This window comes from Somniosus microcephalus, chromosome 1, assembly GCF_052327205.1.
Source record: "Somniosus microcephalus isolate GS21.2 chromosome 1, FLI_Smic_1.0, whole genome shotgun sequence".
Classification (NCBI taxonomy): domain Eukaryota; kingdom Metazoa; phylum Chordata; class Chondrichthyes; order Squaliformes; family Somniosidae; genus Somniosus; species Somniosus microcephalus.
This window is the reverse complement of record NC_140987.1, coordinates 184,209,250-184,785,965: the sequence shown is the minus strand read 5'-3', so window position 1 is coordinate 184,785,965 and position 576,716 is coordinate 184,209,250. Positions and strand designations below refer to the sequence as shown.

The 576,716-nt window shown below is 46.2% G+C and overlaps 1 protein-coding gene and 2 long non-coding RNA genes across 15 annotated transcripts; 1 reads left to right on the top strand and 2 right to left on the bottom strand.

The window, feature by feature from the left end:
* Positions 1-224,308: 224,308 nt before the first annotated feature.
* LOC147124501 (uncharacterized) lies at positions 224,309-236,305 on the bottom strand. Its single transcript, XR_015078402.1, has 3 exons — positions 235,426-236,305; positions 229,240-229,369; positions 224,309-224,504 (listed from the first exon to the last, which is right to left on the bottom strand). It is a non-coding gene; the product is annotated as an uncharacterized LOC147124501 (long non-coding RNA).
* Positions 235,227-497,440, top strand: rgmb (repulsive guidance molecule BMP co-receptor b). 13 transcript variants are annotated; one of them, XM_085988021.1, is made up of 10 exons: positions 235,227-235,479; positions 279,757-279,924; positions 338,398-338,450; positions 427,166-427,232; positions 479,119-479,156; positions 479,384-479,453; positions 484,308-484,390; positions 490,654-490,826; positions 491,917-492,455; positions 494,740-497,440. In XM_085988021.1, the coding sequence occupies exons 8-10, from the start codon at positions 490,727-490,729 to the stop codon at positions 495,403-495,405; spliced, it is 1,305 nt and encodes a 434-aa protein (XP_085844147.1). In that variant the 5' UTR covers positions 235,227-235,479; positions 279,757-279,924; positions 338,398-338,450; positions 427,166-427,232; positions 479,119-479,156; positions 479,384-479,453; positions 484,308-484,390; positions 490,654-490,726; the 3' UTR covers positions 495,406-497,440. The 13 variants fall into 13 exon arrangements, with proteins under 13 accessions (XP_085844147.1, XP_085844140.1, XP_085844131.1 ...); XM_085988014.1 differs by having other exon boundaries at positions 484,241-484,390; XM_085988005.1 differs by lacking the exon at positions 484,308-484,390.
* LOC147124500 (uncharacterized) lies at positions 424,460-462,605 on the bottom strand. The gene is made up of 4 exons (XR_015078398.1): positions 462,475-462,605; positions 461,793-461,938; positions 430,089-430,156; positions 424,460-425,003 (listed from the first exon to the last, which is right to left on the bottom strand). It is a non-coding gene; the product is annotated as an uncharacterized LOC147124500 (long non-coding RNA).
* Positions 497,441-576,716: the final 79,276 nt, after the last annotated feature.

Sequence of the window (576,716 nt, the reverse complement as noted above, 5' to 3'; positions counted from 1 at the left end):
AACTAAAACAGATTTGCAGACTGATACTGTTGAAGAAGACTGTCCTGTGGTTATGAAATATTCAGACATTAAGGTACCCTCAAATATATTATAGTGTGCATTTATAGCTTGTTGATATTGAAAAACAGTGCCTTAATCAGGCTTAACTAATTCCAATTCCTGGTCAATTTGTTATTGTAGTTTATCCTTTTGTTATTATAATATGTCCTTTTATCCTAATAACTAATAAGGGATATCTTGAGCATGGAATGCTAATGTAGATTCTAATATTTAGGCTGGAACTATGCCAGGCTGGCAAGCTGTTAAAGGCTACTATCACAGTAATTCTGAGTGATAATTGGCTTTTAATTGTTTCTTTACAAGCAATTTAACTTTCACAGTCACCAAGTACTAGTTAATGGCTTGCTGAAGCAGCCTGTGGAGGAGTCATTTTAAGACATCCCAGTGACCTCAGAAATAAAATTAAATGATCTGCTCTCCACAGGTGGCTAATCTTTCAATGTGCCTGACTCCCACTATGAGGTCGTTCAGAGGTTGTAAAGACCGCTTTCTGTAAGCCATATGGTTTTGACAATAAATAGGAAGGATTTTCTTCACCACAGAGCTCAGATGGCGGCTAATTTGGAAGCAGCATACTGCCTAATTGGCACCTGTCGAGAGCCCAACACTTCTAGCAGGCATTCATTACTTGCCTGTAATTGGGGGAATTTTGTGCAGCATTTGTGTTATTGTTGTAAGGTGCAGTGTCACTTTCCTAATGATCTACTTGTCAATTTTATAAATTCAAAATCAGCCAACCAGTGCACATAGTGCTGATTAGGAGCTGGGGCATCGCTGAATAGATTACTAAAAAAAAATTTTAATGCCCTTTTGAATGACAATGAATCCAAATGAATAAACTATAATTACAGAATTTTAAAAAATATATGATTATGCTGTTACAATTTTCTGTATCAAATATTCAGAAAGGGAATAATAACAGTAACCTTTGTGTGAATTGTTGAAAACATTTTTGTGTTCATTATCTGGAAAATATGAGTATTCTTATAGGAGACAGATTCATGCTCATATGGATCTAATGATTAAAATGAACAAATACTCTATGGAACACAATGGTACACTGGTTCCTGTGCTGTTGGGGGGGGGGGGGATACTGTTGTCTGTGGAGGACAAGAGGCCAAGGTTTAATAGAGAAATGTACAGAGGCATGAATATCCTGGAGTTTGGCTTGATTACATTTAGAGATCAGGGAGTATTTATGCAGAACTTTATTTCAGGAGATTAAATAGAATTACATAGAAATTACAATATGGAAACAGGTTGCTTGGAAGGTGTTTAATCCTTCATATGAGCAGTAGGCCGAATCCCATGCACCTGTCATATTCTCATATCCCTTTATTCCCCTTTCCTTCAACCACTTATCTAATCTATTCTTAAATGTTGAGATTGTCTCTCCTTCAATCACTAACTCCAGTAGTATATTCCACAGCCTTACAACGCTGCGTACAAATGGTTCTCCTGCTTTTTGTCTTAAATCTTACATTTAATCTTATATCTATGTCCCTTTGTTCTAGACCCATCAATCACTGCAAACTGCCTGTCTCTATCTACCCTGTTCCATTCGTCATAATTTGAAACATCTCTAGAAAATGACCCTATAATCTCCACTGTTCTAAAAAAACAGCTCTAGCCATTTTCCTGTTGGCGAGTCTACAATAGGATAGCTTGTCCATGGTTTGCGAAAGGAGTGATCTTGATGAGCTGAATGGCCTTCATGCCATTCTAGTTCCATGCTTTCTTATGTTCTTAGTGCTTCTCATTTGTATGGAAAAACATTTTCAAGCAAACTAATTATTTCTCCATATTTATAGTTCTTGCACAATTTTTGCCCACAGACCATAAACCTTCTGTGATCGAGACACAACATTGCCTTTTAGTGTTTATTTGGGGGGTGGGGCGGGGAGGGGGTTGTATTTTAGTCATTTTTTTGGTTACTTAAACTATCTAGATTTTATTGGTCGAGTTTATTTTTTTATTTTGTTAAAAGGTGCAGAATTGGAGCAAAATTGCATAACATATTGCATCTATCATAGATAAATCAGAAAGAAAGAACATTCAATGCCTTAAATATACTGTTCACAACATTTTCATCAAATAGGAAAATATAGGCCTCACAAGTAACACTCGCTGTTTGAAAATTAGAAATGTTTAAGTAGTGTTTTTCTTGGTAGAGTGTCTGGTTTCTGGATATCCTTGACAGGAGGAGTACTGCCAAGAAATACTCCAGTGGGCTTGAGGAACATTTGCTTTCCATCATCCCACGATCTTGTATCTCAATATATTCTGTTCCAGGAAGATGATACCAGTGACTTGCTGTAAAAAGGATAATAATGTTTCTTCTGTACTGTGTGGGTCTTAGTCCAGTTTACAACCCTAGTGAATATTCAGTGAGATAAACTGCAGAGGTACACAGATTCCAGACGGCCCTCATCTAATGCAGGAGAAATTGTTTAATATGTATAAAATGAATGTTGGCTTCGCATCAGAGTTAAACTGGTGGTAAAAGCATAAGGCTGAAGTTCTTTGACTATACAAGGGAAAAAATGTAATACATAGAGGTATGGTAGTTCAGTCCTTGATCGAAAGCACTGCATATGTAAATAAACTTTTGAAACTGAGCACTGAGCACAAACTGTTAAACCATAAGTGCATCAAACATTAAGGTGACATTTTAAGGCTGGTAAAACTGTCACAATAAGATTCATTACATTAGATATAGACTTACCAGATGTCATTGCTTATTTGCTGATTGATCCATTACCTTTACTTAATAGCATCACAACAGTAAGTTTTTGCATTTTTTAATATTGAAATTTTTTCATAGGTTTGTCATTTTTTTGAGAGCATGCAAGGCAAAGCATACAATCAAAGGCATTACAGTTAAACACTGAAACAAGTGCAGCTAATTTTCTATGCTGTAGGGAAGGGGGCTCCTCACCTAGTGAGTTCCATACCTCAACTGAGCTATCTGAGGAAGGTGCCATGTGATGATGAGACACTTCGCACAGAAGGGAAGGAAATCTGGGGGAAAGTCCACTATGTCACACCTCCTAGTGGCTGGTTAAAGAACAGCATTGTACATTCTTGCACGCAGAAAAATAACCAAATAACAACTGGAAGGGGTCAAAAGAAAAGAAAGTCACTGTATTCCAGTCAAAGTTTAAACTTGAACAAGACATATTCTTTGATATCATGTAGGGCATACCTATTTCCAATGTGACCACATATGTTACAGATGTTACAATCATTCAAAACATTGGGCAGCAGTTGTCAGATAGAGAAGTATTGGCCATTTCTCCTCTTAATTAATTACCTTAATTATTCTAACAATGTAACCTTTATATAGAGGGCCTCCTTTTTAGATGTTAACTATCTGATCATGAATTTTTCATGGTGCCTGTTTCTTTGCATAGCTTAGATTTTAATAAGAACATAAGAAATAGGAGCAGGAGTACGCCAATCGGCCCCTCGAGTCTGCTCCACCATTCAATAAGATCATGGCTGATCTGATCCTAACCTCAAATCTACTATCACTCTACATCCCTCCCGAACCCATGTGATCTCCTGGGAGAGGCGAAAAACCAGATAAAAAACCCAATGGCCAATTTGGGAGAAAAAATCTGGGAAATTCCTCTCCGACCCATCTAGGCGATCGAAACTCGTCCAGGAGATCACTGTCCCTATATTTTCTACAGTACTTACCTTCTGTAAAAGGTGACCTCCACCCCAGCCAGGAACAGGAATAAAACCATCTCCTGAAATCTAACAGAATTAGAACACAGTAGGAGCAGAACAAGGCTACACGGCCCCTGGGCCCGCTCCACTACCCACAGGGCCATGACCATTCCGAACCCAGACTCATGTCCAATTTCCTGCCCGCTCCCCGTAACCCCTAATTCCTTTTACTTCTAAGAAACTGTCTATTTCTGTTTTAAATGTATTTAATGATGTAGCTTCCACAGCTTTCTGGGGCAGCAAATTCCACAGACCTACTACCCTATGAGTGAAGAAGTTTCTCCTCATCTCAGTTTTGAAAGAGCAGCCCCTTATTCTAAGATTATGCCCCCTAGTTCTAGTTTCACCCATCATTGGGAACATCCTCACCACATCCACCCGATCAAGCCCCTTCACAATCTTATATGTTTCAATAAGATCGCCTCTCATTCTTCTGAACTCCAATGAGTAGAGTCCCAATCTACTCAACCTCTCCTCATATGTCATAAGAACATAAGAACATAAGAAATAAGAGCAGGAGTAGGCCAATCGGCCCCTCGAGCCAGCTCCGCCATTCAATAAGATCATAGCTGATCTGATCCTAACCGCCAATCCACTATCACAGAAACCATCTCCTGAATCTAACAGAATTAGACACACGAAATAGGAGCAGGATCAGGCTACATGGCCCCTGGGCCCGCTCCGCTACCCACAGGGCCATGTCCGATCCGAACCTAGACTCATGTCCAAATTCCTGCCCCCTCCCCGTAACCCTTAATTCCCTTTACTTCTAGGAAACTGTCTATTTCTGTTTTAAATTTATGTAATGATGTAGCTTCTACAGCTTTTTGGGGCAGCATATTCCATGGACCTACCACCCTCTGAGTGAAGTAGTTCTTCCTCATCTCAGTTTTGAAAGAGCAGCCCCTTATTCTAAGACTATGCCCCCTAGTTCTAGTTTTGCCCATCATCGGGAACATCCTCCCTGCATCCACCCGATCCAACCCCTTCACAATCTTATATGTTTCAATAAGATCGCCTCTCATTCTTCTGAACTCCAATGAGTAGAGTCCCAATCTACTCAACCTCTCCTCATATGTCCATCCCCTCATCCCCGGGATTAACCGAGTGAACCTTCTTTGTACTGACTCGAGAGCAAGTATGTCTTTTCTTAAGTATGGACACCAAAACTGTATGCAGTATTCCAGGTGCGGTCTCACCAATACCTTGTACAACTGAAGCAATACCTCCCTGTTTTTATATTCTATCCCCCTAGCAATGAAAGCCAACATTCCATTGGCCTTCTTAATCACTTGCTGCACCTGCATACTAACCTTTTGAGTTTCGTGCACCAGCACCCCCAGATCCCTTTGTACTTCAGTACTTTCCAGTTTCTTGCCATTAAGATAATAACTTGCTCTACGATTTTTCCTGCCAAAGTGCATAACCTCATACTTTCCAGTATTGTATTCCATCTGCCAAATCTCTGCCCACTTACTTAGCCTGTCTATATCCCCTTGCAGGTTTTTTACGTCCTCCTCACTCACTACTTTCCCTCCCATCTTAGTATCATCTGCAAACTTTGATATGTTACACTCGGTCCCCTCCTCCAAATCGTTAATATAGATTGTAAAGAGTTGGGGACCCAGCACTGACCCCTGCAGGAAACCACTAGTTACTGATTGCCAGTCTGAGAATGAACCATTTATCCCAACTCTCTGCCTTCTGTTAGATAGCCAATCCTCTATCCATGCCAGAATATTACCCCCAATCCCATGATATTTTATCTTAAGCAATAATCTTTTGTGTGGCACCTTGTCAAATGCCTTTTGGAAGTCTAAATACACTACGTCCACTGGTTCCCCTTTATCCACCCTGTATGTTACTTCCTCAAAGAACTCAAGCAAATTTGTCAAACATGACTTCCCCTTCATAAACCCATGCTGACTTTGTCCTATTAAATTATGATTATCCAAATGTCCTGTTACTGTCTCCTTAATAATGGACTCCAAAATTTTACCTACCACAGATGTTAAGCTAACATCTTATAGTTTCCAGCCTTCTGTCTACTGCCCTTTTTAAATAAGGGTGTTACATTAGCAGTTTTCCAGTCTGCCGGGACCTTTGCTGAGTCCAGGGAGTTTTGGAAAATTATTACCAATGCATCCACAATCCCTACTGCCACTTCCCTCAAGACCCTAGGATGTAAGCCATCAGGTCCAGGTGATTTATCCGCCTTGAGTCCCATTATTTTACCGAGTACCACTTCCTTAGTGATTTTGATCGTGTTTAGCTCCTCCCCCGCTATAGCCCCCTGTTTGTCCAGTGTTGGGATATTCTTAGTGTCCTCTACTGTAAAGACTGATACAAAATATTCATTCAGTGTTTTTGCCATCTCCATATTTCCCACCATTAATTTCCCGGTCTCATCCTCTAAGGGACCAACATTTACTTTAGCCACCCTTTTTCTTTTTATATAACTATAAAAACTCTTACTATCTGTTTTTTTGCTAATTGACTTTCATAATCTATTTTCCCTTTCTTAATCAATCTTTTTATTTTTTGCTGTCTTTTAAAGTTTTCCCAATCCTCTATCCTCCCATTAGATTTGGCTACCTTATATGCCCTTGTTTTTAGTCGAATACTATCCTTAATTTCTTTACTTAGCCACGGATGGCTGTCTTTTCTTTTACACCCTTTTCTTCTCAGTGGAATATATTTTTTTTGGAAGTTGTAAATTAACACCTTAAATGTACACCACTGATCATGTATCGTCTTACCCTTTAATCTATTTTCCCAATCCACTCTACTCAATTCCGCTCCCATCCCTTCATAGTCTCCTTTATTCAAGCTTAGCACGCTTGTTTGAGATCCAACCTTCTCACCCTCTAATTGAATATGGAATTCAACCATGTTATGGTCACTCATTCCAAGGGGATCCTTTACTAGGACATTTTTAATTAATCTTGTCTCGTTACACAGGACCAGATTTAAGGTTGCTTGCCCCCTGGTCGGTTCAGTTACATACTGCTCAAGAAACCCATCCCTAATACACTCAATGAACTCATCCTCAAGGCAGCCCTGCCGAATTTGATTTGTCCAATTAATATGATAGTTAAAATCCCCCATAATTATAGATGTTCCCTTATTACAAGCCTCAACTATTTCTTGATTGATACTCCGTCCAACAGAGCTGCAACTGTTTGGAGGCCTATAGACTACGCCCACTAGTGTTTTTTTCCCCTTATTATTCCTTACCTCCACCCAAACTGTTTCATTATCCTGATCTTTTGACCCAATATCATTTCTCTGTATTACAGTGATTTCTTCCTTTATTAACATAGCCACCCCACCTCCTCTTCCTTCCTGCCTGTCCTTCCTGATCGTTAAATAACCTGGTATGTTTAATTCCCAGGCATTGTCACCCTGCAGCCATGTTTCTGTAATGGCCACAAGATCATACCCATATGTAGTTATTTGTGCCATTAACTCGTCTATTTTGTTACGAATGCTACATGCATTCAGATAGAGAACTTTCAAAGATGTTTTGTGACACTTAGTTCCTGCTTTTGCCCTTTTTATTACTTTACCTTTTACTCCATACCTTCTGCCCCTTCCTGACACACTCTGATTTTTAATTTCCCCACTGCTACCTAAGTCTATGACCTTCTCTGTTGTCATTTTTATTATTTGCTCTCTAGGAACCTCCCCCCGACTAGTTACTTTAAAGCCCTCTCTACAGCCCTAGTTATATGATCCGCCAGGACTCTAGTCCCAGCACTGGCCAAGTGAAGCCCATCCCAATGGAACAGCTCCCTCCTGCCCCAGTACTGGTGCCAGTGTCCCAGGAAGCAAACCCCATTTCTCCCACACCAGTCTTTGAGCCATGCATTTAACTCTCTAATTTTATTTGTCCTAGCCAAATTCGCTCATGGCTCAGGTGATAATCCAGAGATTATTACCCTTGAGGTTCTGTTTTTTAATTTGACCCCTGGCTGCTCATACTCCTTTAACAGAACCAGCTTCCTAGTCCTCTCTACATCGTTTGTACCAACATGGACCATGACAACTGGATCCACACCCTCCCACTGCAAGTTTCTTTCCAGCCCAGAGGAGATGTCCTTAACCCTGGCACCGGGTAGGCAACACAGCCTTCGGGACTCTCACTCTCGGCTGCAGAGAACTCTATCTATCCCCCTAATAATACAATCCCCTACCACTACAACATTTCTATTTACTCCCCCCTCTTGAATGGCCCCCCGTTCCACGGTGCTGTGGCCAGGTTGCTCATCCTCCCTGCAGTCCCTGCTCCCGTCCCCACAGGGAGTAAGAACCTCGAACCTGTTGGACAAGAGCAAGGGCTGCGGCTCCTCCAGCTCTACCTCCTGGATCCCCGTACCTGCCTCACTCGTAGTCACACCGTCCTGTCCCTGACCATGGGCTACATCTGAATTAATTAACTTCATAGTTGTGACCACCTCCTGATACACAGAGTCCAGGTACTTCACCCCCTCCCTGATGTGCCGCAGTGTCTGAAGCTCAGACTCCAGCTCATCAACACGGAGCTGGAGTTCCTGTAGCAGCAGACACTTGTCACAGGCGTAATCACCGTGAGCCTCAATGGGGTTCACCGGCTCCCACATCTCGCAACAGTAACACATCACCTGCTCCATTCTATGTAATTAATTTAAAAAATGTATTGTTAGTTATGGACACCCTCTGCCCGATTTTAGATGCTAGTATCCCCTTTAATAATTGGATTTAAATTAAATCAATCCCTCTAGTTACACCAGTTAAATGGTTTACCAACAGTCACTCTACACCAGAAAGGCCTTATTAACTACAATCCACAGAGTTAAAGTTTGAAAAGAGCACCTAACACCCCACTTACCCTAACTTACACTTACCCAAACTCACAGCATTCTTTGATGACTCACGCTCAGTGCTTGCTCGCACTAGGACTGGTCTTTTTATACAGTTTGTTTGTTTACAGCCAAATGAGTCACCCCTGCTGATTGGTTAGAAAATTGGTTTCCACTGCCTGCTGTGCCAATTTACTCCTACTGCAGTGTAACCTTGTTTTACTCTTCTTAAACCAACAGAATCCCAAATATTTAACTTTTCCCCTTTACTTAAACTGCTTAAGTAATCTTATCAAGAATGATTTAAAGAGAAATAACAATTAAAGAACTCTCACACTTACCCAAACTCACAGCACTCTTTGATGACTCGCACCCCCTGATCCCCGGGATTAACCGAGTGAACCTTCTTTGTACTGACTCGAGAGCAAGTATGTCTTTTCTTAAGTATGGACACCAAAACTGTATGCAGTATTCCAGGTACGGTCTCACCAATACCTTGTACAACTGCAACAATACCTCCCTGTTTTTATATTCTATCCCCCTAGCAATAAAAGCCAACATTCCATTGGCCTTCTTGATCACTTGCTGCACCTGCATACTAAATTTTTGAGTTTCGTGCACCAGGACCCCCAGATCCCTTTGTACTACAGTACTTTCCAGTTTCTTGCCATTAAGATAATAACTTGCTCTATGATTTTTCCTGCCAAAGTGCATAACCTCACACTTTCCAGTATTGTATTCCATCTGCCAAATCTCTGCCCACTTACTTAGCCTGTCTATGTCCCTTTGCAGGTTTTTTATGTCCTCCTCACTCACTACTTTCCTTCCCATCTTTGTATCATCTGCAAACTTTGATATGTTACACTCGGTCCCCTCCTCCAAGTCATTAATATAGATTGTAAAGAGTTGGGGACCCAGCACTGACCCCTGCGGAACACCACTAGTTACTGATTGCCAGTCTGAGAACGAACCATTTATCCCAAATCTCTGCTTTCTGTTAGATAGCCAATCCTCCACCCATGCCAGAATATTACCCCCATCCCATGATTTTTTATCTTGAGCAATAATCTTTTGTGTGGCACCTTGTCAAATGCCTTTTGGAAGTCTAAATACACTACGTCCACTTGTTCCCCTTTATCCACCCTGTATGTTACTTCCTCAAAGAACTCAAGCAAATTTGTCAAACATGACTTCCCTTTCATAAAACCATGCTGACTTTGTCCTATTAAATTATGTTTATCCAAATGTCCCGTTACTGTCGCCTTAATAATAGACTCTAAAATTTTACCAACCACAGATGTTAGGCTAACAGGTCTATAGTTTCCAGCCTTCTGCCTACTACCCTTTTTAAATAAGGGTGTTACATTAGCAGTTTTCCAATCTGCCGGGCCCTTTGCTGAGTCCAGGGGGTTTTGGAAAATTATTACCAATGCATCCACAATCCCTACCGCCACTTCCCTCAAGACCCTAGGATGTAAGCCATCAGGTCCAGGGGATTTATCTGCCTTGAGTCCCATTATTTTACCAAGTACCACTGCCAGCATTTATTGCCCATTCCTAATTGCCCTTGAGAAGGTGGTGGTGAGCCGCCTTCTTGAACTGCTGCAGTCCGTGTGGTGAAGGTACTCCCACGATGCTGTTAGGGAGCGAGTTCCAGGCTTTTGACCCAGTGACGATGAAGGAATGGCGATATACTTCCAAGTCAGAATGGTGTGTGACTTGGAGGGGAACCTGGAAGCGGTGGTGTTCCCATGTGCCTGCTGCCTTTGTTCTTCTAGGTGATAGAGGTCACAGGTTTGGGAGGTGCTGCCGAAGAAGTCTTGGCGAGTTGCTGCAGTGCATCATGTAGATGGTACACACTGCAGCCACGGTACGCCGGTGGTGGAGGGAGTGAATGTTTAAGGTGGTGGATGGGGTGCCAATCAAGTGGGCTGCTTTGTCTTGGATGGTGTCAAGCTTCTTGAGTGTTGTTGCAGCTGCACTCATCCAGCAAGTGGAGAGTATTCCATCACACTCCTTACTTGTGCCTTGTAGATGGTGGAAAGGCTTTGGGGAGTCAGGAGGTGAGACACTCACTGCAGAATACCCAGCCTCTGACCTGCTCTTGTTGCCAGAGTATTTATGTGGCTGGTCCAGTTAAGTTTCTGGTCAATGGTGGCCCCCAGGATATTGATGGTGGGGGATTCAGCAGTGGTAATGCCGTTGAATGCCAAGGGCCGGTGGTTAATGTTCAATTAGATTACCTTATTTTCATACATTTATTGCCAGTTTAAGTTGTTATAATACATACTTATCATTAATATCAATTTACCATAATTTCCAGCTTTTTTAGCAGATAAAATACCATTTAACTTTGCACAGTAAGCCGATCAGAAATGCTTGTTAATGTGATATGAATACTCCAAGACTAATTTGGAAATAAAAAGCAAACAGGATAATACAATATTGATTTGTAATCTAAGAAGATTTTTGTTGTCATAATGAGGGCCTTATTGCAGAATAACACCCTTTTACATAAACAAAGATAATGAGCAAGGATGTTATTTTTATTGGGTTTCACCTTAACAATTTGTCACTCGAAACCATTCTGGATATTGGAGTGGTTAATGTCTTCAAATAGCAACATTTCGCAAAACTCTTAAAACAGTTAAAATATTAAGTGAAATTACAACTCTCTCTTTTGCCTTGAGATCCATGTTAATTCATTCCCGACTCATGCAGTGATGGTGTCCTTTCTTTAATTTGTCTGGGCAATCTCAATTTTGGTTTCTCGTAAGTTTGTTTGCTTATATGTATTTCAATAGTTATTATATGCACTACAGTGCTGGCAACAATTGGTAGGAAGAAATAGGCCTAGATATTCGGCCGCTAATATGGTGGGCAGGAAGCGCACACTCATTATGAGCCAGAAGTGCGCTGTCCACAATATTGGTAAAGGCCAAAAAATCGGCATGCAGTGCACAATAACAAACTTAATGCTTGTTTGAGGTCCCCACTGTAAGATGGGTTTGCCCTGAGCATCCAGTGCCAGCAACCTACAAGATACATTTTTGAAATGTACTTGCCTGAATATGGAGCCAGGAGGAGCTCTCTCCCACCCAGCCACCGCTACCACCGCCTGATCACCCACCCTTCCAGGCCCGGTTACCACCCTTCCTGGTTTGCCCCCTTTCCTCTCTTAGCAGAGGGCCACTGCTAGCATTACAGCCCAATCTTCAAACACTCCGCTGGTGAGCTCCTTGTTACTGTCCGCAGCTCGCTAGCCCGATGTTTTTTTTTATTTGTTTATGGGATGTGGGCATCACTGGCAAGGCCAGCATTTATTGCCCATCCCTAATTGCCCTTGAGAATGTGGTGGTGAGCTGCCTTCTTGAACCGCTGCAGTCCGTGTGGTGAAGGTACTCCCACAGTGCTGTTAGGGAGGGAGTTCCAGGACTTTGACCCAGCGACAATGAAGGATCGGCAATATAGTTCTAAGTCAGGATGGTGTGTGACTTGGAGGTGGTGGTGTTCCCATGTACCTGCTGCCCTTGTCCTTCTAGGTGGAAGAGGTTGCGGGTTTGGGAGGTGCTGCCAAAGAAGCCTTGGCAAGTTGCTGCAGTGCATCTTGTAGATGGTACATACTGCAGCCACGGTACGCCGGTGGTGGAGGGAATGAATGTTTGAGGTGGAGGATGGGGTGCCAATCAAGCGGGCTGCTTTGTCCTGGATGGTGTCGAGCTTCTTGAATGTTGCGCTCATCCAGGCAAGTGAAGAGTATTCCATCACACTCCTTACTTGTGCCTTGTAGATGGTGGAAAGGCTTTGGGGAGTCAGGAGGCAAAACACTCGCTGCAGAATACCTAGCCTCTGACCTGCTCTTGTTGTCACAGTATTTATGTGGTTGGTCCAGTTAAGTTTCTGGTCAATGCTGACCCGTAGGATGTTGATGGTGGGGGAGTCAGTGATGGTAATGCCATTGAATGTCAAGGGGCGGTGGTTAGACTCTTGCTTGTTGGAGATAGTCATCGCCTGGCACTTCTGTGGCGTGAATGTTAGCTGCCACTTATCAGCCCAAGCCTGAATGTCGTCTAGGTCTTGCTGCATGCGGGCATAGACTGCTTCATTATCTGAGGAGTTGTGAATGGCACTGAACACTGTGCAGTCATCAGCGAACATCCCCACTTCTGACCTTATGATGGAGGGAAGGTCATTGATGAAGCAGCTGAAGATGGTTGGGCCTAGGACGCTGCCGTGAGAAAGCCCTGCAGCAATGTCCTGGGGCTGTGATGATTGACCACCAACCACCACAACCATCCTCCTTTGTGTTAGGTATGACTCCAGCGAGTGGAGAGTTTTCCCCCCTGATTCCCATTGATTTCAGTTTTACTAGGGCTCCTTGATGCCACACTCGGTCAAAAGCTGCCTTGATGTCAAGGGCTGTCACTCTCACCTCACCTCTAGAATTCAGCTCCTTTGTCCATGTTTGGACCAAGGCTATAATGAGGTCTGGAGCTGAGTTGTCCTGGAGGAACCCAAACTGGGCATCAGTGAGCAGGTTATTAGTGAGTAAGTGCCGCTTGATAGCACTGTCAATGACACCTTCCATCACTTTGCTGATGATTGAGAGTAGACTGATGGGACAGTAATTGGCCAGATTGGATTTGTCCAGCTTTTTGTGGACAGGACATACCTGGGCAGTTTTCCACATTGTCGGATAGATGCCAGTGTTACAGCTGTACTGGAACAGCTGGGCTAGAGGCACAGCTAATTCTGGTGCACAAGTCTTCAGCATGACAGCCGGGATGTTGTCGGGGCTCATAGTCTTTGCTGTATCCAGTGCGCTCAGCTGTTTCTTGATATCACGTGGAGTGAATCGAATTGGCTGAAGACTGGCTTCTGTGATGAGGCCCTCGTCCCAATAACGGGCGTCTCAGGCCTCACCATTCAGCCGTAAGGATTGTACCAAAAATGGGTGCACCTGAATTTCTAGGCCATTATTTCTTTCATTATCCACTTATATCCTCAGTGAGAGAGTATGGTGCAGGAAAGAGAATAAGATGGCTTTTCATGGGTTGGTAGAGGCTCGTGCAAACAGAAGAATTAATTTGGCAATTCTCATTTCCATACTTTTCTATCTTGGTCTTTTTGTTTGTCTCTGTATTTTTTGTATCAGCATATAGAGTACTACAATAAAGACAGACACAAAGCTTTGGTTTGAGGTTTGTCTTATGATTGTGTATCAATATCATGTTAAGCCATGTGTAGCACTATAATGAGTACATCGCCTCCAGATTAGCATGTCATGTATTCTGAAAGAAAACTACACTGCCTGCTAGACCGTGTGCTTGTGTTAATAGCCAGCCTTTGGCCCCTGCAACATGCAACTTACCTGAGGATTGGGAAATACCTTGGATATAAAAGCTCAACTGCTAAATGATATTGAACATCTAGTTACCATTTTACAGCTTTGAGTCCCAGAGCTCCTTGTAACTCAGATTTGCTGGCCTTAGAGAATGTAATTCATTAGCTCTTTGCCTCAGTGCTGGAGTACTTTAAAGAAACAAGGTACTCCAAATTGGGAAAACAAAAGTTGTCACGATTGATCTGCTCCACTTAAATTTCATTTCCTGTGCATTGATCGTTTTGATATTGTTGATAACCGTAGAGAAGTTCCGAAAATGATGCCCTACTGACTGCTGAATAATATGTTGTAGTACATATTTAGCAAGATATTGGTCATAGTTAAGCCAGACCTCCTCATTTATGGTAGGAACGCAAGAGTTGGTGCAGTCACACCTTAACATTCTGAAACAATTCAAATAATCATAGCAATGAAATCTCAAGACACCACTTCTCCTGTTTGTAGTACTCTCTCTCAGACAGGGTCATCACCTGGAATTGTGTCACTTATATACAGATGTTTAAACACAGAGCTAACCATTACTCACTGAGCCAGGTTTGCTGGAACATGCAGTAGGCTGTGGGAAATCTATTATTTGTTCACATTCTAGTCTTTCTGTGCTCCAGCAATCATCCGGTAAAATTTTATGTTTCCTTGTTACAATTTCTCCAGCTCAGCGCTGTTTTTATCACAGCATTCACTGATATTTTGCACAAACGGGAGACGAACATTTGGAATTTGACTTTGCTGAAGTTTGGATGGCGTTTCCCAATCAGACACCTCTCCAAATTCTGGTTAGCAGGAATTCCCAAAATTTGTCAGTGTTCACATTCAGTTAAACGAGTGAACGCTTGTGTGGTAAACCACTGTTAACCTGTACATGCCTGTGTGGTAAACCACTGTTAACCCTGTACAAGTCCAGGCATGTCTCAGCCCCTGGCTCCACCCCTAAGCCCAGGTATAAAGGTGACTCACCACCCTTCCCCCGGGAGCTCTTAGGATGGATTCACTAGCAGAGGCATGCTCTAGTTCTTAGTCAATAAAAGCCTACTTCATATAAGTCCATTTCGTAGTCTTTGGTATTGTTGATAGCGCATCAATTTTATTGACTAATTTTCAACATGGAGCTAATCTTGAAGCCGGAACGTTTAGACCTGGATCCTCAAGCAGCAGATGCAGCCAACAACTTTGAACACTGGCTGAGCTGTTTCGAAGCCTTCCTGGAGGCCTCCAGCACTACTGTCACTACAGATGACGCGAAACGGCTTGTCTTGAACTCACGGGTGAGCCACCGAGTCTACTCGATCATCCGAGACGCCACTACTTACGCAGCCGCTATCGCGACGCTAAAGGAACAATACGTGAGGCCTGTTAACGAGGTCTACGCCAGACACCTCCTGGCTACCCGAAAACAGCGCCCCGGGGAATCGGGCGCTGAATATTTACTGGCACTGAGAGTCCTCGGCCGGGACTGTAATTGCAAAGCGGTGACGGCCAAGGAATGCACGGAAGACCTGATCCGAGATGCCTACGTAGCCGGCATCAGGTCCAACTATACTCGGCAGAGGCTGCTGGAACAGAGGGGGCTCGACCTGCAGAAGACGGTGGCCCTCGCTAACTCGTTAGACGTGGCCCTCCAGAACATGGACGCCTACCCCCCTGACCGGATGGCCACGTGGATGCCACGGGAGCAGCCATCTTGGGACCCGGTAAGGCCACAAGCCGCCAGCAGCCCAACTACAGCTGCAATGACCAGAGGCCAGAAATGCTACTTCTGCGGCCAGGCCAAGCACCCCAGACAGCAATGCCCAGCAAAGGACGCGACCTGCTCCAAATGCGGCAAGAAAGGCCACTACGCGAGAGTGTGCAAGGCGAAACCGACCCCCAATTCCAGCAGCGCCACGTGTGAACCGTAAGGCTGCCATTTTGGACCCCACCAACCACGTGTGAGCCGTGCGGGCCGCCATTTTGGACACCACCAGCCGAGGGGGAGCCGCCATCTTGGACACCATCTCGGGACCAGGCCCTCGGCGCGGGCAAATATTACAGCGACCCACCGACCTCGACGATGGCCTCCATCACCCTGGACCAATCTAGGCCCCATCAACTAGCCAGGTCCATGATGAACGTAAAGGTAAATGGCCATGCCACAAATTGCCTTTTCGACTGCGGAAGCACGGAGAGCTTCATCCACCCCGACACGGTGCGACGCTACTCCCTATCGGTTATGCGCACACGCCACCAGGTCTTTATGGCCTCAAAGTCCCATACGGCGGACGTCGGTGGCTACTGTGTAGCGACTCTGACAGTGAACGGCGTGGAGTACAGAGAGTTTAAATTCCTCGTCCTGCCACAGCTCTGCGCTCCCGTACTGCTAGGATTAGACTTCCAGTGCCATCTGGAGAGCGTCACGATGGCATATGGCGGGCCCCTGCCCCCACTTACAGTCTGCAGCCAGCAGAATTTAAACACGGCGCCGCGCAAAGTGTGCAGCCTGTCCACCCTGAAGGTCAAACCCCCCCCCGTTGTTCGCTAACCTCGCCAAAGACTGCAAGCCAATTGCTACTAAAAGCAGGTGGTACAGTGCCGGGGATAGGAGCTTTATTAAATCAGAAGTACAAAGACTCCTGAGGGAAGGGATTATCGAGGGCAGCACCAGCCCATGGCGAGCCCAAGTGGTGGTAGTAAAGACCGGCGAAAAACAGCGCCTGGTTATTGATTACAGCCAGACGATCAATCGATACACGCAATTAGACGCATACCCACTTCCCCGCATATCTGATATGGTCAACCAGATAGCACAATACCGGGTATTCTCGACGATTGATCTGAAGTCGGCATACCACCAGCTCCCCATCAGGCCTGAGGACCGCCAGTACACGGCCTTCGAGGCTGACGGTCGCCTCTACCACTTCCTCCGAGTCCCCTTCGGCATCACCAACGGGGTCTCGGTCTTCCAAAGGGAGATGGACCGGATGCTTGACCAGAACGCGCTGCAGGCCACCTTCCCCTATCTAGACAACGTCACCATCTGCGGCCATGACCGGCAGGACCACGACGCCAACCTAGAAAAATTCCTCCGTACGGCCCAACGGCTGAATCTGACATACAACAGAGAAAAATGTATGTTCCGCACCGCGCGCCTCGCTATTCTTGGCTGCGTGGTGGAAAACGGAGTCATCGGCCCCGACCCCGACCGAATGCGCCCCCTCCTGGAACTACCCCCCCCCCACTGCCTAAAAGCCCTGAAGAGATGCCTAGGGTTCTTCTCTTACTACGCCCAGTGGGTGCCCAACTATGCGGACAAAGCCCGGCCCCTCATCAAGTCAACCTCCTTGCCCCTGACGGCAGAGGCCCGTGCGGCCTTCACCCTCATAAAAGAGGACATTGCGAAGGCCACAATGCACGCAGTGGATGAGTCCATCCCTTTCCAAGTGGAGAGCGATGCATCCGACTTCGCCCTAGCCGCGACCCTTAACCAGGCGGGGAGACCCGTGGCCTTCTTTTCACGGACCCTCCAGGGCCCCGAAATTCAACACTCCTCAGTCGAGAAGGAGGCCCAGGCGATAGTGGAGGCTGTACGGCACTGGAGGCATTACCTGGCCGGTAAACGTTTCACCCTGCTCACTGACCAACGGTCAGTAGCATTTATGTTTAACAACAGACAAAGGGGGAAAATCAAAAATGATAAGATATTGCGGTGGAGGATCGAGTTATCCACCTACAACTACTATATCTTATACCGGCCCGGGAAACTTAATGAGCCCCCAGACGCCCTATCCCGTGGGACATGTGCCAACGCACAAGTCGATAGGCTACGGACCCTCCACAATGATCTCTGCCACCCGGGGGTCACCAGGTTCTTCCACTTTATTAAAGCTCGCAACCTGCCTTACTCCATCGAGAAGGTCAGGACCATGACCAGGAACTGCCAGGTCTGCGCCGAATGCAAACCGCATTTTTATAGGCCAGACAGGGCACACCTGATTAAAGCCACCCGCCCCTTCGAACGTCTCAGCGTCGATTTCAAGGGGCCCCTTCCCTCCTCTGACCGCAACACGTACTTCCTCAATATTATTGACGAGTACTCCCGTTTCCCCTTCGCCATCCCCTGCCCGGACATGACCAGCGCCACAGTCATCAGGTGCCTCCACGACCTGTTCGCCATATTTGGCTTCCCCAATTACATCCACAGCGACAGGGGCTCGTCGTTCATGAGCGACGAGCTGCGCCAGTACCTGCTCGAGAAGGGCATAGCCACGAGCAGGACTACCAGCTACAACCCCCGGGATAACGGACAGGTAGAGAGGGAGAACGCAACGGTGTGGAAGACCGCCATGCTCGCCCTAAAATCCAAGGGCCTCCCAATCTCCTGCTGGCAAGATGTCCTCCCCGATGCACTCCACTCCATACGATCACTGCTCTGTACTGCCACAAACGCCACCCCTCACGAGAAGATGTTCGTCTTCCCCAGGAAATCCACCTCGGGGACATCACTACCGTCTCCGGGACCCGTCCTGCTCAGGAAACAGGTGAGGAGCCATAAGACGGACCCCCTGGTCGAAAAGGTTCACCTCCTCCACGCCAACCCACAGTACGCCTACGTGGCGTATCCTGACGGGCGGGAGGACACAGTCTCAATTCGAGACCTCGCACCCTCAGGTACCACCCGAAACACCATCGATCACCATCCACTACCTCCACCCACCACCACTACCCACGACGCGCCACCGAGGTGTCTACCACGAACTGATGACATGCCAGTGCCATCCCTACCCCGAGAGGACGACACGCCAGTGCTCCGTCCCACGCGAGAAGCGGCCGCGGGCAAAGAACCGCCGCAACCGGCACCACGAAGATCATTACGGCAGACAAGACCCCCGGAGAGACTTTCGTATACGAACTTTTGAAACACTTCACCCCGCCGGACTCTTTTTTAAACGAGGGGTGAATGTGGTAAACCACTGTTAACCTGTACATGCCTGTGTGGTAAACCACTGTTAACCCTGTACAAGGCCAGGCATGTCTCAGCCCCTGGCTCCACCCCTAAGCCCAGGTATAAAGGTGACTCACCACCCTTCCCCCGGGAGCTCTTAGGATGGATTCACTAGCAGAGGCATGCTCTAGTTCTTAGTCAATAAAAGCCTACTTCATATAAGTCCATTTCGTAGTCTTTGGTATTGTTGATAGCGCATCAGCTTGCATAGCATACTAGCAAAATTAATTTTAGATAATTAGTTCAGTGTATCGAAACCACAATAATATAAATATATATATTTTTTAATTATTACATTTCATAGACAAAAGAGCAAATGTCATTAGAAAGTTGATTTGGATAAATTGTTCACTTTAACAAAGGGCTTAAATACCAAAGGAACATAATTTCCAAATTATGATGGTAAGAGTAAAAAGAGAAATCAGGTGGAGCTTTTCCATCCAAAGATTAATAGGCCTGAGTAAGTTAAAGGGAAGGCAATTGATGTGGACAATATAAATGAGTTCATAAGGCAATAGATATATTTCTGGAAAAACAAGGGATTGTAGCATGTGTTGAGAAGGTGGATAAATAGGGATGAGAGTGATCAAAAAGTAATGGGTTTGTTGAGACTAATGCGTTTTTCTTCTTTCTAAAAATTCTCATGTTCTTCTGCCATAGTTGTTACTCATCAAGAACCTGGAGGTGTAAAGCAGATGTCATTGATGGAGTCCTGTGGTGATTTTCTTCAAAGCCTAGCAACCTCCATTTTATAACGCAGAGTATCTCACAGCAGTATGCAGGAATCTTTTTATTCGTTTTTATGGGATGTGGGCATCGCTGGCAAGGCCAGCATTTATTACCCATCCCTAATTGCCCTTCAGAAGATGGTGGTGAGCCGCCTTCTTGAACCGCTGCAGTCCGTGTGGTGAAGGTACTCCCACAGTGCTGTTAGGGAGGGAGTTCCAGGATTTTGACCCAGCAACGATGAAGGAACGGCGATATACTTCTAAGTCAGGATGATGTGTGACTTGGAGGGAAACTTGGAGGTGGTGGTGTTCCCATGCGCCTGCTGCCCTTGTCCTTCTAGGTGGCAGAGTTCGCAGGTTTGGGAGGTGCTGCCGAAGAAGCCTTGGCGAGTTGCTGCAGTGCATCTTGTAGATAGTACACACTGCAGCCACGGTACGCTGGTGGCAGAGGGAGTGGATGTTTAAGGTGGTAGAGGGGGTGCCAATCAAGTGGGCTGCTTTGTCCTGGATGGTGTCGAGCTTCTTGAGTGTTGTTGGAGCTGCACTCATCCAGGCAAGTGGAGAGTATTCCATCACACTCCTTACTTGTGCATTGTAGATGGTAGAAAGGCTTTGGGGAGTCAGGAGGTGAGACACTCGCTGCAGAATACCTAGCCTCTGACCTGCTCTTGTTGCCACAGTATTTATGTGGCTGGTCCAGTTAAGTTTCTGGTCAATGGTGACCCCCGGGATGTTGATGGTGGGGGATTCGGTGATAATAATACCATTGAATGTCAAGGGGTGGTGTTTGTTGGAGATAGTCATTGCCTGGCACTTCTGTGGTGCAAATATTACCTGCCACTTATCAGCCCAAGCCTGAATGTCGTCCAGGTCTTGTTGCATGCGTGCATAGACTGCTTCATTATCTGAGGAATTGTGAATGGCACTGAACACTGTGCAGTCATCAGCGAACATCCCCATTTCTGGACTTATGTTGGAGGGAAGGTCATTGATGAAGCAGCTGAAGATGGTTGGGCCTAGGACACTGACCTGAGGAACTCCTGCAGCGATGTCCTGGGGCTGTGATGATTGACCTTCAATCACCACAAACATCTTCCTTTATGCTAGGTATGACTCCAACCAGCGGAGAGTTTTCCCCGATTCCCATTGACTTCAGTTTTACTAGGGCTCCTTGATGCCATACTCGGTCAAATGCTGCCTTGATGCCAAGGGCAGTCACTCTCACCTCACCTCTGGAATTCAGCTCCTTTGTCCATGTTTGGACCAAGACAGTAATGAGGTCGGCAGCTGAGTGGTCTTGGCGGAACCCAAACTGGGCATCAGTGAGCAGGTTATTGGTGAGTAAGTGCCACTTGATAGCACTGTCGACGACACCTTCCATCACTTTGCTGATGATTGAGAGTAGACTGATGGGGTGGTAATTGGCCGAATTGGATTTTTCCTGCTTTTTGTGGACAGGACATGCGTGGGCAGTTTTCCACATTGTCGGATAGATGCCAGTGTTGTAGCTGTACTAGAACTGCTTGGCTAGAGGTGCGGCTAGTTCTGGAACACAAGTCTTCAGCACGATAGCCGGGATGTTGTCAGGGCCCATTGCTATTGCTGTATCCAGTGCGCTAAGCCATTTCTTGATATCATGGGGAGTGAATCGAATTGGCTGAAGACTGGCTTCTCTGATAGTGGGGACCGCAGGAGGAGGCCGATATGAATCATCCGCTCAGCACTTCTGGCTGAAGATGGTTGCAAATGCTTCAGCCTTGTCTTTTGCTCTCATGTGCTGGGCTCCACCATCATTGAGGATGGGAATATTCATGGAGCCTCCTCTTCCCGTTAGTTGTTTAATGGTCCACCACCATTCACGACTGGATGTGGCAGGACTGCAGAGATTTGATCTGATCCGTTCAGTGTGGGATCACTTAGTCCTGTCTATAGCATGCTGCTTCTGCTTTTTAGCATGCATGTAGTCCTGTGTTGCAGCTTCCCCAGGTTGGCGCCTCATTTTTAGGTACACCTGGTGCTGCTCCTGGCATGCCAACTACACTCCTTATTGAACCAGGGTTGGTCCCCTAGCTTGATGGCAACAGTAGAGTGAGGGATATGCAGGGCCATGAGGTTACAGATTGTGGTGGAATACAATTCTGCTGTTGCTGATGGCAAACAGCGCCTCATGGAGGCCCAGTTTGGAGCCGCTAGATCTGTTCCGAATCTATCCCATTTAGCACAATGGTAGTGCCACACAACACGATGGAGGGTGTCCTCAGTGTGAAAACAGGTCTTCATCTCCACAATGACTGTGCGGTGGCCACTGCTACCAATACTGTCATGGACAGATGCATCTGCGACAGGTAGATTGGTGAGGACGAGGTCAAGTAGGTTTTTCCCTCATGTTGGTTCTTTCACCACCTGTCGCAGGCCCAGACTGGCAGTTATATCCTTCAGGACTCAGCCAGCTCGGCCAGTAGTGGTGCTACCGAACCACTCTTGGTGATGGACATTCAAATCCCCCACCCAGAGTACATTCTGTGCCTTTGCTTCTCTCAGTGCTTCTTCCAAGTGGTTTCCAACATGGAGGAGTACTGATTCATCAGCTGAGGGAGGGTGGTAGGTGGTAACCAGCAGGAGGTTTCCTTGCCCATGTTTGACCTGAAGCCATGAGACTTGAGGACTCCCAGGGCCACTCCTTCCCGACTGTGTACCACTGTGCCGCCACCCTTGGTGGGTCTGTCCTTCTGGTGGGACAGGACATACCCAGGGATAGTGATGGAGGAGTTCGGGACATTGGCTGAAAGGTATGATTCTGTGAGTATGACTATGTCAGGCTGTTGCTTGACTAGTCTGTGGGACAGCTCTCCCAATTTTGGCACAAGTCCCCAGATGTTGGTGAGGAGGGCTTTGCAGGGTTGACTGGGCTGGGTGTGCCATTGCCGTGTCCATAGCTGGTGCCGATGTCAATGCTGGGTGGTCCGTCTGGTTTCATTTTCATTATTTTGTTTTGTAGCGGTTTGTTACAACTGAGTGACTTGCTAGGCCATTTCAGAGGGCAATTAAGAGTCAACTACATTGCTGTGGGTCTGGAGTCACATACAGGCCAGACCAGGTAAGGACGGCAGATTTCCTTCCCTAAAGGACATTAGTGAACCAGATGGGTTTTTACGACAATCCGATAGTTTTATGGTTACCATTACTGATACTAGCTTTTTATTCCAGATTTATTTAATCAACTGAATTTAAATTTCCTAGCTGCCGTGGTGGGATTTGAACTCACGTCTCTGGATCATTAGTCCAAGCCTCTGGATTACTAGCCCAGTGACATTACAACTATGCTACCATTCCCATAATTAGCTCTTCTTTTCCTGTACCATTTTCTTTTTGAGAGTCAATCCCCAGACAATCTTCTCCCTGGCACTTAGAAAGGTATTAAAAGTGAAAGGCTGTGTGCAGCAGGTGACACTTTTACAGCTCTGTAATTTGTGGCTTTGTCTGGATGCCCTTTTTTTACATCACAAAGCCTAGATGTGTTTGCTTCCATTATCGACAGAGCAATTTACTTGGCATCCTGTGGAAAGCCACATCAAGAGAATTGTTGCCTTCATCAAACTAATGCATCCTTTAAAGTAGAGGAAGCAGTTTCAGGAAGCTCTTTATCAGACACGTTGGTCCAAACAAGTGAAATAAACCTGTCAGGGTTTCCCCATCATGAATGCCCTCAGCAAGGTGAGCTGGTGTCAATATATAGTTTGAAACACTCATTGACAAAATGGTTAGAATGTTGTCTCAATAGTATTCAGAATGCTGTTTCTCATGTTTTGTAAAATAATGATCATTTGTTTGAGTTACTTAAAATTTTCACATACACATTACATTGAAACCAAATGTTACTTCGGCATCTTTGTTTAAGGTTGTCACGACCTTCTCCATTTGGATTTTCTGTGAACTTGGGATGATTTAGAATCTGGATGTCCACAAAGGATTTAGTGCAATAAAACATTGAATTAATCAACTATAAATCAAAGAGTGATATAAAACAATTAAATTACCTATATAATGCCTATAATAAAGTCTTAAAGGGTTAACTTAATCCAGCCTAAACATATTTTACTACTCTCAATATTCTCATGGACTTATAAGACTTTTACATGTAGATTAGTTATGAGAGATTACACTTCTCCTTTTGTTATAATTTTTATTAAATTGACCAAATTATCAATAATTTTGTCATATTTAATTTTCTTAGAAAATGCATATTCTGACAATATGGGAGTTGATATTGGTCATTACAATATAATGTGATCACGCTGACTGGCACTTGTATTTTTCTGTGGTGTGTCGAAACTCACAGAGTATTGACCTTTGCTTCACATGTCTTTTCAATGTCATTGAAAAGTGGACAGCAGGATTCTTTGAGGAGGATGTTATTTTCATTAAGTGCAGCTTTGCAAATGTCAACACTACAATAGTTCTAAAATTGTACTCTTTTTGGTCGTATAATGTGGAATTATGATTTTGCACCAGGAAATAAAAAATAGAAAGAGAAAATTCACCCGATTATACAATCCTATGAAAAAATACTAGGAATTGGAAACTGGGACCTCTGTACAGTTGGGGGTACAAGAGGCTTAAGGCTATGTTTTAAATGTTTGGCTGTCTGAACATGGAAATAGTGGCACAGCACCACTGCCCCCAAAGTTATCTTATGTGTGACAGAATAACACTTATGTAGCTTGCCATATTGCAATCAAGGGGATTAGCCTGTTCTCACTTCCTTCATAAAACAAACAAACATTCTGCAATACCAGCAACAGAAAAATGTAACATCAATGCCCCACTTGTCATAGTGCTCACTATTTAGCGTACTGCAACAGAAATAAAAATAAACCCTTTGGTGCGGTAATTCAGCTGTTATCAATGTATCTACATTCAGATAAATGACAGAAACATGGAAAATTAAGAACAGTGATGAATGAAGTTGTCATGATGTGTCATATCTGATCATTTTTATAGAAGTTTAATTACTGAACCAAATTGTTGAATATTCTATATCAATGATTTGGATGAGGGGACTAAATGTAACATTTCCAAATTTGCTGATGATACAAAGCTAGGTGGCAGTGTTAGTTGTGAAAAGGATGTGAAGAGGCTTCAAGGGGATCTCGACAGGCTCAGTGAGTGGGCGAGAACATGGCAGATGGAATATAATGTAGATAAATGTGATGTTATCCACTTTGCTAGAAAAAACAGAAAGGCAGTGTATTTCCTAAATGGTGAAAGATTGGGGAATGCAGAAGCTCAAAGGGACCTGGGTGTCCTTGTACATGAATCACTGAAAGTGAATGTGCAGGCGCAGCAAGCCATTAGGAAGGCAAATGGTATGCTGGCCTTCATTACAAGAGGATTTGAGTACAGGAGTAAAGAAGTCTTACTCCAATTATATAGGGCCTTGGTGAGACCCCACCTGGAGTACTGTGTACAATTTTGGTCTCCTTGCCTAAGGAAGGATATACTTGCCATAGAGGGAGTGCAACAAAGGTTCACGAGATTGATTCCTGGGATGGCGGGACTGTCATATGAGAAGAGATTGAGTAAACTAGGCCTGTATTCTCTTGAATTCAGAAGAATGAGGGGATCTCATTGAAGCATACAAAATTATTACAGGGCTTGATAGGGTGGATGCTGGGAGAATGCTTCCCTTGGCTGGGGAGTCTAGAACCAGGGGCCACAGCCTCAGGATAAAGGGTAAGCCATTCAGGACTGAGATGAGAAGAAATTTCTTCACACAGAAGGTGGTGAATCTTTGGAATTCTCTACTCCAGAGGGCTGTGGAGGCTGAGTCATTGGGTATATTCAAAACAGAAGTCGACAGATTTCTGACTAGTAAAGGCATCAAGGGATATGGTGATAGGGCCGGTGAATGGAGTTGAGGCAGAAGATCAGCCATGATCTCATTGAATGGCGGAGCAGGCTCGTAGGGCCGAATGGCCTACTCCTGCTCCTATTTCTTATGTTCTTATGTTCTTATTTTATATTTTTTCCCCTTGCCTATTTTCTTTCTTCCACGTCCTTCCCTTTTCTTCCTCTCCAGAAGGCCCCGAGTTAGGTATCAGTAACTTCCAGAAATAGTTATTATTCATGTGTGAACCTTGACAGAGTTTATTGGTAGGGTATTTGACTGTGAGGGACATCAGAGCGAAGGCAAGTCCTGTCCTTAGCCATTGGTCACACAATCGCATTTCCAGTAAATCTTTATTTTACCTTTTACCTAAAAGGCCATCTGGTACCATCCAGTTAGGTTACGTAATGGATCACAGGCTGCCTCGTATAGCTTACCAGTAATACCGATCCATTCTTTTCAGGAGACTTTACATTTAGTGGATTAACTTATAACTGAGGGAATTGCTATGCTATTGAGCTTAAGGGGAAGACAATATGGGGACCTGAACTTGTAACACCTTAGTGAGTAAAGGACCATTATCTTCTTCCTGGAGGTGGGGGGTTCTCAGGTAGCTTCAGTTCATAGTACAGCTAGGAACAGCCTACTCTGGAATCTCAACTTAGAGTCCCCACGTTGACAGTTGCAGCAAATTAACACTGATCATTTTCTTCATTTTGATTTAAGGAAGAACGGCCAAGGGATTTACTTTGCACTGAAAGCCCTTTTCCATGCATATTATTTAAAAAGAAAAGTTGAAAAGGGCATCTAATACCTGGTATCAGGCATCTTTATTTTAGTTTAGCGTCTTGGGATGTTTTACTATGTTAAAGGCGCTATATAAATGCAAGTTGTTGTTTTATTCCCATTGCGACCCAACATTTCAGTTCTCTGTTCACACCTGCAACCACTCTGATGACATGATCAATGGAAATGGGGCAAATACATCCCAAAGGATCTCCAATGAGTCATAGAGTCATAGAGTCATAGAGTTTTACAGCACAGAAAGAGGCCCTTCGGCCCATCGTGTCCGCGCCGCCCATCCACCCCTGTCCTGTCTAATCCCATTTTCCAGCATTTGGTCCATAGCCTTGTATGCAATGGCATTTCAAGTGCTCATCCAAATGCTTCTTGAATGTTGTGAGGGTTCCTGCCTCTACCGCCCTTTCAGGCAGTGAGTTCCAGATTCCAACCACCCTCTGGGTGAAAAAGTTCCTCCTCAAATCCCCTCTAAATCTCCTGCCCCTTACCCTGAATCTATGCCCCCTTGTTATTGACCCCCCTACTAAGGGGAAAAGTTCCTCTTTATCTACCCTATCTATGCCCCTCATCATTTTGTACACCTCAATCAGGTCCCCCCTCAGCCTTCTTTGCTCCAAGGAAAACAACCCCAGCCTGTTTAGTCTTTCTTCATAGCTGAGGCGCTCCATCCCAGGTAACATCCTGGTGAATCTTCTCTGCACCCTCTCCAAAGCAATCACATCCTTCCTATAGTGAGGCGACCAGAACTGCACACAGTACTCCAGCTGTGGCCTCACCAGCGTTTTGTACAGCTCCATCATAACCTCCCTGCTCTTATATTCTATGCCTCGGCTAATGAAGGCAAGTATCCCATATGCCTTTTTAACCACCTTACCTACCTGTTCCGCTGCCTTCAGAGATCTATGTACATGTACACCAAGGTCCCTCTGACCCTCTGTACTTCCTAGGGTCCTACCACTCATTGTGTATTCCCTTGCCTTATTTGTCCGTCCAAAATGCATCACCTCACACTTTTCAGGGTTAAATTCCATTTGCCACTTTTCCGCCCATCTGACCAACCCGTTTATATCGTCCTGTAGCCTGAGGCTTTCCCCCTCACAATTTACCACCCCACCAATTTTCGTGTCATCTGCGAACTTACTGATCATACCTTTTACATTCTCATCCAAATCATTTATGTAGATCACAAACAGCAAGGGACCCAGCACCGATCCCTGAGGTACCCCACTGGACACAGGCTTCCAGTCACAAAAGCATCCTTCGACCATCACCCTCTGCCTCCTGCCACTCAGCCAGTTTAGGATCCAACGCGCCAAGGCACCCTGGATCCCATGGGCTCTTACCTTCTTGACCAGTCTCCTATGCGGGACTTTGTCAAAAGCTTTACTGAAGTCCATGTAAACCACATCCACAGCATTTCCCTCATCCACCCCCCTAGTCACCCCCTCGAAAAATTCAATCAGATTTGTCAGACATGATTTACCCTTGACAAAGCCATGCTGACTATCCCCGATTAATCCTTGCCTCTCCAAGTGGAGACTAATTTTGTCCCTCAGAATTTTTTCCAATAATTTCCCTACCACAGATGTTAGGCTCACTGGCCTGTAATTCCCTGGTTTATCCCTGCTACCCTTCTTGTATAATGGTACTACATTAGCTGTTCTCCAGTCCTCTGGTACATCCCCTGTGGCCAGAGAGGTTCTGAAAATTTGTGTCAGAGCCCCTGCAATCTCCTCCTTTGCCTCCCACAGCAGCCTGGGATACATCTCGTCCAGGCCTGGGGATTTATCCACTTTTTGGCCTGCTAAAACCGCTAGCACCTCCTCCCTCTCGATGCTAATATGTTCAAGTATGTCACAGTCCCCTTGCCCGATTTCTATGTCTACATCGTCTTTCTCCATAGTGAACACAGATGCAAAAAATTCATTTAAAACCCCGCCTACATCATCTGGCTCTACACACAGATTGCCACTTTGGTCCCTAATGGGCCCTACCCTTTCCCTGGTTATCCTCTTGCCCTTAATATACTTATAAAACATCTTAGGATTTTCCTTTATTTTGCTCGCCAGTGTTATTTCATGGCCCCTCCTCGCCCTCCTAATTTCTTTTTTAAGTATGCCCCTGCACTTTTTATACTCCTCTAGGGCTTCTTCCGTCTTTAGTCTTTTGTAACTGCCAAAAGCCCCCCTTTTATTTCTAATGCATTTTTGTATATCCCTTGTCATCCAAGGTTCCCTTTGCTTGTTGGTCCCACCCTTGACCTTTACAGGAACATGTTGGCGTTGTACTCTCTCTATTTCCCTTCTGAAAGTCTCCCACTGTCTTGATGTGGATTTTCCTATAAGTAGCTGCTCCCAGTCCACTTTGGCCAGATCCTGCCTTATCATATTAAAATCGGCCTTCCCCCAATTTAGAACCCTTATTTCCGGGCCGTCTTTGTCTTTTTCCATGACCACCTTAAATCTCACCGAATTATGGTCACTATCGCCAAAATGCTCTCCTACTGACACTTCCACCACTTGCCCGGCTACATTCCCCAGAATTAGGTCCAGTATCGCCCCCTCTCTTGTAGGACTTTCTACATGTTGGCTCAAAAAGCTCTCCTGGATGCACTTTAAGAATTCTGCACCCTCTAAGCTTTTCACACTCTGACTATCCCAATTTATATTGGGGAAGTTGAAATCCCCCACTATTATTACCCTATTATTTTTGCACTTTTCTGAGATTTGCCTACATATCTGTTCCTCTATCTCCCCCTGACTGTTTGGGGGCCTATAGTACACTCCCAGCAAAGTGCTTGCCCCCTTTTTGTTTTTAAGTTCTACCCATATGGCCTCATTAGAGGAACCCGCTAATATATCATCCCTCCTTACAGCAGTAATTGACTCCTTAATTAATATTGCAACACCCCCTCCCCTTTTACACCCCCTCTGTCTCGCCTGAAGATTCTATACCCCGGAATATTGAGCTGCCAGTCCTGACCCTCCCTCAACCATGTCTCCGTGATAGCAACAATATCGTACTCCCATGTGTTCAACAACAACTTCAGTTCGTCCACCTTATTTGCAAGACTCCTTGCATTAAAATAAATGCCTTCCAGCCCTGCCATATTCCCTTTTGCCTTCGCATATTTGCTCTGCCTTGTTTTTTTCTCTGTATTTGGCTGTAAATCACCCCCTGCTATAGCTCCACTCTGTACCCCATCCCCCTGCCAAGTTAGTTTAAACCCCCCCCCCCAGCAGTGCTAGCAAACCTCCCCGCAAGGATATTGGTTCCCCTCTGGTTCAGGTGTAAACCGTCCGACTTGTACAAGTCCCACCTTTCCCAGAAGCAGACCCAGTGATCCAGGAAACTAAAGCCCTCCCTCCTGCACCATCCCTTTAGCCACGTATTCATCTGTTCTATCTTCCCATTCCTATACTCACTAGCACGTGGCACCGGGAGTAATCCAGAGATTACAACCTTTGAGGTCCTGCTCTTTAATCCTTCACCTAGCTCCCTAAATTCTTGCTGCAGGACCTCATCCCTCTTTTTACCTATGTCGTTGGTACCAATGTTGATTTATAAGTTAGGTGGCAATTTGACACATAATGACTGAGATGGAGATACTGGAGTTGCAGCAGTGTTAATATTGGCTGGATACACAGCTTATCCTTTTATCTTCCTTAATATGCCTCCAATTGCTCTTTCAGCTAGATCAAAGCACTGACTCAGTGTGCCGGCTTGGTTCAGTTTGTAGCACTCTCATCTTTGGATCAAGCTTGTGGATTGAGGCTCAAACCCACAATTATCAAAGTCAGAGATGCTACTAAATGAGCCAAGCTGGCACACAATTTTGCAGTGTAGCTAAAATGAAAATATCTCAGACCATGGGGACGGTACCTTCTTGAATTAAAAAAAAAAAAATACTACATACAGGGTTATGATAACAACGATTTGCATTTATATAGAGCCTTTAACATAGAAAAATGTCCTAAAGCACTTCGCAGTGGTGTAATCAGATTAAAATGAATGTCGAGACAAAGTAAGAGATATTAGAAGGTGTGACCAAAAGCTTGGTCAAAAAGATGGGTTTTAAGGAGGACGTTTAAAGGAGGAGAGTGAGGTTGAGAAGAGAAGAGGTTCAGGAAGGGAATTCCAGAGGATGGAGTCTAGACAGCTGAAGGCACAGCTGCCAGGGTGGGGGAAGAGAGGAGGGGATGCACAAAAGCCAGAGTCAGAGGAATGGTGAGTTCTGGCAAGGGGGTTGTAGGGCTGAAGGAATAGTGAGCCATATATCCATGTTTGCTGAGAACTCTAAGTTGGGTGGCACAGTAGGTAATGTAGGTGGGAGCAGAAAGTTGCAAAGGGACATTGATAGATTGTGAGTGAGTAAAACTGTGGCAGATGGAGTTCAATGTGGGAAAGTGTGAAGTCATCTAATTTGGACCTAAGAAAGACAGATCAGAGTATTCTCAATTGTGAGAAGGTAGGAACTGTGTAGGAGCAGAGAGATTTACAGAAATCACTAACAGCTAGTGGACAGGTACAAAAAATAATTTAAAAGGCTAATGGAATGTTGGCCTTTATCTCAAGAGAGTTGGAATAGAAAGGGGTGGAAGTTATGCTACAGTTGTATGAAGCTCTGCTTAGACCGCATCTGGAGCACTGCATTCCATTCTGGGCACCGCTCCTCAGGAAGGATATACTGGCCTTGGAGGGTGTGCCATGCAGATTCACCAAAATGACACCGGGGCTAAAAGGGTTAAATTAAGAGGACAGATTACACAGACTAGGCTTGTATTCCCTTGAGTATCGAAGACTAAGGAGTGTGTGAATTGAGCTGGTTAAGCTGAGCGGCGGACCTGCGAGAGGCACAGAGGCATCGAGAGGAGGATAAAAATAGCGCGGAGAGGAGGCCTGGGACCGGAGCTGAGCGGCAGACCTGCGAGAGGCACAGAGCCAGCGAGAGGAGAGAGAGAAGTAAAAAGTAATCGAAGTGTGACGTCACCAGAAAGCAGGTAATTGATTGATAGGTGAGTATTTCTCTCTTGCTTTTTTCCAAACTTAATTTTTGTGATTTATAGTTTCTAGGGTCTCTGTTGTGTAGCGGGGAGTGCTGGTAAACAAGGGCCCTTGAGTTTATCATTTAATTGTAGTGTAATTAGTGGTATTGATTTGATTTAATTTAATTTGAATTAATTAAAGGGTAAGTCATGGCAGCACAGCTCGGCCCCATGGCATGCTCCTCCTGCACTATGTGGGAAATCAGGGACACTTCCTGTGTCCCTGACGACCATGTGTGCGGGAAGTGTATCCAGCTGCAGCTACTGAAAGACCGCATTGCAGCACTGGAGCTGCGAATGGATACATACTGGAGCATTCGCAATGCTGAGCACATCGTGGATAACACGTTTACGGAGTTGGTCACACCGCAGGTAAAGGCTGCACAGGCAGGAAGGGAATGGGTGACGACCAGGCAGAGTAGTAGGTGCAGGCAGGTATTGCAGGGGTCCCCTGTGGCCATTCCCCTTTCAAACAGATACAGGAAACTTTGTGATATCCAGCACCGACAGGACCGACGTGTTGCTGATCTATCAAAACTGCCGGACATACAAAGTTAATGTTGAAGCATACGGAGGTTTTCATCTCTGTATCTGACAACAAACACTGTTGCTTAGCAACAGCTTCTAAAGAGTCGGCTGCAGCTGCAAGCGTCTCTAGCTGAAGCTGTTGCTATAGCTACAGACCTTGCAGTGGCTGACTGGGGAAAAAAAAGAACGAGATCTAAAAAAACTTACAGAAAACGGCTCCTGATTTTTGCCGTTAGATCGAGTATTCCGGACATACAACCTCCGGATAAACCAAAGTTTCCTGTATACCACTTTCGATATTGTCGAGGGGGATGGCTTATCAGGGGAAGGCAGCAGCAGCCAACTTCTTGGCACCATGGGTGGTCCTGCTTCACAGGATGGGAGGAAAAAGAGCAGGAGAGCTATGGTAATAGGGGATTCTATTGTAAGGGGAATGGATAGGCGTTTCTGAGGCAACAAACGAGACCCCAGGATGGTATGTTGCCTCCCTGGTGCAAGGCTGAAGGATGTCTCGGAGTGGCTGCAGGGCATTCTGGAGGGGGAGGGTGAACAGCCAGTTGTCGTGGTGCATATAGGTACCAATGATATCGGTAAAAAATGGGATGAGGTCCTAAAAGCTGAATATAGGGAGTTAGGAGGTAAATTAAAAAATAGGACCTCAAAGGTAGTAATCTCAGGATTGTTACCAGTGCCACATGGTAGTCAGAGTAGAAATAGAAGGATATTTCAGATCAATACGTGGCTAGAGGAATGGTGCAAGGGGGCAGGATTCAAATTCCTGGGACATTGGAACCGGTTCAGGGGGAGGTGGGACCAGTACAAACTGGACGTTTGCACCTGGGCGGGACCGGAACTGATGTCCTTGGGGGAGTGTTTGCTAGTGCTGTTGGGGAGGGTTTAAACTAAATTGGCAGGGGTTTGGGAACCTGTGCAAGGAGACAGAGGAAAGGGAAGCAAGGATAGAAACAAAAGACAGGAAGGAGAAAAGCAAAAGTGGAAAGCAGAGAAATCAAGGGTGTAAATCAAACAGGGCCACAGTAACTAATAATTCTAAAAGAACTACAAGTGTTAAAAAAATCAAGCCTGAAGGCTTTGGGGGAGAAATTCGGTATCGCCCCGTTTGGGGCGCAATTATCGGCCGGGCGCAAAGTTTAGCGCCTGGTGCTAATTATCGTCTCCGACTGCAAACTTGGCTTTTATCACCCCTGGAGGTGATTGGAGCGCTAAATCAGGCGCTACACACCTCTCTTAAGGCGCTAAGGCTGAGGAGCGAGGTGCTACCTCACAGTGCTGGCGAAGCTCATGTGACTTCAGTCAGCAATGGAACACAGACACACTGGCACCATCCAATTCTTAAAGGGAAGTTCTGATGAATGGTCATCGACCTGAAACGTTAAATCTGTTTCTCTCGTCACAGATGCTGCTTGACCTGCTGAGTTTCTCCTGCATTTTCTGTTTTTATCTTAAAGGGGAGGGTTGCTCTTGCTCTCCATCCACATCCTGCTCATTGCAGCCTTGAATCTCAGCCTGAATCTCAGCCTGGAGAGACCTGTACATCAAATCTGCTGGAAAGAACAATGGAGAGAACCAGGGGAAGAGCTCAGAGTGCAGACTCCATAGTCTCTTCTAAATCGATAGAAGGAAGGGCAAATCAAAACCAACCTGCAAAGTGCTGCTCAGTACCCACAACTCCTTCACACAGCATTGAATCTCTCCAGAAGTCTCTCTCTCTCTCTCAGAATGCATGGGGCAAAAATGTCACCGACAAAAAAAGGCAGGAAGTGGTCACCTTTAAATAGCGCTCCCCTAGTCCCTTTCTGACAGCAAAACGCTCCCCTCAACCTGTCGTTGCTAGCGGCAGGCGGTAAGGCAGGGGGCGCCACTCAATTTCCGGTCCGGGGCGCGAACGGGGCGTTACGCACTCGACTGATGTCACGATCTGCCGGCGCAGGAGATCGTGGTGGTATTGTTTAGCGCCGGTGCAAAATGTCTGGTTAATTTCGTGAGAGGCGCAGATATCGCCGCGCCCGGGCGCTAGTTGTTTTGCGCCCCGCTTAGCACCCTCTTAAGGCACTAACGGGTGGCGCCATGATCTCCTGCACCGGCAGATCGTGACATCAGTCGAGTGCGCAATGCCCCATTAGTGCCCCGGACCAGAAATTGAGTGGCGCCCCCTGCCTTACCAACTGCCGCTAGCAACGACAGGTTGAGGGGAGCATTATGCTGTCAGAAAGGGGCTAGGGTGGCGCTACCAACTGAATTTTTCCCCCTTTGTGTCTTAATGCGAGGAGTATTCATAATAAGGTGGATGAATTAGCTGCGCAAATAGATGTAAACGGATATGATATAATTGGAATTACGGAGACATGGCTCCAGGATGACCAAGTCTGGGAATTCAACATCCAGGGGTATAAAATATTCAGGAAGGACAGGGAAAAAGGAAAAGGAGCTGGGGTAGCATTGCTGGTTAAAGAGGAGATTAACACAATAGTAATGAAGGATATTAGCTCTGATGATGTGGAATCTGTATGGGCAGAGCTGAGAAATACCATGGGGCAGAAAACATTAGTGGGAGTTGTATACAGACCTCCAAACAGTAATGCTGAGGTTGGGGATAGCATTAAACGAGAAATGAGAGATGCGTGCAATAAGGGCACAGCAGTTATCATGGGTGACTTTAATCTACATATAGATTGGGCTAACCAAATTAGTAACAATACTGTGGAGGAGGAATTCCTAGAGTATATACGGGATGGTTTTCTGGACCAATATGTCTTGGAACCAACTTGAGATCAGGCCATCTTAGACTGGGTATTATGTAATAAGAAAGGATTAATTAGCAATCTTGTTCTGCGAGGCCCCTTGGGGAAGAGCGATCATAATATGATAGAATTCTTCATTAAAATGGAGAGTGAAGTAGTTGACTCAGAGACTAGGGTCCTGAATTTAAATAAAGGAAACTACGATGGTATGAGGTGTGAGTTGGCAAGGATGGATTGGGGAATGTTACTTAAAGGGATGACGGTGGATAGGCAATGGCAAACATTTAAAGATTGCATGGATGAACTACAGAATTTGTTCATCCCTATTTGGCATAAAACTAAAACAAAAAAGGTGACTCAACTGTGGCTAACAAGGGGAATTAGGGATAGCATAAGATCCAAGGAGAGGACATATAATTTGGCCAGAAAAAGCAGCAAACCTGAGGATTGGGAGCAGTTTAGGATTCAGCAAAGGAGGACAAAGGGATTACTTAAGAGGGGGAAAATAAATTATGAGAGTAAGCTTGCAGGGAACATAAAAACTGACTGTAAAAGCTTCTATAGATATGTGAAGAGAAAAAGATTGGTGAAGTCAAGCGTAGGTCCCTTGCAATCAGAATCAGGGGAATTTATAATGGGGAACAAAGAAATGGCAGACCAATTAAATACATACTTTGGTTCTGTCTTCACAAAGGACGACACAAATAACGTCCCAGAGATGTTGGGGAACATAGGGTCTAATGAGAGGGAGGAATTGAATGAAATCAGTATTTGTAGGGAAATGGCATAAGGGACATTGATGGGATTGAAGGCCGATAAATCCCCAGGGCCTGATTAATCTACATCCTAGGGTACTTAAGGAAGTGGCCCTAGAAATAGTCGATGCATTGCTGGTCATCTTCTGAAATTCTATAGATTCTGGAACAGTTCCCATGGATTGGAGGATAGCTAATGTAACCCCACTATTTTAAAAAGGTGGTAGAGAGAAAATGGGGAATTATAGACTTGTAAGTCTGACATCGGTAGTGGGGAAAATGCTAGAGTCTATTATAAAAGATGTAATAGCAGAGCACTTGGAAAACAGTGACAGGATCGGACAAAGTCAACATGGATTTACAAAAGGAAAATCATGCTTGACTAATCTACTGGAATTTTTTGAAGATGTAACCGGTAGAATAGATAAGGGAGAACCAGTGGATGTGGTGTATTTGGACTTTCAGAAGGCTTTCAATAAGGTCCCGCATAAGAGATTAGCGTGCAAAGTTAAAGCACACGGGATTGGGGGTAAGGTACTGTCTTGGATAGAGAACTGGTTGGCAAACAGGAAGCAAAGAGTTGGAATAAACGGGTCTTTTTCTGAGTGGCAGGCAGTGACTAGTGGGGTACCGCAAGGATTGGTACTAGGACCCCAGCTATTCACAATAAACTAGCTGAAGTGCCCGGCGGTGCCGAGGCTTTTACGAGGGCATGTTGTTGTTGGAAGAGAGACAGAGAGAGCGACTGGGGGGCGTGGGGGGGGGAGAGAGAGAGAGAGAGAGCGCGACTGGGGGGGGAGAGAGAGAGCGACTGGGGGGTAGAGAGAGAGCGACGGGGGGAAGAGAGAGAGAGACTGGGGGGAAGGGAGGGCGGGGGGAGGGGAAGGGAGGGCGGGGGGGGAAGGCGGGGGGGAGGGGAAGGGAGGGCGGGGGGGAGGGGAAGGGAGGGCGGGGGGGAGAGGAAGGGAGGGCGGGGGGGAGGGGAAGGGAGGGCGGGGGGAGGGGAAGGGAGGGCGGGGAGGGGAAGGGAGGGCGGGGAAGGGAGGGCGGGGGGGAAGGGGAAGGGGGGAAGGGAGGGCGGGGGGAGGGGGGGCGGGGCGGTGAAGGGGAGGAAGGGGGGGAGGAGGGGGGAGGGGGAAGGGGCGGGGGGAGGGGGGCGGGGTGGGGGGAGGGAGGGCGGGGGGGAAGGGGAGGAAGGGGGGAGGAGGGGGGGTGGAAGGGGGTGTGGGAGGAGGGTGGGGGCTGGGGGGGAAGTGGGTGTGGGGGGGAGGGGGCTGGGGGGTGGGGGGGTGGGGGGGGAGTGGGGTAGGGGGTTGGGGGCTGGGGGGAAGTGGGTGTGGGAAGGGGGTGTGGGGGGAGGGGGGAAAGGGGGTGTGGGGGGGAAGGGGGTTGGGGGGGAAGGGGGTGTGAGGGGGGGTGGGGGTGGAAATGGAGGGGGGAAATAAACTTAAAGTACAGGAAACTTTGTGCTATCCGGCACCCACTCTTCAGAGTTAATGTTGAGAGATACGGAGATTCTTATCTCTATATTTAACAACAAACACTGTTGCTTAGCAACAGCTTCTAAACACTCATGGGTGGCCCTGCAGCTCTGTAGCTAAAGCTGCTGCTATAGCTACAGACCTTGCACAGCTACACAGTCGATTGTCTGTCACAGACACAGATTTGGAGCACAGAAGCCCCACCCACTCTATGTTCCTGTACTAAGATGGCCGCGCATGCACTCTGTTACACACTGAATCAAAATGGTGTCGCACTGAAACTTTTTGCCCTCCTTGACAAACATGGCTGCCGTTAACCGGGGGCTGTCTGCAGAAGAAATTTCCTCAGCTGCAAACACAGGATCTTCAGATTATTATTTGGGGCTTGCACCCTTACCCCAGTTGCTTATGAAGCCTCCCCACCTACTGACCCCGGGAATGGAGCTGAGGCAGCACACCCTCTGCCAGTGTTTGTCTCTGTCTAGGCCGGGAGCCTGGGTCTAGAGTTGCACTGCTGGCAGTTGGAGAAACCTAGGCCCCGGGCCTGGAAAAACGGTGAAAGGTAGGAGAATTATAGAGGTTAGACAAAAGATTTACAAATTAATTAACTTTTTAAAAAAACAATTTGTGTTTTAAAAGCAACTTTTTTTTTGCTGGAAATGTATATTTGAAAAGAAAGACGCAGAAAGCAGGAAAAAGAATGGAAGCAAGATGGCGGCTACTCACCTCGGTTCAGAACGATAAGGCCCGCCCACACACGCACCGATTGGCCCGGCGGCACACGCCAGCAACCCGGCGTACGATTGGTCGAGCTCGAGGTCACTCTGTCGCTAATGAGCGGATAATGAGATGCTAATGAGCGGAATGTTGAAGGTTTTTGGATACCGCGGGCGCGATTTTAGCCCGGCCGAAACGTAAATACGCTTAAAACCGTCACAGAAGCGTAAGCTTTCTTTGGAGGTAACGCGCGCGTAGGTACGCCCTGTAACTTTCGAGCACATAGCCCGCCAGACGCACACGCGATGACAGACAGACAGACAGAAGGACAGAAGGACAGATGTACCGATTTATATATATACTAGCTGAAGTGCCGGGCGGTGCCGAGGCTTTTTCGAGGGCATGTTGTTGTTGGAAGAGAGAGAGAGAGAGCGACGGGGGCGGGGGGGAGAAGAGAGAGAGAGAGCGCGACTGGGGGGGAAGAGAGAGAGCGACTGGGGGGTAGAGAGAGAGCGACTGGGGGGAAGAGAGAGAGCGACTGGGGGGAAGAGAGAGAGCGGGTGGGGGGAAGGGAGGGGGGAAGGGGGCGGCAGGGGGGGAAGGGGCGGGGGGAGAAGGGGGGGCGGGAAGGGGAAGGGGGGGCGGGGGCGGAAGGGGGGGCGGGGGGCCCAGGCCGAGAGCCCCGCTCTCCGAGCCCAGCCCCCCCCCGGCCGAGAGCCCCGCTCTCCGAGCCCCGCCCCCCCCCCCGGCCGAGCCCGATTGCGGCTCTGAGAGACGGCTGGCGGCTGAGCCCCGCCCGCCTTGGCCGAGCCCGATTGTGGCTCTGAGAGATGGCCGGCGGCCTAGCCACGCCCCCCCCCCCCCGGGCCGAGGCCGATTGCGGCTCTGAGAGACGGCCGGCGGCCGAGCCCCACACCCCCCCCCCGCCGAGCCCGATTGCGGCTCTGAGAGACGGCCAGCGGCCGAGCCCCGCCCCCCCCTGCCGAGCGCGGAACAGAGACGCCGCGTCTCACCTGCTCCTGCTGCGCGCGCCCCCTGACCCTCGTGGCTGACGCCGTTGCCCTGGGTAACGTGACACGGCGGGGGGTGAGGAGCTTAGCAGAAGCGCAATCACCTAGCTCGGGCCTGGCTGGGCAAGAAAGGCGCAGACTTTGAGGCCTAAGAAAAAGACGGGGAAAGGTAGGAAAAAGAATGTTCAGGTTAGGTTTACAAATGAGTGATTTTTTTAAAAACAATTTAATAAATTCAATTTTATTTTGGTGGAAATGTATATTTGAAAAGAAAGATGCAGAAAGCAGGAAAAAGATTGGAAGCAAGATGGCAGCGACTCATCTCGGTTCAGAACGATAAGGCCCGCCCACACACGCACCGATTGGTCGACCGTCAGGTCACCAAAGCGTAGGATTGGTCAATCGTCCCGTCACTCGACCATAGGAGGGCCCGGCCGCACGCGGCAGCAAGCCGCCGTACGATTGGTCGACTTCGAGGTCACTCTGTCGCTAATGAGCGGATAATGAGATGCTAATGAGCGGAATGTTGAAGGTTTTTGGGATACCGCGGGCGCGATTTTAGCCCGGCCGAAACGTAAATACGCTTAAAACCGTCTCGGAAGCGTAAGCTTTCTTTGGAGGTAACGCGCGCATAGGTACGCCCTGTAACTTTCGAGCGCATAGCCCGCCAGACGCACACGCGATGACAGACAGAATGACAGAATGACAGACAGACAGAATGACAGACAGAATGACAGACAGAAGGATCGACCGATTTATATATATAGATGATCTAGACGAGGGAACTAGATGTAATATCTCCAAGTTTGCAGACGACACAAAGCTGGGTGGGCATGTGTGCTGTGAGGAGGATGCAGAGAAACTCCAGTATGATTTGGACAGGTTGGGTGATTGGGCAGATGCATGGCAAATGCAGTATAATGTGGATAAATGCAAGGTTATCCACTTCGGTGGCAAAAACAGGAAGACAGATTATTATCTGAACAGCAATAGATTGGGAAAAGGGGAAGTGCAACGAGACTGGGTGTCCTTGTGCACCAGTCGCTGAAGGTAAGCATGCAGGTGCAGTAGGCAGTTAAGAAGGCAAATGGTATGTTGGCCTTCATAGCGAGAGGATTCGAGTACAGGAGCAAGGATGTCTTGCTGCAGTTGTACAGGGCCTGTGAGACCACACCTTGAGTATTGTGTCTAGTTTTGGTCACCTTATCTGAGGAAGGATGTTCTTGCCATGGAGAGAGTGCAGCGAAGATTCACCAGACTGATACCTGGGATGGCAGGAATGACGTACGAGGAGAGATTGGGTCGATTAGGCTTATATTCGCTAGAGTTTAGAAGAATGAGAGGGGATCTCATTGAAACTTATAAAATTCTAACAGGACTAGACAGACTAGATGCAGGAAGGATGTTCCCGATGGCGGGGGAGTCCAGAACGAGGGGTCACAGTCTAAGGATAAAGGGTAAGCCATTTAGGACTGAGATGAGGAGGAATTTCTTCACCCAGAGAGTGGTGAACCTGTGGAATTCTCTATCACACAAGGCAGCTGAGGCCAATTCATTAAATATATTCAAGAAGGAGTTAGATATATTTCTTAAGGCTAAAGGGATCAAGGGATATGGGGAGAAAGCAGGGACAGGTTACTGAATTTGGATGATCAGCCATGATCTCATTAAATGGCGGAACAGGCTCGAGGGGCCGAATGGCCTACTCCTGCTCCTATCTTCTATGTTTGTGTATGTTAAAGGCTTTGACAGCGTAGATAGAGAGAAACTATTTCCTCTGGTGGGGACGTCCATAAGAACTAAATCTAAACAGAGCTAATGAGTCGAAAAAGGGTGGTAAGTGCAGTCCCACAATTTTTGTTACACAACTGCCTTGTGCCTGCCCAGTGGATACAATTAAAATCAGCCGTATTTCGCCTTTAAGTTCTTTTCTATATATATTGACTGCCAGTGTCAGAGTTTACACGTGGAGGCATGGTGCAGTCCTACAGAAAACACAGGAATATAGTTTCTATAAAAGAGGATTTGATAGCTAAAGCTATTTATTATGGCGTTTTGGAAGAGCTGCATTTTCATGTTAATCAGCACAAATTTGAGAATTCAATGCCACATCATCAATGAATTACATTGATGAAATAATTAGAACAGCCAATGAATGCTCACATCTAAAATAGTGCACAAATAAGAATGGGGATCGCTCATTCTGGTTTTGTACATTTTGTATGTCGGGGCTGATCTATTCTGCCAATTAAATGTGCTTAACAAAAAGAGCTTGTGGTCAATAGCTGATCTGACTGTGTGGAGCTAAAAACCAAGAACCACCAACTTTCAGAGGAACAATAATTAAAATGAAAACACCCTGGAAAGCTTGTAATGATCTATCGACCTTCTGTGAGGCTAATGATCAACAAAGATGATTTACAGTTTAAAATGAAGCAAGCTGCACCTGTGAGTTGATACTTAATATAGAAATGTTTGGAAATGTGAAGCTATTGGACACCTGCCAAACATATAAGAAACAGGCAGTGGATTTTCACACTGTTCTCCAGCTTGTGATTCTGTCAGGATTTGCTAGTTGTTTGTGTGTGAACATTGTGGAAAAAAGGTTTAGTCTCAGACCTGAAAGCAACAGAGACTACTCTGCAATTGCTTAGTATTATTTTTGTTCTAGTTTGTTCTCAAATTTTGTTAACATATTTGATGGAAACTGCTTTCCTAGATAATAATCCAAAACTCAGGCAACATGCAGCATTGTTTGGCTTCTTACCAAATTATGAAAAACAGATGATCGCATAGGCCGAACTTAGAATGCCTAGGGCATAAGCCCTGTTTTTTACCCTGTCCTGTACTACAAAACACAAACCTTTGTATTGCACAAGTTGATTGATGTAGTAATAAAGCTTTCATCAGACACCTCCGCAATTACAGATTGGCTATAATCAGACAGGATGATGTGTTTGTCAGAAGATCTTATCCAGCTGCTTTGGCAGAGTGGTTGATTAGAGTTAAATTGGCAATCCTAGCCTGGAGTCCTTTGGCAATTTTGAACAAGAATTTTTTAGAATTTTAAGTGTGAGAACTTTGCAACCCATCAAAGACGTGTGAAACACAGACAATATTCTAAGACATCCAGCAGATGTTGGTAAAACAAGACTTTGTGACGGTGCCAATGGCCCTGATTTTAACTGCCCCCACCTGGGGGAAATCGGGCTGGGGGGCAGTTAAAATAACGGGTGTCAATTACCCCCCACTGATCCCGTCACCTTCCCACAGTGTTCCCATCTTAACCTGCTCTTTTGAGCAGGACACCCGCAGCAAGGAAACGGGGTCCTGTTTTAAATTTGCAGATCAGGTCTGGTGATGTCATCACGACACAATCTGCAATATCAACCAGAGGCCTGAGCAGGGGGGCAGTGTCGGTGAACATAGCTGTGGAACAGAGGCAGGCAGTCGGGCCAAATGACCCCCTCGACCGCCCGCTGCCTGAACCTGTTAATGGCCACCTTAGCCAGGCCCAGGAGAATCCCACAAGGAGGTCCTCCGATCTGCCCATTCCCCTCTGCACCGGGTGCCCAAGGATCAGGAGTGTGGGACTGAAGTGCAACCAAAAATTGAGTAGCAGCCCCTTCAAAAATTGGAAGAGGGGCTGCAATCTCACACACTCTGTATATACGTGGAACATGGACTCCTTCAGGCCGCAGAAATTGCAGGCAGCCTGGGAGTCTGTGAACCTACTTTAAAAATTTGTTGCACGGGACTGCTCCATGCAACATCCCCCATGCCAAACCCACAATAGAAAAGTGGAGGGCCCCACATAGAGAGCATTCCACTGGGGACCCTCGCGTCCCGAGGGAGGTTTTGGGTTCTGGCGCCGGTGAGAAATTCCGTCCGAACAGGTGTCAGTTCAGACGCGACCACGCCACATGCTTGAGCCTCCTCGACACACCTAGTGGAGTCAGGGCCGAGTGACTCTTTTAATGTTTCAATGGTTTTGGCCGTGAACCGGATGCTGTGCCAGGACAAGCGCTGTGCCAACTCCTCTGGTGACATACTGCCATCTAGTATGTCCCTGACTCTGGTCATCTTGCCAGCCAGGGCCTTCCCTTTCATCAGCCACCTGAAACCACGGTCGTGGATGTGGTGTATGTAACCTGTTCCACCTTAAGAGAACTTAAGCCTATTCCACCTTAAGAGATGAACTACTTTCTCTGGCTGCTGTATACGTAATACCGGTGGTGACCTGTTGAATTTGCTCTCTTAGTCTGTGTAGTAATTATCACTATAACACACAGACTTAACAGTGGCGACGAGTCCGATTCTTACCCTGCGGCAGTTATTTCCACGGCGGCTTCGTCCACAGACAGGACGTCGAAGAGAGGTTTCCACCCTCATCACCCTACTGGAAGACACGTCGAGCGGCAGGCATCGAGAAACCGGAGTGCAGAAGACATCCTGACCTCGAAGCCTCCATCAGCGACTGTCAGCTTTCTTCTTCTACCTCGGTGGTGGGTAAGCCGGGCAGCGACGCGACAGAAAGTCAACCGCGTTGGCTGTACAGACGGGGCTGGGAAGACGGAGGAATAAGGGCGGTGAGAGCGATCGCGACCGGAGATAAGGGCCGGGCCGCTTTCGAGCGAGAGGCGCAGTGCGGGGACATCGATCGCGACCGGAGATAAGGGCCGCATTCGGGCTAAAAGGCGCAGCGTCTGGGGAAACTGAAGGCGCGAGAGCCGCGGTGAAGCGGAGACAGCGTCGGGGGACAGTTGAAGACCGCCAAGCGCGGGAAAACCGCCATTTTGTGGGCGGAGGACGACGACAAAGAGTGGGAAGCCGCCATCTTGGATAACATAAAAATACAATAAATTGCAACGATGCCTAAACATGGGAACATTAATACCTTTGATAGTGACATCGAAGATTGGGCCATGTATGTAGAACGCATACAAAATTATTGTAAGGCAAATAAAATTCCTGATGCAGATAAAGCACTAACATTATTAAATTTAATGGGTGCGAAGACATATGGGCAATTGAAACACCTGTTATCACCAGATGAACCGGCGGATAAGACGTTCGATGAGATTGTTACTGTCCTGAAAAATCATCTAAACCCCACGCCGCTGATGCTAGCGGAACGATTTAAATTTTACGACAGAAGGCAGCTGCAGAATGAAAGCAATGCTGAATATTTGATGGAATTACGTAAGCTAGCAAAATATTGTCAGTTTGGAACGGGACTGACAGAGGCACTACGAGATAAATTTGTGTGTGGTTTATTTAAACAGGATAGACAAAAGCGACTGCTCGAGGAGAATGAGCTGACGCTTGAGAAGGCGGTCACTATGGCAGCAGCACACGAAGCCGCAGCGAGAGGCACGGCAGTAAAGCAGCTACGGTCACCGGAACTCAGTACAAACAAATTGGGTTTGAGTTCTGTCAAATGTTATCGTTGTGGAAAGACAACGCACGATCAGAACCAGTGTTGGTTTAAAAACCAAGAATGCAGAACGTGTGGCAGGCTTGGCCACATAGCTAAAGTATGCCGGTCAGGAAAGAAGACCAGCAACAAAAAGTCACCGCAAGGAAAATACGCAAAAGTACACAAGGTGACAAAGAACAGTTTGACCGAACAGAAGTCAGATTCAGACGCTAGCAGTAATGAACTGGATAGCTTAAGAGTACACAACGTTGGTAAGGATGCAGATCTCCAGACAATTTGGGTCACTCTTCAGATAGCAGGAGTCCAAGTAAAAATGGAATTGGACACTGGATCGGCATTGACGGTCATGAATAAGAAAGATTACAGAAGGTTATTCCAACATATTCCCCTACAGGATACGGAGATTATATTGAAAATATACACGGGGCAAAGAGTGTACCCCATCGGAAAAATAGAGGTAGAAGTGGTCCACAAGGGCGAAGAAAGCCAAGTAATGGACTTATATGTGCTACCTGAAGGAGGTCCACCAACACTAGGACGGGAGTGGATTAGGAAAATGAATATGGACTGGCACTCCTTGAAGGCACTAACGGTAGATTCCGGGGAAACAGATGTCAAACCTAAACGATTGTCCAGAATATTGGATGATGCTAAAGAGGTGTTCCAGCAGGGACTGGGAACACTGAGTGGAATTACGGCAAACATCAAGATTGATGAACATGCACAACCAAAATTTTTTAAAGCCAGACCGGTACCCTATGCAATACGACCTACTGTTGAAGCGGAACTGGAAGCACTAGAACGTTCAGGTGTACTGTCTAAGGTAGATTGGAGTGAGTGGGCTACGCCCATTGTTCCCGTTATGAAACATCCTGCGAGCAACAAGCCAGGAGATCCAGGGAAGGTTCGCATCTGTGGAGATTTCAAAATCACCGTTAATCCGGTGCTTCACACGGCGCAGTATCCGCTTCCACGGATTGAGGATATTTTCGCTTCATTGTCTGGCGGGAAACACTTCACCAAGATAGACCTGGCGCAAGCGTACTTGCAGATGGAGGTTGAGGAAGAGTCACGCCAATACCTCACGATCAACACGCATCGAGGGTTGTACCAGTACAATAGGCTGGTTTTTGGAGTGGCATCGGCTCCAGCAATTTGGCAGAGGGCCATGGAGCAGGTATTACAGGGAATTCCAGGCACACAATGTTACCTGGACGATATTCTGATCACAGGTGATGGCGATGAACAACATCTCGCAAACTTGGAACTGGTGCTCAACAGACTGAAAGAGTATGGACTTAGAGTAAATCGGCAGAAATGTGAGTTCTTCCAGAAGCGGATCTCATACTGTGGCCATGTCATTGACCAGGAGGGGCTTCATAAGTCTCCTGACAAGATTGAGGCAGTTGTGAAGGCTCCCGCTCCGGAGAATGTCTCTCAGTTGAGGTCGTTTCTAGGATTAATTAACTATTACCATAAATTTCTGCCAAATCTATCCACGGTACTGCACCCATTAAACGCTCTTTTACAGAAGGGGGTACCATGGGAATGGGGCGAAAACTGTAAGAAGGCATTTCGCAAAAGCAAAGAATTGATCACCTCAGAGGAAGCGTTGGCTCACTTCAACCCGACACTGCCTATTCGGTTGGCTTGTGATGCTTCTCCATATGGTATTGGGGCAGTACTCTCACACAAGTTGCCAAATGGCACGGAAAGGCCAGTCGCGTTTGCATCCAGATCATTGACCTCCGCTGAGCGCAACTATGCGCAGATCGATAGGGAGGCTCTTAGCCTTGTATGGGGAGTGAAGAAGTTTAATCATTACCTGCAGGGCCAAAAATTCACACTTCTGACAGACCATCAACCGTTGGTATCCATTTTTAACCCTAAGAAGGGTGTTTCGGTGATGACAGCACAGCGTCTCCAGAGATGGTCTCTTTTCCTAGGGGCACATCAATATCAAATAGAATTCAAAGGTACGAAACAGCATGGCAATGCTGATGGGCTGTCGCGCCTGCCACTACCTGAAGAAGAAGACACGACGAAAGTTGACCCTGTTGAGTTATTTCATTCGACCATCATCGAGTGTTTACCAGTCACCAATGCAAGCATTGAAAGAGAAACCAGGAACGACCCGACACTGTCCAGAGTCTACGAGGTGACAGTGAAAGGATGGCCAACACGGGGTGATCCTCTGTTACCGGCATTTTTGGCAAGGCGAGACCAGCTGTCCGTCTGCCATGGTACCTTGATGTACGGGACAAGAGTGATTATTCCTCCCAAATTAAGGGAAAGAGTTTTAAACGAACTGCATGAAGGTCATCTGGGGGGAGTTAAAATGAAAAGTCTTGCTAGGGCTTATGTATGGTGGCCGGGTATTGACCAACAGATTGAGGAGTTAACGAAAAGCTGCACTGGGTGCCAAAAAGTGCAAAATGCACCTCCGATAGCACCGCTACACCCATGGGAATGGCCTTCAGCCCCATGGCAACGCGTACACATTGACTTTGCTGGTCCATTCATGGACTCCATGTTCCTAATCGCGGTGGACGCACATTCCAAATGGCCAGAAGTCATCAAGATGAATACCACTACTTCAGAAAAGACAATTGCGGTGTTAAGAACAATATTCGCAAGGAACGGATTGCCAGAACAGATCTGTTCGGACAACGGACCACAGTTTGTATCGGAAGAATTCCGACAATTCTTAAAGAAGAATGGAGTAAAACATTATACCTCTGCCCCATATCATCCGGCGACAAACGGGTTGGCTGAAAGATTTGTCCAGACATTCAAAAAGGCAATTAAGGCCATGAACGATGATCAGATTCCGCTGCAACACAAGGTCGACAAGTTCCTGATGTCATATCGAAACGCCGATCATGCACTGACTAACCAAAGTCCTGCCATGATGTTTTATAACAGGAGGTTGCGGTCCAAGTTGGACTTGTTAAAACCAAATGTGCGGAGGGAGGTGGAAAAAACAACAGTTTCGGCATATTAACAACAAGACCACTCGAACTTTCGACGTAGGACAACCAGTGTTGGCAAGGGGCTATAGAAACGAAAAATGGCAGTCCGGAACAATTCAGGCCAGACAAGGACCTCTGATGTACACAGTAGATATTGGTCATAATGTGATAAGGCGTCATGCGGATCAACTGGTAGAGTCGAGAGCAAGGGTCGAACCCATGGTTGTGACAGAGACAACTGTGGAAGACGTTAATGAACCTGAAGCATCTACCTCGGCAGGGAATGTACTTGATGATGATGACACCCAATACATTGGAAACCAAATAGAGGAGGCACCTCAACAACAAGAATCAGAGACTACTGAGAGGCGTTATCCAAGCCGCATCAGAAAGCCTCCTGAGAGACTGAACCTTTGAACTGTTATACCTGAAGTTATATATGTATATATGTTATGATGTTATGTTAAATGGGGATATGACTGTTAAGCTAAAAAGGGAGGATTGTGGTGTATGTAACCTGTTCCACCTTAAGAGAACTTAAGCTTGTTCCACCTTAAGAGATGTACTACTTTCTCTGGCTGCTGTATACGTAATACCGGTGGTGACCACACCGGTATATAAGCACTGTGTAGTAATATTGTATTCAGTATAGTCCCTACCTCCAACCAGTAAAGACCTGTTGAATTTACTCTCTTAGTCTGTGTAGTAATTATCACTATAACACACAGACTTAACAGTGGAGGTGCGTATTCCTGAGCAGCGACTCCTGGAGCATAGCCGCCACTCCTGATGGGGGAGAACTCTGGCTGGAGGCGACAGTGTTCCAGATCCTGATCAGTTCCTGGTAAAAGACAGGCAGCTCCTGCAAGGAGGCACGGCTGCACCCCAGTTTTATAAACAGGAGCTGTGTGTTGTAATTGAGGCCGTGCAGCTGGCGGAAAAAGTACATTGCCAGCGCCCACCATCTGGGAGGATCCTCAATGTACAGCTATCTCTGCAGGGCCTGAAGAAGGAAAGTCACAGCCTGGGTACGAAGGCACACCAGTGCCTGACCGCCCCCCTCCTAAGTGGGAGACTGAGAACCGCGGCAGAGACCCAATGCTTCCTTTTGTCCTAGAATAAGTCAACAAGCTTCTTCTGTATCTTGGCAACAAACTAGAGGGAGGGAGTCACCAGTCCAAAACATTTCTCCCAGTTGATCCTTGCAGAAGTCGCGGCAGCATATCCTGCTTGCACTTGTGCATCCTCCGCAAGGATTCGTGACCATGAGAAGCACATCTTCGGCGTAAGCCGAGAGGACAACCTCCATGCCTGGCCCTTGCAAAGCCAGTCCCATCAACCTCTTCCGCAAGAGGCACAGGAAAGGCTCCAAGCCGATAGTATATAACTGGCTAGATATGGTGCATCCCTGACGCATCCCTCTCCTGAAGCAAAGGGGCGCTGTCAAAGACCCATTAATCTTAATCACTCTGTGGCTGCGTACAGAAGTCAGATCTGGGTGACAAAATGCTTCCCGAACCCGAATGCGCACAGAGTCCCAAAGAGGTACTCATGATCCACCCTGTCGAATGCCTTCTCCTGATCCAGGGAAAGGAAGGCAACTGACAGGCCAGACCTCTGGGAATGGTGGACCAGGTCCCAGACCAGGTGAATGTTGTTGTGGATGGTCCGGCCCGGGACCATGTAGGACTGGTTGGGGTGGATCATGTGGGCCAGCATGGTGCCAAGGCGAGCAGACATCGTCCTGGCAAAGATCTTGTAGTCCATGACAAAGAGGGAGACTGGGCGCCAGTTCTTAAGTAGGCGGAGATCATTCCTCTTGGGCAGCAGGACGACAACTGCCCTGCACCAAGAGAGGGGCATCTCCCTGGTCACCAGATTTTCCCCCAGGACCTGCACAGTCGCACCCCCCTATCACCAGGAGGTCCCAGAACACCCTATGGAACTCCACGGTCAGTCCATCCAGCCCCGGGGACTTGCCCCTCGAGAGCTGGCTGAGGGCACCGGTCAGCTCCGCCAGGATTATTGGAGTATCAAGCTGTTCGGCGCCATCCGGGCTGACCGTCGGCAAGTCCTCCCACAAAAATCAGAGCATCCTCGCTGGACAGAACCGGAGAGAACAGAGCCCTGTAATAGGCACGGGCCTCAGCACTGATGCCCTCCAGATCTGAGACCCGGGATCCGTCGTCAGCCAGCTGCCCCAAGGGCTGCTTACGGACCCCCTGCTTTTTTTCCAGCGAGTAGAAGAAGGGGAAGCCGCGGTCCAGGTCCTGGAGGAACTGGATCAGCGACCTCATGTACGTGTCTCGGGACCCGACGAGCTGCAGCTCCTTCAGCGCGCCCTTCTTCGTTTCGTACACCTTCCGCAGATCCGGGTCTTCAACAACTTGACCAAGGCAGGACTCCAGGTCGAGCACCTCCTTCTCCAACCACCCGACCCAGGCCTTCCGTCTCTAAGTCGACCCCCGACAGAAAAGAGACGGAAGTGAACCTTGCCCACATTCCACCATAGCCGCTGATGTGCCATCAATAACTCAAAGACAAGGAGTTTAAAGGATTCAACTGAAGGCTTTTAATCACTAAGAACATTGCAGGTCTTTCCACATCGGGTTCGTCTGATAGAATGACTCATACAGCTCTTGAGACCTTTATATGACAAAAGACAGGGGCGTAGCCAATACACACAATAGGAAAAAGGGGGCGGTACACACAATACAAAGCAGGTAAAACACAGGGGCTGATGAAGGCATATATTTCATCACATTCACCCCTTCTACAGATTTAGTCTCTCCGGGGGTGTGATAGTCCTTCCTGAATGTCGCAACAGTACCTCGGGTTCCGACCGGGAGTCCGTGGTGCCCTCTTGGGCATACCCATGTGTTGGGGGTGTTGCAGGTACTTCTGGGGGTGGTGAGCCTGGGGATGGTGGAGGTTCTTCTGGGGATGGTGGTGATGGGTCATCGTCGCTTCCTGCCGAGGCGAGGTCCTTTATGGACACGGTGTCCTCACGCCCGTCGGCGTGCTTGACGTACGCGTATTGTGGGTTTGCGTGGAGTAGGTGTACTGCCTCCACGAGGGGATCCATTTTGTGGCCCCTCACATGTTTCCATAATAGGACTGTCCCTGGGGTGGAGAGCCACGAGGGTAGGGACACTCCTGAGGTTGATTTGCGGGGAAAAACAAACATCTTCTCGTGAGGAGTGGCGTTAGTAGCAGTACACAGTAGCGACCTTATCGAGTGGAGTACGTCTGAGAGGACCTCTTGCCAGCGGGAGGCGGGGAGGCCTTTAGACCTTAGTACTAAGGTGACCGCCTTCCACACTGTCACGTTCTCCCTCTCCACTTGCCCGTTACCCCGGGGGTTATAACTAGTGGTCCGACTCGTGGCTATCCCCTTCGACAGCAGGTATTGGCGCAGTTCGTCGCTCATGAACGACGCCCCCCTGTCAGTGTGGATGTAGTTCGGCATGCCGAACGTGCAAAACAGGTTGCCGAGGCACTTGATGACTGTGGCACTGGTCATGTCTGGGCAGGGGTAGGTGAATGGGAAGCGGGAGTACTCATCCACAATGTTGAGAAAGTACACATTGCGGTCGGTGGAGGGGAGTGGTCCCTTGAGATCTAAGCTCAGGCGCTCGAGTGGCCGTATAGCTTTGATCAGGTGGGCTCGGTCGGGCCTGAAAAAACGGGGCTTGCATTCCGCACAGGTGCGGCAGTCCCTGGTCATCGACCGGACCTCCTTGATGGAAGAGGGGAGATTACGGGATTTTATAAAGTGAAATAGCCGGGTGACCCCCGGGTGGCAGAGGCCATTGTGGAGGCCCTGTAGCCTGTCCCCCTGGATGCTGGCACACATCCCTTGTGATAGGGCGTCGGGGGATTCGTTGAGGGCCCCTGGCCTATATATTATGTCGTACTCAAACGTGGAGAGTTCGATCCGCCACCTGAGAATTTGTCGTTCTTGATCTTCCCCCTCTGTTTGTTGTTAAACATGAAGGCTACCGACCACTGGTCGGTAAGTAGGGTGAAGCGATTGCCGGCTAGGTAGTGCCTCCAGTGCCGCACTGCCTCCACTATGGCCTGGGCCTCCTTCTCTACCGAGGAGTGCCTGATCTCGGGCCCTTGGAGGGTTCCTGAGAAAAAGGCTACGGGCCGCCCATCCTGGTTGAGGGTGGCTGCTAAAGCGAAGTCGGACGCATCGCTTTCGACCTGGAAAGGGATGTTTTCATCCACTGCCTGCAGCGCGGCCTTCTCAATGTCGTGTTTAATGCTGTTGAAGGCGGCGTGGGCCTCGGCCGTGAGCGGGAAGGACGTTGATTTCAGGAGGGGACGGGCCTTGTCGGAATAATTGGGGACCCATTGGGCGTAATAGGAGAAGAACCCCAGGCACCTTTTCAGGGCCTTGGGAGTGTTCGGTAGGGGTAGCTCCCGTAGGGGGCGCAATCGGTCGGGGTCCGGACCGATTTCCCCGTTTTCCACCACGCAGCCCAGGATACAGAGGCGCGTGGTGCTAAAGACACACTTATCTTCGTTGTAGGTGAGATTGAGTCTGAGGGCAGTTTTCAGAAATCTCGCGAGGTTCGAGTCGTTGTCTTGCTGGTCGTGGCCGCAGATGGTGACGTTGTCTAGGTATGGGTAGGTGGCTGTTAACTGGTTCTCATCGACCATGCGGTCCATCTCCCGCTGGAAGACCGAGACCCCATTCGTTACCCCAAAGGGGACTCTGAGGAAGTGGTAGAGGCGTCCGTTCGCCTCAAAGGCGGTGTATGGACGGTCCTCCAGCCTAATGGGGAGCTGGTGGTATGCCGATTTTAGGTCGATGGTGGAAAACACCCGGTATTGCGCAATTTGGTTAACCATATCCGCTGTGCGGGGCAGAGGGTAGGCGTCTAGCTGGGTGTATAGATTAACCGTCTGGCTATAATCTATCACCATCCGCTTCTTTTCGCTACCCTTAACTACTACTCCCTGGGCGCGCCACGGGCTGGTACTGCATTCGATGATACCCTCCCGCTTGAGTCTTTCTACTTCCGACGCAATGAACCGTCTGTCCTCCCAGCTGTACCGCCTGCTCTTGGTCGCTATGGGTCGACAGTTGGGTGCGAGGTTGGCGAACAGAGAGGGCGGCTTGACCTTCAGGGTAGCCAGACCGCACACTGTGAGGGGCAGCTGGGACCCACCGTAGGTAAGCGTGATACTTTGGTGGTGGCACTGGAAGTCCAGACCCAAGATCACGCTCACACAGAGATCTGGCATTATCAATAGTTTAAAATCTCTGTAATCAGTGCCTTTTACCGACAACATAACCGCACAGAAACCTGTAATTTTTGAGGTATGAGTCTTATCTGCCATGGCGATTTTGCCCTGTGTGGGGACTATCGTTAGTGAAAGTCGTTTTACCAGGCTAGGATGAATAAAGCTTTCGGTGCTCCCGCAGTCAATCAAGCATTTAACCTTGTTCCCGTTTACCTCTATGTCCATCATCGATCTAGACAACGGATGCGGCCTGGATTGATCCACTGTGATCGAGGCCACCAGTGGGTCCTGGAGGTCCATGTAGTTGGGGCAAGATGGTGGACTCCATGAGGGTGGACAAGATGGCATCCAAGATGGCCGCCCCCACGGCGCGCACGCGGCGGTGGCGGAGCTGGAGGCGGGGTTCCCTCTGCAGACTTTGCTGAAATGTCCTTTCTTCCTGCATTTAAAACAGGTGGTGCCCTTCGCTGGGCACAGATGCCTGGAGTGTTTGTCCTGGCCGCAGAAGTAGCATTTTGGGCCCCGATGCATCGCGGCAGTAGTGGGGCTCCTGGGTGGGGGCTAGGGCTCCAATGGTGCTGGGCTGGCCTGAGACCTGGGAGGTGAAGATGGCTTCCAAGATGGCGGCCCCCACGGCGCGCACGAGGTGGAGTGGGCCGCGTGGCCTGAGGAACAGGATTCAGAGTTCCTCTGGGCCATATCCAGCGATCGCGCTATGCCCATAGCTTGTTTTAAGTCCAGTCCCTCCTTTTCAAACAGTTTCTGCCGAATGTAATTTGAACTGAGGCCCGCAATAAAGGAGTCTCGGATCAGCTCCTCCGTGTACACGATGGCAGACACGGCCTTACAGTTACAGTCTCTGCCCAGTACTTTTAGGCTTAGCATGAAGTCCTCTAGTGACTCACCATGCCGCTGCGTGCGAGTAGTCAGAAGATGCCTGGCGTACACCTCGTTTATTGGCCGCACATAGTGGGCCTTCAGAATGGTGCAGGCATCCCCGTAGCTGGTGGCATCTTGGATGAGAGGGGAGACCCGATGGCTCACCCAGTTTCGCAGGATTCCCAGTTTCACGTCTCCGGTGGCGGTTGCGGCTGCTATGGCGGTGGATGAGTTTGCGATGAAAAATTCGAAGCATTGGAACCAGTGTCCGAACTGTGTGGCTGCGTCTGTGGCATGGGGGTCCAGATCCAAGCGCTCTGGTTTCAGGAGTCGACCCATCTTGGTGTTTTAGTGATTAAAATTGATGTGCCATCAATAACTCAAAGACAAGGGCCTAGAAATTGAGTTTTGGCGCAGCCAGGGCTTTAGCGCCGGAAGTTAGTGCCGGAGCTAAGTCGCGCTGGTCGGGCCCAAAATTCACCAATTCTGCGCCCAAACGGCTGCCGGCGCTGCTGAGAGCTGTTTGCGCCTGAAAACTGGCGCTACGCGCTGAATATCGGCGCTATTCCGGCGCTGCGGCGCCCGCTGCGGTGCGGCAGGTTCGGGAAGTGCAGGCCTCCTCCTTCCCTTAAGGAGGAGCTGCCTGCACCCGGCCGCGGCCCGCGAAAATCTTTTTAAAAATGAGCCCGGCACCTCGGACAAGTGCCGGGCTTGCTTCTGCTCCGGGGGGGGGGGGGAAGTCCGGGGAGGGAGCTGCGGCCAGGCGGCCGGTGGGAAAGCGGCCGGCCGCCGCGGTGCCTTTAATGCGCCGGCGCAAAGTGATGTAAGACTCTGTTGCCAGAGTCTTAGTTGCGGCTGCCACGGGCGAGGCGGCCGCAACTGAATTTCGGCGCTGGGGCCCGTCGGCATGGCAACCGGGACGCTGCGCACACCGATGACGTCATCGGTGCCGGCGCAGCGCTACCGGTCTACCGCGGTGGAAGGGCCCCAGGCAATTTCGGCGCCGGCGCCAATTGCAGCGCTAGGCCCTCTAGCGCCGCAAAATCGGCGCTAAGGGCACTGAATTTCTAGCCCAAGGAGTTTAAAGGATTCAACTGAAGGCTTTTAATCACTAAGAACATTGCAGGTCTTTCCACATCAGGTTCGTCTGAGAGAATGACTCATACAGCTCTTGAGACCTTTATATGACAAAAGACAGGGGCGTAGCCAATACACACAATAGGAAAAAGGGGGCGGTACACACAATACAAAGCAGGTAAAACACAGGGGCTGATGAAGGCATATATTTCATCACAGCCGCAAGGAGGGGAAGCCCCCCCGCTTCCTTCTCTAGTCGGCCCAGAATCGACAGAACAGATCCCGGAACTGCTCATCCTTTAGCAGCAGCTTGTTAAAATGCCAGTAGCCAGAAGCCGCCAGAGCGTGGGAGACGTGCGCCCGGGAAAAGTAAAGGCAGTCATTTCTGGACTTTCCTCCTCCGGACCTCACGTGAGTGAAGGCGTTGGAGTTGGGAGGTAGATTTTGCCGGATGTCCACCAAGTCAAAGAACCCGACCAGATCGCTCAACTACCCCATCGCCACCATGCTACGTGGGGCACCAGATCGTCCCTCGCCTTGAGGATGCAGTTAAAATCCCCCCCAAGGATAATGCATTTGCTGGCGTCAATGGAGCCTAAAAGATCAGACACTTCTTCAAAGCAGTGCACTTGCTGCGCACCAGTCTGGGGAGCGTAAACATTCACTAGGTGGAGCAGCACTTCCTCCAGGTGAACAGTGAGATGGAGCAAGTGGCCTGGTACTGCCTAAAAATGTGGGGCCAGCAAACATAAGAACATAAGACGTAGGAGCAGGAGTAGGCCATTTGGCCCCTCGAGCTTGCTCCACCATTCAATAAGATCATGGCTGATCTGATCTTGGCCTCAACTCCACTTCTCTGCCCATTCCCAATAACCCTTGACTCCCTTATCGTTCAAAAATCTGTCTATCTCCACCTTAATTATATTCAATGACCCAGCCTCCACAGCTCTCTGGGGTAGAGAATTCCAAAGATTCACGACCTTCTGAGAGAAGAAATTCCTCCTCATCTGCGTTTTAAATGGACGACCCCTTATTCTGAAACTATGCCCCCAGTTCTAGATACCCCCACGAGGGGAAACATCCTCTCTGCATCCACCTTGTAGAGCCCCCTCAGCATCTTATAAGTTTCAATAAGATTGTGGTGTATGTAACCTGTTCCACCTTAAGAGAACTTAAGCCTGTTCCACCTTAAGAGATGTACTACTTTCTCTGGCTGCTGTATACGTAATACCGGTGGTGACCACCGGTATATAAGTACTGTGTAGTGATATTGCTGTTAGTATAGCCCTGACCTCCAACTAGTAAAGACCTGTTGAAACGTTATTCTTGTAGTCTGTGTCAGTAATTAATCTTAAATACAACTAGAACACACAGACTTAACAGTGGCGACGAGTCCGATTCTTACCCTGCGGCAGTTTATACCCACGGCGGCTTCGTCCACAGAACGGGCGTCAAAGAGAGGCATCCACCCTCATCACCCTGCTGGAAGACACGTCGCGCGGCAGGCATCGAGAACCCGGAGTGCAGAAGATATCCTGAACTCGAAGCCTCCATCAGCGGCAGTCAGCTATCTTCCTTCTACCTCGGTGGTGGGTAAGCCGGTCAGCGACGCGAGCAGAAAGTCGGCCGCGTTGGCTGTACAGACGGGGAGGGAAGACGGAGGAATAAGGGCGGTGAGATCGATCGCGACCGGAGATAAGGGCCGGGCCGCATTCGGGCCAAAAGGCGCAGCGCGGGGACATCGATCGCGGCTGGTGATAAGGGCCGGGCCGCATTCGGGCCAAAAAGGCGCAGCGTCTGGGGCGACTGAAGGCGCGAGAGCCGCGGTGAAGGCGAACGCAGCCGGTGCTAATAACCGGGCTGCAAGAAGGGCTGCGAGGCGCGACATCGGGGAAGCGCGAATGCCCGAGGGAGCCGCGGTGAAGCGAAGACAGCGTCAGGGGAGTTACTAACCGCTGGGAAAGGGGAGCAGCAGCAGCACGCCAAACGCCATTGCAGCCAGCGGGTGAAGAAGGCGAGCGCGGGAAAGACCGTCAAGCGCGGGAAACCGCCATTTTGTAGGTGGGGGACGAAGACAAGAGCGGGAAGCCGCCATCTTGGAAAAAGGGAAATCACTAAAAAAAATTGCAACGATGCCTAAACATGGGAACATTAATACCTTTGATAGCGACATCGAAGATTGGGCCACGTATGTAGAACGCATACAAAATGATTGTAAAGCAAATAAAATCCCAGATGATGAGAAAGCACTAACTTTATTAAACTTAATGGGTGCGAAGACATACGGGCAATTGAAACACCTTTTATCACCAGATGAACCGGCGGAGAAGACGTTCGAGGAGATTGTTACTGTCCTGAGAAATCATCGAAAACCCATGCCGCTGATGCTAGCAGAACAATTTAAATTTTACAGCAGAAAGCAGCTGAAAGATGAAAGCAATGCTGAATATTTATGGGATTGCGTAAGCTAGCAAAGTACTGTCAGTTTGGAACGGGACTAACAGATGCGCTAAGAGATAAATTTGTGTGTGGATTATTAAAGGAAGATACACAAAAGCGACTGCTCGAGGAGAATGAGCTGACGCTTGAGAAAGCGGTCACTATGGCAGCATCACACGAAGCTGCAGCGAGAGGCACGGCAGTAATGCAGCTACGGTCACCGGAACTCAGTACAAATCAATTGGTTTTGAGTACTGTAAAATGTTATCGTTGTGGAAAGACAACGCACGATCAGAACCAGTGTTGGTTTAAAAACCAAGAATGCAGAACGTGTGGCAGGATTGGCCACATAGCTAAAGTATGCCGGTCAGGAAAGAAGACCAGCAACAAAAAGTCACCGCAAGGAAAATACATAAAGGTACACAAGGTGACAAAGAACAGTTCGAACGAACAGAAGTCAGATTCAGACGCCAGCAGTAATGAACTGGGTAGCTTAAGAGTACACAACGTTGGTAAGGATGCAGATCTCCAGACAATTTGGGTCACTCTTCGGATAGCAGGAGTCCAAGTAAAGATGGAATTGGACACTGGATCGGCATTGACGGTCATGAATAAGAAAGATTACAAAAGGTTATTCCAACATATTCCCCTACGGGATACGGAGATTATATTGAAAACATACACGGGGCAAAGAGTGTACCCCATCGGAAAGATAGAGGTAAAAGTGGTCCACAAGGGCAAAGAAAGCCAAGTAATGGACTTATATGTGCTACCTAAAGGAGGTCCACCACTACTGGGACGGGAGTGGATTAGGAAAATGAATATGGACTGGCACTCCTTGAAGGCACTAACGGTAGATTCCGGGGAAACAGATGTCAAACCTAAACGATTGTCCAGAATATTGGATGATGCTAAAGAGGTGTTCCAGCAGGGACTGGGAACACTGAGAGGAATTACAGCAAACATCAAGATTGATGAACATGCACACCCAAAATTTTTCAAAGCCAGACCGGTACCCTATGCAATACGACCTGCTGTAGAAGCGGAACTGGAAGCGCTAGAACGTTCAGGTGTACTGTCTAAGGTAGATTGGAGTGAGTGGGCTACGCCCATTGTTCCCGTTATGAAACGTCCTTCGAGCAACAAGCCAGGAGAACCAGGGAAGGTTAGCATCTGTGGAGACTTCAAGATCACCGTTAATCCGGTGCTTCACACGGTGCAGTATCCGCTTCCGCGGATTGAGGATATTTTTGCTTCGTTGTCTGGCGGGAAACACTTCACCAAGATAGACCTGGCGCAGGCGTACTTGCAGATGGAGTTTGAAGAAGAGTCACGCCAGTACCTCACGATCAACACGCATAGAGGTTTGTACCGGTATAATAGGCTGGTTTTTGGAGTGGCATCGGCTCCAGCAATTTGGCAGAGGGCCATGGAGCAGGTATTACAGGGAATTCCAGGCACACAATGTTACCTGGACGATATTCTGATTACAGGAGATGGTGATGAAGAACACCTCGCAAACTTGGAACAGGTGCTCAACAGACTGAAAGAGTATGGACTTCGAGTTAATCGGCAGAAATGTGAGTTCTTTCAGAAGCGGATCTCGTACTGTGGTCATGTCATTGACCGGGAGGGGCTTCATAAGTCTCCTGACAAGATAGAGGCAGTTGTAAAGGCTCCCGCTCCGGATAATATCTCTCAGTTGAGTTCGTTTCTAGGATTGATTAACTATTACCATAAGTTTCTACCGAATCTATCCACGGTACTGCACCCGCTGAACGCTCTTTTACAGAAGGGGGTACCATGGGAATGGAGCGAAAACTGTAAGAAGGCATTTCGCAAAAGTAAAAAATTGATCACCTCAGAGGAAGTGTTGGCTCACTTCAACCCGACACTGCCTATTCGGTTGGCTTGTGATGCTTCTCCATATGGTATTGGGGCAGTACTCTCACACAAGTTGCCAAATGGCACGGAAAGGCCAGTCACGTTTGCATCCAGATCATTGACCTCCGCTGAGCGCAACTATGCGCAGATCGATAGGGAGGCTCTCAGCCTTGTATGGGGAGTGAAGAAGTTTAATCATTACCTGCAGGGCCAAAAATTCACACTTCTGACAGACCATCAGCCGTTGGTATCCATTTTTAACCCTAAGAAGGGTGTTTCGGTGATGACAGCACAGAGACTCCAGAGATGGTCCCTTTTCCTAGGGGCACATCAATATCAAATAGAATTCAAAGGTACAAAGCAGCATGGCAATGCTGATGGGCTGTCGCGCCTGCCACTACCTGAAGAAGAAGAGACGACGAAAGTTGACCCTGTTGAGTTATTTCATTCGACCATCATCGAGTGTTTACCAGTCACCAATGCAAGTATTGAAAGAGAAACCAGGAACGACCCGACACTGTCCCGAGTCTACGAGGTGACAGTGAAGGGATGGCCAACACATGGTGATCCTCTGTTACCGGCATTCTCGGCAAGGCGAGACCAGCTGTCCGTCTGCCATGGTACTTTGATGTACGGGACAAGAGTGATTATTCCTCCCAAGTCAAGGGAAAGAGTTCTAAAGGAACTGCATGAAGGTCATCTGGGGGGAGTTAAGATGAAAAGTCTTGCTAGGGCTTATGTATGGTGGCCGGGTATTGACCAACAGATAGAGGAGTTGACGAAAAGCTGCGCTGGGTGCCAAAAAGTGCAAAATGCACCTCCGATCGCACCGCTACACCCATGGGAATGGCCTTCAGCCCCATGGCAACGCGTACATATTGACTTTGCTGGTCCATTCATGGACTCCATGTTCCTAATTGCGGTGGACGCACATTCCAAATGGCCAGAAGTGATCAAGATGAATACTACTACTTCAGAAAAGACAATTGCGGTGTTAAGAACAATATTCGCAAGGAACGGATTGCCAGAACAGATCTGTTCGGACAACGGACCACAGTTCGTGTCGGAAGAATTCCAAAAATTCTTAAAGAAGAATGGGGTGAAACATTATACCTCTGCCCCATATCATCCGGCGACAAACGGGTTGGCCGAGAGATTTGTCCAAACATTCAAAAAGGCAATAAAGGCCATGAACGATAATCAGATTCCGCTACAACACAAGGTGGACAATTTCCTCATGGCATATCGAAACGCCGCTCATGCAGTAACTAACCAAAGTCCTGCCATGAAGTTTTATAACAGGAGGTTGCGGTCCAGGTTGGACTTGTTAAAACCAAATGTGCGGAGGGAAGTGGAAAACAAACAGTTCCGGCATATTAATAACAAGACCACTCGAAATTTTGACGTAGGACAACCAGTGTTGGCAAGGGACTATGGAAACGAAAAATGGCAGTCCGGAACAATTCGGGCCAGACAAGGACCTCTGATGTACACAGTAGATATTGGTAACAATGTGATAAGGCGTCATGCGGATCAACTGGTAGAATCGAGAGCAAGGGTCGAACTCATGGTTGCGACAGAGACAACTGTGGAAGACGTTAATGAACCTGAAACATCTACCTCGGCAGGGAATGTACCTGATGATGACGTCCAATACATAGGAAACCAACTAGAGGAGTCACCTCAGCAACAAGAATCAGAGACCACTGAAAGGCGTTATCCAACCCGAATCAGAAGGCCTCCTGAGAGACTGAACCTTTGAACTGTTTATACCTGAAGTTATATATGTATATATGTTATTATGTTATGTTAAATGGGGATATGACTGTTAAGCTAAAAAGGGAGGATTGTGGTGTATGTAACCTGTTCCACCTTAAGAGAACTTAAGCCTGTTCCACCTTAAGAGATGTACTACTTTCTCTGGCTGCTGTATACGTAATACCGGTGGTGACCACCAGTATATAAGTACTGTGTAGTGATATTGCTGTTAGTATAGCCCTGACCTCCAACTAGTAAAGACCTGTTGAAACGTTATTCTTGTAGTCTGTGTCAGTAATTAATCTTAAATACAACTAGAACACACAGACTTAACAAAGATCACATCTCATTCTTCTAAACTTCAATGAGTATAGGCCCGACCTGCTCAACCTTTCTTCATAAGACAACCCCTTCATCTCAGGAATCAACCTAGTGAACCTTTTCTGAACTGCCTCCAATGCAAATATATCATTCCTTAAATAAGGAGGCCAAAACTATATGTAGTACTCCAGGTGTGGTCTCACCAATACCCTGTACAGTTGTAGCAGGACTTCCCTGCTTTTATATTCCATCCCCTTTGCAATAAAGGCCAACATTCCATTTGCATTCCTAATTACGTGCTCTACCTGCATGCTAACTTTTTGTGTTTCATGTACAATGACCACCAGATCCCTCTGTACTGCAGCATTTTGTAATCTCTCTCCATTTAAATAATAATTTCCTTTTTTATTTTTCCTGCCAAAGTGGGTAGCCTCACATTTTCCCACATTATACTTCATCTGCCAAATTTTTGCCTATTCACTTAACCTATCTATATCCCTTTGCAAATTCTTTGTGTTGGATTTTGTCAATGGGGAGCTTTTGGAGGTGGGACCCCCACTTGTCGGGTTTTAGTCCCAACCTCCATCGACTTGTGGCCAACCCACACTATTTTACCTTGATTGACCTTGTTAAGCCCACCCAGCAGGCTTAGCAGGCCAATTAAGGGAAAGCAGGTTGCAGAGAACGTCAACATATGATGTTTCATCTGTCAAAAATTTTTGACAGAGGAATTGTCATCGTTTGACAGCTCTGTGAAGCTGTCAAACACTGACAATCTGTCTTCTAAGTTGTGTCTTTACTCAAGACTCAATTAGAAAGCCTTCCTGAGCAGAAAGCAAAAGACTGCAGCTTTTGACAGTTCAGCGGCCATTCTGCTTTCTGTGCCGGTGAGTGAGGGTCTCCTGAGACCTGAAGGGAGGAAGCCAGCAGGAAGAAGTAAAGGTAAGTAAAACTTATTAAAACACTTTACACACACCTCACACACTTACCTCTGCACACATGCACCTATCACTCACCTGCACACCGGACATCTCGGCCCCTCCGACCCCCGCAGACTGACGGCTCGTCTCGCTGACCCTGGCGAGATTCGGAGCCATCGGGAAGCCCGCACTTCAGGGCTCAAAATGGGGATTAACCAAAAAACTGCCTGTTAAGCACTAATCCCCTTCTTGCCTCGAGGAGATGGGACCTGACGCCGGTCGGGTACCCGCCTCCTGGGAAGATGGCATGGAGGTGGGTTGAGGGCGGGATGGGTACCTGCCCCTAGATTCTGCCATTTTCCCAGCAGTCCCGCCTCCAAACCCACTTCCCCAGGGCTGGCAAAATCGCCCCTACAGTATCCTCTTCACAACTTGCTTTCCCATCTATTTTTGTATCATCAGCAAATTTGGCTACATTACACTTGGTCCCGTCATCCAAGTCATCAATATAAATTGTAAATAGTTGAGGCCCCAGCACTGATCCTGTGGCACCCCACTAGTTACAGTTTGCCAACTGGAAAATGACCCATTTATCCTGACTCTCTGTTTTCTGTGAGTTAGCCAATTATCTATCCATGCTAATATATTACCCCCAACCCCGTGAGCTCTTACCTTGTGCTGTATCCTTTCATGTGGCACCTTATCGAATGCCTTCTGGAAATCCAAATACACTACATCTACTGGTTCCCCTTTATCCACCCTACTCGTTACATCCTCGAAGAACTCCAGCAAATTTGTCTAACATCATTTCCCTTTCATAAAACCATGCTGACTCTGTTTGTATTATGATTTTCTAAATGTCCTGCTACTGCTTCCTTAATAATAGACTCCAGCATTTTCCCAATGACAGATGTTAGGCTAACTGGTCTATAGTTTCCTGCTTTCTGTCTCCCTCCTTTCTTAAATAGGGGCGTTACATTTGCGGTTTTCCAATCTGCTGGGACCTCTTCAGAATCCAAAGGAATTTTGGTAGATTACAACCAATGCATCCACTATCTCTGCAGCCATTTCTTTTAAGACCCTAGAATGCAAGCTATCAGGTCCAGGTGACTTGTCCACATTTAGTCCCATTATTTTACTGAGTACTTTTTCTCTAATTGTTGTATCCGTGTGTTAATGGAGACACGGAATGCAGGAGTTGGTTTAACAGATGTTTACTGAACAAAGTCTGGAGGTGAACTAAAAGATACAAGACACTATACAGGCTTATATAGCCCGAGTGGCCACTACCGGCATTACAGTACACAGGGGCTCTTAAAGGCACATACACCACAATTCCTCCCCTTTTAGACAACCAGTACATAACATTTTAAGTAATCATTAATTAACATGTTTACAAGAACAATAATCTACACATTTGCTGCAGTTAATCAATTATAAGTCAGTCTCTCTGGAGGCTTCCTGACTCGGTCCGGATAACGCCTCGGTGGTGTAGTAGTTTTCGGTGGTGTAGTAGGTTCTTTTGGCAAGGTCGATTTGGCTTGAATGCCAGTGTCGGGTTCATCTGGTTCCAGTATCACCGGATCGGAGGTGGATACTATGGGTATCTCTGCTTCATCATTAGGCGTATAGAGTTGTGGTGTAGGTTGTCCCTTTTCGGATGACTCTATGATCTGGTCAGCATGGCGCCTTATTATGCTTTCTCCAATGTCCACGGTATACATCAGCGGTCATAGTCGTGTGCAAATAGTTCCAGGCTGCCATTTCTCGGTACGGCAGTCCCGGGCCAAAACTTGTTGACCTATCTGGAAGGTTCTAGTTGGCCTTTCATTCATGCCTTGAAATTGCCGGTTCTCTACGTCCCTTCTGATGTTTGGCTTGATCAAATCCAGCCGGCATCTTAGTCTTCTATTGAAAAACATCATGGCGGGAGTTTGGTTTGTAACCACATGTGTTGCATTCCTGTATGCAAACAAGAAGTTATCTACCTTATACTGTAGATTTATGTCTTCATTACCCATGGCTTTTATGGCCTTCTTGAAGGTCTGGACAAACCTTTCAGCGAATCCATTGGTGACGGGATGGTATGGGGCGGACGTGTAGTGCTTAACCCCATTGTTTTGTAAGAACTTCCTTCTTCGGACACAAATTGCGGTCCATTATCAGAACAGATCTGTTCAGGCAGCCCATTCCTGGCAAATATGGTCCTTAATACTGTGATGGTTTTTTCTGTGGCGGTGGAGGACATCTTTATTACCTCCGGCCACTTAGAGTGTGCATCAACCGCGATTAAGAACATTGAGTCCATAAATGGACCAGCAAAGTCGATGTGTACCCTTTGCCATGGAGATGAGGGCCACTCCCATGGATGTAGAGGGGCTTGTGGTGGGGCGTTTTGGACCTTCTGGCATCCTAGACAGCCCTTGGTCATTTCTTCGATGTCTCCATCGATACCTGGCCACCACACAAATGCTCTGGCTAGATTCTTCATTTTCACTCCACCCAGATGCCCCTCATGAAGCTCCTTTAGCACTTTATCCTGGAGTTTGGGTGGAATCACCACTCTGGATCCACACATCAAGGTTCCTCGGCACACTGACAGCTGTTCTCTTCTTTGCGAGAATGCTGGCAACAGTGGTTCGCCATGTGCTGGCCATCCCTTCACCGTTAAATCGTAGGCTCATGAGAGAGTCGGGTCATTTCTCGTTTCCTTTTCAATGGTAGAATTTGTTACTGGTAGACATTCCACTATGGTTGAGTGGAACATCTCCACTGGGTCAACTGTAGGTGCCTCTTCTACCGTTGGCAACGGTAGACGCGATAAACTGTCAGCATTTCCATGCTGTTTTGATCCTTTGTATTCTATGTCATATTGGTGTGCCCCTAGGAAAAGGGACCACCTCTGTAGCCTTTGCGCTGTCATAATGGGAACGCCATTTTTAGGGTTGAATATGGAGACGAGGGGTTGATGGTCAGTCAACAAGGTAAATTTTTGTCCGTGTAGGTAATGGTTGAATTTCTTCACTCCCCATACCAGGCTGAGTGCTTCCCTGTCGATCTGGGCATAGTTACGCTCAGCTGAGTTCAATGAGCGTGACGCAAAAGCTATCGGCCGCTCCGAGCCATCAGGGAATCTATGCAATAATACCGCTCCCACGCCGTAAGGGGATGCATCGCACACCAGTCTGATTGGCAGTGATGGGTTGTAATGAGCCAAAACTTCCTTGGACGTGATCAAGCCTTTGCATTTATGGAAGGTACATTTACAGTCTTCACTCCATTTCCAATTTACTCCCGTTTGTAGCAGTTCGTTAAGAGGGTGCAGAAGAGTTGACAAGTTCGGTAAAAATTTATGATAGTAATTTATCAATCCCAGGAACGACCTTAATTGTGAGACATTTTCAGGTGCAGGGGCTTTTATGACCGCTTCAATTTTTTCAGGTGACTTATGCAACCCTTCTTCGTTAATTATGTGGCCACAATATGATATTTGTTTCTGGAAACATTCGCACTTGGGGCGATTTGCTCGTAGGCCCCGTTCTCTCAGCCTAGTGAGCACCTGCTCCAAATTGGCAAGGTGCTCATTGTCGTTTTCTCCTGTTACAAGGATATCGTCTAGGTAGCATTGAGTCCTCGGAATCCCTTGCAGGACTTGCTCCATAGCTCTTTGCCAGATAGCTGGAGCTGATGCTACTCTGAAAACCAGTCGATTGTACTGGTACAGGCTTTTGTGTGTGTTTATCGTGAGATACTTTTTAGAGGCCTCCTCAACCTCCATCTGTAGATATGCCTGTGCCAAGTCAATTTTGGTGAAACGTTTCCCTCCTGATAGTGAGGCGAAAATATCTTCTATCCTCGGAAGAGGATACTGTACCATGTGAAGGACCGGGTTTACAGTCACCTTGAAGTCCCCACAGATGCGAATTTTTCTCTGTTCTTCAGATTTATCATTATTCAACGTTTTCTTCATGACCGGGACGATGGGTGTTGCCCACTCGCTCCAATCTATCTTGGATAATACGCCTGCCTTTTCCAAATTCTCCAGCTCTGCCTCGACTGCTGGACGAATTGCGTATGGCACTGGCCTTGCCTTAAAAAACTTGGGAATTGCCGCATCTTCCACTTTTACTGAGGCGGTGACGCCTTTCAAGGTTCCTAGTTCCTGTTGAAACACTTCTTTGGCATTGGCCAAGATGTCTTTTAATCGTTCAGGTATGACATCATCATCATTTTTTTTCTTACTGGTCACCGTCAGTGCCTGAATGGAGTGCCAGTCTAAACGTATCTTCCTGATCCATTCACGTCCCAACAGCGGTGGACCACCATCTTGCAGAACGTATAAATACAACTTCTGTATTTCCTTGCCGTTGTATACAACAGGCACCCTTATTTTCCCTCTGGGGTATACTTTCTGCCCCGTATATGTTTTCAAGATAATGGATGTGTCTTTCAAAGGTATATGCGGAAATAGCCGCTCGTAATCCCGTCGACTTATGACGGTCAGAGCTGATCCTGTATCTAGCTCCATTTTAACTGGGGACCCCGCTATCGTGAGGGTAACCCAAATGGTCTGGTAATCTTCTTTGGCAATTACATTATGTAATTTGAGACAGCTTAGTCTCTTGTTTCCGGAGTCGCTATCACTCTTCTGGTCTTCGGAGCTACTGTCCGTCATCATTTGTACCTTTCTGTACTTTTCCTTATTGATTTTTTTTCTGTCAGTGGATTTTTGTTTCCAGATCGGCATACACGTGCAATGTGTCCCATCTTTCCGCATTGCCTGCATGCTTTGTCCTTGAACCAGCAGTCCCTCTGGTCCTGGGTGGATCTGCCGCAGCGATAACATCTCTCGAAACCCTGTGTCATTTCATGGGTGCCGAAGTCCTGTGGCTTTTGCTGTATCTCTGCAGCTCCTCTTGCTGCTGCTTCATATGCTACAGCCACACTGAAAGCCTTGTCCAGTGTTAAATCTTTCTCAGAAAGTAGCCTTTTCTGTGTTCCTTCACTTAGGAGACCGCAGACAAATTTGTCTCGCAGACAATCTGCCAGTCCTGCCCCGAATTGGCAGTGCTTTGACAGCTTTCTTAATTCGGTGAGGTAATCAGCGTTACTTTCATTCTTGTGCTGATTCCTCCTGAAGAATTTGGAATCGTTCCGCTATCAGCAGTGGTGTTGGGTTTAAGTGCTCCTGTAGGGTATCAACAATCTCTTTAAAATTCTTGTCCATCGGTTTGGCTGGAGTGATTAAGTTTTGTAACAGCCCGTATGTCCTTGCGCCCATTAGATTTAGAAGCACCGATGCCTTTTTATCATCCTTTATTTCATTCGCTGTGCAATATACCTCCACTCTTTCCACATATGTGGTCCGATCCTCTACATCACTATCGAAAGCAGTAATATTGCCAGTCTTAGGCATCCTGAAAAAAAAATGGCACGTCCCGCGCTTTCCTTTCTTCCCTGCCGAGAAAAAATGGCGCCTCCCGCGCTTTCCCGCCGCTGCCGCTGCTGACAACGCTGTTCTCCGCGGTTTTTATTTCTACAGATATTTTTAATAGTTGGAGACTTGTTCCCGCCGGACTCTCTGGGACTTTTCCCTCCCTCTGCTTGGTCTGAATGCCGACCTGCTTTGCAGCGCTGGCCGTCTCCCGAGTGCTCCACCCTCCGTCTCTGTTTGCCTCCGCCTTCGCTGCTCGGCCCCGCTGCAGAGCCAGCCGATCGAGCCCCAGCCCGCTGCCCAGGAAGGATTATTGCAGTACCTGCCACCAGCCCGGCTAGCTGGTGAAACCAGAGTTTTTTCTTTTTTTTTCTTCGACCTTCGTCTGAGGAATCAATCTCCTTGAGGTGCTGCCGAATTGCAGGTAAGTCCGTTTCCAATTCGTCGCCACTGTTGTATCCGTGTGTTAATGGAGACACGGAATGCAGGAGTTGGTTTAACAGGTGTTTACTGAACAAAGTCTGGAGGTGAACTAAAAGATACAAGACACTATACAGGCTTATATAGCCCGAGTGGCCACTACCGGCATTACAGTACACAGGGGCTCTTAAAGGCACATACACCACACTAATGATAGTGATTGTTTTAAGTTCCCCTCTCCCTTGATTATCTATTATTGGATGCTTTTAGTGTCCTCTACCATGAAGACCAATACAAAATATTTGTTCAAAGTCTCTGCCATTTCCCTGTTTCCCATTATTAATTCCCCAGTCTCATCCTCTTAGGGACCAATGTTTACTTTAGCTACTCTCTTCCTTTTTATATACCTGTAGAAGCTCTTACTGTCTGTTTTTATATCTCTTGCTATTTTACTCTCATAATCTATCTTCTCTCTATTATTTTTTTAGTCATCCTTTGCTGGTTTCTAAAAATTTCCCAATCGTCTAGCCTACCATTAATCTTTGCAACATTGTATGCCTTTGTTTTCAATTTGATACTATCCTTTACTTCCTTAGCCACGGATGGTTCATCCTTCTCTTAGAGTCTTTCCTTCTCACTGGAATATATCTTTGCTGAGAGTTATGAAATATCTCCTTAAATGCCTGCCACTGCTTATCTACTGTCTTACCCTTTAATCTATTTTCCCAGTCAACTTTAGCCAACTCTGCCTTCATACTTTTGTAATTGTCTTTATTTAAGTTCAGGACACTGGATTGAGACCCAACTTTCTCACCTGCAAACTGAATTTGAAATTCTATCATGCTATGATCACTCTTTCCTAGAGGATCCTTTACTGTGAGATCATTAATTAATCCTGTCTCATTACACAGTACCAGATCTAAGGTAGCCTGCTTCCTGGCTGGTTCCATAATGTATTGTTCTAAGAAACCATCTGAAATACACTGTATGAACTCTTCCTCAAGGCTACCTTGGCCAATTTGATTTGTCCAATCAATATGAAGATAAAAATCGCCAATGATTTTTGCAGTACCTTTCTTACAAGCCTCCATTATTTCTTGATTTATACTCTGTCCTACAGTGTAGCTACTGTTAGGGGGCCTATAGAGTACTCCCACCACTGGCTTCTTTCCCTTATTATTTCTTATCTCCACCCAAACTGATTCTACATCTTGATCTTCTGAGCCAATATCATTTCTCACTACTGCACTGATCTCATCCTTTATTAACAGAGCTACACCACCTCCTTTTCCTTTCTGCCTATCCTTCCAAAATGTCAAATACCCCTGAATATTCAGTTCCCAGCCTTGGTCACCTTGCAACCACGTCTTTGTAATGGCTGTCAGATTATACCCATTTACTTCTATTTGCGCCGACAACTCATCTATCTTGTTATGAATGCTGCATGCATTCAGATAAGGAGCTTTTAATTTTGTCTTTTTACCATTTTTCCCTACTCTGACCCCACTTTCTGATGCACTCTTATGTTTATATGCTCTGTCCCTTCCTGTCACACTCTGGTTATCATTACCCCCATCGCTAACCTTCTCCTTTCTCTTTGACTTTTTTAATTTCCGCTCACCTGAACCACCCCCCCCACCCCCACTATTTTGTTTAAAGCCCTCTCTACAGCCCTAGTTATTCGATTCACCAGGACACTAGACCCAGCAGGGTTCAAGTGAAGCCTGTCCCAACGGAACAGCTCCCTCTTACCCCAGTACTGGTACCAGTGTCCCGTGAATCAAAACCCATTTCTCCCACGCCAATCTTTGAGCCACGCGTTCATCTCTCTGATCTAATTTACCCTATGCAAATTTGCTCCTGGCTCAGGTAGTAATCTAGAGATTATTACCTTTGTGGTTCTGCTTTTAATTTAGCCCCTAGCTGCTCATACTCCCTCAGCAGAACCTATTTCTTTGTCCTACCTATGTCATTGGTACCTACGTGGACCACTACAACTGGATCATTCCCCTCCCAATCCAAGTTCCTCTCCAGCCCAGAGGAGATGTCCTTAACCCTGGCACCGAGCAGGCAACACAGCCTTCGGGACTCATACTCTCGGCTGCAGAGAACAGTATCTATCCCCCTAACTACACTGTCCCCTACCACTACTACATTTCTTTTTACTCCCCCCACTTAAATGGCCCCCTGTACCACGGTGCTGTGGTCAGTTCACTCATCCTCCCTGCAGTCCCTGCTCTTGTCCACACAGGGAGTAAGAACCTCGTACCTATTGGACAATTGCTAGGACTGAGGTTCCTCCAATGCTACCTTCTGGATCCCCATACCTGTCGCACTCATTGTTACACCCTCCTGTCCCTGGCAATGGACCAAATTTTAGGTATTTAACCTAAGTGGTGTGACTGCCTCCTGGAACAGTGTCCAGGTAACTCTCCCCCTCCCTGATATATCGCAGTGTCCGAAGCTCGGACTCTAGCTCATCAACTCTGAGCTGAAGTTCCTCGAACAGCCAACACTTACTGCAGATGTGGTCGCCGTGGATCACACTGGTGTCCACCAGTTCCCACATGCAACAGCTGCAACACATCGCCTGTCCTGCCATCTAATGTATTTTATTTAATTTGGTTTACAAGTTTTGAAATTTCAATTATCTATGTATAACTTTTAATCTGTAATCATGGCTCCTGCTTTAAACCACTGCCCAAGTTTAGAAAAAAAAGTGAAATAGAGGAATACTTACCAGCCAATCACTTGCGCTGTTTTGAACTACAGCCTTCTCCCTCTCTTGCGCTGTTTTGAGCAAGATAGCCACCCCACAAGAAATGGTAGCGAGATGGCTCATGCAGACCCCTCCTTGCCATTCCGGGAGTCATGTAGTTTCGTCTCACAGAACGGTGTAGGTTTCCTCCAGGAAGCACACTGCATATTTCCCTTCCTTAAGGAGCGAAAAGTTAATAAATCTGCTGCCGTTGATGTTGAGGCTAGCTATGGTTATCTTCATGACAAGAGCATAGTGCAATCTCTACTTAACCCACGATGACACTGGCCTCTGACGTCGACCGTGCATTTGGTGTTGCTGGCGCGGGGAGAGGGGGGGGTGGGGGGAGGGGTAGCAGTGGCGGTGCCAGCCATGGCCACCTTAGCTGTTTTAGAAACATAGAAACATAGAAGATAGGAGCAGGAGTAGGCCATTCGGCCCCTCGAGCCTGCTCTGCCATTCAATGCGATCATGGCTGATCATCCAAATTCAGTACCCTGTCCCTGCTTTCTCCCCATATCCCTTGATCTCTTTAGCCTTAAGAAATATATCCAACTCCTTCTTGAATATATTTAATGAATTGGCCTCTACTGCCTTCTGTGGTAGAGAATTCCACAGGTTCACCACTCTCTGGGTGAAGAAATTCCTCCTCATCTCTGTCCTAAATGGCTTACCCCTTATCCTTAGACCGTGACCCAATCTCTCCTCATACATCATTCATGCCATCCCAGGTATAAGCCTGGTGAATCTTCGCTGCACTCCTTCCATGGCAAGAATATCCTTCCTCAGATAAGGTGACCAAAACTGCACACAATACTCAAGATGTGGTCTTACCAAGGCCCTGTACAACTGCAGCAAGATGTCCTTGTTCCTGTACTCAAACCCTCTCGCTACGAAGGCCAACATACCATTTGCCTTCTTAACCGCCTGCTGCACCTGCATGCTTACCTTCAGCGACTGGTGCACAAGGACGCCCAGGTCTCATTGCACTTCCCCTTCTCCCAAACTATTGCCATTCAGATAATAATCTGCCTTCTTGTTTTTGACACCAAAGTGGATAACCTCGCATTTATCCACGTTATATTGCATCTGCCATGCTTCTGCCCAATCACCCAACCTGTCCAAATCATACTGGAGTTTCTTGGCATCCTCCTGACAGCACACACGCCCACCCAGCTTTGTGTCATCTGCAAACTTGGAGATATTACATCTAGTTCCCTTGTCTAGATCATTAATATATATTGTGAATAGCTGGGGTCCAAGGACCGATCCCTGCGGTACCCCACTAGTCACTGCCTGCCACTCGGAAAAAGACACGTTTATTCCAACTCTTTGCTTTCTGTCTGCCAACCAGTTCTCTATCCAAGTCAATACCTTGCCCTCAATCCCATGTGCCTTAACTTTACACACTAATCCCTTATGCGGGACTTTATCGAAAGCCTTTTGAAAGTCCAAGTACACCACATCCACTGGTTCTCCCTTAACTATTTTACCAGTTACATCCTCAAAAAATTCTAGTAGATTAGTCAAGCACGATTTACCTTTTGTAAATCCACGTTGACTTTGTCCGATCCAGTCACTGTTTTCCAAGTGCTCTGCTATTATATCTTTTATAATGGACTCTAGCATTTTCTCCACTACCGATGTCAGGCTTACCGGTGTGTAATTCCCCGTTTTCTCTCTACCACCTTTTTTGAATAGTGGGGTAACATTAGCTACTCGCCAATCCATGGGAACTGTTCCAGAGTCTATCGAATTTTGGGAGATGACCAGCAATGCATCTACTATTTCTAGGGCCACTTCCTTAAGTACCCTAGGATAAGATTATCAGGCCCTGGGGATTTATCGGCCTTCAATTCCATCAATTTCCCTAACACCATTTCTCTACAAATACTGATTTCTTCAATTCCTCCCTCTCATTAGACCCTATGTTCCCCGACATCTCTGGGAGGTTATTTGTGTCCTCCTTTGTGAAGGCAGAACCAAAGTATGTATTTAATTGGTCAGCCATTTCTTTGCTCCCCATTATACATTCCCCTGATTCTGACTGCAAGGGATCTACGCTTGACTTTACCAATCTTTTTCTCTTCACATGCCTATAAAAGCTTTTACAGTCAATTTTTATGTTCCCTGTAAGCTTACTCTCATACTCTATTTTCCCCCTCTTAATTAATCCCTTTGTCCTCCTTTGTTGAATCCTAAACTGCTCCCAATCCTCAGGTTTACTGCTTTTTCTGGCCAATTTATATGTACTCTCCTTGGATCTTATGCTATCTCTAATTTCCCTTATTAGCCACAGTTGAGTCACCTTTTTTGTTTTATTTTTATGCCAAACTGGGATGAACAAATTCTGTAGTTCATCCATGTGATCTTTGAATGTTTGCCATTGCCTATCCACCGTCAACCCTTTGAGTGACATTTCCCAATCAATCCTACCCAACTCGCGCCTCATACCATCGTAGTTTCCTTTATTTAAATTCAGGACCCTAGTCTCTGAGTCAACTACTTCACTCTCCATCTTAATGAAGAATTCTCTCATATTATGATCGCTCCAATTCAAGGGGCCTCGCAAAACAAGATTGCTAATTAATCCTTTCTCATTTTATAATACCCAGTCTAAGAGGGCCTGATCTCCAGTTGGTTCCTCGACATATTGGTCCAGGAAACCATCTCGTATACACTCCAGGAATTCCTCCTCCACAGTATTGTTACTAATTTGGTTAGCCCAATCTATATGTAGATTAAAGTCACCCATGATAACTGCTACACCCTTATTGCACGCTTCTCTAATTTCCCTTTTAATGCCATCCCCGACATTCGCATTACTGTTTGGAGGTCTATATACCACTCCCACTAACGTTTTCTACCCCTTGGTATTTCTCAGTTCAATCCATACAGATTCCACATCATCAGAGCTAATATCCTTCCTTACAATTGTGTTAATCCCCTCTTTAACCAGCAATGCTACCCCACCTCCTTTTCCTTTTTGCCTATCTTTCCTGAATATTGAATACCCCTGGATGTTGAGTTCCCAGCCTTGGCCAACCTGGAGCCATGTTTCCGTAATCCCAATCATATCATATTCGTTTACCTCTATTTGCGCAGCTAATTCATCGACCTTATTACGAATGATCCTCGCAGTAAGACACAAAGCATTCAGGCTTGTTTTTTTAACGCTCTTAGATCTTTTAGAATTATTATTTACTGTGGCCATGTTTGATTAAACCCTTGATTTCTCTGTCTGCTACTTTTGTTTTTCTCCTTCCTGTCTTTTGCTTTTATCCTTGCTTCCCTTTCCTCTGTCTCCCAGCTGAGGTTCCCAACCCCCTGCCATTTTAGTTTAAACCCTCCCCCAGAGCACTAGCAAACACTCCCCCTAGGACATCGGTCCCAGCCCTGCCCAGCTGCAAACCGCCCGTTTTGTACTGGTCTCACCTCCCCCAGAACTGGTTCCAATGTCCCAGGAATTTGAATCCCTCCCCCTTTCTGCCTGTGCAACCTTTGCCTGTGGTGTGACCAACTGCTTAAACATGATATCCACAACGTCCTCAGCATCGCGAATGGTCCAGTATGTATCCAATCACAGCTCCAGCACATTGCGGCGCCTTTGCAGTTTTGGCGGCCTTGGAGGCAGGGCAGATTTTACTTGCATGCTCCAGCTCCTTGCAGGTGTGGCACCGCACATCGTCCAATGTCCAGAAGAGCAGTAGGGAGTCCCCTGATGGATAACTATGAATCCACCCTTTGTGTCCTCCTCCCTCACCAGCTGAATGTACAGCTGGCACCAAAAGAAGACTATACAGAAGCTGGATTCCCTGAAGCTGAGCGGGATTGGCGCTATCCCCGACCTCACCTCCCCCAGTTGATGTAGGTTGGGCAGGAGGAGCTCACTAGGGATAAAGGGTGGGACATTTGATAAAATAATTCGCTGTGCAGTGGCCTCAAGAGGAAGGTCCTGCCCACCGTGAGCCCCTTATTATGGGCCAGAAACACCGCCTGCTCAGACCTCAGGAAGAACACAGCCATCCCGTACATTTTCAAGGCGAAAACGATGGCTGAAGGGCCAACAACCCAGCCATGGCTTTGATGCACGCCTCAATAGTCATGTTGGGGTGAGTGTAGCTCTTTACCCCATTTTTTTGGTGATAAGGGTGAAAGGCAGCAGGAGTGGCTGTAGTTGCCATGCTCGCGTATATCCTTGCTTACCCCATCACTTGCGAAGATGAAGTTGCCATTGCTGTTAATTAAGGGCTACACTCAACCCAAGTTGTAGGCCTGAGATTAATATGGCCTTTCTTTCAACCAGAGGGGTTTTAGAAAAAAGGAAAAACCCACCTCCCCCTGTGATGTCAGGATGGGAGAGGCACCTTCTCCCCTCTGCTCAAAAAAGGTAAAGTAAACAATAATAACAAAGGGAGAGGCTGCCTCTCAAGAATGAGAGAGGGAGAGAGAGGGAAGGAAGGAGGTAGGCTGCAGAGGTGGGGTCACCACTCAAAATGAGCCTTGATGGGTGGGTGGGTGTGTTGCAAGGGTGCACTTTCTAGCTGTTGACTACCAGTCTTTAGGATCTTCCTGGTCGGGGGAGGAGATGCCTTCACCCAGGTCAGCTTGGAACTGCCCAGGCACAGTCCTTCACTAAGTCTTATTAATGGGATAAAAAGAAAAAACGTCATCCGGCAGCTCCAGCTGTCCCAGGCCAGGCAATGGAGTGGGGTGGGGGGTGTTTATAAGTGTGTGTAGCCTAGTTGATTTTGAAAGAGCACACAAACACACCCCTCACAATCTTTCAGCCTTTAGCTTCTTTCCACCCCCCACCTACCAGTAATAGTCTTGAAGAGAAAGTGCACCAACACCCATCTTATGTTGATCTTTAGTTGGTAGTAGTCTCTCTCCTTCCAAGTAGATGTTATTTTCTTCCAGTTGTTTGTCGAAGTTGTAGTTGTGGTTCTCCCTCACTCTCTCTCTCCCAATACGGAGAGCCGGCAAGCAAGCAAATTGCTCCTCGTCTCCCTAGTTTCCAGTAGAGCCAGTAGGAATACTAAAGCCTAGTCTTTAGAAGCCGTTATTCACAGAGACACACCGTACATACTGTGCACCCACCACCCCCCCCTTTAGATCCTAAAGTTCCCCCACTGTAGCATCCAAGTGTTTATTAAATTATTCCAGCTTTTTTCCTCCAGTACTCTACCCAAAGTCTATTCCATATGTCAATTACTCTTTATATGAAGAAACATTTCCTGATATCAGTCTCAAAATTACCGTTTACTAGTTTGAGCCTGCACCTCCATGTCCTACTCTAAAGTAATATACTAGATTTACTTTTTTCATTCCTTTAACAATCTACTATGCCTCAATCAGGTATAAGGCATTCGATAAGATTCCACATAAGAGACTGTTAGCTAAAATTAAAGCTCATGGAATTGAAGGAAAATTATTGACCAGGTTACGTGATTGGTTAGGCAGCAGAAGACAGGTTAGGTGATTGGTTAGATGGTAGAAGACAGAGAGTAAGGATAATGGGTATTTACTCGAATTGGAAGGTAGGAACCAGTGGTGTCGCACAAGAATCTGTGCTGGGGCCACAACTACTCACTGTATTTATTAATGACTTAGATAGCACAATAGAGCGCCATATATCCAAGTTTGCCGACGTCACAAAGATTGGTGGCATAGTAAGTAGTGTAGACGGGAGATGGGATTGAAGGGTAGCTAATGTTACCCCACTATTCAAAAAAGGTGGTAGAGAGAAAAAGGGGAATTACAGCCTGACATCGGTACTGGGGAAAATGCTAGAGTCCATTATAAAAGATGTAATAGCAGAGCACTTGGAAAACAGTGACAGGATCGGACAAAGTCAATATGGATTTACAAAAGGTAAATCGTGCTTGACTAATCTACTGGAATTTTTTGAGGATGTAACTAGTAAAATAGATAAGGGAGAACCAGTGGATGTGGTGTATTTGGACTTTCAGAAGGCTTTCGATAAGGTCCCACATAAGAGATTAGCATGTAAAGTTAAGGCACATGGGATTGGGGGCAAGGTATTGACTTGGATAGAGAACTGGTTGTCAGATAGAAAGCAAAGAGTTGGAATAAACGTGTCTTTTTCGGAGTGGCAGGCAGTGACTAGTGGGGTACCGCAGGGACCGGTCCTTGGAACCCAGCTATTCACAATATATATTAATGATCTAGACAAGGGAACTAGATGTAATATCTCCAAATTTGCAGACGACACAAAGCTGGGTGGGCGTGTGTGCTGGTAGGAGGATGCCGAGAAACTACAGGATGATTTGGACAGGTTAGGTGATTGGGCAGAAGCATGGCAGATGCAATATAACGTGGATAAATGTGAGGTTATCCACTTTGGTGGCAAAAACAGGAAGGCAGATTATTATCTGAATGGCAATAGTTTGGGAGAAGGGGAAGTGCAACAAGACCTGGGTGTCCTTGTGCACCAGTCAGTGAAGGTAAGCATGCAGGTGCAGCAGACGGTTAAGAAGGCAAATGGTATGTTGGCCTTCATAGCGAGAGGGTTTGAGTACAAGAATAAGGATGACTTGCTGCAGTTGTACAGGGCCTTGGTGAGACCACATCTTGAGTATTGTGTGCAGTTTTGGTCACCTTATCTGAGGAAGGATATTCTTGCCATGGAAGGAGTTCAGCGAAGATTCACCAGGCTGATACCTGGGATGGCAGGAATGATGTATGAGGAGAGATTGGGTCGATTGGGCTTGTACTCGCTGGAGTTTAGAAGAATGAGAGGGGATCTCATTGAAACTTATAAAATTCTGGCAGGACTGGACAGACTAGATGCAGGGAGGATGTTCCCGATGGTCGGGGAATCCAGAACCAGGGGTCACAGTCTAATGATAAGGGGTAAGCCATTTAGGACTGAGATGAGGAGGAATTTCTTCACCCAGAGAGTGGTGAACCTATGGAATTCTCTACCATAGAAGGCAGTAGAGGCCAATTCATTAAATATATTCAAGAAGGAGTTGGATATATTTCTTAAGGCTAAAGGGATCAAGGGGTATGGGGAGAAAGCAGGGACCGGGTACTGAACTTGGATGATCAGCCATGATCTCATTGAATGGCGGAGCAGGCTCGAGGGGCCGAATGGCCTACTCCTGCTCCTATCTTCTATGTTTCTATGTAATAAAATTACAAAGAGACATTGATAGATTAAGTGAGTGGGCAAAACTGTGGCAGATGGATTTCAACGCAGGGAAAAAAAGAAGAAAGATGCATTTATATAGCACCTTTCATGACCACCGGACACCTCAAAGCGCTTATAGCCAATGAAGTACTTTTCAATTGGAGTCACTCTTGTAATGTGGGAAGTATGAGGTCATCCATTTTTGACCAAAAAAGTTTAGATCCGAATATTATTTAAATGGTGAAAAGCTAGGAACAGTGGAGGTCTAAAGAGATTTAGGGGTCCATGTACACAGATCACTAAAATGTAGTAGGTATAAAAAATAATCAAAAAGGCTAATGGAATGTTAGCCTTTATAACTAGAGGGCTAAAATATAAAGGGGAGGATGTTTTGCTACAGCTATACAAAGCCCTGGTTAGACCACATCTGGAGTACTGTGTACAGTTCAGGGCACCACACCTTAGAGAGGATATATTGGCCTTGGAAGAAGTGCAGCGCTGATTCACCAGAATGTTACCAGGGCTCCAAGGGTTAGATTATGAGGAAAGATTACATAAACTGGGCTTGTATTCCTTGGAATATAGAAAGTTAAGGGGTAATTTGATTGAAGTTTTTAGGATTTTGAAAGGAATTGATAGATTAGATAGAGAGAAATAGTTTCTGCTGGAGGGGGAGTTCAGAATAAGGGGACATAACCTTAAAATCAGAGCCAGACCATTCAGGAGAGAAGGTGGAAACATTTGTTCACACAAAGGGTGGTGGAAGTGTGAAACTCTCCCACAAAAAGCAGTAGATGCTAGCTCAATTAATAATTTTAAATCTGAGATTGATAGATTTTTGCTAGACAAGGGTATAAAAGCGTATGGAGCCAAGGCGAGTGGATGGAGTTAGGGTACAGATTAGCCATGCTCTCATTGACTGGCGAAACAGGCTCGAGGGGTTGAATGGCCTACTCCTGTTCCTATGTTCCTAAGATCGCCTTTCTGATGCCTTATTTCCAGACTAAAAAAGAGGTTTCTGCATTCTTTCCTCATAACTCAGACTCCCAATACTAGGAATCAGCCTTCTGGCTATTCTCTGCAATGTCTCCCTTGTTTCTTAGTGACCAGAACCGACGCAATCTTCACGGTGCAGTCTCACTAAAGTACTATACGTATTTGCCCAACTTATTCTGTAACTTCTGAGCTGCTCCTTCTGATTCCACTGCCCCTTCTAGTTTGGTATCATCTGCAAGTTTGACCACTTTGCATTGAGCTTCTGAATCCAGGTCATTAATGTGAAGTGGAAACAGTAGTGATCCCAGCACCAAGTCCTCAGACACCCTAATTGGTACATCACCTCACTTATCTCTTTTTTATCAAGTACTCATTGGCCCAGATTTTGTGGTGGGTATGACGGCGTAATCTCAAAAGCTGTAGAGATTCAGTGAAAGCCTTTGAAATGGATAGGAAACTGGTTGAAGGGTAAAAAACAATGGCCCAAAAATTGCGGTCGGCGGCGTAGCTCCGGAGTACGCCACGGACCTGCGAAAAGAGTACAAATCTACCTGATGGGGGCCCTCCTTCATCAACTTGCTGTCTGACACTGCGTAATGGAAGCAGCATAATGGTCCACGGATCCCGGGGTGCAGCCTGTGGGGAAGCGTACCTGGGATCATCAGGCACAGGACCTGTTTCCACAGCGTAAGGGGATACCCGAAATTAAATAAATGCTTTTTTTTAATTAAATGACATCCAGGAATAATAAAGGCTTTAATGAGAAGCAATCCTAGTGTATGTTAACGTTGCAGGTTTTTAAAAAAATAAGGTTTACATTTCATAACTTTCTGCACAGTGCATAGTATATGTTTAGAAGTGGGAATTATGAGTAATGAATTGGATTCCCACGATAAAAGCTAAATCTGTATGTATTTTAAAGGCTGTAGTAATGAAGAAATGTAGTAATTTAAATGAATGCAAGACAATCTGTTTCCTGATTGGAGGACCAGACCCACATGATCCTAGGTACGCTTCCGCACAGGCTGCACCCCGGGATCCGTGGGCCATTATGCTGCCTCCATTACGCAGTGTCAGACAGCAAGTTGATGAAGGAGGGTCCCTATCAGGTAGGTTCATACTCTTCTCGCAGGTCCGTGATGTACTCCGGAGCTATGCCGCTGACCACAATTTTTGGGCCATTGTTTTCTACCCTTCAACCAGTTTCCTATCCATTTCAAAGGCTTGCACTGAATCTCTACAGCTTTTGAGATTAATGCCTTTCATATGGAACTTTGTCAAATGCCTTTTGGAAGTCATGGTACCCTATGTGATTGAGATTTCTACAGTAAAATTGGGTTGTTACATTCTCATACAAGTCAATGAGGATGTTCAGAGAGGATCCTCCCCTTCTGAATCCATGTTGATTGCCGTTTAATAGTTTATTATACAAATACTCCTAAAATTTACTGCTGATAACAGATTACATTATTTTACATGGAACAGAAATAAAATCAATAGGTCTATGGTTTGTTTGTGTTTGATTTGTCACCCTCTTTGAGTATATACACTACTTAGTCTGTTTTCAATAAACTGATAGTTCTCCCGTGTCCAGTGACTCCTCCATAATGATTGTCAGTGCCTCACAAATATCTTCCCTTGTCTCTCTCAACACTCTGGGATAATTACTATCTATCGCTGGTGATTTATTTGTTTTGAAACTTTTGGCCCTTAATTTCTATCTAAGTCATTGGTGCTATTTGGGTTATCTTTGTTTGGGGGAGGACATGTTGCTTACATCTTTCCTTGTGAATATTTGGAAGAAGTAATCATTCTGTGCTCATCCTCAGTTTTGAGCCGGTTTGCGTCTTTTATAGTTTTCATCTCTTTCCTGACTGTGCTCTTAATGTCCTGGTACTAAAGATTTTTTTTAACTGTTGCCTCAGCTGCTATTTTCTAGGCTTCTCTTTGACCCTCTGAGCATCCTTTTAATATGTTTCTGCACTATATAAAAAATGCAAGTCTAAAAAATGCAAGTCTCTTTCCCATATTCATCCCAGTGAACCCCTTCTACTTTATCCCTACAGAATTTGTAAAGGTAATGGGCAGGATTTTCATTGTGCCGTGGAGTCGGGATTGGAGGTGCGGGGGGGGGGTTAAAATCCCGAAATCAGGGGTCCCGAACCCTTTCCGCACCCAAACCCGCCTCCATGCCAGTTTCAAAGGAGGCTGGTACCCGCCCCGCACTGGGACCCGCCTACCCGAGGCGGGAAGGGATTAGTGCCAATTAACTGCCTGTTAACAGGTAGTTAACAGGCAGTTTTTAGCCTAATCCCTATTTTTGATGTTGAAGTGTGGGATTCCCGACGGCGCCAAACCACGCCAAGTTAGAGGAGGCGGGCCGACGGGTTGAAGGACTTGGAGGAGTCGAGATGTCAGTGTTCAGGTGAGTGATGTGTGCATGAATGCAAAGGTAAGTGTGTTTGGTGTGTCTAACATAGAAACATAGAAGATAGGAGCAGGAGTAGGCCATTCGGCCCCTCGAGCATGCTGTTCCTGCTTTCTCCCCATACCACTTGATCCCTTTAGCCTTAAGAAATATATCCAACTCCTTCTTGAATATATTTAATGAATTGGCCTCTACTGCCTTCTTGTGGTAGATAATTCCACAGGTTCACCACTCTCTGGGTGAAGAAATTCCTCCTCATTTCTGTCCTAAATGGCTTACCCCTTATCCTTAGACTGTGACCCCTGGTTCTGGACTCCCCGACCATCGGGAACATCCTTCCTGCATCTAGTTTGTCCGGTCCTGTCAGAATTTTATAAGTTTCAATGAGATCCCCTCTCATTCTTCTAAACTCTAGCGAGTATAAGCCCAGTCAACCCAATCTCTCCTCATACATCATTCCTGCCATCCCAGGTATCAGCCTGGTGAATCTTCGCTGAACTCCTTCCATGGCAAGAACATCCTTCCTCAGATAAGGTGACCAAAACTGCACACAATACTCAAGGTGTGGTCTCACCAAGGCCCTGTACAACTGCAGCAAGACATCCTTGTTCCTGTACACAAACCCTCTTGCTACAAAGGTCAACATACCATTTGCCTTCTTAACCGCCTGCTGCACCTGCATGCTTACCTTCAGCGACTGGTGCACAAGGACACCCAGGTCTCGTTGCACTTCCCCTTCTCCCAATCTATTGCCATTCAGATAATAATCTGCCTTCCTGTTTTTGCCACCAAAGTGGATAACCTCACATTTATCCACGTTATATTGCATCTGCCATGTTTCTGCCCAATCACCCAACCTGTCCAAATCATCCTGGAGTTTCTCGGCATCCTCCTCACAGCACACATGCCCACCCAGCTTTGTCTCGTCTGCAAACTTGGAGATATTACATCTAGCTCCCTTGTCTAGATCATTAATATATATTGTGAATATCTGGGGTCCAAGGACCAATCACTGCGGTACCCCACTAGTCACTGCCTGCCAGTCGGAAAAAGACCCGTTTATTCCAACTCTTTGCTTCCTGTCTGCCAACCAGTTCTCTCTCCAAGTCAGTACCTTGCCCTCAATCCCATGTGCCTTAACTTTACACGTCTAAAGTGATTAAATAAGTTTTACATAACTTTTCTTACCTTTTCAACCTTCTTTCCTTTAGGTTCCGGGAGTCCCTCATCTCACCGGCACAGAAAGCAGAATGGCAGCGAACTGTCAAAAGTGACAGCCTTCAGCTTTCTGTGCAGGAGAGATTTCTAACTGAGTCTGTGGAGAAGGACTCAGGTTAGAAGTCAGACTGTCAGTGTTTGACAGCTTCAAACAGCTGTGAAACGCTGATATTTCATCTGTCAAAAGCTCTTGACAGATGAAATTTCAGTCTGTGACATCACCTGTTGCTGCGTGGCCCTTAATTGGCCTGCTGAGCCCGCTGGGCGGGTTCAACAAGGTCAATCAAGTTCAAATCACGTGGATTGGCCGCATCACGATGGAGGCGGGACTACAACCCTGAAAGTTGTAGTCCTGCCTCGAACCCGACTCCTGAGTTAAATTCCTGCCCATTGTTCCTATTATTCTCACTAAGTTTGTTTGTTAATTCATTTAGGGACATGTTTGTTTAGTCTGGGCTTGATCATTTTCAGTATTATGTGGCGGTACCACTGGTTGTCCCTTACATTGAGACACATAATTCCCTTTAACTTACCTTACTATATGTTTAACTTACCTTTTGGGGCCGTTGCCCCTTTAACTTACCTGTTGGGGCCATTGCCCCTTTAAGACGCGCCCTAGCGCGCTGATGTCACGTCACGCACGACGTGATGTGCATGCGCCGGCACAGCCCGGCCTAGCGTCTTCGGCCTCAACGGCCAGCCGACGGGAGCGACGAGATCTTCCGCTCCCGCGGCAAGCACCAGCACAGCCCGGCCTCCCGATTTCGGCCTCAACGGCCAGCGACGCAACGACGCGCATCACGTGACGCCCTAAGCGCGGGAAACGCGAACAACGTGATGACATCACTGTATTGATTTCTTGTGGGTTCAATGACGAGACATTTATGAAAGAGAATGTCTTTTAATCTAAAGTCTGTTCAACTCTTTATACAGCATTCAGGAGACACCATTATGCTAGTGATGCATCTAGAACCAAACTGAAACTAAACTGCCTTGCTTGTCTCAGTCACATGACCTCTGCTGGTCAGGCATAAGTAATCAATACCTGCAAACTGCTGTTAAGGCATGATAATCAAACAGGCAAATAACATCACTATTTGCTGATATCATTACATCTCCCTTTCTTAAAACAAAAGTATTTTACCTTTAACTAACAACATGTTTTCTTTGTATTAATCTGCATTTTAACTGTAACACTTAATGAACTTACATTATCATTATCATGATCAAGGTTTTTTAACCTTGCTTTGTGTGTTCACATGAAATATGTAAATACACTAGAACTTGAAGAAAGAATAAGATAACATTACTTCCTTCTATAACAATAGTCCTTAAATTTGCTCAATGAGTCTCTCAGGAGGCTTCACGTGTCTTGAGGATTTTCTGATTGATTGTCCTTGAATCTGAGTTGTTGCCTCAGATGATTGGTTCTCAGCTGTGTGATCAGGTTGTTCAACAGTATCAGTCTCTTGACCTGCTGTGGCTGGTCCCATGAGAAGATCTTGACGATTTCTTCTCAGAACAGCACCCTCATCTGTCTGAATGGTGTATGATCTTGGTTGAACTTCACTCAGGACAGTTCCCTTCTGAGTCCATGTGTTTGTTTTGTCTTTGAACCTTACTTGGTCACCAGTGTGGAGTTCAGGTAGGTTTTGTGTTCCTCTGTCATAGTAATACTTTTGCTTTTCTTTCTGTTGCTCTTTGAACTTCCTCACTTTCTCCCCCTCTTTTGTTTTCAGGAGGTTCTCCGGGATGGGTAGGTTTGACCTTAGCCGACGTCCCATCAGGAGTTGGGCTGGTGACATACCACACTCGAGCGGCGTTGTGCGGTATACAAGCATGCTCTGGTAGAAGTCAGTTCCACTGTCTTTTGCCTTGTACATCAGTCTTTTCACTGTCTGGACCGATTTTTCCACTAGTCCATTGGACTGTGGAAAGTGAGGACTTGACGTTGTGTGGACAAAGTCCCACCCTTTGGCAAAGTGTCGGAAACTTGCATTGTAAAACTGAGGTCCGTTGTCTGTGAAGACCTCGCTTGCCACGCCATGTCTGGAGAATATGGCTTTCATACATGTTATCACAGCATCTGCAGTGGTGGTGTGCAGTCTACAAACCTCTGGATACAGGGAGTAATAGTCTGCGACTACAAGATAGTCCTTCCCTTGACATACGAATAGGTCAGCGCCTACCTTCTGATAAGGTCTGTCTGGTGCTGGGTGTGGCTTTAGTGGTTCTACTGGATTGCTTGCTCGATATTTCAGGCATATTGTGCAGTTTGACACCTCATTTGTCACATCTTGGTTGATTCGTGGCCAGTACATCACCTCTCGTGCTCTTTTCTTACACTTTTCGATTCCCAGATGTCCTCCATGGATCTTTTTTAGCATCTCTCTTCTCAGACTCTTTGGGGTAACTATTTTACTTCCTTTGTAGATGATGTCTTCGACCACTGATAGTTCCGCCCTGCAGTTCCAGTACTCTGCTATATCAGGTGAGCAGTCTTGCTTCATGTTGGGCCATCCATCCAAGATGCTTTTTCTCAGTCGTCTCATTGTTTCATCTTTGTTTGTCTCAGTCTTTATGAGCTCCATTTTTGCATCTGCTATGGGCAGTGCACTTGTGATCGTGTCCACGTAGGCGTTCACTTTGTCATCCATTGTGGTGTTTGCGGGCTCACTTGGGTCTACAGCTCTGGACAACGTGTCTGCTGTATACATCAGCTTACCCGGTGTGTACGCAACATTCAGTGTATAGCGTTGCAGCCTGATCATCATTCTTTGTATTCTAAGCGGACAGCTATTTAGTGGCTTTTGGAACAATGCAATCAAGGGCTTATGGTCAGTCTCTACACTGATTGCTTGTCCTGCCACAAACTGGTGAAATCTTTCACAGGCGTATGTGATGCTGAGCAGCTCCTTTTCTATTTGAGCATATCGCGTCTCCGCGTCTGTCATTGAGCGCGATGCATATGCAATAGGTTGCCAGTAGTCATATTGTTGCAGAAGAACGGCACCGAGCCCACTCTGTGATGCATCTGATGATATCTTGATGGGTCTCGCTGGGTCATAAAACCTCAGAACTGGTTCCTCTGTGAGCAGTTTCTTTAGATTGCTCCATGACTTCTCATGCTCATGATTCCATTCCCATTCTATGTTCTTTTCAATTAGTCTTCTCAGTGGCGCCATCTTTTCTGAGAGGTTGGATATGAATTTCCCCATATAGTTGATCATTCCATTAAACCTCTGCACGTCCTTTTTGCATTGTGGCTTTGGCATATTCTCAATGGCGGACACCTTTCTGGGATCTGGTCTGATGCCCTCACTGCTAAGGATATCTCCCACGAATGTCAGTTCTGTCACCCCGAGCTGGCATTTCTCTCTATTCAGCTTCAGGTTTGTTTTCCTTGTTGCTTCCAGCACTTTTTTCAGTCTCTCGTCATGCTCAGTTCTCGTGGTTCCCCATACTATGATGTCATCCATTGATGTATCAACTCCCTCCAGGTGCTCATAGGTCATATGGATAGTTTTGTGATACACTTCAGGAGCTGAGGCAATGCCAAATGGTAACCTTAGGAATCTGTATCTGCCAAATGGACTGTTGAACGTGCACAGTCTTGAACTTGCTTTGTCCAGCTTCATCTGCCAAAATCCTGATGATGCATCTAATTTGCTGAAATATTTTGCATTTGCAAACTGTGCCATGATTTCCTCACGTGTAGGAAGCTTGAAGTGCTCTCTCTTTATTGCTCTGTTTAGATCTCTTGGATCCAGGCAAATTCTGAGCTTTCCATTCTTTTTGTCCACTGCGACGAGGGAACTCACCCACTCAGTTGGCTCATCTATCTTCTGAATCACGTTCAGGCTTTCCATCCTGTCCAACTCTGCCTTCAGTTGCTTTTGAAGAGCAAATGGAACTTTTCTGCATGGATGTATGACCGGTGCCATACTTTTATCTACTCTGATCGTGTGTTCTCCTGGAATGCAGCCTAGACCCTTAAATAGGTCGTTGTACTCTTTCATGAGTTCATCATAGACTGTCTCTCCTTCGCTTTCCACAACGAGGACTCTCTTTACCAGGTTCAGACTCTCACAGGCTTTTAAACCTAGTATGGCTTGCACATCCTTTGGCACCACGATTAATGCTAGCGTGTGCTCTCTGCCCTTGTGTGTTACTTTGACAATGCATCTTCCTTTCACTGGTATATCAGTACCTGAGTATCCTGTCACTTTCACTTTTATTCCATGTATCTTTGGTCTGGGTCTAATTTTCTTAAAATCAGTCTCTGATATCACATTAACTTGTGCTCCAGTATCCAATTTAAATGGAATGTGTATGTCATTCACTTTTAGTGTCAACATCCAGTCTCTTTCTTCTTTTTTGTTTTCAGACACACATTTTATGTCGCTTTCATCTACTGCATGGACCTTGCTTTGTTGCACTTGGTTCTTGCAGCAACGGGCATAATGGTTGTTCTTGTTGCAACTATTGCATGTTTTACCATATGCTGGACACTTTCTTGGTGGATGCTGTGTATCGCATCGGCTACATGTCTTTCGATTGTCCCTTACATTTTCGTTCGCTGGCCACGCCTCTTTTTTCACATTGGCGCTCTTTTTGTTAAACGGTTTGTATCCGTTCTTTCTCACTGCATCCACGTTGCAGCTACTGTCACTGAACAGCTCCTTTGCTTGCAACTTCACAGTCTCTGTAGCCCTACACAGTGCTATGGCTTTTCCCAGGTCTAGATCTTGCTCTCTTAGCAGTCTTTCCCTTAGACCATTATCTGGAATACCACACACCAGTCTGTCTTTTATCAGCGAGTCTGTCAGTCCCCCAAATTCACACGATTTGCTTCTGTTTCTCAGTTCAGTCACATACTGATCAATAGTATCACCCATTTTCTGTACACATGTGAAAAATCTGTGCCTCTCAAACGTCACGTTACATTTAGGTATGCAGTAGGCCTCAAACTGTTCCATTATTTTATCTAGTTTCATTTTGTCTCCATCAACAGCGAATGTGAAATTATTATACACCTCCAGCGCTTCATCACCCACGACATGTAAGAACAGTGACAATTTCCTTTCATTACTTTTCTCGTCAGCTCCGATTGCTGATAAATACAACCCCACACGTTGTTTGAATCTCCTCCAATTTTCAGCCACATTACCTGTTAAGTGAAGCGTCGCCGGTGGGTGTAAACCTTCCATTTTTTCACTTCGTTAGCTATTCTCTAATGGTAAGCAACGATGTTCTCTTTTGGCTTGCTAATCTGTGGAGAGCTGATCTAACTTCAGAATTTTTCTCTTCATCTCTTTCAGCCACTTCTGACACCATGTATTGATTTCTTGTGGGTTCAATGACGAGACATTTATGAAAGAGAATGTCTTTTAATCTAAAGTCTGTTCCACTCTTTATACAGCATTCAGGAGACACCATTATGCTGGTGATGCATCTAGAACCAAACTGAAACTAAACTGCCTTGCTTGTCTCGGTCACATGACCTCTGCTGGTCAGGCATAAGTAATCAATACCTGCAAACTGCTGTTAAGGCATGATAATCAAACAGGCAAATAACATCACTATTTGCTGATATCATTACAGTCACAACACAAACGCGATGACGTCATCACGCTCCCCACAGGACTGCGAACTCAGTCCTCGTGGAGTCCCCACTGGGACAAGACCTACACCACGGTGCTCCTACAGTCAGCCATCTTACCTGCTATCTTACCTGCTGTAATTAGCCTGTTCCTGTAAATAAACAACTTATTTATAGTTCGTCGAAGTCAAACTCTCTTATTTAGTCGCGATCTACACGAACCGCTACATTGGTGGCCCAACGACGTGAGTACGGGAGATCATCAATTCCAATGCTACAATTGGTGAACCCGTATCCGTGAATGATTTTCATGGTAGCAGCGCGCGCCTGAACCTCGTCTTCACTCAAGATGACCAATGCACAACCGACGAACAACCACGGAACAGCAACCGCCTAACACCAATTCCACCAAAAGCGACCCCGTCTTTGCGTACATATTCGCAATGGAAGCGTAGCTTGGAGGTGAGCCCATTTTTCACGAACGATTTCACAGAGGTAGAGCACGACCAACGGCAACCGTCATCCACCAGCGCTACAATTGGTGGGTTTGTGAATGTCTTTCACAAATGAAGCACGCTATGGAAGCATCAGCCGTTCTGCTGTCGCTACCGCAATCCAGGGAGCCACGGTCTCCCTCGTGCTTTATGCAGGTAGAAGCCCTGTTCGCCGAGAACATCGATGCGGCACAGACCACGCACGTGCTCACGGTCTCCGTATTCGACTCTTCTACCGCCACACGGATCGTCCGCCTCTACGTCCAAAGCAACAGCAAGTATACATCTCTCCAAGCGCGGGGTACAGCATGTTCGGGCCCACAAGATCGGAGCGCGCCCCGCGGGGATACAACGAGGACTTACCCCCGCAAAACATGAGGACGCACTCCTCGCGCATGAGGACCCATCCCTCGTGAAAAACGACGACTCCTTCTCCGCCGACAACGCACCAGCCCTTCAGCTTGCTGGTTGTGTTACCTACTACACGATTCGGCGTGAACAAAAGCGTGCCACCCTCCCGGCTGTTTTCTCCTAAATCTACAACTGTTACAAGTGTTGCCGCCCTCCAGGCAGAGTTACCCCTCCTGAAAGCAACAACAACCTGGACCGTTGCCGCCCTTTCTCCAGTTTTCCCTTTAACAAACGCAAACGTCTACTGAAGCTGCACACATCGAGGACGGGTCCAACGGGCATCCTGCGACCGCGATCAGCCACGTGAAAGTTGCTAGCCTCACCGATCACTGATCAACGCAGCAACTCTTCACCCTCCATTGTGTTCACGTCGTAGCACTATGGCATGCACCGTTCCGTGCGTTCCAGTCTCCCGAAGGTTTCGCTCACCCATCAACGGAGACATCGCCCGCATCCGCCCAACCTGCCCGTCACTCTGACAAGGCCTGCTGTTTCGCACGTCTCCACGGTCCTTCGCCTGACGGATACGTTTTATTCGCCACGACGCACGTAAGGATCCGCTCACGAGCAGCATCTTCATACCTCGCCTACCAAGCCGAGACAGCACGCCCGCCGAGACCACCAGCTCGTCAGACCATCTCATCCTTGGACTTTCGTTAAAGCAAATTCTGGGGGGGCCTATGTGGCGGTACCACTGGTTGTCCCTTACATTGAGACACATAATTCCCTTTAACTTACCTTACTGTATGTTTAACTTACCTTTTGGGGCCGTTGCCCCTTTAACTTACCTGTTGGGGCCATTACCCCTTTAAGACGCGCCCTAGCGCGCTGACGTCATGTCACGCACGACGTGATGTGCATGCGCCGGCACAGCCCAGCCTAGCGTCTTCGGCCTCAACGGCCAGCCGACAGGAGCGACGCGATCTTCCGCTCCTGCAGCAAGCACCGGCACAGCCCAGCCTCCCGACTTCGGCCTCAACGGCCAACGACGCAACGACGCGCATCACGTGACGCCCTAAGCGCAGGAAACGCGAACAACGTGATGACGTCACAACACAAACGCGATGACGTCATCACGCTCCCCACAGGACTGCGAACTCAGTCCTCGTGGAATCCCCGCTGGGACAAGACCTACACCACGGTGCTCCTACAGTCAGCCATCTTACCTGCTATCTTACCTGCTGTAATTAGCCTGTTCCTGTAAATAAACAACTTATTTATAGTTCGTCGAAGTCAAACTCTCTTATTTAGTGGCAATCTACACGAACCGCTACAATATATTTATTCTTCATGCTTAAAGGTGTTCCACTCTTCTTCTACTGACGTGCTGTTGAACAACCATTCCAATCTATTTGCTTTTGCTGTTTCCTCATTTCATTGCATTTAGCCCTTTTAAAGTTATATACTTGGCTCTTGGTCTTAGGTATTTCTAACTGCCAGATCATAAAGCAGTCACTCATTGCATTTACCAACTCTGACTCTAAACTACTTGGGTTTTCCTAGTTTATATTAGGTTGACTGAAGTCTCCCATTTAAATAACTTTCCTGTTCTCTCTTCAAAGAGCATATGCAAGGGGCCTAAATCTGATTTAGGAGGCTACCCTTGATGCCTGAAAAATGCCAGCCCTAATATCGAATTAGACATCTTTCAGGCATTTAGGGGCACAGGATGTTGATCACCAAAATTGTCCCTCATTGTGCCAGAGTCAGTGTAGTGCTATTTCCTCTTTTGCTTTGCTTAACAGCCTGGGATACATTTCATCCGGGCCTGGGGACTTATCCACTTTTAAAGCTGCTAAACCCCTTAATACTTCCTCTCTCACTATGTTTATTTCATCTAATATTTCACACTCCTCCTCCCTGCTAGCAATGTCTGCTTCGCCCCTCTCCTTTGTGAAAACAGACACAAAGGGCTGGATTTTCATTGGGCCGTGGAGTCGGAATTGGAGGCGTGTGGGGGTTTAAAATCCCGAAATCGGGGGGCACGAACCCATCCTGCCCCCAACCCACCTCCATGCCAGTTTCAATGGAGGCGGGTACCCGCCCCGCACTGGGACCCGCCTCCCCGAGGCGGGAAGGGGATTAGTGCCAATTAACTGCCTGTTAACAGGTAGTTAACAGGCAGTTTTTAGCCTAATCCCTATTTTCATTGTTGAAATGTGGGATTCCTGACAGCTCCAACCCACACCAAGTTAGCAAGGCGGGCCGTCGGGATGAAGGACTTGGAGGGATCGAGATGTCCGGTGTTCAGGTGAGTGATGGGTGCATGAGTGCAGAGGTAAGTGTGTTTGGTCTGTGTAAAGTGTTTAAAGAAGTTCTACTAACCTTTAATTACCTTTACAGCCTTCCTTCCTTCAGGTCTCGGGAGTCCCTCATGTCACTGGCACAGAAAGCAGAATGGCCGCCAGCTGTCAAAATCTGCAGCCTCTGCTTTCTGTTCCAGGGGATCTCTAAATCATCCTGAGAGGAAGGAATTAACCTGGAGTACAGATTGTCAGTGTTTAACAGCTTCAAACAGTTGTGAAACGCTGATATTTCATCTGTCAAAAGGTCTTGAAAGATGAAATTTCAATTTGTGACGTCACCTGTTGCCGGGTGGCCCTTAATTGGTCTGCTGAGCCCGCTGGGCTGGCTCAACAAGGTCAATATCGCGTAAGTTGGCTAGAACTCGATGGAGGCGGGACTACAACCCCAAAGTTGTAGTCCTCCCTCCTACCCGCCTCCTCAATGAAAATCCAGCCCCTAGTATTCATTAAGAACCCTACCGATGTCTCCCGCTTCCACAGATTACCCTCATGATCTCTAATAGGCCCTACCCTTTCTTTAGTTATCCTCTTACTCTTAATATATTTATAAAACATCTTTGGGTTTTCCTTGCCAAGAATTTTTCATGCTCTTTCTTTGTTTTCCTAATATGGAGTGGGACTTGAACCCATAACCTTCTGACTCAGAGGCGAGTGTGCTACCCACTGAGCCGCAGCTGACATGTAGTTCAATAGTCTATTGGATTTGTTGATTGCTGTTCTGCATTCGTTTTACGTGTTGAATACTGACTCCATTTAGACACTTGTGTGTCTTTCAATTTCATCCCTAGTTATTTCAGCAGCAGTACATATGTCTCCCATTTTTCCTTTCAATGTGTAGCACTTTAAATTTATCTGTATTAAATTTCATCTGCCATTGTTCAGCTCACATACATATTTTGTTTAATTCATGAGCTGCCTCCTTTGATTCTGCTACCCATCCTGGTTTGGCATTTTCTGCAAATTTTCATACAGAAAATATTGACAGTTGCTAACAAGGAGCAGAACCTGCCTGAATAGTCCATAATATAACAACACCACCCCTTTATTATTACAATGGTACATGGAAGGATGTAGTGCAAATGAATCAGAAAGGGCTCATTATGTAGATAGTGTTAGATTACATCATATAAAGTCCTGTGTTTAAAATGATTCTGATTGATCCAAGGGATGTGCACCAACAGAAGCATCTTTATGTTTCTGCTGCCAGCTCCAGGCTATTAAAAGATTGAAACCTGAATGATGTAATTAGCTTACATACCTGAGGCTCCTGCCTGTTCTGGATTGTAAATACATACGTAATGTCAAATTTTGGATTTTTCTTGAAAAGTAAATGCACTATTTTAGATTCTCACCTTGCATTGTATTGAAAACCTTCGCTTATAATTGTCAGAACCAGGAAACCATTTTTGGCACTGGTATATCACTGAAATCAGAAGTGTTTTTGTTAAAATGCTTCTGTTACAGATTTATTCCTGTAAGAAAGCCTGATATTATATCAGAGATCATTTTAAGTTCTGTGAAAACATCACAGGCTGTAGTATTATACAGTAATCAATATTGTACAAATATTGACTGCAGATGAGGGATATACCAGCAAGTTATTGACCCAAGGTTTACAGAAGTGACATTGTGTGTGTGAGAATGGCTAAGGGCATTATTGCATTTTTGAGGTCAGTTACGTAACCATTTACCTTGCAATCTCTGAACCATACTGTCAATATTTGCTTTATTACACTCTTGGACTCAATAATAACCTGTACTTTGTGATGATAATGGCCAATGGTCTCTGCTCTATTGACTTTGAATGTCACTCATTGAAGATTATTTGCCCACTGAGATCATTAGCAGATAATAATGAAAAATATCTTCACACATGTTGGATTTTAAGCCAATCACATAACATTTTAATCTTTACAGATTACTGAATGTTTCTTAGGACTTATATAAGCCCTTACTTTCAGGGAGTTGGCACTGCCTGAGGAATATGAAGGCTGAGATGGTGATCAGGTTTTTTGTCAGTGGTGGGAGGTTTATGCTTGCCTGAGAAAAATACTGGCACTATTGTGTAACAATTATGCAGCCCTATGTGCCAACTGAAGTGACCAAAGAAGCAGAAAAGGGGTAGTTTTATAGCAATTTACAGGAAGTGTTATAAAATGTGCCCATGCATAATCTGCTAGTACTTGTGCTTGATTTTAATTCATTTGACGCAAGGGGAAAGGTCCTGGGCTAGCATGGAATTGGTGAAGAAAATAACAACTGAAGATCCTGTTTGAACTTTGCAGATAAAATGGGTTGGCAATTTGTATATAGCACGTGTAATGTGAAAATATCCTAAGGTGATCCCGTGGCTCTGATTGCACCTGAGCTGTTCAGGCATGGTGGGGTTGCGGAGGGGTGTTATGAGCCCTGTGTGTAGGGGGTATCCCTTGTCCCCTAGCAGCTACTCCCTGACATTCCTGGATGGGTGGAAAAGTGGAGGGATGGATGAAGGCATCATGGCAGTTGCCAGTTGTAAAGTCTGTGGGTTGTATAGCGAAGTAATACACAGACTACAAGAGTAACTTAAACAGGACTTTACTATTCGAAGGTCAGGGCGAATCTGCCCAATAAATTCTGCCACAGCACTTATATACCGGTGTGGTCACCGTCGGTATTACAGTATACAGCAGCCAGGATAAAGTAGTGCCACACCTAAAATAGTTCTCTTAAAGGTGGACGGTTACATACAATAGTTCTCTTAAAGGTAGAACAGTTACATACACTACAATCCTCCCTTTTTAGCTTACAACATACTTATTCCCCATTAACATAACATCATAGCATATCCAACTTCATGTTACAACAGTTCACAGAGGTAGTCTCTGTGGAAACAGTTCACAGATTCAGTCTCTGCGGGAAACAGTTCACAGATTCAGTCTCTGATCTTCTTGACTCGGTCCGGACCACGCCTCCGTGGTGTAGTCGGGTCACCTTGCTAGAGGGACTCATCCCATAGTCCTTCCCTAGACTTAACAGCTTACTTCCATCACTTCTGAACCAGCATTGCTGACATTTTAAAACAAACAAAAAACAGTTGGATTGCCTTGGGAAATTTTCCTACCTTCCAACTGATTTGGCTCCGTTCGGGGGACCACGTGTGTGATCGGGTAGAGGTAATAATGGTTCAGATGGTTATCACCTTCTGCTTCGTCTTTTCCTCTTTTGCTTCTTGGAGACTCTCGGGGCTCCGTTGTCAGCTGCCAGCTGTAACGCCACCATCTCCCTATGTTCCTTAGACTTTAAGTGATTCATCCTGATTTCGGCACTTTGGGAGTTCTCGGCGCAAGCTGGGCAGACCAGGTCCTCGTAATATTCAGTGTCACTCAACAGATCATGGTAATATTCGGTGTCGTCCTGAGCTAGGCCAGCGAGAGGGTCTTCTATTTCCTCCTTACCCAGCTGGACGTTAGCCGACTTTTGTTCCAAATCCCGACATCTGTCCTGAAGAGACTTCATCATACGTTCAGATTCATCCCGCTTTTTCTGGGCTTCCTGCAAGTCTTTTACTAATGACCTCATTTGTGATTTCAATACTTCAACTTCATTCGGAGATTGATTGATCGGACTATTCAATCCCTCTACTGAAGTAGCTGTTTCAGTATTCTGTTGTTCTACATTGCCGTGCGTCAGCGTACTTTTGGCATCCAAGGGCTGTTCTGCTGCAGACTTCTCAGTCTGGGTTGCCACCTCAGCTCTTCCAATGACTTTTGAGAGCTCCCTTCCCTTTGAAGATTGAGGCTCGTATTTATGTTTTTCCCATTTTAGAGTTTTATCCCTCAGCATATGAATGAGTTGGCTGACTGTTAACTCTTCTGCCATCATCCCTTTTCCATTAACTACAGGGCTGTTTATAACCTTGCCCTGGAGGAGTTGGCTGACTGTTAACTCTTCTGTCCTCATCCCTTTTCCATTAGCTGCAGGGCTGTTTAGAACCTTGTCCTGGGGCTCCTTTGCTGCTTCTACTTCGCCATCATCCGCAGCCCCCATCATTCGAATTTCCACTAATGAATCATCCGGTGATGCTGCACCCAACTTCAGTAGGAGCTCGGAAGTCATGTCGACCAACTCAGCTTTTTCTGCCTGCAACCTGCTAACAAGCGCCTTCAGTTGCGGCACATCTTGTTCCACCGGATTGGAGCACACCCCTTCAGAAGCCGAATCAGCTTTGATTCATTTGGCCTCCTCGTGCAGACGGTTTGTGTGCTCCTGCTCCCTTTTCTTCCCCAGCTGCTTCTGTTGTCTTTCCAGATTCTCCCATTCGGTATCATAGAACTTTTTCATTGCTTTCATCTCTTGCTCGAGACGGCAATTCAATTGTTCTAATTGCTGTCGTAATCTGAAATAAGTTTGCGTTCGAGCTCGATGTTCCTCAGTAATATATATGTCTGTAACTTGAACAGACTCAGAATTCTCTGTCAAGCTATGTTGTTGTTGTTCAGAGGAATTCTGTTCTGAAACTTTGTTCTCCTCTGGAGCATAAGCCTTTATGCCCACATTCGTTCTACCAACCTTAGTCAGCAAGTTCATTTTAGACTTGCCTTTCATGCTTGGGCTGGTCTTATCGTCATCCATTTCAGAGTCTGAGCTGATTGTCTGCCCCGAGTCCTCACTCGTTATTGCTTTGAGGTAGTGCCATTCCATGTCTATTTTCTTGATCCACTCCCGTCCTAGAAGTGGTGGTCCTCCCTCAGGTAGTACGTATAAGTCCATTCCGGGGTGTTCTTTGCCCCTGTCTCTCACCTTGACTCTTATCTTTCCCATGGGGTATACTTTATGCCCCGTGTATGTCTGCAATATGAACTTGGTATCTCTCAAGGGTATATGTGAGAATAGCCGGTTGTAATCCCTTCGATTTATGACTGATAGGGCTGATCCAGTGTCCAATTCCATTCTCACTTGGACTCCGGCTATTTTTAGCATGACCCAGATAGTTTGTAGGTTAGCTTCCTTACTCACATTATGAATTCTCAGACTACCCAGTTCCTGGCCGCTTGGGTCTGAATCCGAATTCTGTTCATCTGAACTCTTCTCAACCACCTTGTGTACTTTGTTGTACTTTTCCTGTGATGGCTTTTTTTTTTGGTTGTTGGTCTTCTTCCCTGACCGGCATACTTTGGCTATGTGACCCAGTTTGCCACATTTCCTACAGTCCTGGTTTTTAAACCAGCATTGGTTCTGGTCGTGTGTTGTCTTCCCACAACGATAACATTTCGTTGCACCCGAAGTAATTTGATCCACACTGAGGACCGCTGCCTTCAGCTGCATTTCCGCAGTTCCTTTCGCTGCGGCTTCGTGTGATGCTGCAATAAGGACAGCCCTATCCAGTGTAAGGTCGTTCTCTTCGAGCAGTCGCTTTTGCGTTCCTTCCTTCGACAACCCGCACACGAACTTGTCTCGCAATGCCTCTGTCAGATTTCCTCCAAACTGGCAGTATTTCGCTAGCCTACGCAGTTCGACCAAGTATTCCGCGTTGCTTTCCTCTTTCCGTTGCGTTCTCGCATAAAATTTGAATCGTTCCGCCAACATCAGCGGTGTGGGGTTCAAGTGATCCTTCAGAACAGCAACAATATTATCGAAGGTTTGATCCGCTGGTTTAACTGGTGCTAGAAGATGCTTCAATAGCCCGTATGTCTTCGCCCCCATCGAGTTTAGCAAGGTTATAGCTTTATCATCATCCTCTATTTTATTGGCCTCACAATATATCTCAATGCGTTCTACATACGTGGCCCAATCTTCTACCTCGGAATCGAAATCGTTGATGTTACCACGCTTAGGCATCTTCACCTCCCTGATAAGCAACAACGAAATATTTCTTTAACTCTTTTTTTTTTCCAAGATGGCGGTTTCCCCACGCTTATCTTCTTTCCCCGCCCCTTTCAAAATGGCGGTTCCCGCTTCTGTCTTTTTCTCCGCCTACTGGCGGCTTCCCGCGGTTTCCCGCGCTTATCTTCTTTCCCCGCCCACTTTCAAGATGGCGGTTCCCGCTTTTCTTCCCCTGGCGGGAGGGGTAAGCTTTTCCCTCGGGCGACGGCCGCTGGCTTTCGGGGTTCGCAGCCTGCTCTTCGGCTTCAGCGCGTTCCCTTCTCTCGGCCGGGCAACCGGCTCTGGGTACAACCCGTTGACGGCGAACGGTCTCAGCCGCTGGCTGGATCTCGCTCAGTCTTCCTCGGGCTCTGTCTCTCCCGCTCGCGCGGCTCTCAATCGCGCCTCCCAGCCCTCTCGCAGTCCGGTGCTTCCCTCCCCGGCTGCGGCTGAGTTCTCCGCGATTTATTTATTTTATCTCTTCCCGCGCCTTACGATCCCGGTCGCAGCGCTTCGTGGCCTCGGTCACTGTCCGACCTTTTTCACCCAATCGCTCCTCCCAGCCTCTCGCAGTCCGGTGCTTCCTCCCCGGCTGTGGCTGCGTTCTCCGCGGTTTATTTATTTTTATCTCTTCCCGCGCCTTACAATCCGGTCGCAGCGCTTCGTGGTCGCGGTATTTGTCCGGCCTTTTTCGCCGTCGCGGTCTAGTCGTCTCACGACGCTCCCCAGCCCGCTTGTACCGCGGCTTCTGCTCCACGCTGCCCCAGTCTCAGCGCCTCTGGGCCCGACTTCTGTCCGGCTCCTTTCCCCCTCGACCGTGGTCGAGTGCACCGCCCTTATCCTCCGTTTATTTGTTTCTATTTTCCCTTTACTCACAGTCACCGTGGCCGACTTGCTTCTCGTGTTGATCAGCTCAATCACCACCGTGGCAGAAGGGACAATCCGTGCCTGTTGCTGATGGAAGACTTCGTGTTTGAAATCTTCCTCCTTTCTTGGTCTGCAGACTCGAGTTTTCTCTCAGCAAAACGACGAGGGCGGGTGCCTCTTCTCGACGCTCGTTTACTTCTTCAGAAGTATTGTTGCCGCAGGGTAAGATCGAACTCGTCGCCACTGTAAAGTCTGTGGGTTGTATAGCGAAGTAATACACAGACTACAAGAGTAACTTAAACAGGACTTTACTATTCGAAGGTCAGGGCGAATCTGCCCAATAACTTCTGCCACAGCACTTATATACCGGTGTGGTCACCGTCGGTATTACAGTATACAGCAGCCAGGATAAAGTAGTGCCACACCTAAAATAGTTCTCTTAAAGGTGGATGGTTACATACAATAGTTCTCTTAAAGGTAGAACAGTTACATACACTACACCAGTGAAACTGATGCAGACTTGCATTACCCTTTTGTGGTGAGCACACACCAGCTGAACACTGATGGAGTGGAAGCCCTTTTTGTTCATAAAAACTTCTGGCTTGCCTTCTGATTTCCTGAATGTATGAGTGCAGTCTATTCTGCCCTGGATGAGAGAGAAACCAGCTGCTGCTGCAAATCCCAGAGCTCTCATTCTGGCTGTTGGCATCCATTAGGAAGGTAATGGACTGGTTTGCTCTGGCAAAGAGGGCATTGTTGGCCTGCTTGATAAAGCTGTGCTCTGTAGACTGGGAGATGCAGATGATGTCCCCAGTAGCAGCCTGGAAGGAACTTAACGCAAAAAAGTTAAGGGTGGTGGTGACCTTAACAACCACTGGCAAAACACGGTCCTTTCTTCTAGCAGGCAGCTAGTCCTGCTGCAGTCGGCTGTATAGATCAGTGACAATCTGCCTGGTGAAGTGCAGCCTGATGAAGCAGTGCTCCTTAGAGATATGCAGGAAAGCTACTCTTGGTCTATAGATCCTGTGGTCTGGATAAGTCCCTCCACGAACAGCTGCCCTCATCTGCAGTGTTCTAACAGGCCCACCTGCAGCTTGTCTTGGCTATTGAGGCTGCTGATGCTGCTTCTCTTCCAACTGTTCCTTCATCTAAAGGAATTGAGCAAAATAACACCCATGATAAGCAGTGAATGCTTGATAAGCATAACAAAGGGGAAAAAAATCACAAAGGTGCAATCTCCAAGCTCAGAATTGCCTTGGAAACCCATTAATCACAATAGCATATTGATCCTGGTGCCTGCAGGTGAGTGCCCCTTTAAATACTGCTTCCAGTCATGTCAGTAAGATTGTGAAGCCAAGGTTTTACTCAGTGGGTTTGCTGCTGGGCAAATCGCTTCTCGGCCTTTTGGCTAAGATGAAGTGTAGTATCACACCCCAGTAATGGGGTGGTGATGGTCCCCCCCAGCTATGGGGCGGCGTAAAAGAAAAACCCCTCTTAATTAAGGGGCGAAAAAAAAGACTTCTGACCCGCCCAGTTAAAATTGCATTGGGTCCTGATTAAATCATAGGGCCCCCATTTAGTAATGAAGCGTTCGCCTGTTTCCAGCGGGTGCGTTTGCCACCCCAGGATCAGCTCCCAACTTAAAATGAGGGTTGGCGGATGGTTAGTCAATTTTCACTGTTTTAACCGCTCACCCACCCCATTCCCACTGGCCAGATTGGCTTAAAATCAGGTCCTGTGATTGTAAATGAGCTCAGGTCAAATAGAGGTAAAAGAATCAAAATACTACAGATACTGGAAAACTGAAACAAAAACAGAAAGTGCTGGAAACACTCAGTAAGTCAGACAGCATCTGTAAAGAAAGGAAAAATAATGATGTTTTAAGCAGAGCCCCTCATCAGAACTGCTGAAGGGTTGGCCGATATCTACAGGGAGTTCGAGAAGGGAGTGAGGGTGGGTGGGGGGGGAAGCGTTCTGGACAACAACCGGGAAGTATGGGTTTCCCGGACGTCCTGCAGAAATTGACTGCAGGGCGCATTTAAAATTTTTTCAGCAGGTTTCCCGCCCAACAGCTAGCCTGATTGATAATAAAAAGAGAAAATGCTGGAAACACTCAGCAAGTTAGGCAGCATCTGTGGAGAGAGAAACAGAGTTAACGTACCTAAGAGGGCGCTAACGGGGCGCAAAGCAACTAGCGCCCGGGCGCGGCGCGGCCAACGCCTCCCACAAAATTCAGCGGATATTACCTCGCAGCGCCCCAAGAGGGAGGCGGGCGCTTCCAGTAGCGCTCCGTTTCCCTCTTGGAGCGCTACCGATGAATTTTGGCCGCGGGGGCGCTAATTTCTTTGGGGCGTTAACCCGGCGAAGTTAGCGCCCCAAAGGGGGCGTGGCTCAATTGTTCCCACTAACTCTGTTTCTCTCTGCACAGATGCTGCCTAACCTGCTGAATACTTCCAGCATTTTTTGTTTTTATTTCAGATTTCCAGCATCCGCGGTATTTTGCTTTTGTATTAGCCTGATTGATAAGCTGCCTGCCTGTCGGGCGGGAAAGCCTGTGGCACAAGGCCGCAGCTGAGGAGCAGAGAGCAGGTAGGGAGGGAGCGAGAGATCATGGTCGGGGGAGAGATCGTGGTGGGGGGTGGGGATAGATTGTGGGGTAGGAAGCAGGTGAGCTTGTTGGGCTTGGAGGAAACACTCCTGCTCCTCCTGGCCCACAACCAGTGCAGTAAAGACACTTACCTTATGGATCCGGCCCTTCTCGTCTCCTGTTACTTGCCAGGTATCCCAAGGCACTGGAAACCTGGCCAAAATGTGTTAAAACTAAAAAGCCTATAAAAATGGAGGCACGTAGCCTCCTTAAAAACTTTTACCGACCGACCTGCCTCCTGAGAGCGGATTGTCCGTCTGCCACCCATCTCCCCCAACAAGCTGGGGGAGAGATAGAGAGAGAGGGAGAAACACAAACTGAGGGAGGGAGGGAGAGAGAAACACACACTGAGGGAGGGAGAGAAAGAGAAACACAAACTGAGGGAGGGAGAGAGAGAGAGAGAGGGAGAAACACAAACTGAGGGAGGGAGAAAGAAACACAAACTGAGGGAAAGAGAGAGAACACAAACTGAGGGAGGGAGAGAGAGAGAAACATAAACTGAGGGAGGGAGAGCGAGGGAAACACAAAATGGGAAGGGAGAGAGCGAGAATCACAAACTGAGGGAGAGGGAAACACAAAATGGGGAGGGAGAGAGAGAGAATCACAAACTGGGGGAGGGACTGGGATCCACAAAACTAACTTGGGCCATTGCCACTCCAGGTCCCCTCCCCTGCGACTGGACTTGCACCTGGACCTACATTATTCTGGCAAGGAGGCTGGCCAGGCCTGGCCACATGATATTGTGGTAGCTCAGAGCCGGCACCCTGCCACGGGGGCTTGGTTTCCACCCTCAGCCCATTGGCGTGATGCTAATGAGGTCCGGCATTCAAAATGGACTGGCCCACAGCATATTAGCAAACATTTTTCATTTTTGTACATTGCTGCAGTGAGCTTTGAAAAATTATGTGAACCTCATGCATTTTAAGTTAGCAAATGCAGCATTTAAAACTCCAATGTATGATTATAAGAACCAAGTTAAGAACTTTTAATGAAGTACAATCAATGAAGCACAATATTTTTAACTGAAAATATTAATTATCCATTAAAAAGTTGAACAAATTGGTATTAAGGATTATTAATCATGGACCTTCTGGAAGCACTGACAAATTAAATGAAGAATTCAAGATAATTTGTTTCAAGATTCATTCTCACAATATAATGAATATCTAACTAGCACTATCAATCATCTGAAAACAAATTATTTGAATGATTGAAACCTGAAGCTAAGGCTGTTCTGTATAATATAATTAAATGTACATCTCTTCTGCTCAGTCTGTTGATAAATTGATTTCCTTGTAGTCCATTCTAGATTTCAAAATGTGAAAGACTTCAAAAAAGAGCATTAATAAAATTGTCAAAAATAAATTTAATGCGCAATACCGTAAAAAACTAAAATTTACACACTTATTACAGAAAAAAAGAAAATTTAAAGCACAATGCTTCACTATGTATATGTTGACAGCATATTTATGGTTTAAATCTGCAGTATTATTTGAGTCCAATCCCTGCATAGAGCAATGTGGTGCTGGCAGACCAAAGTTAATCCTCCCAACTTCACATTGCTGTTTAGCCAGAGGAAACAGATCTTTGTTCACCAGCATCTAAATGCCCTACTTCCAATTTGTGTGTGGCACTCTCACTTAGCATTGAGTCACTGAAGTCTACCAAGGAGCGAACAGTGATCTCTATGCAGCCTGGAGTTGGCACGCTATCCAGGTGTCTGACACTAGTGATAACATCTCTCATGGATGCACACACTGAGGCATATGGGCTCTATCATTGCCTCCAGCTTAATAAGCTTAAAAAAAAAGCATTGATAGAACCTTCAAAGACATCACAGCACTCTTATAGTCTGCTCTCCCTCAGATCAGTGGGAGTGCTGAGGCGCCACCCCATGAGTGGCACTGTCACCATGAGGGGTGCATGCCTGCTCCCCAGCCAACCACTCATCCAGTGCTAGTCCTTGTGCCACAAAGCCGGTTGGGCCAGATTGCCTTGGCAACAGTCGAGGTACCACAGTCTGCAGCAAAACCTTCTCAGGTCTGATCCCTTCAAGGTCCTCGGATGAGAGGGCTGGCCTATGAGGAGAGATTGAGTAGAATTGGTCTATATTCTCTGGAGTTTAGAAGAATGAGAAGTGATCTCAATGAAATTTATAAAATTCTTAGAGGGCTTGACAGGGTAGATGCTGAAAGGTTGTTTCCCCAGCTGGAGAGTCTAGAACTAGGGGTCATAGTCACAGGATAAGGAGTCAGCCATTTAGGACTGAAATGAGGAGAAATTTCTTCACTCAAAGGGTTGTGAATCTTTGGAATTCTCTACCCCAGAGGGATGTGATGTTCAGTCGATGAGTATATTCAAGACTGAGATCGATAGATTTTTGGGCACTAAGTGAATCTAGGGGTATGGGGATAGGGTGGGAAAGTGGAGTTGATGTAAAAGTTCAGCCATGATCTTATTGAATGGCGGAGCAGGCTTGATGGGCAGTATGACCTACTCCTGCTCCTATTTCTTAAGTTCTTCTGTTTTTAGGTGACTGGCCATGATTATCTCAAGTTTCCTCATTGGAGACCCAGCAGTTTTCTACAACTCAAGCTGAAGCCACTCGGAGCAGCTCGTAGGAGTACAACACAAGACAGGTAGGAAGGGGATGCACCAGGGAGAACAATAGTAAATGTCATGTGCAAAGGTTACTGTAAACTTTATTCTTTATCAAAATTCTTGTTGTGCAGTGTTTGTTTGGTGAGTATTTGATGACCAGGCTATGTTTTGTCTGAAAGCCACATGCTTGTGTTTAAGATCACTGCAGTCCTAAGGATGGCAGGAGGACTGGGACTGATGTTGGGAGGGCCTGTTGGTGCAGGGGAATACAAGTGCACATAAGAACATAAGAAATAGGAGCAGGAATAGGCCACTTGGCTCCTCGAGCCTGCTCCGCCATTCAATAAGATCATGGCTGATCTTGGGCTCAAAGCCACTTCCCAGCCCGCTCCCCATAACCCTTCACTCCCTTATCTTGCAAAAATTTGTCTATCTCCACTTTAAGTGTATTTAATGACCCAGCCTCCACAACTCTCTGAGGCAGAGAATTCCACAAATTTACGACCCTCTGAGAGAAGAAGTTCCTCCTCATCTCAGTTCTAAAAGGGCGACCCTTTATTCTGAGACTATGCCCCCAAGTTCTAAATTTCCCCATGAGGGGAAACATCCTCTCTGCATCTACCCTGTCGAGCTCCCTCAGTATCTTGTGTGTTTCAATAAGATCACCTCTCATTCTTCTAAATTCCAATGAGTATAGGCCCAGCCTGCTCAACCTTTCCTCATAAGTCAAACCCCTCATTTCTGGAATTAACCTAGTGAATCGTCTCTGAACTGCCTCCAATGCAAGTATATCCCTCCTCAAATAAGGAGACCAAAACTGTACGCAGTACTCAAGGTGTGGTCTCACCAATACCTTGTACAGTTGTAGCAGGACATCCCTGCTTTTATACTCCAACCCCCTTGAAATAAAGGCCAACATTCTATTTGCCTTTTTGATTACTTGCTGTACCTGCATGCTAACTTTTTGTGTTTCATGCACAAGAACCCTAGGTCCTCTGAACTGTAGCATTTTGTAATCTCTCTCCATTTAAATAATAGTTTGTTTTTTTATTTTTCCTGCCAAAGTGGATAACCTCGCACTTTCCCACATTATACTCCAACTGCCAAATGTTTGCCCACTCACCTAGCCTGTCTATATCCCTTTGCAGATTCTTTAAGTCCTCTGCACAACTTGCTTTCCCACCCATCTTTGTATCATCCGCAAACTTGGCTACATTACACTCAATCCCTTCATCCAAGTTATTAATGTAGATTGTAAATAGTTGGGGCCCCAGCACCGATCCTTGTGGCACCCCACTAGTTACCGTTTGCCAACCAGAAAATGACCCATTTATCCTGACTCTCTGCTTTCTGTTAGTTAGCCAATTCTCTATCCATGCTAATATATTACCCCCAACTCCATGAGCTCTTATCTTATGCAGTAACCTTTTATGTGGCACCTTATCAAATGCCTTCTGGAAATCCAAATACACCACATTCACTGGCTCATCCTTGTCCACCCTGCTTGTTATATCCTCAAAGAACTCCAGCAAATTTGTTAAACATGATTTCCCTTTCCTAAAACCATGCCTATTCTGTTTGACTGCAGTATGTTTTTCTAAATGCCCTGCTACTGCTTCCTTAATGAAGGGCTCCAGTATTTTCCCAACGACAGATGTTAGGCTAACCTGCTTTCTGTCTCCCTCCTTTCTTAAATAGGGGTGTTACATTTGCGGTTTTCCAATCCACTGGGAGCTCTCCAGAGTCCAAGGAATTTTGGTATATTGCAACCAATGCATCCACTATCTCTGCAGCCACTTCTTTGAAGACCCTGGGATGCAGGCCATCTGGTCCAGGAGACTTGTCGTCGTTTAGTCCCATTATTTTACCGAGATAAGCTGCTGTCGAGAGTTCTTGCAGGTGGCAGGGTAGGTGGGCCTTACTCTTCCTCAGTGTCTTTCTGTTGCACATGCTCCTCTACCTTCACATCTTCCTCTGCAGCTGGCTCGATGAACCTTTTAATAGCAAAGTTCTGCAGCAGGCAGCAGACTACGATAATCTTGGGGACTCTCTGGGGCTATACTGCAAACACTTCCAGACCTATCTAGGCAGTGGAAACATTGGGCTGAATTTTAATATGCAGGAGCGTGTGTGTTTGGGTGTGGGTGGGGGTTAAAACTGGCAAAATTAACAGCATGTTACAAAGCTGGCTCCAACCCGCCAACTTTTGCATTTCACTCCACTCGGGAGTGGCGGGTTGTCAATTACCATATGTTAATCACTCAATTAGTGTGATATTGCAACACACTTTTGACTTTAACATTGGGTCCAGGGGTTTCCTGAGCTTCCTGTCATCACTGCCCTCAACTTTTTTGCCTCCATATCCTTCCAGGGCTCTGCCGCAGACATATCTAGGATCTCCCAGTCAGCCACCCAAAAATGCAATGCATAAGACAGGTGATTGATTGGTTGTATGCCAGGGCCGGCGATTATGTCAACTTTGCCTGCGATGATGCTTGTCAGAATAAGTGGGCACTCGGCTTTGTGGTTCTGGCTGGCTTCCCACAGGTCCAGGCCGCCATCAACTGCACACACGTGGCAATCTGGGCACCAATAGAACAAACAAGGAGTATTTGCCAATCACAAGGGCTTCCACTCCATCAATGTGCAGCAGGTGTGCAAACACAAAAAGATGTTTATGCAGGTGTGCACAAGATTCTCAGGCTGCTGCCAAAATGCTTTCGTCCTGTGGCAGTCCAAGCTCCCTGATCTCTTCTGACCTGGAAGCAGACTTAAGGGGTGGCTGCTAGGCGACGAGGGATACCCACTGCAAACTTGGCTCATGACACCCGTCAGAAACTCCAACACTGAAGCCCAACAGCGCTACAATGAATGCCATATTACCACCAGATGTGTGATTGAATAGGCCATTGGCATGCTGAAGATGCGGTTCAGGTACCGCAACAGATCTGGAGGCGTCCTTCAGTATGCGCCAGCCAGGCTCTCCAGAATGGTAATGGTTTGCTGTGCTCTGCACAACATTTTGCAACAACAAGGCTTGGAGCTGCAGGAGGAAGAAGGCAAAGAGCTCAGATCCTCTTCGGACAATTCGAAGGGGGGAGGAGGAAGAAGAGGAGGAGGAGGAGGAGGGTGATGAGGGCAATGGATCCCCAGCTGCTCACATTGCTGCAAGGGATGTCCTTATTAATGCACGGTTCACTTAGGTTGCAGTAGTGGATCCATGTCACCAGAAAGTGCAACGGCCTCTCTTCCCCCTTCTACCCCCCTCAATGCGGCCCTATAAGGCCAAGCCTAAGGTATCTGTCAGCCTATTTAAGGTGGCACACATGTTGGCATCCAGAATCTGCATGGTGGTGTTCAAGGCATGCATGGACTCATTTGATTGGAGCATATGACGTTCCATGGTGCTGGCCACTCTATCCATGGAAGAAGACATCATCTCAGTGGCCTGCAACATCACCTCTCCCATGCTTGAGGTGGACTCCTCCAATCTCTCTGCAATCGGGGTGTGTCTACTTTGAAGGCCTGTCAGTGCATTGCACATTGTCTACTGCTGCTCAATGATTCTCCTCTTCATCGACGGTCCCTGGGGTACAGCAACTGTGTCCAGCTGAGCAGAGCTTGGAGAGGGCTGCACCCTCTGACACGGATTCTCCACTGCTGTCCCTGTCTTCACCATCTGCTCTTGCTCACTTGTGAGATGTGAGTCACCAGGTGAAAACTCAATTATATGTCTTACTGGTCCCACCAAAGTGTGAGTATCTGGCCTGGTGCATGATCTGAATGAGTCCTGTGATGGTGCACCCTCAGAAGGATTCAGCTCCTCTGAGGACTCGTCGCTCACCACGTGCACGTACTCCTGCTGCATGCGTGAAGGCCCTGTAGGAGATAAAATACATGAATTAGTTGTGGCAAGGTAAAAATGTTGCAAGTTATCATTATGAAGATGATCATATTTCACTCGCTGTTGAAATAAAGTCAACATGAATGAGTGCCATATGGAATGTGGGTGGCTTTTATTTAATTGTGTCACCAGGTAGCTGGGAACTTCCCGACTCCCCATCTCTGACAGCCAGGGACACCATAATTCCACTTATTTCCAGCACCTCCTTGCCTGCAATTGTGAGCTGCATGATCTGCAGAGGGGTCCCCTCCCATTCTCTCCCTCTCTCTGGTGTTCTGGTGCTCTCTTCTCCTACAATAGAGTCATAGGGCTAGATTTTCAGTATAGACAGTTTTGGGGCGCTAACCTTAGCGCCCGCCTGAAGTTAGCGCCCGCCCCAAAGTAGCGCCCCTTTGCCGGAAATTCAGTGGCTTCGCCCTAAGAGGTTGGTGGAGCGCTAAAAGAGGCGTTCCACTACTATCTTTAGGCGCTAAGCCGGCAGTGCAGAGCGCAGCGCCCGAGTTCAGGCGCAGCGCACAGCAGACACTCTGGTGCCGGTGAGCTCTTAAAGGGGAAGGGTGCATGTGTTTTTTTTCAAAGGCAGAGTCTGGGGAATGATGATGATGATGATGATGATGATGATGAGGAGGAGGAGGAGGAGGAGGAGGAGGAGGAGGAGGAGGAGGAGGAGGAGGAGGAGGAGGAGGAGGAGGAGGAGGAGGAGGAGGAGGAGGAGGAGGAGGAGGAGGAGGAGGAGGAGGAGGAGGAGGAGGAGGAGGAGGAGGAGGAGGAGGAGGAGGAGGAGGTGGTGGTGGTGGTGGTGTCTGGAAAACTTGATCCTTCCACACAACACATGCAGAGTGCCGTATATGGTGCAGGAGGAGTGCCCTTTAATTTGCGCTCCCCAGGGTGTGTTGCGTTCCATTTTACAAACGCTCTGGACGCCAGCCGCACAATGGGGCGGTCCGACTGAAGTTTGGATTCGGGGCGGCCAAAGGGCGTTGCACGAGGATGTGACGTCATTTTCTGCGCGCGCATCCGGGCGGCCGCTAAACTTTGCGCCGGCGCTAACGGGCAACTTAATTTGGGGCGGGGCGCAAACTGCGCTGCGCCCGGGCGCTACACGCATAGCGCCCGAAAATCACTTCTCTTAAGGCGCTAACTGCTGGCGCAAGCAACTGAAAATCTAGCCCATAGAGTTATACAGCACAGAAAGAGGCCCTTCGGCCCATCACGTCCGCGCCAGCCATCAAGCCCTGTCTAATCTAATCCCATTTTCCAGCATTTGGTCCATAGCCTTATATGCTATGGCATTATAAGTGCTCATCCAAATGCTTCTTGAATGTTGTGAGGGTTCCTGCCTCTACCACCCTTTCAGGCAGTGAGTTCCAGATTCCAACCACCCTCTGGGTGAAAAAGTTCTTCCTCAAATCCCCTCTAAACCTCCTGCCCCTTACCTTGAATCTATGCCCCCTTGTTATTGACCCCTCTACTAAGGGAAAAAGTTCCTTTCTAGCTACCCTATCTATGCCCCTCATAATTTTGTACACCTCAATCAGGTCCCCCCTCAGCCTTCTCTGCTCCAAGGAAAACAACCCCAGCCTGTCCAGTCTTTCTTCATAGCTGAAGCGCTCCAGCCCAGGTAACATCCTGGTGAATCTCCTCTGCACCCTCTCCAAAGCAATCACATCCTTCCTATAGTATGGCGACCAGAACTGCACACAGTATTCCAGCTGTGGCCTAACCAGCATTTTGTACAGCTCTATCATAACCTCCCTGCTCTTATATTCTATGCCTCGGCTAATGAAGGCAAGTATCCCATATGCCTTTTTAACCACCTTATCCACCTGTTCTGCTGCCTTCAGGGATCTATGTACATGCACACCAAGGTCCCTCTGATCCTCTGTCTTTCCTAGGGTCTTACCATTCATTGTGTATTCCCTTGCCTTGTTAGTCCCTCCAAAATGCATCACCTCACACTTTTCAGGGTTAAATTCCATTTGCCACTGTTCCGCCCATCTGACCAACCCATCAACCCATCTATATCATCCTGCAGACTGAGGCTACCCTCCTCGCTATTTACCACCCCACCAATTTTCGTGTCATCTGCGAACTTACTGATCATACCTTTTACATTCACATCCAAATCATTAATGTAGACCACAAACAGCAAGGGACCCAGCACCGATCCCTGCGGTACCCCACTGGACACAGGCTTCCAGTCACAAAAACAACCTTCGACCATCACCCTCTGCCTTCTGCCCCTAAGCCAGTTTTGGATCCAATGTGCCAAGGCACCCTGGATCCCATGGGCTCTTACCTTCTTGACCAGTCTCCTATGTGGGACTTTATCAAAAGCCTTACTGAAATCCATGTAAACCACATCCACTGCACTACCCTCATCCACACACCCAGTCACCCCCTCGAAAAATTCAATCAAATTGGTCAGACATGATCTTCCCTTGACAAAGCCATGCTGACTATCCCTGATTAATCCTTGCCTCTCCAAGTGGAGACTAATTCTGTCCCTCAGAATTTTTTCCAATAATTTCCCTACCACTGATGTTAGGCTCACTTGCCTGTAATTCCCTGGTTTATTCCTACTACCCTTCTTGAATAATGGTACTACGTTAGCTGTTCTCCAGTCCTCTGGCACATCCCCTGTGGCCAGAGAGGATCTGAAAATTTGTGTCAGAGCCCCTGCAATCTCCTCCTTTGCCTCACACAGCAGCCTGGGATACATCTCATCCGGGCCTGGGGATTTATCCACTTTTAAGCCTGCTAAAACCGTGGGTACCTCCTCCCTCTCGATGCTAACATGTTCAAGTATATCACAGTCCCCCTGCCCGATTTCTATGTCTACATCGTCCTTCTCCATAGTGAACACAGATGCAAAAAATTCATTTAAAACCCCACCTACATCTTCTGGCTCCACACACAGATTGCCACTTTGGTCCCTAATGGGCCCTATTCTTTCCCTAGTTATCCTCTTGCCCTTAATATACTTATAAAACACCTTAGGATTTTCCTTTATTTTGCTCGCCAGTGTTATTTCATGGCCCCTCCTTGCTCTCCTAATTTCTTTTTTAAGTATCCCCCTGCACTTTTTATACTCCTCTAGGGCTTCCTCTGTCTTTAGTCCTTTGTATCTGCCAAAAGCCCCCCTTTTTTTCCTAATTCATTCTCGTATATCCCTTGACATCCAAGGTTCCCTGGGCTTGTTGGTCCCACCCTTGACCTTTACGGGAACATGTTGCCATTGTACTCTCTCAATTTCCTTTCTGAAAGACTCCCATACAAGGAAGGAAGGAAGAGAGCTATGAGTGAGTGTAATAGCATGTGTTCATCCAATGGATGGAGTGCATTTGGTGAGGGAGAGGCATGACATTGCATATGGATAAGGGTGAGTGGGTGTGGTGGATGGATAGCTGGGGATGTGACGAAGTGCACAGAAAGAGAAGGATGGATGCACCTGCAAAGTAAATGGTTGTGGGGAATGATGTGATGGGAGTAGGCTTGAGAAGACAGAGTGAGTTGGTGGGTTGATGTGCACAGCAGGATGTAGGTCAATGTGGCACTGTACTCACCCTTCCTGACCTGCTTAGGTCATTAAACAGTTTTCTGCATTGAATCCAGGAGCGTGGCACCATGCGCTTGCTGCTGACCTCCTCCATAACCTCTAACCACGCCTTCTTTGTCTTAGCAGCAGGCTTCTTCCTCCTGTTGGTAGGGAAGAGTATTTCCCTCCTACTCCTCGCAGCCCCCAGCAGCACTTCCGGGAAGGCGTCACTGAAATGTGGTACTGTAGGAATTAACGAATTCCTACGAATAACTGAGATCGACACCAGAGAACAATTAAACAGGTCTTTACTCAACGGAGATGCCACGAGGACTGCCTGTGCGGTCCCGTGGTTTGCGACGTGACGTCATCGCGTTTGCCCGCATTTTCCCGCGCTCTTAAAGGGGCCACGCCCCGTACATGCAAACTCTATGTACAAAACACAGTAATGCCTAACACAATGGTACAGGTTTAGGCTGGTGTTAGAACATCGTTAAAGAGAATTATATACAGTTAGCCAGAGTAATTCAGTGGTTCTGCCACATGCGCCCCCCAGAATTCGCTTTAACGGACAAAGTCAAATGGTGAGGGGGTCTGATGAGCCTGTCAGAACGACTCCTGTACTCTCGAGGCGGAGGCTGCAGGGCGGCTGGTGGTCTGGCGGGCGGTCGCACTTGGTCTGCCGTAACGACGATGGGTGGCCAACCCCGTCTCGGCGGTTGTGCTGTCTCGACGGGGCGGTCGAGTTCCAAATGTGCTGGCTTTAAGCGGTCGACCGAAATGTGGTCCGGTTTACCACCGACATCTACCGTGAAGGTTTTGTCCCCTGCTTTCAACACGCGGAAGGGACCGGTATATGGGGCCTTGAGCGGATCCCTATGTGCGTCATGGCGAATAAAAATGTATTCAGCCTTGTGAAGCTCCGTGGGAACGTGTGACCTCTGCAGCCCATGGTGCGAAGTGGGCACCGATGCAAAACATCTGGCCGTCTCTTGGTGACTAGCAAGCTGGGCAGACGCGGACCAGGGCTCCGTCGATGTTGGTAGGAAATCCCCTGGGACTCGCAGCGGCTGACCATACACGAGTTCCGCTGATGAAGAGTGAAGGTCTTCTTTGGGGGCCGTGCGAAGGCCCAACAGGATCCACGGTAGCTTGTCTGCCCATCCAGCGTCCTGGAGGCTGGCCCTCAGGGCGGCTTTCATTGAGCGGTTGAAGCATTCGCAGAGGCCATTCGCCTGCGGGTGGTAGGCTGTGGTGTGGTGTAATTTGACACCAAGTCCTTGGGCCACTGCATTCCAGAGTTCGGAGGAAAACTGCGGTCCCCTGTCCGACGAAATATCTGCGGGCACTCTGAAACGGGCGATCCAGGAGGAAATGAACGCCCTGGCCACGTCCGCCGAAGTAGTGGATGACAGGGGGACCGCCTCTGGCCATCTGGTGGTGCGGTCAACCATGGTCAGGATGTGTGAAAAACCATGGGAGGGTGGGAGTGGTCCTACCAGGTCCACGTTGACATGGTCAAAACGTCGCTCCGGAACTGTGAAGGTGGCCAACAGAGCTTTGATGTGGCGCTGTACCTTGGCCTTTTGGCAGACCACGCAGGTGTTGGCCCAGTCGCGGACGTCTTTATGCATGCCATGCCATACAAATTTCGCTGACATCAGTTTCTGAGAGACCTTCATTCCAGGGTGTGACAACCCATGTATGGCGTCGAACACTTTGCGGCGCCAGACGACCAGCACGACAGGACGAGGATCCTGTACGGAGACGTCACACAACAGCGTGGTACCTGCCGAATGGAACTTGACGTCGGCCAACTGGAGGCCAGTGATGGCCGTTCTGTAAGCTTGGACTTCCGGGTCTGAGGCTTGGTCCGCTGCCATGAGGGCGTAGTCGATGCCCAAATGAACCGTATTGACGAACGCGTGGGAGAGGCAGTCTGCCACCAGGTAGTCCTTACCGGCCACGTGCCATATATCCATGGTGAATTCGGATATGTAGGTCAGTTGACGCTGCTGTCGGGCTGACCACGATTCGGTGGTCTTGGACATTGCAAAGGTCAGCGGCTTATGGTCCACAAAGGTGGTGAAAGGACATCCTTCCAGAAGGAACCGAAAATGGCGGATGGCCAGAAAAAGGGCGAGCAACTCCCGGTCGAATGTGCTGTATGCTCTCTCGTTCTGCCGTAGTTGACGGCTGAAGAATGCCAACGGCTGCCACGTCCTGTTCACCCACTGCTGTTGCACGGCACCGACTGCGTAGTCCGACGCATCTGTGGTGAGGGCGATGGTGGCTCCTGGCAGCGGGTGCGCCAGCATAGTCGCGTTGGCTAAGGCGCTTTTGGTGTCGGCGAACGCTCGGGCCATGTCATCCAAATCAAATCAAATCAAATCAAATTTTATTTGCCATATGTATTACTACAATGGAATGTTTTTACTCCCCGATCACTTCCACAATAGGCTGTGGGAGCTCACAGAGACACGTCGCTATTCTACAGTGCCATGTTCAGTAAAAGTCAATTCAATTGCGTCCAATGGCAGTGGGAACGCGATGTTCATCAGCCGCTCCGTCTCCGCGGACTCCACCTCCCTGTTGCCGGCCAGTCTACCGGGTTCTTGCCAGTCTTGCCCTTGAGGGCCTCATACAGGGGCTGCATGAGTAGTGCCACCTTAGGCACGAAATTGTGGTAAAAGTTTACCATGCCTAGGAATTCCTGCAGGGCCTTTCTGTTCTGCGGGCATGGAAAGGATGTCACCACCTCTAGCTTTGAAGGTAAAGGAACCGCTCCCTCTGAGGTGATGCGATGCCCCAGGAAGTCAATTTGGTGCAGGCCAAGCTGACACTTGGCCGGGTTGATAATCAGACCGTGTTGGCTGAGGTGTCGAAAAAGGGTGCGTAGGTGACAGGTATGTTCTTCCTTAGTAGGACTGGCAATTAGAATGTCATCCAGGTAGACGAAGAGGAACTTGAGGTCCCGCAGCACGGAGTCCATCAGGCGTTGGAAAGCCTGGGTGGCGTTCTTTAACCCAGCGGCATGCTTAAAAACTCGAAGAGGCCGAATGGGGTGATGACTGCGGTCTTCTGGACGTCTTGTGGATGAACTGGGACCTGGTGGTAGCCCCGGACGAGGTCGACTGTAGAGAACACGGTGTTCCCTGCCAAATGGGCAGAGAAATCCTGGATCTGGATATGGGGGATCGGGTACCGATCGGGAGTGGTGGCGTCGTTTAGGCGTTGATAGTCGCCGCATGGCCACCATCCACCGCCAGGCTTCGGGACGATATGGAGGGGTGAAGACCAGGGACAATTCGACCGGCGAATACTCCCTAACCGTTCCATGGTTGCGAACTCCGCCTTTGCGACCGCCAGCTTGCCAGGTTCCAGGCGCCGGGCCCGCGCGTAGACCGGGGGGCCATTGGTGGTGATGTGGTGTTCCACGCCATGTTTCGTGGCTGTGGAGGAGAACGTGGGTCTTGTCAGGTCGGGGAATTCGCCGAGCAGGTGAGCGAACTCATCAGGAGTCGGAACGCACAGGAGATGGTGCGTGACGTAGTGTTACTGCGGTAACACGGAAGAGAATTAAAAGTTGCTGCGTTGATCAGCCGCTGGTTCCTGACGTCGACCAGGAGGCTGTTGGCGTACAGGAAATCCGCGCTGAGGAGGGGCTGGGAAACTTTGGCCGTAACAAAATCCCAGTGAAAATGTTGCCCCCCGAGGCACACCTCCACTCGACGTCTGCTGAAGGTCTGAATTGTTCCGCCATTGGCCGCTTCAAGGGTGGGGCCGTGATTCCCCGTCTGCACATCGAGGGCGGACGCGGGTAAAATGCTGCACTGCGCTCCGGTGTCGCACAGAAAACGATGACCGGAGAGAGTATCGGTGATGAACAGCAATTTTCCCGCGTTGCCGACCACCATCGCAGCCGCGGGGTGCTCGTTAGACCCGTTCCTCGGTGGTCGCAGTGTCAGTTGTTGTTTGTTTTTTCGGGGAAAACTGCAGGGAGTGCGGCAACGCTTCACCTTCGCGCCGAACTGCGCGTGGTAGAAACACAGCCCAGCAGGCTAACGAGCTGGGGCGGCGTCTGCGGGGGATGGGTGCCTCGTGGCGGCGCAGTGCTGCCGAGTTACAGCGAAAATTTTGTCAGCCTCCGCAGCGAGTGTTGCGCAGTCTTCAATTTCAGATCTGGCCAGGGCAGCTTGTACCTGTTCAGGCAGTTGGCTGAGGAAAATCTCGCGGAATAGGAAACATTCCCGTTCTGAGCCCAGGAGTGTGAGCATTTGGCTCATCAACTCTGAAGGCTTGGAGTCCCCGAGCCCTGGCATAGCGAGTAATCGACGGGCGAGCTCCGATTTCGTGAGCCCGAAAACTAGGAGTAACCGCGCTTTGAGGGTTTCATACTTGCGCTCCGTTGGGGGGTTTTCGAGGAGGCTGACGATCCGAGAGGCAGTAGAGCTGTCGAGTGCGGAGACCACATAAAGATACTTGGTCTGATCCGCATCGATGTTTCTCAGGGCGAACTGGGCCTCGACCTGAATAAACCACGAGGGCGCTTGCTGCTCCCAGAACTATGGTAGCTTCAGCGAAACGGCGTTTGCTTCCATGCTGTGCTCTTCTTTTGTGAAAACGTTCACAAAAACGGGGTCACCAATGTAGGAATTAACGAATTCCTACGAATAACTGAGATCGACACCAGAGAACAATTAAACAGGTCTTTACTCAACGGAGATGCCACGAGGACTGCCTGGGCGGTCCCGTGGTTTGCGACGTGACGCCATCGCGTTTGCCCGTGTTTTCCCGCGCTCTTAAAGGGGCCACGCCCCGTACATGCAAACTCTATATACAAAACACAGTAATGCCTAACACAATGGTACAGGTTTAGGCTGGTGTTAGAACATCGTTAGAGAATTATATACAGTTTGCCAGAGTCATTCAGTGGTTCTGCCACAGTACAGCCTTTGCCCATCTGGACTTGATTCTGAGAGTTCAAGTTATGAGAGAGCCAACTTCAACTCCTTCAAGTTGCATGATTGGATTGTCCCTTTAAATACTGAAGTTGAGATCGCGTCACACGGTTCCACATCACACCTGCTATCGCTGATTGAACGGGATACCTGGAAGGAAAATGATAAACAGGTGGCTGAGTTAAAAAGCCACTGACAGACAGGCTGCACTTACTTCTGGGTTTCCCATGCGCAATTGGACGCCCCCACTCCCAACGCGCCACAAACTTAAAATCAGGGCCATTGCTTCAGGAGGCCTATGGTCTGTTTTATCAGGGCTTGAGTGGAGGCATGGCACTGATTGTACCTCCTCTGCAACTGGGCTTGGGCTCTTGAGAGGTGAAAGAATAGCCTTTGTCCCCACGCAGCCAACCTTTGATCCGATGCTTGGGGTCAAAAAAAGGGGGGATTGAGAACTGGTGCAGGTTAACAGCAGCATGAGAGCTACCAGTAAACCTGGCACAGACGGCATGATGCACTACATGTTGTCGCATACCAGCTGGATGGTCAGTGAGTGAAATCCCTTCCTATTTATGTAGACTCCAGCTACTGGAGCATGAAAGGCTATGTATGCAGTCGATGATACCCTACACCTGGGGGAAATCTGCAATCCTGGCAAAGCATGGATCCCGATCTTCCAGTTTTGTGGAGTGCATGGGGAAAGATGTGAAGTCATTGGCTATGGTAAAGAGCACATCCATCACCTGGCGAATGCAGACCTGCACAGCTGATTGGCTGATATTGCAGATATCACCTGCTGAAGCCTGGCATGACCCAGAAGCATACAAGTTCAGGGCCATGATGATTTTGACAGCAACAGGCAAGGGTGTGCGTGACTGTTGGTGCTGCAGCAGGTGACAGAGCTCTGTGACAGCCTCCCTGTTAAAGCGGAGCCTCCTCGATAAACTGTAGGTAAGAAGATCTGTGCCTGTAAACTCGTGCGGGTTAAGGGCTCCTGCACCTCCCTGGACTGCAGCCTGCTCCTCCTCCTCCTCCTCTTCCAGCACAATGGCAATGCAAGAACCAAACCAACTGAAACCAATCATAAGTTTGCCAGAAGCCTCTGGTCAAAAACACTTTGTTGACTTAACAAATTACTTTCAGAAATGATTAGCATAGTTACAGCAGCCAGATCTCCCAAAAAACATCAAAACAGCACACTAGCAGTCCAAATAAACTAACCAGTGATTGACCTGAGAGCAGCTGATGAACCCTTTAAATATCGCTAGAAATGGCGCTGTCCAGGCTGTTCATGTACATAGTTTTTGTAGCTGATTTAGAACTGGCGAATAAGGCACTAGAGCTGTTGAAAAGGGCATTTGGGTCCTAAAATAATTGCGTGACCCTAATTAGCATGCCTAAATAGGCGCTTGCCGATTTTAGGTGGGCGCGCTGGGCGCCTAAAGAATGCCCCAATTCAAAGTGGTGATGGGCAAATTCTGTGTGAAAAATGGGTGTGCAAGATCACAACCCATCTTTCAGTGCCTTAGCACTCAATTTTTGAGGAAAAACAGGTGTTCTGAAATTGAAAGGCCCAACCCCTGAATTCTCTTGGGTCAAATCCTTGATGCAAAGGTAAAATGTGAAACTGCATTAACTATTACAGTGCAAATGAGGTTCAAAGCCCTTTAACACAAGAGTTAAGGAAGGATATTAACTCTGATGATGCGGAATCTGTATGGGTAGAACTGAGAAATATCAAGGGGCAGAAAACGTTAGTGGGAGTGGTATATAGACCTCCAAACAGTAATACGGAGGTTGGGGATGGCATTAAACGGGAAATTAGAGACGCGTGCAAAAGGGACACAGCAGTCATCAAGGGTGACTTTAATTTACATATAGATTGGGCTAACCAAATTAGTAAAAATACTGTGGAGGAGGAATTCCTAGAATGTTTACGGGATGGTTTTCTGGAACAATATGTCGAGGAACCAACCAGAGATCAGGCCATCTTAGACTGGGTATTATGTAATGAGAGAGGATAAATTAACAATCTTGTTGTACGAGGCCCCTTGGGTCAGAGCGATCATAATATGATGGAGAGTGAAGTAGTTGACTCGGAGACTAGGGTCCTGAATTTAAATAAAGGAAACTACGATGGTATGAGGCGTGAATTGGGTAGGATTGATTGGGGAATGTCACTCAAAGGGTTGACGGTGGATAGGCAATGGCAAACATTCAAAGACCGCATGGATGAACTACAGAAGTTGTTCATCCCAGTTTGGGATAAGAATAAAACAAAAAGGGTGACTCAACCGTGGCTAACAAGGGAAATTAGGGATAGCATAAGATCCAAGGAGAGGGCATATAAATTGGCCAGAAAAAGCGGTAACCCTGAGGATTGGGAGCAGTTTAGGATTTAACAAAGGAGGACAAAGGGATTAATTAAGAAGGGGAAAATAGAATATGAAAGTAAGCTTGCAGGGAACATAAAAACTGACTGTAAGAGCTTTTATAGATCTGTGAAGAGAAAAAGATTAGTGAAATCAAGTGTAGGTCCCTTGCAGTCAGAAGCAGGGGAAGTTATAATGGGGAACAAAGAAATGGCAGGCCAATTAAATGCATATTTTGGTTCTGTCTTCACAAAGGAGGACACAAATAACCTCCCAGAGATGTTGGAGAACATAGGGTCTGATGAGAGGGAGGAACTGAAAGAAATCAGTATTTGTAGGGAAATGGTGTTAGGGAAATTGACGGGATTGAAGGCCGATAAATCCCCAGGGCCTGATAATCTACATCCTAGGATACTTAAGGAAGTGGCCCGAGAAATAGTAGATGCATTGCTGATCATCTTCCAAAATTCGCTGGAATCTGGAACTGTACCCATGGATTGGAGGGTAGCTAATGTTACCCCACTATTCAAAAAGGGTGGTAGAGAGAAAGCGGGGAATTACAGACCGGTAAGCCTGACATCGGTAGTGGGGAAAATGCTAGAGTCCATTATAAAGGATGTAATAGCTGAGCACTTGGAAAACAGTGACAGGATCGGACAAAGTCAACATGGATTTACAAAAGGTAAATCGTGCTTGACTAATCTACTGGAATTTTTTGAGGATGTAACTGGGAAAATAGATAAGGGAGAACCAGTAGATGTGGTGTATTTGGACTTTCAAAAGGCTTTCGATAAGGTCCCGCATAAGAGATTAGCGTGTAAAGTTAAGGCACATGGGATTGGGGGCAAGGTATTGACTTGGATAGAGAACTGGTTGGCGGACAGAAAGCAGAGAGTAGGAATTAACGGGTCTTTTTCCGAGTGGCAGGCAGTGACTAGTGGGGTACCACAGGGATCGGCCCTTGGACCCCAGCTATTCACAATATACATTAATGATCTAGATAAGGGAACTAGATGTAATATCTCCAAGTTTGCAGATGACACAAAGCTGGGTGGGCGTGTGTGCTGCGAGGAGGATACCGAGAAACTCCAGGATGATTTGGACAGGTTGGGTGATTGGGCAGAAGCTTGGCAGATGCAATATAACGTGGATAAATGCGAGGTTATCCACTTTGGTGTCAAAAACAGAAAGGCAGACTATTATCTGAATGGCAATAGATTGGGAGAAGGGGAAGTGCAACGAGACCTGGGTGTCCTTGTGCACCAGTCACTGAAGGTAAGCATGCAGGTGCAGCAGGCGGTGAAGAAGGCAAATGGTATGTTGGCCTTCATAGCAAAAGGGTTTGAGTACAGGAGCAAGGATGTCCTGCTGCAGTTGTACTGGGTCTTGGTGAGACCACACATTGAGTACTGTGTGCAGTTTTGGTCGCCTTATCTGAGGAAGGATGTTCTTGCCATGGAAGGAGTTCAGCGAAGATTCACGAGGCTGATCCCTGGGATGGCAGGAATGACGTATGAGGAGAGATTGGGTCGATTGGGCTTATACTCGCTGGAGTTTAGAAGAATGAGAGGGGATCTCATCGAAACTTATAAAATTCTGACAGGTCTGGACAAACTAGATGCAGGTAGAATGTTCCCGATGGTCGGAGAGTCCAGAACCAGGGGTCATAGTCTAAGGATAAGGGGTAAGTCATTTAGGACAGAGATGAGGAGGAATTTCTCCACCCAGAGAGTGGTGAACCTGTGGAATTCTCTACCACAGAAGGCGGTGGAGGCCAAGCCTTTAAATATATTCAAGAAGGAGTTAGATATATTTCTTAGAGCTAAAGGTATCAAGGGATATGGGGAGAAGGCAGGTACGGGGTACGGAGTTTGGATGATCAGTCATGATCTCATCAAATGGCGGAGCAGGCTCGAGGGGCCGAATGGCCTACTCCTGCTCCTATCTTCTATGTTTCTATGTTAATCCATAGAAATATGGACAACTTTCAGTGTGACCCTAGCAATTTCCAGCCCTGACACGAAGCTTCCAGTAGACTGTCCTAGTAGAAATTTTTAAACATCAAAGATTCACATTGAATAGACTGTAAAGTTCACAAAATTAGAATCAAAGCAGTTTTCACTAATTCCTATGGGCACTGGGACATGTATGAGGCATAAAGATTTGTGTGTTTAAGAATTGCAGTAAATTGAAATGTACATTCAGTGCAAGATCTAATTTAGTGTGATGTGGAAAAGGGGTCTAATTTTTAAATTAGCTATAATGTCGCAAGACCATTTGACATTCACAGACATGTTACGAATCAGCCTTGATAATTTTTCCAATTCCCAGTATTTTCAAAGTTCAGATGTGAAGTCATACGGTGCTCAAAACATTTTGGCCATGAAATTCCTCTGCTTAGTGCCGGCATTTAAGGCCAGTTTCAGCAAAAAAATAGTGGCCGTCTCACTTCTGGCCACTTCCAGTGCGGGTCAAGGCGGATGCCATTTTGGTATGGTCGGTAGCACAGCTGTTGCCTGCGTGTGTGTGGTAGAAGAATGGCGTCAATCAGTGTGTACTCCACTGTATGACCTCTCATATGTACACACATGGGGTACGGTAGCATAGTGGTTTTGTTACTAGACTAGTAATCCAGAGGCCTGGACTAATGATCCAGAGATGTGAGTTCAAATCCCACCACGGCAGCTGGGGAATTTAAATTCAGTTAATTAAATAAATCTGGAATAAAAAGATAGCATCAGTAATGGTGACCATGAAACTACTGGATTGTTTTAAAAACCCATCTGGTTCACTATTGTCCTTTAGGGAAGGAAATTTGCCGTCCTTATCTGGTCTGGTCTATATGTGACCCCAGATCCATAGCAATATGTTTGACTCTTAACTGCCCTCTGAAATGGCCTAGCAAGCCACTCAGTTGTACCAAACCGCTATGAAAAACAATAATAAGAATAAAACCGGACAGACCACCCGGAATCGACCTAGGCACCGGCTTCGGGCACGACAATGGCACGCCCAAACCCTGCAAAGTCCTCCTCACTAACATCTGGGGACTTGTGCCCCAATGTGTCCCATAGCCTGACATAGTCATACTCACAGAATCATACTCTTCAGCCAATGTCCCAGACTCCTCCATCACCATCCCTGAGTATGTCCTGCACCATCGGCAGGACAGACCCACCAGGGGTGGCGGCACAGTCGGGAGGGAGTGGCCCTGAGAGTCCTCAACATTGACTCCACACCCCATGAAATCTCATGGCTTCAGGATAAGCATGGGCAAGGAACCCTCCTGCTGATTACCTCTTACCACCATCCCTCAGCTAATGAATCAGTACTCCTCCATGTTGAACACCACTTGGAAGAGGCACTGAGGGTAGCAAGGGCATAGAATGTACTCTGCATGGAGGACTTCAATGTCCATCACCAAGTGTGGCTCAGTAGCAGCACTACTGACTGTATTGATTTCTTTGTGGGTGTAAGAGCCATAAAAGCTTAAGAAAATACTTTAAAATAGTGGTTAAATGGCATAATACAGTTAATTTACCTGACCGACTTATTGTATTAAGAAACCCCCTATTTTCTTGCTCCAGTAGTATAGTCCGAGACACCCCCTTCATTCTTGCCACAATGGAACAATCCCTAAGCCACACATGGGTGCAGCCATTTTACAGTTTAAACTGCACGTGGTTGAAGGAGGCAGAAGTTGTGAGGTTTGGAGCAGTACAGTTTTTGACCGTGTTCGTTTATACGTGTTTGCTTTGTAATTCCGTTTGTTAAGTGTTATAGTAAACAGTTTAAAAGACAAAGCTACGTTTGGGAACGTTTTATTTCGACACGCGTCTACTCGTTGTTAAAAACCCCACAGCTCAGTGGCTGCCTGTTTGGAAACTAAGAAGCGCCACTACATTAGTCAAAAACTTGCTCCCTAAGAAGGAAGGGACGGAATCGTCGGCGAACGTATACCCGAATGGTCACGGAGCCAGGCGACAATATAAGAAAGCGAAGGTACAGTGACTGCTACTTGCTTTGTTCATTCTATTGAGAAGCTAAATAAGAGCTGCGGGTAAAATGGCCGAGGCCTTACGGAGCCAGGAGCTTCCATCAGCCAGAAAGATTGCTGGCCAAAAGAGGGAAATAAAGCTCACCCCAAAGGCAATGGAAGAGAAGTTACATAGAAGCATAGGCGCAAAGAAGGTCAAGCTCAGAGATGGCACAGATGGTTGACAGATTTGCAACAACTTTCTAGTTTCAACGTCAGTAGATGCATCAAGCCCGCGAGTTTTGGAGTTACAAAGACGGCTCAACTACATCATTTCTCGGACGCCAGTGAGGACGGCTATGGCACGGCTACTTACCTCTTGCTGACAAATCAACAGGGCCAGAAACATTGTGCCTTCCTCATGGGGAAATCCAGGGTGGCTCCGCTGAAGCAGGTCACCATCCCGAGACTGGAATTGATGGCAGCGGTTGTTGCAGTTAAAGTTGACCAGGTGATGCGGAAAGAGTTACAGCTCCCATTAGAAGAATCTGTCTTCTGGACGGATAGCACGATGGTGCTGAAGTATATAGAGAATGAGAAGATACGCTTCAAGACCTTCGTAGCAAACAGAATCTCATCCATTAGAGAAGCTACACAACCATCTCAATGGAGGTACGTAAACACCTCATTAAACCCAGCAGATCAAGCCTCACGAGGATTGAAAGCTGAAAACTTCATGAGGAGTGAAACTTGGATACAAGGCCCAAGTTATCTGCTGGAAACAGAGAGATCATGGCCAGAAAGACCAGATATGCCAAGTCAGATTGCTGAAGACGACGTCGAAGTCAAGAGATCAGTCACAGTAAATCTCATAAATACGAAAGAGAACTTTGACACAGTGAACAAGCTTGTTAACCATTTCTCAGGATGGCACCAGTTGAGGAAAGCAGTTGCATGGTTTCTAAGGTTGAAAGAGTTGCTGCTACACCTGAGCGGTAGGAGAAAAGAGTACCGAGCCACTATCAGTCAGTCTGAAAGTAACCCTGATAAGCAGAGAATGCTTCTACAGCAGTATACGCATCATCACAAGACCACATTGGGCAAGAATTCATTGACCGTGGAGGATTTGGCCAAGGCTGAGAAGGAGATAGTTCGCTTCAGTCAAAGACAAAGATACCCAGAAGAAATCGAAGCTCTACAGCGAAATACTCCAATCAAGAAAGGTAGTCATATCTACAAGCTGGACCCTACACTGCAAGATGGAGTACTGAGGGTGGGAGGGAGACTAAACAAATCTGCTATGCCAGAGGAGGCCAAGCATCCTGCTATCCTTTCTAAGGACCTCCGGGTTGCTACCCTCATTCTTCAGCATATACACCAGAGTATTGGACACAGTGGGAGGAATCACGTGCTTGCGAAGCTAAGACAAAGATACTGGATTCCAGGAGCTAATTCCGTAATAAGAAAAATACTCTCTGAATGCATTGTTTGCAGACGGTTACATGCTAGAGCTGGGGAGCAGAAAATGGCAGACCTGCCTGAAGACCGTTTGTTACCAGACAAGCCCCCATTTACAAACGTAGGGGTGGACTATTTCGGGCCTTTCGAGGTAAAGCGAGGACGGAGCCTTGTCAAGAGATATGGTGTGCTTTTCACTTGTTTGACCATCAGAGCTGTTCATATTGAGGTGGCACACACGCTTGGCACTGATTCCTGTATTAACGCCTTGCAGCGCTTTGTCTGTAGAAGAGGACAGGTGTCCATTATGCGTTCTGATAATGGCACTAATTTCGTCGGAGCGGAGAGAGAACTACGGGAAGCTATTGAAGGTTGGAATCAGCTTAAAATACAGGAAGCCATGATGCAAACAGGAATTAAGTGGATCTTCAATCCTCCGGCTGCATCCCACCACGGAGGTGTCTGGGAAAGACAGATACGCACCGTAAGAAAACTTACTCAGTTCTGTACTGAAGCAGCAAGCGCTTGACGACGAGGGACTCCAAACCGTTCTGTGCGAGGTCGAAGCCATCATTAATGACCGACCGATAACTAAGACATCAGATGATCCCAATGACCTCGAAGCCCTGACTCCGAACCACCTGTTGTTGTTGAAAACACAGCCAGCCATGCCCCCGGGAGTCTTCAAAAAGGAAGATCTGTATGCCCGTCGGAAGTGGAGGCAAGTTCAGTATATGTCAGACCTTTTCTGGACCAGATGGACAAGAGAATACTTACCTCTGCTACAGGAGCGTCAAAAATGGTCCAAAATAAAGAGGAACTTCATTGTCGGAGACATTGTCTTAATTGTGGATGATTCAGCCCCTAGAAATTCTTGGTTGATGGGAAAAATAATTAAGACCATGCCAGACTCCAGAGGCGTCGTTCGTCGCGTTTGTTTGCAAACCAAGACCAGTACCCTGGAAAGACTGATCACAAAGCTCTGCCTGCTACAAGAAGCAGCGTGAAAGGTTCCCGAACGAAAAAAGTGGGCACTTATATTGTAAATATGTTGAACTCATTAGTTTATGACTCTTAATGTTTGAGTAATTGATATGCTTCATGTGCCTAGTCAATTAGGGGCCGGAATGTAAGAGCCATAAAAGCTTAAGAAAATACTTTAAAATAGTGGTTAAATGGCATAATACAGTTAATTTACCTGACCGACTTATTGTATTAAGAAACCCCCTATTTTCTTGCTCCAGTAGTATAGTCCGAGACACCCCCTTCATTCTTGCCACAATGGAACAGTCCCTAAGCCACACATGGGTGCAGCCATTTTACTGTTTAAACTGCACATGGTTGAAGGAGGCAGAAGTTGTGAGGTTTGGAGCAGTACAGTTTTTGACCGTGTTCGTTTATATGTGTTTGCTTTGTAATTCCGTTTGTTAAGTGTTATAGTAAACAGTTTAAAAGACAAAGCTACGTTTGGGAACGTTTTATTTCGACATGCGTCTACTCGTTGTTAAAAACCCCACAGCTCAGTGGCTGCCTGTTTGGAAACTAAGAAGCGCCACTACAGTGGGTTCAATGATGAGACATTTATATAAAAGAGAATAACTTTTATCTAAGGTTTGTTCAAGAATTCATACAGCTTTTCAGGACACACCATGCTTGAGCTGCAGCTAAAGTGAAACTGAAACTCTCAGCCTGCTTGTCTGTGTCACATGACCCCTGCTGCTCAGGCACAAGCAATCAAACACAGACAAGTATGCTGTAAGGCATAAGTAATCAAACACAGACAAATATCATCACTATTTGCTGATATCATTACATCTCCCTTTCTTAAAACAAAAGTATTTTACTTTTAACTGACAACATGTTTTCTTTGTATTAATCTGCATTTTAACTGTAACATTTAATGAACTTACATTATCATTATCATGATCAAGGTTTTTAACCCTTGCTTTGTGTGTTCACATGAAATGTGTCAATACACTAGAACTTGAAGAACGAATAAGATAACATTACTTCCTTCTATAACAATAGTCCTTAAATTTGCTCAATGAGTCTCTCAGGAGGCTTCACGTGTCTTGAGGATTTTCTGATTGATTGTCCTTGAATCTGAGTTGTTGCCTCAGATGATTGGTTCTCAGCTGTGTGATCCGGTTGTTCAACAGTATCAGTCTCTTGACCTGCTGTGTGATCAGGTTGTTCAACAGTATCAGTCTTTTGACCTGCTGTGGCTGGTTCCATGAGAAGATCTCAACGATTTCTTCTCAGAACAGCACCCTCATCTGTCTGAATGGTGTATGATCTTGGTTGAACTTCACTCAGGACAGTTCCCTTCTGAGTCCATGTGTTTGTTTTGTCTTTGAACCTTACTTGGTCAACAGTGTGGAGTTCAGGTAGGTTTTGTGTTCCTCTGTCATAGTAGTACTTTTGCTTTTCTTTCTGTTGTTCTTTGAACTTTCTCACTTTCTCCCCCTCTTTTGTTTTCAGGAGGTTCTCCGGGATGGGTAGGTTTGACCTTAGCCGACGTCCCATCAGGAGTTGGACTGGTGACTTACCACACTCGAGCGGCGTTGTGCGGTATACAAGCATGCTTTGGTAGAAGTCAGTTCCACTGTCTTTTGCCTTGTACTTCAGTCTTTTCACTGTGTTTGCGGGCTCTCCTGGGTCAACAGCTCTGGACAACGTGTCTGCTGTATACATCAGCTTACCCGGTGTGTACGCAACATTCAGTTCATCATAGACTGTCTCTCCTTCGCTTTCCACAACGAGGACTCTCTTTACCAGGTTCAGTCTCTCACAGGCTTTTAAACCTAGTATGGCTTGCACATCCTTTGGCACCACGATTAATGCTAGCGTGTGCTCTCTGTCCTTGTGTGTTACTTTGACAATGCATCTTCCTTTCACTGGTATATCAGTACCTGAGTATCCTGTCACTTTCACTTTTATTCCATGTATCTTTGGTCTGGGTCCAATTTTCTTAAAATCAGTCTCTGATATCACATTAACTTGTGCTCCAGTATCCAATTTAAATGGAATGTGTATGTCATTCACTTTTAGTGTCAACATCCAGTCTCTTTCTTCTTGTTTGTTTTCAGACACAACATCTACATTGAACTCCTCTATGTCGCTTTCATCTACTGCATGGACCTTGCTTTGTTGCACTTGGTTCTTACAGCAACGGGCATAATGGTTGTTTTTGTTGCAACTATTGCATTTTTTACCATATGCTGGACACTCTTTTGGTGGATGCTGTGTACCGCATCGACTACATGACTTTCGATTGTCCCTTTCATTTCCGTTCGCTGGCCACGCCTCTTTTTTCACATTGGCGCTCGTTTTGTTAAACGGTTTGTATCCGTTCTTTCTCACTGCATCCACGTTGCAGCTATTGTCACTGAACAGCTCCTTTGCCTGCGACTTCACAGTCTCTGTAGCCCTACACAGTGCTATGGCTTTTCCCAGGTCTAGATCTTGCTCTCTTAGCAGTCTTTCCCTTAGACCATTATCTGGAATACCACACACCAGTCTGTCTTTTATCAGCGAGTCTGTGAGTCCCCCAAATTCACACGATTTGCTTCGGTTTCTCAGTTCAGTCACATACTGATCAATAGTCTAGCCGATTTTCTGCACACATGTGAAAAATTTGTGCCTCTCAAAGGTCACGTTGCGTTTAGGTATGCAGTAGGCCTCAAACTGTTCCATTATTTTATCTAGCTTCATTTTGTCTCCATCAACAGCAAATATGAAATTATTATATACCTCCAGCGCTGCATCACCCACTACATGTAAGAACACGGACGATTTCTGTTTATCACTTTTCTCGTCAGCTCCGGTTGCCGCTAAATACAACTCTAAACGTTGTTTGAACCTTCTCCAATTTTCAGCCACATTACCTGACAACTGAAGCGTCGCCGGTGGGAGTAAACCTTCCATTTTTCACTTCATTAGCTATTCTCCAAGGTAAGTAACGATTTTCTCTTCTGGCTTGCTAATCTGTGGAGAGCTGATTTAACTTCATCTCTTTCAGCCACTTCTGACACCATGTATTGATTTCTTTGTGGGTTCAATGATGAGACATTTATATAAAAGAGAATAACTTTTATCTAAGGTTTGTTCAAGAATTCATACAGCTTTTCAGGACACACCATGCTTGAGCTGCAGCTAAAGTGAAACTGAAACTCTCAGCCTGCTTGTCTGTGTCACATGACCCCTGCTGCTCAGGCACAAGCAATCAAACACAGACAAGTATGCTGTAAGGCATAAGTAATCAAACACAGACAAATATCATCACTATTTGCTGATATCATTACACTGACCAAGTTGGCTGAGTCCTGAAGGACATAGCTACCAGACTGGGCCTGCGGCAGGTGGTGAGAGAACCAACACGATGGAAAAACCTACTTGACCTTGTCCTCACCAATCTACCCGTCGCAGATGCTTCTGTCCATGACAGCATTGGTAGCAGTGACCACCGCAGAGTCATTGTGGAGACAAAGTCCCGTCTTCACACTGTGGCAGAGATCGCATCATATAGAAGATAAGTGTCTTTATACATAAGATTTGTTCCATGTGATCTCCTGGACTGGTTTTGAATGCTTGAGGGGGTCAAAGAGGAACGTTCCAGTGTATTTTTCCCTTATTGGCCCTGGGTTTTTTAATCAGTAATTTGTTCGGTAGGGAGAGTCTGGGAGGACAGTCTGTGAAATATCGAGTATCGTAAAGAACTCATAGCAAGTACATTTTAAATCAGATATTCTATAATTTACACAATATGCTGCATGATCTGTCCATACGTATCAGCATAGTTTTTGTTTTTACTGCCCAGAGTGCTGGTGAGGAAGGAGTAGCATTGATGTGACCTCCTTGTATCTCATTGGTTCTATTACATCTGATCGTTCTTTACATTGGATTGCATCTCATCAGTTACTTTGTAGCTTATCAGACCAGCCACTTATTTTGACACTGTGTCTTGTATTTCCTTTAATTTAGTGTTGAACATTCACATTTTGTGTGTCATTTTGTATCTCACTTGTTCTATATCACATTAGGCTCTATTTCCATTCACATTTGAGGACAGAAGAAAACCATTTCGCCCACTGTGTTAGTTCTGGTTCCACAGATGATTTTGCCAGTTCATAATGTAGCATTTCTCTTATTAGTTATTCAATATGGAGTCAATGGTGGGAGCCTGGTACCGAGGAGTGAAAGTTTTTAATAAGAGGGGTGAACGGTATATAAATGTGCAATTTCATTCAATAAACAACTTTGACTGCATGTAATATCAGTGGAATCACAAGAAAAATTATCGATGAGCTTAAGAAATCTGGAAATTATTATGAAAATAAGTTATTTTATAAGCATAGCATCCATTCCTATCCTAAATTGCTTAGCCAGTCAAATATATTTTCCTACAAAAGCAAAATACTGCGGATGCTGGAAATCTGAAATAGAAACAGAAAATGCTAGAAATACTCAGCAGGTCAGGCAGCATCTGTGGAGAGAGAAACAGGATTAAACTTTCAGGTCGATGACTTTGTCAGAACTGAAAAAAGTTAGAGATGTAACAGATTTTAAGCAGGTGCAGAGGCAGGGAAAGGGGGAGGGGAGGAAACTACAAAAGGGAAGGCCTGTGATAGGGTGGAAAGTAGGAGTGGTTAAATGACAAAAGGGATGATGGTACAAAGCAAGAAGAGATGGTAATGGGACAAGTAAAGAAACAAAAGATGAGTCAAGAAGAGGTGTAAATGGGAATGGCAGAAACATCAACAGCTGCCATGTGAAAAAAATAGGGGCAGAGGTTATGGTCAACAAATCGAGGACCTAACCAAGAGCTGCTCAGGATGCCAGAAGGTCCAAAATGCACCACCACATGCCCCTCTACACCCATGGGAGTGGCCCTCCTCTCCATGGCAACGGGTGCATATTGATTTTGCTGGTCCATTCATGGACTCAATGTTCTTAATAGCAGTGGATGCTCACTCGAAATGGCCTGAGGTGATAAAAATGTCCTCAACCACTACAGAGAAAACAATTGCAGTCCTACGGACCATATCAAATCAATCAATCAAATCAATCAAATCAACTTTTATTGTCATTGTTAGTGCACAAGTGCAGTACAACAAAATGTAGGCTTGCAGATCCCGAGAGTGTACATTTAGATTAAGACATTTAAACATTCAACATACATTTGGCTTGTAATACATTAACATAAACATAACCATAATAAAGTGCATTGGCAGATGTGCAGGCTTTAGAGTTTATTTGTGGAGTTCAGTAGGAACGGCTTGTCAGAGCAGATTTGCTCTGATAATGGACCACAGTTTGTGTCCGAAGAGTTTTGGAAATTTATGAGAAGGAATGGGGTAAGGCATTACACATCCGCCCCGTATCATCCAGCCACAAATGGATTGACTGAGAGGTTCGTACAAACATTTAAAAAGGCGATAAAGGCCATGTGCGATGATGAAATTCCACTACAGCATAAGGTGGACAATTTCCTGTTAGCCTACAGAAATGCGACACATGCAGTTACCAACCAGACCCCGGCCATGATGTTCTTTAACCGAAGGTTGAGATCTCGTCTGGATTTGCTCAGACCAAATGTGCGAAGAAATGTTGAGGATAAACAATTCCAGCACATCAATGAGAAGCCGACAAGGAGCTTCAATGTAGGACAACCAGTCTTGGCCCGTGACTACCGAACAGAGAAATGGCAACCCGGAACGATATGCACACGGCAGGGGCCATTAATGTACACAGTGGATGTCGGGGAGAACATTGTGAGACGCCACGTCGATCAGATCTTAGCGTCACAGGAACGAGTCAACCCCATGTCTCGCATATCTGGGGATGAACCCGACATACCAGTAGCATCTACCTCAGAAACAGTAGCAGTGGAAACTGATGAACTAACCGACGAAAGGGGGCCAGAATCGCCTCCGCACCAAGAACAAGAACCTCAGGAAAGGCGCTATCTAGAAAGGATCAGGAAGCCACCCCAAAGACTGAATCTATAAATGGACTATTTCAGTTTAATGTGCATGTTAAAGTGTTAATTGTTATTTGAATATTATGGGTACTGCTAATCTAAAAGGGGAGGAATTGTAGTGTATGTACCTTTAAGAGAGAACTACTTTTACAGCTCCTGTATACTGTAGTACCGGCAGTGACCGCCCCTGTATATAAGCCTTGAGCATGCCTCTGTACTGCCAGTCTTGAGACTACCCTACTCCAGTAAACACCTGTTGATTGTTAAGTTACAGCCTCCGTGTAGTTATTGGAAAACATCATACTCTAAGAAACACGGATCCAACAAATCCCAATTCTTTTGTTGCAGCCTTTTTCCTTCCACAGGCTTGAACATGCTTTTAAAAATAAACCCAAAATCCTGGGGTCTTTGATTTTAAATCTCCCTTAGGCCCAATATTTTTATACCATTCTGACATGGTTTATTAACAGTCCAAAAATCCCTTCTTTAGGGTAATCTTATTGGTTTTGGGGGATCCGCTGAATTTTGAGAATCTTACAGGGCCATGTCAACCACGGTAGAGGTAAATATATTTTCCTGTTGATAGAAACATAGAAAAATAGGAGCAGGAGTATGCCATTTTGCCCTTCGAGCCTGCTCCACCATTCAATATGATCATGGCTGATCCTCTATCTCAATACCATATTCCCGCTCTCTCCCCATACCCCTTGATGCCTTTTGTGTCTAGAAATCTATTGAAATCTATCTATCTCCTTCTTAAATATATTCAGTGACTTAGCCTCCATTGGGTGAGGGGTGGCGCTATTTAAAGGCGGCCTCTTCCTGGCTTTTTCTATGGTAGACATTTTTGCACCACTCATTCTGACAGAGAGAGATTCTGAGAGAGAGAAGGAGAGACTTTTGCATAGAGTCAATGCTGTGTGAAGTAGTTTTGGCTACTGAGCATCACTTTGCAGGTACATTTGTTCTTGACCTTCATTACTTTGATTGCCAAGATACTATGGGGGCTGCACTGATTCTGGGCGTCGTCCTGCGCCTGCAGATTCGGAGGCCACAGAGACGCAAAGAGAGAGTGGCAATCATGGCCAGACGGAGGAGGGCCAACAGGCCTCTGTACAGGAGACCTTAACCTCCCAGGGTATTTCGCCAACAATTCTTCTACATTAATTTGTCTGAGGGGCAGTGTTTGCGCAGGCTGCGCTTCAGCAAGGAGGTTGTCACTGAGCTCTGCCACCTGCTGCAGCCAGATCTGCAGCCTCAACTGAGGACCAGGACGTCTCTGTCGGTGTCAGTGAAGATCACAGTGGCTCTGAACTTTTATGCCACCGGCTCCTTTCAAGCAGCTACTGGGGACATCGCCAATATCTCCCAGTTCGCGGTCCATTGCTGCATTCGTCAGGTCACAAATGCCCTCTATAAAAGGAGAAGCCAGTACATCTCTTTCCCGATGACCCAGGCCAAACAGCATGAACGCGCATTGGGCTTTGCGAAGTTAACGGGCTTCCCCATGGTGCAGGGCGCCATTGACTGCACGCATGTGGCATTGTGTGCACCGCATGAGAATGCAGAGGATTTCCGCAACCGAAAGGGATGCCACTCCTTAAACATCCAGTTGGTCTGTGACCACAGACAGCTGATACTCGCTGTCAATGCCCACTATCCTAGCAGCAGCCACGGTGCATTCATCCTGTGTCAGACTGCTGTGGCAGAACCTTTCCAGGCACCGCATCAGCCAACTGGTTGGCTCCTCGGGGACAAGGGTTATCCACTGTGCACCTGGCTGATGACACCGCTCCGTAACCCCAACACCCCTGCTGAGCTGCGGTACAACGAGAGTCATCTCGCCACCGGGAACATCGTTGAGCAGACGATCGGCATGCTCAAGCAATGGTTCCGCTGTCTGGACCACTCAGGAGGAGCCCTGCAGTACTCGCCTGAGCGAGTCTCCCTCTTCATAGTTGTGTGCTGCATGCTGCATAACATGGCAATCCTCAGGACCCAGCCAATGCCACCAGGCCTTGGAGCACCACCGGAGGAGGAGGAGGAAGAGGAGGAGGATGATGATCAGCAGCACCAAGGCGGGAGGGAGGCCCACAATGTTGAAACTGCAAGGGCCATCCGTCAACGGCTGATAGCAAGCCGCTTCTAGGCCCCTTAAGAGGAAATGGCTTCTGCCATTGAGAACAACATGAGTGAAACCAACTTGCAACCCATAAGCTGGCCAAGGCTGCAATGATTCCAAAGACCAAACATGTACATTTTGAATACAAAAACTTATTTATTTTACAAATTCTGTGTGTGTCATTTCTTCATGACAAACTAATAGAAAGAAACACAAAAAAAAGTCATTAACATAGCTAGTTCTCACAACCTGGAGATAATGTCCAAAACACTAAACAAAAGTTTGACCACGAACCTCAGCCTTTAAGAAAAAATTGACCAACATTTTGTCACACCTTCTACTTTTTGCCCTTCGAGGGTGATATCCTTCCCTCGCACACTTCCCCCCTTCCCACCCTACTGCTCCTCCGTAATGGGGCCCCAGTGGCTGGAGCAAGGCTGCTGGAAGGCTACTGATTGTCAGATCCTGAGACTGCAGATGCCCTTGAAGGACAGCCTCGACCAGCTCTGGGCCTGGAGGCCCCAGCTGCAGACTGCACCAACTCTGCATGGGCGGCAGCAGTCTCGGCTACAGGCGGGTGGCAAGTGCAATGGGGAAGTGACAGTGGTGGCAGCAAGAATGCTGTCATTTTGAGAGAGGACAGCAACTCCCTGCTCGACTGACACACTGGCACTCAGACGGGGCAGCACATCAGCATCCAGAGCAATCTGCTGGAGCACAGATTGCTGGCCTGCTGCGGCGCGGTGAGAGCTCCGGGGAAATGTGTCCAGACCAGCGACAATAGCAGCATTCAGTGTTTGCGTGGCCTCAATCTGAGTCTGCATGAGAGCAGTCTGAGATGGGGTCATGGCAGCCAGTGACTGAATTACAGCACTAAGATTTAGCGTGGCATCCGCCTGTGCTACAGCGAAGTGCTCCACACTCCTTGCCAGTGATTCAATGCATTCGGGCACCCTTCCCACTGCACCCATGAGCTCAGCGTGCATGTCCACCGCCTGGGTTTTCATTTCAGCGATGAGCCGCTCCTCCTCTGTGTCCAGTGCAGCAGGACTCGCTGGCCTACTCTCCCTCCGGGAAGAAGGCCCCCGAGCTTCCCTACCCCCATCGCGTTGCTGCAGCCCGCTGGGTCCTGGAGCTTCACCCTCATCAGACCATTCCCCCCTGCTCCCCTCCAGGGAAGGCGTGTTCCCAGTGTGGGCATGGGCTTCCTCGGGAGAGGGTGGCGCTGATGCTCCGGCTTCCTCTTCCTCCTCGCCTGTAGCTTCACTCCCACTGCTTGAGGGCCTATCTCCTCAACTGGTGAATCACCATCTGAAAGCAGGGAGGTACAAGAGTGGCTTCAGCGTGAGGACAGGGGGGCAGTAAGGGAGGAATGAGTGCAGCAATTTAGTAAGTTGGATTGAAAGTGTCAAAGGCTGGTGTCGTGAGGGACAAGTGGAATGAGAGGACAACAAGGTGATAACCTTACCATTGCTGTCCAGAACGGGGTCGGCCTCACCAGGGGCGACAGGACCGATCACCTGGCTTGCCACAATCCTGTGGACGCGCACCTCAAGATCGCTGAGGGGTTGCAGCTGAGGCCGCCCTCCACCCGTCTGTTGCTGCTGTCTCCTATTATGAGATAGCTTGGCCTGCAAGAAAAAAGACGGCGTCTGAGTAAATATACAGCCATGGTCTTGCCTGATGTGCCTCCCATAGTTGAATAGCCCTTACTGTATGCAGCCATTGTCTTGCCTGATGTGCCTCCCATAATTGAATAGCCCTTACTGTATGCAGCCATGGTCTTGCCTGATGTGCCTCCCATAGGTGAATAGCCCTTACTGCATGCAAAGTGTGGAATGCGCGTGTGTGTTTCATGAGAGGGCCATAGGTGTTGGATGAGTGTTGGGCATTGGGGTTTTAAGACCCTCTGGCCATAGAGTGAGGTTGAGATGGAGGGATGAAGAGGTATTGAAAAAATGCCACTCACCCTGACGACCCGAGTGAGGTCATTGAGCTTTTTTCGACATTGAGTATGGGTCCTGGGCACCATGCTCCTGGAGGAGACGTTCTGAGCCACCTCCCTCCACACTCTTCTGTACTTGTGCGTCAAAGACCTCCTGCCACTCTCAGGGTAGAATATAGATCTTCTGCACTCCACCGCACCAACCAGAGCCTCCAAGGCCTGCTCGCTGAAGCGCTGAGCTCATTCTCTCACCCTCTCCATAGTCCTTGGCTGGAAGATTTAGGCACAGGTCTCTCCAGGCCGAGATTCAAGGCTCCAATGAGCAGGGTGTGGCTGGATATCAAGAACTGTCCCTTTTAAGAACTGTCCAGCGCCAGTCTGTCTGTGTTCCATCGCTAACTGACATCACCTACGCTGTGCCCGCGCTCTGAGTTAGCGCCTCGTTCCTCGGCCTTTGCGCCTTAAGACAGGTGTGCAGTGCCTGATTTAGCGCTCCAATCACCTCCAGGGGTGATAAAAGCCAAGTTTGCAGTTGGAGGCGATAATTAGCGCCAGGCGCTAAACTTTGCACCCGGCCGATAATCGTACCCCAAAGGGGCGATACTGAATTTTTCCCCTTATGACTTTATGTCTCTATAATTTTATACATTTCAATGAGATCCCCTCTCATTCTTCTAAACTCTAGTGAATACAGGCCTAGTCGACCCAATCGCTCCTCATACGACAGTCCTGCCTTCCCAGGAGTCAGTCTGGCGAACCGTCACTGCACTCCCTCTACGGCAAGTATATCCATTCTTAGGTAAGGAGACCAAAACTGCACACAGTGCTCCAGGTGTGGTCTCACCAAGGCCCTGTATAACTGTAGTAAGACATCCTTGCTCCTGTACTCAAATCCTCTTGCAATGAAGGCCAACATACCATTTGTCTTCCTAACTGCTTGCTGCAGCTGCATGTTTGCTTTCAGTGACTAGTGTACAAGGACACCTAGATCCCTCTGTACATCAACATTTCCCAATGTATCACCATTTAAATAACTCTGCCTTTCTGTTTTTCCTACCGAAGTGGATAACTTCACATTTATCCACTTAATACTGCATCTGCCATGTATTTGTCCACTCACTCAACTTGTCTAAATCGCCTTGAAGCCTCTTTGCATCCTCCTCACAACTCACAATCCCACCTAGTTTCGTGTCATCAGCAAACTTGGAAATATTACATTTGGTTTCCTCATCCAAATCATTGATATATATTGTGAATAGCTGGGGTCCAAGCATTGATCCCAGTGGTACCCCACTAGTCACCGCCTGCCACCCCGAAAAAGACCCATTTATTCCTATTCTCTGTTTCCTGTCTCTTAACTAATTTTCAATCCATGCCAGTGCAGGAATTAACGAATTCCAACGAATAACGGAGATCGACACAAGAGAACAACTAAACAGGTCTTTACTCAATGGAGATGCCACGAGGACTGCCTGGGCAGCCCCGTGGTTTGCGACGTGACGTCATCGCGTTTGCCTGCGTTTTACCGCGCTCTTAAAGGGGCCACGCCCCGTACATGCAAAATCTATATACAAAACACAGTAATGCCTAACACAATGGTACAGGTTTAGGCTGGTGTTAGAACATCGTTAAAGAGAATTATATACAGTTAGCCAGAGTCATTCAGTGGTTCTGCCACATGCGCCCCCCCAGAATTCGCTTTAACGGACAAAGTCAAACGGTGAGGGGGTCTGACGAGCCTGTCAGAATGACTCCTGTACTCTCGAGGTGGAGGCTGCTGGTCGGCTGGCGGTCTGGTGGGCGGTCGCACTCGATCTGCCGTAACGACGATGGGTGGCCGACCCCGTCTCGGTGGTTGTGCTGTCTCGACGGGGCGGTCGAGGTCTAAATGTGCTGGCTTTAAGCGGTCGACCGAAATGTGGTCTGGTTTACCACCAACATCTACCGTGAAGGTTTTGGATCCTGCTTCCAACACGTGGAAGGGACCGGTATATGGGGCTTTGAGCGGATCCCTATGTGCGTCATGGCGAATAAAAACATATTCAGCCTTGTGAAGCTGCGTGGGAACGTGTGACCTCTCTAGCCCATGGTGCGAAGTGGGCACTGGTGCAAAACATCTGGCCGCCTCTTGGTGACTAGCAAGCTGGGCAGACGCAGACCATGGCTCCGTCGATGTTGGTAGGAAGTCCCCTGGGACTCGCAGCGGCTGACCATACACAAGCTCCACTGATGAAGAGTGAAGGTCTTCTTTGGGGGCCGTGCGAAGGCCCAACAGGACCCACGGTAGCTTGTCTGCCCATCCAGCGTCCTGGAGGCTGGCCCTCAGGGCGGCTTTCATTGACCGGTGGAAGCGTTCGCAGAGGCCATTCGCCTGCGGGTGGTAGGCTGTGGTGCAGTGTAATTTGACACCGAGTCCTTGGGCCACTGCATTCCAGAGTTCGGAGGAAAACTGCGGTCCTCTGTCTGACGAAATATCTGCGGGCAATCCGAAACATGCGATCCAGGAGGAAATGAACGCCCTGGCCACGTCCGCCAAAGTAGTGGATAACAGGGGGACTGCCTCCGGCCATCTGGTGGTGCGGTCAACCATGGTCAGGATGTGTGAAAAAGCATGGGAGGGTGGGAGTGGTCCTACCACATCCACGTTGACATGGTCAAAACGTCGCTCCGGAACTGTGAAGGTGGCCAACGGAGCTTTGATGTGGCGCTGTACCTTGGCCTTTTGGCAGACCACGCAGGTGTTGGCCCAGTCGCAGAAGAGTGAAGGTCTTCTTTGGGGGCCGTGCGAAGGCCCAACAGGACTTCAGTTTCTGAGAGGCCTTCATTCCTGGGTGTGACAACCCATGTATGGCGTCGAACACTTTGTGGTGCCAGACGACTGGCACGACAGGGCGAGGACCCTGTACGGCGATGTCACACAACAGCGTGGTACCTGCCGAATGGAACTTGACGTCGGCCAACTGGAGGCCAGTGATGGCCGTTCTGTAAGCTTGGACTTCCGGGTCTGAGGCTTGGTCCGCTGCCATGAGGGCGTAGTCGATGCCCAAATGAACAGTATTGACGATCGCACAGGAGAGGCAGTCTGCCACGAGGTTGTCCTTACCGGCCACGTGCTGTATATCCGTGGTGAATTTGGATATGTAGGTCAGTTGACGCTGCTGTCGGGCTGAGCACGGTTCGGCGGTCTTGGCCATTGCAAAGGTTAGCGGCTTATGGTCCACAAAGGCGGTGAAAGGACGCCCTTCCAGTAGGAACCGAAAATGGTGGATGGCCAGAAAAAGTGCGAGCAACTCCCAGTCGAACGTGCTGTATGCTCTCTCGGTCTGCCGTAGTTGACAGCTGAAGAATGCCAACGGCTGCCACGTCCCATTCACCCACTGCTGTTGCACGGCACCGACTGCATAGTCCGACGTGTCGGTGGTGAGGGCGATGGTGGCTCCTGGCAGCGGGTGCGCCAGCATAGTCACTTTGGCTAAGGCGCTTTTGGTTTCGGCGAACGCTCGGGCCATGTCATCCGTCCAGTCTACCGGGTTCTTGCCAGTCTTGCCCTTGAGGGCCTCATACAGGGGCTGCATGAGTAGTGCCGCCTTAGGCACGAAACGGTGGTAAAAGTTTACCATGCCTAGGAATTCCTGCAGGGGCCATTATGTTCTGCGGGCGTGGAAAGGATGTCACCGCCTCTACTTTCGAAGGTAAAGGAACTGCTCCCTCTGAGGTGATGCGATGCCCCAGGAAGTCAATTTGGTGCAGGCCAAACTGACACTTGGCCGGGTTGATAATCAGGCCGTGTTGGCTGAGGTGTCGAAAAAGGGTGCGTAGGTGACAGGTATGTTCTTCCTTAGTAGGACTGGCAATTAGAATATCATCCAGGTAGACGAAGAGGAACTTGAGGTCCCACAGCACGGAGTCCATCAGGCGTTGGAAAGCCTGGGCGGCGTTCTTTAACCCAAATGGCATTCGTAAAAACTCGAAGAGGCTGAATGGGGTGATGACTGCGGTCTTCTGGACGTCTTGTGGATGAACTGGGACCTGGTGGGAGCCCCGGACGAGGTCGACTTTTGAGAACACGGTGTTCCCTGCCAAATGGGCAAAGAAATCCTGGATGTGGAGGATCGGGTACCGATCAGGAGTGGTGGCGTCGTTGAGGCGTCGATAGTCGCCGCATGGCTGCCATCCGCCGCCAGGCTTCGGGACGATATGGAGGGGTGAAGACCAGGGACTATTCGACCGGCGAATAACTCCTAACTGTTCCATGGTTGCGAACTCCACCTTTGCGACCGCCAGCTTGCCAGGTTCCAGGCGCCGGGCCCGCGCGTAGGCCGGGGGGCCTTTGGTGGTGATGTGGTGTTCCACACCATGTTTCGTGGCTGTGGAGGAGGACGTGGGTCTTGTCAGGTCGGGGAATCCGCCGAGCAGGCGAGCGAACTCATCAGGAGTCGGGAACGCACAGGAGATGGTGCGTGACGTAGTGTTACTGCGGTAACACGGAAGAGAATTAAAAGTTGCTGCGTTGATCAGCCGCCGGTTCCTAACGTCGACCAGGAGGCTGTTGGCGCACAGGAAATCTGTGCCGAGGAAGGGCTGGGAAACTCTGGCTGTAACAAACTCCCAGTGAAATCGTTGCCCCCAAGGCACACCTCCACTCGCCGTCTGCCGAAGGTCCGAATTGTTCCGCCATTGGCCGCTTCAAGGGTGGGGCCGTGATTCCCCGTCTGCACATCGAGGGCGGATGCGGGTAAAATGCTGCACTGCGCCCCGGTGTCACACAGAAAACGACGACCGGAGAGAGTATCAGTGATGAACAGCAATTTTCCCGCGTTGCCGATCGCCATCGTGGCCGCGGGGTGCCCGTTAGACCCGTTCCTCGGTGGTCGCAGAGTCAGTTGTTGTTTGTTTTTTTGGGGAAAACTGCAGGGAGGGCGGCAACGCTTCACCTTCGTGCCGAACTGCGCGTAGTAGAAACACAGCCCAGCAGGCTAACGAGCTGGGGTGGCGTCTGCGGGGGATGGGTGCCTCGTGGCAGCGCAGTGCTGCCGAGTTACAGCAAAAATTTTGTCCGCCTCCGCAGTGAGTGTTGCGCAGTCTTCAATTTCAGATCTGGCCAGGGCACCTTGTACCTGTTCAGGCAGTTGGCTGAGGAAAATCTCGCAGAATAGGAAACATTCCCGTTCTGAGCCCAGGAGTGTGAGCATTGGGCTCATCAACTCTGAAGGCTTGGCGTCCCTGAGCCCGGGCATAACGAGTAATCGACGGGCGCGCTCCGATTTTGTGAGCCCGAAAACCTGCAGTAACCGCACTTTGAGGGTTTCATACTTGCGCTCCGCTGGGGGTTTTTCGAGGAGGCTGACGATCCAAGAGACGGTAGAGCTGTCGAGGGCGGAGACCACATAAAGGTACTTGGTCTGATCCGCATCGATGTTCCTCAGGGCGAACTGGGCCTCGACCTGAATAAACCACGAGGGCGCTTGCTGCTCCCAGAACTGTGGCAGCTTCAGTGACACGGCGTTTGCTTCCATGCTGTGCTCTTCTTATGTGAAAACGTTCACAAAAACGGGGTCACCAATGTAGGAATTAACGAATTCCAACGAATAACGGAGATCGACACAAGAGAACAACTAAACAGGTCTTTACTCAACGGAGATGCCACGAGGACTGCCTGAGCAGCCCTGTGGTTTGCGATGTGATGTCATCGCGTTTGCCCGCGTTTTCCCGCGCTCTTAAAGGGGCCACGCCCCACACATGCAAACTCTATATACAAAATACAGTAATGCCTAACACAATGGTACAGGTTTAGGCTGGTGTTAGAACATTGTTAAAGAGAATTATATACAGTTAGCCAGAGTCATTCAGTGGTTCTGCCACACCAGTATATTACCCCCAATCCCATGTGCTTTAATTTTGCACACTAACCTCTTATGTGGGACTTTATCAAAGGCTTTCTGAAAATCCAAATACACCACATCCACTGGTTCTCCCTTATCTATTCTACCAGTTACATCCTCAAAAAACTCCAGTAGGTTTGTCAAACACGATTTTCCTTTCATAAATCCATGTTGACTTTGTCTAATTCCATTGATATTTTCAAAGTATCCTGTTATCACATCCTTTATAATAGACTCTAGCATTTTCCCTACTACTGATGTTAGGCTAACCAGTCTGTAGTTCCCCGTTTTCTCTCTCCCTCCTTTTTCAAGTAGTGGGGTTACATTTGCCACCCTCCAATCTGCAGGAACTGTTCCATAATCTACAGAATTTTGGAAGATGACAACCAATGCATCCACTATTTCCATGGCTACCTCTTTTAGTACTCTGGGATGCAGATTATCAGGCTCTGGGGATTTATCAGCTTTCAGTCCCGTTAATTTCTCCAGCACTATTTTTTTTACCAATATTAATTTCCTTTAAATCCTCCTTCTCACTATACCCTTGGTTCCCTAGAATTTCTGGGAAGTTATTTGTGTCCTCTTCCTTGTATGCTTATTCGTAACGACCTTTGTTAATTTTACAGAATTATTTGCAGTGCTAATTCTCAAAGCAGGCCATGCATATTCATGGTGCCAGTGCTAACTATATCTGAGTAGAAACATAAGTAGCACAGTGGCTATTAGCAGGAACAAAATGTCATGCCACATAGCTATGCTATAACCAGTTTGTCTTTTGAAATATTCCAACAAGGAATACCATATTTATGTAGACAAGTTTGTATAATTGCATGGAACAAGTTGGGTTTTTACAGCAATCTGACAGCTTTACGGTCACTTTTACTGATACCAGTTTTTACTTTCAGATTTTTAAAAAAAACTGAATTCAAATTCTCAAACTGCCATGGTGGGATTGAACTCACATTCTCTGGGATTATTAGTTCGAGCCTCTGGATTACTAACAGAAAACAGAGAATCGGGATAAATGGGTCATTTTCAGGATGGCAATCTGTAACTAGTGGGGTGCCACAGGAATCAGTGCTGGGGACTCAACTATTTTCAATCTATATTAATGACTTGGATGAAGGAAGCGAGTATACTGTAGTCAAATTTGTTTCAATAAGATCACCTCACATTCTTCTAAACTCTAGAGAATATAGGCCTACTCTACTCAATCTCTCCTCATAGGACAATCCCCCCATCCCAGGAACCAGTCTGATGAACCTTCGTTGCACTCCCTCTATGGCAAGTATATCCTTCCTTAGGTAAGGAGACCAAAACTGTACACAATACTCCAGGTGTGGTCTCACCAGGGCCCTATATAATTGCAGTAAGATGTCTTTACTCTTATACTCAAATCCTCTTGTAATAAAGGCCAACATACCATTTGCTTTCCTATTGCTTGCTGTACCTGCATGTTAACTTTCAGTGATTCGTGTACAAGGACACCCAGGTCCCTCTGAACACCAACATTTCCCAATCTCTCACCATTTAAAAAATACTCTGCTTTTCTATTTTCCTACCAAAGTGGATAATTTCACATTTCTCCACATTATATTCCATTTCCCATGTTCATGCCCACTCACTTAGCCTGTTTATATCCCCTTGAAGCACATTTGCTGCATCCACCTCACAACTTACATTCCCAACTAGCTTTGTATCATCAACAAACTTGGATATATTACATTTGGTTCCCCCATCCAAATCATTGATATAGATTGTGAATAGCTGAGGCCCAAGCACTGATCCTTGCAGTAACCCACTAGTTACAGCCTGCCAACCCAAAAATGACCCGTTTATTCCTGCTCTCTGTTTTCTGTCCAATAATCAATCCATGCTAGTATATTAGCCCCAATCGCATGAGCCCTAATTTTGTTTAATAACCTCTTGTGAGGCACCTTATCAAATGCCATCTGAAAATTCAAATACACCACATCCACTTATTCCCCCTTATCTATTCTGCCAGTTACCTCAAAAAACTCTAACAGATTTGTCAAACACGATTTCCCTTTCATAAATCCGTGTTGACTCTGCCCAATCCTATTATTATTTTCTAAGTGTCCTGTTACCACATCCTTAATAATAGATTCTAGCATTTTCCCTACTACTGATGTCAGGCTAACTGGTCTGTAGTTCCCCGTTTTCTCTCTCCCTCCTTTCTTAAATTGTGGGGTTACATTTGCTACCTTCCAATCTGTGGGAACCATTCTAGAATCTATGGAATTTTGGAAGATGACAACCAATGCATCCACTATCTCTGTAGCCATCTCTTTCAAAACCCTAGGATGTAAGCCATCAGGTCCAGAGGGTTTATCGGCTTTCAGTCCCATTAATTTCTCCAGTACTATTTTTTTACTAATACTAATTTCTTTCAGTTCCTCATTCTCGTTAGACCCTTGGTTCTCCACTATTTCTTGGAGGTTTATTGCGTCTTCTTCTGTGGAGATGGACACAATGGGCTGGTTTTTCTCAATGAAGGTGTTGGAGGTGGGTCTTCTGGTTTCCTGGTTTCAGTCCCACCCCCAGCGACGTCTGACCAACCCACGCTATTTTGCCTTGATTGGCCTTGTGCGGACTTACCGGCCAATTAAGGGAAAGTCGGTGACAGATGGCACTTCATCTGTCGAAAATTTTTTGACAGATGAATTGTCAGCATTTGACAGCTTTGACAACACTGACAATCTCTGTTCTAAGATGAGCCCTTGCACACAGACTCACCAAGACCTCTCTCCTCAGCAGAAAGCAGATGGCTGCTGCATCTGAGAATGCAGCAGCCATTCTGTCATCTCTGCCATTGAGATGAGGCACCTCCGGATCCTCAAAGGTTGATGCCTTCAGAAAGAAGCAAAGGTAAGGAAACTTTTTCCAACACTCTACACTCACCTCTCATACTTACCTGTCCACACTTGCACCCATCACTCACCTCTACAGCTGACTTTTCGACCCCTCTCACCCCACAGATCCACTGCTTGCCTTGCTGAACCTGGCGGGGTTTCCCGACATCGGGAAGCCGCATCAGCAGGCGTAAAATGGTGAAAAGCCTCTTAACTGCCTTCCCCTTCCCGCCTCAAGGAGACAGGTCCCTGCGCGAGTCGGGGATCTGCCTCTCAGGAAGATGGTTCGGAGGCGGGTTGGGAGCGGGGTTGGGACCCGCTCCCAATTTTTCCCATTTTCCCAGCAGTCCCACCTTCAAACCCGCCTCCTCAGCCCCATGTATTTGTTTAATTTCTCTGCCATTTCCTTATTCCCCATTATAATTTCTCCTGTCTCAGCCTGTAAGGGACCCACATTTACTTTCACTAATCTTTTCCTTTTTACATACCTATAGAAGCTTTTACAGTCTCTTTTTATGTCTCTCACTAGTTTACTCTCATATTCTATTTTCCCTTTCTTCATCAATTTCTTGGTCCTCCTTTGCTGAATTCTAAAATTCCCCCAATCCTTAGGCTTACTTCTCTTTTTGGCAACATTATAAGGCTCTTCCTTTGATCTAATACTATCTTTAACTTTTCTTGTTAGTCACGGTTGGACCTCTTTTCCTGTGGGGGTTTTTGTGCCTTAATCGAATGTATATTTGTAGATTGGTGGAGAAATGTTGGATAAATGCATTAACGCAGCTTTTATCAATCTCCTGCTGAAGTTATGGCAGCGATTGGGAGAATCCCAGAGGAATGCTCGATTACTGAGTTAAACACAACAGGTGTGCAAGTGCCATCACTGAGTGAGATAATAATAGAAATAATAACCTGTAGGCTTATTTAAAACAACATAAAATTATTGAAGCAAACATAAATAATAGAACATTTTTAATTCAAAAAACATTGATCCAAAGAATACGACAACTTGTATTTCTAATGTGCTTTTCAAGTGCAGGAAGAAATCTTTAGGACTGGATACCTTGCAATGAGAGAGGACTCGGAAAATCTACCATTATACCTCGGTGCTATTATATTCTTCACATAAGTTAGTTTGTTTTGGTATCAACCTTGTCCTTGGTTGCAGAGTAGTTAGTGGGCTGACCCACTAAATGCGAAACTTGGAGGAAAACACCTCACCACCCCAAGCTCCCCACCGCCCCCCCCACCCCCAATTAATTCACTTCAGTCAATGGGTTGACATATAGGGCAGATTTTATAAATGTATGTTCTTAGCATGAAGTTTCATCCACTTGAAGATTGTTGGGCAACAGTCAGCATGTTCCAAAGAGGAAGGGAACTATGTATGTCAAATGATCCAAATTAGTTATAAAACTATATCTGCAAATTATCCCTGAACATTGGACTTCAAATATAAAAACATAAGAACATAAGAAGTAGGAGCAGGAGTAGGCCATACGGCCCCTCGGGCCTGCTCCGCCATTCAATAGGATCATGGCTGATCCGAATCTAGACTCACGTCCACTTCCCTGCCCTCCCCGTAACCCCTAATTCCCTTATCTACTAGGAAACTGTCTATCTCCATTTTAAATGTATTTAATGTTGCAGCTTCCGCAGCTCTCTGGGGTAGCAAATTCCATAGATTTACTACCCTCTGAGTGAAGAAGTTTCTCCTCATCTTAGTTTTGAAAGGGCAGCCCCTTATTCTTAGATTATGCCCCCTACTTCTAGTCTCACCCATCAGTGGAAACATCCTCACCGCATCCACCCGATCAAGCCCCCTCACAATCTTATATGTTTCGATAAGATCGCCTCTCATTCTTCTGAACTCCAATGAGTAGAGGCCCAACCTACTCAACCTTTCCTCATACGTCAACCCCCTCATCTCCGGAATCAACCGAGTGAACCTTCTCTGAACTGCCTCGAGAGCAAGTATATCTTTTCTTAAATATGGAAACCAAAACTGCACGCAGTATTCCAGGTGTAGCCTCACCAATACCCTGTATAACTGCAGCAAGACTTCCCTGTTTTTATACTCCATCCCCCTCGCAATAAAAGCCAAGATTCCATTGGCCTTCCTGATCACCTGCTGCACCTGCATACTAACTTTTTGTGTTTCATGCACCAGGACCCCCAGATCCCTTTGTACTGTAGCACTTTGCAGTTTCTCTCCATTTAGATAATAATTTGCTCTTTGATTTTTTCTGCCAAAGTGCATAACCTCACACTTTCCAACATTATATTGCATCTGCCAAATCTCTGCCCACTCACTTAGCCTGTCTATGTCCTTTTGCAGGTTTTTTATGTCCTCCTCACTCACTGCTTTCCCTCCCATCTTTGTATCGTCGGCAAACTTGGATATGTTGCACTCGGTCCCTTCCTCCAAATCGTTAATATAGATTGTAAAGAGTTGGGGTCCCAGCACTGACCCCTGCGGAACACCACTAGTTACTGATTGCCAGCCCGAGAATGAACCATTTATCCCAACTCTTTGTTTTCTGTTAGATAGCCAATCTTCCACCCATGCCAGTATATTACCCCCAATCCTGTGATTTCTTATCTTGATCAGTAATCTTTTGTGTGGAACCTTGTCAAATGCCTTTTGGAAAGCATTTGTTTTACTGATATCTTGATAACCTGCAAATGGAAACCATGTACTGATTACTGACTTCTCACTCAACTAAAAGTCAAGAAGAAGGCTAAGCATTATTCTTTAAGTCCTTCAGCTCAGTTATTGCCCTGTCTTTTAGATTTGGGATAAGGAATGCATCAGTACCTCTTGCTAATATTGTGGTGGTGACATATATGAAAGGGCATGGCTTCTCCCAATTTAACCTCTCACTGAGTCAGCTTCAATCTATTTTATTGCTCTTCCCCCAGGTATTCTTGTTTTCACCCTTTCTTGCTTCAATGAGATACACATTCTGAAAGTAAGCATGTAAGGGTAAATTTTCCACTTGCTCACTCCTGGCCTTAGCTTTGCTCATTGGAAACATGTCAGAAAATCTCACATATGCATCTCTTCATTTTCCATCCATCCAAATTACTGCGTGCGCATGATTTCCTGATGTGCGTTCCTGGTGGCTGAAACTTGACTGAAAGCTCGAGTGAAAAATTTTGCCTTTAAGCCCCAATTGTGCAAGGCTTTGTGCTACCAGCATAGCCTCGCCGGAGTGAACATGCAGTGTGAAGGGGGCATGCAGGCTCACAGACTGTTTCTCAACATGACATATTTCACAAAAAAAAGTAGCAGGTAGAGAGGCCATGCGGGAGACCAACATGACCCATATTTTATTCATTAGGTCCCAAGTCCAATTTCATGCTGCTCACTAAGTTCTACCCCAGTACTCACCTCGCCTATATAAAATAGACGGCTAATTAATCTGCTACCCGATCTAAGGTTCGATTCTTAAAACTAGATTTCTGTACCCAAAGTTCATACTAAGCTTGTACTTTATTTTTCAAACAAGCATGGATTTTTTTTGTAATTTGTTCCCTACGTTTGTTTCTGTTGCTGTGGAGAGTGCTATTTCTGCAGAAGATAATAGGAGAGATTTTCTTGGGTCTGCATCTGCACCCCGGTTCACTGAATCGCCTGGGCACAGAAAATTTCAAAAAACCAGGCAGGTTGGAATGCACACTTGTAAATGAACCTGCCTGATATTAAGAAAATAGGTTGGGGCCGTGGGAATTCTTTTACAAGTGTACACTCTGGCCCATATGATTTTCTGATATTCAGTGTGCCTAGAGTGCAGACCTGCGAAAATCTCCCCTAATTTTTTTTGGGAAAACTTTGCTCCAGTCTTGTTATTTGCTGCTGTAATTGAATTGGTAGCGTAGTGGTTATGTTACTGGACTAGTAATCCTAGAGGCTTGGACTAATGATCTCAGAAATGTGAGTTCAAATCCCACTGCAGCTGGGGAATTTAAATTCAGTTAATAAATAAATCTGGAATAAAATGCTAGTATTAGTAATGGTGACCATGTTGCTACCTGATTGTCGTAAAAACCCATCTGGTTCACTAATGTCCTTTAGGGAAGGAAATCTGCTGTCCTTACCTGGTCTGGCCCATATGTGACTCCAGACCCACAGCAATGTGGTTGACTTTTAACAGCCCTCTGAAATGGCCGCGCAAGCCACTCAGTTAAGGGCAATTAGAGATGGGTAATGAATGCTGGCCTTGCCAGTCACGCCCACATCCAATGAATAAAAAAAAAATTGAAGTGTCAGTAAATAAAGTGTAAGGGATAAGAATTCCTTTGGGAGTGCCACGTATGCTCCATAATTTGGATGAGGTCATGAAGGGTCACCAAATGCAAATCCACCAACTCATCTTCCTCATCCAAGTTGTTTAATTCTAATGGAATAATCCATCAATACCCCAGGACCTACATTTATCGACTATGATACTTCTATGTGGGCATCTCAGAAAAGACCTGCCTTTGTTATCTTCGCTTCACCAGTGAGGCTGTCATTGAGCCATGCTCCACGCAGACCTGCAAGCAACTTCGACCTCAGGGACAGCTCTTCTGAAGGTTATCACAGCCTTGCTTTCACATTACCAAATCCTTCTAAGTCTCCATAGGTGACATCTGCCAGATGAGTCCACAGATTCATTAAGCAAATGGCAGATGCTAGGATTGCAAGGCACAACACTGTTATTACTCCAGGGTCATTCTGGAAAGCAAGGCCAACCTCAAGCTCCTCTTCACATCACAAAGTGCCTCCCTCACCTTCTATCTTTACCTCTGGTACAAAATATTGGAGCTCATGGATTTCTTTATTTCCAAAATCAAGACTATGTGCTAAGCCACCTCTGCCTTCTCTCCACCCATACATAGAAACATAGAAACATAGAAGATAGGAGCAGGAGTAGGCCATTCGGCCCCTCGAGCCTGCTCCGCCATTCAATGCAATCATGGCTGATCATCCAAATTCAGTACCCTGTCTCTGCCTTCTCTCCATATCCCTTGATCCCTTTAGCCTTAAGAAATATATCTAACTCCTTCTTGAATATATTTAATGAATTGGCCTCTACTGCCTTCTGTGGTAGAGAATTCCACAGGCTCACCACCAAGTTTCAATGAGATCCCCTCTCATTCTTCTAAACTCCAGCAAGTATAAGCCCAATCGACCCAATCTCTCCTCATACGTCATTCCTGCCATCCCAGGTATCAGCCTGGTGAATCTTCGCTGAACTCCCTCCACGGCAAGAACATCCTTCCTCAGATAAGATGACCAAAACTGCACACAATACTCCAGGTGTGGTCACACCAAGGCCCTGTACAGCTGCATCAAGACATCCTTGTTCCTGTACTCGAACCCTCTCGCTATGAAGGCCAGCATACCATTTGCCTTCTTAACCGCCTGCTGCACCTGCATGCTTACCTTCAGCGACTGGTGCACAAGGAAACCCAGATCTCGTTGCACTTCCCCTTCTCCCAATCTATTGCCGTTCAGATAATAATCTGCCTTCCTGTTTTTGACACCAAAGTGGATAACCTCGCATTTATCCACATTATATTGCATCTGCCATGCTTCTGCCCAATCACCCAACCTGTCCAAATCATACTGGAGTTTCTCGGCATCCTCCTTACAGCACACACTCCCACCCAGCTTTGTGTCGTCTGCAAACTTGAAGATATTACATCCAATTCCCTCATCTAGATCATTAATATATATTGTGAATAGCTGGGGTCCCAGGACCGATCCCTGCGGTACCCCACTAGTCACTGCCCGCCACTCGGAAAAAGACTTGTTTATTCCAACTCTTTGCTTTCTGTCTGCCAACCAGTTCTCTATCCAAGCCCCCAATCCCATGTGCCTTAACTTTACATGCTAATCTCTTATGCGGGACCTTAGCGAAAGCCTTCTGAAAGTCCAAATACACCACATCCACTGGTTCTCCCTTATCAATTTTACCAGTTACATCCTCAAAAAATTCCAGTAGATTAGTCAAGCATGATTTACCTTTTGTAAATCCATGTTGACTTTGTCCGTTCCTGTCACTGTTTTCCAAGTGCTCTGCTATTACATCTTTTATAATGGACTCTAGCATTTTCCCCACTACCGATGTCAGGCTTACCGGTCTACTCCTAACCCCATTCTTCCCAAACCAATCCTTCAACCTCACTAAACTGGCAGCTTCTTACAGTCCTCATTGAAGTAATTTCCTCCATGAACCCTCTTCCAATCCAGCTAATAACCACTTCTCCTTCATATACTCATGCTTGCCAACATTGTTAACCTCCTTCTATCTCCACGCATTGTTGCCATCTAGTCATCACCCTCTCCTGAAAAAGCCCACCTGCACCCCTTTATCTTCACACACTACTATCCCATTTTCAAACTAACCTTTCCGTAAATACATCATTGCCACAAACTACATGCTCAGCTCTCTCACCATCCCTTTCTGAGCAATGTTGAGCAGCATACCATTTTAGTCAAACCAATCTAGTTTCCAAACAGCCCAGAGCACCAAGACTGCCATGGTCAAAGTCATGTGTAACATTATGTGTGACTGTCCCTCCTCAGTCTCTCTGCTACCTTCAATATTGTTGAACATTCTCCTACACTGACTATACGTCATGTTCCACCTTTGTGGTGTGTGGTTCTAAACCTACCTATCCCAATGCAATCACTAAAAATTCTCCTTCTGGGGAGTTAAAATGTCATGAACAGGTAAAGAAAATAATCAAAAAGACCAATGGAATGCTGGCCTTTATATCTAGAGGACTAGAATACAAGGGGGTAGAAGTTATGCTGCAGCCATACAAAGCCCTGGTTAGACCACACCTGGAGTACTGTGAGTTCTGGGCGCCACACATTAGGAAGGATATATTGACCTTGGAGGGAGTGCAGCGTAGGTTTACCAGAATGATACCCGGACTCCAAGGTTTAAGTTACGAGGAGAGATTACACAAATTAGGGTTGTATTAGTAGGTGGATAGAGAGAAACTATTTCCGCTGGTTGGGGATTCCAGGACTAGGGGGCATAGTCTAAAAATTAGAGCCAAACCTTTCAGGAGTGAAATTAGGAAACACTTCTACACTCAAAGGAAAGAAAGAAAGACTTGCATTTATATAGCGCCTTTTACGACCACCAGACGTCGCAAAGCACTTTACAGCCAATGAACTACTTTTGGAGTGTAGTCACTGTTGTAATGTGGGAAACGCGGCAGCCAATTTGCGCACAGCAAGCTCCCACAAACAGCAATGTGCTAATGACCAGATAATCTGTTTTTGTTATGTTGGTTGAGGGATAGGGTGGTAGAAGTTTGGAACTTTCTTCCGCAAACGGCAATTGACGCTAGATCAATTGTTAATTTTGAATCGGAGATTGATAGCTTCCTGTTAACCAAAGGTATTAAGGGATATGGGTCAAAGGCGGGTATATGGAGTTAGGTGGCAGATCAGCCATGATCTCATTGAATGGCGGAGCAGGCTCAAGGGGCTGAATGGCCTACTCCTGTTCCTATAAGTTGTACAAATTCCTCCTGGAAAGGAACTTCTGTTGTGTCCAGGCCTCCATGCTTAGTCTCTTCCTATTCATCATCTACATGCTACCCCCAATGACAGCATCAACAAGTATCGGGTCATCTTCCATATGTGGAGATGAAACCCAACTCTACCTATCCACACCATTGGCTCCAGGGAAATAACTGGATTTCCTGACCATCATCAAGTCACAACTTCCTACAGTTCAACATTCGCAAAACTGTGACCAACTTGTTTGGTTCTCATCAGCTCCCTTGTGCATCAATTCCTTGCTGCCTATTCAAGCTGACACTTATGGTGTGTGCTTTGCCTTCTGTTTGATGCTGAGCTAAACTTTAAACCCCACATCCAGTCCATCATCAAGACAGCCTTTTTCCATCACCAGAAAATCACATCCTTATGCCCCTAATTCAATCCATCTGCTGCTGAAACCTTTATTTACCACTAAATCATTTTGACGGCTGATTTTTCAAAATGATCTTCCTGCCAGACTTTCAGCCTCCACCTGAAAATACGTCAGCTACTCCAGAACTCTGAGCTAAGCCGTTCCCCATACAAGTCCCATACACCCATCACCCCTATCCTTGCCCAATTTTGCTGACTGCCTGTGTCTGAGCAAATTGGTGTCATGACCTTTGTTTTAAAATTCTTCCAAGGCCTGATACTGTTTGAGAAATCGTCTCCAGCCACACATCCCAACCCACATCCACCATTCGTCTAACTTTTGATTACCACTTGACCCTGCCCCTCCACTTCACCATTGGAGAATGATCTTTCAGCTATTTCATCCCTGCTCTCTTGAATTCTCATCCAAAACCATGTCTCACTACCTCTCTTCCAGCCTTCTAAAAACATATCCAACTTTCACTTTGACCACCTATCCCTACATTATTTTACTTTCTTCTTAGCATCCAACTCTCTCCCTCGCTGAGATGCTCTTTTATGTGAGCACCATTGATGTAATATTTTGTTGCTTTTCACTGAGACCTCATTGAAAAGTAAAAGCTTTATTTTGGGGAGTGGTTAGGAGGTGGTTCAGGTCTTTATTAAACCATTTTACCATCATATACATATTCAAATAATGAAAACAGTTTTCTGTTTATAGCAAAACACAATAAAACAGCTCAGGTAGAATAATTCAGGAACTTACTGCAAAATAAAACATTCCTGAATATTTTTTAAAATGTATTCTTGGATGTGGGTGCTGCTGGCAGGGCCGGCATTTATTGGCCGTTCCTAGTTTCCCTGAGAAGGTGAGCCTTTTACTTGAAACACTGCAATTTGAGTCTTCATTTGTAGCAATTTGATACATCTGAGTCACCTACTAGATCACTTCAGTGGGCAATTAAGAGTCAACTGCACTGGTGTGGGACTCGAGTCACATATAGGCAAGACTGGGTAAGGTCAGCAGGTTTCCTTTGCTAAAGGATATTCGTGAAGCAGTTCAGATTTTATGACAAACGACAGCTTCATGATCACTTTTATTGGTGCAGTTTTTTATTTCCAGGTTTGTTTTTATTAAACTGAGTTCAAGTTCTCAAACTACCATGGTGGGATCTGAACTCACCTTCTCTGGATTATTAGTCAAGGCATCTGTATTATTATTCCAGTAACATAACCACTGAATTACTGTACCCAGTGATGTGATGCTACAGTCTTTGTTAAAATTTGCTGTCAAACTCCTTGTACCAATTTAGTTAAAGTATTTGAATTAGGAACATAGGAATAGTAGGCCATTCAGCACCTTGAGCCTGTACCGCCATTCAATGAGATCATAGCTGATCTGCGATCTAACTCCATATACCCACCTTTGCCCCATATCCCTTAATACCTTTGGTTAACAGAAATCTGTCAATCTCCGATTTAAAATGAACAATTGATCTAGCATCAACTGCCATTTGTGGAAGAGACTTCCAAACTTCTACCACCCTTTTTGTGTAGAAGTGTTTCCTAATTTCACTCCTGAAAGGTCTAGCTCTAATTTTTAGACTATGCCCCCTAGTCCTAGAATCCCCAACCAGCGGAAATAGTTTCTCTCTATCTACCCTATCTGTTCCCCTTAATATCTTGAAAACTTCAATCAGATCACCCCTTGACTGTCTAAATTCTAGGGAATACAACCCTAATTTGTGTAATCTCTCCTCGTAACTTAAACCTTGGAATCCAGGTATCATAGAAACATAGAAACATAGAAGATAGGAGCAGGAGTAGGCCATTCGGCCCCTCGAGCCTGCTCCGCCATTCAATGTGATCATGGCTGATCATCCAAATTCAGTACCCTGTCCCTGCCTTTTCCCCATATCCCTTGATCCCTTTAGCCTCAAGAAATATATCCAAATCTTTCTTGAATATATTTAATGAACTAGCCTCCACCGCCCTCTGTGGCAGAGAATTCCACAGGTTCACCACTCTCTGGGTGAAGAAATTCCTCCTCATTTCAGTCCTAAATGGCTTACCCCTTATCCTTAGACTATGACCCCTGGTTCTGGACTACCCGGCCATCAGAAACATCCTTCCTGCATCTAGTCTGTTCAGACCTGACAGAATTTTATAGGTTTCGATGAGATCCCCTCTCAATCTTCTAAACGTCATTCCTGCCATCCCAGGTATCAGCCTGGTGAATCTTCGCTGCACTCCCTCCATGGCAAGAACGTCCTTCCTCAGGTAAGGTGACCAAAACTGCACACAATACTCAAGGTGCGGTCTCACCAAGGCCCTGTACAACTGTAGCAAGACATCCTTGTTCCTGTACTCGAACCCTCTTGCTACGAAGGCCAACATACCATTTGCCTTCTTAACCGCCTGCTGCATCTGCATGCTTACCTTCAGCGACTGGTGCACAAGGACACCCAGGTCTCTTTGCACTTCCCCTTCTCCCAATCTATTGCCATTCAAATAATAATCTGCCTTCCTGTTTTTGCCACCAAAGTGGGTAACCTCACATTTATCCACATTATAGTGCATTTGCCATGTTTCTGCCCAATCACCCAACCTGTCCAAATCGTACTGGAGTTTCCCGACATCCTCCTCGCAGCTTACCCTCCCGCCCAGCTTTGTGTCGTCTGCAAATTTGGAGATATTACATCCAATTCCCTCGTCCAGATCATTAATATATATTGTGAACAGCTGGGGTCCTAGGACCGATCCTTGCGGTACCCCACTAGTCACTGCCTGCCACTCGGAAAACGACCCGTTTATTCCAACTCTTTGCTTTCTGTCCGCCAACCAGTTCTCTATCCAAGTCAATACCTTGCCCCCAATCCCATGTGCCTTACTTTTGCACACTAATCTCTTATGTGGGACCTTATCGAAAGCCTTCTGAAAGTCCAAATACACCACATCCACTGGTTCTCCCTTATCTATTTTACCAGTTACATCCTCAAAAAATTCCAGTAGATTAGTCAAGCACGATTTACCTTTTGTAAATCCATGTTGACTTTGTCCGATCCTGTCACTGCTTTCCAAGTGCTCTGCTATTACATCTTTTATAATAGACTCTAGCATTTTCCCCACTACCGATGTCAGGCTTACCGGGCTATAATTATCATTCTGCTAAACTACGCTGCACTCTCTCCAAGGCCAATATATCATTCCTAATGTCTGGTGCCCAGAACTACTCTCAGTATTCCAGGTGTGGTCTAACCAGGGATTTGTATAGCTGCAGCATAACTTCTACCCCCTTGTACTCTAGTCCTCTAGATATAAAGGCCAGCATCCCATTAGCCTTTTTGATTATTTTCTTTACCTGTTCCCCTTAATATCTTGAAAACTTTGATCAGATCACCCCTTAATCTTCTAAATTCTAGGGAATACAACCTGTAGGATTCTCAAAAATCCATGAAATACAGTATACGGGTAGGGCCCCTGAAGTGGCCACATTGTGAGAACACAGAATGGAGTTGGCAGTTCTCATGGCCCAGTTCAAAAGGACACACACACAGTACCTAACAGCAGTCTGAGTCATCATCGATTAGAAGAATCCAGAACCTTACTGTTTTTGATATTGTAATGTGGTTACAGCAGTAAACAAAACTATTAGCACCTGGAGGTGCGCTAATCGCTGGCAGAGCGGTAACCGATCTCAGAAACCGCTGAGCACACACAAACGGAGGGACACTAAACGGATTCCCATTATGGCAAAGCGGTAACCGATCTCAGAAACTGCTGAGCACACACAAACGAAGGGACACTAATGGATTCCCATTAGTTCGATTTGCGAGCAGTTAAAATTAATGTGCTTGCTTTTGTTAAAGCAACCTTAACAAAGGAAAACGGTTGATTTGGCGCCAAGATTAGGGCCAGAAAAGAGTGTAACCGTTCAGGTAAATCGTCAGCAAGTCAGTCTAAGATTCGACCAGAGTAAGGAAGACTCCTCCGGAGACGGTTCACACCGTGAAGTCCAAGTCCAGTTACCATCAGGAGTTTGAGGACCGTGCGGAACAGAAAACGGCTCGAGGATTTTGGAGGACTTCCAAAGTTTGTACAGGAGAGCGAGTTCAGGAGCCGGTCCCATAAGGAAGGTCGGAGGTCCCGGACGACACGAAGTAACAGGGTCCAGGAGCCGGTCCCATAAGGAAGATCGGAAATTCCAGACGTAACAAGAAGTACCAAGGTCTAGAAGGGTTTTGAAATTCTGGTGAGCATAAAGGCCCAACTCTACCTAACTGACATAATTGAGGTATATTCAGTAACGGGAGGGTTTGTAACGTTAAGGGTATTTGTAAGTCAGGAGTGTGATTTATCCCTCGATGTGTCCGTGCGCTTCCCTCACCCCCGCTTTTAGCCTTATCGCTATTTTAGAACTGTTTATATGCTTTAAAGTTATTTTTCTCAGTGTATAATTTAGTCCTCTGTGAGAAACGTTATTTTTCGTCTGCATTTATTCTTGCCATTTTTCTCTGTGTACATTCTCTTTCAAAAATAAAGATCGTTTTGATTTAAAACTCAATCTGTCTCATCTGACCATTTGTCTTCCGAGTCACGAGTTGGGCCAACACACAAAGGTTGTCTGGCAATAAGCCCAGTGTCTAGAACCATGAGGGGGGAGCGCTTCAAAACCGCTCACGAGTAGTGCAAAAATCAAAACCAATTTAGCACACCATAAGCTCGTTAAAACGATCCCTTACAGAATGGCGACCACGGCAGGGCGCTGGCTACAGAAACCTTGTGTGGTGGACAAAGACTCGGGTGAGACAGATGTGATGGAAGATAAGTTAGCTTCCTATGTGTGTGGGAAAGTCAATGTAGTGAAAAAATGGGTGTATGACATGTTAGGAGCCGAGCGTCCCCTAAAGGCAGCCGCTCAGTGGACGGCTAGTAAAAAGCACCGCAAGGGCATTGAGAAAGCGGTATGGCTCATGTGTTATAAAAAGCAGGTTCTGGTACTGGACCACGCGGTGGCCAGTAAAGAATCTAAGATTAGGCATTTGTCCCAAGAGCTGCAGGAAAAGGTTGCAGCAGAAGGGAAAGTGCTAGTGGCCTTGGAGGCAATAAGCCAAGAGAGGGCAGCGATGGTCCGGGATCATCGGGGGAAAGTAGAGCACATGGAAAGCCAGGCCGCTGAAGTACAGCGTGAGCACCAAGCCAGGGTAGAAAGGTTAAAGGGCAAGATAGCTGAGTTAGAGGGGAGTGCTAGTTTTAGGGTAGAACATGTTGAGTACCAAGCAAGAGAATCTAGGGAAAGAGAAAGGAAGTTAAAGGCGGAAATTAGCAGTCTCATGGGGGAACTTAAGGCACAGGAGGAGAAAGTAGCCGAGGTAAAAGCAGCTTATAAGGTGGCTTGCGCTCAGGGGTTTGAGGAAGCAGACCACGGCCCCTGTAGGCAGGAAATTGAAAGCCTACGTATGGAGTTGGCCAAAGCAAAGGGGATGATATGTCTCATTAGCCCAAAAATCGGCCAGGCCGAATTTAACGGCAACCCAGTCAGGGCAGTCCCACAGGCAGCCCCTAGAACTAAACGGGTTAGGGAACCTGAGGTTGTACAGCCACCACCCCTAGCCCCTAGTTTTCCAGAGGTCTGGGGGATGAAGAACCCCAGGTAGACCAGGCTAGCCCAGGAGAGAGTCAGGGACCGGGACCGGTGTACCCCATTATACAGCGGAGGTACGGACCACCCGGTAACGACGGGGAAACTGGGGACATCCAGAACCAATTCCAGATTCCACACGGTACGCAACAATTGCGTTCCATGGTGAACTACATCCCCAAGCTCACCATGAGGGGGGACCCTTCCCTGCACTTTAGGGAGATAGAGCAGGCGGCCTGTGCAGAAAAGGCCAAAATGATGCTGTTCTCCCTGGGTAGCGATCTCCTCCAGACGCTACCCGATGAGTGTAAGAGGGGTCAGGAGAATTATGGCAAGCTCAAGGAAGAGATCCTGGAGGCCATGGGGATGAACAAGGGGAGTCCGTTCTCCCGGGTGGAGAGAACAGTCCAGCTCCCCGGGGAATTCCCGCAGGCGTTCGCGGACAGGCTGTGGCCAGTCTACCAGGATGCGTGCCCGGGAATGCCGGCGCTAGTGCACCTGGACGGGGAACCGTTAGTTCACTGGTTAAGGTGCCCTGCCCCGTGTTCGAATGCAGTCAATGGCTTGGTTCGACCCCCGAAACCCTCTGACCACGGAGGCGACGGTAATCCGTCAAAAGTACCAAGGTCCAGAAGGGTTTTGAAATTCTGGTGAGCATAAAGGCCCAACTCTACCTAACTGACATAATTGAGGTATATTCAGTAACGGGAGGGTTTGTAACGTTAAGGGTATTTGTAAGTCAGGAGTGTGATTTATCCCTCGATGTGTCCGTGCGCTTCCCTCACCCCCGCTTTTAGCTTATCGCTATTTTAGAACTGTTTATATGCTTTAAAGTTATTTTTCTCAGTGTATAATTTAGTCCTCTGTGAGAAACGTTATTTTTCATCTGCATTTATTCTTGCCATTTTTCTCTGTGTACATTCTCTTTCAAAAATAAAGATCGTTTTGATTTAAAACTCAATCTGTCTCATCTGACCATTTGTCTTCCGAGTCACGAGTTGGGCCAACACACAAAGGTTGTCTGGCAATAAGCCCAGTGTCTGGAACTGTGAGGGGGGAGCGCTTCGAAACCGCTCACGAGTAGTGCAAAAATCAAAACCGATTTAGCACACCATAAGCTCGTTAAAACGACCCCTTACAACCCTAATTTGTGTAAACTCTCCTTGTAACTTAACCCTTGAAGTCCGGGTATTATTCTGGTAAACCTACGCTGCACTCTCTCCAAGGTCAATATATCCTTCCTAAGGTGTGGTGCCCAGAACTGCTCACAATACTCCAGGTGTGGTCAAACCAGGGATTTGTATAGCTGCAGCATAACTTCTACCCCCTTGTATTCTTGTCCTCTAGATATAAAGGCCTTTATCCCATTAGCCACAGATTATTTTCTGTACCTGTTCATGACATTTTAATGATCTATGTACCTGAACCCCCAAGTCTCTTCAGACCTCCACTTAGCCTTTCACCATTTAGAAAGTACCCTGTTCTATGCTTTTCAGGTCCAAAGTGGAAGACCTCACATTTGCCTGCATTGAAATCCATTTGCTACAGTTTTGCCCATTCACTTAATCTGTTGATATCCCTTTACAATTTTATGCTTCCATCTACACTGCCTACAATTCCACCTATCTTGTGTCATTGGCAAATTTGGATATATGACTTTCTATGCCATCATCTAAGTCATTAATAAATACTGTGAATAGTTGAGGCATCAACATAGATCCCTGTGGGACACCACTAGTCACCTCCTGCCAATTTGAGTACCTACCCATTATCCCTGCTGCCTGTCAGCCAATTTCCTAACCTGGTCAATAATTTGCCCTCAATTTCATGGGCTTCTAGCTTAGTTAACAGTCTCTTATGTAGGACTTTATCAAATGCCTTCTGGAAGTCCATATAAATAATATCCATAGACATTCCCCTGTCCACTACTTTAGTCACCTCTTCAAAAAATTCAATCAAGTCAGTATTTAGGAAGGATCGACAAAAAAGAAAGGGAGGAGGGGTAGCATTGCTAGTAAAAGAGGGGATAAATGCAATTGAAAGGAAGGATATTAACTCAGTTAATACAGAATCTATATGGGTGGAGCTAAGAAATAGCGAGGGGCGAAAAACATTAATAGGAGTGGTATATAGGCCTCCAAATAGTAAAATAGAGGTTAGGGAGGGCATCACGAGGGAAATTAGAGAAGCGTGCAATAAGAGCACAGCTGTCATCATAGGTGACTTTAACTTACATATAGATTGGACTAGCCTAATCAGTAAAAATAATGAGGAGGAGGAATTCCTTGAGTGTTTGAGGGATGGTTATCTGGATCAATATGTCGAGGAACCAACTCGGGAACAGGCTATATTGGACTGGGTACTGTGCAATGAGAAGGGACTAATCAGTAATCTTGTTGTACGGGGACCCTTGGGTCAGAGCGATCATAACATGATCGATTTCTCACTCGAAATGGAGAGCGAAGAAATTGACTCAGAGACTAAGGTCCTGAATTTAAACAAGGGGAATTATGATGCCATGAGACGGGAACTGAGTAGGTCTGATTGGACAACGTTCCTGGGAGGACTGGAGGTAGATAAACAATGGCAAACATTTAAAGATAGAATGACAAAATTGCAAAAATTGTTTATACCAATCTGGCATAAAAGGAAATCTAAAAAGGTGACTCAACCGTGGATAACAGGGGAAATTAGAGACAGCATAAAATCCAAAGATAGGGCGTATAAAATAGCCAAAAAAAGCGCCAGAGCGGAAGATTGGGAACAGTTTAAGATAGAGCAAAGGAGGGCAAAGGGCATAATCAAGAGGGGCAAAATAGCTTACGAAAACAAGCTGGCGGAAAATATAAAAACTAACTCCAAAAGCTTTTATAAGTATATCAAAAGGAAAAGACTGGTGAAAACCAAAGTTGGTCCATTGCAGTCAGATACGGGGGAATATATAATGGGAAATAAGGAAATGGCAGATCAACTAAATGCATACTTTGGGTCAGTCTTTACGAAGGAAGACACAAAAAACCTCCCTGGGATATCGGGAAAAATAGGGACATTGGCAAAGGAGGAACTGACGCAAATCAATATCTCTAAGGATATGGTGTTAAGGAAGCTAAAGGGATTGAAGGTGGACAAATCCCCAGGGCCTGATAACATGCATCCTAGGGTACTGAAGGAGGTGGCCCTAGAGATAGCGGATGCACTAAGGATGATTTTTCAGAATTCATTAGACTCGGGAACAGTGCCGATGGATTGGAGGGTAGCTAACGTTACCCCACTATTCAAAAAGGGGGGTAGGGAAAAAGCAGGTAATTACAGACCTGTAAGCCTTACATCAGTTGTGGGCAAAATGCTGGAGTCCATCATTAAGGATGAAATAGCGGAGCACTTAGCAAATGGGGACAGGATAGGACAGAGTCAACATGGATTTACAAAGGGTAAATCGTGCTTGACTAATCTATTGGAATTTTTTGAGGGAGTAACTGGTAGAATAGATGGGGGAGAGCCAGTAGATGTGGTGTACCTGGACTTCCAAAAGGCCTTCGATAAGGTCCCACATAAAAGATTAGCATGGAAAATTGAGGCTCATGGGATAAAGGGGAAAGTTTTGGCGTGGATAGGGAACTGGCTGTCAGATAGAAAACAGAGAGTTGGAATAAACGGCTCATTTTCTGAATGGCAGGCAGTAACAAGTGGGGTACCACAGGGATCTGTCCTGGGCCCCCAGCTGTTCACAATTTACATTAATGACCTGGATCAGGGAGTCGGATGCAGCATTTCCAAATTTGCAGACGACACTAAACTAGGAGGGGGGGTGGGCTCAGAGGAAGAGACCAGGAAGCTCCAGAGCGATTTGGACAGACTGGGCGATTGGGCGGATAAATGGCAGATGCACTATAATGTGGACAAGTGCGAAGTTATCCACCTTGGGTGCAGGAACGGGAGGGCAAATTATTATTTAAATGGCAATAGATTGGGAGAGGGGGAAGTACAGAGAGACCTGGGTGTTCTTGTACACCAGTCACTGAAGGCGAGCATGCAGGTGCAACAGGCGGTCAAGAAGGCAAACGGTATGCTGGCCTTCATAGCAAAAGGGTTAGAATACAGGAACAGGGATACCTTGCTGCAGCTGTACAGGGCACTGGTGAGACCACACCTCGAGTACTGTGTACAGTTTTGGTCGCCTCATCTGAGGAAGGATGTTCTTGCCATGGAGGGGGTGCAGCGGCGATTCACCAGGCTGATACCAGGAATGGCGGGAATGACCTATGAGGAGAGACTATGTAGTTTAGGGATGTACACACTGGAGTTTAGAAGATTGAGAGGGGACCTCATAGAAGTGTATAAAATTCTGACAGGTCTAGACAGACTGGATGCAGAAGGAATGTTTCCCTTGGCGGGTGAGAACAGAACTAGAGGACATAATTTAAGGATAAGGGCTAAACCATTTAGGACAGAGATGAGGGGGAATTTCTTCACTCAGAGAGTGGTGAACCTGTGGAACTCATTGCCACAGAGGGCAGTGTACGCCAGCTCATTAAATATATTTAAGAGGGAATTAGATATATTTCTACGGGCAAAAGGGGTTAAGGGTTACGGAGAGAAGGCGGGGACGGGATACTGAATTAAAGGATCAGCCATGATCTCATCGAATGGCGGAGCAGGCACGAAGGGCCGAATGGCCTACTCCTGCTCCTATCTTCTATGTATCTATGTATCTATGTAAGTCTGTCGGGCATGACCTACTTTTCACAAGTCCATGCTGGCTCTCTCTGATCAACTGAACATTTTTGAGCGGCTCAGTCACCCTATCCTTAAATATAGGGGAGAAATTCGGTATCATTCCATTTGGGGCGCAATTATTGGCCGGGCGCAATGTTTAGCGCCTGGCACAAATAATCGCCTCCGACTGTAAACTTGACTACTATCGCCCCTGGAGGGGATTGGATTGCTAAATCAGGTGCTACACACCTCTCTTAAGGCACTAACGCCGAGGAGCGAGGCGTTACCTCAGAGCGCTGGCGAAGCTCATGTGATGTCAGTCAGCAATGGAACACAGACACACTGGCGCCGGCCAGTTCTTAAAGGGGAGGGTTGATTTTGCTCTCCATCCACACCCTGCTCATTGCAGCCTTGAATCTCGGCCTGGAGAGACCTGTATATCAAATCTGCTGGAAAGAACAATGGAGAGGCCCAGGGAAAGAGCTCAGAGTGCAGACCCCATAGTCTCTTCTAAATCGATGCAAGGAAGGTCAAATCAAAATGAACCTGCAAAGTGCTGCTCAGCACCCAAAGTTCCATCACACAGCGTTGAATCTCTCCAGAACTCTCTCTCTCTCTCTCTCTCTCAGAATGCATGGTGCAAAAATGTCGCCGACAAAAAAAGGCAGGAAGCGGTCGCCTTTAAATAGCGCTCCCCCAATCCCTTCCCAATTGCAAAACGCTCCCCTCAACCTGTCGTTGCTGCGGCAGGCGTTAAGGCAGGGAGCGCCACTCAATATCCAGTCAATATCCAGTCTGGGGCGCTACCGGGGCGTTGCACACTCGACTTACGTCATGATCTGCAGGCGCAGGAGATTGTGGCAGTAGTGTTTAGCGCCGCTGCAAAATGTCTGGTCAATTTCACGAGCGGCGCAAACATCGCACCCGGGCGCTAGGTCCTTTACGCACCATTAGCGCCCTCTTAGGGTGTTAACAGGAGGTGCAAAGCAACCGAATTTTTCCCCCATAGACTCTAGCAATTTCCCGACAACAGATTTTAGGCTAACTGGTCTATAATTCCCTGGTTTCCCTCTCTCACCATTTTTAAATAGTGGAGTGACATGCACAATTTTCCAATCTAAAGGAACGGTCCCTGAATCGAAAGAACTTTGGAAGATTATGGTAAGGGCATCTGCAACGTACTCACCTACTTCTTTTAAAACGACAACGGTAGCGTAGTGTTTATGTCACTGGGCTAGTAATGATCCGGAGACGTGAATTCAAATCCCACCATGGCAGCTGGCAAATTTAAATTCAGTTAATTAAATAAACCTAGATCAGTAAAGCTAGTAATGGTGACCATGAAACTATCGGATTGTCGTAAAAACCCATCTGGTTCATTAATGTCCTTTAAGGAAGGAAATCTGCCGTCCTTACCCGGTCTGGCCTATATGTGACTCCAGACCAACAGCAATGTGGTTGACTCTTAACTGCCCTCTGAAATAGCCAGGCAACCCACTCAGTTGTAAAAAACCGCTACGAAAAACAATAAGAGTAAAATAGGACGGACCACCCAGCATTGACCTCGACAACGGCTACGGACACAACAATGGCACACCCAGCCCAGTCGACCCTGCAAAGCCCTCCTCACCAACATCTGGTGACTTGTGCCAAATTTGGAAGAGCTGTCCCACAGACTAGTCAAGCAACAGCCTGACATAGTCATACTCACAGAATCATACCTTTCAGCCAATGTCCCAAACTCCTCCATCACCATCCCTGGGTATGTCCTGTCCCACAGGCAGGACAGACCCACCAGGGGTGGCGGCACACTGGTATAGAGTAGCCCTGGGAGTGCTCAACATTGATTCTGGACCCCATGGCTTCAGATCAAGCATGGGCTGATTACCACCTACCGCCCTCCCTCAGCTGATGAATCAGTACTCGTCCATGTTGAACACCACTTGGAAGAAGCACTGAGAGTAGCAAGGGCCAGGGTGTACCCTGGGTGGGGGACTTTAATGTGGCTCGGTAGCATCACTACTGACTGAGCTGGCTGAGTCCTGATGGACATAGCTGCCAGTCTGGGCCTACAACAGGTGGTGAGAGAACCAACACGAGGGAAAAACCTACTTGACCGCGTCCTCATCAATCTAGCTGTCGCAAATGCATCTGTCCATGGCAGCATTGGTAGCAGTGACCACCGCAGTCATTGCGGAGACAAAATCCAGTCTTCACACTGAGGACACCCGCCATCGTGTTGTGTGGCACTATCACCGTGCTAAATGGGATAGATTCAGAACAAATCAGGCAGCTCAAACTGAGCATCCATGAGGCGCTGTGGGCCATCAGCAGCAGCAGAATTGCATTCCACCACAATCTGTAACCTCATGACCCGGCATATCCCTCACTCTACCATTACCATCAAGCCAGGGGACCAACCCTGGTTCAATAAGTTGCGAAGAAGAGCATGCCAGGTGTACCTAAAAATGAGGTGCCAACCTGGGGAAGCTGCAACACAGGTCAACATGCATGCTAAAAAGCAGAAGCAGCATGCTATAGACAGGGCTAAGCGATCCCACAATCTACGGATCAGATCAAAGCTCTGCAGTCCTGTCACATCCAGTCGTGAATGGTGGTGGACCATTAAACAACTAACGGGAGAAGGAGACTCCATGAATATCCCCATCCTCAATGATGGTGGAGCCCAACATGTAAGTGCAAAAGACAAAGCTGAGGCGTTTGCAACCATCTTCAGCCAGAAGTGCCGAGTGGATGATCCATATCGGCCTCCTCCTGAAGTCCCCACCACCACAGAAGCCAGTCTTCAGCCAATTTGAGTCACTCCACATGATATCAAGAAACAGCTGAGCATGCTGGATACAGCAAAAGGCTGTGGGGCTGACAACATCCCGGCTGTTGTGCTGAAGACTTGTGCGCCTCGCGCCAAGCTGTTTCAGTACAGTTATAACACTGGCATCTATCCGACAATGTGGAAAACTGCCCAGGTATGTCTTGTCCACAAAAAGCAGCTCAATCCAATCCGGCTAATTACTGCCCCATCAGCCTACTCTCAATCATCAGCAAAGTGATGGAAGGTGTCATCGACAGTGCTATGAAGCAGCACTTACTCACCAATAACCTGTTCACTAATACTCAGTTTGGGTTTCGCCAGCACCACTTGGCTCCAGCCTTCATTACAGCCTTGGTCCAAACATGGACAAAAGAGCTGAATTCCAGAGGTGAGGTGAGAGTGACTGCCCTTGATATCAAGGCAGCATTTGACCGAGTGTAGCATCAAGGAGCCCTAGTAAAACTGAAGTCAATGGGAATCGGGGGGAAAACTCTCCACAGGCCGGAGTCATGCCTAGCACAAAGGAAGATGGTTGTGGTGGTTGCAGGTCAATCATCACAGCCTCAGGGCAGTGTCCTAGGCCCAACCATCTTCAGCTGCTTCATCAATGGCCTTCCCTCCATCATAAGTTCAGAAGTGGGGAAGTTTGCTGATGACTGCACAGTGTTCAGTGCCATTCGCAACTCCTCAGATAATGAAGCTGTCCATGCATGCATGCAGCAAGGCCTGGACGACATTCAGGCTTGGGTCGATAAGTGGCAGGTAACATTCTCGCCACACAAGTGCCAAGCAATGACTATCTCCAACAAGCGAGCGTCTAAACACCGCCCCTTGATATTCAATGGCATTACCATCGCCGAGTCCACCACCATCAATATTCTGGGGGTCACCATTCACCAGAAACTTAAATGGACCAGCCACATAAATACTGTGGCAACAAGAGCAGGTCAGAGGCTGGGTATTCTGGGGCGAGTGTCTAACCTCCTGACTCCTCAAAGCCTTTCCACCATCTACAAGGCAGAAGTCAGGAGTGTGGTGGAATAATGTCCACTTGCCTGGATGAGTGCAGCTCCAACAACACTCAAGAAGCTCGACACCATCCAGGACAAAGCAGCCCACTTGATTGGCACCCCATCCACCACCTTAAACAATCACTCCCTCCACCACCAGCGTACCGTGGCTGCAGTGTGTACCATCTACAAGATGCACTGCAGCAACTTGCCAAGGCTTCTTCGGCAGCACCTCCCAAATCCGCGACCTCTACCACCTAGAAGGACAAGGGCAGCAGGCGCATGGGAACACCATCACCTCCAAGTTCCCCTCCAAGTCACACACCATCCTGACTTGGAAGTATATCGCCGTTCCTTCATCGTCATGGGGTCAAAATCCTGGAATTCCCTCCCTAACAGCACTGTAGGAGTACCTTCACCACACGGACTGCAGCAGTTCTAGAAGGTAGCTCACCACCACCTTCTCAAGGGCAACTAGGAATGGGCAATAAATGCTGGCCTTGCCAGCGATGCCCACATCCCATGAACGAATTTAAAAAAAACCCAGGATGGAAACCATCTGGTCCTGGGGATTTGTCACTCTTTCGTGCCATTATTTTCTTCATTACTGTTATTTTTACTTGCATTAATTTTATTGAGTCCCTGTCCCTGATTTAGTTTCCTTGGGACTTCCGGCATGCTATCCTCTTCCTCTACTGTATATACTGACGCAAAGTAATTATTCAACATGTCTGCCATTGCCTTATCATCATTGATAATATCACCACTTTCAATTTTTAAGGAGCCAACATTGCTCCTGACTACCCTCTTTTTCCTAATATAATTGTAAAAAAATGTGTTGATTTTGATATCCCTTGCAAGTTTCCTTTGATACTCCCTTTTTGTAGCTCTTAATTTCTGTTTCGTGACCCTTTGCTGTTCTTTGTATGTTTCCCATTCGCCAGGATCTGTGCTATTTTTTGCATTTTTGTATGCTTTTTCTTTTAGTTTTGTGCTGTCCCTTACCTCTTTAGTCGTCCATGGCTGTTTTTTTGGCAAGTAGAGCTCTTGCCCCTCAGGGGTATAAACTGGTTCTGTATCACCGTAAATTCTTTTTTGAACACCTCCCACTGATCTTCTGTCGATTTACCCATTAACAGATTTGCCCAGTATACTGTGGACAGTCTTTGTCTCATCCCTTTGAACTCGCGTTACCCAAATCTAGAATCTTAGTAGCTGTTCCGCGTTTCTCCCTTTCAAACGTTACATTGAACTTGGTCATGTTATGATCGCTATTGGATAAATGTTTATGCACAGTTAGGCTGTTAACTAAATCTGGCTCATTACTCATCACTAAATCTTATATGACATGCCCCCTTGTTGCCTCTAGGACATATTATAGTAGAAAACTATCTCGGACACACTCAAGAAATCCACTACCTTTCTGACAGGTGCTAGTCTGCTTAACCCAATCTATATGAAAGTTAAAATCCCCCATTAAAACCACTCTGCCTTTACTACACGCTTGTCTAATCTCTGCATTTATACAATCTAGTATTTCACAGCTGCTACCAGGGGCCCTCTATACACAACTCCCACTACAGTCTTAAATCCTTTCCTATCTTCATTCTACCCATAAAGTCTCCACTGCCTGCTTACCTCTCATTATATCCTCTCTTATCATTGAAGTAATTTCATTCTTAATCACAAACGCTACTCCTCCCCCTCTGCCATTTTCCCTATCTTTCCGGTAGACCTTATAACCTGGTATATTTAGTTCACAGTCCTGACCGTCTTGCAGCCATGTCTCAGTAATGACTACCATGTCATACCCTCCAATTTGAATTTGCGCCTGCAGTTCATTCAATGTATTCCTTATACTCTGTGCATTTGTATAAAGAACGCTTACTTGGGCCACACCTAGCCTGTCCTTCGGCTCTAATGTTTTTCTCACTTATTTCTTATTTCTCTCACCTGGTTTAATCACTTTACATCTTTTAGTTTTCCCTCTACATGTAGTGCCTAAAGCACAATTTCTGACTGTTACTCTACTCCCTTCCCCTTTGTTTGTTTTTGAACTACTATTTTTACTACAATTTCCACCTGAGCCCTCCCCCCCATTTACTAGTTTAAAGTCCTTGTGACAACCCTATTTATCCTTTCCACTAGGACCCTGGTCCCACCGGTACAGTTCCTTCCTGTCCCAGTACTGGTGCCAGTGTCCCATGAAATGGAATCCCTCTTTCCCACACCACTCCTTTAGCCACGTGTCCACCTTCCTAATCTGCTTATCTCTACGCCGATTTGCACGTGGCTCAAGTAATAATCCAGAGATTATAACCCTTGAGGTCCTGTTCTTTAATTTAGCTCCTAGTTCCTGGTACTCCCCAAACAGGACCTCTTGCCTACTCTTCCCTATGTTGCTGGTCTCAACATGGACCACAATGACTGGATCCTCCCCCTTCCTCTCCAGTATCCTTTCAAGCCGGTTCGAGATGTCCTTTACCCTGGCACCAGGTAGGCAACATACCATCTGGGACTCTCGATCCTGCTTACAAAGAATGCTATCTGTCCCCGTAATTATAGAATCCCCTACAATTACCACATCATCCTCCCCCCTTAGGACAACCTCCTGCTCCAAAGTGCCATGGTCCGCATTCTGGCTGTCCTTCTGACAGTCTTTAGCCTTATCCTCACAGGTAGCAAGTACATTGTACCTGTTGGATAGGATCAGTTTCTGTGGATCCTCATTCTCCTTCTTACCTGGGTTCCCCTTACTCTGCACACTACCGGTCACACCAACCCCGTTCTGATCCTGCACCTCTCTACGAGGTGTGACTGAGGTACGGAGCAAACTGTCCAGATACTCTTCCCCTTCCCTTATGTGTTGGAGTGTCTCCAACTCACACTCCAACTCAATGACTCTGAGCTGGAGAGATTCGAGATGGAGACAACTTCTGCAGACGTGTTCACTCAGGACAGTCTCGCTGTCCACAAACTCCCACATACTGCAGTCCAGACACGCAACCTGCTCTGCCATATCTTAGTCTAACCTTTTATTTATTTAATTTGTTAAAATCTTTATTCAACAATTATTTATAGTTATAGTAATTAGTTTATCTAGTTAAGTATTTAATTTAATAAAGTACGTTATAGTTTCCCACACTTAGTTTAAACCACTGCCTAGCTTATACAAAGAAACGTTAATACTCACCCACCAATCACCTACCTGATGTCCTGTGATGTCACTCCTTGGTTTCTTTTTGTTGTCTTAGAATTCGCCGGATTTGTACTATCACCTCCTCCAGTGCCGGCTCCTCGCAGGTCCGCGCTGCCTCTCCACCCGCTGTATTTATGGTCTGCCGCCTCCTCCAGTGCCGACTCCTCGCAGGTCCCCACTGCCTCTCCACCCGCTGTATTTATGGTCTGCCACCTCCTCTGGTGCCGACTCCTCGCAGGTCCCCGCTGCCTCTCCACCCGCTCTATTTATGGTCTGCCGCCTCCTCCAGTGCCGACTCCTCGCAGGTCCCCACTGCCTCTCCACCCGCTGTATTTATGGTCTGCCGCCTCCTCCAGTGCCGACTCTTTGCAGGTCCCCGCTGCCTCTCCACCCGCTCTATTTATGGTCTGCCACCTCCTCTGGTGCCGACTCCTCGCAGGTCCACGCTGCCTCTCCACCCGCTCTATTTATGGTCTGCCGCCTCCTCCAGTGCCGATTCCTCGCAGGTCCCCACTGCCTCTCCACCCGCTATATTTATGGTCTGCCACCTCCTCTGGTGCCGACTCCTCGCAGGTCCACGCTGCCTCTCCACCCGCTCTATTTATGGTCTGCCGCCGCCTCCGGTGCCGACTCCTCTTTATCTGTGAGTTGCAGATTGGTATGGTTCCTCACAAAAAAATATAGCTTCATATCACTGTTCTTCAGTTGTCTGCTTTGTGCTAAAGCAGTTCTGAATTTTCTTAAAGTGTATGGCCACACCTTGTAAATCCTGTATTTATATTGTATATGAATCAGATGGTTTACAATTAATTTGATGGAATGTTATCATTTTTACAGATTGCCAATGTGTGTACACCACTCAACGGCCGGAATAGATATGTCATAAGCTGACCTGAAATGTCCTTTCCCCTGCAAATGTGAATGATGTCAGTGCAACTTAAGAAGCTTTAGAAAATGATTCAGAAATTGCAGCTGTTGATTTAAGATCCGCAAACTATGTTTTGACAAAGAAGTTTTGGTATTGGTTAATTGATGGGATTAAGCACGGGTTGTTTACAGATTTAAAAACTACAACAAAATCACTTGTTTTACAAAACAAACATAATGATATAATCCTTGCATAAGAAAGTATTAAATTTCATTTTGCATCAGTTATTGCACTCTTCCGCAAAAGTCTATGGGTTAAAAAAAAATCAATGTACGTTTTACAGTACACTCTCAGTATTAGACAAAGCCAGCTATAGTGTTTCAGGAAGTGCCTTGCTCATTGCATTATGTGTTTCACTGTCAGGAAATTACAGGCCTTTCCATATGGTATTCAAACACTGATAAATTACCGCTTTCTTCAACTAGGATCTTTTGTGCCAGTTAATAGTTGATCTTCACTTCATTGTCTCATAAGCTCACTTCCAGTACAACATGACTTTCAAGGGTCTCATTATTTTTTGATGACTGTGATGGATTGGAAATGAGAATATTACCTGCCCAGGGAACTAGCAGATATGCATGTCATATTTGTCAGCTACAAACCAGCTCAGCGGAGAGAAGGTTATCAGGGCGTGTGGAAGGAGAGCCATTAAAGTGCTGTTCCATTACTTACACGCTGTCTGATTGGGGAAATATAGGCTAGCAGGCATAGAGAATTCCCCATGGGAACTATCTTCTGTGTTATGTGCCCATGTATGAAAATGCAAGATGACAGCTAGAACTGGAAGGAGCTTTCAGCAACAGCTCACTATGTCATTTCATTCTTCACTTCCCTCTCTGTTTCTGTACCTGAGATCAGTTCATTTGTTGACCTTTCAAGGTCTGGGGAGACTTTTCTAAAGTAAACATCCTCAGTGCAGCTCTGTGGGATGGCTATCAAGGACATCTGAAGCAGAAGATGAGCTTGTCCTTTAATCTACTTAATAAACACACGAAGGGAGGCTCACTATAGGAGAGCAGTAGTAACAGACAGGAATACTAAGCTAATTTTTCATTGTTACATTCTGTTTAGATCAAAATAATGTAATTAAATGAGATTACCAACACACATAATTCAAAAAAAGTTTCAAAAACCGCTGAAATATTTGCAATTCCAACAGCAGAAAATGAAAGAAAGACAAAATGACAAAGTAAATGTAAGAGTGCATTTAAAAACTTGGCTGCCCGTGTGCTAACTCGCACCAACTCCCATTCGCCCATCTCCCCTGTGCTCGCTGACCTACATTGGCTCCCGGTTAAGCAACGCCTCGATTTTAAAATGATCACCCTTGTTTTCAAATCCCTCCATGGTCTCCCATGGTCTCGCCCCTCCCTATCTCTCTAATCTCCTCCAGCCCCACAACCCCCCGATATATCTGTGTTCCTCTAATTCTGCCCTCCTGAGCATCCCTGATTATAATCGCTGAACCATTGGTGGCCGTGGCTTCAGCTGCTTAGGCCTTAAGCTCTGGAATTCCCTGCCTAAACCTCTCCACCTCTCTACCTCTCTTTCTTCCTTTAAGACGCTCCTTAAAACCTACCTATTTGACCAAGCTTTTGGTCATCTGCCCTAATTTCTCCTTATGTGGCTCGGTGTCAAATTTTTGTCTTTTAACACTCCTGTGAAGCCTTGGGATGTTTTACTACATTAAATGCGCTATATAAATACAAGTTGTTGAAGTTGTTGTTTTTAGATTGTTACAATAATTAATTTTGAACTAAGGTAATCAGTATGGGACCCATGAATGCGCCTGCACTGCACTGAGCTGACCTCATGCCGTCACGGTAAGGTCAACTGATTTACATAATGTCAGTGCATAATGCATGACGCACTGAGTAAATGGAGGAGGCAGGTCAGGGGTGGAATTCGGGCACAGCAGCTTGCAAAGGGTTGCTGTTCACCTTTAAGCTATCCTGGTGGAGAAAGGGCTGCAGCAAGTTACAGAACTTAAACTGTTCTTTTCAGTGAAGTTGCTTTGCAGATTGTTGTAATAAACTCACTACACACTTGGTTTGAGTATAAAGCAAGGCTTTAATCAACTTGTTTCAGAACATGGAGGACTAGTTGTACTTCACTAGTTCCTGTCTTACAAAATGTCCCTGGGCAAGCTGGGCCCACACCCGAGTATTTCTACTCCTTGGACGGCACCACCAGCTGGCTATCCAGTGTTATTTCATGAGTAGTTTCTTTATGATGATGAGATTTGTGATAAAAATGATAACTTCCGGGAAGTTATGTCATCACTTCCTGTGAACTATGAACTATGAACTGTGTACATACCTCACTTCCTGTCATATGTCACTTCCTGTTGGACTGGTATAAATACTGGTCTGTTCAGTATTGTAAGAGGCTTCTACCAGAGGCATGGTGAAGACCTCTCTTGTGTATATAGTGTGTTTATATAGGAACAGCACCTCATCTTCCGATTAGGCACTCTGCAGCCTTCCGGTCTCAATATTGAGTTCAACAATTTCAGATCATAACCTCGGCCCCTATTTCATTTTCACTTATATTTTTCCACTCCTTTCCTTCCCCCCCTCCTGTCCTTTTGTTTCTCTCTCACACCTGGCAGCTATCTTTTACCCTGCCAGTACACTTTACACCCAATCACAGCCTATTACCATCTCGTCTAGCTTCTAATCTCTTTTACTTCTTTTGGTTCTTTTATTCTTTTGTCCGATCGCAGCCCTGCCTTCGATCCAGTTCCTTTTCTCTCCAGTTTTGAAGAAGGGTCAAACCCGAAACGTCAACTCAAATTTCTCTCCACGGATGTTGCCTGAATTGCTGAGTTTTTCCAGCATTTTCTGTTGTTATTTCGGATTTCCAACATCTGCAGTATTTTGCTATCGTACTAGTGTGTTTATAAGTTACTTAAAGCTTACTTTAAAGTTACTTGATGGTAAGTCTCCTTTTTCTTACATCAATTTAAGTAACTTAATATTTACACTGACAAATACTAGACCTTCAGACAAACTCGGAAGTTAAGGATCCAGGGAACCACCCATCATGGAGAAAATCCTTAGACCTATTCGTCTGGACTTGGACCCGAATACACCAGCAGCTGGCAGGGTATGGAAGCATTGGTATCGTACTTTTGAGAATTTTCTGGATGAATGTAAAGCGGATGCTCCTGCTAAATTGAAGATACTTGTCAATTATGTGACCCCAAAAGTGTTCGAATATGTTGATGAATGGGATAATTACGAAGAGGTGATTCGGGCACTTAAGAAACTGTATGCGAAGACCCCAAATGAGGTCTATGCTAGACATCTACTGGCCACAGCCCGACAAGGGCCAGGGGAATCAATTGACGAATTCCTGCAAGAACTTCGCAGGCTCAGCGTAGATTGTAACTTTCAGGCAGCCTCAGCTGAGCTGTACCGCCAAGAAATGATTCGTGATGCTTTCATCTGCGGGATTGCCTCTCCATTTATACGCCAGCGTCTACTAGAAAGTAAAACACTTGAGCTACAAAAAGCTTTTGACCTAGCTTGTTCACTGGATTTGGCAAAGAGAAATGCAGACCTCTATCAGCTGCCCAGATCTCGATCTGCTGCTGTAGCTGCAACCAGACAATTCAAGCGGTCTCAGGTGAACCCTATCATGGGGGAATCTAATTCTGATAATTCTGATGAAGAAGAGGAGGACGACCCCACTTTAGCAGCCTCTTGGCAATCTAGGAAGGAATGCTTCTTTTGTGGAGATGCTTTTCACCCTAGGAAAACCTGCCCTGCTCGCAATGCAATCTGCAGTTATTGCGGGAAAAAAGGACACTTTGCTAAAGTTTGCCTATCAAGGGCCTCTACGAGGGCCAATCCAGCTAAGGCCTACCGAACTGCCCCAATTAGGGCCTATCAAGATGCTCCAGCTAGGACCTATCAAGCTTCCTCTCGAGCTCTCACCCGAAGAAGCACACCGAGAGTTTTAGCCACTCTCTGTGCAACGACACCAATTACAGCTGCTTGCCCACAGAACCTGTCTCATGCAGCCACAAAAATTTCAATTAAAGGGCATACCTTAGATGCCTTAATTGACTCAGGAAGTACTGATAGTTTCATTAAGGAACAGATTGTTGCGAAATTGAAACTACATGTCTTCCCATCGGACCAGGCAATTGCGATGGCCCAGTCATCACTTAATACCAGAATCTCCGGCTTTTGTGTTGTTGATATGACACTTCATGGTCGTATGTATCCCTCCACCCGACTTTCGGTGCTCAAGGACTTATGTAGTGATCTCCTCTTAGGGCTGGACTTCCAAAAACAGCATAAGAAACTCACCATTGAGTTTGGTGGATCCAAACCCGGACTTACTATTTCTAATATACCGTCTAAATTACCATTTTGTGCATTATCAGCAGCTTCACTTGATGAACCCTCATTATTTGCCAGTATTCCGCCTCAATGCAAACCGATAATAACGAAATCGCGGCGCTTTAATCAGGAAGACCAATCTTTTATTGCAGCTGAAATCTCTCGACTTCTAGCAGAGGATATCATTGAACCATGTTCGTCGCCCTGGCGGGCTCAAGTCGTCATTGTCAAGAACCCTCTAAAACCTCACAAACAGCGACTATGCATCGATTATTCGCAAACCATCAATCAATATACCGACTTGGACGCCTACCCATTGCCACGCATTGATGATATGGTTAATAAACTGGCCGAATACAAAGTGTTCTCAACTTACGATTTAAAAAGTGCCTATCATCAGTTACCCTTGAAGGTCTCAGATAAGCAGTACACAGCCTTTGAGGCTAATGGACAGCTGTACCAATTTTGTCGCCTCCCATTCGGGGTTACTAATGGAGTGGCTGTCTTTCAATGGGCAATGGATGGCCTGGTTAAGCAGGAAAACCTAAGGGACACTTTTCCCTATCTTGATAACATTACCATTGCAGGTCACGATCAACAGGAACACGACTCCAACCTCCAAAAATTTCGGGATGCCCTCCATCGCCGTAATTTGACCCTGAATGAATCCAAATCTGTTGAGTCGCAACCGACCATCAACATCCTTGGCTACTGCGTAGGCAATGGTATCATTAAGCCAGACCCAGAAAGACTTCGCCCGCTCCAAGAGCTCCCGTCACCTAAGAATCCGGCTTCTTTACGTCGGGCTCTCGGTCTGTTTGCATACTACGCTAAATGGATTCCTCATTTTTCGGACAAAATCCAACCCTTGCTGCATGCTAGATCATTTCCACTGGGAACAGCGGCTGTTGCAGCCTTTAACCTTCTCAAAAAACAGTTGGAGAAAGCGGCTCTTCACTCCATTGATGAGAATCTCCCTTTCGTGGTTGAATGTGATGCCTCGGAGGTGGCGATCTCGGCTACTCTGAATCAGGAAGGTCGTCCTGTAGCATTTATGTCCAGGACCTTACAAGGTGCCGAGCTACATTATCCTCCGGTTGAGAAAGAAGCCACAGCCATCATAGAGGCAGTACGGAAGTGGAACCATTTTCTAGCTCGCCAGCACTTTACATTGATCACGGACCAACGATCAGTCGCCTTCATGCTCGATAATCGAAAACGAACCAAAATTAAGAATAATAAAATACAACTTTGGAGGATGGAACTGGCCTCTTTTGGTTATACCATTCTCTATCGGCCTGGCAAGGAGAATGTGGCCCCGGACACCCTCACACGGGCATTCTGCTCCACTATGTCATCCTCCACTCTCATGGATGTCCACAATGGTTTGTGTCATCCTGGCGTTACGCGCATGCTACATTTCGTACGATCACGGAATCTCCCTTTTTCCACTGGAGATGTAAAGAAAATATGCTCAGAATGCCGGCTTTGTGCGGAATTAAAACCTCAGTTCTTCCGCCCCTCAGATGGTATACTCATACATGCAACCCAACCGATGCAACGACTTAGCATCGATTTTAAGGGCCCAGTGCCCTCTTCAACTCGGAACACATATTTGCTCACCATGATCGACGAATATTCACGTTTTCCGTTTGCCTTCCCCTGCTCCAATATGCTGGCGTCCACAGTAATCTGCTGCCTTGAGCAGGTATTTTCTCTCTGTGGCATGCCGGCTTATATTCACTCAGATCGGGGTCCATCCTTTATGTCAAGGGAACTCAAGGACTACCTCTCAGAACGGGGAATTGCTACAAGCAAAACAACACCATACCATCCCATCGGAAATGGGCAGGTAGAGAGGTATAACGGTATCATCTGGAATTCCGTACGTCTCGCTTTAAGATCTCGGGGCCTACCAGACCAGCAATGGGAAACAGTGCTTCCGGATGCATTGCACTCTATACGGTCCCTGCTTTCTACAGCCACAAATACTACACCTCATGAGCGGTTCTTTGGATTCCAGCGTCGCTCATCTCATGGGACATCACTCCCGTCATGGCTAACTACTCCTGGACCTGTATTACTCCGAAGATACGTTCGGACGTCTAAAAATGACCCTCTTGTAGACGAGGTCGAACTAACCGATGCCAACCCCACCTATGCAAACATACGATATTCCGACGGCCGAGAATCTACCGTATCATTACGGGATCTGGCTCCCTGCCCACCAGGACCTAGTGGGACATCGGGTGATGGCATTTCACCAGGAAACTCTTGGGACCTATCGGGTACCCCTCTCCAGGATCCTGATCGGACACCAACTAGCTTGGTGCCGGTAGAACCCCGTGCTCAAGGTTGCGACCCTCCCAGTACCGCGCATGAAAGTACTGATCCGCCACAGACCAGCTCTGCACCTCCCTCTGAACAGAGGCAGTCCGACTTTGAACCTATTGGGGCTCGTACTCGAAGCCATGATCTCCCCGACCCTTCACAGGGCAATCCAGGCCACACAGACTCTGACCAATGGCCAACCGCATGTAAGCGGACCAGCGACCCTCTACGACGGGAATCCAAACGGGTGCGACTCTTCCTTGTTCGGCGGCTGCGGACCAAAAGGTAGACCACAGCCTCCTAATCCTGCAGGAGGGAAGAATGTGATAAAAATGATAACTTCCGGGAAGTTATGTCATCACTTCCTGTGAACTATGAACTATGAACTGTGTACATACCTCACTTCCTGTCATATGTCACTTCCTGTTGGACTGGTATAAATACTGGTCTGTTCAGTATTGTAAGAGGCTTCTACCAGAGGCATGGTGAAGACCTCTCTTGTGTATATAGTGTGTTTATAAGTTACTTAAAGCTTACTTTAAAGTTACTTGATGGTAAGTCTCCTTTTTCTTACATCAAGATTTATAACACAGGTGCTGTTACAGAAGGTCCTTGAATGAAGGGTGGTCCTTTTTGGAGCTATGGACCATCCTGTAGTCAAGAGCAGTGGTAGAGCAATCTGGTTAAACTGACTGATAGGACTAATGGTGTCACGCCTGTGCAGTGAACTTAGGAGCAGGTGAGGAAGAAATTTGTTGGTCTCAGGAAGATTATCAAAGTAAGTACTGCTCATATTGTGCTTAATTGCTCAAAGTTGCCTTAAAATGTATCTTATCGATACTTCACTGTAAGCTTGGTGCCGCATCACAGAGATATAATGCCCAGTACTCGGGCAAAAGTTAAGCACTTTCAAAATGAACAATTATTCCTAGGTTTTAAAAGGGTAACATACACTGCTGCCATGACAAAGCAACATGTCCCATTAAAGGTGGCAAGTATCTAAGTATGCTGTTAACAGTGTACCTGCAAGCATGGTGGCATAGTGGTTAGCACTGTTGCCTCACAGCGCCAGGGACCCGGGTTCAAATCCGGCCTCGGGTGACTGTCTGTGTGGAGTTTGCACATTCTCCCCGTGTTTGCGTGGGTTTCCTCCGGGTGCTCCGGTTTCCTCCCACAGTCCAAAGATGTGTGGGTTAGGTTGATTGGCCATGATAAAAATTGGCCCTTAGTGTTAGGGGGGATTAAATACGTGGGGTTACGGGGATAGGGCTTGGGTGGGATGGCTGTCGGTGTAGGGACCGGGTGCTAGGCCATGATCTCGTTGAATGGCGGAGCAGGCTTGAAGGGCCGAATGGCCTACTCCTGCTCCTATTTTCTATGTTTCTATGTGTTCAGACTCAGTAAAGGTGTCTGCTACCCTGATTTTACTGGAAGGGCCTAATTTGAATGTGAGACCTCGGTTTCCCACCCACTGCCAGCTAGCCTGAAGGAATGGCTGGCTGCGGGTGGGTAGGCCTCAGTTGCGAGGGGTCGGTCCGGCAGAGGGATCATGGGAGGGGGGGCTCAGGATCAGTGGGTTGGGGAGCGTGGGTGGGGGGTTATCAGGGATCGGCGGGGGGAAGGTTGGGATCGGTGGGAGGGTCGGCATTCGGGAGGGGGGAGAGAGGGTCGACAAGGGTCGACAATCGGGAGGGAGGTCGGGATCGGTGGGCAGGTCAGCAATCGGAAGGGGGAGAAAGAATCGGCGAGGTATGGTAATCAGGAGGGGGAGAGAGGATCGGTGAGGGTTGGCAATCGGGAGGGGGAGAGAGGATCGGCGAGGGTCGGCAATCGGGAGGGGGAGAGAGGACCGGTGAGGGTTGGCAATCGGGAGAGGGAGAGAGGATCGGCGAGGTTTGGTAATCGGGAGGGGGAGAGAGGATCGGCAAGGGTTGGCAATCGGGAGGGGGGAGAGAGGATCGGCGAGGGTTGGTAATCGGGAGGGGGAGAGAGGATCTGCGAGGTTTGGTAATCGGGAGGGGGAGAGAGGATCGGCGAGGGTTGGCAATCGGGAGGGGGGAGAGAGGATCGGCGAGGGTTGGTAATCGGGAGGGGGAGAGAGGATCTGCGAGGTTTGGTAATCAGGAGGGGGAGAGAGGATCGGCGAGGGTTGGCAATCGGGAGGGGGAGAGAGGATCGGCGAGGGTCGGCAATCGGGAGGGGGAGAGAGGGTCGGCAATCGGGAGGGGGAGAGAGGATCGGCGAGGGTCGGCAATCGGGAGGGGGAGAGAGGATCGGCGAGGGTCGGCAATCGGGAGGGGGAGAGAGGGTCGGCAATCGGGAGGGGGAGAGAGGATCGGCGAGGGTCGGCAATCGGGAGGGGGAGAGAGGATCGGCGAGGGTCGGCAATCGGGAGGGGGAGAGAGGATCGGCAATCGGGAGGGGGAGAGAGGATCGGCGAGGGTCGGCAATCGGGAGGGGGAGAGAGGATCGGCGAGGGTCGGCAATCGGGAGGGGGAGAGAGGATCGGCGAGGGTCGGCAATCGGGAGGGGGAGAGAGGATCGGCGAGGGTCGGCAATCGGGAGGGGGAGAGAGGATCGGCGAGGGTCGGCAATCGGGAGGGGGAGAGAGGATCGGCGAGGGTCGGCAATCGGGAGGGGGAGAGAGGATCGGCGAGGGTCGGCAATCGGGAGGGGGAGAGAGGATCGGCGAGGGTCGGCAATCGGGAGGGGGAGAGAGGATCGGCGAGGGTCGGCAATCGGGAGGGGGAGAGAGGATCGGCGAGGGTCGGCAATCGGGAGGGGGAGAGAGGATCGGCGAGGGTCGGCAATCGGGAGGGGGAGAGAGGATCGGCGAGGGTCGGCAATCGGGAGGGGGAGAGAGGATCGGCGAGGGTCGGCAATCGGGAGGGGGAGAGAGGATCGGCGAGGGTCGGCAATCGGGAGGGGGAGAGAGGATCGGCGAGGGTCGGCAATCGGGAGGGGGAGAGAGGATCGGCGAGGGTCGGCAATCGGGAGGGGGAGAGAGGATCGGCGAGGGTCGGCAATCGGGAGGGGGAGAGAGGATCGGCGAGGGTCGGCAATCGGGAGGGGGAGAGAGGATCGGCGAGGGTCGGCAATCGGGAGGGGGAGAGAGGATCGGCGAGGGTCGGCAATCGGGAGGGGGAGAGAGGATCGGCGAGGGTCGGCAATCGGGAGGGGGAGAGAGGATCGGCGAGGGTCGGCAATCGGGAGGGGGAGAGAGGATCGGCGAGGGTCGGCAATCGGGAGGGGGAGAGAGGATCGGCGAGGGTCGGCAATCGGGAGGGGGAGAGAGGATCGGCGAGGGTCGGCAATCGGGAGGGGGAGAGAGGATCGGTGAGGGTTGGCAATTGGGAGGGGGAGAGAGGATTGGCGAGTTTTGGTAATCGGGAGGGGGAGAGAGGATCGGCGAGTGTTGGTAATCGGGAGGGGGAGAGAGGATCGGCGAGGGTTGGTAATCGGGAGGGGGAAAGAGGATCGGCAGTGGGGGGGGGGGCATTTGCAGGATCAGCAGGGGATCGGCAGGTGATGGGGTGTGGTTGGGGATCCAGGAGGTCAGGGATCAGCAGGCAAGCAGTGATCGCGGGGGAGGGTGGAGGATCAGGGCCGGCCACTGGAGGATCGTTGCCGGCCTCATCAACATCATTGGCGGTGGGGGGGGGGGGACGGTTTGGAATGCGATTAGAGGCCTCGTGGGGGGAGTCTCCGATCGCGGGGGCTGGTTTAGGCAGGGACCCTCAATCCAGGAGGGATGTATAAAGCCACTTAGCTCCTAGATGCAGCAGTCCCCGCTTCTGTTTAACTGCTGGGTTTCACGAATTGTGTGAAACCCATCCAAAGGCAGTTAAATTTAAAATGGAGGGGGTAAATAGAGGCTTCCAGCCTCATTACAATATTTAAATTGAAGTAACGCCCCCTGGGAGCAGGTTGGTCACCCGCCCCCTATTCCGGCAAAACCAGAAGTGGGCGGGTTTGAGGCGGGATCAGGTCGGGAATCCCATTTTTAACAATTTAACTGCCCCCATGCTCTAAACCTGCCCGTTTTTTAATGGGAAAATTCCAGCCTATGGGTATGGAGGTAATAGAGGGATTGGGATGGGGGGAGATTGGAGCCCTGCCCCGCCAAGCTCATTATCTAGCATTATCTTTTGATTTTCATTTCTTATCATCTTACTCACTCACTGATTCATGCACTCCTCACACAGGCATACACTGTAGCATAACACACAGGCATGGCTTGCCTTTTTTTTTTAAGAGTTTACTACCATTCTAAGATCTGTTCTCCTATGCTTCTCCAGGTGTCCAAAAGGAGGTGACAGAGAAGGGGCCACATATAGGCCATTAGTCCCAAACCCAAACCCAGTTGAGATTTTCAAAAATCTGAAAGCTTCATGGTTACTTTTTTACTGATACCAGCTTTTTATTTCCAGATTTATTTTTAACTCAGTGCAAATTCCCAGCTGCCATATTATGGGATCTGGATTACTAGTCCAGTAACATAACCACGACACTATCATACCTGTTTTACTGTAATGCAGTGGTTATGTTAATGGCCTAGTAGAAATTGGTATGTGTTGCAGCCGTTTTCCCAGTTTAGCAGTGGGACGGCCCTGCGCCCAATCTGTGCAAGTATTGGCCCCACTGCTAAATTCGTAGGTGGACGTCTAAAATAGGTGTTAGGCCCCTTAAATATATAAAAATAGGGGCACAACGCCTGTTGAAGGACTCCATCGAGAAATTAGTTGCCGATAAGCTGGGCAAGTGTTGGGCCTACTCTGCAGGGGACCCTGCAGTCACCTATAATAAGTAAGTTGAAAATTTTCTTTTTTGTTAAAAAACCCATCCTGTGGAGCCAGGAGGAGCAGGCATGTTCCCCCTGACTCCACAAGAACTTCTGCCCCCTCAGAGCTGCTGGTAAAATGTGAAATTTGTTTTGCAAATGTTTCTTCTTTTTTCCTGGGCAATGCTTAGACAACCATTACAAAGACCCTCGCTGCCTGCAACAGTTTTTTTTTGTTCCCTCCGTCAACTTTTAAACACTTGGGCCTAAAAAGAAGTCTTTTATAGCTGGCAAATATGTTGAAAGATGTGGTTCCCTTATTTGCATGTACTTTAAATGCTCCTGCCCATTTGTGCAGTTATTTTGAAACCTTTTGGATTAAGCTTAAGCTACACAATAGGGTTCATTCTGTCGTGCTTTTGGCAGTACTTGTACCCTAATCTATGCTACAGAAACAATTTTGTGGCACACATCACAGTGTTCGCCTCTTGCCATTTGTTGCAGCACATGGTATTTCTGGCATGCTGTCATGGATGGGTCAGGGTCAGGATTAGTACATCACCTGAATCATCAATGTAGATTAATAAAACTTTTGGGAGCACACAGACCTCCTGTAATGCCCATTTCTCCAGCTTGGAGTGGCATGTAAGTGTTGTGGTGTCATTATTTACTTTTTTTTGATTAAAGGCATTGGGCTGTATTTTCCGATCGGAAGCTTCCTGCATGCGGAGGCCTCCGATCTGGAAAAAATCTACGGACTTACTTGAGGGCTCCCGAGGTGCATATACTTCCATTCCTGGGCCTCTCCAACTCGAAATGTGCAGGGCCCACGTATCCCAGAAGCGCATGCGGTTCGCAAACGTCCCTGGGATCACGTGGGCCATGGGGAGCCTATAGGAGAAGGGAATCTCCCTTCATACGCTTGACAGATAGACCTGCCAAATATATGAATGGAGATCACCCCAAAAACACTATAAAACATTAAATAAATTTTTAAAAAGCATCACATTTTTTAAATGAGTTGAAATTACAATAAATTAAATATTTTAAACAAAAATTTTATTTTTTGAAAAAAATAATTAAAGTTTTTTATGGGGCTAAAAATAAACTTACCTTCTTTTAAAAGTATTTTTAAATGATAAATGAATGAAAACATTTTTTAAAAACTTTTTTCAGCTCTTATGCTGGTAAAAGCAGGCCTTACGCGTAAGATTTCTAAGGGATTTCTGCGGGCGGAGGTTCTCTAGAAAGCGGAACTCTCCACCCGCAGCGGCCCTTCTCCAGGGCAGGCGTCCGATCTGTCAAGAGCATTCTTGACAGATCGGAAATGCCGGTTTTCAGCAAATGCGCTTCGCATGCCTGAAACCGGCATTTCTGATGTCCCTACGGGTATGTACACAGCGTGTACACACTCGTAGGGATCGGAAAATACAGGCCATTGTTTCCGTGACCTGACACAAAATTTTGTCACAAACACATTGAAATCAATTGCTGTTTATTAATTCAGCTGCATAAAATGGGTCTTTGTGTTGCTGAACATTCTTGAACCACGGCCCATGGAAACATGCACTGAAACACGTGGAAAGGAATACAATTCACCCTAAGCAGTCTTTGTAATTGAATGCAACGATTAAAAAAAAACTGATTTTCTGTTTTTTAAAACTTGAAGTCTCTTTTGACTTTACTTTCTAATTCTAACGGATGAAAAAACAACTTATATGAACAACACATGATACCCAATACCTCTTCCTCCACCCTGGAGATTCCACTAATTAATACTGTTTCAGATTGAACCCCTGGTGCTTTCTGGAATAAGGATGTGACACTATTTGACAGTTATGTTGTTTTGCTTTTCATTGTAAAATACTGACATATAAAATACTGACGTACCGAGAAGCAATTAAAAACCAACTCACCTACTTTTAAATTGGATATGTTTCTGTTCCCTGTAGTCATCTCTCAACAGCACAGATGGCTGGAACACTTGCTTTATAGGCAGTGTGTGGCACTTATTACTTCAGCTGTTTTACCCAGCAGGCTGCCAATACAGGCAAATAGGAGAAATCTGTTTGGTTTGGTTTCCTACACTCCAGCTGTACTGGATTGCATAATACTTGAAATCTAAACATTTATTTGTTTGCACGTTTTCTGTTTCCCCTTCTCTCTCCTCCACAAATCCCAGGGTTAAATTTCTGATATCTCTGTCCTTCTTTCAGTTGTGTTTGAGTATACTCTGTTGTTGTCTCTTATAATATTAAAATAAAAGCTCTATGGCATCCTTTTCATTTTGGAGAGTGGGTTAAAAAAAAGCTTAAGGGCCAAGATCGACAGTACAGAACAACACCAAAGTGAAAAGAGTAAAGGTCAATTCCGCACTCCTACCTTCCCACTGGGAAATGGAATTTGCAGGGTGTGCATCACAGAAAATCAAGGGCCGTGCACCCGTGATTTCCTGCAATCTGCCCCTTCAAGTGCCAATCCCTGCTGGAAGCATGGGAATGCAGAAGTGGGCCACAAAAAAGATGAGGCAAATCAAGAAGTAGTGATTTGATAATACCTACCTTGGGTTGTAAAAGCCTATAGATTTTAGGAGGAGGGTAAGACCAAGGAAGGCAAGAATGTCATAATTTTGGGGTCCTGGCATAGAATGAGTTGGAATAGGAGACTGTTGAGTCTCGATTTCAACACAGTTAGTATGCAGAGAAACAAGTTTACAGATCTTGCATCCCGGTATCTATGATTGTAGGCCCATTCATTGGCTTACATGATAACTATGATGTATTGGTCAAGGCAAATACAACCTACAGATAGATTTAAAATATCTGTAATTTTATTTAATGCAAAATTCCCAGAGCCTGAGAAGTAATGCAGAATTTGTTTTTTTAATTGACTTTTTGGCCCACATTTAGGAATTTTGTAAACATCACAGAGATTTACAGAAATCGTGTTAACCAGTTAAGAAAGGAATATAAATCAATGGAAAATATTGAAATTAGATGCTTAGTGTGCCCATTGGCAAGTTTACAAGCAGCTGTGGCTGAATTGCATGCAAACATTTGCAAACAGACTTAATGATCTAGGAAAAAGAAAATAAGAAAGCATATTGGGGCTGATTCCTCTCTAGAACAACCATGCATACAGGGGCCAGAAAAATGGTTAAATAGGCTTGCTTGTCACCCCATTTTCTCATCCTACACTTAAGTGAACCATTTTCAAGACTTGAACAGTGATCAAACTTGAACAGATCGAAAAGAGGACAATGAAAAAGGAGCTCTTCCAATACAAACTTTCACAAAAGCTCAGAATGCCACAAGGAATCAATGTACAAGATATAAAGTCCCACAGTGGCTTAAGGCAAAATTAACAATGGGTTGGTTTTGGACATGCCATAAAAAAGTATTTCATAAAAAAGAATTCTCTACCACAGAGTGATGTGGATGCTCAGTTGTTGAGTATATTTAAGACTTGGATCGATAGATTCTTGGACACGAAGGGAATCAAGGGATATGGGGATAGGGCAGGAAAGTGGCAGGAAAGGGAGGTAGAAATTCAGCCACAATTTTATTGAATGGCAGAGCAGGCTCGAGGGGCCGCATGTCCTACTCCTGCTGCTATTTCTTATGGTTGAAATGGTACAAGATGAAAGAAGGCAAGCTAGGGTCATCAGCAGACAAGCTAGGGTCGTCAGCAGACAAGCTAGGGTCATCAGCAGACAAGCTAGGGTCGTCAGCAGACAAGCTAGGGTCGTCAGCAGACATTACAGCTGCATTGGTCACACTGCCATAATATCACCAATCATATCTGCAGGTTTTGGTACAATTACCTGCCAATGACTGAGGACAATTGCTTCCACAGGATCCAGGTCAAAAGGGAGCCAGTTGTACAGCTTCATCATCTGTTGTAAGGATAATTACAACCTACCTGAAACAAAGAGACTGCACTGCCAAGGGCAGTCAAGGTCACCGTCAACTTTTATGCTTTTAACTCATTCCAGCTCAGCTTGGCCAGCCCTTTCACCTATTTTCCCACTGAAAAACGACAGAAGACCAACACAGTTGTCTAATTTCACAACACTGCTGCAGTTCAGAAAATGCTTTTGTGTATCCATCCGACCAGCAGGTTCCTGGCTCACCTGGTGCTGCCTCCCCACAGTCATTATTGCATCCTCTGGGGTGTGTGCAGCTGTGCTGGTGCTTTCAAGTTTTGGTGAGAGTGTTGCAGGGCGCTGTCATAACCTGAGCCACTGGCAGTGCTGACTGGTTTATGACAGAAGAGGGACAAATGTTAAAATGTAGGTTTCAAAACACACTGTCAAGCAGAGCGGGCAATGAAACTGACTGTGCGTGATATTTGTCTGGTTGTGCACATGCCCGTGTGGCAGTGAGTGAGAAGGAGACAAGACATAAGCACACATGCCAACCTAGAAAGCTAGCAAGAGCTGACCAACAGTTTCAAAAAAGCTGTCATGGCACTCAAAATGCTGACAATTCATAAATGGCCCACGGTATAAGCCATTGACATGTGAACACAAATAGTTACACAAGTTTGTAATTTAAGATGTGGGCATAGCCAACATTCCTTCATTCATATTGGAGAGAAATAAAAACATAAGTACAGGAAAGCCTGAAGGGACGATAAAGGTGTTGAAGACATAAAATGTGTTTTAGGGGGTCTGGAGCCAGGCCCCCTCAGAAATGTTTATTTTTTCTTACACTTTATTTGGTGCATTTTCCACTATTTTGCAATCTACAATGAACATGGACATTCCATTCCTTTCCTTTGCTGAAATTCAGTGAAAACTATTTTCTATTTGCCACTTGGGAATGAATTATTTTTCTTTATATTTTAAAACATCTTTCTCCCAGCAGCAGCAGCAGCAAATAATCTATTACTGGGTGAAAAAAGTTTTAATTAGAAACGCTGCAAACTTTGCACTTGCATTAATTATTTAAGAAAAAGGGATCTGTTCCCTAGTACATAATATGTGCCATGTTGTCACGCAAGCAGAGAAGTAGTCTTAAGATGTTGTAAGTGGAAGTGGAAGCTCAAGCTGCAACCAATCCTGGGTGTCAGTAATTAATCATATATGATTCTCTTAGGATATATGGGGGGAAATATAAGGCTCAAAATTGATTTTTAATTGATTGACATGCTTTGAAAAGACTTTATGGAGGATGGGGGCAGGGGGGAAGAAGTGGCAGGCAAAAAACAAGGGAAAGTAAACCCACAGTGGAGTCTGTGGACAAATGAAAGAGTGTTTGATGGTTGTTGAAGTGGAGGTGCTGCTGCATGGTGTGGATGTGTGGAGAGCTGCTCTATTTGGCATTTTGGGGCCCTTTTCCAAAGGAGAGAAGTATGCCATGCCTGCTAGGTGGTGACAGCCAGGCTCAACAGTCTACATTGCAGGAAAAGAGACACTTTAATGAATCTGGCATGCAAGATTACACAATAATATAATGCACCAGGTAGATGGCCGAAAATTACTTGCCACAAAGTGCTGCTTATCAATCTATTCCACATTTACTGATCAACCATGTCAAGCCCTCACAAAACTTTACAGCTCTCTTATTGCATTTCATGCATTCCCATGGTACACATTCAAGCTGAACATTACAATTGAAAGGCTTCGCACATTCACATCTTCCAAGGGCTTCACACATCAATTCATTGCACTATAACCTAAGATGCTGTAAGTAGAAGGGGCACATACACGGCTTTTGCTCAAGCTGCAGCCAATCCTGGGTGTCAGTAAACGATCATATATGAATCTGTTAGTTATATAAATTACCCATTTTCCATCCCAGTGTTAAAGCAGCGGGATAGAAACGCTGCAAACTTTGCACTTGCAATAATCACGAACAGACGGATCGTTTGGGTTGGCTTCATTATATATTCACAGTGAACACCCAGCTTGAATTGGGTTGCAGCCAGAGGCTCACTGACTGAGAGATGGGGAATACTGTACTGCAGATCTTAAAGGGCTAAAGCTGTGCATTAAAGGAGCATAACTACATTGCAGAAAAAAAGGAGGCAAAAATGATGGTATTTGTACCAAAATGGTTGAGTGTGCCCAAGAAACACCCTCCATTTCCTGTTGCAGCTGTGGCCAGCTGCTACAAAAAGTGAATGAGAGATCTTTGCACTGGTTGGCACAGAAGGGCATCTTCCCAACAGGAGAGCCCAATGGACTGCATGGAAGGAGGCGGCACAAAAAGTCAACATTGTTCCCAAAATCCATAGGGGCTGGGAGAAGATGAGGAAAAGGTTTGCCAGTGTCAGAAAATCTTCCAGGTAAGATCATCCAGTATTTCCCTATACAAACAAGATGGGCAAAGTATGCATGCCAGAAATAGGTGGTGTACAAAGCAACCTTACAGCTCTCTCCTGGCTTTGCATGCAAACTTAAACTGCAGCAGAGAAAACTTTCTATCAGCAACTTAAAAATGAAACTACTGTCATTGTTACAAGCTTAGATATTCTCTTGGCTATTGGTGCTGGTTACTCCTGTAAGCAGTCTGAGTGTCTTCCATTCAGCAGTGTGCCCATATCACTCAATATCTAACATTTTAATAGCGTAACACAGAGGTGTAATAATAGAACCCCCTTATGATCTGAAATGGCTATTTGTGTTTCTCACAGGTGCCCTCAAGTGCACTTCTCCAATCTTTTTATAGGTGGACTGAGAAACACTTGTTGAAATAAGGACCAGATAGAAATGGTTAAGCTGCTTTATTTCACAGACAACAAATGAACTTACAGAGTAACAGTCAAAGCAAATTCAATTAACCTAACTCAATCTAATTTCTCTTCTCAAAGAATGGGAAAAAATAATAAACTGCATGCTTTGTCCCTTTCGTGGACTGACTTATTTCTTTTTGGTAAGCCTCTCTCTAGAAAATTTCTATTTGCAAAAGCTGACTTGCTTTGTTGCTTCCAGCTCGGGGCCAAGAGTTATGTCTTGTAGTCCTTTGTTCAAAATCTGACTGCCCCGCAAACATGAGATTTTCCCAGGCAACAGAGTGGCGGGGTCTCTGACATCTTCCTATGCAGGGATTTACCAGGAAACCTGTCAACTAAGCATTACCCCCTTTTCCAGGAGTATATTCTACGTAACAACTCATGTTATGCCCACATGAGTAGAATTTGCTCACCACAATGGGTGTGTCTATTAGTTGGCCCTTATGATTAAATGATATATTGCTTAATGTCTCTGGTCAGTCATAGAGTCATAGAGTTTTACAGCACAGAAAGAGGCCCTTCGGCCCATCGTGTCTGCGCCGCCCATCCATCCCTGTCCAGTCTAATCCCATTTTCCAGCATTTGGTCCATAGCCTTGTATGCAATGGCATTTCAAGTGCTCATCCAAATGCTTCTTGAATGTTGTGAGGGTTCCTGCCTCTACCACCCTTTCAGGCATTGAGTTCCACATTCCAACCACCCTCTGGGTGAAAAAGTTCCTCCTCAAATCCCCTCTAAATCTCCTGCCCCTTACCCTGAATCTATGCCCCCTTGTTATTGACCCCCCCACTAAGGGGAAAAGTTCCTCTTTATCTACCCTATCTATGCCCCTCATCATTTTGTACACCTCAATCAGGTCCCCCCTCAGCCTTCTCTGCTCCAAGGAAAACAACCCCAGCCTGTCCAGCCTCTCTTCATAGCTGAGGCGCTCCATCCCAGGTAACATCCTGGTGAATCTTCTCTGCACCCTCTCCAAAGCAATCACATCCTTCCTATAGTGAGGTGACCAGAACTGCACACAGTACTCCAGCTGTGGCCTCACCAGCGTTTTGTACAGCTCCATCATAACCTCCCTGCTCTTATATTCTATGCCTCGGCTAATGAAGGCAAGTATCCCATATGCCTTTTTAACCACCTTATCTACCTGCTCCGCTGCCTTCAGGGATCTATGTACATGTACACCAAGGTCCCTCTGGCCCTCTGTACTTCCTAGGGTCCTACCACTCATTGTGTATTCCCTTGCCTTATTTGTCTGTCCAAAATGCATCACCTCGCACTTTTCAGGGTTAAATTCCATTTGCCACTTTTCCGCCCATCTGACCAACCCGTTTATATCGTCCTGTAGCCGGAGGCTTTCCTCCTCGCAATTTACCACCCCACCAATTTTCGTGTCATCTGCGAACTTACTGATCATACCTTTTACATTCTCATCCAAATCATTTATGTAGATCACGAACAACAAGGGACCCAGCACCGATCCCTGAGGTACCCCACTGGACACAGGCTTCCAGTCACAAAAGCAACCTTCAACCATCACCCTCTACCTCCTGCCACTCAGCCAGTTTAGGATCCAACGCGCCAAGGCACCCTGGATCCCATGGGCTCTTACCTTCTTAACCAGTCTCCTATGCGGGACTTTGTCAAAAGCTTTACTGAAGTCCATGTAAACCACATCCACAGCATTTCCCTCATCCACCCCACTAGTCAACCCCTCGAAAAATTCGATCAGATTTGTCAGACATGATTTACCCTTGACAAAGCCATGCTGACTATCCCCGATTAATCCTTGCCTCTCCAAGTGGAGATTAATTTTGTCCCTCAGAATTTTTTCCAATAATTTCCCCACCACAGATGTTAGACTCACTGGCCTGTAATTCCCTGGTTTATCCCTGCTACCCTTCTTGAATAATGGTACTATGTTAGCTGTTCTCCAGTCCTCTGGTACATCCCCTGTGGCCAGAGAGGTTCTGAAAATTAGTGTCAGAGCCCCTGCAATCTCCTCCTTTGCCTCCCACAGCAGCCTGGGATACATCTCGTCCGGGCCTGGGGATTTATCCACTTTTTGGCCTGCTAAAACCGCTAGCACCTCCTCCCTCTCGATGCTAATATGTTCAAGTATGTCACAGTCCCCTTGCCCGATTTCTATGTCTGCATCGTCTTTCTCCATAGTGAACACAGATGCAAAAAATTCATTTAAAACCACGCCTACATCCTCTGGCTCTACACACAGATTGCCACTTTGGTCCCTAATGGGCCCTACCCTTTCCCTGGTTATCCTCTTGCCCTTAATATACTTATAAAACATCTTAGGATTTTCCTTTATTTTGCTCGCCAGTGTTATTTCATGGCCCCTCCTCGCCCTCCTAATTTCTTTTTTAAGTATGCCCCTGCACTTTTTATACTCCTCTAGGGCTTCCTCCGTCTTTAGTCTTTTGTAACTGCCAAAAGCCCCCCTTTTATTTCTAATGCATTTTTGTATATCCCTTGTCATCCAAGGTTCCCTTTGCTTGTTGGTCCCACCCTTGACCTTTACAGGAACATGTTGGCGTTGTACTCTCTCAATTTCCCTTCTGAAAGTCTCCCATTGTTTTGCTAATGAGACAATAAATCCTTGTTGTACAGTATCAGTTTGAAATAGACTGTGAGTTGTGACATCCCCCAATCTGTCCTTTCAGGCTTTAAAGCACAATCTTCAATGCCTGCTGTCTTTCTTTGTTAATCTTTGCAACAAATGCTTTGAAACACAACCCTTAAAACATAATTCAATCCCCACATCCTTTCTGTGGAGAAAAAAAAATCAAAAATGTCAAAACATGATGGTCACATTAAAATCTATAACGTGAATCTACAAAGCAAGCTTATCTGGCATTCTGGGAACTGTATGGCATTAGTAACATCATGGCACATCTTGGGAAGTGACTCCATATTGTTAACAATGTGTGTGAGTTATGTGATCACTAGTGGGAATAGCGATAACTTGAACAATCTCAATGCCTTCATATAGTAGTCTTAGGAGAGCATGGGAGAAATCGGCCAACTCACTCAAAATGACCCCGTTATTAACTCAGAGGTGCGTTGGGAGTGAGTGGGGAGTGGTATGATATCGCGTGGGAAACCCAGAAGTAAGTTCAGCGTGTCTGTCAGTAGCATTTTAATGCAGCCAGCTCATTACATTTTACTTCCAGATTTGGCGTCGATTGCGCAGCAGTGGGTGTGATGAGGATCCGCATGACGTGATCTTAACTCCAGTATTTAAAGGGCCAATCCAAAGATGGAATTTGGAGGAGTTTGGAGTTGGAAGCAGGAAAAGACAAGGGCCTAGAAATTCACTTTGGGCCCGCCAGTTGGCGTGCGCCCAAAAGTTAGCGCTGAGCGCGGAGCCAGTTGCGCCCGTCAGATATTCGGTTTTTGCGCCCCAAGTCGGAACTGGGCGCTATTCCAGGGTGTGCCCGCCCCCGCTTGGGGTGCTGAAACTGAATTTCAGCGCTCTAGGCGCCGCTGCGCCACCCGCTGCGGAGCAGCAGGCTGCGGTACTGCAGGCCTCCTCCTTCTCTTAAGGGGGAGGTGCCTGCAACGGGGAGATCGCCGCTGGATAGTGCCGGCAAATGAGCCCGGCACCACGGAGAAGTGCCGGGTTCGCGGAAAGCAGTCGGCAATGCCGCGGGGGGGGGGCGTGGAGGAGGCCGGGGAAGGAGGTGCGGGCAGGCGGCCGCCGAAAAAGCGGCCGGCCGCACCTCCACCTTAAAGCGCCCCACTAAGGCTACAGTGCGGCCCCGTTTTCTGATCGCTGTTTGCGGCCGCTGCGGAAGAGGCGGCCGCAACTAAATATGGCGGTCGGGCCGGTAGCGGGGCGGTAGCGGGGCACTGCGCACACCGATGACGTCATCGGTGGCGGCGCAGCGCTACTGGCTAACGCCGCCATTACCGCAGCGCTGAATATCGGCGAAAGCTCAGCAAGTGGCGCAAAAGCCCTCTTTGGGCGAAAACTGGGCGCAAAGCCTACTGAATTTCTAGGCCAAGGTGTGATAATGGATTCAGGACACTCAAAGGCTGCACACAGCTTCAATGATGCCTCCTTTGATGTGCTGCTGGGGTCAATGAGGAGCCGGAGAGAGATACTCTCACCCAGCAATAGTAGGAAGAAACCAGCTGCTGCCACAAAAAAGGCGTGATTGGAGGTGGCCCAGGAGTTCAGTAGCAGGAGCATTGAGCCACGCTCCTGGATTCAATGCAGGAAGTGCTTTAATGACCTCACCAGGTCAGGAAAGATGAGTATAGTTGCACAGTTGCCTACATCCTGCTGTGTGCATCACCCCACCCCCTCACTTTGCCTTGTCAAGCCTACTCCATCACATCACTCCTCACACCCACTTACCTTGCAATCGCACCCATCCTTCTCTTTCTATGCACTTCCTCACATCACCATCTATCCATCCACCACTGCCATGCACCGTCATCCTTATGGAATTTCATGCCTCTCCGATAGTCACTCTTAACAAATGCACTGCATCCATTGAGTGAACACATACCGTTACAGTCACTCATTGGTCTGTTCTTTTCCCCATTGCAGAAGAAAGTGCAAAACACCAGGGGGATGGAGAGAACCGGAGGTGGTCCACCACAGATTTCCCAGCTAACAACTGCAGAGGAGGAAGCACTGCAGATCAGTGGCATCCCTGGCCATCGGAAATGGGGACCTCCCAGCTACCTGGTGACAATTAAATATCAGCGACCCACATGTGATACAACATTCAGTCATGTTGACTTGATTTCAAAAGTGAGTGAAATATGATTATCTTCATAATGATAAGTTGCAACAAACTTATCTTGCCAGTATTAATTCATAGGACAGAGTATAAATCAAGAAATAATGGGGGCTTGTAAGAAAGGTAATTGTGGGTGATTTTAATCTTCATATAGATTAGAAAAATCAAATTGGCAAAGGTTGCCTTGAGGACGAGTTCATAGCGTGTATTCAGGACAGTTTCTTAGAACAATACATTGTGGAACCAACCAGGGAACAGGCTATTTTAGATCTAGTAATGTGTAATGAGACAGGATTAATTAATGATCTCATAGTAAAGGATCCTCTAGGGAAGAGTGATCATTACATGATAGAATTTCACATTCAGTTTGAGGGTGAGAAACTTGGGTTTGAAACTAGTGTCTTAAACTTAAATAAAGGCAATTACAAAGGTATGAAGACAGAGTTGGCTAAATTGGACTGGGAAAATAGATTAAAAGATAAGACGGTAATTAAGCAGTGGCAGACTTTTAAGGAGATATTTCATAATTCTCAACAAAATCTATTCCAGTGAGAAAGGAAGACTCTACGAGAAGGATGAACCATCCGTGGCTAACTAAGGAAGTTAAGGAGGGTATCAAATTGAAAGAAAAGGCATACAATGTTGCGAAGATTAGTGGTAGGCCAGAAGATTGGGAAATTTTTAGCTTGCAAAGGATGACTAAAAAAATAATAGAGAGAAAAATAGATTGAGAGTAAACTAGCAAGAAATATAAAAACAGACAGTAGGAGCTTCTACAAGTATATAAAAAAGAGAGTAGCTAAAGTAAATGTTGGTCTCTTAGAGAATGAGACTGGGGAATTAATAATGGGAAACAAGGAAATGGCAGGGACTTTGAACAAATATTTTGTATCTGTCTTCACGGTAGAAGACACAAAAAGCATTCCAATAATAGTGGAAAATCAAGGGCCAAAAGGGAGGGAGGAACTTAAAACAATCACTATCACTAGAGAAAAAGTACTAGGAAACTAATGGGACTAAAGGCTGACAAGTCCCCTGGACCTGATGGCCTGCATCCTAGGGTCTTAAAAGAAGTGGCTGCAGAGGTAGTGGATGCATTGGTTGTAATCTTCCAAAATGTAGAAAATCATAATACAATCAAGCAGCGTCAACATGGTTTTATGAAAGGGAAATCGTGTTTGACAAATTTATTGCAGTTCTTTGAGGATGTAATGAGCAGGGTGGATAAAGGGGAACCAGTAGATGTAGTGTATTTGGATTTCCAAAAGGCATTCGGCATTGGGAGAAGGGGAAGTGCAAAGAGACCTGGGTGTTCTTGTGCACCAGTCACTGAAGGTAAGCATGCAGGTGCAGCAGGTGGTTAAGAAGGCAAATGGTATGTTGGCCTTCGTAGCAAGAGGGTTCGAGTACAGGAACAAGGATGTCTTGCTACAGTTGTACAGGGCCTTGGTGAGACCGCACCTTGAGTATTGTGTGCAGTTTTGGTCACCTTACCTGAGGAAGGACGTTCTTGCCATGGAAGGAGCGCAGCGAAGATTCACCAGGCTGATACCTGGGATGGCAGGAATGACGTATGAGGAGAGATTGTGTCGATTGGGCTTATACTCACTGGAGTTTAGAAGATTGAGAGGGGATCTCATCGAAACCTATAAAATTCTGTCAGGCCTGGACAGACTAGATGCAGGAAGGATGTTTCTGATGGCCGAGGAGTCCAGAACCAGGGGTCATAGTCTAAGGGTAAGGGGTAAGCCATTTAGGACTGAAATGAGGAGGAATTTCTTCACCCAGAGAGTGGTGAACCTGTGGAATTCTCTGCCACAGAGGGCAGTGGAGGCCAGTTCATTAAATATATTCAAGAAAGAGTTGGATATATTTCTTAAGGCTAAAGGGATCAAGGGATATGGGGAGAAGGCAGGGACAGGGTACTGAATTTGGATGATCAGCCATGATCTCATTGAATGGCGGAGCAGGCTCGAAGGGCCGAATGGCCTACTCCTGCTCCTATCTTCTATGTTTCTATGTAAAAGGTTACTGCACAAGATAAGAGCTCATGGTATTGCGGGTAATATATTAGCATGGATAGAGGATTGGCTAACTAACAGAAAACAGAGAGTTGGGATAAATGGGTCATTTTCAGGTTGCCAAACTGTAACTAGTGGGGTGCCACAGGGATCAGTGTTGGGGCCTTAACTATTTACAATCTATATTAATGTCTAGGATGAAGGGACCGAGTGTACTGTAGCCAAATTTGCTGACGATACAAAGATAGGCAGGAAAGCAAGTTTTGAGGAGGACACCAATGCCGCGATTTTATCAGCACGGAGAGGGCGGGTTTGGAGGCAGGTCAAGGGTTAAAATTGTTTTGATTGACGACTGGTTCCGACCCCACTGTCAACCCATCTCCAAACAATTTTCCCAAGTGTCGGGTCCCCGATTTGCATATGGACCCAACACCTAGCGGCGGGAAGAAGATTATAGCCACTTACCTGCCTGTTAATAGGTATTTAATAGTAGTTGACAGGCTCTTTTTCAATTTTGCCACTTCTGCCTCGGGTTTCCCAGCGTCCGGACACCACGCCAGGTAAGTGTGGTGTGTTGCGAGTGTGCTGTAATGTTTCTGCATTGATGACAGCTGCAGAAGTGGTGTGAAGGATCCAATGGTGCACTGGTGAGTTTCAGAGGTAAGAAAATGTTGGGAAAATCATTTTTAATGCATTTACACTTTTCTGTAGGTAGCAAGTTTTGAAATTGATGTCTAGTCCCACCTCATTGGGAGAACCACTCTCACCAGTGACAGATCGCTTCTGTCACCTCACCTGCAGCTGCCATCTGTTCTAGCCTATGGAGGGAGTCATTGGATAGCCTGGGTGTAAGAGCTCACCTTTGTACAGTGATTGTCAGTGTTTGCAGCACCTCAATGCTGTCAAACACCGAGAAATGAGCTGTCAAAAAAAAATTGTGCATGGTCCCTTTAAGAAAACCGGCAGATGACACGTCATCAAATGACGTCATCTGACCGGCTTCCTCTTAATTGGCCGACAAGCCCGCAGAGCGAGCTTAACAAGGTCAATCAACATAAAATCACATCCGTGGGCTAGATGCATTTGGGGGCGGGACTGGAACCCGGAAACCAGCTGACCCGCTCCCAACCCGCATCCAACGACAAAATCGCGGCCAAAGAGTCTGCAAAGGGATATAGATAGGTTAAGGGAGTGGGCAAAAATTTGGCAGATGGAGTATAATGTGGGAAAATGTGAAGTTATCCACTTTGGTAGGAAGAATAGAAAAGCAAAATGCTATTTAAACGGAGAGTGACTACAGAATGCTGAGATACAGAGGGATCTGGGTGTCCTCGTACATGAAACACAAAACGTTAGCATGCAGGTACAGCAAGTAATTAGGAAGGTAAATGAAATGTTGGCCTTTATTGCAAGGGGGATGGAGTATAAAAGTAGGGAAGTCTTGCTACAACTGTACAGGGTATTGGTGAGACCACACCTAGAGTACTGCGTACAGTTTTGGTCTCCTTATTTAAGGAGGGATATACTTGCATTGGAGACAGTCCAGAGAAGGTTCATTAGGTTGATTTCTGGATGAAGGGGTTGTCTTATGAGAAAAGGTTGAGCAGGTTGGGTCTATACTCATTGGAGTTTAGAAGAATGAGAGGTGATCGTATTGAAACATATAAGATTCTGAGGGGGCTTGACAGGGCAGATACTGAGAGGATGTTTCCCCTGGCTGGAGAGTCTAGAACTAGGGTGCATAGTCTCAGGATAAGTGGTCGGCCATTTAAGACTGAGATGAGGAGGAATTTTTTTCACTCAGATGGTTGTGGATCTTTGGAATTCTCTACCCCAGAGTCATGCTGAGTCAATGGCCCGTATTTTCCGATCGCAGGCCTCCCGTGGGTGGAGCCCTGCGATCTGGAAAAATCTGCACCCTTACATGAGGGCTCCCAGGACGCACACGCTTCCGATGCTGGGCCTCACCAAACTCCAATTGCGCAGGGCCCACGTATCTCAGAGGCGCATGTAGTTCGCAGCAACCCTGGGATCACGTGGGCCACGGGGAGCCAATCACAGAAGAGAATCTCCCTTCATACATTTGACAGGAAGACCTGTCAAATATATGAATGGAGATCAATGAAAGAACATAGTAAAACTTTAAATAATTTTTTTTTAAATCACATTTTTAAAATGACTTGAAATTACAATAAATTAAGTATTTTAAACAAAAATTTAATTTTTTGAAAAATTAATTAAAGTGTTTTATGGGGCTAAAAATAAACTTACCTTTTGTTAAAGTATTTTTAAATGATAAAGCAGTGAAATTTTTAAAAAACTTTTTTCTACTCTTATCCTGGTAAAAGCAGGCCTTACGCCTGCTTTTACCAGGCGTAAGAATTGTAAGGGTTTTCTGCGGGCGGAGGGTCTCCAAAAAGCGGAACTATCCGCCCGCAGAGGTCCTTCTCCAGGGCAGCCGGAGGATCTGTCAAGACCATTCTTGACAGATCGGAAATGCCGGTTCTCAGCGCATGCACTGTGCATGCCTGAAACCAGCATTTCCGATGTCCCTACGGGTGGGTACAGAGCGCATACCCACCCGTAGGGATCGGAATATCTGCCCCATTGAATATATTTAAGTTTGAGATAGACAGATTTTTGAACTACAGGGGAGTCAGGGGTTATGGGGAACAGGCAGGGAAGTGGAGTTGAGGCCAAGATCAGATCAGCCATGATCTTATTGAATGGCAGAGCAGGCTCGAGGGGCCGAATGTCCTACTCCTGCTCCTATTTCTTGTGTTCTTATATTTTTTCTCTCTGCCAGGACCTTCACACATGCAGCAGGTACCTATGGACCTCACAGACGATGAATCCTCAGAGGAGCTGATTTCTTCTGAGGGGGCATAATTATCATGCGCCAGCTCAGATCCTCGCATTTTGCTGGTAGCAGTTAGAAAGATAGTTGGGTTTTCACCTGGTTACTCACACTTCACAAGTGAGAAAAAGCAGATGGTGGTGGCAAGGACAGCTGTGGAGAGTCCGCATCAGAGGGCGCAGCCTCTCCAAGCTCTGCTCAGCTGAACACAGATGCTGTACCATGGGGGACCATCAATGAAAAGGAGACTCACTGAGGAACAGCAGAGAATGAGCGATGCACTGACAGGCCATCCAAGCACAATGACCACGATTACAGAGAAAATGGAGGAGTCCACCTCAGGCATACGTGGGATGATGTTGCAGGACATTACGACGAGGTATTCTTGCATGGATAGAGTGCCCAACTCCGTGGAACATTTAACACGGCAATCAAATGAATCCATACACGCCTTGACCACGGCCCTGCACACTCTAGATGCCAACATGTGTGCTGCTCTAAATAGGATGACAGATAACTGAGCCTTGGCCTTACAGCGCCGCACTGATCTGCACCAAAGTGCTCTCCAGCAGAGTAGTAGCAGTGAAGTGCGGTTGGGCCATGAGAGAGATGATGGCGAAAGGGGACATGGAAGAGGGGACTCCACTCAAAGTGCTTCCATTTCTCATCCGTTGCCTCATGTTCTGATAGCAGAGTCTGCTCCCGCAAAGATGCAGGAGGAGCAGTCTTTGGCAGGGCCCTCATGGGCTCCAAAACCCAGAGATCGTTGGCCAAGAGCATCTCAGCAGTCAGAGCAGGGATCTGAGCAGCCTGCCTATATCTCTGCTGAAGCTACAGGGGTTGCATCACTTAGGAGCAGTAAGACAGGAAGAGTAATGCTTCGCAGTTGCACAAGGGTATGCACATGGGTGTATGATAAAATGTTAGGTTGTGAAGTTGCCGTTCTTTAGTAGAATCACATAAATGTTATTCTTTTGCACCACTTTCCCATCTTGCTCATTCTTGGTTGCTGGGTGGAAGTCACCTTTTAACTTGTTTGATGATGAATGGGAAGGCATGAATTGATAGTGACCAATAGGGTGATGTGCAAGGAGTGTTTGGTTGTTTACAGGACTGCTTTGTGTCAGTGACATTAGGGGAAGTGGGACGAGTGGCCGTTGCATGTGGTTCTGACATCTGGTGCAATCTAAGTGAACCATTCATTAATAAGGGTATCCCTGGCAGCAATGTGAGCAGCTTTTTTTTTATTTGTTTATGGGATGTGAGCATTGCTGGCACTGCCAGCATTTATTGCCCATCCCTAATTGCCCTTGAGAAGGTGATGATGAGCCGCCTTCTTGAACCGCTGCAGTCCGTGTGGTGAAGGTACTCCCACAGTGCTGTTAGGTAGGGAGTTCCAGGATTTTGACCCAGCGACTATGAAGGATCAGCGATATACTGCTAAGTCAGGATGGTGTGTGACTTGGAGAGTAACTTGGAGGTGGTGGTGTTCCCATGCGCCTGCTGCCTTTGTCCTTCTAGGTGGAAAAGGTCGCGGGTTTGGGAGGTGCTGCCGAAGAAGCCTTGGCGAGTGGTAGATGGTTCACACTGCAGCCACGGTACGCTGGAAGTGGAGGGAGTGAATGCTTAAGGTGGTGGATGGGGTGCCAATCAAGCAGGCTGCTTTGTCTTGGATGGTGTTGAGCTTCTTGAGTGTTGTTGGAGCTGCACTCATCCAGGCAAGTGCAGGGTATTCCATCACACTCCTTACTTGTGCCTTGTAGATGGTGGAAAGGCTTTGGGGAGTCAGGAGGTGAGACACTCGCCGCAGAATTCCTAGCCTCTGACCTGCTCTTGTTGCCACAGTATTTATGTGGCTGGTCCAGTTAAGTTTCTGGTCAATGGTGACACCCAGGATGTTAATGGTGGGGGATGGTAATGCCGTTGAATGTCAAGGGGATGTGGTTAGACTCATGCTTGTTGGAGATAGTCATTGCCTGGCACTTCTGGGGCACGAATGTTACCTGCCACTTATCAGCCCAAGCCTGAACGTCGTCCAGGTCTTGTTGCATGTGGCCATGGACTGCTTCATTATCTGAGGAGTTGTGAATGGCGCTGAACACTGTGCAGTCAGCAGTGAACATCCCCATTTCTGCCCTTATGTTGGAGGGAAGATCATTGATGAAGCAGCTGAAGATGGTTGGGCCTAGGACACTGCCCTGAGGAACACCTGGAGCGACGTCCTGGGGCTGTGATGATTGATCTTCAACAACCACAACCATCTTCGTTTGTGCTTGATATAACTCCAGCCAGTGGAGCGTTTTCCCCCCGATTCCCATTGACTTCAGTTTTACTAGGGCTCCTTGATGCCACACTCGGTCAAATGCTGCCTTGATGTCAAGGGCAGTCACTCTCACCTCACCTCTGGAAATCAGCTCCTTTGTCCATGTTTGGACCAAGGCTGTAATGAGGTCAGGAGCCGAGTGGTCCTGGCGGAACCCAATCTGGGCATTAGTGAGCAGGTTTTTGGTGAGTAAGTGCCGCTTGATAGCACTGTCGACGACACCTTCCATCACTTTGCTGATAAGCTGATAATTGAGCTAAATTGACCGGGTCGGATTTGTCCTGCTTTTGTGGACTGGACATTCCTGGGCAGTTTTCCACATTGTCGGATAGACACCAGTGTTGTAGCTGTTCTGGAACAGCTTGGCTAGAGGCGCGGCTAGTTCTGGAGCACATGTCTTCTGCACGATAGCTGGGATGTTGTCGGGGGCCATAGTCTTTGCTGTATCCAGTGCACTCAGTCGTTTCTTGATATCACATGGAGTGAATCGAATTGGCTGAAGACTGGCTTCTGTGATGGTGGGGACCTCAGGAGCAGGCCGACATGGATCATCCACTCGGCACTTCTGGCTGAAGATGGTTGCAAATGCTTCAGCCTTGTCTTTTGCACTCACGTGCTGGGCTCTGCCATCATTGAGGATGGGGATATTCATGGAGCCTCCTCCTCCCACCACCATTCACGACTGGATGTGGCAGGGCTGAAGAGCTTTGATCTGATCCGTTGATTGTGGGATCGCTTAACCCTGTCTATAGCATGCAGCTTCCCCAGGTTGGCACCTCATTTTTAGGTACGCCTGGTGGTGCTCCTGACATGCTCGTCTACACTCCTTGTTGAACCAGGGTTGGTCCCCTGGCTTGATGGTAATGGTAGAGTGAGGGATATGCTGGGCCAAGAGGTTACAGATTGTGGTGGAATACAATTCTGCTGCTGCTGATGGCCCACAGCGCCTCATGGATGCCCAGTTTTGAGCTGCTAGTGCCACACAACATGATGGAGGGTGCCCTCAGTGTGAAGATGGGACTTCGTCTCCACAATGACTGTGCGGTGGTCACTGCTACTGCTACCAATACTGTCATGGACAGATGCATCTGCGACAGGTAGACTGATGAAGACGAGGTCAAGTAGGTTTTTCCCTCATGTTGGTTCTCTCACCACTTGTCGCAGGCCCAGACTGGCAGTTATGTCCTTCAGGACTCAGCCATCTCGGTCAGTAGTGGTGCTACCGAGCCACTCTTGGTGATGGACATTGAAGTCCCCCACCCAGAGTACGTTCTGTGCCCTTGCTACTCTCAGTGCTTCTTCCAAGTGGTGTTCAACATGGAGGAGTACTGATTCATCAGCTGAGGGAGGGCGGTAGGTGGTAATCAGCAGGAGGTTTCCTTGCCCATGCTTGACCTGAAGCCATGAGACTTCATGGGGTCTGAAGTCAATGTTGAGGACTCCCAGGGTCACTCCTTCCCGACTGTATACCACTGTATCACCACCCCTGGTGGGTCTGTCCTGCCGATGGGACAGGACATACCCAGGGATGGTGATGGAGGAGTTTGGGACATTGGCTGAAAGGTATGATTCTGTGAGTATGACTATGTCAGGCTGTTGCTTGATTAGTCTGTGGGACAGCTCTCCCAATTTTGCCACAAGTCCCCAGATGTTGGTGAGTGGGACGTTGCAGGGTCGACTGGGCTGGGTGTGCCGTTGCCGTGTCCGTAGCCGGTGCCGAGGTCAATGCCGGGTGGTCCGTCCGGTTTCTTTTTTTTATTCATTGATGGGATGTGGGCGTCGCTGGCTAGGCCTGCATTTAGTGCCCATCCCTAATTGCCCTTGAGAAGATGGTGGTGAGCCGCCTTCTTGAACCGCTGCAGTCCATATGGTGTAGGTACACCCACAATGCTGTTAGGAAGGGAGTTCCAGGATTTTGGCCCAGCGACAGTGAAGGAACGGCGATACAGGTCCAAGTCAGGATGGTGTGTGGCTTGGAGGGGAACTTGTAGGTGGTGATGTTCCCATGCGTCTGCTGCCCTTGTCCTTCTAAGTGGTAGAGGTCGCGGGTTTGGAAGGTGCTGTTGAAGGAGCTTTGGCGAGTTGCTGCAGTGCATCTTGTAGATGGTACACACTGCAGCCACAGTGCGGCGGTGGTGGAGGGAGTGAATGTTGAAGGTGGTGGATGGAGTGCCAATCAAGCGGGCTGCTTTATTCTGAATGGTGTCGAGCTTCTTGAGTGTTGTTGGAGCTGCACTCATCCAGGCAAGTGGAGAATATTCCATCACACTCCTGACTTGTGCCTTGTAGATGGTGGGAAGGCTTTGGGGAGTCAGGAGGTGAGACACTCGCCGCAGAATTCCCAGCCTCTGGCCTGCTCTTGTAGCCACAGTATTTATATGGCTGGTCCAGTTCAGTTTCTGATCAATGGTAACCCCCAGGATGTTGATAGTGGGGGATTCAGCGATGGTAATGCCATTGAATGTCAAGGGGAGATGGTTAGAGTCTCGCTTGTTGGTGATGGTCATTGCCTGGCACTTGTGTGGTGCGAATGTTACTTGCCACTTGTCAGCCCAAGTCTGAATGTTGTCCAGGTCTTGCTGCATATGGACACGGACTGCATCAGTATCTGACGAATCTCTAATGGTGCTGAACAGTGTGCAATCATCAGCGAACATCCCCACTTCTGACCTTATGATGGAGGGAAGGTCATTGATGAAACAGCTGAAGATGCTTGGGCCTAGGACACTGCCCTGAGGAACGCCTGCAGTGATGTCATGTGATTGAGATGAATGACCTCCAACAACCACAGCCAACTTCCTTTGTGCTAGGTATGATTCCAACCAATGGAGAGTTTTCCCCTTGATTCCCATTGACTTCAGTTTTGCTAGGGCTCCTTGATGCCACACTCGATCAAATGCTGCCTTGATGTCAAGGGCAGTCACGCTCACCTCACCTCTTGAGTTCAGCTCTTTTGTCCATGTTTGGACCAAGGCTGTAATGAGGTCAGGAGCTGAGTGGCCCTGGCGGAACCCAAACTGGGCGTCAGTTAGCAGGTTATTGCTGAGTAAATGCCGCTTGATAGCACTGTCGACAACACCTTCCATCACTTTGCTGATGATTGAGAGTAGACTGATGGGACGGTAATTGGCTGGGTTGGATTTGTCCTGCTTTTTGTAGACAGGACATACTTGGGCAATTTTCCACATTGCCGGGTAGATGCCAGTGTTGTAGCTGTACTGGAACAGCTTGGCTAGGGGCGCAGCTAGTTCTGGAGCACAAGTCTTCAGTACTATTGCCGGAATGTTGTCAGGGCCCATAGCCTTTGCAGTATCCAGTGTCTTCAGCCGTTTCTTGACATCATTCTTATTATTGTGTTTCGTAGTTGTAGTGTATGTACCTTTAAGGGGAGAACTACTTTTTACAGCTCCTTTATACTGTAGTCCCGGCAGTGATCACACCTGTATATAAACCCTGAGTAGGGATCTGTACTGTTAGTTTTTAGTAACCCTCATCCAGTAAACACCTGTTGATTGTTCCTCTGCAGTCTCTGTCTATTGATTGAAGGGCACACTACCTAAAGATACAATGATTTAACATTGGCGACGAGTCGATTCGAACCTACCTGCAACTCTGCAGAAGAAGGTCGATTCCAGGGGCACGGGCGTCGACCATCCGGCGGAGACTCCAGTGAGACGGGCTGGCAGCAGGTACGGCGCAGACCCTTCCCGGACGGCAGCGAGCCGACCGACGGCACAGGGGAAGGCCAAGCAGTGTCGATGGTGTAAGAGAGAGGGTAAAGCGCAGCCGGGGTTGAAGACCGAGCAGCGTCAAAGGAAAAAAAAAAGAGAGAGAGGGTAGAGCACACGGGGCGCAGCCGGGGTTCAGGACCGAGCGGCGTCAACGAGAGAGGTGCACAGGAAAACACGCAGAGCGCGGCCGGTGTTCAAGGGCTGAGCAGCATCCGCGGGGGAAGAAAGGAAAGCGCAGGAGACGCCATTTGAGCCGCAGTGGAGAAGAAGTGAGAGCGCGGGAGACACCATTTTTGAGCCGCAGCGGAGAAGAAAGGAAAGCGCGGGAGACGCCATTTTGAGCCAGCGGAGAAGAAGGGAGAGCGCGGGAGACGCCATTTTTAGCCAGTCTAACCACACCAAGGGATGCCGAAGAGTGGCAGTGTCGCAGCGTTCGACAATGAAGTCGAAGATTGGGCGACATATGTAGAATGCATAGAAGTGTACTGCAAGGCGAATGAAGTGCCAGATGTCAGGAAAGCACTGGTATTGTTGAATTCCATGGGTGCAAAAAGGTATGGCTTACTGCAAAACCTAGTAACCCCAGAGAAGCCAGTGGAAAAGGATTTTGAAAGCATAGTGGCAATCCTACAGGACCACTTAAACCCCACACCGCTGCTGATAGCAGAAAGATTTAAGTTTCACAAAAGGAACCAGCATAAAGACGAAAGTAATGCTGAGTATTTAACGGAACTGCGCAAGCTATCGAAACACTGCCAGTTTGGAACGGGACTAGCAGATACTTTAAGGGACAAGTTTGTGTGTGGGCTTCAAAGTGAAGGAACCCAGAAACGGCTTCTATCAGAAAAGGATCTTACGCTGGACAAGGCTTTCAGCATGGCAGTATCACACGAAGCATCCGCACGGGGCGCTGCAGAGATACAACGGAGACCGCAAGAATATGGCACAAATGAAATGTCATATGGAGCAGTGAAGTGTTATCGCTGTGGCAGAACAACACACGACCATAAGTATTGTTGGTTCAAGAACCAAGTGTGCAGACAGTGTGGAAAAGTAGGACACATAGCAAGAGTCTGCAGGTCGGGAAAGAAAACCAGCAGCAAGAAATCTCCACAGGAGAAGTACAAAAAGGTACATAAGGTGACGGAGAGTAGTTCAGACGAACAGAAAAGTGATACAGACTCCGGAAGCAAGAAGCTGGGTTGTCTGAAACTACATAATGTAATCAAAATGGAGGATCACCAAACTATCTGGGTCACGCTCAAGATAGACGGAGTCCAAGTGAAAATGGAATTGGACACAGGATCAGCCCTAACAGTCATAAACCGAAGGGACTACAAGCGGCTATTCTCACATATACCCTTGAGAGATACAGAGATTGTCTTGAAGACGTACACGGGGCAAAAAGTCTACCCCAAAGGAAAAATAAGGGTGAACATTATATATAACGGCAAGGAAACACCAAAAATGGACCTATATGTATTGCCAGATGGAGAACCACCACTACTAGGACGTGAATGGATCCGGAAGATACAGCTAGATTGGCATTCCATACAAGCACTGACTGTAGATGCCAAAAAGGATGATGACGTCACACCTGGACGACTGTCAAAAATGCTAACTGACGCACAAGAAGTGTTCCAGGAGGGACTCGGAAAACTAAAAGTCATAACAGCGATGATCAAAATAGAGGAAAATGCAAGCCCAAAGTTTTTTAAGGCCAGACCGGTGCCTTATGCGATCCGCCCAGCTGTCGAAGCAGAGCTGGAAGGTTTGGAACGTACTGGAGTACTGTCCAAAGTGGACTGGAGCGAGTGGGCTACACCCATCGTTCCTGTAATGAAGAGGTCGTTGAGTAATACGCCTGGGGAACCAAAGAAGGTTCGCATCTGTGGGGACTTTAAGGTGACAGTGAACCCAGTCCTTCACACGGTACAATACCCGCTTCCGCGGATTGAAGATATTTTCGCCTCGCTATCTGGAGGAAAACGCTTCACTAAGATTGATCTGGCCCAGGCGTACCTGCAAATGGAGGTAGAAGAAGCCTCGAAACAGTACCTCACGATCAACACTCATAAAGGTCTCTACCAATACAACCGGCTGGTGTTCGGGGTAGCATCAGCTCCGGCTATTTGGCAAAGGGCAATGGATCAAGTCCTGCAAGGGACCCAGTGTTATTTGGACGACATCCTGGTCACGGGCGAAAATGACAGTGCTCACCTTGCCAACCTGGAGCAGGTGCTCACTAGATTGAAGGAATATGGGCTCCGAGCTAATCGCCACAAATGCGAGTTTTTCCAGAAGCAGATCTCATATTGTGGCCACGTTATTGATGAAGAGGGGTTACATAAGTCCCCTGAAAAGATTGAGGCAGTAGTCAAGGCTCCAGCACTGGAAAAGGTGTCACAACTGAGGTCGTTCCTCGGGCTGGTGAACTGCTACCATAAGTTCTTGCCGAATTTGTCTACAGTACTACACCCACTGAACACCCTACTGCAAACGGGGGTACCATGGAAGTGGAATGACGAATGTAAACGAGCTTTCCAGAAGTGCAAAGAATTGATCATATCAAAAGAGGTGTTGGCTCATTTCAATCCAGCACTACCAATTCGGTTGGCGTGTGATGCATCACCCTATGGTATTGGAGCGGTGCTGTCGCACAAATTCCCGGATGGCTCGGAGAGGCCAATAGCCTTTGCGTCTCGGTCACTAACCTCAGCCGAGCGTAACTACACCCAGATTGACAGGGAGGCCCTCAGCCTAGTGTGGGGAGTGAAAAAGTTCAACCACTATCTGCACGGGCAGAAGTTCACCTTGCTGACTGACCACCAACCACTTGTCTCCATCTTTAATCCAAAGAAGGGTGTTCCGGTGATTACTGCGCAACGGCTACAAAGATGGTCCCTTTTTCTAGGGGCGAACCAATATGAAATAGAGTATAAGGGCACGAAACAGCATGGAAACGCTGATGGGCTATCACGCCTGCCACTGCCTACTGCGGAGGAAGCACCAGCAGTGGACCCTGTCGAAATATTTTATTCGACTATAATTGAACGCTTGCCAGTAACTAACGCGGATATAGAGAAGGAGACCCGAAATGACCCGACACTGTCTCGGGTATATGACTTGACGGTGAAGGGATGGCCAACACATGGCGACTCACTGTTGCCAGCATTCTCATCCAGAAGAGAACAGCTGTCAGTATGCCAGGGGACCTTGATGTGTGGATCCCGAGTGGTAATTCCACCCAAGTTAAGGGAGAGAGTGCTCAATGAGCTTCACGAAGGCCATCTGGGAGGGGTGAAAATGAGAAGCCTTACTAGGGCTTATGTGTGGTGGCTGGGGATCGATCAGCAAATCGAGGACCTGACAAAGAGCTGCTCAGGATGCCAGAAGGTCCAAAATGCACCACCACATGCCCCTCTACACCCATGGGAGTGGCCCTCCTCTCCATGGCAACGGGTGCATATTGATTTTGCTGGTCCATTCATGGACTCAATGTTTTTAATAGCCGTGGATGCGCACTCGAAATGGCCTGAGGTGAACAAAATGTCCTCCACCACCACGGAGAAAACTATTGCAGTCCTACGGACAATATTTGCCAGGAATGGCTTGCCAGAGCAGATTTGCTCTGATAACGGACCACAGTTTGTGGCCGAAGAGTTTCGGAAATTTATGAAAAGGAATGGGGTAAGGCATTACACATCCGCCCCGTATCATCCAGCCACAAATGGATTGGCTGAGAGGTTCGTACAAACCTTTAAAAAGGCAGTAAGGGCCATGTGCGATGACGACATTCCACTGCAGCATAAGGTGGACAATTTCCTGTTAGCCTACAGAAATGCGACACATGCAGTCACCAACCAGACCCCGGCCATGATGTTCTTTAACCGAAAATTGAGATCTCGTCTGGATTTGCTCAGACCAAATGTACGAAGAGATGTTGAGAATAAGCAATTCCAGCACATCAATGAGAAGCCGACAAGGAGCTTCAATGTAGGGCAACCAGTCTTGGCCCGCGACTACCGAACAGAGAAATGGCAACCAGGAACGATATGCACACGGCAGGGGCCACTAATGTACACAGTGGATGTTGGGGAGAACATTGTGAGACGCCATGTCGACCAGATCCTAGAGTCACAGGAACGAGTCAACCCCATGTCTCGCGTACCTGGTGATGAACCCGACATACAGGTAGCATCTACCCCAGAAACAGTAGCATCGGAAGCTGATGAACCAACCGACGACAGGGGGCCAGAATCGCCTCCGCACCAAGAGCAAGACACTCAGGAAAGGCGCTATCCAGAAAGGATCAGGAAGCCGCCCCAAAGACTGAATTTATAAATGGACTATTTTCAGTTAATGTTGCATGTTAAAAGTGTTAATTGTTAAATGAATGTTATGGTACTGTTAATCTAAAAGGGGAGGAATTGTAGTGTATGTACCTTTAAGGGGAGAACTACTTTTTACAGCTCCTGTATACTGTAGTACCGGCAGTGACCACACCTGTATATAAACCCTGAGTAGGGATCTGTACTGTTAGTTTTTAGTAACCCTCATCCAGTAAACACCTGTTGATTGTTCCTCTGCAGTCTCTGTCTATTGATTGAAGGACACACTACCTAAAGATACACGGATTTAACAGTAGTGGTTAGTTACAACTGAGTGACTTGCTAGGCCATTTCAGAGGGCAGTTAAGAGGCCAGACCAGGTAAGGACAGCAGATTTCCTTCCCTAAAGGACATTAGTGAACCAGATGGGTTTTTACGACAATCCAGTAGTTTCATGGTTACCATTACTGATACTAGCTTTTTATTCCAGATTTTATTTAATTAATTGAATTTAAATTCCCCAGCTGCCGTGCATTTGAACTCACGTCTCTGGATCATTCGTCCAGGCCATGGATTAATAGCCCAGTGACATTACCACTACGCTACCGTTCCAGCGTATGTATCTGGTGCTGCATTGTCTTCATCACCTCCCTCCTCCTCATTTTCCTCAGAATCGTCTGCAGCCGATCTGCGCAATGCACCTTCTTCCTCCTGCAGGTCCAAACCTCACTGCTGCGCAATGTTGTGCAGAACGCAGCACACCACGAGCATTCTGGACACCCTGGCCGGTGCGTACAGAGGGCATCTGAAGCACATCTTCAGCATGGCGATGACTTGTTCGATCACAATGCTGGTGGTCATATGGCATTCATCATCGTGCTGATGGGCCAAAGAGGTCAGGGAGCTTGGACTGCCGCTGGACGAAAGCATCATGGCAGCTCGCTGGGAACATTGCACACACCTGCAAAATATCTTTCTGCGATTGCACACCAGCTGCACATTGATGGAGTGGAAGCCCTTGTGGTTCACAAATACTCCTGGTTGCTATTGGGGTGCGCGGACTGCCATGTGTGTGCAGCCAATGATGCCCTGCACCTGTGGGAAGCCAGCCAGAGACGCCAACCCGAGTGCCCGCTCATTCTGACTGGTGTCATTGCAGGCGAATTTCACATAATTGCCGGCCCTGGCATCTGTGGGCCATCGACAGGGAGATCCTGGATATGTCTCCGACAGAGCCCTGGAAGGATCCGGTGGCTAAAAAGTTAAGGCCGGTGGTCACTTTGACAGCCACTGGTAACACGTAGCCAGCAGGTCCAGCAGGGAGCAGGTCTTCTTCTAGGAGGTTGCAGATGTCTGCCACCACCTGACGCGACAATCTAAGCCTCCTGAAGCACTGCTCTTCCGGCATGTCAAAGAAACTCAGCCTCTGTCTGTACACCCTGTGTCGCAGGTAGTGCCTTCTGCGAGCTGCACTCCTCTGCTGGTCCCCTCCCTGATGTCCAGCGGCAGGTCTTTCAATATGTTGGTCATATTGCTTCTCGTCCAAGGTCCAATCTAAGGCAGCCAAGGCATCACCCATCCTGATATGATTCAGAAACTTCCAAAGTATGGAAAGTAAACTCTCAGCAAAAGTACTGTGAACAACCCCTTTCCCACTAGTAGGTAAGAAAGCAGCTGAGTACTGAGAATTTATTGCAGTATTTCCATGAGTTTTAATCAGCCCCCTCAATTGCCATTCTGTTCTCTCCTTGCTTTCACTGGCGAGTTTCAGGAAGCCCGGGAAACCCATGGATGCAACATTAAACTTAAAACTGTGTTGAAATATCGCTTCAATTGAGCAATTACCAAATGTTAATAGGCATCCCGCCTCTCCCGAGGGGTTTGCACGTAACCAGCCTGACGTGCTCGCATGTAACCAGCCTGACGTGCTCGAGTTAAACTTGGAAGTCGACGGGGTGCAGCCGGCTTCCCAACGCACTTGCATTTTTTGCCGATTTAAACTCCCACCTGCACCCAGACCCACCACTCATCCAGGCTAAAATTTCCCCCAATGAATGAGGTATATAATATTACTGGCCTTTTTTTCACTGTAGACATCAGACACTATGACCTCATGGTATTATAAATCCGTGAAGCTTCATTTCTACTTTAATTTGCCCTATTTTCTCACTCTTTTTAGATTCCCTGCAGCATTAGGTGGTTGAGAAGAATAGGCAAGCAACGTGCTCCCAGTGACCTCTGGATCTGACCCGCAAGGAGATGTGCACATGCAACATGCATGAGAGTTGGTATGTCTGTGGCGGTAAGATGGTCTTCCTCGGTGAAATAGCCAAGAAATAGGGAAGAACATATGCACTATTCTCAGATATTTTCAGGAAACTCTTTTTGAAGAAATAATAAAGTATATCCCTCCTGTTCAACTAAAGCTGTCTCTCAATCACTGTTATAAAACTCCACCAAGGTTTGTCTTGACTTCAAACTGAAAACTGCACAATATTTTAATTTCAGTTTTACAAGTGACTGTTTTACTGAGATTTTTTCTCTGGAACATTATTGATTAACTTGATTCTCTTAAAGGGGAAGTGGCTGCTCCAATAATAAGTATTAATTTTCACCACATCTCCCTTCTTTTGAGCTAATGAAACAAACATATTCTAACTGGCCTTAGCAGTAGATTTCCTTCGGTCAGACAACAAACATGGATATTATTCTGCCTTGCAGCAGTTTAACATCACTAATTATTCACTGTCTCTATAATAAATTAGTTTCCGCATGATCTGCCCCAGAAAATGGCAGGCTGCTATACAAGTTAAAGGCCTGTAACAGCTTAAAGGGGAAGTGGAAACAACTACAGCATTAGAAAGGAGCTGAGAAGTCATAGTAGTCAGAGGATCAGCAGGGATGAGAGTGATGTGCCTCAATAATTCCGAGACCCGATGTTAGCGAAACAAAACAAGGCTTTTATTAACTTAGAAAGTAACACGTAAGAGAGAGAGGTATCTTCCTTCTGGAGACTGAGGCCAGACTGAGCTAGCTTACAAAAGGGGCCAGGTATGGGCGGAGCCCTACACACAGCACATTCCAGCACATTCCAATAAACAATACAATGAGGACTGGGGGAAGGGAAATGACACTGAAACCGACCACAGTCACAGGCAGTGATGAATGGAATATTTCATCACATTCACCCCTTCTATAGATTTAGTCTGTTCGGGGGTTTGATAGTCCTCTGCGACCGACGTGGCTGTTGTGGTGCCGCGGGTGTCCCCGGTAGCCTCCTGGGTCTCTGCCGGGGGTGCCGCCAGGGTTGTTGAAGGGGTAGTTGGTGGGGGTGCCGTTGGTCGATGTTCTTCCGGGGGTGATGAAAGAGTAGTGGGTGGGTAAGAGTTGCTGTGATCGTTGTTGCTGCTATTGCCGTGGTTGTTGTCGATGCCGGCTGGGGCGACGTCTTTTATGGACACGGTGTCCTCCCTTCCGTCGGCGTGCCGGACATATGCGTATTGGGGGTTGGCGTGGAGTAGGTGTACTGGCTCCACGAGAGGGTCCGTCTTGTGGCCCCTCACATGCCTTCGCACGAGTACCGGACCTGGGGTGGAGAGCCATGACGGCATGGATACGCCTGAGGTGGATTTCCGGGGAAAGACAAACATTCGTTCATGAGGCGTGGCATTAGTGGCCGTACACAATAGCGACCGTATCGAATGGAGCACATCCGAGAGGACTTCCTGCCAGCGGGAGATAGGGAGGCCCTTGGTCCTTAGAGCTAGAGTGACTGCTTTCCATACTGTCCCGTTCTCTCGCTCCACTTGGCCGTTACCCCAGGGGTTGTAGCTGGTGGTACGGCTCGTGGCGATCCCCTTGGATAGCATGTACTGGCGTAGCTCTTCACTCATGAAGGACGCCCCCCTATCCGTATGGATGTAGCTCGGCATACCGAACAGGCAGAACAGGCTGTTGAGGCATTTAATGACTGTGGCGCTGGTCATGTCTGGGCAGGGGAAGGCGAATGGGAACCGGGATTATTCGTCCACAATGTTCAGGAAGTAAACATTGCGGTCGACGGACGGGAGGGGGCCCTTGAAATCTAAGCTGAGCCGCTCAAAGGGCCGTGTAGCTTTGATTAAGTGGGCTCTATCTGGGCGGTAGAACCGAGGCTTGCACTCAGCGCAAGTGCGGCAGTTCCTGGTCAGAGACCGAACTTCCTCAATCGAGTAGGGTAAGTTACGGGACTTTATGAAGTGGAACAGCCGCGTGACCCCTGGGTGGCAGAGGTCGTTGTGGAGGGTCTGTAGCCGATCCCCGGTGGCGCTGGCACACATCCCTCGTGAGAGGGCGTCAGGGGATTCGTTAAGGGCCCCTGGCCGGTAAATGATGTCGTACTCGAAGGTGGAGAGCTCGATCCGCCACCTAAGAATCTTATCATTTTTAATCTTCCCCCTCTGTTTATTATTGAACATAAACGCTACCGATCGCTGGTCGGTAAGTAGGGTGAAGCGTTTGCCGGCTAGGTAGTGGCGCCAGTGGCGCACTGCCTCCACGATGGCTTGGGCCTCCTTTTCCACAGAGGAGTGTCTGATCTCGGGCCCTTGGAGGGTCCTCGAGAAGAAAGCTACGGGCCGCCCCGCCTGGTTGAGGGTGGCCGCCAAGGCGAAGTCAGACGCATCACTTTCCACTTGAAATGGAGTGTTCTCGTCCACTGCCTGCAGCGTGGCCCGCTCAATATCCTGCTTAATGCTTTTGAAGGCGGCGTGGGCCTCAGCAGAGAGCGGGAAAGAGGATGCTTTCAAGAGGGGGCGGGCTTTGTCGGAGTAGTTGGGGACCCATTGGGAATAATAAGAAAATAACCCCAGGCACCTTTTCAGGGCTTTGGGAGTGTTGGGCAGGGGCAGCTCCCGTAGGGGGCGCAATCGGTCGGGGTCTGGTCCGATTTCCCCATTCTCCACCACGCTGCCTAGTATGCAGAGGCGCGTGGTGTTGAAAACGCACTTGTCCTCGTTGTAGGTGAGGTTGAGTTTTTGTGCGGTTTCCAGGAACCTCTCGAGGTTCGAGTCGTGATCCTGCTGATTGTGGCCGCAGATGGTGACGTTGTCGAGGTAGGGGAAGGTTGCCTGCAAGTGGTGGTCATCGACCATGCGGTCCATCTCCCTCTGAAAGACCGAGACCCCATTCGTCACCCCAAAGGGGACTCTGAGGAATTGGTAGAGGCGTCCGTTCGCCTCGAAGGCGGTGTACGGGCGGTCCTCTGGTCTGATAGGGAGCTGGTGGTACGCTGACTTGAGGTCGATGGTGGAGAACACCCGGGATTGGGCGATTTGGTTCACCATTTCTGATATGCGGGGTAGCGGGTAGGCATCTAGTTGGGTGTACCTGTTGATCGTTTGACTATAGTCGATCACCATCCGTTTCTTCTCGCTACCCCTTACCACTACCACTTGGGCGCGCCACGGGCTGTTGCTGCGTTCAATAATGCGCTCTTTCAGGAGCCTGTCTACCTCGGTCGCGATAAACCACCTGTCCTCCCAGCTGTACCTCCTGCTTTTGGTCGCTATTGGCCGGCAGTTAGGGGTAAGGTTCGCGAATAGCGAAGGCGGCTTTACCTTCAGGGTAGCCAGACCACACACTGTGAGGGGCGGCTGGGACCCACCGTACTTGAGCGTGATGCTTTGGTGGTTGCACTGGAAATCCAGGCCCAAGATCACGCTCGCACATAGGTTCTTCATGATTAATACTTTAAAATTATCGTATACAGTTCCGTTAACGCCCAATTGTACCGTGCAGTAACCCAGAATGGTCGATGTCTGGGTATTATCAGCCATAGAGATGGTACCCTGAGCAGGGACCACCTTTAGGGAGAGTTGTTGTGCCAGTTCAGGGTGGATAAAACTCTCCGTGCTTCCACTGTCAATTAAACATTTAACCCGGCACCCGTTTACCTCGATGTCCACCATTGATTTGGATAGCGGGTGCGGCCTGGTCTGGTCCACTGTGACCGATGCCACTGTAGGGCCCTGATCGATACAAGATGGCGTCCACGCTGTCTGCTCATAAGATGGCGGACCCCACGAGGTCGGGCAAGATGGCGTCCAAGATGGCCGCTCCCACGGCGCACACGCGGCGGTGGCGGGTTTTCCGGCGGTTGGTTTTCCGGCGGGGTTCCCTCTGCACACCTTCCCGAAGTGCCCCTTCTTACCGCACTTAAAGCAGGTGGTGCCTTTCGCCGGGCACAGGTTTCTGGTGTGTTTTGGCTGCCCGCAGAAGTAGCAGTTGGGTCCCTGACGCATCGCGGCTGTCGTAGGGCTTCTGGGGGGAGAGCAGGGCCCCGCCGGTGTCGGGCTGCCGGGCGGGGAAGATGCCTTCCAAGATGGCAGCGCCCTCGGTGCACACGTGGCGGCGTGGACGGCGCGGGCTGAAGAGTAGGCATCCGAGTTTCTCTGGGCCACATCCAGGGATCGCGCGGTGTCCGCAGCCTGTTTCAGGTCCAACCCCGTTTTTTCCAGCAGTCTTTGCCGGATGTAAGTGGAGCTGAGGCCTGTGAGAAAGGCATCGCGAACAAGCTCGTCAGTGTACACTGCGGCTTTTACATCTCGGCACTTGCAGTCTTTGCCAAGCATTTTCAGGGTGCTTCGGAACTCCTCCACCGATTCCCCAGGTCGCTGTGCGCGAGTAGCGAGCAGATGCCTAGCATACACCTCATTCGTAGGCTGCTGGTAATGCGCCTTTAAGATGTCGCAGGCGGCCAGGTACGTATCGGCGTCTTGGATGAGGGGGTAAACCCGGTGGCTTACCCAATTCCGCAGAATTCCGAGTCTCATCCTCGCAGCATCCGTAGCGTCTTTGACGGCTGCGGAATTGTCCAGGAAGAATTCCATACACTCAAACCAGTGTCCGAAGCGTGCTGATGCGTCCGGAGCATGTTGATCCAAATCCAAACGTTCGGGTTTCAGGAGTTGATCCATAGTGTTGAAAAATAAGTCGACCACAGTCACAGGCAGTGATGAATGGAATATTTCATCACAGAGAGCTTTATGATTTCAGTGAAGCAGAGATGGATACGTTACTGGAAGATGTGAGGGCAAGAAGATTAGAACTGTTTGGCAGAAGGGGTAAGAGAGGGAGATGGCAGTGGTAGAGGGAGATGGCTGAAGCCATTAGTGCCATCTTAACAATCCGAAGATCAGCAAAGCAGTGCAGGAATTAATTTACTGATTTGACCAAAATGATCAGGTTAAGTGCCTTCCCAGTATAGGTCATACTGGAAGTGAAAGCTCACATTGCTGCCATGGAGGCCTTGGGCACCCTACCTTCTGTCAAGCATAGATCAGTGTTTTGCAGCTGTGCCATAATCCATTGGGTCTTCCCACCAGCTGATCAATGATCTGTCATAAAATGTACCCAACACCAGCTGCTTGGTAGGCGTGACTTCACAGGATCCAGCTTTCTCTCAGGAATCCAATTCTGGTGCGATAATGTGTCAGGTCCTAACAGTGCCTGAAAATGCTAGTTTGCAGCAGCAGCAGGATGAGGTTGGGTTGCCCTGTTGCCAGATTTGGAGATGCAACCTGCAACTGGTCCCTCTCAGGGTAATAGCTGCTGGAGACTTCAACAACCCCAATTCCATGCGGCTTCAACGCATAGATACCAGCCAGCCATCTCCTATACCTAAGCCTCCCAGATAGCTCCCAGAAAACATTCACCATTAGTTAAAGATGTCAAGGTACCCAGAGTCATGATCTTTTGTGTGGCACCTTGTCAAATGCCTTTTGGAAGTCTAAATACACTACGTCCACTGGTTCCCCTTTATCCACCCTATATGTTACTTCCTCAAGTATTGCATTCCATCTGCCAAATCTCTGCCCACTTACTTAGCCTGTCTATGTCCCCTTGCAGGTTTTTTATGTCCTCCTCACTCACTACTTTCCCTCCCATCTTAGTATCATCTGCAAACTTTGATATGTTACACTCGGTCCCCTCCTCCAAATCGTTAATATAGATTGTAAAGAGTTGGGGACCCAGCACTGACCCCTGCGGAGCACCACTAGTTACTGATTGCCAGTCTGAGAATGAACCATTTATCCCAACTCTCTGCCTTCTGTTAGATAGCCAATCCTCTATCCATGCCAGAATATTACCCCCAATCCCGTGATTTTTTATCTTGAGCAATAATCTTTTGTGTGGCACCTTGTCAAATGCCTTTTGGAAGTCTAAATACACTACGTCCACTGGTTCCCCTTTATCCACCCTGTATGTTACTTCCTCAAAAAACTCAAGCAAATTTGTCAAACATGACTTCCCCTTCATGAAACCATGCTGAGTTTGTCCTATTAAATTATGTTTATCCAAATGTCCCGTTACTGTCTCCTTAATAATGGACTCTAACATTTTACCAACCACAGATGTTAGGCTAACAGGTCTATAGCTTCCAGCCTTCTGCCTACTACCCTTTTTAAATAAGGGTGTTACATTAGCAGTTTTCCAATCTGCCGGGACCTTTGCTGAGTCCAGTGAGTTTTGGAAAATTATTACCAATGCATCCACAATCCCTACCGCCACTTCCCTCAAGACCCTAGGATGTAAGCCATCAGGTCCAGGTGATTTATCCGCCTTGAGTCCCATTATTTTACCGAGGAAGAGGCTGTGCAGCCAGACTCCTCAGAGGAAGCTCCAACCTCTGAGGGCGCAGCGTCAGCAGAAGTAAGCGCACCCAGCACCAGCACAGACACTCACACCTCGGGGGGACCTTCGGGACATAGAGTAGTGTTGTCACCTGGTGTTTCACAGCTCACAAGTGAGCCTCAGCAGATTCTGGAGACAGGGACAGCAGTGGAGAGTCCTCGTCAGAGGGCGCAGGACTCTGCCAGCTCAGCTCAGCTGCGCTGCATGTCGACCCTCTGCCTCTGGGTCCATCCGCAAGAGAAGAGGTGATGGATCTCCATGCACAGATGCAGGAGTCTCTGGCAGGTTTTGTCTCCAGGGTCGCTGCGAGTGTGGAGCGAATGGAGGAGTCCATAGCGACCATGAGCAGAGCCTTTGTGGAGTCATTGGCGCATGAACGCATCACCATGGAAAGGTTGGCAACCTCCATGCAGGAGATAACTCGCCAGGGTACGGAAAACATGGTGAGTGCTCATAAGAGAATGACATCTCTTGAGGAGCGTTGGCCATCTGTTGAACAGAGAAACCAGATCTTCATGGAAGTCCTTCTGAGTAGGACTGCCAGTGCAGAAACGGGTCCCACTGGCCCCCTAAAGCACAGCAAGGTGCTCTCAAGCCACTTCCAAGCGCTGGCCCCTTCTGGCCTGTGCAGCTTCAGGTGAGTGAGCAGCAGCCTGGTGCTCCTGGTGCTCCTGGTGCTCATCCTGCTGTTCCTGGTCCTGCTGCTGCCGCCTCTGCTGTTGGAGATCCTCTCATGCCAGGAAGGGAATGTACCAAAGGCCTCCCATGCTTCTGGCAGATGCCTCCATTGAGGAGGTGCTGAGTTAGAGTGACGAAAGGGGCTTCCCAGGAGCTCACACTGGAGAAGTGTGTGAGGCTCCAACTTTCTACAGCTGCTCTTAAGGCTTCAAAAAGTTCCCCCAAGCCTTGATCAATAAGATCCTGCAGGCTGCAAATGCTGTCTATTTAAATCTCTTCAGCCCTCAACGTCCTGCTGCTGCAAGCAAGCAAGCCAGCTGTTTTCATGCCAGCTCTCATCGGCGGGGTTCCCCGCAGGCGTGTTTCATGTGGGGAAAGCCCCAAAGACGCAACGGCCCCGGAAAATCTTCCTTAACAAGGTGATCATTGGTGATTAGTGCTCCGACGAGCAGTCCCGCCAGCGGCGGCCGGGACTGAAGCGGGTGACGGAGAAACGCCGGTCTGAAAGTCGGACGGGGCGGGGAATCAGGCGGAGGGGTCCCGACCCGCTTTTTCCGTGATTTTCGGACCCCGGCCGCATGAAAAGCCGCCCGACGGCTGCCAGAAAATCGGGGCCAATATACTTGATTGGAGAAATTACATGTAAATTGCCCTACAATGTGGTATACCTAGAATTTCAAAAGTAATTTGACAAAAGTTCCACATGAAAGGCTATTAGTTAATTTCTGAGCTGTGGAGATTTGGGATAAATTTTGGGAATGCATAAGTAATTGGCTAAAGGTAGAAGACAATGGGTACTTGTTAGAGGGGTTATTTTGGATTGGGGAAGCACTGACTGGGATGCCTCAACGCTCAATTTTCTGATCACTACTGTTTCTAATTTCATCAATGACTTCGATTCAGAAACTCAATGCACATTAGTCAAACTTGCAGATGATACCAAATTAGGAGGGGCAGTGAAATCGAAGGAGGCAGCTCAGAAATTACAAAGTTGGACAAAATCTCTATATGGGAAGAACAATGCTGGAGAGAATGAGGAACTTAAAGAAATCAGTATAAGTAAAGACATAGGCCTAGAAATTCAGTCTGGACACTTTTGGGGCGCTAAAGTCGGGCGTTCGCTAAAGTTAGCGCCCGCCGGAAAGTGCAGGCCACATCACCGAAATTCAGTAGAGTTGGCCAAGAGTTTGGCCGAGCGCTGAAACTGGTGTTGCAATGCTCTGTTCAGGCGCTAATCCGGCGATGCGGCCTGATAACGCCGAGGCCGGGCGCAGCGCAGGTGCGGTCATGTTTTGATTGACAGCAGACACCCTGACGCCGGCCAGCTCTTAAAGGGGGAAGGGTCAACTTTGACTGCTGCCACGCCCTGCATACTGGAGCCCTGCAGCTAGGCCTCAACACTGCTGGTGGGCCAAAATAGCGCCTGGAGACATGGAGAGGGCCCGTGAACGAGCGCAGCGCTTCTCAGAGCATGCTCTGAGGGTGCTGATTAATGGTGTCGAAGACAAAAGAGAGATCTTGTGCCCGGACAGTGGCAAGAAGGCTCCCAGGAACCTGTACAGGAAAGCCTGGAGGAGAATCGCCCGCAGGATGTCATCCACCTGCGATGTCCCCAGGAGTGCGGACCAATGCCGCAAGAAGTACAACGACCTCACTCGGTTGGTGAAGGTGAGTACCCTTTCCAGTGTCCTCCTCATCCTTGCATGTGAACCTCACATTATGGGCAAAGGGACCTCAAAGGCCTAATGGGCAGCCCTCCTCCCGCAGCAATGGCACTGGCATGATCATCAATAGCACTTTCTGCACTTAACACACTGGCCAAGCTATTCGACCATGGGAGGCAGTGCACACAGCAACAGGGCACCACACTGTACTTAGAGGCCGTCCTTTCTCTTGCAGGCCAAGCTGGCGAGGAATTTGAGGAGCCAGGCTGTCACCGGTGGAGGCCGTCCCGAGTACCAGGCGCTCAGTGATCTGGAGGAGAGCGTGGCTCGACTCATGCGTGCCCGGGTGACTGGCCCTGTTGCGATCGGAGATGCGGACCCTGTACTGGAACCCACTGGTAAGGACATGACCGGTTGGACCTCTCTCGTTGCCCTTGCACTTCAGATCTACATCCTTTCCCACTGACCGACAAATGCGCATAAGGCCACCACTCAGGCCTCCCTCGCTGACGCCCTGTCCTCACTCTAAAGCTACTCTTGTGCCTTCCTGCTTTCAGCTGGTGAGGAGGAGGTGGTCCCTGAAGCTCCGACTGCGAGGCCCTTGGAGGAGGAGGACAACGAGGACCAGGAGGAAGGCGGCACATCGGGGGAACCCTCATCCGCGCCAGGGGCTGGCAATGGAGGGGGGACGTCTGGCCTGCAGGAGAGCCAGGGGGAGGTGTTGCAGGGGAGGGCAGATCCTGGGCCCAGTGGGGTCGACGCACGCGGGAAGGGTCGGCCAGCTCGGCGGCCTTCTCCCCAGAGGGAGAGTCCGCCCTCCAGTCCGGAGACGGTCCTCGCCCAGGAGGTGCGCCTCCTCGATGAGATGTCGGCGGCGTCTGAGCGGCGCCACCAGGAGTTCATGGGGGTGGTGGAACAGATGCCTCAGGCCATTGAGTCCCTGGCTCATAGTGTGGTCGCTTTCGGGGAATCACAGGCCAGGGGGGTCGAACAACTCGTGGCAGCGCACGACAGGGGTGTCCAGCAACTCGCGGCAGCGCACGACAGAGGGGTCGAACAACTCGCGGCAGCGCACGACAGGGGTGTCCAGCAACTCGCGGCAGCGCAGGACAGGGGTGTCCAGCAACTCGCGGCAGCGCAGGACGCGACTCGCGAGATGAGTGGTGCCGTCCAGACACTGGCAGAGCTGATGCGGGCACATACCAGGGCAGTTCGGGCACTCACTTCTGCCACACTTGCTGTGGGACGGAAGCATCGCCATGGCACCCGCCGCCCTGCTGCAGCACAGCGGTCTGGCCTCCACCAGATTGCAGCGCCTGCTGCACTGCCAGCCCGGCCGAGTGCCAGTGTGTCTGGCGAGCAGCGCGCGCCTGCCATCAGCCAGCTTGCCCCCATAGGTGCAGCCGACACTGCCACTCCCCCAGCCAAGGTGCGACGAGCTGCTGCTGAGACTGATGCTGGCCAGCCACAGCTGCAGCAGTCAGCAGCCGGCCCCTCCCGGGCCGGGCCTCGTCTAGGCCGACCCCCAAGGGCATCTTCCGACACGCATTGTGGCCCTCATGAGCCTTCCCCCAGCCTCCCCACACCCGCAGGGCCTAGGTTGAGGCGGAGCAGCAGGTCGAGCAGGGGCCGGAGAAGCCTGTCTAAGGACTCGCCCTCTCGGCACACCCATTAGAGTGTGGTGATAGCGGTTTCTTTTATATTGGGGGGCTTGTGTTCTGGGGGGGGCATTATTTTTGTAAGGCCGAGGATCCAGGCATTTTTTGTTTTTATGGGGGTGTTTGTGTTGTGGAGGGGGGGGGCTTATTTTTGTAAGGCCGATGATGAAGGCCATTTGGATGCCCAAGTTTGGTTAGTCCTCCCCAGGTTTTGGGAGTGACAGATGTTTTTGACTGTTTTTTGGGGATCTTGTCTGTTTTTCTGTTTCATGTGGGAAGGGCCCTGAGTTTGTGAAATAAAGCTTTTTATTTATTCAGCATGTCCAGGTGTCATGTTTGAAGTGGTTGTTGCGTTAACCGGCTGAGGGCTTGCGGAGCGGCTGCCTTCAGGTGCGTCCATTGCCACCGGCCATTCCCTGACAGGGGGCCTAGAAGTGTCGATCAATAAGCCCCCGGCGGACGGCCCTTGGACCTTGTGGCTCCCTCCTGGGCTGGTGCTCCTCCTCCTCCTCCTCCTCCTCATGGTCCTCCTGCTCGTCCTCCTGAGGTGGTGGTGCAATGTCAGGTGGCAGTGCCTGAGTCCTGCGGATAGCCAGGTTGTGCAGCATGCAGCACACGATGACGAACTGGGAGACTCTGTCCGGCGAATACTGTAGAGATCCGCCGGAACGATCCAGGCAGCGGAACCGTTGTTTGAGGACGCCTATCGTTTGCTCTATGATGTTCCTTGTGGCTTGATGGCTTTCGTTGTATGCCTCCTCCGCTGGGGTCCTGGGCGCGCGGAGCGGGGTCATGAGCCATGTACACAAAGGGTAGCCCTTGTCCCCGATAAGCCATCCCCTTGGTGGAGGCTGTGCCTCGAACATGTCAGCCACAGTAGTCTGGCGCAGGATAAATGCATCGTGGCTGCTTCCTGGGAAGCGGGCATTGACAGCTAGGATGCGCTGCCTGTGGTCACACACCAGCTGTACATTTAGGGAATGGTAGCCCTTCCGGTTGCGGTAGTCCTCGGCATTGTGGATAGGTGCCCGCATAGCCACATGCGTGCAGTCAATGGCGCCCTGCACCATGGGGAAGCCCGCGATCCTGCCAAAACCGACTGCACGCTGCTCCTGCCTCTGTCGGGTCATGGGGAAGGAGATGAATTGGTGTCTCCTCGCGAAAAGTGCATCGGTGACCTGCCGGATGCAGCGATGCACAGCGAACTGGGAGATGTTCGCTATGTCCCCAGCAGCGGCTTGGAAGGAGCCGCTCGCATAAAAGTTCAGAGCCACCGTGACCTTCACTTCCACCGAGAGAGATGTCCTGCACATCAGCTGTGGACGCAGGTCTCTGTGAAGCAGCTGGCAGATCTCTGCAACCACCTCCCTTCTGAAGCGCAGCCTCTTCACACAATGCGCCGCAGTCATGGTGAGATAGGACACCTGCTGCCGGTATTGCCTGAGTGGGTAAGGCCTACGTTGCCGACGCCTGATGGCCCCTCTGCGTCTAGGCATGGCTGGCCCTCTCTCACAGCGTCTGCGAGCCCTTCGCACATAATGCTGCAACTGAGGGTTGGACCCCCATACAGCCCCCATAATCAAGTTGAAAACAGTGAAATCACAATGATTCAAATGTCAAAGCACTGGCCAGAAGCCAAAAATACCTCTTCTATGTTCTCCCAAATCAGTAAGCTCTGTCCCTTGGTCTCTGTCCAGAAATCCAAAGCAGTAAAGTCATTGCAGCAAAATGGCTGGGCTTTATAGGTCAGTGTAAGTGCCCTTTAATTAGCGCTCCCCGAGGCCCACAGGGCCTCTGTTGCATTCCACTTCACAGTTCTTAGCAGCGCCACGCCCACATTGGGCGGGTGCCACTGAATTTCCGGTTTGGGGCGCACAAACAGCGTTGCACGACGAAATGACGTCATAAGCTGCGCGCGCAGCTGAGCGGGCGCTAGCACTTTGCGCCGGCGCTAAATGTCAACTGAATTTGGGCGTAGGCGCAGATCGGTCTGCGCCCGGGCGCTAAGTGCCTAGCGCTGGAAATAGACCCCTATTATGGCGCTAACGGCTGGCGCAACCAACTGAATTTCTAGGCCATAGTACTGGAGAAATTAATGGGACAAAGTGGCTACAAATCCCCTGGACCTGACAACCTGCATCCTAGGGTTTTAAAAGAGGTAGCTGCAGAGATAGTGGATGCATTGGTATTAATCTTCCAGAATTCCCTAGATTCTAGAACAGTTCCCAAGAATTGGAAGGTAGCAAACATAACCCCGCTATTTAAGAAAGGAGGAAGAGAAAAGATGGGGAACTATAGGCCAGTTAGCCTGACATCAGTAGTAGGCAAAATGCTAGAATCTATTATTAGGGATGTGGTAACAGGGCACTTAGAAAATCATAATATGAGTCAACATGGTTTTATGAAAGGGTTGAGTGAGTGGGCAAGGACATGGCAAATGGAATACAATGTGGGGAAGTGTGAAGTTATCCACTTTGGTAGGAAAAACAAAAACGCAGAATATTTTTTGAATGGTGAGAGACTGGGAAATGTTTGCATTTAGAGGGACCTGGGTGTCCTTGTACATGAATCACAGAAAGTTAACAAGCAGGTACAGCAAGCAATTAAGAAAGCAAATGGTATGTCTAATTTCCTACAAAGGGATTAGAGTACAAGAGTAAAGAAGTCTTACTACAATTATACAGGGCCCTGGTGAGACCACACCTGGAGTACTGTGTACAGTTCTGGTCTCCTTACCTAAGGAACAACATACTTGCCTTAGAAGGAGTGCAACAAAGGTTCACTAGACTGGTTCCTGGGATGAGAGGATTGCCCTATGAGGAGAGATTGAGTCGACTAGGCCTATATTCCCTAGAGTTTAGAAGAATGAGAGGTGATCTCATTGAAACATATAAAATTCTTAAGGGGCTTGACAGGGTTAATGCTGGGAAAATGTTTCCCCTGGCTGGGGAATCTAGGACGCGGGGTCACAGTCACAGAATAAGGGGTCGGCCATTTAGGACTGAGCTGAAGAGAAATTTCTTCACTCAAAGGGTGGTGAATCTTTGGAATTCTCTACCCCAGAGGGCTGTGGATGCTCAGTCATTGAGTATATTCAAGACAGAGGTCAATACATTTTTGGTGGGAATTAAGGGATATGGGGATAGTGTGGGAAGGTGGAGTTGAGATAGAAGATTAGCCATGATCTTGTTGAATGGTGGAGCAGGCTCAAAGGACCAAATGGCCTACTCCAGCTCCTATTTCTTATGTTCTGAATGCTGCAATAAGGGAGCTTTAAAGTCTTTCTGGATAGGTGAATTAAGATGGGACAAATGGCCCTCCTCATCTGTAATTATCTTGTGAATACTGTAAATAGGGATAAACTATTTCCACTAGTTAGTAAGTCAATAACTGGAGGGCATAATTTTAAGATAATCACCAAAAGAATGAAGAAAGTTTTTTTTACACAGAGGGTTTCAGACAGAACCTTAGTAGAAACAGTGGTGAAATCAAAATCCACAATTACCTTTTAAAAAGAAAGTGGTTAAATATTTGAAACGAAAAAGTAACAAAGGTTCTAGGGAAAGAGCAGAGGAATGGGACTGAATGGACAGCTATTTCAGAGAGCCAGAACAAGCACAACAGCCTCCTCTCCCCATTTCTTACATTACAACAGTGACTACACTCCAAAAGTACTTCATTGGCTGTAAAGCATTTTGAGACGTCCGGTGGTCATGAAAGGCGCTATATAAATCCAAGTCTTTCTTTCTTCCCCGTGCTATAAAATTCTAAGAGTGTCAGTATGAGCTAAGCGAGTTGGAAAAAGAGACAGATTTCTGTGAACAGAGTGAGGAGTTGATTGGGTACATTTTCTCTGAATTGGCTCCAAGTGGCAATAAGAGTGGCTCTGTGAACCAGGAGGGTGGGGTAGTGTGGTTGGATGTGGGGAAATTACTATTTACTGTTGGGGAAGTGATGGCCTGTTGAAAATCCAAATGTCATTTTGTTTCTTCCTTTTTTAGATTAATAGCCAATTGATTGCAAAGTATAATAGTGCTTACAATTAACCAGAATGCATTATTTTAATATTAAAAAATCATAATTTTCCAGATGGTCATGCCCTTAGAAACATACCACCAATTCTGTGCTTCCAATATTCCTAATTCTCCATTCAGGGTTTCATGTACTTTGGTTTATTTTCCTCCAATTCAAGTAAAACCATGTTGGGTATACCTGCATCTTAACTTACAAAGCTTATGTTGTAGGAACGGAGGTTCCTATCGAAAAGACTGAGTTCGACTCAGGCAATTAAAACAATGAACTTTAATGGAACAAAACAGGTTTTAACTAGAAACTGCTGGAATACATCAACTACAGGTCTGCTCTCCTTGAAGGCTCCACGAGGACTGATCCCCTGGTCAGAAGACTGACGTCATCACGTTCTTCCCGCCATTGGGGAATCACGTGACTAATGGCATGACATCATCACGTTGAAACCGCGCTGTAAAGGTAATTAGACATTGTACAGTCAAACAGTGTAATTAAAGGTACAGGCACAGACAGTAACTACATTGCTGTTAAAGGAATTATGTACAACCGCTCTGAGTCTTTTGGTGGCTCCGCCACATGCGCCCCCCCAGAATTGTCTTTAACAGAAAAAGTGAGATGAGGCGGAGGTCTGACAAGTCTGTCCGATCGACTTCGATACCCTGGCAGAGGAAGTTGATGACCGGTGGTCGAGCTGGCAGTCGGTTGTGGTTGAACAGGCGCGGCGAGCATGGTCGAGTTGGCGGGCGGCTTTGGTTGATCTGGCGCGGCGGCTGCGGGTGGTCAGCCACGTTTGGGTGGTTGAGCGACGACGACTGAGTGGTCCAGGTCCAGGTGAGCCGGCTTCAATCGGTCCACCGAGATGTGATCCGGCTTTTCTCCGACGTCGACCGAAAAGGATTTGTCTCCTGGTTCGATGACGTGGAAAGGACCAGTGTAAGGGGGTTTGAGTGGATCCCGGTGAGCGTTGTGGCGGATGAATACATACTCAGCATTCTTCAGTTCGGGTGGCACGTGGAAGTTCTGTAAGCCGTGATTTGATGTAGGTACCGGAGCAAAGCATCTGGCCGCTTCCTGGTGGCTAACGAGTTGCTGGGAGGCGGACCATGGCTCTGTGGGAGAAGGGAGGAAATCCCCTGGTACTCGGAGAGGCTGGCCGTAGACGAGTTCAGCTGAGGACAATTGCAGGTCTTCTTTGGGCGCCGTACGAAGACCCAAAAGGACCCATGGAAGTCTGTCCACCCATCCTGCACCTTGAAGACTGGCCCGAAGGGCGGCTTTAAGCGACCTGTGGAATCGCTCGCAAAGGCCGTTCGCCTATGGATGATAGGCGGTGGTGCGATGAAGTTTGGGGCCGAGCCCCTGAGCTACAGCGTTCCAAAGCTCCGAGGAAAATTGTGGCCCACGGTCAGAAGAGATGTCCGCCGGTACCCCGAAACGGGCAACCCAACAGGAGATGAAAGCTCTAGCGACGTCTGCCGAAGTGGTGGAAACCAAAGGAATTGCCTCTGGCCACCTAGTGGTGCGGTCCACCACGGTGAGGTGATGAGTATAACCCTGAGAAGGCAGACGCGGCCCCACAAGGTCCACATGCACGTGGTCGAAACAACGCTCCAGAACAGCGAAAGCAGCCACTGGAGATTTAACATGACGCTGGACTTTGGCCTTCTGGCAGATGACGCAGGTACTAGCCCAGTCGCGGACATCGAGGTGCATACCTTTCCAGACGAACTTCGCCGACATAAGCCGTTGTGAAGCCTTCATCCCAGGGTGCGACAACCCGTGTATGGCATCAAACACCTTCCGGTGCCATGCGACCGGCACGATAGGTCGGGGAACGCCCATGGAGACGTCGCAAAGGAGCGTGGCGCCTGCGGCCTGGAAAGTGACGTCGGTCGCCTGGAAGCTAGAGGGAACGGTTCTGTATGATTGGACCTCAGTGTCCGAGGCCTGATCTGCAGCCATGAGGGCGTAGTCGATCCCCAGGTGCACCGCGTGGACCATCGCACGGGAGAGGCAATCCGCCACCAGGTTGTCCTTACCAGACACATATTGAATGTCCGTGGTAAATTCGGAAATAAACGTCAAGTGACGTTGTTGACGAGCGGACCACGGTTCGGCGGTCTTGGCCATGGCGAACGTAAGAAGTTTGTGGTCGACAAAAGCCGTGAAGGGACGTCCTTCAAATAAGAACCGGAAATGGCGAATGGCGAGGAAAAGGGCCAGTAGCTCCCGATTGAAGGTGCTGTATTTTTTTTCATTTTTCCGTAGTTGACGGCTGAAAAACGCCAGCGGTTGCCACGTGCCGTTGACCCACTGCTCTTGCACTGCACCGATGGTGTAGTCTGACGCGTCCGTGGTAAGGGCGATGGTGGCACCTGGAAGTGGGTGCGCTAGCATGGTTGCATTGGCCAAAGCGCTCTTGGTGTTAACGAACGCCTGGTCCATCTCGGCTGTCCAGCTGATTGGATCCTTACCGGACTTGCCCTTGAGGGCCCCGTACAAGGGTTGCATAAGCTGAGCCGCCTTAGGGACAAAACGGTGGTAGAAGTTGACCATCCCCAGGAACTCTTGCAAGGCCTTGACGGTCGGCGGGCGCGGGAAAGAGGTAACCGCTTCCACCTTCGTCATTAAGGGGACGACGCCGTCCGATGTTATGCGGTGTCCCAAGAAATCGATCTGCTGCAGGCCAAACTGGCGCTTGGCCGGGTTGATGATTAAACCGTGCTGGCTGAGGCGTGTAAAGAGGGAATGCAAATGGGAGATGTGCTCTTCCTTGCTAGCACTAGCGATGAGAATGTCGTCAAGGTAGACGAAGATGAAGCATAGGTCTCGGAGCATGGAGTCCATTAAACACTGGAACGCCTGTGCTGCATTCTTCAAGCCAAACGGCATCCGCAGGAACGCAAAGAGGCCAAAAGGGGTGATGACTGCGGTTTTCGGGACGTCCTGCGGGTGCACGGGAACCTGGTGATATCCCCGGATGAGGTCGACTTTAGAGAAGATAGAATTTCCTGCCAAATGGGCCGAGAAACCCTGAATATGCGGAATCGGGTACCGATCTGGAGTGGTGGCATCGTTTAGGCGTTGGTAGTCACCGCATGGCCGACAGCTGCCACCCGGTTTCGGAACAATGTGGAGAGGCGAGGACCAAGGACTATTGGATCGTTGAATGATCCCGAGCCGCTCCATCGTGTCAAACTCCGCTTTCGCAGCCGTGAGCTTGCCGGGTTCGAGCCTTCTAGCCCGCGCATAAACCGGGGAGCCAGTAGTGGTGATATGATGTTCAACACCATGCTTCGTTGCCGAGGAGGAGAAAGTGGGCCTTGTCAGCTCCGGAAACTCTCCGAGGAGCCGAGTGAAGTCATCCGGAGGAGGGAAGGTGCAGGCAATAGAGCGCGACACGGAGGTACCGTGGTAGCACGGAATCGAGTGGAAGGTGGCCGCGTTGATCAGCCGGCGGTGCCGGACATCGACGAGGAGGCTGTTGGCACACAGAAAATCCGCCCCTAGGATGGCCTGTGAGACTGTGGCCGTGACAAATTTCCAAAAGAAGCGCTGACCGCTGAAACAGACTTCGACCCGTCGCTTTCGGAAAGTTCGAATTGCTGCACCATTAGCCGCTACGAGGGAAAAACCGAGGTTCCCAGCCTGCATGTCGAGCTTCGACGCAGGTAGAATGCTACACTGCGCCCCGGTGTCACAAAGAAAACGTCGGCCCAATAGGGAATCGGTTATATAAAGAAGTTTCCCCGTAGATCTGACGGCCATCGCAACTGCGGAGCGCCCGTTAGACCCGGTCCTCCTTCGCCAGGAACGCTGCAGGGGCTTTGTTGGTTTTTTGGGGGGCAAAAAACTGCAGGGGGAGCGGCAGCATCGTGCTTTCGCGCCAAAACGGGTGTGGTAGGAGCACCAGCCCGCTGTAGGAGGAGCTGGAACCACATCTGTGGGGGATGGACATCTCGTGGCCGCGCAGCACTGCTGGGTTACTGTGAAAATCTTATCGGCTTCGGCGGCAAGCTCGGCGCAGTCTGTAATGTTGGATCTGGCTAGGGCAGCCTGTACCTGCTCAGGCATTTGATAGAGGAAAAACTCCCGGAAGAGGAAGCATTCCGGTTCGGCACCCAAGAGCGTGAGCATTTGGCTCATGAGCTCGGACGGTTTGGAGTCCCCGAGGCCGGGCAGTGTGATGAGCCGACGAGCGCGCTCCGACTTCGAGAGCCCGAAAACCTGAAGCAACCACGCCTTAATCGCATCATACTTGCTGTCAGTAGGAGGACTACCGAGGAGGCTGATGATCCGTGAGGCAGTTGCGCTGTCGAGGGCGGAGACCACGTAATAATAACAGGTCTGATCCGCAATGATGTTCCTGATGGCGAACTGGGCTTCAGCCTGGATAAACCAGGCGTCTGGTTGTTGTTCCCAGAACTGTGGCAGTTTCAGCGTGACGGCGTTCGTGTCCATGATGAATCTTCCACGAAAATTGTTTGTAGAATTTGGGGTCACCAATGTAGGAACGGAGGTTCCTGTCGAAGAGACTGAGTTCGACTCAGGCAATTAAAACAATGAACTTTAATGGAAAAAAACAGGTTTTAACTAGAAACTGCTGGAATACATCAACTACAGGCCTGCTCTCCTTGAGGGCTCCACGAGGACTGATCCTCTGGTCAGAAGACTGACGTCATGACGTCATCACATTCTTCCCGCCATTGGGGAATCACATGACTAACGGCATGACGTCATCACGTTGAAACCGCGCTGTAAAGGTAACTAGACATTGTACAGTCAAACAGTGCAATTAAAGGTACAAGCACAGACAGTAACTACATTGCTGTTAAAGGAATTATGTACAACCGCTCTGAGTCCTTTGGTGGCTCCGCCACAATGTAACTATTTAAAAGGATATGGAGTCAAGGCAGGTGGATGGAGTTAAGATACACATCAGCCATGATCTCATTGATTGGCAGAACAGGCTCAAGGGGCTGATGACCTACTCCCGTTCCTATTGGTTTTCACATGTCATCAGCTTATAATCAGGGCCTTTCTTAAACTGTCATCCTTTTGCAGGCTGCCTCAGCATTTCTAAAGCTGTTGATGGGCATTTTCTAGGTAAGCATATATGTACATGTCAATGTGTTATTTATCATTAATTTGTGCAACTAATATTGAAACAAATACAAATAACTTACAGATTGTAGTTCTGGATACTGTTTTGTGAAAGCAGCCAATAACAACCTCTCCATCAAGTTGAAAATTCAGATTGGCAAGATTCAATCTAGATTTGTAGAAGGCAAAATTTGACCCGCCAATCAGGACTTTCTGAAAAAGAATAGTTATACTTAGATTCAGAACTCATATCTTTGTGCCAACTAAGTGTTGTGATTAGTATTTAATCAGCAAACATATAGCTGCAAGCCCAGGACTGGGCTTATTTTTCTGAAAACTAATTAATTTGCATGAAATATAAACAGGAAATGCTCAGCAGGCCAGGCAGCATTTGTGGAGAGAGAAACAGAGTTACATTTCAGGTGTTCATCACAACAACAACTTGTATTTATATAGAACCTTTAACATAGTAAAACGCCCCAAGACCTTTCACAGGAGCGTTACCAAACAAAACATAAAAATGTTAGAGATGTAATAGGTTTTAAGCAAGTACAGGGGAAGGGGGGGAGGAGCGAACAAAAGGGAAGGTCTGTGATAGGGTGGAAGGCAGGAAGAGAGATTAAATTACAAAAGGGATGATGGTGCAAGGCAAAAGGGGTGGTAATGGGAGAAGTAAAGTAACAAAAGATGGGTCTAGAGGAGCTGTAAATGGCAACAATGGAATCATCAATAGCACCTGCTGTTTGGAAAAAATGGGAGCAATGGTTACGATCTGAAATTGTTGAACTCGATGTTGAGTCCGGAAGGTTGTAAAGTGTTGTGTCTGTACCTGTGCTGTTAAACTTAAACACAATTAGTGCTTAGAACCCCGAGATTGCAAACATGCTGCTGCTTTATTCAAAAGGAAAGTTCCAGAGAAAGTACAGAACAAAAGAGAACAAACCCAACCATTCATCTGCTGTGACAGCACCACCGCAGGTGGGAGGAGAACACATAATACATAACATATTCCTCCCCTCTTAAATGAAATGTCCACATTATTCCTCAACAGGTAAGTTACTTTCAATGCACTCAACTAACCAAGGGTAGAGGTAGACTGCCTCAAACCCTGGCTTTACCCTGGGGTTTATTCTGCCCCAGTCTTGTGGGTAAGTCGCTAAGCCTACAGATCCAAGCGTCTTGGAGGCTGCCGCTCTCTGACAGGATACCGGCGGTCATCGCTGGCTTCCACAGCAGTAGGCATTGACACAGGCCTGGATGGAGAAGGTGCCTGTGTCAGTCGACAGTCAGGAGTTTGCACAGGTGGAACAGTCTCTTTGACTTCCTGTGTTGGAGAAGAGCACTGTGGTGAAGGATGCTGGTTTGTGGTATCATCCGGAAACAGTTCAGGCCAACCAGCCGTTGGAGCCTCTGTGGCTGTCTCTGCTCCTAGCAACAGTTGATCTGTGTGTCTTCTCCCGACGACGTCCTCAGCAGTCTCAACCGTGTAAGACACAGGGCCCGTCTGCACGATCACCGTAGCAGGAACCCATTTCGGTCCAGTGTTGTAGTTTCGAGCTAGGACATGCTCTCCAGGATGAAACTGTCTCTCCTTGGCTCTTTTCTCTCTCCTTTCAATTTGAGCTTGTTGTTGACGTTGGACAACCTGCTGTGCCCTTGGAGGTTTGAGTAAGTCAAAACTTGTCCGCAACTGCCTCTTCATCATGAGCGAAGCGGGGGAAGTTTTGGTTGTGGCATGCGGCTCGTTCCTGTAGGACAACAGGAAGCTGTTCAGATGTTGGTGGATTGAGCCCTGACCTTGCGATGCCTTCAAAGCGTGCTTCAAAGTTTGCACGAACCTTTCTGCCAGGCCGTTAGTAGAGGGATGGTAGGGCGCAGACCCGATGTGTTGGACACCATTCACTTGCAGGAAGGTTGCAAACTCCTGTGATACAAATTGTGGACCGTTGTCACTTACGAGTTGTTCCGGTGAGCCTTAATGGCTGAACATCTCACCAAGTTTCTCAATTGTTTTCTCTGCCATGGTAGACCTCATCACAGTGACCTCCAGCCACTTGCTACGAGCGTCCACAACCACCATAAACATCATCTCTTCGAAAGGACCAGCGAAGTCCACATGTACGCGCTGCCACACTTCTTCAGGCCAATCCCAGGGGTGTAGGGTTGCCAGCTGTGGAACAATCCGGACCCTTTGACACGGGGAACATGTTTTGGCTTTCTCCTCAATATTTCCATCGAGACCTGGCCACCAGAAGTAGCTTCTTGTCATTTTCTTCATCCGAACCATCCCACTGTGGCCTGTATGAAGTTGTTGCAGTACAGGTTCCCTCAGAGGTGGTGGAATGATGACACGGCATCCCCAGAGAAGACAACCTGCCTGGACAGAGAGCTCATTTCTTTTTGAAACGGAAGGTTTCAAACTAGGAGAATCTCCTGTAGCTCTCCTTCGAATGACATCGTCCATTACCTCAGACAGGACTGGATCATTGCGGGTATGCCTTCGCACCTGAGCTGCAGTGACAGGTGCTCCCTCCACTTGTCTGAAGTAGAAGATGTCTATCTGACGAGGCTCTGGGGGAGTAACAGGCAAGGGCAGCCTCGAGAGACCGTTTGCGTTGCCGTGCAAGTCTGATTTGCGATATTTGATGTCGTATGTGTGTCCCGACAACAGTAAAGCCCACCTTTGCATCCTGCTTGCAGCAAGAAACGGAATTCCGGTGTGGGGCCCGAAGATTGAAGTCAGTGGACGGTGGTCTGTCAGGAGTGTGAACATTCTCCCAAACAGGTACTGATGAAATTTTCGAATTCCAAAAACGATTCCCAAGGCCTCGTGCTCAATCTGTGCATAGTTATTCTCTGCCTTGTTCAAGGTGCGTGATGCGAAGGCGATAGGTTTCTCTTCACCAGAAGGCATGATGTGGGATATGACTGCTCCCACACCATATGGTGATGCATCACATACTAGCTGCACGGGTAGCTTTGGGTCGAAGTGTGTCAGGACCTCCGACTTCAGCAATGCTTTCTTTGCTTGGGCGAAAGCTTTGTTGCACAGTTCAGTCCATTTCCATGTTTTGCCTTGACATAACAACTGATGTAGCGGCTTCAGCAATGTTGATAAGTCTGGAATAAACTTTCCATAGTAGTTAAGTAGCCCCAGGAATGAACGTAACTGGCTCACATTCTGGGGTGCTGGGGCCTCCACGATCGCCTTGACCTTTGACGGCGCCTTGTGCAGGCCGGTAGCGTCAATCACATGCCCCAGGTACTCAAATGAAGACTGAAAGAATTCATATTTGTCCTTACGAACTCTGAGTCCATACTTTTTCAGTCACTGTAGTGTCGCATCCAAGTTCAGAAGATGATCCTCCTCATTTGTCCCAGTGACAAGGATGTCGTCCTGGTAGCACTGGACTCCTGGCAGTCCACTCAAAATCTGATCCATTGCCCTTTGGAATAGAGCAGGGGCTGACGTAATTCCAAACGGAAGGCGGCAGTACCTGTATAGCCTCTTGTGTGTCACAATTGTCAGCAGCTCCTTTGATTTGTCATCGACATGCATTTGTAGATAAGCCTGGCATAAGGCGATTTTGCTGAACTTTTGCCCTCCGGCCAGGCCCGTAAAGAGATCACCAATGAGGGGAAGAGGGTACTATTCCACAGACAGCACCGGGTTAATAGTCACTTTAAAATCCCCGCAGATTTGAATAGATCCATCCTTTTTCAGGACAGGAACAATGGGTGTGGCCCATTTGCTCGCGCTCACAGGCTCCAGGACTCCATTCTTGACTAAGGCCTCCAAGTTAGCCTCAACTTTTGGCCTAATTGCATAGGGTACAGGTCGGGCTTTGTGAAACTTCGGCTTGCTGTCAGGTTTAATGTCCAGTCTCACACTGATCTTTTTCATGCTCCCAAGTTCACCATTGAAGCGTTCTGCATGTTTGTTTAAAACTGCAGTCAGACCTGACTCCCCTTTTGACATCATGCGGACTGCAGGCCAGTCCAGCGTGATTTTCTCTAGCCACGCACGTCCCAGTAGAGATGGGTAATTTCCCTTTACCACATATAGTGGCAGTTTCGCAGTCTGTCCGTTCAATTTAACTGTCACCTCAATGGCGCCTCTCATGGCCACAGGTTCGCCGGTATATGTCTTTAGCAAAATGTTTGTTGGCTGAAGGGTAAGGTGCTTTAGCATTTTGTTGTAGACAGTGTCTGAAACAAGGGACACAGCCGCGCCTGTGTCCACCTCCATCCGCACTGATTGTCCCTCCAGCAGTGGTGACACCCAGTAGCCATTTGGACCACCTGCAACTGTCAGTATGTGCACCTCTTCCTCCTCAGAGGTGTCGCTCCCCTCTGTTTTGCTTGTTCCATCATGCTGCATTGAATGAACACTCTTTTTCTTCTCTTGTCCAAATACAGACATTTTGTTTTCATGCTTCCCAGCTCTGACTGTTCTTTTTTTACCTCTAGAGGCACGTTCAATGTGACCCTTTTTGCCACAGTTTCGGCATTCCAGCTCCATACACCAGCAGTCATTAGCGTGATGGCCCGTTTTTCCACAATGGTAACATGTGCCGTTCCGCGCACCTTTAGGCTCAGACGACACCTTGTGAACTCTCCCTGTTGAACTCAACTGGTGAGCCTCCTTTTCCGCCATCTCCATGGAGACACTAACTTCAATGGCTTTTTCAGAGGTTTTGGTGAAAAATGTGCTCCAAGAATTTCCACTAGTTGTTTATATGTTTTAGTTCCTGGCTTAACTGGCTGTACAAGGCTGCGCAGTAAATTGAATGTCTTTGCTCCCATTATACTCAAAAAGGTAGGCATGACCTTATCGTTTGCCACCGCATTCGCCAAAACAAAATAGTCAAAACATTCCATATAAGCGCTCCATTGCTCAACAATTTCATCAAAATCACCGATGTTTCCGAATATAGTGGCCATCTCACGTTTCAAATTTAAATTTCTGTTTACTCACTGCACCCGTAATGTTAATGTAAAGCTGCAATCTCTGTTCCGAGTGTTTTGTAGTCAAAAACAAGAAAGTTCCTACAACGCAGATTCATCCGATCCTCGTCGCCACTTTGTTGAGTCTGTACCTGTGCCGTTATACTTAAACACAATTAGTGCTCAGAACCCCGAGATTGCAAACATGCTGCTGCTTTATTCAAAAGGAAAGTTCCAGAGAAAGTACAGAACAAAAGAGAACAAACCCAACCATTCATCTGCTGTGACAGCGCCACCGCAGGTGGGAGGAGAACACATAATACATAACATAAAGTGCCTAATCGAAAGATGAGGTGCTGTTCCTCGAACTTCCATTGAGCTTCACTGGAACAGTGAAAGAGGCTGAGAGCGTTCAAAGTGGAAGTGGGGCAGAGAATTAAAATGGCATGAAACAGGAAGTTCAAGCTCACTTCTAGACTGAACAGAAGTGTTCCACAAAGCAGTTACCCAATCTGCATTTGGTGTCCCCAATGTAGAGGAGACCATATCATGACCAATGAATACAGTATATTAAATTGAAAGGAGTACAAGTAAATCACTGCTTCACCTAGCAGGATTGTCCAGTTCTGATGAAAAGTCACTGACCTGAAACGTTAACTCTGTTTCTCTCTCCACAGATGCTGCCTGGCTTGCTGAGTATTTCCAGCAATAACAAAAAGTGCTGGAAACACTCAGCAGGTCAGGCAGCGTCGAGGAGAGAGAAACAGAGTCAACGTTTCGGGTCGAACCCTTCCTCAGCACTTTTTATTTCAAATTTCCAGCATCTGCACTATTTTGCTTTTGTATTAATTTGCATGGCTTGAACATGTAAGTATATGTGTTTATATTTCAATGAGCTACATCAAAATATTGTGAGTTGCACTTCTAAAATAAAAGGAGTTTCACTCCTCCTATTGCAACCCACCATGAATATGCACACAAGACTCAGTGGGAGACTGCAGTAAAAGCTCTCTCTCCGGCAGTGCGGGAGTTGTAGTCCGGTGGAGACGAGCAGGAGAGCAGGTGACGCCTGGTCCCCGGAAATAAAAACTACAATTCCCGGCGTGCAATGCCGCTGCGTATGCGCACTGAGCGCCTGAACATGGCTGCGCCCGTGCTGTTGCTCAGAAGGAGCTGAGGCTCCAGAGTCAAAGAGACGGGTTTTTTTCTTTAAAAATTTGCAGGTCTGCCAAGGTAAAAAAGTGGCAAAGAAGCACATGACGAATGCGCTGACCTAATCTCTTCCTTTAGACAGGTGGTTGAAGGATTGTACTGGGCCTTACCCTGGGGTGTTGATGCTGTGAACACTTCTGACCTCGAATCAATCAGTGGTGACAGTGAGTAAGATTTCACCCGGCTCCACTTTGCATGCTGCAGCAGTTTTACAGTTTGTGCCCAAATTGATGTACATATAGGGGCAACAGATGCGACAAAAACTCTTGGGTCAGTCTGTGTGCTGAGATTATTCACTACAGACCGGGGCAGATAGCTGTTGATGTTGCTCTGAAGGAGGCCTCTTTAAATTTGGTGCCAGAATCCTCGGGTTTACTTAGAGCAGCAGAGGCCGAGTTACTGTGATTTTTGTTTCGGTAAAAGGCGTAAGTTCCGAGCGCCAGTCTCTGGGTTTGTGATGTGCCGGTGAAGTGAAGGGGAAACCGACCAAACGGGCGACAGCTGCAATTGGAGCAGCTCCAGAGCCGCAGAGGTGTGGTGATGTCAGTGAGTGGATGACATCACTGCAGGGCTCTGGGGATGTCAGCGGGTGGATGACATCACTGTGGGGCTCTGGGGATGTCAGCGGGTGGATGACATCACTGCGGGGCTCTGGTGATGTCAGTGGGTGGATGACAATGGAAGAGCATCTCGTGGTGATGTCAGCGGGTGGATGACACAATGGAAGAGCATCTCGTGGTGATGTCAGCGGGTGGATGACACAATGGAAGAGCATCTCGTGGTGATGTCAGCGGGTGGATGACACAATGGAAGAGCATCTCGTGGTGATGTCAGCGGGTGGATGACACAATGGAATGTCATTCTGCGCTGTGATGTCACAATGTGTAATTCTCCTTCTTTCATTCCGGCTTCTGTTTTCCATGGACCTTCATTTCACAGTGACCCAGATAGTGTTTTGAAAACAGAATATACTGGAAACACTCAGCAGGTCCAGGCAGCATCTGTAGAGAGAGAAACAGAGTTAACGTTTCAGGTCAATGACCTTTCATCAGAACCCATATGTGTCTATAATAAAGATTTTTGTTTTCTATTTTCTAGAAAGTAACATTTGGTTTGCTTACAACAACAACTTGTATTTGTATAGTGCGTTTAAAGTAGAAAAACATCCCAAAATGCTTCACAATTTATAATTTAAACAACTTTTCTTCCAGTAAATTTGATGTTTCTCAAACTGGACAATACTCAGTGTATTGAACATTATAAAAAACTGAACTAAGAAGAAGTTGACCAACAGGGAAGTGGTGGATTCATTAAAATATAATTCCTGACCTCCTATATCTCATGCAGATCTTCCTGCTGCACAGTTTATACTGTGAAATGCTGACCAATCAAGTATTCGATCTTAAATAACAACAGAAAATGCTAGAAACACTCAGCCGGTCAGGCAGCATCAAGGAGAGAGAAACAGAGTCAACGTTTCGATTGGGGACCCTTCGTCAGAACTGAAAAAGGTTAGAGAAGAGAGATTTTTAAGCAGGGGCAGGAAAGAACAAAGGGAAGGACTGTGTTAGGATAGAAGGCAGGAGAGATTGACTGACAAACGGGACGATGGCGCAAGGCAAAAGGAGATGGTAATGGGACAAGTTAAGAAACAAAAGATGACTCTAGATGAGGTGTGAATGATGATGGCAACAAGAAAACAAGAGAGAAAAAAATTAAGAATATAAAGAAATATACAGGGGCCGAGGTTATTGTCTGAAATTGTTGAACTCGATGTTGAGTCCAGAAAGCTGTAAAGTGCCTAATCGAAAGATGAGGTGCTGTTCCTCGAGCTTAAGTTGAGCTTCATTGGAACAATGTAAGAGGCCAAGAACGGAGAGATCAGAGTGGGCAAGGAGGGGAGAATTAAAGTGACAGGCAACCGGAAGCTCGGGGTCACGCTTGCTGACTTAACGGAGGTGTTCCGCAAAGCGGTCACCCAATCTGCGTTTGGTCTCCCCAATGTAGAGGAGACCGCATCGTGAGCAGTGAATACAGTATACTAGATTGTAAGCAGTACAAGTAAATCGCTGTTTCAGCTGGAAGGAGTGTTTGGGGCCCTGGACGATGGGAAGGGAGGAGGTAAAAGTGCAGGTGTTGCATCTCCTGCGCTTGCACGGGAAGGTGCCGGGGGATGGGGTGTTGGGGGTGACAGGAGTGGACCAGTGTGTCGCGGAGGGGAGTATTAGATTTTGGTTGTCAGTGCTTGCTTTCACAGAAGTTCATCTGTAATGTAATGATATCATAGCACAACATGCAGTTAAATCCCAAATATGGACTAGAGGTAAAAAAAAAAGAAAGTGAAAACAAAAAATCAAAAGTAAAACCAGAAACGCTGGAAATACACAGCCAATTAATCAGTACCCGAAAGAGAAAAATACATTGGCTCGGATTTTGCAGTAGTAATGATGGCGAAACTGTCGGCGTTTGCCAGTATTATGCTCTGAAACTGACCGCAACTTCAGGATTTAGTGCATGCAATCGCGGAAGTTGCGATCAGTCATTCACTGCTCCGCCACAGGTTGCGCTGTGGAACTCCCCAGAGCCAGCAATCAGTTGAAATCACATACAAGAACGAAAGATTCACCTTTTACGATGGAATATCGCTGCTAAAACTTTAAGCCTTGTTGAAAGAGGTGCAACTGGGTTTTTATCAGCGTACTGACTGCTGAACAACCGTTCTGGTCCTGAAAAACTATCTTTATATTTGTGTAAGAAGTCACACAACACCAGGTTATAATCCAACAGTTTTATTTGAAATCACAAGCTTTCGGAGCGCTGCTCCTTCGTCAGGTGAAGTGGAGAGATGCATAAAGACACAGCTTATATAGTCAGAGAATAACGCCAGATGATTACAGGTAATCTTTCTAACTGCCATTTATCACACCTCAGCAGAGAGATAATCACAGCAATCAAAGGTGTGAATGGTGTCCCAACAGGTTAGTCAGGAAAACATTACATCAAAGAACAATGAGGTGGGGTCACAAGGGGTCAAATGTTGCAGATGCTGGGGTCTGTATGAAAAACAAAAAACAGACAAAAAAACATTTTTTTTGCTGGAAATCACAGCAGGTCCGGCCGCATCTGTGTAGAGAGAACAAGCCAACGACGACTCGAGTCTGGTGGGGTTACATGTAGCGTGACATGAACCCAAGATCCCGGTTGAGCCCGTCCTCATGAGTGCGGAACTTGGCTATCTGCTCGACGATTTTGCGTTTTCGTGTGTCTCGAAGGCTGCCTTGGAGAATGCTTACCCGAAGATCGGAGGCTGAATGTCCTTGACTGCTGAAGTGTTCCCCGACTGGGAGGGAACACTCCTGCCTGGTGATTGTTGCGCGCTGTCCGTTCATCCGTTGTCGCAGTGTCTGCATGGTCTCGCCGATGTACCATGCTCCGGGGCATCCTTTCCTGCAACGTATGAGGTAGACAACGTTGGCCGAGTCACATGACTATGTACGATGTACCTGGTGCGTGGTGTCCTCACGTGTGATGATGGTATGTGTTGATGATCTGGCATGTCTTGCAGAGGTTGCCGTGGCAGGGTTGTGTGGTGTCGTGGTCGCTGTTCTCCTGAAAGCTGGGTAATTTGCTGCGAACGATGGTCTGTTTGAGGTTAGGCGGCTGTTTGAAGGCGAGTAGTGGAGGCGTGGGGATGGCCTTAGCGAGGTGTTCGTCGTCATCGATAACATGTTGAAGGCTGCGAAGAACATGGCGTAGTTTCTCCGCTCCGGGGAAGTACTGGACGACGAAGGGTACTCTGTTGGTTGTGTCCCGTGTTTGTCTTCTGAGGAGGTCTATGCGATTTTTTTTTTTTGCTGTGGCCCGTCGGAACTGTCGATCGACGAGTCAAGCGTCATATCCCGTTCTTACGAGGGCGTCTGTAGGTGTCCATCGCGTTCCTCCTCGTCTGAGCAGATCCTGTGTATCCGCAGGGCTTGTCCATAGGGGATGGCTTCTTTAACGTGGTTAGGGTGGAAGCTGGAGAAGTGGAGCATCCTGAGGTTGTCCGTGGGCTTGCGGTAGAGTGAAGTGCTGAGGTGTCCGTCTTTGATGGAGATTCGTGTGGCCTGATGAATTCCTCTGTGTCTGCCGCGAGACCAATGGGGTCCATTTTGGTGGTGGGCAGAAATTGAGCCCTCGGCTGAGAACTTCAATTTCGTCTGGTTGAAGGGTGTGGTCGGACAAGTTGACAATGGACTTCCCTGTGATTTCAACCGTGGTACCGGGGGAGGCTTGGTTGCTGCTGGTGGTGATGCCGAGTTTCTCAAGCTTCCTGTTCTTGGTGTGCATGTAGGCAGTATAGTTCTGTTGCCTCGTCTGTTTGGCGGTGTCTCGTAGCTGGTCTGCTGTGTCCTGAGCACAGGCTGAGAACATGGACTCGAGTTTCGAGGTTGCGGCGTCTGCTGTAGAGCTGGTGTACGAGATGTTTGAGGAGTGTGCGAGAGGTACGACGGCAGTCTCTCAGCATAGTCTGTGTTGCAGGTCGACTTGAGTGGGTTCGTGATCTGTAGTCCTTTTGGGATCTTGTCTGCTTTCTTGCATCTCTGTAGAAACTTGATGTCTGTGTCGATATGCGCGATCTTCTTGGAGATCCTCTCCACTTTGAGCCGGCAGTTTGTGGTGTTGATAGTAGCCATGGTGTGGAGATGCCGGTGTTGGATTGGGGTGGACAAATGTAAGAAGTCACACAACACCAGGTTATAATCCAACAGTTTTATTTGAAATCACAAGCTTTCGGACACACGAATCTCCATCAAAGACGGACACCTCAGCACTTCACTCAACCGCAAGCCCACGGACAACCTCAGGATGCTCCACTTCTCCAGCTTCCACCCTAACCACGTAAAAGAAACCATCCCCTATGGACAAGCCCTGCGAATACACAGGATCTGCTCAGACGAGGAGGAACGCGATGGACACCTACAGACGCCGAAAGACACCCTCGTAAGAACGGGATATGACGCTCGACTCGTCGATCGACAGTTCCGACGGGCCACAGCAATAAATCGCATAGACCTTCTCAGAAGACAAACACGGGACACAACCAACAGAGTACCCTTCGTCGTCCAGTACTTCCCCGGAGCGGAGAAACTACGCCATGTTCTTCGCAGCCTTCAACATGTCATCGATGACGACGAACACCTCGCTAAGGCCATCCCCACGCCTCCACTACTCGCCTTCAAACAGCCGCCTAACCTCAAACAGACCATCGTTCGCAGCAAATTACCCAGCTTTCAGGAGAACAGCGACCACGACACCACACAACCCTGCCATGGCAACCTCTGCAAGACATGCCAGATCATCAACACAGATACCATCATCACACGTGAGGACACCACCCACCAGGTACATGGTACATACTCATGTGACTCGCCAACGTTGTCTACCTCATACGTTGCAAGAAAGGATGCCCCGGAGCATGGTACATCGGCGAGACCATGCAGACACTGCGACAACGAATGAACGGACACCGCGCAACAATCACCAGGCAGGAGTGTTCCCTCCCAGTCGGGGAACACTTCAGCAGTCAAGGACATTCAGCCTCCGATCTTCGGGTAAGCATTCTCCAAGGCGGCCTTCGAGACACACGACAACGCAAAATCGTAGAGCAGAAACTGATAGCCAAGTTCCGCACTCATGAGGACGGCCTCAACCGGGATCTTGGGTTCATGTCACGCTACATGTAACCCCCCCAGACTCGAGTCGTCGTTGGCTTGTTCTCGCTACACAGATGCGGCCGGACCTGCTGTGATTTCCAGCAAAAAAATGTGTTTTTGTCCCTTTTTTGTTTTTCATACAGACCCCAGCATCTGCAACATTTGACCCCTTGTGACCCCACCTCATTGTTCTTTGATGTAATGTTTTCCTGACTAACCTGTTTGGACACCATTCACACCTTTGATTGCTGTGATTATCTCTCTGCTGTGGTGTGATAAATGGCAGTTAGAAAGATTACCTGTAATCATCTGGCATTATTCTATGACTATATAAGCTGTGTCTTTATGCATCTCTCCACTTCACCTGACGAAGGAGCAGCGCTCCGAAAGCTTGTGATTTCAAATAAAACTGTTGGACTATAACCTGGTGTTGTGTGACTTTTTACATTTGTCCACCCCAGTCCAACACCGGCATCTCCACACCATTTATATTTGTGGAATGCCAAGTTTTTCCATTAGTATGATTTAAGAATTACAAGTTTTTAATATTTTTTAAAAGTTTGGTTATGATATTTCAGCTTCTACATTAATCATATCTGTATATCCCAATCTGTAAAATTAGAATTTTTGCATTTTACTTCCTGGTTTGCTGTCTGAGAATTCTTCAGTGCGATTGGCTGCTTAGCCAGCTTGATGCCATCACTGTTTCTGGATGCTTAAGATTCGCTTGATTTGACGCCAGATTCAAGCAAAGGTCAGGAGAGCTGAAATTCACACCACACGGATCTCTAGATCTTCAGGGCAACTTTCTTCGAGGTCCGCGGCGAGTGTCGACATTTCACCACTGACCACAAATTCTGGGCCATTAGCCTTTTGGGGAAAACTGAAGTCAATGGGAATCGGGGAAAACGCTCCACTGGCTGGAGTCATACCTAGCACAAAGGAAGATGGTTGTGGTGGTTGAAGGTCAATCATCAAAACCCCAAGACATCGCTGCAGGTGTTCCTCAGGGCAGTGTCCTAGGCCCAACCATCTTCAGCTGCTTCATCACTGACCTTCTCTCCAACATAAGGTCAGAAATGGGGATGTTCGCTGATGACTGCAGTGTTCAGCACCATTCGCAACTCCACAGATAATGAAGCAGTCTATGCACGCATGCAACAATGTTCAGGCTTGGGCTGATAAGTGGCAGGTAACATTCACGCCACTGAAGTGCCAGGCAATGACTATCTCCAACAAGCGAGAGTCTAACTACCTCTCCTTGACATTCAATGACCTTGCCATCGCCGAATCCCCCACTATCAGCATCCTGGGGGTCACCATTAACCAGAAACTTAACTGAACCAGCCACATAAATACTGTGGCAATTAGAGCAGGTCAGAGGCTAGGTATTCTGCGGCGAGTGTCTCACCTCCTGACTCCCCAAAGCCTTTCCACCATCTACAAGGCACAAGTAAGGAGTGTGATGGAATACTCTCCACTTGCCTGGATGAGTGCAGCTCCAACAACACTCAAGAAGCTCGACACCATCCAGGACAAAGCAGCCCGCTTGATTGGCACCCCATCCACCACCTTAAACATTCACTCCCTCCACCACCAGCGTACCGTGGCTGCAGTGTGTTCCATCTACAAGATGCACTGCAGCAACTTGCCAAGGCTTCTTTGGCAGCACCTCCCAAACCCGCAACCTCTTCCACCTAGAAGGACAAGGGCAGCAGGCGCGTGGGAACACCACCACCTCCAAGTCACACGCCATCCTGACTTAGAAGTATATCGCTAATCCTTCATCGTCACTGGGTCAATTGCGAATTGGGCTTGCTGACTTCTGCTTTCCTATTGAGCAAGACTTCCTGCTGTGAGCAGCGTATCTGAAAATGTACCCCAGAGTGTTCGAGCATCATATGATGTGCCACATAGTTGTGGGACATGAAGTTTGGTTCACTATTCCCTCACACACTGAGCTGCCTATCTCTGGCGTGTCTCCCTCCTTGCGGCCTATCTTTTGGAAGAGAACTGGGAGCAGGTCCTTCACCTTCTTTACTTTAATACTAGGGTTTGTTTCAGGGTTGCAGCGTGTGAGCTGAAACTTAAAAACGTAGCTGGTCCAGTGAAATTGGAATTTGGGCTGCTCCTGGTAGTCTGAAGGTTAATATACAACATTGTCATGATCCATTTGCTAGAACACCCTGGGCTGATAGTATTTACTCATACTCATTTTAGTTAAGCTCCTTTAGGAGAGAGCTCTATCTTCCTCACCTAGTCTCTTGATGAGGTCATCAGCATTCACTGTTTAATTTTCAAAATTTCAACAAAACTGGAAGGAAAAAAGACAATGGGGTCGATTTTCAGTGTGCCGTGCGGGGGGCTAAAATCCCGAATTCGGGGGTCCCGACACCATCCCGCCCAAAACCCGCCTCCATGTAAGTTTCAAAGGAGGCGGGTACCCACCCGCACTGGGACCCACCGACCCGAGGCAGGAAGGGATTAGTGCCAATTAACTGCCTGTTAACAGGCAGTTTTCAGCCTAATCCTTACTTTGAGGGGTGTCGTGTGGGATTCCCGACGGCTCCGAACCACGCCAGGTTAGAGGAGTCGGGCCGTCGGGTTGAAGGACTTGGAGGGGTCGAGATGTCAGTGTTCAGGTGAGTGATGGGTGCATGAGTGCAAAGGTAAGTGTGTTTGGTGTGTGTAAAGTGTGTAAAGAAGTTTAAATTACCTGTACTTACCTTTAAAGCCTTCCTCTAGGCTTCGGGAGTCTATCATTCAGCCGGCACAGAAAGCAGAACGGCTGCGATCTGTCAAAAGTGACAGCCTGCAGCTTTCAATGCCGGCGACATTTCTAACTGAGTCTGTGTAGAAGGACGCGGGTTAGAAGTAAGACTGTCAGTGTTTGACAGCTTCAAATAGCTGTGAAACACTGATATTTCATCTGTCAACACGTCTTGACAGATGAAATTTCAGCCTGTGACGTCAGCTGTTGCCGGGTAGCCCTTAATTGGCCTGCTGAGCCCGCTGGGCGGGCTCAACAAGGTCAATCAAGTGAAAATCGCGTGGATTGGCCGTATCTCGATGGAGGCGGGACTAAAACCCGAAAGTTGTAGCCCCGCCTCCTTCCCGACTGCTGAATGAAAATCCAGCCCAATGATGTGAAGAATGGTCACAATTATTTTTTATTTTAAAAAGTGGAACAGTGAGATGCCATCTTTACTACAACAACAACTTGGATTGATATAGTTAAATCAAAGGTCTGGCCTGCTAAGTACAAGACTATCAAGGACAACACAGTATAACCCTTAATTGTATTATATAGTAATGCTGCACGCAAACCCCACTGTTCATTTTGAAACCGAAAGCTGGTTTGGAATCTAACTGAATAACAGCAGAAAAGTCAGTCTGTATTAGAGCCAAGGCAAGGTGGGGTAGCCATCTGTCTGAGGTTTCAGGATCTGATTTAGGAAATATTACAGTAACATTAAAATAAATATGTATAATTGCATTTTTGTAGTAAAACTTTAAGTATATATATTTTGTTCACAAGATTTAAAGCAAGTGAAGCTAGTTTAAAGTAAGTTTTGTTAACCTGACAGAAGAGGACAATATCAGGATGGAAGCTTTGAACTATTTGGTTAAACAGATTTCAATCCTGGGAACAATTTAACTTTTTTTGCTCCAGTGGCTGATTAAGTAGCTAACTCGAAAGTAGAAAATGCTGGAAATACACAGCAAGTCAGTCATCAACTATTGTTGGTGGGTTTGCTCCCACATCTCAAAGCCTGTACATGTTTGGCCCAAATGGGCAGCCGTGTAGAGAGCTGGTGTGAGAAATGAAAAAATTCACACTGGTGCAGTAGGTGCGCTCTTTAGCGGTTGATGTTCAGGCCCATTTTGGAGAAGATGGTGTTTTACTCTGCATGTACTCCTGCACACCCAAGTCAAGTATCTTCTTCTTCTTAGGCAGTCCCTCGGAACCGAGGATGACTTGCTTCCACATTAAAAATGAGTTTGCAGGTGACTGATGAGTCCAATGCGGGACCTACAGTCTCTGTCACAGGTGGAGCAGACGGTGGTTGAAAGGGTGGATGGGTGGGGTGCTTGGGTTGACGTGCGCTGCCTGCGCTTGGCTTCCGCTTGCTCCTGGTGAAGAGACTCAGTTCGGCGCCTTCCCGGATGCATCTCCTCCACTTTGTGCGGTCTTGGGCCAGGGATTCCCAGGTGTCGGTGGGGATGTTGCACTTTTTCAAGGAGGTTTTGAGGGTGTCCTTGAAGCATTTCCTCTGCCCACCTGGGGCTCTCTTGCCGTGTCGGAGTTCCGAGTAGAGTGCTTGTTTTGGGAGTCTCGTATCGGGCATGCGGACAATGTGACTCGTCCATCGGAGCTGATTGAGCGTGGTCAAAGCTTCGATGCTGGGGATGTTGGCCTGAGCAAGAACACTGACGTTGGTGCGCCTATCCTGCCAATGGATTTGCAGAATCTTGCAGAGGCAGCATTGGTGGTACCTCTCCAGTGCTTTGAGGTGCCTGCTGTTCATGGTCCATGTCTCTGAGGCAAACAGCAGGGCGGGTATCACTGCTGCTCTGTAGACCATGAGCTTCGTGCCGAGTTTGAGGTCCTAGTCTTCAAACACTCTCTTCCTCAGGCGACCGAAGGCTGCACTGGCACACTGAAGGCGGTGTTGGACTTCGTCGTCGACGTCTGCCCTTGTTGACAGTAGGCTCCCGAGGTATGGAAAGTGGTCCACGTTGTCCAAGGCCTTGTCGTGGATTTTGATAATCGGGGGGCAGTACTGTGTGGCAGGGGCAGGTTGGTAGATGACCTTTGTCTTAGGATATTTAGTGTAAGGCCCATGCTCTCGTACGCTTCGGTGAAGGTGTTGATGATGGTTTGGAGTTCGATGTCCGAGTGAGCGCAGACGCAAGCGTCGTCTGCATACTGTAATTCTATGACAGAGGACGGGGCGACCTTGGATCTGCACTTGAGGTGACGGAGGTTGAACAGTTTCCCGTTTGTTCTGTAAATTAGCTCTACTCCAGTGAGGAGCTTACTGAGGGTGAGATGGAGCATTGCAGCAAGGAAGATCAAGAAGAGCGTTGGTGCGATGACACAGCCTTGTTTGACCCCGGTTCGTATGTGAATTGAATCTGTAGTGGAACCGTTGGTCAGGATCATGGCTTGCATGTCGTCGTGAAGCAGGCGGAGGATGGTGACAAACTTTTGAGGGCAGCCGAATTTGAGGAAGACACTCCATAATCCCTCACGGTTGAGTGTTGAAGGCCTTTGTGAGATCAAAGAAGGCCATGTACAGCGGTTGGTGCCGTTCCCTGCATTTCTCTTGTAATTGACGTGCGGTGAAGACCGTGTCCGTTAGTGGGCAGAATCCGCATTGCGACTCTGGGAGGAGCTCTTCGGCCACTGGGAGAAGGCGATTGAGGAGGATTCTTGCAATGACTTTCTCTGTGACAGACAGCAGGGAAATGCCTCTGTAATTACTGTAATCGAACTTGTCACCTTTCTTGAAGATGGTCACAATTGAGGCGTTTCTGAGATCCCCTGGCATGCTCTCCTCCTTCCAGATAAGAGAAATTAGTTCATGAATTCGTGCCAGTAGTGCTTCTCCGCCATGCTTTGGTGCCTCGGCAGGGATTCCATCTGCCCCTGAGGCCTTCTTGTTCTTCAGTTGTCGGATGGCCTTTTCAACCTCATGCCGGGCTGGCGTTGTGCTGAGATGGTGGCAGGTAGCATGCTGTGGGATGGAGTTGAGGACACTCGTGTCGAAGACAGAGTCGTGGTTAAGGAGATCTTCGAAGTGCTCCTTCCAGCAGGCACTGACTGCCTCTCTGTCCTTGATGAGTACCTCTCCGTTCTTGGCCCGCAGTGGAGTAGGGCCTTGGCTGCTTGGGCCGTAGGCGGTCTTGACTGCGCTAAAGAATCCACGCACGTCGTGGTTGTCGGCTAGCTGCTGGATCTCCTGCGCTTTCTCCACCCACCATCTGTTCTTTAGGTCGCGAGTTTTTTGTTGGCTGATTAAGTAGCTAACTCGAAAGTAGAAAATGCTGGAAATACACAGCAAGTCAGTCATCAACTATTGTTGGTGGGTTTGCTCCCACATCTCAAAGCCTGTACATGTTTGGCCTAAATGGGCAGCCGTGTAGAGAGCTGGTGTGAGAAATGAAAAAATTCACACTGGTGCAGTAGGTGTGCTCTTTAGCAGTTGATGTTAAGGCCCATTTTGGAGAAGATGGTGTTTTACTCTGCATGTGCTCCTGCACACCCAAGTCAAGTATAGCACAATTACCGACACTGTGTCCCCAATGGAAAAACGTGTTGTACTTCTTAGTGCTGAGATCCCTTGTCTTCACGAGCACAAAAAAAATCAACAAAGTGTTTTAAAGTGGGGAAAAAAAATATTTAAGACTGCTAAATGTAGCAGTCACTGAAATGATGAAGACTGCCACACGTGGCTGTCAGGTTTATAATACTAAGGTGGCCCTTTAATTGTATGTGGGTGAGAAATTGGAAATTCTAAGTAACTAGTGAAAATGTAGATGTATTTTCAGGAATATTAATTGACTCCACCTCCCTAGCAATTTGAAACGCATGAAGTGTAGAATTTTGAAGACAATGCTGTAATGCATTCAGCAGCAAGTGCACAAAGGTGCTTTATTCCCTTGTTGAAGTGCCTTTCCTTTGCATTATGAACAGTACATATTAAAACTGAACTGACCTCTTCCAGGTTTGTACTCCGTGAGGAGGCGCAGGTGAATTGGAACCCATACAATAGTGGCAGCTTTTTCTAGCCCCACGCACTTCAATTTTTGCTGCTAGATTAAAAAACCGAATGAAAACATTGATTAATCTTCAACAAAAAGTGGCAGCCTTTGGTGTTGCTGCCTGGAGGAATATTAAGCTGCAGATTATTTTTACAAGGATTTTTAAGGTGTTTGATATACCTGTCAGAAGGATAAATTGATGTCAAACCATCAAAAAAGATAATTAGAATGTTATTTTCCCTACAAACCTTCAGTCATGAACACCGTGTTTAATTTGGAGAAGCATTTCACTCCTTTTTATTATTACACCATACATACCGTAATGTAGGAGGAAGGCAGTAAATCAATTGAGACTATGTAGATTTTTCTTTTTGGAATTTATGGTTCTGCAGTTGGCAGTATTTAAAAATCCTGGAGATTTTGGGATAGAAATTGGTGTGTGCTGTGCCTGCTTTTCGGGTTTAAAATAGGTGCAGAACTGACTAATTTAGCAGTGGGATGACTTGTATCCAATTTGCACAGGGGTTTTGCCCACTTCTAAATTTGTCGGGCCTATTTTTTTTTTGTAACCCAGGCGGCTGCCTAAAACAGGCATTAGGTCTCGTGCACATGTAAAAAAAAATATATATTCATTCTCGGGCTGTGTCTGTTAATGACCAGACTGACATTTATTGCCCTTGAGAAGGTGGTGGTGGGCCTTCAGCTTGAACCGCTGCAGTCCATGTGGTGAAGGTGCTCCCACAATGCTGTTAGATCGGAAGTTTCAGGACTTTGATCCAGCCTAACCCCTGTTGAAGGACCCCTCTGCAAAAGTTTTCTCCGATGAGGGGGGCAGGGATTTTAAAAAAAATCTTCCTGTGAAGCCAGGAGAAGTAGGAGTGCTTCCCTGACTGACTCCACATTTGGTGCGATTGCTGTCCTCCGTAGCCCCTTCCAACCCCCCAATTAGGAATTACTTTGGTGAGGAAAGTGGTTCTATGTTCATGACCTGCAGTACGTGAGTTGCCTGTGGGAGCACTGCAGGCGCTAGCAGCTTGCGAATAAAATACCAATGCTAATTTCAGGCCGGTCTCGGGTCTCTTGTTTTGGGCGCGCGCTACCTCGGCGGCACTGAGTCTAGGCCCGAAAACGGGCCCAGACAGAATTCTACCCCATTATCTCTAACACTGTAGAGCAGGCAAGGTGTAGGCGGAGGAGGTAAGGAAGAGGGAGGCAGGTTTAAACTAATGGAGACCACTACTGTTCTTCAATAATGCAATGGTTATGTTGCTAGTTACGGGTTTAACTCGTTGCAACTGCTTGGAGTTTTTTCCTTTCTCTGATTGGAGTTAACTCCTTGCGGTGGCAGGTGAGCCACAAGTCGTCTCCAGGTTTGTCCCAATCACAACATTACATAATGGTGCAATGCATCCCTTTTTACACCGAATGACTTTTTAAAAAGATTCCAAAATTTTCCACTGCTGATCTGTCCTGAGTTTCTTTTTTAAATAGCTGAATGTGGGCCTTTTGTCTCGCTTGATAACTAGAGGTAAAACTGATTCCAATACAGAAAATCTTGATTTAAAAAAAAATTCAAATCTGGACATTTATTGAACATGATTCTTTATGACTAGTTTTGTTAACTATTGGGGTATTTAGCAGCCATGGAGTATTCTATTTTGAGGCGGGGAAACTACTGGGACCATTTTTCCCTGTCCTGGAAACATTTATCTTGTTAAAATAACAAAGTGCCACAGTCCTCTTGTAATCATTCCCTTTTTCTTTCCCAACAATCTCTGGCAGTCCATCCAGCATTACTGTCTTTTAACACTCCCGGTTAGGCAGTTCACACTCTTGTGGCCTCTCAGTCCAGTCTGTGGTTAAGGCTAGTGATTTGTCCCAGCATGAGCACCCCTAACAAATCCCATATGACTGTAACCCTATATGGTGTGATTATTAAAAATTTCTCGTCGAACCTGGCACCGACCCATGATGAACATTTTAGCAGACCATTCCCTTTTTGTATAGGATGTTTTTATTTGACATAAAATAAATAATTCTGTGTCCTGGTCAATGTTCCTCCTCCAAACAATACCACCAGAGGGAAAAAAAAGTTTCACTGGTCATTCACCTCTTTGCTGTTTGTGGGACACTGCTGGCGCAGAACGGCTGCCACATTTTCCTACTTAACAGTGGTCATTCAACTCCAGAAGTGCTTAGAATCATAGTGTTATAGAACAGAAGCAGTCCATTTGGCTTACCGAGTTTGCACTGATATTTTCTCCATGTGAGCCACTGGGTCTTGCAAGTTTGGTAGCTGGGGTAGCAATTTTTAACAATCGCACCATATAGGGTCCCAGTTATATGGGATTTGATGGGGGATCTCCTGCTGCAACAGACCACTAGTCTTAACGATGGACTGGACTGAGGGGTGCATCATGAGTACAAACTGGCTAATCGGGAGTATTAAAAGACAGTAATGCTGGAGGGACTGCCAGAGCTTGTTGGGAACTCCGTCTGCTCACTCCCCATATTCTCTACTATTCCTCTTTTTCATTGCTATGTGATATGCTACGGTTAAAATGTTATTAAATTGTCTTTGTGTACGTTGAATTGTACTTTTTGTGATCATTGTGAAAGGATTACCATGATTTCTGAACTTGTGTCCATTTTACCACTAGCTCTCTTGCCACACAAGGTCTATTTTCAGACACAGTCATCTAAGTTGTCCCCTTTGTTTGGCTGGAATTTAGGCTTTATGTGTGAGGGGAGCTCTGAACTGACAGAAGAGCTAATCTTGCCAGCAGGAGTGCTGCTGAAAATTGACACTTGCCTCTCCTTTGGATATGGTGATCAAGATATTTTAAATATCATTCCTTTTGCATGTTATGTGGAAATTTGAGTTGGAGTAGCATTGCACTTTACTTGCAACTTCCCTATTATTTCCAGGCAAGTTTCCTGTAATAAATCACCTAACCTTCAGCGATGGTTTGCCACAGCTTCTGCTCTCTGACTGGGTAGTCACTCTCTATTGTCCCATGCGGCTCCTTCCTTGGTGATCGCCACAGTAACCTGACCTAAACTAAAATGACAACATTTCTAGAAGGACCCCCCCCCCCCCCCCGCCTGAACTCCTGCCTATTATGATAGCTGAGTACCATTCCACCATCTGGGCAACAAAAGTATAAGTCTGAAAAAAATTAAAAGGTTAGAAATAGTTTAAAAAACAGCTTTAAAAAGTATGAAGTAAATTGACTATTCAGTGCAAACTGGTATGAATGCAATAAATATTGAACTCGCAGGCTGACCTTTGCAGTCTCCGAGTAAGGTCACTTATGGGTTGTGAGGTCAGGTCACTTGTTGAATATTTATGGGATTTAATGAGTTTCCACTGTGCCACTGCAGTGTTACCACACTTTCATTACTACTGGAGGAGCTAGTACAGGTTGCTCGTGTTCCATTTGAAAGCTCTTGCAGTTAAACACATTGGTAGCTTTGGATGTTTACGTAAGCCCCAGAGCTTACTGTCACGTTACGCCATGTACAGAAAGAGACTCGCTGAACTGGAACATCATACTTTGAGAAGAGCTGACCAAATGTAGTTGCTGTCTCTCATAGCCATGTTCCCAGTGTACAGAACATAAAGTGGTATGTTTTATTGCCAGTGTTGAAAATTTTCTAGTTTGACGTTTCATGATTTAAGTGTTTAGGCATTGACCAATAAAAGTACAGTATTAAAGAATCTGTGTAATCAATATGTCATCTTGTGATATTGCTGCACTTTATTCTATAAGTACAAGGGTGACTGCCAGGTGATGCTTGTATTTTTGAATTTGTTTCCAAATCCTACATGAGCTAAATAACCATAGACATTAGTCACCTTGGCAACGCCACCTGCACAAACTCCCATTACCCAGACAGCATCTGTAAGACATTCTGTCTCCGTGGATAATGATTCTCCTCCCAAATAGTATTTTTAAAATTATGACCAAGTTGCTGTATTCTGAGCATGTGTAATCTCTTTCCTGTGCGCCTCCTACAAATGCAACCAGATGCAGACTGAAGCTACTTTCCCATATCGATCAACAGCACCCACCCTTCTCCATCTTCTACAGTAATGTGTATTAAAGAGAAGGAATGGAAGAACTTGCATTTATTACCATGTTTCAAAGCACTTCATATCTAATGAATTTCTTGGAGTGAATTATTGTTATGTAGTTGAATGTGGCAACCATTTTGCATATAGCAAGGTTCCCCAAACCATTTGAGAATTTTCTATCACCTGCTGCAAAAAAATCATGGGAGATAAACATAACGGATAACGGGCTGTAATTTAAGATCAGTGGCACAACAAAGGCACTCGTCACTGGCCCCGAAGAAAGCTGCCCACATAGATCTCGCAGTCTCTGTGGCGAGAAGTTTGCCTTTTTCAACGTTCAAGTGATTTCAGCACTCTGTAGTGGGAATTCCTAGTGCAATGCTTCTGTAACATCAACAAGCTGTCTAAACAGCCAATCACATCACAGAATTCTCACAGACAGGAAACGAGAAGCTGCTTTTATCTGGACTTTTTTAAAATGTTAGAGAGTGAAACAAAGATTGGGACTCATAGGGATAAGGTAGAACCTGAAATATGAACAAACTTAAAGTTTTTTTTAGAAATTGTAATTTTTATCATAATGGAGAAATTTGACACTCCACAAATATTAAAAATTTGTTTTTCAGGGCATTAACATTTGTTTAGCAGTCAATACACTGTTAAAACCCCAGTTACACCTATTCCAACAAGGCTTAACTTTTAATGGGGTATTTAACAGTGATATTACTGCGGAAAAGCCCAAGTTTTCACTGATTGCTGGCTATGGGGGCGGGGGCGGGGGGGGTTGTCCAGAGCGTGGCAGTGAATGACTGACCGCAACTTCAGGATTTCTGTGGTTAGATGTACATGCGCTACATCCTGAAGTTGCGGTCAGTTTCAGAGGGGTAATAACAGCGAATGCTGTTAGTTCGCCGTCATTACTCACCGCAAATTCCAGGCCAACCATTCCAACTGAAATAAACAATACAAAAAGCAGCTTAAAGAGCCTGCAAATGATGAACAGGAACAGGTATAAAGCCAACATTATTTATAAAGCTGGGTGGCACCATGGAGAGATGGCTCATCACTGAGCTACTGCCTTGTGACTTGCTGCCAGTCATCTATCTATAATCCTATATATGTAACAGCCAGCATAAATAAATACCAAGTATCCTACTTTAACTGACATGCTAGCCCAGTGACTTGGCAATATTACAAATAAATTGACCAACAAAAATGTCAGTATTAACATGGTAGTCCAATATGATGAATTTTGTTGCAGTCATTAAGAATTGAGCAGCAACACAGTGCATGAAAACCATGTCACAGCGCGATCAAACCATGCTGCCTTTGAGGCTCTTCCTGCAATCCCATCTGAAAGCAAGAATTAGTATTGATAAGTCAAATTTAAATATTAAAAATAAATTAACCAATTTATTTCTTTGGCACATTGGGAGTGAAATTTGATAACGCTGAAAATTGGATGCGGGCACCCCAGTGCACAACCTGTCCATGCCCATCAAAAGGAGTTCAGGCAGCACGTCAATTTTGTGCTGCTTGCTACTTTAAATGGTTGTAGTGCACACCCAGTGCTGAACGTGCTGTTAACAGGCTGTGCGCTCAGCGGGAGGCCAAAGTTCTCTGTTTGAGCGAGACTAGCTTTCCTTAAAGCTAGCCTGCTCCTCGTAAAGGAAGCATGCACCTCTTAAAAGGTGAGCTGCCTTCAGGTGATCAAAAGTGCTTCAGCCCTAACCCAAATGGCTCAACGGGCCAGGGAAAGGGCATCCAGGGTCTCTGACGCAGCACTCGAGGCTTTGTGCAGGGGTTGAACACTGGAAAAGAGTTCCTCTACCCACAGGGGGCCAGAAGGCCCTCCAGAAAGAAGGATGTGGGACGAGCAGTGTTGTCCCCGGGACCTGGCTCCAGTGCCCAAATAAGTTTCATGCCCTCAGCCAAGTAGTCAAGGTCAGTGAATGCATCTTCAAAAGCCATTTCCTACCAACTGCACCACTAGCCTCACACACTGCTCAATGCACAACTGCCACCCCCCCCCCCCTCGCCCCAATCACTCACCTACCAACAATCTGTACCAAACACAAGGCAAACCTCGCATTTCTAGCTTCAACTCGCCCCCTTGGAGGAGACAGTACTGGCCGTTCTTGGCAGGGGCATAGCTGAGTCCTTGGCCAGCGGCAGGGCTGAAAGAATACACGATGCCGGTATCCTCATACGTTAGCTTCCTTCTCACATCTCGCTTCCCCCTCATCCCACAATATCTTCTGATTTACAAGCTGCACATGGTGTAAGCCTGCATCTCTTGCTTTCCCCCCTTGCCTCACCACAATCCTATCCTTGTGCCTTCCTCATTTTAGACACCCAAGAAATCCAGCCTCCCCTGCCAGTGATTGAACAAGAAGAATGAGAGGAGAGTGAAGAAGAAACAACACTGTCACTCGATTTCACACTCCCAGCCACCAGCTCCTCGAGGTCGTCCTGCATCTTTGGTCTCCCCCACAAAGTCAGAAACCTTCCGCCAGACTCGCTGCAGCCACTGGGGTAGCATTGCGTAGGGGCATTGGATAGGCAAAGGGACACGCAAGACACTAGGGAAATGCACAAGGGTGATTAGGTGATTTTTTTGATGTAATATTGGATGCAAATATGGATAAAGTTGGATTGGAACATTTGCTTTGTGGTGACTTATTTGAGCTTTGTGGCCAAGAGGATGCTGTGATGGTCAGTAATGGAGGGAAGGTAAGGCTGGGGTAAGGGGAATTAGAGGTTGTGTTCACTGGTACCGCAGGCGGATGATTTGATTCTGGATATCCCGCCCAGAAAGGGAGTGTCTGGCTTGCCGCCTCCTTTCCACTTCCTCCTCTTCCCGCTGCGAGCAGCTTGTCCCCTTTTCTGCCTCTGTTCCATCTCCATGTCATGTTGTAGCCCAAGGGGGACTGCAACTAGAGCTCCCAAGACTTGGAGCAAGTGGTGTTCTCAGAGGCCTTCCTTTAAGAGACAAAGGGGGAGAAATTCGGTTGGTAGCGCCTAAAGAGGCCGAGAAGTGGGGTGTTAGCCAATTTTCGGCCGGGCGCAGTGAACCCAGCGCCTCTTGCCATATTGAGTGGCTCTTAGCGCCGACGCTAAATCTTAGCGGCCGCTCGCGGGCGCAGGCAGATCATGACGTCATTTCAGTGTGCAACGCCTTTTTGGCGCCCCGGACCGGAAATTCAGTGGTGTGCCCCTTTGTTCCGCCTGGCGCTAATAAGGACAGCTTACTGGAACGTTCCCCTGTCGCTCTCGGGCTTAGGGGGGGCGCTCTTTAAAGGGGACTGCACTGGTATAAAACTGGCAGCCATTTTGGGAGCACAACTTCTTTGGGATTTTTGCAGAGTTGCACTCTGAGAGCCATATCACTAGTGACCCAGCGCTGCCAGAGGACCTTCAGCCTTCAGACCATCACCCTGCTGCTGGTGAGCCTTTACACTCTGTATAATTTCTTGTTACCTATTATTATGGGGGCTGCTTTGGAGGGGAACGTCCTGATGCTCGACCATCTGGAAAGGGCACAGAGACGGAGGGAGAGAGGGCCAGGAATGGCCAGACGGAGGGCCAACAGACGTCGCCACACCAGACCTTACGCTGCCAGGGTATTCAGGCAGCAGTTCTCTTACCTCAACATGTCGGAGGAGCAGTGTCTTAGGAGGCTGCGATTCAGAAAGGAGGTGGTGACTGAGCTGTGCCACCTGCTTCAGGCAGATCTTCAGCCGCAGGACGTCTCTGTCGGTGGCTGTCAAGATTACAGTAGCACTGAATTTCTATGCGACCGGCTACTTCCAGGCAGCAACTGGGGACATTGCCAACATCTCCCAGTTTGCGGTGCATAGCTGCATCCAGCAAGTAACAGATGCCCTGTTTAAAAGGCAGCAGCAGTACATCTCCTTCACTGTGACACCGGAGAAGCAGCGAGAGCGCGCAGAGGGCTTCGCGGCAATAGCGGACTTCCCCATGGTGCAGGGCGCCATTGACTGCACGCACGTGGCTTTGCGGGCACCTGTTTTGAATCCTGAGGACTTCCACAACCGCAAGGGGTTCCACTCCTTGAATGTGCAGCTGGTCTGTGACCACCGGCAGCTGATCCTCGCGGTCAATGCTCAGTTCCCAGGCAGCAGCCATGACGCATTCATCCTGCGCCAGACTTCAGTAGCAGACCTTTTCGAGGCCCCAGCTCACCCAGAAGGCTGGCTTCTCGGTGACGAGGGCTATCCTCTGTGCCCATGGCTGATGACCCCGCTACATTCGCCCAGCACCCCTAGCACCCCTGCAGAAGAGCACTACAATGTCAGCCATCAGGCGACGAGGAACCTTGTGGAGCACACAATCAGCGTGCTGAAGCAGCGGTTCCGCTGTTTGGACCATTCGGGAGGCGCCTGGCAGTACTCACCAGAGCGAGTCTCCCACTTCGTCGTTGTCTGCTGCATGCTCCATACCTCGCCACCCTGCGCACCCAGCCAATGCCAACAGACATTGAAGGACCAGCAGAGGAGGAGGAGCAGGAGGAGGAGGACCAAGACGGGAGGGTCCCAGAAACTGGAAGGGCTGTCCATCAGAGGCTGATAAGGAGTCGGTTCTAGGCCCCTCTGACAGAATGCTTGGTGCCAATCGAACACCAGAAATGGAACCGTTCGGATAACCCACAGCCTATGAAGGCCAGTATGAATGTAAAGAGCAGACATGGCCAATGTCAATAAAATAATTTGTTTATTTTGAAAAATGTGCTTCCTTCCAACATGACAAAGCAATGGCACCAGAAAGCTTAACTAACAAACTAACACATAAGTGTATCGCACACCTGGGAGACTATCCAAAACATTACTAACATTCAGACCAGCATCCACGGCCTTGATTTCTAGACGTCTCAGCAGCACCTTCTACTCTTTCCCCTTTGATGGTGATCTACTTCTCTTGCGAGAACGGCCCCTTCCCTCCCTGCAGCTCCTCCGTAATGGGACCCCAGTGGCTGCATGAAGGCTGGGGGACGCCTGCTGACTGTCTGAAAGCGCAGATGCCCCTGAGGGACGGCCTGGACGGACTCTGGGCTTGGAGGGCCCGGATGCTGACTGCTCCAACTGGGCATGGGTGGAAGCAGTCTGTCCTGCAGGTGATGGCAGCTGCAGTGGAGACGTGCCAGTGGTGGCATCAGGAATGCTGACATCCTACGAGTGGACACCTGCTCTGTGCTCGGCCGACACACTGGCATTCTGACGGGGCAGCATGCGAACCAATCGGCTGGTCCACAGATTGCTGGCCTGCTGTGGTGCTGCAAGGGCCCCGGGTAATCCTACCTGATCCATCGAGGGTGGCAGCAGTCAGTGCTTGCGTGGCCTCAATATGCCTCTGCATGAGGCCAGCGAGTGACTGCGTGGCAGCACTCAGCACTTGCGTGGCAGGTGCCAGTGCTTTGGTGAAGCCCTGGACAGTCCTTTCCAGTGCTTCGGTGAAGCCCTGGACAGTCCTTTCCAGTGCTTCGGTGAAGCCCTGGACAGTCCTTTTCAGTGATGCACCGAAGCCCTGGACAGTCCTTTCCAGTGATGTACCGAAGCCCTGGGCACTCCTTTCCTGTGCTGCCCCGAAGTCTTGTACACTCCTCGCCTGTGCTGCCCCGAAGTCTTGTACACTCCTCGCCTGTGCTGCCCCGAAGTCTTGCACACTCCTTGCCAGTGTCTCGATGGATTCAGGCATCCTTGCCACTGCAGCCATCAGCTCAGTGTGCCTGAGCCGAGCCTGGGCGATCTTTTCTGCGAGGGAACGCACCTCTTCTGCGCTCTGTGCTGCAGTCATCGTGGCCTGACTCGCCCTCCGGGGAGACGGCTCCCGAGCTTCCCTACCCCCCTTGCATTGCTGGAGCCCGCTGGTTCCTGCAACTGGTTCCTCCTCAGAGCCATCCCCCCCCCTGCTCCCCTCCAGGGAAGCACTATCCCCAGTCTGCAGATGGGCTGGCTCGCCTGAGTGTGGTACGGATGGTCTGGCTTCCTCCTGCTCGTCGCCTCCGGAGTCAGTGTCCCTGGCAGCTTGTTGGCCCGGCTCCCGAGCTGGTGATGCAGCATCTGAAAGCAGGGAGGTTGAAGAGTGGCTTTAGCGAAAGGACAGGGTGGCAGCAAGGGATGCAAGAGTGCTGCAATGCTCTGACATGGGTCCAGAGTGAAAAAGCATGCTGGTGGGGGGAACAAGTGGAAGGAGGCAGTTCAAAAAGGTGATGACCTTACCATCGCTGTGCACAATGGGGTCGGCAGCTCCAGTGGTGACAGGACCACTCATCCGGCCTCCAACAATCTGGTGGACTCTTTCCTCCAGGACCGTCAGTGTCTGCAGCTGAGGAGGGCCTCCTCCGGTACGAATCTATTCCCTCCGGCTCCTGGCCAGCTTGGCCTGCAGGAGAAAGGACGGGAAGTGATGAAACATGCTGCCCTGAGTGTTCATCTCATGCCCCCCATGGTGGAACAGCCCTTACAGTATGCCCTGAGTGGAATGTGCGTGTGTGTTCCCAGAAAGGGACATGGGTGCTGGCTGACAGGTGTCCATTGGGGCATCGCGCACCCTCTGGCCATAAAGTCAGGTGCAGATGGAGGGATGAAGAAGATTGCCAAAAAGCCACTCACCCTAACGACCCGAGTGAGATCGTTGAACTTCTTCCTGCATTGCACAGGACTCCTGGCCACCATGCTGCTGGATTTGACTATTTGCGAAACTTCCCTCCAAGCCCTGCGGTACTCGTTCTGATGAGGCCTCCTGCCATTGTCAGGGTACAGCACAGTTCGCCGGCGCTCCACTGCGCCAACCAGAGCATCCAATGCCCCATTGGTAAAGCACTCCGCTCTCTGCCTCACCCTCTCCATCTGGTCAAAGTTTGTAATGCCACAGAATGAACAGCGCCGATTTTGAGGCCTACAGGGCGATGAGAGTGGCTGCTGATCCTAAATGACCCGCCCCTTTAAGAGCTGGCCGGCGCCAGCACGTCTCGTGGTCATCGATTATTGACAGCACCTGCGCTGCGCCCGGCCGCCCAGATATTGAGTAACGCCGCCAGGTTAGCGGCTTAGGAGTCCCACGCAGCGCCTGCTTTTTACGCCGCAATCACCTTTAGGGGTGATGCAACCCAATATCGCTCGAGGTGGTGATGAGTTGCGCCTGGCGATAGATTTTGCGCACCGCCAATTCTAGCGCCCCAAGCGGGGCTATACCCAATTTCACCCCCAAAGCCTTGCAAATGTCCAGCAGAACTCCTAACAACTTTTTTAATGTATTGCACCAAGCCACTATTCAAATTAAATGTAAAGAAACCAGTACAAAAGCAAAAATCTAAACTTACCTGAAAGCTGCATGTGTCCCTTTGAGAAGTGCTGGCAGTAGGTCTGTCGTGCAGCTGTACGTGCTTTGGAGAGGCCGTTGTAAGGAATGACGACGTTCAACTTAGCAGGTCGTGTGTCAATTCAGTGTTGCATGCTGATTGACGTCACGATCTGACTAATTACCATATTTGCAGCAAGCGCAGGCAATGGCAGCGCTGCCGACCTGCCCAAAATGGCGGCCGCCACATTCCACACCGGAAGTGGGTGGAAGCGAGGCGGCTGTCATTTTTTTTTCTCTGAAACCGGCCTTATTAGTCGGCACTAAGGTGCCGAATTTCATGGCCATTGTATTCAAAGCTGTTCAGGAAGGTTTAAAAGATTTAAATAAGCTAGCAATTATGCTTAATTTTGAATTCAGCAGTTGTCATACAACTCTTTAAAGTGCTCCCTGACATTTAGCAGTCTATGCGTTTCTTTAGTTCTTAGTTCAGTAGACCTAACGAAGAAAGGGTCACCTTTCTGTTTTGCTCTTTACTACTGTAAGTGTGTCTCCTTGAAACATCAAGCATTACTGGTGTTTGAAGACTTGGATAAAACTATAATCTATTCATCCTCTTTCCTTCTCTGTTGAGGGAATGGACATCAGATACAAGAAGGAAAAAAGCAAAGCTAGAAACATCTACAAAAAAAGCAAACAAGCATCCAAGTAGCACGGCATTTAGAAAAATAGAGCCTTTCATAGAAGTACTGGAAAATTTCTAAATATGTACAGTGTATTCATTCTGAATTTAGAGTTTTGCTGTTTAGGCTTGCTAGAGAATAACAACTGAAGGCGTCAAATGATCCGATGGACAAGTCAAATTTTTTTTTTAAAAGTACACTCTGAGAACCTTAATCAAATTAGTTTAGAATCTGACTTTACAAATTAAACCTGTGAGGTGTGAGGCAGCTAGAGCCTCATGGCCATTCACTTAGATTTGTTTTCTTTAAAAAAGCATAGGGAGATTTTGCTCCGCTGTAATTGGGAAACGCCGAGTCCCCAGGTGCAGCAAAGAGTACAGAGACCCATTGGCCTTGACATTAACCACCCATGACGGTCGGGGGTTAAAAGTGAAACAAGCAGTGGCCGAGTCCCCAACCTGCCGCGTTCGCGCCCGTTGCCATTTTTATGGCGACAAGTGTTCGAGGCGCCCGAGTGCCCCACTGTGGTGAGGTGGGTCCACGCTAACATATGTAGATCGGCTCCCACAATGTACTGGGAGCCCGATTTTAAAATTAACTTCTGCACTTGTTTTCCAGGGGTCGAGAAACCCGATAGCGAAAGGAAGGCGGGAGCTGCCGGCTCCACAAGGGCCTATACTTTCTGGAGTTTAGAAGAATGTGAGGTGACCTCATTGAAACATATAAGCCCATATATTCCGATCCCTACGGGTGTGTACACGCTGTGTACCCACATGTAGGGACATCGGAAATGCCGGTTTCACGCATGCACAGCGCATGCGCTGAAAACCGGCATTTCCACAGAATCTGTCAAGAATGCTCTTGACAGACCGGACGCCTGCCCTGGAGAAGGACCACTGCGGGGTGGAGAGTCCCACTTTCTGCAGAACCTCCGCCTGCTAAAAACACTTAGAAATCTTACGCCAGGTAAGGCCTGCTTTTTACCAGCATAAGAGTTGAAAAAAAGTAATAACTTTTTTTCACTCATTTATAATTTTAAAATACTTTTTAAAAAGGTAAGTTTATTTTTAGCCCCGTAAAAAACTTTAATTTTTTTTTCAAAAAATTAAATTTTTTAATATATTTAATTTATTGTAATTTTAACTCATTTTAAAAACGTGATTAAAAAAAAATGTATTTAATGTTTTACTGTGTTTTTGGGGTGATCTCCATTCATATATTTGACAGGTCTATCTGTCAAAAGTATGAAGGGAGATTCCCTTCTCCTATTGGCTGGCCTGGCCCACGTGATGCCAGGGACACTTACAAACTGCCTGCACCTCTGGGATACGTGGGCCTTGCGCATTTCGAGTTTGGAGAGGCTCAGGGGCAGAAGTGTCCGGGCCTCGGGAGCCCTCGGGTAAGTTTGTAGATTTTTTTTTTTCCGATAGGAGGTATCCTCACGCAGGAAGCCTCCTATCGGAAATTACGGGCCGCAAGATTCTGAGGAGGATTGACAGGGTAGATGCTGAGAGGTTGATTCTCCTGGGTGGAGAGTCTAGAACTAGAAGGCATAGTCTCAGGATAAGGGGTCGGCCATTTAAGACTGAGATGAGGAGGAATTTCTTCACTCAAGAGGGTTGTGAATCTTTGGAATTCTCTACCCCAAAGGTGCCGTGGAGGCTGATTCGTTGAGGCCGATTGGCCTACTCCTGCTTCTAATTCTTATGTTCTTATAGTGCCTTTTACAGCAGTGCTTGTGGGCCAGGAGGAGCAGGAGGGCTGCCCCCGGCCCCTCATTGGAAGCCTTCAGCCTCCCCTTTGCCGATCGCAGCCTCTCTCTAGCCCCTGCAGATCTCCCACTACTGCCCTGCTGCAATGTCCTCTCTGCGGCCTCTCCCAAGCCATGATGCCTCGCTCTCTGTCACTATCGCGACCGATCTCTTTCTCCCCCCGTCCCCATCCCCCCCAGATTTCCGAGGCCCATCCTGGCGTCCTGCCACCGCAACTGGCCATATGGGTTTAATGTATAATGCATAAGAATCAGCATGACAACAGCTGATTCAAAGCCTGCAGCTACAAAGTGGGCTCAAGAGGAAAGCATTAAAATCAAATGTCATTTACCTTCATTGTATTAATTTTGTAATTTAACAACTAAGACCCATTACATTCATTAATATAACATTTAATCCACTACCCTAATCTGCAGAATTACTATATTTAAAAAAAAAAGGATGAAGAAAAATTCAAAAGCAGCACTGGGATTTTTCAGGTCAAATTTATTCTCTTCCTCCCCCCCCAACCGTACCGGAGAGATGCAGTGTACCCGAGGAGAAAATGCCCACATTTCCTGGCCTAGGCCTTGCACTGGGAATGTGGGGGTGGGGAGGGGAGGAAACATGGATGGCTGCCAAGCAATGTTCCCTTTAATTTTTTTGGGGTGTGCACCCCTTTAAGGGGCTGCGCGACCCATTCAAAATACCGTGCAAGCGCGGTTTTCCCATTTAAAAGCTTGTGAGCCAGCTGCGCGGGAGTTCCAGAGCGTCGCATGGCCACGCAGCTTAAAGAGAACACTGCTGCCAACCTTGGAGTCTTTAGGCTGCTGGTGGAGACCAAACTGGGAAGAAAAAGTCTGCAGCCGCTATCCATCCTTGGGTTGCTCCCAGCCCTCCCACTCCCGCACCCCCACCCTACGAAACCTATGGTCCAAGTAGGGCCTGTCAAAGACCCCACACTTCCTTATTTCAGGTGCCCTGTATTTGGATGCCCCTTGGATGGACAGAGGAAATGAATTGGGAGCACCCCCTCCTGTCTCGTTTTAATTTTAACGCTGTGTTGGCCCAGGTATGCTTAATCAGGGTCCCCCTGGAAATTCCAGGGCTGTATAGTTGGGGTGGAAATCTGACATAATGACCCCAATATTTATCGGGAGGCGAGGAGGGTGAGGGGAGAACAAAAATGGCCACAGAACCCCGCATGGCTGGGAATGCGGAGGTCTTTACGAATTGAACAGCAGGACCACATTATCATTTTTTTCCTTCCACCTCCCGCAGAGCAGCCGGCTGCCGGGCGGGTAAATCAGCGGTAGGAAGCCGCAGCCAGGATGATCTTGTGCTTTTCACTGTGTGGGGGTGAGGTAAGAAAAAAAAAGAAGGGAAGTAAACCAACAGTCTGGGCACTATCGGACGACAAGAAAAGTTGTAGTAAACATGGGGTCTCAGCGAAGCTTTGCCCAATGTGAAAGCTGCTTTCGGTTTTCCTCTTTGGTCATTTGTCTATATGAGGAAGAAGTTCCCTTTCCATCACAGATCACCCCTTTTTGGGCTGCCCCTTCCACTTGAAGCCTTGTGGAAGCCCAGTTGTGCTTGGCGTTACAACAGACTGTTTGAAATATTAACATGCAGTGTCAGTGGTGAGGATCATCATACTCTCTTGGCTCTGCTGCTAGGTTTTGTGTTTATTTACTTTTGGGATGGTCTTGATTTTTTTTTAAGTAAATGAACCTTGCAAACTGGAGTAATGTAATTCATATCCAAAATTGTACCACTTTAAATACTGAAAACATAACTAGGCTCATTTATTTGTGTAACGTGTTATAGTGTCATTTGTAATAGATTTCTACCTGTAAGTCTGTGCCTAAGTTCCTTTGAAAAATCAATATATGATTTTTTTTTAATGTTCTGAAAGTCCTAGATTTAGGTTTCTGACAGAGCACTCCTGAATTATAGATATCTTTCTACAAATCTATCTGATCCATGTGTGGCTGAATTGTATGTCTTTAGCCATTACATATCTTGCTACTTTTCATTTGAATAAAAGAACAAATTATACAGAACAAACCTCTAACGGTATTGAAGTACAAATTCAGCAGACACATTCGGTAACTCGAGTGCTTAAATCCTAACCAAAAGATGGCTGCATTTGGTTTTATTTTAGTTGACAAAGCAGCTGCCAGAGACAAAAATAACTGCAGCAAGGACAAATGTCTCATGAATTTGACTGGGGACTAGTGGGAGATGACTGCCCATTCGTTGAACTTGCCTGCCTCAAGATTTTTTTTTGGCTGTTTTATTATATATTCTCCAATGTTTTGAGGATGAAATGCTGCATGGAAGAGATTCAAACATACATTTTTTGGGGGGAGGAGGGAGGGTGGTAGGACAACCGAGGAAGGGGAAAAGACTGGGCGTCTGCCTCAAATGACCTTTTTTTGCCAGCTGGTCTCGGAGGAAGGTTGACGACAGCCATGGGATACTCGGTCTGTAAGGACTAATTATTACAAAGACGAGAAATCAAAATAGCAATTTGAATGCTCAATTTTTTTTGTTTACTTGAAGTTGATTAAAAGGCTTATTAGAAAACAATAGTTAGCGATTTTGCAATTATAAGATTAAAATGTTTAATCATAAATGGCTGTAAATTAAAAGCACAAGGTAAAATGATCAGAAATAAAAGACATTAGTTGCCATTGCCATCATGAAGTTGAAGCATTTATCACTCACTGAGTTAGGCACCAAGTGCAGGTGCACTAATGTGGTAAAACTCCTTTTTAAATGACAGTCTGTTAAAAAATTTAAATGTCCTCATTATTGTGCAATTAACATATTTTCTACTGGGATGCTTTGTATGGAAGTCATTTGCAGGCATTTTCTGGAATTTAGGGTCCTGAAGCAAATTTTCCATCTGTGCAGCACTTGAAACAGAGACCAATGAGACCATTCCATGAACTTTAACAAGAGAGGCAGCTGTGAAAGCAAACCTTTGCAGTGGAGGTCACTCGGATAAATTGATGTTTTAAATGTTTGAAGCTACAGACATGATCATTCTGTTTTCTTTTTTGCTTTGTTTTTTCTTTAAAAGGAAATAAGTACAGAGCAGCAAGCTTATAACCCGACAAAATAATTTACCATTCCCAGATGACCCAGTACTGTAATGCAATACAATTTATTTTACATCTAAAGATACTGACCCAGTGTAGTCGAGTGCTAAATTATATAGCTGACTTTTCCACAGTTTTACTTGGACACCTACCAGAAATACAGACATAAGAGGTTGTGATTCAAAAATGTATTTATAAAGATGCAATTTTATATTTGGATTAATCTCATAGTTTAGAACTGTTCAGAAGATCATGTGTTTATCTGGATAAATTCTTGCACTGTACAGAGATGATTATTAATGGCTTCATGTTTGCAATTAGTAAGAATCGGGACATACTACAAAATCATGCAGTTAAAAGTCCCTTATTGTACATACATTGCACTGATATATTAAACAGTTATGTGTAGGAGTGCTATTTATTACCTATACAACAGTATATTTTTCATTAAAATCATTCCATCAGCTGGCTACACCGTACTCCAGGTCTGACATAATATTGCAAAATTATGTATGTATTTTAAATACAGTATTGTTTCAGTATATGTACACTGCTGCAACAAACCGACAAGATTGAAGTGCCTGACCAAATGCCACAAACCCATCTGTAATAACCATTATGTCAGCTCAGCTTGTAGAACTCTGACCATTCAGGCTAGAAGTTTGTGGATTCAAGGACTTGAGCATATGGATACATAAAAAAAAATACTTGAATTTAAACATAACCATTTGGGGGCGGACAGGGGAAAGAAGAGTTAAAATATCCTTTAAACTACAGGTTAGTTGTAGTTTTGAAACCTTTCCTAGTTTAGTTTGAAAATTAATATTTATTTGAAATCTTTAATTCTTAAGGTGCTAAAGAATCCTAAGGAGTAGGCCATTCAATCCCTGGATCTTGTTCTGCCATTCTGTTAGATCATGGCTGATCTGTACCACAACTCCATTTACCCACCTGTGATCCATATCCCTCGATACCCTCCTCTAATAAAAATATATTGATCTCAGTCTTGAAAATTTAAATTGTCCTAGAATCCACAGGCTTTTGGGGAGAAAGTTCCAGATTCCCACTACCCTTTGTGGAAAAAATGCTTCCTGATTTCACTCTTGAAGGCCTAGCTCTAATTTTAAGATCATGCCTTATTGTCCTGGATTCTCCCACCAGAGGAAATAGCTTCTCTGCTTCTGCCCTATGCTGTACCCCCTCCAAAGTTAATATATCCTTTCTAATTTGTGGTGCCTAAAACTTAACGCAGAACTACAGATGGGGTCTGACCAAGGCTCTGTACAACTTAACTGCCTCTTTGTATTCTAGCCCCCTTGATATAAAGGCCAAAATCCCATTAGCCTTTTTAATTACTTTTTGTACCTGTGCACGAGCTGTTAGTGATTTGTGTACCTGGACACCCAAATCTCTTTCCTCCTCCACAGTTCCCACTCTTTCGCCATTAAGAAAATGTTCCAATTTGACTTCCTTGGATCCAAAGTGGATGACCTCACACTTCCCCTCATCGAACTTCATCTGCGATAGTTTCACCCACTCGCATAATCAAAGAATGGAAAATAGGTTTGCTACTCTAAGCATTGTGCTCTCTGCTTCTTTCTCATTAGTTGGTGTGCAGAATGATAATAGGATTTTCATTCTATCATCATGCCAAGAAAGCTTTTAGATCTTTGGAATCTTTTGAAATTGTATTTTTATTCAAGCCATTTCCTGACGTGGGTGCAAGATGATATTTATGTTAGCCAGGCATTCTGCACAGCACATGTATATTCTTTATAAAAGACTGATGGTAAGCAGTTTTTTTAGATTTCTTGTTTTGCTACCAATTTAAGTAGCAGTAGAAGCTTTAAAAAAAAAAGGAAAGGGTGCAAGAGACTGCACCATTGATTGAATGTATCCGTAGCAAAATTAGAGCATTTAAAATTATTTAAGCTTTTTTATATTTTGGCCATTATGAACATTTTAAAATTAATTTATGTATTTTCATTCAAACTATTTTCAGAAATATTTCCAATTTTTACCACAGTTTCAAGTGTTGATGTGATCTCTTTCCTTCTCTGGTGTATTTAAAATTTTATCTCTCAAAAAGTTTGTCTGTGTTGCCTGTCATGGACATTAGTTTTCTTCAAACATCCATCAATTCTCCTGTTCCATATTGGTTAAGTGTCTTCTTCCTCATTGAGTAAGGGGGTGATTTTTTGACGCCCGAGGAGGCGGGTTTGGAGGTGGGAAAATCAGCAAAAATGAGCGCGGGTTCGGAACCCGCCTTCGCGGGATTTTGCCGGTGTCGATTTTGCAGAGCGGGAATTGGTCCTGCCTCCAGCTGGCCAGAGAGCTTGTAAAGAGGCTTAAATGCTCGTTAAGGGCCTCTCTTAGCCTATTTTGAGAGGCCCTCCTTATTTTTCGATCATTTCGGCGTGTTCTACGACCCTCCTAAACCACGCCAGCTAAACCTAGCGGGTTGACAATTGGGTGGTGTCCTCACAGCTGCAGGTCCAACATTAAATCGGAGATTTCATCAGGGATTAGTTGCAGGTGGCAGAACTTTGCTTTAAAAGGTCTTTGAGCACTTTTAGCAGGCCTTCCGCAGTCGGAGGTGCTGCAGCTTGAATCTATCAACTGTGGGAACTCCTTGGAACTCTTCTACCTGCTTGCAACGAACACTTTCCCAGTGGAGGCATCTGCAAGCAAGCAGCATGGGAACCATTCATTTCCTTTCACCATGGACCTCAGATTTGGATGAGGAGCAGCCACAGCAGCAGCAGAACCAGGCAGCTCAGCAGCAACAGCAGCAGGAGCCCCAACCTCCTGCTCAGCCACCTGATGCTGTACAGGGCAGAAGGTGCCAGCGCATCGAGGCACCTCACCGGAGGAGATACCCCCGACAGAGGATTTACAGACAGAGGATGAGCTACCTCAACATGAGTGAGCAGCAGTGCCAAAGAATGCTGAGACTTTTGCGACAGGTTGTCCGAGAGATCTGTGGACTGCTGCAGCAAGACCAGTTGCCCAGAGGAATGGGTGGACACCCCCTACCAGTGGCTGTTAAAGTCACCACCGCACTCAACTTCTTTGCCTCTGGCTCCTTCCAGGGATCATCAGCGGCTTCTCCCAGTTGGCCACCCACAGTTGCATCACGCAGGTTACCAAAGCCCTTTTCACTAAGGCTCACAATTACATTCAGTTCTCAAGGGATCAAGCAAGTATAACTGCACATTCAGTTGGCTTTGCAAATATGGCAGGCATGCCAATGGTGCAGGGCATCATAGACTGCATACATGTGGCCCTTAGGGCACCCCATCACAACCCAGCTATCTTTGTCAACCGAAAGGGCTTCCACTCCCTCAACGTACAGCTGGTGTGTAACCACAAGAAGGAGTTTTTGCATGTTTGCGCCAAGTTCTGTGGTTTTTGCCATGACTCTTTCATCCTGCAGAACTCTAGTGTTCCTCTGCTTTTCAGTCCGCCAAACCAACTTAACGGATGGCTCCTTGGTGACAAAGGCTACCCCCTGAAGAAGTGGCTAATGATGCCGATCAGGAGGCCAGCTAACGAGACTGAAGAGCGCTACAACACCAGCCACACTTCGACCAGGTCCATCATTGAGCAAACCATTGGGTTGTTGATGATGCGCTTCCGATGCCTTGACCGATCAGGTGGCGCCCTGCAGTATACACCATACAGGGTCTCCAGAATGGTCGTGGTCCGCTGTGCACTGCACAACATCGCACAGCGTCGTGGCTTGCAGCTTCCTGATGAGCAAGTGGCTCAGTTCCAGCCCTCCTCGGATGTGGAGGAGGAGGATCTGGAGGAGGAGGTCGGAGCGCTGGTCTATTGACCAGCAGCAGCGGCAGCACGCGAGCACATGGCTGCCCGTGATGCAAGGGATGAACTTATCCTGGCCAGATTTGCATAGGTTGCCCAAGTTGGCACATGTCCTTGGCTCCATCCTAAGACATCATTGACAATGGACATGACTCTCTGGCCTCTTTCACTCAGGTCACCAACCAGACAATACAAGTGTGGCGGAGCCTGCAATGTGGAGCTGCCTAAGGTGAAAGAACAGATGCCATAATGCCAACATTTTGGCATGAAATCATTTTAATGCTTTCCAACAGGGATGGCATTTCATCAATGCACAGAAACATTCACCCAATCTGCACACAGATCTGAGGGTTATATCCCTTGCCAGCTGGACCCACACAGCCTTGGTTTCTTTGGGAGGTCTCTTCCTCACAGATGAGTGGAAGAGCACCTCCCTGGCACCCCCTCAACCAACATTTGCAGCGCCTCATCCGAGAACCTTGGGGAGGCCCTTACCTTGGAATTGGACATAGTAGTTGTGATAAAAATGATAACTTCCGGGAAGTTATGTCATCACTTCCTGTGAACTATGAACTATGAACTGTGTACATACCTCACTTCCTGTCATATGTCACTTCCTGTTGGACTGGTATAAATACTGGTCTGTTCAGTATTGTAAGAGGCTTCTACCAGAGGCATGGTAAAGACCCCTCTTGTGTATATAGTGTGTTTATAAGTTACTTAAAGCTTACTTAAAGTTACTTGATGGTAAGTCTCCTTTTTCTTACATCAATTTAAGTAACTTAAATTTACACTGACAAATACTAGACCTTCAGACAAACTCGGAAGTTAAGGATCCAGGGAACCACCCATCATGGAGAAAATCCTTAGACCTATTCGTCTGGACTTGGACCCGAATACACCAGCAGCTAGCAGGGTATGGAAGCATTGGTATCGTACTTTTGAGAATTTTCTGGATGAATGTAAAGCGGATGCTCCTGCTAAATTGAAGATACTTGTCAATTATGTGACCCCAAAAGTGTTTGAATATGTTGATGACTGGGATAATTATGAAGAGGTGATTCGGGCACTTAAGAAACTGTATGCGAAGACCCCAAATGAGGTCTATGCTAGACATCTACTGGCCACAGCCCGACAAGGGCCAGGGGAATCAATTGACGAATTCCTGCAAGAACTTCGCAGGCTCAGCGTAGATTGTAACTTTCAGGCAGCCTCAGCTGAGCTGTACCGCCAAGAAATGATTCGTGATGCTTTCATCTGCGGGATTGCCCCTCCATTTATACGCCAGCGTCTACTAGAAAGTAAAACACTTGAGCTACAAAAAGCTTTTGACCTAGCTTGTTCACTGGATTTGGCAAAGAGAAATGCAGACCTCTATCAGCTGCCCAGATCTCGATCTGCTGCTGCAGCTGCAACCAGACAATTCAAGCGGTCTCAGGTGAACCCTATCATGGGGGAATCTAATTCTGATAATTCTGATGAAGAAGAGGAGGACGACCCCACTTCAGCAGCCTCTTGGCAATCTAGGAAGGAATGCTTCTTTTGTGGAGATGCTTTTCACCCTAGGAAAACCTGCCCTGCTCGCAATGCAATCTGCAGTTATTGCGGGAAAAAAGGACACTTTGCTAAAGTTTGCCTATCAAGGGCCTCTACGAGGGCCAATCCAGCTAAGGCCTACCGAACTGCCCCAATTAGGGCCTATCAAGATGCTCCAGCTAGGACCTATCAAGCTTCCTCTCGAGCTCTCTCCCGAAGAAGCACACCGAGAGTTTTAGCCACTCTCTGTGCAACGACACCAATTACAGCTGCTTGCCCACAGAACCTGTCTCATGCAGCCACAAAAATTTCAATTAAAGGGCATACCTTAGATGCCTTAATTGACTCAGGAAGTACTGATAGTTTCATTAAGGAACAGATTGCGAAATTGAAACTACATGTCTTCCCATCGGACCAGGCAATTGCGATGGCCCAGTCATCACTTAATACCAGAATCTCCGGCTTTTGTGTTGTTGATATGACACTTCATGGTCGTATGTATCCCTCCACCCGACTTTCGGTGCTCAAGGACTTATGTAGTGATCTCCTCTTAGGGCTGGACTTCCAAAAACAGCATAAGAAACTCACCATTGAGTTTGGTGGATCCAAACCCGGACTTACTATTTCTAATATACCGTCTAAATTACCATTTTGTGCATTATCAGCAGCTTCACTTGATGAACCCTCATTATTTGCCAGTATTCCGCCTCAATGCAAACCGATAATAACGAAATCGCGGCGCTTTAATCAGGAAGACCAATCTTTTATTGCGGCTGAAATCTCTCGACTTCTAGCAGAGGATATCATTGAACCATGTTCGTCGCCCTGGCGGGCTATAGTCGTCATTGTCAAGAACCCTCTAAAACCTCACAAACAGCGACTATGCATCGATTATTCGCAAACCATCAATCAATATACCGACTTGGACGCCTACCCATTGCCACGCATTGATGATATGGTTAATAAACTGGCCGAATACAAAGTGTTCTCAACTTACGATTTAAAAAGTGCCTATCATCAGTTACCCTTGAAGGTCTCAGATAAGCAGTACACAGCCTTTGAGGCCAATGGACGGCTGTACCAATTTCGTCGCCTCCCATTCGGGGTTACTAATGGAGTGGCTGTCTTTCAACGGGCAATGGATGGCCTGGTTAAGCAGGAAAACCTAAGGGACACTTTTCCCTATCTTGATAACATTACCATTGCAGGTCACGATCAACAGGAACACGACTCCAACCTCCAAAAATTTCGGGATGCCCTCCATCGCCGTAATTTGACCCTGAATGAATCCAAATCTGTTGAGTCACAACCGACCATCAACATCCTTGGCTACTGCGTAGGCAATGGTATCATTAAGCCAGACCCAGAAAGACTTCGCCCGCTCCAAGAGCTCCCGTCACCTAAGAATCCGGCTTCTTTACGTCGGGCTCTCGGTCTGTTTGCATACTACGCTAAATGGATTCCTCATTTTTCGGACAAAATCCAACCCTTGCTGCATGCTAGATCATTTCCACTGGGAACAGCGGCTGTTGCAGCCTTTAACCTTCTCAAAAAACAGTTGGAGAAAGCGGCTCTTCACTCCATTGATGAGAATCTCCCTTTCGTGGTTGAATGTGATGCCTCGGAGGTGGCGATCTCGGCTACTCTGAATCAGGAAGGTCGTCCTGTAGCATTTATGTCCAGGACCTTACAAGGTGCCGAGCTACATTATCCTCCGGTTGAGAAAGAAGCCACAGCCATCATAGAGGCAGTACGGAAGTGGAACCATTTTCTAGCTCGCCAGCACTTTACATTGATCACGGACCAACGATCAGTCGCCTTCATGCTCGATAATCGAAAACGAACCAAAATTAAGAATAATAAAATACAACTTTGGAGGATGGAACTGGCCTCTTTTGGTTATACCATTCTCTATCGGCCTGGCAAGGAGAATGTGGCCCCGGACACCCTCACACGGGCATTCTGCTCCACTATGTCATCCTCCACTCTCATGGATGTCCACAATGGTTTGTGTCATCCTGGCGTTACGCGCATGCTACATTTCGTACGATCACGGAATCTCCCTTTTTCCACTGGAGATGTAAAGAAAATATGCTCAGAATGCCGGCTTTGTACGGAATTAAAACCTCAGTTCTTCCGCCCCTCAGATGGTATACTCATACACGCAACCCAACCGATGCAACGACTTAGCATCGATTTTAAGGGCCCAGTGCCCTCTTCAACTCGGAACACATATTTGCTCACCATGATCGACGAATATTCACGTTTTCCGTTTGCCTTCCCCTGCTCCAATATGCTGGCGTCCACAGTAATCTGCTGCCTTGAGCAGGTATTTTCTCTCTGTGGCATGCCGGCTTATATTCACTCAGATCGGGGTCCATCCTTTATGTCAAGGGAACTCAAGGACTACCTCTCGGAACGGGGAATTGCTACAAGCAAAACAACACCATACCATCCCATCGGAAATGGGCAGGTAGAGAGGTATAACGGTATCATCTGGAATTCCGTACGTCTCGCTTTAAGATCTCGGGGCCTACCAGACCAGCAATGGGAAACACTGCTTCCGGATGCATTGCACTCTATACGGTCCCTGCTTTCTACAGCCACAAATACTACACCTCATGAGCGGTTCTTTGGATTCCAGCGTCGCTCATCTCATGGGACATCACTCCCGTCATGGCTAACTACTCCTGGACCTGTATTACTCCGAAGATACGTTCGGACGTCTAAAAATGACCCTCTTGTAGACGAGGTCGAACTAACCGATGCCAACCCCACCTATGCAAACATACGATATTCCGACGGCCGAGAATCTACCGTATCATTACGGGATCTGGCTCCCTGCCCACCAGGACCTAGTGGGACATCGGGTGATGGCATTTCACCAGGAAACTCTTGGGACCTATCGGGTACCCCTCTCCATGATCCTGATCGGACACCAACTAGCTTGGTGCCGGTAGAACCCCGTGCTCAAGGTTGCGACCCTCCCAGTACCGCGCATGAAAGTACTGATCCGCCACAGACCAGCTCTGCACCTCCCTCTGAACAGAGGCAGTCCGACTTTGAACCTATTGGGGCTCGTACTCGAAGCCATGATCTCCCCGACCCTTCACAGGGCAATCCAGGCCACACAGACTCTGACCAATGGCCAACCGCATGTAAGCGGACCAGCGACCCTCTACGACGGAAATCCAAACGGGTGCGACTCTTCCTTGTTCGGCGGCTGCGGACCAAAAGGTAGACCACAGCCTCCTAATCCTGCAGGAGGGAAGAATGTGATAAAAATGATAACTTCCGGGAAGTTATGTCATCACTTCCTGTGAACTATGAACTATGAACTGTGCACATACCTCACTTCCTGTCATATGTCACTTCCTGTTGGACTGGTATAAATACTGGTCTGTTCGGTATTGTAAGAGGCTTCTACCAGAGGCATGGTAAAGACCTCTCTTGTGTATATAGTGTGTTTATAAGTTACTTAAAGCTTACTTAAAGTTACTTGATGGTAAGTCTCCTTTTTCTTACATCAGTAGTTTCTCAGAATATGTTGCAGGTGGTGCAGCATCGGCAGAAATCCAGTGGAATGATCCAAGGCAGCAAGCAGCCCTTAAATCAGGCTGGAATAGTGATGTCAGCAGAGGCGAGTTTCAGTCCCAAAACACTAATTGAGCAAGAGCAGCCCACACCTCTGAAATCAAGTAGCCAATCGGGAAAATCGCAATTTTTTGAAAACTATCAGTGGAGGTGGGTTTCAAACCCACCCAAACTGAAACCCGCCTCCATCCTGCCTCCAGTGGGGAAATCGCCCCCCAAGTGTTTGTCTGTCTTTATCTCCTTTCTTAACTATTTTCTGCTTTCATAATTCACCAAACATGATGGACATTTCCTATCTCACCTTCCAGTCCCTCTGACATCTGCCTTTTTTTCTTCTTCCCCACCCACCCACCTCCATGAAAAATCAAAAACCTCCGCTCTCGATGAATCTTTCCCCCACTAGCAGACAGCAACATATCATCCGCAATTCCAGGGCTGGGGCCAACTCGGGCATGATGTAAAAAATGTTAGTACAGATGCATGTTGACCACTCCTACTTGGTGTGCCCTTTTGGTGCCGCCTCTGCCCACTTTGTGCTCTATTCTGTCGCCACAGCTCCCTGCTTGGTACCTACCCTGGGGCTATTTGCTCTGTCCTGTCACTCTGTAGCTGTAGCCCCAATCCTGTTGTGAGACATTGCTGAATTAAAAGTCAGCAGTTGCAGCTCAGTGAAGGAAAAAAACAATTGGCAGAGATCACTGTAGTGATGGGCAAAGCATCGGGAACCGTGAGAAACACAAAGATAACAAAACGCAGGAAGGTAGGAACAGTGAGACAAAGAGCAAGTCTGATAGGTCAGGTTGCAAAATACTTAGTCCATAATTACATTAAAATAAATTTGGTTCCAAAATTTTAAAGGAGGACATGCTAGTGCTAGTTTTATTCAGGCATTTAAGTTGGTAGCTTGCCATCATAGGTAGGACAAAGACATAATTGGAAGCAATTTCATAACCTCACCAAACGGTAATGCAATTGCAGCATTTTCTCCTGTTGATCCAGTGGACAATATGAACAATGATGTTGTAAATTAAAATGTGCTATTCTGTAATCATATGATCGAACGCCTGTAGCTTACAGTCAAAATTTTAAGAAATGAAGGAAAAATCCACTTAGTACACACAAGGATTGGTTATTTAACTAGAAAACATTTTGAAACTGGACAAAGAGAAGAAATATAACAGATTTATCAGATTTTTAGAATTTGTCCCAGGTGATTTCCAGGAGCAGCAAGGCCAAATGGGTCACAAGGCTAACCTTTTCTAGTCTTTTGGAAATCCTGTGAATCATGGAGACCACGTGACTTGTAAGATATAGGATGGCTAGTTACAGGGTAACTTCAGCCATACAAAAAATGTATCCTTACCATCGACCGTTGACAATGAATGAGATGCAGACAAAGGGGCTACAGGACACTTGGGGGGGATTTTATACTTCTGCTTGAAACGGCATGAGGCCAGTGAAGCGGCCACACTGCCGGCCCAAAGCCAGTGCCAGAAAGCCCAAACCATTCTTTGGTTCGGGCCTCATTTAAATGCTGGCAGCAAACTGCAGGGATCCTGATGCAGCTCACCAGTTGTGGAAAGGTGGGAAATCGGGTGGGCATTCTCCCAAATAAATTTTTGGTCCTTTTTCTGGAGCGGCCCCCAGTGATCCCTTTTAAGGACGGCTGGTAAAACTCACTCAACACCTGGTGGAGAATGCACGGTGCACACTTCGCCCATTGGTACCTGAAGATTTCAGTCGAGGTCGCACAACTAGGACCCCAAATTACATATTTAACTAGACTTTTGCCCAAAACAGGTGGGTGGGCTGCTTGCCCATTTATGGTCTACCTTAAAATTGTATCAGTCGGGCCTTGGGTGTCAATGAGGCGGCGGAGGTGCCTCCTCCCTCGCCCCCTGATTTTCAGCTACTGGCTGTCAGTTTCTCAGGGGGCAATCACACCCTGGATACATTTCCATTTGATGTGGGATCATCACTACATGAAGAGAAAAGTAACTCCTGTTCGGTAACTTTGAAAAATCACCCTTGGCCAGAATTTGGCTGGGATATCTCAATTTTGCAGGGGTGTGGGAAATCGGGGTCTATTTGTCCAGCCATTCGAGGCCTTGATTAGGGATGATACTGACGGTAAAAGGAGGGACTGGCAATGCAAATAAGAACTGTTATTGTTAATCCAGCGGAGTTGGCAGTGGAATCACTGACAGGTTGCCTCGAGGTCCAGGGCAATCCGGAGACTTCTAGCATACTTTGTTTTTAAATATTGTGCTTGAATCCAGTTTAGTTTTATTTCCTGAACCAGACTCTCAGCATTGATTTATGTTGTTAACAAAGAAATACCACTTTTATATAATTTATAGGTAATTATAGCATGCCTTACCTTCCTATTAAAAATTGCACTACAGAAATACAAGCGTCCTATGAAGAGCTTTTGTCAGAAATGTCCTGATTTTGCACAACAAATTGCATGGTTGTGTTTTGTTGGGAAGACATTATGATCACTGAAACATGCTAAAGAAATAAGGACCTAACAGAAATTTTGACAAATTGTACTGTATAGAGAAACCTGAAGCAGTAGCAGCTGCACATCCTTAATTACTATGGGCTCGAATTTCCAAGCCCCTTAGAGGCGGGAGTGGTGGGAAAATTGCAGAATCGGGGGCACGAACCCATCCCGCCCCCAACCCGCCTCCGTGCCAATGTCCCAGGAGGTGGGTATCTGACCTGTGCTGGGAGCCGCCTCCCCGAGGCGGGAAGGGGATTAGTGCCAATTAACTGCCTGTTAACGGGCAGTTTTTTGCCTAATCCCTATTTTTATCCCTGAAGTGTGGGCTTCCCGACGGCTCCGAACCGCGCCAAGTTAGCGAGGCGGACCGCCGGTCTGCAGGGGTTGGAGGGGTCGAGATGTCCGTTGTGCAGGTGACTGATGGATGCATGTGTGCAGAGGTAAGTGTGTGAGGTAAGTGTAAAGTGTTTTAATAAGTTTTACTTACCTTTACTCTCTCCTGCAGGCTTCCTTCCTTCAGGTCTCGGGAGTCCCTCATCTCACCGGCACAGAAAGCAGGATGGCCGCTGAAATGTCAAAATCTGCAGCATTCTGCTTTCTGGCCTGGAGAGATCTCTAACTGAGTCTGAGTAGAAGGACTCAAGTTAGAAGACAGATTGTCAGTGTTTGACAGCTTCACAGAGCTGTCAAACGCTGATTTTTCATCTGTCAAAAGCTCTTGACAGATGAAATGTCAATCACTGACGTCAACAGTAACCAGGTGTCCCTTAATTGGCCTGCTGAGCCCGCTGGGCGGGCATAACAAGGTCAATCAAGGGAAAATAGCGTGGGTTGGCCACAAGTCGATGGAGGCGGTACTACAACCCAAAAAGTGGGAGTCCCGCCTCCATCACGTCCCCATTGACAAAATCCAGCCCTATGTCTTAGACATGCAAAACAGGTTATTATGTGGAGAATGTAGAAATGTTGGTCAAACAGACTTTTCTTTTAACTTTTTCTTAAGACATCAGAGATCATCAAAATTATTAAATTAATTCTTCTCCGCTACTGGAAAGGAATTAAAACGTTTTGATGTACCATTTTTCTAATTATGTCTGGTGACTAACGTGATATTGTACCTTTTATAGAGATAATAGAATTAGCCTTATCAGAAGTACTTTTGTTCTAGTCAAGACTTATGCTGCTTTGTGAAGTTTTTGGGTTGGTTATGCAAAAGCTTAGCAAAGTCAAATGGGGAAAAATTGCGTCGCATCGCCTTTGGGGCGCTAACTTCGCCTTTTAGCACCCGGAAAAAATGAGCACCCCGCACCCGAAATTCACTGGTAGCGTCCCAAGAGGGAGGCGGGATGCTACTGGAAGTGCCCCGCTTCCCTCTTTGGGCGCTGCAAGTGAATATCACGGCGCTACGTGCCGCAGCACTACGCACTGCGGCACGTTGTGTCGCGGTACTGCAGGCCTTCCTCCCCTTATTAAAGGGGTGGGGCCTAGACCCGAGGCCCAGCTGGGCCACCACGGATCAGAGTGCAGGCAAAAGAGCCCGGCACTCAAGAAGTACCGGGCTCATGGAGGGGCTGCACACAAGGCTGGGGACAGCAACGGGGGCAGGTTCTGGCAGGCGGTCAGCAACAAAAATGGCTGCCCGGCACCTCCCCTTTAATTTGTGCTGCCCCCGGCTGCAGGTAGGCCCCCCGACCCTGTATGACATAGTGTCCGGTGGCAAGTCAGGGGCCGCTACCGAAGATCGCAGCCGGGGCGTGAGTGGGGTGCTGCACACGGTGATGACGTCATCGCTGGAGGTGCAAGCCACGGGGCGCTAATGGTTACCGCCGCCGTTAACCTCCCGCTGAATTTCGTGGGAGGCGTTGGCAGCGCTGCGCCCGGGCACTAGTTGCTTTGCGCCCCGTTAGGGTGCTAACGGGAGGCACAATTCAACCGAATTTTCCCACCAAAATCTACTAAAGGTGCTTAAGCAGAAGTATATTGTATTAGAAAAAATGAAATAGAAACTTAGTTAATTTGCTTTGTTATTGGTTCAATTTTATAGCCCCGTGAAATTAATTTCTTCCAGCACGGATTCCACATATGGATAACTTGCATTTATAGAGAACCTTTAACATAGAAAAACATCCCGAGATGCTTCACAGAGACAAAAGGGAAAAAATGGTTGCTGAGCCAAAGAAAGATATTAGGAGGGGGTCACTAAAATCTTGGTCAACCAGGTGGGTTTTAAGGAGGGTGGTAAAGGAGGAGAGAGATATGAAGAGATGGAGGCAGATGCAGAGCATGGGGTCTAGGTTGCAGGAGCAGATGGTGGGGCGAAGGCAAGGATGGGTTACATAAGAGACGAAGCTGCGGGAGCAGACAGTTCCAAAAGGGCTTGTAGGGCTGGGGGAGGTTATAGTGATAAGGAGGGGTGAGGCTAGGAGGATTTAAACACCAGGATGAGAATTTTAAATTGGAGGTGGTGGGGGACAGGGAGCTAATGTAGGATAAGTGGGACTTGGTGCAGGATAGGATTTGGAGAGCAGAGTTTTGGATGAGGTGAAATTTACAGAGGAGGGAGGTTGGAAAGCTGAACAGAAGAACATTGAAAATAGTGGAGTAGTGAGGTGACAAAGGCCTGTATGAAAGTTTCAGCGATAGATGGCCTGAGGCAGGATAGAAGTGGGTGATGTTACAGAAATAGGCTGTCTTTCTGATGCAGAGGATATTAGAACACGAGCATAAGAATTAAGAGCAGGAGTAGACCATACGGCCCCTCGAGCCTGCTCCACCATTCAATAAGATCATGGCTGATCTCCGACCCCAACTCCACTTTCCTGCCCGATCCCTAGAGCCCAAAAATCTATCTATCTCAGCCTTGAATCAACGATTCGGCATCTTAGCCCTTTGGGGTAGAGAATTCCAAAGATTCACAACCATCTTGAGTGAAGAAATTCCTCGTCATCACAGTCTTAAATGGCCGCCCCTTTATCCTGAGGTATGCCCCCTAGTTCTATACTCTCCAGCCAGGGGACTCAATCTCTCAACATCTACCCTGTCACTTCCCCTCGGAATCTTATATGTTTCAATAAGATCACCGCTCATTCTTCTAAACTGCAGAGAGGAAAGGCCCAATGTACTCGATCTCTCCTGATAAGACAAACCTCTCATCCCTCTCATCCTGCGAATCAATCCAATGAACCTTCATTGCTCCACCTCTGAGGCAAGTATATCCTTCCCCAGATAAGGAGGCCAAAACTGTGCACAGTACTCCAGGTGTGGTCTCCCCAAAGCCCTGTACAATTGTAACAAGACTTCCTTACTCTTGTACTCCAATACTCCAACCCCTTTGCAATAAAGGCCAACATGTCATTTGCCTTTCAAATTGTTTTATGTACCTGCATGCTAACTCGGTTTCCTGTACGAGGATACCGCAATCTCTCTGAAAACCAACATTTAAAGTTTCTCACCATTTAAAAAATATTCTGTTTTTTTAATTCTTCCTACCAAAGTGAATAACCTCACATTTCCCCACATTATACTCCATCTGCCACCTTATTGCCCACTCACTTAACCTGTCTATATCCTTTTGCAGGCTCTTTGTGTCTTCCTCGCAGCTTACTTTCCCACCTAGCTTCGTATCTTGTGCACTACAAGAGAGCGCGAGAGCAGGAGATCAGGCCAGCGATAAAAGGGCGTGACTGAGCCGACCAGCGGGACTACAAGAGAGCGAGCCTGGAGCAGCGCCAACCAACCTGGGAGGGTAAGAAGTAGAAAGATTCAAAGTGTGATGTCACAGGAAAGCAGGAAAGTGATTAGTTTGTTCGTATTTCTCTCTTTTTCTTGAGCATTGGTTTAAATTAAGAGCCAGGATTAAAAACTAAACGTTCAAAACTTAAACACTTAACTAATGAAATACACTAGAGATGGCAGAGCAGGCGATTTGTTACTGCTGCAACATGTGGGAGCTGGTGGACACCATTGGGTCCACGGTGACCACATTTGCAGTAAGTGTTGGTTGCTCAAGGAACTTAGGCTCCGTGTTGATGAGCTGGAGTCGGAGCTTCAAACACTACGACACATCAGGGAGGGGTAGAGTTACCTGGATGCTGTGTTCCAGGAGGCAGTCACACCCCTTAGATTAATTCAGATTTGGTCCGTGGTCAGGGACAGGTGGGTGTGACTACGAGCGAGGCAGGTATGGGGACCCAGGAGGTAGTGGTGGAGGAGCCTCAGCCCTTGCTCCTTTCCAACAGTTACGAGGTTCTTACTCTCTGTGTGGGCGAGAGCAGGGACTGCAGTGAGGACGAGCAAACTGACCACAGCACCGTGGTACAGGAAGCTATTCAAGTGGGGGGAGCAAAAAGAAATGTGGTAGTGGTAGGGGACAATATAGTTAGGGGGATAGACAATGTTCTCTGCAGCCAAGAGCGTGAGTCCCGAAGGCTGTGTTGCCTGTCCGGTGCCAGGGTAAAGGACATCTCTGGGCTGGAGAGGAACTTAGGCCGCGATCTTACCTCTGGAGACTTCTGGTTTCCGGGTTTCCGTCCCGCCCCCAGCGACATCTGACGAACCTACGCTGTTTTCCCTTCATTGGCCTTGTTAAGCCCGCCAATTAAGGGAAAGCCAGTGACAGATGACGTCAGCGTATGATGCTTCACCTGTCTAAAAAATTTTGACAGATGAATTGTCAGCGTTTGACAGCTTTGAGAAGCTGCCAAACACTGACAATCTCTGTTCTAAGGTGAGCCCTTGCACAGAAGGCTCACCAAGACACCTCTCCTCAGCAGAAAGCAGATGGCTGCTGCATCTGAGAATGCAGCAGCCGTTCTGTCATCTCTGCCGTTGAGACGAGGCACCTCCAGATCCTCAAAGGTTGAAGCCTGCAGAAAGAAACAAAGGTAAGGAAACTTTTTCCAACACTTTACACTCACCTCTCATACTTACCTGTCCATACTTGCACCCATCATGCACCTCTACAGCTGACATTTCGATCCCTCTCACCCCCGCAGACCCACTGCTCGCCTCGCTGACCCTGGCGAGGTTCGCAGCCGTTGGGAAGCCCGCACTTGCAGGCGTAAAATGGGGATAAGCCTCAAAACTGCCTGTTAACAGGCAGTTAATTGGCTCTAATCCCCTTCCCGCCTCGAGGAAACAGGTCCCTGCGTAAGTCGGGGTCCAGCCTCCTAGGAAGATGGTTCGGAGGCAGGTTGGGAGCGGGGTTGGGACCCGCTCCCAATTTTTCCCATTTTGTCAGCAGTCCCGCCTCCTCAGGGCTGGTAAAATCCAGCCCAAAGAGTGGGAGGGGAAAGATCCAGTCATCGTGGTCCACGTAGGTACCAACGACATAGGTAGGATAAAGAAAGAGGTTCTGCTGAGGGAGTATGAGCAGCTAGGGACGAAATTAAAAAGCAGAACCACAAAAGTAATAATCTCTGGATTACTACCTAAGCCACGTGCAAATTGGCATAGGGTAAAAAAGATCAGAGATGAACGAGTGGCTCAAAGATTGGTGTGGGAGAAATGGGTTTCAATTCCTGGGGCACTGGCATCAGTACTGGGATAAAAGGGAGCTGTTCCGTCGGGACGGGCTTCATTTGAACCAGCCTGGGACCAGTGTCCTGGCAAATTGAATAACTTAAGGCTATAGATAGGGCTTTAAACTAAATAGTGGGGGGGAGGGATCCGCTGAGCAGAAATTAAAAAAGTCAAAGAAAAATGAGAAAGCAAAAGTGCAGGGTAACGATAGGGGTAATGATATTCAGAGTGTGACAGGAAGGGATAGAGCGTATACACATAAGAGTGCATCAGAAGGAGGGGTCAGAGTAGGGAAAAATGGTAAAAAGACAAAATTAAAAGCTCGATATCTGAACGTACACAGCATTCGTAACAAGATAGATGAGTTGACAGCACAAATAGAAATAAATGGGTATGATCTGATAGTCATTACAGAGACGTGGTTGCAAGGTGACCAAGGCTGCGAACTGAATATTATGGGGTATTTGCCATTTCGTAAGGATAGGCAGAAAGGAAAAGGAGGTGGTGTAGCTCTGTTAAGGGATGAGATCAGTGCAGTAGTGAGAAATGATATTGGCTTAGAAGATCAAGACGTAGAATCAGTTTGGGTGGAGATAAGAAATAATAAGGGTAAAAAGTCACTGGTGGGAGTGGTCTACAGGCCCCCAAACAGTAGCCACACTGTAGGACAAAGTATAAATCAAGAAATAATATAAGCTTGTAAGAAAGGTACAGCTATAATCATGGGAAATTTTAATCTTTGTATTGATTGGACAAAGCAAATTAGCAAACGTAGATTTGGGGAAGAATTCTTAGAGTGTATGCGGGATGGTTCCTTGGAGCAATACATTGTGGAACCAACCAGGGAGCAGACGATTTTAGATCTGGTAATGTGTAACGAGGCTAGATTAATTAATGATCTCAAAGTGAAGGATCCTCTTGGGAAGAGTGATCATAGCATGGTAGAATTTCAAATTCAGTTTGAGGGTGAGAAAGCTAGGTCTCAAACTAGTGTCCTGAACTTAAATAAAGGTAATTGCAAAGGTATGAAGGCAGATTTGGTTAAAGTGGACTTGGAAAAAGATATTACAGGGTAAGACTGTAGAAAAGCAGTCGCAAACATTTAAGGAGATATTTCATAACTCTCAGCAAAGATATATTCCAGTGAGAAAGAAAAACCCTTAAGAGAAGGATGAACCATCTGTGGCTAACTAAGGAAGTAAAGGATGGTATCAAATTGAAAACAAAGGCACACAATGTTGAGAAGAATAGTGGAAGGCCAGAGGATTGGGACATTTTTTTTAAACCAGCAAAGGATGACTAAAAGAATGATAAAGAGAGAGAAGATAGCTTATGAGAGTAAGCTAGCAAGAAATATAAAAACAGACAGTAAGAGCTTCTACAGGTATATAAAAAGGAAGAGAGTAGCTAAAGTAAGCGTTGGTCCCCTAGAGGATGAGTCTGGGAATTAATAATGGGAAACAGGGAAATGGCAGAGACTTTGAACAAATATTTTGTATCGGTCTTCACGGTAGAAGACACTAAAAGCATCCCAATAATAGATAATCAAGGGGCTATTGGGGTGGGGCGGTGGGGGGGGGACTTAAAACAATCACTATCACTAGAGAGAAAGTACTAGGCAAACTAATGGGACTAAAGGTGGACAAGTCCCCTGGACCTGATGGCCTGCATCCTAGGGTCTTAAAAAGAAGTGGCTGCAGAGATAGTGGATGCATTGGTTGTAATCTACCAAAATTCCCTGGATCCTGGAGAGTTTCCAGCGGACTGGAAAACTGCAAATGTAACGCCCCTATTTAAGAAAGGAGGGAGACACAAAGCAGGCAACTATAGACCAGTTAGCCTAACATCTGTCATTGGGAAAATGCTAGAGTCCATCATTAAGGAAGTGGTAGCAGGACATTTAGAAAATCATAATATAGTCAAGCAGAGTCAGCATGGTTTTATGAAAGGGAAGTCATGTTTGACAAATTTGCTGGAGTTATTATTTGAGGATGTAACGAGCAGGGTGGATAAAGGGGAACCAGTAGATGTTGTGTATTTGGATTTCCAGAAGGCATTCGATAAGGTGCCACATAAAAGGTTACTGCACAAGATAAGAGCTCATGGGTTTGGAGTATAAATGTAGGGAAGTCCTGTTACAACTCTACAGGACGTTAGTGAGACCACACCTGGAGTACTGCGTACAGTTTTAGTCTCCTTATTTAAGGAAGGATATACTTGCATTGGAGGCAGTCAGAGAAGGTTCACGAGGTTGATTCCGGAGATGAAGGGGTTGTCTTATGAAGAAAGGTTGGGCCTATACTCATTGGAGTTTAGTAAAATGAGAGGGGATCTTATTGAAACATAAGATTCTGAAGGGGCTTGACAGGGTAGATGCAGAGAGGATGTTTCCACTCGTGGGGGAATCTAGAACTAGGGGGCATAATTTCAGAATAAGCGGGCACCCATTTAAAATGGAAATGAGGAGGAATTTCTTCTCTCAGAGGGTCCTGAATCTTTGGAATTCTCTTCCCCAGAGAGCTGTGGAGGCTGGGTCATTGAATATATTTAAGGTGGATCTAGACAGATTTTTGAATAGTAAGCGAGTGAAGGGTTATGGGAAGCAGGCAGGGAAGTGGAGTTGAGGCCAAGATCAGATCAGCCATGATCTTATTGAATGGCGGAGCAGGTTCGAGGGGCCAAATGATCTACTCCTGCTCCTACGTCTTATGTTCTTATGTATCGTCAGCAAACTTGGATACATTACACTCGGTCCCTTCATCTAAGTTATTAATATAGATTGTAAATAGCTGAGGCCCAAGCAATGATCCTTGCAGCACCCCACTAGTTACAGCCTGCCAACCTGAAAATAATCTTGCGTAACAACCAGTTATGTGGATAGACTGGAGAAGCTGGGGTTGTTTTCCTTAGAGCAGAGAAGGTTGCGAGGAGATTTGATAGAGGTATTCAAAATCATGAGTGGTCTAGACAGAGTAGATAGAGAGAAACTGTTCCCATTGGTGGAAGGGTCAAGAACCAGAGGACACAGATTTGAGGTGATTGGCAGAAGAACCAAAGGCGACATGAGGGAAAACTTTTTTATGCAGCAAGTGGTTAGGATCTGGAATGCACTGCCTGAGAGGGTGGTGGAGGCAGATTCTATCATGGCTTTAAAAAGGGAATTGGATAAGTACCTGAAGGAAAACATTTTGCAGGGTTACGGGGAAAGGGCGGGGGAGTGGGACTAGCTGAAATGCTCTTGCAGAGAGCCGGCACTGACTCGACGGGCCTAATGGCCTCCTTCTGTGCTGTAACCATTCTATAATTCTACCGTATTGAATGCCTTTTGGAAATCCAAATATACTACATTCACTGATTCCCCTTTATCTACTAGTTACATCCTCAAAGAACTCTAATAAATTATTAAACACAATATCCCTTTCATAAAACCATGTTGACTGCCTAATCATATTATGATTTTCTAAGTGCCCTGTTACCACTTCCTTAATAATGGATTCCAGCATTTTCCCAACAACTGATGTCAGGCTAACTGGCCTGTAATTCCCTGTTTTCTCTCCCTCCTTTCTTCAATAGCGAGGTTACTTTTGCTACCTTCGAATCTGCTGGGACCTTTCTAGAATCTAGGGAATTTTGGAAGATCACAACCAATGCATCCACTATCTCTGCAGCCACCTCTTTTAGAACCTTAGGATGTAGGCTGTCCGGTCCAGGGGATTTGTCGGCTTTTAGTCCCATTAGTTTCTCAAGTACTTTTTCTCTACTGAACTTAATTACTTTAATTTTATCTCATTAGCCCCTTGTTTTCCCACTATCTTTGGTACGCTTTTTGTGTCTTCTACTGTGAAAACAGATACAAAATATTTGTTTTAAATCTCTGCCATTTCCTTATACCCCATTATAATTTCTCCTGTATCTGCCTCTAAGGGACTAACGCTGACTTTTGCTACTCTTCCTTTTTACATACTTGTAGAAGCTCTAACAATCTTTTTATATTTCTTGCGAGTTTACTCTCATTTTATTTTCTCCCTTTTTATTAATTTTTTGGTCATCCTTTTCTGGTTTCTAAAGTTCTCCCAATCCTCAGGCTTACTACTATTCTTTGCAACATTATAAGCCTCTTCTTTTAATCTATTACTATCCTTAACTACTTTAGTTAGCCATGGCTAGATCAATTTTCCCTTGGCGCTTTTATTTCTCAATGGAATGTATATTCGTTGAGAATTTTGGAATATTTCTTAAATGTTTGCCACTGCTTATCTACCGTCATACCTTTTAATCTAATTTCCCAATCTACCTTGGCCAATTTGCCCCTCATACCTATGTAGTTGGCTTTATTTAAGTTTAAGGCTGTAGTTTCGAATTTAAGTATCTCACTCTCAAACTCAATGTGAAATTCTATCATGATCACTCTTCTCCAGAGCATCCTTTACTATGAATTACTAATTAATCCTGTCTCATTACACAATAAAAGATCTAAAATAGCCTGTTCCCTGGTTGGTTCCACGAAATATAGGAAACTGTCTCAAATGCATTCCATGAACCCGTCGTCCAGACTACCTTTGCCAATTTGATTTGCCCAGTCTATATGAAGATTAAAGTCCCCCATGATTATTGCATTACCTTGGCTACAAGCTCCTATTATTTCTTGATTACTGCACTGTCGAACGGTATAGCTACTGTTAGGGGGCCTATATACTACTCCCACCAGTGTTTTCTGCCCCTTGTTATTTCTTATCTCCACCCATACTGATTCTACTTCCTGATCTTCTGAGCCAAGATCCTTTCTCGCTACTGTCCTTATGTCATCCTTTATTATCATGGCATGGCTACCCCCCCCCCCCCGCCTTTTCCTTTCTGCCTGTCTTTTGGAAATGTCAAGTATCCTGGAATATTTAGTTCCCAACCGTGGCACCTTGCAACCACGTCTCTGTAATGGCTATTAGATCAAACCCACTAATCCATCTATCTTGTTACAAATGCTTCATGCATTTAGATAAAGAGTCTTTAATTTTAACTTTTTACCATTATTCCCTGCTTACACCTTATTCGCTGATGCACTACAGGTTATTAATCCCTTATCCGAAACCCTTGGGGCCAGATGTGTTTCGGAATTCTGAATTTTTCGGATTTCAGAACGGCAGGGGTATCTGCAGCTCTTTTTGACATTTTCACAGTGAAATTAAACTCAAAATCACAAAATAACAAAAAATATCAGAGAGCAGCAGACGCACGTGTGACTGGTAGCAGCGCTGAGACACAACTGACGCCTCACACCTGCGTGGGTCAAGTATTGGCCGCGTCGGGTCATGTTTGGCGCCACTCGGGTCATGTCGTGCACACGAGTGACGCTCCCCGAAAAACTTTCGGTTTTCAGAGCTTTTCGAATTTCGGAATTGCGGAGAAGGGATTGTGGACCTGTATTACTGTTAAACTCTCTGTCCCTTCCTGTCACACTCTGCTTATCTTTACCCAAATCGCCTCATTGCCTTGATTTTCTCTTCAGATTTCTAAATTCCCCCTCACCTGACCCACCTCCCCCCGCCCCCCCACTCTTTTTAGTTTAAAGCCCTATCTACAGCCCTAGATACTCGGTTAGTCAGGACACCGGTTCTAGCCCGGTTTAAGTGGCGCCCGTCCCAATGGAACCGCTCCCTCTTTCCCCAGTACTGCTGCCAGTGCCCAGTGAATCAAAACCCCTTCCTCCCACACCAGTCTTTGAGCCACACATTTAACCTGATCTGCTTGACCCTATGCCAATTTGCGTGTGGCTCGGGTAACAATCCAGAGATTATTACCTTTTGAGATTCTGTGTTTGAATTTGGACCCTAGCTCCTCAAACTTTGGAATTCTCTGCCCCAGAGGGCTGTGAATGCTGAGTCTTTGAGTATATTCAAGGCTGAGCTAGATTTTTGGACTCTAGGGGAATCAAGCGATATGGAGATTGGGTGGGAATGTTGAGTTGAGGTCCATGATCTTATTGGGGCAGGCTCGAGGGGCCGTATGGCCTACTCCTGTAGTCTTGGGGTGAAGATGAGTGCTTACATAACAACATGCGAGCTATAGTCACGCCACCCTTTCTGTCTTTACAAGAACTGCTCGTCCTCCTACAATGCTAGGAGAACGATTAGAACCCCACAAAGGAATTTCCATTCTGCCCACTTTGGTTCTGCAGATGTTCATGCAGCTGAAGCCAAAACTGTTGTCCAAAATGGAGTTGGAAATAAAAGTTATGCAAATTAAAAACAAGCCTGAACTACAGCAAAATTTAACGTACCAATAAAAGTGCAGATAAAGCAAGGTAAGAAACATAAACAAATCTAATGTGCCAAACAAAAATAAGAGTAATGTTCACCTTTAAGTAGGCTACTCCTGCAGGCCACGCCATCCGCACACTGCTTCTCCCGTTTCAAATATGGCAAGCAGTGCTGCTGGTGAGAGAGCCACAAGATCAATAAGGGATGTATGAAGTTTTAATAATACTTTCACTGGCCAGAAACAGATCCTCAAACCTGCCCAGATTATTCTCTGCTGCAAAATGTGCTTGCTGCACTAACTTTGTGACATGGGCTGGTAATTGGTTGAGAGGTAGGAGACAGAGAGTAGAGATAAAGGGAATGTACACTGATTGGTGGGATGTGACAAGTGACATTCCCCAGGGACCTGTACTGGGGCCTCAGCTTTTTACCATATTTATCAATGAGTTGGATGCATATATCAATGGAATTGGTCTTTTCCTACTGGAATCTTCACTATGCTGCTTTGTGATTCCAAACTGTATATTTTTTCCTTGCAGTAAGATGTTATGATAAGATTTTTCTTCAGTGTTTATGGATGGGTGCCTTATATTGAAAGCACTCCCTTTCTAACGGCACTTTTTTTTAATCCCACTCTTTATTGAATTGAGTTCACAATACATATGACAGAAGAGACTTAAATGCCCAATAAAGTAATATTTTATGCTTTAAAGTTGCCAATAATCCATTGTAATTATTTTATTAACAAGAGCTCCTGAAAATAATCTCTTTGTTAATTGCAACCCAGTTTACAAAAGGACTTTGTGTAGCATATAGCACAGAGATTGATGTGAAAAAACTTCCAGAGTAACATTCTTGAGAAGAAATGGGGGGGAAAAAATGACACAACCCAAATAAGCTTCAATAAATCGTGTCTGACGCCATCTGCTTTGGTGCAACATTGCCTGGACCCAGTACATTGTACTAAGTAGTAAGAAGTAATGCTAAATATAACAGCTTTACGCTAAAATAATATTTTTATTTTGAAAAGTTAGTTTTCATTGATGTGTTGAGGAAAAGGATGGCTAATTGAGAGTGGGAATTGATTTTCTTAATTTTTGCTTAAAAATTAGCCATTTTTAAAATGTATTTAAGGACTCGCTAAATTTCAGGTACCGAATCAGGAGTGGAAATATATAATAGGTGCAATGTGAATTTAATGTATTTTACTAATGATTCAACCAGCAGACCTGTAATTGGAATGTAATTGTCTGCATTTCTAAAACAGTATATTGTAGTTTGTCAAAGGAGATTTTATTTTGTTCCAGTAAAATTTGTTTTTCAAAGTGAGAGATTAACTGACCTTTTACATCATCATTAGGGAAATTAGATTACAGTACATTAGTTTTTGTGCTTTTCGTTGCAGTACTTGAGATTCTTCACTGTCCAATATTCCATGATCTTTTATATAATGAGAGAAATTCCAAATATGAATCACAAGCACAGTGGTTAGGTCAGAAAATTTGTGAGACTGATTGCATTAAGCTTTCTGTTCTATCGAATCACTAGAGCAGTGACTATTTTTGTTCTCTTAACTATAAATGCTGCATTTTATAAAATTACTGAGTATCAACTGTTGTAATCTGCAAAAGCTATTCAGTACAATGCACAGTTTATAAAAGTCCTTAAGGCATTTCATTTTAAATTACGTTACTGTTTGCAGGATTAATGCTGAACTTTCACCTTGTTTCTCCCCATGTGCATCTCCGCTTATGTATTTTTATAAGCTGCACTATCACATGGTGGGCATGCTGCTGATATTGAACGATAGCAAAATACTGCAGATGTTGGAAATCCGAAATAACAACAGGAAATGCTGGAAAAACTCAGCAGGTCAGGCAACATCCGTGGAGAGAAATTTGAGTTGACGTTTCGGGTCGAACCCTTCTTCAAAACTGGAAAGAAAAGAAAATAGATCGAAGGCAGGGCTGCGATCGGACAAAAGAAGTAAAAGAAACAAAAGCAGTAAAAGAGACGATAAAAGGTATTCGAAGCTAGACGAGATGGTAATAGGCTGAGATTAGGTGTGAAGTGTACTGGCAGGGCAAGAGATAGCTGCCAGGTGTGAGAGAGAAACAAAAGGAAAGGGGGGGGGGGTAAAGGAGTGGAAAAATTACAAGAAAAAATGTGATAGGGGCCGAGGTTATGATCTGAAATTGTTGAACTCGATATTGAGTCCGGAAGGCTGCAGAGTGCCTAATCGGAAGATGAGGTGCTGTTCCTCGAGTTTACGTTGAGCTTCCGTGGAACAATACAAGAGGCCAAGGACGGTGAGGTCCGAGTGGGAATGGAGCGGTGAATTAAAGTGACAGGCGACCGGAAGCTCGGGGTCACCCTTACGGACTGAACGGAGGTGTTCCGCAAAGCGGTCACCCAATCTGCGTTTGGTCTCCCCAATGTAGAGGAGATCGCATCGTGAGCAGCGAATACCGTATACTAGATTGCGAGAAGTACAAGTAAATCGCTGTTTCACCTGGAAGGGGTGTTTGGGGCCCTGGACAGTGGGAAGGGGGGAGGTATAGGGGCAGGTGTTACATCTCCTCCGCTTGCACGGGATGGTGCCAGGTGAAGGGGAAGGGCTGTTTGGGGTGATAGAGGAGTGGACTAGGGTGTCTCGGAGGGAGCGGTCCCTACGGAATGCTGAAAGGGGAGGGGAGGGGAAGATACGTTTGGTGGTGGGATCACTTTGGAGGTAGCGGAAATGCCGGAGGATGATCCGTTGAATGTGGAGGCTGGTGGGGTGAAAGGTGAAGACAAGGAGAACCCTATCGTGGTTCCGGGAGGGAGGGGCAGGGGTGAGGGCAGAAGTGCGGGAGATAGAACGGACACGGTCGAGGGCCGTGTCAACCACGGTAAAGGGGAATCCTCTGTTGAGGAAACAGCGATTTACTTGTACTTCTCGCAATCTAGTATACGGTATTCGCTGCTCACGATGCGATCTCCTCTACATTGGGGAGACCAAACTCAGATTGGGTGACCGCTTTGCGGAACACCTCCGTTCAGTCCGTAAGGGTGACCCCGAGCTTACGGTCGCCTGTCATTTTAATTCACCGCTCTATTCCCACTCGGACCTCACCGTCCTTGGTCTCTTGTATTGTTCCACGGAAGCTCAACGTAAACTCAAGGAACAGCACCTCATCTTCCGATTAGGCACTTTGCAGTCTTCCGGACTCAATATCGAGTTCAACAATTTCAGATCATAACCTCGGCCCCTATCACATTTTTACTTATATTTTTCCACTCCTTTTCCCCCCCCCCCCTTTCCTTTTGTTTCTCTCTCGCACCTGGCAGCTATCTCTTGCCCTGCCAGTACACTTCACACCTAATCTCAGCCTATTACCATCTCGTCTAGCTTCGAATACCTTTTATTGTCTCTTTTACTGCTTTTGTTTCTTTTACTTCTTTTGTCCGATCGCAGCCCTGCCTTCGATCTATTTTCTTTTCTTTCCAGTTTTGAAGAAGGGTTCGACCCGAAACATCAACTCAAATTTCTCTCCATGGATGTTGCCTGACCTGCTGAGTTTTTCCAGCATTTTCTGTTGTTATTTCTGCTGATACTGAAGTTCCTTTTGCAGTCTGAAATGCTTTTTTTTGGTGACTTTAGCTGAATTGCTAAATTGGCCACTAGATCAATACATGATAAATAATATTTGTGTTTCTCCTTTCACAAGTTTCTAATAGTTTGGTAATTGCTTAAATCCATTGCAAAGTTTAGTACTTTTTAAAATGTTATTCAACCAGCTATCCAATAGAAGCAAAGGGCCAAAAACAAAGACTAAAATGAAATTTCCCAAGTGTTAATGCTTAATAACAGTAGGTAATGGCCTTAAATTGAGAGCTACCTTTGTTGGAATTTAGAGCTGTTTTGAAATAATCTGCTGATTAGGTTTGATTAGCATTGGTTTTAATATATTAAGATTTTAGTATTTTTCTAGAGTAGGAGAAGTCTGCCAGTTGTATACAATGCCATGTTCTTTTTTAAAAGGTTTTATTTATTTTTAATTTTGTCTTTGTATCGCTTATTTTTCCCTCACTTTGGAGCAGTCTCTACCACTCATAGGTGAGGATAGTAGGGCCAGATGCAGAGTAAACCCCCCACGCATTCTACTCCCAACAAGATGCCTCAACTCCAACCTCTGAAAAATACCTCCCACTGCACCAATGTAAAATTTAACTTTTCCCACACTATATTGCCTTTCTAAATAAGGTTATCCATTTTTGAAGAATTCTGAGCAGTTTTTCACTACTAATTTGACTGTGAAGGGGCATTGTGCTTATTTGCTTTGTCACCTGCACCACAACCTATTTTCTTCTTCAAGGTTTTTCTCCTCTTATTCGCTTTCCTGCTCTCCTCACATCATGCACTGTCTGTGAGTGCAAGGTTTTCTACTCCAGATATCCACTAAAACTAGTCAGTGGGAGGTTTACAAGAGCAGCATAAGGATGGTTCTTCTTCCTTTATGGAGAGGCACCTGACTTCCATCCAGTGCCTGTCCAGATGAATTCAACATGTGAGGGATGAAGACTGTGAAACTCTACAACTGTAGTGGAGCACACTGAAGAAATTAATTTCATTTCATTTCATTTTATAAATTCTGTACCTCCTCCACCAATGCACCCCTATCATCAAGAAATCAAGAAAAGAGCATGAAAGCTATTAACTTCCTCTTGAACTTCCTCCAGGTGCTGTATTACATTACAACAGTGACTACACTTCAGAAGTACTTTTGGCTGTAAAGCATTTTGAGACGTCCTGAGGTCATGAAAGGCGCTATATAAATGCAAGACTTTCTGTAGAAGAGTGCTATAAATTGACTTGTATTGTGATTTTCCCTGATCTCTCACTGCTTGGGGGGAATTTTACCCCCAAAAAACAGGTGGGTTGGGAGGCGGGTCATCCATTTAAATATTATAATGAACTGGCATGCCTCATGGTGATCCACCATTACAAATTTAACTCTGTGGTTGGGTTTCACAGGCCTCGGGTAACCCACCAGCTAAAGGGAAGCGAGGACTTTTCACTTACCTGCTGGATCCAGCGTCCCTGCCTTACCCACCCCCGCAATCGGACATCCCCCCGAGGCCTCTGATCTCCCCCCATGAGGCCTCCAATATCCCCTCAACCTCCCTCCTCCAGCCCCTGATTACCTTCCCAGCCTCCCTCCTCCGGCCCTGATGCTCCTCCAGCTCTCGACCATCCCCCCCCCGATCAACCTCTGGCCCCGATCCACCCCCACCCCACCCCCGATGCTCCTCTGACCCCCCCCCCCCCCCCCAACCATCATCCTCCGGTCCCCGACCACCTCCACCACCCCGATTCACCCCTCCCTCCCAAAACTCCTCTGTCCCACCGATGCTCCTCTGGCTCCTGACCACCACCCTCCGATCATCCTCCATCCCTGACTCATCTCTCCCAAACCCTCCCTTCTCCTCTCTGCAGCCTAGTGCTGCAGGCCTACCCACCCTCAGGCAGCCAGCCTCTGCACCTGGCTGGCTGTAGGCAGGAGACAGAGAGCTTTTAAATGTTAATCAGGTCCTGCCATTAAATTCGGTAGGGCCTGCAGGAAACCCGTTCTCTTGGGCTTCCTGACCGCTTTCCAGCCTCCCTACCTGCCTCCAGATTAAAATTCCAGCCTTTGTTTCTGTATGGCACTTTCACAGACAGCACAGATAGGATTAGGACCATATTGTGTGAGGAATCAGAAACACTATTGATTTAAATGTATGGAGCAAATTAAAAATGATGCCAATGTGACATGGCAGTTGAATTACATACATCACTTATAAATATTACAATAACAACTTGCATTTATATAGTGGCTTTAATGTGGAAAGACGTCCCAAGGTGCTTCACAGAGGCATAAGGAAAAAATGGAATCTGAGCCCAGAGAGATTAGATAGGGTGACCAAAGACTTGGTTAAAGAGGTTGGAGTCAGAGGAATGGAGAATTTTGTGGGCATGTGGCGTTGGAGGAGCTTACAGAGATATGGTGAGGCGAGGCCATGGAGGGAATTAAACGTAAGGTTGAGAATTTAAAATTTGACTTATAGGGAGACTGAGAGGCGATGTAAGTAAAGGATCATTTTCCCACGGATAGACATGTTCCCGAAAAAACAAAATGTCACTGCTAAATTATTGCCATTTTCAGAGCTAAATTATTGTCGTTCATGAGTTTTCGAAAGCCGTATTGATTTGAAGGTCAGCACCTTATGTGTTAGATTGGCTGCAAAGATTATAAACCCAGCCTTGCTTCAGTGCAGACCCAAAAATGTTTTTCTCCTTAATCACACATATCCTTCCTGCTTGACTAGAATACTAATGACATTGTGAATTCTCCTTTTCTGAAGAAAAGCATTTGCCTTGGGAAGTGGGGGTGTGATAAATCAGTGATTGGCAATGCTGACATTTCACAGTGGTGAAGTTAGAAATGCAATCAGCTTTTGGAGCAAAGAAATATCTATGCTTTACTATCCATAATTATAGTGTCTAATGACAAAATAGGCCCGTGCCATTTTTAAATTTAATTTAAAATGTTAGATGATGTTTAACATAAAAATACAGGAAAGTAGAAATTAATAGTGCCCAATAATTATCATTGCCATTTTAAGCACTACAATTTAGTATATTTCAATACATTATTGTATAATTACTGTGAGTCTTTGAGAACAATACACACCCCCAATTTGGACCTCAAATTTTGGGGAAAAAGTAGTAGCCCGGAATTTGCAGACCTGATGACGGCACACTGGCAGCGTTCGCCGTCGTTTTGACTTTGAAACTGACCGTAACTTCAGGATTTAGCGCATGCACAGCCTAATGCTGAAGTTGGGGTCTGTCATTCACTGCTCCTCCACAGGCTGCGCTGTGCCCTCCCACCCACCACCCCCCAAGCTGGCAATCAGTGTAATCCCTCAAATCATGGAAACTGATACAAACTTTGGCGCCAAGCGGTAATTACACTGTTAAATACCCCATTAAAAGTTGGACCCTTTTTGGGATTAGGTGTAACTGAGGTTTTAACAGCGTCCTGACTGCTAAACAAAGGTTATGGCCCTGAAAAACTAATTTTAATTTTGTGAAGAGTCAAATTTATACATTTTAATAAATTTAAGTTTTTACTTTTTTTTAAAAGTTTGTTCATCTTTATTTCAGGTTTGCCTTTTCCCCATGCAAGAGTCCCAATCTTTGTTTTGCTCTCTCTAACATTTTTGAAAAGTTAGAGTGAAAGGAGCTTACCCACTTCCTGGTTCGCTGTCTGTGAGAATTCTGCGTTTTGATTGGCTGCTTAGACAGCCTGTTGACATCATAGCAGCTCTTTGCTGAGAATCCCCATTAAGTTGCGTTGATTTCAATTACAAAACGCGTCAGAAAACCTGAAATTCTCACCACAGAGATCGCAAGATCTTTGTGTGAAGCTTACTTCGGGGCCAGTGTTGAACACCTTTCCTTCGCTGCTGACCACGAATTCCGGCCATTATCTACAGTATGTAGAACATGTTTGGGGGGAACCGACTTCTGCCTTTTAATTAATCAGCAAAAGGCATAGTGCTGTTTAAGATTGTTCAGTACACCAAGCTACCCAACAACAGAGCTGTTGGGTACTAATTCCAGGTGAATGGAGTTTATGTATGGTGGGATTAAAGGATTAGATTATGAGGATGGATTGCATAAACTTGGTTTGTATTCCCTAGAGTTTAGAAGATAGAGGGGTGATCTAATTGATGTGCTGAAAATGATCAAATTCAACAAAGCCGGTACAGAGAAGCTATTTCCTCTGGTGCAGGAAATACAGGGACAGAGTGATCTCCTGGACGAGTTTCGATTGCCTAGATGGGTCGGAGAGGAATTTCCCAGATTTTTTCTCCCAAATTGGCCATTGGGTTTTTATCTGGTTTTTCGCCTCTCCCGGGAGATCACATGGATTCGGGTGGGATGGAGAGTGGAAGTAGATTTGAGGTTAGGATCAGATCAGCCATGATCTTATTGAATGGCGGAGCAGGCTCGAGGGGCCGATTGGCCTACTCCTGCTCCTATTTCTTATGTTCTTATGTAGAACAATAGAGCACAATCTTAAAATTAGAGCTAGGCCATTCAGGAGTGAAATTGGGAAGCACCTTTTCACACAAAAGGAAGTGGGAATCTGGAATTCTCTCCCCGAAAGGCTGTGGATCAATTGAAATTTTCGAGACTGAGATCACCAGATTTTTATTAGTTAAGGATATTGGGGATATGGCTCAAAGGTGGATAGATTGAGTTAAGGTACAAATCATGCATGATCTAATTGAATGGCTGAACAGGCTCAATGGCCTATTCCTGTTCCTATGTTCCTAGCATATTATTTAACCCATCCAGGGCTGGAGGGGAAAGATTTCCTGAGCAGCATGACCGGTTAGGTGACATACTGTCTGTCAATGCACAGAATCATCCTGCTGACTTTGAAGATGAACTAACCCAATTTCAATGCTTCTTATTGCAGTAGTGTGAAAATCCCATTTTTTGAACACTCCTGCATTAGAAATGCTAATAAAATTTCACTCACTTTTGGTGTACTGTAAGAATGTACCAGTGCACAACTTAGATGATGGCCACTTGCATGCTCTGTTCGACTGATGAAGATTGGTATGAATTACAGGGCTTCTGAATGTGCTTTTTACATCTTCTACTGTTTTTACCACCAGTACTTTTGCCGTTTTTGACACTTGTTGAAGTTACACAGTTTAATTCATGTGTTGCATGTTAAACAATTCCATAAAGGTTGGTTGCATCACTCCTGAATCTCATGCAAACAATTTCCATTTTTGTATCTGCATAAAATATGCACTACCCTTTTGGTATGTTTTGGCGGGGGAAGTGTGTGTTGTACTCGGAGACTTGTTAACCAAAAGTTAATGTACTTGCTGTAAATTCCACAGAGAAAAGCCCCAAGGTACAGAGGTTGCAAAATATTTTGTTTTTAATGTTTAATTTATGAAGTCACAGTACAATTGTCACATACTATCTACAGATATATTCGAAGTTGTTGAATTATTTAGTTAATATTTATAAATGGTCATTTTACTGATCATAGGTGCATCATATGTGGATAATTCACACTTGTTAAGTAATATTTAATGGTTGGCACATTGTTGAAGGATTCATTGGTCATAAGGACCAACTCCCTGGTGGGTGGAGTTGCAGGGGAGTTGGATATATATATCTTGGGGAAGATTTTGAGGCCTCCTGCCTGGCAGAAATATGACAGTAACGCCCCCAAAAATGATGAGGAATGACTTACCTCCGTCACCGTGATCGCTGCAATCTGCCCCTGGACCTACTGCTGGGTGGCCGGAGCAGTCACTTGAGTCAGGCAGTAGGCCTATTTAAAATGAAAATTTGATGAAAAACCTATGACATACATGGGACCCTGTCTGCCATTTTGGGACCTTATTAGGCGGAGCATGTGCTGCACATGCTCCGTCGTGTGTCCGCTGGCAATCCAGCTGAAGATGAGCTGACAGGTAAGTATTGTGTTAATTTTTTATGGAACCAGGAGGAGCAGGAGTGCTCCACAAAACAAGCTTGGGCCAGGGCTGCTCGGGATCCACCCCCCGCCCCCCACCCAAGATCTCACCCTCACGGACCGCATTTCTTCTGGCCCAGGGTAGCCAGATGCTTGTTTTCTGGCCGTAGCCTGCCGACGAGAATATTAATGAGGCCCGGCCTTCAAAATAGGTCGAGCCTTCCGCTGGGATTATCGGGTGGCTGCCTGGGGTGTGCTGCCGGCCAGCTGCCTGAAGTCCACTCACAGTGAAAGTCGACCCTGTTATCACTAACATTTTCATACTGTTCTCAATTAACCATAAAAAGCACTCAAATACAATTCTAGATTTTGTCTTCCCAGCATTGAAGCAAATATTTTGAGTTGTGTAACAGTAGCAGAGTCCAATATTTTGAGTTGTGTAACAGTAGCAGAGTCCAATAATTCTTTTAATCGAGAATGAGATAGTTGTTGAAAAAGAGGAATATGAAATTCTATGAGCAGAAGAATTAGATTAGATAATTGTGGAGATAAACACCTGTGCAGACGTGATGGGCCGAATGGCCTGTTTCTGTGATGTAACATTCTATAATTCTACTATGAAATTCTGGTGGTTGCAAGTCTGTTGCATATAGTGGTGGTGGTGGGTACAATTTGGGGTGATAATGGAGATCCACGAAATGTGTATTGAAGCATATTTGCTTAAGCGTGATTTTTCTTCTAGTTATTGCTATCAGTAAGCTTAATAAGTTTAGCGACAACACTGGACCATCATTCTTTCATCACTAGGACTTGAGTTTGAGTCCATTCTACACTGAAGAGATGGATATTTCTGTTTCTGACATTGATAAGGGTACTAAGTTCCAACTGTAGGAGTGAGTTTGCATCACAGCTCGAAATTCAGACTGAATTGTCATTTGGAGGCCATTGAGGTCAGAGCTTGGATTAAAGCAGACTGTTGGGACAGAGAGCATTTCCCTGCATGTATTGAATCTGGGAATGTTTAATGCTGACATTGAGTGCAATAAGTGGAAAAGTGTCCTATTTCCCAGGGTTCATACCTATTACCTTAATGTGGTCCAAAATTTTGCTCTCCCCTCCCCCAACCCCTAGAGAAAAGTGTTCAAGATTCAAACGGGAAATGTTAACCTATGGCGCTGAAATTGTGCTGTACGATATCAATAACAAAGATGTTCAAATGAAAATTTTTTAACGGCTATTTTAACAAAAGCATCCAGCTGTTTATTTTAAATGGGTTCATGCCTTTGGTAAAATAAAGGAATTTCATACAAACATGTTAATCTGTTCATTGCTAATATCGCACACCATGATTTCAATCTGTATAAGATTCCTAGGCATTCGTACAACTGCAAAGAATGATGAACTCATCCTCCTCAAGCAAGATAAAATATTTTGGCCAGAGAACACATGATTATCATATAAAGCTGTCTGGCAGAATCCGTATTATTGATGGATCTGTTAATCGGGTATTTTAATTTAGTATTTTTTTAAGGACTCTACTCCTAGCACGATAGGATTGTTAGTTAAATCTCTGTATCAATTATTTGATGGTTTGATTGACTATTTCCTTGCCTTTTTCCCTTGTTTTTTTTTAACAGGACATGATTATCTAACAGTAGAAAAGTCTCACGTAGGACGTCACACCTCAAAATGTATGTAGGGCAAAAAATAGTGTGAGGTTGAAATAGCCACTATGCAGTTCACTGGACTGTCTGGTTCAACTATTTAAAACTGCCAATCATGCACAAGAAACCACCATAAAACCAAACAATCCAATGGCTCAGTTGTTTTCAAAGCTGCCATTCCTAACCAGCAACTGGTGGTGGCTGTGGCAGTCCTTAATATTCAAAGTTGACCCTTGCTGGAAAGAGAATCAGTCGATCTCTGCATTTCCTCTTCCAACTAAGTTAAAAACTTACATGGGAATGGCTTTAAGTGAAAGTGGTTTGCATTGAGGTCTTTCCATGCACAGCATTTGTGCTCCAATGTCATGCCAAGGCAAGACAGTTGACACACTGCAGAATATCTGAGCCCTCTTTAGTTTACAGTACAGCTCTGGGCACTGCTGTAGCCAAGGTTTGCAGGTTCACTCTGGCTCTAAATTAGAGCCCCTTCAGGATACTCTACAAAACCAACTGATCAAATTGTCCAAACAAATTTTGCACCAGACTCTGGTAGCTAAGTTGCTGTTAAAGCTACTGACTATATATACACTTAAAATAAATTTCTAGCAATAAATACATTAGAAAGAAATCTTAGTAAAATCATTAAACAGCCATAAACAAATATCATCTTAGGATTTGCTGTAACATGTCTCCACAGCCCCAACAACTTAGTTTTCCCCTCATCTCCAATTGTTGCACATGTGTGAATAACTCAGGCCCCAAACGCCCCACTCCCTCCTATTTTCCAGCTGAAGCCTCAACATCCTAGTTTCCCCATCATATCTACATGTTGCACATGTGTGAGGAACTAGTAAAGGAACATGTGTGACAGCTCTACAGAGACATTAGGAAACAGAGAGAAAAGAATGATACAGAAGGAAGGAGAGATTTCAAAAAAGAGCAATAATAGAAATGGCCAAGACATCAGGAAGGATTTCTTATATTTGAATAATGCCATGGGGTGTTTACAACAGACAGATGGGACATCAGTTTAGTGTCTTCTCTGAAGGACAGTGCCTCTTGACAGTGCAGCTTACAAAGTGTCTGTCATACTTGCAATTGATTGGCTCAAATATATTAATAAAAAATAATAAATCAACAGTCATTGAATAATGCCATTTGCTTCAAATATGACTGAGCAGTAGGAAAGCTGCCAATGAAAATCAGCAAACAGCACATTCATGTTTACTTAAAATGCGGCAATGCAAATAGAATACTTATATTGTATACAATGTAACAAATAAGAATCTTCTTGGGCAGTCCCTCGGAACCGAGGATGACTTGCTTCCACACTAAAAATGAGTTCTCAGGTGGCTGATGAGTCCAATGCGGGACCTACAGTCTCTGTCACAGGTGGGGCAGATGGTGGTTGAAGGGGTGGGTGGGGTGCTTGGGTTGACGTGCGCTGCTTGTGCCTGGGTTCCGCTTACTCCCGGCGAAGGGACTTGAGGTGTTCGGCGCCTTCCCGGATGCTTCTCCTCCACTTTGTGCGGTCTTGGGCCAAGATTCCCAGGTGTCGGTGGGGATGTTGCACTTTTTCAAGGAGGCTTTGAGGGTGTCCTTGAAGCGTTTCCTCTGCCCACCTGGGGCTCTCTTGCCGTGTCGGAGCTCCGAGTAGAGCGCTTGTTTTGGGAACCTCTATCGGGCATGCAGATGATGTGACCCGTCCATCGAAGCAGATTGAGCGTGGTCAAAGCTTTGATGCTGGGGATGTTGGCCTGAGCGAGAACACTGACGCTGGTGCGCCTATCCTGCCAATGGATTTGCAGGATCTTGCAGAGGCAGCGTTGGTGGTACCTCTCCAGTGCTTTGAGGTACCTGCTGTACATGGTCCATGTCTCTGAGGCATACAGGAGGGCGGGTATCACTACTGCTCTGTAGATCATGAGCTTGGTGCCGGGTTTGAGGTCCTGGTCTTCAAACACTCTCTTCCTCAAGCGACCGAAGGCTGCACTGGCACACTGAAGGCGGTGTTGGACTTCTGACTGACTGGAGCAGTAATTGTTGCTGAACCGGAAAATCTAAATGTGATACATTCTTATTCTATGTTGTAGTTTCTGTATCTATAGGGAATGAGAGGAAGGGCCTAGGGACGTTTTACTATGCTAAAGGCACTATATAAATGCAGGTTGTTGAGTGACTTTAAGAGCGTGGGAAATAGGGTTAGTGACAAAAAGACATACAGAGAAGCATGCAGTGAGACAAAGCGAAAACAAAGAGGAAGATAGAAAGAATTAATGTGCAAAGCAAGCAGAGACAGAGTTGCATAGAGACTTTTATTTAGTTTTTAAAGCAATGGCATAGGAGCGCAACTGTTGTTATATCATACATCTTGCATTTTTTTTATTTGTTCATGGGATCTGGGCATTGCTGGCAAGACCAGCATTTATTGCCCATCCCTAACTTCTCTTGAACCGCTGCAGTCCGTGTGGTGAAGGTACTCCCACAGTGCTGTTAGGGAGGGAGTTCCAGGATTTTGACCCAGCGACGATGAAGGAACGGCAATGTACTTCCAAGTCAGGATGGTGTGTGACTTGGAGGGGAACTTGGAGGTGGTGGTGTTCCCATGTGCCTGCTGCCCTTGTTCTTCTAGGTGGAAGAGGTCGCGGGTTTGGAATGTGCTGCCGAAGAAGCCTTGGTGCGTTGCTGCAGTGCATCTTGTAGATGGTACACACTGTAGCCACGGTATTATGGTAGTGGAGGGAGTGAATGTTTAAGATGGTGGATGGTGTGCCAATCAAGCGGGCTGCTTTGTCTTGGATGGTGTCGAGCTTCTTGAGTGTTGGAGCTGCACTCATCCAGGCAAGTGGAAAGTATTCCATCACACTCCTTACTTGTGCCTTGTCGATGGTGGAAAGGCTTTGGGGAGTCAGGAGGTGAGACAGTAGCCGTGGAATACCCAGCCTCTGACCTGTTCTTGTTGCCACAATATTTGTGGCTGGTCCAGTTAAGTTTCTGGTGAATGGTGACCCCCAGGATGTTGATGGTGGGGGATTCGGTGATGGTAATGCCATTGAATGTCAAGGGGCGGTGGGTAGACACTCGCTTGTTGGTGATGGTCTTTGCCTGGCACTTGTGTGGCGTGAATGTTACCTGCCACTTATCAGCCCAAGCCTGAATGTCGTCCAGGTCTTGTTGCATGTGGGCATGGACTGCTTCATTATTGTATGGTATACCCGGCCTGTTGTTACAAAACAGCAGATATTCTGATTCATCATGAGAAATGCCATGAGAGACCTATGGTTATTAATCTGGTTATATCCATTCCTTGTCCTATTACCCAACAAGGCTTTTTTTGAGTTGGTTATTTCAAGCTTTGTTAATTTTAATCAATGTTGCTCACTGTACAGAATTGCAAATCTGTCAATTAGTTCTTTAATTAAATACTTTAAGATATGGTGTACAGCTATACTGTCTTGGATATGTTGGCACAGATATGAAACATAGTTTGCTAAACCAATGCAAGATTTTAATTAAGTAATAATGAACGTGGAAGTCTGAATTCTGGTAGGTATTTCACTCTGGGATGATAGGTCAAGCTGCCACAGGCGCTACTCACCATTCATTTATGAATTTATCTGAAAAAAATTAATTAAAATGGAAAGTCTTTTGATACCCCTTTAATGATCATACATTTTAAAATGTACTTGTGGAGCATCAACTGCTGTATAAGATATTATTCAATTGAAAATATTGAGTTATGCCACTGTATATTGCTGAAGATGTTGAAAAATACGATAGCAAAATACTGCAGATGTTGGAAATCCGAAATAACAACAGAAAATGCTGGAAAAACTCAGCAGGTCAGGCAACATCCGTGGAGAGAAATTTGAGTTGACGTTTCGGGTCGAACCCTTCTTCAAAACTGGAAAGAAAAGAAATGAGATCGAAGGCAGGGCTGCGATAAACTGTTTTACTCTGTTTTTCAGTATTTTTACATTAGGGCATTTGTGCATTAGAATCCAATTGGAATTCTTCAAAAGCTATCTTTCTACTGTCAATTATTCCATTTTAGAAATGCCTTTCAACCATCACTTAAGACTTTTAATTTTAACGAGTAGTTTTAACATCTAGCGCAGATCTGTTACATCAAAACTATAAGGTGTCATATTTGTAAAGCAAAAAATTATGATCTTCTCAAATAACCAATATCTGTATGTTAGCCATGTTCTTTTTTCATTTAATCAATCAGATATTTTTGATAAGTTTTGTTGTAATAGACAAATCATCGTTGCAGGACTGCGGTAATCATCAGAATAAAACTACATGTCAGTGCAACCTTATGAAAAACCTTTTTCAGGGTACCCAGCTCCAAAAGCATCATCCCATCATATAGCACCTGTTTTGCCATCCCTTACATATTTCCCACGTTATCTGCATTTAGTTATTTTTTTTCCTGTTTTGTCAGCATCGGAGCTTCCAAGAGACACAACACACACTGAGTACAACTGTGCCAAATTTTGCTTATGAATGAGAAATGCTACTAAGGCCTGCCAGGAATATTCTGTATCAAGGGCAGTCCTTGCTTAAAGGTATGCGACACGCTTTTGGCGTTCTTTAGATATCATTTATTAGGCTCAATGTCTCTGACCGCTGTCATAGGTGAGCCTGTGCTCCTGTGTCTGAGTGCTTTCACTTGTTCAACTTTGTAGCTTGTCCTGGAATTGAATAGAGAACTCTCTTCACATGATTTCAGCTTACTTGTTTTATCACGTGCCCTCACGTGATCTTCCTTAACTTCTAAAGTGGCACAATAACACCTCACATAAGATGTGACTTAGGCTTTAACTGACAAATAAATTGATTAACCAATTAAAAGAAAAGTGCACAATAGCAGTAGCTTGCAATAGGATGAACATTGGGCATGTTCTACAACGGGGTGATCCGCTACACTAGATTACCATCCAGGCAGTGAAGGTGAAAATTACCAAGTCTACCGCTCGCTCAATAAAACATTAGGCAAATCTATTTAAAAAATGACAGACGGGAAAATAATTAGCACAATTGCTGTTAGTAACTTGCCGGAATCAACGACCTGGCAAGGCTAATTGAGATTCTGTAATAGCCGTGGATATAATGTGGGTTTATTTTAAATCTGTTGTCCTGTGAAGTAGCTTTACTGTTTGTGTGTGTGTGTGTATATATATATATATATTTATTTTTTATTTTTTATTAATTCTCGTGATATGGGCGTTGCTGGCAGGGCCAGCATTTATTGCCCATCCCTAGTTGCCCTTGAGAAAGAAAGGAAGATTTGCATTTATATAGCGCCTTTCATGACCATCGGATGTCTCAAAGTGCTTTACAGCCAATGAAGTACTTTTGAATTGGAGTCACTGTTGAAATGTGGGAAATGCGCACAGCAAGGTCCCACAAACAGCAATGTGATAATGACCAGATAATATTTTTTTGTTTTATGTTGGTTGAGGGATAAATATTGGCCAGGACACCAGGGATAACTCCCCAATCCTCTTCGAAATAGTGGTATGGGATCTTTTACATCCGCCTGAGAGACGGTTTAACATCTCATCTGAAAGACGGCATCTCCGACAGTGCAGCACTCCCTCTGCACTGGAGTGTCAGCCTAGCTTTATGTACTCAAGTCTCTGGAGTGGGACCTGAAGCCACAACCTTCTGACTCAGGCGAGTGTGCTCCCCACTGAGCCACAGCTGAGAAGGTGGTGGTGAGCCGCCGCCTTGATACTCCGTGTAGTGAAGGTACTTCCACTGTGCTGTTAAATAGGGAGTTGCAGGATTTTGACCTAGCAACATGCACGACTTCAGCTAGGTACATGCAGTTGAACGGAACTGTGCTGGCCTATACTTGGCTCCTAATCATATAAGTGATACAAGTCTGGGAGATTTACTGTTGTGATGTAGAAGAGTGTAAGTTACAAAGAAAGTAACTGACCCTCAGGAACTTACTGAGGATAGTGTGGTTATCATTCATTAAATTTTAATTTTCTTTGACTACCAGCTTTTCCATAAATCTGGCTCAGGCCCAAGGAAGACATTTGTTAGTAAAATATTTTTTGTAATATCTATGTCATTCTGTATATCAAACAGCAAAAGGGTGTTGAGCCTATGGTACAAAATAATAGATAATGTTATCTCAAACATAGCAATTAATTTAGTCTTTGTTAACTTTAATGGCAAGAACCATTTCCTGTCTTTGTAGTTGTTAATTACACTAATGAATAACTATAAAGATTTCAGTAAGAAGTTCAGTAATCAAAGCTTTGTTTTGATTGGAAAATCTGCTTAAAAATTAATTCTGTTTAAGTGAGAGAATGCGTTGGCCTCTTTGCTTTGATTGACAGCTGTGCTAACTTGGCCTTTGCCAAAAAAAAAACTGGAGAGAGTGTGGTGAGGACTGTTTAGGGCATGGGAAAGGGGAGGATCACATGATAGGATGACTGTTCTGTGAAAACTGTCCTGAAAACTGCCACATGTAATCTATACCAGATTCTGCGCTTCTATATGCTTCCATGTTTAAATCTTTGGTATATGTAGTACTTGGTGGGTTTATGCATGAAAGTGGCACTCTGATCTGTTAAATGACATCCATTGAATGGGCTATTTTGGGTCTGTCAACATACCATAGAAATGACATATGTCTAACCTGAGGCTACTTTGCATGTGTCAGAATTGTCACATGTATATGACCTCATCATCCATCACCCTTTGCTTTTTCCCCACTCTGAAAGTAAGTACCTGAAAAACACCCACCGAAAATGGTTATAAAAGCTCAGAATAAATTGTCAAAATAACAAGTGGGCTGCAAATTCAACTGTTCCTGATACTTTATCTGGATTCCATATCCACGAATCAACATGTAGTATCCTCAGCATATCCTGCAAATTGCCACTCTGTATGTTCTTGAAGTGACTCCCGCAGATAGATTTCATAAGATGTTGCCAAGTTTTTTAAAAAGTGCGATTTGGAATCCATCGAACCAGTGTAAACTGGAAAAACATAGAAGCTGCAGAAGGAAATAAAGGTAGACATAAGTAACACAAATCTACTTCGTATGTCATAAAGCACAAATACTTTGCTGTTAGTGTATTTTTGTCTGAATTGTATAGCATTGCGTTACAACTTTTAACTCCCTCATATCTTTTTAATACATCTTGTATAATTTTCAGTTATTTTATTTTGGAATTTGGAAATTACTAGCAATTCACTGGTTTGGATTCTTGTAGCGTGGAAGGGATGATATCATTGAGTACAAATGACAAACATTGTGATGCAAATCAGCGCAAGGCTGTTGTTTCTTCAGGACTCTTATAGAATATTAGTTATCATTTGCACAGATACGTTATGTTCTAAATAATTGTTTATTAAATTAATCAGTGAAAGGCATTTTACTGTAAACTTAGATCTTTCTAGGAACACTTTTTTAGTCAGAAACCTGTGAACATATTGCATGCCTGTGTTCCGAAAGCCCTTTGCATAACTTGTTCAGACTGGCCTGTGATCTCCTTGCACTTCATTAGGCTTGTGAGAGTTTCCTGTTTCTGGACCCCTTTCACACAAGATAACAGCAACTGAGATTGCAATTTATGCTGGAGAGCTTCTTATGGGGACAATGGCACAGTTGTTGAGTAGTGTCACCAAGCTGCATATATCAGTTGCATGATTGAATGTCCCTGAAGCACAAAAGATGTGCAAAGCAATGCCAAGACATCACCAATGGGCCTTTTCATAGTATGTGCACAGATGGCTAAAGAGTCCAGGAATCACAGTAGAGTTTTTTTTTAAATTGGAGCAACACTTAATATGCTGCAACATCCACAGATGCTTGTGGCTTTCTTTTAATTAAACTGAGAGGATTAAAATTGGATCCTACTTGTTATACCATCCGTTTCATTGTTGAACAATGTTATTGAAGTACAACATTTTTATGGCTTATAATGGGCTTGTGTGTAATTTGTACCGTACAGGAGTAAATGGAAGGCACCCATGTACAATCAATTACAGCTATTGTACCTTTTAACTGTGGTCAAATGCATGTCGGTCCACTCACATATCTGAGAAGATTAGCTTTACCTCTGCTGTGTTCAGAATACAGGTTATCTTCCCAAATGCATGCATGATCACTTTTTTTCCTGAGCTTTGACTTTGATTCCTGCATCAAAACTAAGGATGATATTTTTTGATTAAATTTGGTATGCGGGGCACGTGTTTCATTGAAAAGTCATTGTAAGTACCTGCTGCACCTTATACTCCTGCAGATGGCACTGTAAAGGTATTTTCGATGTTAAAGGTGTAACACTGTGGCCGCGCTTTTGCCAGCGCTCAGAGGGCGGGTTTGGAGGCGGGCCCGGAGTTAAAATCAAAATGATCGATGGCGGGTTGCGAACCTACCGCCATCCCGCCTCCACGCAACTTTACAGAGTGTCGGGTCTGCGAGTCCCGATCAGACCCGACTCCAAGCAGCGGGAGAGCCACTTAAGGCAGTTAACAGCTTGTTAACTGCCTGGATAATCCTATTTTGAGAGGTTCTTCCCATTTTGCAACATTTTCAGCGTGTTCCACGTCGTGCGACAAACACACCAGCTGATTGTGCCGGGTTCAGCAACTAGCTGAATAGTTGACAGCTGCAATTGCAGCATAAAAGCGAAACTGTAACATTAGTTTGCTTTCAGATGCCAGAACTTTCTGTTTTGAGGTCTTGGAACACATTTTGCAGGTGTATTGAGGTTGTAAGTGTTTAATCTGAAATCCATATGCACTGTGACCTCCTTGGAATACCCTGTGCCCACATTGAGTGAGCGCTTATAACTTCCCTTCCTCAACTGACATATACACCAGCAGAATGGGAACCATTTATACCCTCTCATCCTGGCGTGGCAGCAGCAGAACCAGGCACACCAGCAGCACCAACAGGAGCACCAACATTCTCCTCAGCCACCTGATGCTGCAGAGGGCATCAGCGCCGGGCTGCACCTCGCCGCAGGAGATACCCCCAACACAGGGTTTACAGCCAGAGGATGAGCTTCCTCAACATGAGTGAGCAACTGTGCCAAAGGAGGCTGAGACTTTCATGAGAGGTAGTCACTGACATCTGCACGATGCTGCACCAACACCTGGAGCCCAGAGGAGCGGGTGGACACTCCTTACAAGTGGCTGTCAAAGTCAGCACTGCACTCAACTTCTTTGCTTCAGGGTCCTTCCAGGGATCATCAACAGACATCAGCGGCATCTCCCAGTTGGCTGCACACAGTTGCATCACGCAGGTTACTGATGCCCTCTTTGCAAAGTCACACAATTACGTCCACTTCTCCATGGATGAAGCAAGTGTAACTGTGCGTGCAGTTGGCTTTGCAAAAATGGTAGACTTGCCAAGGGTGCAGGGCGTCGTAGACTGCACATGTGGCCATTAGGGCACCCATCACAACCCAGCCATATTTGTGAACTGCAAGGGCTTCCACTCCCTTAACGTCCAGCTGGTGTGTAACCACAGGAAGAACATTATGCATGTTTGCGCCAAGTTCCCTGGCAGTTGCCATGACTCATTCATCCTGCAGCAGTCCACTTTCCGGATAGCTGCTTGGAAACAAGGGCTATCCCCTGAAGACATGGCTAATGACACCGATGAGGAGGCCATCAAACGAAGCTGAGGAGCGCTACAATGAGAGCCACATTTCCACCAGAAGCATCATAGAGCAAACCATCGGCTTGCTCAAAATGCGATTCAGATGCCTGGACAGATTTGGCGAAGCCCTACAGTGTGCATCAGCCAGGGTCTCCAGAATCATCGTGGTCTGCTGTGCACTGCACAACATTGCACAGCAGCGTGGCTTACCGCTGCCTGAGGAACAAGTGGCACAGCCTCCTCCTCCTCGGAGGAGCCAAATGAGGCGGCAGAGGAGGAAGACGTTGCAGAGGCGGCTGTGTCAGTGCCACCAGCACGCGAGCACATTGCTGGCCGTGAGGCAAGGGATGCACTAATCCATGCCAGATTCACGTAACTTTACGCAGCAAACGCATGTGGCTGGCACATGGAAATGAGTGTTTGCACGACCTTCATTGCACACCAGACAGCATCTGTATAATAAACTGCGCATTCCTATCACTCTCCCCACCATCACTACAGATGGAAAGCGCCCTGACCCCTCACTGTGCAACTTCCATTTCTGAGCACACATAGGCCAACTCTTGAAATAATAATGAGAAACGTAACTTTGTATTATATCAAAACACCCAAGTGACTACCCTTGTGACTATTTGTGTGTTAACTTTCTCTTACACATGCTTCTACGTGGTGCTTCCCCTGTGGTTTCAGCAGATGTAAAGGCACTTCTCTGCTGTGCCTGCTTAGATCCCTTTATTGGGTGTCCACTGGGTGCTCCTCCTGCGGCTGTGCAGGGGCTGAGACGGCCATCTCAGTTGGGTGCGGAATCTGCGGCTCTGACTGAGGGCTCCGCAATGGCATGGGAGTGTGAGCGCTTAGAGAGGAGCCCACGCTTTCTTGTTGTTGACCACCAACATCCCTCTCGTGAGTCACCTGCACTTCACTGCTAGCAAGTAGCTGGAGAGCACCTTGCTGCACATCAGTGGGGCCATGACAACCCATCTCTGTACTGACAGTCCTCATAACGGGGACGTCCATGTATCTCTGGTTCCTCTCCATGATAGATGGTCAGCTATGGAGGATAGATGGGCATCTATTTATTTGTTCATTTGAGTCTGGCAATTTATGTCCTCCATGGAGGTTGCCATCCTTTCCATGGCAGCACCTACATTCGCCATTTCCTCCACCATGGCATTGCTCATGTTTGAGATGGACTCCTCCATTCTCTGCACACTCGCAGTTACCGTGGTTGCAAGCCCAGTCAGAGCCTCCTGCACTTGTTCCTGAAGCTCTAGCACCATTCTCTTTTTGGATGGCCCCAGAGGCACAGTGTCCACATGCAGCTGAGCAGAGCTAGGAGCGTCCAGCAACCTCCTGATGAGGACTCTCCACTGCTGTCCCTGTCTCCACCATCTGCTGATGCTCACTTTTGAGCTGTGATACACCAGGTGACAATACTACTCTATGTCGCGAAGGACCCACCGAGGTGTGCGTCTCTGCGCTGGTGCTGGGTGTGCTCATTTCTGCTAAAGCTGCTCCCTCAGGCTGCAGCTTCCTCTGAGGAGTCGTCCGGCTCTTCCTCCTGGACAGTGGGGAGGGATGCGCTCGATGGTCCTGTGGGGGAGTAAAGGCATGAATTAGACATGTGATATTTAGGTAGCAGGCACACCCCATTGTGCAGATGATCAGAACTCAATTTGTATGAACATCAGATGCCATATCAGTCACTCATGAAATCTAAATGAGAGGGTTGAAAATCTATTCTGTCACCAGCTTACTCTACTGCGCCCATCTCTCTGTCACCCACTTCCACCTCCTCTGCACCTCCGACGATCTCGATAGCAGCCTCCTCAGCATTGGTTAAATGCGCCAAGGAAGATGGGCTTCCTCCTGTCCTCCCCCCCCCCCCCCTCTTACTGTGGGCTCTCTTTTCCTGCAATGAGGGACACAAGTGGAGTTTGAGTGAGGATGTTGGACTGAGTGTAGAGAATCCATAGCATAGATGCTTCGAGGGAGACAAGGATGGAGTGAGGTGCCAATACCAAGAGCCCTCCCTGTGCGTTGTTAGTTGTCATTGCATAACAGTGAGAGCGAGTGTGAAGAGTGCATAGTAGAATTGTGACGTGATTCTGTAGAGAGAGAGAGAGAGAGAGGGATGGTTAAGGGTACAAGGGATGTAAGGGTAAGTTGGGATGTGCAGGAGTAGGTTGTCAATGCAGAGTGCTGATGAGAGGAGATGGGAAGCAGATTGAAGGTAAGTGTGATGTTATACTCACTTTTGCTGAGTGTACCAGGTCATTAAACCTTTTCCTGCACTGAACCCAGGTGCGTGAACACAAAGACCTGGAGCTCACCTCCTCAGCAATTTGCAGCCAGGCTGCCTTGGTTTGCTGAGGAGGCCTCCTCCGTCCATTGGAGAGGAACAGAACCTCCTTGCGCCCTCTCACTCCCTCCACAAGAGCATGGAAGGAGTTGTCATCAAAGCGGGGAGAAGCCTTGGTTCTTGCAGCAGTCAGCTCGCAAACAATACCACTGAGGAGCATCAGAAAGTGAATAAAACCCAAAGGCTGCATGGGCCCCTTAAATGCAGCTGAATCAAAGATGGCAGCAGAGGCGAGAAGCAGACCCGAATCCACTGATTGGGCTGGGTAACGCACACAGCGGGCTTAATAAGCCCAGTTAACTCAAAATCGTTCTTGCAGTGCGGCTGAAACCAGCAGCGGGACCGGAACCCGCCAAACAGCCAACCCGACGCAAACCCGCCTCCGCTGGCAAAATCCAGCCCTGTGTGACACACAATAGCCGTGATTTTATAGTAAAAGTATATCACCCAGTGATTGTACAATCTGGCCACAGCGTTCCCACAAATTACTCAAAGCACTTTCTGAATTTTATTTTCATCTCCCATTTTTTATGTCCATAAAAAAGATTTAAATAATTCAAAATTTTTCATAAAGACATGATTGAATCGATCAATTGAGTTGTCTTTTGTGTCTTTTAATGCCTTCATTAAAGTTTTTACTTGAAGACATCAACTTCGCCCAAAAGCCTGGGTAAGAATTGATTGTGTGGATTTTAACTCCCGGGAAGAAAGCTAGGGGAGCCTCTGAACTTCCAGCCTGGGCGTCTTCATGGGAAAGCTGGCCGAATTTAACAGAGGCTGCCCACTGACACTCAAGTAAGTCGTAGGGTGGGGGGGATGTTAGCAAGCTTCCCTGGATGGGAATGAGGGGACAGTGCGTTGTGGCAAAGGCCAGACTTTCCTTGTGAAGACCGGAGGGGCACTCTTGCTCATACCAGCCAATAACAAGTGTATCTGCACTGTACACTCTATTGTCCCAACATCCTTCCTATAGTGGGGAGCCCAAAACTGCACATAGTACTCCAACTGTGGTTTTATATAGATGCACCAATACATCTTGGCCTAGAAATTCAGTTGTTAGCGCCAGCCGCTAGCGCCTTAGGAGGAGGAGGAGAAGTGGGGCGCTAAGTGGCTAGTGCCCTGGCGCGGCACGATCTGTGCCTCTCGCGAACTTCACTCAAGATTTAGTGGCGGCGCAAAACTGCAGCGCCCGCTCAGCTGCACGCGCAGATCCTGATGTCATTTCATGGTGCAACGCCCTTGGTGCGCCCCGAACCGGAACTTCAGTGGCGCCCCCAGCGACTGGTAGAGGGGAACGGTTCCCAGTCGCTGCGGGGTGCGGGGGACGCTATTTAAAGGGGACTCCTCCTGCATTATAAGTGGCAGCCATTTTGTGGCAATCCTGTGTGAGTGAAGGATATTTGGAGAGAGACAAAGGGAGAGAGTTTTCTGCTTTGACTCGGCGCTCGCACAGGTACTTCTGGCTTCAGGCCAGAGCTTTGCACTTGGATTTAACTTTCAGTGCCATAGCCTTGAGTCGCCACATATAATGGGGGCTGCAATGGGTGGAAACGTTGGCTTACTGCATTGCATTCAAAGGGCTCAGAGACGCCGTGAGAGAGTGCCAGTCATGGCCAGACGGAGAAGGGCCAACAGGCGTCGGCACAGGAGGCCTTACCCACCCAGGGTATACCGCCAGCAGTTCTCATATCTGAACATGTCTGAGGAGCAGTGTGTTCGGAGGCTGCGATTCAGAAGGGAGGTGGTTACTGAGATCTGCCACCTGCTTCGCAGAGATCTGCAGCCGCAGCTGAGGAGCAGGACATCTCTGTCAGTGGCAGTGAAGGTGGCGGTGGCTCTCAACTTCTATGCCACCGGTTCCTTCCAATCCGCTACTGGGGACATTGCCAACATCTCCCAGTTCGCGGTACATTGCTGCATCCGCCAGGTGACCAATGCCCTTTTCAGAAGGAGACGTCAGTACATCTCCTTCCCCATGACCCTGGACAAGCATCAAGAGCGTGCAATGGGATTTGGAGGAATAGCAGGCTTCCTCATGGTCCAGGGCGCCATTGACTGCATGCATGTGGCTTTGCGGGCACCTCTAGAGAATGCCGAGGATTACCGCAACCGGAAGGGCTACCATTCGCTCAACGTCCAGTTGGTGTGTGACCACAGGCAGCTCATACTAGCTGTCAATGCCCGCTTTCCAGGCAGCAGCCACGATGCCTTCATCCTGCGCCAGACTTCTGTGGCAGACATTTTCGAAGCCCAGGCTCACCCACGAGGATGGCTTCTCTGGGACAAAGGCTATCCTTTGTGCACCTGGCTGATGACCCCGCTCCGTGCGCCCAGCACCCCTGCTGAAGAGCGATACAATGACAGCCATCAAGCTACCAGGAACATCATTGAGCACACAATCGGCGCACTCAAGCAACGGTTCCGCTGTCTGGATCGTTCCGGGGGAGCCCTACAGTACTCGCCTGAGCGAGTCTCCCATTTCGTTGTAGTGTGCTGCATGCTGCACAACCTGGCTATCCTCAGGACTCAGCCACTGCCAACAGTCATTGGAGGACCACCAGAGGAGGAGGAGCACCAAGACGGGAGGGAGGCACAAAGTGCAAGGGCCGTCCATCGGCGGCTTATTGCAACTCGGTTCTAGGCCCCCTCTCAGGGAATGGCTTGTGCCAATGAAAGAACATGAATGGAGCCGCTCCGCAAGCCCTCAGCCGGTCAAGGCAACAAATAGTTCAAAGTGCAAACATGGACAATGTGATTAAAGAAATTTTTTTACTATGCAAACTCTGTGCCCTTCCCGCATGACAAACTAATTCAGATAAACCCCCCAAAAAACAGTCAGAGACATAACTGGCTCTCACAACCTTCAGAAAATAAAAAAAACAGTTAAACAAAAATGACCATGATCCTTGGCCTTCATATAAAAAATAAACACAAAAGCCTCGGCCTTCATATATAAACACAACATTTGGCCACACCTTCTACTTTTTCCCCTGTGAGGGTGATCCGCCTCGCTTCCGCGAATGGCCCCTTCCCGCCCTGCAGCTCCTCCTCAATGGGACCCCAGTGGCTGCAGCAAGGCTGGGGGAAGGCTGCTGAGGGTCAGATGGTGAGACGCCAGATGCCCTTGGACAGCCTGGACCAGCTCTGGGCCTGGAGGGCCCGGCTGCTGACTGCTCCAACTCTGCTTGGGCGGCAGCAGTCTGTCCTACGGGTGGTGGCAGTTGCAGTGGAGGAGTGACAGTGTTGGCTGCAGGAATGCTGCCAACCTGACGGAGCACAGGCACTCCCTGGTCGGCTGACACACTGGCACTCGCACGGGCCAGCACTGCAGCATGCGCAGCAATCTGCTGAAGCACAGACTGCTGGGCTGCTGCGGCGCAGCGAGGGCCCCGGCGATGCCTGGCCGATCCAGCGAATGTGGCAGCAGTTAGTGCCCGTGTGGCCCTGATCTGTGTCTGCATTAGACCAGCCAGTGAATGCACGGCACGACTGAGCACTTGGCTGGAAGCCGCCTGTGCTGCAGCAAAGTCCTGCTGACTCCTAGCCTGTGCTGCCGTGAAGTCCTACAGACTCCTTGCCTGTGCTGCACTGAATTCTTGCAGACTTCTGGCCTGTGCTGCCCCGAATTCCTGAGCACTCGTTGCCAGTGACTCTATGGAGTCAAGCATCCTTGCCACTGCAGCCATGAGCTCAGTGTGCCTGCGCTCAGCCTGGGCACCCATTTCACTTAAGGAGCCGCACCTCCTCTGCGCTCACCGTAGCAGGACTGGAGGCTGCACTCACCCTCCGGGGAGAAGGTCGCCGAGCTTCCCCACCCCTCCCGCGTTGCTGCAGCCCGCTGGGCCCCGGAGCTTCACTCTCCTCAGACCCTTCCCCCCTGCTCCCCTCCAGGGAAGACGTGTCCCCATCATGGCCATGGGCTGCCTCGGCTGAGGATGGCACTGATGGGCCGGCTTCCTCTTCCTCCTCCTCGAATTCAGGATCACTGATGGTGGCAGCTTGAGGGCCCGCCTCCTCACCTGGCGAATCAGCATCTGAAAGCAGGGAGGCACAAGAGTTGCTTTAGAGTGAGGACAGGGCGGCTGCGAGGGAGGCATGCGTGCTGCTATGCACTGCATTGGTTCGATAGTGGCAAAGGATGCTGGTGTGAGGCACAAGTGGAAAGAGAGAGGTCAAAAAGGTGATGACCTTACCATTGCTGTCCAGAACAGGGTTGGCATCTCCACTGGCGACGGGGCCAATCAGCGGGCCTGCCATAATGCGCTCCACACGCTGCTCCAGGTCGCTGAGCTCTTTGAGGTCAGGACGGCCTCCCCCGGTCCGTCGCTGCTGCCTGCGATTGTGGGCCAGCTTGCCCTGCAAGAGAAAGGACGGCCTCTAAGTGCAGTGTCAAGCCCTGATCTTGCCTGCACTGCCTCCCATGGTGGAATAGCCCTGACAGTGTCAAGCCCTGATCTTGCCTGCACTGCCTCCCATGGTGGAATAGCCCTGACAGTGTCAAGCCCTCATCTTGCCTGCACTGCCTCCCATGGTGGAATAGCCCTGACAGTGTGTAAAGTGCTGAATGTGCAAGTGGTTTTCATGAGAGTCCCATAGCTCTTGGATGAGTGCTGGGCATTGGGGCTTTCAGGTCCCTTTGGCCAGAAACTGAGGTGTACATGCAGGGATGAACAGGATAGTGGAAAGGGTACTCGCCCTGACAACCCGAGTGAGGTCGTTGAACTTTTTCCTGCATTGAAGTGGCGTCCTGGCAACCATGCTGTTGGTGGTCACCCTGTTTGCCACCTCCCTCCAGGCTTTTCGGTATTCGCTGGGAAGCGGCCTCCTCCCACTGTCAGGGAAGAGGACAGGTCGCCTGCGTTCTACTGCGCCAACCAGTAGCCTCAGGGCACCCTCGCTGAAGCGCTCCGCTCGCTCCCTAGCCTTCTGCATGGTCCTGGGCGTAGAAATGATGATCCAGCAATGGTCAGGCCTTGCTTCAGGGCTGCAGTGTGCAGGGCGTGGCAGCCAAACAAGTCCACCCTCCCCCTTTAAGAGCTGACCGGCGCCAGCGTGTCTGCCTTCAATCAGCAACTCGCCGCACCTGCGCTGCGCTCGCCCTCGGTCTTAGCGCCTCGGCTCGCCAGCTTAGCACCTTATGATAGTCGTGCATCGCCTGCTTTAGCGCAGCAGCAACCTCTTGGGGCGATGCAACTCAATTTCGGCGAAGGTGGCGCTAAGTTGCGCCAGGCGCTAAATTTAGCGAACGCCCGGCTGTAGCGCCCCAAACGTGGCGATACTGAATTTCTAGGCCCTTAACTTTAATATATAATTCTTGCCATAAAACCCAATATTTCATTAGCTTTTTTAATGGCTTTATTCACTTGCGGTGCTGATTTTAATGTCTTGTAAACCTGAATCCTCAAATCTCTCTGCTCTTCCACATTTCCTCATTCAAATTATTACTTTTATTATTTTTACCAAAATATACCACCTCACATTTACTAACATTAAATTGCATCTTCCACTTTTTTGTCCATTCCACCATCTTATCAATATCTCCTTGCAACGTCCTTTGGTCCTTAGAATTATGTACACTGCCTCCTATTTTAGTATCATCTTCAAAGTTGGACACCACTCCATCTAGCCCTATATCCAAATAATTTCATCAAAATGTTTCCTCTTTTTTGGAATGGCTCTCCTAGCTATCTCTTTATTGACATCCCAATTTGTATCCTTACCATTTTAAAACTCCATGCCAAGTAGCAAAATGTCAGCCAATATTTACCAGCTCAAGCAGGAAGAGGGCAGTTCAGGTGGGGAAAAGAGCTGCTGCAACACATGCGGGTGAGAGGGAGCGTGGCTGATCTGGGAAAAAGCAGAGATAAGGACACAGACCAAATGGTCTTGTCACTGGTGAATGTGAATGCATCGTACCGGCATATCTGGGAATAGCTGCAATACAATACAATACAATACAAATCGCTTTATTGGCATGATAAGGTACATCTTATGTTGCCAAAGCATCAAAATACATTTATGGTTGAACACATAAACGCGGTTCCATTCATACAGTGTATAAACAGGTATATCCCTGAGTTTATAAATATATTTTCGCCTTGTTTATATATACTCTTGTCTTAGTTTACTGGTTGTCCCTCTGTTCATGGCAAGCTGTAACATAGTGTGCCGCCAGTGTTACACAGCTTCTCTCCTCCCCCAGTAGGAATGGGAGTTTTTGGTTGTCAGTCAGATTTCTGAATTCAGGGCATATTTGTGAGAATTTTTGATAGAAATTCTCTCTGATGCCCTGATATTTTCCACAGGCTGTGAGGAAGTGCATCTCTGTCTCAACTACTCCCTGACTGCAGTGAGAGCACATGATGAGAAAGAAACTAAGAATAGGGAGTTGAGGTGGCAGGGAGCGGGGTGGGGGCTGGGGATGAGGCGGCCAGGTAAGAGACTGGGAGGACTGGAAGACATGAGTCTGAGACTATGAATGGATATTTGGAGTTGACGCTGGAAGCAGAGTTCTGGTGGTTAGCAGAAGAGTACTTGTTTAAGAATTGGCCTGTTTTTAACCAATACAATTGAGTGAACTAAGATCTTGCTATGGTATTGTTGACACCTGTGAATATCAGCATCATAACTGGAGTAATTAACTGCCCTATTCTATTCTCAGAAACTGTTCTTTCCAGATTCCTGTAAGAAAGAACAAACTTGAAAAGAGAAAAATGCATTGCCCATGTTGCAATTTTTGTAGGTTAATTACTTTATAAAGTTGTATTATTGCTCTGATGTCCTAGAGCTTTGACCATATCATTGCAAAGCAGCTATAATTACCTTCAGTGTGAAATTTTGAGCAGAATTAAAAACTTGCATTTATATAGCGTCTTTTGTAATCAGGCATCTGGACTACTTTTTAGTGTTTATATTTTTTTATTTGATGGCTTGTTCTGTTTAAATTTAGTGGAACTGGAAGCTTGGAAAGGACTGTTTTTAGCTCTGTTACCTGATTGGGAGATTAAAAATGATCAGAACAACCAAATCTGTAAGTATCAGCAACTTGAGTTATATGAAACATGGATTTGAGGGCTGGATTTCAAGGATTCGGGGTGACATGTGGCCCCAGGACCCACCCCTGGTAATTAAAAAAATTCATGCTCTTAGCGTGGAGCTTTCCCAGCTGGGAACGTATATTGGGAATTTGGGCACATGTTCCCACAAATTTTCATAAATGTTAACACAGATTTGTTACATTATCCCTGCTGTTTCTTGGCGTAACCATATACCATAATATTATCTTTATTGTGGAGACATAAATTATATTATTAAACTAGTGGACAATAGTAACGTCTTCAGGTGCCATATGCACAGGCTCGTTCTTGTTACACTAAGCTTTTTACACGATTAAGCATATGCTGCCATGGATTCCTCAAGGTTAAGGAATGTGGCTTTGAACCTGATGGAGAATTAGTGAATTGTTTTCCTTCTTGTGCTCTTGGCAGAAGGTATGCATTTCCAGTTGATTTATGTAGCGTATGGTGGGGAAGGGACAAGATGACAATTCGTACTCCTCTTTCCCACATTGTATGAATACCAAGTCACATATAAAAGGCCAAAACTTTGCATATGCCAAAGATGTGTGATTCTTCATCTACATCCAGAAATGAAACTCGACAGAGGTGGTTATATTGCACCGTTGGAAGCTGAGCACCTTCAGAAATAGCCAAACGTATTTGCTCCCAGAAAACAGAAAAAATGAATTTGGTTTAGTTTTCAGTTTTCTGGGAATTTGAGTGGAGGAAAAGTGAAAGCCAGTGGGTTTCTAGGCTTCTGAATCTTGGATCCAAGAGTGCATCAAGCAATGGCACAATGATGTACATGACATTAGCATGCTGTTGCATGATGCTTACTGTGATGATATATGCATATACCATTAAATTCGCAGCTATTTTAGCAGACCAGTAAAATTCATGATGTGATTTATTTTTTGCATTTCCTCAAAGGTTTGTAACTTCAGTAAAAAAACTTGCACTTGTGTAGTGCTTTCTCACCTTCCTCTTGTGTGGTGCTTTCTCACCTTCCTCTTGTGTAGTGCTTTCTCACCTTTCTCTTGTGTAGTGCTTTCTTACCTTTCTCTTGTGTGGTGCTTTCTCACCTTCCTCTTGTGTGGTGCTTTCTCACCTTTCTCTTGTGTAGTGCTTTCTCACCTTTCTCTTGTGTAGTGCTTTCTTACCTTTCTCTTGTGTGGTGCTTTCTCACCTTCCTCTTGTGTGGTGCTTTCTCACCTTTCTCTTGTGTAGTGCTTTCTCACCTTTCTCATGTGTAGTGCTTTCTTACCTTTCTCATGTGTAGTGCTTTCTCACCTTTCTCTTGTGTGGTGCTTTCTCACCTTCCTCTTGTGTGGTGCTTTCTCACCTTCCTCTTGTGTAGTGCTTTCTCACCTTCCTCATGTGTAGTGCTTTCTTACCTTTCTCTTGTGTAGTGCTTTCTCATGTTTAGATATGTGAAGAGAAAAAGATTAGTGAAGTCAAGCGTAGGTCCCTTACAGTCAGAATCGGGGGAATTTATAATGGGAAACAAGGAAATGGCAGACCAACTAAATGCATACTTTGGTTCTGTCTTCACAAAGGAGGACACAAATAACCTCCCAGAGATGCCGGGGAACATAGGGTCTGATGAAAGCGAGGAACTGAAAGAAATCAGTATTTGTAGGAAAATGGTGTTAGGAAAATTGATGGGACTGAAGGCCGATAAATCCCCAGGGCCTGATGGTCTACATCCCAGGGTACTTAAGGAAGTGGCCCTAGAGATAGTAGATGCACTACTGATCATCTTCCAGAACTCGATAGACTCTGGAACGGTACCCATGGATTGGAGGGTAGCTAATGTTACCCCACTATTCAAAAAAGATGGTAGAGGAAAAAGCGGGGAATTATAGACCGGTAAGCCTGACATCGGTAGTGGGGAAAATGCTAGAGTCTATTATAAAAGATGTAATAGCAGAGCACTTGGAAAGCAGTGACAGGATCGGACAAAGTCAACATGGATTTACAAAAGGTAAATCATGCTTGACTAATCTACTGGAATTTTTTGAGGATGTAACTGGTAAAATAGATAAGGGAGAACCAGTGGATGTGGTGTATTTGGACTTTCAGAAGGCTTTCGATAAGGTCCCACACAAGAGATTAGCTTGCAAAATTAAGGCACATGGGATTGGGGGCAAGGTATTGACTTGGATAGAGAACTGGTTGGCGGACAGAAAGCAAAGAGTTGGAATAAACGGGTCGTTTTCTGAGTGGCAGGCAGTGACTAGTGGGGTACCGCAAGGATCGGTCCTAGGACCCCAGCTGTTCACAATATATATTAATGATCTGGACGAGGGAATTGGATGTAATATCTCCAAATTTGCAGACGACACAAAGCTGGGCGGGAGGGTAAGCTGCGAGGAGGATGTCGGGAAACTCCAGTACGATTTGGACAGGTTGGGTGATTGGGCAGTAACATGGCAAATGCACTATAATGTGGATAAATGTGAGGTTATCCACTTTGGTGGCAAAAACAGGAAGGCAGATTATTATTTGAATGGCAATAGATTGGGAGAAGGGGAAGTGCAAAGAGACCTGGGTGTCCTTGTGCACCAGTCGCTGAAGGTAAGCATGCAGGTGCAGCAGGCGGTTAAGAAGGCAAATGGTATGTTGGCCTTCGTAGCAAGAGGGTTCGAGTACAGGAAAAAGGATGTCTTGCTACAGTTGTACAGGGCCTTGGTGAGACCGCACCTTGAGTATTGTGTGCAGTTTTGGTCACCATACCTGAGGGAGGACGTTCTTGCCATGGAGGGAGTGCAGCGAAGATTCACCAGGCTGATACCTGGGATGGCAGGAATGACGTATGAGGAGAGATTGTGTCGATTGGGCTTATACTCACTGGAGTTGAGAAGATTGAGAGGGGATCTCATCGAAACCTATAAAATTCTGTCAGGTCTGGACAGACTAGATGCAGGAAGGATATTTCTGAAGACTGGGGAGTCCAGAGCCAGGGGTCATAGTCTAAGGATAAGGGGTAAGCCATTTAGGACTGAAATGAGGAGGAATTTCTTCACCCAGAGAGTGGTGAACCTGTGGAATTCTCTGCCACAGAGGGCGGTGGAGGCCAGTTCATTAAATATATTCGAGAAAGAGTTGGATATGTTTCTTGAGGCTGAAGGGATCAAGGGATATGGGGAAAAGGCAGGGACAGGGTACTGAATTTGGATCATCAGCCATGATCACATTGAATGGCAGAGCAGGCTCGAAGGGCCGAATGGCCTACTCCTGCTCCTATCTTCTATGTTTCTATGTAGTGCTTTCTCACCTTTCTCTTGTGTAGTGCTTTCTCACCTTTCTCTTGTGTAGTGCTTTCTCACCTTTCTCTTGTGTAGTGCTTTCTCACCTTCCTCTTGTGTAGTGCTTTCTCACCTTCCTCTTGTGTAGTGCTTTCTCACCTTCCTCTTGTGTAGTGCTTTCTCACCTTCCTCTTGTGTAGTGCTTTCTCACCTTTCTCTTGTGTAGTGCTTTCTCACCTTCCTCTTGTGTAGTGCTTTCTCACCTTTCTCTTGTGTGGTGCTTTCTCACCTTTCTCTTGTGTAGTGCTTTCTCACCTTTCTCTTGTGTGGTGCTTTCTCACCTTCCTCTTGTGTAGTGCTTTCTCACCTTCCTCTTCTGTAGTGCTTTCTCACCTTTCTCTTGTGTAGTGCTTTCTCACCATTCTCTTGTGTAGTGCTTTCTCACCTTTCTCTTGTGTGGTGCTTTCTCACCTTTCTCTTGTGTGGTGCTTTCTCACCTTTCTCTTGTGCAGTGCTTTCTCACCTTTCTCACCTTTCTCATGTGTAGTGCTTTCTCACCTTTCTCTTGTGTGGTGCTTTCTCACCTTTCTCTTGTGTGGTGCTTTCTCACCTTTCTCACCTTTCTCATGTGTAGTGCTTTCTCACCTTTCTCTTGTGTGGTGCTTTCTCACCTTTCTCTTGTGTGGTGCTTTCTCACCTTTCGTGTACTGCTTTCTCACCTTTCTCATGTGTAGTGCTTTCTCACCTTTCTCTTGTGTAGTGCTTTCTCACCTTTCTCTTGTGTAGTGCTTTCTCCCCTTTCTCATGTGTAGTGCTTTCTCACCTTTCTCTTGTGTAGTGCTTTCTCACCTTTCTCTTGTGTAGTGCTTTCTCACCTTTCTCTTGTGTGGTGCTTTCTCGCCTTTCTCTTGTGTGGTGCTTTCTCACCTTTCTCTTCTGTAGTGCTTTCTCACCTTTCTCTTGTGTAGCGCTTTCTCACCTTCCTCTTGTGTAGTGCTTTCTCACCTTTCTCTTGTGTAGTGCTTTCTCACCTTTCTCTTGTGTAGTGCTTTCTCACCTTTCTCTTGTGTGGTGCTTTCTCACCTTCCTCTTGTGTGGTGCTTTCTCACCTTCCTCTTGTGTAGTGCTTTCTCACCTTCCTCTTGTGTAGTGCTTTCTCACCTTTCTCTTGTGTAGTGCTTTCTCACCTTTCTCTTGTGTGGTGCTTTCTCACCTTTCTCTTGTGTGGTGCTTTCTCACCTTTCTCTTGTGCAGTGCTTTCTCACCTTTCTCTTGTGTAGTGCTTTCTCACCTTTCTCTTGTGTAGTGCTTTCTCACCTTTCTCTTGTGCAGTGCTTTCTCACCTTTCTCTTGTGTAGTGCTTTCTCACCTTTCTCTTGTGTAGTGCTTTCTCACCTTTCTCTTGTGTAGTGCTTTCTCACTTTTCTCTTGTGTGGTGCTTTCTCACCTTTCTCTTGTGTGGTGCTTTCTCACCTTTCTCGTGTGCAGTGCTTTCTCGCCTTTCTCTTGTGTGGTGCTTTCTCACCTTTCTCTTGTGTAGTGCTTACTCACCTTTCTCATGTGTAGTGCTTTCTCACCTTTCTCATGTGTAGTGCTTTCTCACCTTTCTCTTCTGTAGTGCTTTCTCACCTTTCTCTTGTGTAGTGCTTTCTCATGTGTAGTGCTTTCTCACCTTTCTCTTGTGTGGTGCTTTCTCACCTTTCTCTTGTGTAGTGCTTTCTCACCTTTCTCATGTGTAGTGCTTTCTCACCTTTCTCATGTGTAGTGCTTTCTCAACTTTCTCTTGTGTAGTGCTTTTTCACCTTTCTCGTGTAGTGCTTTCTCACCTTTCTCGTGTAGTGCTTTCTCATGTGTAGTGCTTTCTCACCTTCCTCTTGTTTAGTGCTTTCTCACCTTTCTCTTGTGTGGCGCTTTCTCACCTTTCTCTTGTGTGGTGCTTTCTCACCTTTCTCTTGTGTAGTGCTTTCTCATCTTTCTCTTGTGTAGTGCTTTCTCACCTTATGTGCAGTGCTTTCTCACCTTTGTCTTGTGTAGTGCTTTCTCATGTGTAGTGCTTTCTCACCTTTCTCATGTGTAGTGCTTTCTCAGCCTTCTCTTGTGTCGTGCTTTCTCATGTGTAGTGCTTTCTCACCTTTCTCTTGTCTGGTGCTTTCTCACCTTTCTCTTGTGTAGTGCTTTCTCACCTTTCTCTTGTGTAGTGCTTTCTCACTTTTCTCTTGTGTGGAGCTTTCTCACCTTTCTCTTGTCTGGTGCTTTCTCACCTTTCTCTTGTGTGGTGCTTTCTCACCTTTCTCGTGTGTAGTGCTTTCTCACCTTTCTCTTGTGTAGTGCTTTCTCACCTTTCTCTTGTGTACTGCTTTCTCACCTTTCTCTTGTGTCGTGCTTTCTCACTTTTCTCTTGTGTGGTGCTTTCTCACCTTTCTCGTGTGTAGTGCTTTCTCACCTTTCTCTTGTGTAGTGCTTACTCACCTTTCTCATGTGTAGTGCTTTCTCACCTTTCTCGTGGACTGCTTTCTCACCTTCCTCTTGTGTGGTGCTTTCTCACCTTTCTCTTCTGTAGTGCTTTCTCACCTTCCTCTTGTGTAGTGCTTTCTCATGTGTAGTGCTTTCTCACCTTTCTCTTGTGTGGTGCTTTCTCACCTTTCTCTTGTCTAGTGCTTTCTCACCTTTCTCTTGTGTAGTGCTTTCTCACCTTTCTCTTGTGTAGTGCTTTCTCACCTTTCTCTTGTGTAGTGCTTTCTCACCTTTCTCTTGTGTAGTGCTTTCTCACCTTTCTCTTGTGTGGTGCTTTCTCACCTTTCTCTTGTGTAGTGCTTTCTCACCTTTCTCTTGTGTACTGCTTTCTCACCTTTCTCTTGTGTAGTGCTTTCTCACCTTTCTCTTGTGTGGTGCTTTCTCACCTTCCTCTTGTGTAGTGCTTTCTCACCTTTCTCACCTTTCTCATGTGTAGTGCTTTCTCACCTTTCTCATGTGTAGTGCTTTCTCACCTTTCTCTTGTGTAGTGCTTTCTCACCTTTCTCTTGTGTACTGCTTTCTCACCTTTCTCTTGTGTAGTGCTTTCTCACTTTTCTCTTGTGTGGTGCTTTCTCACCTTTCTCGTGTGTAGTGCTTTCTCACCTTTCTCTTGTGTAGCGCTTTCTCGCCTTTCTCTTGTGTGGTGCTTTCTCACCTTTCTCTTGTGTAGTGCTTACTCACCTTTCTCATGTGTAGTGCTTTCTCACCTTTCTCATGTGTAGTGCTTTCTCACCTTCCTCTTGTGTGGTGCTTTCTCACCTTTCTCTTCTGTAGTGCTTTCTCACCTTTCTCTTGTGTGGTGCTTTCTCACCTTTCTCTTGTGTAGTGCTTTCTCACCTTCCTCTTGTGTTGTGCTTTCTCACCTTTCTCTTGTGTAGTGCTTTCTCACCTTTCTCATGTGTAGTGCTTTCTCACCTTTCTCTTGTGTAGTGCTTTTTCACCTTTCTCGTGTGTAGTGCTTTCTCACCATTCTCTTGTATAGTGCTTTCTCACCTTTCTCTTGTGTGGTGCTTTCTCACCTTTCTCTTGTGTAGTGCGTTCTCACCTTTCTCTTGTGTAGTGCTTTCTCATGTGTAGTGCTTTCTCACCTTTCTCATGTGTAGTGCTTTCTCACCTTTCTCTTGTGTAGTGCTTTCTCACCTTCCTCTTCTGTAGTGCTTTCTCACCTTTCTCTTGTGTGGTGCTTTCTCACCTTCCTCTTGTGTAGTGCTTTCTCACCTTTCTCTTGTGTAGTGCTTTCTCACCTTTCTCTTGTGTTGTGCTTTCTCACCTTTCTCTTGTGTAGTGCTTTCTCACCTTCCTCTTGTGTAGTGCTTTCTCGTGTGTAGTGCTTTCTCACCTTTCTCTTGTGTAGTGCTTTCTCGCCTTTCTCTTGTGTGGTGCTTTCTCTCCTTTCTCTTGTGTAGTGCTTACTCACCTTTCTCATGTGTAGTGCTTTCTCACCTTTCTCATGTGTAGTGCTTTTTCACCTTCCTCTTGTGTGGTGCTTTCTCACCTTTCTCTTCTGTAGTGCTTTCTCACCTTTCTCTTGGGTAGTGCTTTCTCACCTTTCTCTTGTGTAGTGCTTTCTCACCTTTCTCATGTGTAGTGCTTTCTCACCTTTCTCTTGTGTAGTGCATTCTCATGTGTAGTGCTTTCTCACCTTTCTCTTGTGTGGTGCTTTCTCACCTTTCTCTTGTGTAGTGCTTTCTCACCTTTCTCTTGTGTAGTGCTTTCTCACCTTTCTCTTGTGTAGTGCTTTCTCACCTTTCTCTTGTGTAGTGCTTTCTCACCTTTCTCTTGTGTAGTGCTTTCTCACCTTTCTCTTGTGTGGTGCTTTCTCACCTTTCTCTTGTGTAGTGCTTTCTCACCTTTCTCTTGTGTACTGCTTTCTCACCTTTCTCTTGTGTAGTGCTTTCTCACCTTTCTCTTGTGTGGTGCTTTCTCACCTTTCTCTTGTGTAGTGCTTTCTCACCTTTCTCACCTTTCTCATGTGTTGTGCTTTCTCACCTTTCTCATGTGTAGTGCTTTCTCACCTTTCTCTTGTGTCGTGCTTTCTCACCTTTCTCTTGTGTACTGCTTTCTCACCTTTCTCTTGTGTAGTGCTTTCTCACTTTTCTCTTGTGTGGTGCTTTCTCACCTTTCTCGTGTGTAGTGCTTTCTCACCTTTCTCTTGTGTAGCGCTTTCTCGCCTTTCTCTTGTGTGGTGCTTTCTCACCTTTCTCTTGTGTGGTGCTTACTCACCTTTCTCATGTGTAGTGCTTTCTCACCTTTCTCATGTGTAGTGCTTTCTCACCTTCCTCTTGTGTGGTGCTTTCTCACCTTTCTCTTCTGTAGTGCTTTCTCACCTTTCTCTTGTGTGGTGCTTTCTCACCTTTCTCTTGTGTAGTGCTTTCTCACCTTCCTCCTGTGTTGTGCTTTCTCACCTTTCTCATGTGTCGTGCTTTCTCACCTTTCTCATGTGTAGTGCTTTCTCAACTTTCTCATGTGTCGTGCTTTCTCACCTTTTGTGTAGTGCTTTCTCACCTTTCTCTTGTGTAGTGCTTTCTCACCTTTCTCTTGTGTAGTGCTTTCTCACCTTTCTCTTGTGTAGTGCTTTCTCACCTTTCTCGTGTGTAGTGCTTTCTCAGCATTCTCTTGTGTAGTGCTTTCTCACCTTTCTCTTGTGTGGTGCTTTCTCACCTTTCTCTTGTGTAGTGCTTTCTCACCTTCCTCTTGTGTGGTGCTTTCTCACCTTTCTCATGTGTAGTGCTTTCTCAACTTTCTCATGTGTAGTGCTTTCTCACCTTTTGTGTAGTGCTTTCTCACCTTTCTCTTGTGTAGTGCTTTCTCACCTTTGTCTTGTGTAGTGCTTTTTCACCTTTCTCGTGTAGTGCTTTCTCATGTGTAGTGCTTTCCCACCTTTCTCTTGTGTGGTGCTTTCTCACCTTTCTCGTGTACTGCTTTCTCACCTTCCTCTTGTGTGGTGCTTTCTCACCTTTCTCTTCTGTAGTGCTTTCTCACCTTCCTCTTGTGTAGTGCTTTCTCATGTGTAGTGCTTTCTCACCTTTCTCTTGTGTGGTGCTTTCTCACCTTTCTCTTGTCTAGTGCTTTCTCACCTTTCTCTTGTGTAGTGCTTTCTCACCTTTCTCTTGTGTAGTGCTTTCTCACCTTTCTCTTGTGTAGTGCTTTCTCACCTTTCTCTTGTGTAGTGCTTTCTCACCTTTCTCTTGTGTGGTGCTTTCTCACCTTTCTCTTGTGTAGTGCTTTCTCACCTTTCTCTTGTGTACTGCTTTCTCACCTTTCTCTTGTGTGGTGCTTTCTCACCTTTCTCTTGTGTGGTGCTTTCTCACCTTCCTCTTGTGTAGTGCTTTCTCACCTTTCTCACCTTCCTCTTGTGTGGTGCTTTCTCACCTTTCTCATGTGTAGTGCTTTCTCAACTTTCTCATGTGTAGTGCTTTCTCACCTTTTGTGTAGTGCTTTCTCACCTTTCTCTTGTGTAGTGCTTTCTCACCTTTGTCTTGTGTAGTGCTTTTTCACCTTTCTCGTGTAGTGCTTTCTCATGTGTAGTGCTTTCCCACCTTTCTCTTGTGTGGTGCTTTCTCACCTTTCTCTTGTGTGGTGCTTTCTCACCTTTCTCTTGTGTAGTGCTTTCTCACCTTTCTCTTGTGTAGTGCTTTCTCACCTTTCTCTTGTGTACTGCTTTCTCACCTTTCTCGTGTGTAGTGCTTTCTCACCATTCTCTTGTGTAGTGCTTTTTCACCTTTCTCGTGTAGTGCTTTCTCATGTGTAGTGCTTTCCCACCTTTCTCTTGTGTGGTGCTTTCTCACCTTTCTCTTGTGTGGTGCTTTCTCACCTTTCTCTTGTGTAGTGCTTTCTCACCTTTCTCTTGTGTTGTGCTTTCTCACCTTTCTCATGTGTAGTGCTTTCTCACCTTTCTCATGTGTAGTGCTTTCTCATCTTTCTCTTGTGCAGTGCTTTCTCACCTTTCTCTTGTGTTGTGCTTTCTCACCTTTCTCATGTGTCGTGCTTTCTCACCTTTCTCTTGTGTAGTGCTTTCTCATATGTGGTGCTTTCTCACCTTTCTCTTGTGTAGTGCTTTCTCACCTTCCTCTTCTGTAGTGCTTTCTCACCTTTCTCATGTGTAGTGCTTTCTCGTGTGTAGTGCTTTCTCACCTTCCTCTTGTGTGGTGCTTTCTCACCTTTTTCTTCTGTAGTGCTTTCTCACCTTTCTCATGTGTAGTGCTTTCTCACCTTTCTCTTGTGTAGTGCTTTCTCATGTGTAGTGCTTTCTCACCTTTCTCATGTGTAGTGCTTTCTCACCTTTCTCTTGTGTAGTGCTTTCTCACCTTCCTCTTCTGTAGTGCTTTCTCACCTTTCTCTTGTGTGGTGCTTTCTCACCTTCCTCTTGTGTAGTGCTTTCTCACCTTTCTCTTGTGTTGTGCTTTCTCACCTTTCTCTTGTGTAATGCTTTCTCACCTTTCTCTTGTGTAGTGCTTTCTCACCTTCCTCTTGTGTAGTGCTTTCTCATGTGTAGTGCTTTCTCACCTTTCTCTTGTGTACTGCTTTCTCACCTTTCTCTTGCGTAGTGCTTTGTCACTTTTCTCTTGTGTGGTGCTTTCTCACCTTTCTCGTGTGTAGTGCTTTCTCACCTTTCTCTTGTGTAGTGCTTTCTCGCCTTTCTCTTGTGTGGTGCTTTCTCACCTTTCTCATGTGTAGTGCTTTCTCACCTTTCTCTTGTGTAGTGCTTTTTCACCTTCCTCTTGTGTGGTGCTTTCTCACCTTTCTCTTCTGTAGTGCTTTCTCACCTTTCTCATGTGTAGTGCTTTCTCACCTTTCTCATGTGTAGTGCTTTCTCACCTTTCTCATGTGTAGTGCTTTCTCACCTTTCTCTTGGGTAGTGCTTTCTCACCTTTCTCTTGTGTAGTGCTTTCTCACCTTTCTCATGTGTAGTGCTTTCTCACCTTTCTCTTGTGTAGTGCTTTCTCACCTTTCTCTTGTGTAGTGCTTTCTCACCTTTCTCTTGTGTAGTGCTTTCTCACCTTTCTCTTGTGTAGTGCTTTCTCACCTTTCTCTTGTGTAGTGCTTTCTCACCTTTCTCATGTGTAGTGCTTTCTCACCTTTCTCTTGTGTAGAGCTTTCTCATGTGTAGTGCTTTCTCACCTTTCTCTTGTGTAGTGCTTTCTCACCTTTCTCTTGTGTAGTGCTTTCTCACCTTTCTCTTGTGTAGTGCTTTCTCACCTTTCTCTTGTGTAGTGCTTTCTCTCCTTTCTCTTGTGTAGTGCTTACTCACCTTTCTCGTGTAGTGCTTTCTCACCTTTCTCATGTGTAGTGCTTTTTCACCTTCCTCTTGTGTGGTGCTTTCTCACCTTTCTCTTCTGTAGTGCTTTCTCACCTTTTTCTTGGGTAGTGCTTTCTCACCTTTCTCTTGTGTAGTGCTTTCTCACCTTTCTCATGTGTAGTGCTTTCTCACCTTTCTCTTGTGCAGTGCATTCTCATGTGTAGTGCTTTCTCACCTTTCTCTTGTGTAGTGCTTTCTCACCTTTCTCTTGTGTAGTGCTTTCTCACCTTTCTCTTGTGTAGTGCTTTCTCACCTTTCTCTTGTGTAGTGCTTTCTCACCTTTCTCTTGTGTGGTGCTTTCTCACCTTTCTCTTGTGTAGTGCTTTCTCACCTTTCTCACCTTTCTCATGTGTTGTGCTTTCTCACCTTTCTCATGTGTAGTGCTTTCTCACCTTTCTCTTGTGTAGTGCTTTCTCACCTTTCTCTTGTGTACTGCTTTCTCACCTTTCTCTTGTGTAGTGCTTTCTCACTTTTCTCTTGTGTGGTGCTTTCTCACCTTTCTCGTGTGTAGTGCTTTCTCACCTTTCTCTTGTGTAGCGCTTTCTCGCCTTTCTCTTGTGTGGTGCTTTCTCACCTTTCTCTTGTGTGGTGCTTACTCACCTTTCTCATGTGTAGTGCTTTCTCACCTTTCTCATGTGTAGTGCTTTCTCACCTTCCTCTTGTGTGGTGCTTTCTCACCTTTCTCTTCTGTAGTGCTTTCTCACCTTTCTCTTGTGTGGTGCTTTCTCACCTTTCTCTTGTGTAGTGCTTTCTCACCTTCCTCCTGTGTTGTGCTTTCTCACCTTTCTCATGTGTAGTGCTTTCTCACCTTTCTCATGTGTAGTGCTTTCTCAACTTTCTCATGTGTAGTGCTTTCTCACCTTTTGTGTAGTGCTTTCTCACCTTTCTCTTGTGTAGTGCTTTCTCACCTTTCTCTTGTGTAGTGCTTTCTCACCTTTCTCTTGTGTAGTGCTTTCTCACCTTTCTCGTGTGTAGTGCTTTCTCACCATTCTCTTGTGTAGTGCTTTCTCACCTTTCTCTTGTGTGGTGCTTTCTCACCTTTCTCTTGTGTAGTGCTTTCTCACCTTCCTCTTGTGTGGTGCTTTCTCACCTTTCTCATGTGTAGTGCTTTCTCAACTTTCTCATGTGTAGTGCTTTCTCACCTTTTGTGTAGTGCTTTCTCACCTTTCTCTTGTGTAGTGCTTTCTCACCTTTCTCTTGTGTAGTGCTTTCTCACCTTTGTCTTGTGTAGTGCTTTTTCACCTTTCTCGTGCAGTGCTTTCTCATGTGTAGTGCTTTCCCACCTTTCTCTTGTGTGGTGCTTTCTCACCTTTCTCGTGTACTGCTTTCTCACCTTCCTCTTGTGTGGTGCTTTCTCACCTTTCTCTTCTGTAGTGCTTTCTCACCTTCCTCTTGTGTAGTGCTTTCTCATGTGTAGTGCTTTCTCACCTTTCTCTTGTGTGGTGCTTTCTCACCTTTCTCTTGTCGAGTGCTTTCTCACCTTTCTCTTGTGTAGTGCTTTCTCACCTTTCTCTTGTGTAGTGCTTTCTCACCTTTCTCTTGTGTGGTGCTTTCTCACCTTTCTCTTGTGTAGTGCTTTCTCACCTTTCTCTTGTGTACTGCTTTCTCACCTTTCTCTTGTGTGGTGCTTTCTCACCTTTCTCTTGTGTGGTGCTTTCTCACCTTCCTCTTGTGTAGTGCTTTCTCACCTTTCTCACCTTCCTCTTGTGTGGTGCTTTCTCACCTTTCTCATGTGTAGTGCTTTCTCAACTTTCTCATGTGTAGTGCTTTCTCACCTTTTGTGTAGTGCTTTCTCACCTTTCTCTTGTGTAGTGCTTTTTCACCTTTCTCGTGTAGTGCTTTCTCATGTGTAGTGCTTTCCCACCTTTCTCTTGTGTGGTGCTTTCTCACCTTTCTCTTGTGTGGTGCTTTCTCACCTTTCTCTTGTGTAGTGCTTTCTCACCTTTCTCTTGTGTAGTGCTTTCTCACCTTTCTCTTGTGTACTGCTTTCTCACCTTTCTCGTGTGTAGTGCTTTCTCACCATTCTCTTGTGTAGTGCTTTCTCACCTTTCTCTTGTGTGGTGCTTTCTCACCTTTCTCTTGTGTAGTGCTTTCTCACCTTCCTCTTGTGTAGTGCTTTCTCACCTTTCTCGTGTGTAGTGCTTTCTCACCTTTCTCTTGTGTCGTGCTTTCTCACCTTTCTCTTGTGTTGTGCTTTCTCACCTTTCTCATGTGTAGTGCTTTCTCACCTTTCTCATCTGTAGTGCTTTCTCATCTTTCTCTTGTGCAGTGCTTTCTCACCTTTCTCTTGTGTTGTGCTTTCTCACCTTTCTCATGTGTCGTGCTTTCTCACCTTTCTCTTGTGTAGTGCTTTCTCATATGTGGTGCTTTCTCACCTTTCTCTTGTGTAGTGCTTTCTCACCTTCCTCTTCTGTAGTGCTTTCTCACCTTTCTCATGTGTAGTGCTTTCTCGTGTGTAGTGCTTTCTCACCTTCCTCTTGTGTGGTGCTTTCTCACCTTTCTCTTGTGTAGTGCTTTCTCATGTGTAGTGCTTTCTCACCTTTCTCATGTGTAGTGCTTTCTCACCTTTCTCTTGTGTAGTGCTTTCTCACCTTCCTCTTCTGTAGTGCTTTCTCACCTTTCTCTTGTGTGGTGCTTTCTCACCTTCCTCTTGTGTAGTGCTTTCTCACCTTTCTCTTGTGTTGTGCTTTCTCACCTTTCTCTTGTGTAATGCTTTCTCACCTTTCTCTTGTGTAGTGCTTTCTCACCTTCCTCTTGTGTAGTGCTTTCTCATGTGTAGTGCTTTCTCACCTTTCTCTTGTGTACTGCTTTCTCACCTTTCTCTTGCGTAGTGCTTTGTCACTTTTCTCTTGTGTGGTGCTTTCTCACCTTTCTCGTGTAGTGCTTTCTCACCTTTCTCTTGTGTAGTGCTTTCTCGCCTTTCTCTTGTGTGGTGCTTTCTCACCTTTCTCATGTGTAGTGCTTTCTCACCTTTCTCTTGTGTAGTGCTTTTTCACCTTCCTCTTGTGTGGTGCTTTCTCACCTTTCTCTTCTGTAGTGCTTTCTCACCTTTCTCATGTGTAGTGCTTTCTCACCTTTCTCATGTGTAGTGCTTTCTCACCTTTCTCTTGGGTAGTGCTTTCTCACCTTTCTCTTGTGTAGTGCTTTCTCACCTTTCTCATGTGTAGTGCTTTCTCACCTTTCTCTTGTGTAGTGCTTTCTCATGTGTAGTGCTTTCTCACCTTTCTCTTGTGTAGTGCTTTCTCACCTTTCTCTTGTGTAGTGCTTTCTCACCTTTCTCTTGTGTAGTGCTTTCTCACCTTTCTCTTGTGTCGTGCTTTCTCACCTTTCTCTTGTGTGGTGCTTTCTCACCTTTCTCTTGTGTAGTGCTTTCTCACCTTTCTCTTGTGTACTGCTTTCTCACCTTTCTCTTGTGTAGTGCTTTCTCACTTTTCTCTTGTGTGGTGCTTTCTCACCTTTCTCGTGTGTAGTGCTTTCTCACCTTTCTCTTGTGTCGTGCTTTCTCGCCTTTCTCTTGTGTGGTGCTTTCTCACCTTTCTCTTGTGTAGTGCTTACTCACCTTTCTCATGTGTAGTGCTTTCTCACCTTTCTCTTGTGTAGTGCTTTCTCACCTTCCTCTTGTGTAGTGCTTTCTCACCTTTCTCTTGTGTAGTGCTTACTCACCTTTCTCTTGTGTAGTGCTTTCTCACCTTCCTCTTGTGTAGTGCTTTCTCACCTTTCTCTTGTGTAGTGCTTACTCACCTTTCTCTTGTGTAGTGCTTTCTCACCTTTCTCTTGTGTGGTGCTTTCTCACCTTTCTCTTGTGTGGTGCTTTCTCACCTTTCTCTTGTGTGATGCTTTCTCACCTTTCTCTTGTGTAGTGCTTTCTCACCTTTCTCTTGTGTAGTGCTTTCTCACCTTTCTCTTGTGTAGTGCTTTCTCACCTTTCTCTTGTGTAGTGCTTTCTCACCTTTCTCTTGTGTACTGCTTTCTCACCTTTCTCGTGTGTAGTGCTTTCTCACCATTCTCTTGTGTAGTGCTTTCTCACCTTTCTCTTGTGTTGTGCTTTCTCACCTTTCTCTTGTGTAGTGGTTTCTCACCTTCCTCTTGTGTAGTGCTTTCTCACCTTTCTCATGTGTAGTGCTTTCTCAACTTTCTCATGTGTCGTGCTTTCTCACCTTTTGTGTCGTGCTTTCTCACCTTTTGTGTAGTGCTTTCTCACCTTTCTCTTGTGTAGTGCTTTCTCACCTTTGTCTTGTGTAGTGCTTTTTCACCTTTCTCGTGTCGTGCTTTCTCATGTGTAGTGCTTTCCCAACTTTCTCTTGTGTGGTGCTTTCTCACCTTTCTCTTGTGTGGTGCTTTCTCACCTTTCTCTTGTGTGGTGCTTTCTCACCTTTCTCTTGTGTAGTGCTTTCTCACCTTTCTCTTGTGTAGTGCTTTCTCACCTTTCTCTTGTGTACTGCTTTCTCACCCTTCTCATGTGTAGTGCTTTCTCACCTTTCTCATGTGTAGTGCTTTCTCATCTTTCTCTTGTGTAGTGCTTTCTCACCTTTCTCTTGTGTTGTGCTTTCTCACCTTTCTCATGTGTAGTGCTTTCTCACCTTTCTCTTCTGTAGTGCTTCCTCACCTTCCTCTTCTGTAGTGCTTTCTCACCTTCCTCTTGTGTAGTGCTTTCTCACCTTTCTCTTGTGTAGTGCTTTCTCACCTTTCTCTTGTGTAGTGCTTTCTCATGTGTAGTGCTTTCTCACCTTTTCTCTTGTGTACTGCTTTCTCACCTTTCTCTTGTGTAGTGCTTTCTCACCTTTCTCTTGTGTGATGCTTTCTCAACTTTCTCTTGTGTAGTGCTTTCTCACCTTTCTCTTGTGTAGTGCTTTCTCACCTTTCTCATGTGTAGTGCTTTCTCACCTTTCTCATGTGTAGTGCTTTCTCACCTTCCTCTTGTGTGGTGCTTTCTCACCTTTCTCTTCTGTAGTGCTTTCTCACCTTTCTCTTGTGTAGTGCTATCTCATGTGTAGTGCTTTCTCACCTTTCTCTTCTGTAGTGCTTTCTCACCTTTCTCTTGTGTAGTGCTATCTCACCTTTCTCTTGTGTGGTGCTTTCTCACCTTTCTCATGTGTCGTGCTTTCTCACCTTTCTCGTGTAGTGCTTTCTCACCTTTCTCTTGTGTGGTGCTTTCTCACCTTTCTCTTCTGTAGTGCTTTCTCACCTTTCTCTTGTGTAGTGCTTTCTCATGTGTGGTGCTTTCTCACCTTTCTCTTGTGTAGTGCTTTCTCACCTTTCTCATGTGTCGTGCTTTCTCACTTTTCTCTTGTGTAGTGCTTTCTCACCTTTCTCTTGTGTAGTGCTTTCTCATGTGTAGTGCTTTCTCACCTTTCTCTTGTGTAGTGCTTTCTCACCTTTCTCTTGTGTAGTGCTTTCTCACCTTTCTCGTGTCGTGCTTTCTCGTGTCGTGCTTTCTCACCTTTCTCTTGTGTACTGCTTTCTCACCTTTCTCTTGTGTAGTGCTTTCTCATGTGTCGTGCTTTCTCACCTTTCTCTTGTGTGGTGCTTTCTCACCTTTCTCTTATGTAGTGCTTTCTCACCTTTCTCATGTGTAGTGCTTTCTCACCTTTCTCTTGTGTGGTGCTTTGTCACCTTTCTCATGTGTAGTGCTTTCTCACCTTTCTCTTGTGTGGTGCTTTCTCACCTTCCTCTTGTGTGGTGCTTTCTCACCTTTCTCTTGTGTGGTGCTTTCTCACCTTTCTCATCTGTAGTGCTTTCTCACCTTTCTCTTGTGTAGTGCTTTCTCACCTTTCTCTTGTGTGGTGCTTTCTCACCTTTCTCTTGTGTAGTGCTTTCTCACCTTTCTCTTGTGTAGTGCTTTCTCACCTTTCTCTTGTGTAGTGCTTTCTCACCTTTCTCTTGTGTAGTGCTTTCTCACCTTATGTGTAGTGCTTTCTCACCTTTCTCTTGTGTAGTGCTTTCTCACCTTTCTCTTGTGTAGTGCTTTCTCACCTTCCTCTTGTGTGGTGCTTTCTCACCTTCCTCTTGTGTGGTGCTTTCGCACCTTTCTCGTGTAGTGCTTTCTCACCTTTCTCTTGTGTGGTGCTTTCTCACCTTCCTCTTGTGTGGTGCTTTCGCACTTTTCTCTTGTGTAGTGCTTTCTCACCTTTTTCATGTGTGGTGCTTTCTCACCTTCCTCTTGTGTAGTGCTTTCTCACCTTCCTCTTGTGTAGTGTTTTCTCACCTTCCTCTTGTGTTGTGCTTTCTCACCTTTCTCTTGTGTGGTGCTTTCTCACCTTTCTCTTGTGTGGTGCTTTCTCACCTTCCTCTTGTGTGGTGCTTTCTCACCTTTCTCTAGTGTAGTGCTTTCTCACCTTTCTCTTGTGTGGTGCTTTCTCACCTTTCTCTTGTGTAGTGCTTTCTCACCTTTCTCTTGTGTAGTGCTTTCTCACCTTTCTCTTGTGTAGTGCTTTCTCACCTTTCTCTTGTGTAGTGCTTTCTGACCTTTCTCATGTGTTGTGCTTTCTCACCTTTCTCTTGTGTAGTGCTTTCTCACCTTTCTCTTGTGTAGTGCTTTCTCACCTTTCTCTTGTGTAGTGCTTTCTCACCTTATGTGTAGTGCTTTCTCACCTTTCTCTTGTGTAGTGCTTTCTCACCTTTCTCTTGTGTAGTGCTTTCTCACCTTCCTCTTGTGTGGTGCTTTCTCACCTTCCTCTTGTGTGGTGCTTTCGCACCTTTCTCTTGTGTAGTGCTTTCTCACCTTTCTCTTGTGTGGTGCTTTCTCACCTTCCTCTTGTGTGGTGCTTTCTCACCTTTCTCTTGTGTAGTGCTTTCTCACCTTTTTCATGTGTGGTGCTTTCTCACCTTCCTCTTGTGTAGTGCTTTCTCACCTTCCTCTTGTGTAGTGTTTTCTCACCTTCCTCTTGTGTTGTGCTTTCTCACCTTTCTCTTGTGTAGTGCTTTCTCACCTTTCTCTTGTGTAGTGGTTTCTCACCTTTCTCATGTATTTCTTTGTGGGGATGGGGAGGCTTTACGGCATCTGTTTGGGTTCGAAGTGATTCCAAGATGACACATCTGGTAAGGGAAGTTCAGAACTAAGTCCACCCTCTGTGGCAGACTCGGTAATCTGAAAGCTAAATCACAATAATTCAGGGCACTGTTGATGATTGACGAGCCAAACTAATGGAACCTAAAGGGATAGCCTTGTCATTGAGGGCTGTGATGTTCCCACTTGGCTCCCAATAACTTTGCAAACCAGTGCCTTAATGGATAGTATGGTCCTAGCTGGCCAAGCAGCAAGGAGCTTACCAGTACACTGTACTGGTTAGCTGTGTGGTTTCAACCAGTTAAATTCCAGTAACAACCTCTGCACACACTGGAGCCACTAAATATTGGCTCTGACAGTCTGACCCAAATTTTTTGGATAAGTGGGGTGTCTTCTAGGGTGAGAGTGTGCACTCTGTGTTGGGCAAACAGAAATTCTGCTGTTGTAGATTTCTCAGGAGATTGGTTCATATACTTCTAAACATGACTTCCACATCCATCTGATACCGACTGGCCCAAAAGAAAAACATTTCTCAAACGTCTCAAAACGTTTCACATACTATGAATTGTTTTGAAGTGCAATCATCATTGTTATATAGGCAAATGTGGTAATATTTGCTCTCTGCAAGTTCGCACAACTAGCAATGAAATGCATGACAGTGTTGGCGAGGAAGAAAATTTGGCCACGAGAACTACGCTTTGAATAGTGCGGTGGGAACTTTAGTGTAGACTTGAACCACTGGAATAGACAGATATAATAGACACCTCCAAAAAAAACTCTGAGCATTGCAATGGAGTGTCAGCCTAGATTTTTGTGTCAGCCGTGGCTCAGTGGGCAGCACTCTCACCTCTGAGTCAGAAGATTGTAGGATCAAGTCCCACTCCAGAGATTTGACCATAAAAATCTAGGCTGACAGTCCAGTGCAGTACTGAGGGAGCGCTGCACTGTCAGAGATGCCGTCTTTTGGATGAGACTTTAAACCGAGGTCCTGTCTGCCCTGTCAGTTGGACATGAAAGATCCATGGCACTATTTCAAAGAAGAGTAGGAGAGTTATCCCCAGTGTCCTGGCCAATATTTAATCAACATCTGTTTGTAGGACCTTGCTGTGCGCAAATTGGCTGCCGCGTTTCCTATGTTACAACAGTGACTATATTTCAAGAGTACTTCATTGGCTGTAAAGCGATTTGGGACGACCTGAGTTCGTGAAAGGCTCTATTTAAATGCAAGCCTTTCTATCGTTCAAGTTTTGTAATGGAGCTTGAACCCATAATCTTGGAGGCGGGAGCCCTACCAGCTAAACTAAGCCATTTGCCTACAGATTAATGGTTACTTTAAATAAAGGTTATTAATTGTGTAAATGCAGTTAGAGACATTTCAGCATGAAAAATGCCAATGAAGTATAAATATTATCATTTGTGTCCTCTTCTCTGTGGTCATTGGTTCTAGTTGTTCAGGCATACCAATGAGAAAGGTCTCGGGTTTGATCCTCAGTTAATACTAAATTAGCTGATTTCAGCTGGTGTGGTGATACAGTTGGCCTCAGTGTCTCTGGCTTCAGAAGAAGGAAAATTTGTTAATGCTCCTAGTTCTGATAACTGTCTGGTGACCACTGTTAGAACTGTATGTGTGTGGACATTGGGTGAAGATGGGATTGGACTTCTGTGATGCCCCCCCAAAAGGTCAAGTTGTTTGCTAACACTCGTGTCTAGGCTCACTTGGGTGAGATACAAATTTGTGATGCCCATGGAACCGTACCCCAATGAAGAGTCACATGGTGGAGGGGATCAGAGAAAATTCACAGGGAAAAAAAGTTCCCCTTGTCCCAGACATTGGTATGTTTCACATTGTAAAGCAGTATTGTGGAAATATATTTGACAAAAGCTAGACTCAGTTAGTGGCTTTATAAAGTTGTAAGCCTACAATAAACAGGAGGCAGGGAAGGAGAGAGCACTCAATTTACAGTACAGCACTTGATGACCCATCATACATTATTTTGATCTGAAAAACTAATTCAGTGTGGCCCAAATGAAATGTTCCTGCCTATGGCTGTGATGGTTTTTTGGTGTGTGTTTTAGAAACCTACTAATTCTACCTAATTTTTCTGTTTTTTTTCAAGCTTGAGCTTCTACAAACTTGCTGCTCCTCACAGAAGTGCCAGTAAAGGTTTAGGTAAGAATGATGTAAACCTTTTATCAATATTGGATGTTTGCTTGTTCTAAATGGGGATATTAAGGCTAGACCGTTCAAGCTGAAGGCTAATACTATGGGCTGGGCACTTCAGTCGTTCTGCTATTCTCCACTATAGTACAGTTGAAGTCTATTTATTCATATTACATCACATTTTTAATGCAGGGAGTTGGGCTGTTAGGAGCTCTCCATTACTACCGACGCAATGAAATAGATGACTGGCTGATACTTGATGTTTTACAGCTCGTTTTGCGGCTATCCTCAGTTAGACTTGAATGTATTGTGCTCAGTCAATTGAAAATGCTGTTGTTAATGTCTTTAATAGGAGCCATGCTTTTGGACTGGTTGAAAAATTTCTGACAAAGTGTGCGCATGAAACTTGGGCAATGAATTGTGAAATAACTCATGCTGTACATATTCTAGAACGCTTCTGGTTCCCATATTTGGATCTTTATAATATGTGTGTGTGTGTATATATATGTAAAAGATAAAGAATTTTGATGTAAGATGATCAACCTTATATGAGAAAACTAATTCAGAGTGGCCCAAATGAAATGGTTCTGCCTATGGCTGCGAAATCAAATAGGAAATTCAGAAGGAACTTCTTTACCCAGAGAATGGTGAGAATGTGGAACTCGCTACCACAGGGAGTGGTTGAGGCGAATAGTATAGATGCATTTAAGGGGAGGCTAGATAAGCATATGAGGGAAAAAGGAATAGAGGGTTATGCTGATAAAGTTAGATGAGGAAAGACGGGAAGAGGCTCGAGTGGAGCATAAATGCTGGCATGGACTGGTTGGGCCGAATGGCCTGTTTCTGTGCTGTATATCCTATGTAATCCTATATAAAAAGCCTGAGTAATCCTGTCAGGAGGGATTGTATCATGTTAGAAGAAAGTAAAACTTCAAATCTTGTTCCTTGTTGACTCCGTGTAAACTGAAAGGAAAATTCAACAACTGAAACAGATATTTCTTGTTGATATAGTCTATCAATAAGTTTATCAATTAGATTGGGGAAGTTATCAACAGGTGTTGAAAGTCCCTGATGTTGCCAAATTAAATTAGCAAATAAGCCACTTTCTGTATCATATAGAGTTATTCATTTAAATTAGTTGATAAAATACAAAAACTGCTCAGCATTAAATTAATACTGAATACTTTCCATGAAATCTACATTGAATTGAAATGGTAATGTTATACAAACAAACAGTTGATCTCAGACTTTGCTCCCAGTGCTACTCAATTGGACTATTGCCTTGTAATTACTCTCAGGTATCCATTGTTCTGCATGAATTGATTTGATTATTTATGTGTTACTATATTGAACCTTTCATGTGTCCTGCAGCTTTAAAAAAGGTCGCCCTTCTGTCCTGAGATATATTTGCTGTTAATTTGCAATGTTCACATTGGGTAAAGTAGAATTAAAAGGAGTATCTGAAAAATACTTTTTTTGTCATTGGCAGGGATTAAGGTGAGCTGGCACGGTCCAATCCTCTGACCTGTTCTTGTATGTTAATGCAGGTTCCCAGTAGCCAGCAGCTGTGCACACCTTCCAGTGCAGAACAGGCCAGCAAGAGGAAAAGCTGCCACCTGGGAAAACTGGGGGGATCAACTGAGTGGGCTGGAACAAGCTGGTGCATGTGATGTTGCAGCAAAGGCCGGGGGTTGGGGGGAGGGGAGAGAAGACGATTGAAGGGGCTACAGCAAGGGCGGAAAGGAAAACAGGAAAATGGAACAAAGAGAGTGCAGGGAAACATGCTAATCTGAGTGTAGCAAAGTGGGAGCCAGGACAGAAGGTGACATAGTAGGCAAAAGTGCCCAAGTTTGACAGCCAGATTTTGGAACAGAAAAGTGCTTGTGGAGAGGCCTGGATGTGTGGAAAGTAGTGAAGCAGAGATCCCTTGTCAGAGAGCCTGAGCTCTGGGTGTGGTGGAAATGCAGAGAAGTCCAAACTTTTATAGGAGCTGCCCAGCAAAGGAATGCCTTGAATGCCTGGCAACAGAGAGAAAGTGAGACCTGCATCTCCCAAACCCGCGACCTCTACCACCTGGAAGGATAAAAGCAGCAGACATATGGGAACACCACCACCTCCAAGTTCTGCTCCAAGTCACACACCATCCTGATGTGGAAATATATTGTTGTTCCTTCATTTTCGCTGGGTCAAAACCTTGGAACTCCCTCCCTAACAGCACTGTGGGAGTACCTTCACCATATGGACTGCAGCGGTTCAAGAAGGCAGCTCACCACCAGCTTCTTGAGGGCAATTAGGAATGGGCAGCAAATGCTGGCCTTGCCAGCGACACCCACATCCTGCGAATGAATTTAAAAAAGAGTCAGAAGAAGCCAAACTGAAGAGCCCTACCACAGCTCACCCAGGTTAGAAGAGAATGTCGAAAACTGGAATTGGTTACATCATTGGACAGTACTCAAGACCTCCAGATACAAGTTAATCGGCAGTACCAAAGACTTATTTTTAATTTGTTTTTATGGGATGTGGGCATCGCTGGCAAGGCCAGCATTTATCGCCCATCCCTAATTGCCCTTGAGAAGATGGTGGTGAGCCACAGTCCATGTGGTGAAGGTACTCCCACAGTGCTGTTAGGTAGGGAGTCCCAGGATTTTGACCCAGTGACAATGAAGGATCGGCAATATACTTCCAAGTCAGAATGGTGTGTGACTTGAGGGAAAGGTGTTCCCATGCGCCTGCTGTCCTTGTCCTTCTAGGTGGAAGAGGTCGCGGGTTTGGGAGGTGCTGCAGTGCATTTTGTAGATGGCACACACTGCAGCCATGGTACGCCGGTGGTGGGGGGAGTGAATGTTTAAGGTGGTGCCAATCACGCAGGCTGCTTTGTCCTGGATGGTGTCAAGCTTCTTGAGAGTTGTTGGAGCTGCACTCATCCAGGCAAGTGGAGAGTATTCCATTACACTCCTTACTTGTGCCTTGTAGATGGTAGAAAGGCTTTGGGGAGTCAGGAGGTGAGACACTCGCCGCAGAATACCTAGCCTCTGACCTGCTCTTATTGCCACAGTATTTAGGTGGCTGGTCCAGTTAAATTTCTGGTCAATGGTGACCCCCAAGGATGTTGATGGTGGGGGATTTGGCGATGGTAATGCCATTGAATGTCAAGGGGCGGTGGTTAGACTCTCGCTTGTTGGAGATAGTCGTGCTAGGCCATTTCAGAGGGCAGTTAAGAGTCAGCCACATTGCTGTGGGTCTGGAGTCACATATAGGCCAGATTTCCTTCCCTAAAGGGAATTAGTGAACCAGATGGGTTTTTACGACAATCCAATAGTTTCATGGTCACTATTACTGATACTAGCTACTTATTCCAGATTTATTTAATTAACTGAATTTAAATTCCCCAGCTGCCATGGTGGGATTTGAACTCACATCTCTGGATCATTAGTCCAGGCCTCTGGATTACTAGCCCAGTGACATTACCACTACGCTACCGTTCCCATTTGATTATGCGTGATTGGGAGGAAATGAGTACATCTTAACAATTTCCAGGTTGGCCCTGGTTGTGTGGTTCTCTTCAGGAATGTTTTCAAAATGCAGGTTTCATGTTATACGGCTGATTTTGCAGTGGGTGTGGGTCAAAAAATTCAGGAGCTGACTTCGAGTGACTGATTTGTGGGATGTTAGATTTTCTGAAAGAGCAATCTGGGGTCAAAAAAGGAGACCAATCTGCTAGCAAGCACAGGCTTCGTTTATGAATATTCAGACTCATTTCCTACGGTACAACACTGTGTTTTAGTCTTGGGGCAAAGTTCTACCCATGATATGAACCTTGCCAATAAAAACTGGACACATGGGACTTCTGGGAGCTGGTTTGCAGAAGGAAGCTTCTCCAAAGAAATGTTGTTTTACATTTTTAAATACACTTTGCTGCATTTTTCTCTTTGTATTAGTTGGTTTTTGCTGGGCGGTCCTTCATTTTTATGTTTTTGGCTTTGATGTTGCACCTTACAAATTAGAGATGAGGTTAGGTATTCCTTTGGGGATTCTGAAAAAATGGCATACAATTTACTCCTGTTAATTGAAAATCATTTTTTGCATGAAAGAAAATTGGAATTATCCTGTAATTCAAGTTAATTTATTTCAAATAAAGATGATTTGCCGTTAATTGAGATGATGAATAGTAGCTTGTGAGGGGCTAGCAAATGCCAGGCATTTTGGCCATTCCTTCACTGTCTTGGGGTCTGTGTTTATAGGCCCCTCCACATGCACCTGGCTATGTCAGAGTGGACATCTGTCTTCACCACCTCTGTTTCACAAACCAGGCTGCCACAGAGCTGTGCTATCTGCTGCACAGTGATCTGCAAACAATATCTAAATCAGGGACAGCTCTTTCAAGATTACTATAGCAAGAAGATTTCATGTTATTGGATTCTTCCTAGCCACCAGGAGACATCTGCCACATCAGATAGTTGCACTCCACACATGCATCAAGCAAGTGACAAACGTTTTTCCGGTGGAAAAGGGGCATCAACTAGACAGGATGCACAGCTTTCATCAGGTGTCAGGGTTCCCTTGAATACAAAATATTGCACACGGTACCCATGTGGACATCAAGGCCTTCATAACACCCCATAACCTTGTTGAACAGAAGGGGGTAGGTTGTACGCAATCACTGTTTATGTGGTATCCGGCCACAGAAATATTATTATGCATGTCCGGGAAGAAGCCATGACGTCTTCATTGGGTGGGATTTCTAGGAGCAATATTTAAAGGAGAAGAAATACTTAGGACAACAGAACTATCCTCTGTACCCATGGCCCCAGTCAAGAGACAGCTCCCTGTGGAAGCCTCAATCTCTGTTTGTTGATTGTCACATGCCATCTCCACCTTTTAAGAAAATGTACCAGGCAGCTGAAGCACAAATGAGCACGTGTAAAAAAGAGCAGTAGCTGTGCACAGTGAATCAAATGGTACCTCCCAGTGGGTGTGAGAGTACCTCACTTAGATTTATGCCATGGTTGATGGGGCCCCACAAGAAATGTGTGCAAAACTTAGGAGCATAACTGCTTTTGCCTCGCTCCTGAGGGTAGCAAACTTCATCCTCATTTGTATTAAATCCATGATTCTTAAGGTATGGTGTTCTTCAATAAATAGACGGAGACTGCAGATTAACAATCAACAGGTGTTTACTGGATGAGGGTAGTCTAAAAACTAACAGTACAGATCCCTACACAGGGTTTATATACAGGTGTGGTCACTGCCGGTACTACAGTATACAGGAGCTGTAAAAGTAGTTCTCCTCTTAAAGGTACATACACAACAATTCCTCCCCTTTTAGATTAACAGTACCATAACATTCATTTAACAGTTAACACTTTTAACATGCACATTATCTGAAATAGTCCATTTATAAATTCAGTCTTTGGGGCGGCTTCCTGATCCTTTCTGGATAGCGCCTTTCCTGAGTGTCTTGCTCTTGGTGTGGAGGCGATTCTGGCCCCCTGTCGTCGGTTAGTTCATCAGCTTCCGATGCTACTGTTTCTGGGGTAGATGCTACCGGTATGTTGGGTTCATCACCAGGTACGCGAGACATGGGGTTGACTCATTCTTGTGACGCTAGGATCTGGTCGACATGGCGTCTCACAATGTTCTCCCCAACATCCACTGTGTACATTAGTGGCCCCTGCCGTGTGCATATCGTTCCGGGTTGCCATTTCACTGTTCGGTTGTCGTGGGCCAAGACTGGTTGTCCTACATTGAAGCTCCTTGTCGGCTTCTCATTGATGTGCTGGAATTGCTTATCTGTGGTGTATGTGCCTTTAAGAGCAATTATGGTGTATGTGCCTTTAAGAGCCCCAGGTGTGCGTAATGCCGGTAATTGCCACTTGGGCTATATAAGCCTGTGTATTGTGTATATCCTTTAGAAACCCCCCCCAGACTTGCTTAGTAAATACCTATGAACCAACTCCTGTCTTCAGTGTCTTTATCTACACACGAACACTACAGTGGCGACGAGGTGGAAACGGACTTACCTGCAATTCGGCAGCACCTCAAGGACATCGATTCCTCCAGCGTCCAGAAGACTCAAGGAAGTAAGAGAAACTGTGGTTTCACCAGCTGGCCAAGCTGGTGACAGGTACTGCGCTAATCCTTCCTGGGCGTCAGGCTGGAGCTCCAGCGGCGGGCTCTACAGCTGAGACAGGCAGCAAAATCAGAGGCAAGCAATAACGGACTGGGAGGGTGCACTCGAGAGACGGCCGGCGCGGCAAGCAGGTCAGCGTTTAGACCTCCGTCGGGAACAAGTCTCCAACAGTGAATAAACGGAAACCACAGTAAAACAGCGTTGTTATCGGTAGCAGCGGCGGGAAAGCGCGGGAAGCGCCATATTGTTGCAACAGAGAGAAAAAAAAAGCGCGGGAAGTGCCATATCTTTTCTGAAATGCCTAAATCTGGTAATATTGAGGCTTTTGATGGCGAAATAGAAGATTGGACCACATACGTGGAAAGAGTAGAGGTTTATTGCACTGCAAATGGAATAACAGATGAAAAAAAAGCTTCAGTACTTCTCAACTTAATGGGCGCGAAGACATACGGGCTGTTACGAAATTTAATCACTCCAGCCAAACCAAAGGACAAGACTTTTAAAGAAATTGTTGATACCCTGCAGGAGCATTTAAACCCAACACCGCTGCTGATAGCGGAACGATTCAAGTTCTTCAAGAGAAATCAACACAAGAATGAAAGTAACGCTGATTACCTAACCGAATTAAGAAAGCTATCAAAGTACTGCCAATTCGGAGCAGGACTATCGGATTATCTTCGAGACAAATTTGTTTGCGGTCTCTTAAGTGAAGGAACACAAAAAAGACTGCTTTCTGAAAAAGATTTAACATTGGACAAAGCTTTCACTATGGCTGTATCATACGAAGCGGCAGCAAAAGGAGCTGCAGAGATACAACAAGAGACACAGGACTTCGGCACCCATAAAATGACACAGGAGTTCGGAAGATGTTATCGCTGCGGCAGATCCACCCATAACCAGAGGGACTGCTGGTTCAAGGGCAAAGCATGCAGGCAATGTGGTAAGATTGGACACATTGCACGGGTATGCCAATCTGGACAAAATAAATCCACTGACAGAAAACAAAAAATCAATAAAGAAAAGTACAGGAAGGTACAAATGATGACGGACAATAGCTCCGAAGACCAGAATAGCGATAGCGACTCCGGAAACAAGAGACTAAGCTGTCTCAAATTACATAATGTACTTGCCAAAGAGGATTACCAAACCATTTGGGTTACCCTCACAATAGCAGGGTCCCCAGTTAAAATGGAGCTAGATACAGGATCAGCTCTAACCGTAATAAATCGACGAGATTACGAGAGGCTATTTTCGCATATACCTCTAAAAAACACATCCATTATCTTAAAAACATATACGGGGCAGAAAGTCTACCCCAAAGGAAAAATAAGGGTGCCTGTGGTATACAACGGCAAAGAAATACAAAAGTTGTATTTATACATTCTACAAGATGGTGGTCCACCGTTGTTGGGACGTGAATGGATAAGGAAGATACGTTTAGACTGGCACTCCATTCAGGCACTGACGGTGACCAGTAAGGAAAAAAACAATGATGACATCATACCTGAACGATTAAAAGACATCTTGGCCAACGCCAAAGAAGTGTTTCAAGAGAAACTAGGAACCTTGAAAGGCATCACCGCCTCAATAAAAGTGGAAGATACAGCAATTCCAAAATTTTTTAAGGCAAGACCGGTGCCATACGCAATACGTCCAGCAGTCGAGGCAGAGCTGAAGAATTTGGAAAAGGCAGGTGTATTATCCAAAATAGATTGGAGCGAATGGGCAACACCCATCGTTCCAGTCATGAAAAAAACATTGAAAAATAACTCTGAGGAACAGAGAAAAATTCGCATCTGTGGGGACTTTAAGGTGACTGTAAACCCGGTCCTTCACACGGTACAGTATCCTCTTCCGAGGATAGAAGATATTTTCGCCTCACTATCCGGAGGGAAACGTTTCACAAAAATTGACTTGGCACAGGCATATCTACAGATGGAGGTTGAGGAGACCTCTTAAAAAGTATCTCACAATAAACACACACAAAGGCCTGTACCAGTACAATCGACTGGTTTTTGGAATAGCATCAGCTCCAGCTATCTGGCAAAGAGCTATGGAGCAAGTCCTGCAAGGGATTCCGGGGACTCAATGCTACCTAGACGACATCCTTATAACAGGAGAAAACGACAATGAGCACCTTGCCAATTTGGAGCAGGTGCTCACTAGGCTGAAAGAACGGGGCCTACGAGCAAATCGCCCCAAGTGCGAATTTTTCCAAAATCAGATTTCATATTGTGGCCACATAATTAATAAGGAAGGATTGCATAAGTCACCTGAAAAAATTGAAGCAGTTATAAAAGCCCCAGCACCTGAAAATGTTTCACAATTAAGGTCATTCCTGGGATTAATAAATTACTATCATAAATTTTTACCGAACTTATCAACTATTCTACACCCTCTTAATGATCTTCTACAGACAGGAGTGATTTGGAAATGGAACGAAGACTGTAAACGTGCCTTCCATAAATGTAAAGACTTAATCACATCCGAGAAAATTTTGGCTCATTACAACCCATCACTACCAATCAGACTGGCGTGCGATGCATCCCCTTACGGCATAGGAGCGGTATTGTCCCATAGAAGTCCAAAGATGTGCGGGTTAGGTTGATTGGCTATGATAAATTGACCCTTAGTGTTAGGGGGATTAAATACGTGGGGTTACGGGGATAGGGTGGGATATGTGTTGGTGTAGGGGTTACAGGGATCGGGTGGGATATGTGTCGGTGCAGGCTCGATGGGCCGAAATGGCCTCTATCTGCACTGTGGGGTTTCTGTGATTTCTGTGATTCCCTGATGGCTCGGAACGGCCGATAGCTTTTGCATCACGCTCATTGAACTCAGCTGAGCGTAACTATGCCCAGATAGACAGGGAAGCACTCAGCCTGGTATGGGGAGTGAAGAAATTCAACCATTACCTACACGGACAAAAATTTACCTTGCTGACTGACCATCAACCCCTCATCTCCATATTCAACCCTAAAAAAGGTGTCCCCATTATGATGGCACAAAGACTACAGAGGTGGTCCCTTTTTCTAGGGGCACACCAATACAACATTGAATACAAAGGGTCAAAACAGCATGGGAATGCTGACGGTTTATCACGCCTACCGTTGCCAACGATAGAAGAGGCACCTACAGTAGACCCAGTAGAGATATTCCACTCTACCATAGTGGAATGTCTACCGGTGACAAATTCTGCCATTGAAAGGGAGACAAGAAATGACCCTACTCTCTCACGGGTCTACGATTTAACAGTGAAGGGATGGCCAGCACATGGCGAACCACTGTTGCCAGCATTCTCGCAAAGAAGAGAACAGCTGTCAGTGTGCCGAGGAACCTTGATGTGTGGATCCAGAGTGGTGATTCCACCCAAACTCCAGGATAAAGTGCTAAAGGAGCTTCACGAGGGGCATCTGGGTGGAGTGAAAATGAAGAACCTAGCTAGGGCGTTTGTATGGTGGCCAGGTATCGATGGAGACATCGAAGACATGACCAAGAGCTGCCTAGGATGCCAGAAGGTCCAAAATGCTCCGCCACAGGCCCCTCTACATCCATGGGAGTGGCCCTCATCTCCCTGGCAAAGGGTGCACATCGACTTTGCTGGTCCATTTATGGACTCAATGTTCTTAATCGCAGTTGATGCACACTCCAAGTGGCCGGAGGTAATAAAGATGTCCTCCACCACCACAGAAAAAACCATCACAGTATTAAGGACCATATTTACCAGGAATGGGCTGCCGGAGCAGATATGTTCTGATAATGGACCGCAATTTGTGTCCGAAGAATTCAGAAAGTTCTTAAAGAACAATGGGGTAAAGCACTACACGTCCACCCCATACCATCCCGCCACCAATGGATTGGCTGAAAGGTTTGTCCAGACCTTCAAGAAGGCCATCAAGGCCATGGGTAATGAAGACATAAAACTTCAGCACAAGGTGGATAACTTCTTATTTGCATATAGGAATGCAACGCATATGGTTACTAACCAAACTCCCGCCATGATGTTCTACAATAGAAACCTAAGATGCCGGCTGGATTTGGTCAAGCCCAACATCCGAAGGGACGTGGAGAACCGGCAGTTTCAGGGCATGAATGAAAGGCCAACTAGGGCCTTCCGGATAGGCCAACCGGTTTTGGCCCGGGACTACCGTACCGAGAAATGGCAGCCTGGAACTATCTGCACACGATTAGGACCACTGATGTATACCGTGGACATCGGAGACAGCATAATAAGGCGCCATGCTGATCAAGTCATCCGAAAAGGGACAACCTACACCACCACTCTATACATCTAACGATGAAGTAGAGATACCCATATCTACCTCCGATCCGGTGATACTGGAGCCCGACGAACCCGACACTGGCCTTCAAGCCGAATCAGCCTTGCCAGAAGAACCTACTACACCATCAGAAACTACTACACCCCCGAGGCGTTATCCGGACCGAGTCAGGAAGCCTCCTGAGAGACTAACTTATAATTAATTAATACAGCAATGTATATTATTTTGCATATAACATGTAATTAATAATTACTTAAAATATGATGTACTAGTTAGCTAGAAGGGGAGCAATTATGGTGTATGTGCCTTTAAGAGCCCCAGGTGTGCGTAATGCCGGTAATTGCCACTTGGGCTATATAAGCCTGTGTATTGTGTATATCCTTTAGAAACCCCCCCCCCAGACTTGCTTAGTAAATACCTATGAACCAACTCCTGTCTTCAGTGTCTTTATCTACACACGGACACTACATTATCCTCAACATTTCTTCGCACATTTGGTCTGAGCAAATCCAGACGAGATCTCAACCTTCGGTTAAAGAACATCATGGCCGGGGTCTGGTTGGTAACTGCATGTGTCGCATTTCTGTAGGCTAACAGGAAATTGTCCACCTTATGCTGCAGTGGAATGTCGTCATCGCACATGGCCCTTTACTGCCTTTTTAAAGGTTTGTACGAACCTCTCAGCCAATCCATTTGTGGCTGGATGATACGGGGCGGATGTGTAATGCCTTACCCCATTCCTTGTCATAAATTTCCAAAACTCTTCGGACACAAACTGTGGTCCGTTATCAGAGCAAATCTGCTCTGGCAAGCCGTTCCTGACCGTAGGACTGCAATCGTTTTCTCCGTAGTGGTGGAGGACATTTTGATCACCTCAGGCCATTTCGAGTGCGCATCCACTGCTATTAAGAACATTGAGTCCATGAATGGACCAGCAAAATCAATATGCACCCGTTGCCATGGAGAGGAGGGCCACTCCCATGGGTGTAGAGGGGCATGTGGTGGTGCATTTTGGACCTTCTGGCATCCTGAGCAGCTCTTTGTTAGGTCCTCGATTTGTTGCTCGATCCCCGGCCACCACACATAAGCCCAAGCAAGGCTTTTCATTTTCACCCCTCCCAGATGGCCTTCGTGAAGCTCATTGAGCACTCTCTCCCTTAACTTGGGTGGAATTACCATTCGGGATCCACACATCACTGTCCCCTGGCATACTGACAGCTGTTCTCTTCTGGATGAGAATGCTGGCAACAGTGAGTCGCCATGTGTTGGCCATCCCTTCACCGTCAAATCATATACCCGAGACAGTGTCGGATCATTTCGGGTCTCCTTCTCTATATCCGCGTTAGTTACTGGCAAGCGTTCAATTATGGTTGAATAAAATATTTCGACAGGGTCCACTGCTGGCACTTCCTCCGCAGTAGGCAGTGGCAGGCGTGATAGCCCATCAGCGTTTCCATGCTGTTTCGTGCCCTTATGCTCTATTTCATATTGGTTCGCCCCTAGAAAAAGGGACCATCTTTGTAGCCGTTGCGCAGTCATCACCGGAACGCCCTTCTTTGGATTAAAGATGGAGACAAGTGGTTGGTGGTCAGTCAGCAAGGTGAACTTCTGCCCGTGCAGATAGTGGTTGAACTTTTTCACTCCCCATACTAGGCTGAGGGCCTCCCTGTCAATCTGGGCGTAGTTGCGCTCGGCTGAGGTTAGTGACCGAGACGCAAAGGCTACTGGCCTCTCCAACCCGTCTGGGAATTTGTGCGACAGCACTGCTCCAATACCATAGGGTGATGCATCACACGCCAACCGAATTGGTAGTGCTGGGTTGAAATGAGCCAACACCTCTTTTGATGTGATCAATTCTTTGCACTTCTGGAAAGCTCGTTTACATTCGTCATTCCACTTCCATGGTACCCCCGTTTGCAGTAGGGTGTTCAGTGGGTGTAATACTGTAGACAAATTTGGTAAGAACTTATGGTAGTAGTTCACCAGCCCGAGGAACGACCTCAGTTGTGACACATTTTCCGGTGCTGGAGCCTTGACTACTGCCTCAATCTTTTCAGGGGACTTATGTAACCCCTCTTCATCAATAACGTGGCCACAATACGAGATCTGCTTCTGGAAAAACTCGCATTTGTGGCGATTAGCTCGTAGCCCATATTCCTTCAATCTAGTGAGCACCTGCTCCAGGTTGGCGAGGTGATCACTCTCATTTTCGCCCGTGACCAGGATGTCGTCCAAATAACAGTGGGTCCCTGGAATCCCTTGCAGGACTTGATCCATTGCCCTTTGCCAAATAGCCGGAGCTGATGCTACCCCGAACACCAGCCGGTTGTATTGGTAGAGACCTTTGTGAGTGTTGATCGTGAGGTATTGTTTCGAGGCTTCTTCTACCTCCATTTGCAGGTACGCCTGGGCCAGATCAATCTTAGTGAAGCGTTTTCCTCCAGATAGCGAGGCGAAAATATCTTCAATCCGCGGAAGCGGATATTGTACCGTGTGAAGGACTGGGTTCACTGTCACCTTAAAGTCCCCACAGCTGCGAACCTTCTTTGGTTCCCCAGGTGTATTACTCAACGACCTCTTCATTACAGGAACGATGGGTGTAGCCCACTCGCTCCAGTCCACTTTGGACAGTACTCCTGAACGTTCCAAACCTTCCAGCTCTGCTTTGACGGCTGGGCGGATCGCATAAGGCAATGGTCTGGCCATAAGAAACTTTGGGCTTGCATTTTCCTCTATTTTAATCATTGCTGTTATGCCTTTTAGTGTTCCGAGTCCCTCCTGGAACACTTCTTTTGCGTCAGTTAGCATTTTTGACAGTCGTCCAGGTGTGACGTCGTCATCCTTTTTGGCCTCTACCGTCAGTGCTTGTATGGAATGCCAATCTAACTGTATCTTCCGGATCCATTCACGCCCTAGTAGTGGTGGTCCTCCATCTGGCAATACATATAGGTCCATTTTTGGTGTTTCCTGGCCGTTGTATATCACGTTCACACGTTCACCCTTATTTTTCCTTTGGGGTAGACTTTTTGCCCCGTGTACGTCTTCAAGACAATCTCTGTATCTCTCAAGGGTATATGTGAGAATAGCCGCTTGTAGTCCCTTCGGTTTATGACTGTTAGGGCTGATCCTGTGTCCAATTCCATTTTCACTTGGACTCCGTCTATCTTGAGCATGACCCAGGTAGTTTTGTGATCCTCCATTTTGATTACATTATGTAGTTTCAGACAACCCAGCTCCTTGCTTCTGGAGTCTGTATCACTTTTCTGTTCGTCTGAACTACTCTCCGTCACCTTATGTACCTTTTTGTACTTCTCCTGTGGAGATTTCTTGCTGCTGGTTTTCTTCCCCGACCTGCAGACTCTTGCTATGTGTCCTGCTTTTCCACACTGTCTGCATACTTGGTCCTTAAACCAACAATCCTTCTGGTCATGTGTTGTTCTGCCGCAGCGATAACACTTCCCTGCTCCATATGACATTTCATTGGTGCCATATTCTTGCGGTCTCGGTTGTATCTCTGCAGCGCCCCGTGCGGCTGCTTCATGTGATACTGCCATGCTGAAAGCCTTGTCCAGCGTAAGATCCTTTTCTGATAGAAGCCGTTTCTGGGTTCCTTCACTTTGAAGCCCACACACAAACTTGTCCCTTAACGTATCTGCTAGTCCCATTCCAAACTGGCAGTGTTTCGATAGCTTGCGCAGTTCCGTTAAATACACAGCATTACTTTCGTCTTTATGCTGGTTCCTTTTGTGAAACTTAAATCTTTCTGCTATCAGCAACGGTGTGGAGTTTAAGTGGTCCTGTAGGATTTCCACTATGCTTTCGAAATCCTTATCCACTGGTTTCTCTGGGGTTACTAGGTTTCGCAGTAAGCCATACGTTTTTGCACCCATGGAATTCAACAAAACCAGTGCTTTCCTGACATCTGGCACTTCATGCGCCTTGCAGTACACCTCAATGCATTCCACATATGTCGCCCAATCTTCGACTTCATTGTCGAACGCTGTGACACTGCCACTCTTCGGCATCCCTGGGTGTGGTTAGACTGGCTAAAATGGCGTCTCCCGCGCTCTCCCTTCTTCTCCGCTGGCTCAAAATGGCGTCTCCCGTGCTTCCTTTTCTTCCCGCGCTCGCCCTTCTTCTCCGCTGCGGCTTCAAAAATGGTGTCTCCCGCGCTCTCCCTTCTTCTCCGCGGCTCAAATGGCGTCTCCCGCGCTTCCTTTCTTCCCCCGCGGACGCGGCTCAGCCCTTGAGCCCTGGCTGCGCTCTGCGCGTTCTCCTGTGCGCCTCTCTCGTTGCCGCCGCTCGGTCCTGAACCCCAGCTGTGCTTTACCCTCTCTCTTTTTGTTTTCCGTCGACGCCGCTCGGTCTTCAACCCCCGGCTGCGCCCTGTGCGCTTTGCCCTCTCTCTTACCCCGTCGACGCTGCTCGGCCTTTTCTGTGCCGTCGGTCGGCTCCAGCCGCCGCTATCCGGGAAGGGTCTGCGCTGTACCTGTTGCCAGCCTGTTGCTGGATCGTCGTGGCTGGAGAACCAAGCCCAGCTCTCAACAGCTTCCCCTGCGATGCTCACTCTCTGCCGGATGACTGGGCGGTTGCTCGTCGTCGACGCCCGTGCTTCTGGCCTCGACTTTCTTCTACTGTCCTCCAGGAGCGAATCCCTGGGAGGAAATGCAGAGTTGCAGGTAGGTTCGAATCGACCTCGTCGCCACTGTTAAATCCGTGAATCTTAAGGTATGGTGTTCTTCAATAAATAGACGGAGACTGCAGATTAACAATCAACAGGTGTTTACTGGATGAGGGTAGTCTAAAAACTAACGGTACAGATCCCTACACAGGGTTTATATACAGGTGTGGTCACTGCCAGTACTACAGTATACAGGAGCTGTAAAAGTAGTTCTCCTCTTAAAGGTACATACACTATAATTTGCAGTCAGGTACGAAAGGCATTGGCCGCATTGACTCAGTTGGCGACCTTCTTTCATGCAGCTGTCATCTGTTATTTTTACTGGAGGGTGGCTTTCAGCCCCAACTGCAACCACACTAATTTGGCGCACTTCCTGCAGCAGGACCTCCTCAGCATCAAAGGGAACAGTGTTGGTTATATGTCTCTGCGATGCTATTAGTCCAGTTTTATGCTGCCATTGCCACAACCTCCCCCTTCCTGGTGAACTGCTGCCTCGCTGAATGTTGCACTCTCCACTCGAGTGTGCTGCAAGCCAAGCTTGCCTGACAATTTTTCCCTGTGTCAGTAGCCAGTTCAAATTAATCCCATCACAAAATCCAGCTAATTCTGCCTCCTGTGCTACCAGTGTGGGCGTGCCGAGCCCCAATTTTGCCTGTATAGCAAAATCAGTGCTTATAGATAATCTGTTGAAAATTTGGGTGGGAAAGAATTCACAGTGGAGGGAGCCCTATCTTTGGGTAACCAAGGAAGACCTCTGCAGTCTTTCTTCATTCAGAGTATTCTTGGAGTAAAGTCAGAAGATTTAAGCTCTGTGCATGTGTGTCGCTGTTTGTAACTGCTTTGTTTAAAGTACTTAAAAGGGTTAAAGCTGCTTTATTCGTCAGATTACTTTATATTTGTCAGTGGACACTTGCAGGTGCTTCACAATGCTGTATTTTACATTGACTTTATCTACGAAGAAGGGGGGTTATAATAATGTAGTTGCCTGCTGTAGGTTTGCATTGTGAAACAGAAAGCTTTCCCATTTGATTTGTGTTTTTAAATTGGCATTGTAATTCTGTGGCAATGCCACTAACCATTGCAAAGGGATTATGGGTGGTCTTTTGTTCTGCATCTGAGCGGAGGACTTACAACTGGGTTGTACTGATTGGAGGAAGCTGAGCACCTAGACATCTGCTTTTGTAGAATTCCTTGCAGAATGGAAGGCCTTTGAGAATGAGAATAATGCAGAGTACCAGGTCAGAGGCTAATTTATTCTCACTGGTGTTTCCAAATGAGATCGTTTTTTCAAACCAAAGAAAAGGAAAATTAGAAACCAGTTACAAAAAAAGTTTTGTTTTTTTAGTTTAATCTGTTTTAGTTAACTTTAACCATGTTTAAGCAGAACTTTTCACCTAATCCTTTTTGTTGAATTAAATTTTGTTTACATTTAGCATAAAGAAGGTAAGTGTAAAGTCGAACTAACAAATGGCTTCGGGTTTCAAGGTATACAGCAGGAAAGGACTGAGTAAAAAGTTTGGATAAAGTACAGTATAAATATGAACCACATCTTGGGTCAATCTCCATCCTGTTAGCATAGCAGTATCAGTGGAAAAAGCAATGGTTAATAAAAAGCAGACAAAGATTTGCCACATAACCTAGCCTGGTGAGTGTTCCAGAAAGCGCACAAAACCAATGTTTGGAATGCTCCTAGAATGTTCTGCCAAGGAGACTTGTATAATACAGTTTTGCATAAGTGTGTATGGACTACAGATGTTGAATAATCATACTGATTTATTTATTTTTATTTTTCTCTCTCAAATCTACGCCCCCCGCCCCCCTTCCTGGCACCATGTGCTATTTTTTTGGCTGAGAAGGCAAGCAGGTGAAATGCTCTCAGACTTTTACTGCTGCCTTTATTGACTTGCACTGTAAAATATTTTTGGGGAAAACCTTATTCCTCATGCTGAGAAAAGCACCTTCCACCCTGATGCCACAGCCAAAACTTTGTGCAGAGGCGATAGTCACAGATCCCCTCTGAATTTTACTCTATTAATATCTTTTTTCACGTTTTACTGAAGCTCTGGCAGTTGAATCCATGAACAGCATTGAACAATTTTATGTCTGAATTTGTTTTTTAAAAATTACTTCTGAAGCATTTCCGAGCTGAATAGCTGTTTGAACAAAATGCTGATTGGTTGTATGGGTTACAGAGAAAAATGAAAATGCTGGAAATCTATGTTCACCCTGGCAAAAGATTCAAATAGTGGGAGACATAAAGTTTAAAAATTAGGAAGTAAGAAGGGGTGTAAATTTTTCACCCAAAGGATAATATAGCATCAGAAAGGCCATTGAAGCAAGCTGTATCAGTGGATTCATGATGCAGTTGGTTGTGTTTCTGGAGCTCTGGAAATCCCTCTCTGCCTCTCACTCCTTTAAGACGCTCCTTAAAGCCTACCTCTTTGACTTTGGTCACCTGACCTAACATTTCCTATGTGGCTCGGTGTCAAATTTTGTTTGATTATGCTCCTGTGAAGCGGCTTGGGATGTTTCACTATGTTAAAGGTACTTTATAAAAACAAGTTGTTGTGGAGAGAGCAGGAATTGAGGGACAAAGTGAGAAGGCAGGTAGCAATGCACTGCCTGAGGGTGGTGGAAGCAAATTCAATAGTAACTTTCAAAAGAGAATTGGATATATACTCAAAGGAAAAATTTACAGGGCTATGGGGAAAGAGTGGGGGAGTGGGACTAATTAGATAGCTCTTTCAAAGATCTAGCACAGGCACAATGAGGCTGAATAGCTTCCTTCTCTGCTGTGTGATTCTAGGTGAGTTTGATCTGTGAGAAAGGATCAGGCTTGTTCAATCTCATGGTCTTTTCTTGCTCCTAAAATGTTTTCTTGTTCTTGTATTCTATTCTGAAAAAAAAAATGTTCGAAATGAGCAACAGATTAGTCAGCATCTGAAAGAGAAAGAAAAAAGAAAGACTTGCATTTATATAGCGCCTTTCACAATCTCAGGACTTCCCAAAACGCTTTACAGCCAATGAAGTACTTTTTGACGTGTAGTCACTGTTGTAATGTAGGAAACGTGGCAGCCAATTTGCACACAGCAAGCTCCCACAAACAGCAGTGTGTTAATGACCAGATAATCAGTTTTAGGTGTTCGTTGAGGGATAAATATTGGTCAGGACACCGGGGAGAACTCCCCTGTACTCCCTCAGTACTGCACTGGAGTGTCAACCTAGATTTTCTGCTCTAGTCTCTGGAGTGGGACTTGAAGCCACAACCTTCTGTGAAGCTTAGAAGTGAGACTGCCACTTCTGAGCCACGCTGACAAAGGGGAGAGTAGATGGCATGTTTGGAGGTCTCGCCTCTCTTCCCATAGGTCGACTTTATGATGCAGCATGTCCATGAGGTGACACTGAGCAGAGTACATTTTCTAAAGTAAACATAATTGTAGGTATAAGGTGAAAAATATGCTAGACTATCAAAGTTACTTTGAAATGCTCCAATTTGGAAGAAAAATGAAAACCAAAAGAAATGAACACACTGCACTCCAGTTATAGCAGATGCAGTTTGTTCGGAGAATCAAATAAATTAGACAAACCGCCTCCGCTTCGACCAGTTGTATTAATACGCGTGTCATTGGTTTCTCTGGACCGGATTCCAAAATTAACAGAAGAACGGAACAAAAGAATAGTGTTCTATGGAAATTCCACTTACATCTGCCAACAGAAGGGGAAAAAATGTGTTCCTAAAATAAATGTGAAAATTGTTCATTCTGAATGATATGGCAGATTTCTAGTTATTAAAGCACTCGGTTATCGCCTCATGCTTTAAGCTTGTGTCTGTCCCCCAGTCCTGCCTCTGGACCGGTTTTCTTCATCCACTTATTCAGTACACAGGAGGTTAATATGAATCAGTGAAAACAAACCCATAAAAGATTAGATTTCAGGATGAATTTCTGACTTTGGAACAACCTTAGCTGCTGTTAAATGGGTATCAAAGAAAAACATCAATGTTTTTCAAAAAGTCTTTTCAAAATAACCAATTGTTTTACCTAGATTCTAAATAGCAATTATGGCCATTAGGACATTATTACACGAATAATAGTTTAAAATGTAACTTTAAAAGCATGATCCATTTTCTAAAATAGTGTAACAACTCATTTCACCTAAAAGCTACTGTATACAGTCTGTATACTGTCAGCATTACTGTAAGTTTTGGCAGCAGGAGTGGAGCTTATGTTTATACAAGAAATATCTACTAACAAAATAAATCATTTGAAAATTTACCAGCAACTCTCAAATATGATCTCGATTTGAGGGCAGAACTCAAGAACATGTTTTTTTAAACTGTATCTTCTGGAAGGTTGTCCTCTGTTTCACCACCAACCTTAGTTCCCCAGAGGCCCTGTGCAAAGACTTGCACTGGGCTTCCCCACCCCAAAGTTTCAATGCTTCATGACTTAAGAGGGCAGTATTAATGGCATGGCAGAGGGAACGCTCCGGAAAAAGACTGGTTTGAATGGGAGTTTTAACTTTAGCCGATTGGCACTGATCCACCTGAAAATCTGAACAGAGCCTTTGTGAAAGTTTTCATTTCACTGCCTACACCTTGTGGAAAACAGAAACGAACAGGCTTAACACATCTGAGTTAACTTATTGGAGCTTTGGACACCGACTTTTCAAGTACAACAGATGGAGCTGGATGTTAAATGCAAATGCTCTTGGCAATTGTGCAAATTCTGATGAAGGCTCCCAGCTGAAGTGTTAGCCCATCTTTACTCCAGAGACTTGAGCACAAAAATCTAGACCGACACTCGAGTGCAGTACTGAGGGAGTGCTGCACTGTCAGAGGTGCTGTCTTTCAGATGAGACGTTAAACCGAGGCCCCATCTGCCCTTTCAGGTGGACGTAAAAGATCCCATGGCACTATTTCGAAGAAGAGCAGGGGAGTTATCCCTGGTGTCCTGGCCAATATTTGTCCCTCAAGCAACATCACTTTGAAAAAAACAGATTATCTAGTCATTTTGGCACTATATAAATGCAAGTCTTTCTTACTCATAGAAAAGTGAAAGATGTGGGCAAACCTGAAAGGAGAAAGACAATAACCGAGCTAGGTAGGGGAAGGGAAAACATTTAAAGTCATTTTGTAATTCACTGAGACAGCACTGGAAAAAGAATCTTTCCCTGAACACACGACAAAACCTGATGCAAACCATCAACCCCATACATAGTAAGTGGTCTGAGGTAGATGTCGATAATTTATCAACTGAAGAGTAAACTGGTTGTAACAAGCAGTTCTAAGGATGTATCGGAAAGACCTTTTGCTCAGTCAACTGAATACGTTATGAAGTGCAAATGGAATTCGTTAATAGCGGCCTTGGAATAATGTTCATTTATGTACCTGCTGACCTTGATTTCCAATTTTAAAAGTTGTTTAGTGTATATATTAAAGGTACATAGATTGTGAGCACAAAATAGACCGCCTCCCAGAGTTCAATCGGGTATCAAAGAAATGAACACTGGCTGAATTTAATCTGCTGGCAATTTGCAGGTTGGGGCTCCATAACACACTTCAGCTTAGATGGCAACGGCTATTTCCACTCTGATTAATGGGATTAATGCTCAAATGTGTTGAATTTCTGTTTCCTGTGTTGACTGAATTAATGAAAAATGTATTACCTGCATATAACAGAAGAATCTTTACTCAGTGCAGCCTTGCTCATGGACAATAAATCACCATAAATAACCTCTCTGACGGAGATGTTGGTTTAAAACTCAGTAGAGTAAATCTCAGTGAAGTAGTGCTTCCAACAGTCATGTAACAAGGATTACTTGTTGGTGATGTGTTTCTTGGAACACAGGTGCAGTGGTTTATGAAAAATGCTTTTTTTTTTAAAAAAATAGAGGGCAGCAGGCTGTATCCTGTTTTAACAGTTGGGTGGTTTAATGGAGTCAGCCACTTCTTGTATGGTCCTGGAATATAGAGCTATGAGTCTGACTGGATTCTCTACCTGTGCACCGATGCCCAGCTGCTAATGGCTGCCTGAATTACTGTGTGCTGAGTCACATGCCAGAAAAAACATACCACAACATGAAATAAGTTTCGATGCGTATAAATTTTCCCCTTTCGTTCTGATGAGTTTATGTTTAAATGATGATGATGGTTTGTCCATCATTGCTGCTGATGACGGCCTATGATTCATCACCAATTTAATACAGCCTGTGGGTTGTCGTATGACTGTAAAGTCAGATTTCAACACGGAATGTTTTTCCACACACATTACATCGGATGCCAGATTGACCCTAGGGCTGACTGTTCTTAGATTTCCTTTGGGCTCTCTTCTTTGGCTAGCTGGATATGACTTGCTTCAAGCTTTGTCGTGCCATTGCGGATCATCTTTTGCCACTTTTTCTGTCATAAGCATCAGTTGAGATACCACATTTTTGTAGATTGGTCTTTTAAGCAACGCGTATAGCTTTCAAACTGTCCACTACGAGAGTGTTTACCAAACTTAGCTCACCATGGAATACCTTCCTGGGTAGTCTAGTATCAGGCATTCAGACTAGGTGACCAGCCCACCTTAGCTGCATCTTTACTATTGTTCCCTCTATGCAGGGCATATTTGCTTTTCTGAGGACCTCAGAGAATCTTGTGTCACCACTGAATGAAATATTACACAGAGAATACGTCTGAAATTCCTCTTAATGAAAAATGCCTCTTTTGTTTGTAACTAATGACATCCTCCCAAATCGTGGGAAAGAAAGTGTGGCTTTGAAATATGCAATTTCTGAGAACAGGATTTCATTAGCGTTGTGGAGAAAAATAGGTATTTCATCCCAGTTTGTTCCTTTGGTTGGTGTATATGAAACTACAAAATTAATTGGTATTATTCTGCCTAACATAATACCTTTTGGTCAACCAGCACTGGTGTGTTTGGGATACTTTGTTTTTTATTGTATAATTTTATTCCAGTACCCCCACAGTTAATTTTACTCTAACCAACTGCTGGTCAAAAAGATTTCTATTTACACAATGGCCCAGATTCTGCTGAAAAGATAATGGTGTCTGTGGCAAGTTTAATGGGCAATTAATGTGAAAATGCAGCAACTTCATGAAACTCACGAAGAGGTTAAGGGCGAGATACCTTATTAATACCATTATTAATGTGCAACGGCCAGCAACTAGTGGCGAGGAAGAGATGCCCCGTGAATAGCAAATCGTCACAAGTTGCTGGCCGAATTGCGCATTAATAATGGCGTGCATCATTGAAAAGGCATTTCGCCCTTAACCTCTTTGTGAGTTTCATGAAGTTGCTTCATTTGCACATTAATTACCCATTAAACTTGCCATAGAAAATTAAGTCTAGTGATTAACAGTGTAAGTACCTTTTAACAATGTGATAATTATTAATGAATGCCAATCAACCACTCTTGCCCAGAAAGTAAACATTTAAAAGTGTGGAGTCTCATTCCATCAGGTTGTGAATTGTTGTTGGAGATTTTAAAAATGTCAAACTTTAAATAAAAAAGTAAAAAAATTTTACTTTTCCTTTTTGCCTCTTTGGGCTGGATTTTCATTGAGGAGTCGGGTAGGAGGTGGAACTACAACTTTTGGGGTTGTAGTCCCGCCTCCATCGAGTTCTAGCCAACCCACGCGATTTTGACTTGATTGACCTTGTTGAGCCCACCCAGCGGGCTCAGCAGCCAATTAAGGGCTACCCGGCAACAGGTGACGTCACAGATTGATATTTCATCTGTCAAGAGTTTTTGACAGATGAAATATCAGCGTTCGACAGCTGTTTGAAGCTGTCAAACACTGACAATCTGTATTCTAAGTTAATTCCTTCCTCTCAGGATGATTTAGAGATCTCCCCGGAACAGAAAGCTGAATGCTGCAATTTTTGACAGCTTGCAGCCATTCTGCTTTCTGTGCCGGTGAGATGAGGGACTCCCGAGTTCTGAAGGAAGGAAGGCTGTAAAGGTATGTAAAACTTCTTTAAACACTTTACACACACCAAACACACTTACCTTTGCACTCATGCACCCATCACTCACCTGAACACTGGACATCTCGACCCCTCCAAGCCCTTCATCCCGATGGTCTGCCTCCTCTAACTTGGCGTGGTTTGGAGCCGTTGGGAATCCCACACTTCAACATTAAAAATAGGGATTAGGCTAAAAACTGCCTGTTAACTACCTTTTAACAGGCAGTTAATTGGCACTAAACCCCTTCCTGCCTCGGGGAGGCAGGTCCCAGTGCGGGGCGGGTACCCGCCTCCTTTGAAACTAGCATGGGGGCGGGATGGGTTCATGCCCCCCGATTTCAGGATTTTAACCCCCCACGCACCTCCAATCCTGCCTCCATGGCCCAATGAAAATCATGCCCTTTATCTCTCTCTCTTAATCCAATTTTTATTTCCCCCTCATTTCTCTTTCTGTACCTGATTTGACATTGAATTCACCCACTCTAATTCACCCTCCTTCTCAGACCTCCTCTGTTTATTTCTCAATCCTTTAATCTCATTGGTTAAGGTGATACACTGATTGTCCCATTCTCCATCAAGGTCCCAAATGCCCTGTTGCCCTCGCTGTGCCGTTATCACACTTCCAGCAACTTTGTGGGCAAATTTTAAAAAAATCTAAACATGCATGAACAAATCTAACAGGGCACGCCACAAAATGCCCGCTCCAGCAAAATCTGGGCCATTCTCATGCAGTGTATTTATGCTTTTTTTAAGGTTGTTCATTATTCATTGTTACAGGTTACGAAAGTTAATGTAAATTCAAAACCTTAGGAAAATTTTCTGAAGGCTTATAATTTGAAAGAAAAGATAGAAAGTTTCAGAAGCAGGTTTGACGCAGATTGTTGAGATGCTTCTTATGATGGCTGCTTTTGAGTAGCGATGGCAGAGGCCTTGAGCAAGAGATCCGCTCACTCACAGTTGCTGTGAAACGCCTTGGGACGTTTTACTGCATAAAAAGTGGAATATAAAAGCCAGTTGTTGTTGTGTATAGCTTAGAGAGGACTAAATGGGAGCAGGAATTAGAAGGAGAGTATCTTCATGCAGGAGATTGAGGATGAAGCATGATACTCACATGATTAATAAACTGTATAATTTCTTATTTAAGGCACTGATTATTGTATACTAGAATGACAGGCTGTTTCTGGTTATTCAAAAATTTTTAAAAATTGCTTCAGGGCAATTAAAATCGCATTTTAATGACCAATATTGATATTTAAAGAACAGTATTTAAATAATAACTACATCATCGTTAGCTTCTAAACTTTTTCTAGCAATTTACTTACAGTAGGAAAAATATCTATTAATAGATACTGACAATTGCTTATCAGTCCTGCTTAGCAATCATCCTCACCGCCTCATAAATCAGGAGACAAACTCTGAAAAATCATGAGATTTGATATAGAATTCATGCGTCATTATTTTTTCCCAACCTGACCCTTTGCTGACCGTTGCTCCGGGCAGAAAGCACATTCGGCCATCACTAACCGATTACTGGCATAAGAACATAAAAATTAGGAGCAGGAGCAGCTGATCAGCTAACAGCTGGTTTGAGCTATATTGATAGACTTTTGGGAGCAAGCCACCTACCTGCCTTCTCAGTTGGGGAGAGAGTGTGCCCTGGATACTTGCTCTTGGCAACGGCAGGTTCTACATGGAGACCTAATGGAATGCAAAAATAACTTCCAAAGATTTGTAATTTTCCTCCGCTTTTATTCCTAGAGCCTAGATTTAAATCCGACCAGACTGATGGAATAAAAATTGTCTCACTGGCTTGTTAGGTGAAATGGGTTTGAGAGGATATTAACACAAGCCCACAGCTCAAAATTACAGAATATTTGACCCAAATTATACAGTCTTACTGTGGTTAGTTGTTGAAATGTGTGTTTTGGGAGACAGAAGGTACGATTTTGATTTATAATGCAGATTGGGCAGGTGGAGCAAATGTACCGCCCGCCTGATGGCACCAGCGAGAGAACCCGAACCATTTTCATAGGCCTCATTTTAATTTGATCGACCAGCAGCCAGCACTTAAGGAGCACTGACGGGCAACTCACCAGTTGACAATCCAGGGAGGGGCACTGAGCGACCAGCAACGGGTGGGAAGAATCTGTGGGGCTAGGAGGAGCATTCATGCTCCTCCTGGTCCCGTAAAAATCAGTGGCACAACTTCAGAGTGACCTGCAGCAGTCCCTTTAAGGACTATTGATCTGGCTGCTCAGCGCTCAGTTCCACTGGGTATGGCACGCACTCTGCCCGGTGGAGCACCAAAATTGTACTGGGGTTTTAAAGATGGCATAGCACCCCGATTTAAATAGCTCAATGAAGCTACCACCTGTTTCGGGCGGAGCACTGGCTGTCTATTTCAAGGCCTACTCAAAAATCAAGTCGGGCGGGCCTTGGACAGTTTGCAAGCGGTAGGTCTTGGAAAAAAAAATTGCCCTTTACCTCCTTGCTTTTTAACATGAACATGGCAACAGGCCAACAAAAATTTCCCCCCGAAGGAGCACACTGGTATGGTGGGAGGTGGTTTTCTGAGATTGAGGTTTGGATTTTCTTGCGGATGGTATCATTGATAATTCTCCATCACCAAATGCTGTAATTTCCTCAGAAGCAAAATATCTGCGTGTGTAAGTAACTACTCATTAGGCACAATTGTTGGTTTTCTAACTAAGATATTTATTTTCTTTTACACCAGTCTCTGTAAGGTTACCTAGTTAGAGATCTGCACTGCTCTGCAAAGGCAATATGGACATTCACATAATGCATGACAATGGGTGTAAGCCCAGATTCCAGTTGCTGCTTGTACCATTGCTCAATGAGGAAATCACCTGCTGGACTAGCATCGCTACTGAATCACTTAATTTCCCAATCCCCAGCAGTGCTAGAAAGAAAGCAGGGAGAAATCAGAATCCATCGTGTGGTCAGCCATTCATCTTGCTATTGCCAAATCAAGTCACAACATTACTTGTTAATATTTTTAATTGATCTGAAATAGAAAAGTTAAATTTGCGTATGGTGGCCTAGTCTTAAACTAGTGAAAAGAATAGTTATCTATTGATGTATAGCTGGTGCAGTTATCAACCTGTCAAAAGTACAAATAAGAGATTAAAAGGGATTTGTAGTATCTTGTTTGTCAGAATATTGATTTTGTTTTCCTACTGTCCAGTTTATTACATTATAAATGTAAACCCACTCTCCAAACATGGGAGAAAAATCCCAACATTTTGTTCTACATGATTGTGCAGAAAGTTTAACATTTGCATCAAAATAATTAGTTTATTATATAAAGTTGTGTTTTTTTAAGCTGTGTCTTGATGCTACTACAATTCTCAATGTAGTGAAGCAGTTTTGATTATATTATTGATCCTCAGCTGCATTACTGGGAGAGAAAAAGCGAGAGAGTAAAAATCTGAGAGAGGGTCATAGAATCATAGAATGAATCATAGAATGGATACAGCATGGAAGGAGGCCATTCGGCCCGTCGAGCCCATGCCGGCTCTCTGCAAGAGCACTTCAGCTAGTCCCACTCCCCTGCCCTTTCCCTGTAGCCCTGCAAATTTCTTTCCTTTAGATACTTATCCAACTCCCTTTTGAAAGCCATGATTGAATCTGCCTCCACCACCCTTTCAGGCAGTGCATTCCAGATCATAACCACTCGCTGCGTAAAAAAGTTTTTTCTTACGTCACCTTTGGTTCTTTTGCCAATCACCTTAAATCTGTGTCCTCTGGTTCTCGACCCTTCTGCCAAAGAGAACAGTTTCCCTCTGTCTACTCTGTCCAGACCCCTCATGATTTTGAACACCTCTATCAAATCTCCTCTGCTCCAAGGAGAACAATCCCAGCTTCTCCAGTCTATCAATGTAACTGAAGTCCCTTATCCCTGGAATCATTCTCGTAAATCTTTTCTGCACCCTCTCTAAGGCCTTCACATCCTTCCTAAAGTGTGGTGCCCAGAATTGGACACAGTACTCCAGTTGGGGCCGAACCAGTGTTTTATAAAGGTTCATCATAATTTCCACACTTTTGTACTCTATGGGGGTGATTTTCTGATGTCGGAGGAGGCGGGTTTGGAGGCGGGAAAATTAGATTCAAAGAGATCGGGTTCAGAACCCGCCTCCGAGGGATTTTGCCGGTGCCGGTTTAGGAGGTCGGGAAACACTCCTGCCTCCAGCTGGCCATTGCGCTAATTAACTTCCTTAAATGCTTGTTAAGGGCCTCTCTAAGCCTATTTTGAGGCGCCCTCATGATTTTTCCAGCTTTTCTGTGTGATTCACGCACTTCCTAAGCCACGCCAGGTAAATCTGGCGGGTTGACTCGTGGGTGGCCTCCTCACTGCTGCAGGTCTAACAAGACATCATTTATTGCAGCAAGGATTACTTGCAGGTGCCAGACCTTGGCTTTAAAAGATCTCTGACCACTTTTAGAAGGCTTCCGAAGTCGGAGGTGCTGCAGCTTGACTCCATCAATTGTGAGACTTCCTTGGAAGACCCTCTCCCCGCTTGCAATGAGTGTTTCCCCAAAGGAGCCATCTACAAGCAGCATGGGAACCATTCGATTTCTTTCTGCATGGACCTCAGATGAGGATGAGGAGGAGGAGGAGGAGGCCAGAGCCCGGGATGCAAGGGATGAACTTATCCTGGCCAGCTTTGCATAGGTTGCCCAAGTGGCACATGTCCTTGGCTCCATCCTAGGACATCATTGACAATGGACATGACTCTCTGGCCTCCTTTCACTCAAGCCACCAACCAGACAATGCAAGTGTGGCGGTGCCCGCAATGTGGAGCTGCCTAAGGTGAAAGAACAGATGGCATAATACCAACATTTTGGTTTCAAATCATTTTAATGCTTTCCAACAGGGATGGCATTTCATCAATACACAGAAACAGTCTGATAGCAAAATACTGCAGATGCTGGAAATCCGAAATAGCAACAGAAAATGCTGGAAAAACTCAGCAGGCCAGGCAACATCCGTGGAGAGAAAAAAGAGTCAACGTTTTGGGTCAAACCCTTTGTCAAGACTGGAAAAGCACAGGAAATGAAATAGATTAAAAGGCCGGGCTGGGAGAGAACAAAAGAGAAGTGAAGAGACATTGAGGTATTCAAAATGAGACGAGATGGTGATAGGACCAGTGGAGACAAAAGACTGCTCTAGATTAGGTGTGAAATGCGCTGACAGAATGGGAGACAGCTGCCATGTGGAAGAGAAAAAAAGTGTGGGGGGGAAAGGGCCAAAACAAAGGTGTGGATAAAAAATAGGGGTTTGACCCGAAACGTTGACTCTTTTTTCTCTCCACAGAAACAGTCTCCCAATCTACACACAGATCTGGAGGTTATATCCCTTGCCAGCTGTACCCTCACAGCCTTGGTTTCTTTGGCAGGCCTCTTCCACCGAGATGATTGGAAGAGCACCTCCATGCTAGCTCTCACCCCCCTCAAACAACATTTGCAGCGCCTCATCCGAGAGCCTCGGGTAGGCCCTTTCCTTGGAATTGGACATAGTGGTTTCCCAAAAGATGTTGGAGGTGGTGCAGGAGAAGCAGAAATGCTGTGGATTGAGCCAAGGGAGCAAGAAGCCGTAAAATCAGAGTGGAAAAGTGCTGTCAACAGAGGCAAGCTTCAGTCCCAAAACACTAATTGAGCAAGGGCATCCCACACCTCTGAAAGCAAGTGGACAATCATGGGAAAATCGCAAATTTTTGAAACCTATCAGTGGAGGCGAGTTTCAAACCCACCCAAACTGAAACCCGCCTCCAGTGGGAAAATCGCCCCCTGTACCTCTATTTATGAAGCCCAGGATCGATCCCGTAAGCCTTTTTAACTGCTTTCTCAACCTGCCCTGCCACCTTCAACGATTTGTGCACACATACCCCTAGGTCTCTCTGTTCGTGTACCCCCTTCAGGATTGTACCATTTAGATTATATGTCCTCTCATTCTTTCTACTAAAATGTATCACTTCACACTTTTCTGCGTTAAATTTCATCTGCCACGTGTTCGCCCATTTCACCAGCCTGTCTATGTCTTCCTGAAGTCTATCACTCTCTTCCTCACTGTTCATTATACTTCCAAGTTTTGTGCCATCTGCAAATTTTAAAATTGTGCACTGTACACCCACATCCAAGTCATTATTATATATCAAGAAAAGCAGTGGTCCTAGAACCAACCGCTGGGGAACACCACTTCCTCCAGTCCGAAAAACAACTGTTCACCACTACTCTCTATTTCCTATTACTTAGCCACTTCCATATCCATGCTGCCACTGTCCCTTTTATTCCACGGGCTTCAACTTTGTTGGCAAGCCTATTATGTGGCACTTTGTTGAACACCTTTTGGAAATCCATGTTCACTACATCAACCCTCTCTGTTACCTCATCAAAGAACTTAATCAAGTTAGTTAAACACGATTTGCCTTTAACAAATCCGTGCTGGCTTCCTTAATTAATCCACACTTATCCACGTGACTGTTAATTTTGTCCCTGATTAGAATGAGGGGTCACAGTCTCAGAATACAGGGTAGGACATTTAGGACTGAGATGAGGAGAAATTTCTTCACTCAGAGGGTGGTGAACCTGTGGAATTCTCTACCACAGAAGGCTGTGGAAGCCAAGTCACTGAATATATTTAAGAAGGAGATAGATAGATTTCTAGACACAAAAGGCATAAGGGGTATGGGGAGAGAGCAGGAATATGGTATTGAGATAGAGGATCAGCCATGATCATATTGAATGGGCGGAGCAGGCTCGAAGGGCCAAATGGCCTACTCCTGCTCCTATTTTTTTCTACTGTTTCTAAAAGCTTCCCCACTACCGAGGTCAAACTGACTGGCCTGTAGTTGCTGGGTTTATCTTTACACCCTTTTTTGAACAATGGTGTAACATTTGCAATTCTTCAGTCCTCTGGCACCACCCCCGTATCTAAGGAGGATTGGAATATGTCCAGTACCTCCGTGATTTCCTCCCTCAATTCCCTCAGCATCCTAGGATGCATCCTATCCGCTCCTAGTAATGTATCTACTTTAAGTACAGCCAGCCTTTCTAATACCTCCTCTTTATCAATTTTTATCCCATCAAGTATCTCCACTACCTCCTCCTTTACTATGTCTATGGCAACATCCTCTTCCTTGGTGAAGACAGATGCAAAGTACTTGTTTAGTACCTCAGCCATACCCTCTGCCTCAATGCATAGGTCTCCTTTTTGGCGCCTAATCAGCCCCACCCCTCCTCTTACTACCCGTTTACTATTTATATGCCTATAGAAGACTTTTGGATTACCTTTTACATTGGCTGCCATTCTATTCTCATGCCCTCTCTTTGCCCCTCTTATTTTCTTTTTCACTTCTCCTCTGACCTTTCTATATATAGCCTGATTCTCAGATGTATTCCTTCCCAAACCATTCTAATGCTTTGTTTGACTTGCTGTTATAGTACTAATGATAGATAGCATTAAGTTTTACTGTCCTTCTCATACCATTTCTGATCAGTAGAAAGCAGCGCTCTGTTAACTGGAATCAGTCTACCAGTGAAGTTTTTGTTAGAAAAGGGTCAATGAGATAATCAACTCTCTTCTAACATTAGAAACCTAAAGAAGAACCAACAGAGTGATTGGGCATTTTTCATGAATTGTTTAAAAAGTTGTCTTCGCACCAGTTATGCTGCCACTGGTGTGAAGCTGAAGTGGTGTGAGACTGCCTCATCCCTGATGGCAAATACTGAACTGATGTTTTAGCAGCAATTATACTATAATTCTTCTTTTGCGCTAAAGCAGAAACTGCCTTAAAAGAGGGCAAAATTTGGAGTTACAACTGCAAATCAACTGATATGCTGATAGGGTTAGATGAAGAGGTTTGGGAGGAGGCTCATGTAGAGCATCGACCAGTTGGGCGGGATGACCTGTTTCTGTGCTGTAAATTCTATGTAACTCACCGTAGCATATGCTTTATAGTTGGCAATTTTGTAGTAGTTCTATTACCTCTGTACTTTTACTTTCTCCTGTTGAAGATGTTCATACAAGGGAATTTGTGGCATGGATTAGCGTACCTGGACTGGAAGTAGCTCTTTAGCTTTCACAAGACATGTACCACATTTAGTTGGACAGTTACCTAACCAAACTGTCACTGGGAGTTTAAAAACTTACTCAGAAGCCTTATTTTGTTCCTCTACTATACATTTTGAAAGACATTCCACAACCCAGTGGGGAAAGTGGTTAATGTAAGTTAATTCTGTTTTACTTAGAAAAAAAACTACCTGAAATTCCAGTTCAATAAGGCCCTTTTCTTCAAAGCTTAAAAAGACAAAGATGAGTGTCAATAGTATTAGTTTTGGAATGGGCAGATACTACTGCATGTGTTGGCGTTAGAACTAGGGCCTTCCAACTGCACCATTAAGAACAAAGCCAACTATGACAGTGGTAGAAAAGGCCTGAGAAAACAAATATTATTTTTGAAGCAGACACTATGGGCTGGACTTTAATTGAGGAGGCGGGTAGGAGGCGGGACTACAACTTTCGGGGTTGTAGTCCCGCCTCCACCGAGTTGTAGCCAACCCACGCAATTTTGACTTGATTGACCTTGTTGAGCCCGCCCAGTGGGCTCAGCAGGCCAATTAAGGGCCACCTGGCAACAGGTGATGTCACGGATTGATATTTCATCTGTCAATGCCTTTTGACAGATGAAATATCAGCGTTTCACAGCTGTTTGAAGCTGTCAAACACTGACAATCTGTACTCCAAGTTAATTCCTTCCTCTCAGGATGATTTAGAGATCTCCCCAGAACAGAAAGCTGAATGCTACAATTTTTGACAGATCGCAGCCATTCTGCTTTCTGTGCTGGTGAGATGAGGGACTCCCGAGACCTGAAGGAAGGAAGGCTGTAAAGGTAAGTAAAACTTCTTCAAACACTTTAAACACACCAAACACACTTACCTCTGCACTCATGCACCCATCACTCACCTGAACACTGGACAGCTCGACCCCTCCAAGCCCTTCAGCCCGACGGCCCGCCTTGCTAACTTGGCGTGGTTTGGAGCCGTCGGGAATCCCACACTTCCAGAATGAAAATAGGGATTAGGCTAAAAACTGCCTGTTAACTACCTGTTAACAGGCAGTTAATTGGCACTAATCCCCTTCCCGCCTTGGGGAGGCAGGTCCCAGTGCGGGTCGAGTACCCGCCTCCTTTGAAACTGGCATGGGGGCGGGATGGGGTCGTGCCCCCCCCCCCCCCCGCGCGATTTCGGGATTTTAACCCCCCACATGCCTCCAATCCCGCCTCCACAGCCCAATGAAAATCCTGCCCATTGTACCAAAAATCTTTCAGTGCTTAAAAATAAAAGCTGCTTAGACTTTTCCCAACTCTGTGAGGACGATCTACCTCAGACTACTAGGGTCTGGTGTTGGGAGGCAGTTCTTATAAATATTTCTCAAATTAGCTATTCAGATGTATTGGCTAGATTTTAAATTCATTAGCCACCTTACTAAGTATAATGGGGTTAACTTTGACTTTTGGTGATAGTGTAGAATGGGTGATATCGATTCCTGATATGCGTTTCCATTGACTTCAATGGAGATGAAAATTGGGAGAGGTGTATAACAGGCGGCTAAATCGATAGCCCCCATTTTACATCAAAACTACCCCTAATATATGATAAGCCTTAATTATTTTTCCTCAATGTGTTTGTCAAAAGAAAGATCCATGTTGTGTATTTTACCATATAAAACCAACATTAGCAGTTGACGAATTGATCAATGGCCAGTTTGGCCCTGCGAATGCCTTCTCCTGTGTAGCCTTATTCAATTTTTGTTTGTTAAATGATTTCAAAGTACCCTTCCTCACACACTTGTTCATGCATGCACATACACATTTTTCTGATGGGGAATCAAGACTGGAACATTTCACTTACCAACCAGTCTGGGTGAGCTACTTCCACATTCAGTGAGCTAAAAAACAAAGCAGTTGGACAGATGTTTATCCCTTGATTTGCAATCCTTTGCTACTTTTTTCTACATCTAATGCTTTGTGGTTGTGCTTTGACGTATTAGGTCTGGAGTTATGCCCTCGATTCCCCATGTGATAGGTTTCATGTCTTGGCTGTTGAGGAGCAGGAGGTGAAGGACAAACTAAAACAGCCAAGGTGCTTTCTCATAGGGGAAAATAAGCAGCCAAGCTCCCTGAGACCACCTTCGTGGTTTAAGTATCCCTGACATGAGAGCATGTTAGCTGCCTACTAGAGAAAGGCAGATAGCTTAGGAAGACCTTTAAAAGAGGGCAGAAGATATATTTAGAATAGGAAAGGGAGCAAGTTAATATTTTGATTCATTTATTTCTTCACTGGATTTTAATCAAACTTTTTAAGTATCTTTCCATAATCAAATAGTGCAAAATGAATGATGATTTTTGCCAGTAATTTTATTTACTTAACCATTCTATTATTTTATTTGTTTTATCTGTTGTGCCAAGTTTGGCAAGAAGCTTGACAATGGAATGCAAACTGGATTGCAATGACAGTACTGTAAAAATGAGGATACAGTTGTTATGGATAACTGAAAATGTATCCAAGTCATTTGCTTTATTACAATATACACATTACAGTACAGCATAACCAATCTTTAAAAAAAGGACTTTAAATTTTTTTTTGGAAAAATGATCTTTAGCAACAAATTAATCACATTTAGCAATACGGTTTGTTGCCAAAGGGTTTGTGTGCTGCTAAAACATGGGTAAAGTTATAAGCATCACCATGTTTGAACATTATCACCTGATGTGGTGGTTTTCACACCTAAACAAAAATGCTCATCACATTGATTGCTAAAATTGCTTGAACCCGAGCATCTGATGAGGTTAAAAAGACTCGGAAACATCGCTGAATTGGTTAGTAGGTCATTTTTGTTCACACCTAGACAAAAACACTTGTAAAAAGAGTTTAGCACATTGAGCGGCAAAAAAGGGCTGAACACATCAGCTTTAGAGCAGCAGTACAACAACTGAATAAATCAATCCACACTTTCATTCAAGTTCATTTATATGTTTTATTCATTTAACAGGGACAGCTATCATTGGAAAAGATAGATAAGGGATTCGTGCATTGAGATTTTATTCTCTTAAACATTTCGTTTTATATCGGTTATTCATTGAAAGTGGGCTTGGCTGTACTGGATTCTGTATGAAAGTATCAGTGGTGGCTCAGTGGGATGCCCGCACAGGCTGCCCGATAATGTCACTGGAGCTGCTCAGCAGTGAAGCAAAGAGCCTAAATGGCAGGTATCCACTGAAACTATGCTATTAAAATGAGAATATGTCCTAATAGATAGGAGATACTGTAATTTAAATAAAAAGAAATGGGGAGTAGGTGTATGAAAGTACCCCATCTAGCCTTTCCACTCTTTTTAAGTGTTGAAGTTGGGACCTCGATTGTTTCTGAAACAGTAAAGATTTTGGTCACGACAGCGGCTTCTCTTCCTGTTTCTATTTCTGTTTCTCGTATACCAACTGTCTTTGACTCTTGTGTCCAGCTGCTGCCAGCAGATTCGCCAAGTGTCCCTCACTAGGGACGACAGTCACAATAGTTTTAAAATAGAGCCAATTTTGATGTATGCCACTCCCAAGAATTAACGCAGCTCCATATGTTTAAACCAGTTAGCGCTCCCAACATCTTGCTGGTGCTAACTGCTGTGTGCCAATAATCTATCACCTTTTACCCACAGTGGCACTGAGATTCAAGCTGTTTCTTCAAATTTGCTGGTTGGTTATGTTAGCTGGAGTGGTGGAGAGAGGGTTTACATCACTAGATACAACAGGCCTAATGTTATTTTACATGAATTAACCCGGAATTCATCCATTAAAATGAAATTTATCTCTCAATAACAAAATGGTTGTGGCCATAACTGATGTTCTGTAAGTGCAGTATTTCTACAGTTACCTGCAGTGAATTGTAGGCTGTGATTTGGGGGATGTACAGTTGCAGCATTATTGGATAAATTGGATACAGGTCAAAACTGTTTGTTTAATTTTAGGCTTCCTTTGTAAAATAACCTTCTTTCAATATTCATTTCTCCTGACCCATTGAGTTCTGTATTTATTGTACACTTTGTTCTTGATGCTGATGTGCTTCATTTAAAGAATGTTAGAAAGGGGGCTTTGCAAACATGCTGTTTTACATGGAAATTGTCTGATTTTCACTACAAAATGGCTCTTGTTAATTAGTAAAGTTTGCAGACTGCTAAACGTTTGTTTTTCTGAATGTACTAATAAAAAAATATCAAGTTAGACTGTGCTGCTACTAGTTATGTTATAGTTATATTATATTCTCAAAGGTAAATTTGACATCAATATGTGGTCTGTCCATGCATCAGTTTCACTTTGCAAAGTCAATATGCTCAGGAGAAGCACTTTTTTGCCAGTTCTGCTGCTTAGCAAATGTAGAAATCTGGGATCAGTAACAGTTTAGGAAAGGGAATAATTTATTACAAATGTTACCTCAAACTTGTGAGGGAAAGTGTGCACTAACAATTTGAAATGTGCCTCATGTCGAATCCGAATGAACAGTGTGCTGCCATAAAAAGCTAACCTCCCATCACTCAGTGGGCCTAGTTGGTATTTTTACAGTCCCTGAAGATGATATTTCACACTAGTGAAAATAAAAGTTATGTTATACATGTGTGAATGTCGCCTAAATGTCCAACGTATGTGTAATGGGACAGAAATAACTCTTACTGGAATTTGAGATGCACCAAAATATCTGAATGCAAACCAGCATCCAACTTAAGATGAAACACTTCATTTTCCTACTTGTCAGGGACAGTGAATTTTTTTTATTCATTCATGAGATGTGGGCGTCGCAGGCAAGGTCAGCATTTATTGCCCATCCCTAATTGCCCTTGAGAAGGTGGTGGTGAGCCTCCTCTTGAACTGCTGCAGTCCGTGTGGTGAAAGTACTCCCACAGTGCTGTTAAGGAAGGAGTTCCAGGATTTTGACCCAGTGATGATGAAGGAATGGCGTTAAATTTCCAAGTCAGGATGGTGTGTGACTTGGAGGGGAACTTGGAGGAGGTGGTGTGACTTGATGAGGAAGCATGATTAGAAGATGATCTTTACTGGATGAGTGTTGAATGCAACAGGTGGTTAAAAATTAGTCCTATTTCGTCCCCCAGAAGTTTAAACTGTAAATAATTTTTTGTGTCTGGTATAAAAAGAATATTTAAGTTGAAGATGAATAAAACCAGTGCTATGATGGAGTGCTTTTAACTAATGCAGTCTTAGTTTCATTTAGCACCCAGAGTTATGAAAGTGAGCAGTAAGATTGTGACATCTTGTGGGGTTAGAAAATTAACCTCTAAACCAAGGCTGAACCTTGGATCTGTACTTGTAATTCTTGCCTTGCTGGTAGAGATGCTAGGTCTCACACAGGCTTGGCTATCTTATGGTTGGGAATGTGAAGCAGAAGGATTGATCAGGAGGTGACATTTGAAAACTGGAGGTCACCTTCTTCTTCTTAGGCAGTCCCTCGGAACCGAGGATGACTTGCTTCCACATTAAAAATGAGTTCTCAGGTGACTGATGAGTCCAATGCAGGACCTACAGTCTCTGTCACAGGTGGGGCAGACGGTGGTTGAAGGGGCGGGTGGGTGGGGTGCTTGGGTTGACGTGTGCTCCTTCCGCTGTTTGCACTTGGTTTCCGCTTGCTCCCGGCGAAGAGACTCGAGGTATTCGGCGCCTTCCCGGATGCTTCTCCTCCACTTTGTGTGGCCTTGGGTCAGGGATTCCCAGGTGTCGGTGGGGATATTGCACTTTTTCAAGGAGGCTTTGAGGGTGTCCTTGAAGCGTTTCCTCTGCCCACCTGGGGCTCTCTTGCCGTGTCAGAGTTCCAAGTAGTGCGCTTGCTTTGGGAGTCTCCTATCGGGCATGCGGACGATGTGGCCCGTCCATCGGAGCTGATCGAGCGTGGTCAAAGCTTCGATGCTGGGGATGTTGGCCTGAGCGAGAACACTGACGTTGGTGCATCTATCCTGCTAATATTTTTGCAGGCTCCTGCGGAGGCAGCGTTGGTGGTACCTCTCCAGTGCTTTGAGGTGTCTGTTGTACATGGTCCATGTCTCTGAAACATACAGGAGGGCGGGTATCACTACTGCTCTGTAGACCATGAGCTTGGTGCTGGGTTTGAGGTCCTGGTCTTCAAACACTCTCTTTCTCAGGCGACCAAAGGCTGCACTGGCACACTGAAGGCAGTGTTGGACTTTGTCATCGACGTCTGCCCTTGTTGATAGTAGGCTCCCGAGGTATGGAAAGTGGTCCACGTTGTTCAAGGCCTGGTCATGGATTTTGATAATCGGGGAGCAGTACTGTATGGCGGGGGCAAGTTGGTAGAGGACCTTTGTCTTACGGATGTTCAGTGTAAGGCCCATGCTCTTGTGCATTTTGGTGAAGGTGTTGATGATGGTTTGGAGTTCGACCTCCGAGTGTGCACAGATGCAAGCGTCGGCTGCATACTGTAAATCGATGGCAGAGGATGGGACGAACTTGGATCTGGACTGGAGGCGACGGAGGTTGAACAGTTTCCCGTTTGTTCTGTAGATTAGCTCCACTCCAGTGAGGAGCTTACTGAGGGTGAGATGGAGCATTGCAACAAGATCGAGAAGAGCGTTGGTGCGATGACACAGTCTTGCTTGACCCCGGTCTGTACGTGAATTGGGTCTGTGGTGGATCCATTGGTCACAATCATGGCTTGCATGTCGTCGTGAAGCAGGCGGAGTCTGGTGACAAATTTTTGAGGGCAGCCAAATTTGAGGAGGACACTCCATAATCCCTCATGGTTGACAGTGTCAAAAGCCTTTGTGAGGTCAAAGAAGGCCATGTACAGTGGTTGGTGCTGTTCCCTGCATTTCTCTTGTAGTTGACGTGCAGTGAAGATCATGTCCATTGTGCCCCTTAGTGGGCGGAATCTGCATTGCGACTCTGGGAGGAGCTCTTCAGCCACTGGGAGAAGACGTTTGAGGAGGATTCTTGCGATGACTTTCCCTGTGGCAGACAGCATGGAGACTCCTCTGTAATTACCGCAATCGGACTTGTCACCTTTCTTGAAGATGGCCACAATTACGGCATCTCTGAGCTCCCCTGGCATGCTCTCCTCCTTCCAAATAAGAGAAATGAGTTCATGTATTTGCGCCAATAGTACTTCTCCACCATGTTTTAGCGTCTTGGCGGGGATTCCATCTGCTCCTGAGGCCGCCTTGTTCTTCAGTTGTCAGATGGCGTTTTCAACCTCATGCCGGGCTGGGGTTGTGCTGAGGTGGTGGCGGGTAGCATGCTGCGGAATGGAGTTGAGGACACTCGTGTCAAAGACAGAGTCTCGGTTAAGGAGATCTTCGATGTGCTCCTGCCAGCGGGCACTGACTGCCTCCCTGTCCTTGATGAGTACCTCTCCGTTCTTGGCCCGCAGTGGGATAGGACCTTGGGTGCTTGCGCCGTACGTTGTGGTTGTCGGCTAGCTGCTGGATCTACTGCGCTTTCTCCACCCACCATCTGTTCTTTAGGTCGCGAGTTTTTTGTTGGACCTCGGCCTTCAGGCTTCTGTAGAGTTGCTTTCTTGCTCTCGAGTTCTGTTGCTGTTTATAGATCATGTTATGCCAGCAGACTCCTTCAGTAAGGGCTTCCTTCAGGTAAAACTTTATCTTTGGGTGCAGTAGAGGATTGAAGGGAAGGTAAAGATGAACATTACAAAGATAAGAAATATAAGTGCAGTTGAGGGAGGCCTTTACATCCACCAGTGTAGTGTTCTGTAGCATTATGCCCCATTACAGCTTCTGACTGCCTCTTGATTAATTCAGAGGTTTTGCTTTCGCTACCTTACCTGAAAGACCATTTCAGGTATTATGTGAAAGAGCAGCGTTGAGGAGAGGGGGTTGCTCAATCTAGTCCATTAGCAGCCAGACTCGGGTGGGGCTGGGAAAGTGGGGATTTGGGTGGAAGCTGGGAGAGAAATAGGAAGGATTGAGTGGGGGAAGAGGTGCTTCATCTGTGCTAGTTGTTGTCAGAAAACACTGACAGCTGACAGGTCCCAAAAACACTGACTGTCAGTGTCATACGTTGACAGTTGGCATATATGATTCTTAAATTCTACCCTGGATCCCAACTGCTTAGCTTACCTTGTAGCCTTTCATGTGGAATTCATAGCAATGTTTGAGTTTCACCTGGAACTAGGCGACCAGAAAACTATTGACCCTTTCCCCGGTCACAGTAAATTAAGTGATTGGGATGGGGAGGTCATTTCAATGGTAATAATGCTCCACATTGGACCCCAAAGTCTACTACAGGAATAAACCACACCACCCATGCCAACATAAAAATGATCCAACGGCCTTCCTTGCCTTCATCTCCTCCATTTCCATTACAGCTTTGGCCTCCTGCCAACATATAGATGAAGTATCCCTAATGCACAATATCCTCCAAGCTTCCACAGCACTCTCAATAATTCAATGTATAGTTTATATCCCTGCAAAGTATTGTGTGAACAAAGTGTTGAATGACTCAGCCATTTATGTATTCCTGCTAAATATTAATAAGCTATTAAAGTATAAATGTATCTTTTGCCTTCCACTCACCAGACACAGATGAGTATGCTGGGAACTGTTTGTGTGTTTATACAAGTGTCTGTAAACACTTAAAGCAAACCACCTCTGTAACTTAAAATTGTGGTATCAAGTTTTACTCAGTTTTTTTATTAGATACCTTTTTGGCTAAGGCACTGGGTCCCTTTCATAAATAGTTTGACTTGGCTTGCTAATGAAATCCTCCTTTACTAATAAAAAGTAAGGTGTGGTTAAAACCTAGTTCAAACAGAGCAGCTGAGTTATTGTTTTTGATTAGAGTGGTTTACAAATGCAAGTTGACATTTCCCTATTGTACAAATCACCTTCTGTTTTTTACCACAGTTCTTAAACAATCATTAACTTTGTTGAGCAGTAATTTCACGCAGGTTTAAAGTGTAAAAGAGCTAGGTGTGTTTTCTTCAAGTTTTGATATTCAGTCATACAATCAGTGATTTCTGAATTTTAGAAATCAGGATTAAACCTAATAAAATGTGCTACACGCTTTACATATTGTAGTACAGCTCTTGTTAATGTTTTTCACATCTACAGTACTTCAAACTAAACCGTGACAGTAGGACAATGGGGCATAGATTCAAACTAGCAAAAGGCAATTTGGATTGATGTCAGGAAGTTCTTCACACAAAGACTGATCGACACGAGTGGTCTTCTGAGGAGGGTAGTAGAGGCAAAAACCCTGCATTCATTTGAGAAAAAGTTGACTACTGTGTGAAGGAATTGAACTGAAGGATCTTTCTAAGTGAATCAGCTAAAATGGGTCAAATGGCCTTCCTTATCTGTATCTATCCTGTGCGAACAAAGATGTTGTTTTCAAACAATCTCATTCTAATCCCACCAGCTGTTGATTTTACTGTTGCCTTTTATAATACGGCGTACTCAGAGTCACATTAGAACCATGCCAATTATATTGATGTTCAGAGGAGTCTGTGTGTGTGTACCTGAGCAAAGACCATTTGTTCCTACAAATTCTGCAGTTTATAGTCTCATTCTGTGGAACTTTGTACCCAGCAAGGTGAGGAGTGTTATTACTGGGAAATAGAACACTTTCTCCAATGCCCAGTGTCAGCTCCGGTCAGAGAGAGGAAAATGCAACTCCCTGTCCTCGGCTGCAAAATATGCCTTATCCTGACCTCGCAAGATAACCCTCTTCTGCATCATGTGAGAATTTTCCATTTTGCACGCCAGCCATCTTTATGGCCTCTTTACAATGGGATCGCCAATTTAAGGGAGTTTTGTGTTATGGGCTAATGTGATTTCTAGACTCATTTCACAACAGGTCTGTACAGCTAGTTTCATCGCATCAGCCTGATGTGGGTTGAACCCATTTTGCACAGATGAAAAGACAACATGCTATATCACTGTACCATCCAGGCTCCTCATAGTCTTATTCCTGCTCATATTTTTGTATATCTGTTATTAAAGGGGATTGAGAACATTTAAACATAAATAAAGACACGACACGATGGGCCAAATGACCTCTTTCTGTGCCGTAAATTTCTATGATTCTATGATAAAACATGCCAATGTTGTGTGAATGTCTTTGTTAAAAGAATATTTAAACCAACAATGCATAAAATCAGTATAACACTGCGGTGGTTTGGTTTGTCGAAGTACTAGGTGCTACATTGGTAACGTACAATGAAAGTGAGTAGTAAAACAGTGATGGTTTAGGACAAGTACCCTTAAGCCAAGGTTGCATTGCCGAACAGTGGGCCTGTATCTTTACCCTTTGTTTTGCCGGCACTAATCCAATCTGGATAGATTCAGTAGTAAAACAGACAATGGCATGGTGCTAGTTCCAGTCTACCATTAACTGAAGCTGTGTTTGAATTTTGTTCAGTAGGCTTGAGAACCTATAGGTACACCAGCAATTGTTAGAGGCAGTCTGAAATTTTATTTGGGTTGTGGGTTTTGTTTTCATCTGATGAGTGGAATTGGGGCTGCTGTGGATTAGTAAGCTCTGATATTTTGGCTGGACACCAACATGCGGATGAATGTTATCTATCTTCAGAGAGCAATTTGTATTACAATGAATGTGTACTTTATGCAAGTGTTTTCCATTTTGTCTGTACTTTTCCTTTCACTGGAGGCATTTTCTATAACACAGGATAAATAAGACTGAAGTAACTGAGCTTATGGTGAGTATGAGCAGTATCATTTGCAAAATTTCTGGATAGTATAATTCTTGGTTATGTTATCATTAGGTATTCAAACAATTCCTAATCAGTACATTTTGCTGAGGGGGGAAAGAGGCATCTTAACTGGATGGAAATAACTTCTAAGAAGTGGATTGCAATGTTTAATCTGTTCAGTGATTTACAGTACAATATTGAAGAATGTCCTCTGATAATGGAAACAGCTGGCTCTTTATTAAACGAGAAAGTGTTTATTAATATAGGTTGGGGTTCAAAAGAGATTTGAATATTGTACTCATGTTTTTCTGCCTTTAGAAAGAAATTTTAAAAGATTACATTTCAGCATTTTTACAAGACATCAGAGACAGGTACAAGATGGAGGTGTGGATTTGTTTTGTTAATTATGAAATCCAACCCTTGTTCCAATACAAAAGATTTACTGTCCCGTTAGCAATTACTCTTCTATCTCTTGTAAGAGTATTATATATTTATGATGTGAAACTTGGCTTATCTCTTGATAAGTTGGATCATGTGGTGTTTCTGTTGGGTTTGAGGTGTTTCAGGTTATCATAGTACAATACACAGGGGTAAAATAGTGTACTGTTCTAGTTATTAAGGCGGCAGTAATTGAGGCAATTTAAAATAAAATGCCTAAAACTTGATGTGTACTGCTCTGAAGTGAGCCTGCAGCTTCATAGCTCCAGTTAACTCCAACCGAAAGCGGTGAAAGACTGTGTTCTGAAACGTTACATTGATCAAACACGACTAGTTGTTATTGTGCTGCAATGGAGAGAAAATGAAGAAAAATGCAGTTTTTAATTAGATTTTATTTTGGGTACATAGAATTAAATAGAATGTATAGCGTAGAAACAGGCCATCCAGCCCAAGTGGTTTGTGCTCCACACGAGTCGTTTATGTTCCACACGAGGTATGTTATGATCTGCGTTTTTTCTCGCTTTGGTCAGTCTGATCCTTGTCCTTCCTTTGCCAGTAACATCAGGCAGGCAACCTGCTTCTAGCCCACGATCTGTATCACTCTTAAATTAACTGCTCCAAGGCATACAATAGCAGCCCGGTTGTGCCTTATCCAGCACTGTTTCCTTTCCTCCTTTGGGAAGCATCTAGTCTTTACTCGGCACCAGCCCACACCAGTGCATCTAAGATGTGAAACTCTTTGGAGTGGAGAAATTAAAATCTGTACATTGATGTTCCACTATGCCCATATAATAAAAAAAAATGTTCTGATAATGCACTGTTCTTCAGATACTAAGTAACCATTTGACATATAAACCGTTTCAACTGTATTAGAGTGGCCATTCGATATGTACTTGCTGAGCATATTCTCCTGAGTATCTAATGTCATGAAGACTACTTTGAATATTTGGATCCAGTTATATTTGTCAGGATCTGGACTATTTCTAAGGTGGAAGTTGAGTCTGTGTTGACAATACTAAGAGTGAATAGATACAATGAAATGATCTAACTGCTCATGTCACTAAATATTTACTTGCTCAACATCACTATTTATGCTTTGGTGCCATTCAGTATATTTAGCTCTTCAGTTAGTTTATTCAAACACTAATGGACTCGTCAAACACTATTTGATGGCTGAGCTTTGCACATTGAGTATTGTTTTTGTAGGCCTTAGGTAGCTGTGTGAACAGATTTGGAAAGTTACAAAGAAACTTCGGTGTGCTTGAGTTCAACGTGGCTTTGTTGGCCCATTCAGCTTATGCTAGTCGATCTGTTTGTGTTCGAAGCTGCTGTAATTGAGCCTAGGAATTCAGAAAATCTAAACGATACTTTCAGAAAACACATATCTAGGAGCACATTACAAAGCAGAAATTAATGAAGGAGTTCAGATGACCCCATTAACTAGGTTCAAGTGGGTTTTTTTAAACGCAGACTGAATTTTGAGGTATGTTACTACATTGAAATACACTTCCGTACTTTCCTGATGGTCCACCAAAGTTGGATCAACCGTTCATTCACTTCATTGCTGCTTATGGGATCCTGGTGATGTATGTAAAATGGCTGCTATATTTACCTACATAACGATCACTTCACTCCAAAGTAAATTAATTTATAAAGCACTTTGAGAGACGTTTCTGTGAGACACGATAAGTATTATGTAAATTCACGATTGTTTCCACTCTGTTTCTCACGTGAATACTGGCTACTTGGTGTGGCATTGTAAGGCAACCAGTGGAAAAATAAGAAAAATGATTGAGAGGATAACCCAGTTTACCTTGAATTGCATTGCAAAATTATCACGTTGCTTGTTCATGATGTCATTGAGACACAAATAACATACATCTATCTGCTTGTTGGCCCTTTTGCTCTGTCGAGAACAAGGATAATGCCTTTAATAACCCAGCAGAGTTTTATTTGATTGTCTCATTTCCTTTGTGTGTTTGGCTTATTTATCCAGCAGCCTATTTAATCTGTATGAGATGAGTACAATGTCTGTGACAAATGAGGAAAGAATTGCATACCAAATGATTGGGTAAGAGTAATAACCAGAATGTGTGTAAGAGTAATAACCAGAGTGTGTGTAAGAAGTATGGTAGGCATGTGATCGATGGTACTGCAGGATTCAATCAACTGCACATTCTTCACAAGTTAGAATCACGCCTGTTATTGCTGCTCTCCGGTCATAATGCTCTATCCCTATCATTGTTGTTACATCATCTGCCCGACTGTCAATCAGTGTTTTCCCTGCACAAGCAACCTTAGCTGAACCTGTAATTAATGATTTGGAAATAGAAATCACCGGCAGAAACTGAACAATTATTCATGGCCATTACAGATGGATCTGGCAGTAATTGGGTCAGGCGAGAGAGATATCGTGGGCAAAAGCATAGTTTGCTGGAGCTCAGTCTAGATTTACAAACTACTGTACGGTAAGCGGAGACAACATAGATGATCAATAATTAAAAAATATAGCCACTGTAACACTTCACTCTTAATTGTATTTCTACTTCTCATGATGTGTTTTTGGTGGGAGGATATTAAAAAGTGATAGGGACAGCTCTCCTAATGGCTCAGTGGGTAAATTTACTGACTGCTGGAATCACACAGTCGTACAGCACAGGAGGCCATTCAGCCCATTGTGCTTATGCCGGCTCTTTGAAAGAGCTATCCAATTAATCCCACTTCCCTGCTCTTTCCCCATTGCCCTGCAATTTTTTCCCCTTCAACTATTTATCCAATTGCCCTTTGAAAGTTACAATTGCGCCTGCTTCCACCGCCCTTTCAGGCAGTGCATTCCAGATCACAACAACTCACTGCGCAAAAACCTTTCCCCTCGTCTCCCCTCTGGTTCTTTTGCCAATTACCTTAAACCTCTGTCCACTGGTTACCAACCCTCTTGCCAGAGGAAACAGTTTCTCCTTATTTACTCTATTAAAACCCCTCATAATTTTGAACACCACTATTAAACTTCCGGTTAACCTTCTCTGCTCCAAGGAGAACAATCCCACCTTCTCCAGTCTCTCCACATAACTGAAGTCCCTCATCCCTGGTACCATTCTGGTAAATCCCCCCCTGCGCCCTCTCCAAGGCCTTGGATATTGATCCATACAGGTCAAGAAGATCCCAGATTTAATCTCCGATCTGAGCATGGCTAGCTGATCTCCGATGGGGCTTTGCGTGGGGTGCCCTTGTCCCCCTCAGCTAGGGAAGAGAGTCCCCTCTCCTGATCACTTCCCAACTACTTCTGCTGGAATATGCCTGTCTGGACAGGATCAAGCTCAGTTGTGATGCCTTTGTGGTTAAATAAGAGGATAGAATAAACAATTTTTTTTAATGGAAAAAAAGTTGTTTTTTCTTAGTAAAAGTAACTCCAGCAATTAATCAGATGTTATAATATAGAGCAATAGCCTTGGAGCTTCTTCAGTTACTTTATTGTTAAAAAAGCAAATTTACCAACAGTAATATAAAAAATTCCAGCATAACCAGACAGTGTTTTTTAATGAACTGTAAACATTTTGATTCAGTACATTTTCCATTCTGCCTGACTTACTTTGCTCCCTTTAAGGACTAGTAAGGCTGAAGTAAGAAATCTTTTTTTTGCATCAAACCACTTCGTGTTGTTGGAGAATGTGCTCAAGCTCAGTTTTTCGACTTCATCTCCTTAGCTAAAGTCAGCAAGCCTACATCATGCCTCACATTATTGATATTGCCAGATATTATGATTTTATGCAAGAATAATACTTGGAGATTTAAACACTTGCTCTTTGGCTTGTCTGATACAATAAAGAAAAATAAACTCAAGTAGTCTTAGCTGTCTGCCAATCTGCAGTACCAACGAGTGTTTGAGTCTTTTGATGAATTAAGCTGATTTAAAAAAAATAGGAGGCAGGAGTGTCCATTAGTCAAATATAGGAACATTGGAACAGGAGTAGGCCATTATTCAGTGAGATCGTGGTGCTTTGTATCCTAATTTCATCCACCCACCTTGGCTCCATATCCCTTTTATACCTTTAGCTTGCAAAAATCTATCAATCTCAGATTTAAAATGATTAATTGAGCTAGCATCTACTGCATTTTGTGGGAGAGTTCCACACTTCTAGAAACGTAGAAACATAGAAGATAGGAGCAGGAGTAGGCCATTCGGCCCCTCGAGCCTGCTCCGCCATTCAATGCGATCATGGCTGATCATCCAAATTCAGTACCCGGTCCCGGCTTTCTCCCCATACCCCTTGATTCCTTTAGCCTTAAGAAATATATCCAACTCCTTCTTGAATATATTTAATGTATTGGCCTCTACTGCCTTCTGTGGTAGAGAATTCCACAGTTTCACCACTCTCTGGGTGAAGAAATTCCTCCTCATTTCTGTCCTAAATGGCTTACCCCTTATCCTTAGACTGTGACCCCTGGTTCTGGACTCCCTGACCATCGGGAACATCCTTCCTGCATCTAGTCTGTCCAGTCCTGTCAGAATTTTATAAGTTTCAATGAGATCCCCTCTCATTCTTCTAAACTCCAGCGAGTACAAGCCCAATCGACCCAATCTCTCCTCATATGTCATTCCTGCCATCCCAGGTACAGGAAACTTTGTGTTATCTGGAGGCGAACTGTCCGGCAAGCTCGAGCCACCGGCAAAAATCAGGAGCCGTTTTTTATTCTTTTCGTTTCTTTTCTTTGCTTTTTTTGAACAGTCAAGCTCGGCAACATCTGTAGCTAAGCAACAGCTTCAGTTAGAGACGCTACAGAGACGCTTGCCGACTGTTTAGAGGCTGTAACAGAGTTTGTTGATTCATACATCTCCGTATATTTCAACATTAGCTCTGGAGTGTACGGCAGTTTTGAGGGAACGGCAGCAGCTCGGTCCCGTCGGTGCCGGATAGCACAAAGTTTCCTGTATCAGCCTGGTGAATCTTCGCTGAACTCCTTCCATGGCAAGAACATCCTTCCTCAGATAAGGTGACCAAAACTGCACACAATACTCAAGATGTGGTCTCACCAAGGCCCTGTACAACTGCAGCAAGACATCCTTGTTCCTGTACTCAAACCCTCTCGCTACAAAGGCCAACATGCCATTTGCCTTCTTAACCGCCTGCTGCCACCTTTGCATGAAGAAGTGTTTCCTAACTAGTCTCTTGAATAGCCTGACTCTGATTTTAAGGTTATGGCCACTTGTCCTATCTCCCCCACCAGCGGAAAAAGTTTCTATCTACCCTATCAATTCCTTTCAAAATCCTAAAAACCGCAACCAAATCACCTATTACGTCCAGTAAAAGATACCGAAGTATACGGTCTCGTACCAGCAGGTTTCGAAACAGCTTCTACCCCCAGGCCATAAGACTCATGAACGAATAATTTATTATTATTTATTACTGTTGTCTTATTTATTATTACTGTATTTCTATTAGTATTTTTATCATTGCTATGCCATATTTATTCCAATGTTGGGAGGACTCGTAAAAATCAACATTTCATTGTGCAGTACAAGTCTGCTGCATATATGACAAATACAATTGAATTGAATTGAATTGAATATATTCTAGGGAATACAAGCCTAGTTTATGTAATCTCTCCTCATAATCTAACCTTTGAGCCCTGGTAATTTTCTGGTGAATCCAAGGCTAATATATCCTTTCGAATACAGAACTGCTCACAGTACTCCAGATGTGGTCTAACCAGGGCTTTGTATAGCTGTAGCAAAATTTCCTCCCCTTTATATTCTAGCCCTTTAATTATAAAAACTAACATTCCATTAGCTTTCTTCGTTATCTTTTTTTACCTGACTACAACGTTCCCGCCGCACAGCGATCGGGAAGACCCGCACAGGCCACTCAACAGCTGTAACGCTGGAAAAGATATTGCAGCTTCGCAACAAATTTAAAGGATTTGCACACCTGAAATAAAAATTAGAGGGAATATTGCTTGACTACTACATTTTAGTGATCTGTATACATGGACACCTAAATCTCTTTGGACCTCACACTTGCCTGTGTTGAAATCCATCTGCCACAGTTTCACTCACTCACTTAACCTATCAATGTCTCTTTATAATTTTATACTTCCGTCTACACTACTTACGATACCACCCATCTGTGTGTCATCGGCAAACTTGTATATATGGCTCTCTCTTGTGTTATCCAAGTCATTAATAAATATAGTGAATAGTTGAGGCCCGAGCACAGATCCTTCTGGGACACCACTAGTCACTTCAAATTTGAGTACATACCCATTATCCCTGCTCTCTCTCTTCTACCGTCAATAATTTGCCTTCAATTCCATGAGCTTTAATTTTAGCTAACTGTCTCTTATTTTGACTGTGAAGCAATTTGGGACGACCTCTGGTCTTGAAAAGCGCTATACAAATACAATTTCTTTCTTGTATATCCTTTACTTAGAAACATAGAAAAATAGGAGCAGGAGTAGGCCATTCGGCCCTTCAAGCCTGCTCCGCCATTCAATATGATCATGGTGGATCCTCTATCTCAATACCATATTCCCGCTCTCCTCCCATACCCCTTGATGCCTTTTGTGTCTAGAAATCTATCTATCTCCTTCTTAAATATATTCAGTGACTTGGCCTCCACAGCCCTCTGTGGCAATGAATTCCACAGGTTCACCACCCTCCGAGTGAAGACATTTCTCCTCATCTCAGTCCTAAATGTCCTACCCCGTATCCTGAGACTGTGACCCCTCGTTCTAGACCCCCCAGCCAGGGGAAACATCCTCCCTGCATCCAGTCTATCTAGCCCTGTCAGAATTTTATACGTTTCAACGAGATCCTCTCTCATTCTTCTAAACTCTAGTGAATACAGGCCTAGTCGACCCAATCTCTCCTCATAGGACAGCCCTGCCATCCCAGGAATCAGTCTGGTGAACCTTCGCTGCTCTCCCTCTATGGCAAGTATATCCTTTCTTAGGTAAGGAGACTAAAACTGCACACAGTACTCCAGGTGTGGTCTCACCAAGGCCCTGTATAACTGTAGTAAGATTTCTCCAGCATATTCCATAATGACAATTGCTCACTTCACTCCTTTTTATACAGGTGAATCAAAAAAAGTTTCTTTATTCAATCTAAATCTTTGATTAATTTACCTGCAATTCCAATAAGAAAAATTCCTACTGACCATCTCTCAGTAGTTGTTGTTACAAAGTAATATTGATCAGTCAGCAGGGTTACAGCACTGTATAAATATCAGACTCCCAAGCATTCTTCAGTGACCCACATGCAATCCTGGAACAACAATGCAGAGCATTTTTCTCTAAAATTACTTTATCTATAATTTCAGTTTGCCTTTTACTTGTTTTAATCAATGACATTAACAATTTACTCCGTTAAAACAGAGTCTATAGGACATAAAAGTGAGGCAACTCAGGTTTACACCCAACCACCTCTGGTAAACACAACTAAAACTTATGTGCAGCAGCATCCGTGGAGAGAGAAACCGATTTAACGTTTCAGGTCGAAGACCTTTCGTCTGACAAAAGGTCTTCGACCTGAAACGTTAACTCTGTCTCTCTCTCCATGGATGCTGCCTGGCCTGCTGAGTTTTTCCAGCGTTTTCTGTTGTTATTTCGGATTTCCAGCATCTGCAGTATTTTGCTATTGTAAAACTTATGTGCACTCATTACTCACTAAACTTGGAAGAATGCCTTCCCCCCTTCGCGATCCACTTTAATACTGAAAGTGGTCATTTTCGTACTTGTTCTTAAAAGGCAGAGAGTGGATGCACGGTGAGTGCTGCTGGACATGATCTTTATTATTGAGCTGAGCCCGATAAACACACGGGTGATAATATTTTCTGGTTTCTGTTTTTGAAGTGAGTGTTTGTATTTTGTAAATTGAGGGTGGATTACATTTATATTGTGGAGACATTTCGAATGTCACAGTGATGGAAAACAATAGAGTCAGTAAAATCACAATGGGTGTTAATAACCCAGTAAAATCGAACCATGGGAGAATACAGAATGCTCTAACCCTACTTAGTGTTTTCTACCTGATTTTAGTTGAATACTGTATATAATTACACCAAAGTATATTTGGTCATTATCACATTGCTGTTTGTGGGAGCTTGCTGTGTGCAAATTGGCTGTCGTGTTTCCTACATTACAACAGTGATTACACTTCAAAAGTACTTAATTGCTGCAAAGCACTTTGGGACGTCCTGAGGTCATGAAAGGCGCTATATAAATCCAAGTTCTTCCTTTCTTATTTGCATTCATATTGTGTGCAATCACTGGGACTGTGTGTGTTGAAGGTTCTGTAATTCAACCGTACTAATCCTCGACTGCTCCTGAAAAGCTACACTATTGTAGCTCTGCTGCATCAAGGATTAAGAGGCTCACATGACCAACACATTTAGTGCCTTATCAGTGATTCAGTCCTCCAGAACATGATAAAACACTGAAGTGCAAATGTTCAGCACCAACACCACTAACCACTTATCCTATTGCATGCAACAATTAGCTTCTGTTACATCAAACCCAAGTTCCGACAATGTGTGCACTGAGGGTAACACAAAGAACATGTTAATTGTAAACCAATCATTTCAACCCAGGAGTTCAAAGTAAACACCATCTACAAGGCACAAGTAAGGAGTGTGATGGAATACTCTCCACTTGCCTGGATGAGTGCAGCTCCAACAACACTCAAGAAGCTCGACACCATCCAGGACAAAGCAGCCCGCTTGATTGACATCCCATCCACCACCTTAAACATTCACTCCCTCCACCACAGGCGTACCGTGGCTGCAGTGTGTACCATCGACAAGATGCACTGCAGCAACTCGCCAAGGCTTCTTTGGCAGCACCTCCCAAACCCACGACCTCTACCACCTAGAAGGACAAGGGCAGCAGGCGCATGGGAACACCACCACCTCCCAGTTCTCCTCCAAGTCACACACCATCCTGACTTGGAAGTATATCGCCGTTCCTTCATCGTCGCTGGGTCAAAATCCTGGAACTCCCTCCCTAGCAGCACTGTGAGAGTACCTTCACCACATGGACTGCAGCGGTTCAAGAAGGTGGCTTACCACCACCTTCTCGAGGGCAATTAGGGATAAACAATAAATGCTTGCCTTGCCAGCGATGCCCACATCCCATGAATGAAAAAAACCAGCACCCTTTCCTGTACAACTACTACAATTGTCCTCAAAACAACACATCAATCATAAGATGGAGAATTAGCAGCTCTTCATCAAATTCATCAATTTAACATTTTAAGAGTGAAAGAAAAATTCAAAGAAATACTGGTACACAGCTATTATTTTAAGATAACTTCCATATTTGGATATGTATAAATTAATACAAAGGGGTAAAAATTGGGTAGCGCCCCGAAAAAGTTAGTGCCCCCGCGGCCGATTTTCCCAGGTAGCGCCCCGAGAGGGGGAGGAAGGGTGCTACTGGAAGGGCCCCGCGTCACTCTTGGGGTGCTGCGAGCAAATATTGCGGCACTACGTGCCGCAGCGCCACGGTACTGCAGGCCTTCCTCCCCTTATTAAAGGGGAAGGGCTGGTGCTGCGCGTCCCGGTGTCCAGCTGGGCCACCAGGGATCGGGAGTGCCGGCAAACGAGCCCGGCACTCGAGAGGGGTGCCGGGCTCACGGAGAGCAGCCGGCACCCCGCAGGGGGGGGTTTCACGGGGGCTGGGGACAGCAACGGGGGCAGGTGCTGGCAGGCGGACATAGTGTCCAGCAGTAAGTCGGGGCGCTGCGCACGGCCAGGACTTCATCGCTGGCGGCGCAGCGCCACGCGGCGCTAATGGTTAGCACCGCTACTAACCTCCCGCTGAATTTCGCGGGAGGCGTTAGCGGCACTGCGCCCAGGCACCAGTTGATTTGTGCCCCGTTAGGGCGCTAACGGGAGGCGCAAATCAACCGAATTTAGCCCCCAAAGTTTTTTACACCACATCAATGCTAGCACAGTATTATGAAATGATTCTGTACTGTACATTAATATTTATCCTTTTTGCATTGCTCATGCAATTATAAGAACATAAGAAATAGGAGCAGGAGTAGGCCATTTGGCTCTTCGAGCCTGCTCTGCCATTCAGGGAGATCATGGCTGATCTTCTGCCTCAACTCCATTCACCGGCCCTATCGCCATATCCCTTGATGCCTTTACTAGTCAGAAATCTTATCAACTTCTGTTTTAAATATAATCAATGACTGAGCCTCCACAGCCCTCTGATGTAGAGAATTCCAAAGATTCACCACCCTCTGTGTGAAGAAATTTCTTCTCATCGCAGTCCTGAATGGCCTACCCTTTACCCTGAGGCTGTGGCCCCTGGTTCTAGACTCCCCAGCCAAGGGAAACATCCTCCCAGCATCCACCCTATCAAGCCCTGTAATAATTTTGTATGCTTCAATGAGATCCCCTCTCATTCTTCTGAATTCAAGAGAATACAGGCCTAGTTTACTCAATCTCTTCTCATACGACAGTCCCGCCATCCCAGGAATCAATCTCGTGAAACTTCGTTGCCAAAGATTTCTTGTGCACAATTTAATAATTCAGAAATTAAATTTCATGTGATGTCCTTTGGATAATTATAACAGCTTCACAAAATGGGTGTTTGAAGTGGCATCAAACTAACAGAAGTTTTACGTGTTTCATCACTTGTAATCTTCTGTTGAATTACATCAATGACTTAACAACAACTTCTTTCCACAAAACTTCCTCTTGTGGTTTTTGATTAGAAGTCAACAGAAATAGCGTCCTTAGCCCTTCCACCTGTTGATGGCCACTATCAAACTGTCTTCGGGGACCAGTTAGTGGAAATGATAAGCTGACATGTTGTTCAACTCCCAGCTTAAACCACCAAACTGAATGCTTTTACTTCTTAGGGCTACACAATTGGGAGGAGTAGTGAAGCAAACTGAAACCATTGGTTCATTTCATCTTAATTCATATAAGGTCACGTATCAAACAATGCGTGCTGTTGATCATAAGAAAACAAAACCTATTGATAAAAGTTTCTCATTATTATGTGGCTCCATGACTGCTCTTCAGTCAACTTCAGGAAATCCTAGCTAAGTGCAGATTCTCTGAAGTACCCATATTTGTGGTTCTGGCATTCCTGTATCTGTATTAGCTCCTGAGAAATTATAGTAAAAATAAACAAAACAAAGAAGCTCTAAAAAGCCCTGAGGTGATGTCAGAAACACACGATGAGTCTCAATATTACTGCCTCCCTGATATACAGGCAACACATCTCTACAATACTTAAATTAACAGCATCAAGTATTGTATCTTTATGTAGCTTTTTATATATTTGGTAGTCTCAGTGCTGCATTAAATATTTTATAAATTGTATGCACTGTGATGTTGAATAATGGCATCTTCTCCACAGTTGTTCAAATGAGTCATAGAGTCATAATGGCACAGAAGGAGGCCATTCGGCCCATCGAGTCTGTGCCAGCTCTCTGTAGAGCAATCCAGTCAGCCCCGTTCCCCAGCTCTATCCCCATAGCCTGGAAGTTTATTTCCCTCAAGTGCCTATCCAGTCTCCCCTTGAAAACATTGAGTGTCTCCGCTTCCACCACTTCCGTCAGCAGCGAATTCCAGGTCATCACCACTCGCTGCGTAAAAAAGTTTTTCCTCATGTCCCCCCTGTATCTCTTGCCCAAAACCTTAAATCTGTGTCCCCTAGTCCTTGTACCATCAACTAGTGGGAACAGCCTTTCCCCGTCTAGCCTATCCAAACCTGTCATAATCTTGTACACCTCTATCAAATCACCCCTCAACCTCCTTTGCTCAAATGAAAACAAATCCAGATTCTCCAACCTGTCCTTGTAGCTAAGATCCCCCACCCCCAGAACCATTCTGGTAAATCTCCTCTGCACCCTCTCAAGTGCCTTCACATCCTGCCTAAAGTGTGGTAACCAGAACTGGACGCAATGCTCCAGTTGTGGCCTAACCAGCGCTTTATAAAGGTTCAGCATAACTTCTCTACTTTTGTACTCAATATCTCTATTTATGAAGCCCAAGATCCCATATGCTTTGCTAACCACTCTCTCAATATGTCCCGCCACCTTCAGGGACCTATGCACATTAACTCCCAGGTCACTCTGTCCCTGCACACTCTTTAAAACTGTGCCATTAAATGTATATTGCCTCTCCTGTTCCTTCTTCCAAAATGCATCACCTCACACTTCTCTGTATTAAATTCCATCTGCCACTTGTCTGCCTATTCTGCTAGCCTTTCCATGTCCTGTTGCAGTCGATTGGTATCATCATCACTGTTTGTCACACCCCCAAGTTTGGTGTCATCAGTAAATTTAGAAATTCTACTCTGTATTCCAATATCCAGGTCATTTATATATATCAAAAAAAAAACAGTGGCCCCAGCACTGACCCTTGGGGAACACCACTGTCTACCATCCTCCAGTCTGAAAAACAACCATTTACCACAAGTCGCTGTTTTCTGTCCTTAAGCTAATTCCTTATCCAAGCTGCCACTGACCCACCTATTCCATGAGCCTCAATTTTGTTAACCAGTCTTCTATGTGGTACTTTGTCAAATGCCTTCCGAAAATCCATGTAGACAACATCCATTGCATTCCCTTCATCAATCCTCCCTGTTACTTAATCAAAAAATTCAATTAGATTAGTCAAACACAATCTGCCTTTTACAAATCCGTGTTGACTCTCCTTAATTAGCTTAAACCTCTCCAAGTGCCCGTTAATTTTTCCCTTGATTATTGTTTCTAAAACTTTACCCATCACTGATGTTAAACTGTAGTTACTGGGATTGTCCTTACACCCTTTCTTGAACAATGGTGTCACATTTGCCACTTTCCAATCCTCAGGCACCTCCCCCGCGTCTAGGGAAGATTGGAAAATTATGGCAAGCCCTTCCGCGATCTCCTTCCCCAATTCCCTTAGCAACCTGGGATGCATGCCATCTGGACCAGGCAACTTATCCACTCTAAGCATACCCAGTCTTTCTAGTACATCCTGTCTATCAATTTTCACCCCTTCCATTGCTTCTAGCTTTTCCACTTCTACTGATATTTTGTCAGCATCCACCTCCTTAGTAAACACCTATACAAAGTACTCATTGAGCATTCTAGCCTTGCCCTGCGCCTCTAAGCTTATATCACCACCTTGTCCCTAATAGGCCCCATCCCGCCTCTTACTACCCACTTACTGTTTACATGCCAGTAGAAGATTTTTGAGTTCCCTTTTATGTTAACCGCCATTCTACTCTTTTTTTTTTGTTTCATCATTTTCTCTATCTCCCTTGTCATCCAAGGAGCCCTTGCTTTGGTTCCCTTACCCTTCCCTCTTGTTGGAATGAACCTAGCCTGTACTTGGAACATTTCCTCCTTCAAAATCTCCCATTGTTCCGTTACAGTTTTTCCTGTCAGTCGTTAGTTCCATTTTACTCTGGCTAGATCCTTTTGCATCCCATTGAAGTTAGCCCTATTCTACTTTAGAAGTTTCACTCTAGATGTTCCTTGCTCCTCTCCATTGCTAATCTAAATCTTATGATACGATGATCACTCGTACCCAAGTGTTCTCCCACAGACACTTGGTCGACCTGGCCCAGCTCATTTCCCCAGCACCAGATCCAGCAATGCCTCCTTCCTAGTTGGGCCAAGAACATACTGGTCAAGGAAATTCTCCTGAACACATTTCAGAAATTCCTCCCGCTCCTTTCCCTTTACCCTAGCAGTATCCCAATCGATATTTGGGTAATTAAAATCCCCCAATATCACCACTCTATAGCTCTTGCATATCTCTGTGCTTTCCCTGCAGATTTGCTCTTCTACCTCCCTCTCACTATTTGGAGGCCTGTAGAATACCCCCAATAGTGTGATTATACCCTTTTTGCTCCTCAACTCTAACCAAATGGATTCTGTCCTTGTCCCCTCAAGAACATCCCCCCCTTTCCAACACTACAATGTCTTCCTTAATCAGCACTGCCACCCCACCTCCCTTTTTTCCTTCCCTATCTTTTCTGAACACATTGTACCCTTGAATATTAATTGCCTAGTCCTCACCGTTTCTAAGCCACGTTTCCGTTATTGCCACATCATATTGCCACACGGCTCTTTGTGCTTGTAGCTCACCAACCTTATTCACCACACTTTGTGCATTTACGTACATGCATTCCAAACCCATTTTTGAATTTTTCAGTCTTTCTTAGTCTGCTCCTATCTAATATGGTACTACTTCCACCTCTAGTACCACTTTCTTCTCTAGTACTCACTCTTTTTTGCAGCTTATTCCTCTTTTCTACTCCTATATGCTGGTGCCCATCCCCCTGCCATGCTAGTTTAAACCCTCCCCAACAGCACTAGCATACATCCCCATGAGAATATTGGTCTCGGCTCTGTTGACGTGTAACCCGTCCAGCTTGTACAGGTCCCACCTTCCCCAGAAATGGTCCCAATGCCTCAGGAATCTAAAGCCCTCCCTCCTGCACCATCTCTCCAGCCACGCATTCATTTGTTCTATCCTCCTATTCCTGTACTCACTAGCACATGGCACCGGGAGTAATCCGGAGATTGCTATCTTTTGAGGTCCTGCTTTTTAATCTCTCTCCTAGCTCCCTATAGTCTGCCTGCAGGACCTCATCCCTCTTTCTGCCGATGTCGTTGGTACCAATATGGACAACGACCTCTGGCTATTCACCCTCCCCCCTCAGAGTGTCCTACAGCTGCTCAGTGACATCCTTGACACTGGTACCAGGGAGGCAACATACCATCCTGGAGTCACATCTGCATCCACAGAAACGCCTATCTGTTCCCCTAACCAATGAATCCCCTATCACTATTGCTCTTCCACTGTTCTTCCTCCCCCCCTGTGCAGCTGAGCCACCTGTGGTGCCATGGCCTTGGCTCTGGCTGCTCTCCCACCAGTTTCCAGAACTGTGAACCAGTTAGTGAGCGAGATGCACTCTGGGGATTCCTGCCCTACCTGCCTGGTTCTCCTTCTCTGTCTGGTGGTCACCCATTCCCTCTCTGCCTGCACATTCTGAGGCTGCAGGGTGACCACTTCTAGAAATGTGCTTTCCATGTATTTCTCAGCCTCGTGGATGCACTGCAGTGACTCCAGCTACCGCTCAAGCTCCAAAACCCGGAGCTCGAGTTGCTGCAGTTGGCGACACTTCCTGCACACGTGGTCATCCAGACCGCAAGAAGCATCCAGGATATCCCACATAGCACAGGATGTGCAAATCACGGGACTGAGCTGCCCTGCCATGCCTCTATTTACAAGACTATGGTGGTAATATAGCAGAAATAAACTTAACAAGAAACACTCAACAGCTACCCACCAATCAGCACTTCCCTCTATTAGATAGCCTATGATCTACTTAACAGAAATATACTCAAACATAACAAAAAAACTTACCACAAATACTCACCCTATACTCACCTCTCAGCTCCCTTGTGCTAATGACACCTTTGAATTCTGACGTCACTCCTTCATTGTGTTGCCTGCCGACTGTCTCCCTCGCAGGTAGTCCGCTCGCTCAGACTCCCAGGTCTCTGCTCCGCGCTGCCTTTACCCCCGGTCGATGACTCTGTTCCTCCTGCAGGTCCGCTCGCTCAGACTCCCAGGTCTTTGCTCCATGCTGCCTTTATCCCTGGTCTCGGATTCCGTTCCTCCCACAGGTCCGCACGCTCAGACTCCCAGGTCTTTGCTCCACGCTGCCTTTATCCCCAGTCTATGACTCCGTTCCTCCCGCAGGTCCACACGCTCAGACTCCCAGGTCTTTGCTCCACACTGCCTTTATCCCCGGTCTATGACTCCGTTCCTCCTGCAGGTACGCTCGCTCAGACTCCCAGGCCTCTGCTCCGTGCTGCCTTTATCCCTGGTCTCGGACTCCATTCCTCCCGCAGGTCCGCTCGCTCAGACTCCCAGGTCTCTGCTTCGAGCTTCCTTTATCCCCGGTCTATGACTCCATTCCTCCCGCAGGTCCGCTCGCTCAGACTCCCAGGTCTTTGCTCCACGCTGCCTTTATCCCCGGTCTATGACTCCATTCCTCCCGCAGGTCCGCACGCTCAGACTCGCAGGTCCGCACGCTCAGACTCCCAGGTCTCTGCTTCGCGCTTCCTTTATCCCCAGCCTATGACTCCATTCCTCCCGCAGGTACACACGCTCAGACTCCCAGGTCTCTGCTTCGCGCTTCCTTTATCCCCGGTCTATGACTCCGTTCCTCCCGCAGGTACACACGCTCAGACTCCCAGGTCTCTGCTCCGCGCTGCCTTTATCCCCGGTCTATGACTCCGTTCCTCCCGCAGGTCCGCACGCTCAGACTCCCAGGTCTCTGGTTCGCGCTGCCTTTATCCCTGGTCTATGACTCCGTTCCTCCCTCAGGTCCGCACGCTCAGACTCTCAGGTGTGGGTGAGACAAGACAACGTCATCACTAAAAAACAGAAAGCAAATACCTGTGACATATCTAATAGCAAAAACTTGCATTTACAGGAAACTTTGGTTTATCCGGAGGTTGTATGTCCGGAAACCTCGATCTACCGGCAGAAATCAGGAGCCGTTTTGTTCGATTTTTTTTCTTCTCGTGGCTTTTTTTCAACAGTCAGGCTTTGCAAAGTCTCTCTGAAGCTGTTGCTAAGCTACAGAGACGCTTCTAAGGTACGGGCTGACTGTTTAGAAGCTGTTGCTAAGCAACAGTGTTTGTTGTCAGATACGGAGATGAAAACCTCTGTATGCTTCAACATTAACGCTGGTATGTCCGGCAGTTTTGATAGATCGGCAACAGCTCGGTCCCGTTGGTGCCAGATATAACAAAGTTTCCTGTATATAGTGCCTTTAACGTAAAATGTCCCAAAGCACTTCACAGGAGCGTTATCAGACAAAATTTGACACCAAGCCACATAAGGATAATAGGACCGGTGACCAAAAGCTTGGTCGAAGAGGTAGGTTTTAAGGAGTGTTTAAAGAAGTAGTGCGGCAAAGTGGTTTAGAGAGAGAATTCCAGAGCTTAAGGCCTAGACAGCTGAAGGCATGGCTGCCAATGGAGGGGTGAAGGAAATCTGAGATGCATGAGAGACCAGATTTGGAGGAACGTAGGCCTAGAAATTCGGTTGGTAGCGCCAGTGATTAGCGCCTAAGGAGCCCGAGAATTGGGGCGTTACCCAATTTTCGGGCGGGCGCAGTGAATATAGCGCCACCTCCCATATTGAGTATCGTTTTAGCGCCGGCGCTAACACTTTGCGCTCGCCCGCGGGCGCAGGCAGATCATGACGTCATTTTGGTGTGCAATGCCTTTTTGGCGCCCCTGACCGGATATTCGGTGGCGCCCGCAACCTTTCCGCCTGGCGCTATTGGTGACAGTTGGATTGAGCGTTCCCAGGCCCTTCTTGGACTCGGGGGGCGCTATTTAAAGGGGACAGCACTGGTATAAAAGCTGCAGCCATTTGGGCTGGCCATTCTGATCGTTGCTGGAGAGAGTTGCTGAACTTCTGTTGGACAGTAATTTTCTCATTGAGCCTTCGGAGGCACTGGCACTGGCATCTTGAGGGCCCGGCTCCCGAGCTGGTGATGCAGCATCTGAAAGCAGGGAGGTGGAAGAGTGGCTTTAGCAAAAGGACAGCTTGGCAGCAAGGGATGCCAGATTGCGGCAAGGCTATGACATGGGTCCACAGTGAGAAAGCATGCTGGCGGGGGGAACAAGTGGAAGGAGACAGTTGTAAAAGGTGAGAACCTTACCATCGCTGTCGACAATGGGGTCGGCAGCTGCAATGGTTACAGCACCACTCAGACGTCCTCCAAGAATCTGGTGGACTCTCTCCTCGAGATCCGTGAGAGTGACGACTTGTGGAGGTCCTCCACCGGTGCGAAGCTGGTCTTTGCCAATCCTCGCCAGCTTGGACTGCAGGGGAAAGGAGGGGAAGTTATGTTACATGATGCCCTGAGTGATCATCTCATGCCCCCCATGGTGGAAGAGCCCTTACATTATGCCCTGAGTGATCATCTCATGCCCCCCATGGTGCAAGAACCCTTACATGACGCCTTGAGTCAAATGTGCATGTGTGTGCCCAGAAAGGGCCATGGGTGCTTGCTGGCCGATGGCCAATGGGGTACAGCCCACCCTGTAGCCTTAAAGTCAGGTGCAAATGAAGGGGTGCAGAAGTTTGCAGAAACAACACTTACCCTCACGACCCGAGTGAGGTCGTTGAATTTCTTTCTGCATTGGACAGGGCTCCATGTCACCATGCTGCAGGAGTTGACCCTCTGGCATACATCCCTCCAAGTTCGTCGGTAGTCCTTATGATTCGGCCTCCTGCCATTGTCTGGGTAGAGAACATCTCGCTGGCGCTCCACTGCGGCCACCAATTGCTCCAGAACCTCATTGGTGAAGCGCTCTGCTCTCTGTCTCACCTTCTCCATCTGGTGCAAGTTTTTAGCGCCAGAGAAGGGCCTGCGCCGATTCTGAGGCCTGCAAGGCGCAGAGTGTGGATGCTGAAGCTGACTGACCCACCCCTTTAAGAGCTGGCCCATGCCTGGAAGTCTTGTGGTCATCGGTAATTGAGAGCACCTGCGCTGCGCCCGTCCGCTCCGATATTGGGTTGCGCCGGAAGTTTAGCGCCTTAGGAGTCCCGTGTAATGCCTGAATTCGCGCCTCAATCACCTTTAGGGGCGATGCAACCCAATATCGCGCCAGTTGGCGATAAGTTGCGCTGCGCCAATTCTAACGCCCCAAGCGGGGCTATACCCAATTTCTAGGCCGTAGAGTTCTCGGAGGGTTGTAGGGCTGGAGGAGGTCACAGAAATAGGGAGGGGCGAGGTCATGGAGGATTTTGAACGCAAGGATGAAAATTTTAAATTTGAGGCCTTGCTGGACAGGAGGCCAATGTAGGTCAGTGAACCTAGGGTGATGGGTGAACGGGCCTTGATGCAAGTCAGGATCCAACAATCTATGCGAGTAACACACAGACTTAATATAGAGTTGGGAATTATCAGGAGGAGTGGAGATCCTTTTTGCAGGTTCTCTCCACCACAGCTGAAGAGAACCTGTGATCAATAGATGCTCAAGGAGGTTTCAGCATCCCACTGCTCACCGAAACACTCCCAGGGACCACACATTTTCCAGATCCCAAGGAGTGCCCAGCAAGCCCTTCATGCACCCTCACTGCTGGATATAAACCCATTGCAAAGAAATGACTTGTGCCTTGTTAATGCTCAATGTGTATTAACCAAATCTCCAGAAGATTGTAACGATCCATGGTGTATGTATCCTGGAAGTACCATAATCCATAATGTGCCAAGACCCAAGTAGGCATATAAACTTTCATTAACGTGACAAAAATATTTATAGAAGTATTAGCATTTGCACCAGCTTTCAACACTAGAAATACAAAGGGTATAGTTGTTGATTAAATACTAGTAAAGAATGTTTTTTTATTGTACACTGTTGTTTCACAGACTACTGCTATGCAGCTTATGTGTTAGGGCACATCAGAAAATTCTAAAGGCCTCTGCTGTACTTATATTCTATTTAATCACTCTAATGGCAATTGTCATGGTAACAGTGAAGGCTATACTTAGATATTGCTGAAATTGAGCTGCCTCTCAACCTGATCAAGCTTTCCTGAAAATAATTTGGCAGCTATCTGAACCACTGGCTGCTACAGTCTACTCTTACTCGAATAAACCTGGCGTATACAGTTGGTAAGTATGATGTGTTATGTGAATGATAACAACAGTCATGGGGCTCAATTCACAAAAGCATTTCTGCTCAGTTTCCACTTGCCATTTAATTGCCTGTATGTACTAGTAACCTGGAAACTGGTATGTCCTTTTGGGATCGTGCCTGGATCCCAGAAGTAAGGGTTTAATTTTAGAAAAGGTTTGAATTCATTCAAAACCTCCAGGATCTATACAATCCTTGTTGACATCCCAAGTTTTTCCTTATTGTTGAGACGGTTTTAGATGATTGTAAAATGAGATCCTGCAAAGTGAAAGCGAGTTACAATGTATTTTTCACACAGCTCTATTCACCTGTTATATTGTACAGTGTTTATGGTACTGCAGTTTTCAGCATGGCTACTTCCTCTTTTATGAGAGTAAACTTGCAAGGAATATAAAAGCGGATTGTAAAAGCATGTAACAAGTATGTAAAAAGAAAAAGATTCGTGAAGACAAATGTAGGTCCCTTACAGTCAGAAACGGGCAAATTTATAATGGGGAACAAGGAAATGGCAGAGCAATTAAACAAATACTATCTTCACAGAAGAGGACACAAATAACTTCCCAGAAATGCTAGGGAACCAAAGGTATAGTGAGAAGGAGGAATTAAAGGAAATTAGTATTGGTAAAAAAATAGTGCTGGAGAAATTAATGGGACTGAAAGTCGATAAATCCCCAGGGCCTGATAATCTACATCCCAGAGTACTAAAAGAGGTAGCCATGGAAATAGTGGATGCATCGGTTGTCATCTTCCAAAATTCTATAGAATATGGAACAGTTCCTGCAGATTGGAGGGTGGCAAATGTAACCCCACTATTTAAAAAAGGAGGGAGAGCGAAAACAGGGAACTACAGACCGGTTAGCCTAACATCAGTAGTAGGGGAAATGCTAGAGTCTATTATAAAGGATGTGATAACAGAACACTTGGAAAATATCAATGGGATTAGACAAAGCCAACATGGATTTATGAAAGGAAAATTGTGTTTGACAAATCTACTGGAGTTTTTTGAGGATGTAACTGGTAGAATGGATAAGGGAGAACCAGTGGATGTGGTGTATTTAGATTTTCAGAAGGCCTTTGATAAAGTCCCACATAAGAGGTTAATGTGCAAAATTAAAGCATATGGGATTGGGGGGGGAAATTGGTTAACAAACAGGAAACAGAGAGTAGGAATAAATGGGTCTTTTTCAGGGTGGCAGGTGGTGACTAGTGGGGTACTGCAGGGATCAGTGCTTGGGCCCCAGTTATTCACAATATATATCAATGATTTAGATGAGGGAACCAAATGTAATATTTCCAGGTTTGCTGACGACATGAAACTAGGTGGGATTGCGAGTTGTGAGGAGGATGCAAAGAGGCTTCAAGGCAATTTAGACAAGTTGAGTGAGTGGGCAAATATATGGCAGATGCAGTGACGCGTGGATAAATGTGAAGTTATCCACTTCGGTAGGAAAAACAGAAAGGCAGAGTATTATTTAAATGGTCATAGGTAGGGAAGTGTTGATGTACAGAGGGACCTGGGTGTCCTTGTACACCAGTCACTGAAAGCAAACATGCAGGTGCAGCAAGTAGTTGGGAAGGCAAATGGTATGTTGGCCTTCATTGCAAGAGGATTTGAGTACAGGAGCAAGGATGTCTTACTACAGTTATACAGGGCCTTGGTGAGACCACACCTGGAGTACTGTGTGCTGTTTTGGTCTCCTTGCCTAAGAAAGGATATACTTGCCATAGAGGGAGTGCAGCGAAGGTTCATCAGACATATTCCTGGGATGGCAGGACTGTCCTATGAGGAGAGATTGGGTCGACTAGGCCTGTATTCACTAGAGTTTAGAAGAATGAGAGGGGATCTCATTGAAACGTATAAAATTCTGACAGGGCTAGACAGACTGGATGCAGGGAGGATGTTTCCCCTGGCTGGGGGGGGTGGGTCTAGAACGAGGATTCACAGTCTCAGAATACGGGGTAGGGCATTTAGGACTGAGAGGAGGAGAAATTTCTTCACTCAGAGGGTGGTGAACTTGTGGAATTCTCTACCACAGGAGACTGTGGAGGCCAAGTCACTGAATATATTTAAGAAGGAGACAGATAGATTTCTAGACACAAAAGGCATCAAGAGGTATGGGGAGAGAGCGGGAATATGGTATTGAAATAGAGGATCAGCCATGATCATATTGAATGGCAGAGCAGGCTCGAAGGGCCGAATGGCTTACTCCTGCTCCTATTTTTCTATGTTTACTGTAGGACTATACTTGGGCACTGCTTGAATCACAGCTCAGCATTATAGTTTTCACTAAAGTCTGTACACTGTATGGAACACATGGCTGAAAGTACAAAGATTTCTTGAAGGAACAAGATGGCTGTTGGGCTGGCAGCCCTTTTCTGAACTGCTGTACTCTTCATCTGTATCCGTGGTCATCCTTTGCCCTTTCTTCCCCCAATCACCTCTCTTAAATTGCTTAAGATACCCTGCCTCTGATAGTGAAGGCATTTCAGCCCAAACTGCAAGTTTAAAGCTCCCCCTGCAGAGTCCACTGCCTATCCCCCCAGCGTCTTTTGTTCTCCGAGCTCTTTCAACTGCTGGATCTCTGCTGAAACTTGACCTCCATCACTGGATTCCTCGCGGACAGGACTTCGTTGACTACACGGTTTGACTTGGTGGCTGTGGCGCTGCTTTGCTTTTCAGTCACTTCAAGTCTTAAGCTGCGGAATTCTTTTGTCAAATTAGTTTCCGATCTCCTGGAGTTCTCTGGACATCTAGACTACGTTTCTGCTTTAAACTACATTGAATTACACTACGTTTCTGCACTGGATTACACAGTAAGACTTTTTAAAATTTGTTTTTTGCGGGATGTGAGCGTCGCTGGCGAGGCCAGCATTGATTGCCCATCCCTAGTTGCCCTTGAGAAGATGGTGGTGAGCCGCCTTCTTGAACCACTGCAGTCCGTGTGGTGAAGGTACTCCCACAGTGCTGTTGGGTAGGGAGTTCCAGGATTTTGACCCAGCGACGATGAAGGATTGGCGATAAACTTCTTAAGTCAGGATGGTGTGTGACTTGGAGGGGAACGTGGAGGTGGTGGTGTTCCCATGCGCCTGCTGCCCTTGTCCTTCTAGGTGGAAGAGGTCGCGGGTTTGGGAGGTGCTGCCAAAGAAGCCTTGGTGAGTTGCTGCAGTGCATCTTGTAGATGGTACACACTGCAGCCACGGTACGCCGGTGGTGGAGGGAGTGAATGTTTAAGGTGGTGGATGGGGTGTCAGTCAAGCAGGCTGCTTTGTCCTGGATGGTGTCGAGCTTCTTGAGTGTTGTTGGAGCTGCACTCATCCAGGCAAGTGGAGAGTATTCCATCACACTCCTTACTTGTGCCTTGTAGATGGTGGAAAGGCTTTGGGGAGTCAGGAGGTGAGGCACTCGTCGCAGAATACCTAGCCTCTGACCTGCTCTTGTTGCCACTGTATTTATGTGGCTGGTCCAGTTAAGTTTCTGGTCAATGGTGACCCCCCAGGGTGTTGATGGTGGGGGATTCGGCGATGGTAATGCCGTTGAATGTCATGGGGAGGTGGTTAGACTCTCGTTTGTTGGAGATAGTCATTGCCTGGCACTTCTGTGGCGCGAATGTTACCTGCCACATACTGCTGTGTCTCTATCTCTGAAAAGGTAAAAAGATTTTTACCTTTAAACTGCGGCTGTGTGTCTGCTGAACTGGTTCTACTGTTTTTTCAGCTCTGCTGGCTTCTAGGTAGCAGCTGCTGCTCCACTTGCTGTCCGGTGACTCGTTCTACCGGTTTTCAACTTTGCTGGTCACTGGTTTATGGTTTTACTTTTTCTCCGCCACTTTGATCTACAGTGACCTCCAACTTGTGTCAATTTCGCCATCATCTTTCTGCATCGCTACCGACTCTCATTCCTATGGCAACAATCTCCATCCTCGAACTCTCTACCCTTCAAACAGCTTCTGGACTTCACTCACCTGTCTTGGACAGCAGTTCGTCGATGCTCCATTCCGGCCCCATCCTGCTTACCTCGGCTTTGTCCTTCCATGGGACCTCTGACTTTGACTCTGGTCTCCCTACTATTGTCCCCAACCTATTCCCTGCTACCAGGAAATATGTATTCCATTAATTACTACATTTAAACAGGCCTATGTAACCTGAGCTTTTCCTGTGTCCATTCGCACTTTAGCTGCCGCTCCGGACCCGAGCCATTCCACTTTTTCTCCCTATTTTCCTTTTCTCTCTATCCCTCCCTGACCGCACTCTCCTGTTGTCATGCCTCCTTTCATCTCTCCTCTCTCGGATACACTGCCCTCCCAAATCCCTACCCCAATCCTTCATTACTCTTCGATCTTTCTACTCTCCTGCCACCGTCCCAGGCTTGACTCCCTCTTAGATAAGCTCACAGCTTCCCTCTGTGCCTCTCTTGGCATCCTACGAAGGGCCCATCGAGGCACTCGTCGCTGCCGCCTTACGAGCAGCAACCCCAACTGTCCCATCCTACTCGTTCACTGACCTACCCACCCAGCACGCCCACTGGGGCACATCTTGCCAATCTCCTCCCCATCAAACTCATCCCCCCAGCACTGACCCTGTGAACGCTGGCAGTGGGGCAGCCATCACCGACCCCCTCCGCATCTCCCTCCAGAATGTCCGTTCACTTGTGAACAAGGCCCTTGCCATTCATGAGCTTATCGTGGATGACTGCATCGATATCATGGCCCTGACGAAACTTGGTTGACGGGTATTCACACCTTCCCATTAAATGAAACCTCCCCACCTGGCTATACCTTCCACCACTTGCCCCGCTCAGACCGCCGTGGTGGCAGTGTGGCTCTCATCACCAAATCACACCTTGGTCTGTCCCCCTATTCCTCCGGCAGTTTCTCCTCCTTGAGCATCTCGCCTTATTCCATCCCTCATTTAAAATTCTTGTTCTCTACTGCCCATCCAAGTACCATAAAAATTTTATTACTGAGTTATCTTCACTGTTCTCCTCCCTCAGCCTCTGCACCGAACGACTTCTCATCCTCGGTGATTTCAAACTCTATCTCCATTCGTCATGCTCTCTCTCCTCTGAGTTCACTAGCCTCCTATCCTCCCTTAATCTCTCCCTCCATGTAAACTCCCCAAACCATATTCATGGCCACCCCCTCGACCTTGCCATCTCTCGTGGCCTCGCTACTCCCATCATGTCAATTGCAGATAAGGCCGTCTCTGACCATTTCCTCGTATCGCTCTCCACCCACCGCCCCACCCCCCCCAACCCTACTTCCTTCTATGTCCACCCCTGGAAAAAACTCTCTCCCAACTCTCTTACAACTGCACTTATGAAATCCCAACTGTCCAGCCTCTGGCCCTCCATTCACCATGACATTTCTGCAGCTACCAATCTGCTCAACCACACCCTCACCACCACTTTTGATGCCCTAGGCCCTACTAAAACAACTACCCTCTCTCACCCTGGCCGTTCCCCCGGTACGGCTCTCATCTTCGCTCCCTTAAGTCCAAGGGATGCAGACTCGAACGGTAATGGCGGACAACTGGTTTAGCCATTCACCGCCAGATCTGGCTGGACTAGATTAAAGCATTTTCTGGCCCTGCTCTCGTCTGCCAAAATTGCTCACCATTCCAGAATCATTCTGGAATGCAAAGATAAACCCCAGCTCCTATTCTCCACTGCTAACCGTCTTCTTAAACCCCTCTCCCCTGTCTCCTCCACCCTCACCTCTGATAACAAGTGTGAGGAGTTCATGGACTTCTTTGTTTCTAAGATTGAGACCATCCGTTCAGCTATCTCTGCCACTTCCCTTCCTTCCCCTAGCCCACTGGACCAAACTTCCTCTAAGGTTGCCCCCTGCCCTAGCCCTGAACTCACATCTTTCTCCAGTTTCTCTCCAATCTCCCCTCATGATCTTGCTGCACTCATGTTGTCCATGAGGCCCACCTCCTGCTCCCGCTCGACCCTATTCCCACCAAACTGCTGACCACCCAACTTCCTTTTCTGGCACCCATGTTAGCTGATATTGTTAATGGTTCTCTCTACTCAGGTACTGTCCCCCTCTCCCTCAAATCTGCTGTCATCAACCCCTCAAAAAAAAAAAAAACAGCCCTTGATCCCACCGTCCTTGCAAACGACCGCCCCATCGCCAACCTCCCTTTCCTCTCCAAAGTCCTTGAATGCGTTATCGCCTCCCAAATCCATGCTCATCTTTCCCGCAATTCCATGTTTGAATCCCTCAAATCAGGTTTCCGTCCTTGCCACAGTACCGAAACGGCTCTCATCAAAGTCACTAATGACATCCTTTGTGACTGTGACAAAGGTAAACTATCCCTCCTCGTCCTTCTTGACTTGTCCGCAGTCTTTGACACGTTTGACCACTCCATCCTTCTCTAATGCCTCTCCACCATTGTCCAGCTGGGTGGAACTGCACTCGCCTGGTTCCATTCTTATCTATCTAATCGTAACCAGTGAATCACCTGCAACGGCTTCTCTTCCCGCTCCCGCATCGTTACCTCTGATGTCCCCCAAGGATCTATCCTTGGCTCCCTCCTATTTCTCATCTACATGTTGCCCCTTGGTGACATCATCCAAAATCCACATGTATGCTGACGACACCCAGCACTACCTCTTCTCGCGACCCCTCCACAGTGTCTAAATTGTCAGACTGCTTGTCCGACATACAGTTCTGGAAGAGCAAAAATTTTCTCCAATTAAATATTGGGAAGATCGAAGCCATTGTTTTTCGTCCCCGCCACCAACTCCGTTCCCTAGCCACTGACTCCATCCCTCTTGCTAACATCTGTCTGAGGCTGAACCACACTGTTCGCATCCTTGGTGTCATAGTTGACCCGGAAATGAGCTTCCGACCACATATCTGCAGCATAACTAAGACCGCCTAGTACCACCTCCGTAACGTCGCCCGTCTCTGCCCTTGCCTCAGCTCATCCGCTGCTGAAACCCTCATCCATGCCTTTGTTACCTCTAGACTTGACTATTCCAACGCACTCCTGGCTGGCCTCCCACAATCCACCCTGACGTAATAAAACTCACTACGCACTTGGTTTGAGCATAAAGCAAGGCTTTAATCAACTTGTTTCAGAACAGGGAGGTCTAGTTGTACTTCACTAGTTTCTTGTCTTACAAAATGTCCCTGGAAAGCTGGGCCCACGCCCGAGTATTTATACTCCTTGGATGGCGCCACCAGCTGGCTGTCCAGCATTATTTCATGAGTAGTTTCTTGATGATTGATGAGATTTACAACACACCCTACGTAAACATGAGGTCATCCAAAACTCGGCTGCCCGTGTCCTAACTCGCACAAAGTCCCGTTCGCCCATCACCCCTGTGCTTGCTGACCTACATTGGCTCCCGGTTAAGCGGCGCCTCAATTTCAAAATTCTCATCCTTGTTTTCAAATCCCTCCATGGCCTCGCCCCCTTCCTATCTCTGTAATCTCCTTCAGCCCCACAACCCTCCGAGATATCTGCGCTCCTCTAATTCTGGTTTCTTGAACGTCCCTAATTATATTTGATCAACCTTTGGTGGCCGTGCCTTCTGTTGCCTAGGCCCTAAGCTCTGGAATTTCCTGCCTAAACCTCTCCGCCTCGCTTTCCTCCTTTAAGACGCTCCTTAAAACCTACTACTTTGACCAAGCTTTTGGTCACCTGCTCTAATTTATCGTTATGTAGATCGGTATCAAATTTTTTGTCTTAAAATACTCCTGTGCAGCGCCTTGGGACATTTTACTACGTTAAAGGCACTATATAAATACAAGTAGTTGTTGTTCTGGGTTGGATACTTGTGCTGGAGATATTGGCTGGGATTTTCTTCACCTCGGTGGGTTCGGGGCCAGCGATGTCGGTGGCGGGTCGCAGCCCCGCTGCTGTCTCCATCCCGCTCTGGAAAATTAATTTACATTGATGGGGCTTGTTAAGCCCGCCCAGGGCATTTCCCGGCCCAATGAATACTGTGGCAACAAGAGCAGTGGCAGGTAACATTCACGCCACACAAGTGCCAGGCAATGACTATCTCCAACAAGCGACAGTTTACCCACCACCCCTTGACATTCAAAGGCATTACCATCGCCGAATCCCCCACCATCAACATCCTGGGGGTCACCATTCACCAGAAACTTAACTGGACCAGCCACACAAATACTGTGGCAACAAGAGCAGGTCAGAGGCTGGGTATTCTATGGCTAGTGTCTCACCTCCTGACTCCCCAAAGCCTTTCTACCATCTACTGAAGGAATACTTACTAGTCCGAGCCCTTTTCAGGTGTATTCCCCAGACGTTCGCCTTCAACTAAAGTTGGAGATAGCCAAATCCTAAAGATGCTTAATTGGGTCTAAAGGTTCAGACTATCTCTCCCTAAAGGAAAGGAACGACTTGAAGATGTTACCGTCCTCCAGCTAGCACTTTAATAAATTTAACTAGACTGTAACCTTCCGGATATTATGAGGGTCCGGAATACTCCCCCAGAATTCTGTAACTCCTCACCAAAGAGTGTACAGAGATTGAGTTCGCGAGTTTGATACAGAAGTACTCTGTGAGATAATTCTAAAAATATATAGATTTATTAAAGAACTGACATGTAGTTAACAGCTGGTGAATTCAGTCGCAACATTAACAGTTCCCAAAACAATTAGCTTACAATTCTTAATCTCAAATCTTAACTTCGTTACATTTTTACATTTCTTACTTATTTCTAATCCAGGATATCCACCAAAATCAAATAAAAGTACCCTTTTGATCCCCAAGACTCAAAGGGGGTGATTTTCATTCAGAAGTCAGGAAGGAGGCGGGACTACAACTTTCGGGGTTGTAGTCCCGCCTCCATCGAGATGCGGCCAATCCACGTGATTTTAACTTGATTGACCTTGTTGAGCCCACTGGGCGGGCTCAGCAGGCCAATTAAGGGCCACCCGGCAACTGAAATTTCATCTGTCAAGATGTTTTGACAGATGCAATATCAGTGTTTCACAGCTGTTTGAAGCTGTCAAACACTGACTGACAGCCTTACTTCTAACCTGAGTCCTTCTACACAGACTCAGTTAGAAATCTCACCGGCACAGAAAGCTGCAGGCTGTTACTTTTGACAGATCGCAGCCATTTTGCTTTCTGTGCCGGTTAGATGATGGACTCCCGAAACCTAGAGGAAGGAAGGCTGAAAAGGTAAGTACAAGTAATTTAAACTTCTTTACACACTTTAGACACACCAAACACACTTACCTTTGCACCCATCACTCACCTGAACACCGACATCTCGACCCCTCCAAGTCCTTCAACCCGACGACCCGACTCCTCTAACTTGACGTGGTTTGGAGCCGTCGGGAATCCCACACTTTAAGCTTTAAAATAGGAATTAGGCTAAAAACTGCCTGTTAACTACCTGTTAACAAGCAGTTAATTGGCACTAATCCCTTCCCGCCTTGGGTAGGCGGGTCCCAGTGCGGGGCGGGTACCCGCTTCCTTTGAAACTTACATGGAGGCGGGTTGGGGGCGGGATGGTGTCGGGACCCCCGAATTCGGGACTTTAACCCCCCGCACGCCTCCAATCCCGACTCCACGGGTCAATGAAAATCAACCCCTAAGAGTTAAAATCTTACAGAGCCTGCCTCTGAAGAGCGAGAGAATCGCTTTGCCCCTTTCAGCGACTTCTGACTTCCAATCTGAAAGTTCCATATTTTATACCCATTTTGAAGTGGTATATCCATTGAAGTTCTCTGCTGATGTAAGCTAATTATCTCTAGTCATTTCTCTGTTGACTTCTTTCTATCCTTACTGTCAATTCAGCTGTTAACTTGTAGACTTCTGTCTCTACCTTTTAGGTGTTCAAAACGTTATCATAAAAAATGGTTATGACAGATGTATCTATTTGATGCCATTCTTACAAAGTGCTTCCATTCAATTCTTAAATCACCTCAGCTGGTTATAAGCAGACGTCGTGTCTCCTAACGGTTCCATTTTCAACACAAACACAATGTGATTGCTTGGTGCATCTATTGATATATTTACAAAGTCTTCTGTTGGTATCTTTTACAACATGTAAATTAAAAACACTTCAACTAGGTTGTTCTATGCATTTCTTAGCTACTTCAATTGGTTGTATTAAGAATTATACCTCCTGTCTTTCATTTGATGTTACATTGGGGAAACACTGTGTGTATGTAGATAAACCTGTATAATCCCCTTTTAACTGCTGTATTCCCCTCCCCCCGCAAGACAGTTGCAAGCTGAGAGGAATAAGGCACGTTCAGACTTGCCTGCTGTTGATAGAAGGAAAACCAATCAGGTTCCAGCAGGTGACCAATCCGTGAGTCATCACAGGTTCACGGGCTTCACGAATTCAGTACTGTATTGTGAGAGTTGGAGTAAAGACCTATTTCTTGTAGCTCGCTGTGTTGCCTATTTCTTTACGCGGGAGACCGTAGTCCCCCACATTGGTGACCCCGAATGTCAGCGGCCGAAGCCCCCGACTCACGCAGCCCTACAGAGGCCAGCAACAACCCGATGGCAACCAGCAGCAGCCTGATGTCGGCCGGCGCCGCATCCTTGAAGCTCCCCACCTTCTGGGAACACCAAGCACCAGCTTGGTTCGCGCACTCGGAGGCCCAATTCACCCTTCGCAGGGTTCAAGACGATGAAGAAAGGTACCTCCACGTAGTCTCAGCACTAGCAAGCTCTACCGCCGCCGAAGTTCTCGACCTGCTGGGGAACCCACCACAGACCGGCAAGTACTCAACCATTAAGGGCCGCTTGCTGCAGGCTTACGGCCTGTCCAAGGAGGAGAGGGCCCGCAGGCTTCTCTCACTACCAGGCCTCGGCGATTCTACCCCGACCCAGTTGATGAGCCGGATGCTTGCGCTCCTGGGCTCTGAACCGCAGTGCTTTTTGTTTCGGGCCCTTTTCCTCAGCCTGCTTCCTCAGCAGGTACAGACTGCCCTCGCGGGGTCCCCGATCACAGACTGCGTACAACTGGCAGCCGCCGCGGACAAAGTTTTCGCCGTCGCCCAACTCGGCTGTGCAGCCGCGAGGCTCCCTGACACCACCGAGCGCGCGCCGCCACGCCAGGCCGCAGAAGTATGCTACTACCACGCGCGTTTCGGCCACAAGGCCCAACGCTGCAGAGCACCCTGCTCTTTCGATCAAACCAAGATGGCCGCCCGGCCCAACGCACCAGCCCCGCGCCGCCGCCTAGGCCCGCTCGACCGCACCCCCGCCGCCACGATGGCCATCAGCACCGCAGGTAAACTGCTGCACATAACCGACTCTCTTTCAGGGCGCAGATTCCTTTGCGACACCGGAGCCCAATGCAGCATAATTCCTGCCTCCCAGCTCGACATCCAGGCAGGCCGCAGCGGCCCACCCTTCGTGGCGGCAAATGGCGCAGCCATCGCTACTTTCGGAAAGCGACGGGCCGAGGTTTGTTTCAACGGCCAGCGATTTACGTGGGATTTCGTGACGGCCTCGGTGGCACATCCTTTGCTGGGCGCCGATTTTCTTTGCGCCCACGGACTCCTGGTCGACGTCCGCAACAGGCGCCTGATCGACGCAGCAACTTTTGCTTCACTGGCCTGCCAGCAGAGCAACAGCCCGGCCCTCGTCGGGTCCTGCTCCGCCCCGGCGCATGACGACTACGCCCGCCTACTCGCAGATTTCCCGAGGCTCACACAACCAACCTTCTCAGCCGTGGCAGCCAAGCATGGGGTCGAGCACCACATCGTCACTACGGGACCACCAGTGTTCGCTCGAGCCAGACGCCTGGACCCAGCCAAGATGGCAGTGGCCAAGGAAGAATTCGCCACGATGGAAAAACTGGGCATCATCCGCCGCTCGAACAACCCTTGGTCATCCCCCCTCCACATTGTGCCCAAGCTGGGCGGTGGCTGGCGCCCCTGCGGCGACTACAGACGGCTCAACGACGCCACCACGCCCGATAGATACCCCATTCCGCACATCCAAGACTTCTCGGCACACCTAGCAGGAAAGTCCGTCTTTTCCAAGGTCGACCTGATTCGCGGCTACCATCAAGTCCCCGTCCACCACGCAGACGTCCAGAAGACGGCGGTCATCACCCCCTTCAGACTGTTTGAGTTCCTGCGCATGCCTTTCGGGCTTAAGAACGCCGCACAGGCCTTCCAACGGCTCATGGACTCCGTCCTACGGGACCTGAGCTTCCTGTTCGTCTATCTGGACGATATCCTCGTGGCCAGTACCAGCAAGGCCGAGCACATCGCGCATTTGCGCTCCCTTTTCCAGCGCCTCAGCCAACACGGGCTAATCGTCAACCCGGCCAAATGCCAGTTCGGAGCAGCCCAAATTGACTTTCTCGGCCACAGAATCTCGCCAAGGGGAGCCATTCCCCTACCTTCCAAGGTGCAGGCGGTGGCGGACTTTCCCCAGCCCACCTCGGTTAAGGCGCTGCAGGAATTTTTGGGGATGGTCAATTTCTATCACCGGTTCGTGCCCAAGGCCGCCGCACTCATGTGCCCCCTCTACGAAGCCACCAGGGGCAAAACGGGCAAAGAGCAACTCACCTGGTCCAGCGAGATGGCGACAGCCTTCCACCAGACCAAAAGCGCCTTGGCCAACGCCACACTACTGGCCCACCCCATCCCGGGCGCCAAGACCGCCCTCACCACGGACGCCTCGGATTACGCCATCGGCGCCGTCCAGCAACAGTGGGTCGAAGGCGCGTGGCAGCCACTGGCATTTTTCAGCCGACAGCTGCGCAAGAACGAGCAGGCCTACAGCACGTTCGACAGAGAGCTCCTGGCCCTGTTCCTGGCAATCCGGCACTTCCGTTTCCTTCTGGAAGGCCGGCCGTTCACCGCATTCGTGGACCACAAGCCGCTCACTTTCGCCATGGCCAAAGTAACCGAACCCTGGTCCGCGCGCCAACAGCGCCAACTCAACTTCATCTCGGAGTTCACCACGGACATCCGCCACGTCGCCGGCAAGGACAATTTGGTGGCCGACTGCCTCTCAAGACCCTCGCTCCACGCAGTGCACCTGGGCGTCGACTACGCCAGCATGGCGAGAGACCAGGCTGCCGACGCGGAGATCCAGGCCCTCAGGACGTCAACTACCAGCCTCACCCTGGCTGACATCCACTTCCACGCAGCCGGCACAACCCTCCTGTGCGACGTCTCAGTCCCCTCGCCTAGGCCGGTCGTTCCATCCGCCTGGCGCAAGCGAGTTTTCGACATCATCCACGGCCTTTCACATCCAGGGATGCGTGCGTCTCAGAAACTTATGTCCGCCAAGTTCGTCTGGCCTGGACTCCACAAGGATGTGAGAGACTGGACCAACACATGCGTGCCGTGTCAGCGCGCTAAGGTTCAGCAGCACACCAAGGCGCCATTGGAGTGTTTCCCGGTGCCCGAGAGGCGTTTCGACCACGTCCACGTCGATCTGGTAGGCCCCTTGCCGCCGTCGCACGGTTTTACACACCTGCTCACGATCGTCGACCGCACCACCAGATGGCCCGAGGTGGTTCCCCTCGCCTCCACCACCACGACCGATGTCGCGCGAGCATTCGTCTCGACATGGGTGGCCCGGTTCAGCGTGCCGACCGACATATCCTCGGACAGAGGCCCCCAGTTCACCTCCCACTTGTGGAATGCCATCATCGCCGGCCTCGGCACCAAGTTGCACAGGACAACAGCCTACCACCCGCAGGCCAACGGGCTCTGCGAGCGCTTTCATCGTTCTTTGAAAGCCTCCCTCCGCGCCAGCCTGGCCGACACCAGCTGGATCGACAAACTACCCTGGGTTCTCCTGGGATTGCGTACCGCGCCCAAAGAGGACCTCCGCGCCTCTGCGGCCGAGATGGTCTACGGCCAACCGCTCAGAGTACCAGGCGACTTCCTCCCCCTGACAACGGAGCCGTGGTCGGCCGCCAGACAGCTTTCCCTGCACCAGGACGCGGCCCAGCAATTCCGTCCAGTGCCCACTTCGCAACACGGCCCGCAGCCGTCCTACGTGCCTCGAGACTTACGACATGCGGAGTTCGTCTTTGTGCGCATCCCGGCGCATGGAGGCCCGCTGCAGGCACCATACACCAGCCCCTTCCCAGTATTGGAGACGGGGGACAAAGCTTTTCTTATCGATGTCGGCGGGAAGCCGGACCTTATTTCAGTAGACCGCCTCAAACCGGCGCACCTGGACCTCAGCTTCCCGTTTCGGCCGGCTCTTCCCCCACGGCGGGGCAGACCTCCCGCGTTGGCGGCGGCCCCACAAGAGGACCAAGACACGCCAGAACCTTACTTCCCGGCCACCGCCCCACCTTCACCGGCAGCCCGTCCAGCCAGCCCACCGGCAGACCAGCCGCCAGACCAGCCGACGAACCAACCGGCCGACCTCCCAGACAGCCCTCCTCACACGCCAGATGGCTACTACAGCCGCTACGGCCGTTTGGTCAAACCTCCGCAGAGACTGACTTTTACAGTTAACGAGGATTCTGGGGGGGCGTATGTGGCGTTGCCACATTGGGGAAACACTGTGTGTATGTAGATAAACCTGTATAATCCCCTTTTAACTGCTGTATTCCCCTCCCCCCGCAAGACAGTTGCAAGCTGAGAGGAATAAGGCACGTTCAGACTTGCCTGCTGCTGATAGAAGGAAAACCAATCAGGTTCCAGCAGGTGACCAATCCGTGAGTCATCACAGGTTCGCGGGCTTCACGAATTCAGTACTGTATTGTGAGAGTTGGAGTAAAGACCTATTTCTTGTAGCTCGCTGTGTTGCCTATTTCTTTACGCGGGAGACCGTAGTCCCCCACAATGTGATATTTATAAAGGCATATGGTTCTTCAATGTTCTGAGTTTCTGTTCGAAGTGTCAGTTTTTAACACTTTAAACTGGGTAATGGTATTATGTTTCTCCCAAACTGCAGACTTCTTGGAAGCTGCAACTTGCTGCTTCAATAGGGCCATTGTTTTAGTTTTAACAACCAGTTCCCATTTCAAAAGCTTGTATGGTGCTTACAGCTTTGTGTTAACACTTCATCTTATCTCAGAAGCCTGTATTTCTGTTTACAGCCTGTGTCATTGAGGCTTTTAGATTTTTAAACCCAGTTTTCATGTTTTAATAAAGTCAAAATTCCGTTCGTAGGATGGTGTATCTTTCTGAAATATGGCTATTCCTTTACACTACAAGGCACAAGTAAGGAGTGTGATGGAATACTCTCCACTTGTCTGGATGAGTGCTGCTCCAACAACACTCGAGCTTGACACCATCCAGGACAAAGCAACCCGCATGATTGGCACCCCATCTACCACCTTAAACATTCACTCTCTCCACCACCGACGTACCGTAGCTGCAGTGTGTACCATCTGCAAGATGCACTGCAGCAACTCGCCAAGGCTTCTTCGGCAGCACCTCCCAAACCCACGACCTCTTCCACCTAGAAGGACAAGGGCAGCAGGCGCATGGGAACACCACCTACCTCCAAGTTCCCCTCCAAGTCATACACCATCCTGACTTAGAAGTATATTGCTGATCCTTCATCATCGCTGGGTCCAAATCCTGGAATTCCCTCCCTAACAGTACTGTGGGAGCACCTTCACTATGGGTGTAGCATCACCACATGGACTGCAGCGGTTCAAGAAGGCAGCTCACCACCACCTTCTCGAGGGCAATTAGGGATGGGCAATAAATGCTGGCCTTGCCGGCGATGCCCACATCCCATGAACAATATTTATTTTTAAATTAAGTGGAGTGGGTCTGGTGACGTCATTCATGTCGTGTCATCAGCCAGTTTCCTTAAAGGAACCATGGCCAACTTTCTTTTGACGTTTATGCTGTCCCTGTTCTACAGCATTGAAGTGCTGCAAACACTTACAATCACTGCACAGAAGCAGAGGGCTGTACCCAGGCTCTCCCATGACTCCCTCCATATGCTTATGGAGGGAGTCAGAGCACGCAAGGAGGTCCTCTTTCCTTCCGATGGCTGGAAGAGACCTCCTCAGGAGAACAAAACAGCCTGGTTGCACATTGCACAGGAGGGCACAAGCAGGGATGTGGTCAGGAGGACCTGGGTGCAGTGGCACAAACCTTTCAATGATCTCATTAGATCAGGAAACGTTAGTACAACGCCACACTCGCCTTCATCCTGCTGTGCCTCTCATCACATCTCTCTGCCTTCCCTACCCTACACCTGCACATCCTTACTCACACCAACTTACCTTGCACCTCCACCCATCCCTCTCTATCTGCATAATCACATCCCCATCTCACTAGCCACCCCTCACACTCACCCTCATCCTAGTCCAGTCATATCAACTAACAACACACAAGGGTAGGCACTTGGGTGTTTTATCCAATGTTCATGTAAAGTTTCTGCTAATGTGGTGTCAAACATTGAAACCATTATTTTCAACACTTTCCGTTCTTGGACAGATTTGTGTGCACCTTTGGAAGTGGCTTAGTGAGTTGCAGTAAATGGTGAGACATAACGGTACCTCCTGCAATGGTGGTGAGTGTGAAAGGAATGGCTTGGACATTGTAAGGCTGCTTCATGGTGTTGGCGTGGGGTGGTGCCAATCTGGCGCATCATGTGGCAGCCAGGGTGTACAGCGTCAATTGAAGTAAATCTGGCTAAGGTGCAGCCATCCCTGGCCTCCCGGGCAGCAATGTGCTCGGGTGCTGATGCCCTCTGTTCTGTGCAGCATCAGGTGATTGCGGAGAAGGTTGTTGTTGTTGTTGGTGCTGTTGGTGTTGGGGCTGATCATGGTCGGATTATGAGGACCAAGGTGCGAGAGTATAAAGGGCACCCATATTGATGTAATAGATGGCAGGTGAAGTAGAGATGACCGAAGCGATCTGTCAATGGTGAGAGAGTTCTTCAATGAGGATGGAGAGTGGAAAGTGGAAAGTCTGCAGATTCTGTGCTGGAAATGGACTGAGAAACAGTGTGTGGCTGAGGAAAGTGATGATCTATCAGGTGGGAGCTTTTACTGTACATTTGTAGCTGTCAAGTAATCAGCTGGAGCAATGGCCATTCAACTCCCACCTCACGTTCAAAGACGTGGTCCTTGAGCAGTGTGGGCGAGCAGTTAAAGTTAAAAGGTAAGGGTAAAAGCATTATTAAGTGTCTGTCAACAACCCAATAATTGGTTTAATTGGGTTGGATCGGATCAGAGATCATACGCATGCCTGTGGGAAAGGTATGTTGCGGCGGGTTCCCGACCCGCTGTCAAAAAAATCAAATTTCCCATCCGACCCGCCACCGATCCTGCCCGCTGACACCCCCCATCACCTTCTCAAGGGCAACCAGGGACGGGCAATAAATGCCAGCAATGCTCACATCCTGAGAATGAATAGTAAAAGAAAAATAACTACCGAGCTAGATCCTGTCCACGTACACTTTCAACAGGAGTTGCTGGGAAGTGATCAGGAGAGAAAATCCTGGCTGATATTTTTTTCTTCCCTAGCTTAGGGATACTGAGGCACCCCCATCCAATGCTCCATTTAAGATCAGTTAGCTAAGCACAGACTGGAGATTAAACCTGGGAGCTTCTTGACCTGTATGGGTCAATATCCTAACAGTCAGTCAGTAAATTTACCCACTAAGCTGATAATAGAGAACACGAATAACTTCCTCAAGATGTCCCAAAATGTTTCACAGCCAATTAAGTGTAGTCACTGTTGTATTGTACAGAAAACATGGCAGCCAATTTGCACACATCAAGATCTCATAAACAGCAATGAGATAAATGATTTGATAATCTTCTATTATAGTGCTGTTGGTTGAGGGATGCATGTTGGCCAGGATATCGGGAGAACTTCCCTGCCATTCTTCAACTAGAGTCATCGGATCTTTTACGTCTGCCTAAGGGGGCAGCAGGGATCTCGGTTTAATGTCTCACCAGAAGATGACAGCTGCGATATGTGGCCCCTTTTGTCAGGGCGAGTTGGTGGTAACGTTACAATACTTGAATCAGTTGGTTCCTTTTTGATTGCAATATTTTGGTTGGGAGTGGTGGGGGGGACTTGAGACTGATCCACAGTTGTGCTCGTGATATTTATGCTGCCACTGTGAAAACTCCAGAATATGAAATTCAGTTAGTTACAACGGACGAGCAGCAGAACCTCCCCACCCCTGTGGAAATTCTAAATGTGTTGTCCTGAATATTACTCATTAAGATACTGGTGTAATATGTCACTAGAGGCACCATAGAAACAAGGTAAATATTATAGTAGTATCAAGTGGAAAAAACTGAGGTGCTCAACTCCTTTTCATTGGTCTGTTGGGTTCATTATTTTCTCCAAGTCTAGGATATGAAGAAGACCCTGAAATTTTCAATTTAATGAGAATATCGGATCAAGATTTTATTCATAGAAACATAGAAGATAGGAGCAGGAGTAGGCCATTCGGCCCCTCGAGCCTGCTCCGCCATTCAATGCGATCATGGCTGATCATCCAAATTCAGTACCCGGTCCCTGCTTTCTCCCCATACCCCTTGATCCCGTTAGCCTTAAGAAATATATCCGACTCCTTCTTGAATATATTTAATGTATTGGCCTCTACTGCCTTCTGTGGTGGAGAATTCCACAGGTTCACCACTCTCTGGGTGAAGAAATTCCTCCTCATTTCTGTCCTAATTGGCCTACCCCTTATCCTTAGACTGTGACCCCTGGTTCTGGACTCCCCGACCATCGGGAACATCCTTCCACCATCTAGTCTGTCCAGTCCTGTCAGAATTTTATAAGTTTCAATGAGATCCCCTCTCATTCTTCTAAACTCCAGCGAGTACAAGCCCAATCGACCCAATCTCTCCTCATACGTCATTCCTGCCATCCCAGGTATCAGCCTGGTGAATCTTCGCTGAACTCCTTCCATGGCAAGAACATCCTTCCTCAGATAAGGTGACCAAAACTGCACACAATACTCAAGATGTGGTCTCACCAAGGCCCTGTACAACTGCAGCAAGACATCCTTGTTCCTGTACTCAAACCCTCTCGCTACCAAGGCCAACATGCCATTTGCCTTCTTAACCGCCTGCTGCACCTGCATGCTTACCTTCAGCGACTGGTGCACCAGGACACCCAGGTCTCGTTGCACTTCCCCTTCTCCCAATCTATTGCCATTCAGATAATAATCTGCCTTCCTGTTTTTGCCACCAAAGTGGATAACCTCGCATTTATCCACATTATATTGCATCTGCCATGCTTTTGCCCAATCACCCAACCTCTCCAAATCATCCTGGAGTTTCTCTGCATCCTCCTCACAGCACACACGCCCACCCAGCTTTGTGTCATCTGCAAATTTGGAGATATTACATCTAGTTCCCTTGTCTAGATCATTAATATATATTGTGAATAGCTGGGGCCCAAGGACCGATCCCTGCGGTACCCCACTAGTCACTGCCTGCCACTCGGAAAAAGACCCGTTTATTCCAACTCTTTGCTTTCTGTCTGCCAACCAGTTCTCTATCCAAGTCAATACCTTGCCCCCAATCCCATGTGCCTTAACTTTACACGCTAATCTCTTATGCGGGACCTTATCAAAAGCCTTCTGAAAGTCCAAATACACCACATCCACTGGTTCTCCCTTATCTATTTTACCAGTTACATCCTCAAAAAATTCCAGTACAGGAAACTTTCTGGTATCCGGCACTGACGGGACCAAGCTGGTGCCGGTCGATCAACACTGCCGGAGAAACCAGTGCTAATGTTAAAACATCTAGCAACAAACCTGTTGCTTAGCAACAGCTTCAAAACAGTTGGTGCAGCTTGCAAGCGTCTCTGTAACTAAGCAACAGCCTCAGCTAGACGCTTGCAGAGCCAGGAATGGAGAAAGAAAGCAACGAAAAGTAAAAAAAAAGTTATCTGAACCGACTCCTGAATTTTGCCGGTGGATAGAGCATTCCGGAGATTTAAACTCCGTTTAAACGAAAGTTTCCTGTAGATTAGTCAAGCACGATTTACCTTTTGTAAATCCATGTTGACTTTGTCCGATCCTGTCACTGTTTTCCAAGTGCTCTGCTATTACATTTTTTATAATGGACTCTAGCATTTTCACCACTACCGATGTCAGGCTACCGGTCTGTATTTGCCCGTTTTCTCTCTACCACCTTTTTTGAATAGTGGGGTAACAGTAGCTACCCTCCAACCCATGGGTACTGTTCCAGATTCCATCGAATGTTGGAAGATGATCAGCAATGCATCTACTATTTCTAGGGCCACTTCCTTAAGTACCCTAGGATGTAGATTATCAGGCCCTGCGGATTTATCGGCCTTCAATCCCATCAATTTCCCTAACACCATTTCCCTACAAATATTGATTTCTTTCAGTTCCTCCCTTTCATCAGACCCTATGTTCCCCAACATCTCTGGGAGGTTATTTGTGTCCTCCTTTGTGAAGACAGAACCAAAATATGTATTTAATTGGTCTGCCATTTCTTTGTTCCCCATTATAAATTCCCCTGATTCTGACTGCAAGGGACCTACGCTTGACTTCACCAATCTTTTTCTCTTCACATATCGATAAAAGCTTTTACAGTCAGTTTTTATGTTCCCTGCAAGCTTACTCTCCTATTTTCCCTGTCTTAATTAATCCCTTTGTCCTCCTTTGTTGAATCTTAAACGGCTCCCAATCCTCAGGTTTACTGCTTTTTCTGGCCAATTTATATGTACTCTCCTTGGATCTTATGCTATCTCTAATTTCCCTTGATAGCCACAGTTGAGTCACCTTTTTTGTTTTATTTTTATGCCAAACTGGGATGAACAAATTCTGTAGTTCATCCATGCGATCTTTGAATGTTTGCCATTGCCTATCCACCGTCAACCCTTTGAGTGACATTCCCCAGTCAATCCTACCCAACTCGCGCCTCAAGTTTCCTTTATTTAAATTTAGGACCCTAGTCTCTGAGTCGACTACTTCATTCTCCATCTTAATGAATAATTCAATCATATTATGATCGCTCCGACCCAAGGGGCCTCGTACAACAAGATTGCTAATTAATCATTACATAATACCCAGTCTAAGATGGCCTGATCTCTGGTTGGTTCCTCGACATATTGGTCCAGGAAACCATCCCTTAAACACTCCAGGAATTCCTCCTCCACAGTATTGTTACTAATTTGGTTAGCCCATTAAAGTCACCCATGATGACTGCTGTGCCCTTATTGCACGCTTCTCTAATTTCCCTTTTAATGCTGTCCCCAACCTCCGCATTACTGTTTGGAGGTCTATATACCACTCCCACTAACGTTTTCTGCCCCTTGGTATTTCTCAGTTCTACCCATACAGATTCCACATCATCAGTGCTAATATCTTTCCTTACAATTGTGTTAATCCCTTCTTTAACCAGCAATGCTACCCCACCTCCCTTTCCTTTTTGCCTATCTTTCCTGAATATTGAATACCCCTGGATGTTGAGTTCCCAGCCTTGGCCACCCTGGAGCCATGTTTCCGTAATCCCAATCAAATCATATTCGTTTACCTCTATTTGTGCAGCTAATTCATCCACCTTATTACGAATGCTCCTCGCATTAAGACACAAAGCCTTCAGGCTTGTTTTTTTAATGCTCTTACACCTATTAGAATTATTATTTACTGTGGCCATGTTTAATTTAAACCGTTGACTTCTCTGACTGCCACTTTTGTTTTTCTCCTTCCTATCTTTTGTTTTTATCCTTGTTTCCCTTTCCTCTGTCCCCTTGCTCAGGTTCCCAACCCCCTGCCATTTTAGTTTAAACCCTCCCCCAGAGCACTAGCAAACACTCCCCCTAGGACATCGGTCCCGGCCCTGCCCAGGTGCAAACCATCTGATTTGAACTGGTCCCACCTCCCCCAGAACCAGTTCCAATGTCCCAGGAATTTGAATCCCTCCCCCTTGCACCATTCCTCTAGCCACGTATTCATCTGAAATATCCTTCTATTTCTACCCTGACTAGCACGTGGCACTGGCAGCAATCCTGAGATTATTACCTTTGAGGTCCTATTTTTTAATTTACCTCCTAGCTCCCTATATTCCGCTTTTAGGATCTCATCCCGCTTTTTACCTATATCATTGGTACCTATATGTTCCACGACAACTGGCTGTTCACCCTCCCCTTCCAAGATGTTCTGCAGCCGCTCTGAGACATCCTTGACCCTTGCACCAGGGAGCAACACACCATCCTGGAGTCTCGTTTGTGGCCGCAGAAATGCCTATCTATTCCCCTTACAATAGAATCCCCTATTACTATAGCACTCCCCCTCTTTTTCCTCCCGTCCTGTGTAGCAGTGCCACCCCTGATGCCAGGAAGTTGGCTGCTGCTGCCTTCCTCTGGTAAGCCATCCCCCCAACAGTATTCAAAGTGGTGTATCTGTTTGAGAGGGGGATGTCCACAGGGGACCCCTGCACTACCTGCCTGTGCCTATTACTCTGTCTGTTGGTCACCCATTCCCTTTCTGCCTGTCCAACCTTTGCCTGCGGTGTGACCAACTGATCAAACATGCTATTCACGATCTCCTCAGCCTCGCGAATGGTCCAGTATGAATCCAATCGCAGCTCCAGTGCCGCAATGCGGTCTGCCAGTAGCTGCAGCTGGACACACTTCCTGCACACATAGTTGTCAGGGACACAGGAAGTGTCCCTGAGTTCCCACATAGCGCAGGAGGAGCATACAACGGGGCCAGGCTCTCCTGCTATGACTTACCCTTTAATTAATTGCAATTAAATTAAGTCAAATCAATCCCACCGATTACACTACCGTTAAATAGTATATTTAAGGGCCCTGGTTTATATATAGTCCCCGCTACACCACAGAGACTTTAGAAACTATAAACCACAGAGTTAAAGTTTATAAAGAGAGAAATACTCACCAACCAATCACTTACCTGCTTTCTGGTGACGCCACACTTCAATTACTTTTTACTTCTTTCCCTCTGAGATTGGAGATTGGTATGCCTACCTGGTCTCCTGGGGCCTTCAGCAATATATATTTGTGTACTGGAGCCAAAAATGGTTATGTTGTGCCAGTGTCAGATCATTAATATTGTTGACTATGAACATCCATTGAGGACATACTGATTTGTAAACAGAATCCTCCGGAACTTGAACGCATAGGAAGAGAGAATTCCCATTTTTTATGGTTAATGCTTTACCTGTGAATGAATTTTGATTGTCAAGTATGTATCAAATGTACTGCTCAGATGATCATATTTCACCCTCTTGCAAGGTGGTAACAGAGAGCCATCTATAGTATTACACTGTTTTGTTTCATGATATAATCATGAAAGTTGGAGGTTGGCTAATGAAAGCTGTCAGATTTGCTGATGATAAAGCCTTGGAAGCAAGTACCATGAATGGACTACAGTGCTTGGTAGATAGCGTGAATGTTGCAGTAATGGATTATGACATGAAGATAAATGTGGGTTAGACCAAAGCTATGAAGGTTTCTAGGAAAGCAGGTGAAAGAATGAGCATTTTAATAAACGAGGAACAGTTGATTCAGGTGAGACAATTTAAATATTTGGGAAGTATAATGACTGAAGATCACAGATGTGCCAGGGAGATGAGAGCTAGGAATACAATGGGAAAAGTTGCATTTAATAGAAGGAAAAGGATATTGACTATGAATAGAGAGCTGAAGAGAAGATTAGTGAAGAGTTTTATAGTGGGTATGATGCTACAGTATATGTTGTTGAAACATGGGTGCTGAGGAAAGAGGAGGTCAGGCTTCTAAGGAGCTTTAAGTTGTGGTTTTGGAGACTCACAGAGAAAGTAAAGTAGATAAGAAAAGTAATGAGATGGTGTTGGCAATGATACATGAAGAACGTAGTTTGATGACAAATGAATTGGATTAGGTGTGTGCTAAGAGGGGATGGGATGCTGAAAGAGGTGACAGGACAGATGGAAGGAAAAAGACAAGCGAGGAAAAGGTGGATGCATTTAACCACCTGAAGAAGGGAGATTGTATGGAAAATTGATGATAGAAGCATAAGACAGAGTTGTTCAAAAGGGAGAATTGAGCCAGTACCTGCCTTATGCAGACCGATGATGATGAAACTATTTCTATTCACTTCTATGTAATTATCACATTTTCAATCATAAAAATAGCCTGAGCATTGCAAACTAGCCTCCTGAGAGAAATACAGTAGTATTTTAATGAGAAGCAGGTTTTCTTTAGAAGAAGTACTATCATTTCTGCTAGGACTGTACAGTGGAACCTTCTAATTATCTTGCTCAATTTGCCATGGGCATCTAAAAACAACTAGAAAAGGCAAGAATCAGAACTAGAAATTAATGGTGAATTAAATGAAACTAATTGAGGCCAATTTACAGAACACTGCATTTGAAGGAAATATAATACAACTGAAAAGTGGAAGCATTGTTCCAGTACAGGAGTGCAGGTTTTAAGGTTTTAAGGCATTAACAAAGTCAGTTATTCTTGTACACATGGGCCTAGTTGCCGATATTAGCAGATGAGCATTTAATGTGTCCATATGACATCCTCTGTCTGATATTTTAATGGCCGGAAGCAAATAACAGGATGTGTGGTGTTTCCCTCGCCCATGCTGGTTACTGGTTGAGTTCTGATAGCACACCTCAGTTCTTTTTTTCATCAGCAACAGTGATTTCTCTTGTTAGCAATCCGGATAAGTTTCATCAGCACCATTTGGCCTGCATTAAAATTGTAGACAAAAGAATGTCATACAGACATGTTAAATGTTCAGCCAGCAGTTATACCTAGGATATGGTGTCAATGAAACAGGAACAATCACGCTGAATAGATTGGGTGTTAAAACGTTATATTAATATAGTTGTGGCAAGATGAGACGTTTTAACCTTGAGAAACAAAAGTCATTATAGCCAAAATATCCACGTGAATGGACGCAGAGGGAATTCAGTTTTACAGGCATGGCAAAGATAGGAGAGACATGTCTGGGTCTTAAACAGAGGACAGGGAGGAGACAATATGAGAAAGTCCAGTGTTAAAGTCTGAGGTCCTGCGATGAGATACAGTTGACTTCTAGACATGGTAGAGCACTGGCAAACCAATGTCCAGGTTTGGAGACAGTTGTGGAGATGTAGTGGATTCCAGGAGCTGATTGAAGCAAAGTATCAGTGGGCACAGTGCTGAAGATGGTCCAGTGGAATCAGAGGGCCAAGGAGGAATGGAGAATCAACTGTGAGCCAGCAAAGGTTGATCTAGGGGTTCAGAGGAGGTGCACAGTGACCTCAGATGTTAGCACTGTGCACCAGCAGATCCAGTACAGCAGAGGAGTGAAACCCAAGGACCAAGAGCACTGAAGCCCAGGGAGCCAGGGGAGAGTTAAAGGTAAAACCACAGGATCAATGCGCATGAGGGAGCTGGTCCAAGTTACAGCTGTTGGGAAGTGGGGAGCATGCAAGATCAGGAGCTTGAGGTGCTGGTCCAAGCCAGTCCAGGGAAGGGTGAAGGAGGAGTTCTCAAAGATGAGTGAAGTCAGCAGCCACAGAAGCAAGTGGAAAGCAGCACAGCATAGATCATTCAGCATCAAGGGAACAGAATCAGTGCAGGAATGGATCAGAGCTAGCTCAGCCTGGAGTGAAAAATTCCCAGCAGAAAATTAGAAAACTGAGCCCACACAAGCAGCTTCAGAGGGCGAGAACAAATAGAGGAAGGTCACATAACAAAACCCTTCGGTTCCAGTTTTTTTTTGATAACTATAAATCATGTATAACCACAATGTTGGCCATTTCTGTCCTTGAACATTCTTGTTCTTAGCCACAAGCCTTTTAAATACTCTCATATGATCCACACATCTGCTGATGTTCAGGAGTATATAGGTGAGAGTTTCTCAATTTTAGTTAGGCCTGTTTAACTTCATATATCTTGGGTTTCTCTATAATATGACAACCTGGGTTTAACTCTTGTTCTGTATAATTTGAGACCATGGTTTTGTACCATCTGAAGCATCTCACTTTAAGACTGTCATGCTGTTCTAATTTCTACTCATTGGGCTTCACAATCTAATGGTGGACGAACCTTATGTTGTTTGACATTCTGGTATGGCAGTTCTAAGATCCCATGTAGTTATACCTAAAGTTAAATCATAGTGTTGAAATTCTTACAATCTGGATAAAACTTTTTTGATATTTTTTAAAAGCTTTGGTTTTCTTTGTAGGGAAGATATTCACCAGTCGACACAGTTGTTAGTTTTATTTGATGACAAAGCTTAAGTAGGCCTATTATTAAGAAACTTTATGGGAAGAAGTATAATTTAAAAAATCATGCTATTCTCCTTTAATGGTTGTGAAGCACAGGAGCTCAGCTACTGCTTTGACTGGTAGGGCATTGGTCCCACTGCAGCAAGCCCATTTTTGTTGTGGGCCAATATATAAAGGTTTTTAAAAAATCTATTTGCAAGGCAGTTATGTAGAAAAATGTAGATACTTTTACAAAGCATTGTTGCTCTGACCGCTCAATGTGTCAATTTCTTTAGGGCTTCTATGCTGCAAGCTGGCTTCAATTTGAGTCATTGGGCTTGCCCTATCTTCATTTTCCATGCTGTGTTAATATAATGAATTTGTATGTGGACGTTGAGAAATACTATTACACCACCCATAGTCTGCTTCATTATTTGAATGGAGTTCAAACTCCGTCCATGATTCCTTTTCTGACCTGCAGCAACCTGTCTTTACATGTGTTTCTGGCTTTGATGCATCGGCTCAATCTCTTGTCTTACCCCCTTCAGAACAGCTTAAGTGCATTACCAGATGGGCTAGGGGGGATCAAGTTCTTGAGTGGGCCTGAATTTTAAAAGTACAATCACCCAGCAATTGTTTTTTTCCCTGTTTAGATGATGGCCTGTTCATTCACTTGTGAAGTTGAATTACCTTCAAAGAATGAGGAAGCCCATGCCAAAGGTAAGTAATCTAACATTTTGTTCAAGTTGCTAGCTTTTTCATGGGGTGGGGGGGGGGGCGGAGGAAATCGCTTTGTGAAGATCAATCGTTAATGTACAAAGGACAGGCTTTGTGACACTGAGATAAACCACACAACTAATGAGCTTGCTCCACTGAATTATTGCTTCGCAGTTTCTGAGACCAAGCCTTGCTGTAGTTGGATAGTTGTCTAATGAATTTGTAATTAATAGACACAGTTTGATGATTATGTCTCACTGTGGTTTTGCACCCTGTTTTTAACAAATTGGCTATTGTACAAGTGTCACTGGATAGCTAACAGTTAAATCCACCTCACTGTGTAATTTAGAATAGATTAGTTATTTATTTTTGTTAGGTCCAACTGCAAAGAAAATCATCCCTTCACAAGTTTCTTTTCTAACCCTGATGAATTCTGGAGAAGGGGGAATGATCATTGTCAGCAGCAAGTGGTACAGTTTGTTGGATGTCCAGAATATTGGGGCCGATTTGATCTTCGTTTTCAGGCGGGAGCAATGCATTATCGCAATAAAAATGGGAGCTTAGAACTTACTGTCCTGTCGCCGCTAGCGTGGTGAACGCTCAGTGGTGGTTCTGCTTGGTAGTACTGGGCAATACAGGTTGGAAAGGGATATTTCTGGTGCTATTTAAAGGGGCACTCACGTGCACGTAGTCAGGATATTGGTATCTATATAGAGAGTTGAAGGGATTTTTATGAGAATGTTTTATGGCTGAAATTGTGCTTTTTGGTTGGCGACTTGTCTGTGGAGATCAGATACAACAGCAGTCCCGGCCCATCCAAAGCAGTAATTGAGCAGTTCATAGGGGTAGGGGTCCTTAAGCAATGATTCTGCTACCTGAACCAATTCCCTACGGGGTTCCCTACGGTCCAGCCCTCAGAGTGTTGAGGATAGTGCTGCATCCTGTATAAGTTTGCTCTGCAAGGAGGAGAGCCCTTGTTACCAGCAGATGAAAAGGAGGAAGCTGATGAGCCGGAGGATGCAGCAACAGTGGAAGGTCTCCAGCTCAAGCCTGATGCCAGAGCTGTACGCCAGCAAATCATTAAACATTGATGTTCCTAAACTGCTCCTTCCCCCTGCTCCCACTGCACTCTCCATTTTCTGCTCAGAACATCATCTGAACCAGTCCATTTATCCTCCAGTAAGGAACTTCCATCCCACTGACCATCATTCACATGCATGCCACCTGGCTTTGCAGAGTTCCGCAGATATTACAGAAACACTCTGCAGGCAACATGATGAAATTAAGGGGTCTTACACTTTAATTGTGTTGATAAATGTTAAAAGAAATAATAACCACCCAGGTATTAGCTCATTGTACCTTTTTTATGTCTCTTACTACGAGGTGCTCCCCCAGTGTCTTCAGCATGGGCAATTCAAGGCTGCTGATGATCTGATGAGGGATCTTGAGCTGCTCATGGCCGGCAACTTACAAGTCCTTGGACCTTAGAGGACTGTAGACTGTAACATCTCACTTGCTGGCACCATGGTGAGCATTGTTTCAGGGGATGGTGGGGGAGCAGGTGTGCTGTGATCATGACAGAGGACAACATGTACCATCCCCATTGCACCATTGCTGCTACCATAAGGCTGCGACCCTGCACTCCCTCTGATCTGCAGGTGAGCAGACTGTAGGAAATTATGATCCGACTGAAACCATTATCAATGTGTTCCCTAACCTTTCGAAGGCGGAAGAAATGGTGGTGCCCAGAGCCCGATTGGCAACAGTTTGAGCTTTAATCAAAGATACTAGTGCTGGTGACGCAGACTCCTGGACAAAGGACCCAGCTGTAGCGTCCATAGAGGTGACTACACTTGGTAGACTGCAGAGTGCTGATGCTTTGTAGCCGAACATCACAAAGCTGGAAGCGGACTCTTTTGCACATTCAGACATGGTATAGCAGCTCTTAGGCAGACTGTCCAATGCCTAGAGTGCTTGGTGCACGTGAAAGATCTTTCGGTTGGACACCAGGTCACTAAAATCTGCCCTCCAACCAGCCATCTCCTAGTCTCTCCTTTCCATTATCGCCAGCTCCTGCTCATTGGTGCTGAGTGATTGACCCTGTGCAGCCCCCTCTAACTCACTATCTATCCCACCCGACGTGCCAGTTTCTGTGCTGATACTTGGGAAGGATGGAGTGAACAACAGTACAGGTAGACTATCCTTTATCCGAACTTCCGAAAACCTCTAAAAACCGAAAGTTTTTTTGTTCAGCATAAGTCGTGCGCACAACATGACCAGAGTGGCGCACGACTTACGCTGAGCAGGGCAGAGGGTCACAGAGTTCCCTCCTGGGTAGGAGATTGCAGGCCGAGCCGGGCAGTGTGAAGGAGGTACTGGGAGAGTGAACCCAACAATACAGCGGCCCATCCAATAGCTGCAGCGGCCCGTCTGATATTCTTTTCTCCCCCCGAACCGAACCACGGCCCGTCCGATATTCTTTTCTCCCAACCCGACCCGAACCACGGCCCGTCCGATATTCTTTTCTCCCTCCCCCGGACCCCCCTGACCCCGACCCCCCCCCCCCCCGCGACCCCCCCCCGACCTGAACCGCGGCCCGTCCGATATTCTTTTCTCCGCCCCCATCCGACCCCCGACCTGATTTGCGGGCCAGCTTAGTAGGAGTCAGTCGATATCCGGCTTTCCAGAGAAGCAGGAAGGGGAATGAGACACGGAACAGTCGCAAGAGGTAGCCTGAACTTTTACAATTTATATTAAATACAAATTTCCCAGTCTTATAATAATACCTTCTGAAATCTGAAAAATTCCGAAAACCGAAACTCAGCTGGTCCCAAGGCTTTCGGATAAGGGATAGTGTACCTGTATATCTTTGTGAGGGTGGTCTGCCTCCACGTCATGTGTGGCAGGACCCAAGCCATGGGATGGACCTGGAAAAAGGGGAGATGGACAAAGGTCAGCTAGTAATGGGATGGTGATGCAGTAGCAGATAATAGGCAGTGTAATACAACATCAGGTTGTCATGCTGTCTGTATTTTTGATTGCTTGAGGAAAAAGAAAGGGTAAGGTTTGAGATTTCTTAATTTCACAGTTTTAAAAAAAGAAATCACTACTCATTGTGATGTTTTCCACCTTTTTTAATAATCTTAAAAAGAAAAACTTGCATTTATATAGCACCTTTCACGACTTCAGGACTTCCCAAAGCACTTTACAACCAATGAAATGCTTTTGAAGTGTGGTCACTGTTGTAATGTAGGAAACGTGGCAGCCAATTTACAATCCGCAGTGATGATCATATAATCTGTTTTTAGTGAAGTTGGTTGAGGGATGGGTATTGACCGGGAGAACTTTCCTGCTCTTTTTCAAATTGTGCTGTGGGATTGTTGTGCAACAAGGTATGAGAACTCATCCGGAAGACGGCACCTCCAACAGTGCAGCACTCCCTCAGTGCTGCACTGACGTGTCAGCCTAGATTATGTGCTCAAGTAATCACCTAGCCAAATTTTGGAATTCATCCATGTAATTACAAGTATGTGTGGGAGACCAGAACTAGGGGCCATAAATATAAGATGATCATAATAAATCCAATAGGGAATTCAGGAGAAACTTTTTTACCCAGAGAGTGGTGAGAACTCACTACCATGGGGAATAGTTGAGGCAACTAGCATAGACTAGGGGAAACCAGATAAACACACAAGGGAAAAAGGAATAGAAGGATATGTTCATGGAGTTAGATGAAGTTGGGTGGGAGGCAGCTCATGTGGACCGGCATGGACCTGTTGGGCCGAATGTCCTGTTTCTGTGCTGTAAATACTATGTGAAATAGCCAGACACCTTGTTACACTTGGTCTCCAGCTTTGCCATCTCTGATGCTGCCCAATTATCTTGAAGGTTCCCTCCTCTATCAGGGAGACAAAGTGGGTGAAGGAAGCCTCTAAAAAAACAAATATGATAGCTGATCTGAAAAATATTTACTGAGACTGAATTGAGAGATATTCTCCAAAATCTGTTTTCCATTCTTGGCCAACTGCTGACTGGTATACTGACAAAGCTTTATATAGCAAGAGGGATAAGCCCTAATGCACATAACTAATGCTCCTGTGAAGCGCCTTGGGATATTTTACTACGTTAAAGGTGTTATATAAATGCAAGTTGTTATTGTTGCTATAGTGACAGCAGAAAAATCCAACTGACACTGCTGCAGAAAGCAGCCACACATGCGCAACTAAATACCAATACTAGTCACCAGAAACAGACCCCCCAGATTGTTCATAAATTGCTATTTAAGGCTCACACTCTATCATTCTGTGTTTCTATTCTATGTTATTGTACAGTGAAGCACGTATACTGCATACTGAAGAACAACTGCATGAAAAGAAACCTTAGTCTGACAAAATGAAGGCGTGCTAAAGATGCTGGACATTTATCTGCCAAAGTCTTTTGCTGTGTAGATGTTTGTTTTCCTAAGTGCTGCACTGTGAAGGAACTCACCAGGGCCATAAGAATCATGTGAATACACACTGCTGATTTGTAGGTTCCCATGGGGAAGGAGGTACTGGCCGTGCTGAATAGATAGTACTTAGCACCTTACCCTCCCCCTGCAGGATTCCTACTTGCAGTGCTGTGTCAGTATCCATATGGATAGCATTTCCTTTGTGTTTTCGTGCACTCTGTGGAGCCTTCTCTCCATGTCAACACAGTAGCAATTACACAGCAATGTGGACGCTGACCCCAATTGACATCTTGTAGTTCACGTTTTTGGGCAGTTAAATAGTTGTGAGATAAAAATAATGTATTCATTTAGCCTTCCCTTCACCGCTGAGTGACAGTGTTTAATACGAGGCCATTGCCCTGTACTTATTTCAGCGTTGATGGCAGTACTTGAAATTTTGATTGTAGTTTGGAGCTTTACTTAATTTTTCATCTTTCTTTACGTAGCACTATAGTTACACCAGTAATAAAATATAAAACTAACTTTTTTTACTTAAGAGGCAACATGAGGCATTGGTGCTGCAAGTGTCTGCACAATCCCTATTTCAGAAGAACCACAGAAGGTGGAGGAGCAACTGAGAACAGAGGCATGTCTTTGTGTGAAATCACAGAAATTCACACAAGAAAGGAGGGGAAATAGGCACACAAGTCACTTTGAGACCTGGACACACACTCTTGGGGCAAGAAAATAAAATATCTTAACAACTGGAGACTGTAAACTCTTTCCTAATGTTAAAAACCTGATGTATAAAGGATTATTTCAATAAAATGGAGTGCTCAGAGGGAGAGACCAGCTTTTAGGTTATAGTCTATGGATTGCAGGGCACTTTATTCCAGTGACCGTACCACCAATAACTGCCTGCATTTCTGTAACACTCCTTGCATAAAGAAAAGCATCTGGGAACCCTTTAGAGGTGGAAGGAAGATTGACACCGAGCAGGATAAAAAAGGACGGAAATTAGGCAGGGGGCTGAAAGAGACTTGAAGTTATTTTTCAGTTTACCAAAACTGAAGCGAAGGGATGACCTCAATTCAATTCAATTCAATTTTATTTGCCATATGTAACTAGTACAATGGAATGCTTACTCCCCGTAGGGACACGTCAGCTATTCTTACAGCGCCGTGTTCAGAAAGACCTGATAGACATTGTCAAGATTATGATGAGATGAATTGGGATATATTGTTTTCACTGGTCAGCAAGATGATAATGGGAGGACACATGCTGTATAATCACAAAAAGGATTATAGGGGCATTTATATGGGAACGGTAACATAGTGGTAATGTCACTGGGCTAGTAATCCAGAAGCCTGGACTAATGATTCAGAGACGTGAGTTCAAATCCCACCACGACAGCTGGGGAATTTAAATTCAGTTAATTAAATCAATCTGCAATAAAAAGCTAGTATCAGTAATGGTAACCATGAAAGTATCGGATTGTCGTAAAAACCCATCTGGTTCACTAATGTCCGTTAGGGAAGGAAATCTGTCATGCTTACCTGGTCTGACCTATATGTGACTCCAGACCCACAGCAATGTGGTTGACTCTTAGCTGCCCTCTGAAATGGCCTAGCAAGTCACTCAGTTGTAACTAACCACGACGAAACATAATGGCCCAGTAATTCGGGTCCCAACGCGTGAGTACGGACGGGGTACTCACGTGTGGGCCCGATGGAAGTGTCGATTTTCAGCATGCACAGTGCATGCGCGGAAAACCAGCATTTCCTTTCCTCTGAACCAAGGGGTTCAGAGGTTGAACGCGTGCGCGCAGGAGTCTGCGCGTGCGCGCTGAAATTCCTTTTATTTTTTAAAAGGTTTGCCCGTGCGTGAAGGCCTCAACTTTTTACGAATGAAAAAAGCAGACGTAAGGACTTCGTTTTAAAAGGTAAGTGGTCTAATAATTAAAGTTAGAATTTTTTTTCCACAGGTTTATTATTTTTAAAGACTTTACAGTAAGGTAAGTGTATTTTTAGACCCGATTTGTTAAAAAATTATTTTTTTCAAAAATTTGAATAATTGTTTAAATTTGTTTTTTACAGTTATTAATAGTTCATTTAATTAGTGGGATTTTTTAAACTTTTATTTGAAGTTTAAGTACTGTTTTGGGCACCCGGAGTTTTCATGAGTTTGACAGTTCTTACTATCAAACTCATGAATGAACTTTTGCAACCTCCGATTGGTTGCCCAGTGCTCACATGATCCCAGCCGGCTCATCGAACTAACTACGCCGCTGGATCACGCAAGCACAGCGCGCCGGGAGCTGAACCGGGCCACTGACAGGAAATCCACGCAGGGCCAGGCTTCAACTGTCGGTGCGCTATGTAAGTGTAGGTCGGGGGCTTGCACCCGCGGGAAGCCCCCGACACCAATTTCTGGGCCATTAAGAATGAAACCGGACGGACCACCCGACATCGACCTCGGCACTGGCTATGGTACACCCAGCCCAGCCAACCCTGCAAAGTCCTTGTGCCAAAATTGGGAGAGCTGTCGCACAGACTAGTCAAGCAACAGCCTGATATAGTCATACTCAAAGAATCATATCTTTCAGCCAATGTCCCAAACTCCTCCATCACCATCCCTGGGTATGTCCTGTCCCACCAGCAGGACAGACCCACCAGGGGTGGCGGCACAGTGGTATACAGTCAGGAAGGAGTGGCCCTGGGAGTCCGTAACATTGACTCCGGACCCCATGAAGTCTCATGGCTTCAGGTCAAGCATGGGCAAGGAAACCTCCTGCTGATTACCACCTACTGCCCTCCCTCAGCTGATGAATCAGTACTCCTCCATGTTGAACACCACTTGGAAGACGCACTGAGAGTAGTAAGTGCACAGAATGTACTCTGGGTGGGGGACTTCAATGTCCATCACCAAGAGTGGCTCGGTAGCACCACTACTGGCCGACATAACTTGAAGGACATAACTGCCAGTCTGGGCCTGCGGCAGGTGGTGAGAGAACCAAAACAAGGGAAAAACCTACTTGACCTCGTCCTCACAAATCTACCTGTCGCAGAAGCATCTGTCCATGACAGTATTGGTAGGAGTGACCACCGCACAGTCATTGGGGAGACGAAGTCCCGTCCTCACACTGAGGACACCCTGCATCGTGTTGTGTGGCACTACCACCGTGCTAAATGGGATAGATTCAGAACAGATCTAGCAGCTCAAAACTGGTCATCCATGAGGCGCTGTGGGCCATCAGCAGCAGCAGAATTGTATTCCACCACAGTCTGTAACCTCATGGCCCAGCATACCCGTCAATCTACCATTACCACCAAGACAGGGGACCAGCTCTGGTTCAATAAGTAGTGTAGAAGAGCATGCCGGGAGCAGCACCAGGTGTACCTAAAAATGAGTTGCCAACCTGGGGAAGCTGCAACACAGGACTACATGCATGCTAAAAAGCATAAGCAGCATGCTATAGACAGAGCTAAGCAATCCCACAATCAACGGATCAGATCAAAGCTCTGCAGTCCTGCCACATCCAGTCGTGAATGGTGGTGGACCATTAAACAACTAACGGGAGGAGGAGGCTCCATGAATATTCCCATCCTCGGTGATGGTGGAGCCCAGCACGTGAGCGCAAAAGACAAGGCTGAAGCGTTTGCAACCATCTTCAGCCAGAAGTGCCGAATGGATGATCCATATTGGCCTACTCCCGAGGTGCCCATCATCACAGAAGCCAGTCTTCAGCCAATTCGATGAACTCCACGTGATATCAAGAAACAGCTGAGTGCACTGGATACAGCAAAGGCTATGGGTCCCGACAACATCCCGGCTGTCGTGCTGAAGACTTGTGCTCCAGATCTAGCCGCGCCTCTAGCCAAGTTGCTCCAGTACAGCTACAACACTGGCATCTACCCAACAATGTGGAAAACTGCCCAGGTGTGTCCTGTCCACAAAAAGCAGGACAAACCCAACCCGGCCAATTACCACCCCATCAGTCTACTCTCAATCATCAGCAAAGTGATGGAAAGTGTCAACGACAGTGCTATCAAGTGGCACATACTCACCAATAACCTGCTCACTGATGCTCAGTTTGTGTTCCGCCAAGACCACTCGGCTCCCGACCTCATTACAGCCTTGGTCTGAATATGAACAAAGGAGCTGAATTCCAGAGGTGAGGTGAGAGTGACTGCCCTTGACATCAAGGCAGCATTTGACCGAGTGTGGCATCAAGGAGCCCTAGTAAAACTGAAGTCAATGGGAATCGGGGAAAATGCTCCACTGGCTGGAGTCACACCTAGCACAAAGGAAGATGGTTGTTGTGATTGAAGGTCAATCATCACAGCCCCAGGACTTCACTGCAGGAGTTCCTCAGGGCAGTGTCCTAGGCCCAACTTTCTTCAGCTGCTTCATCAATGACCTTCCCTCCAACATAAGGTCAGAAATGGGGATGTTCGCTGATGACTGCACAGTGTTCAGTGCCATTCACAACTCCTCAGATAATGAAGCAGTCCATGCCGGCATGCAACACGACCTGGACGACGTTCAGGCTTGAGCTGATAAGTGGCAGGTAACATTCGTGCCACAGAAGTGCCAGGCAATGACTATCTCCAACAAGCGAGAGTCTAACCATCTCCCCTTGACATTTAACGGCATTACCATCGCCGAAACCCCCACCACCAACATCCTGGGGGGTCACCATTCACCAGAACCTTAATTGGACCAGCCACATAAATACTGTGGCAACAAGAGCACGTCAGATTCTAGGTATTCTGCGGCGAGTGTCTCACCTCCTGACTCCCCAAAGCCTTTCCACCATCTACAAGGCACAAGTAAGGAGTGTGATGGAATACTTTCCACTTGCCTGGATGAGTGCAGCGCCAACAACACTCAAGAAGCTCGACACCATCCAGGACAAAGCAACCCGTTTGATTGGCACCCCATCCACCACCTTAAACATTCACTCGCTCCACCACCGGCGTACCGTGGCTGCAAGTGTGTACCAGCTACAAGATGCACTGCAGCAACATGCCAAGGCTTCTTCGGCAGCAACTCCCAAACCTACGACCTCTTCCACCTAGAAGGACAAGGGCAGCAGGCGCATGGGAACACCACCACCTCCAAGTTCCCCTCCAAGTCACACACCATCCTGACTTAGAAGTATATCACTGTTCCTTTATCGTCGCTGGGTCAAAATCCTGGAACTCCCTCCCTAACAGCACTGTGGGAGTACCTTCACCACATTGACTGCAGCGGTTCAAGAAGGTGGCTCACCACCACCTTCTCGAGGACAACTAGGGATGGGCAATAAATGCTGGCCTTGCCAGCGATGCCCAGATCCCATAAGCGAATACATTTTTTTTAAATTTAGGAAAAAAATGTGTAATTTTTTTTTTAGGTTTGAGAGGGAGAGTCTGAAACCAAAATTTTAAATATAAGTAAGGCAAACTTTGAAGGGATGAGAAGTAAATTGACTACAGTAAACTGGGCTGAACTGTTAACGTGTAAACCTACATATAAACTGTGGGAAGTATTCAAAGATTATATTTGGTGCGATACAAAACCAATACATTCCCTTAAAAGGCAATGGCTCCACTTGCGCAGTTAAAGAACCATGGTCAACAAATGAGTTAAGAGACAGTATCAAGCTAAAAGAAAAGTCTTACACAAATAGAAGAAAAAGTGAAAATCCTGTGGTCTGGGAGAGCTATAAAAAGCACCAAAGAGATACAAATAAAGTACTAAGAGGTACAGAAAAGAATATGAAAAAACTTGCAAGGGATATTGGCCCAGAAATTCGGGTCTTCACGGGTGAGTACGCATGGGGTACTCACCCGTGAGCCCAATGGAAGTGCCGGTTTCATGCATGCACTGCGCATGCGCGGGAAACCGGCACTTCCGTTCCCCTGAAAGAAGGGGTTCAGAGGTCGAACGCGTGCGCAGGAGAGGCTGCGCGTGCGCATCGAACTTACGTTTTCTTTGCAGATTTTCCCAGGAGGGTAAGCCTCCAGAAGTTAGACATGTAAAAAGCAGTCGCAAGGCCTGCTTTTTATAAGGTAAGTGGTGAATTAATTAAAATTAAAACATTTTTTCCACAGGTTTATTATTTTTAAATACTTTAAAGAAAGGTAAGTTTATTTTTAGCCCCGTTAGAAAATAAAATTATTATTTTTTTTAATTTAAATTATTGTTTAAAATAGTTATTTCATGTAATTTATAGTTTATTTAAAAAATGTGATTTAAAAAAAAAAAATTATTTGAAGATTTAGTGATGTTTTGGGGCTTATAGTATTTATAAGTTTGACAGGTCTTCCTGTCAAACTTATGAATGAAGCATTCCCTGCTACCATTGGCTCTCCATGGCCCACGTGATCCCAGGGGATGCATCGAACTAACTGCGCCCCTGGGATACGCAAGCACTGCGCGCCGGCAGTTGGAGGAGACCCAGGATTGGAATCCCACGCGGGCCCACAGCTCAACGGCCGGCGCGCAAGGTAAGTGCAGGTCGGGGGCTTGCACCCGCGGGAAGTCCCCGACCCGAATTTCTGGGCCATTAAAGCTAACAGCAAACATTTTAATAAATTTATAAATATAAGAGAAATGGTTCAGAATGTGGGCCCATTAAAGACCAATGCAGGTGAGACTATAATGGATAATAAGAAAATGGCAGACTTGTTAAATGAGTAATTTATATCCGTTTACATAGTGGAGAAAGAGCACAAAATACCAGTGGTACCAGGGAACCTAAAAATAAGTAATGAAGAAGAACTTTGTGGATTTAATATAAGTAAAATAAATGGTAATGGAGAGAAGAATGGGACTTAAGATAGGCACATCTCCAGGACCTGATGGTTTCCACCCCAGGATATTAAAAGAAATAGGTGAAGAAATTGTACATGCACTAGTCATAATTTTCCAAAGCTCTCTAGATTCAGGAATTTTGCCTTTGGATTGGGAAATTGCAAATGTCACTCTATTGTTTAAGAAGGGAGGGAGAGAGAAATCGGGTAACTACAGAGCTGTCAGTTTAACATTAACTGTGAGGAAGTTACTGGAATCTATCACAGAAATCACAGAAACCCCACAGTGCAGATAGAGGCCATTTCGGCCCATCGAGCCTGCACCGACACATATCCCACCCGATCCCCGTAACCCCTACATCAACACCAACACATATCCCACCCTATCCTCGTAACCCCACGTATTTAATCCCCCTAACACTAAGGGTCAATTTATCATAGCCAATCAACCTAACCCGCACATTTTTGGACTGTGGGAGGAAACCGGAGCACCCGGAGGAAACCCACGCAAACACGGGGAGAATGTGCAAACTCCACACAGACAGTCACCCGAGGCCGGATTCGAACCCGGGTCCCTGGCGCTGTGAGGCAACAGTGCTAACCACTATGCCACCGTGCTGCCCTGAGAGACAGAGTCAATGAGCACTTGGACAGGTATCAGTTGATCAAAGAGAGTCAGCATGGATTTGTGACTAATCTAGTTGATTTTTTTTTAGGGAGGTCACTAGCATGGTTGATAGGGGAGTGTCTATGGATGTTATCTATTTGGACCTCCAGAAAGGATTTGATCAGGATCCACACAAGATATGATTAGCAAAAATGAAAGCGCACAAAATTGGAGGTAATCTTGTGACCAATGTTCCCTCTAATTTTTTTGGGGTGCACGGCACCTTTAACAGGCTGCATGGCCCATTCAAATTTCCCCGCATACGCGATTTTTCCATTTAAAAGCTCGTGAACGGCCTGCGTGGGACCTCCAGACAGCTGCACGGCCGTGGAGCTCAACAGGAACATTGGTTGTGACATGGGTTAGTAATTGGTTGGGAGGCAGGAAACAGAATGTAGGGATAAGGGCCCCGATATTAATGGGGATTGGGATGGGGGAGGTCTGGGCATGATTGGCTGAAGGCCGAGGCTGGGGAGGCCAAAGGCTACCTTGTGCTCCTTCTGTCCCATAAGGAGCTTAAAAACAGGCAGAGATTTAAAACTTACGAGGTCCTTTTCTGTCCAGTCAGTTCCTCCTGCCTTGTTGCTGTTGCCGGGCAACAGATAGCATGGGGACTCCCCCTGTGGTGAGGTTAAAAAACGTTGCAATGCCGATGACATCATCGAGCCATGACTTCTGAATCTTATGTAGGCCCCCGCTTGCTCTTAGCAGGAGCCTCATCCAGGGCCTGAATCACCTTGGTAAATATTACGACATTGGGAATGCGGTGGGTTGAGATTGGGTTGCTCGATCCCAATATTTTAAATCTCGGTGGGGCGGGGGGGGGGGGTGCGGTGCAGTGTTAGAATCTAGGTGAAAGGGTTCATTCTTTGATTGGCGGCATGTGACAAGTGGTGTTCCCCAGGAATCTGTGCTGGGGCATCAGCTATTCACCATATATATCAATGGCTTGGATGATGGAATAGAGAATTGTATATTCAAGTTTACAGATGACACAAAGTTAGAAGGCACAGTAAGTTGGGTGGATGGGAGTAGGAAGTTACAAAGGGACACAGATAAACTAAGTGACTGGGCAAGACTGTGGCAGATAGAGTTCAATGTGGGGAAATGTGAGGTCATCCACTTTGGATCCGAGAAAGACAAATCAGAATATTTTCTTAATGATGAGAGATTATGAACTGTGGAGGAGCAAAGGGATTTAGGTGTCAATGTACACAAAACACTAAAAGCTAGTGCACCGGTACAAAAATTAATCAAAAAGGCTATTGGATTGTTGTCCTTTATCTCAAGGATACTGGAATTCAAAATTAAGGAAATGGTGTTTCAGTTGTACAGAGCCTGGGTCAGACCCCATCTGGAGTACTGTGATCAGTTTTGAGCATCGAACCTCAGAAAAGATATATTAGTCTTAGAAGGGGTACAGCACAGATTCACCAGAATTATACCAGGAGTTAAATCATGAGAACAGGTTGCATAACCTTGGCTTGTATTTCCTTGAGTTTAGAAGGTTGACCTAAATGAGGTGTTTAAATGATCAAGGGAGTCGGTAGGATAGATACAGTAAAACTATTTCCTCTGGTGGGGGAATCTAGAACAAGGGGGCGTAATCTTAAAGTTAGAGCTTGGCCATTTAGGAGTGAAATCGGGAATCACCTTTTCACAAAAAAAGGTTCTGTCTAACCGCAGTGCCTGAAGTGGCAATGCTCTGAGTCACTGTGAATATTGTGATTCTCTATCAATCTTCTTGTAGATCCGTTAAAAGTAACTTTGTAAGTTGGAGACCTGTTCCACTATGTATGTTTGTGCATACTGACATCATAATGCCATTTTTCAGCCTTTTCACTATCAATCAGAATGGCCTCCTCTGGATAAAAATGATCCCCAGAGGTTCTAAGCAATGTCAACTGCACTCAAAGTCTTAATTATAATAGGCCAAATCTAGGTTTTAAGATTTGCTGTACAACAGCTAATATCTCATTCCCTTCAAATCCAATTTACAGTAGTAGCTTTCCTGGACTTCAACACCGTAATAGGAATTTAGTGTCTGGATCATTCTGACGGATGAGCAAGACTGTAGGTTGGCTGCAAGCTTATGACATGTAATGAAAACACAGATGCATGGAACTAGTTCTGTGCACTTAGCTGGCCAATACAGGAGGGACCTAATCTGACATAAGATTGCAAGATCCACTAAACCCTGGGTGTCCGGAGGTTAGGGCTGTTTATTTTTGTGAGTGCCATCAATGATGGGAGAGCCACGTCGAAGTCCCATTGTCCATTTTTTGCCAGTGTCATTTATATTTGGAGTAATTGGTGCAGAATTTGTGTAAGTTAAACAATCAGACAAAATAGAACCATAAAAGTTTATAGCACAGAAAGAACCCATTTGGCCCATCGGGTCTGTGCCGGCTCTTTGCTATAGCAATCCAGAACTAATTCCACTGTCCTTTACCTTCATCTGTTCCATGAGGAAGAGGAGAGGACTCTGAAGGTAACCATGCAGAGATGGGAAAAGAAGCCATTGCTGGAGATGGTCTGGCTATGATTGGATAGATAAGAGTGGAACCAAGTGAGGGCAGTCCCATTGGGAGGGATAATGCATCATGGTCACCGTTCTAGAGGATATGACTTTTGTTAGTGCCATTTCAATGCTGTGGCAGGGGCAGAAATCTGATTGGGGAGATTCAAACAAAGAGTTGTGGGAAGGATGGGCATGGATTTGGGAAGTGACAACTGTTCAAGAGAGTAAAGGGAGGTTGGAAATATGGTGATAGTTTGTAAGGATAGAGGAGTTGCGGTTGGGTTTTTTGAGGAGGGGGTTGATGATGGTGTACTATTCTATGACTGTATGGTGGTTTTGAAAGTACCGTAGAAGAGGGAACCATTTAAAATATCAACCAACCCAAAAGCAAAATATTGTGGATGCTGGAAATCTGAAATAAAAACAGAAAATGCTGGAAACACTGAACAAGTCAGGCACCTTCTGTGGAGAGAGAAACATAGAAGATAGGAGCAGGAGTAGGCCATTCGGCCCCTCGAGCCTGCTCCGCCATTCAATGCGATCATGGCTGATCATCCAATTTCAGTACCCGGTCCCTGCTTTCTCCCCATACCCCTTGATCCCTTTAGCCTTAAGAAATATATCCAACTCCTTCTTGAATATATTTAATGAATTGGCCTCTACTGCCTTCTGTGGTAGAGAATTCCATAGGTTCACCACTCTCTGGGTGAAGAAATTCCTCCTCATTTCTGTCCTAAATGGCGTACCCCTTATCCTTAGACTGTGACCCCTGGTTCTGGACTCCCCGACCATCGGGAACATCCTTCCTGCATCGAGTCTGTCCAGTCCTGTCAGAATTTTATAAGTTTCAATGAGATCCCCTCTCATTCTTCTAAACTCCAGCGAGTACAAGCCCAGTTGTCCCAATCTCTCCTCATACGTCATTCCTGCCATCCCAGGTATCAGCCTGGTGAATCTTCGCTGAACTCCTTCCACGGTAAGAACATCCTTCCTCAGATAAGGCGACCAAAACTGCACACAATACTCAAGATGTGGTCTCACCAAGGCCCTGTACAACTGCAGCAAGACATCCTTGTTCCTGTACTCAAACCCTCTTGCTACCAAGGCCAACATACCATTTGCCTTCTTAACCACCTGCTGCACCTGCATGCTTACCTTCAGCGACTGGTGCACAAGGACACCCAGGTCTCGTTGCACTTCCCCTTCTCCCAATCTATTGCCATTCAGGTAATAATCTGCCTTCCTGTTTTTGCCACCAAAGTGGATAACCTCACATTTATCCACGTTATATTGCATCTGCCATGCTTTTGCCCAATCACCCAACCTGTCCAAATCATCCTGGAGTTTCTCGGCATCCTCCTCATAGCACACACGCCCACCCAGCTTTGTGTCGTCTGCAAAGTTGGAGATATTACATCTAGTTCCCTTGTCTAGATCATTAATATATATTGTGAATAGCTCGGGTCCAAGGACCGATCCCTGCGGTACCCCACTAGTCACTGCCTGCCACTCGGAAAAAGACCCGTTTATTCCAATTCTTTGCTTTCTATCTGCCAACCAGTTCTCTATCCAAGTCAATACCTTGCCCCCAATCCCATGTGCCTTAACTTTACACGCTAATCTCTTATGCGGGACCTTATCAAAAGCCTTCTGAAAGTCCAAATACACCACATCCACTGGTTCTCCCCTATCTATTTTACCAGTTACATCCTCAAAAAATTCCAGTAGATTAGTCCAGCACGATTTACCTTTTGTAAATCCATGTTGACTTTGCCCGATCCTGTCACTGTTTTCCAAGTGCTCTGCTATTACATCTTTTATAATGGACTCTAGCATTTTCCCCACTACCGATGTCAGGCTTCCCCGTTTTCTCTCTACCACCTTTTTTGAATAGTGGGGTAACATTAGCTACCCTCCAATCCATGGGTACTGTTCCAGATTCCATCGAATGTTGGAAGATGATCAGCAATGCATCTACTATTTCTAGGGCCACTTCCTTAAGTACCCTAGGATGTAGATTATCAGGCCCTGGGGATTTATCAGCCTTCAATCCCATCAATTTCCCTAACACCATTTCCCTACAAATACTGATTTCTTTCAGTTCCTCCCTTTCATCAGACCCTATGTTCCCCGACATCTCTGGGAGGTTATCTGTGTCCTCCTTTGTGAAGACAGAACCAAAATATGTATTTAATTGGTCAGCCATTTCTTTGTTCCCCATTATAAATTCCCCTGATTCTGACCGCAAGGGACCTACGCTTGACTTCACCAATCTTTTTCTCTTCACATATCTATAAAAGCTTTTACAGTCAGTTTTTATGTTCCCTGCAAGCTTACTCTCATATTCAATTTTCCCCTTCTTAATTAATCTCTTTGTCCTCCTTTGTTGAATCCTAAACTGCTCCCAATCCTCAGGTTTACTGCTTTTTCTGGCCAATTTATATGTCCTCTCCTTGGATCTTATGCTGTCCCTAATTTCCCTTGTTAGCCGCGGTTGAGTCACCTTTTTTGTTTTATTTTTATGCCAAACTGGGATGAACAAATTCTGTAGTTCATCCATGCGGTCTTTGAATGTTTGCCATTGCCTATCCACCGTCAACCCTTTGAGTGACATTCCCCAATCAATCCTACGTAACTCGCGCCTCAGACCATCGTAGTTTCCTTTATTTAAATTCAGGACCCTAGTCTCTGAGTCAACTACTTCATTCTCCATCTTAATGAAGAATTTGATCATATTATGATCGCTCCGACCCAAGGGGCCTCATACAACAAGATTGCTAATTAATCCTTTCTCGTTACATAATACCCAGTCTAAGATGGCCTGATCTCTGGTTGGTTTCTCGACATAGTGGTCCAGGAAACCATCCCGTAAACACTCCAGGAATTCCTCCTCCACAGTATTGTTTGGAGGTCTATATACCATTCCCACTGACGTTTTCTGCCCCTTGGTATTTCTCAGTTCTATCCATACAGATTCCACATCATCAGAGCTAATATCCTTCCTTACAATTGTGTTAATCACCTCTTTAACCAGCAATGCTACCCCACCTCCCTTTCCTTTTTGCCTATCTTTCCTGAATATTGAATACCCCTGGATGTTGAGTTCCCAGCCTTGGCCACCCTGGAGCCATGTTTCCGTAATCCCAATCAAATCATATTTGTTTACCTCTATTTGCGCAGCTAATTCATCCACCTTATTACGAATGCTCCTCGCATTAAGACACAAGGCCTTCAGGCGTGTTTTTTTAACGCTCTTAGACCTATTAGAATTATTATTTACTGTGGCCATGTTTGATTTAAACCGTTGATTTCTCTGACTGCCACTTTTGTTTTTCTCCTTCCTATCTTTTGCAGAGTTAACATTTTAGGTACTTTACGTTTCTGTTCTGATTTTGTAGGGAAATACGGAGAAGGGCAGCGATTTATGATCCATTGGCTGAGCACTGGCAAGTGTGGTAAGCAGGACAGGAAGGTGGTTGGTGATGTTATCCCGAGTGGGTGCACTGGGCACGAGGGTCGGTGAAAGAGAAGAATGGGGCATTTGGGTTTGCTGCTTGTACGTATTTTCCTTAAAAGATGTTAATAGGCAGATCTTTTGTCTCACACCTATGTTAACCTGAGAAATACTATTTATGTTGCACTCATTACTGCTGAGCAGAGGAGGAAAACAAATATCAATTGGCTAACAGAAATCCAGCACTAATGGGGAAGCGATTTCAGTGTAAAAAAAAAGTTGAGTTCTAGACACCGAAAATAGACCAGTTTGTTAGCATTTCTTTTAATTTCTGTTTATAACTAGGGGATCTCTTGCAACATTAGTTGGAGTCCCAGTGTTATGTGTGTGTGTAAGGTGGGTATTTTGGACCTTTTAAGCGGCTTCAGTGTACATGGAACTAGTACCTCACGGAAGGATGATTAAGGGACTGATTTGGATATATGATCCTGATGTAATGGTAGTTTAGGCGTCTGTTGAATATAAAGTGCTTGTGGAAAAGAAAAAAATAATTTAATTGAGGAGTAGTCACTTTCCTGAAATAAGAAGTCATAGTGCAAATGCTTCCAAGCTTGTTCCAAATGAGGTATACTGCTGTGAAGAAGATAAGGCAGTGAAGAAGATAAGGCAGTGAATTTATTAGAGGTAGTTGTGCATCATTACCAACTATGTGAAAGAGCTTAGTTAACATGCATAGCTGAAGCTCAAACATCCACCCTGGCTTAACAACTGTTTCTACTAATGATAATTCAGCCTCCACACAGTCAGGTTCAGCAATGCCTCACAGCCAGATCCCCCACTGACATCATGAGCACCCATTGTATGAACAAATTCAGTTCTTTGTAACTGATTGCCAGAGAAAATTCTGTTTCTCTATTTAAAGGAAGGATAGAATCCCAAGCTTGCTGATCCAGAAAGTGACTGCATTGTATCTAATGGGCTGACAAAGTAGTGAACCAGTGCCCGATCTCAGGTTGAACTCCAATCTAAACCTTTCCTCTCTACATCAGAATAGCAAACTACTGTGAATGCACTGTGCTGGCTTGTTTAGAGAATATTGTGAAGTATTATGATGATTAATCCATGGTTCTATGTGTTTCTTAAATTTTGACTTGCTAATATACAGCATTAGAAAGTCACAGAAGTTTTGAAAATGTGATTTAAAAATGTATGCCTTTTGAGGACAGGAAACAGCACCCAAATGGATGAAAGTTGGAAACTAAGTTCCCACCATAGCTATATGAATTTTTGTCGAAGAAAGGAAGGTCCAGTTTAAGCAGAATGATCTCCAAAAGAGCTGTGTTGTCCTTCAAGTACTGAAGCAGCACTGAGCAGCACATTTCACACTACATGCCTCTAGGTAAAGCAGGAATTTTTAAAAATAGATTTGAAAGTAGCACCTGGTTTTCCTTTTTTCCAATATATTTACATATTTAGCAGTAATTTTATTCAGTAATTCCATTGGAAGGATGATTTTTTGCATGTGTGATAGAGCTTCATAGAGCTTGTTGCTAGCGGTTTTGAACTCCTGATTATTATTTTATACAATGTAACTTTTATGTAGCAGTATCTCATGCTGCAGCACATGCCTGTTGCAGGGAATTTCAATGATTTCACACAAAGAAAATACAGTGCATCTCCCTAGCAGTCTAATTATTTTGTTAAAAGAGAGAAGGCATCATCCCTTTTACTTAATATAAACTAATTAAATAACATGGAACAGCTTAAGACGAATGCTAGAAGTAATTAGTTCCAAGGAACTTCAATTGAGCAAATACAGTACACTGAATAAGTGTGTTGTGTGTAGAAAATTAATTGATTCTGTATTTGGAAAAGGGATAATTTCACAGCGATGTGTTTGTTCTGCAGCCATAAATTGTTGCGCACATACAACGAATTGGGCTGTGTTTTAGTTAATGGGAATTAGAATCATAGAATGCTACTGCACAGCAACAGGCCCACCAAATCTGCACTTGTGTTTTGTTCCACATGATCTACGCAGTCTAATCCCACACTCCTACTCACTTCCCATACACTTTAATATTCCTCTTTTTCAAACAGCTATCTAATTCCCTCTTAAATGAATTTATTCATTTGAGAATGGTTTGAGGCATTTTCGCATTTTAACTATCATCTATATGAAAAAAAGTCCTTACCTTCCCTTTTAATTTTTTTATGATCATCTTAAATTTGTCCTTTTCTCCCTGTTTTAACAATCACGGAGATATATCATCGTCAAAAGCAGTTTTTTATTTGGCAGTGGGCTACCAAACTCTGGGGGTGGGGTAGCTGCACACGCACACACACCGTGCATCAAATGGAGTACATTTGGCCAGCATGTCCAGAAATCCATGTGGGTGGTGGCTGTGTACATCAGTACACCAATATTAATAGGTTGGCAGCAGCAATTAAGTTGTGCTTCTGTTGGTGTCATAATGTACAAGACCAAAGCTGAAGAGGTTCATGAATATAATTAGAACCACAAGCTCAAATTTACTGGAATATTCTAGATGTATCTGTTGATAATAAAACTAAAAAAAAACTTACTGCATGGTAGTCCATGGTAACTATAATAGGTGGATTTAAACCATTTTATTTTTGTTTCCCCCCCCCCCCAATGTAGCAAAACATTGGACTATATTGGCCCTGCAATTGTGGTGTTTGTGACCGCGTACTCTCAGAGTCCGTCGTCATATTCCCTTTAAAAGGCCAGGGTAAGGGTATATATAAGGCTTAAATAAAACATTTAAAAATCCAAAATTATGCACATACACTTTAAATGAGTTTATGCAAATATTTGCCTGGATTAAGATGTTTAAAATTATTTATCAAAACATAAATTTTTATTGAGGTTGGTGCAATGAAGGAACTGATGAATAAAATTGCAATTCAGTACATCGTATAATTATTAGAATTCTGTAAATTGTGTAATTATTTGGGGATTCCATTGCATATCATTAGGGGATTCTCTTTGTAAATGATTGCAATGGAATTCTCCTTTGTCATTGGAGGACCGGCCCACGTGATCCCAGGGACGCTTCTGAACCGCCTGCATCCCTGGGACCCGTGGGCCTTTCTGCTGCTGGACGCCTGAGACCGCAACTCTTCACAACCTGCGCGCCAGGAGATACTTTCGGAATTGTCTCGCGGGTCGGAGGCATACTCCGGAGGTACGCCCCGACCGCAATTTCTAGGCCATATATACAGTATTAAAGCTTTATAATTTGTGAAAACTAATATGGATGCCGAGTCAACTATATCTTTTGTAATAGCCTTATATAAATAGGCTTGATTTCCTTTTCCCCCTCCCCCAGTAAGGTCTGGTAATTGAAGTTGCAGTTCTTCAAACTTCTTTGTATCAGTTATATTATAATGCACAATGCAGTGATATCTGCACTAAGTTAGAATTTATCTAAAAGTAAAATTCATTTTCTATTACACATTTATTATACTGCAGAAAAATGGAACTAGAGATAAGTAAAATGTGTTGAAACATTTTATTGAGGGATGCACTAGATTTTGGACACCATATCAACAACTCTAGCGAATTGACTGTTAATCTTTGAGACATTAGGTGGTAACTTGTTTCTAGTTTGTAGTATTCTGACTCTATATTCACAACTGCACCCATCCCCCAACATTTACTGAATGCTTCTGTCAACAATATTAGCCTCTGCTGTCTTTTGACTCACTGATACTGTAAATGGATTCTAAAGCCCACACACTCTCACTCAGCATTAATAGTGCTACCAAAGTGTGAACAATATTCATGAACACTGACCTTGGTTTTACAAAATATTTTCCATACTAGTTAATGATCTGTAACGTTGCTTACAAACAAAAATATTAAACATAGCACTAAAATCATCTCTCATTATCCTCTTTTTCTATTTTGTGTGCTATCTGTATCAATTTTAATTTTTAATTTGTTCTTTTCTAGTATTTTGCTTGCAATCCCCAGTTTACTTTTGTACTCTGTATAATTATCTTCTGTGATTCTTTCTATTGCTTTCAGTGTTTACTTGTGCTTTCAAATTATATGCCCCTTAACAGCATAAATTGTGATTTAAAAAAAAATTAAAGTAATTAATAGGTCTGTTAAAGGAGAGGAGGCAGCGAGTTGTGATGTTGGGGTGTGTGTAGGGCTAGGAGGGAAAGAAAGGACCAAGTTAGTTAAGTATTGGTTGTGCTGGGACCTGAGACTGGAGTACAGCTGAGTTGGATAGCAGAGGGCCCAGGGGGTGAGGGAAGGAGGGGGCCGGCACATATGGAAATAGGGAAATTTTTATCCTAGGAGGTCATTTGGACGACCTGTGGCAGTACTAGTTCTTCAACTGGAACTGTCTAATCCCATTTCCTTGCTCTTCCCCATATGCTTTTATATTCTTCCTTTTCAAATACTTGTCCAATTCCCTTTTAAATTATGCTAAGTGTCTGCCTCAGTTGCCACTTATGGCAAAGCTATCCATATTTTAATAACACTGGAAAAAATTCCTATAACTTCTTTCATTCTTTTAGTGTTAATTCTCAGTTTAAGCCCTGCTACAGATTTTTCAACTGGTTGTTTATCCTGTCACAACCTTTCATAATTTTGAAAACCTTTTAACTCCCCATTAACCTTACCTGTTCTAGTGGAACAAGCCCTAGTTTTTTGAGCCTTTGTTTGTAACAATACTCTCTCATTCTTGATATATCAGGAAAGAGAGTGAGGCTTATGGTGGTGGGACTTGAGTGAATTCAGCAGATGACAGACTCGAGGCACCTGAGAAACATAAAACATTTTATTATAAAGATTAAAATTCCTTTGGAGCTCTCCCAGTGGCTCAGTGGGTTGACGCAATGGCTACTGTGGTACTCAACCATGTAGACATGTTTGATCCTCAGGCTATGTTGAGCTGGCAGCAGTGGGACATTACAATTGGCCTCAGCATCCCGGAGCCATAAAAGGAGAAAATCAGCCTACGTTCCTGTTCTTCATTGTTATCCTCTGTGTCTGTGAATTCTAGGGAGGTACTCGTATCTAGGCTCACATTTAATGAATGGCAATTTGAATGAGGTACCAGAGGGCTGCTGACGCCCATGGAACTAGACCCCAACATCAGTCAGTGAGTAAAAGTGAAAACCTTTAAAACCTTTCAAATGTTTAAGCACTGAGTGAAAGAAAAAGAGAGAAAGAAAAGAACTTGCATTTATATAGCTCCTTTCATGACCACATGATTCAGTACCTCACTGCCACTTTCATTCTACTTGATACTCTTTATCTAGTTTCTCAGATCCTATATCCTTGCTGAGACTCAATCTGACAACTTTTTAGATTGCCATGAAAAGCCTTACCAAGGCAAAGATTCTGCAATTCTGCAAAGGGTATTGGGAGGACCGGTTATACCCTTTAAGGCAATTTAATAACTTAGTAACCAACATTCCCTATAAGCTACGCAGCCCGGGACCGGCTTTTTCAATGCTAATTTCGCACATGCGCGAAACTAAATGGGCAACGCACCCAAAAAAAGTAAGAGGGAACATTGCATTTACATAGTGCCTTAGCATAGCTACAAAGTCACCATCTGGTTCAACCAGGGACACATCCATGAATGTTATCAGCCCTCCCATTGGTCACCCTACCGAAAATGCACTTTGAATGGTGTGAACAGAGTCTATCTAACCAGTTTTCACTCTCTCTAGATGATGAACTCTGGGGGAAATTTAACTCTGAATGCAATTATCACTACTGTGGTTCGAGATTGAATCCAGTCATCTAGCATTGTAATAACTGCACTGCCACTAAAACCTGTGTTTATTTTACAGTTTAGTAAGCTAAAATAAATATTATAATAAAGTAATGAAAAAGGAAGCAGATTAGCAAAATATCTGTTACTTGTTTTGGGATTTGTAGATTTACAAATCCCAGCCCTTCCTCTAGTTCTTACATCTCAATCCCCAGACAGTGAACACTTAGAATTTACCCATTACAAATGATCACTGTGAATGTTGCATGAATAATCTTCTGTCAACAGGCATTAATTCAAATGTAACCTCTTAAAGAAACTAAAGTAGGCCATTGCTTGGCCTTGCACCAGAGCTATAGGTACAATCTGAGGGCTTGGTTAGTTTTGGAATGGATAAGCAGATCTAATGGGACAGTGTCTATGATAATATTGGACAGCTAATTTCTGTCAGCAATGTCTCCAATCTGACAGTATTGTACAAGATATATGTTAGAAAGTGTATCCCATAATGCAAGAACCTCTTTCACAAAATGCTTTTGTTGTGTCCACAAACACAAAGGTGCTATGTAGGTGTAATGAAAGGATCTTGTTACAGTCTTGGTTGTGTTTATTGAGATCTGGTTATTTTTGGGGGAAAGTTAGCCACACAGGATTTCTCAAGATAGAGCAATACAGTTAAGTAACAGGAAGGGAATGAGGGAACTACAAAATAACCAAAAGAAAGTAAATCTTTTTATGGTTATGCTGATAGAACATAATTTCTCACTCTCTGCTCTCTCCCTTTCTCACTGTGCACAATCACATTGTCTGATGATGATAATTGTGGGTACGGCATCATTTCCTTTGACGGTGTTGAGGAAATTTTCTGATGGGTGATCATTTGGTGCAAGTACTTAAGGTACTCGCATTAAATTCATCCCAGCATTATTTTAAGGGGAGCATTAACCTATTTAAAATAAAAAGATCAGCCATTGGAATTTTTTTTCAACATTTGTCATTTCTAAATTAATAAAGTCTGATCCTTTCGTCGCAAGGTAAATTCAAATTAAAGAGGCCCTGTTATGTTTTTGGGCCTCAAATGTTTTTCTGGGTTCAGCATCTGAGATCACTCCTGTAAGCGAGCTCTTGCTCCTTATGACCTGGAATGTGCTTTTACCTGCCCAACAACTAGGTGATGTGCAGAGAACATTTTTCACTGTATTTTGCCATTCTAAGTCCCCAGGCAAAAGTTGGGTACTTTTCTGAGTGCACGTTGGTGATGGGGAAGCTCGCACATCGCAAGGGCATATTAGAAAATCATGGGCATGCCACCTGCAATGTAAATCAAATGCACCAGCAATTTTTTTGATATGTGCCAGCTTTCGAGGATTTTATTTATGATTAGATGTTCTATCCAATATTCCCTTTAAGCCACCCAGCCGTGCAGCACTCCAGGGGTCTGCGCAGCACTCCAGGGGTCCGTGCAGCCGGTGAGCCGGCTTTTCAATTGAAAAAACGGCACATGACCGGACTTTTGAATGGCCGCGCAGCCTGTTAAAGGGGCCACACGGCCCAAAAATAATTTACAGGGAACATTGGCCATCTATTCCTCAAAATCAATAAGGTTTTTGAAACATTGAGATCAAGCATCATGGATTTATTAAGCCTACAGTACAAAGATAATACCAACCACACCTGATGGTTGGGGACTCAAACACCAAGTGCTGGAAAATGGGATTAGAATAGACAGGGCTTGATGGGCCGAAGGGCCTCTTTCTGTGCTGTATAACTCTATGGGGGAGAAATTCAGTATAGCCCCATTTTAGCGCCCCGGAAAAATTAGCGCCCCCGCGCCGGAAATTGGTCGGTTGTGCCCCAAAGGGAAGTGGGGCGCTACTGGAGGCGCCCCACCTCCCTCTTGGGGTGCTGCGAGTGAATATCATGGCGCTATGTGCCGCAGTGCCACGGTATTGCAGGCCTTCCTCCCCTTCTTAAAAGGGAGGGGCCTTGTGCAGCGCGATCTGAGGCCAAGCTGGCCCCCGGGGATCGGGAGTGTAGGCAAAAGAGCCCGGCACCCAAGAGAAGTGCCGGGCTCTTGGAGCGCAGCCGGCACTCCGCGGGGCGGGGGGGGGATTCCGGAGGCCGGGGACGGGAGCGCAGGCAGGTGCTGGCAGGCGGCCAACAACAAAAATGGCCGCCCCGCACCTCACCTTTAATTTGCGCCTCCCCGGCCGCAGGTACGCCACCCTGACCCTGTCGGACATAGCGTCCGGCGGTAAATCAGGGGGCGCTCCCGAAGATTGCGGCCGGGGCGTGAGCGGGGTGCTGCGCACACCGATGACGTCATCGCCAGCGGCGCTGCGCTAACGGTTAGGGCCACCACTAACCTCCCGCTGAATTTGGCGGGAGGCGTGGGCAGTGCCGCGCCCGGGCGCTAGTTGGTTTGCGCCCCACTTAGCGCCCTCTTAAGGCGCTAATGGGTGGCGCAACCAACTGAATTTTTCCCTCTATGACTATGACCTTATAGTTCTGAGCTCAGTAAAAAGACTTGCCTTTACATAGCGCTTTACAGCCAATGAAATATTCTTCAAAAATAGTCACTGTTGTAATGTAGGAAACATGCATAGGTTGATCAAACTTTTACGAATCCAAATCCTGACTACAAACTGCCACTTTTTATACATTTCTCTCACCCGACTACATGGTAATCCGTACATTTCTATATTACATGGTTACATCAAAAGGTATCATTGAATATGTATCATTCAACACTTTTGATTATGTTGTGTCATCGCAGCTACAGATCCATGCTACAATGATTGACATGGGTGAAAATAGCTCAACCTTCAAAAATATCTCTGTATCCCAATTCTCTTAACTTGACTATAGAAAACACACTCCCTAACTTTCCAGTTCCAGGCTGTGGTCTTTCTCAGGCAGATGCTTATTTTAAGTAAAGCTTCATGGCCTTCCTTCTAATGAATGAAATCTCTCTCTCTCCCTCTTTGGTACAAATTGAGCTTTCTTGTCTCCTATTAACTTTTCTCATTAAGCAGGAGGTTACTACCTTAGAATTGCAGTATACTTGTAACTATTTTAAGATACTACAATTTAAAAATCATACTTCCCTACATAACAAACAAATACTAAAAGCTAACATTACTACAATATAATGAAAATCAATAGCAGTATTGCATTAGCAGACTTCAAGTCAGTCTGATTAACCCTTTCCTTACACCAGCACTGGACAACATTTTCTACTGGCAGCATGCACTCGAAAAAAACTCTCTCAAATTCAGTATAAACTGGAGGGAACGTGTACCACTCAGTTTTTTCGGGTCTACAGTGGCCTAACCAGTGGTCCTTTTAAAGGGACCACTAGAGGCAGCTGACCAAAAGATAAGTTAACTTCCTCTTACTTAATGTGGAGCCAGGAGGAGCAGGAGGGCTGGCCAAGGCTCCCTCCCATCCGGTTCACATCCTACACCCCTCCCAGGACCTTCCTGCAAGACTGCTCGATGTACTCCGATTTCTTGGCCAAGAACTGTTTCCTGAGACTATTGTATCAAAGCAAATTGGACTATTTTCTGCGAATTAACATGATTTTATCTCTGACATTATAGACAAAAGTGTTTAATTTTGACACTGGCTTTTTAGACCATCTTTCCAGAACACAAACTTTACTGTCTTGCCTTTGTAGCATCTAGATGTTTCTTAAATGATCCAAGCATGCAGGATTAAAATCGCTCCAAAAGTCATTCTTGGAAGAGAAGTGGCAATAAGTCAAATAGTACAAAGAAAAAAGAAAAAACTGCAATGCCAGAAATCTGAAACAAAAACATAAAATGCACAGTACAGCAATCAATCAGTACCTGAAGGGAAAAGGTAAGTTAAGGAGCATGCAAATGAGGCCCAGGAGTTAAAATTTCCCAGGCCTCACGTTGCCGAGGCGATGGAAAATCTGCGAGTTTCTGTTGGTGCCCCTGTATAATTTCTCCAAAGTCACTGTACCCAGCAACTGTAAGATTCAGAAGGCCAAGCATCCGAGGCTGGTCCCAGCAACTTATTTATATTTTTAAAAGGTTTTAAATAAATATTTTTTCTTTTGTTTGAAAGGCATGTTTTAATACAACGATGATATAGACTGATCCATTCTTGGTGTGATAAGAGTTAGCCACGTGCCATTTTTCATCCAATTAAACAGCAGTGTTTCAGTGGCTTTGGGTTTTTACTTCTAGGCAAGACATAAAAGACATTGAGTAAACACTCATGAAATCCTTCTTTCTTTCTCTCTTTGCAAAATTTGTTGAAAGCATATATTGCCTATCTAGAATACTGCTGGTCTGATTTGAAGCTTAAACTAACAGGAGCCTGAGTGAATGAGAAAGAATGCCATTAATAACAAAAATTTAAAACCCCTATGGTCAAAAATTGCTAAGACAGGCTGTATAAACATTTCCAGGAAGAAAAATAAAGTTACTGTTGACCTTGCACATACTAATGTGGCTACTTTTTACCCAAATACAGGTACATGCTGTACAATGAATGCCACTTTAGCTTTACCATGGGAGCAAGCAATGACCCCAACTGTACAAACCAAACAACAATCCAACCATACAGTCCAAACAATGAAGCCTACCATAATCCTGACAATACAATAGAAATAATGATCCCTACTGTGCAACCCAAATATTCCTAACGGTACAAATCAAACAACGTACATAGCAAATAATTATCCCAGTAGTACTATCCAGACAACAGTCCCAGCAATACATAGAAATCATGATCCAAAAAGTACCATCCGAAAAAATTATCTTAACTGTGTGATCCAACCAATGATCCTAACTGTACAATCCAAAGAATCGTCCTAACATTGTACCCCAATCAGCCCAATTGTACAAACCAGTGATCCCAACCATGCAAAGCAGACAATGATCCTAACAGTATGATCCAAGCAATGATCCCAGTGGTACAATCCAATGATCCTGACTACAATCCAAACAATGATCTCAACTGTACATCTGTAGATTGATTCCTGGGATGAGAGGGCTGTCCTATGAGGAGAGATTAAGTAGATTGGATCTATGCTGTCTGGAGTTTAGAAGAATGAGAGGTGACCTCATTGAAACATACAAGATTCTGAGGGGAATTGATAGGATAGATGCTGAGAGATTGTTTCCCCTGGCTGGAGAGTCTAGAACTAGGGGACATAATCTCAGGATAAAGGGGTGGCCATTTAGGACTGAGATGAGAAATTTCTTCACTCAGAGGGTTGTGAATCTTTGGAATTTTCTGCCCCAAAGGGTTGTGGATGCTGAGTCTTTGAGTATATTCAAGGCTGAGATAGATAGATTTTTGGACTCTAGGGGAATCAAGGGATATGGAGATCGGGCGGGAAAGTGGAGTTGAGGTCGATGATCAGCCATGATCTTATTGAATGGTGGAGCAGGCTCGAGAGGCTGTGTGGCCTACTCCTGCTCTTATTTCTTATGTTCTTATCCCACAATTTCCATTCTTGATTAATAAAACAGATTCTCATCCCCACTCCTCTCCCCTTCCAATATATTCTCTCCCCCAACCTCCCTTTTGCATTCTCTTCCGCTTGCCTTGCATTTTCTCACCCCACCCCTTTATTTTGCATTCTCCCTGCTCTGCCTTGCGTTCTCTCCACACACACCTCCCCTTTCACCCTTCCTTTACATTCTCTCCCTTCCCTACTCCTACCAAGTCTTTTGGCTAATGCAGCAGGCAAGCCCTGCTCCTCGTAAGGTGCTTACCGCACTTCTGGTGCCAACTGCTGTCTTTGTATACCGTAGACTGGAACACCCATTCTGCCTCCAGTGTACAAAGGTGGATAACATGGCTAGCAGCATTGAAAAAATGTGAAGAGGTGGAATGGAGTGCATTAGTCACTGCACTGGAGAGCAGTGGGATGAGAGTGCTGAGGGTGGCCCAGTTTCACTGATTTGTGTCATCAAACACTGATACGGTAACTGGGCCCCCAAACACTGATGTTGGCATGCAGTGCTGACCGCTGGCATGTATTCTTTGGCTTCTCTATCTTCATTCCTATTGAAGAATTCAGAGAACTTCCAGATTGAATTTTTTCATTGGTAATATATTCTATCTGATCTGAGAACTGGTGTCCAGTTTCCAGTCCAGGTGTATGGTAAATGAACCATAACCGGGGCGGTGGGGGCAATGTCTTTGGGCATTCATTCCTCACTCTTGCTTTACAACTTACTACACCTGGAAAAACAGCTTTTAGATGTTATATAGTGTGCAGTTAATGACTGTCGAACCAAAATGAGAGGAAACCAGTTTCATTGTTGGGCATTCTACATTGCAGCACCTTCCAGAATCCACAACAGTATGTATACAAAGTGAACACTAAAACAAGTCCCAGTTTTTGTAATTTCAACATTATAAGAAATTGCTTCAACATAAAAAGCAGTTTAATTGAGACCTGCCTGTTCAGTTGTTGTGCTTGTGTGTTGCCTGGGCTTTCTGAGTGTTGATGTGTTATGTACGCATTACTTTATTAATAAAACATTATGCAGTATTGATGAAACAGTGAAGTAACCAAGCAGTGAATCTTAGAGAACTATTTCCAATATAGGAACTGTCTGTCAATTTGGCTTCATGTGATATTGATGTGACTGTCACCTTTTGATTATTAAGCTGGCTTTGAAGTTTTGAACCCAATATAAAAGAATGATGATACCACATTCAGTCAGTACTGTAATGAGTTAGCTACTGTGTTTCTGAACTGTGCGATCCTTTCTGAATGAAATATGCTTTTTGACCTTTAGGTTATAAGGATAGCATGGAATTTTAGGGATAGCTGAAAAAAACGGACTAATTCATACGTTGTGGTGAATTATCAAGTTTCCAGTTAGTTGGACGGTGCTTCTTGTGGATATTTTTTTGTCGCCAACTTGCAGTAGGAGCAAAATAACCAAAGTTTGTCCTCAGTGCTGTAATTCTTAGGCATACAGGTCAGCAGGGTCCCAGATGAATTAACTGGTCTCAGCTAAGGTATCCCTAGAACTATAGAATTGGCCATAGCATCCCTGGACTATGAAGGGGGAAATGAACCCTGGTTCCTGCCCCCGAGCAACTGCTCAGTGATCCCTGCTGTAAAGTACACTCGTGCGAACACCTGATAGAAACCAGATCAAAATTGGTTGTGATGCCTCCCATGACTAAATAGTATGCTGACACTTATGGGCTGATATTAAGGTCAGTACGCAGCGTCAGCAGATCTGTGCATGAAAGAGCTGACCTTGCCAGTTAATGTGAGGTCAGGTCTTTTGAATAATCTTCTGGCGCTCCAACAGCCATTGAAAAGCTGGTGGCTTCCTGCTCGGCACTGGTGAGAGGGGCGTGGTACTGAGCAGGTGTGTCAGAGTTTTTAAAACTCCCCTTCAGCACCCATTCTAAATGACCAGAGTGCGGTTGAAGAACGGCACAGGGACTTCAGTCAGGTTCTTGGCCGACCCCCTAATTTTAATATTTTGCACTGGCTCTCTGTGCTCTTCACACTGGACACCCACATTAGGTGCCTCGGGCCTGTCAGATTATTGGCCCCTTACTGACCCGGCTCAAACATTTACAATGGCTACTTTGGTGAGGTACAGGGGGGTACTGATGCCTCTGGAGCCATACTCCAGTGTGGATCATCACTGTCGGGGAGGGGAGGAGAAAATTGGAGACAAGTAACTAAAGTCTTCCTTGCGATAAAACTGCAGCCACAACCACAGTATAACTTTTTAACATAATGCTCTCACGGCACTTTTATAATTTTTGGGCTTGCTACTGTTCTGTTCATACCTGGGGATGGGGCGGGAAATCAAAATTACTGTCAACTGCATTCAAAAGAGAAATCTCAAATTGTAATTTAGAAATATTCTAGATTATGGTATACAGTGATATTCAAAATAATTGGCTGCAGCATGTATAATCTAACCACTCCATTTCTCATTGAGAGATGCCTTTCTAATATTGCTAGTGTATCCCTCACTCTGTGCATGAAAGAGCTGACCTCGCTAGTTAATGTGAGGTTAGGGCTCTCATTAGTGTATTCCGGCATACCCCTCACTCTACCATTACCACCAAGCCAGGGGACCAACCCTGGTTCAATAAGGAGTGTAGAAGAGCATGCCAGGAGCAGCACCAGGCGTACCTAAAAATGCGGTGCCAACCTGGGGAAGCTGCAACACAGGACTACATGCATGCTAAAAAGCGAAAGCAGCGTGCTATAGACAGAGCTAAGTGATTCCACAATCAACGGATCAAATCAAAGCTCTGCAGTCCTGCCACATTCAGTCGTGAATGGTGGTGGACCATTAAACAACTAACGGGAGGAGGAGGCTCCATGAATATCCTCATCCTCAATGATGGTGGAGCCCAGCACGTGAGTGCAAAAGATAAGGCTGAAGCGTTTGCAACCATCTTCAGCCAGAAGTGCCGAGTGGATGATCCATATCGGCCTACTCCTGAGGTCCCCACCATCACAGAAGCCAGTCTTCAGCCAATTCGATTCACTCCACGTGATATCAAGAAACAGCTGAGCGCACTGAATACAACAAAGGCTATGGGCCCCAACAACATCCCGGCTATCGTGCCGAAAACTTGTGTTCCAGAACTAGCCGCGCCTCTAACCAAGCTGTTCCAGTACAGCGACAACACTGGCATCTATCCGACAATGTGGAAAATTGCTCAGGTATATCCTGTCCACAAAAAGCAGGACAAAGCCAACCCGCCCAATTACCGCCCCATCAGTCTACTCTCAATCATCAGCAAAGTGATGAAAGGTGTCATCGACAGTGCTATCAAGCGGCACTTACTCACCAAAAACCTGCTCACTATGCCCAGTTTGGATTCCACCAAGACCACTCGGCTGCTGACCTCATTACAGCCTTGGTCCAAACATGGACAAAGGAGCTGAATTCCAGAGGTGAGGTGAGAGTGACTGCCCTTGACATCAAGGCAACATTTGACCGAGTGTGGCATCAAGGAGCCCTAGTCATACCTAGCACAAAGGAAGATGGTTGTGGTGGTTGAAGGTCAATCATCACAGCCCGAGGACATCACTGCAGGAGTTCCTCAGGGCAGAGTCTTAGGCCCAACCATCTTCAGCTGCTTCATCAATGACCTTCCCTCCAACATCAGGTCAGAAATGGGGATGTTCGTTGATGACTGCACAGTGTTCAGTGCCATTCACTACTCCTCAGATAATGAAGCAGTCCATGCCCGCATGCAACAAGACCTGGACGACGTTCAGGCTTGGGCTGGTAAGTGGCAGGTAACATTCGTGCCACAGAAGTGCCAGGCAATGACTATCTCCAACAAGCGAGAGTCTAACCATCTCCCCTTAACATTCAACGGCATTACCATCGCTGAATCCTGCACCATCACTTAGGGATGGGCAATAAATGCTGGCCTGGCCAGTGACGCCCACATCCCATAAACAAATTTTTAAAAAATGCTCATAGACCTCAATGAAGAATTTTTCTTGCAAAACGGTTTTGTGCCCATTGAGGCGAGGAATACCAGTGCTGGGGAACTGACTACTTTTCCAGTTCAGGTATTCAGTGTAACTGAGTATACTACAACCAGATTGCGTCACAATGCCCCAACAATGTGGTTCAATCCCACTCTTGAACGTATCACTCTTATTAAGCGACATGGGAGCCAAAAATCCTCAGCCATGCTCTGCTGGCCAATCTGTGGTGGAGCGGCCACCAGTGATCTCCACTCCTGACCCTTCTGAAGTACATTTCATAGTTATGTACATTGCTCACTACATTTATTTAACTAACTTACTGAATTCCATCATTAATTTGCTGGCTGCATTTCATAATTATTAGTTGCTGCAATTATTAATTACCTTACTTCCTGCATTTAATTTAATTAACTACATTTGAAAAGCATTTTATAAATCAATCAGTTGCTCACTATTGTTAATAAATTTTCTATATGAATTTATCAAATCAAATCAAATCAAATCAACTTCTATTGTCATTGTTAGTGCACAAGTGCAGTACAACGAAATGTAGGCTTGCGGCTCCCGAGAGTGTACATTTAGATTAAGACATTTAAACATTCAACATACATTTGGCTTGTAATACATTAACATAAACATAACCATAATAAAGTGCATTGGCAGATGTGCAGGCTTTAGAGTTTATTTGTGGAGTTCAGTAGGATGACGGCCCTGGGAAAGAAGCTGTCCCTAAATCTGGTCGTACGGGTGCAAATGCATCTGTAGCGTCTCCCAGATGGCAGGAGGGCGAACAGACTGTGGCTGGGGTGGGTAGGGTCTTTGATGATGGACCGTGACCTCCGTAAACAGCGTTTCTGGTATATGTGCTCTATGGTTGGTAGCCGGGTGCCGGTAATGCGTTGGGCAGTTTTGACTACCCGCTGCAGGGCTTTCCGGTCATAGTAGCTATAGCTGCCATACCATACTGTGATACAGTTTGTCAGGATGCTCTCTATTGTGCAGCGGTAAAAGTTAGAGAGGATCAGGGGTGACAGGTTACATCCCTTCAGCCTCCTTAGGAAATATAGGCGCTGCTGGGCCGCCTTCACCAGAGAGGAGGTATTGAGGGACCAGGAGAGGTCTTCCGTGATGTGGACTCCGAGGAACTTAAAGCTGTCCACCCTTTCCACCACAGCCCCATTGATGTGGATGGGGGTGTGACTTCCGCCTTTAGACTTCCTGAAGTCCACAATGATTTCTTTGGTTTTCTTGATGTTAAGGGCCAGGTTGTTATCGGCGCACCACTTCACGAGATGCTGGACCTCCTCCCTGAGTTTGTTATTATGAACTCATCCATTTTATTCATGAGCAACATTATGGGAGATTAACAGTATTACATAATGGCCCATATTTTCCGATCGCAGGTGGAGGCTTGCGATCTGGAAAAATCTACACCCTTACCTGAGGGCACCCGGAACGCACACGCTTCCGATCCTGGGCCTCACCAAACTTGAAGTGCGCAGCGCCCACTTCTCCCAGAGGCGCATGTAGTTCGCAGCGTCCCTGGGATCACGTGGGCCAGGGGAGCCAATCACAGAAGGGAAGACCTGTCAAATATATGAATGGAAATCAATGAAAAAACATTGGCCCAGAAATTCGTGTCGGGGGCTTCCCGCGGGTGCAAGCCCCCGACCTACACTTACCTAGCGCGCCGGCAGTTGAAGCCTGGGCCTGCGTGGATTTCCTGTCTGTGGCCCGGTTCAGCTCCCGGCGCGCTGTGCTTGCGTGACCCAGCGGCGTACTTAGTGCGATGCGTCGGCTGGGATCACGTGAGCACTGGGCAACCAATCGGAGGATGCAAAAGTTCATTCATGAGTTTGACAGTAAGAACTGTCAAACTCATGAAAAGTCCGGGCGCCCAAAACAGTACTTAAACTTGAAATAAAATTTAAAAAAGCATCACACTATTTAAATGAACTATAAATAACTTTAAATAACTATTTTAAACACAATTTAAATTTTTGAAAAAAATAATTTTATAAAAAAATCGGGGCTAAAAATACACTTACCTTACTGTAAAGTCTTAAAAAAAAATAATACCTGTGGGGAAAAAAATTCTAATTTTAATTAATAGACCACTTACCTTTTAAAATTAAGTCCTTATGTCTGCTTTTTTAAAGTGTAAAAAGTGGAGGCCTTCACGCACGGGCAAACCTGGGAAAAAAAAGGAAGTTCAACGCGCACGCGCAGACTCCTGCGCACACGCGTTCGACCTCTGGACCCCTTGGTTCAGAGGATCGGAAATGCCGGTTTCCCGCGCATGCGTAGTGCATGCAAAAAACCGGCAATTCCATCGGTCCCACGCGTGAGTACACGGTGCTTACTCGCGCGTTGGAACACTAATTTCTGGGCCATAGTAAAACTTTAAGTAAATTTTAAAAATCACATTTTTAAAATGACTTGAAATTACAATAAATTTAAACAAAAATGTAATTTTTTGAAAAAATAATTAAAGTTTTTTACGGGGCTAAAAATAAACTTACCTTTTTGTAAAGTATTTTTAAATGATAAATCAGTGAAAAAATGTTTTAAACTTTTTTTCAACTCTTACCCTGGTAAAAGCAGGCCTTATGCCTGCTTTTACCAGGCGCAAGAATTGTAAGGGTTTTCTGCGGGCGAAGGGTCTCCAGGGCAGCCGGAGGATCTGTCAAGAGACAGATCGGAAATGCCGGTTTTCAGCGCATGCGCTGTGCATGCCTGAAACCGGCATTTCCGATGTCCCTACGGGTGGGTACACAGCGCGTACTCACCCGTAGGGATCGGAATATCCGGGCCAATAATGCATTGTGTGTTACATGGTATAACACTTATCTAATTCACTGTTAGCAATGCCATGAGAGGTTGGCTAGTTAGTTCATAAAAGGTAAACGTTAAAATAGAAAGTGAGAGAAAATGGGGAAGATAAAAGATAAGGTGGAAAGGGAAGGCAGGTTGATCAGATGGATTTTAAATTAAAAGTTTATATTTGCAGTATAGGCCATTCAGCCCCTCGAACCTATTCAATTAAATCATGGCTGATCTGTACCTCAACTCCATCCACCTGCCTTTGCTCCATATCCCTTAATGCCCTTACATAACAAAAATCTGTCGATGTCAATTAAAAATTCAAAACAGCTTTTTGAGGGAGAGTCCCAGATTGCCACTACCCTTTGTGTGAAGAAGTGCTTCCTGACATCACCCCTGTACGGCCTTGCCCCTTATTCAGGACTCCCCCCACCAGAGAAGATACTTTGGCCTAAAAATTTGGTATAGCCACGTTTGGGGCACTAGTCCTGGCGATGCGCAAAGTTTAGCGCCAGGCGCAATTTAGCACCACCTAGCGCGATATTGGGTTGCAGCGCCCCTAAAGGTGATTGCGGCGCTAAATCAGGCGCTGCACGCTACTCTTAAGGCGCTAACCTGGCGGCGCAACCCAATTTCGCGGCGGCGGGGCACAGCAAGGGTGCTGTCAATAATCACTTTCCCTGAGACACACTGGCGCCGGCCAGCTCTTAAAGGGGCAGGTCAATTGGCATCACCAGACACACTCACTGCCTTGTAGGCCTTCAAAGCGGTGGGAGCCTACCTGTGGCGCACCAGCCTAGCAAGACATGGAAAGGGTGAGGCAGAGGGCGGAACACCTCACTGATGGGGCATTGGATGCTTTGGTTGGCGCAGTGGAATCAAGGCCAAGGAGGATGGTCGTATTGTGATTTATGTTTTGGACAGTCTCCCGGGTGTGAGAAGCAGTTATGTGTCAGTGTATTAGTTTTGCTTTCTGTTGCCATAGCTTTCTCATGTTTGAAGGAACCACATTTTGTTTAATGAAACACTTTCTTCATTTACAATGGCCATGCCTTCTATTTACATGCATCTTGCCCTTCACAGGCTTGGGGGTATCAGACCGGTTCCATTCCTGATCTTAGAATGGCAGCAAGCATTCCGTGAGAGGGGCCTAGAAGTTACTTCTGATTAGCCTCTGACGCGCAGCCTGAGAAGAGCCACTCGCGTAGAAGTTCAGGCCAGCAGGCATCTTCTCAGCCACCGACAGAGATGTCCTGCACCTTATCTGAGGCTGCAGATCTGGCTGAAGCAGCTGGCACAGCTCAGTCACCACCTCCTTTCTAAATCGCAGCCTTCTGACACACTGCTCCTCTGGCATGTTCATGTAGGAAAACTGCTGTTGGAAAACCCTGCCAGCGTACGGTCTGCTGTGGCGACGTCTGTTGGCCCTCCTCCATCTGGCCATGCCCGCCCCCCTCTCCCAGCGTCTCAGTGCCCTTTCCAGATGATTCAGCAGCAGGACATTCCCCTCCAATGCAGCCCCCATAATAAGTGCCCACAGGAAGGTTCCCCATTGTCAAGGCTCACCAACAGCAAGGTGATGGTCAGAAGGCTGAAGATCGTCTGCCTGCGCTGGCTCAGTGGTCAAATGGCTCTCAGTGTGCAGCTCAGCAACTCTTTGTAGCTCTCGAGGAAGTTGTGCTCCAAAAATGGCTGCCGCTTTTAAACCACACCAGTCCCCTTTAAATAACGCTCCTCCAGCCCGAGAGCGACTTGGTAAGGTCCAAGTAAGCTGTCACTACTAGCGCCAGGCGCTACGGAGGGGGGCGCCACTGAATTTTCGGTCCGGGGCGCCCAAAAGGCGTTGCACACTCAAATGACGTCATAATCAGCCTGCGCCCATGAGCGGGCGCTAAGATTTAGCGCCGGCGCTAAATGCATGCTCAATATGGGGCGAGGCGCTAGGCGCCTTGCGCCCGCCCGGAAATTGGCTAGCGCCCCACTTCTCGGCCTCTTTAGGCGTTAATCGGTGGCGCTAACAACCGAATTTCTCCCCCTTTCTCTCTATCTACCCTGTCAAGTCCTTTAATCATCTTAAACCCCTCAATTAGATTACCCCTCAAGCTTCCATACATTGTGCACAGTTTTGGTCTCCTTATCTAAGGAAGGATATACTTGCCTTAGATGTGGTGCAACAAAGGTTCACTGGATTAATTCCTGAGTTGAGAGAGTTGTCCTATGAGGAGAGATTGAGTAGATCGGGCCTATACTCTGTGGAGTTTAGAAGAATGAGAGGTGATCTCATTGAAACAAATAAGATTCTGAGGGGGATTGACAGGATAGATGCTGAGAGGTTGTTTCTCCTGGCTGGAGAGTCTAGAACTAGGGGGCATAGTCTCAGGATAAGGGGTCAGCCTTTTAAGACTGAGATGAGGAGGAATTTTTTCACTCAGAGGGGTTGTGAATCTTTGGAATTCTCTGCCCCAAAGTGGTTGAGTATATTCAAGGCTGAGATAGATAGATTTTTGGACTCTGAGGGGAATCAAGGGATATGGAGATCGGGCGGGAAAGTGAAGTTGAGATCGAAGATCAGCCATGATCTTATTGAATGGCGGAGCAGGCTCAAGGAGCCGTATGGCCGACTCCTGCTCATAATTCTTATGTTCTTATGTATGCTCAAGGGAATACAAGCCTAGTCTATGCAACGTGTCTTTATAATTTAACCCTTTTAGCCCTGGTATCATTCTGGTGAATATGCGCTGCACCCACTCCAAGGCCAATATATCGCCTTCCAGTGGTGCAGTGTCCAGAACTGAATGCAGTACTCTAAATGGGGTCTAACCAGAGCTTCATATAACTGTAACATAACTTTCACCCCTTTGTATACCAGCCCCTTGAGATAAAGGCCAACATTCCAGTAGCCTTTTTAGTTATGTTTTTGTACGGATCCACTAACTTTTAGTGATTTCTGAACATAGACACCTAACTCGCTCTGCTCCTCCACAGTTCCTAACTTCCCACCATTTAGAAAATACTGTGATCTATCTGAGGTCCAAAGTGGATGTCCTCACACTTCCCAGTATAGTTAATATTACAACAATAAAGCTACTCCTAACATTTGAGTATTGTGTTGTTTAATAATATTTGTTGTAGTGTCAGTGTGTAAGACTGAAATTTCTTTCAACCTGTAGAGCAAACGGAAACGGATCCAGTATTGCCTGATTCCCTTCTTAACAGTCGATATATAACGTCATTACTGTTCCTGTCTTAACCTCTGTCGCCCCCCCTCCCCCCCCTTCCATATGACAGCACAATAGATCATGTCAGTGAAGCTAAACTTAGTGACTGTCCTATATACAATCACTTTAATCATAGGCACAAGTAATGCAGTAAAAGTACATCTCTGTATAAAACCACTGTTTCTTTGAATAGTTAAAATATGTACTTCCACACCTCCTTGAAATTTTGACAGTCTGTCAAAAGCCACTAACTGATGGATATTCTAATTCTAGTAATATCACAAGAGTTAAAACAGACTTCCATGTTCATGTTAGGAATACAGGAGCTGCTGCAGCAGCAATTCAAATATCCTGTATCAATGCAAACATTTTCCACAGAGTAACTGTTGCAGTTTTATACATCACTTCCCCTACCTGTGGAACTTCTCTTGTGAGCAGGGTCACAATGTGAAACTCTGTCACATGTGTGCAAAAACTTAAGCATAGAATAACTAGCACTTGCTGAGCCAGATTAGGATCTGCAAATGCAATCTCTGACTTGGCCATTGATACCCCAGTAAATTTATTTCTCTGCTCCAGCAACCATTCGAGTCAAGTTCACAAGACCTCTGCCCCTTGTTATAGTTGCCTTCAGCTGCAACCTAATGTGCCGCCTAATTTACAAAATAATAAATAGTTGATCACATTGTAAATAGGTTGCAGCACAGCATGTGTTATCTGTTGGCCTTTGGCTAAAACAAAATCAAGCAGTTTCAGATTCTGCAAATACACAAATATAGCTGGATGACTACAGTACAGATGTTGGCAGAATCTACACACAAACTCAGAAACATCCACTTAGTTCAAACTGCAAACTCCCAAGTATGGTAGTAACAAATGAGATCATTGCCTCCATTTGGAATTGTACTGCTGAAAATATAACTGCAATCCACCTCCTGTCCTAAGTTCCCCAGTGCAGCACAATTGGAGTTCATTATTACCATTACATCATGGTCTCTGGTACTTCTTTGAACTACTAGTTTGTTGTTCTGATCCTTTTACTCAGCTCAGGGATTAGTGGAATACTCTTCTTTATCCCAGACAAAATATCAGGGTGAATAGTTGATGCCTAGCTGCATGTTGAGAGTATCTCAAGGGTATCCTCAATCAGACCAGACTGTGACCAAACAAATTATACTTTATTTTCAAACCCTAATCCAGTAGAAAATAATGGACACCTGTAAGTGAATTAATGGTAAGTAATTTACAAACACATACAAACTACAAACAAAGATGGTCAGGTAAAGACCATCTGGTCCATCGAGCCTGTCCCACGCAATTGCGATATCTTGTGTATCACAACATATACACTCCACCCCACCCAAAACCATGAGGAGAGGCAAGAAAACAGATAAAAAACCCAGGCCAATTTGGGGAAAAAAAATTCTGGGAAATTCCTCTGCGACCCATCTAGGCGATCGAAACTAGTCCAGGAGATCACTCTGGCCTTAAATTTCCTGTAGTACCAACCTTCTGTAAGAGGTGATCTCTGCGCCAGCCAGAAACAAATCCAGCTCTCGCTTGAAGGAATTCAGCGAGTCCACGTCCACCACACAAGACGGCTGCCTGTTCCAGAGGTCCACGATTCTCTGGGAAAAGAACCACCTCCTGACATTTTTAAAAAATTCGTTTTATGGGATGTGGGCATCGCTGGCAAGGCCAGCATTTATTGCCCATCCCTAATTGCCCTTGAGAAGGTGGTGGTGAGCCGCCTTCTTGAACCCGCTGCAGTCTGTGTGGTGAAGGTACTCCCACAGTGCTGTTAGGGAGGGAGTTCCAGGATTTTTACCCAGCAACGATGAAGGATCGGCGATATACTTCCAAGTCAGGATGGTGTGTGACTTGGAGGGGAACTTGGAGGTGGTGGTGTTCCCATGCACCTGCTGCCATTGTCCTTCTAGGTGGAAGAGATCGCGGGTTTGGGAGGTGCTGCTGAAGAAACTTTGGCGCATTGCTGCAGTTCATCTTGTAGATGGTACAAACTGCAGCCACGGTACGCCGGTGGTGGAGGGAGTGAATGTTTAAGGTGGATTGGCGGTTAGGATCAGATCAGCCATGATCTTATTGAATGGCGGAGCAGGCTCGAGGGGCCGATTGGCCTACTCCTGCTCCTATTTCTTATGTTCTTATGGAGTGCCAATGAAGCGGGCTGCTTTGTCCGGGATGGTGTCGAGCTTCTTGAGTGTTGTTGGAGCTGCACTCATCCAAGCAAGTGGAGAGTATTCCATCACACTCCTTACTTGTGCCTTGTAGATGGTGGAACTGCTTTGGGGAGTCGGGAGGTGAGACACTCGCCACAGAATACCTAGCCTCTGACCTGCTCTTGTTGCCACAGTATTTATGTGTCTGGTCCAGTTAAGTTTCTGGTCAATGGTGACCCCCAGGATGTTGATGGTGGGGGTTTCAGCGATGGTCATGACGTTGAATGCCAATGGGAGGTGGTTAGACTCTCGCTTGTTGGAGATAGTCATTGCCTGGCATTTCTGTGGCGCAAATGTTACCTGCCACTTATCAGCTCAAGCCTGAACATAGTCCAGGTCTTGTTACTTGCGGGCATGGGCTGCTTCATTATCTGGGGAGTTGCGAATGGCACGGAACACTGTGCAGTCATCAGCGAATATCCCCATTTCTGACCTTATGTTGGAGGGAAGGTCATTGATGAAGCAGCTGAAGATGGTTGGGCCTAGGACACTGCCCTGAGGAACTCCTGCAGCGATGTCCTGGGGCTGTGATGATTGACCTTCAACCACCACAACTATCTTCCTTTGTGCTAGGTATGACTCCAGCCAGTGGAGCGTTTTCCCCCCGATTCCCATTGACCAGTTTTACTAGGGCTCCTTGATGCCACACTCGGTCAAATGCTGCCTTGATGTCAAGGGCAGTCACTCTCACCTCACCTCTGGAATTCAGCTCCTTTGTCCATGTTTGGACCAAGGCTGTAATGAGGTCAGGAGCTAAGTGGTCTTGGCGGAACCCAAACTGGGCATCAGTGAGCAGGTTATTGTTGAGTAAGTGCCGCTTGATAGCACTTTCGATGACACCTTCCATCACTTTGCTGATGATTAAGAGTAGACATCTGACCTAGATCTAGCCTTATACAACTTAAATTTGTGACCCCTGGTCCTGCCTAACCTGTTTAATTGAAATAAACTGTTAGCTGGAACACAATCTATTCCCTTCATTATCTTATAAACCTCAATCAGATCACCTCTAAGTCTACATTTCTCTAAGGTCTGGAGTCCCAACTCTTTTAGCCTATCTTGATAACTAAGATGCTTTAGACTGGGAATTTGTCTAGTGGCCTTCCTCTACACACTTTCCAAAGCCTCGATATCACCCACCATGTGAGGAGACCAAACTGGACACAGTATTCCAAGTGCGGCCTGACCAAGGTCTTGTACAAGGACAAAATAGTATGCCTCATCTTATACTCAATTGCCCTATGGATACACACCAACACCCTATTAAGTATCGTTAATTTATAAAAACATTTCTGTTTACATCTTATTTGTCTTTGTGCACCAGTCGCTGAAGGTAAGCATGCAGGTGCAGCAGGCGGTTAAGAAGGCAAATGGTATGTTGGCCTTCATAGCGAGAGGATTTGAGTACAGGAGCAAGGAAGTCTTGCTGCAGTTGTGCAGGGCCTTGGTGAGACCACACCTTGGGTATTGTGTGCAGTTTTGGTCGCCTTATCTGAGGAAGGATGTTCTTGCCATGGAGAGAGTGCAGCGAAGATTCACCAGACTGATACCTGGGATGGCAGGAATGACGTATGAGGAGAGATTGGGTCGATTAGGCTTATATTTGCTGGAGTTTAGAAGAATGAGAGGGGATCTCATTGAAACTTATAAAATCCTAACAGGACTAGACAGACTAGATGCAGGAAGGACGTTCCCGATGGCGGGGGAGTCCAGAACCAGGGGTCACAGTCTAAGGATAAGGGGTAAGCTATTTAGGACTGAGATGAGGAGGAATTTCTTCACCCAGAGAGTGGTGAACCTGTGGAATTCTCTGCCACACAGGGCAGTTGAGGCCAATTCATTAAATATATTCAAGAAGGAGTTGGATATATTTCTTGAGGCTAAAGGGATCAAGGGATATGAGGAGAAAGCAGGGACAGGGTACTGAATTTGGATGATCAGCCATGATCTCATTAAATGGCGGAGCGGGCTCAAGGGGCCGAATGGCCTACTCCTGCTCCTATCTTCTATGTTTCTATGTTTGTACACAACCAGTCAGCCACCTTGGCTTTTTCTTACCATATTTCCTTCTTTTGACTTGGGTACATATTTGATTTCCACATTTTTTATCTTGTTCTTAAAAACTTTCCATTTATATTCTACATCGGGCTCATCACCACCCAGTAGGGTTAGCCAATTTACCTGTTCCAAATCATCTGCCATTTTGGTGAAGTTTGCTCTTTTGAAATCTGGTACGATTTGCAGGTTCCCATTACCTTTAGTTCTACTAGCCAGTTGGAACCGTATAATGTTGTGGTCATTGTTGGCCAGATGTTCCCCCACATTTTTTAAAATAATTTACACAAAATACTGATTTTTTTTTTAAGTAAATGTTGCTTTTGCTATGACAGTGTATTTTTCTAACATAGGTTTTTCAATATTGCTTGAACCTGAAAATTGCTCTGTGTGATGCAAGACAAAGCATATTAGGGTAGCCAGGCTCACATGGAGCACCGACCAGAGATTGATCTAAAAAATTATAGCCCAATTCTCCAACCTGATTTCCCTTTTGAACGTGGCTCCTCTATGAAAACACAGAATCAGTGAACTATCAATTTTAGATTCTTCTAGAAGATATGTTGCCTAATGTAATTGAAAGTACTTCTCTCCTTCTACATGCTTTTCTTTCATATACATCAGATACCGAAAAATCTCAGTGACTTAGTCTGAATAAAAGAAGAAAGAACTTGCATTTATATAGAGCATTTCATGGATTGAAAATTGGTTAACAGACAGGAAACAGAGAGTAGGAATAAATGGGTCTTTTTTGGGGTGGCAGGCGGTGACTAGTGGGGTACCGCAGGGATCAGTGCTTGGGCCCCAGCTATTCACAATATATATCAATGATGATTTGGATGAGGGAACCAAATGTAATATTTCCAAGTTTGCTGACGACACAAAACTAGGTGGGATTGTGAGTTGTGAGGAGGATGCAAAGAGGCTTCAAAGCGATTTAGACAAGTTGAGTGAGTGGGCAAATACATGGCAGATTCAGTATAACGTGGATAAATGTGAAGTTATCCACTTAGGTAGGGAAAACAGAAAGGTAGAGTATTATTTAAATGGGGCTAGATTGGAAAATGCTGATGTACAAAGGGACCTGGGTGTCCTTGTACACCAGTCACTGAAAGCAAACATGCAGGTGCAGCAAGCAGTTAGGAAGGTAAATGGTATGTTGGCCTTCATTGCAAGAGGATTTGAGTACAGGAGCAAGGATGTCTTACTACAGTTGTACAGGGCCTTGGTGAGACCACACCTGGAGTACTGTGTGCAGTTTTGGTCTCCTTACCTAAGAAAGGATATACTTGCCATAGAGGGAGTGCAGCGAAGGTTCACCAGACTGATTCCTGGGATGGCAGGACTGTCGTATGAGGAGAGATTGGGTCGACAGGCCTGTATTCACTAGAGTTTAGAAGAAACATATAAAATTCTGACAGGGCTAGACAAACTGGATGCAGGGAGGATGTTTCCCCTGGCTGGGGGGTCTAGAATGAGGGGTCACAGTCTGAGGATACAAGGTAGGACATTTAGGACTGAGATGAGGAGAAATTTCTTCACTCAGAGGGTGGTGAACCTGTGGAATTCTCTACCACAGAAGGCTGTGGAGGCCACATCACTGAATATATTTAAGAAGGAGATAGATAGATTTCTAGAAACAAAAAGCATCAAGGGATATGGGGAGAGAGCGGGAATATGGTATTGAGATAGCGGATCAGCCATGACCATATTGAATGGCGGAGCAGGCTCGAAGGGCCAAATGGCCTATTCCTGCTCCTATTTTTCAATGTTTCTATTTTTCAAAACTTCAGGATGTCCCAAGAGCTTCATAGCAAATTAAGTGTAGTCACTGTTGTAATGTGGGAAATTGCAGCAGCCAATTTGTACATAGCTAAGTCTCACAAACAGCAATGAGATATTAGACCAGGTAATCTGTTTTAAGTGATGTTGGTTGAGAAATAAATACTGATCAGGACACTGGGAACTCCCTTGTTCATCTTAGAACAGTACCATGGGATATTTTTCATCCACATGGGAGGGCAGTCAGAGTCTCGGTTTAATGTCTCATCTTCAACAATGCAGCACTCTCTCAGTACTGTACTGTAGTGTCAGCCTAGATTATGTGCTCAAGATGTGGAGTGGGGCTTGAACCCCACGACCCTCTGACTGAGAGGCAAGAGTGCAGAGATAAGGCTTATTATGCAAACAGATGGATATTCTGGAAACAGACAACAACTTGCATTCATGAGATACTGATTCTCTTGCCTTGTTTTCCTGCAAGTGTTTTTGTCCTTCTTGGTCTTAAGTAATCAAGAGCAGGAATGATGACTTATTTCCCCTCCCCCCACCCAGCTGAGAGACCTTGAAGCCAGTTGTGTGTCCCTAGCTGAGATCTCCTAATTCCGCATAGACCAGGGATCGAACCATTCACTTTCCTGATCTGCATGGCTCATTTACTCACTGAGCCTTTGGGGGAGCCTTGAATGTATATATTCTAAAGGGAGTGCTGATGATGACATTTAACCCTTAATCTCAAATCTGCAATGCCATTTATTGCTCGAATTCAACAAAGTCTGCAGTTTTTATAGAGAAATGCTGAACATTCAGATCAGAATTATACAGTTCTTGCCATGGCCACAATCAGTGGCTGACAACAAGATGATTTGTGGCTGAAATGTAAATGCAGTCAGTATTCTACAAGCTATGTCATTCCCTACAACCTGCAGTGTAATAAACCTTTTGTCACTGCTGCCCTAACCACATGGTGTAATCGCAATTCAGTTCATGCCACATGACTCTGCCTTCTGTTGCAGTCTGCCATGACGAGCCCTTACAGCAAATTAATCTCTTACTGAGAATTAAATGAAATGGTTCCCATGATCTACATCTGTGTATATTGTACAGAAGATTGGAGTATGTGTCAAGGGCACAACACATCTTGGGGATAAATTGAAGCTTTCTTCCCTTGATTTTTGACATGGTCTGAATTCCTTGAAGTCTGGCTAGTTTGTAACATGCTAGTTATCTTACTTATATCAGTTCACCCCATAAAATATTCCTGTAGATTAGCCATCAGGTATAACATTCTCAAATATATACCAATGCCTTTGATAAAGTACACAATATTTGTGGCTTCTTCATTGAAAAAGATCAGTATACAGTGCATGCTATACCTGCTCCTGCGGGCATTATTATAGATAAGCATAACTGTATTTAATAATGTAATGTTGTTATGCCGTGTACACGCCTCCCCAACCCGCCGTGTACACGCCTCCCCAACCCGCCGTGTACACGCCTCCCCAACCCGCCGTGTACACGCCTCCCCAACCCGCCGTGTACACGCCTCCCCAACCCGCCGTGTACACGCCTCCCCAACCCGCCGTGTACACGCCTCCCCAACCCGCCGTGTACACGCCTCCCCAACCCGCCGTGTACACGCCTCCCCAACCCGTCGTGTACACCTTCCCAACCCGCCGTGTACACCCCGCCAACCCACCGAGTACACGGTCCCAACCCGCCGTGTACACACCGCCAACCCGCCATGTACACCCCCCCCAACCCGCCGAGTACACCTCCCCAACCCGCCGGGTACACCCCCCCCCCAACCCGCCGTGTACACCCCCCCCCCAACCCCCCCCCAACCCGCCGTGTACACCCCTTCAACCCGCCGAGTACACGGTCCCAACCCGCCGTGTACACACCCCCAACCCACCATGTACACACCCCCAACCCGCCATGTACACCTCCCCAACCCGCCGAGCACACCTCCCCAACCCGCCGTGTACGCCCCCCCAACCCGCCGTGTACAACCCCCCCAATCCGGCGTGTACAACCCCCCCAACCCGCCGTGTACACCCCCCCCAACCCGCCGTGTACACCCCCCCCCAACCCGCCGTGTACACCCCCCCCCAACCCGCCGTGTACATGCCCCCTCAACGCGCCGTGTACAACCCCCCCCAACCCGCTGTGTACACCCCTCCAACCCGCCGTGTACACACTCCCATTGTCATTTTTATGGTCACGGGTAGCGTGCCTTGTGAGTGACCTGCTCTCAAGAGGCGGGGCACTTCATTAACATATTTAAATCAGGCTCCCATAGTGCAATCGGGAGCCTGGTTTAAATTGAACAGTTGCCACTCATGTTTCCCATGGCTCTGGAAAGCCTGTGTAAAATGGAGGCGAGAGCTGCCGACTCCAGAAGGTAAATGTTTTTTACAGCACTCCTTGTAGGCCAGGATGAGCAGGAATGCTGCCTCCGGCCCCTCAAGGAAGTTTTCGGCCTCCCCCCTGCCGATCACGGCCCCTCTCTCCCCATGCCCCGATCAGTGACCTTCCCCCTCACCCTCATGCCCCGATCAGTTGCTCCCTCCCTCCCGATTGCCGCTATCATCCTCCCCCCCCCCCCCCCCCCCAACAGCAAGCCCCAATCTTTCGTTCCCTCCCTCTCGATTGCTAGTCTGTTCCTTCCACCCGCCCACCCCGACACACACCAAGCCCCAATCTGTAGCACCCTCCCTCCCAATTGCCAGGGACTGTCCCCAAGGGTTTCTGGCTGCGGCCTCCTGCCGTTGGATTTCCTGCCCGGAAGCCAGTCAGCCTGTCAATTTGACCGGCTGCAGGGCAGGATACAGAAGAAAAAAATTATAATGAGGTCCTGCCATCGGCGTCCCTGGCCTTGTTGGGTTTCCCCCATGCTACTGCACTCTCCCCAACTCCCCGCAAATATCGGTCCCATTACGTCTCGAGCTGATAAAAGTATAGATAAGATTTCAGCCACAGAGACATTGAGGTAGGGGCAGAGACGGGCAACATCAATGACAAAAATAGGCAGTCTTGATAATGGAAAGGGTGTGAGGTTTAAAGCTCGGAGGAACAGGATGTCAAGGTTTTGCAAGATCTGGTTCAGTCTGAGTAAGTGGCCGGGGAGGGGGAGGGAATCAGTGACAAGAGAGCCAAGTTTATCACCGGGAGTGAAAATGATGGCTTCAGTCTTTACAATATTAAGATACAGAAAGTTGTGGCTCATGCATGATGATGTTGGACAGGCAGTCTAGCAGCATGGATATGGTCATAAGGTTTAGAGGTGGTGGAGAGGTAGAGCTTGTTGTCATGAGTTTAAATGTGGAATCCGACCCTGTGCCTGCGGATGATGTCGCTAGGGTGACATGTAGACTAGGAAAGCAATGGTAGAACACTGGAGGGCTCCAGAGCTGACAGTGTGGGGGAGAAGAGAAGCCATTACTGTTAATGTGCTGACTACGATCAAATAGCTAGTAGTAGAATCAAGCAAGCCTGTCCCATGGAGCTAGACAATGAAAGAGAGGCAATGGGGGAGGGATAGCATGGTCCATGTCAAACACTGAGGGAGATTGAGGAGAACAGGGAAGATTAATGCACCACATTAACCGAGAATCATTGGAGTGGACCTCAGTCTAGGAGCCCAATGCAGCAGAAGAGAAGAGCCCAGAAGCTAGTGGAGATCAGCCAGATGCCATTGAAAAACAGCCTTCCTTTGGTAAAGACAATGGCCCCGATTTTCGGCTTGTGAGGGGAATGGTCGGATTTCCCTGAATGTGGGGTTCCTGACACACATAAAAAAGTGTCAGCCAGCTCCACGCAATTTTCCCTCAAGTGGCCAATTAATTCCCAGCATGTGGGAAGCTTTGCTAATTGTCCAATTCGAGTCAGAAATCCCCACACTATGATGTCATCATTCGTGGTGCTTTCAAAGTGTCCAGCAAGCTTCTCCACCTCTGCAGGCTTCTCAACCACTCTTGCACAATGGCAGAGGAGCCTGCACCAGCTGCTGCCAGCGACAGAGGCCGAGCTGCCTTCAAATTTGACGAGGCTTCACTGCAGGCATTATTGGATGGGGTTAGGGCCCACAGGGAGGTCCTCTTCCCTAGGTCAGGGAGGAAGAGGCCTCCCACTGAGACCAATGCTGCATGGATGCAGGTGTCAGCAGATGCCAACTCGCTGGGAGTCACCAGAAGAACCTTGGCATTACATCTCTATCTCCTTCCTTTACTCCCCCACAGTACCATCCAGAGCCCCCATCCTCACTGTGGAGGAGGAAGAGGCTGTGCAGCCAGACTCCTCAGAGGAAGCTCCAACCTCTGAGGGCGCAGCATCAGCAGAAGTAAGCGCACCCAGCACCAGCGCAGACACTCACACCTCGGGGGGACCTTCGGGACATAGAGTAGTGTTGTCACCTGGTGTTTCACAGCTCACAAGTGAGCCTCAGCAGATTCTGGAGACAGGGACAGCAGTGGAGTCCTCGTCGGAGGGCGCAGGACTCTGCCAGCTCAGCTCAGCTGTGCTGCATGACGACCCTCTGCCTCTGGGTCCATCCGCAAGAGAAGAGGTGATGGCTCTCCATGCACAGATGCAGGAGTCTCTGGCAGGTTTTGTCTCCAGGGTCGCTGCAAGTGCTGAGCAAATGGAGGAGTCCATAGCGACCATGAGCAGAGCTTTTGTGGAGTCATTGGCGCATGAACGCATCACCATGGAAAGGTTGGCAACCTCCATGGAGGAGATAACTCGCCAGCATACGGAAAACATGGTGAGTGCTCATAAGAGAATGACTTCTCTTGAGGAGCGTTGGCCATCTGTTGAACAGAGAAACCAGATCTTCATGGAAGTCCTTCTGAGTAGGACTGCCAGTGCAGAAACGGGTCCCACTGGCCCCCTAAAGCGCAGCAACGTGCTCTCAAGCCACTTCCAAGCGCTGGCCCCTTCTGGCCTGTGCAGCTTCAGGTGAGTGAGCAGCAGCCTGGTGCTCCTGGTAATCATCCTGCTGTTCCTGGTTCTGCTGCTGCCGCCTCTGCTGTTGGAGATCCTCTAATGCCAGGAAGGGAACGTCCCAAAGGCCTCCCATGCTTCTGGCAGATGCCTCCGTTGAGGGGGCGCTGAGTTAGGGTGGTGAGAGGGGCTTCCCAGGAGCTCACACTGGAGAAGTGTGTGAGGCTCCAACTTTCTGCAGCTGCTCCTAAGGCTTCAAAAAGTTCCCCCAAGCCTTGATCAACAAGGTCCTGCAGCCTGCAAATGCTGCCTATTTAAATCTCTTCAGCCCTCAGCGACCTGCTGCTGCAAGCAAGCAAGCAAGCCAGCTGTTTTCATGCCAGCTCTCAGCAGCGGGGTTCCCCGCAGGCGGGTTTCAGGTGGGGAAAGCCCCAAAGTCGCAACGGCACGGGAAAATCCACTTCAACAAGCAGATAATTGCTTGTTAGTGCTCCGACGACCAGTCCCGCCAGCGGCGGCCGGGACTGATGCGGGGCGCGCGGAAACGGCAGTCCGAAAGTCGGACGGGGCGGGGAATCAGGCGGGGGGGGGGCCCTGACCCGCTTTTTCGCCGATTTTCGGCCCCCGGCCGCATGAAAAGCCGCCCAACGGCGGCCAGAAAATCGGGGCCAATGTGTAACTGAGCAATGCAGATCAGAAGATCCCAGGTTTGATCAGAGTCTGTGCTAAGTCAGCTGAGCTCAGTTGGAGTGGTAGTAGGGGGTGCTAAAGTTGCCTTTGGTCGCCTGGTGTAGGAGGATACAATCAACCAGCATTATCAAATGACTTCTGCTGAAAAGTATGCACCTGTTGATATGACAGGATGGGGCTTGGTTGCAATTTCCCCAAGTTTGAGTAGTCTGCTGACACTCACTTTCCCAAGGTCACATGAAAAATTACCATTTGGCAAAGGTACTGGAAGGTGATTGATGCCTTCGAGCTGATGCCTTCAGGAGGGGAAATAAAGGAAAGCCATTTGATTTATATCTTGTAAAGCAAGAAGATCCATGTTTGATAACTGACCTTTTTATGTGTGCTCTAGTACATTCTGTTTAGAAAATTTGGATAGGAAAATGTTTTCTTCATTTGTGGTGTGTGCTCCAATGTTTTGATATTGTTACAAATTGTCCATGCTAGCTGAAGCTAAGCCTGTGTGAGGACGTCTGATAGGCTGTCTTCAACAAGTGTGCTAATCGTAAATGTAGGAATACATTGGGAACTGTTTGGCACAAAGCTGAAAGAAGTCTTTGTGTGATTTGTTGGAGAAGGAAAAGACGGCTATAAGGCAAGAACAAGCATCCTGCAAACTGATAGGATTCATGTCATGTAAGTCACAAAGAGTGGAATATGCTGATAGCCTTCCCTTAACAGATTTAAGATTAGTTTCATTCAGCTAGCACTGCTGAGCAGTGAATCAAATTAGCAATGTAAATCTATTGAGGTCTGTTAGAGAGGAAAATATAAATTTTTTGTAGATTATTAAAGAATGGCGCTGTTGGTTGAAGAGCTTCCTTAATTTTGTACCAATCCAGAAACAGAGATAGCTAATTTGTATAATAGATGAGCTTTGTTGCCTAGTGATGTGTGAACCATCGTTCTGTCACAGGAACTGCTTTCTATCTCCGAGAGTGAAATGAATGTCTTAGTGTCTTCTGTGTTATGTTTCAGATGATTAAAAGCACTGTGGAGATCAGAAGCATTTTCTGGTAAGTTATTTTTTCTCCCTTTTCTCTCTTTGTTCCCTATAAAGCAATTAATCACCATTCTATTTGATTTTATTCTTTCTATGCGAAGTGCAGAAATACTCAGACAAATCCATTTTCCTTACTGAGGCAATAGAATTTTACTGCATCTGTTGATGTTATCCCTACAAGTAAAATATTATTTTGGCTTTTGTGACATCAATAGATTTGTCTTTCATTTTATCTTGTAGACACACTCTGAGAACGTTGAGTGCATATTCGTAACTTTGCCTATTGGAACTTATGGAACTTAAACATGTTGTAAGTGGATCTTCTCCAAAAAGAAATCATGTGTATATAAAGATTTGATATATTAGGCACTTGAAAATCATGAAATATTTATGTAATAATTCATCTCTCATACCTGGCTGTTAATTTAGAACAGTGTCAATGAGATAGAAGCATTCCACCTACTTTGTTGGCATGCCTGTAAGAAACACTGTTACATCACCAATTTAAAATGAATTCTTTAGTTATCTACTAGACTCAACAAGCTATTTCCTCTCATTTTCCTCTCAGTACCTTTCAGAAATGGGGATGCTAAGAACAATCAATGTGTTGCATATTGTGGGCCCGAAATCCCAGTTGTGTCATTAGAACTGGGACTTTGGCCTCTTTCAGGTTGTGGCGCTGACCCCGCCATTAATTGCAGGCTCATATAATTTAAACAGGCAGAGTTGTGTAGGCTGTTTAAATGCATTGTGAGGGGAAGAGGGGGGTGGAAAATAGTGCTGGGGTAGGAGTTAGGCCCAAAATGGGCCATGAATGGATACAGGAAAAAGGCCCAGCAAATACCCAGAGGGGATAGTGGGATGGAGGAGGGGGATAGTGGGATGGAGGAGGGGGATAGCAGAAGTGGTGGCAGGAGTGGGAGATGGGGCTACAACAACTTGCATTTGCATAGCGCCTTTAACATAGAAAAACATCCCAAGGCTCTTCATAGAGACATATTCAGACAAAAATGGACGCTAAGTTTAGAGAGTGAATTCCAGAGAGTGGGGCCCAGACAGCTGAAGGCATGATGTCAGTGGTGGGGCGAAGTGGGTACATTGCTCAAGAGCCACAGTCAGGGGAACAGAGTCACAAATGACATCCTCTATAACTGGTGTTGTAGGCTGGAGGAAGTTGTAGAGACAGGAAGGGACAAGGCCATGAAGGGATTTAAACACAAGGATAACAATTTTAAATTGGAGGCATTGTAGATCAGCAAGGACAGGAGTTATGGGTGAGCAGGACTTAATGCAGCATAAGATACTGGCAGCAGAGTTTTGAATGAGCTGAAGTTTACAAAGCGTGAAAGATGGGAGGCTGGCCAGGTGAGCAGTAGACTCTGCAATCGACAAAGGAATAAATAAGAGTTTCAGCAACAGGGGCTGAGGTGGAGGCAGGTGATGTTATGGAGGTGGAAGTAGGCGGTCTTTGTGATGGAGAGGATATGGGATTGGAAGCTCAGCTCAGGGTCAAATAAAATGCTGAAATTACAAATAGTCTGGTTCACCCTGAGACAGTGGACGGAGAGGTGGTTGGAATTGATAATAAGGATACAGAGTTTGTGGTGAGGGTCAAAGATGATGGCTTTGGTCTTCCCAATGTATAATTGGAGGAAAATGGAGTTCATCTAATACTGGAGGGATCGAGAGAGGTGGTGGAGAAGTAGAGCTTGGGTGTCATTAGCATCCATGTGAAAGCAGACCCCGTGTCTTCGATTCATATCACTAAGGGCAACATGTAAATGAGGAAGAGGAAGGGGCCAGGGATAGATACTTAGGCGGCTCCATAAGTAACTGTGGGAGTGGGAAGAGAAGCCATTGCTGGAGATATTCTGGCTACAATCGGATAGGTAAGAGTGAAACCAAGCGAGGACAGTCCCTTTGAGCTGGACAACAGAGAAGCTTTGGAGGAGGATGGTATAGTCGACCATGTCAACGGCTGCAGAGAGGATGAGGAGGGAAAATGCACCACAGTAACAGAGGTTGTCACTGGTGACAGATTAGGGAGGCAGAAATCTGATGGAGCAGCAGGATGTAAAACCTGTTGCTGCTTAAAGTGGCAATGGCCAGATTGAAGAAACAAGCAGGAAAATTCAAAGAGCCGACTGCATCTCCTCATAATAGAGAAGCAGTGCAGGAGAGCCTGGCTGTCCGAGTGTGATGGCCAGAGACCCACCAAGAATGTGGTATGCACTTTGTGGAGGGAGCTGATTGTGCCATGAGTGCCACATCCTTAATTCCTGGGACTCCTTCGTAGTGCGGGAAGAAGTTTAACACCTGGAGCCGCCAAGGTAAGCAGCCTGCTCTTTATATGTGTGGCAATCATTACCCTTATGGATACAGAGGTGAAATTGGGATCTGACAGTGGGGAGTGGAGACTCTAGAGAAGTCAGCCCCTTGCTCCCGAGCTGAAGGACCTGGCCCTCAGATATCACCAGCGCAGCATCGATAGGTTTAAGAACAGCACAGACAGGCACCAGGAGGAGAGACACGGTGGTTAAAAAGAAGCACTTGCTGTAAATCTATATGTGCATTGTAAAATCCCTTTGTGATATACAGTCCAGTGTTTGGAATTAAGTCTGTTCTTTGATTTTTGTGTTTGAGACAATGTTTGGACATCAGTTTATCATGATGAAAAGGTAAATAGCAGAACGGTCCAGAAATCACCCTGAGTCCTCTGTTCTTCCTAATCTTTTTGATCAGGATAAGAGAATGACTGTTAAAATAGAAAAACATGCAGATTATGTGAATTTGCGTAGAAGGGTCAACGATGTAGAAGTAGTTTGCCAAAGAAGGGACCACAAAGATGCTATCTTTGGTTAGACATATTGATGTACTTTATATTGGAGAGGAATAAATAATGTGACATGTGCACAATGGGCAAGGGAGGAAGAGAGGGACCTTTTTAAAACATACACTGTAAAAAGGATTTGAGAATTATAAACTGATAGCCTGAGCCATCTCAGCACTTTAATATAATAATTACGAAAGTGAATAGAATGTTTATCAAGGGGACTTTGAAAATAATACTGAATTGGTGCAATGCCCTGGATATATACATTTAGAAAATTGCATCTCGCTCTGGTCTCGAGTGGCTGCAGAATAATAACAAATGATTTCTGGACTCAGATACCTCACCACATACAAAGATAGATTAAAGGAAAATATATCTTTTAAGAACAAGGTAGGTTAGGAGGGAGACATGATATGAATATTCAAATTGGTGAAAGAACCTGGTCAAATGGATTTCTATGCTGCGTGTGGAAAAAAAAGAACAAGATTTCAGTCACGAGCAAGATTTTGAAGAAAATGTATAACAGGAAGAAAATGTTATGATTTCCTCTCTCTTGGGACATCAATCCTCTGAAATAAATCACTACTTAATTTGCTAAGTATTAACAATACATTTATTTAAAAGGGAGTTCCCTAAGTTTATTGCACCTGATATTGGAGCTAAAACTCTGCACACAGATATGCAAATTAAGAGATAGCGGTTTTGAAGATTATTTGAATTGAAATGGTATAAAATGATATGGAATAGGGAAGACTTTTTGCCAAAATATAAGCAATAACTTAGATTATAGAGGAAAGGGCTATGTGATCTAAATCTATAATTCTCATTCTATAATTCCCTGGATTCCACAGATAAGTTTTCTCATTGACATTTTTAATAGTTCTGTATGATAGTTATCTGGACCTCCACATTCAATCTCTTTGCAAAGAATAAAGCATTTAGCCAGAGTGAGCAATTTTATTTAACCTCTAGCCAAATTTTTTTTGTATTTTTGTTGACATTTTTGCATTTCTCTGTACCCTACTTGTCCCAGTGCTATACTCCATTCCCTGGCTGAAAGAGTGGGTAGTCGGGCTGTTTCCCAACTTCTCCCATATCTCTTTGCAACCAGTGGCTCAAGTTGAAACAGTTTCAATTATTTTATCCTTCCCTTCCTATAGACTAGTTCCTGTTCTTGGCCCTCCTTGATGTGGGTTCTCATGGGTAGAATCTGTGCAACATCACATTGGAGTATCATGTGCCACTTCGTTGGCTATTTGCATAGTTTTTAATAGGTTTCTTGCAAGATAAAATTATTAGCTGATAAGTTTCAAAAGATATTCTTGAAAATGCAAAAGACATTTTGGAAGAGAGGAGACAAGATAGACCTGAGTATAGTAAGAGGTTTCTCCCATTCTTTGTAATTTTAAAATGGTGTCTAAGAAAGCACATTATATCTTTAAATTAAATTTGGACTACTGAAAATCAGAGGAAAGTTTTCAGCATAAAATGCTGATTTACTTTGAATATAGTAGCATATTCTTAAACTAGTCCTGTGCGTTATTAACCTAACTTCATTAAGAGTGGGTGAAGTATTTTAGTTTGTCTACTGTGAAATAGTGATAAAACTAGTAAGGATCCATTCAAGATTTTAGGATTTTCTGAAGTATGAAATTATGTTGGGAAAATTGACAGCAGCCAACTGACTCCAAACAGAAATATGTTGAGGTTGGTAAGTGTTATCATAGATTCATGACATATGTTGTAAGATCCATATAATTTTGCAGGTCTCTGCAATTCACTTTGCGGAAGTGGGAGAGAAACCAGGCAATCGAGCCAACAACATTTAAACAAAAAGTTTAAAAAACACACAAAATCGCAATACCATTCTTGTTCAAATAAATCTGATAATTTTACAGTTATTTACTCTTCCTAACCTTTTGAATGGTCTATAGTTCATTTTGAGACAGTTGGCTCCAGTTTTCTCCTAATAATCAAGATTTTGATCTGTTCCTTCAAGTATCAAAATTAAGAATAAAGAAGGAATGTTAAAAACAAATACTACAATATGAAAAATCATCAATAACATAACTGGCTCACAAAAGAACTATTTTTGGTTATAACAGTAGATTCAAGGAAGGTCAATTTATCTAACAGAGATACAGCAACTATACTGTATTCTGGTATTCTGTAGTGGCTAGGAGACAACAAGTTCTTTCCCCCTCTCTTCCACCCCCACCCGTCCATTGTTCGGTCCCATTTACATCTTTGTCCATCTGAAACAGGAGGCAAGAAAACAAGTCCCAATCTTCTAAATGACTCTCTTCGTGCAACTATATCCTCTATCAACAGAAAATGTACATGCTGGGAGACGATGATGGCTACATTTAGTTTTCTCGCCTAGCAACCTGACCAAGGGTTAGCTGAAGCAGATTGTGAGTATAGGTGACAGATTGGAATATCAGCATAGTTGAAATGCAGCTCGTGTGCATGTGAAATTATTCAACAACTGCCTCAAATATGGCAATACCAAATTCCCTTATGAATCTTTTTTTATTTAAATCATAGAAACTCCCTTGCACCTTTCGTTTTATTTCATAAGAACACAAGAATTTTTAGGAACCGAAAAAAATCATTAGGTCCAACAAGCCCATCATTTCTAAGGGTTCTGTTTATAACCTGTGTTTTCATTTGAAGTCTTGATTTTTGTGATACAGGTCTCAAAGTGTATTTAATTTTGGGAGGAAGAAATTGTGGGGTTATAATGGAAAAAAAGACATATTCCTGTGGTTCAGAAATCTCACGTGTTCCAGTCTTTTAACAGTGTCAGGGTTTTCAGCAGGAATGCCCAATAGCACATATTTGTATTACACTGCTAACAGTTGACATTTCACTCATGATATTAGAACATTCTGAAGAATCTAATATCTATTTTTAATGTTCAGCAGGGAACAAAATACTGAAGTACTAAAACTAATGCAGTTGTTTCTTATACCGTTGCTTCAACCAAACAGTAATTTTGGAAATTCAGTTGGTTGTTTGGATGCCACTCTAATAACCTCAAAGTATACTAACAACTTTGAATATCTTTCTTTAAAAATACACACAATATTGTGAGTGCAATACCAAGTAGTATGATTCAAAAAGACTTCTGCTAAAACCCCTATATAACTGACAGCTTATTTAAATAAGCGCAAGTGATCCTTTCCCGATACAACACTACAGTGTTTGATGTATGAGGAGAGGCTGAATCCTAGTGCTGACACTTAGACTTCCTTAGAAGTGTGACTTTCAACAAACATGCTGGGGGAGAAATTGGGTACCTTTGCACCTCCCGTTATCACCCCCGTTATGACGTCACAATCTCCTTCGCCCGGAGATCGTGATGTCATCGCCGTGCGCATCGCCCTGGTAGCGCCCCGGACCCGAACTTCGGTTTCACCCCTGGCAGCATCGCCAGGCGAATACACCGGCAGCTGCAGGAGGCGTTCATCGTGAGGCCGGGCGCTTCGGGGGCGATATTTAAAGGCAAGGTGGCCGAGGGAAGGAAAAAAAATAATCAAATACTCGTTTTATGTTTTTTTTCCCTTTTTTCCCAGCGATTGATCAGCCCGGCACTCTGCTGCAGTGCATCGGGCTGATCGGGCCGGATCGCGGCTGCCGTCAGGGACCAGGTAAGGTTTCCCCTTGCAGAGCCTGCAGCGATGGCCCTTCCATTTAAGGGAGGGAAAGGAGCCTTCCAATGCGGCAGCGCAGCACGGCCCAGTGTGCAGCGCCGCTCACCTACCACCCCGCCTGCTGCCTGTTGTACTCCAGGAAGGAAGTGGAGCACTTGATGTAGCACTCCACTTCCTTCCTGGAGCGCAAAACCGAATTTTTTTAAAGTTGAGAAACATCAGCTTTTAAAAGTTAGTGCCCCAAACGGGGCTATAATGAATTTCTCCCCCGGTAAGTTTATCAATGTAAAAAAAAACTCTGTTTGGGGGTCCCCTAAATCTGTCTCTTATGTATGCAATTTTTAATGGGGCGGGAGTGCTGATGAAAGAATGGAATTATTTCCATCCCTGGAGATTACAGCGGGCTGGACTTACCCACTGTCCAGACCAGAAAAGTGTCAGCTGGGGAGAAGAGGACCAAAGAAAGAGAGAAAACATAATTTTTTTAAAAAGCATAGGCCATTGTGAATACTGATCACCTTTATGATTCATGAACTTGCTTTCATATTCAGGCCAGACTGATGGAATTAAAATTCTCACTCACAGCTGCAACAATCCTAAAAAATTAGATTGGGCAGTTTGAACCTAATTGCGAGGGCACTTCAGTCACTAAAATTTGCCACTAAAATTAACAATCTTGGCTGGCCATGTCGAAGTGCTATTCTAATATTGTGGATATGGCACATTATTTGAGAAGAATAAAGGGAGCTTTACTCTGCATCTATCCTATGCTAAACCTAACCCAAGAGTGCAAAAAGAGGGAATTGAATACATTTCCAATCACGGACATTCCTCCTCTTTAGAAATTACAAAATTGCCCCCCCCCCCCCCTCCATTTTAAGATACTAATAAGAAAAGAACATGCATTTATAGTGTGCTTTGTCATGGCTCAGAAACATCTCGAAGCACTTCACATACAATAAATTACTTTGAAGTGCAGGAGCTGTTGTTATGTAGACAAATCTGGCAGCCATTTTGCACACATTGATGAATGAACAGTTACTCTGTTTTTGGTGGTGTTAGCTCGGGGAGGAAAATTGTCTGTGACAGCAGGAGAACTCCTCTTCTTCAGAAGTCGATAAATCCCAAGGACCAGATGACCTACATCCTAGGGTTTTGAAAGAGGTGGCCATTGGGATAGCGGATGCATTGGTTGTCATCTTCCAAAATTCTATATTTTGGAACGGTTCCTGCAGATTGGAGGATAGCAAATGTAACCCCACTATTTAAGAAAGGAGGGAGAGCGCAAACGGGGAACTACAGACCTGTTAGCCTCATATCAGTAGTTGGGAAAATGCTGGAATCTATTATAAAGGATGCAATAACTGGGCACTTAGAAACTAATAGTAAGATTGGGCAGAGTCAACATGGATTTATGAAAGGGAAATCTTGTTTGACAAACCTATTGGAGTTCTTTGAGGATGTAACTAGTGGAGTAGACAAAGGGGAACCGGTAGATGTGGTGTATCTGGATTTTCAGAAGACCTTCGATAAGGTCCCACACAAGAGGTTGGTGACCAAAATTAGGGCACATGGAATTGGGGGTAATATACTAGCATGGATTGAGAATTGGTTAACAGACAGAAAACAAAGAGCAGGGATAAATGGGTCTTTTTCAGGATGGCAGGCTGTAACTAGTGGGGTACCGCAAGGATCAGTGCTTGGACCCCAGCTATTCACAATCTATATCAATGATTTGGATGAGGGGACTAAATGTAACATTTCCAAATTTGCTGATGATACAAAGCTAGGTGGCAGTGTCAGTTGTGAAGAGGATGTGAAGAGGCTTCAAGGGGATCTCGACAGGCTCAGTGAGTGGGCGAGAACATGGCAGATGGAATATAATGTGGATAAATGTGAAGTTATCCACTTTGGTAGAAAAAACAGAAAGGTGAAAGATTGGGGAATGCAGATGCTCAAAGGGACCTGGGTGTCCTTGTGCATGAGTCACTGAAAGTGAATGTGCAGGTGCAGCAAGCCATTAGGAAGGCAAATGGTATGCTGGCCTTCATTACAAGAGGATTTGAGTACAGGAGTAAAGAAGTCTTACTCCAATTATATAGGGCCTTGGTGAGACCACACCTGGAGTACTGTGTACAATTTTGGTCTCCTTACCTAAGGAAGGATATACTTGCCATAGTGGGAGTGCAACAAAGGTTCTTGAGATTGATTCCTGGGATGGCGGGACTGTTGTATGAGAAGAGATTGAGTAAACTAGGCCTGCATTCTCTTGAATTCAGAAGAATGAGAGGGGATCTCATTGGAGCATACAAAATTATTACAGGGCTTGATAAGCTGGGTGCTGGGAGAATGTTTCCCTTGGCTGGGGAGTCTAGAACCAGGGGCCACAGCCTCAGGTAAAGGGTAGGCCATTCAGGACTGAGATGAGAAGAAATTTCTTCATACAGAGGGTGGTGAATCTTTGGAATTTTCTACCCCAGAGGGCTGTGGAGGTTCAGTCATTGGGTATATTCAAAACAGAAGTTGATAGATTTCTGACTTGTAAGGGCATCAAGGGGTATGGTGATAGGGCCGGTGAATGGAGTTGAGGCAGAAGATCAGCCATGATCTCATTGAATGGCGGAGCAGGCTCGAAGGGCCGAATGGCCTACTCCTGCACCTATTTCTTATGTTCTTATATTGCCATACAATCTTTTATGCCCATCTGAACCATTGGCACAACCAGATGAGGCTTCGATTTAACATCTCATCTGAAGACTGGCACATCTGAAATGTAGCACTGCACCAGCATTTCAACCTAGATTATGTGTTGAAGTGCATGATTGAAACCAAAATTCTGTTACTTCACGCAACAGAAAATCAGGAAAATCCAGGAACACCATTGTATGTTATCTTGTAAAATAAGTTGGGCTTCCAATTGTCTCATTAATTATCTTTTATACAATAATTATATTAGTTAGATATTTTATGCACAATGGGTCAGCTTATAGTTCCTCACAATAACTGCAAGGATCCACAGTTCATGCAATACAGTATTATAAATGAATTATGAATAAGTTATTTTAAAGCCAACCTTTTGCTATTAAAACAAACGACATTTGTGAGCTGTGTTGTGGAATTTTGGATGCAAGTTCAATTTCTCCCAAAATGTGTGTGTGTGTGTTTGTGCAGTTGACTTCAGTGTGTTACTGTGGGGAAACACCTGGTAGAGATCAGATACCTTCTGCTGAGGAGAGAAGATCGGCGGAGAGTTGACCCCAGGGTACTTTGAAGCACCTCCGAGCCATGAGTTAGGAATGGTATTGATGGAGGTCAGGGATCACTTCACCTCTCACACCACAGCTATAGTGGCCTATGGGTTTAAAAAGTGAGGGAAATGGATTAAGTTTATTCTCATAATAAAAAAAAACTTCTTGAAATATTATGTAATTTATCTGTTGTTGAGATTATTCCCAGTTATGTTGCTTGTGCACTCCCTCCCTCGTGTTATGTAAATCATCTACCATGCGCCAATCGCGATAATAATCCACATGTATTCTAGAAAATAAAGAATATTTAAGAAATGTCAAATTTCTATTAAAATTAGTGCAACTTTTTCACCGAACCGTGGCTTTAATTACTAAAGAGAATTGGTGCTGGTGAGAGCTGCTCCATTGAAGTGCCGCTGCGCCCCCTCTAGTCCCTGTGAACAAGCACGGCGGGGCTGCCGCTTCAGATCTCGCCGGCTGCAGCTCAATAGCTCGCTTCATTATTGTAACGTGCTTTGCACAAGCGTGAAGCATTTTGCAGCCAAATTAACGTCCCTACAACATTGCTACCTCAGCAACTAATTTACACTAAATTACAGCCCCACAAGAGCGGGAAGCAGCACAAAGGAGGGTGTGATCTCCCAAGAAATGCTGCCACTCGGCTGAAGGGTCCTGGCGGCTTCTGTGTACGGTCCAGGGAGAAATGTTGATTTCGACAGAACCGTAAGCTCACTCTCCGGGTTTCCCGTGTGCAGTCTGAGCCCGCAGTGATGACCATCACTGCGGTTCACAGCCGTTTTTTGAACCATGCAATGAAGGTCAGAAAACAGCAACTAAGGTCTAGCGCGCTCCAGCTGAAACCGAATGAACAGGTTTTTAACCCTTTTTACTCGAGGTTGGCAACGTTGACTCTTATTCTCGAGATCACTGATTTTTTTAACATGTTGGCTTGTTCTCTGATTTGCCACAGCGCTGCTCCACATCTGTTGTGTTATGTGGGGCTGCAGAAGTTGTAACTGTTCGTTAGTCTGTTAGTTTATGCATTGTTTTGTTTTAACCTATGTATCGATCTATTTCACCATGCCGTTCTATTGTTGGAGTGCAAGAAGGTTACATGTGATTTCACGGTCTCCTGTTATAACTATTCACGGTTGTTCTTTTGTAATTCTCTATTTTTCTCTCTGCTTTCTTCCCTCACCTTTCTCATTACTATTTCATGTTACCGTCCTCGTTTTTATCTGTTTTATGTTACTTCCCTTCTCTTTTCTGCTTCCCATCTATATTAAATTTTTCTCTTGCTATATTGCCTTCCCATTTGCTCAGGTTTTGTATTCTTCTCCTTGTTCATTTCCTTATCTCCCGCTCCTGCTGCCAGTGGCAGTGCAAGCTCTGACTGAACTCGCTGTGATGAAGTAATGCACTGGGCGCAGCCTAACCTGTCAGCGGAAACTGGAACGCTGGCCCGGGAGGGGGCGGGGACAGAGAAAGGCCGGTGATTGACAACTGCAATGCACCAATAAGGAGGCAGCACTCATCGGGTGGGACGGTGCTTAGCCAATGGGCAGCGAGATGGGCGGGAGTTCCGCGCTGGGCGGTGGAGGTTAGGTTGAGTGGTGCGCGTGAGCAGTCTGGCGTGTGTCTGATGTGACTGGCTAGTTGAGATTGAAGTGTTCGGTCAGAGCTGCTGTTCGTTATTCCACCGTTTGCATCCTTAAAAAAAACTAATATCCTCGGTTCTGTTTTTTATTCTTCATGCGTTTGTCGCTCCTACAGGACGAGGAGAGGTTCCTGCAGCTGCTACCCCTTCTCGGTGGAGTATTTGAGAAACTCACTGCAACTTGAATGGATGGGCATGGGGAAAGCAGGCTTTTACTACCCCGGGGCTGAGCGCCCTTCTATCGCCTTCACTTTCTTGCTGCTTTTCATCTCGACGTGTGCCAACACAGGTAACCCTCTCTCAGCACCAAATTATGACTTGAAATGTTGGGGCTTAGCGCTGTGCAAGGTCCTAGCCTCAGCAGAGCACCGCTGGTACTGCATCTCACCGTTGTATTTATTTTTTGTGTCTGATTGGTGCAAACTTGCAAAGAAATCTTCCCGCACGACCACTTTCGGTCGTGTAAACTTTCCTGAACGGAATCCCGTGCTTTTTCCTCCCTCTTAATTTAGAGTTTGCGTTTTGTACAACTAACCCTTTCTGTGGTAACAGCAAGGATGTAAACATTTTGGATTAAGGTCTAAAACGCTTTAAGATCATTTTAACGGTTCACATAGGCAAAAACTCATTTGGAAGTAGTCTCCCTGTTGGGTATAAACTAACCTTTTTTACACGGAGAAGTGTTTTTTTCTTTCTTCGATCGTGTTTACTGAAAGTCCACAAACGAGCTCAAGTTACCACCGACATGAAATGACTGGATCAGTGTTTCTTTTTCTCGGCACTCCTTTAGTTTTCTGTCTGTCCATTTGTTGCTCCCCATTTGAAACCTGACTAAATCGCGTTTAACCCTGGTGTCAACGTCTGATTTTAATTTTAGGAATCTTTTGTCTTTATAACAAATCAGTTGCGAATCGGCTTTTTCGCAGTGGTTTGCACCCCCCCCCCCCCCCCCCACAAATGATGTGAACATGAGACAATGTTCTGCTTTCTTTTGCACATCTTGTAACATTTTAACTGCGGATTAGACATTACGATGCAAGTGCCAAACGCCGTAAGTTTAACCACCTCACACTTGAACCTTTATAGAGTATAGCACATTGCCATATAAAGTTATTGTCACTTGTTTTCAGTGCAACTTTTGCATCGAGCCGATTTTTCATTAAATGTAGAAAGTCATATGTGAAGCTTAAAATAGTACCGCCCATCCCTGGCAACGTTTTACGAAAATTGATTTATAGTTTAGGAATGTTGTGATTTCCTACACTTGATGGCAGTTTGGGGGGAGGTGCAAATGTTTACTTGAATGCATCCTTTATAATCCGAGTTCGCTGTGTTGCTGATTCCTGGTTTTATGTTTTGCCCCATTATTTTTTTTGCAGGATACTGCCAGCAACAGTATCAGTGCAGGATCCAGAAGTGCACGACCGACTTTGTGGCCCTCACCTCCCATCTGAACGCCGCCCTGAATGCTTTTGCCTCCGAGTTCTGCACCGCCCTCCGGGCTTATGCCCTCTGCACCGAGCGCACGGCCAAGGCCTGCCGGGGCAACCTGGCCTTCCACTCGGCCATGCTGGGCATCAGCGACCTGATGAGCCAGAGGAACTGCTCCCGGGAAGGGCCCACGTCGATCGCGGCCCAGGACCTCGTGCCCGTCAATCACAACATGGGCTTCTGTGACTATGACAACCGGGCTGGAGCAGCGCGCGGCCAGCGGGCGGCAGCGGGCACCGAGCCGAAGCCCGGCCGCCGCTATGTGTTCTGCGGCTTGTTTGGCGATCCGCATCTCAGGACTTTCAGGGATCACTTTCAGACTTGCAAAGTGGAAGGAGCCTGGCCCCTGATTGACAACGACTACTTGTCAGTGCAAGTAACTAACGTCCCTGTTGTGCAGGGATCCAGCGCTACAGCTACTAACAAGGTACACGACGCGACTCCCCTTTGGCGGGGACTAATAGTTCATTTGCGTTTTTGTTTTGGGAGGAAGAGTAGGGGCTAAAACAAACGCAAGTTGAGGGGACTCCCTACTTTAAAGTGGAAAGTTTACTGACTGAGTGGTATAGCTTCCTTAGAAGGGGTTTTGTGCAGAGGGATCCCCACCATTAGTTGTGATTATTTTCCACAACTGTTGTGGTTCTTTTCTATTTCTTCTAATATATCAGGACACTTTCACCTTCCACTCCCATCAGACTCTCAGCCTATTACCATCTCGTCTAGCTTCCAACACCTTTTTATTGTCTCTTTTTTGCTACTTTTGTTTCTTTTATTCTTTTGTCCGATCGCAGCCCTGCCTCTGATCTATCTTTTCTGTCCAGTTTTGAAGAAGGGTTCGACCCGAAACGTCAACTCAAATTTCTCTCCACGGATGTTGCCTGACCTGCTGAGTTTTTCCAGCATTTTCTGTTGTTATTTCAGAATTTAGATAGCTTTTCCTATCTGATTTATATAGTGGAGATAGGGAGACTGTGGTGAAGTGAGGACATAGATTCTATTAAAAGTCAAAGCCATATTCTATCATTTTTGTAACCAGTGAATTGCATTATAGTTCCCCATGTGCTATTTTATTCTCTCTCTTCTCCTTTCTTGAAGGATAATTAAAAAAATAAAATTGTACTGCTCCAATGAAATCACCAAAACAGTCTAAACCAAAGGAAGTGCAGATTTTCAGGTCATGAGAACAATTCTACTTTTCATAGTTTAAATATTTGAATCAAAATATCCAGATTCTCATTGGTGTGTCACAAGGTTGGTTTCATTTGTGAAAATACTTAAAAATGTACCTGCACCTGTGGCATGTGAATTGTGGATCTTTCAGACTAGGTTATGTGAGCCCATTATGATGCTAACAAGATATAGCAATGCTTATATTAATGCTCAAGTGTGTTGTGTTCACAGATGCATTTTGATGAACTCCCATATAATTAACCATTTCAGGAGTTTATTTACACTTAACCTGAAAGTCCCACCAGCTACTCCATAAATCCTTCCCTTTTAGTGGTAGTTGCATTGTTTATACCTTTTGATCTGAGCAAATATTACTTGAAAGAATTTGTACTGCTCAATTTGCAAATGAGTACACTGTATAATCACAGGGATAACTTTAATCCCATTTACTGCTGTCATTTTTATGATAAATCTGCTCAAGATCTCCTAGTGAATTATGCATACTAGAATTTGTCATTTTGTACTGTACATGGCCAAAGCAGTCCAGATTTGTTTCAGAAGAAATACAATGCAGTACTGATACCTTTAAAAATAATAATGCAGTGGTATACATTTTAGAATTCTTGACATGTCTGCAGTACATAAATTTAAATGAATTTTTGATTGAACACTGCAGCAGTTTGACTATCCTTTGCAATGCTTAAAATGCATCTGATTGTCTGTCTGCCTTTGACCCCTGAAAATGTTCTTAATGTTCAAGAGGCACTTTCCGTGAACTAGAAAAATACATGAGATCATAACTTTATTGGTAGGCTTAAAGTAGAAATCTGATTATAAAACTGTAAATGGTTAGATTACAGCATTTGTGTTCTGAAGGAGATTAGTGATTTACCATGTCTCGCACCTGCATGACTGATTTAAATGGAGAGTTTGATTTGTGTGTATTGGCCTTAAGGGAGCTGCCTTGTCCAGATTGTGTTGATGGCTTTATAAACATTCTACTACTAACTAATCACAAAAATAAACTAAACTAACAACTTGAGGGCAAAAATAGTTTATTAAAATCCTTCCTCGCATTCATGGATTGTTGCTAGTTTGTCTTGTCAAATAGGCTATATTGAAGGTTAATCAACACAGAAAGTCAGTCTGCATGTTCACAGGGCATGCTGCCTGTTTTAGGTTTTCACGGCAGTAAGCAGGGACATATGACAGACTCCGAAGTGAGCTTGTGTATTACCTAACTTGGGGAGCACGGAGACTGGTGGGATTGGCCATATGACAGTTTGCACCCTAATATTTCTAATCTCAAACAAAAAACTTGTGTAGTTAGAGATTTTGTACATTGCATTCATTTAGAAGCACAAATAATCCATGCAGGGGCAGGAAATACAGTACAAGCCTCTACTATATATTACTTAATATCAAGTGGTATATGAAGAACTCTTTATTTCAGTAATGGACACTTGAGATGTGATTTGTTTAGTTATTCTGTGTCATAGCTATCAATATATACTGAGTATGCATGGTTTAATTTCTTTCAGATAACCATCATATTCAAAACCTATCATGACTGTACAGATCAGAAGGTTTACCAAGCAATGACAGATGATCTGCCTGCAGCATTCATCGATGGCACAACAGTGGGAAATGGCTGGATAAAGACATTGTGGATAGTAGAGAAAGCCAATGGTAAACATGTGGAGGTGCATGCAAAATACATAGGAATGACTGTGATAGTGCGCCAAGTGGGACGCTATTTAACCTTTGCATTGAGGATGCCTGAGGAATTGGCCCTGTCTGAGCATGACAGCCAGGGATTGCAGCTTTGTGCCCGTGGCTGCCCAATGAATGAACGTATCGACGAAGGTGGGCATCTCCCTCTTCCAGCCAATAGTCAAAACCATCCGCACCACCCCCAGACCCAACCAAAGGGTGCTTACACATTAGAGAGTGCAACGGCTAAATGCCATGAGAAAATCCAAGTAAAGGATGTCTATTTTCATTCTTGTGTTTTCGACCTTCTGACAACTGGAGATGCAAACTTTACAGCAGCAGCTTACAGCGCTCTCCAAGATCTGGAGACATTGCATCCAAAGAGAGAACGGTGGCATATTTTCCCCAGAAGCAGCAGTGTTGCCCAAAACAACAATGTATTATTTAACAGTTATGTTGGACTGTTTCCTTTTGTTGTGATTGTGTTTTTGTAGGTTTTTTGTTTATAAAAATATTAAATATATATTGTTATAATATATTCAGAAAAGTATATATGTATATACAGTGTATATGATGGGATGGCAATCCTGAGCAAACAAGATTGTACAGATTGTGTAATTTGTTATGTAAGTTCATATGAAGTTGGTTGTAGTGTTATGTACTTTTTGTTGAAAGTTTTTTTGCAAGTTATGTATGAGTTGTGATATCCCTGCAGTCGGGTCTGTTGTTACAAAGGGCACTTTATGTTTCTATTTACTGACACTTAAAATGGCTACCAGTAAATGTGTTCAGATTTATTCTGCTGCCTGTCAAATCAGAAAGTTTGACATAGTCTTAGAAGGATTCCGAGATGTGCTTCTTGGGTACAAAATAGATAACTGTTTGTGTAAGCCGTGATCGTCTAAATATGTAAATAGTTAACTTATTTATAAACAAAATGTCCTGCTAAAAGAACATCGAGCAGATTCTGTGCTATTTCTAACGTGTTCACTCTGCTGTGATAGTGGTGCCACCTAGTGTTTTTGCACTTGAGTTACTTCAGTGTTCAGGTGACCAGTGATTATAAAACCTAATTTGTGACTATAAAAAAGGGTGTTAAATGCCTTTTATATTATATGATGTGTTGAGAACCCCCCGCCTCTTCCTTTCCCTTCTTTCCCCCCCCCCCCCCATAAAAAAATCAGAAATTCAGTACTGGGCTGAAATCTAAAAAAAGAAATTGCCATAAAACTTTTTTTTACAAACCAGTACATGTGTTTTCTTGTATATTTCCATGTTGACTATCTTTTCAAGCTTTTCCTGTTTAACAGTAATGGAGGTATTCAGTTCTGTTAAATCTGATCTCCTTTGTCGTTTAATGTTTCATTGCTTGAGAGGTCCGGTAAAGTTAGTCTCAGGCCTTGGCCAATGGCCAATCTGTATTTGACTGCTAAGAGCATGATGAACAGTCTGTGGTAGACTTCCTGTTTCCTCATCTCTCACTGGCACCTCAGTGATGTGCTAACTGCAGATGGATATTTGCGTGAGGAAGTCATGGCTGCAAACTTAGTCCTACCACTCTTCATTGGTCATCCAATGTGCTTTGCATCTTTATAGCATTCTCTCCTACTTGACTTCCACAATGCTGGTAAACAGTGTAATAAAGCAGTAGTGAGTTAATATATTGGTTTCTCAGATGCTTGAGCCTATTCAGAGCAATTCAGTTGGGAATGAGATCTTGCTAAGTGAAAATCAGCCGCGTGCAAATTGGTCTCATCAAAATTTAATAAACTCTTGAAATAAATGTTCGTGCATACGTCTATGAATGACTTAATGCAGCTTTTACCGTAGATTGACTTGGAGATGATTATGATATTAAATGCATCTGATAAGTGCTTCATTTTCCAGTGATCACACCCCCAATGGCCTGTAATGGTTTACTATCTCTTGGCATCTAAGATACAAAAAGGATCCCCCTCTCTAAGATATCCTATGATGATGCAGCCTTCTCCTTGTCCTATTTTAGGAAAGTTCTGCAGAATATTTTAAAAGTGATTTATTCATACAATGTGCGAAGATAATTTTTAAATCGGGGATAATAAACACGAGTAATTTCAGGGCTTACCATTAAGGCATACTTGTGGGATTAATGTACTAATGGGGCCCATGTGAGTTAGAAATGAGCTGTGGTAATTTTGTTTACTATGTGGCTGCCTAACTGAATTGCTGGAAACTGCACGATGACTGAGCATGTTTATCACATCTATAGAGTGTACTTTCTCTACAGAACAAAGTATAGAAGTCGTAGATCAGCTGTGAGTCGATGTTGAGCCCTGAAATTTTTTCTGCTTTTTTCTCTTGTGGTAAAGTTCTGGAGATTCCAGTAAGGTTAGTTAGACCAATCTCACCAAGCCTCTCCACCACCTGCTTTTGTACCCGGCTACCATTCCTATTTCATCAAAGTGGAAAACCTGCAAGTTTGTATATTTAAAATTGCTATTGAAGTCAAACATGCTGTTGAAACGTGCATTAAAATTCTGTTTGAAAATATGACTATTTCTTGTATTAAATTGATAAGTACAGCACGATTAATGTATATATTTATATAAGGAGGAACTGACTTGATTTGATTTGATTCCTTCACCATGAATGTTCTAAAAACAATGATTTTGTTTGGGAAGTGTTTTCTAATCTACATGTTCACAGTCATAAGTAGATACCTTTACTAAAATCACCGTGGCTTGTACCATTCAAACTGTATAAAGTTTATGTAGCTGTTGGAATACTTGGCTTTGAATACCTTCACCACTAGCATCAGAATATCAATCTGACAAAACTTGGGATTTTTTTTTTTGGAGAGGCAAGTTAGAAAAATATTACAGGAAACTTTGTGCTATCCGGCACCGATGGGACTGAGCTGTTGCCGTCCCATCAAAAGTGCCGGACAAACCAGCGCTAATGTTGAAACATATGGAGATTTTGAGCTCCGTATCTGGCAACAAACCCTGTTGCTTAGCAACAGCTTCTAAACAGTCGGCCGTACCTTGCAAGCGTCTCTAGCTTAGCAACAGCTTCAGCGAGACCTTGCAGAGCCTGACTGGTGGAAAAAAAAGCAACGAAAAGAAAAAAACAACGAAACGGCTCCTGATTTTTGCCGGTGGCTCGAGCATTCCGGACAGTTAACCTCCGGATAAACCAAAGTTTCCTGTACTATAGGCTGACGGTAAGTGTCTAGACCTGAAACAGTTATTTTAGCTTACAAATAGTTTCTGTATTTGTGAACTCAAGGTGTGCCGTCTCAAATTGTGCCATATATTTAAAATGTCTTAATCGCTGACATTTTATTTTTGAGAATTTTACGGGTCTAGCTGGAGCTGCTAACTTCGATTTCCCATTACATTTGCTGCTCTTTGACATGCAGTCAGTCTTTGTTTTAGTTGTATAACTACACAAAATGGAATAGTAGAGATATGGGATTTGTGAAATCTGCAGCTTCATTGTGAATTGTAGCCAAATCCCCTTTAAATTTTTTCCTTCTTATTTTTGGCATTTTCTCTCCTTTTTGAAGGAGTTGACCACACAACTGTATGGTTTCATGCTGGTTGTCCTCAGTTACTTGCCCAAGTGGCAATTCTTGTTTATGTTGGAAAGCTTTTTGGCTGTGGATGACATCACAGCCAAGCGTCCTGTCCTCACTTGGCTTCCACACAAACACTTGGTCAGGGTCCTTGGATAAGCATTTGCTCAAGGTTCCTGCTCCTAACTTTTCTTCGGGCCTGCTGCCAGTTGCCATACTTCTACTGCCACTCTCGTTGAGATCAGCTAACTAACTCCGTACCATGGATTGAAGCAGAGATCTTTTTGGTTCAGTTACTCATTGGTTTAACTGCTGAGCCAGCAAGAAGTTCCATTTGATGAGTTGCAAAAAGAATTGCTATGAATTTTGCTGCCCTTCATTGCTAAAACAATGGAGCGAGGCAAAGCTTTCCTAAAACCAGGAGAATGTTTTTAGCCCAGTCCTGGAGCAGTGCAAAGTAGGCAGCAACATAGTTTTGATTAGGTTCGGCCTAAACATTCATTACAGACCGTGGGATGATTTTACCTTTTGGCAATATTGGATCGGCTGCCTGTTATACAACCCGCCCAGGTGTAAAAGAAAATCATTTTTGCACCAGCGCCAGAAGTTAAAATGACCCCTAGTGACATAAGAAAGCAATGCTGTTGAAAAGTATATTTTAAGTTTGAAGGGTAGTGTGTATGGATTTTATGGTCAAGTTTTAATGCATTGAGAGGTTGAATGCACACCAGTTCATGAAGGTCACAAACCTTAATACAGGACAAGGGATGGTTGAGATGAATTGGAACGGCAGCTGTGGGCTTGAGTAGCTATTTTATTCATACTTAAATGGCATTTGAATGGTGGGTAGGCTCAAAAGGCATAGGACTGGTTCACAGAATCATACAGCACAGAAGGCAGCCATTTGGCCCATCGTGCCTGTGCCGGCTCTCTGAAAGAGCTACCAATTAGTCTCACTCCACTGCTCTTTCCCCATAGCCCTGCAAATGTTTTTTTAAGTAGAGATCCAGAAAGATTGTGAGGCTAATCATGATTGAGGATACACAGGCTAGCACACTTGTGTTTGCAGCTATCATCCTGCTATAACGCATATTACTGAAACATCTCTGGAATATATCGCAGTTAGAATAAATTATTTTCAACTCTTGCCTATAACTGGTGAAGTACCAGATAGTCTGTCATCCCTTCTGGGAGTACATTCAACACAAGCCTACTCACAAATCGCAAACTAGATTCCAGCAGGAAAGAATAGATTAACGTAGGATGGGGAATAAGCCAATAACAGCAACTCACCTGATAACCAGTAAAGGACTGTTTTGAGGCAAGAACTATATTAATATAACCTCTGGTGACTCTATCTGTCCTCCCAGACTCCCTCTGCTCTCAGTCCTGTACATTTCTAGTCCCATTTCCATCTTGAGCTCCTTTCCGCTTCTTATCTGTAAAGGAAAGTGAGATCAATAGATGGTAAGACTAAATGTGAATCCAAAATGAAAGAAGGAAATATAATTGGGTAAAAGAAGAAAATGAAAGGCGTCAAGACTGAGAAAGACACAAGCATTTTTAGGATGTACTCCAGCTTTTGCTCCCCCTTCGACAGAATTCCAGGGGTGCAGCTGGTTCTGTAACTTTAAAATTATTGTTTAAAACAGTGTTCACTTCCAGTATGCTCCATGATATTGTTGCAAAAAGATGTTCATTGAAGAATTGCTATTTTTGTTCCATAAGATGATCAAGAACTAATCTACTGGAATTTTTTAAGGATGTAACTGGTAAAATAGATATGGGAGAACCAGTGGATGTGTATTTGGACTTTCAAAAGGCTTTCGATAAGGTCCCGCATAAGAGACTAGCGTGTAAAATTAAGGCACATGGCATTTGGGTGCAAGGTATTGACTTGGATAGAGAACTGGTTGGCAGACAGAAAACAAAGAGTTGGAATAAACGGGTCTTTTTCCGAGTGGCAGGCAGTGACTACTGGGGTACCGCAGGGATCGGTCCTTGGACCCCAGCTATTCACAATATATATTAATGATCTAGATGAGGGAACTAGATGTAATATCTCCAAGTTTGCAGATGACACAAAGCTGGGTGGTCGTGTGTGCTGTGAGGAGGATGCCGAGAAACTCCAGGATGATTTGGACAGGTTGGGTGATTGGGCAGAAGCATAGCAGATGCAATATAATGTGGATAAATGCGAGGTTATCCAGTTTGGTGTCAAAAACAGGAAGGCAGTTTATTATCTGAATGGCAATAGATTGGGAGAAGGGGAAGTGCAACGAGACCTGGGTGTTCTTGTGCACCAGTCGCTGAAGGTAAGCATGCAGGTGCAGCGGGCAGTTAAGAAGGCAAATGGTATGTTGGCCTTCATAGCGAGAGGGTTTGAGTACAGGAACAAGGATGTCTTGCTGCAGTTGTACAGGGCCTTGGTGAGACCACATCTTGAGTATTGTGTGCAGTTTTGGTCGCCTTATCTGAGGAAGGATGTTCTTGCCATGGAAGGAGTTCAGCGAAGATTCACCAGGCTGATACATGGGATGACAGGAATGACGTATGAGGAGAGATTGGGCCGATTGGGCTTATACTCGCTGTAGGGGTTCGCAAAAAATCCCCTCAGCCCCGAAGATACTGGAGGCATTAATCTACATCGTGGACGGAGACTGTGCATAACATTAAATTGCCTCTGGGTTGGACAATGTTTTAAAACATGCCCAGGACCGCAAAAGGCTGCATTGCGGCGCGTGGACAACACCGGAATCGAGGAACTTCGTGGAAAAATTCGCACACTTTAAGACGGTACATTTTATTAATAAAATTGTTCCCTGGTGTTTGGTAATTTCAAAGGGGTTTAAAAATGGCCATCAGAAAAGCATAGCCGAGACAATGGGGCTTGGAAAAGCAGCTTGCAGCTCGTAGATGTCTGTGAAAGTGGGAGGATCAAGCAGTGGCAGTCAGATTCTGTCAATCAAAACCAGGGAGTTTCCCTTCCCTAAAGAGGCAATGTTTGTTTACAAGAAACTGCAGGATGTTGACATAAGGGATTAAACCACTTGAGGCTGACCGCAGGACAAAGGGCTTCTGTTTACCTAGTAATCCAACCCATTCAAAGCCCCTTACACACAATGAGACACACCGAAACTACGGAAAGGACTTTGATAGGGAACAGTTTAGCATGAATGGGTTTTTGAATCACCCATTACTCCCTTTTGTTAGCCAGATGAACTCCGGATGTGGGCGGGAACATTTCAGCCCCAGAACGGAGACACATTCAAACCACTCCAAGCCCGTTTGAGTCAGCCAATCATGGCCTTTCTCTTGTGTATTTGACTTTTCAGCGTGAATTTGCACACAGACCCTTTCAGTGCCAAACAGCAGGAGCTCGCAGGATATAAAGATAGCTCCTGAGAAGCTATCTCTCTCTCTTATTTTCCTTGGACCACAGGTGAGCAGGTTTCTGACTCCTCAGCAAGGCAATCCAGTAAGGAGTTAAAAGGGGATGGTAATTTAAGGGAAATTGCTAAGATTGTTTAATTAACATTGTAGCCATTTATCCCTCATTTTGCCATCTGTCTTCCTCCATTTAAGCAATTGTACAGTGATTACTATAATCGTGTGGTGTAGTTTTCTTTAGTTTAATAAAAGTTGATTTTCTCACATCCAGACCAGTAGTCCGTTTTAATATATCATTAATTGTAAGTCCTCCAGTCAGAACTGGAAGGGTGGGTTTAGCGATTCGAAACCGCTGTTTGGGATTGGTCAGAGTGTAGTAGCAAAAAGCTGCCTGACCAGGCGAATTACTGTAAACCAGGTAAAGGAAGGTAAATTACCGTAAACCCTGAAAAAGATGCCCCCTACATCGTTGGAGTTTAGTAGAATGAGAGGGGATCTCATTGAAACTTATAAAATTCTGACAGGACTGGACAGACTAGATGCAGGAAGGATGTTCCTGATGGTCGGGGAGTCCAGAACCAGGGGACACAGTCTAAGGATAAGGGGTAAGCCATTTACGACAGAAATGAGGAGGAATTTCTTCACCCAGAGAGTGGTGAACCTGTGGAATTCTCTACCACAGAAGGCAGTAGAGGCCAATTCATTAAATATATTCAAGAAGGAGTTGGATATATTTCTTAAGGCTAAAGGGATCAAGGGATATGGGGAGAAAGCAGGGACAGGGTACTGAATTTGGATGATCAGCCATGATCGCATTGAATGGCGGAGCAGGCTCGAGGGGCTGAATGGCCTATTCCTGCTCCTATCTTCTATGTTTCTATAAGAAATAATTTGCAGTTGATTACTGGGAAGTAATATGGCTGGTGTATATTATAATGTTACATTATGGAGCGCATTGGACATAAGTATCCAACAGGCAGACACTAGTGGACCTGTTGATATTTGTACAGATGAAAAATCTATTACTGCCCAACATGGCTTTTTTGTCCCCCATGGGAGCAAGCTGAATATATAAGCATGCAAATGTCCACTGACAGCTAGTTTGCATTATGGAAGCTATTTTGGGCTATTGGGTAATTTGGCACATTGGATCCAAAATTGGCTTAGTGGCAGGAGGCAGAGGGTGATGGTCGAAGATTGTTTTTGTGACTGGAAGCCTGTGTCCAGTGGTGTACCGCTGGGATCGGTGCAGGGTCCTTTGCTGTTTGCAGTGTACATTAATGATTTAGATATGAATGTAGGAAGTGTGATCAGTAAGTTTGCAGGTGACATGAAAATTGGTGGAGTGGTAAATAGCGAGGAGGGAAGCCTCAGGCTACAGGACGATATAGACGGGTTGGTCAGATGGGCAGAACAGTGGCAAATTGAATTTAACCCTGAAAAGTGTGAAGTGATGCATTTTGGGAGGACTAACAAGGCAAGGGAATACACAATGAATGGTAGGACCCTAGGAAGGACAGAGGATCAGAGGGACCTTGGTGTACATGTACAAAGATCCCTGAAGGCAGCAGGACAGGTAGATAAGGTGGTTAAAAAGGCATATGGGATACTTGCCTTCATTAGCCGAGGCATAGAATATAAGAGCAGGGAGGTTATGATGGAGCTGCACAAAACGCTAGTTAGGCCACAGCTGGAATACTGTGTGCAGTTCTGGTCGCCACACTATAGGAAGGATGTGATTGCATTGGAGAGGGTGCAGAGGAGGTTCACCAGGATGTTACCTGGGCTGGAGCGCTTCAGCTATAAAGAGAGACTGGACAGGTTGGGGTTGTTTTTCTTAGAGCAGAGAAGGCTGAGGGGGGACCTGATTGAGGTATACAAAATTATGAGGGGCATAGATAGGAAGGAACTTTTCCCCTTAGTAGAGGGGTCAATAACCAGGGGGCATAGTTTCAAGGTAAGGGGCAGGAGGTTTAGAGGGGATTTGAGGAAAAACTTTTTCACCCAGAGGGTGGTTGGAATCTGGAACTCACTGCCTGAAAGGGTGGTAGAGGCAGGAACCCTCACAACATTCAAGAAGCATTCAGATGAGCACTTGAAACGCCATAGCACACAAGGCTATGGACCAAGTGTAGTGTATGTACCTTTAAGGGGAGAACTACTTTTTACAGCTCCTGTATACTGTAGTACCGGCAGTGACCACACCTGTATATAAACCCTGAGTAGAGATCTGTACAGTTAGTTTTAGAGTAACCCTCATCCAGTAAACACCTGTTGATTGTTCCCTGCAGTCTCTTGTCTAATTATTGAAGGACACACAACATCAAGATACACGGATCTAACATTGGCGACGAGAAGATTCAAACCTACCTGCAACTCTGCATCACCTCCCAGGGATTCGCTCCTGGAGAACAGTGAAAGAAGAAGGCCGAGTCCAGAAGCACGGGCGTCGACCATCCAGCGGAGACTTGAGCATCGTAGGGGAGGCTGTTGAGAGCTGGGCTTGGTTCTCCAGTCACGGTGGTCCAGCAAAACGGGCTGGCAACAGGTACGGCGCAGACGCTTCCCGGACAGCGGCAGCTAGAGCCAACCGACGGCACAGAAAAAGGCCGAGCAGCGTCGACGGGAGAAGAGAGAGGGTAGAACGCACAGGACACAGCCGGTTTTCAGGACCAAGCGGCGTCGACGGGAGAAGAGAGAGGGTAGAGCGCACAGGGCGCAGCCGGTGTTCAGGACCGAGCAGCGTCGACGGGAGAAGAGAGAGGGTAGAGCGCACAGGGCGCAGCCAGTGTTCAGGACCGAGCGGCGTCAACGAGAGAGAGCAGAGCGTAGCCGGTGTTCAAGGGCCGAGCAGCGTCAACGAGAGAGAGAGGTGCGCAGGAAAACGCACAGAGTGCAGCCGGTGTTCAAGGGCCGAGCAGCATCAGCGGGGAAGAAAGGAAAGTGCGGGAGATGCCATTTTGACCCGCAGCGGAGAAGAAGGGAGAGCGCGGGAGACGCCATTTTGAGCCAGTCTAACCACACCCAGGGATGCCAAAGAGTGGCAGTGTCACAGCGTTCGACAATGAAGTCGAAGATTGGACGACATATGTCGAACGCATAGAAGTGTACTGCAAGGCGAATGAAGTGCCAGATGACAGGAAAGCACTGGTATTGTTGAATTTAATGGGTGCAAAAACGTATGGCTTACTACGAAACCTAGTAACCCCAGAGGCCAGTGGAAAAGGATTTTGAAAACATAGTGTCAATCCTACAGGACCACTTAGACCCCACACCGCTGCTGATAGTGGAAAGATTTAAGTTTCACAAAAGGAACCAGCAAAAAGATGAAAGTAATGCTGAGTTTTTAATGGAACTGCGCAAGCTATCGAAACACTGCCAGTTTGGAACGGGACTAGCAGATACTTTAAGGGACAAGTTTGTGTGTGGGCTTCAAAGTGAAGGAACCCAGAAACAGCTTCTATCAGAAAAGGATCTTACGCTGGACAAGGCTTTCAGCATGGCAGTATCACACGAAGCAGCAGCACGGGGCGCAGCAGAGATACAACGGAGACCGCAAGAATATGGCACAAATGAAATGTCATACGGAACAGTGAAGTGCTATCACTGCGGCAGAACAACACACGACCATAAGGATTACAGGTTCAAGGACCAAGTGTGCAGACAGTGTGGAAAAGTAGGACACATAGCAAGAGTCTGCAGGTCGGAAAAGAAAACCAGCAGCAAGAAATCTCCACAGGAGAAGTACAAGAAGGTACATAAGGTGACGGAGAGTAGTGCAGACGAACAGAAAAGTGATACAGACTCTGGAAGCAAGGAGCTGGGTTGTCTGAAACTACATAATGTGATCAAAATGGAGGATCACCAAACTATCTGGGTCACGCTCAAGATAGCCAGAGTCCAAGTGAAAATGGAATTGGACACAGGATCAGCCCTAACAGTCATAAACCAAAGGGACTACAAGCGGCTATTCTCACATATACCCTTGAGAGATACAGAGATTGTCTTGAAGACGTACACGGGGCAAAAAGTCTACCCCAAAGGAAAAATAAGGGTGAACGTTATATATAACGGCAAGGAAACACCAAAAATGGACCTATATGTATTGCCAGATGGAGGACCACCACTACTAGGACGTGAATGGATCCGGAAGATACAGCTAGATTGGCATTCCATACAAGCACTGACTGTAGATGCCAAAAAGGATGATGACGTCACACCTGGACGACTGTCAAAAATGCTAACTGACGCACAAGAAGTGTTCCAGGAGGGACTCGGAACACTAAAAGGCATAACAGCGATGATCAAAATAGAGGAAAATGCAAGCCCAAAGTTTTTTAAGGCCAGACCGGTACCTTATGCGATCCGCCCAGCTGTCGAAGCAGAGCTGGAAGGTTTGGAATGTTCAGGAGTACTGTCCAAAGTGGACTGGAGCAAGTGGGCTACAACCATCGTTCCTGTAATGAAGAGGCCGTTGAGTAATACGCCTGGGGAACCAAACAAAGTTCGCATCTGTGGGGACTTTAAGGTGACAGTGAACCCAGTCCTTCACACTGTACAATATCCGCTTCCGCGGATTGAAGATATTTTCGCCTCGCTATCTGGAGGGAAACGCTTCACTAAGATTGATCTGGCCCAGGCGTACCTGCAAATGGAGGTAGAAGAAGCCTCCAAACAGTACCTCACGATCAACACTCATAAAGGTCTCTACCAATACAACCGGCTGGTGTTCGGGGTAGCATCAGCTCCGGCTATTTGGCAAAGGGCAATGGATCAAGTCCTGCAAGGGATTCCAGGGACCCAGTGTTATTTGGACGACATCCTGGTCTTGGGCGAAAATGACAGTGATCACCTCGCCAACCTGGAGCAGGTGCTCACTAGATTGAAGGAATATGGGCTCTGAGCTAATCGCCACAAATGCGAGTTTTTCCAGAAGCAGATCTCGTATTGTGGCCACGTTATCGATGAAGAGGGGTTACATAAGTCCCCTGAAAAGATTGAGGCAGTAGTCAAGGCTCCAGCACCGGAAAATGTGTCACAACTGAGGTCGTTCCTCAGGCTGGTGAACTACTACCATAAGTTCTTGCCGAATTTGTCTACAGTACTACACCCACTGAACACCCTACTGCAAACGGGGGTACCATGGAAGTGGAATGACGAATGTAAACGAGCTTTCCAGAAGTGCAAAGAATTGATCACATCAAAAGAGGTGTTGGCTCATTTCAACCCAGCACTACCAATTCGGTTGGCGTGTGATGCATCACCCTATGGCATTGGAGCGGTGCTGTCGCACAAATTCCCGGACGGCTCCGAGAGGCCAGTAGCCTTTGCATCTCGGTCACTAACCTCAGCCGAGCGTAACTACGGCCAGATTGACAGGGAGGCCCTCAGCCTAGTGTGGGGAGTGAAAAAGTTCAACCACTATCTGCACGGGCAGAAGTTCACCTTGCTGACTGACCACCAACCACTTGTCTCCATCTTTAATCCAAAGAAGGGCGTTCTGGTGATGACTGCGTAACGGCTACAAAGATGGTTCTTTTTCTAGGGGCGAACCAATATGAAATCGAGTATAAGGGCACGAAACAGCATGGAAACGCTGATGGGCTATCACGCCTGCCACTGCCTACCGCGGAGGAAGCACCAGCAGTGGACCCTGTCGAAATATTTTATTCGACTATAATTGAACGCTTGCCAGTAACTAACGCTGATATAGAGAAGGAGACCCGAAATGACCCGACACTGTCTCGGGTATATGACTTGACGGTGACGGGATGGCCAACACATGGCGACTCACTGCTGCCAGCATTCTCATCCAGAAGAGAACAGCTGTCAGTATGCAGGGGACCTTGATGTGTGGATCCCGAGTGGTAATTCCACCCAAGTTAAGAGAGAGAGTGCTCAATGAGCTTCACGAAGGCCATCTGGGAGGGGTGAAAATGAAAAGCGTTGCTAGGGCTTATGTGTGGTGGCCGGGGATCGATCAGCAAATTGAAGACCTGACAAAGAGCTGCTCAGGATGCCAGAAGGTCCAAAATGCACCACCACATGCCCCTCTACACCCATGGGAGTGGCCCTCCTCTCCATGGCAACGGGTGCACATTGATTTTGCTGGTCCATTCATGGACTCAATGTTTTTAATAGCCGTGGGTGCGCACTAGAAATGGCCTGAGGTGATCAAAATGTCCTCCCCCACCACGGAGAAAACTATTGCAGTCCTACGGACCATATTTGCCAGGAACGGCTTGCCAGAGCAGATTTGCTCTGATAACGGACCACAGTTTGTGTCCGAAAAGTTTCGAAGATTTATGAAAAGGAATGGGGTAAGGCATTACACATCCGCCCCGTATCATCCAGCCACAAATGGATTGGCTGAGAGGTTCGTACAAACCTTTAAAAAAGCAGTAAGGGCCATGTGCGATGACAACATTCCACTGCAGCTTAAGGTGGACAATTTCCTGTTAGCCTACAGAAATGCGACACATGCAGTCACCAACCAGACCCCGGCCATGATGTTCTTTAACCGAAGGTTGAGATCTCGTCTGGATTTGCTCAGACCAAATGTACAAAGAGATGTTGAGAATAAGCAATTCCAGCACATCAATGAGAAGCCGACAAGGAGCTTCAATGTAGGGCAACCAGTCTTGGCCCACGACTACCGAACAGAGAAATGGCAACCAGGAACGATATGCACACGGCAGGGGCCACTAATGTACACAGTGGATGTTGGGGAGAACATTGTGAGACGCCATGTTGACCAGATCCTAGAGTCACAGGAACGAGTCAACCCCATGTCTCGTGTACCTGGTGATGAACCCGACATACAGGTAGCATCTACCCCAGAAACAGTAGCATCGGAAGCTGATGAACCAACCGACGACAGGGGGCCAGAATCGCCTCCACACCAAGAGCAAGACACTCTGGAAAGGCGCTACCCAGAAAGGATCAGGAATCCGCCCCAAAGACTGAATTTATAAACAGACTATTTTCAGTTAATGTTGCATGTTAAAAGTGTTAATTGTAATTAGTTGATATTTAATTGTTAACTGAATGTTATGGTACTGTTAATCTAAAAGGGGAGGAATTGTAGTGTACGTACCTTTAAGGGGAGAACTACTTTTTACAGCTCCTGTATACTGTTGTACCGGCAGTGACCACACCTGTACATAAACCCTGAGTAGGATCTGTACAGTTAGTTTTAGAGTAACCTTCATCCAGTAAACGCCTGTTGATTGTTCCCTGCAGTCTCTTGTCTAATTATTGAAGGACTCACAACATCAAGATACACGGATCTAACACCAAGTGCTGGAAAATGTGATTAGAATAGACAGGGCTTGATGGCCGGCATGGTCACAATGGGCCGAAGGGCCTCTTTCTATGCTGTAAAACTCTATGGGCTAGAAATTCAGTAGGCTTTGCGCCCAGTTTTCGCCCAAAGAGGGCTTTTGCGCCACTTGCTGAGATTGCGCCGATATTCAGCGCTGCGGTAATGGCGGCGTTAGCCAGTAGTGCTGCGCCGCCACCGATGATGTCATCAGTGTGCGCAGTGCCCCGCTACCGCCCCGCTACCGGCCCGACCGCCATATTTAGTTGCGGCCGCAAACAGCGATCTGAAAACGGGGCCGTCCTGCAGCTTTAGTGGGGCGAGTTAAGGCGGAGGTGCGGCCGGCCGCTTTTTCGGCGGCCGCCTGCCCGCACCTCCTTCCCCGGCCTCCTCCACCCACCCCCCCCCGGCATTGCCGGCTGTTTTCCGGGAGCCCGGCACTTCTCCGTGGTGCCGGGCTCATTTGCTGGCACTAGCGAACGGCGATCTCGCTGTTGCAGGCACCTCCCCCTTAAGAGAGGGAGGAAGGCCTGCAGTACCGCAGCCTGCCGCTCCGCAGCGGGTGGCGCTGCGGCACCTAGCGTGCCGAAATTCAGTTTCAGCGCCCCAAGCGGGGGCGGCCACACCCTTGAATAGCGGCCGGCTTCGACTTGGGGCGCTGAAACTGAATTTCCGGAGGGCGCAAGTGGCTCCGCACGCAGCGGTAACTTCTGGGCGCAAGCGAGCTGGCGGGCCCAAACTGAATTTCTAGGCCTATGACTCTATTGGACTTAAAACTTTAGTTGGATATTTTGTTGTGCACATTTGTCTATTCAAGAGGGTGGGGTGGTCTCCAGCCAACTGCTAGGAGGGTAACTTGCCCACCAATTTTCCCCTCCATTTAATTCCTCCTCCTGGTGCCACATTAGAAAACAGGGAATGATGACAAGAACACGAGTGCTTAATTTCTTGACACAAACCTGCAGAAAAATGACTCCCCTATTTTATCTAGTGTATGCTTGGCTTTTGCAGTGAACAGATCAGCGAAAGCTGATGGTGGATGACCCCTGGATGCCATAGTAGGTTAGAACCATGAAACATCTTTAATGTAGACCGGATTGTCATATAAACCTATCTGGTTCACTAATGTCCTTTAGGGAAGGAAATCTGCTGTCCTTACCCGGTCGAGCCTATATGTGACTCCAGACTCACAGCAATGTGGTTGACTCTTAACTGCCCTCTGAAATGGCCTCGCAAGTCACTCAGTTGTATAAGGTGGCTCACCACTGTAGTGTATGTGCCTTTAAGAGCCCCATGTGTACTGTAATGCCGGCAATGGCCACTCGGGCTATATAAGCCTGTATATTGTGTTGTATCAGTTAGTTCCCCTCCAGACTTTGTTCAGTAAACACCTGTGAAACCAACTCCTGTCTTCAGTGTCTCTATTAACACACGGACACAACAGTGGCGACGAATTGGAAACGGACTTACCTGCAATTCGGCAGCACCTCAAGGACATCGATTCCTCTGGCGTCCAAAGTTGAAGAAAATCAAGAAAAAGAAAAAGCTGTGGTTTCACCAGCTAGCCAAGCTGGTGGCAGGTACTGCAATAATCCTTCCTGGGCGTTGGGCTGGGGCTCCAGTGGCTGGCTCTGCAGCTAGGCCAAGCAGCGAAGGCGGAGGCAAGCAGTAACAGACGGGGAGGGAGCACTCGGGAGATGGCCGGCGCTGCAAGCAGGTCGGCGTTCAGACCTAGAGAGAGAGTCCGGCGGGAACGAGTCTCCAACTGTAAATAAATAAATAAAAAGAACGGAAATACTGGACAAGGCTTTCAGTGTGGCTGTATCATACGAAGCAGCGGCAAGAGGAGCTGCAGAGATACAGCAAAAGCCACAGGACTTCGGCACCCATGAAATGACACAGGGTTTCAAGAGATGTTATCGCTGCGGCAGATCCACCCATGACCAGAGGGACTGCTGGTTCAAGGACAAAGCATGCAGGCAATGCGGAAAGATTGGACACATTGCACGGGTATGCTGATCTGGACAAAAAAAATCCACGGACAGGAAAAAAAAAATCAATAAAGAAAAGTACAGAAAGGTACAAATGATGACGGACAGTAGCTCCGAAGACCAGAAGAGCAATAGCGACTCCGAAAACAAGAGACTAAGCTGTCTCAAATTACATAATGTAATTGCCAAAGAAGATTACCAGACCATTTGGGTTACCCTCACGATAGCAGGGTCTCCAGTTAAAATGGAGCTAGATACAGGATCAGCTCTGACCGTCATAAATCGACGGGATTACGATCGGCTATTTCCGCATATACCTTTAAAAGACACATCCATTATCTTGAAAACATATACGGGGCAGAAAGTATACCCCAAAGGAGAAATAAGGGTGCCTGTTGTACACAACGGCAAGGAAATACAAAAGTTGTATTTATACGTTCTACAAGATGGTGGTCCACCGCTGTTGGGACGTGAATGGATCAGGAAAATACGTTTAGACTGGCACTCCATTCAGGCACTGACGGTGACCAGTAAGGAAAAAAACAATGATGACGTCATACCTGTGTAAGATTCGAAATTTTCAGCAAAAATCACGCAAGAAAACCGGATAAAATAAGACTGTTTATTGACCAAAGTAAGCTTGCACAGAAAAACCTTTGATAAAAGGGCATACAAAATGGCCGCCGGGCCTCGTGGTCAGTTTTCTGGACCATTTTATTTCTGTTACTGCAAGCCAGACAGGCTTGTGGATTGAAGACAGTAAGCCCGCGAAAGCCAGTATCTGGGAACCGAAACTCAGGGAAACAGCATACATATTCAATGGATTCTAAGTACAGGATGGGGCCCATCAAGATATGGGCGGACAATGCAAAAACACTTATACCCATTTATTGTACAAAGGAGAAACTGTTTAACAGCCATCAAGGAAAATCTCCGGACCGATCAATATGCGAACCGAGTCGCGATGACAATGTAAAAGACATTAAAAGACATTGTCGGCCAGGAAGGCCAGTTAAGTTATCACCGGCTCCCGTTACAAGACAAAGCGCCCCTGCAGAGATTTCTGCCCACCAAAATTAATACAAAGACAGGACTATGATTTGGCGGGAGATAAGACTGTCCCAAAAGTGTATAACTATGGATTGAAAGTCCATCTAAGTTACTTCGTACTTCACTTCACTGATGCTTCTGGCTAGGTGACTTCAGACTTCTACTTCTTCAAGAACTTCTTCTACAAGGAACGAACGAAGGACAGACGGTGCCAGGATCGGCGCCCCTTCCACTTCGATAGATGCGGAATCGATGAAGACGTTTCGTCTTTTTAAAGACGGACAATTTCGGTGAAAAGACAACGTGGTCGGTGTTCAGCCAAACAAGGCTCGGCCACGACGAGAAGACGATGAGGGTGGCCCGGGTACTGGGGTTGGGAGATCATCGACGACCCAGGCCGACAGAGAAGAAACCCTCTGGAGAACCGACGATCCAGGCCGGAGAGATTCTCCCATTTGCATGCAGTTCTTCAACAGCCTGCAGCTGAAGGTCTGCTCCATGAACCCAAATCCACAATAGTGGATCTCAACCTTGACGAGCGCTCATCGAGGCTGTGTCTACCCCACCGCCTCGAGGGAGAGAGAATATCGACTGTGCCAGAAGTTTCCAAATCCACGTGACGACGGAAAGCGGTGCCAAAAGGCTGCGAACCCCCTTTTTCGCGATTTCGAGAGTGGTGAGCATGATCCCAAGTTCCCCAGGTCGAAACTTAGTTTAGGTATAGGGGAGGGAGTTAAGGGTAATCGTAATGTGTTTTCCCTTTTACGATGTGTCGTGTGTTCCCCATTTCCATAGAGTCAAGTTCATAAATTTGTGCATGATTGTAGTAACTTTAATCTGTGCCTATGACATGTATTTTGTAATGCTTCAAACTGTTTAAAAATAAAAGCATCCATTTCGTGCTATTCAACCTGGTCTATTGAGTTCTTTCTCTGCACTACTGTTCTCTGCACCTAAGTCCAAGGTCTAGAACCGTAGGGGGAGTGGGTCGAACCACTCAAGGGTAATTATTGCACGAAGCCTGGCAGGAGACCAGAAAGAGCAAGAGAAACCCCCTACACATGAACGATTAAAAGATATCTTGGCCAACGCCAAAGAAGTGTTTCAAGAGAAACTAGGAACCTTGAAAGGCATCACCGCCTCAATAAAAGTGGAAGATGCAGCAATTCCCAAGTTTTTTAAGGCAAGACCGGTGCCATACACAATTCGTCCAGCAGTCGAGGCAGAGCTGGAGAATTTGGAAAAGGCAGGCGTATTATCCAAAATAGATTGGAGCGAGTGGGCAACACCCATCGTCCCAGTCATGAAGAAAGCATTGAATAATGATAAATCTGAAGAACAGAGAAAAATTCGCATCTGTGGGGACTTCAAGGTGACTGTAAACCCGGTTCTTCACACGGTACAGTATCCTCTTCCGAGGATAGAAGATATTTTCGCCTCACTATCCGGAGGGAAACGTTTCACAAAAATTGACTTGGCACAGGCATATCTACAGATGGAGGTTGAGGAGGCCTCTAAAAAGTATCTCACAATAAACACACACAAAGGCCTGTACCAGTACAATCGACTGGTTTTCGGAATAGCACCAGCTCCAGCTATCTGGCAAAGAGCTATGGAACAAGTCCTGCAAGGGATTCCTGGGACTCAATGCTACCTAGACGACATCCTTGTAACAGGAGAAAACGAAAACGAACACCTTGCCAATTTGGAGAAGGTACTCACTAGGCTGAGAGAACGGGGCCTACGAGCAAATCGCCCCAAGTGCGAATTTTTCCAGAATCAAATATCATATTGTGGCCACATAATTAATAAGGAAGGGTTGCATAATTCACCTGAAAAAATTGAAGCGGTCATAAAAGCCCCAGCACCTGAAAATGTTTCACAATTAAGGTCGTTCCTGGGATTAATAAATTACTATCATAAATTTTTACCGAACTTATCAACTCTTCTGCACCCTCTTAATGAATTGCTACAAACAGGAGTAATTTGGAAATGGAGCGAAGACTGTAAACGTGCCTTCCATAAATGCAAAGACTTAATCACGTCCAAAGAAGTTTTGGCTCATTACAACCCATCACTGCCAATCAGACTGGCGTGCGATGCACCCCCTTACGGCGTAGGAGCAGTATTTTCGCATAAATTCCCTGATGGCTCGGAACGACCGATAGCTTTTACGTCACGCTCATTGAACTCAGCTGAGCGTAACTATGCCCAAATCGACAGGGAAGCACTCAGCCTGGTATGGGGAGTGAAGAAATTCAACCATTACCTACACGGACAAAAATTTACCTTGTTGACTGACTATCAACCCCTCATCTCCATATTCAACCCTAAAAAGGGTGTTCCCATTATGACAGCGCAAAGGCTACAGAGGTGGTCCCTTTTTCTAGGGGCACACCAATACAACATAGAATACAAAGGATCAAAACAGCATAGGAATGCTGACGGGTTATCGCGCCTACCGTTGCCAACGGTAGAAGAAGCACCTACCGTAGACCCAGTGGAGATTTTCCACTCGACCATAGTCGAATGTCTACCAGTAACAAATTCTGCCATTGAAAGGGAAACTAGAAATGACCCGACTCTCTCACGAGTCTACGATTTAACGGTGAAGGGATGGCCAGCACATGGCGAACCACTGTTGCCAGCATTCTCGCAAAGAAGAGAACAGCTGTCAGTGTGCCGAGGAACCTTGATGTGTGGATCCAGAGTGGTGATTCCACCCAAACTCCAGGATAAAGTTCTAAAGGAGCTTCACGAGGGGCATCTGGGTGGAGTGAAAATGAAGAACCTAGCCAGGGCGTTTGTATGGTGGCCAGGTATCGATGGAGACATCGAAGAAATGACGAAGAGCTGCCTAGGATGCCAGAAGGTCCAAAACGCTCCACCACAAGCCCCTCTACATCCATGGGAGTGGCCCTCATCTCCCTGGCAAAGGGTACACATCGACTTTGCTGGTCCATTTATGGACTCAATGTTGTTAATCGCGGTTGATGCACACTCCAAGTGGCCGGAGGTAATAAAGATGTCCTCCACCACCACGGAAAAAACCATCACAGTATTAAGGACCATATTTGCCAGGAATGGGCTGCCTGAACAGATCTGTTCTGATAATGGACCGCAATTTGTGTCCGAAGCATTCAGGAAGTTCTTAAAAAACAATGAGGTTAAGCACTACACGTCCGCCCCATACCATCCCGCCACCAATGGATTGGCTGAAAGGTTTGTCCAGACCTTCAAGAAGGCCATAAAAGCCATGGGTAAGGAAGACATAAAACTTCAGCACAAGGTGGATAACTTCTTGTTCGCATACAGGAATGCAACACATATGGTTACAAACCAAACTCTCGCCATGATGTTCTTCAATAGAAGCCTAAGATGCCGGCTGGATTTGATCAAGCCAAACATCAGAAGGGACATGGAGAACCGGCAATTTCAAGGCATGAATGAAAGGCCAACTAGAACCTTCCAGATAGGTCAACGAGTTTTGGCCCGGGACTACCGTACCGAGAAATGGCAGCCTGGAACTATCTGCACACGACTAGGACCGCTGATGTATACCGTGGACATCGGAGAAAGCATAATAAGGCGCCATGCTGACCAAATCATAGAGTCATCCGAAAAGGGACAACCTACACCACAACTCTATACGCCTAATGATGAAGTAGAGATACCCATATCTACCTCCGATCTGGTGATACTGGAACCCGATGAACCCGACACTGGCATTCAAGCCGAATCAGCCTTGCCAAAAGAACCTACTACACCGCCAGAAACTACTACACCACCGAGGCGTTATCCGGACCGAGTCAGGAAGCCTCCAGAGAGACTGACTTATAATTAATTAACTGCAGCAATGTGTAGATTATTTTTCTTGTAACATGTAATTAATGATTACTTAAAATATTATGTACTGGTTGGCTAAAAGGGGAGGAATTGTAGTGTACTGTAATGCCGGTAATGGCCACTCGGGCTATATAAGCCTTTATATTGTGTTGTATCAGTTAGTTCCCCTCCAGACTTTGTTCAGTAAACACCTGTGAAACCAACTCCTGTCTTCAGTGTCTCTATTAACACACGGACACAACAACCACCATCTTCTCAAGGTCAATTAGGGATGGGCAATAACTGCGGGCCTTGCCAGCGACACACACATCCCGTGAATGAATTTAAAAAAAGAATGTGGCCTGTAGTTAAGGGACTTTGTTCAGGCAGCTGAAAAAGAGCTTTATTTTGCATCTAATCTATTATGTCTGCTTTGGAAATGCTAGAAGCTGCCATTGGATATAAAAAAAGAAAACATTCTTCCATTTACAAGCGCACTCTCAAATTGAGCACACAGGTTAAAATACAAAAAAAATAAAGTTGGTACAAAAGTAGATTAGTAGGAGGGATTTGATATTGCTAAGGATTTATTAGCTTTTAAACCCAATTACTATCAATTGTTGTGTTCAGATTATATTTATTACCAGACCATAACTGCCATGGAATCTAAACTTGATATGATAAAGGTGGTTTCATCTCCTCAACAACAACAAAAAATAACAACTTGCAATTATATATCGTTAGTGTAGAAAAATGACCCAAGATGCTTCACAGGTGTGTAATCAGAAAAAAGTTGACACCCAGCCAAAGAAGGAGATTTCGGATGGGTGACTAAAAGCTTGATTAAAGAGGTAAGTTTTACGGAGAGTCTTCAAGGAGGTGAAGAGGTTTAGGGAGGAAATTCCAGAGCTTAGGACCGCTACAGCTGAAGGCACGACCACCAATGATTGGGTGAAGGGATTGGAGGATGCACAAGAATTGGAGGAATATAGATTTTGGAAGGGTTGTAGGGCTGGAGGAGAATACGGAGATAGGGAGGGGTGAGACCATGGAGGGATTTGAACACGATCAAAATTTTAAAATCAAGGTCCTAGTGGAACGGGATCTAATGTAGGTCAGAGAGCATAGGAGTGATGGATGAATGGGACTTGGTGCAGATTAGGATACGGGCTATAGAGTTTTGGATGAGCTCAAGTTTATGGAGAATGGAAGATGAAGGGCCGGCCAGGAGAGCATTGGAATATTCGAGTCTACGTCACAAAAGCATGGATGAAGTTTCAGCAACAGACAAGATGAGGCAGGGGCGGAGACGGGTGATGTTACGATTTATACCTCTTGTGAGGTGAATCTAAACCATTCAATTATAAAATGTTGATAACATTCTGTGATGCGGCACACTGGTTTGTGGCTTTCATGAAAAGATGGACTGAATTGCAAAATGAGAACCCCAAAATATTGGTAAAAATCTTGAATCCCATTTAATAAAAATGGCATTTGTCTTACACAGATAGTTAACAAGTGGATGGACATGACCCTGTGAAGCCAGCTAATCCTTGGCCTTCCATTACCTTACTTGGTGGCAGCAAATGATCAGTACAGCAAGGTTACCAGCCCAACCACTGTCCACCATTCACATTGTCCATCACGGTGTCCTATATACATCCAACCCAATTACCTTGGTAAGTTGCTGCTCAAAGTCACCAAGCGCTTGTGCATTTAAAACAAAACTAAATTGCAAGAAGTACAAGTAAATCGCTGTTTCACCTGGAAGGAGTACTTGTACTTCTTGCAATTTAGTATACTGTATTCGCTGCTCACGATGCGGTCTCCTCTACATTGGGGAGACCAAACGCAGATTGGGTGACCGCTTTGCGGAACACCTCCGTTCAGTCCGTAAGGGTGACCCCGAGCTTCCGGTCGCCTGTCATTTTAATTCTCCGCTCCACTCCCACTCTGACCTCTCCGTCTTCGGTCTCTTACACTGTTCCAATGAAGCTCAACGTAAACTCAAGGAACAGCACCTCATCTTTCAATTAGGCACTTTACAGCCTTCTGGACTCAGCATAGAGTTCAACAGTTTCAGACCATAACCTCTGCCCCTATCCTTTTTCTTTTTTTTTGTCTCTCTCACATGACAGCTGTCGATCGTTCTGCCATTGCCATTTACACTTCATCTAGAGTCATCTTTTGTTTCTTAACTTGTCCCATTACCATCTCCTTTTGCTTCGCACCATCATCCCTTTTGTCTCTTAATCTCTCCTGCCTTCCATCCTATCACAGACCTTCCCTTTTGTTCCTTCCTCCCCTTCCCCCTTACCCTGCCCCTGCAATTGCTCAAAAACCTGTTACATCTCCAGCTTTTTCCAGTTCTGACGAAGGGTCATCGACCTGAAACGTTAACTCTGTTTCTCTCTCCACAGATGCTGCTTGACCTGCTGAGTATTTCCAGCATTTTCTGTTTTACTTCAGATTTCCAGCATCCGCAGTATTTTGCTTTCATATTAAAATGTTTAATTTCTCTCTCCTGAAGTAAGTACTCATTCAAAGGAATAAATGTTCATCAGTATTGCATTACAGAATGATTGTGGAATCATTGTATGGTCTTAAGCAGAAAATATAGCTGAAAATAATACTGCCATAAATCAGCCAGTCTGACCACCTGTCGATGATGGAAAGACCTTTAGTTTTTCTGAGTAGTCAAATCATAGAGTGCCACCTTGTGTTGATTGTTGGAAACTGCAGCATTGAAAATGATCACACAGAAGATGATTATTTTAGAATGCACATAATTAAGTACTTCTAATTCTTCTGGTCATACAACATACAATAGAACTGTTTGCGCTAGCCAGAGAGAATTTATCTGCTGTCTGCTGTTGTGATTTGACAAACCTTTGTCTTTAAAAGCTGATAATTTTTTTAAAACTTTGCTACATGTTTATAACTGAATTTATACCTCAGATGTGAGCAATAACCTGAGAAAATGATTTTCCTTATTTCAAGCATGTGGCATCATCAGCTTAGAAATAATTTCATACATGTCAATCGACAAAACTTGGAAAAGCTAATAAACATAGGGCTAGAAATTCGGGTACTTACTGCCAACCGGTATGGCACGTTTCGTGAAAATAAATGGCGGCCGCCTCACTTCCGCCCGCCTCCTGCGCGGGACTCGGCGGCTGCCATTTTGGTGAGGGCCATAGTGCTGCTGTTAGCAGCGTTGGCCCCAGACATGCAATTCTGCAGAGCATGACATCAGTCGTCATGCAACGTCGACTTGATGCCATGCTCTGCAAACTTGGACCTTTGCGCTGAGTTTAATGCTGGGTCCTAAGAAAAGCAAGCGTGTAGCAGACCTACAAAAATGCTGTCAGCGCTACTTAAAGGGACACGCACATCTTTCAAGTAAGTTTGCATTTAAGCTTTTGGACTGGATTTTTAAATATTTTATTAAAGTAGTGGCTTGGTGCAATAGATGTTAAAAGTTTTTAAAGTGTGCAGGGAGTGTTGTTGGATGCTTGCAAGGCCTCGGATGGCAAAGGACGATCTCTGAGAAGACAGAAAATGCTGAAAATACTCAGCGGGTCAGGCAGCATCCATGGAGAGAGAAACAGAGTTAATGTCTCAGGTTGAGATGCTGCCTGACCTGCTGAGTATTTCCAGCATTTCCTGCTTTTATTTCAGATTTCCAGCATTTGCTCGCAGAGGGAAGATGAAGAGGCAGAAGAGGAGGAAGCAGAAGGAAAAATGCAATCCAGACAGCCCCTTTCTGGCCGAGATATCCGGGATGGAATCATCCACCTACGGTACCAGTGACCACAACCCCAATTCCCCTTTTACATTTGTCTCACACCTTACCTTCCTTCTGTTACTGACCATCACAGCGTGCTCTTGGCCACAATGCTGAAATAAAAGCCACCACAAAGCAAACTTACCAATCCAACTTTATACATCCATCCAACCAATAGTGTAATGTATATACCTTTAAGGGGGGGAACTACTTTTTACAGCTCATGTATACTGTAGTACCGGCAGTGACCACACCTGTATATAGCACTGAGTAGTAATCTGTACAGTTCAGTTCCAGAGTGAGCCACATTGAGTAAACACCTGTTGTACCGTTCTCCTGCAGTCTTGTGTCTTACTACTGACGGACACAACATTGGCGACGAGGCAAATTCGATCCTACCTGCAACTCTGCATCACCTCCCAGGGATTCGTTCCTGGAGACCAGTAGATTGGAGGTCAAGGCCAGAGACACGGGCGTCGACCACGGGCAACCGCCCAGTCATCCAGCAGAGACTCAAGAATTGCGGGGGAGGCTGCTGAGAGCCAGGCTTGGCTTTCCAGTCGCGGTGGTCCAGCGAAATGGGCTGGCAACAGGTAGTGCGCAGACCCTTCCCGGACAGCGGCGGGCTAGAGCCCGACCGAGCGGCACAGCAAAGGGCCGAGCAGCGTCGACGGGAGAGAGAGAGAGAGGGCAGAGCGCACAGGGCACAGCCGGTGTTCAGGGGCCGAGCAGCGTTAAGGAGAGGGAGAGAGACGCGCAGAAACCCGCGAGGCACCGCCATTGCCACAAGGACCACCGAGAGCAGCGTTGACAGCAGCGCAGGAGAAGCGCGCGAAACCTACAGGGCACCGCCATTGCCATGAGGACCGCCGAGAGCGGCGTTGGCAGCAGCGGGGGAGGAAGGAAAGCGCGGGAGACGCCATTTTAAGCCATTTTAAACCACACCCAAAATGCCAAAGAGTGGCAGTATCACCGCATTTGACAATGAAGTCGAAGATTGGACTACATATGTTGAACGAATAGAGGTATACTGCAAGGCAAATGAGGTGTCAGATGACAAGAAAGCGCCGGTATTGTTAAATTTAATGGGTGCAAAGACGTATGGCTTATTACGAAATCTAGTAACCCCAGCGAAGCCAGTGGAAAAGAGTTTTGGAGACATAGTGACGATACTACAGGAACATTTAAACCCCACACTGCTGCTGATAGCAGAAAGATTCAAGTTTCACAAACGGAACCAGCATAAGGATGAAAGCAATGCTGAATATTTAACAGAACTGCGCAAACTATCGAAACACTGCCAGTTTGGAACGGGACTGGCAGATACCTTAAGGGACAAGTTTATGTGTGGGCTTCAAAGTGAAGGAACCCAGAAACGACTTTTATCTGAAAAGGACCTTACGCTGGACAAGGCTTTCAGCATTGCGGTATCATATGAAGCAGCAGCACGGGGCGTTGCAGAGATACAACAGAGACCGCAAGAATATGGCACAAACGAAATGTCATACAGAACAGAGAAGTGCTATCGCTGCGGCAGAACAACACACGACCACAATGATTGCTGGTTCAAAGACAAGTGTGCAGACAGTGTGGAAAAGTAGGACACATAGCACGAGTCTGCAGGTCGGGAATGAAAACCAGCAATAAGAAATCTCCAAAAGAAAAGTACAAGAAGGTACATAAGGTGACGGAGAATAGTTCAGATGAACAAAAGAGTGATACCGACTCCGAAAGCAGGGAGCTGAGTTGTCTGAAACTACATAATATGATCAAAACGGAGGATCACCGAACCATTTGGGTCACTCTCAAGATAACAGGAGTCCAGGTAAAAATGGAATTGGACACAGGATCAGCCCTAACAGTCATAAACCGATGGGACTATGAGCGGCTATTCTCACACATACCCTTGAGAGACACAAAAATTATTTTGAAGACGTACACGGGGACAAAAGTCTACCCCAAAGGAAAAATAAGGGTGACCATTATATATAACGGTAAGGAAACACCAAAACTAGACCTGTATGTATTGCAAGATGGAGGACCACCATTACTGAGGTGTGAATGGATCCAGAAAATACAGCTGGATTGGCATTCCATACAAGCACTGATTGTGTCTGCCAAAAAGGATGACGACGTCACACCTGGGCGACTGTCAAAGATCCTAACCGACGCGCAAGAAGTGTTCCAGCAAGGACTCAGAACACTAAAAGGCATGACAGCAACAGTTAAAATTGAAGAAAACGCAAGCCCAAAATTTTTTAAGGCCAGACCGGCACCTTATGCGATCCGCCCAGCTGTCGAAGCAGAGCTGGAGAGTTTGGAACGTTCAGGAGTACTGTCCAAGGTAGACTGGAGCGAGTGGGCTACACCCATCGTCCCTGTGATGAAAAAGTCATTGAGCAGCACGCCTGGGGAACCAAGGAAGGTTCACATCTCTGGGGACTTTAAGGTAACAGTGAACCCAGTCCTTCACACCGTGCAATATCCACTTCCGCGGATTGAAGATATTTTCGCCTCGCTATCTGGAGGGAAACGCTTCACTAAGATTGATCTGGCCCAGGCGTATCTGCAAATGGAGGTAGAAGAAGCATCAAAAAAATACCTCACAATCAACACCCATAAAGGTCTCTACCAATACAACCAGCTGATATTTGGGGTAGCATCAGTTCCGGCTATTTGGCAAAGGGCAATGGAACAAGTCCTGCAAGGGATCCCAGGGACCCAGTGTTATTTGGACGACATCCTGGTCACGGGCGAAAATGACAGTGATCACCTTGCCAACCTGGAGCAGGTGCTCACTAGATTGAAGGAATATGGGCTCCGAGCTAACCGCCCCAAATGCGAGTTTTTTAAAAAACAGATCTCGTATTGTGGCCACGTTATCGATAAAGAGGGGTTACATAAGTCCCCAGAAAAGATTGAGGCAGTAGTCAAGGCTCCAGCACCGGAAAACGTGTCACAACTGAGGTCGTTCCTCAGGCTGGTAAACTACTACCATAAGTTCTTGCCAAATTTGTCTACAATACTACACCCGCTGAACACCCTACTGCAAATTGGAGTGCCATGGAAGTGGAGTGACGAATGTAAACGAGCTTTCCAGAAGAGCAAAACACTAATCACATCGAAAGAGGTATTGGCCCATTTCAACCCAGCACTACCAGTTCGGTTGGCGTGTGATGCATCACCCTACGGCATTGGAGCGGTGCTGTCGCACAAATTCTCAGACGGCTCAGAGAGGCCAATAGCCTTTGCGTCACGATCACTAACCTCAGCCGAGCGTAACTCCGCCCAGATTGACAGGGAGGCCCTCAGCCTAGTGTGGGGAGTGAAAAAGTTCAATCACTATCTGCACGGGCAGAAATTCACCTTGCTGACTGACCACCAGCCTCTTGTCTCCATTTTTGATCCGAAGAAGGGCGTTCCGGTGATGACTGCGCAATGACTACAAAGATGGTCACTCTTTCTAGGGGCGCACCACTAAGAGATTGAATATAAGGGCATGAAACAGCATGGAAATGCTGATGGGCTATAACGCCTGCCACTGCCTACTGCGGAGGAAGCACCAGCAGTGGATCCTGTCGAAATATTTAATTCGACTATAGTTGAATACCTACTGGTAACTAATGCTCGTATAGAAAAGGAGACCCGAAATGACCTGACACTGCCTCAGGTATATGATTTGACGGTGAAGGGATGGCCAGCACATGGCGACTCACTATTGCCAGCATTCTCGACAAGAAGAGAACAGCTGTCAGTGTGCCGGGGGACCTTGATGTGTGGATCCCGAGCGGTAATTCCACCCAAGTTAAGGGATAGAGTGCTCAATGAGCTTCATGAGGGTCATCTGGGAGGGGTAAAAATGAAAAGCCTTGCCAGGGCTTATGTGTGGTGGCCGGGAATCGATAAACAAATCGAGGACCTGACCAAGAGCTGCTCAGGATGCCAGAAAGTCCAAAATGCACCACCACATGCCCCTCTACACCCATGGGAGTGGCCCTCATCTCCATGGCAACGGGTGCATATTGAGTTTGCTGGTCCATTCATGGACTCAATGTTTTTAATAGCCGTGGATGCGCACTCGAAATGGCCTGAGGTCATCAAAATGTCCTCCACCACCACGGAGAAAACTATTGCAGTCCTACAGACCATTTTTGCCAGGAACGGCATGCCAGAACAGATTTGCTCCGATAACGGACCACAGTTTGTGTCCGAAGAGTTCCGGAGGTTCTTGAAAAAGAATGGGGTAAGGCATTACACATCCGCCCCGTATCATCCAGCCACAAATGGATTGGCTGAGAGGTTCGTACAAACCTTTAAGAAGGCAATAAAGGCTATGTACAATGACAACATTCCGCTGCAGCATAAGGTGGACAATTTCCTGTTCGCCTACTGGAATGCGACACATGCAGTCACCAACCAGGCCCCGGCCATGATGTTGTTTATCCGAAGGTTAAGATCTCGCCTGGATTTGCTCAGGCCAAACGTACGAAGAGATGTTGAGAGTAAGCAATTCCAGCACATCCATGAGAAGCCAACAGGGAGCTTCAATGTAGGGCAACCAGTCTTGGTTCGCGACTACCGAACAGAAAAATGGCAGCCAGGAACGATATGCACACGGCAGGGGCCACTAATGTACGCAGTGGACGTTGGGGAGAACATCGTGAGACGCCATGCTGACCAGATCCTAGAGTCACAGGAACAAGTCAACCCCATGCCTCGCCCATACGTACCTGGTGAGGAACCCGACGTACAGGTCGCATCTACCCAAGAAACAGTAGCATCGGAAGCTGATGACCCAACCGACGACAGGGTGCCAGAATCGCCTCCGCACCAAGAGCAAGACACTCGGGAAAGGCGCTGTCCAGAAAGGATCAGGAAGCCTCCTCAAAGACTGAATATATAAATGGGCTATTTTCAGCTAACGTTGTATGTTAAAAGTGTTAATTGTAATTAGTTTGATATTTAATTGTTAAATGAGTGTTATGGTACTGTTAATCTAAAAGGGGAGGAATTGTAATGTCTATACCTTTAAGGGGGGGAACTACTTTTTACAGCTCATGTATACTGTAGTACCGGCAGTGACCACACCTGTATATAGCACTGAGTAGTAATCTGTACAGTTCAGTTCCAGAGTGAGCCACGTTGAGTAAACACCTGTTGTACCGTTCTCCTGCAGTCTTGTGTCTTACTGCTGATGGACACAACAAATAGGACATCAAGAAATCAACTAATCACCCTTGTGCATTCCCCTAGTGATTGTCTTGTGTCTGCCTTTGCCTATCCTACTGATGTCATGCAGTGCTACCCCAGTGGCTGCAGCATGACTGGTGGAAGGCTGCTAACTTTCAGTGGGGGACACTGCAAATGGCCTTGCAGGATGACCTCAAGGAGCTGGTGGCTGGGAGTGTGAAATTGAGTGACGGTGTTTCTTCTTCTTCTTCATTCTCCTTTCCCTCTTCTTGGTCAACCACTGGCTGGGCAGGCTGCATTTCTTGGGTGTGTGAAATGAGGAAGACACAAGGGTAGAGTAGTAGTGAGGGGAGGGCAGGAAAGCAAGAGGTGCCAGGAAAGCGAGAAGGAGGATACTGTATGAGGATACAAGTATCGTGTATCCTTTCAGCCCCAGCGCTGGCCAAGGGCTCAGCCATACCCCTGCCAAGAATGGCCAACGCCGTCTCCTCCAAGGGGGTAAGGTGAAGCTAGGAATAGGAGGTGTGCCTCGGATTTGGTACAGATTGTTGGTAGGTGAATGATTGGGAGCGGGGGGAGTTGTAGAAGACAGGTCTGAGGTCATGAAGCTTGTTTGGGCACTGGAGCCAGGTGGTGGTGGCAACACTGGTGACAGCCTTGGTGATCTGGTCCCACATCATTCTTTCTGGAGGACCTCCTGGCCGTTGTGGGTAGAGGGCTTCTCTTGCAGTGTTGACCCCCTGCATAAACCTGGAGTGCTGTGTGTGAGACCCTGGGTGCCCTTCCCTGGCTTGCTGAGCCATTTGTGTTAGTGCTGAAGCACTTTTACCATTTTTTTAGGAGCGGAAGGCAATTCCACTTTAAGAGTTGAAGGGGGAGAAATTCGGTGGAGCCGCAAACGGGGCGCCAAGGTCGCCTGGGCGCCGGAATTAGCGCAGCGATCGGAGCAGTTGCGACCGCCGGAAATTCAGCTTGAACGCCCCAAGAGGGACACGGGGCGAGGCTCGAGGCGCTCTGTGTCCCTCTTAGGGCACTGAAACTGAATATCGCTGCGCAACGTGCCGCAGCGCCACACGCTGCGGCACGGCGCGCTGCGGTACTGCAGGCCTTCCTCCCATTCTTAAGGGGGAGGGGCCTGCACCAGCGCGATCGGAGATCGCGAGTGCCGGCAAAAGAGCCCGGCACCGAGGAGAAGTGCCGGGCTCTTGGAAAACACCGGCACTGCTGCGGGGGGAGATCAGGAGGCCGGGGACGGAGGTGCTGGCAGGCGGCCGCCTAAAAAAACAGCCACCCCGCACCTCCACCTTAATTTGCGCCACTGCCACCACAGGTAGGCCTCGTGAACCGGGCGCGATTTGCGAACGGCGCTACAGAGACGGGCGCTACTGAATATCGAGATCGGGGCAGTAGCGGGGCGCTGCACACACCGATGACGTCATCGGTGGCGGCGCAGTGCAACAGGCTAACGCCACCATTAGCATCCCAGCTAAATATCGTGGGAGGCATGGCCAGCGGCACTAAAGCCACTGAGTGCCCTCTTTAGGTGCTAACTGGTGGCGCAGCCCACTGAATTTCTAGGCCGAAGACTGCCATTTGGGAATTCTTTTTAATTTTTTTTCAGAAGGCAGTTGAGCTCTAAGGGCTAAAAACTGCCTATTTTTAAATAGTTTTTATTTTTTTCATTTTAGAAGGCAGTGCCCCTTTAAGGGGCTGACACTGCTGTCTAAAATGACAGGCTAGCTTCAATAGAACAGTGTTCTTGCTCCAGGGATACTATGGCCATGCTACATTGGGCCTCCTGCCGAGACTACTGCCCAAAAACCAACCCTGCATAGTAAGTTTAGCGCTGCGCTAATTTTAATTAGCAAGCAGCACCAATATACTGGTGCTGCCAGCGCTATTAATTCCGGCGGCCGTTAATTGCAGCCCACGGTGGCACTGGGAGGTTTCCTGTGCTCTGGAATTTCTAGGCCATAGTCTTTGAACAAAAGCATTGTATAACTGAATAGCCGTTAACATGACCATGGCCATGGCTTCAAGGTGAGTGAATTATTTTAATTACTTTTTAATAGATTGGATTTCAGGATTTTTAGTGGTGTTTTGAGATCACATCCTGCAATACAGCTTGTTTTTTCTGTGAAAAGTGAAACATAAGAACATAAGAAACAGGAGCAGGAGTAGGCCAATTGGCCCCTCGAGCCTGCTCCGCCATTCAATAAGATCATGGCTGATCCAATCTTGGCCTCAACACCACTTTCCCGCTCTCTCCCCATACCCCTTGACTCCCTTGTAGTTCAAATGTCTGCCAATCTCCGCCTTGAATATATTCAATGACTCCGCCTCCACAGCTCTCTGGGGTAGAGAATTCCAAAGATTCACGGACCCTCTGAGAGAAGAAATTCCTCCTTATCTCTGTCTCAAATGGGCGGCCCCTTATTCTGAAACTATGTCCCCTAGTTCTAGATACCCCCATTAGGGGAAACATCCTCTCAGCATCCACCCTGTCAATCCCCCTCAGAATCTTATATGTTTCAATAAGATCACCTCTCATTCTTCTAAACTCCAATGAGTATAGGCCCAATCTGCTCAACCTTTCGTCATACATCAACGCCTTCATCCCAGGATTCAACCTAGTGAACCTTCTCTGCACTGTCTCCAATGCAAGTATATCCTTCCTTAAATATGGAGACCAAAACTGTACGCGGTACTCCAGGTGCGGTCTCACCAGCGCCTGTAAAGTTGCATCAAAACTTCCCTACGTTTATACTCTATCCCCCTTGCAATAAAGGCCAACATTCCATTAACCTTCCTAATTACTTGCTGTACCTGCATGCTAACTTTTTGTGTTTCATGTACGAGGACCCCCAGATCCCTTTGTACCGCAGCTTTTTGTAGTCTTACTCCATTTAAATAATAATTTGTTTTTTCATTCTTCTTTCCAAAGTGGATAACCTCACATTTTCCCACATTATATTCCATCTGCCAAATGTTTGCCCACTCACTTAGCCTGCCTATATCCCTTTGCAGGCTCTTTGTGTCCTCCTCACAACTTACTAACCCACCTATCTTTGTATCATCAGCAAATTTGGTTACCGTACGCTCGGTCCCTTCATCCAAGTCTTTAATATAGATTGTAAATAGTTGAGGCCCAGCACTGATCCCTGTGGCACCCCACTAGTTATAGTTTGCCAACCGGAAAATGACCCATTTATCCCGACTCTCTGTTTTCTGTTAGTTAGCCAATCCCCTATCCATGTTAATATATTACCCCCAACCCTGTGAGCTCTTATCTTGTGCAGTAACCTTTTTTGTGGCACCTTATCGAATGCCTTCTGGAAATCCAAATACATTACATCTACTGGTTCCCCTTTATCCACCCTGTTTGTTACATGCTCAAAAAACTCTAGCAAATTTGTCAAACAGGATTTCCCTTTCATAAAACCATGTTGACTCTGGTTGCTTTTTCTAAATGTCCTGCTATTACCTCCTTAATAATGGATTCCAGCATTTTCCCAATGACAGATGTTAGGTTAACTGGCCTATAGTTTCCTGCTTTCTGTCTCCCTCCTTTCTTGAATAGTGGCGGTTTTCCAATCTGCTGGGACCTCTCCAGAATCCAGGGAATTTTGGTAGATTACAACCAATGCACCCACTATCTCTGCAGCCACTTCTTTTAAGACCCTAGGATGCAGGCCATCAGGTCCAGGGCACTTGTTGGCCTTTAGCCCCATTAGTTTGCCTAGTACTTTTTCTCTAGTGATAGTGATTGTTTTAAGATCCTCCCTCCCTATAACCCCTTGACTATCTATTATTATTGGGATGTTTTTAGTGTCTTCCACCATGAAGACCAATCCAAAATAATTGTTTAGAGTCTCTGCCATTTCTCTATTTCCCATTATTAATTCCCCAGTCTCATCCTCTAAGGGACCAACATTTACTTTAGCTACTCTCTTCCTTTTTATATACCTGTAGAAGCTCTTACTGCCTGTTTTTATATTATTTGCTAGTTTACTCTCATACTCTATCTTCTCCCTCTTTATAATTTTTTAGTCATCCTTTGCTGGTTTCTAAAAATTTCCCAATCCTCTGTCCTACCACTAATCTTCGCAACATTGTATGCCTTTTCTTTCAATTTGATACCATCTTTAACTTCCTTAGTTAGCCACGGATGGTGAATCCTTCTCATAGAGCCTTTCTTTCTCACTGGAATATACCTTTTATGAAATATCTCCTTAAATGTCTGCCACTGCTGATCTACCGTCTTACCCTTTAATCTATTTTCCCAGTCCACTTTAGCCAACTCTGTCCTCATACCCTTGTAATTGCCTTTGTTTAAGTTTAGGACACTAGTTTCAGACCCAAGTTTCTCACTCTCAAACTGAATTTGAAATTCTATCATGCTATGTTTACTCTTTCCTAGGGAATCCTTTACTATGAGATCATTAATTATACATTACCAGATCTAAAATAGCCTGCCCCCTGGTTGGTTCCTCAATGTATTGCTCTAAGAAACCATCCCGAATATACTCTATGAACTCATCCTCAAGGCTACCCATGCCAATTTGATTTGTCCAATCTATATGATGATTAAAATCGTCCATGATTATTGCAGTACCTTTCTTACAAGCCCCCATTATTACTTGATTTATACTCTGTCCTACAGTATAGCTACTGTTAGGGGGCCTATATACTACTCCCACCGGTGACTACTTACCCTTACTATTATCTGCACCCAAACTGATTCTACATCTTGAGCTTCTGAGCCAATATCATTCCTCACCACTGCAGTGATCTCATCCTTTATTAACAGAGCTACCCCACCTCCTTTTCCTTTCTGCCTATCCTTCCAAAATGTCAAATACCCCTGAATATTCAGTTCCCAGCCTTGGTCACCTTGCAACCATGTCTCTGTAATGGCTATCAGATCATGCCCATTTATTTCTATTTGTGCCGTCAACTCACCTATCTTGTTACGAATGCTGCCTTTAATTTTATCTTATATAATTTTTCCTTACTCTGACTCTATTTTCTGGTGCACTCTTATGCTTGTACGCTCTGCCCCTTCCTGATACATTCTGGTTATCGTTACCCCTGTCATTGCCCTGCATTATTGCCTTCTCCTTTCTCTTTGCCTTCCTAAATACCCCTTTACCTGAACAGATATCTTCTATTTCCAGCTTAGCTTTTCTCCCTTCTGCTTCTATCCTCAGGTTCCCATCCCCCTGCCAAGCTAGTTTAAACCCTCCCCTACAGCACTAGAAAACCCCCCGTGAGGATATTGGTCCCGTTCCCGTTGAGATGCAACCCGTCTGGCTTGTAGAGGTCCCACCTCCCCCAGAAACGGTTCCAATTCCTCAGGAATCTAAAGCCCTCCCTGCTACACCATCTCTCCAGCCACGCATTCATCTGCTCTATCTTCCTATTTCTGTACTCACTAGCACGTGGCACTGGTAGTAATTCGGAGATTACTACCTTTGAGGTCTTGCTTTTTAACCTCTTTCCTAGCTCCCCAAACTCTGCCTGCAGGACCTCATCCCTCTTTCTACCTATGTCATTGGTACCGATATGGACCATGACCCTCTGCTCAGAATGCCCTGCAACCATTCAGTGACATCCTTGACCCTGGAACCAGGGAGGCAACATACCATCCTGGAGTCATGTTTGCGGCCGCAGAAACGCCTGTCTGCTCCCCTAACTATTAAATCACCTACCACTATTGTTTGATGCAGTTTGAAGTGTATATGATTCTTTTCCTTGTCTACTTTCTATCATCCTACAATCTCCAGTTTATAAAGCCCATTTGTGTCACCTGACCAGTCCACTGCTTCTTGATTAATCTCACCTTGTCTCTTACTATTTTCAACCTTGATGGTATCTTGCACTGTGGTTCTTGGGCCTGTGCCGAGGTGTCTCAATTAAATAAAACAGGAGCAGCAACCTGTTCCTCTACTGTCTGTTGATGAGGTTTGTAAACAGAATCCCGCAGTGAGCAGAACAGATTTGGGATTCACAGATGCTGTAAATATCTGTAAGTCCTTTGCAGCACTATATTGTATCATATCACTAAAATTGTCAAAGTATCTTCATAGCTTCAACATGTCAAAGGTTCTTTAAAAGTAATACAATGTATTGGATCACCAGTCCCAGTGGTACCTTTTGAAAATTATCAGTGTAGCTTCAAATGATAACCATCATTACCCATCCAGGTATCAAGATTTAGATCTATTATTTTGCCGGTGTTAATAATTCAATTGCTCTGCACAGTTGTCCTTTGGCACACTTCCCTCATTTGCATGATGCCTGCCCATATGTGCCCTGATCTCCATTTAAATCAGAAATTTTGAGAGACAAAAAAATAGCAGGACCTGAAGTGACGAGTTCGTGACCATGCAGGGTGTAACCTGAGAGGAAGTCTGTCCCACTGTCCCACACATGCACACATTTCCAGCATAAAACCACTACAGAGTGATGATAACTAGGAACCTTGGCTGAATTTCCCCTCCGCTTCACCCCAAGCACTTGAATACTTAAGCAGTCATCGCCTTCACAGGCTAATTTAGCACAGTGCAGTGCTCACACCTGAGATCTTGCTGATGAGTGAGACTAAATATCGCACCACACAGTGGATTTAGCCACTTAACAACCATTTTTTTTTAAACAATCTTCATTTCGGACATTTTTTGGAGTGAGGTGAGAAGCTGCTCATATGATATAGGGGGATGTATGACAACACCTTCGGTCTTCATAATAGTCCAGTAATTAGAACAAATATATAAAACAATCATTCAAATAGTAATCAACAGATAGGAAATAAAAATAATTTGCATTCATATATCATATTAAATATCCCAAAGCGTTTTGCACGCAATAGGCTGAATTTTGTCTGGCTTGAATGTCCCAGTGTATGTTGGGTGGTGCGTCATTTTCACACACCTGACTTGGAAGTCAACCCGGCTGTAACTCTGAGTTAATCTCATTAGCATACAGTGGATGAGTGCTAGACATGACTATTGTCTCCTATTCAGCGCTCACCTGTTGGGGGATAGTGTGGTGCTGCAGGTATTAAAAGGTTTGTAGAAAGTTAAAGTGACAAACACTTTATTCATGGTGACTGTTGCTACTGTGGAAGAAGGTGAGGAAAATGTCTGGGAGCAGTTGTGACAGCTGCAGGGCATTCGCTTTGAGAAGGAGGCTGTAGATATCCTGTTTCCTCCCAATGGCTATCAGGTCAGCCACAGAGTGGGTTAGATCTATTGCCGGGGATTGGCTGTGCGGTAATTGCCAGGGGGATATCCATAGGTATTTGGAAATAGAAACATGCATCAGGCAGCTGTTATACCTGAAAGGAGTTGGTAGGAGATTTACCATTCAGCAGGTTTTGCAGAGGACTTAGGGTTCAGTGCTGGAAAAAGTTTGATGACTCCAGTAGGAGTAACAGGGTAATAACAGTATGTGAGCTCATACTTATTCAGTGCAGCAACTATTCCTGGCATGAAGTGTTCCCTCTTAACCATTAGTTCTTTCAATATTTTAAAAGCAAAATACTGCGGATGCTGGAAATCTGAAATAAAAACAAAATGCTGGAAACACTCAGCAGTCAGGCAGCATCTGTGGAGCGAGAAACAGAGTTAACATGACCTACCTGAATTTTAACCCCCCAAAATGGGTGGGTTGGGTCGGGTGAGATGTTAACATTTAAAAAATATCAAACCCGACCCCAACCCGCCCACTTCTAGGTTTAACAGAGGTGAGTCAAGGGGCGGGCAGCCAATCCACTCCCAGGAGGTGGGTTAGCAATTTAAATATTTTAATAAGGCTGGCAGCCTCTGATTTAACCTGCTTTCCAGGTTTAATCCTGGCTGGCCGGGATTCCAGGGCCTCGGGAAACCTGGCACCTGAAGGGAGGCGAGGACAGCTTTGGAGAGAAGGTAAGTGCCCTTACAGCACTGCTTGTGGGCTTGAAGGAACAGGAGTACTTCCCCCCAGCCTCCGAAGCTCACTCCCCCCCCCATCAGATCTCACCCCCATGCAAAGACCCCTGAGGTTGGGGATTGAACCTCCTCGGCATTAGGGATCGGACCCCCCCCACCAACCACCCTTCCCTGGGGATCGGGGATCGAACCCCCTCACACACCCACTAGCAGCTGTAGGCTCCCGACCTGCTCCTGTGGCCTGCTCTGGAGTCCTCCCCGCCCAACTGGAAGCCAAACCTGTCAATCAGGCTGACTTCCAAGCAGGGAAACTGTCAAGGAGAAAAGACAAATGTTGTGAAGTTAAAACTACACAGCATGCGGGGAAACCCTGACTTCTGTGTTTTCCATCTGAAACTCCAGCCCCACCCTCACCTATGCAACCCGCCTCTGTCATTATAGAGGCCAACGTTTCAGGTAGGTCATCTTAACTTTGTTTCTCTCCCCACAGCTGCTGCCTGACCTGCTGGGTACGTCCAGCATTTTCTGTTTTTATTTCTTTCAGTATTTGTCTAGCTTCCCACCATTGCCTATTTTGCTTCAATGTACACTACCCAGCACCGCCTCTTTCAGTAGGACCTTGAATGTTAAATCCCTCTACCAACTCCTCCCAGGTCTCACAACTGCATGATGCATGTTTCTACCTTCCCAACACCTATCCATATCAACCTGGTATATGTGGTCACCATTGTCAACTATTCAATGCATTCCTCTGCCTTTGTAGAATGGTGCACAACAAGATGGCGAAGACAAGAACGGGAAGAATACTAGCCAAGCTGCATCCTCTCTCCACTTTGCGGAGCAGGCCCTCCAAATACAAGGATGGGAGTCTGAAGTGGAAGCAGGAGACGGGGTAGTAGGAGGGCTATTCCCATCTCAGTCTAAGGCCGGTCAGTCTAACGTCAGTGGTGGGAAAATCATGACAGACCATTGTCAAGGACAAAATTAATTCTCACTTGAAGCAGCATGGGTTAATAAGGAACAGCCAGCACAGATTCGTTAAAGGGAAATCGTGTCTGACTAACCTGCTTTTGTTCTTTGATGAAATAACAGAGAGGGTTGATGAAGGTACCAGAAAAAACTCCAGTAGATTTGTCAAACACGATTTCCCTTTCATAAATCCATGCTGACTTTGTCTAATCCCATTGATATTTTCTAAGTGTCCTGTCATCACATCCTTTATAATAGACTCTAGCATTTTCCCTACTACTGATGTTAGGCTAACCGGTCTGTAGTTCCCTGTTTTCGCTCTCCCTCCTTTCTTAAATAGTGGGGTTACATTTGCCACCCTCCAATCTGCAGGAACTGTTCCATAATCTATAGAATTTTGGAAGATGACAACCAATGCATCCACTATTTCCATGGCTACCTCTTTTAGTACTCTGGGATGCAGATTATCAGGCCCTGGGAATTTATCGGCTTTCAGTCCCATTAATTTCTCCAGCACTATTTTTTTACTAATACTAATTTCCTTTAATTCCTCCTTCTCACTAGACCCTTGGTTCCCTAACATTTCTGGGAAGTTATTTGTGTCCTCTTCCGTGAAGGTAGAACCAAAATATTTGTTTAATTGCTCAGCCATTTCTTTGTTCCCCATTATAAATTCTCCCGTTTCTGACTGTAAGGACCCTACATTTGTCTTTGTTAGAGCCGTGTGTTAATGGAGACACGGAATGCAGGAGTTGATTTAACAAGTGTTTACTGAACAAAGTCTGGAGGTGAACTAACTACACAAGGCGCTACACAGGCTTATATACCCGAGTGGTCACTACTGGTACTACAGTATACAGGGGCTTCAAAAACATAGTTCCTCTTAAAGGTACATACACTACAATTCCTCCCCTTTTAGATAAATAGTACATAACATTTTAAGTAATCATTAAATAACATTTTTACAAGAACAATAATCTACACATTTGCTGAAGTTAATCAATTACAAATTCAGTCTCTCTGGAGGCTTCCTGACTCGGTCCGGATAACGCCTCGGTGGTGTAGTAGGTTTCGGTGGTGTAGTAGGTTCTTTTGGCAAGGTCGGTTCGGCTTCAATGCCAGTGTTGGGTTCATTTGGTTCCAGTATCACCGGATCGGAGGTAGATACTATGGGTATCTCTGCTTCATCACTAGGCGTATAGAGTTGTGGTGTAGGTTGTCCTTTTTCGGATGACTCTATGACCTGGTCAGCATGGCGCCTTATTATGCTTTCTCCAATGTCCACGGTATACATCAGCGGTCCTAGTCGTGTGCAAATAGTTCCAGGCTGCCATTTCTCGGTACGGTAGTCCCGGGCCAAAACTGGTTGACCTATCTGGAAGGTTCTAGTTGGCCTTTCATTCATGCTTTGAAATTGCCGGTTCTCTACGTCCCTTCTGACATTTGGCTTGACCAAATCCAGCCGGCATCTTAGTCTTCTATTGAAAAACATCATGGCGGGGGTTTGGTTTGTAACCACATGTGTTGCATTCCTGTACGCAAACAAGAAGTTATCTACCTTATGTTGTAGATTTATGTCTTCATTACCCATGACCTTTATGGCCTTCTTGAAGGTCTGGACAAACCTTTCAGCTAGTCCATTGGTGGCGGGATGGTATGGGGCGGACGTGTAGTGCTTAACCCCATTGTTTTTTAAGAACTTCCTGAATTCTTCGGATACAAATTGCGGTCCATTATCAGAACAGATCTGTTCAGGCAGCCCATTCCTGGCGAATATGGTCCTTAATACTGTGATGGTTTTTTCCGTGGTGGTGGAGGACATCTTTATTACCTCCGGCCACTTGGAGTGTGCATCCACCGCGATTAAGAACATTGAGTCCATAAATGCACCAGCAAAGTCGATATGTACCCTTTGCCATGGAGATGAGGGCCACTCCCATGGATGTAGAGGGGCTTGTGGTGGGGCGTTTTGGACCTTCTGGCATCCTAGACAGCTCTTGGTCATTTCTTCGATGTCTCCATCGATACCTGGCCACCACACAAACGCTCTGGCTAAGTTCTTAATTTTCACTCCACTCAGATGCCCCTCATGAAGCTCCTTTAGCACTTTATCCTGGAGTTTGGGTGGAATCACCACTCTGGATCCACACATCAAGGATCCTCGGCACACTGACAGCTGTTCTCTTCTTTGCGAGAATGCTGGCAACAGTGGTTCGCCATGTGCTGGCCATCCCTTCACCGTTAAATCGTAGACTCGTGAGAGAGTTGGGTCATTTCTCCTTTCCTTTTCAATGGTCGAATTTGTCACCGGTAGACATTCCACTATGGTCGAGTGGAACATCTCCACTGGGTCCACTGTAGGCGCCTCTTCTACTGTTGGCAACGGTAGGCGCGATAACCCGTCAGCATTCCCATGCTGTTTTGTTCCTTTGTATTCTATGTCATATTGGTGTGCCCCTAGGAAAAGGGACCACCTCTGTAGCCTTTGTGCTGTCATAATGGGAACGCCCTTTTTAGGGTTGAATATGGAGATGAGGGGTTGATGGTCAGTCAACAAGGTAAATTTTTGTCCGTGTAGGTAATGGTTGAATTTCTTCACCCCCCACACCAGGCTGAGTGCCTCCCTGTCGATCTGGGCATAGTTACACTCAGCTGAGTTCAATGAGCGTGACGCAAAAGCTATCGGCCGCTCCGAGCCATCAGGGAATCTATGCGATAATACCGCTCCCACGCCGTAAGGGGATGCATCGCACGCCAGTCTGATTGGCAGTGATGGGTTGTAATGAGCCAACACTTCCCTGGACGTGATCAAGCCTTTGCATTTATGGAAGGCACGTTTACAGTCTTCGCTCCATTTCCAAACTACTCCCGTTTGTAGCAGTGCGTTAAGAGGGTGCAGAACCGTCGACAAGTTTGGTAAAAATTTATGATAGTAATTTATTAATCCCAGGAACGACCTTAATTGTGAGACATTTTCAGGCGCTGGGGCCTTTACGACCGCTTCAATTTTTTCAGGTGACTTATGCAACCCTTCTTCGTTAATGACATGGCCACAATATGATATTTGTTTCTGGAAAAATTCGCACTTGGGGTGATTTGCTCGTAGGCCCCGTTCTCTCAGCCTCATGAGCACCTGCTCCAAGTTGGCAAGGTGCTCGTTGTTGTTTTCTCCTGTTACAAGGATGTCATCTAGGTAGCATTGAGTCCCCGGAATCCCTTACAGGACTTGCTCCATAGCTCTTTGCCAGATAGCCGGAGCTGATGCCACTCCGAAAACCAGTCGATTGTACTGGTACAGGCCTTTGTGTGTTTATCGTGAGATACTTTTTAGAGGCCTCCTCAACCTCCATCTGTAGATATGCCTGTGCTAAGTCAATTTTGGTGAAACTTTTCCCTCCGGATAGTGAGGCGAAAATATCTTCTATCCTCGGAAGAGGATACTGTACCGTGTGAAGAACCGGGTTTACAGTCACCTTGAAGTCCCCACAGATGCGAATTTTTCTCTGTTCTTCAGATTTATCATTATTCAACGTTTTCTTCATGACCGGGATGATGGGTGTTGCCCACTTGCTCCAATCTACCTTGGATAACACGCCTGCTTTTTCCAAATTCTCCAGCTCTGCCTCGACGGCTGGACGAATTGCGTATGGCACCGGCCTTGCCTTAAAAAACTTGGGAATTGCCGCATCTTCCACTTTTATTGAGGCGGTGGCGCCTTTCAGGGTTCCTAGTTCCTGTTGAAACACTTCTTTGGCGTTAGCCAAGATTTCTTTTAATCGTCCAGGTATGACGTCATCATCATTTTTTTTCTTACTGGTCACCGTCAGTGCCTGAATGGCGTGCCAGTCTAAACATATCTTTCTGATCCATTCACGTCCCAACAACGGTGGACCACCATCTTGCAGAACGTATAAATACAACTTCTGTATTTCCTTGCCGTTGTATACAACAGGCACCCTTATTTTCCCTCTGGGGTATACTTTCTGCCCCGTATATGTCTTCAAGATAATGGATGTGTCTTTCAAAGGTATATGCGGAAATAGCCGCTCGTAATCCCGTCGACTCATGACGGTCAGAGCTGATCCTGTATCTAGCTCCATTTTGACTGGGGACCCCGCTATCGTGAGGATAACCCAAATGGTCTGGTAATCTTCTTTGGCAATTACATTATGTAATATGAGACAGCTTAGTCTCTTGTTTCCGGAGTCGCTATCGCTCTTCTGGTCTTCGGAGCTACTGTCTGTCATCATTTGTACCTTTCTGTACTTTTCCTTATTGACCTTTTTACTGTCAGCGGATTTTTTTCTAGATCTGCATACACGTGCAATATGTCCCATCTTTCCGCATTGCCTGCATGCTTTGTCCTTGAACCAGCAGTCCTTCTGGTCATGGGTGGATCTGCCGCAGCGATAACATCTCTCGAAACCCCATGTCATTTCATGGGTGCCGAAGTCCTGTGGCTTTTGCTGTATCTCTGCAGCTCCTCTTGCTGCTGCTTCGTATGATACAGCCACACTGAAAGCCTTGTCCAGTGTCAAATCTTTCTCAGAATGTAGTCTTTTCTGCGTTCCTTTGCTTAGGAGACCGCAGACGAATTTGTCTCATAGAGAATCTGCCAGTCCTGCCCCAAATTGGCAGTGCTTTAACAGCTTTCGTAATTCGGTGAGGTAACCAGTGTTACTTTCATTCTTGTGCTGATTCCTCCTGAAGAATTTGAATTGTTCCGCTATCGGCAGCGGTGTTGGGTTTAAGTACTCCTGTAAGGTATCAACAATCTCCTTAAAATTCTTGTCCATCGGTTTGGCTGGAGTGATCAAGTTTCGTAACAGCCCGTATGTCCTTGCGCCCATCAGATTTAGAAGTACCGATGCCTTTTTGTCATCCGTTACTTCATTCGCCTTGCAATATACCTCCACTCTTTTCACATATGTGGTCCAATCTTCTATATCACTATCGAAAGCAGTAATATTACCAGTCTTCGGCATCTTGAAAATCTAAAATGGCGCTTCCCGCGCTTTTCCTCCATCCCCGATGGATCAAAATGGCGCCTCCCGCGCTTTTCTTTCTTCCCCGCCGAGTTAAGATGGCACCTCCCGCGCTTTCCCGCCACTGCCGTTGCTGCCAACGCTGTTCTCCGCGGTTCCCATTGCGACCTGCAGCTTTTCGCGGTATTTCTATTTTTTTTAATATATATCTCTTCAATAGTTTCTCCGTTACTTGGAGAACCGTTCCCGTCGTGGAGTGGACCCTCTGGGACTTTCCCCTCCCTCTGCTCGGTCCGAACGCCGACCTGCTTTGCAGCACCGGCCGTGCCCTGAGTGCTCCACTCTCTCTCTCTCTTTGCTTCTGCTTCCCGACTCGCTGCCCGGCCCCGTTGCAGAGCCACCCGATCGAGCTCTAGCCCGCCGCAGCCCAGGAAGGATCAGTGCACTACCTGCCACCAGCCCATTTAGCTGGTGAAACCACAGTTTTTTTTTTCTTTTTCTTGCTTCTGGCTTCGACCTTCGACCTTCGTCTGAGGAATCGATCCCCTTGAGGTGCTGCCGAATTGCAGGTAAGTTCATTTCTAACTCGTCGCCACTGTTAGATCCATGTGTTAATGGAGACACGGAATGCAGGAGTTGATTTAACAAGTGTTTACTGAACAAAGTCTGGAGGTGAACTAACTACACAAGACGCTACACAGGCTTATATACCCGAGTGGTCACTACTGGTACTACAGTATACAGGGGCTTCAAAAACATAGTTCCTCTTAAAGGTACATACACTACAGTCTTCACTGCTCTTTTTCTTTTTACATACTTGTAGAAGCTTTTACAATCCGCTTTTATGTTCCTTTTAAGTTTACTCTCATACTCTATCTTTCCCCTCTTAATTAATCTCTTGGTCCTTTTTTGCTGAACTCTAAACTGTTCCCAATCCTTAGGTTTGCTACTTTTCTGGCAATTTTATATGACTCCTCTTTGGATCTAATACTAACCTTAATTTCTTTTGTTAGCCATGGTTGGACCGCTTTTCCTTTTGTATTTTTGTGCCAGTCGCGCTGGTCGGGCCAAAAATTCACTACTTCTGCGCCCAAACGGCTGCCGGCGCTGCTGAAAGCTGTTAGCACCTGAAAACTGGCGCCATGCACTGAATTTCGGCGCTATTCCGGCGCTGCGGCGCCCGCTGCGGTGCGGCAGGTTCGGGAAGTGCAGGCCTCCTCCTTCCCTTAAGGAGGACCTGCCTGCACCCGGCCGCGGCCCGCGAAAATCTTTTTAAAAATGAGCCCGGCACCTCGGACAAGTGCCGGGCTTGCTTCTGTTCCGGGGGGGGGGGGGGAAGTCCGGGGAGGGAGCTGCGGCCAGGCGGGTGGCGGGAAAGCGGCCGGCCGCCGCGGGGCCTTTAATGCACCGGCGCAAACTTGTGCAAGGCACCTCTGCCAGAACGTTGCTTGCGGCTGCCACGGGCGAGGCGGCCGCAAGTCAATTTCCCAGTTCGGGCGGGTTACCATGGCAACCGGGACGCTGCGCACACCGATGACGTCATCGGTGCCGGCGCAGCGCTACCGGTCTACTGCGGCGGAAGGGCCCCAGGCAATTTAGGCGCCGGCGCCAATTGCAGCGCTAGGCCCTCTAGCGCCGCAAAATCGGCGCTAAGGGCACTGAATTTCTAGGCCAAAGAATAGATTTGCCTTTCTAATCTAGGCTTTATTAACTTTAAAAACCCAGTAGCACATCTTTCAACACCAGTCTCCAACAATGACTAGAGCGAACTGAATTTAAGATGGCCACCACAAATCACCTGACATCCACTACCAATGAGTTTACAACATATATCTCAAGGTAGAAACAAACAACCAATTACAATACTTCTTACTAATACAGAGAACAACCACCCCATTCACCAATCACAATACTTCTTATTAAACATAGGAAATAATCACCACATTCACCCCTCCTTTTAAAACATGCTCCAACCTAAATAACCTTTACAATTTATAATTAATTTATTTACAACTAAAATACAAATATAATATTTCAACAACTTTAAAACATTACTATCAATTTAAAAGTCCATTTTCAATCGGTCGACCGGATATCTTGTTCGTGTCGACCTTCTTAACCTTGGTGAAATTCCTTGCCCTCCCACACCTGGAGGCACCGAAGTATCTTCTGCAGACAGGCTATCCATATCCCGATTATCAACGGTTTCCAGATTGGAAATCCCATCAGGAAGTAAACTAGGACGGTCATGAACATCCATCAAAGGCTGACTAATAGAAGTATAATTATCTGCAATAGGATTGGAAACATTCGTAGTATCTATAACAACATCCACATTATCTGAATCATGACTATTATTAGTATCCTCGGAAGAGGGCTGGCCACCACAAGGAGCCAAGTCTTTAATTGAAACAGTACTTTCTTTCCCATCTTGGAATCGAATATGAGCATATTGGGCATTTGCCTCCAACAGCTCCACCTCCTCCACTAAAGGATCATATTTTGACAATCTAACATGGCGTCGAAGCAACACAGGTCCCTGCATAGTAAGCCATGAAGGTACCGAATATCCCGTAGTAGATCTCCGCGGGTAATTAAAGAGCCTTTCATGGGGGGTCACATTAGTAGCCGTTGAAAGCAATGATCTAATGGAATGCAGGGCATCAGGCAGTACCATTTCCCACTGTGTATTCTTAAGATTCCGGGATGTCAAAGCCAAAATAACTGCCTTCCAGATCACCCCATTGTATCGTTCGCACTGTCCATTACCCTGGGGGTTATACGGGGTAGTTCTACTAGTAGAAATTCCCCGACTCTGAAGGTATTCCTTCAACTGGGAAGACATAAAAGAACTTCCTTGATCCGAATGGATATACGCCGGCATCCCAAAGATGACAAAAAGTTGAGTCAGACATTTGATAACTGTAGCAGCTGATACATCTGCACAAGGAAAAGCAAAAGGAAACCTTGAAAACTCATCCACAACAGTAAATATGTATCGATTTTGAGTCATTGAAGGAAGAGGCCCCTTAAAATCAACGCTCAAACGTTCAAAAGGAGAAGTAGCCTTTATAAGATGAGCTCGTTGAGGCTTAAAGAAATTTGGTTTACACTGAGCACAGATAGAACATGATGAAGTCATCCGCTTGACGTCTTCAACTGAAAAGGGCAAATTCTTACTGCATACGAAGTGTATCATCCTCGTAACCCCAGGATGACATAAAGCATTGTGAAGATTAATAAGCGTATCTCCGTGAATCACAGAACAATAAGCCCTCGACAGTGCATCAGCAGCAACATTATCCTTCCCCGGACGATAAACTATATCAAAATGGTAACATGCCAACTCAATCCTCCACCTCATTATTTTACCATTTTTGATCTTTCCAAAATGTTTAACATCAAACATAAAGGACACAGATTTTTGATCGGTTACCAACGTGAAATGTCGCCCCGATAAATAATGTCTCCATTTACGCAGTGCTTCTACTATTGCATATGCCTCTTTCTCTATTGAAGAATGCCTTTTTGCACTATTGTTCAAAGTACGTGAGAAAAAGGCCACAGGTCTTCCATTTTGGTTCAGAGTAGCCCCAATTGCAAAATCAGAAGCATCCGTCTCAATCACAAAGGGAACCTGCTCATCAATAGAATGCACAACTGCTCCTAGGATATCCTTTTTAAATTTATCAAAACATGTCCTGGCCTCCCATGATAGAGGATATGTCATAACCCATATAAGGGGCCGGATCTTCTGCGAAAAGTTTGCAATCCAATTAGAATAGTAAGAAAACAGTCCAACAACTCGTTGCAAAACTTTAGAATTAGTAGGATAAGGTAAATCGATCAATGGTCGCAGACGTTCTGGATCTGGTTTAATCTTATTTCCCGAGATAATATACCCCAGTAGATTTACCTCAGTAGTCGAAAAGATACACTTCTCTTTATTAAAAGTTAAACCAACTTTTTCCGCAGCTTGAAGGAATCTTTCTAAATTAGAATCATGCTCCACCCTTGATTTACCACACACCGTGATATCATCTAAATATGAAAAGGTGTCAGAGAGAGAGTTATCACTTATAAAAGCATCCATTGTCCATTGAAAACAAGCAACACCATTAGTAACACCAAATGGTATTCGGCAAAACTGATACAGCTTTCCACCAGCCTCAAAGGCTGTATATGGTTGAGCCCTCTTAACAATAGGAATCTGATGATAAGCACTCTTTAAATCAATAGTGCTAAAAAACTTATACTGAGATACTTTGTTGATAAGCTCATCAATCTTAGGCAAAGGGTACGCATCTAATTGAGTATACCTATTAATAGTTTGAGAGTAGTCTATCACCATTCGTTTCTTATGCCTCTCGTTAGTGGTGACAACTACCTGAGCCCGCCAAGGCGAACAACTAGGTTCAATGATTCCTTCCAATAAAAGACGTTGGACTTCAGAATTAATAAATTCTCTATCCTGACTGCTATACCTTCTTGACTTGGTAGCAATTGGCTTACATTCCGGCATCAAATTGGAAAAAAGTGATAATGGAGAAATGGATAAAGAAGTTAATCCACAAATGGATAAGGGTGGCTTAGTCCCTCCAAATGAAAGACTAAGACTCTCGTGTAATTTAAGCACATCATGACCAATCAAAATATCTGCACAAAGATTAGGCAAAACAGATAGGCATATATCAGTATACGTATTACCTAGAAGAATCAATTTCACAAGGCTTCTTATTAAACATAGGAAATAATCACCACAAACACACTCCAGGAATTCATCCTCCACAGTATTATTGCTAATTTGGTTTGGCCAGTCTATATGTAGAGTAAAGTCACCCATGATTACTTTAGTACCCTTGTTACATGTATCTCTAATTTCCTGTTTGATGCCATCCCCTACATTACCACTACTGTTTGGAGGCCTATAGACAACTCCCACCAATGTTTCCTGCCCCTTGGTGCTTCTTAGCTCCACCCAGACTGATTCTACATCTTTATTTTCTGAGCCAATATCTTTTCTCACTATTGCTCTGATTTCATCCTTTACTAACAAGGCCACCCCACCTCCTTTACCTTTTTGCCTGTCCTTCCTAAATATTGAATATCCTTGGATATTCAGCTCCCTGCCTTGGTCACCCTGCAGCCATGACTCCGTAATCGCAATTATATCATATCCGTTTACATCTATTTGCACTGTTAATTCATCTACCTTATTACGAATGCTTCGTGCATTCAGATACAGTGCCTTTAGATTTGTCTTTTTAACATTTTTAGACATCTTAACTTTTTTTGTACTATGGCCCTATTTGTCTTATTACCATTTTTCTTACCCGGACCCGATTTGTTCGTGCACTCCTTTGTTCGTATGCTCTGTCCCTTCCTGACACAATCTGGTTATCCTTACCCCAATCACTTCCCTGCACTGCTTCCTTTTCTTTTCTCTTTAGCATTCTAGATTTCTCTCCACTGGGACTCCCCCCTCCCCCCCTCCCCACCCCTTATTTAGTTTAAAGCCCTATCTACCTCCCTAGTTATTCAATTCGCTAGAACTCTGGTCCCAGCATGGTTCAGGTGTAGTCTGTCCCAACGGAACAGCTCCCTCTGTCCCCACTACTGGTGCCAGTGCCCCACGAATCGAAACCCACTTCTCCCATACCAATCTTTGAGCTACACATTCATCTCCCTGATCCTACTGACCCTATGCCAATTTGCTCGTGGCTCTGGTAATAATCCAGAGATTATGATCTTAGTGGTTCTGCTTTTTAATTTAGTCCCTAGCTGCTCAAACTCTCTCAGCAGAACCTTTTTCTTAGTCCTACCTATGTCATTGGAACCTAAGTGGACCACGACAACTGGATCCTCCCCCTCCCACTCCAATTTCTTCTCCAGCCTGGAGGAGATGTCCTTTACCCTGGCACCATAAGCAACATAGCCTTCGGGACTCACGCTCCTGGCTGCAGAGAATAGTGTCTATCCCCCTAACTATATTGTTGCCTGCTACAACCACCTTCCTTTTTACTCCCTCCACTTGAACGGCTTCCTGTACCACGTCACTCTTCCCTTAGGGCTCCTTTACTACAAGGTTATTAATTAACTCTTTCTCGCTGCACAATACTAGATCTAAAATAATCTGTTCCCTAGTTGGCTCCTCAACATACTGATCTAGAAAACTATCTTGTATACATTCCATGAATTCGTCCTCCACATTATAACTGCAAATTTGGTTTGCCCAGTCTATATGTAGATTAAAGTTCCCCATGATTACTGTATTACCCTTGTTACATGCATCTCTAACTTCCTGATATATACTCTGCCCTACATTACAACTATTGTTTGTGGGGCCTATAAGCAACTCCCACCAATGTTTTCTGTCCCTTGCTGTTTCGTAGCTCCACCCAAGCTGATTCTACTACTTGATTTCCTTTCTCTCTGCTGTCTTTATCCTATCCTTTATTATCAGGGCTGCCCCTCTCCCTTTTCCATTTTGCCTAGCTCTTCTAAAAGTTAAGTATCCTGGAATATATACTTCCCAACTGTAGTATATGTAACCTGTACCACCTTAAGAGGATACCTTAAGGTGATGGACTACTTTTTGATGGCTCCTGTACATTGTAGTACCGGTGGTGACACACCGGTATATAAACCCTGTGGAGCAAAGTGTATTCCAGTTCAGCCCTGACCCTCAATTACTAAAGACCTGTTTAATTATTTCTGTAGTCTGTGTCCAGTTACTTAGCATAACTACATTTGGAAACACAGACTCAACGCCAACCTTGCCACTTTGCAACCACGGGCTCGATTTTAATAGCCTCCACCCGGCGCCATCCGATTTTCATGAGTGTTTGTTCAGCTGCTCCCAAACTGACCTGACTCCAACTGGTAAGACAGGTAGTTAAGGTAGTTACGAGCCTGTTAACTGCCTTGATAATCCTATTTTGATAGAGGTTTCCCATTTTCGGGCCTCTGGCTCCTGTTTCCCGTCGTGTCAGAAACAGTCCAGCTGCAAGGAGACGAGTTGGTGGAGGACATGATCTGTAGTCATTATTGGTGCAGAACTTTAAAAGCACTCCTGTAACATGGCTGGCATTCAAATGCAACAACTTTGTTGTTGGAGGTTTGGGATAAGATTTTGCAAATCTACTGACCTTGTGACTGGTCAAGCTGACACACATCTGCTGTGTGAACTGATTGGAATAATTTCAGGCCACTTTGAGTGTGCGCTTGCAAGCTTCTTGCCTCAACTGAAATCTATAACAACGGGATGGGAACCATTTACATCCTCTCATCCTGGTCGTCAGGTTCGGAGGAAGAGCAGCGTGGCTTAGTGCTGCTGGATGAACAAGTGCCTCAGCACACTGCCTCCTGGAGGAAGATGAAGAGGGCGAGGAAGAAGACAAGGAAAAGGAGGAGGACGGGGAGTGACGTCTTGCAGGGCCGAATGTGGCCAATCCAGCAGCAGGCGACCACATTGCTGGACGTCAGGCAAGGGATGCACTCATCCATGCCAGATTCACGTAAGCTTACGCTTCAACCACAGGTGGCTGGCACATAGAGATGAATATAAGTCCAACAGTCTTAAACTCCAGGCGACATTTGCGCTCAGTGTCACCACCAACATTTTACATGGAAATAACCCTGAGCCCTCACTCTTGAACTTCCATTTCCCAGAACACAGAGGCCACAATTTAGGTGATCTCAACAGATCATTAAACCTTTTTCAACACTAAACCAACGTGTGTCTGTACATAGACCTCGAGCTCACCTCCTCAGCAATTTGCAGCCAAGCTGCCTTGGTTTGCTGAGGAGGCCTCCTCCTTCTGTTTCCATGGAAGAGGAGCTCTTGACATCCTCTAACTCCCTCAACAAGAGCATGGAGAGAGCCCTCATTGAACCTGGGTGGAGCCTTAGTTTTTGGGGCTGCCATTCCTGCAGCTCCCAGCACCTTTAAGAGAAAAAAAATAATATTTCTAAGCAAATGATTGGAACACATCTGGCATCTTTTTCATTTCATAGTCAGATAATAAAGTCATATATCAAAAAATCATCAATCTCTTTCTGGAATAATATGACCAGCAATATCATTCCTTAAATTTTGCTCAGGACAGACGCTGTCAACTCCCCTTTCTAGATAATACAGCACCAAGCCATCCCAATGACATGGCCCCTTTAAATTTTCAAACAAACAACGCGTCATCAGACGCGAGAAACTGACATCCTCCAAGCAATTGCCTGAAGGGACCCACACGTCGGCCGTAATGAAGCCAATGAAGCTAAAATTGGAAGTGCTGGGAGGCGGCAGCCGGGTGTGGGTCCGAAAGCTGCCGAGCAGCGGGCCCGGCCTCAACCCACATCCGTTATTAAAATCGAGCCCTACGTCTCCGTTATGGCTATTAGATCAAGCCTGTTAATTTCTATTTGCGCTATTGTAGGTTTTTTTTTGTGTTTTATTGGGGTTTTTGCCTGGTCAGTCAGCCGTGTGTCTGAGCTGTTCCAGCCCCGTGTGGTTCGAATCGCTTCCCCTTTGGTTCTAACCGCCGGACTTATTTCAGTAGCGATATAGACAAAATGAGACCAGTGGTTTGGTGCAAAGAAAGCCAATGTTTTATTGAAATGAAGAATGAATTGCTATACAGCGAAAATAATTATGAATGCAGCACAGTTTTACTTAACGGGGAGGAGAAACGGACACATCGAGGGAAAATTGACTAAAATTAAAATTTAACAAAATTCCCCTTAATTCCCACCCCTTATACCTATCTAGGTTGCCTTGTAATGGGCCAGAAAGTTTATGCTCACCAGTAAATGCCTGCTCCGTGCCCCTGCGGTCTGCCTTGGATTTTTCACTGCCCGAAGTAGAGATACCCCAGTAATTCAAAAGTAACTGCTGGTATTCCACTTCTTTGGGCGGGCTGTGATGGTCCTCTTGAAGGCAGGGCATTGGAGGTGAGGCGGTAGAGAGAGAGAGAATGGCTTCCTGAGGGGCTATCTTTATACCCCATTGGGAGCCCTTATCTTTGCGCCCAAATCTGGACGTATCTGGGTCACACAAAAGGGACCGATCTGTCCCCATTGACCGTAATGGGTTTGAATGCGTTTCCCATTCGTTTAACTGGTCTGTGAATGGAGCTGACCAGTTTGAAATGTGCTGGGCAAACAAACCTTAAGTGTTCGGTAAACAGTACTCAAGTGTTCGTGTAAACAATCCTTTGTCCTGTGGTCACCGCCCAACCGCAATTGATTGACAGCTTCAAGTGCTTAAGCCCTTGAGTCAACACTGTTGAGGGCTTGTAAACAAAGTCCTTTTTTCCATATTGAAAACTTCCTAAACTGTAGTTGATTGACTGTTTCAAGTACTTCAACATATTCACACAGGCTGGTATTTTTTCAATCCTTTGTCAGCCAGTGATGGGAGATATTCAGACAGGCTGTTTTTCTCTTCTGCCACGAGGCCGGCTACAGCCATTTTTTTTGTGTCCTGGGTTTTTAAAGTACATTACAACCAGGTTTTCTTTAATCAAATAATCTTCAGGGGCTGCCGAAATTTTGCAAACCTTACAGTCCCCACTTGGATACTAAAACTTGCTTGCAGTATCCTATTTAAGGTGAGCAAATATTTCTGACCCCCCACAAACAACCTTCCCTTATACTTATCTATATCTATCTCTGATCCCCCGACACCTCCATTCCCCTTACCCAGAGAGAATCTCAGTGCACGGTAGGCATCTATCGATAGAAAAACATGATTATTTATAATAATACAAGCACGGAGGGGGTCTAATACCCCTGCACCACTTGTGACATCATAGAGCTTTATCACGATACAACATCTTTAATGAGATTAACACCAAGCCAAAACATATTTGTTAAAAATACAAACGGAAGAAAACGAGCTTCCCCTTTTCCTTTTCTTTTTTTTTTATAATGCAATTGTCTGACACTTTAATAAATGGCACCGTTCTTCAGCCATAAATGTATTTCAAACTTCCACAATCTGCAAACACAACAATTCACAGGCATATGCAATTTGTTCAATTGACTCCAAATAAATAGTACAATCTCACAGTTAGGAACTAAATTCACACATTATTTCCTTTGGAGTTGGGATCGGTACATAATACAAAATATACAATTAACACGCCTTTTATGAACACTTAACCTTAATCTGGATTTCCAATAACAGTTTAATTGCTGTGAACAATAATGTACCAAGTATTGCTACACATTCTACACGTCAATCAATGTGTCCTAGTGTGTGAAACTGAATAGAAAATTTAAATTACTTCTCACGGATAGCGTAATTATTTTCTATGCTGAAGTAAACAGTTATTAAAATATTTTCTAATGCCGTCTTTTCCTTGGGTTGACGATTCGTATCCTCGGGCACTGGAGGGAGGCCTCCCCATACTTGAAGCCGGTCTCCCTAGAATACTGGGTTGAATTGGATCCCAGTCATCCTGGCCAGCTCCCCTCATGGGCATTTGCCTCCCGCAGGCCCCTCCCTTCCCAAACCAGGGCTAGGGGTGCTCCCTTCCCCGAGCATCCAAAAACACGATGGTCCTCCGCACCTTTCGAAACTCTGAAAAAGACTTAAAAAAAACATCTAGCCAGGTTCCCTGGCTCGGGGGAATGTGATCGGGTCCCACGACCTCGGCTCACATAGACAACACTCTGGAATGGTTCCATATTTAAAACTTATATTTTAATACTTAAAACTACCGATTGCAATATAAAATTAAAATGAACACACTCTAACTTACTTGTGCACATTATTACACTTAAACAAAGCTATATGCAAGCGCTGCCCATCTCTGGGTGGCCAGCCTAATCCCTGTTAGGACTGTTGCAGGCTACTACCTGCAGCGAAGCTGGACTGATCCCAACTGCTGATCCCTCGCAACTTATGGCTGCTGGTTGGGGACCTCTGTCTTTTGGCTTCTCCCTGACTCAGGAGACCGCCCTTTTTAACTGGAAAGCTGGTGACCATACTTTCCTGGGCTGGGGTACCCAAAGAGACCTCCTAGGGAGTGTCGCTGGTGGGGCTACCCTGGCGAGCGGACCCTTAGCTCGGGTCACAGTCCTTGCTGGCTGGGGACCTTCTCCCTCGGGTCCCTCCCTTCCCAAACCTGGGCTGGGGACGGGCAATCCCTCACCACCGGCTGCCGGTGGCTGAGAGTCTTCCCCTTCAGGTTTAAAACCTGGTTCAGGCTCCTCCCTGGAGTCCCATAAGAGAGGAGGAATCACTCGGGCCAAGTGCTGGGGAACTTCTCCTTTCATGCACGCGACTGCGCCTGTGTGTGCAGTCTGTGTGAGTGTACCCACTGCAGGCTGAGGATTTCTAACCTCAGGTACAATCCCAGCTGCCCGTTTCCCTGCCTTCGGCTTAAACAATTTACATTGATTCATATAACTAGCAGCCTGCCAGTAACCCTGTTCTAAATTCTTTCTCCTTACCAGGGCAGCCTTTAAGGCAGGATCTTGGGCTTGGACCTGCTTTTGGTCCGGGGCCAAAGCTACCCCCTGTGTGCCTCCCTTGTCCCAGATTGCTGCTACCGGGCCTGCTCTACAGGGATCCCAGAACTCTCTTTCCCTGCCCCCCCTGCTTGGCCACCTCATCGGTCTTTTGGTTACCCTCCCACGTGGTATGGAGGGATCCTAAACCTATGGCCAAAGGTTTTGACCTTTCCCCAGCCTGCTCGTACCCTGTGGATCCCATTAAGCTAAATGGGACCTTGTTAGACCGGAGTGAATTGGTCAGGTTTTCCGAATGGACCACCATGCTGGAAGCTCCAGTGTCCACCGAATATCTCCCCTGCACCGTCTTCACCCCCATCTTAATATAGGGCCTGCTCCCCTCAGCATTTTTGCGGGGACACAGGTCGACAGGCTGCGCTGGCTCTAGTCATTGCTGGGAGTGGGATGGGGTAGACGGGGTCAAAGCACCGGTGGTGGCTGCTACTCTCCCCTGGCCAGTCAGAAGAGACCGCATTGCCTCCAATAGTGACTCGACCGAGGTGGGAGGAATTCCTGTCTCTACCTTTTGGACTGGGGCTGTGGGATTCTTAGCTTTATTGTCCTTCCAAGGATTTCTACAGTCTTTTCTCCAGTGACCGTCCTTCCCGCACCCATAACAATTTAACTTAGTCTGGGAGGGACGGTTCCCCTCCTGGTGCCACTCTTTCTAATTCGGGCCCCTAGGTTTAACCTCATGGACTTTTCCCTTGGGTTGGTGCGTCTCGGTACCCCTCATGTTTCTAAATGCTACTGTGAGCTGGCGAATCACCGCTTCTTCGGTGGTCTGGGGGTTTCGGGGGTCAAACCAAGCCATGGCCTGGGCTTGGATCTGGGGTAGGCTGTTTGTCATAAGACAACGGAGCCAGTGAGCCAATTGGGCTGGGTTCAGTACTGCCCACACTGGCATTCCTGGGCATGTGCTCTGGTAGACTGGCCACAGCCAGTCTGCGAACTTCTGCAGGGACTCCCCTGGGAGCTGTACCGTTCTCTCTACCCGGGCGAATGGACTACCATCATTGAGTCCCTTGGCCTCCAATATCTTGTTCCTCAAATCCTCGTATTCTTTCTGCCCCCTTTTGCATTTGCCAGATAGGGTCTGGAGGAGATCACCTCCCAGGGAAAACAGCAGCATTTTAGCTTGCTCTGCATCATCGCAGTCATTAACACAAGCTGCTTGTTCTATCTCCCTGAAGTGCAGGGAGGGGTCTCCCTTTTTAGTGAGCTTGGGGATGTGGCTAACCATGGCCCTGAACTGTTGGGTGCCATACGGCACCACAAACTGATTCTGGATGGCCCCTGGGTCATCGTCATCAACGGGCGGACCGTACCTCCATTGTCGGAGGGGGTACACTGGTCCTGGCCTATCTAGCGGGGCCTGCTGTGCTTCCTCTACCACCTCATCCTCCACACCCCCTTGCTGCCAGAGCTCCTGAAAGCTCGGAGCTATGGATGGCGGTCGTGGGACCTCTGATTCCCTAACCAACTTTGTTCTGGGTGCTGCCTGTGGGACAGTTCTATTTGGGTTGCCGGTAAAGTCTGACTAGCCTATCTTCGGGCTGATAAGACATATCATCCCCTTTGCCCTCCTTAAAGCCATATTCAAGCTTTCTATCTCTTCCCTAAAGGGGCCATGATCTGCTTCCTTGAACCCTTGGTCGTAGGCCAGCTTATACGCTGCCTTTACCTCCCTAACCTTTTCCTCCTGCTCTCTTACTTCTTGTATGAGGCGGGCGTTCTCCTCCCGCACACTCATCTCATTACTCTTGGCCTCTGTAACTAGGCACTTCAGGTACTCTAACTCGTGCCTTGTGTGGCTTTTGTCCTCACTAAACTGGTCCACCAGGCATTCTATCTTGGCCTGGTATTCTTCAATCTCCATTTCCTTATCCCAACTCTCTGTTTTAACTTCCCTAAGCTTGCGGGTACCTAACCACAAACAGATCAGTGGTGTGATAAAAAGAAAACCAATAACTGCTGCTCTCTCCAGACCCAGACCACCGTCTGCTACATCACAAGCTGTCGCCGATGGTCCTGCCGCGGTCGTCATTTTGTAGTTTTTTTTTTTGTGTTTTATTGGGGTTTTTGCCTGGTCAGTCAGCCGTGTCTGAGCTGTTCCAGCCCGTGCGGTTTGAATCGCATCCCCTTTGGTTCTGACCGCCGGACTTATTTCAGTAGCGATATAGACAAAACGAGACCAGTGGTTTGGTGCAAAGAAAGCCAATGTTTTATTGAAATGAAGAATGAATTGCTATACAGCGAAAATAATTATGAATACAGCACACTTTTACTTAGCGGGGAGGAGAAACGGACACATTGAGGGAAAATTGGCTAAAATTACAATTTAACAAAATTCCCCTTAATTCCCACCCCTTATACCTATCTAGGTTGCCTTGTAATGGGCCAGAAAGTTTATGCTCACCAGTAAACACCTGCTCCGTGCCCCTGCGGTCTGCCTTGGATTTTTCACCGCCCGAAGTAGAGATACCCCAGTAATTCAAAAGTAACTGCTGGTATTCCACTTCTTTGGGCGGGCTGTGATGGTCCTCTTGAAGGCAGGGCACCGGAAGTGAGGTGGTAGTGAGAGAGAGAATGGCTTCCTGAGGGGCTATCTTTATACCCCATTGGGAGCCCTTATCTTCGCGCCCAAATCTGGACGTATCTGGGTCACACAAAAGGGACTGATCTGTCCCCATTGACCGTAATGGGTTTGAATGCATTTCCCATTTGTTTAACTGGTCTGTGAATGGAGCTGACCAGTTTGAAATGTCCCACTGATTTCTCAAGTGCTGGGCAAACAAACCTTAATGTTCGGTAAACAGTACTCAAGTGTTCGTGTAAACAATCCTTTGTCCTGTGGTCACCGCCCAACCACAATTGATTGACAGCTTCAAGTGCTTAAGCCCTTGAGTCAACACTGTTGAGGGCTTGTAAACAAAGTCCTTTGTTCTGTATTGAAAACTTCCTAAACCGTAGTTGATTGACTGCTTCAAGTACTTCAACATATTCACACAGGCTGGTATTTTTTCATTCCTTTGTCAGCCAGTGATGGGAGATATTCAGACAGGCTGTTTTTCTCTTCTGCCACGAGACCGGCTACAGCCATTTTTTTTAATGTCCTGGGTTTTTAAAGTACATTACAACCAGGTTTTCTTTAATCAAATAATCTTCGGGGGCTGCCGAAATTTTGCGAACCTTACACTATTCATTCATCTATTTTGTTGCGAATGCTTCATGCATTCAGATATAATGCCTTTAGCTTTGACTTATTTTAATTTTTCCCTGATGTCACCTTAGTCACTGATGCCTATATTATTATGATATAGAATAAAGCATGGGAAGGTTGTACCTCAATCAAAGGGTTCGGATGAAGTATTAAATGTTGTGAGACCAAATTTTTCTCTTTGTCCCTAGGTGTTGTATGAAAGGTTGGATAACTCAAGAGTACCACAGATGTTCTATTAATTTTACTTGTGAAATGTGTCCTATGTGACAATACCTATGAATGATCCATACCCTGAAGCCATTGAATACTTATGAAAACATACTAGTATTGACTCTTCTTTCAAAGTATATTAATCAGCAATTATGTTGACGTAATTGTTGCTATCCTCAGAAAACAATGGACATTTATTCCTTTGTATATTGAATCCTTCATACGCTGTGAAGTAATGTAGGTTTGTCACACAACGTTTGCAATAGCACAATGTTCTAAAAATGGCAACAGTTGAATATTTAAAAATAGAATAAGGTAAGTGTACAAAAGCTTAGAATTTTTAATTCTAAATATTCTCTGGCTAGTGCACTCTTGGTTTTATTTGATGCTAGGACCTCCATTGGTAGTTGGAATGCTTATCTGCTGTACAGTCTGTCAGCTTGATTCTTATCAGTTCTTACTGTTAGTGTTCAGGTATTGAATATTGAGTTTGAAAAAGACTTGGAAAAAAGTGACAGGATCGGACAAAGTCAACATGGATTTACAAAAGGTAAATCGTGCTTGACTAATCTATTGGAATTTTTTGAGGATGTAACTAGTAAAATAGATAAGGGAGAACCAGTGGATATAGTGTATTTGGACTTTTTGAAGGCTTTCAATAAGGTCCCACATAAGAGATTAGCGTGTAAATTTAAGGCACATGGGATTGGGGGCAAGGTATTGACTTGGATAGAGAACTGGTTGGCAGATAAAAAGCAAAGAGTTGGAATAAACGGGTCTTTTTCTGAGTGGCAGGCAGTGACTAGTGGGGGACCGAAGGGATCGGTCCTTGGACCCCAGCTATTCACAATATATATTAATGATCCAGACAAGGGAACTAGATGTAATATCTCCAAATTTGCAGACGACACAAAGCTGGGTGGGCGTGTGTGCTGTGAGGAGCATGCCGAGAAACTACAGGATGATTTGGACAGGTTGGGTGATTGGGCAGAAGCATGGCAGATGCAATATAATGTGGATAAATTTGAGGTTATCCACTTTGGTGGCAAAAACAGAAAGGCAGATTATTATCTGAATGGCAATAGATTGGGAGAAGGGGAAGTGCAACGAGACCTGGGTGTCCTTGTGCACCAGTCGCTGAAGGTAAGCATGCAGGTACAGCAGGCGGTTAAGAAGGCAAATGGTATGTTGGCCTTCATAGCGAGAGGGTTTGAGTACAGGAACAAGGTTGTCTTGCTGCAGTTGTACAGGGCCTTGGTGAGACCACATTTTGAGTATTGTGTGCAGTTTTGGTCGCCTTATCTGAGGAAGGATATTCTTGCCATGGAAGGAGTTCAGCGAAGATTCACCAGGTTGCTAACTGGGATGGCAGGAATGACATATGAGGAGAGATTGGGACGATTGGGCTTGTACTTGCTGGAGTTTAGAAGAATGAGAGGGGATCTCATTGAAACTTATAAAATTCTGGCAGGAATGGACAGATTAGATGCAGGGAGGATGTTCCCGATGGTCGGGGAGTCCAGAACCAGTCTAAGGATAAGGGGTAAGCCTTTTAGGACAGAAATGAGGAGGAATTTCTTCACCCAGAGAGTGGTGAACCTGTGGAATTCTCTACCACAGAAGGCAGTAGAGGCCAATACATTAAATATATTCAAGAAGGAGTTGGATATATTTCTTAAGGCTAAAGGGATCAAGGGGTATGGGGAGAAAGCAGGGACCGGGTACTGAAATTGGATGATCAGCCATGATCGCATTGAATGGCGGAGCAGGCTCGAGGGGCCGAATGGCCTACTCCTGCTCCTATCTTCTATGTTTCTATGTTTTGATTAGCAGAGGAACCAGTGAGGTAATGCTTTATAAGACATTAGTTGGATTTTTTGAGGAGTCATGAATATAGTACCCATCACCTAATCATATGATGGGTATTGTTAGCCTTGAGGGTGTAATGTTGGAGGAAGTAAACCAGAATTATATCAGGTCGCAGGAATCCTAAGTTAATAAGAACCTTTACGATGAAGCATTCCCTCAATGCTGTGCTGCAGTCAGTCTAATCAGTGAGTTCAACCCTGGTGTGGCTCTGAACCAGAGTTGAAAGTGTTACCAACTGAGCTCAGCTGGAACATCAATCATTTCAAAATCATGAGGAGTCTGGACAGAGTAGATAGAGAGAAACTCTTCCCATTGGTGGAAGGGTCGAGAACCAGAGGACACAGATTTAAGGTGATTGGCAGAAGAGCCAAAGGTGACATGAGGAAAACTTTTTTACTCAGCCAATGGTTAGGATCTGGAATGCACTGCCTGAAAGGATGGAGGCAGACTCAATCACAGCTTTCAAAAAGGAATTGGATTAGTACCTGAAGGAAAAAAAATTGCAGGGCTACGGGGAAAGGGCGGGGGAGTGGGACTAGCTGAAGTGCTCTTGCAGAGAGCCAGCACGGGCTCAATGGGCTGAATGGCCTTTTCCGTGCTGTAACCATTCTATGATTCTTCACTCAGATCACTCAAAGTGCAGGCTCCCACAGCAACACAGTGATGCAGTGTGTCGGTGATCTTAGCTGTAAGGCAGGCAGCAAGCAGAAGCCAGCTGCTTCAAGAGAGGATCACCCTTGACTACCGTCAGATGCTGATTTTGGAATTGTAATGATAATGGCTTGGGAGAAGATTATCATCTCTGGACAGTGTCAAATGGAGCATTTTCTATGAGGATGTGGGGGGTTGGTTTGGTGGGTCGGGGTGGGGGGGCGGATGAGGAAACTAAACAAAAGGAAGAAAATAAATGGGTAAATATATAAAAGTTTTAAACTTCTTATGGCCCTTCAAAATATAAATCCATGCCAAAATAAAGTACTGATTAGTGCCAAACCAAAATATTTATTCTGAACATTCAATATCATGGTTAGGTCACTCTGTTATCTGGTGATTCACTTCTCCTGTCAGAGTGGGCAATGTGATTTTCAGCATCTTTGAATCTATATATAACAAATTTGTGTTCAGTATTACATGAAGCCAGTAGAAATTTATGAATTATTTTTCCCAAATTTCACATTGGGACTTTGTTTACTTAAAAATTAAGATGCTGTGGCAAAGCCACTGAGGGACTTTGAGCAACTGTATATAATTCCCTTTAACGAGGTTTTACTCCAACCTAAGCCTGTACCAGTCTGTTAGTGATTTCTGTGTTTGTACATACTGTTTGCATGCACGGGGCGCGGTCCCTTTAAGACTGCGGCAAAGCGCGGGTAAACGCGATGACGTCATGCCGCTAATCACGTGACCACCCAAGCGTGGAAGAAACGTGATGACATCATGACGCCATCCACGGGACTGCCCGGGCAGTCCTCGTGGAGCCTCCGACCAGCAAAGACCTGTTTTCGTGGTTCTCCTGTATCGATCTCGACAAACTGTTTAAACTCATTAGTTCTGCATTAAAACTTGTTTGTTTGATCGCCTGAGTCGACCTCAGTTCTTATATAGGAATTTGGCAATTCCTACATTGGTGACCCCGTCTTTTGCAAACATTTTTTGCGAAAAGAACACTACATGGAGGCCAACGTCGTTTCGTTGAAGCTACCGCAGTTCTGGGAGCAGCAGGCGACCTTGTGGTTCATCCAGGTCGAAGCCCAGTTCGCTCTGAGAGGCATCGTTGCAGATCAAACTAAATACCTCTATGTGGTCTCGGCACTCGATAGCTCCACCGCCTCACGGATCATTAGCCTCCTCGTGAACCCTCCAACAGAGGGCAAGTATGATACCATCAAGGCGCGGTTGCTGCAAGTATTCGGGCTCACTAAATCAGAGCGCGCACGTCGATTGCTCGCCATGCCCGGGCTGGGGGACTCCAAGCCTTTGGAATTGATGAGCCGAATGCTCACACTCCTGGGCTCCGAACCGGAATGCTTCCTTTTCCGGGAACTATTCCTCAGCCAGCTGCCTGAGCAGGTGCAAGCTGCCCTGGCCAGATCCGAGGTAGAAGACTGCACGGCACTCGCGGCAGAGGCGGACAAAATATTCGCGGTCACGCAGCAGCACTGCACCGCCACGAGACGCCCATCCCCCACGGAAGCCGCCATGAGGCGCCCCTCCCCCACAGATGCCGCCACAGCTCGTCAGTCAACAGGGCTGTATTTCTACCATGCGCAGTTCGGCGCGAAGGCAAGATGGTGCCGTCCTCCCTGCAGCTTTCCCCAAGAAAAAAAACTACTGCGAATAATGAGGAACGGGTCTAATGGGCGCCCCGCGGCCGCCATGACGATATGCAACACAGGCAAGCTGCTTTTCATTACCGACACGTTCTCCGGCCGTCATTTTCTGTGCGACACTGGAGTGCAGTGCAGCATATTGCCAGCTTCCCCCCTCGATGTTCAGGCAGGGAAGCACGGCCTCGCCCTTCAAGCGGCCAATGGCGGAGCGATTCGGACGTGCGACAGACAGCGTGTGGAAGTTTGCTTCGGGGGGCAATGTTTTCACTGGGAGTTCGTTACGGCCAAGGTTTCTCAACCCATTCTCAGCGCGGATTTCCTGTGTGCCAACAGCCTCCTGGTCGACGTGAAAAACCGGCGGTTGATCAATGCGGCAACCTTCAATTCCATCCCCTGTTACCGCAGTAACACTATGTCATGCACGGTCGCCTGTGCTTTCCTGACTCCCGACGAGTTCGCCCGTCTGCTCGCAGAATTTCCCGACCTGACGAGACCCACATTCTCCTCCACAGCCACGAAACATGGTGTGGAACACCACATCACCACCAATGGTCCCCCGGTCTACACGCGAGCTCGGCGCCTGGATCCTGGCAAGCTGGCGGTTGCAAAGGCGGAGTTCGCCACCATGGAACGTTTAGGGATTATTCGCCGGTCGAATAGTCCCTGGTCTTCACCCCTTCATATCGTTCCGAAGCCTGGCGGCGGATGGCCACCTTGCGGCGACTATCGACGCCTGAACAACGCCACCACTCCGGATCGGTACCCGATCCCCCACATCCAAGATTTCTCTGCCCATTTGGCAGGAAGCAACTTCTTCTCCAAAGTCGACCTCGTCCGGGGCTACCACCAGGTCCCAGTGCACCCACAGGATGTCCAGAAGACCGTGGTCATCACCCCATTCGGCCTCTTCGAATTTCTGCGCATGCCGTTTGGATTAAAGAACGCCGCCCAGGCTTTCCAGCGCCTGATGGATTCCGTGCTGCGGGACCTCAACTTCATCTTCATCTATCTGGATGACATTCTGATTGCCAGCTCCACCAAAGAGGAACATCTCTGTCACCTCCGCTCCCTGTTTCGACGCCACTGCCAACATGGCCTGATTATCAACCCGGCTAAGTGCCAGTTTGGCCTGCAACAAATCGATTTCCTGGGGCATCGCATCACCGCAGAGGGGGCAGTTCCTTTGCAAGCGAAGGTAGAGGCGGTGACATCCTTTCCACGCCCGCAGAACATAAAGGCCCTTCAAGAATTCCTAGGCATAGTAAACTTTTATCACCATTTCGTGCCTAAGGCAGCACTGCTCATGCAGCCCCTGTACGAGGCCCTCAAGGGCAGGACTGGCAAGGACCCGGTAGACTGGTCGGTTGACATGGGCTGAGCGTTCGCCGACACCAAAAGCGCCTTAGCCAGCGCAACCATGCTGGCACACCCATTACCAGGAGCCTCCATCGCCCTCACCACCGACGCGTCAGACTACGCAATCGGTGCCGTAAAGGAGCAATGGGTGAATGGGACGTGGCAGCCATTGGCATTCTTCAGCCGACAACTTAGACGGAACGAAAGATCCTATAGCACTTTCGACCGGGAGTTGCTAGCCCTTTTTCTGGCCATCTGCCATTTTTGGTTCCTGCTGGAAGGACGTCCTTTCACCGCTTTTGTGGACCACAAGCCACTCACCTTTGCCATGGCCAAGACCGCCGAACCGTAGTCATCCCGGCAGCAGCGTCAGCTGACTTTCATATCCGAATTTACTACGGATATCCAGCACGTGGCCGGTAAGGACAACCTGGTGGCAGACTACCTCTCCCGCGCGACTGTCAATGCAGTCCATCTGGGCATCGACTACGCCCTCATGGCGGCGGACTAAGTCTCGGACCCAGAAGTTCAAGCTTACCGAGCCAACATCACTAGTCTCCAGTTAGCCGACGTCGAGTTCCATTCGGCAGGTACTACGCTGCTGTGCAACATCTCCGTATGGGACCCTCGCCCTGTCGTGCCGGTCGCCTGACGCTGCAAGGTTTTCGATGCCATACATGGGTTGTCGCACCCAGGGGTGAAGGCCTCGCAGAAGCGCATGTCAGCTAAATTAGTTTGGCACGGCATGCATAAGGATGTCCGTGACTGGGCCAACACCTGCGTCATCTGCTAAAAGGCCAAGGTGCAGCGCCACATCAAGGCCCCATTGGCCACCTTCACGGTTCCGGAGCGGCATTTTAACCACTTCAATGTGGATCTGGTAGGACCACTTCCACCTTCCCATGGTTTTTCTCACATTCTGACCATGGTAGACCGCACCACCAGATGGCCAGAAGCGGTGCCCCTGTCATCCACTACTTCGGCAGACGTGGCCAGGGCGTTCATTTCTTCCTAGGTCGCCCGTTTTGGAGTGCCCGCTGACATTTCTTCGGATCAAGGACCGCAGTTTTCCTCTGAACTATGGAATGCGGTGGCTCAGGGACTCGGCCTCAAATTGCACTGCACGACAGCCTCCCACCCTCAAGCGAATGGCCTCTGTGAACGTTTTCACAGATCACTGAAAGCCGCACTGAGGGCCAGCCTCCAGGACGCTGGATGGGCGGACAAGCTACCGTGGGTTCTGTTGGGCCTTCGCACTGCTCCCAAAGTAGGCCTTCACTCTTCCTCTGCAGAGTTGGTTTATGGTCAGTGTGGTAAACCACTGTTTGTATTCCACTGTGTACATGTCTGTACATGCCTCGGCTGACTCCTCCCACGAGTCCAGGTATAAAGGTGACTGCTCCACAGTCCCTCTGTATTCTGGACTGGTCGACCACTCGAGGCACACCTTCATTCTCTTGTTAATAAAAGCCTGTTAGTTACTTGCTTAACCTCAGTCTTTTGAGTGATTGATAGCGCATCAATTTTATAAACAAGATTTTTTATAATGGTGAAGATCCTCACACCAGCATGCCTAGACTTAGACCATCGGGAGGCGGACGCATCCACCAAGTTTGCTCACTGGCTTAGGTGCTTTGAAAAATTCCTGATCGCCTCCGCTGCAACGGTCAAATCGGAGGAGGACAAACTGGATGTCCTGACCTCCAAAGTGAACCACCGAGCATACTCGGTCATCCAGGACGCGACCTCGTACACGGCTGCTATTAAGCTCAAGGACCAGTACACGCGCCCAGTGAACGAGGTGTACGCCAGGCACCTCCTGGGGAGTCGTAAACAACAACCTGGGGAATCGACCGAGGAATACCTTCAGGCACTGTCTGTGCTTGGCCGGGCCTGTGGTTGTAAGGATGTAAAGGCTGCCGTGTACACAGAGGAACTTATCTGGGACGCTTTTGTAGCGGGCCACAGGTCCAATTACACCCGACAGCGACTGTTGGAGCAGAATGACCTCGACCTCAACAAGGCCTCTGAACTTGCACTATCATTGGACGCAGCCTACCGGGGCATGGATGCCTACTCCTCTGCACCGTGGACGCCACGGGGAACGACAGCCTGGGACACGGTAGGACCGTCTCATAGCGCCGTGCCACCCCAGCCACATCCCAGCAACGGCCCAACTACCGCAGCAGTGTCCCAAGGCCAGAAATGCTACTTCTGTGGCCAGGCCAAACACCCCAGAGCGCGCTGCCCGGCGAAAAATGCGATCTGCTCGGGCTGCGGGAAGAAGGGACACTACGCCAGCGTCTGCAGGGCCAAAGCCACCCCGAACCCCAGCAGCGCCGCATGTGGGCCATGCGGGCCGCCATCTTGGGCCTCCCCAGCCATGTGCGAACCACCAGAACAGCAGCCATTTTGGACGCCACCAGCCACATGGGGATCATGGACGCCGCCATCTTGGACGCCAGCCGGGACACAGCAGGCCCCCAACGCCGCCTCATCTGATACCCGCAACGACACACCGACCCCTACGCTGGCCTCCGTTACGCTGGACCAAGCGAGACCGCACCAACTGGCCCGGTCCACAATGGACATTAAGGTAAATGGTCACGAAACAATCTGCCTTTTTGACTCTGGGAGCACGGAGAGCTTCATCCACCCCGACACGGTGCGGCGCTGCTCTCCCCCAGTCCTGCCTGTGCACCAGCGGATTTCTATGGCCTCCGAGTCCTAGTCGGCGGACATTGGCAGCTACTGCGTGGTGACACTCTTAGTAGACGGGACTATGTACGATAATTTTAAACTTCTGGTCCTGCCCCACCTCTGCGCTGCCGTTCTACTGGGGTTAGATTTTCAGTGCCACCTTAAAAGTGTTACGATGGCATACGGTGGACCCCTCCCCCCACTCACAGTCCGCAGCCAGCAGCTTCCAAATTGCCCGCCGCGCACCAGGTGCAACCTCTCCACACTCAGAGTCACCCCCCCCCCCCCCACTGTTTGCTAACCTCACCCCCGACTGTAAGCCCATCACCACAAAGAGCAGGCGATACAGTGCCGGGGACAGGGTTTTCATTAAAACCGAAGTGGAGCGGCTCCTGAAGGAGGGGATTATTGAGGGCAGCACCAGCCCCTGGCGCGCCCAGGTTGTGGTCGTTAAGACCGGCGAGAAGCAACGCCTGGTCATCGACTACAGCCAGACAATAAATCGCTACACCCTGCTGGACGCTTACCCACTCCCCCGCATAGCTGATATGGTCAACTAGATCGCGCAGTACCGCGTCTTCTCGACCATTGACCTGAAATCAGCGTACCACCAGCTCCCTATCCGCCCTGAGGACCGCCAGTATACTGCCTTTGAGGCAAACGGCCGCCTCTATCACTTCCTTAGGGTTCCCTTTGGCGTCACCAACGGGGTCTCCGCCTTCCAAAGGGAGATGGACCGGATGGTCGATCAGAATGCATTGCAGGCCACCTTCCCATATCTGGACAATGTGACCATCTGCGGCCATGACTTGCAGGACCATGACGCAAACCTCGAAAAATTCCTCTGCACCGCCCAACTTCTGAACCTGACGTATAACAAGGAGAAGTGCATATTCCGCACAACCCGCCTCGCCATCCTTGGCTGTGTTGTGGAACACGGAGTCATCGGTCCCGACCCCGACCCGTCCCCTTATGGAACTCCCACTGCCCCACTGCCTCAAGGCCCTGAAGGGGTGCCTAGGGTTTTTCTCCTATTACGCCCAGTGGGTCCCCTACTATGCGGACAAGGCCCGTCCGCTGATCCAGTCCACCTCTTTTCCCTTGACGGCAGAGGCCCGCTTAGCCTTCCACCGTATCAAGGAAGACATTGCCAAAGCCACCATGCACGCAGTGGACGAATCCATCCCCTTCCAGGTGGAAAGCGACGCGTCCGACTTTGCCCTGGCCGCTACCCTTAATCAGGCGGGGAGACCCGTGGCCTTCTTTTCACGAACCCTCTAGGGCCCGGAGACCAGACACTCCGCTGTTGAGAAGGAGGCCCAGGCTATTGTGGAGGCTGTGCGTCATTGGAGGCACTACCTGGCCGGAAAACGATTTACCCTGCTCACTGACCAGCGTTCAGTTGCTTTTATGTTTAACAACAAGCAGAGGGGCAAAATCAAAAACGACAAGATGTTGAGGTGGAGAATCGAACTTTCCACCTACAATTACGAGATCTTGTAGCTGCCCGGGAAGCTCAATGAACTCCCGGATGCTCTATCGCGTGGCACCTGCGCCAGCGCGCAGATCGATAGACTGCGGGCCCTCCACAATGACCTCTGCCACCCGGGGGTCACCAGGTTCTTCCACTTCATCAAGGCCCGCAACCTGCCTTACTCCATTGAGGAGGTCAGGACCATGACCAGGAACTGTCAAGTCTGCGCTGAGTGCAAACCGCACTTTTATAGACCAGACAGGGCTCACCTGATAAAAGCCACTCGCCCCTTCGAGCGCCTGAGCATTGACTTTAAAGGGCCTCTCCCCTCCTCCGACCGCAATGTGTACTTCCTCAACATTATTGATGAGTACTCCCGTTTCCCGTTCGCCATCCCCTGCCCGGACATGACCAGTGCCATGGTCATTAAATGTCTGAACGGCCTCTTCACCCTGTTCGGTTTCCCCAGCTATATCCATAGCGACCGGGGCTCATTGTTCATGAGCGATGAACTCCACCAGTACCTGCTCGCTAGGGGTATTGCCACAAGCAGGACCACCAGTTACAACCCCCGGGGGAACGGACAGGTGGAAAGAGAGAATGCGACAGTTTGGAAGGCCGCCCTGCTAGCCTTAAAGTCTAGGGGTCTTCCGACCTCCCGCTGGCAGGATGTGCTCCCCGATGCACTCCACTCTATTCGGTCACTGCTCTGCACTGCCACGAACGCCACCCCTCATGAGAAAATGTTTGTCTTCCCAAGGAAGTCCACATCGGGGACATCGCTACCACCATGACTGACGTCCCCAGGGCCGGTCCTACTGAGAAGATACGTGAGGACCCATAAAATGGACCCCCTGGTCGAGAGGGTCGACCTCCTCCACGCCAACCCCCAGTATGCTTACATTGCGTACCCGGACGGGCGGGAGGACACAGTCTCCATACGAGACCTCGCACCCTCGGGGGCCCCAGTAACCCACTACCCATTACCACCACCCCCCATGATCCAATATCCAACCCCAGCAGACGGCACGCCTGGGCCCCGCTCGACACCCACGAGGACTACACACCAGTGCCCCAGCCTACGCGGGACTCGACGCCGGAAGCTTCACTACCCCTGCCGTCGCCACGTCGATCACAGCGGCAGACAAGACCTCTGGAGAGACTCCAATACACAAACTTTTAATACACTTCACCCCGCCGGACTCATTTTTAAACAAGGGGTGAATGTGGTAAACCACTGTTTGTATTCCACTGTGTACATGTCTGTACATGCCTCGGCTGACTCCTCCCACGAGTCCAGGTATAAAGGTGACTGCTCCACAGTCCCTCTGTATTCTGGACTGGTCGACCACTCGAGGCACACCTTCATTCTCTTGTTAATAAAAGCCTGTTAGTTACTTGCTTAACCTCAGTCTTTTGAGTGATTGATAGCGCATCAGTCAGCCGCTGCGAGTCCCGGGGGATTTCCTGCCAACGCGGATGGAGCCATGGTCCGCGTCCAGCCAGCTTAACAGTCACCAGGCGGCAGCCAGATGTTTTGCGCCGGTCCCCACATCGCACCACGGGCTTCAGCGATCGCACGTGCCCACAGAGCTTAAAAAGGCTGATTACATTTTCATCCGCCATGATGCACATCGGGATCTGCTCAAGGCCCCGTATACTGGTCCTTTCCGGGTGTTAGAGGCAGGAGACAAAACCTTCAAGGTCGATGTCGGTGGTAAACCGGACCACATTTCAGTCGACTGTTTAAAACCAGCACACTTGGACCTCGACCGCCCTGTATAGACAGCACAGCCGCCAAGACAAGGTCGGCCACCCATCGTCGTCACACCGGATCAAGTGCAATCGCCCGCTCGTCCACCAGCCGTCCAGCAGCCTGCGCTTCGGGAGTACAGGAGTTGTTCTGACAGGCTTGTCAGACCCCCCTCACCGTTTGACTTTTTCCGTTAAAGAGAATTCTGGGGGGGCGCATGTGGCAAAGCCACTGAGGGACTTTGAGCAACTGTACATAATTCCCTTTAACGAGGTTTGACTCCAACCTAAGCCTGTACCAGTCTGTTAGTGATTTCTGTGTTTGTACATACTGTTTGCATGCACGGGGCACGGTCCCTTTAAGACTGCGGCAAAGCGCGGGTAAACGCGATGACATCATGCCGCTAATCACGTGACCACCCAAGCACGGGAGAAATGTGATGACGTCATGACGGCATCCACAGGTCCGCCCGGGCAGTCCTCGTGGAGCCTCCGACCAGCAAAGACCTGTTTTCATGGTTCTCCTGTATCGATCTCGACAAACTGTTTAAACTCATTAGTTCTGCATTAAAACTTGTTTGTTTGATTGCCTGAGTCGACCTCAGTTCTTAGATAGGAATTTGGCAATTCCTAAAATGCATCCAAAATTTGTAAATCTTATACAGCATGAAAGCGAAGCCTGAGTAAGTGACTGCAAAATAAGAATATCACCTCAGGCATGTCACTCAGGAGATCTGTTTCCACATTTGACATTTAGGTGGCTAAATTCATCAGAGGAGAGCAACATGATCCTAGATTTCAGAAATAATGATACTCTTAGTATCACAAATTGAGCATCTGGAGCTACAATAAATAAAATGTTGAACGTGTCATTGCATTAAATGTATTTATTAGGTACCAATTGATTTTGCATGACATTGCTCAGTCAAAAATGAAAAAGTACCTTTCTGTTCCTTTTAACTATCTGATTGTCCTTTATTTGCCTACAACTCTTTCATCACCCTACCATCTATGCTACTCATACTTTAATTGGGTCTCTGTTTGTCTTTGACACTTCTCACTTTCTCTCATCTCAACAATATCCAACAGCTTACATTTCTAAAATTATCAACTCATAGAGGGACATCTAGGACTACTTTACAAGACAACAAATGGACACTGATCAGGAAGTAGAAAGGGAAGAGAAGTATTGGGAGGCAGCTAAAATATTTCTCGAAGTCTTTTCTTCACCATGTCTTTGTTTCCGATGCTGTGTCACATAATTTTTCTGTGTCTCTCTCTTTCTGCGACTGCCTGGCTCTCGTTCTATATATCTTCTACTCCTTAGCACTTCACAAAATGTCTTTTCCCTGGCGTCAATAATGCAGCTTGCACACTGGCCCATTAATGCCAATGCAATGTGGATAGAGCGGGGTCAGGCCATTTTCTTCATTTAGTGACACATCAGGTGCATATCTCATGATGTGCCAGAAGCACCAGAGCTGCATTGTCTGGTGCCAACAGCCAGTGAAGGGCTTTGGGTTAGCCATTGTGCCCCAGGCACTTTTCTGACATGAACAACAAGGGTATGAAGTTGGGAGTGCAGATTGATGGTCCGTACTCTCAGTTATGAAAGAGGGAAGAATAACTGAAAATGTATGATTTGGGATTTAAAAATTCACTATTTTTAGTTATTTATACTGCTTACAAGATAGAAACATAGAAAAATAGGAGCAGGAGTAGGCCATTCGGCCCTTCAAGCCTGCTCCGCCATTCAACCCAATCATGGCTGATCCTCTATCTCAATACCATATTCCCACTCTCTCCCCATACCCCTTAATGCCTTTTGTGTCCAGAAATCTATCAATCTCCTTCTTAAATATATTCAGTGACTTGGCCTCCACAGCCTTCTGTGGTGGAGAATTCCACAGGTTCACCACCCTCAGTGAAGAAATTTCTCATCTCAGTCCTAAATGTCCTACCCCATATCCTGAGACTGTGACCCCTCGTTCTAGACTCCCCAGCCAGGGGAAACTATGATACACATTACTTACATGAAACAAATATACATCTTAAAATATGGACATACTTGTTGGATTCTTTCAGAATTCTAGGTGAGCACGCCTTGAGTTATGTGATTCCAGATTAATCCATATTTGAATTGATTGGAGAAATCCTCAGTTTTAAATGCAGATATCACACTCCAACTTTAGCAAAAATGTTCTCTCCTCTGCTCTCTTCATTTCTTCAGTTCCCTGCTGCTCTATCTCTACATTTAATCAACTCGCATTATGCTAAATCGAATGCTATTGATTATGTGATCTATATTTACCATTGGAGTACTAGTTGTATCTATAATAAAAACAATCTTCAAAAATATTGATTGTAAAACTGCATTACCCCAAGGACGGAAAGTTAAGAGTCTGCAGATGAGAAAAGTGGATTGGTGTGTTGGCAGATCAACAAACTATATCATGGAGTGGCAGGACTATGAAATATCTAAATCTGCTTCAGTGAATAAATATATTTTAAGCAGTAGAATGTGGAGGATGAGGTAAAACATAGAAATTGCAACTTAACAGGCCAACATTCAATGCTCCAGCCTCAGTAAGTTCCGAAAATGGCAACTCCGACCTGCTGTGCCTAGGTAAAAAAATTTCAATCAAATAAGAAATAAATTTAAGAAGTTAAAGATGTATGGCTGTATGTTATAACAATATTTGAAGATAAGCCACTGTTGGGTTTTATCCTGGAAAATTCCTTTAATGACAATCTGGGTGTCAGTGTTATGACTTCTTGTCCAATGGTTGTGTTTGAATAATCTTTTCCTATATCTCATGAAACACAAACATCGCCAAGAGTGCCATAAATGAGACACAAGATGTATCTGGGGAGACACAACAGAAAGCTCTTCTAAGGAATCTCATTTCATATATGACCCTGTAAAATCACAGAAAATATGTGGCTTTAAATGAGATGATTAAACTAAGGTTGTGTTGTGTGAAAGGTGGTGACCTCATCTTTCTTTCCACCTGAGCCTTTTTCTTAAAGCTCAATGCCCGTCATTTCAAGAGAAAATGTGAGGAGGGATTTCACAACATATTGCCTCTGGTTTTTTATTCGTATTGTACAGGCTAATGCCTAAACAAGAGTTCATCAAAGGCGTTACTTTTATATGTGGATGTAAATAATCATAGAATCTTACAGCACAGAAGGAAACCATTCAGCCTGTCACGCCTGTGCTGGCTCTTTGAAAGCTGTCCAATTTAGTCCCACACCCAGCTCTTTCCCCATAACTGCCAGAAGTGCTGAGTGGATGATCCATATCGGCCTCCTCCCGAGGTCCCCAGCATCACAGAAGCCAGTCTTCAGCCAATTTGTTTCACTCCAAGTGATATCAAGAAACGGCTGAGCGCACTGGATACAGCAAAGGCTATGGGCCCCGACAACATCCCGGCTGTTATGCTGAAGACTTGTGCTCCTGAACTAGCCGCGCCTCTAGCCAAGCTGTTCAAGTACAGCTACAACACTGGCATCTATCCGACAATGTGGAAAACTGCCCAGGTATGTCCTGTCCACAAAAAGCAGGACAAATCCAATCCGGTCAATTACCGTCCCATCAGTCTACTCTCAATCATCAGCAAAGTGATGGAAAGTGTCATCGACAGTGCTATCAAGCTGCACTTGCTCACCAACAACCTACTCACTGATGCCCAGTTTGAGTTCCGCCAGGACCACTCGGCTCCAGGCATCATTACAGCCTTGGTCTAAACATGGACAAAAGAGCTGAATTCCAGAGGAGAAGTGAGAGTGACTGCCCTTGGCATCAAGGCAGCATTTGACCGAGTGTGGCATCAAGGAGCCCTAGTAAAACTGGTGTCAATGGGGATCGGGGGTGTTGTGTCGGTACCTTTCTACCTAGACACAATTTAGGACTCAGAACTCAGAGATTCAAACATGAAGTGCTTTATTGGAAGGAAAGGAAGTTCTGGAAAGTTCCGAACAGAGAGCTAAACTTAACAGAGAACACCCAACCATTTATCTCCTGTGACAGCGCCACCACAGGTGGGAGGAGAACACACAATACATAACATTTCCTCCCCTCTTAAATGGAAGGTCCACATTATTCCTCAACAGGTAAGTTACTTTCAATGCACTCAACGAACCTAGGGTAGAGGTAGACTGCCTCAAACCCTGACTTTACCCTGGGGTTTATTCTGCCCCAGTCTTGTGGACAAGTCACTAAGCCTACAGATCCAAGCGTCTTGGAGGCCACCGCTCTCTGACAGGATACCGGCGGTCATCGCTGGCTTCCACAGCAGTAGGCATTGACACAGGCCTGGATGGAGAAGGTGCCTGTGTCAGTCGAAAGTCAGGAGTTTGCACAGGTGGAACAGTCTCTTTGACTTCCTGTGTTGCACTGTGGCAAAGGATGCTGGTTTGCGGTATCATCCGGAAACAGTTCAGGCCAACCAGCCGTTGGAGCCTCTGTGGCTGTCTCTGCTCCTAGCAACAGTTGATCTGTATGTCTTCTCCAGACGACGTCCTTGGCAGTCTCGACCGTGTAAGACACAGGGCCCGTCTGCGCGATCACCGTAGCAGGAACCCATTTCGGTCCAGTGTTGCAGTTTCGAGCTAGGACGTGCTCCCCAGGGTGAAACCGTCTCGCCTTGGCTCTTTTCTCTCTTTTCAACTTGACCTTGTTGTTGACGATGGACAACCTGCTCTGCCCTTGGAGGTTTGAGTAAGTCAAAACTTGTCCGCAACTGCCTCTTCATCATGAGCGAAGCGGGGGAAGTTTTGGTTGTGGCATGCGGCTCGTTCCTGTAGGACAACAGGAAGCTGTTCAGACGTTGGTGGATTGAGCCCTGACCTTGCGATGCCTTCAAGGCGTGCTTCAAAGTTTGCACAAACCTTTCTGCCTGGCCGTTAGTAGAGGGATGATAGGGCGCAGACCTGATGTGTTGGACACCATTCACATGCAGGAAGGTTGCAAACTCCTGTGATACAAATTGTGGACCGTTGTCACTTACGAGTTGTTCCGGTGAGCCATAACGGCTGAACAGCTCACCAAGTTTCTCAATTGTTTTCTCTGCCGTGGTAGACCTCATCACAGCGACCTCCGGCCACTTGCTACGAGCGTCCACAACGACCACCATAAACATTTTCTCTTCGAAAGGACCGGCGAAGTCCACATGTACTCGCTGCCACACTTCTGCAGGCCAATCCCAGGGGTGTAGGGTTGCCAGCTGTGGAACATTCCAGACCCTTTGACATGGGGAACATGTTTTGGCTTTCTCCTCAATATTCCCATCGAGACCTGGCCACCAGAAGTAGCTTCTTGCCATTTCCTTCATCCGAACCATCCCACTGTGGCCTGTATGAAGTTGTTGCAGTATAGGTTCCCTCAGAGGTGGCGGAATGATGACACAGCGTCCCCAAAGAAGACAACCTGCCTCGACGGAGAGCTCATTTCTTTTGCATGCTCCCAAGTTCCCCATTGAAGAGTTCTGCATGTTTGTTTAACACTGCAGTCAGACCTGACTCCCCTTTTGACATCATGCAGACCAGTCCAGCGTGATTTTCTCTAGCCACGCATGTCCCAGTAGGGATGGGTAATTTCCCTTTACCACATATATAGTGGCAGTTTTGCAGTCTGTCCGTTCAATTTAACTGTCACCTCCATGACGCCTCTCATGGCCACAGGTTCACCGGTATACGTCTTTAGCACAATGTTTGTTGGCTGAAGGGCAAGATGCTTTAGCATTTTGTTGTAGACAGTGTCTGAAACAAGGGACACAGCCGCGCCTGTGTCCACCTCCATCCGCACTGATTGTCCCTCCACCAGTGGTGACACCCAGTAGCCATTTAAATCACCTGCAACCGTCAGTATGTGCACCTCTTCCTCCTCAGAGGTGTCGCTCCCCTCTGTTTTGCTTGTTCCATCATACTGCACTGAATGAACACTCTTTTTCCTCTCTTGTCCAAATACAGACATTTTGCTTCCCAGCTCTGTCTGTTCTTTTTTTTTACCTCTACAGGCGTGTTCAATATGACCCTTTTTGCCACAATTTCGGCATTCCAGCTCCGTACATCAGCAGTCATTAGCATGATGGCCCGTTTTCCCACAACGGTAACATGTGCCGTTCCGCGTACCTTTAGGCTCAGACGACACATTGTGAACTCTCCCTGTTGAACTCAACTGGTGAGCCTCCTTTCCCGCATCTCCATGGAGACACTAACTTCAATGGCCTTTTCAAGAGTAAGGTTGTCCTTAGTAAGAAGGCGCTTCTGTGTGGCTGCATTTTGCAGACCACACAAATCTGTCTCTAATAGTGTCATTCAGCACCTCCTTGAACTGGCAGTGTTCCGACAGCCTTTTTAAAGCAGCAATTAACATCGTCACTGATTCCCCCTCCTCTTGATTCCGTTTGTGAAATCTAAATCTCTCAGCAATAACCAGAGGTTTTGGTGAAAAATGTGCTCCAAGAATTTCCACTAGTTGCTTATATGTTTTAGTTCCTGGCTTATCTGGTTGCACGAGGCTGCGAAGTAAACTGCATGTCTTCGGCCCGATTACACTCAAAAAGGTAGGCACGACCTTTTCATTTGCCACCGCATTCGCCAATACAAAATAGTCAAAACGTTCTGTATAAGCGCTCCATTGCTCCACATTTTCATCAAAATCACCAATGTTTCCTAATATAGTAGCCATCTCACGTTTCAAATTAAATTTTCTGTTTACTCACTGCACCCGTAACGTACGCAGATTCATCCGCTCCTCGTTGCCACTTGTTGTGTCGGTACCTTTCTACCTAGACACAATTTAGGACTCAGAACTCAGAGATTCAAACATGAAGTGCTTTATTGGAAGGAAAGGAAGTTCTGGAAAGTTCCGAACAAAGAGCTAAACTTAACAGAGAACACCCAACCATTTATCTCCTGTGGCAGCGCCACCACAGGTGGGAGGAGAACACAATACATAACAGGGGGGAACTCTCCACTGGCTGGAGTCATACCTAGCACAAAGAAAGATGGTTGTGGTGATTGAAGGTCAATCATCACAGCCCCAGGACATCACTGCAGGAGTTCCTCAGGGCCTAGGCCCAACCATCTTCAGCTGCTTCATCAATGACCTTCCCTCCAACATAAGGTCAGAAGTGGGGATGTTCGCTGATGACTGCACAGTGTTCAGTGCCATTCGCAACTCCTCAGATAATGAAGCAGTCCATGCGCAGATGCAGCAAGACCTGGACGACATTCAGGCTTGGGCTGATAAGTGGCAGATAACATTCGCGCCACAGAAGTTCCAGGCAATGACTATCTCCAACAAGCAAGTGTCTAACCACCTCCCCTTGACATTCAACGGCATTACCATTGCCGAGTCCCCCACCATCAATATTCTGGGGGTCACCATTGACCAGAAACTTAACTAGGCCAGCCACATAAATACTGTGGCAACAAGAGCAGGTCAGAGGCTAGGTATTCTGCAGCAAGTGTCTCACCTCCTGGCTCCCCAAAGCCTTTCCACCATCTACAAGGCACAAGTCAGGAGCGTGATGGAATACTCTCCAGTTGCCTGGATGAGTGCAGCTCCAACAGCACTCAAGAAGCTCGACACCTTCCAAGACAAAGCAACCCGCTTGATTGGCACCCCACCACCTTAAACATTCACTCCCTCCGCCACCAGCGTACCGTGGCTGCAGTGTGTACCATTTACAAGATGCACTGCAGCAACTTGCCAAGGCTTCTTCGGCAGCACCTCCCAAATCCCCGACCTCTTCCACCTAGAAGGACAAGGGCAGCAGACACATGGGAACACCACCACCTCCAAGTTACACACCATCCTGACTAGGAAGTATATCACTGTTCCTTCATCGTCATTGGATCAAAATCCTGGAGCTCCCTCCCCAACAGCACTTGGGAGTACCTTCACCACACAGACTGCAGCGGTTTAAGGCGGCGGCTCACCACCACCTTCTGAAGGGCAACTAGGGATGGGTAATAAATGCTGGCCTTGCCAGCAACGCCCACATCCCAGGAACTAATAAAAAAAAAACTACAAATTAGTCTTCAAGTACATGTCCAATTCCCTTTTGAAAGTCCCTATGGAATCTGCTTCCACTACCCTTTCAATTAGTGCATTCCAGGTCTTAACCTGTGTGGAAACAAAAAACGAATTTCCCCTCTAGTTCTTTTACCAGTTATTTTAAATCTAACACCTCTGGATACCGACCCACTTGCCAGAAGAAACAATTTCTCCCTACTTAATCTATCAAAACCCCTTATAACTTTGAATACTTCTAGTGGATCTTCCCTTAACCTTCTCTGCTCCAAGGAGAACAATCCCAGCTTCGCCAATTTCTCCATATAACTGAAGTCCCTCAGACTGGTTCCATCCTGGTAAACCTCCCAGAATTGCACACAATAATCCAGCTAAAGCCTAACCAATGGTTTGTGAAGGTTTGGCATAACTTCCTTGTTTCTGTATTCAATGCCCTGATTTACAAAGCCAAGTATCCTATATGCTTCCTTAACAGCCTCATTAACTTGCTCTGCCACATTCAAAAATTGTGAATATGCACCCCCAGGTCCCTCTGCTTTTGCACCCCCTTTAAAATAGTACCATTTAGATTATACTGGCTCTCCATGTTGTTTCTCCCAATGTTGTGCCCGTCCATTTCACCAGTCATAAAATCATAGTACAGCACAGGAGGCCATCTAAACCTTTCATGATTTTAAACACCTCTTAACCTTCTCCACTCTAAGGAGAACAAACCCAGTTTCTCCAATCTATCCACATAACTAATCCCTCATCACTGGAACCATTCTAGTAAATCTCTTCTGTACCCTCTCCAAAGCCTTCATGTCCTTCCTAAAGTGTGGCGCCCAGAATTGGACACAATACTCCAGCTGGGGCCAAACTCATGTTTTGTATAGGTTTAACATAACTGTGGCTATGCCTCTATTTATAAAGGCCCAGGATCCCAGACGCTTTATTAACTGCTTTTTAACCTGTCCTGCCACCTTCTAAGATTGGAGAACAAGCACCCCCAGGTCTCTGTTCTTGCACCCCCTTTAAAATTGTACCATTTAGTGTGTATGGTCTTTCATTCTTCCTACCAAAATGTATCATCTCACACTTCCCTGCATTGAATTTCATCTGCCATGTGTCCGCCCATTCCACCAGCCTGTCTATATCTTCTTGATGTCTATTACTATCTTCCTCATTGTTTACTACACTTCCAAGTTCAGTGTTTTCTGCAAATTACAAAATTGTGCCCTGTACCCCCAAGTTCAAGTCATTAATGCATATCAAAAATAGCAGTGGTCCTAGTACTGAACCTTGGAGCACTCCACTATAGACCTCCCTCCAGTCCAAAAAAATAGCCATTCACTACAACTAGAACATAAGAACATAAGAAATAGGAGCAGGAGTAGGCCAATTGGCCCCTCGAGCCTGCTCCGCCATTCAACAAGATCATGGCTGATCTGATCCTAACCGCCAATCCACTATGACAGGACTATCTCCTGAATCTAACAGAATTAGACACACGAAACAGGAGCAGGACCAGGCTACACGGCCCCACAGGGCCATGACCGATCCGCACCTAAACTCATGTCCAAATTCCTGCCCGCTCCCCGTAACCCTTAATTCCCTTTTCTTCTAGGAAACTGTCTATTTCGGTTTTAAATTTATGTAATGATGTAGCTTCGACAGCTTTTTGGGGCAGCATATTCCATGGACCTACCACCCTCTGAGTGAAGTAGTTCCTCCTCATCTCAGTTTTGAAAGAGCAGCCCCTTATTCTAAGACTATGCCCCCTAGTTCTAGTTTCACCCATCATCTGGAACATCCTCCCCACATCCACCCGATCCAACCCCTTCACAATCTTATATGTTTCAATAAGATCGCCTCTCATTCTTCTGAACTCCAATGAGTCCCAATCTACTCAACCTCTCCTCATATGTCCATCCCCTCATCCCCGGGATTAACCGAGTGAACCTTCTTTGTACTGACTCGAGAGCAAGTATGTCTTTTCTTAAGTATGGACACCAAAACTGTATGCAGTATTCCAGGTGCGGTCTCACCAATACCTTGTACAACTGAAGCAATACCTCCCTATTTTTATATTCTATCCCCCTAGCAATGAAAGCCAACATTCCATTGGCCTTCTTAATCACTTGCTGCACCTGCATACTAACCTTTTGAGTTTCGTGCACCAGGACCCCCAGATCCCTTTGTACTTCAGTACTTTCCAGTTTCTTGCCATTAAGATAATAACTTGCTCTACGATTTTTCCTGCCAAAGTGCATAACCACACACTTTCCAGTATTGTATTCCATCTGCCAAGTCTCTGCCCACTTACTTAGCCTGTCTATGTCCCCTTGCAGGTTTTTTATGTCCTCCTCTCTCACTACTTTCCCTCCCATCTTAGTATCATCTGCAAACTTTGATATGTTACACTCGGTCCCCTCCTCCAAATCGTTAATATAGATTGTAAAGAGTTGGGGACCCAGCACTGACCCCTGCGGAACACCACTGGTTACTGATTGCCAGCCTGAGAATGAACCATTTATCCCAACTCTCTGCCTTCTGTTAGATAGCCAATCCTCTATCCATGCCAGAATATTACCCCCAATCCCGTGATTTTTTATCTTAAGCAATAATCTTTTGTGTGGCACCTTGTCAAATGCCTTTTGGAAGTCTAAATACACTACGTCCACTGGTTCACCTTTATCCACCCTGTATGTTACTTCCTCAAAGAACTCCAGCAAATTTGTCAAACATGACTTCCCCTTCATAAAACCATGCTGACTTTGTCTTATTAAACTATGATCATCCAAATGTCCTGTTACTGTCTCCTTAATAATGGACTCCAAAATTTTACCTACCACAGATGTTAGGCTAACCGGTCTATAGTTTCCAGCCTCCTGTCTACTGCCCTTTTTAAATAAGGGTGTTACATTAGCAGTTTTCCAGTCTGCTGGGACCTTTGCTGAGTCCAGGGAGTTTTGGAAGATTATTACCAATGCATCCACAATCCCTACCGCCACTTCCCTCAAGACCCTTGGATGTAAGCCATCAGGTCCAGGCGATTTATCCGCCTTGAGTCCCATTATTTTACCGAGTACCACTTCCTTAGTGATTTTGATCGTGTTTATCTCCTCCCCCCCCTATAGCCCCCTGCTTGTCCAGTGTTGGGATATTCTTGGTGTCCTCTACTGTAAAGACTGATACAAAATATTCAGTGTTTTTGCCATCTCCATATTTCCCACCATTAATTTCCCGGTCTCATCCTCTAAGGGACCAACATTTACTTTAGCCACCCTTTTTCTTTTTATATAACTATAAAAACTCTTACTATCTGTTTTTATATTTTTTGCTAATTTACTTTCATA

What these genes read in the sequence shown, in the direction of transcription:
- rgmb (XM_085987923.1), top strand. Translation starts at nt 488,929, where the DNA reads ATGGTATTGATGGAGGTCAGGGATCACTTCACCTCTCACACCACAGCT. An exon ending in CTCGACGTGTGCCAACACAG is followed by an intron (nt 490,827 to 491,916) that starts GTAACCCTCTCT and finishes TTTTTTTTGCAG; the next exon opens with GATACTGCCAGCAACAGTAT. An exon ending in GCGCTACAGCTACTAACAAG is followed by an intron (nt 492,456 to 494,739) that starts GTACACGACGCG and finishes AATTTCTTTCAG; the next exon opens with ATAACCATCATATTCAAAAC.